The sequence below is a fragment of the Betta splendens genome, chromosome 6, assembly GCF_900634795.4.
Source record: "Betta splendens chromosome 6, fBetSpl5.4, whole genome shotgun sequence".
Lineage (NCBI taxonomy): Eukaryota > Metazoa > Chordata > Actinopteri > Anabantiformes > Osphronemidae > Betta > Betta splendens.
Window position 1 is genome coordinate 6546684 of NC_040886.2, and position 476742 is coordinate 7023425.

The 476742-nt window shown below is 45.3% G+C and overlaps 29 protein-coding genes, 5 long non-coding RNA genes and 1 pseudogene across 78 annotated transcripts; 16 read left to right on the plus strand and 19 right to left on the minus strand.

Annotated features, from left to right (window-relative positions):
- Positions 1 to 1684: 1684 nt before the first annotated feature.
- mrpl23 (mitochondrial ribosomal protein L23) lies at positions 1685 to 29084 on the plus strand. Of its 2 annotated transcripts, none has more exons than XM_029153800.1 (5): positions 1685 to 1839; positions 2592 to 2714; positions 11388 to 11470; positions 14958 to 15031; positions 28197 to 29084. In XM_029153800.1, the coding sequence occupies exons 1-5, from the start codon at positions 1820 to 1822 to the stop codon at positions 28359 to 28361; spliced, it is 465 nt and encodes a 154-aa protein (XP_029009633.1). In that variant the 5' UTR covers positions 1685 to 1819; the 3' UTR covers positions 28362 to 29084. The 2 variants fall into 2 exon arrangements, with proteins under 2 accessions (XP_029009633.1, XP_055365687.1); XM_055509712.1 differs by lacking the exon at positions 28197 to 29084 and adding an exon at positions 15248 to 17123.
- Positions 29085 to 69851: 40767 nt separating this feature from the next.
- LOC114857436 (uncharacterized) lies at positions 69852 to 70947 on the plus strand. The gene is made up of 3 exons (XR_003786212.3): positions 69852 to 70414; positions 70488 to 70558; positions 70702 to 70947. It is a non-coding gene; the product is annotated as an uncharacterized LOC114857436 (long non-coding RNA).
- A 19337-nt stretch (positions 70948 to 90284) lies between these two features.
- Positions 90285 to 98184, minus strand: igf2b (insulin-like growth factor 2b). Its single transcript, XM_055509782.1, has 4 exons — positions 97970 to 98184; positions 96960 to 97114; positions 95415 to 95586; positions 90285 to 93929 (listed from the first exon to the last, which is right to left on the minus strand). The coding sequence occupies exons 1-4, from the start codon at positions 98042 to 98044 to the stop codon at positions 93702 to 93704; spliced, it is 630 nt and encodes a 209-aa protein (XP_055365757.1). The 5' UTR covers positions 98045 to 98184; the 3' UTR covers positions 90285 to 93701.
- Positions 98185 to 99373: 1189 nt separating this feature from the next.
- Positions 99374 to 104156, minus strand: th (tyrosine hydroxylase). The gene is made up of 13 exons (XM_029153801.3): positions 103929 to 104156; positions 103437 to 103640; positions 102835 to 103009; positions 102656 to 102744; positions 102457 to 102524; positions 102294 to 102344; positions 101683 to 101828; positions 101420 to 101555; positions 101258 to 101327; positions 101122 to 101178; positions 100777 to 100872; positions 100520 to 100653; positions 99374 to 100127 (listed from the first exon to the last, which is right to left on the minus strand). Exons 1-13 carry the CDS (start codon positions 104010 to 104012, stop codon positions 99968 to 99970), a joined length of 1470 nt encoding a protein of 489 aa, XP_029009634.1. The 5' UTR covers positions 104013 to 104156; the 3' UTR covers positions 99374 to 99967.
- Positions 104157 to 111959: 7803 nt separating this feature from the next.
- nap1l4a (nucleosome assembly protein 1-like 4a) lies at positions 111960 to 121342 on the plus strand. Of its 2 annotated transcripts, none has more exons than XM_029153803.3 (14): positions 111960 to 112077; positions 113568 to 113604; positions 113706 to 113778; positions 114425 to 114569; positions 115742 to 115828; positions 116132 to 116266; positions 116358 to 116429; positions 116525 to 116664; positions 116873 to 117018; positions 118406 to 118422; positions 118516 to 118635; positions 118824 to 118859; positions 118958 to 119011; positions 119745 to 121342. In XM_029153803.3, the coding sequence occupies exons 2-14, from the start codon at positions 113589 to 113591 to the stop codon at positions 119781 to 119783; spliced, it is 1080 nt and encodes a 359-aa protein (XP_029009636.1). In that variant the 5' UTR covers positions 111960 to 112077; positions 113568 to 113588; the 3' UTR covers positions 119784 to 121342. The 2 variants fall into 2 exon arrangements, with proteins under 2 accessions (XP_029009636.1, XP_029009637.1); XM_029153804.3 differs by lacking the exon at positions 119745 to 121342 and adding an exon at positions 119412 to 119447.
- A 4319-nt stretch (positions 121343 to 125661) lies between these two features.
- On the minus strand, positions 125662 to 126851 carry LOC129604261 (uncharacterized). The gene is made up of 3 exons (XR_008694996.1): positions 126330 to 126851; positions 126055 to 126114; positions 125662 to 125878 (listed from the first exon to the last, which is right to left on the minus strand). It is a non-coding gene; the product is annotated as an uncharacterized LOC129604261 (long non-coding RNA).
- A 613-nt stretch (positions 126852 to 127464) lies between these two features.
- Positions 127465 to 128438, plus strand: phlda2 (pleckstrin homology-like domain, family A, member 2). Its single transcript, XM_029154865.1, has 2 exons — positions 127465 to 128037; positions 128136 to 128438. The coding sequence occupies exon 1, from the start codon at positions 127582 to 127584 to the stop codon at positions 127996 to 127998; it is 417 nt and encodes a 138-aa protein (XP_029010698.1). The 5' UTR covers positions 127465 to 127581; the 3' UTR covers positions 127999 to 128037; positions 128136 to 128438.
- Positions 128439 to 137529: 9091 nt separating this feature from the next.
- On the minus strand, positions 137530 to 162355 carry osbpl5 (oxysterol binding protein-like 5). 5 transcript variants are annotated; one of them, XM_029153651.3, is made up of 24 exons: positions 162042 to 162355; positions 160586 to 160647; positions 155193 to 155254; positions 147922 to 148071; positions 147634 to 147707; positions 146422 to 146502; positions 146013 to 146114; positions 145595 to 145798; positions 145086 to 145170; positions 144830 to 144992; positions 142389 to 142602; positions 141944 to 142128; positions 141768 to 141849; positions 141559 to 141657; positions 141355 to 141451; positions 141102 to 141200; positions 140864 to 140961; positions 140672 to 140761; positions 140333 to 140469; positions 140048 to 140227; positions 139761 to 139890; positions 139501 to 139615; positions 139316 to 139418; positions 137530 to 139229 (listed from the first exon to the last, which is right to left on the minus strand). In XM_029153651.3, exons 4-24 carry the CDS (start codon positions 148055 to 148057, stop codon positions 139094 to 139096), a joined length of 2610 nt encoding a protein of 869 aa, XP_029009484.1. In that variant the 5' UTR covers positions 148058 to 148071; positions 155193 to 155254; positions 160586 to 160647; positions 162042 to 162355; the 3' UTR covers positions 137530 to 139093. The 5 variants fall into 5 exon arrangements, with proteins under 5 accessions (XP_029009484.1, XP_029009483.1, XP_055365668.1 ...); XM_029153650.3 differs by lacking the exon at positions 160586 to 160647; XM_055509693.1 differs by lacking the exons at positions 160586 to 160647; positions 162042 to 162355 and adding an exon at positions 155380 to 155398.
- Positions 162356 to 165654: 3299 nt separating this feature from the next.
- On the minus strand, positions 165655 to 200664 carry ptprja (protein tyrosine phosphatase receptor type Ja). Its single transcript, XM_055509827.1, has 48 exons — positions 200374 to 200664; positions 192090 to 192111; positions 191718 to 191909; positions 191234 to 191494; positions 190589 to 190849; positions 189771 to 190031; positions 188637 to 188897; positions 188037 to 188294; positions 187295 to 187555; positions 186697 to 186954; positions 185443 to 185703; positions 184742 to 185035; positions 183788 to 184174; positions 183138 to 183398; positions 182488 to 182748; positions 181816 to 182076; positions 180802 to 181090; positions 180113 to 180521; positions 179159 to 179534; positions 178474 to 178734; positions 177815 to 178075; positions 176984 to 177241; positions 176649 to 176909; positions 176221 to 176493; positions 175860 to 176123; positions 175500 to 175763; positions 175149 to 175415; positions 174814 to 175068; positions 174427 to 174687; positions 174091 to 174351; positions 173735 to 173998; positions 173393 to 173659; positions 173014 to 173277; positions 172437 to 172712; positions 172151 to 172300; positions 171834 to 172032; positions 168820 to 168932; positions 168630 to 168720; positions 168512 to 168553; positions 168422 to 168430; positions 168216 to 168348; positions 168023 to 168113; positions 167782 to 167858; positions 167425 to 167559; positions 167180 to 167296; positions 166942 to 167102; positions 166681 to 166816; positions 165655 to 166592 (listed from the first exon to the last, which is right to left on the minus strand). Exons 1-48 carry the CDS (start codon positions 200437 to 200439, stop codon positions 166437 to 166439), a joined length of 10467 nt encoding a protein of 3488 aa, XP_055365802.1. The 5' UTR covers positions 200440 to 200664; the 3' UTR covers positions 165655 to 166436.
- A 7017-nt stretch (positions 200665 to 207681) lies between these two features.
- ptpn5 (protein tyrosine phosphatase non-receptor type 5) lies at positions 207682 to 218722 on the plus strand. Of its 7 annotated transcripts, none has more exons than XM_029153843.3 (14): positions 207682 to 208061; positions 210813 to 210924; positions 211993 to 212269; positions 212690 to 212812; positions 212904 to 212999; positions 213098 to 213354; positions 213451 to 213643; positions 214099 to 214183; positions 214318 to 214397; positions 214632 to 214769; positions 214847 to 214957; positions 215638 to 215798; positions 216006 to 216119; positions 216517 to 218722. In XM_029153843.3, the coding sequence occupies exons 3-14, from the start codon at positions 212000 to 212002 to the stop codon at positions 216608 to 216610; spliced, it is 1722 nt and encodes a 573-aa protein (XP_029009676.1). In that variant the 5' UTR covers positions 207682 to 208061; positions 210813 to 210924; positions 211993 to 211999; the 3' UTR covers positions 216611 to 218722. The 7 variants fall into 7 exon arrangements, with proteins under 7 accessions (XP_029009676.1, XP_029009677.1, XP_055365754.1 ...); XM_029153844.3 differs by lacking the exon at positions 207682 to 208061 and adding an exon at positions 208070 to 208243; XM_029153846.3 differs by lacking the exon at positions 207682 to 208061 and adding an exon at positions 208301 to 208319.
- Positions 218723 to 219739: 1017 nt separating this feature from the next.
- Positions 219740 to 254982, plus strand: dusp8a (dual specificity phosphatase 8a). 4 transcript variants are annotated; one of them, XM_029153268.3, is made up of 7 exons: positions 219740 to 220065; positions 225093 to 225487; positions 232357 to 232495; positions 250517 to 250683; positions 250794 to 250953; positions 251094 to 251217; positions 251408 to 254982. In XM_029153268.3, exons 2-7 carry the CDS (start codon positions 225251 to 225253, stop codon positions 252639 to 252641), a joined length of 2061 nt encoding a protein of 686 aa, XP_029009101.1. In that variant the 5' UTR covers positions 219740 to 220065; positions 225093 to 225250; the 3' UTR covers positions 252642 to 254982. The 4 variants fall into 4 exon arrangements, with proteins under 4 accessions (XP_029009101.1, XP_029009102.1, XP_029009103.1 ...); XM_029153269.3 differs by lacking the exon at positions 219740 to 220065 and adding an exon at positions 220170 to 220336; XM_029153270.3 differs by lacking the exon at positions 219740 to 220065 and adding an exon at positions 222471 to 223146.
- A 7462-nt stretch (positions 254983 to 262444) lies between these two features.
- Positions 262445 to 305973, plus strand: mob2a (MOB kinase activator 2a). 6 transcript variants are annotated; one of them, XM_055509759.1, is made up of 6 exons: positions 262445 to 262983; positions 290586 to 290699; positions 300194 to 300354; positions 301818 to 301911; positions 303849 to 303973; positions 304205 to 305973. In XM_055509759.1, the coding sequence occupies exons 1-6, from the start codon at positions 262967 to 262969 to the stop codon at positions 304516 to 304518; spliced, it is 825 nt and encodes a 274-aa protein (XP_055365734.1). In that variant the 5' UTR covers positions 262445 to 262966; the 3' UTR covers positions 304519 to 305973. The 6 variants fall into 6 exon arrangements, with proteins under 6 accessions (XP_055365734.1, XP_029010280.1, XP_029010278.1 ...); XM_041071285.2 differs by lacking the exon at positions 262445 to 262983 and adding an exon at positions 282198 to 282606; XM_029154447.3 differs by lacking the exon at positions 290586 to 290699 and having other exon boundaries at positions 262447 to 262983.
- A 115-nt stretch (positions 305974 to 306088) lies between these two features.
- Positions 306089 to 308299, minus strand: kcnj11 (potassium inwardly rectifying channel subfamily J member 11). Its single transcript, XM_029154441.3, has one exon. It carries the CDS (start codon positions 307459 to 307461, stop codon positions 306319 to 306321), a length of 1143 nt encoding a protein of 380 aa, XP_029010274.1. The 5' UTR covers positions 307462 to 308299; the 3' UTR covers positions 306089 to 306318.
- A 183-nt stretch (positions 308300 to 308482) lies between these two features.
- Positions 308483 to 342788, minus strand: abcc8 (ATP-binding cassette, sub-family C (CFTR/MRP), member 8). Of its 6 annotated transcripts, none has more exons than XM_055509749.1 (40): positions 342333 to 342788; positions 339072 to 339234; positions 336754 to 336895; positions 335216 to 335337; positions 333736 to 333902; positions 332531 to 332773; positions 330180 to 330368; positions 328733 to 328897; positions 328494 to 328649; positions 326033 to 326167; positions 325637 to 325799; positions 325492 to 325532; positions 324980 to 325125; positions 323792 to 323906; positions 323463 to 323582; positions 322905 to 322977; positions 322696 to 322801; positions 321479 to 321511; positions 320397 to 320435; positions 320004 to 320102; positions 318711 to 318795; positions 318344 to 318424; positions 317795 to 317932; positions 317495 to 317620; positions 317324 to 317423; positions 316796 to 316852; positions 315858 to 316093; positions 314360 to 314526; positions 313732 to 313959; positions 313523 to 313615; positions 312975 to 313077; positions 312592 to 312705; positions 312019 to 312139; positions 311623 to 311753; positions 311454 to 311532; positions 311266 to 311374; positions 310762 to 310865; positions 309578 to 309711; positions 308968 to 309030; positions 308483 to 308777 (listed from the first exon to the last, which is right to left on the minus strand). In XM_055509749.1, the coding sequence occupies exons 1-40, from the start codon at positions 342351 to 342353 to the stop codon at positions 308640 to 308642; spliced, it is 4845 nt and encodes a 1614-aa protein (XP_055365724.1). In that variant the 5' UTR covers positions 342354 to 342788; the 3' UTR covers positions 308483 to 308639. The 6 variants fall into 6 exon arrangements, with proteins under 6 accessions (XP_055365724.1, XP_055365722.1, XP_055365721.1 ...); XM_055509747.1 differs by having other exon boundaries at positions 316796 to 316828; positions 317327 to 317423; positions 323463 to 323636; XM_055509746.1 differs by having other exon boundaries at positions 323463 to 323636.
- On the plus strand, positions 308732 to 309980 carry LOC129604242 (uncharacterized). The gene is made up of 2 exons (XR_008694964.1): positions 308732 to 308872; positions 308938 to 309980. It is a non-coding gene; the product is annotated as an uncharacterized LOC129604242 (long non-coding RNA).
- Positions 342789 to 343233: 445 nt separating the features above from the next.
- Positions 343234 to 356062, minus strand: ush1c (Usher syndrome 1C). 3 transcript variants are annotated; one of them, XM_029154438.3, is made up of 20 exons: positions 355894 to 356048; positions 354228 to 354295; positions 353513 to 353656; positions 353279 to 353417; positions 352823 to 352931; positions 352722 to 352746; positions 352585 to 352642; positions 352314 to 352502; positions 352164 to 352223; positions 351930 to 351986; positions 351073 to 351215; positions 350561 to 350626; positions 350313 to 350470; positions 350107 to 350168; positions 346021 to 346062; positions 345513 to 345566; positions 345315 to 345414; positions 344874 to 344983; positions 344601 to 344656; positions 343234 to 343737 (listed from the first exon to the last, which is right to left on the minus strand). In XM_029154438.3, the coding sequence occupies exons 1-20, from the start codon at positions 355927 to 355929 to the stop codon at positions 343725 to 343727; spliced, it is 1689 nt and encodes a 562-aa protein (XP_029010271.1). In that variant the 5' UTR covers positions 355930 to 356048; the 3' UTR covers positions 343234 to 343724. The 3 variants fall into 3 exon arrangements, 2 of the variants coding, with proteins under 2 accessions (XP_029010271.1, XP_055365731.1); XR_008694963.1 differs by lacking the exons at positions 343234 to 343737; positions 344601 to 344656; positions 344874 to 344983; ... (1 more) ...; positions 345513 to 345566; positions 346021 to 346062 and adding exons at positions 348931 to 349319; positions 349422 to 349586; positions 349756 to 349805 and having other exon boundaries at positions 355894 to 356062; XM_055509756.1 differs by lacking the exons at positions 343234 to 343737; positions 344601 to 344656; positions 344874 to 344983; ... (1 more) ...; positions 345513 to 345566; positions 346021 to 346062 and adding exons at positions 348930 to 349586; positions 349756 to 349805 and having other exon boundaries at positions 355894 to 356062.
- A 258-nt stretch (positions 356063 to 356320) lies between these two features.
- On the plus strand, positions 356321 to 360134 carry ccdc77 (coiled-coil domain containing 77). The gene is made up of 12 exons (XM_029152438.3): positions 356321 to 356465; positions 356957 to 357003; positions 357364 to 357550; positions 357638 to 357780; positions 357879 to 357975; positions 358107 to 358197; positions 358430 to 358518; positions 358654 to 358802; positions 358970 to 359231; positions 359384 to 359509; positions 359613 to 359765; positions 359875 to 360134. The coding sequence occupies exons 2-12, from the start codon at positions 356969 to 356971 to the stop codon at positions 360019 to 360021; spliced, it is 1479 nt and encodes a 492-aa protein (XP_029008271.1). The 5' UTR covers positions 356321 to 356465; positions 356957 to 356968; the 3' UTR covers positions 360022 to 360134.
- A 104-nt stretch (positions 360135 to 360238) lies between these two features.
- Positions 360239 to 363207, minus strand: LOC114856760 (uncharacterized). Its single transcript, XR_003786126.2, has 4 exons — positions 363075 to 363207; positions 361515 to 361677; positions 360463 to 360645; positions 360239 to 360366 (listed from the first exon to the last, which is right to left on the minus strand). It is a non-coding gene; the product is annotated as an uncharacterized LOC114856760 (long non-coding RNA).
- On the plus strand, positions 362501 to 366111 carry hdhd5 (haloacid dehalogenase like hydrolase domain containing 5). The gene is made up of 8 exons (XM_029152439.3): positions 362501 to 362825; positions 363114 to 363317; positions 363418 to 363530; positions 363969 to 364062; positions 364143 to 364176; positions 364260 to 364434; positions 364526 to 364714; positions 364806 to 366111. Exons 1-8 carry the CDS (start codon positions 362715 to 362717, stop codon positions 365197 to 365199), a joined length of 1314 nt encoding a protein of 437 aa, XP_029008272.1. The 5' UTR covers positions 362501 to 362714; the 3' UTR covers positions 365200 to 366111.
- Positions 366112 to 366278: 167 nt separating this feature from the next.
- Positions 366279 to 369588, minus strand: LOC114856758 (ras-related protein Rab-19). Its single transcript, XM_029152446.3, has 5 exons — positions 369397 to 369588; positions 368846 to 368935; positions 368122 to 368310; positions 367498 to 367681; positions 366279 to 366573 (listed from the first exon to the last, which is right to left on the minus strand). Exons 2-5 carry the CDS (start codon positions 368894 to 368896, stop codon positions 366302 to 366304), a joined length of 696 nt encoding a protein of 231 aa, XP_029008279.1. The 5' UTR covers positions 368897 to 368935; positions 369397 to 369588; the 3' UTR covers positions 366279 to 366301.
- Positions 369589 to 369731: 143 nt separating this feature from the next.
- On the minus strand, positions 369732 to 372163 carry ccdc34 (coiled-coil domain containing 34). 3 transcript variants are annotated; one of them, XM_055509758.1, is made up of 7 exons: positions 372025 to 372163; positions 371416 to 371639; positions 371153 to 371294; positions 370927 to 371034; positions 370663 to 370821; positions 370436 to 370559; positions 369732 to 370275 (listed from the first exon to the last, which is right to left on the minus strand). In XM_055509758.1, the coding sequence occupies exons 1-7, from the start codon at positions 372088 to 372090 to the stop codon at positions 370073 to 370075; spliced, it is 1026 nt and encodes a 341-aa protein (XP_055365733.1). In that variant the 5' UTR covers positions 372091 to 372163; the 3' UTR covers positions 369732 to 370072. The 3 variants fall into 3 exon arrangements, with proteins under 3 accessions (XP_055365733.1, XP_029008277.1, XP_055365732.1); XM_029152444.3 differs by having other exon boundaries at positions 370436 to 370565; positions 371416 to 371700; XM_055509757.1 differs by having other exon boundaries at positions 370436 to 370565; positions 372025 to 372160.
- A 987-nt stretch (positions 372164 to 373150) lies between these two features.
- Positions 373151 to 375822, plus strand: slc15a5 (solute carrier family 15 member 5). Its single transcript, XM_055509760.1, is given in 7 exon segments — positions 373151 to 373918; positions 374032 to 374201; positions 374272 to 374492; positions 374570 to 375032; positions 375108 to 375239; positions 375316 to 375424; positions 375518 to 375822. Coding segments are annotated over 7 exon segments (1905 nt in total). The 5' UTR covers positions 373151 to 373250; the 3' UTR covers positions 375660 to 375822.
- A 143-nt stretch (positions 375823 to 375965) lies between these two features.
- LOC114856751 (E3 ubiquitin/ISG15 ligase TRIM25-like) lies at positions 375966 to 378460 on the minus strand. Its single transcript, XM_029152437.3, has 6 exons — positions 377578 to 378460; positions 377402 to 377497; positions 377034 to 377279; positions 376806 to 376959; positions 376662 to 376718; positions 375966 to 376571 (listed from the first exon to the last, which is right to left on the minus strand). Exons 1-6 carry the CDS (start codon positions 378151 to 378153, stop codon positions 376042 to 376044), a joined length of 1659 nt encoding a protein of 552 aa, XP_029008270.1. The 5' UTR covers positions 378154 to 378460; the 3' UTR covers positions 375966 to 376041.
- Positions 378461 to 378602: 142 nt separating this feature from the next.
- LOC114856752 (tripartite motif-containing protein 16-like) lies at positions 378603 to 381548 on the minus strand (annotated as a pseudogene).
- Positions 381549 to 381583: 35 nt separating this feature from the next.
- On the plus strand, positions 381584 to 383056 carry tmem17 (transmembrane protein 17). The gene is made up of 5 exons (XM_029152447.2): positions 381584 to 381955; positions 382105 to 382208; positions 382294 to 382407; positions 382485 to 382628; positions 382734 to 383056. Exons 1-5 carry the CDS (start codon positions 381841 to 381843, stop codon positions 382809 to 382811), a joined length of 555 nt encoding a protein of 184 aa, XP_029008280.1. The 5' UTR covers positions 381584 to 381840; the 3' UTR covers positions 382812 to 383056.
- Positions 382966 to 389466, minus strand: agbl2 (AGBL carboxypeptidase 2). Of its 6 annotated transcripts, XM_055509751.1 has the most exons (23): positions 389322 to 389466; positions 388977 to 389137; positions 388746 to 388875; positions 388372 to 388545; positions 388120 to 388227; positions 387753 to 387900; positions 387409 to 387664; positions 386929 to 387327; positions 386568 to 386710; positions 386324 to 386483; positions 386046 to 386172; positions 385866 to 385966; positions 385639 to 385742; positions 385379 to 385457; positions 385098 to 385220; positions 384921 to 385001; positions 384751 to 384846; positions 384416 to 384500; positions 384079 to 384240; positions 383952 to 383982; positions 383652 to 383857; positions 383418 to 383556; positions 382966 to 383318 (listed from the first exon to the last, which is right to left on the minus strand). In XM_055509751.1, exons 2-23 carry the CDS (start codon positions 389010 to 389012, stop codon positions 383096 to 383098), a joined length of 3111 nt encoding a protein of 1036 aa, XP_055365726.1. In that variant the 5' UTR covers positions 389013 to 389137; positions 389322 to 389466; the 3' UTR covers positions 382966 to 383095. The 6 variants fall into 6 exon arrangements, with proteins under 6 accessions (XP_055365726.1, XP_055365727.1, XP_055365725.1 ...); XM_055509752.1 differs by having other exon boundaries at positions 384079 to 384228; positions 388977 to 389466; XM_055509750.1 differs by having other exon boundaries at positions 388977 to 389466.
- Positions 389467 to 389590: 124 nt separating this feature from the next.
- Positions 389591 to 396284, minus strand: fnbp4 (formin binding protein 4). Its single transcript, XM_029152435.3, has 17 exons — positions 396080 to 396284; positions 395571 to 395642; positions 395360 to 395490; positions 394850 to 395024; positions 394551 to 394698; positions 394361 to 394451; positions 393924 to 394259; positions 393589 to 393778; positions 393368 to 393480; positions 393162 to 393266; positions 392757 to 392890; positions 391615 to 391778; positions 391163 to 391479; positions 390948 to 391065; positions 390539 to 390732; positions 390224 to 390381; positions 389591 to 390120 (listed from the first exon to the last, which is right to left on the minus strand). Exons 1-17 carry the CDS (start codon positions 396201 to 396203, stop codon positions 390030 to 390032), a joined length of 2661 nt encoding a protein of 886 aa, XP_029008268.1. The 5' UTR covers positions 396204 to 396284; the 3' UTR covers positions 389591 to 390029.
- Positions 396285 to 396310: 26 nt separating this feature from the next.
- Positions 396311 to 399003, plus strand: bscl2 (BSCL2 lipid droplet biogenesis associated, seipin). Its single transcript, XM_029152440.3, has one exon. The coding sequence runs from the start codon at positions 396575 to 396577 to the stop codon at positions 397826 to 397828; it is 1254 nt and encodes a 417-aa protein (XP_029008273.1). The 5' UTR covers positions 396311 to 396574; the 3' UTR covers positions 397829 to 399003.
- Positions 399004 to 399333: 330 nt separating this feature from the next.
- lrrc10 (leucine rich repeat containing 10) lies at positions 399334 to 401472 on the minus strand. Its single transcript, XM_029152445.3, has 2 exons — positions 401260 to 401472; positions 399334 to 401034 (listed from the first exon to the last, which is right to left on the minus strand). Exon 2 carries the CDS (start codon positions 400922 to 400924, stop codon positions 400061 to 400063), a length of 864 nt encoding a protein of 287 aa, XP_029008278.1. The 5' UTR covers positions 400925 to 401034; positions 401260 to 401472; the 3' UTR covers positions 399334 to 400060.
- A 1581-nt stretch (positions 401473 to 403053) lies between these two features.
- On the plus strand, positions 403054 to 409512 carry cnot2 (CCR4-NOT transcription complex, subunit 2). 4 transcript variants are annotated; one of them, XM_029152761.3, is made up of 15 exons: positions 403054 to 403184; positions 405136 to 405261; positions 405358 to 405430; positions 405562 to 405709; positions 405790 to 405972; positions 406080 to 406159; positions 406280 to 406423; positions 406637 to 406761; positions 406908 to 407025; positions 407349 to 407505; positions 407986 to 408047; positions 408282 to 408331; positions 408414 to 408514; positions 408639 to 408783; positions 408927 to 409512. In XM_029152761.3, the coding sequence occupies exons 2-15, from the start codon at positions 405148 to 405150 to the stop codon at positions 409011 to 409013; spliced, it is 1587 nt and encodes a 528-aa protein (XP_029008594.1). In that variant the 5' UTR covers positions 403054 to 403184; positions 405136 to 405147; the 3' UTR covers positions 409014 to 409512. The 4 variants fall into 4 exon arrangements, with proteins under 4 accessions (XP_029008594.1, XP_029008596.1, XP_029008595.1 ...); XM_029152763.3 differs by having other exon boundaries at positions 406298 to 406423; XM_029152762.3 differs by lacking the exon at positions 403054 to 403184 and adding an exon at positions 403529 to 403658.
- A 1031-nt stretch (positions 409513 to 410543) lies between these two features.
- washc4 (WASH complex subunit 4) lies at positions 410544 to 420294 on the minus strand. The gene is made up of 33 exons (XM_029152760.3): positions 420137 to 420294; positions 419451 to 419590; positions 419317 to 419370; positions 419161 to 419226; positions 419000 to 419045; positions 418843 to 418910; positions 418664 to 418746; positions 417917 to 417959; positions 417703 to 417806; positions 417375 to 417495; positions 417149 to 417272; positions 416940 to 417067; positions 416674 to 416834; positions 416462 to 416588; positions 416236 to 416361; positions 416032 to 416139; positions 415266 to 415412; positions 415098 to 415177; positions 414746 to 414851; positions 414526 to 414642; positions 414259 to 414427; positions 414003 to 414157; positions 413835 to 413909; positions 413649 to 413753; positions 413425 to 413559; positions 413206 to 413314; positions 413040 to 413106; positions 412754 to 412840; positions 412388 to 412535; positions 412200 to 412296; positions 411920 to 412116; positions 411640 to 411736; positions 410544 to 411469 (listed from the first exon to the last, which is right to left on the minus strand). The coding sequence occupies exons 1-33, from the start codon at positions 420195 to 420197 to the stop codon at positions 411414 to 411416; spliced, it is 3507 nt and encodes a 1168-aa protein (XP_029008593.1). The 5' UTR covers positions 420198 to 420294; the 3' UTR covers positions 410544 to 411413.
- slc41a2a (solute carrier family 41 member 2a) lies at positions 419532 to 427451 on the plus strand. Of its 2 annotated transcripts, none has more exons than XM_029152764.3 (11): positions 419532 to 419675; positions 421500 to 421923; positions 422067 to 422174; positions 422822 to 422893; positions 423019 to 423163; positions 423363 to 423509; positions 423605 to 423752; positions 425306 to 425385; positions 426349 to 426480; positions 426564 to 426712; positions 426787 to 427451. In XM_029152764.3, exons 2-11 carry the CDS (start codon positions 421558 to 421560, stop codon positions 426961 to 426963), a joined length of 1524 nt encoding a protein of 507 aa, XP_029008597.1. In that variant the 5' UTR covers positions 419532 to 419675; positions 421500 to 421557; the 3' UTR covers positions 426964 to 427451. The 2 variants fall into 2 exon arrangements, with proteins under 2 accessions (XP_029008597.1, XP_040927095.1); XM_041071161.2 differs by lacking the exon at positions 419532 to 419675 and adding an exon at positions 420442 to 420887.
- Positions 427452 to 428930: 1479 nt separating this feature from the next.
- On the minus strand, positions 428931 to 434924 carry LOC129604208 (uncharacterized). The gene is made up of 2 exons (XR_008694902.1): positions 433977 to 434924; positions 428931 to 430393 (listed from the first exon to the last, which is right to left on the minus strand). It is a non-coding gene; the product is annotated as an uncharacterized LOC129604208 (long non-coding RNA).
- Positions 434925 to 434957: 33 nt separating this feature from the next.
- On the plus strand, positions 434958 to 446802 carry si:ch211-106e7.2 (uncharacterized). Of its 7 annotated transcripts, none has more exons than XR_005897836.2 (5): positions 434960 to 435098; positions 435673 to 435814; positions 437544 to 441455; positions 442253 to 442307; positions 442407 to 443398. XR_005897836.2 is itself a non-coding variant. In XM_029152758.3 (5 exons), the coding sequence occupies exons 2-3, from the start codon at positions 435798 to 435800 to the stop codon at positions 441436 to 441438; spliced, it is 3912 nt and encodes a 1303-aa protein (XP_029008591.1). In that variant the 5' UTR covers positions 434960 to 435098; positions 435673 to 435797; the 3' UTR covers positions 441439 to 441455; positions 442279 to 442307; positions 442407 to 443398. The 7 variants fall into 7 exon arrangements, 6 of the variants coding, with proteins under 6 accessions (XP_040927207.1, XP_029008591.1, XP_055365478.1 ...); XM_029152758.3 differs by having other exon boundaries at positions 442279 to 442307; XM_055509503.1 differs by lacking the exons at positions 442253 to 442307; positions 442407 to 443398 and adding an exon at positions 445189 to 446802.
- A 12116-nt stretch (positions 446803 to 458918) lies between these two features.
- etfbkmt (electron transfer flavoprotein subunit beta lysine methyltransferase) lies at positions 458919 to 461260 on the minus strand. The gene is made up of 3 exons (XM_029154847.3): positions 460732 to 461260; positions 460517 to 460647; positions 458919 to 459746 (listed from the first exon to the last, which is right to left on the minus strand). The coding sequence occupies exons 1-3, from the start codon at positions 461019 to 461021 to the stop codon at positions 459379 to 459381; spliced, it is 789 nt and encodes a 262-aa protein (XP_029010680.1). The 5' UTR covers positions 461022 to 461260; the 3' UTR covers positions 458919 to 459378.
- Positions 461261 to 476742: the final 15482 nt, after the last annotated feature.

A 476742-nucleotide genomic window follows, 5' to 3' on the forward strand; every position in this document is an offset into this window, starting at 1 on the left:
ATCTTTCCAAAATCAATGTGCAACCACCTGTGTGAGCGCTGAAACACTACCATAAGATCACAGATCTCGGCTTTTGTGCCGTTTGCTGATCATCTTGACTTGTTTCCATTCTGCTTTGATTCACCTGACATCAGCTGAGAGAAATCTGCTCCCATTCCAGCGCAGACCTGAGATATAGTATAATCCTCCTCAGTGCTTTAGCTCAATTTAGAAAAGTTCCTCTGCAACCCCTGCAAAGATAACGTTATTCAGATGACGAGCGTGTGAGCAAGTAAATGAGGAAAAGTTCAATTTATTTTGTTTCTGTTTTGCATTAACTTAATCTGTTATCATTTTATTAGACATTTTAGTGGGTGTATGTCAGTGTTTTAAAACAATGACACATTACCAAAGTATCTCATAGTAATATATACAGTATATAGGAACACATATGTAGTAATATACTGTATATGCACATGCTCTACAGAGGAAGATGTATAAACTAATGTAAGTTTGAAGGAGCAGCTGCTAAGACATGAACCGCTGCCTGATAAATGCATATACATAAATGATAAATGATAAAGTGTTACTGGAACAACTTTTACATTATTGTCTGTCATCCAGCAAATGCTTCATGTGCATGTTGGGTTATAGATCTGGAACTTAATGGAATTCAATTTAACTTAATAATTTATTTTTACCAAAGAATGTAATGTTTGAATGCGTAAAGGTTTTCAAGGCAGAGTTCCAGTATCACTGCCTTTATGAATCACCAGTAGCCTCTCGTATCATATCAGGTATCATTTCCAAAGCAACAAACAAATAAACAACCGATGAACTCGGAGAACAGCGTGGTTCTTTTTCTTCAGACCAAAACGTCCAAGTATACCTTTGGAGATGACAAACACACTGATACACTGTGACACATGCACCAACTGGTAAACATTACAACAACTGCAGAATAATCAGAAGCCTACACACACACACACACACACACACACACACACACACACACGCACACACGCTCTGTGGCATCTTAACTGATGGAAACTTCCCTCCCAGGCATAGTGTGGGCTGTCAGTGTGGTCCATTTCCTGCCAGGTCTAAACCAGATGAGCCAGGGACTCATGTTCCACTCGGGGGCCCTTCAAACATGCTTACTCCTGCTGCAAGCACTTCAAAGTGGGTGTGAGGTCAGACTGTGGGGCACGGGGTCTGAGGAAGAGACGGGACGAGGCCTCCCTCTGCTGCTGTCTCATCACATGTGCCTTGAGAGAAATACTTAGAGTAACTGAACTGGATATACTTTTGTTCAAAGAACTCTCTCTGCTGTTATTGAAAGCGGCGATGGAAGCAGTCTCTCCAACACATGGGTTTATGGGACCATTATCACACACATATATGTGGATTATGACATATAATGTGTGATAATATCCTCCAAATATTCTGAATTAATAGCTAATTCCAGCAGCTCTCCTTTTTTATGAAGCATCTGTCCTAAATAATGTCTAAATAATGTCTGACATCGTGAGGTTTTATATTATTGTACAACGATATAGATAACTATTTATATTTTCATTTCACTTATCTGTGTCTTGATGATCATCACAAAACACGATTATCATGATTTTTAACAGTCACAGTGAGTCTAAGTTAGAACCGCATTCATGCCGCAGCCTTATGAACTTTTTCACAAGGACACGGACCCAATCTACTGCGCCTGCGCAATTCGATTGTTCCCGGAAGTGCGTCCACGCACGTCTAGCATGTGACAACCTTGAAACGAGTACGAAAACAAAAACTAGCAGGCAGCTCGTGTGAAAACTAAAGCGTTTTCGCCATGCCAGTAACAAGATTGCTGTAAGTGAAGCTTTTAAATTTCATTTCTACTGCGACAGCTTGTATCCTCTGCTACAGATGCGGTCTTTGCTAGTAACGTTAGCATCTCAGCCGACAAGCTGCACGCTATACCTCACACATTTATATTGTATTATTCCAATAATAGTAACAATGGATAGAAAATAACCACGGTTAGTTACTTATGCTAATAACATACTGCACCCCGAGTATCATTTTTTGTGATACTGATGTTATGTAATAGTAAAAAATCATTGTTTGCTTAAATTATGTGATTTTGGACGTAATTGATATAGTTAAAATCAACGAAAGCCGTACAAAACGTGTTTTCCTGTTTCCCATCAGCCAAATGTGGCTCTACTGTTTAATCTGAATTAAAACTAGGAGAAAATACAATAATACTGGTAAATCCTGACAATAAATTCTGGAAATCTATGTGCAGGCAGGTTTATCCGTAGATATCCAGGTTCATCTTCTTTGCAGTAGATGGTACCAACATCAGACATGTTTGTCAAACTTGCGTGAGGTTTTATGATAGCTATGAACTGTAGGTAACAAGGCTTTGATTGCCCACCTATACACTCAGCACCAAACGGACCAGCAGCTGATCAGTTAGTCATCGGCTGGTTAAGGTTTCTACGGGACAGCTCATCAAATGTCTGTTTTTCTGCATTTTATCTGTTTTACCATCAGCTGTAATGATGACAATCATATCTCCCCTGTGAACCAGAGTTGCCTTCTTTGTACCATTTCAGATACCCACTCTACCAGCTGGGTAACCCTCAGCTGAGGATGTTTAGACCAAACTGGTTCCTGACTCTGGTGAGGCCGGGCAAAGAGCAGCCTCCCGACACTGTCCAGTTTCGCATTCCAATGGAGTAAGTCTTTACTTCCGTGTTATTCTTTAAGAGGTGCATTTAAAAGTCTGTGCACACGACTGTCGTACTGTTTAATTTCACGCTGTTACGTTTCAAATTGTGTAATATATGTCTTTTTTTGTCCATAAAATGTTTTACAAAAGTACGAAATGTTTGTAAAACCCAGCGACTAGTTTATTATACTTTTTTTCCCTAATAACTCAAATCCTTTGGAGTCTGGTCTAATTCTCCCAACAGATGCAGGGGTCTGTAAACTAATTATTTGCTTAGATATGCTTATTTTGAGGAGTTTAAAAACATCTCAAATGTGTGTCAGATTTCATCCAGAGGAATAATATCATATCAATTCATCTGGAATGTTGTAATGTTTAGTAAGGTTTTTTTATTCTAGTGGAGCTATTAATTCTCAACCATTAATAATCAGGTTGAGTTGGGCATCGTGGCCACCAGGTGGTGTTACAGCCTCAAGAACAGAAATCTTAGGAGTCACAGTTAAACACTATAGACTGCTCTTTCCATCCTATTGTGTCTTTAATGAGCTCAGTTGCAGTGATGACTTGCGAAAAGCCGACATGGGCAGCTGGCTGCGAGGGAGGTCAAGACGACTTTAGTTTGACGTGTAAGGGATCTCTGGGCCATGTTAAAGACAGGGACATGTCAAACATTAATCACCTACAAAGGCCAATGGTAACATCTCCACAGAAAGAAGAAACCAAATGGTAATGATCATTCAGTAGAACTTCAGTGGGTTTTACTGTATGAACATTTGATATATATCATAACTCGTTAGGCTCATAATTCTGCCGATACATGCTTCCTTTTGCTATTTGGTGTTTTTTTTGTCTTGGCTTTCATGAGTTTGGTGGGTTTGGATGATACAATTCCTGTCATAAAACACAACAGGAGGTTTTTACCAGTCAGCACTTGGTAGCTCTGAGCTGATTTTCGAAGAACTCTGTGAGCCAAGGTCACTGAGGTTCGCAGAGCTCCTCTGGCGCTGGGAGGCCCAGAGCCCACATTGGGGAGAAAAATTGAAGTTCGAGGCAGATCATCTGTGTGTCTCTGGTGGGGTTTAGACCATAATCTGTTCATCCAGGTGCCTGGCCTCCCACTCTGATTCTTGCCTTTTCTCTGCCAAACTCCTAGGGTGCTTATGTAATTGTGTGTGTGCGCGTGTGTGTGTGTTTGCGTGCGTGTGTGTGTGCGTGCGGGTGAGTCAGTTTGTGAAAACGGTGTGTGTCTTTGTGTATATATGCACAAAAGTGGGTAAGTGCAGGGTGCGTATGTGTTTATAAGGGTGTGTAAGGCTTTTTCTTGCCTTTCTCGCAGTCTTTGATGCCTGGGAGAGGTGCATGGCTGATTGATATGCCGCTGGGGGCTCGGTGTGTGTTTGGAACAAAGTTATTCCTTTTAATACGCACGGCGTAGTAAATGGACGCTCGCAGACAGACGGTGATACACACCAAATATCACTCCTACTCGCAGCTTATTGATGAGTCTGAGTCATTACGCCAGCGAAAGCTGTTGTAGTTGGACTTTCAAGTGTGGGAGGTGTTGGCGTGGGTAAGTTGTAGTTCCGAGCAGCTGTTAATGAGAAGTGGCAATGTTGACGTTCTCAGGGCAGTAACACAACATGGCCTTTATCTCTTGTGACACCTGGGAGCTAGATATCCATGACTGGATTTCTTGTTCTCATTCTTTTTTTTTTTGTTGTCTTGCTTGTTTGCAGTATCACACTTGCTGTGAACTGTGCACGTCTTTCTCTCCCTGTCCCACCCTGGGCTCTGCTGTTTATTGTGCTTTGCCTAAATGCTTTGCAGTGCGTCCAAAACCAATCCTTCCTTGGCACTTGTTGTTTGAGACACCTGGACTGTGTTCTCTAGTAATTCCCTTTCTACCTGCTGCAGGGTAGTATTTGTTGGTGTTTTTGATTGTTCTCAAACCTTTTGTGCTACGTTAGTATTTCCTCTTTGGTTGAGTAAGAACATCATCAAATTTCTAGGCGTACGCCCCCGCACACCTCTTGTGCTCCACCTGGCATACATCGAGGCCAGCGTTGAGACACACGCACAAAGACAGGAACACAATGCTTTGTGTTGTGTTCAGTTTACTACTCCAGTCGCATTTCATGCTACTCTGCTGTTTAATGACTATGAAACCAGACCGTGCTGCGGTTTCTCTCTTTAATCAGACTCGAGCAAACTGACCCTGCTACACAGCAGCTCGCATTGTCTTTCCATTTACCACAGACAACTGTACTGTACCTGTTGCACCAAACAGCGCTATGAGCTCTACGGTGGCCGCGCTTTCTGTTCCACTGCATAAACGGCTCACGCTGGAATCCGGGTCATTTTTCACACTAATTACCCTCAGTTTTTGTCATAGGAAATAATTTAGCAAGCCAGTAGAGGAGTGTAACTAACTGCAGAATCTCGCTGACCTGTTTCTCTGTGAGAAGTCTAGCGACTCCTAGTGACCTGTTCTTTGATCTGTATTCCTCTTTTGTCGGAGCAAAAGCCTGAACAATAAATGTAATCCTTCATACTTTGTCTCGTAGACTCTCAACTTCTTAACTGTGTCTTCTCTCACTTAGTCTCAGGTTCCTCAATGGCTTTCCCTCTAAACAAAGTCCGCTATTATTATCTGGATACTTAGCGTTCAGCAACTTCTCTGTGTATTGTCTGTGTGGATGGGTGGGTTAAAGTAGTGAGTGCGGGTATCTCGACCTAGTCCTGACAATAGAGCAGGCTGACAATGAGGAGCGGCTTTCTTTCGCCTTTCATCTGCGCCGAAAACAACTCTCCTGTTTCGTTCTCACCACTAAGCTGCTCTGACACAATGTACTTTGATGTGTGTGTGCGTGCGCGTGCTGTACTTCAAATGTTTAACCTGCAGTGTGTTAAAGGTTACACATAAAGCGTAATATACATTATGTGTTGAAGGGACCATGCACCTGTCGGGTCATGAGAAATTCTCAGCTTTGTTATCCTCGTTTCTCAATGTCGATAGATAAAATATAAAATACATATAATAAAATCAGTGCCTTTAGATCGTACGTCTTGACTTTTACGAAAAATGTTTCTCTGAAACCGGCACACACCGAAACACAGGCCAAAGTCTTGGGCATGTCCATTGTTTCCAAAACTAAGTATTGCACGAGACGTGTAACCTGCTCATAACATCCGGGGTCCTGACAAGCAAAAGAATGTCAGTTAAAAATATTTGTTAATTACTTAGTAACATGGTAATGCTGTAGGTTATTTATAAGCAGCACTGTCTAAGAACGCAGGTCCAGACTGCTGGGGACACAGGGGCGACCAATTTTTCAACACAGCACATAGCTAGTCAGCTGCTTTTGTTATTATTAGGCAGGATGAAATGGCTGTAGCTAAGGGAGATGTTTGTATTTTCTATGAACTTTACATGGAAAGCTGAGATGCTGAATTTTTCATATTGTGTCATTACAACGGACATTGGACATTTTATGTAATTTTGTCTCTTTCTTTTTTTTTTTTTAATTGAATTTTTATGACCTGTTGACAGATGTTTTAGAAGTTATTTAACTGACATTATGTGAATTTTGTTTTGACATTACCTTCTGGTAAATTACATTTAGTCATAGGACCAAAACGTTTATTCAAATTACACTTGGACATAACAAGATAATAAGTATCTTTCTCAACAATACTTAAACATTTGAACAGGAAGAACTGACAATTAAACCATGCTGCCCAGCATAAAGAAAAGGTCATAATGAGCGCTGTCTTAATATATGTATTTTAGAGAACATATTAAATTAAGAAAAAGCACTGCAACAATTTAGTACAGAGAAATAGAAACCATTTACTGTAGATGTAACTTTAGTAGTAATTACTATTTGTACTACATATTCTTAGCTTTTCATGTTACATTTACACAAAACAATTTAAATTTGTGTTAGTACCTAAAATAATGAGCAGAAGAGTTGAACCCTTTAAAGCAAAGTCAAAGATTTGAAGGACTGTAACATGCATGTTTTGATGAAAGTTTTAAATTGAAATAACGTCAGCTGAACTCATCTTTAAGTATACAAACAAACAGTATCCTTCTGTATCCGATTCATTTTTACTCCACTAATAGGTTGATCTATCAACTAGAAAGACACCATTTACAAAACAAAGCAAAAGCCCAAATGTATAGCAGCCCAGTTCCGATCAGTCAGCCACAATAAAAGCCTTCCAGTGGTTTGCTAAATCAAGTTACTAAAACAAGCAAGTTTTCCAAAGAGAATTCTTGGTAACCACAACAAGCGTGATGGTCTCTGAATCACCACATACAGAATATTGTTCATCTTAAAACAAGAAGGACATGACAACAGCAACACCCCCATTCTCTGTATCAAATGTTGCTTTAGTGCAGCGATTACTAATTTACATTCGCTGTGGCACGACATTCAGTTCATACGACGGATCACAAACACAATTCTTGAAACATGACTCATTGTGATGATCACTAGTCCAACTCTAAGACGAAACAACAACAACTGAATTATGATTTTTTAAATAATGTGAGCTGGTAAATTTAAGGCATTTAGCAAATATGTTCATTTCTTCAAACATCTGGCAGCTGACTGTCCCTTTTTTACATGTTTCTTTCATTGTATTTGAGAAATATGCTAATCATTTAGTATTTTGTTTAGTCTTCTGAACTTGTTCTCTAATACTGGAGCTGCAAATTATTCATCATTAATAGAAAGGCAGTGGAAAAAAAATAACTCTTTTCAGTAGAGGCCTATCTGGCAAAGACTTGTCATGTTTAGGTGATTTTGTATCATGTATTATATTAAGTGACTTGAAAGGGTTATTATTGTGTTTTGATAAAAATATATATACTGAATAGAATTAAGTTTTTACGTTATTAGCTGCTAAATGTTATTGCTAAGTCATCTGCATACATAGAGATTTTCTTTCTGTATTTTTTTCCTCCTTCGGTGTCTCTGTCACTGTTTTATGAAATTTTACAATTTCATTGTACGTGTTAAACCCCCTGGCTTTTTTGCCTCAAATCTAGTCTCAATCTAATCTCACAGATGGTAAGACAATGCTTGTGTAGCTAAGAAAGATAATGTAATTAAATCACCTATTGGTTTCACACTCTTTGGGTGTTGCTACTTTGAGCAGGAACATCCCAAAAGAAGCACCTGTATGTCAGGTCTTTATAGAAATGATCAGCTTTCTGTTCACATGGGCCGTACAAAGAACTTTAAAAGGCTTTTTGGATGTGGCTTTAGTTGTTGTTGTTTCAGCAACAAACAAAACCTGTAACACATGTTTTGCTGCATACACTGACAAGTTCCATCAATTACAGAAAACAAGGTACGATTTTGTAGAAGCTATATAACATATATTATCAATATGTGTCCTTGGGCTGTATGTTTTGAAAGGTTCCTTTCTCTGAGCTAATGAAATATCTGTGGCCCTGACACATCAGCAAGATTCATACGAGCCTCTCATGGGAGATATCTGCTCTGCATATATATGAGACTTGTTACATCATTGTTTATGAATATGGATAATCCTCACATCACTGGTCATTTCTAGTGGTATATGATTCAACTGTTGTAGCCTACACAGATTCAGCCGTTTATAGTTCAGGTCAGTGGCATAGCTCAGCAAGTCAAGCCACTGTGACGTGCACTGATTTGCTACACGTGCGTGGGCTTACAAACAATGGGTGCCGATGTGCGTCATGTGGTTCCACTGTGAATTTCCGTTTAGCCTTTCACGCAGTATTTATTTTGTATTATTGTGATTAAATATCATCGCCAGACGTGGCTATACAGGTCACCTTTTATGTACAACCAAGGCACCACCCATTTACCTGGCAACTCATCCAGCCCTGACGCATTAATGTACTTTTTCCGTTATCCCACTGATGTAGTTGTTAAAGTTTGCTTTGATTTTCTGAGATTGTTTTCGAACACAGGTGTAAATGCACCATCTTAAACTGTTGGAACCGATACACACAACCGTCCTGGGTTAGTGTGTGCTAGGCCACGTCTAGTAGCGTCTAGAAGTTTTGCAGAGGAAGGTTTACATTTAAAAGCATTTTACAGAGATGAGAATTAATGTGCTCACTGATTATTTGTCTTTATTGTCATTTGTACAACTATGTCACATCAGCATCCAGCTACTGTGTATAAATAAAGGATATTAGTATGTCCTTTATTCTCCGAATAATATGTTTTAATTGTTTTCCGATAACGATTCCTGTTTCAAACCTGCTTGGCAACAACGGACCGTAATTGATCCTAATCCACTGTTTGCGTCATCTGATGCCTGTCTAGGTTTTGTGTTTGGAGTTCTTTCACCATCTTGGCCGAGGAATCTTTGTAGCATGTGTGTTTGTGTATAAATATATACCAGTTGCTGAGGAACGATGCCTTTAGCCCTGGCAGTTGCCGGAGACAGGTTTTCATTCTTCCTGGGAGTTAGAAGTGTGAAAGGTTAGCTTGTGGAGTCAGATGGGTGTTTATACTGGGATGATGATCAGATGCGGCCTGCATCACTATTGGAGACTCCACGCCCTTTGACTAAGTTTAGCCTTGTTTATGTACACTCTTAACTTGACATTTTCTCCTCAGCTTTCAGCCCAAGGCTTTCTATGAGACTGGATTCCAGTTTGTAGCTCAGATCGGAGTCATGTATTGATTCGGGTCAGAGAAAACAGCTATGTAACCTCTGGAAACAAGTGTGAGATGTTTATGGATGAATAAATGGATGGATGGTCGAATGAATAAATGCTTTTATTTTCATTACAGTAGAGATAAGGTGAAATTAGGAATATCATGACAATGCTCACTATTTATTTTTTGTAATTTATTATCTTCAGGGAGAATCACTTATTTGTTTCAATGTGTTCGATGAATTGTCAATTTGTGTCTCTTACATGTTGTTGTTAAAATATTCATTTTAAAGGCTGTTTTATGTTCTGTTTTTGTTATTTTATGTTTACATCACATTTGTTTTTCAGCCAATGACTAAAACCTGATTGTACATGCATGGGTGTCTGCACATAATGATAGTCATGACATGCTTCATATAAACTATCTTTACATTTTTGGTGTCTGGGTATTTAAAATAGTAAAAGCAGCAGGGATTTAGAAAATGCCCCCCTCATTAATCAGGATCAGTGTTCCATCTGCTAATGATCCAGAGGAGACCTTGTAGTTCCCCAGCTACTTTCCTCTCTTCCAGTTCCCCACCCCTGCTTTCTAGGAAAATCTGTCTCTCGGCACAATCACTCTCTCTTTCCCTCTTGATCTCAAGTACCCTGGGTCACTCCGCTCTGCTTCACTGCCCTCTGGCACATGCACTGTGAGATGGGGGGTTGTGGGGGGCTGCGGGTGCAAATGGAGCAGAAAGGCACATCTACATGACACATCTTAGGAAATGCATCTCGCTCTCCTCCCAGCTGAGTAAGGGGAGACAAATGGGCCTTAACAAGCTTGTTTACACCTTTCTTCACACTGCACTCTGGTCTCAGCGGTACTGGACCAGTATTGGCTCCGAAGGGGAGAGCTTAGAGCGCGCCGTTCTTTCATTCAAATGCTGCTGTCTGAAGTTGATGTTTGAAGTAACTTTTTTTTTTCTTTTCAACTCAAAAATAGCCACATCAAACCAAACTTCTTTTTCTAGTGGTGGAATCGATTGTGTATATAGTTGATTAAATAAGCTAAATGTGAGCTTGTCTTGTATGATTAACACAAGAGTGCAGGTCAATTGTTCTAGGTCTACGCCACTTCCCTTTGCCAAAATCTAGCCTATTATAGAGGAAAAGGCAATTGTTGTACAGCATGGATATATTACAGATATATTACATCACTATTAGGTACAAAGGGTCTTTGTGTTCGCAGATTGGATTTTCTCATGCAAACGTTCACCTCGTCTAATATTGCTACAACAACTGAAGGTAATCTGCTGTTTCCTCTACAAAAAACAAAGGCAATATTGCATTATGCTGTTGTATCAAAGAGACATTTGGGGTGATAGAAAATGCCACATCCGAGGCACTCATGTCAAACCACAGCGTAGCTATTAAGCACTTTGTCAAACGCATTTGGGAAGTACTCTCTACCAAGCTAATCCAATTGGCTAGATTGATTAGCAGTTAAAAGCCTTTCTTCCTCTGGTCGGAGCAATCCGTTCCAAATGTTTGCCCGGTGAACTAGCTTCAACTGGGCTGGCCACCGGATCAGTTGGTGCCAGGCCCACTTCCTGTGTAGGATTTCACTGGGCGCGATCGATACGCGCAGACATCTAATCGGATGAACACTGACACTCGCATTTGTCTTCTCTCCACTTTATGATCCAGAGAATAAAAGCCAGCATATGGATTGATAGAGGAGTGTCCTGTCCTTACAGTCGCTGATATAGCAGTGGAGTTTATGGGAATGCAGTATGGAAATAGTCCTTATCATTAGCATGCTGGTATCAATTGAGTCAATGTGGTGTTATTTGGACAGTAATCCAGCAAGTCCTGGACTGCAACCTCGGACATGTTCTTCACTCCATTATTGCCACTTTTTTTTCTTTTAACATGAACTTCAATGTTGCGTATGTTGCATAACTCCTGGTTTTCTGGTCTTCTGTCTAATTTCTTCCCTCCCAACATTTGTTTTTGTGTTCTGGACAGAATGACCAAGTTTGACGTAAAGAACTACCTGGAGAAGATTTATGACGTCCCTGTGGGAGCTGTCCGTACCAGGATACAGTTTGGTGAGTGTTTTCCCTACTTCACACAAGCACACGCAGAGACCTGCATTTACTCAGTTTAAAGTGGTTGATATTACCTCAAAGCATATTTAGATTTCTGATGACAACACTGATAATGAACGTGAAACTGAACCATTTGGCTGTATTTGCAGAACGTTGTTGTCTTGCGTTCAGGGCGCAATATAATAAATGTCCTGCAGACTGGAGACTTCTAAAGGCTTCTTCAAGACTCTGAGCCAGGGCCGTGAATTTATTTATAGTTCAAAACTTCATTCAGACTGGGCAGCAATCCCTCCTGAAACACACAGGACCTATAGGCTGTACTGTCCCTGAACGCCTCTCACATTACACCTGAGCTGCTGCAGCTAACAGTTCAGTATTCCATCTAGATAGTGTTACTTTCCTTATGTACAGTTTGTGCACAAAGGCAGGGGATAGGTACAGTCGTAATATATAATTATGGGTGTCACATATCAACAATATGTGCATCGATATATCTTACACGACCATACCACGACCAAGTTCATTTTCTGTTGCATCTGTCAAGAGATTTCTTTTTGTTACACAAGGTATTTATACGTCACAGAACACTGAAGTACTGTAAATGTGCTGAGACAAAATTTACAATACAGACATTAATGCCTCTGTCACTAACTTTAAAAGGCAATCCAGTGCCTACTGTTACTCACACTACGACTACATCTATGTAAAGACATGGATCCAATCCAAAGAGAGACAGGGAGTTAAGGGAGTGGTGAAAACACTTGATTCGTGGTATGCAAAATGAAGCCACAAACATTTCATCCAAATTAAAATGCTAAAGTTGTACTGCAGCTGTTGAGCTGTGAGTAAATCGAGCGAATGGTGCACGCACGTGCACACACACGGGCAGTGTCAGCATACAGTAGTGTTGAGGTAGCCTCTGCAGCTCCAACGCCACCTAAAACTACTCCTTGACATTTCAAACCATTTATTAATTCATGTTACATTAAACTCAGCTGAAAATATTCTCATTGCACCAAACTACAACTGCACAATCTAATCCTGTATCACTATCTATCGCTCATTGTATAAACGAAATGTTGCTGAATACAATTGCATCGTCATGGTACAAATTTTCACGTCTAATTACAACACAACAATGTAATCTTTTGGATCATGGCAATCCAAATAATCTAATCAGTCGATGGTTGTGTAAATTAAATGCTGATTGTGGTGTTGAGAAGCATCAAGTCAAAATCGTTTAGTTTTGTAGACTGTCAGTGGTGGTTAGCAGCGATTAGCAATTTTAGCTTGCAATGAAGACTGCCTTCCCATTGACATTTAGCTGCGGGAGGGTTTTCCAGCGGCTAGTTGCGGTAGTGGTTAGCGTGCCTAGCTCTCCTTTTCCCCTAGCACACACAGCTGCTTATCTGACAATCTGCTGCAGCAGCACTCTAGTCTCCAGCTGTCCCAGGACACCCTATGCTCCTTTTGCATATATGCATACTATGCCCCAACATGCATTTTCTGGGCCTTGATAGCCGCGCATAGCCTCCCATTCCATTCAAATCCTAGCTTTAAATCTGCCTTTCCTACCTTTTCTCTTAACAGGGATGAACGAAGAGCCTAGATTAGAGCTATGCCTTTGACGTAATAGTTCTTTTGGGAGACCTGAATTTGCATGGACAGATTCCCCAAAGCTTTAAAATGAACACATTCGTAGAAGAAGAGAACACATAGGAGACTTGAAGTCAAAGAGAGATTAAGGGATGGGCTGAGAAGGGGAGGTGTGAGCCCCTTCTTTGCCGTGCGTGAGGGACCACAAGGAACCCCCTCTACCTCTGGAGGAGATACTTGAGAAGAAGGGAGGGAGGTGGAGAAAGGCACCGCGCCTAGCCTAGAATGCGGAGGACCCATTAACACTGTTTATTAGTGCTGTGTCATTAAAAACTAGGGGAAAAGAAAAGCCCCTTGGGAGGTTGAGTTGGTGGAAAGACATTAGTAAGGTTTGGGGGATAGAGGGGGATACAGAGGAAGGGGTGGTTGGGTTCCCTCGTGATCCCGAGGTGCGTCAGAGACGGCATCCCTCTCTACGTCAGGAGTTAAACTCCACTGGCACGGTAAAGATGGGAAAATGCAGCAAAGAGCAATGGGTGCAAAAGACCCCTTTCTTTGGTCCACGGGCATCAGGGGTATTTTGGAAAGGGTTGCCATGGTTACAACTCTGGCCTGGGATTCGTAACGTGATAGCCGGTTGCCAAACCGCAATCTCAAAGTGGGAGAAATTGTGCTTGCGTTTGCAAGTGTTGTATGAAAGGCCCATGTGTCTTGTTACGCTGGCTACACGAAAAGTAACACGCTATACTTACGAAAAGTATGTGTGAGCGGGCGCGAGTGCGCGCTCATTGTTTGCGGGATGACCGGTCAGTGTCTTTCCTTGCTCATTCAAAGACTTCTCATTTCCCTGTGGATTTCTTTAGAAATCTAATCACAAACACTTGCACGGAGGAATACACACACACTTCGCTACCTCTGTCTCCCACCCACACAGGGGCCTCCAGTTAGCCCGGGGGACATGGAGGGGGGTATTTTACAACCCTGCTCAGGGCTTTCCCTGAGCAGTGGGCTGCCTAGCTAGTGATTACTAGGTACACGTACCACACACACATAGTCACGCACAGGAACACACAATGACTCATTACGAAGGAATGTTTCCCTTGTTTTTCATGTCATAAACGGGTTCCCATGGCAACGGTAGTTCCTCAGTGGGCTCGTTGACTTGACCAGCAGGGTCTTGCTGAGTTTATAGCTGTAAAGCAGAGACGAGCTGTTTGATTCTCCGGGACAGTATCCTTAGCGTGGCTGACATGGCCAAATATTATTGATTATTATCCACTTAAAAAGGACTAATACTGATTTGTAGTAGTGTAACACAGTATAGGAATACAATAATTTGTGAATGATAGTAAAAAAAAAAGGATAATTTGTTACAAGTGGAAATGAATGTTGCATTGTCTCATGGTGTTCTGTAGGAGTTTCACTACTGGCTCTCATGTAAAGGAAATATCTGCATTAAAGATGAAAAAGTAATTTAAAGATTTGTATTCCCTCATGTACCGATTGTGGGTTATATCACAGCAAATACTCCAGACGGCTCCACGGATCAACTCATTTGGATTTCAAATGGACCTGGGACTAGGCAGCTGTGGCTCTGGCTCACACATGCAGCTCGCCCGTTTAATGTCCTGACATGTCCAGGAGTCCAGTGCATGTGAAGGGGGCCTGCATCTGCATTTATCTGCACGTCTTTAGAAATAAAATACCTTTAAAATAGTGAGCGCTTCACTCACTAATTGTCCTGCAAAGGCCCAGCTAATGGGTTCCAATTCTCTTCATATTGCCGACCCCTGCTTTTTCTTGCATTTCTGTCCAATTTATGCTTCATCACATTTCTTCTTTTTTTCTTTTCAAATCAACTGTTTACTGTTGTGTCTTTTGTGTTGTTCAGGTTCCAACAAGAAGAGGAATCATCTGAACCAGAAGGTTAAGCAGCCTGACTATAAAGTGGCCTACGTTCAGCTGGTGAGGAGGCTTCTACTGTACATATAGATATACTAACATTATTTTGAGGAGTTTTGACTTTAATGATAGAGGAAAAAAAGGATTAGAAGATTAGTGATTTAGTCTGACAGTTTGCACATTAGCTTAAACCTGTGTTGCATTTATTGATATGCAGTTATCTGGTGAAGCTATTCCTACTATGAATGTTGACTCTGACGTGTTTGTGTCCCCGCTCAGTTTCTCACATGTATCAGGGCAGTCCTACAGGTGTGCGGGAGGCCAGAAAGACCCTTTCCTTCCTCATCTTTTCACTGTTTGAAGTCTGTTAGTCTTTGAAATGCAACAAATATATGCCGAAAATGTCAAAGTTACTCTTTTAATGCACCTTTGATGCAGACGCGAAAAAGCAAGTCTCCTTTGTTTTGTTCCTGCCGTTTTGATCTTGCGCAGATAAATCAACAGTGGTGTAGACGCTTGTTTACGCCGTGCCTCCCACCCGACTGGGATCCATCAATCTTGAAGCGGATGAATAATGAAAATTGTCTAAACATGACAATTTGAAATAGGATACATAATTGAAGCAGCCATGAATCTTTTAAACAGGAGACTTCCTCTTGTCTGACACCAAGGAAGTGGCCTGTGATTTTGTGTGCGTCTGGAATTCCCAGCGGAGTCGATAGTGACTCTCCTGTCTCACCAGACGTGCACAGTGGTGAGGCTGCAGTGCACGCACGCCCGTATTCACACACGCACGCACACACACGCATGCACGCACACACGGACACTTGTGACATGTGTGCATCATGCATACATGCTGAGCCCTTGAGGAGTGTTTTTCCTCTGTTGTCATTCGCTCTGTAGTCGCAATCATGTCGTGGTTTTCTGAAGTCATTCTCATTTGCTGGTGAACTGCGGACAGAAATGCTGAGATGCAGGCTCAAAATGGCTTTTAAAACCAAATATCCGGCCTGTTCCTCTGTCAGGTTTTCAGAAAAACATGCTCTCTCTCTCAACTTTCTTTCCTTTCTCAACCTTCGCAAGTGTGTGTGTGTGTGTGTGTGCGCGCACACGCTTAGACAAACTCACACACACAGAGGCCCAGAAAACCCTCCTTTCTTTTGCAGCGGTGGGTAGAAAACAAGATTGTTCCTAATTGACTCCACATGTGGGAGAGTGTTCTGTGGGTCGATGCTCACACCGCGGTCCCCCCATTCTACCCTCATCCTTCCAGAAACACCCCCCCCCACCCAAACTCGGTGATATTGCAGCGGTAATACGTTTGCTCTCTCTTTCTCTCTCATTCCTTACTCTTGGTTTCTGGTCGAAGGGAGGCCTCCTGTTAGCGGGGTTCCGTGACCGCCTTTTTCGTCAGGCTTAGGGGGGACCCCAGTTACAGGGGGGGAAAAGGGAGAGAGAGAGCGCGTCTGCATGTGTGAAATGTGCACTGTGTGTGGGAAAGCGTGTATATGTGAGTGAGGGGCTGCAAAGGGTGAACTGGGGAGGTGACTAAGGCCATGATGGAGTCATGCCAGAGCAGTGAGGTCCAGAGACGGGGCAAAGCGATAGAGGAGGGGAGGGGGACGAGTCTGTGTGTGTTACACAGGGAGCTGGTGCTGATTGCACGGTGACAGAAAGAGAGAGGTACAAAATGAAAATTCTTGTCTGTCACAGTGATTTTACATAGTTCGTAGTGTTGAGAATCATCATCAAGCGTTGATGCACTGCAATGAGACTAAAACGGAGCTAGCTAGCCTCAAACACTTGTTTCCAGTGTTTTCAGTCAACTCATTTTGGCAGAATCTTTGACGATAAGATGTTTGATGTCTTATAAACAAAACTTACATGCACAGTTCCTATTACATTTCCTCTCTGGGTCACAAACACTTTATTATATATAACTTAATTCTTATCAGTGAAACCTGCAATTTTGCTGCCAAACTTACTTTTAATTTGTCTTCACAAATCCCTGTAGTTTATCCTCATATCTCAGCACTGTGATGCACCACTACGTCTAGTTAAACGCACTTTTATTTGAAACCTTTGTAAACCCAGTCTAGTCTGCATAAAATAGAACCACTCCAGTTTGGAAATTATAGTCATTTCTGCATTTTTTTAGTCATTGTTCAGCAAACAGCATTGTCAGTCAAACATTTATGATACAGCACACTCCGACCGGCATGTAAATGAAAAGGCTGCGGTGAGTCTTGGTCCGGAGAGGACTTGTTTTCATTCTTTGGAGTGGCAGCTAGTTTGGTAGCAAGGCTTTGCAGGCTGGTGCCAGCTGCAGCATTTCAGTGGGCTGAGTGCTCAGAGTGCATGTTGAAAACTCCCAAAGGGTGACGCTGTAAAATGTTTGAATGGGATGTTTGACTGATGTCAGCATTGTCGGCACGATCCAGTTTATTGCCAGATAGTGCTGTAAATGTCAGAGGCATGCTGTAAAAGTAATAACGCCAAAGCATGGAGCAGAGTGTCCACAGCTGACTGTTCAACTGCAGATGGTTTTTAAAAATAGTCTATCAGGTTTAAATTGATTTGTAGATAGAGAAGCTTCTCCTGAATCGATCATTCTAATAAGAGATGGTGAAAGAATGGAATTTCAGACATTTTTCGTGTGTGTGTGTGGTAGGGGTGGTACTGCATGGCACAGCCAGGCACCTGTGGAACATGCAGCTGAAAAAACGAAATCCACACAGTTGACGTCCACCTCCATAGAATCACTCGACACGACACGCACCCATGCGCAGCCGTCACCCAGCGTCGCCCGGAGTTGTGTCGTTCATCCTCCTGCAGGGTGTGGTTGCACAAATCCCACACAAGCTCGAGTTTATCTCCAGCTCACTCTGCACAGTCGGAGGGAGAAGTCTGCATTAAGGGTGAAAGTAGTGAAAGTTCAGCGAGTGAGAAGTTTTCGGCAGAAGGCAGAGCAGGCGCACAGATGGTCTAAGGTGTTGTCACGACTGTTAGTAGTTTTGTTTACACATAAACAATAGATCTCACTATTTTGATAGTAGTCACGATCCAGTTTTGTGTTTGATACCAGCTCAAACTCATGTGCACAAGTCTTTAATCTCCTCCTTTAGTCAAGCTGAATTTCCAATACATTAATTTGCATTTACCTTCATACATAAATTTCATAATCTTCTATTGTGGGTATATTCGCATGTCTTGCAGAGCTCTGTTACACGCACAAAAAGGCTTTTGTTTCGCTGCCCGGTGGCCGAGTTTTCATAGAAGTGGTCAATAAGGTGCCAAGATCTCTCTCCGGGCCCCTGGTCGCTGACGGCATCGCAGCATACCAGATCCGCCAGTCACATGGCCCCGGACCCCGCGACCGCAGAACAAAACAAGACACGGGGCCGGACCCACGGCTGTAGAGCAGGCGGCAGCCCGGTTCCGCTCGCTCCTTCCCCCGCGTCTCTGCTCCGCCGCTCCCTCCACCCCTGCTCCATCCACGGGGAAGAGAGGGAGACAGACAAACAGAGTGGCAAACACGGAGGTTGTAGCGCAGCTGGGGGCGGGGGGCAAAAAACAGCTGTACGGAGCGATTGTGAGGGGGAAGCGTGACTCCCCTCTGTTTGACTGACACTAGATGGCAACGTTTTGCTGTAGAGCTTCTCTTCTGGCCTTCCCTCGTCTCCTATCTGTTATTGACTCCTTGTTGCCTAACAGTAGACCCTCCGGGCTTGTTTGTATGCGTTTGTGACTGCGTATCTGGCCGCGCTGAGGGGTGGAGAGGGGTACAGGATGGGTTTCAGCCCCCTCCCCCCTCTCCTCCGCTTCCAGAAACTAGAGGTGCTGAATCAGTTGCTCGAACCAAAGAGGAAATCTCTCTTATCATTATGGAATTTTATTATTTTCAACTATTTGTATCATGATGGCTCCCGGTCTCCTTCCCTCCCCCTTCCCCCTCTTCACCTTGTCACGCAAACACAGGCTTTCCTCACAGCCTTGTCTGTCTGTCTGTCTGTCTGTCTGTCTGTCTGTCTGTCTGTCTGTCTGCCGCTCTGCTTCCTTCCCTGTCCCCTGCACTGCCTCACCCTTGCTTATCACACTAATTAACATTTCAACTTCTGCTGCTTTCTTTTTTTTTTTCAGTAATCTCTGCCCTTTTGACTCTCTCACTTTCCATTCTCACATCTAGCTGGATGAAATATCACACAAATATGTCATGTGTCCAGTAACCTGCTAGGCTGGTTAGAGATGTTGCATTAATGCAATTCATAAACCATAGTGGCCACAGTATGAAACAGCTTTGATCGTCTTCACAGTAGAGTGCGTTGGTCATCAAGACTATATTTTAAAGTTGTTGATTGCTAAAATATTACTAAATAAAAACCTAAAAAGTCATTACCTGTAGCCAGTGGTGATGACAGCAGTCAGGTGCTGGTCATCTTCATCATTGGTCATCCAAAAACCAAACTTCTAAATTCAACGATCTGCAGATGATGTTAAGGATATGTGTCTAACCAGTGGCTTTGCACATGTGAGCAAGAGAATACAACATATACAATATGTTGTACAATAACTGCAACATATGGTCGATGAAGTTAACAAGGGCAAGTAAACCATTACACAAAATCTACCCGAAGGAATCCTCTAACAAAAGGGTGATTTACAAATTGCAGGAAGCTCTCAGGCACCATTTTTTATTAATGATGATTTAAAATAAAAAATATATATGTATATAGTTAAGTTAAAGCAGTTCTAAGTGAGACAAATGGTGTTCATCAGTCCTGCTTTTATTTGAATGTATTTCTCAGCATTGTAGGTGTATAAATCTTCAACAGGAAAGAATTAGCGCGTGTCCTCCCACATGTATGTGCACATATACGTATGCACACATGCCGGTGGTGGGCCTAATAAAAAGGAGAGGCTTTTCCTGGCAATCGGCTTCACTGAAAGGCACCCCCATCTACCTATGTGTGTCATGATTTGGAAAATTCTCTCCTAAGTAAGAGCCCTGTGTGTGCGAGTGCATGTGTGTACGTGTAGGTTTCATAAGAGCTCAGTGGAGAGAGAACATGAATTATAGAGAACAGAGCAGGGTCTTAACCATCCGGTTTGAAATCTCACACGCAAACCTTTTTTTTTTTTTCCTCTTTCCCCCGAATTGCTTCAGTTGAGGCTCTCTGTTTCCAGCTTACACGTTTGACTTTTTAATGCCTGGTTTCATTCAGATAACAGACAGACAGAACAAGAGTGACGTAAGGGTCTTTAAAGTGGACAAGTGCAGAAATCCAGTATAATGGTGGATTGACAGCAGTACTTTTGTCCCTGTTGTCAGTTTGATTGATCCCATCTTTATCTCCCTTTGCAGCATCTTTGCTCCTCACCCTCGTTTCCTCCCTCGTTTCCTCCAGGTTTCCTTATTTAGATAGCTCGAGCTACACACCAGCGCACATGCTTGTAACCTTTCTTGATTACACCTGACCTCCTGACCTGTAATGACACGAGTTCCATCAAGTGCTGATCAACCAATCGGCACGCGGCGCCACCCAGGTTCTCAGCAGGGCCTGCCACTGGCCTGATAAAGCCCTCTGATAGGCCCCTGCTGATGCATTTCCTGTTTTGGTATGCGTCTCCGTTTTTTTTTTTTTTACTCCACCAGCTGGTCCCTACATTCCTCAGAGATGGGGGGGTGGGGGGCATTGCTTGCATGTTTATGTTTATGTTGCATGTGCATGTAGGGGTGAGAGCGTGCGCATCGGTAGAAGTAAGTGTGTGTGTGTGTGTGTGTGTGTGGGTGGGTGGGTGGGTGGTAGCCTAGATAGTTAGGTCTGGGACGGAGAGGGGGCAGGGTAGGTGAAGGGGGTGGTAGAAATTGAGGGGGAGGGTATGCGAGAGTTGTTTACATGCGTCGGCAAGGGAGAAATGGGGTACACTGTGGGGGTGAATGACATAGAAGGAGAAGATAATGATGGTGAACAGCTGTTTATGTGTGTATGTCATGGGGGTGGATGGATGAGACGCGCAAGGGTTAGGTGCGATTTCGGCCGCAGGACACAGAGGTTGGCTCGGCCCCACTGCGAAAGGGATATGATTCACCTTTTGCTGGCGATTATTGCTAATATAGGTCGATTACTCTTGTTGTTATTCTCCGTGTCCAGTTGGAGACCAGATGGATATAAACGTTTTAGGCTGCATGTGTATTTAGATGGTGATGATCTTTTTCCTCTGTTACTCGGGTCCAGTGTCTCCAGTAGCAGGCTGAGAGCAGACATGCCCAGACATGAAAAGTGCCACACACACACACACACACACACACACACACACACACACACACACACACACACACACACACACACACTCTCTCTCTCTCTTAAGCTTTCTCTCTCACGCTCTGTATTTGTCTCTGGGCAGGACTATGTGCATATGTTTCACCCTGCACCAGTGTGTCGGGGTCTTTGTGTGTTTGACACTGGAGCTGGTGTTTGTCCATCTGATTGGACACAACCTTTGGGAAAAGCATTGCCAAAGCGTTGGCGGCACGTCTGAAGGCTTTACCTTCTCAACATTCACGGCTCAAGTTTTCATTTTCAGTTAATAAAAAGGTCATGATCGGACACTGCGCCTCTGTTTGCTTCTGTCTTTAAACCAAACCTTACTGCAAATGCAAACGGAGCAACTTGATACCACTCCATGTGGAGCTCAGCTCATGTTTATGGTGAAACTGTGTCTTTCACCATGGTTAAATCTGGCCCCTACTAGTAATGACTTTAGGCTGGGGCAGTAGGGAACTGGTTTTGGCGCGGCTCATGGCAGACTCATCAGGATTAGTTATTGAATGTGGTTGGGTTAAAAAGACTTGATTAGAGTGACCCCAGCATGTGACATAATGTGCATATGCCAGCGTTATTCTGGAACATTAGATTTTTGATCCATTCTTTTGTCAAAGACGTGCACTGACACTGAATCACGACTGTCGCACAACATTTGTTTTTAAAATGCGCACACACTCATCTTTTGCACACACAAATATTGTTTATCCTCATCATGTGGACTATATGTCAGAAGTAAATACACACGCACATGCACACGCACACGCACACACACACACACACACACACACACACACACACACACACACACACACACACACACACACACACGTTTACTAGTCAAAGCTGACCAAGTTATTTGGCTGTTGCCTGGCTGTGGAGGGGATGTCATCATAATTGGAGGGAGGGCCGGGGTCATGACACTGAAGCAACCCACAGCAGGATGCTGTTGGTTAGTGGTCGACTCTCGCTGCCATTATCTCTCGGAGACAGAAGTGATTTCACTTGGCTCTTTTTCTCACGATTATCTGTTACTTTGTCAGATGCATTTAGGCCCTAGGTAATACCATGAATTTGACTTCTGCTGCTGACTCTAACTTTATTTTATTAGTGTTTTCTCTCATGCTCCCATGTCTCTCGTGTTTTCTCTATTTTTGTTTTTGACTTTCTTCAGCCCCTTATCCCTTATCCTCCCTTCTTCACCCTCTGTTCCTGGAATGGTCTGTACTAGGAGGTCTGGACAGAGGCACACCAGGGCTGTGTGTGTGTGTGTGTGTGTGTGTGTGTGTGAGAGAGTGGGATAAAGTGAGAGTGAATGTGTGGCCCACCCAGGGGCCTGGCAGCAGGGGCTGTTTACAATCATCAAGCTACATCTCTTTTCCTCTCCTCTCCTGTTCTCTTCCATCATCTTTCCTGCCTCTCCCAGTTTTCTTCAGCCGTTATTTTCTCTGATTTCAGATAAAGAATTCTCCTTCATTATGCAATGGTAAGTTTAAAACTATAAACTATATATTAGGTCATAGTGAAACAAGACTGGAGCCTGAGGCAGTATTAGATTGCATAAAGCATACCTGGACCAGTATAGTACACCTGAGATGATGTCACTTAGTGATTCACCTTAGAAAATAAATACCGTACCGAACTATTTTTAATGTCCCAATACTAGTTAATTGTACCCAATCAACATTGCTTGACACCTTTTACACCAAACAAACAAAGCCGACTTGCATCACACTCTTGCACCAGCTACTGGCTCCAGTTTGAAGATATCTTCCCCCACCATCAGTCGGCTCTGTCTGCTGATAACAGAGACTGAATAAAGAGCTAGTGGATCTAACTGAACTACAACCAAGCAGTTCTTAGGAACACTCATGTTTCTGGAAATACCTAGAAAACATCAACTTGTTGCCATTGATGGATATCTATTTCCTATAATTGTGTGTACCAAAGATGGATGTTCCTATCTGATGGCAAGTAGTAACTCTAGTTTTGGGAAGCCTATAGGAATCAGCAGAGGTAAACCACACCCTGAACTCATCTCCATAGTTATTTTATTTTGTATAAAGACCAAAGATGCTAAATTGTAGTAAATGGCACAGATAAAGCCACAGTGTTTAGTTAAACCTGGAGGAATTACAACCAAATTCCTTTTTATTATTTTCCTACTTCCCTATTCCTCCACTGGCAGAACCTGATGACAAGTTGCCAAAATTCTGTCTAATAAACAAACAAAATGTGACTCTGCCAAGTCCTGATCCTGTAATTGGCCAGTGTGAGCTGAACACAATATAGTATTTGTCTCATTCATGCACCTATTCACGACGTACACAGAAGTTCAGATTGACATGGTCAAATCAAACAGTTAAATTGTAGGTCGAACACGTCACCGTCTTTCAGCTTATGACCCATTTGCTCTCTTCAAAGTGTTTCAGTTAGTTGACATGCCAGCGCTGTGTTCTTCACAAAAGCCGTCCCGCAGAAATCCCAAATAAACTCGCAGTGACCACAGCAACTGACCAAGATGCTGAAAGAGACCGTGATTCATGCAAAGTGTTTTTCTAAGTAAATAACGCTTTCCACAAACACACACACTCACCAAAGCAGCAGGGGGGGGGTTTGCCCTGGGCTCTAATCCTGGCAGGCCCACCGCTGTGGTCTCTCTCTCCCTGCTCCCTGCCAGCGCCTCCTACTGTGCGGTCAAAATGGATTCCGCCGCGCCGTGAACACCTCGCCGCGTCTCTGCGCCAGCACCACACGGACACCGCGCCATCGCCGGTGCTCCGTGCGTCTCTGTGGTTTGCTCTAGTTTGCTCCACCGCAGGAGCCGCGGGCTCATGAGATTCCTCACGCGTCGTCAACACCTCTCCCCTTCGGCGTGTGGTCCCGATTCACCCGTGCCACGACAGCCGCCGACGTCTGTTTGATGATTTTGGTTTCTTATTTAATGCCTTGTGAGCGGCTTTATCTCGTGCCGCCTTCTGAATCGCACTTGATCAAAAAAGGGGACATTAATTTTGTCTGACAGTCTCTTGGGGCCGTTTCAGTGGCTCAGTTTCACATTGTCGGACCACTTTTAAGCCTTTTTGGTCTCTGTGACCACATTCAGAACTCCTCTGTTCTCCAATTCGGTCAAAAAGTGGACGTATTTGTCCCTCCCCCCCACCCCCCTGCCTTCAGTCACATCTTATTTAGCTCCACAGTAACTCTAGGTACTCAAAGTTTTTCGAGAACACAAAAGAAAGGCTGATCTCAGGTCGTAAAAGAGCGGTTAGGACGTATTTTCTGATGGATTCAATTTTAAAGTTGTCTAGATTGTCTGAAGGGAAGTTGCCATTTGACCTCGAGTAGTTTTACAACTTCTGGAACCGTCTTCAAAGCAATAAAACCTTGTTCCAAACATGTTTCATTCCAGAGGACATAAAATCCGATATCCATGAAGACTACTCTGCGACTAGAGAATATTGGAAAATGAAGTCAAACCCACTACAACAGGGTTGAGTCATAACTCTTGAAAGCCTCTTTTTATTTATTCTTAAAATGTGTTGCATACCTGTGATTGTGTCTACTGTGCAGTCAAACCATCATCTTTCCACTCCTTTCCTCTCATCTCTCCGAGGCTGCAGACAGGATCAGTTGTATGTTCATGTACTGTATGTGCTCACTAGGCTTCACATTGGGCAGCTGAACCCATAACATGTCCTGAAAAAGGAAAGTATTGACTCAGTATTTCTAAGACATTTACGCTTCTTGAATGAGAGTCAGTTGGTGCCAGGCCTTTTCCTTCTTCTTTTTGTGCCAGCAGTTAACGAACGGCTGGTTTCTGCGTCCGACGGCTAAGGGGGTGTGTTTACATTGCTCGCAGCATGGGGCCTCGTCCCGGTATTCCTGGATAGCAGCTTGATTCAGTTGGGAATGATGGCAGGCTGAGAGGAAAATATCTACTTCTTCAATTTGTTGTCTCGGAAGCATAGTAACACAAAGAAAAGCCTCGGAGGCACGCGGTGCCGGCTTGTCCTTCCTCGCGCTTCCCTTTTTTCGTACCAGGAGTCAGACTAATCTGTAAATCACTCTGTACGGCGCATACACACACATACACACACGCTCCCTTTGTCACAACACACAAATAAAAGGTAAAAGGAGGAGGAGGCGGACAGACACACGGGGGGGGGGGCGCTTTGGCTCGGGTCCCACAGAGGCCGAGGCAACGTGGGCTTTGCTTTTGCTGTGGTGCGATGTATATGTTTCAGACAAAAATATGGATTCCCTCTGCCAGGACTTTCTCTCGCTGCAGAAATATGTCCACCAGACGCCGCACACACACACACACACACACACACACACACACACACACACACACACACACACACACACACACACACACACACACACACACACACACACACACACACAGAGGTGCGGCTCGCTGCCAACAATAAGACTTGTTTAATGAGTCTCAGCGCTTTGTTGATTTCAGTCTCAGGGCTTTGTTGTTTTTGTGAATCGCACTCTCTGAGGGTGGTATTAATCTTCGCCGTGTGTGTACACGAGGTGTCCAGCGCTGCGCCGTATAACTGGGGATTGTCATGCGACAGCGCCTGGTTCAAGTTGGGTGAAGCCTTGTGTTGTGTTGCGTCGGCCGCACTATTCCTCCTGCCCTCGCTCTCTGCAGCGCTGCGGTGCTGGACCTCATCCTCCTCCTCACTCAGCCACTGGCTCCATCCTCATCTTACTCCACGCTGCCTCCTCCCTCCCCTCCGTCCCTCCCTTTCTTCTCCTCCTCCAACCTCCCCGTGTTGTCGGTCCAGTATTTATGTTTTGGAGTGTGCGTTCCTCGATGGCAGTGTGTGCAAGTGCAGAGAGACACTGTGGGTTTTGGCAGTGCCTGCACTTTTGTCTCTCTCCCCTCATTACTGCACTCACTTGACCCCCTCCCACTCCTTCCCGGCCTCCCCCTCCCCCTCCAGTTAATACAGGCGTCGCCACAAAACAGGAACACAAGAACAGACTGGCTCTTCTTTTGATTGATGGTTGTGCGTGTTTTTGCTCCAGCTTCTCCCAAAGCTCGTACTAGAGTTTTTCGGCTCAAATGGCCAGGTTTTAGAGAGCAACATGAATTCAAGTCTGTGTAAAGTGCCATACCAGAATAGTGGTTAGAATAATAGTTGTGTTTTGGATGCGTGAATGTAGTTGGGTGCCTGTCCACGCCGGTATTTGTTTCTCTCTCTCTCAAAACTCAAAAACTAGGATTAGTAACGAAGAAACACTGATGGAACAAGCAACAAGGAAATCATTCGGCTCCCTGGGTTCAGTGCTATTTGCTCTTAAAGAATAAGGTCATTGCTGTTTTTAAAAAAAACAAAATTGAACAAAATAGTTATTTGCATGATTGAAATATGATGAGCCTGTTTGCATTTTTTCCTTATTTTTATAAGCTGTCCATTGGCTGTAAGATGTGGTTTGTGCCATGAGTTTGAAACCGGTGTTGCTTTAGAAATGTGGTGAACCTCCTGTGAAATAGAAAAAGCCACGGGCCTTATCTAGGCCACATTTGACCAGCGTGCGCGGGCGGAACCCTTGAGGTGGGCCCATCGCCCCATCCCGATGCCTGGTGGTGCCGTTTGAAGTGCGGGGCCGTGCCTTTTATGTGCAAGACAAAGCTCCAAGTAGCGTGTATCCAGTCACCAAGCCACCCACTTCTTATTTATCTTGTCCTATTGTGTCATTTAGTTTCATATTGATGTTTTTATGTCGGTCCAAAACACATGAAAACACGCAGCTGAGCACAAACATTTACACATGCACAAGTGTAAACACACAATATTAACGCCAGAGCCTCTTGCTGTAGGTCATCCCAGTCAAACATGTTGCGGAGCAGACAACGCCAGCTCCATTCTGCATCTTTGGCAGCGCGAGCCTCATGTTGTCTCCCCCTTTGGGAATTAAACCATGCTATGTGGTAATTATATGCATGTTTCTCTTGGTATTTTGGGGGTTGGAGACAGACAAAGTAACATTCACATCAGAGCCAGACCATTCCTTAACGCCTACACACTGACCCCAAACAAAATAGTCCACATATTTAAACAGAACAATTGATTGACAGCTGTGTATATGGAAGCAATTCGTTTTACAGCAACGGGCGTTTATATGAATTGAGGATTTTATGATTCACATAATATGTAATGACACCGGACTATTTGTCACTGTGAAGTGCAAACTGTTTGGTGTACATTAGGAATCAATCACTGTGCAACACTTTGTGGAGCGAGTGCAGCGCTGTCATAAAACATGATGATTGGGGTTTATGTGAAGTCAAGTTATTTAAGCATGACAGGGATTCTGCTCCAGTTGTGATTGATAACAGTGAATTAATGCTGCCAGGTGTTCATGAGGGGGATCGGCTATGGATGCGCTTGCATGCACCCACTGACCTGGTGTGTGTGCGTGTGTGTGTGTGTGTGAGTGAGTGTGTGTGTGTGTGTGTGTGTGTGTGTGAGTACTGTACTTCCACGATGGCCTGACACAGACTACAGCTGGGCCAGTGATGCATTAGCCACGGCCAGAGATGGGCTGGTATGGAATAAATAATGGATACCATCCTTTCTCTCTGAATAAATCAGGACCAGAGAGATGAGAGATTAAATGTGGGAGAGAGTTGGAGAAATTGAAGGCCAGAGAGAAGCCGGCGCATTTGTGTAACTGGAGGAGAAATGCGGAGTGAGAGTGAGAACCAGTGCTCTGAATTTCAAATCAGTATCAGGAAATGGTTTAAGGAAAATGCAGTCGGACATGTTTTTGTTGCAGAGGTTGGTTAGTGGAGCAATGTTAAACGAAAAAACCTGTAAATAATGCTTTTCTGTTGCTAGGTAGTAACCCAGTGGTTTCTTTGTGCCTCTGCATCTCAGGCCCAGGGCCAAACGTTCGCCTTCCCCGACATCTTCCCGCCGAAGGAGCGGGAGCTGGCGGAGGGCTCCATGGAGCAGATGCAGGAGAAGTCCATGGAGGACGAGAAGCAGAGGCAGAAGCTGGACCCCAGGAGAGGAGGGGTCACGGAATGGTTCGGGCTCTGACGCGGCCCCCCCGACCGCGAGCGCCGTACGTGGGTGTTTTCTGCTGTATGCGTTGAGCGCGCGACTGCGGTGATGTCATGGTTATCAAGTGCGCTCGCGTGTGCGGCCGGAGACGGGTGCGCGTGCTAAGACGTCCCCGAACTGACTGGAGCCAGAGCCCAGTTACAGGAGGAGGAGAGTGGCCGCGATCCATTTCTTTTTTAACCAGCCCACCGTACAGAATCTTTGACTTAAAATGACCTTCGTCGTTCCTCCTCCTCTTTGGCTCCTCCCCTCTGGCACCATTCAGTCAGCGCCTCCTCCCTTGTTTGTGTCTCCTTTCGTTCCTGCATGTGTGACCTCTGCTGTCCCCCCCGCTCCTTGTTGCTCTGCCACACTGGGACGTGCTGCAGCGTGGTACACCTAGTAGCCCTGACGTTCAGCCAGCTGGAGCCCGCCTCGCGGACAGCCCACATCTTTTTCTCTTTTATGACTTCGCCTCGGACTAATTGACCACTTTAGGTAAACAAGCGTTGAGATGCTGTTTCAGCAAAGCAACAGCGTGGAATTCGCTGGGACTGTTTTTGTTATTTTGCGGTGGCACCTCTCGCCATAACCCTGCGAAACGCCTGTGCCCAGTGTTGGTGTGTGTATTTGTTTGCTTAGCATCCTGGACTTGCCAGTGATTCTAATTGTAAGTGCTGGTGGAATAAGAACTAATAAACATTCACTTGTCCAAAAGTCCTCTGCTTACTTTTTCCCTGTGTTCTCTCCGCCTCATCTGTCATGGCCGCCGCGCTCAACAACCGCCACTTCAGGACAGTGTTCTGACACAAGCCCGGCTGGCGCGTGCCCACATGGGTCTGGTAGCTGTTTTGACAAAGTAATGATCTGTATTTGAATCGGACCACTGGAGGACTGAGCTGTATTACGGTAATAAAGCCCACAAAAGGGAGGGACCGCTCCTGGCCTCGCTCAGACTATCCATTATGTTGGGAAGCCAATGTTACAGTAAGTGTCCCCCAGCCGTGACCACTAATGCTGGCTGGCTAATATAAAGGTCCAGTCCCTGACCTCAGCCGGCCAACTTAGCTATCACTAAGGAGAATGTCAATATTGATCCTGTTGGCCCATTGTCTGCTGCCTGGAACCACTCACCCCCTGCGTGGCTATAAAGCAATCTGATTTGGAACAATAAAGGCATTCTGCTACACGGCCACGCTTTTCCCTTTTTTTGCCTGCCTTGTTCTCACTTTCTGTTTTTCCCCCTCCGTCTCTGTTGCTCCGTTGCCCAGTCTGGACCTCTAGAGAAACAGCTGCTTAACCAACAATAATGAGGAGACCAAATTCCTGTTCTCACTCTCCTCTCGGCCTGAACAGACCCCACATGAAAGTTGGGAAATCAACTTTCGGTGTTTGCCAAGCAATAATCTGTCCCTGCTCTCTTCCTGTTCTTTGTTATGGGGATGCCCTGTTCCTTCTAAATTAGAGACACCGCGTGTGCGTGCCTTCTGCAGCGGTGCCATGCATCGTGTTGTTGGCGTTGACTCGCTGATATTACGTCTTTATATAAGGCTGCCCATTGGCTGCGGCGGCGCCTCGGACGCTTTGGACTCGGCTACTTGGAGTCAGAGGATGACAAATATGATAGTGTACAGACGCTGGGACACATGGTTAATGAGCTCATCTCTTGCTCACACACTTAGTCATTTTAGCTCTTTATAAAGAACAAGTAAACAGGAACATTAAGTTAATAAGAACAACAACAGAAAAATATTTACAGGGTGGAATGAGTAAAACAATAAATGAAGTCAGACGGTAGAAGTGATTGAGACATAGAGAAACATAGTGTTCTCTAAATAGTAATATGTTCCTCTAAGTGATTTACAGTGTATTAGGCTGAAAATTAAAAGTATTTATTTTTAGGAAAAATAATAGTTTTGCTGACAGTATAATTGGGAATATTATAAGAGGTGTTACATGCATGAGCTGAGTGAAGGATACACTTTGATTTAAGTGAGAACATCTGTGCGGGACCTGCCAAAGTTGTGCAGTTGTTTGGGCGTGAATAAAACAGATTGTTCCTCTTCCCGGAAAAGAAAACACTTTGAGCTCAGGGGGGCAAGATGAACTCTAAAACATATGCATGTTAAATGTAAGTGAGGTCGCATGCCTTTTCCTTTTTGTTTTTTTTTAGCCCTAATCAGGGTCTGTAGGGTTTAAAAGGTTTAAAATGAATTGGGGGTCGTTGCTGAAGCCGTGGAGACAAAGGTCACTGCAGACACGCACCGCGCCGCTCCCCCGTGTGTGGCTGCGGAACATGAAATACGACTTAAGCCTGATCCTCCTCGAGTGGTTCTTCGTGTTGCGGGCTTCTGACGTCCAGATCATTCGCAGCAGCGGATGCGCGGCGGTGCCGGCAGGAGATGTTAAAAAATCACGTCTGGGGCTGCGGTTGAGGCCCGACCCTTGCATTTGACCGCCCGCGACGGACCCGCGTAATGCAGCTGATTACCCTCCAACGCCAGCGGGAGACGGGGGACTCCGCTTTAATGCACACGAATCACAGACACCGGGATTACATGACATGCTTAGAGCGCGACGCTGTGAAAAGGCTTCCTGAATAAATAATACATGTCAGACATGCTTTAAATGAGGAGTTTGTGTATTGGTGGGTGTTCTTTTAGCTCCTGAGAGCGGATCAGACCAGTCTTTGCTAGCAGAGACCGGCCAGGCTGCTGCTGTCTCCTGCGTGGGGTTTAGAGACACTAACCTATCAGTGTTTTAGGGTATTCTCCCTGATGGGAATATTTGTTCTTGGGCGAGTGAAGCACTGTACCAACTTCAGCACTATAAAAACAGTTATTGACTGCTTCAAAGATCTTTTTGTTCCACAGCTACTTTATTCCTCCTTCTTCGTGTTCTTTCCGTGCCTCTCCTTCTCTTTCTCTTCATACCCAATAAAAAGCTGCAGAGCACGATGTCCCCCCCCCCCCTCCCGTCCAGCCATGTCCATGAAACTCAAAGCCACTTCCCTGTTTGTTAACACAGTGTCCTCCCTGGACGTCAGGCGCTGCCGTGTGCCTGAAGCGAGGAGGAGCGGCAGTGAAGCCAGGCCGCGGCACCACACACTGGCCGACCTCAGCGTTTAATGGGGATCTGCCGCACGCACCCCGATCGGGATGCGCCGCACGTCCAAGATGCGAGGACGCGCGTGCGTGCGAGACGCGGAGGAGCTCGCGAAGGACGGAGCGCGGAGAGCAGATGGAGGTGAGGGAGAAAGCGAGGAGGGCGAAAAAGATGACATCACTGAGAAAATGCTGAGCTGGATTTAAGGGGATGCTAGATGAAAGAGGTCTACTCCCACGGTGCAGCATCTCTCCCCTCCGAGATGTACAGTGCAGGTCGTGTTCCCATCACCACGCGGTTCGTTAATGGAAGGGGGGCTGAATATTTTAAGCAGCCCTTCGCTCTCCTCCTTTCTCTCTCCTCCTTTTTTTCCCCCGTCCGCTTGTGCATTAGTCAAGTGCACACATGACCCTGTTTCTGCTGCTGCAGTCCACGTTTGGAATCTGCATGACATCATGCCGTATTTTTGGGATCACTGTGATGAGCGGCGCTATAGTGAGAGTCCTCACAATGGGACAGATCTCCTTACTGCTGCCAGTAGTGGCTGCACACCCGCAGGGGAATCGATCACCACTGCAATCTGCTGTTCAGAATTCAGAGCAAGATCAAGTACGTCACCGTAGTGTTTTAATAAAACATAGGACCTGAAGCTGGCAGAAAAGTATGAGGAATAATATTAGGGGTCTAAATCGCCCTCTGCATTAATCTGAATCCATCTTCTGTATCACTTGTTGTTCTGTGGAGCAGATGACATAAACGTCTTTTCAGCGAACAGACAAAAACAAACCTACAACCATGGCAACTGTACACAACAAATATAGGAACAGCTGCATCCTCCAAATAGTTGGAAGATCTTCTAAACACACGATGAAAGCAAAATTCAAAAGTATCACACATGCTAAAATAAAACCTAAATGACATGGTTTAATAACCAACTAGCCTTGTTTTTTATATACTCATTAATTTGTTATCATCAGGGCAAAACGAAGCATCATATATAGTGTAGGAGAGCTACCAGATGTTCACAACCACTTCCAAAAAAAATGCAAATAAGTATTATTTTGCAAGTAGAAGTACACGTACATGTTGAATGTCTTTGCTCAAGTTAAATTTTAAAGTAAATGCCTAAACTATTAATTTACTACTATAAATAAATATCGCTACATTATAAATGCAAACGTGGTTTGCTCAGACATTTTTTTTTGGAATTAATTAAAGATATACACAAAGATAATTGTTTGTATAGTGACTTATTGCGTGGCATAAACAGAAGGTGGGGATACTTATCTGCATTTTCACTTCTTAGCTTTTGACCGAGTATCTTCATCAACCGAAGCTCATAGAGGGAGTACAGTCAAAATATGATTGCTTTTAATTGAAAGCTTTATCACATAAACGATGAATAGGCAGTGTAATCACGCAGTATTTTCTACTGTTACCAGTCTTCGGTACAGATGCACACGCTCCCACACACTCACACTTGCTCACTAAGACAACCCGGGTAGCCTGCTGAGGATTCTGACGGCCTCTCTTGGACGTGGGCCATGAGCATTCCTCCTTCCCCAGGTTGCCATTGGTTCATCTGAGCTCAGCCAGTGCACTCTGTCACCCCTTTACTGTGTGTGTGTGTATATATATGTATATAAATAAATATATGTGTGTGTGAGTCCGCGCCCCTATTTGCTCTCTTACATAAAAAAGTTGCCATCTTCCGTTTTTCCAAGAAAAGACTGCACACACACAGAAACCCACTTGTGATGCTTGTGTTCGTGCCTCCTCGTGAACCACTCGCATATACATTAAACGCACCCCGATGTGGCCCCTCTGTGTATACACACACAGTTAAACTGTACTCGCATCTATACACTTATTGGCTCAAAGCCAGGAGCAACTGATGGTGGACGCTGTAGAAAACACATCAGCCAACTGCTGCTCACACGATGGATGAGTTAATGAGATGAGTTAATATTTGTCTTCGTAGGAAAAAAAGCAATTGAACATATGACAAAATAGATGTACAGTAATGTAATTTAAAGAAAAGGGACACATCTAACAATACATTAGAAAATTCCTTGATTGAAAAATACGTAAAATTATATATAAAGGTTAGATTTAGTTCAACATGTTGCTTGTTTTTTTACTGTGACATTGCTACTTAAATCTAAGATCTGAAAAACTCCTCCATCCCTGTCTGTTTATGCAATTTGGCAACATCTTGTACTGGTCTGGTTTATGTAAAATATGTTATTGCCTCCGTGTTTGTTCACTGGCTTTTGTTGGAACCGAAATGATAAATCAGCCACGCCAGCCGTGTTTTACACTGGTCTCTTTTTCTTCCCCAGCAATGATGCCTAATAGCAGCTGAGCGCCGGGTTCCGACTCTGCTTCTACAGAGATCTGTCCTCTCTCTCTCTCTCTCTCTCTCGCTCTCTCTCTCTCTCTCTCTCTCTCTCTCTCTCTCTCTCTCTCTCTCTCTCTCTCTCTCCGCCTGACTCCACATCAAACAGGATCAATTAGAAAGTCCTGACAAAGAGGATGGCACATGCCTGCCTTCATTGCGAGCAGGGCCTTTGATCCGCGTTTGAGCGGAGAGATTTATTAATGGCGACCAAGAGGGGGAGGAGCCATCGGGCATTGTTTTTCTGTGGCATATTGTTTGCGAGGCTTATGCGCTGCCGTCTGTCTTAAAGAGGGGAAGAATTTCTCCTGACATTCCGATTCAGCTTAAATGCTATGAACACAATGCTTCTGTACTGGCTGGGTGGTCCTTTTTTCCCTGCCAGCTGTTCAACACATACATTTGCATTTTAAACAACTTAATAATAGACATATTAGTATGTTAGAGGCGCAAAAGATCGGAGCGAAGTTGGTTTAATGCATGTGGTATGTGCAGGATTCAGGAAAAGAAGGAGAAGGCTCCAATGGGTCAAACGGGTTCAATTGTCATAACAGAAATCAAGTGAGGCCTGGCCACCCATCTGGACTACAGAGCCCTGATCTCTGGTCTGCGCACGTACACATATGTGCACTTGTGCAGCCAGTGAACCGCTCAGTGATGGAATTGTACTGGCTGGAGGCTTTGCCAAGTCAATAACACAGACTGATCCCTGATGCTGAACTTCCTGGAAGTCCCGACTGGTCTCAGCGGTTCATGTACCTGCTCGGCGCTCCAGCTATCGCCTGGCTGCACGGCGGAGCGGACAGGGATCAGTGCGCTGCGCCTGCCCGCAGGTCAGTCCAACTTCAAACACGGAGTACAAAGAAGAGAAGAGACCGTGGAAACAAAGGGCCGCGGAGATTGCGGTAATTTCCCCCAAGCAATGAGATCTTATGTACTTTAACACAAGTATCTGCTCATCGCAGGGCCACTAATCTCTTTATATCAGTCGGGGAGCAGCGCCGAGCTTAATTGCCTGAGATCCCGAGGGAGACATAGCGTAGCGGTGATGCTAACATATTACATGCTAACATGTCATCCCAGGAGGGAGATTCTTTAAAGCCTGACCGTGCTGTGGTTCAGCCTCGCATTAGCATTTGTCAAACAGCGGTGACAGTGGTGGGGAGGATGGCGAAACGCTGCTATGGTAGCTCTGGTCCCGGCAGACAAACACAGTTGCACAAACACTCGAGCTCGAAGAGTTTGTTGAACCTCGGGTGATCACGCAGGAAGCGAGCTGGAAGAGGGGTTAAAAAAATAGAAGAGGATAAAGTGGTGCTGGCGAGAGAGGTATATAAAGCTATATGTTTTTCTTTGAGGGGATTATGAGGGAACCTGTTTCTAGCCTAATTACTCGGCCGCTGGTTCCCATTTAAAACATCTTCGCTCCTGTCTTACATCTTGTTTCCCTGCCAGTCCTCAGCTGTGCAGCCCTGACGTCAGAGAATCCCACCGTTGGCCAACCTAATGACAGCACCGCTCACCCGGCCAAGGATGGATGTGCCTTTTTTGGCTTGAGTTCATCCAGCGTGGCTGAACTTCTGTGGCCCGGTTTCACTCGACTGGCTTTGACATTCCCGGCCCAGGTTTGACCAACAGGCTTGATTGGAGCGGCCTGGGTTGAGTAGACACTGAGCTTGAAGAGTATGTCCTCCCTTGGCCCCGCTTCAACAAAGGGTACTCAACTAGTACGACCTGGATTTGACTGTCTGGCTGCCGCTACTGTGGCCTGGGTTCAGTAGACAGAGCTTGACTTGTATAGTCAGAGTTCATCAGATGTAGTCCAACCATTTTGGCCCGAGCTTGTCAGACAGGGGCTCTACTAGTGTGGCCTTGGCGGATATAGGGCCTCTGAGTGATTAAGGATGTGTTTGTTTCCCAGGCAGCGAGCAGGCAAGGTGGCGACATTGCTCCTGCACAGCCAAGGACTTGGTGTGGGGGTGAGAGAGCCAAAACAAACTACTGTGATTGCCTCCCATATGCCCTCCTGACCCCTGTGTTTCAATTGCCAGGCAAAGAGGAGGAAAAGAAGGGTTGAAGGGAGAAGGGGAAGAAGGTGGTTTAGAGAAGCGAGCACGAGGGTACCCGAGAGTGGGGGGAGCCGAGGGCTCCTCATGGCAGGAGAGGTCACTTGAGTACTTCAACAGAGAAGCCTGGTTCACGACCCTTACTCGCCTAAACTGTGTCCATATGTCAGTTCCACCATTCGTATTTACGTTTGCTATTATGAAAGTATTCATCTGTCCATCTGAAGTTTTTTTTCCCCAAGTGTTGATAGCGCGGCGGCAGAGAGGAACAACAAGGGGGAAAAAAAGAGGAAAGGAATCAAGAGGAAATGGACAGGGAGCAGGAGAAAGAGAGTCTTGTCGTCTGAGAGGTGGTGTGGTTCGGGTTAGGTTGCGGTTGAAACCTTGAGAGAGCGGGAGGGGGGAGAGGGGGGAGGCGCAGGGGGCAAGCGAGGCAGCGCATACCCGCAGCATTCAAATGGAGCTCCCATTGGGAGGTTTTACGCTTCAAAATGGTTTCCTGTGACGTGGATTGTGTGTTTGATTTGAGCTTTGAGGGGTTTGTGTTATTCTCGGGAGGGGAGAATCTAGCACGCTCTCATTTCCGCACTACCAACAGCCAGCAGAAAGTTGGCAGGCCGAAACAGGGGGATTGTAAAGACAGATTTTTCTCTCCCTCCTCGTAAGAACCACATTTTTTCTTTCACTTTTTTGGCCGTGTTTTTCTGCTGAGCCGGCTCCAGGTCTTGCTCTGCATATTGATGGATTGTTCTTGATAATTGGACCTACTCGTACCCGTGTCCCTCCATGGTTTTCCCAGGCTGCCTGCCGATCCTAAAAACGTGCAGAAAATGCGCCCGGGTGTCGCGCGGGAACTTTGCGCCCCCCCCCCCGACGCGCAAAAAAAACAACAACAACAAAATGTACAAGCAAGTTTGCACGTATACATGTGCGCACGCTGTCAAACACATGCCTTGGAACTAATTGCGAACAATGGATGCCAGCTGGGCAGGAGGTGTAGCGAGCAGCGCGGCGCGACTCGGCCCAGGTTGATTGTTTTTTCGGTGGGGTTGAAGAGGACAGAAGGAGGGAAAGAAGGGGGCAGACGAGTAGACAACAGTAGGTAGAGGCGAGGCGGGGGTCACCCAATGGGGGAGGGGGCACACGGCGAGGCGGAGGGAAGCCACCTCTAAGAACATGACAGCCAGTCATACAAATCATCAGAGAGCTTACTGTTCTGCCAACTACTGTACTTCCCAGAGCCAAGAAAATGACAAAAATCAACACGGCTTGTGTTTGTGTTGGGGGAATATCCAGCGGAGCTCCACTCTCTGTCTCGATCAGCACTTTTCGCCTCTCTCCTTCTCTTTCTTTCCCTCCCCGTCCCCCTTTTTCCTCTCCCCGGCTCGCCGGCCCTCCCGCCTTTATTTTCGCACTATAAATACTGTAATCTATACGTACTCGGCTTGTGTAAGACGACAATTACTGCAACAGTGACTCTGCTGTGTGGCGCGCATGGAAAAGCCGACTGCCATGGGACGCCTCTCTCCGCAGACTTGTGTGAATGGCTTTGATGAAATGTGTGGGCTTTCCCCAGTATGTGAGGGGAGACCGGGGGTCTGAGGGGTTCCACTGTTGCTCTAATCCCCACCTCTGGCATCAGTGGCCTCTTTGTCAACTGCTATGGTGGGAGTCATCCTTCCATTGCCTATGCCAAGCATAGCATTTAATGCAGAAATGTATATATAGGCATATGTATAATGTGAAATGAGTCTGCAGTCAGACGCTATAGGGAAATACACCAACCACATCAGAGCACACACAGTCATCCAGTGCAGCATGTGTTCATGTTCTCCTACAGACCACAGTGTGTGTTTTATTAAATCTATGCTTGTTTAGTCTGCGTTTGACCTTCCCCACTTCTATGTTTTGATGTGTTATGTGCCGCAGTGTTGTTGTGTACTTCCTAGATAGCCTCTAACAGCTCCGTGCGGTCCCGTGGCAGCCGATGACGCAGGCGAGGAAGCGATTGTCTGACGGCGACAAGACAAAGGGAGAGGACCATCGCCGGCTGATTGCCCGTTGATGGCGCGCGGACATCAGCTCCCCCGCGCTAATAAAGAGAGCAGAAACACAGAGCAGAGCAGAGCCGATGCCCTCGAGGTCTCGTTATTGTAACGGGAATACGTGTTGGCTGCTCTCAGCACGAAAAACAACAATACCAACATCAGCCCCGCGGCACTTCATCCGCGGCTCTGCAGTGACGGGAGCTGCTGCATAACGTCCTGGCAAAGTCCCGCCACTCAAAAGTGCATCCATTCACTGTGCATGTGCACTCAGGCGCTGGCTCTGGCCCATGTTCTTCCTCCTCCTCCTTTTTTTTTTTTCCTCCGTCTGTGTTTCCTGTACACAAATCGGTGCTGGCCCTCATCACAGACAGAGATTCCTGGATCTTCTGAAGACAAACAAAAGGGGAAGGAATCCACGCAAGCCTTGAAACGAAATTTTGAGGGAGTTTACACAGAGACCACACAACAACATCACAGTGGTCTAATCTATTTGTAATTAAAAAGTTTGCTCTGCAATGTCCTCATGCAGACAACAACAGATCAATCTTGCCTTGGCCTTGTTATGATCAGGGCCTGTTTTCCTTTTCCCTTCTCTTCTCTGTTGTTGTTCCTGTAACCTAATATCTGTTTGTGCATGTGTGAAACATCCCTCGGTTGTGTTGATGGCATCTTAAGAAGGCAGCCAATGACCCACTGCATGACTCATAAAAGAAGGACTCCATTATATTTCCTTGACCTTTCTTTTGGTCTCCAAATGTTTAAACAATCTTGCATAACGGCGCTATATAGGGGAAATTACAATAGCCCGGGGATTGTGTTTCAATGTATATATCCATTATATACATCCCTGCCCACTTAGTGGGCAGCGCAGTGTGAAAGCAGATTCTCCCGTGGGTTACATTATGGATCCATTACAGTTGGTACATTTGCAATAAAAATATCTTTTTTCCCCGTTTTTTCTTTCTTTGTTCAGCTTCTGGCTGCACCCGAAGGCAGGAGAGAAACGAGACGGGGGGGGAAGAAAGGAGAAAGATGGATGAACTGAGACAGAGACTGTTAGAGGGCAGAGGTGGGCTCAGGTGACTCACCCCCCCCCCCTGGAAGCAGTGCGAGGGGAGTTGTGGGTTCGAACCCCCCAAAGTTTTACTAGAACACAGGCTCTTTAACAGGAGGGAAAAACAATGTTATAGCTACTTCCTGCACCACCGAGTGTTCCCCACCAGTAAATGTAACAAGGATTGGGTCATAATGTTATGGTCTGGCATCAGGTGAATATAGTTTTTTTTTTTCACCCCAGTCACCCCCACCTCCTCTTCTTCTGGGCTTTTCCATGTGCAGAGTTAAAGAAATATCAGTCATCAGTGCGGTTATTGCGCACTCATATGCTCCATCTGCAACGCTGGCTCTCAAACGCACTCTTTGTGTGCGTGGACATGGCGGCTGCCTTCCCTCTCCCCCTCTCCATCCTCCCCCCTTTCTCTCTGTTTCCTTTTGTGCCTGTTAAATGCTACTTATTATTTTCCCCAACAAGGCGGAGCGGAGGAAAGTCTGATGCACAGCAGCCGGCTCACCTTCTTACTCCTTCAAGTGTATTGTGTAGCCGTGGTCGTGTGCGCGCGCCACGAGCGGCCCCCACGCGTCAGGTCGGCCACACAAAGGGGCTCTGTCAGGTTGGGGGGGGGGGTTCAGCATGAATCAAGTTGCAGGGCAGCTCAATGTGTGACAGTAGCAGTAAAAACAAACAGGGTTCTCCGCTCTGGAAAAATGTAATGCTGTGAAAATGGCAACTATGGCACTGATGGGAACGGGTCCATTCTGAGTTTCCAAACCGTGTTGCTCTTGGCCGGGGGAGAAAACGGCGAAAGGGGTAAAATAACATGGATATGTCTGTAATGGGACACCTGCATTAGAAGGGTTTACACAGTATGTATGCGCTTTAGGAAAACCGGCGTTTGTGTATAGTCTTAATGTACATACTGTAGCTATAATTTGCAAAGCATTGCTACCAGAAGCGCCTACTTATCTTTATGTGTGTGTATGTGTGTTTACATGAGGTTGCTAAGGCGCTGAGGTGAATCTAGCGCTGAGATCTTAGCAGCGACTCGGCTTTGGAACGGCTAAGCATCCCAAAATATCTTCAAGTCCTCCGCTACATTAATCACAGACATGACTTCTGGTTACGTCTCATGTACGTGGGGCCTTTTTACAGTAACATATCCTCTCATATCTTCGCCTGCAAGATACCGGTCATCTTCATGGGATCCACTTTCGTGAGACTTTCCCAGTTTAAAATCCTCCGTCTGTGTGTGTATAAATCCAGTGAGGCAGACATTAAACGTCACAGAATGCAGCGCTGGGCCATTAGCCTGCAGATCTATGACTTGTTTTAAAGACGGGTGACAGGATGTAGTGCCCTGATTAATCACAGATAAACAGCTGAGTAGATGAATGGATGACGTATGTGTAAATTTCCTCTCGGCCATGTGCAACAGATCAACGGCACGCTCGTGATTGTCCGGGATTAGGCGGGATATGGCACGGAGCTGAGTGGGGCCTGTTTGTGTGCGTCTGTGGGTGTAAGTAATAGGAATCAACCTGGATCGGACGGGAGGTCGATGTTCTTCGGTCAGACGGGCGGTCATCATTGGATCCGCGTTATCTCATGTCTGGGGCTTCCAGATGAGAGCTGAGCCGGCAGCAAACACATTCTGCTGCCCTGAGTCATACCGTGTGTGTGTGAGAGCGTGTGTCTGTGTGTGTGTGTAAGAGAGAGAGAGTGAGTATGAAAGCATGAGCGAGAGCGCGATAGGGTGGTGTGTGTGTGCGTGTGTGTGTGCGTGTGTGTGTGTGTGTGTGTGTGTGTGTGTGTGTGTGTGTGTGTGTGTGTGTGTGTGTGTGTGTGTGTGTGTGTTTGTGCGTGTGTGCGTGCGCGTGTGTGCACGTGCGTGTGTGTGTGTGCGTGTGTGTGTAGCCAGAATGCCTAGCATATCCTCTGGCTTAAACATGCTGATCTCATCCGTGGAGGGGTCTAATAAATTCACTGCAGGTGATGAGTGCAGGACTGAGCTCTAAAACAGCAACGCTCGAAAACAACTCTGCCATTTGGTTCTGTTGCATAGGTATGTTGACCGTCGGATCAACGGTTTGATGTTCAGCGTCGAGGGAAAATCTCCCGCTGCGCGACCTCGCATGGCTCGGACCCTAATCAAACAAAAACAGCTGCTGCTTCCATCCCGCGCTCGGTTGCGATTGTGGACACGCGCGATCTTATCCGATCTGAGTTACGTTATCGAAGCAGTCTCTCACATGCAAAGACCTCCATGCTGGGACCAAAGTGTGAACGCTGGAAGAATTCCATTAACAGCGAGGCCCCGTCTTCAAAGTTCAATTCCTGCGAAGAACACACTCTTCCCACATTCTCGGCAAAAGGTGACCTCATTCCCATCTATCTCTGTTATTGGGAGCATGTTGTCTTATCGACGATGACGTTACCAACTCTTACTTCATTAGAAGAGGAGCCATTCATTCGCAAATAACAGGGGGCTGTTTTACATCACGGCGTTGCACAAATACTGTCTAGACGTTTGTGTTGTGTATTTATTCCCTGCGCTCTTCTGAGCGTTCAGACTCATTGTGGTCGCAGGTGAGAAGACTGGGGGGGGGGTCTCACAAGTGGGTCAACTGCATCGTTGGGTTTACGCCTAAACATACAGCGTTACATCATCACCAAGTCCAGGTTGGGAAGCGGGTTTGCTGACACACGTTGAGGCTGTAAAAACAAAAGAATGAACTGGAGAAAGGTTCGAAAAAAGACACAGCCATTTGATCCTCCTCTGGTTCGCAGGAGCCTCGAGGCACCTACAGTACAGTCCCAGGTTGTGTGTGTGTGTGTGTGTGTGTGTGTGTGTGTGTGTGTGTGTGTGTGTGTGTGTGTGTGTGTGTGTGTGTGTGTGTGTGTGTGTGAGAGAGAGAGAGAGAGAGCTGTGGGAAGCCCTGGCAGAGAGGAGCTGAGTGTTTGGGAAGTTGCCATTAAGACACAAAGCAGAGACAACCGAGGTGGACTGATGACCTTACATGGATCTGTGTTTGGCAGAACTTTTCAGAATCTTGGGTGGGGTGCACACGTTTACATACGCATAAATACACACACTCCTCACACACATATTTGACAGGGTTTACAGTGGAGTTTGGGGACTCTCCGGGGTTTCGGTGTTTGGTTTTAGGCCACTCGGTGTCCTCATCTTAACTTGGACCCGCCGTGGACCACCGCTCAGTGGATTCCCATTTTTCAAGTAAAACACTAACAAATTTATACAAAGAGCATTTTTAATGTATGCAGTGGACCGCGTTTCAGCAGTGAGACGGCGCTGAACCCAGAGGCTGATGGAACCATTTGGCACCGGCTGCGTCTGTTAAATACATTTTTTGGCCCACGAAATTTCAAAATGTCTCACACACGGACTATTGTTGATTAATGTGAGCCCGCGGGCTGGATGAGGACCGGGGTTATTAATGAATCTGACGGGAGGAGGCGTCCATCGGCACTGGGCCGTCCTGCGTCTGCGGGGGTTACGGTGGCGGCGGCGTAGGTGTGAAGGGCGGCGTGTCCCCGTGCGTCAGCGAAGGCAACGCTTTCACTCCTTCATCCAGGATCAGTGAGAGTGAGTGGCTGCGACGCTGCAGAACTTGAGCTTCTGGACTTTGGGGGATTTCCTCCCACCCGGTGTTCTCCGCTTTCAGACGGCCTGAATATCACTTTTCAAAGACGCATTGTGCGTTGGCCTTTAGGGCGCTTTTGGGCCAACAATGGAGCCGCGTCAGCGCAGTGGAATGGACGGAGCAGTTGGGAGCGTGTTGTTACAGGGTACAGGTGGAGATGCAAAACTTGGGACCGCCCGAAGCCCTAAAAGACGACACCGCGCACTTGAACAGCTTTGGGACGACTCTCACAGCAATAGTTTCCCAACGCGAGTCCAAACGCACTGGGCCCATTCTGTACGAAGACGAGCGTCCTCGTCTCGGGCTTCGGCCTCTTATCTGGCGCGGGTTCTGGCAGAACCCGTGGCGGCTGTGAACGCGCCGCAGCTCTTGCTGTGGCCCGCTCGCCCGCCGCTTCCCCCGTGCTGTTAAAAAGCCGTTTACGCGCTGCAGACGTCTCCGGGGCTCGGAGGACGCCGCGGCCCCAGCTGCATCCGCTCCTCCTCCCCCGGCGCCGCGTCCAGGATGCCCACCCTGACACCGACCTGCCTGTTTTTCTGCCTGCGCCGTGGTTCCGCTAGTCTCCGGGTCAGTCCGCTTTAAATGTGAGACAGGATGTGTTTTTGTTCGGCTCTTTTTCGGGCCTGATATGTTTTTCAGGAGGTGTGTGGGGTTTTTTTCTGCTTGGCTACCCAGGGCTGTTTTTTTTCACTAATATAAGCGCATTGTGAGGAGAGGTGTTGAGGTTTCCAAACGGGATGTGTTTACTCGCTCGTGACTGGGGATTGTCACGAAAGGAGCAGAGACTGTGAAATGAAACGCCGCTGCCAAGGCCGAGCGTGAAATGTATTTTTACCACTTTCCATGGTTCCACTGTGGTCACTGGTCAGAGCGGTGTCATAGGTCGAGTGGAAAAGTGTTAGCTGCTACTGAGCTGGCATTGACCCGCCAGCCATAAAAAAAGAATGGCCTTGATTCACGTGAATGACAAAAGTCCTGACCATCACAAAGCATTAGGGTTAGCGTTAGGGTTAGCGTTAGCATTAGCTGCAATTGAACTTTTTCTTGGATTGATGGTGACGTTCCTAACTTTAACATAAATGTACAGTATCAGTGTATGAGAGGCACCAGTAGGCTTAGTTGCTCATCTCTTCTCCATTAAACAGGCTGAAGTTCCATTTTTCTGTTCCAGTCCCCGTTTTATTAGAGCACTGGATGAAAAACAAAGACGTTCGCTGAGTGATCAGCCTGGTGGGTCTGTCAGCGCCGACATCTCCAGTCACAGAGGACCCAGAACAAAAGGAAAAGTGCATGAAAATTTGAAACCAACAACGCTAATGTTTAGCTTTTCTTTCCTTTAATACCCAATTAGCCGAAGCCAGTCCCCGTCGGAATCAGGGCCGCGTGCAGCGTGGTGGAACCCGGACGCCCAAGCAGCGACCCCTGGGGGACACCCTCAGGAAAGAACACACCTCCACCTCCGTCCCACCCGACCGGGCAGTGTGACTGGATAGTGGCAGGGGTTCACGGCGGAGGTGATGGTGGTGGAGGGAGGGGGCGGCTGTTTTTACAGGAACCACATGTTTTGTGGAAGACTGCTGAGAATCTGTTAACGTAGCGCCCTTCTGACAGCAGCTTCCAGTCGCCACATCAAGGCCCAGTGACTTGTACTTTCCCTGATAAAGGTTTCTGCTCGTTGCTCGCCTGCTTGTTTTTCCCGACAAGCTCATGGAATCCAGGTGTTTTTTTCTCACTCTCTCTCTCTTATTTTTTCTCTTTCCCCGGCGAGCTGAGCGCTACGAGCCAAGCGGTGCCTTCATATAAGTTCCCAATAACTCTTAAATACTTTCATGGGACCCCATAAGCCGTGCATTATGAGGAGATTTTACACAACAATGTAAGCATGTGTGCGAACTCGCGGGGGGGGGCTAAACGCCGACATTCCTTTTCATGTGGGAAGGATAACACAGCCGAGGCGATTTCTGTCAGACGTATACAATCAAAGCAAAACTCGGATGGAAGGAAATTAAAAAGAATTGACACTCAAGCAAACAAACTTGTGCGTTGAGTGAAAGAGATCAGTTACACTGGAGTGTTTCACCTCTGTTTCATAGAAAAGCAAACAATTGTGCAGCTACAGGAAGCTTGTTTGGAAATGCAGCATTGTGTAAAATATCAAATAGTATTTAATATCCTGGTTTTTCTATGTTGCATTTTATTCTTGATCGTTTTCTTGAATGGCTGGGTTCTTAAAAACCCAGCGTCCCCTGAAGCTCTCGTCGTCACTGGACTTGGATCCAAGTCCCCAGACAGAACCGCTATCAGGCAGTGTGGCTCATGACCCACCTCGCCTCACCCCTATCACCCCCATACCCAGAAGGCCCTTCCCACTAGGCCCTCCACCCCCCCAGCCCCCCCATGGGCTCTCCACTGGCGAGCTACTGTTGCTGGATACGGTATCTATGGATGGCAGGCCCTGGAAAACATGCCTGAGTGTGACAGATGAGGAGAGGATGATGAGAAAGGGAGAAAAATATAAAGGAAAGTGCAGAGAAGGAAGAAGATTTAGGATATGAGCATAACAGAGGGAGCGAAAAGAGAGGGAAAAATCACAAGAGGGAGAGGGAAAAGTGGGGGGCTCATTCAGGGGAAGATAAAGTTCTCTTTTTTCCCTCTTGTTTTTGACGGGCCAGTTGAGGTTTTTTCCCCTTCCCTTCTTTTTTTTTTGACACAGGCAGTCGAGACTGGATCACCCGAGTGAAACCACCTGGTGTGTCGCCCTCCCTCCCTCACCCCCTTTTCCTCCCATATATGCACTCGGTGACCATCTCCGTCCCTGGCCGTGCGCCAGGTCACCTTGGCAACCCCACCCTGTTAGAATGTGAGAGGAAATATTTTGCCCATTTTTATTATCTCTTTATTTGCTGCTGACGGTGTGGTTTTTAATAATGTGTGTGTGTGTGTGTGTGTGTGTGTGTGTGTGTGTGTGTGTGTGTGTGTGTGTGTGTGTGTGTGTGTGTGTGTGTGTGTGTGTGTGTGTGTGTGTGTGTTTCTGAACTCTCCGTTTTTCTAGGCAGGAGCTTTATCATACCGCGTATTCCTCTTCTCAGCAGAGTGCGGGAGAGCAGAGACTGTGCAGTTTGCTTTAAGTGGAACTTTAAGAGTCACACAACATGCAGCTGGTCTTTATTACTTCCCCTTTGGTTCATTGAAGCATAATTACATTCTGACTTCATCCCAACCTTAGCGTGACCTCTGCTCTCCTGTCAGACACACTGGCCCCCAGTGCGTCCACACACAGACACACACAGACACACACACACACACACATGCAATCTATCCGAATATGGATATCACACATGCACAAGTAATATTAATGTGCGCATACATGCATCCAAATGCGCCCCCCCCCCCACACACACACACAATCCCACCTACAAACAGACAGACACAGACGTTTAGCCTCAGTCTGAGCTGAGATCATACTGGACCAATATAATAGTGTAAGTGAGCCCAAACACAAATTGGGCTCCTGCTGGAAACTCTGCAGCATGAAACGTCTTATTTTGTGTGTGTGTGTGTGTGTGTGTGTGTGTGTGTGTGTGTGTGTGTGTGTGTGTGTGTGTGTGTGTGTGTGTGTGTGTGTGCGTGCGTGCGTGTGTGTGTGTGTGTGTGTGTTCTGGATGGAAATGAACCCCACAGACCCCATCCATCCCTCCCTCCCTTTAGTTTTCCTTTCCTCCTTTGTTCTAATTGGAAACGGTCGATAATCAGTCACAAACGATGACTTTTTACTGTCACTTTTCCGTCTCCTCTTCTTCCTTTTCGCCCGTGCTCTGTTTTTTTTCTCAGATGTGCCCCCCCCCCTTCTCTCCCTCTCTCGCTCCTGGTGAGGTGATGTTATGGGTTTTCCACTTCAGTTGTTTAGTCTCTTTCTGTAATTATCAAGCAGGGCTTCCCCACATCAAATCAGCTGCATCTTTCAGGTGGGCCGCCACCGAGCAGCACCTGCGACCCGGTGTCGGTGGGAGCGTCCGCGTGCAATGAAGGAAATGCGACGACGCGAGTGTCTTTAACCGCTTCCTTCCACCGTGCCTCCAGCAACTAGACCCAGGAATGAGGGAGCAGGGTATTGTTTACTGGCTGATGCTGGACAGGATGAGCTTGTTAAGTACCATTAGAGACACCTTACGTCACCAGGCCTAATGTTTGGGAAACGCAAAATGTCAACGTGATTTGCTGATGCCATGCTACTCAACTCACAGCAAATATTTATCAGCACAAAAGCCACACTGCTGGCAGGGCTGCGAAAACACTGAGCCAAGTAATCTGGCTTGATTAGCCTTGGCTTGCTCCATGTCAGCCCTTACAAAGATGTTCCTTCCTTCATCGTATAGTTTAAGTATAAACATCCACAAGGCATCAGCTCTGCCCTGTGCATATAGTGGGATAAGTGGCTTCTGATAGACGCCCTGCCAAGAAAACCCACTGGCTTCCGGCCATCGTGTCATGATTAGGGCACTGACGCTACGGCACCAGAAAGGAGCCGCGGCCTCAGTTGTTCAGCTGTCATGTGGCACCCTCCTCACTCGGTGCTGCTAGATGGCTATCACGCATGACGGGGATGCTGGGCTGACCTGCCACTGTATTGTGTTCCAAAGCGTCCATCAGGGTTTCCCTCGATTTAGAAATGAGGTCATTTTCATATGGCAACAGGATTCTAACTTTAAACCAGATTCGGTCCACTGTTTTCCCACTCCACCCTTGGAGCAAACCACACCAGGAATATCACTCACTTGCCCCGTCTGAGAACACTTACTATGTGTGGGCGCGCTTGCGATTGTGCGACCGTGTTATTGCACGCCGTGGTATAAAAGAGTGAGTGTGCGCGAGCAAAATAGAGTGTGAGGCTGTCGCCGCCTCCAAATAAAACAGCGCCCGGACTGCGAGATGGAAAAGCCCCGGCGAGTGATGTCAGACGGATTTCAGCGCGGGATTCGTCTGTAAGGTCAAGTAACGGAGCCTTTCCAGTTCAGAACCCGCTTTAGTGGCGCGTCGGCCCTCCTCATATTTCTGTCACCACGTTAAAAACAGCCAAGCATCGACTACCTATCAATTGTCAGGTCGTTTTCATCTCTGTGAGTGTTCTGGCTGCTCGCCTCCTCCACCTGATGTCTCTGTGAAGACGGCTCCGTCCTGTTAGTGTCCGTCGCACGCATGGCCAAATTTAGCCACCTGCTACGGTTGGCTGATCATTTTTGATGGCGCTTTGTTGCCGACGGCGAGCTGGTATCTGACAGACGCCTCGGTAGCCCTGCATGCGCCGTCACCTGCTCCTTTTATCCCTCTGCCCCCGCCTTCTCCGCTCCCCTTCTTCTATTTCAAGAAACTCACCGCAGCCTCGGCCCACGACGGGGAGAAACCCCCCTGGATGAGTGTGAAGCCGGGTTTATGACGCACAAACCCAGAATGCCGGTGCCGAGGCCCATCGGCTCTGCTGGAGGTCATACACCCTCTCAGACCCTCCAAACAACACTGTAAATCCCTACCCGTCTTCGTTTCGGGGGCTGAACATTTTTTTTTAATTTCCACTGATTCTCTCTACTTCCCAAGCAGCGGCCGCTCCAAGAGCGCACCCTCCTCAGCGGGTGTGATTTCCACTCCGTTTCAGTTTGGCCCGCGCAACGTGAGACTCCCCCGTCTACAGCCCTAATCAATGACTCCGCGTGGCACGTAAACAGCAGGACACGTGTAGCAGCAGCGTCTTGCTAAATACAATCGGAGGCAGTGTGCGTCTGGCGTGGCCCAAACCCAGTGGAAACACTGACTCCTGTGGTCCGCACCACTAGAACGTTGTTAAAGGCTAATGATAATCGAGTCACCTCGGACGCTTCCTGCCAAGCTGGGTTCCTTCCCGAGACAATGACTGTATTGATCCACCGAGGACCCGGCGCGGCCCGGCCTCGGTGTCAACCCGAGGCGGGACCGGCGCCAGACATTTAAATCCTGCGTGCTGTAATATCAATGACCGGCTCCGGTGCGTGGGCACACGTGTGGGCGACCTGCGCGGAGTGAACTCGGCCTATTTGCGCCCGGTGACATCATCCCGTGCGAGAACATGATCTAAACTGTACCCTCTCAGATATTTCCCCTGCTGCAGCTTTGTGCCGCAGCTAAATTACACTTTGGCAAAGGCTTCTTCTGGCTAAGTTCAGCCGTCTACTGTACGTTATGATTCATGCCATGAGCCACTTATGCTTAAAGTCGTACGCACCTATGCGACGATTGGGGCCTCAATGAATTCAGTGCATGCTTTTAAACCTTGTGCATCGTCAAACAATAATTCTTTGCTCACACCCGAAGTGTGTGAAAGTAACTGCGTGAGCCCACAGTGACTGCATGAGCCCACAGACCTGAGCGGCTGAGTGGGTGTCTGTCCTGCACTCTGCAGGTCCAGGGGCCTTGGAGGGAGCTGCAGTTCAATCCAAATGAATGGAGGGCATTATGTAAGTGCTTACAACATTGAGAAATTATGTAAATGGATCCGTTGCTACACAACAATGCTCCTCCTGTCAAAACATAAACAACATTATACAAATGGCCAAATGTTCACATTGTTGAAATGTGATGAAACCTGCCCCAGAGGTGGTATACATGATTATATATAAACACAAAAGGGAAGGTTGTTGCGAGTTTACAAAAGGTCCCTCTTTGCAAATTTATGAATCATAGTCTGAAGCAAAACTTCAATGAAATTACGTTTTTGGCCAGCGTCCATAGATGTCCATGGAAAACATTAAGAGTGATGTCTTATGAGGACGGGGATTTCGAAAGGGGGCAAGTAGTTTTCAAGTGTTTAATACCGGGACGTGAGGGGCTGGTCGTCTTACTTAATCTCTAATGGTGCAGTCGGTGACGTGGGAAGGTCCAGCTGGGAGCCATCACGGAGCACAGCGCTGTCCCACCTCGTGCACCCTTTATGCGTCACTCGCTGTTTGAACTTCCCTGGCTGTTTTTATTTGGTCATGCATCTAAATCATCAGGGGTCAAGTAAACAGCTCCAGAGGAGGTAAACAGCCCGAGGGATAGGCTTTTCCTCTGGGGGCCTTTCGGCAGCTGAACTTCACACGGCGGCACATGCACACGACCCCCCCCCACTCCAAAAAAAAAAGCGTGAGGTCCCGCGGTGGCTGTCGGAACCGGTGGGATGGGGTGTTCTCAAGCGGCGGGCTCACACACGCACAGCTAGAGCCCCACCGATTCGGAGAAAGCAGGACAAAAAGGAGGGCAGAGAGTGATGGAGAGGATCAAAGCCGGCGAGTGGGATGAATTCTCTGAAATGAATAGTGCTGAGGGATATTGCTTTAACCTTTGTCCAAAGCGCTGTGCTCAGAGACCTCCCTGTTTGTTTTAACGGCTCACAGTTAGCACGGGTCGCTCTCGCCGCACGAGGAATCCAGGCTGCATTTCATGTCACAAGAGTCGTTCCTCTGCCTGTATTGATCGGCCCGTCTGCTCCGTCCGCTATGGATAACATCAAACCCCAAAGCCAACAATGCCTTTTTGTGGTCAGTTTGATATTTTTGGCGTTCGCTCAACAGCGCAGGGTTGGATCATTTGCTGAGGCAGATGTACGGTAGTGTTTTATTTCAGGGGTAGATCAAAAGTCTATTCACGCTGCGTCTCACCGCAACTAGGATTATATTAGGATTTATTTGTTTTGAGTCTGTCCACTTCACGGGGAGGCCGGCCCATCAGCACTTCTTCTTGACCACTCCCTGTTTTGAGAAGAAATCTGCTACGCCTGCGGGCGAATCCGGTTGCACCTCAAACCGCTCGCGTCTGTAATCCACTTATCGCCGCCGCTGCAGCTGTCCGGTGTCTCTCCATGTTCTTGGCACCGGCGTCTCGGCGCTGTCGGCCGTGCAGGGGCATCTCCAGCCTGTGGCTCTGCACAGTCCCAGCCGCCCTCCGCTGCTCCACCACCTTCAGGCCTTCAGCCCTGACGCATCGTCTCCTTGCATGCTATGCTAATTGTCATGAAACGCGGAGCTCTTATTAAACATTTCCTCCACATGCGCCGTTTCCTCTGAGGTTCGGTCGGCCTTTCACAAACTTTTTCTTGAAATGACTCAACTTGATTCATGTTATACACACGCAGCTGACTGCTTTAGGGTAAAATAATTGAGGCGGGAGAATGGGATGATGTTTACAAAGGAGAATGAGGAGGGTCTGAGGATGCTAGTGAGAGTGGGTGGTTACAATAACAATCTGTAAATGCAGTAAACACAAACACTCTCTCCTTGTGGCTGACTAATCTGCCTTCTCCCACTATTCTGTCCCACTTGAAATGCTATGGGGACATATTGAAGCCCTTAGTTCTTTTTCGGTCCTAATATAATCATCCAGCTCGCTGCCCCTCTTTCCTGGGCCTCCCTCCCTCCATCCTTCCTTTCCTCCCCTCCGTCGCCACCCCTGCTTTCGCACAGCTGCACGGCAGCCCACAGCGACAGGACGCGGAGGAGAACGAGTTAACGAGACAAAGAGGCCGCGGCGGGACGGATCAGAGGAGACGCCGATCACCGTCGGTGACAGACGGCAAACTGATGCTGTCTTGATTCACGATCAGCAATTACGCCGAATGCGCATCGATATGGAAGGTTCACTGATCACATGCGCGGCCTCGTCGACATCCTCCCTCTTATCTCTGTCCCCCGGAGGATGACGCTCATGCCTGCGGTCGCGGGTTTGGTGACTCGCTTTCTGAAGCCTGGATAGTTGAGCGACTTGCCCCGTGTAAATCTGCCTGGGTGGGAAGCAATTTGCGGCCGGCGACACGTTTCCATATCAAACCCAGGTTAGCGAGAGGTTAGCGAGCATGTGCGCCGTAGCAAAGGGGCCTCACCGGGGTCTCGCACGCCTCCGAAAGCAACACAACAAACCCCACATCAGGGAAGCTTTGGGAAGGAAATGAGCAAAGGAGGAAAGTGCACAGCAGGAGACACATTTCCAAATTATTAATATTGTTTTTCAAAGAAACCTAAACACAATCGGGGGATTAGGAGAAAGAAGCAGGTAAAGAGAGGGGAACAGGGTGGATTATCTGTCCCTGTGAAATTTTTCGGTTAAACAGAACTGTCAACATGTGAGTGGAGGAGAGGGAGAAAAAACTCTGTAGTGGCCTTGGTTATATAAAGACTGAAAGCTGAATGAAACACTATCTTTATGGCAGCGTTACAGCGAGAGCTGGAACTGGCGCTTTGGCCGTAGCTAAAAAAACATCCTCAGCTCTGAGCATGTCGTTTTCATTCAGACTCTTGTTTTCTTTCAGCTAAAAGCGAGCTCCCCTGCCCGGAGACCTGGCTAGCGCCGGACACACAGTCACACAATGTGTGCCAAGCTCCGGCCTCAAACGCCGCCGCCCGGGCCGGTACCTGGCGGCGAGGAGGACGAGGCTGAGACGCAACGGAGCGCGCGAGGAGCGGCTGGTGTGGTTGTAAATAGCAGCTTGGCGTCGCGTCAACAATAACCGCCCTCTGAAATCAGAGGGATATTAACAAGGCCCTAAGATTTCCTTCAGAGAGGGGATGTTTTTCTCCCCTGTCCACTGGGAAGTACTGTTATACTGATGGGATAAGTTGTCACATTACGCCAGTTGTGTACAACGTGGAGGTCCATCTTGATTCAATTAAAAACTCCAACACGTCTGGTTTTGATTAGGGGTCCTGGCAAAACCAAGGTGATTCCTTTCCTAATGAAAACCACCAGAGAGGCCTAGCGCTAAAAACTGGTTAACAAAGAATAATAGCCGAACGAGGAAGTTATCTCACTCTCACCCGCCTCTTCCCCACTGTTTCCTTCCTCCTGGCCCGCAGTCCACACGGCAGATAGGCGGCCGTGACCCTGATGGGCTGAGCGCGGTGGCGGGGTAGGGGTTAGAGAGTTTATAAAATCAACTCCTCTCCCCCAACGCTTCTTTATCCGTTTGATTCCGCCGCATTTTCTCCGCTCGCCCCTCTTTCCCATCCCTCCGCCCTGTGAGGGTTTCTGTGAATCCGCTGCGTCTCAGCAGAAGCGGACTGGAGTTTCCGCTCCGAGGGACCGATGGTTTACTCCGGAGCGCGGGCCTGTTTGCTGTGCTTCTTGACGTTGACCCATTGCTTCCCCTCCGCGGCCGCAGAGTCACCAGTCACCTCATTCTTCATCTCGAGACCAATGGTATTTGTTATTTATAAGCGCACTCCATCTTATCTTGCGACCCTGTCACTCTGGAAGTTCAAATTCCAGATAGATTGTAACCACAGATGCTGACTTGAAACAATTAGGCCCGTTGCTCACGCTGACTGTGACTGCGCTGCTCGGCGCTGAGTGACTGGAGCGGCGAGGGAGGAGCGGCGAGACTGACTGACAGACAGTGGCAGCCTGACGCTGTCGCCTACGTCACAGAAAATGCTCCAGCGGCCGCAAGTGTGCCTCTCGAACTGCGGCTTGGCCTGTGTGAACTTCATGGAAATGAGTTGGTCACCGAGAGCGCAGGGATGGATAGCGCAAGTGGCGCCACACACACACACACACACACACACACACACACACACACACACACACACACACACACACACACACACACACACACACACACACACACACACCACCCGCTCTGCTCATGACGCCGGGCGTTTCTGAGAATGTGGCTGGATCTAATGAGCGATTCAACTGGTGACGCAGTGATTACCTCCTTTCATCTTGTCATCTCTTTTATTCTCTTATCTTTTATTGTCTCTCCGGCTTTCATCTCTGGGATCAGGTCCTCCACGGGGCGGCATGTTCACGTCCCATCCCGCCTCGGCCTCAAAGGAGAGGAAGCAAGGAGGAGACAGGCCTGCAAAATATAATGATGACAAACACGCAGACAGACTCCATCTGATAGATATCTGTGTAAAATACGAAAACGGAAAGACCTGTGTGGGACAGGCTCCATGAACACAGACTACACTTACATCAACCCACAGCAGGATTCCTCTTAGATTAAAAGCAAAGCCTAAAACAATAATTCTTAAATCTGAAAATTAATTATCTTTGCTTCCGACAAACAATAAAATAGGAAAGAATCTAATGAGCAATCGTCATGCCTGTTAAATATATGTCTTTGTTAAATACACAGTGTTCCAGCTTTTATCTAGGGCTCAGATTAAGCAATAATGTTTATCTAAACTTCGAATCGCGTTCTGTGTGGTCGTCCGTCGTAGCGCCGAACACAATGAGCATAAACACCCTTTACAAGTCAGAATTAAAATGTGTCCCAGCTTAATTTGATTCTCCGGAGTCGCAAATCACCCGTATCATTGGGTCTCACCACTGTCATCAACCCACCATATAAAACTGTAGGCTGCAATTTCCATCAAAGCGGCTCGCACGGGTCACGTGTGCTGCAATGAGCGCCTGGAGCGCAGAGCACGGGTGGTAAAGGGAGCTGGGTGCTAGAAGCTAGTGCAGCTATCGCAGCCTGGAGACGAACGCTTATTTATGAGGTGGCCGAGAACTGACAGCTAACGTCGCTGCGAGTCTGCAGCCGCCGCAACCTGGAGAGCTTTCCTGTACAGTCTTTGTACTGTGGCTCTAAAGGTCCTGTCTGACACACATAACCCCCCCCCCCCCTAAAAAGAAAAATCACTCCAGTTACAAAATAGAGGGAGCTGTCAGAAACACAAACACAAGGCTTACGAAGGCTTGTAAAAATCTTCTAAATAATTAGACAGAGGCCAATGGAGGTTGTTTTTGCATCAAGTGAAATATATCTGCTGACATTTTGTTCGGCCGGGTGTCATAAAGCTTTCTGCCTGCTGCCAAAACCATACGGCAATTTCGAGCCATTAAATGTTTGTCATAAGTGCGCCATAAATATAATGTTCTCTCACTCGGTCAGTAAATGAAATCGCTTTTATTTCACAGAAAGCGAGATGAGTGGCTTCCCCTTTTTGCAGTAGAACTATAGGTTGTTTTCAGCTGGTCTCAGGCCGGAGAGTTGGTCTCTACGTGCATGAGCTGCAGGTTTAACCCGGAGACAGACAGACAGACAGACAGACAGACAGACAGACAGACAGACAGACAGACAGACAGACAGACAGACAGACAGACAGACACGCACGCACGCACGCACGCACGCACGCAAGCACGCACGCTTGCACGCACGCGCACACACACACACACACACACACACACACACACACACACACACACACACACACACACACACACACACATACACAGGCAGACAGAGAGCTGAGTCTGGAAGGAACTGGGGCTTTGAGTTTAGGTGACATACAGCTGGGACTGGCTCCAGCGACCTTTTGACCCTTAACACCAGAGAAGCGATTGGACGGATTAAAAGCTATTTATTACTTATTTTTACATTCTGCTTTTACGGACTGGATAGAAAGTGAAGTGGTGCATAAATGTCTGAGTCCGTATAGAAAGGCATGAGGAAGGCCAGGGACAGTCTCTGTCTTTCATTGAGCCTCTGGAGCCAAATAAACAGTAAAGTTGCTCATTGGAGAAGAAATGCAGCAAATAAATCATCTCCTGCGACAATAATTGTTAAAAATTTGTAGCTGTGCCGGGAGCCAAGCATTATGCGGATAACCATGCTGACTTTGACTGTGTGGCGTCTGCTCCTCAGTCTTTTAGACATGGTCACCGTTTGGAAGACGCATGAATTATGACAGGAGAACAGGAAGAATCTAAACTTTATGGAATGATTCTGGCTGGTTTTATGTGTCTAAATCCACTGTTTCCCAAAAAAGTAAATCATTTTTACCTCTTTTCAAAAAACAGTTACAGTAGATAAAGTGTGTCTCTTTACCGGCTACAATAGTAGTGTACAGTATAATACAGAAACCTGGATCGGTTTAGAGATTGGGTTCTTATAACTATGAAAGTCTTATTGCACATCCAGGTTTGCGTGTTTTCTTTCACAGTTGCATCAGAAATACGAATTTCATTGCTCCTTGTTCATATAAAGTAAGTAAGATATCCGGCTCACTGTACCTGTTTACTGACTGTGGCTTTCACAGCTAGAAGGCCAAACATAAATCTGACTACTTTTAACAGCGTCCAACTCCCAAAGGCAGCACAAAGCGTAATGCTCCAGGAAACCCAGAGGAAATGACTGATCAGGGCAAATAGTTTAGTAAAAGTATGCAAAGAGGCTTTTGAACTTCCTTTATTTCCTGTTGGGAGACCAATGACAGCTGTTCGCAGCGGAGGAATAAAGAATTGATGCTGCATGCAGGGGAAGGCCGCTGGGCTCCTGGGGACGGGAGAAAGGTTCCTTATGAAATATTGAAGGAGACTGGAGATGGGGCCAGAGCACGCCTGCCCTTCCTCCTCAGCTCTTCTACCAGCCAGTGGCGTGCATGCTCCAGAGGAGAACGCACAGTTCTGCCAGCGGAGGTGAGCGGGTTCCTGAGAGCGCGTGTGATTAAAACAATGCCCGTGGAACGGAACATGCGAACCAGCGAGACTCGGACAAACACATTTCAGCAACCTTTTATCAAAGCGGAATAAGCTTATAATTACAGTTCTACTGTAAATGCATTATTTTTGATAGTAATTTCATCAAAATTTTAAATAAAGCGACCACTGTCTTGATGTTGGTATCGTCCACCAGGCAACAGTCAGTGATGCTAAAACGTGCCTGTCCAACATTTACCCTGTGACCAATATTATCAGAACTTTACCTCTACACAGTAAATTACTATGTTTTCTCCTCGAAATAGTGGTGGTGGTGTGGTTTCCTTCTTCCTGTAATGTCAAACAAATATTAAAAATGGAGTATAAACAGACCTTTTCATAGATAACACCTACAGATGTGCAAGATATTTTTGATTAATGGATGCGAGTGAAAATAAAGAAAACGTCTCTGGAGGAATTTGTAGTAAATTCCAGTCCTGATTTATATTGTTTTCATTATCATTTACAGTAATTCTGGAGCAACTAGCCAAGACAAACTGCCCCGGGGGCTCCTCTCCTCTGAATGATTAAAGCGACTGTCATCTGATGAATAGATCGCATTAAATATTTGATTTAACTCCCACCGGCCACTTCATTGGGTGCGTGAATCCTGCGGTTCTTGCTGAAGCTGTCAGGAAGGTGATACCTCTGCTAGATGTTTATCAGTGAGGTCGTAGTGGGAGGCGGAGTGGAGCGTGACGGCATCACATCCAGAGATGGTTCATTCGTTTTAAATAGACTGGCCAACACTGTTTAAACACCTCTTAATCTCCACCACCCACTATGGCCCCAGTAAATAACATATGGGAGAATTATTACCTTTCTGACAGCTTCAACAAGATGGAAGAACTTCTGACCTTATGGAGTGATTTTCATGATAAAGCTGGTGCACTCAATTGCAATTTATACACAGCTTTATCTGATAAGGTGTCCAAAAAAAGAAGCAATAACTCACACTCTCACTCATTTATGATGGGAGGCTCAGCCCCACAGTCAGGATTCTCCCAAAAGCCTCCCAATGCTTGTGTACTAGCACAAACACAATTCAAAAAGACTTTCTGCAAACGGAACAAGCTCGACAGCCCTAATTGTCGGTAATTGCTCGTAAACACAGCCTGTCAACACTGGCGCACGGGACGGCGTGGACGACGGGAATAGACTCAGCAGCAGCGAAGCCAGGCAGACAGAGCACAAGGGGGTAGAAGGGCGTACTCGCCGGTGTCGTTAGGAGCCAAACGCATCGGAGTGGCGTCAAGGCCCATTTCTGTGCGTGTCTGTGGCGCCAAACGGCTCGCGCTGATGTCCAGCAGTCCGTGGAATCGCAACAATGCCCTCGAACACCTGATAGGAGGCGGAAGGAGGGCGGTTAGGTCCTGACGGGCTTCACTGGTTGGATGCGTGTGTTTATAGCAGTTGGAGGCTTAGTAAAACTATGCTAACAGTGTCTAAACCTCACACACTGTCATCGTTGCTCTCATGTTCGGCGCCTTGTGGTGCCAAGCAGAGATTAAAGGGTGCCACATCTTTTTGTCTCTCACCGTAAACAGATTCGAGGCTCTCGTCCCGAAAAAACAAACAGAAGGCCAAAACCTTCGGTGCAATTTTATACAGTATGTAAAATCAAAGCCGTCAGCATTCCGTGTGATGTTCTAAAGGGGCCTATTTCAGTCAGTAAACACAACGAAAGGAAGATGTAAATACTTTACGGACGAGGGTGTTAAAGAAAGGAGAGGCGCGAGCGGAGAGGCACTTTGTCTTCCTGTGCTGCGGAAGATCTAAAGCCTGCGGGAGCTCATCAGTCAAGGGTCATTGGAGCATTCAAGGTTAGACTGGAAAGCCCATCAGCCTCGTTGCCAAATCCTCGAAAGAGTAGAGAAGCTAAACAGCCAAGACGAGTGGGCGGACGAAGAGTAAACACAGAGTTTTGCAACCCTGTCGCACATTGCTGAAGGGATACACCATCCTCTCGCAGCTGCGCTGTCTTATAAACACACGCACCATTGTTTTCGGCTTCCTCGGGTCATTGTTGACGGGGAAAGGGCCCTTTGTTGTACCGTTAGGGCTCCATACGAGGCTAAGAGGCCTTAATTACAGTGTGAAAGTGGAGGGAGAGAACCGAGCTGACGGAAACCCAACACCTCCAACCCAGCGGTAGCACTTCGACAAAGGAGGTCAGTGCCGAGTCAGATAAAGTTTATTTATGTTTTTCTATTACTCCCTTTCATCGACGTCCGCGGCGCAGCACCTCGTATCCCCGCTCTGCTTGTTTACTCAGACAGCCTTACCTCTGCACAGCTCCCATGCAGCACCTAACGTCCAGAACGCCTTGGGTAATTGTTGTTTTCCTCCGTCCCTCAAATCTCACCGCTTGACAAGACTAAGCTCCACTGTGGCCCTTGTTTATTTTCAAAGGCCTCGGCCAAGACGTGTACCCTCAGGTCGGCTTCGGCGGGCTTGCGGCCTTGTGTGCGCGCCTCGGAGCTGCCCCCGAGAATCTGTTGAGCTGACATAAATTTGTTCCAGTTGTGCGAAGGAGCAGGAAGAATGTGGACGAGGATGAGGGGAACGGTAAAAGGGTCCTGGTGGTGGAGCGGACCGGGGGCTTTGCAGTAGGGATCGCTTAGCTTCGGTCAGCTCTTCCTCCGCATCAAAGGCTGGGAGGAGAGGTTCTGTGAAATCATACAATAACAGCCGATATAACCACCCTTTGAAAACACGACTTCGTTGAACTGGATAGGTGGGAACGAGACAGGAGGAAAAGGGTTGAGTTTCACTGCTGATACAAGGGAAGATGTGTATGTACATTACAGCTGTGCAGCTTCTGTGCTGTGGGAAAGTATGTGGAGGATACTTGAACGTTCTCACACAATGACCTGAATGTGTCTGTCTGTCTGTCTATCATCCATCCATCCATCCATCCATCCATCCATCCATCCATCCATCCATCCATCCATCCATCCATCCATCCATCCATCCATCCATCCATCCATCCATCCATCCATCCATCCATCCATGTATCCATCCATTAATTCATTCATCCATCAATTTAAAACTTATTTTGTGCATAGGAAGAACACATATTTTTCTTGCACACTGTCAGAGGCTTTGACACAACGCGATGGAAGAAGCATGGGCGCACTTGTACAATCCACAGCAATGTTTCCCACCAGGGTAACCCATGACAAAACATATGACCTCATCCAAGCGTATGGTTTACGGCTTCTTTTTCTACGTGGCTTTGCACAGAAGGAGATATTTTGGGACACGCCACTGCGACGAACTGCCCGTTCGCCGTCCGCAGAAAAGGTGAATTTCACCGCGGGTGCCCGACACATGGAAGCCATCAGGGGCAAGTGGAAGCTTTGCGACATGGAGGCTGTGAGCAGGAGCCCGCAGACGCATGCACACATACGTAGGAGGCCTACGGCTGTATCAGTGTGGTACACAAAGGAAAACCCAGTGCACAAATAAAGTACTGTAACAGTTAGCGTTTGTGTGAGTGGGTGTGAACGTGTGCGTCACTCGTGTTTGATGTGTGTGACCAATGCTCCTGTTATTCTCTCTTTGACAGCTAAATCACGCCCCTCCTCCCTCTACGTAAGCTCAGAAGATGATTAGTTCATATTTTCCCCCCAATTGTATGGACCGGTCCCTGGTGTGGGGGCTGTAATGTGTTTTATAGATACGCTACAAGTCACCCTGTAAATAGGTCAGCTGTCTGAAGTGTGATGTGTCATGTGCTCCTTTCCAGCTCTAAAATGTCTTCTCTAATGAGCCCTGGTGATTTTGGAGAGGAAAACACCACAGCCCTTTTTTCCAATAAAGCCTCTCTCTGCCTCTCTGAGCCTTGCATGACAGAAACAAAAGCTGTTTGTCCTTTAGGGGATTGGTGTGTGTGTGTGTGTGTGTGTGTGTGTGTGTGTGTGTGTGTGTGTGTGTGTGTGTGTGTGTGTGTGTGTGTGTGTGTGTGTGTGTGTGTAAATGTCTGTCTGAGCCGTCCTCTCTTTCGTTCTGCCTCTTCTTCTTCTATCTGTCTGTGTCCCGTTCATCCCGACATCTCTCCTCTTGACGTAGGACTCGTCACGAGGTCCAGGCTGCTGTTTCCACTTAGAGCCGTGTTACTGCAGTTTTGTCGTCTAGGTAAGCCTTGATGTCATGTTTGAAAAAGTCATAATAAAAAGCCTTGGAGTCGTTCAATAGTCATTCTACCAATATGAGGCTATTTTGGGAAACGCTTGCTCATCTGTTATGACTTTGAAGGTTTGTGGCCAGAATCGCAAACTGGTGCAGACAGACTGAAATACTATTAATGAAAGCAGTACAGACACAGTAATGAGTATTATAATGGGCCGATCATATACTGGCCAACAGATTGTATACTTCAGGGCTCTGGCACAGTTGAGTGAAGGTGTTGTTAATTGGCCCGATGATGGAGGTGAGGACGTCTAACAGGACTTCATTCGTTTTCTCCACTGTAGGTAAAGTCCAGACCTGATTATCAGCATGAGTAACATCCGCTGCTGATTACGACCACCCGTTTTTTTTTTTTCCCCAGACCATCTGTGCCTGCCTTCCCATGTGCCATGTATTCACTGGGCCCCATTCCTCAACTCTGCGCCCGACACAGCCTCAAAGTGCACAAAGGGGACACAGTTTCCCTCAGGCTCGTACCAGCACGTTGTGTGTCCTGTTTTTATTGATGAGCTGCATATTCTTCATTCAAACTAAATCACATTGTCCATCCAGCTGCTCACGTGTGGGACGTTGTAAACGGTCAGTGGCCACTGTAGTGCCACTGACTCATCACTGCCTCCTTTACTGCTACACTCACTTCCCAGACAGGAAGACGATGGGAAGTCTATGTTTTTCCTTTGATAGCTGCCGTTTGCCTTTTTCCTCTGCCTTGCGTTTTTCTGGAAGGCCTGCAGTAATAATCAGGGACACACATGTGCGCGTTGCTCCCCGGAGCCTTTAGGTCAACACGCTTCTGCAACCAGCATGTGGATTTTCTTCTGATTTGAGACAAACAATCTGTTCCTTTAATCAATTAGTAGGATTCCTAGTCAGACATGTCATTGTCACGGTGAAACACTTTGGATGTCGTGGCCCGTTTCATAACATCCACGTGTTAAAAAATGAGTCATTTAGCAGATAAAGAAGAAATGATGACTCAAACTACTTCTGAATAACAACATTTGGCAATTTGAAATAACACACATTCCACGTTCCCACTTTCACAGCTGGGACCCAGCGGTTTCCTTTTTCACTTTCATAAAACCCATCATCCCAGCGCGACCTTCCTCATAGCTGAGCGTCAAACCCGGCATCAAAGATGAGATGACAGTGCAGCCTTTTGCCTTTGATTAGAGGCTCCGTGATTAGTCAGCACCCCGTCGGCTTCTAGAAAACCTCCCCTTCCCCAAGTACAATGGGGTTCAAGGAACTGACCTGAATAGCGCCCGCTTTTGCACGACGGACCCACACAGTTACGTGTTTGAAATTCATATTGGGGCGTTATGACGTGGAGGATAAAAAGGACTCTGTCCCTGTCATAATGCTTTACTGCCAGGCTGGAATGTAGCTATTAGGCTCTGACCACGAAGCGGCTGCCAAGCCTGTCCTCTGCGCTGCCAGCACCGGCACCGCGGACGCACCCGAATCGGCGGCAGCTGCGTGTGGCTTGTGTGCGGGAGTCACAGCCGTTACCTGTGGGTCCCTCCGCCGCCAACAAATACGAGTTAATAACTTTCATCCGGTCAGTCCCTCCATTCTGCATCTACTGCCAAACAAAAGCCTAATTGATCCCATCCTATTTTTTTTTTAATCTTCCCCACAGTGCGCATGGGGGGAGGGGGTGGGAGGAGGAGGAGGAGGAGGGGAGGGGGCAATTTCCTCCAGCCCATGCACGCGGCGTGCCAGCGAGCGGGGGGGGGGGGGACCTCTGCGCGTAGCACCATGGAGCTTTGCGCATTAAGTTCATTCACTGACACATTAACCTCTAAACGTGCTCTGCTGTGGTCACTTTAATCTGCCTTTGGCCACACACACATTGTAATTCCTTGGCACGCTCGCCTAAGCAAACACGCACACAGTGAAAGGCACCTGAGGTGTCACGGGGCAGGGTTTGCCCAACACTGAACACATTGTGTGTCCGTCTGAGTGCATGTGTGTGTTTGTGATTAGATTTGCGGAGAGGAGAGGAGGCACTTTCATATGGGTTGGGAATTCACATGTATAAGATGCTTGATGCTGGCAGCTCCCACAGTGTTGCAGTCAATGGAATTTTTGCTTAATCCTCATTGAAACTGGGGGCTCCTTTCATGTTGGGACGCCAAAGTGACCCACCGTGACCTTTTGTCCTCTCTCTTTGAGGCCTCACTCTAACAAAACAGGGTGCGAGAAGAAGAAAAGGAGCGCGAGAGCAAAGGGAAAAGCTGGGAAAGAGGGGGGAAAAACAAGTGAATAATAGAGGAAATCCTTGAGACCAGTGATAGAGGGAGAGCGGGAGAAAGGAAGGAGGAGAAGAATGAATGAGAAACAGAGAAATACCAGAGCAGCAGTCAGCATGGCGGGTAAAAGCCGCTCACACAAGATAAGGCTGGCACAAATATGTTTCTGACCATGTCGCGGGGTCCTCGGCGAGCTTTGGAAGCTGTGCCAGCGCCGCGGCCGCAGACGTGCGCAGATGTGTGCGATATTCCCGTGCACGGATGTGTGTTTGGCAGACGCGGGCGGCGGCGCGGGACGGAGGCCGACACACAGACACAGACAAACACACTTTTAAAAGCTCATTGGTACAAATGATGCAGATAAAGCCATTCATTATTCATGAATGTGTGTGAGCGCCTGCCAAAAACATATCACTCAAACAAAGGCCGTCTCTCAGTGTGTGTGTGTGTGTGTGTGTGTGCGTGTGTGTGCACGCGCACACTTCAAAAACACATACTCGCTGAACTCCTGTCACACCCTTCCAACATATGCTATGAGTTTGGCCGGTGTCCCGAGGAGCACTGCCACATGACTGAGAGCCCAGACGGGCCCAAACAATCAAACAATCCAAATGCTGAATTGCACTCGTACGCTGGAGTCACTTGAAACGCAATACGGGGCGTATAGGATCCAACCATATAGCCGCAGATTTTTCGATTAAAACGAGCGCCTCGGCCCGGTGGCTTTTCATCCTCGTGGCCCGAACGCCGGGAGCGCGTTTCGAACCTCCGAGTAGGAAAACCTCAAGTTCTCCCCGATATCAATCGCATTTTCTCGGAGTACTGGATCTTTCCAAGAGGCCCGAGGATGCTTCCAAGTTGTAGCGCACAGGGTTACATTGTTTTACCCTTTGAGATGAATAAACAGCCTTCAAACGCTGTTTTACTTCCTTGCCGCTGGTGAATCGGTGTTAAAATACACAAAAAAAAATTGTGTGTACGCAAGCGAGATCCTACAGATACACACTCGGGTTTCGCACTCAACTATTCAACCCAGGAAGTTGAGATCCTGATTTCCACTTTTTAAAATCAAACGTGGACGTGTTTATATAAAATTAAAGAATTACCCGTTACAAAACATGTTTCCAGTTAAACACACCATCTGTTTGTGCTGCGTAACGACTTATCAATATTCAATTATTACTTTCTTGTCTGTGAGCACATGTTGATGAGGCAGGTCTCAGAGCAGCGTCTGTTTGAACTCCCGGCCGCGATACTTGATACTTGTTTTCGGCAGGAGAAACAATGAAAGTATTTAGTCAGATGTCACGCAGAGTAAGTTTGTCTCTTTCGCAACTGAAACCCTTGTTTATCAGGGGTTTCTCGCGCAACGCACTGCGCGCCCACGCCCACACAAGCACGTGGGCACACGCGCACGCACGCACAAGTACCTTCCCTTGGTAGCTGTGTTCTGTGAGTCAGTGCGCTCTGCGTGTTTTCAATTACGCGCCATCCGATCGCCCCCTCTGCCGCGGAGGCACCCCCCCCCTCACCCCCACCCGACGGCGACGCGGCCGTATTATAGGTGAGGAGAGAGGAAGGGCAGGATTCGAGACGGTCTGTATGGTCACAAAGGAGCCGTTGTTGCCTCGTTGTGATGACACCGCTGCCGTTGCGGCTGCGTGGACGTCGCGTCGTTCGGCGACATCAAACACGCGCGTAAACGCGCGCCGACGCGCGTCGCGGGGCGCACGGGAATGCACCTTGTGGGCTCCCGGCGCATCCGCAAGCCCGTCTGCGGCACATTCACTATTCATGCCGCGGCGCATTAGCGCGTTTCTGTCTCACTGCCGTCAGGATAATGTTTCAGTGTTTGTGCGCCTCGTCTGAGACTTCAAAGATCGCGGCGCACCAAATCCGCCTTTAATCGTGGCTGAGGAGCCATTGTGTTGATGATATGGTTATGACATTACGCCTTTATGATAAATCTCATCAACGCCAAAGACAGTTAAGACTAATCCGCTGAGCACACACGCTCGGCAGCGTAACAAAGCGCGGCCTGTCTCCTCGCTCCGCCTGTGTTTTCTACCCTTAATGAAGGGTTACCGGCGCGCATGCACGCGCGCGCGCACGCACGCACCCGTCCGCCGGAGAGACGCGCACGCACCCGCGAGTTGTGATCTGCGTTTCTGTGAATGAACCTGATAAATGCGCTTTGTTCAGCCCTTGGATGTTAATCAGCGGCTATTATCTGAGTCAGTACAGTTTGTGTGAGAAGGGGGGAAGAAAATGTCTAAATGTTGACTGAGCCACTTAACGTCGTTTAGAGAAGTAAGCTCCTTAGCCAAGTTAAATATCTCTGCTCACATATTCAGACAGTAATATCCAGCTTCGGTTTGGAAGGGCTCAGTAGAAATACATGGGCAGGAAAACATGTTGTTTTCATCTGCCCCTCTGCTGATTCCTACCACCACTTATCTGTGCAGCGCCCGGGCCGACTCCATTGTGCTGCGCGGTGCTCCCCCTAATCCACCAAGTCCAAGTTGAGGGGTTGTAATCTGGAGGAACACCTCATTCTGCCTCATTCACATGCTCATGTAATGACCCCAGACACACACACACACACTTTGATGAATAAGTCGATTAGAAACCTCTATTTATGGTAAGTTATTCAAAAGAAGCTTAGGTGGTTAGAAGGATGAGTTGTTCTTAAGAGCACACAGTGTTCCGGGTGTTTATACCCAGGAGTCCTCTCGTCTCTTCTGGAGCCCGTTAATAGCTCTTCCTCTATCAATTTTCCTATGAACCTCCTTCGTGTGTCTTCCTGATCTCCCCCAGCCCGTCCCCCCCCCCCCCCCCCTCTCCTTTCTTGTCCTCCTCTTATCTAACGCTCGCCCAGCGACGCTGCCAAGTGAAAGCCCCAAAACTGATTTATGCAGCGGCCGTCACAAGACAGCAACCATTCTTGGCTGTGGCCGGAGAGAGATAAAAACCACACCATAAAGACGGCATTGTTCCCAGTGCTGAAAACAGCCGCAAGTCGGGATAAATCCTGCTGCCTCCCCTTCGCGGCGCTTCTCCGGGACCCGCGTCCCGCGTGGGCCCGCGACTGATCTCCCCCAGATCTGGTGGAAGCGGCGTCTCCGCGCATCGGCGCTGATAGTGCGGCAGGAGGTCTTGAAGGCGTTGGAGCTCCCGTCGTTTGTTGCGGAGCAGGTAGGAGGCCAAAGGCAGCAGCACGTGGGCTACTGTGCTGGCGCGGCGGCCGTGTTTCCACTGGATTAAGTCGACCGCTGCAGCCGAATGCCGTAACCCACCTCCTCGTCGCTCTGGGCTCTGACTTTTAAACACCAAACCGTTCTCACCCACTCTCGTTCATTACCACTTTCCTTTTGCTGCTCCGGTTAAGCTGCCGTTAACGCGACCTTTGCTGAAGATTTCACAATAAAAGCACTCCAGGGAAGGGAGGGGGATTATGTGTCCTCGACCGCTGGAATGGTTTTAATGTGAAACAGGTGAAAGAAGTGTTGAGTTTTATTAACAGCAAAACACAGCAACAACGGGAGGCGGGCTGAGAGATGACGGACAGGTCTGTGAGCATCACGGATCCATTCACATGTAGCTCTGCTGAGGAGAACGCGCATCACGTACAGTATGAGGCAGAAGCACAAAACAGCACGTGCGTCCGCGCATACCTGCGATTGATCCAACACAGATGCGCTGAACACGTGGAGCCGCGCGCGGCAAAACGCACACAACACCAGCGCAAATCCCAGCAGTCACGGGGATGTGCGCAGCTGCCGTTGACGGGATGAGCAACGCTGAGGCCGACGGTCGCACAAAGAGCGACGGTCGCACAAATAGCGACGGGATCCACCGTCAGCAGGGGGATTTGGGCGCGGACACGGTGCACACAGATTACAGGAACGGAATCACGTTCACCAGCATGAATAACGGCGCTTGACAGCGGCTTTTCCCGTTGGCAGGCGAAGCGCGTTTCCCATCATGCCTCTGGGGGCGGCGTGATGGGAAGTTTGGCGACGCGACAGCTGCGCCGGTGACGGAAAGAGGAAACGCTCGCGTCTCGCTGGATGCTGTCTAAATACTGGGACGCAGCGACATGGCCTCCTCTCGCGCTGACTAAGCGTTCGTAAAAACGACACCCCGGGGGCCGAGTGAGAATGTAAAAAAAAAACAAAAAAAAACCCTCGGCCCACTGGTAAGGTCAGCGAAACCATTCTTTCCAGACATCACACCAATAAAAAACCTGTGTGCCTGCGTCGGGGCGCGTGTTGTTCGCAGCCCTCGGCTGCGTCGGCCGTGGAGGTGCGGTCGGGTCCGGCTGGTTCCGGGCGGGTCAGTGGTGTGCTGTTAATCAGCCCTGGCTGGGGACTGCAGAGGTAGACAACAGATGCTGGTAGGAGTGAATCACTCAGCGCTGGATACACCGCACGTCTGGAATACAATGACCACTCAGTCCAGACACAATACCCACACGTAAACACGGGCGAATGCGCCAACTCACTGGCGACACTGGCATAAAACACGCTGCGCTGCATGACCAAACACACACACATTTGTACCCACAAACAAACAGCAGAAGGAAAAACAGAGGGGTTGTCCCATCCTCTCATGGTGATTATGACATACACAGATGCCAGACGTGTATTAGTTTCCCTGACTCACATTTCACAACGCCGGCTACGTAATAACTCACGGCCGTCTGTTTATTCTTTTCCTGTTCCTGTAGGATCACTTCTTAAACAAGCGCCGGGCGACGGTGAATCAGGGCGCCGGCGCTCGCGCTGGAGGTGTGTGGCCGTCAGGTGGTCCGGGGGGGTCGTCACTCTGACGTCTGCAACTTGGAAAAGACACTTTTATAACCGCCCCGGGTGCTTTAAGTCGTTTCCAGACCCACTAAGAACATTTCACACTTTGCTTCTAAAGGGCAGTTAGCCCCTTGTACGCGAGCGGAGACACACAAACACAGCTGCGCACATCTTGAATCTGGAGGTTCTCCTCCAGTCACAGCCCCCAGCCCCCCAAAGCCCCCGCCTCACGTCCACACACGAGCGGAGACACGCGCGCACGCTCGCAGGCGACCGTCTAATTATACACAGAAGTTGCTAAGGCCATTTCCAAGAGGCTATTTGCACTTGTATTTATTTGTCTTTTTTCAAATATTCGATTTATGTCTCAGACTTACTGGAAGCTTGCGCTGGCAAGTGCCAGGGAAAGCATTTGGGTCCACTTAAAAATGATATGAGGCCAGACAGGCTGGGAGATGAAAGGAGTCACGGGGAAACAAACAAAACACAATGAAATGCCATAATACAGATCAGAATGGGAAGGGAGTACGGGGCAGGAGGGGAAGAAGGGAACGGGGGAGAGGAGGGAACAATTTGCTGTAAACGTCTTTGGTAGTAAATGGCAACCAAATGGGCCCGAGAAGCAAGCGGCCAAAGTGCGGCGGGAGCTTTCGGAGCCGCGGCCTCGTGGCTGGATGACAGAAATGTGCGTGAGATAATAAGACGTAAAAAGGCCTCAGTTACACTTTTAGCGCGGCCCCGGACGGCGCCGGCTGGCGGAGGAAGGCCCGGAACCCCCTACGCCGGGATCCGGCTCGCTGTCCGGCTCGCCGGCGCGTCCCGCGGCGAGGGCGCCCCCCCTGAGCTTGGCAGCGCTCGCACGCGCTCACAGGGGAGGCTCAACGGTGGCTGGAGGAGGACAAAATCCAGCAGCGTTTTCTTATTTATGGGCTATAAAATCCCATGTAATTTGGTGGTTAACTTTAACGGGTAATGGGTGAAATCCCTCTTTGTCTTTCCCTTTAATCGTTTCCACATTAAATGGGGCAACTGTCAAAATAAGATGATGTCATCATGTTAGGTCACCACTGGTTGCCACCGTCCAACACTTGACTTTTAGTGTTTATACAGCGTGTGGCTCTTTTGAGTCACAGTTCGTCTTTTCCAGTGGCATCGGTGGTTAATAAATAGCAGCGAGGCCCGTTGAGTCAGTGTTGGAGGCATGTTTTTACACTGCAGGTCTTTTATTTTCTTATTTTTAGCCAGACGGAGCGATGGCCTGCAGCGGCCCGTCTGCTGTGTCCTTGTGGCTCATGGCTCGTGTTGTCTTTGTCTCTGGACCGACTGAGGAAGAGGCTGAGTGATGGTAACTTTTAGCAGCCAGAATCTCACCGTTGTTTCGACCGGGACCGGCCTTCAGTCATCATCCCCATCCAACACCTGCAGGCTCCACCTCCAGTTCACCATCAGTCTGAGGTCAGAGCGCAGACCTCGTTCCAACTGAGAGCTTGCGGCTGGATTTGAAACAAACTCAAGCAAGATTCGCTGCCAAAAGTTACATCTGAATAATGGCCTTATTTTCTGTTTTATACCTCGTATTTGTTTAGATTACTTTTTTAGACATGGGTTTTTACGTAGACAGAGCACTTTCAGCCACAGAATGGATTCATCAGGTCACGGTGACATTCTGTAAAACGCCCTATATGCAAAAAAAGCTTGTGCTAATTGTAACGATGCAGGATTTGCTTTTAACCTGGTGTCACTCTTGATTCTTAATGGAAGAGTCTCAAAAGTGATGAATTCATTTCACACACGCAGCAGTGAACGTGTGAAATGCTCTCCACTCATGCATTCACTGACATGTCGCCTGTCGACGTCACGTGCTCCAACCACAGACACAGACACATGAAACGGGCCGTGTGACAACAGAAAGCCGCTCCACGGTCACTTATGTGCTCGTTGTTACTGTTGGCAGTCTTGAAGTCGAAAGTGTAACAGTTCATGGGGTTTTGCAAGACAGCGGAGACAGTGAGGGCGATTTCAGCAGGACAATAAATCAGCAAGTTGGAAGCTTCAAGTACAGTTCCCCAGTAACTCCGAAATGATTTATTAAGATTTTGAGAAGAATTTAGATGAATTCGACTGTAAACATAGCAGTTCAGTAAATCATCAAAAGGAATTGACTTTTTTGACTATAACAGTCACTAACTGTTCTCATTTTCAGTCAGTCGTCATAAATCAGTCTGGACATGCAAACAAAAATTTCATAAAAGTCCAGACAGCCCATTTCATTCATTTTAATTTTTAACAATCCGTGGAGACCAAACACAGACGCGTTTTGAAAGACGTCCTGGCGTTAAATGTCTAGGCCCAAAAAATTAGTTTTGGGACAGACCACGTTATTATTTTGCTAATTTCAGGAAGATTCAAAGGGTGTGTGAAATTTAATACACATAGGTTTAATAGCAATGAAAGATGATTACGTTGGATCACCTATCTGACCTTAACGAGTCATCAGTTGTGAGAATAATGTGTGTGGTAAAGTCCGATCTGTGGGATGTGGGGCCGTAGCAACTAAGGCCGGTCCAGTTCCACCTCACAGGGAAAAACACCAGAACACACACACTCAACCCAGACAGAGAGAGAGCGAGACAGAGGGAAACAGGGGGAGAGACCCGTCACATGGAGACAACTGCAGATGGCAGCACACGACTGTGGGCTTCGTCGCCAAAACACAACTTTCTCAACATCTCCACGCACACGTGAACCGCGGTCGCAGCGGCGTTCAGGGCCGCAACGCGGCACGCCGCCGCGCGACGGCCGCCGCTCGCGTCTGTTCCTGCAGCTGCTGAACGCGCTGCTCCTTTAACGGCTGCTACTCCCACAGGACTCCGGGTCACCGTGACCCAGACAAAATCCCCGGAGGCAGCCAAAGACGGCAGTCTGAACGCGAGTCTCCTGGCGGGAGCGTTGCAACATTACGCTCGGCGGTAGGAAACTCTGCCACATTTCATAGTGAGATGAAACACGAAAACCTCTGATTATGTGTTTCTCCTGCTACAGCGGTGGCAGTGAGGTTTATTATTATTGCCTCGGCAGCAGGCGGCCTCGGGACCGTCTGGGTACCGTGGCAGGTGATAGCAATTATGTCATTTGAGCCATTTGAGGTCACATGCTGCATGACATCATGATATCATGATCCGCTGAACAAATATCCCCAAGTATTTCGGGGGGAAAGCATGACCTCATGCCTAAATATTGTATTATTACTTCGCAGGAGAATGAGGGCATCGATGACCTGGGAACGCCGCAAACCGCAGGCGACCCTTCGGCCTCCGCTCGCGTCCTCCGGCTGAGCTCTGTTGACAACTGCGCTCGTTTGGAAGCGTCTTAATTTCTTGGAATCCTCCGCGAAGCCCTGCCGCAGCGGTCTCATTTACAGCGAACTGCACTCTGAGTTCCTTTTGATCGACTGCAGGGAGCAGCGGCTCTAATCTCCACAATAAACAGAAATGCCAGCATGTTCTCATCGCGGACTTTAATGAAAGCGCCTTGACAGTGAAGTGACATCATGTTGTAATTGCCCGCTCGAGCCGTGTGATTGCAGCGCATTTCTGTTCCCAGGCCGTTCCCGAACCCCCGGGTCCAGAAATCGAGCAAATCAAACAGCGTTATCTGGTCAAGGGCGGCCTGTGCTAAGCAAAGGTTTTTGCTCCCTGCCAGGAAGCGCCGTTCGCATAAAAGCGGCTGTTTGCCGTGGAGACGCGTGCGCACACGTGCTCGCGCGCGCGGCCGCCGGAGGCGTGCGGCGGCGGAACGTGCGTACGTGAGCCGCGTGTGCGCGGCCGCGTGGGAAAAGCAGAGGAGACGGAGGAGCGACGGACGCAGGTGGACGCCAAGGCAGATTTATGAACGGCTTCAAAAGAACCGGGCCTGAGCGATACTCCCACACGCCGCCCTCCGAAAGGCAGCTCCGCTCAATTTACGGCCTTGATGTGACACAGCTCCTGATCCAACACACTTGTAGGACATTCCGCTGCACTGGGAACATGTAGTTAGTAAGAAATTTTGGGTTGAACTCACAGAAAGACAAAATCTACTTCATTTTTATTCCACATCATCATTCCCATCACATGCATATTATATAGTGAGTTTTAATTAGTGTTAAAGCCTGTTAAAATCATATATATTATTTAATTTATTTAACTTATGAAATGGATTCCTTATTCTCAGTATCACAGGGAGTTTTTGGTAAATAAATATTCCTAAAAAACGATAACAATTACCTTAAAAGCACAGATTGCAAAGTCCTGACTTTGTGCGTTTTCTGTTTGCTTTCTCAATGAACCTATTGAATTTATGAATGGACGCCTGCGAAGCGCTGATCAAAGATCAAAGTCTGTGCCCCGGAGTGAGTTCACGGAGTTTGTGACGGCGTCGTTAGCGCCCTGCACCGACCGAAGCCGGGGCAGGATTCTGCTCCTCTCCCCCCGCGATGGGCCGCTCGTTAATCATTAGCCCCGCAGACGGCATCCTGGGGTCTGAGCTTCCTGTCCCACCGCACGCCCGTTCCCAGGAATAACAGCCGCTCGACTCATGTCGGCCGCAGACGCGTGGTCTGGAAGGATCTGCATCGATGCAGGGGCAGGTCTTCTGCTGCCGAGCCATAGGTGGAACCTGGTGTGACCTTTATCACATCTAGACAGGAGGGTGTAACATTAAAAAAAAATCATGAAAGTCAATAAATAATAACAAGCACAATTAAAATTTCTGCAATAAGTGTAAACAAGCACAGAATGCCCTCACGTTGTTTATGCAGAAATGTCCATGAGAGCAGGTTCCTACCAATCACTCTGTGGTAAAGGTCACAGGGTCGGGTCAGCCGTGGTGAGGGAGAACATCCAACAGTGGCCAGAACAGAATGGATCAACTCTCCACTTCTGCGAAACACTGGCTGCCGCTGAAGCATCGGCGTTTCATAATCCTGTGCTGAGTGTCAATGATCTGCCCCTGTGCTGGAGGAGCCAGGTCTTATCAGCTCGGCCAATAGATCTTATCGCGTCTGGTGGTTAATCAGTGAGCGGGCGCTGCACGCTGGAGCTTGTGATACTGGAGGCATCCGTTTTGAGGATTTTTACCCCCAACCCCTCGTTGTCCTTGAATGACCAGCTGATTCAGAGGGAGATGACTGTGAACGGCCAAGTTAAAAGGAAACGTGCGACCGTCCCAGAGAGAATCAACCACCGATACGTGAACGCAAAGATGTTGTTGGTGTTGTTTTGTTTTACTTCAGTTTCTTGTGACCGGTCACTAAGATCCTGATCATCTGGAGCCAACAGTCAACAGCCAATACACCGAGGGCCACAGACTTTGAACTGCAGCAGGCAGCGTGCGCAGTTTGCGATGACTGTAGCGGACCTGCGTCTACAAAAGGGAGTGAAGTGAGCGAAGTTAGACGTTAGACGTGTAACACACCACGCTTCTTGACACTTAGCATTAGTTCATTGGCGCAGAGAGCAGGGGTGAATACTCGCCCCGGGCCCCAGGGGGTTCTAGGATCACCACTGAGCTAATGCTTCGGCGAGAAGTGTCCAATACACAACACTATATAAGGTAAAGGCTGATTTACGGGAGCCTCAGTCGCAGTAGGAGTAAACCAATTATCTGGGCAACTTAGATCCAGATCCACTCACTGCTTAATCACTGGCTTAGACAAAGTTTGGTTTTGGGAAGGTGACCACACGTCTTACTCAGCCTCGTTAGAACCCAGTGCAGGACTATAAAGCTTCACTAACGCATTCTGGCTACTTTCCATTCCAATCTATCAAATCTGTGAATAAAGCAAAGTGTTGATTCATCGTGGAGTAAATGAAATACTTTTGAAACACGTTTTAGAGGTGAGACTCCTCAGAAAGCGCACACACACCCTCCGGTTAGCTTTCACTCCACACCTGTTTACATTAAGGGTTTTGTCTGCAACCGCAGACAGCAGCGAGTGAAAGTCATTTCAAACGTTAGTGTTCTAGTCCAAAAGGAGCGCGTCTTTCCTCTGATATAGTTTTCAGTGATGACTTGCACGACAGCTTGCATGGTTCGGATCACGGCTATCTGTGTGGGTTCCTCTCACAGTCCAGAGGCATTCAGTCAGATTAACTGGAAATGAGCTCCAGATGAGACGTGTGAGTGTGTGTCTGCGTTGGCTGAATGACAACTGGGATAAACAGGGTGGACAAAGCTTTGTGGAGTGGACACTGCGATATGACCAACGGGTTTATAACATTCTACTTCTGTTTGCTCTCAGGTTTGGTGGAAAATCATTTTTTAGAAGTTAGGGACTAAAAAATGATTTTTTAACAACAAAGTCACATGATAGTATGAGTGTGTCCATAGCGTCAACTACCAACTCACCTTCTGATCCAAACATCATCATATTACAACCACCTGACAAATTAGACATAGACTTATTATGGTTTGTCTAAATTTAGATTTGGAAAATAACTTGGCCAGGTTCATGAAGGGATAATGATTTCAATTGAAAGGGCTGCTATGGTAAAATTAGGGGCTGAGGTCATTACCGTGGTCTTGGTTAACAGAAGCGGTGAAGGCGTGTTTTCCCATTGGAAAGTCCAGTGGATGACTGACCCGTGGAGTCCAGCCTGACCTCCTCCCTGTCTGGCTCCGTAACAATCAACTTCCTCCTCTGCTGCCACGGTCATAACTACTCTGGCCAGTAGAGGGCTTTGTCACTTTAATGCCAACATGTGTTTTTTGTGTGGTCTCATTCCACTGCGGGGGTCAAGTCCCCCAGGGGGGGTTGAGTCTTTCCTTTTGTGTACAATATTTAAAAGCTTCTTTCCTTTCTCACCTGGTTCGAATGTCGCTCAACAGGTCCAGTGATTAAGATCCATTAAGATTGTTTATAAGTCAAAGATATGCGCGTGTGGGCGTCACGGGGAGAGACGCTGAGCGAGGTGGACGTTATTGGGGGGTGAGGTCAGGAGCTCACAGCCGCTTCTCTGTTTGTTCGCGGCCGGTGGCTCGAAGTGAGTGAGACGCATGAGTACATCCACGGGGAGGGAGCCACAGACGGGGAGTCAAAACCGTGAAGCATTTGTCTAATTAGCAGCTGGAACTTAGCTTCGTGCACACAGCGTGCGCCCTGGAAGCTCGTTACCGTCTCAGTCACTCATCGCGAACACAAAGTAGCAGCGGAGACAACTTTTTTTTTTTTTTTATGGCATGTCATTTGACTTGCAGACAGCAGGATCCCTCGCCGATGCGAGCACTTCCTGTTGTGGTGTTTACTGGGGCTGTCTCCTCGTGCATTTCCGTTGAGTGGACGCCATTTGAGGTGAGTGCTCTGTTCTTCCCGGCACACTTACTTCTTTGACATCTCCGGAGAGATCAAGAGAAGGTGAAAACAAAGGAGTCTGGCACTCTCTGAGCGAAGGGAAGAGGACAGAGGACGCGAGGAAGATAGCTTGCTCTGTTTATGTTATACTTTGAACTTTTAAAACTTTTAATAGCTTTTAAATTTTTCATGAGTTTCGGAGTGAATCTGCACATCTTTGTGCTAAAAGCTGGTCCCCAGGTAAAGCAGGCGTCTCTTAGCACATATGCCCTCCTCACTTCAGAAATGCGAGATGCAGAAGTGTGACACATTTATATCTGGTTGTAGCCAGTAATTATGTGTTTCAGTCAGTTCTGTCGTCTTTAACATCTGTGCTTTGTAAGAACGGTCTGTTTTCACAGTTCGGGGAGTTTACAGAAGCGTGTGGCTCCTTTCACTGATTGTTACTCGTGAACCTCACCTTTGTTCCTTAAGCCTGTCAATAAAACATCTGGTCACTCTCTTGTGCTTGTCCTAGGTCTGTGGGTGTAGTTGAGTGGTTCAGGACCATGGACAGAGGCTCAGACAAGTGCACAATGTTATTGAAAGTTCTGCCGTTCCAGCCGTCCTCTCCCTCTCACCATCACCTCCTATGTCATAATAGCTCATGCATATCATTTAGAGCAGCTGATCGATCCGGACCGTGGACATGCTATATGCACAGGAGACAAACTCCCAGGTTCAAGTTCACCGTCTCAGTTACGGTGCGATTCTGTCTCATGTATCGCAGCGCGTGTGACCGTATTGAACCCGCCTTAACCCGAGCTTGGCGATGCATATTGGCCTTCACAGCTCTGTGTGGTGGCGCCAGTGGGCATGATGTTCACATTTTTTTCCTAGACAGCCAGTCAGACAGTTTAATAAAGAAACAGACTAAGATAAGATTGTGGCTCTGGACACTATTTCCTCCACACCTTCTGTTTGACTGGGCTAAGATTCAGGTCTCACACGGCTTCTATCTGACTTTATTATACACACTATCACTGGTTCAACGCAAGCGTCTTGATTGCATTACAGTCAGTAAAAGTGCCCCACGACTGCTATTGATTAGTACTCAGCAGGCGCAACAGGCCTTGGTTTGAGCCAGCTGATACATTTCAGTCACTCACATGATGAGCTACCGGATGTTTCTCTAGATTTCACCACTTGCACCACTGTGGTAATGAGTTTACAGCTTTTAGAGAAGTGAAAACACTCTTATACAGCCCCTCGGTACTTATGCAAGAGTTTCACTGTCCTTAGGAAATCCTGCAGCATTTAGCTTTGCTGAACCCACACTTAAAAACTGCAGATGCATGTCAAAAAAGAGGGTATGTTTAGAGAAAATATGACACGTCTCACATGTACCCGGAAAACTGCTGAGAGTACGAAAGCGCCAAACTGATTTACTTAAACTATTGATCCACACTTATAGTCGCTGTAAAAAATTGCAGTGATGTCAGAAAAGGATGTCACACGTATTAAGAGCAATATCAGATAACGTATCTTTGAACCCTTCAGCTTGACACCAGCAGAACTGGAGTCGACCGGTGATCACTCCTGTGTATATTATATCTGTCCAGAGTCCAGAAATTCAGAATGGTTTATTTTTCCTGTTCTTGGTTAAATTCTCCTGTCATCTCTCTCCTATCAGCTGTTCTGCCTATCTAGTTCGATTTCTTTGGTTTTATTCAATTTAATTCATTTTTTAATAAAAATATTATAAAAGTTGTGTAACTATGTTGCTAACATGTTTTGCATTTCAGTCATGTCCATCAGCACTCTGAGGGCTCACCGGTCGCTGTGAACAGCATATGCCGCACCTGCATCATCTCATCCTTCCAGGCCCTTGAACAACTAGCTCATCGTTCTTGTCGTCCATCACTTTCTATCGTCTTGCCGTCTTGCTTGCCTGGGCACAGAACAGCTCTCTGTTCATTACATGACAGTCAGTGCAAAGGGCCGCGCTCACACTGCGTCAATAAATGCAGTGTAGCACATATGAGGAAAATGTCAGTGAAAGTCTTTATTACGTGTGTGTGTGTGTGTGTGTGTGTGTGTGTGTGTGTGTGTGTGTGTGTGTGTGTGTGTGTGTGTGTGTGTGTGTGTGTGTGTGTGTGTGTGTGTGTGTGTTTAAACGTGTTAGTGTGTCTGCTGGGCCTCTTTTCTGCCGCTCTGGTGCAAAGGCTGGGGGGTAACCTAGCTTAACCTCTGACCCTCTTCTTCCCCCTGTGTGACCCTGCCCCTTGCCCCCGCCTGAACCTGCTTTTACCCCTGCTGCCCCCTCGGCTCCTGGCAGAGATGGATGAGAAGGAGGCCGACGAGGGATCACACGCATTCTGCACCCCTCCTCAACGAAAACAAAGCATGTGGCATTTAAGGAAGACGGGGAGAGCGAAGCTTTAATCTGACAGACTGACAGGCCGCAGTGGCCGCAGACAGACCTGGGGAACAGCTGAAAAACAGCAGTACCACACACAGAGGAGAAAGATGAAGGTGGTGGTGGTGGTGGTGGGGGGGGGTGACCTCAGATAGAGACGTTTCCCCGCATTCCTCCTGTTGTCGAAGTGAGCCGTAAATATTTGTCAACGGCCCACGACATGCCTTTACTTTCCTCCGCTGCTCGCGTTGAATGAGGTGCATATCACAGATTCCTGTCTGAGCGTCGTGCCATGCAGTGTCCCGGGCGGCGGCTCGAGTGTCTTTATTGCAGTGTCTGGTTTCCCCTAAAAGCACCTCCGGCTGCTTGTTTGCCCTTCAAGTAAAGAAGTAAAACATGGCCTTTCACTTTTACAACATGAAATTGTGGGAATAATGGAGCAGAGGCGGAGGAGGATGTGGAGCGCTGACCCGCCTGTTAGGACGTCTAAACAAAGAGGGAGTGGAGAGTCAATCAGACAGACACGACCCGATAAGCTCGGTCCAGCTCTCCGCCGGCCGCTGTTTACTCTGCAGACATACCACTGACCCGCAGTCACTTCCTTTCAAGTCGGTCCCAGAGACAGAGAGGGATAAATATGACGAGAACAGAAGCCGGACGAGGATCGGACGTTCGATGGGAAAGACGCAGAAGTGTGCAAGATGTGAACCCAGCGGCGGCTCGCTGGTGAGAAATGGAAAGGTGATGTCATTTTAAGAGAATTGTTGTGGTTGCCTGTACAGAGAGAGGTTTACTGGCCCCGGGCCGGCCGTCTAGAGGGCACCCGCATCTCTGAGCGTACACTGGGAAACACAGGGCCGTAAAACCAAACGAGCTCATGTGTGGAGCACCTCGTAAATTAGGCCCAATAGCTGTGGAATAATACCCCCGAAAACAACCATATTAGAGAGAAATCGGTAAACATCTTTTATGCCGCTGCGCGTAAGGACCTGGCAACCCGCTTGACTCTATCGGCGCGGCCCGTGATTGTTTTGGCAGCGGCGGCGATGGGGTGTCCCGAGGACGCGGCGCCCGCTCTCGCCGGCTGCCACTCGCGCGCGCTTTAACGATAGGCCGGCACGGACAAAAGCCAGCGAGCATTCATCACGGATGCAGACCCTCTCACTTAAAAGACTCCTCCTCGTACATGTTTCCCCCCGCTCATCACCGGGGGGACTGAGGCTCCTCTCATCCCTGATAACGTATTATCTATTGGCTTAAGATGTTGACAGGAAACAAATTCTGTGGAATGACAAAAGCCTGGTATGTGCAACAAGGAGGGTGTCTCCCACACTCCCTCAGAGAACCCCCCCCCCCCCCCCCCCCCCCCCCCCCCCCCCCTGCACTCCCCCACCCACATCCCTCTGAGGGATGTTTTTGTAGGGTAATTAATGCAAAGGTGCCATTGATAAGAAAGAATGAGGCATCAAACAAGCGCCGAGGAGAAGACAGGTCGAGAGGCTGCGTGCGCAGCTGAATCAAACGTCTGGGGACCGACACCAAAGGGAGGATTAATCACTCTTTCTTCTCCATCTCTGTTCTCACATTTTCTGTTTTCTCTCTCTGAACTCCAACCGCCCCCCCCTCCTCCTCCTTCACCGGTGTCTGTTTCCTCCCCTGTGCGTGTGTGTGTGCGTGTGTGTGTGTATGCACATCTATGGTGCGCCGTTAGGACCTCCTAAACATTTGGGAAATGCAGATTACGTGTTGCTGCTTCACCGCAAATTAGACGTGTGACAACATCCCCGATCTGACATGTTGTGTTAATCACATTAATGTTTACCTAATAGTAAAAGGCTAATGTGAGGTTGCTTTGCACTGAAACAATCCGGTATATGATTTAGGTTCATAGCTGCGGTTGGTTTGGACTAAGAGAAGCGAAACCCTGAACTTGAGGATAAATCACTGTGCAAAGGCCCAAATCTTCAAATTGCTCCACCTGGACGTCTTAAGGGCCGCGTTGCAGACTTTGTCCTCTCTGCCGCAGACTGATGTCATAGGTCGAAGTCCTGCGCAGAAGTAGGCCGGGGCTGTCTTTGATAGCGGATCGCTGACTAATCGTGGCGAACGGGCCGGCGAGCAGACAATGCTCACGCTCAAAGGAGCTTTGTCTGGACAGCGGCCCGCCGCCGCTGGGGCCTCAGTGACAGACGGTCCCCATCCCAAGAGGTCGCTCCTGTTTGATGGGAGCGGCTCCGTCCACAACCGCGCCGGGCGTAAAGGCTGCGCTTGTGCTCGGTGCCGCTCCCGCTGCCAAAAGCGGGACCCAAGAATCAGTTTTGAAGCCCAAGGTGGCTGCGCGGTAGAGGTTCTGTTTATTGCTCCGCTACTGAGCAGATCTCTCACTGCAGCCTCTGAGCGAGTGGAGATGCCTTTCCATTGTGAGAGGGGGAGAAGAGAAAACAACAACAACAAAAGGAAGGGGGTCGGGGATCTGCTTGTTGTGTGTATGCGTTGTGTGCGGCTGTGTTGTGTGTTGCGGGCTTGTTGTGTAACGCTGAAGCTGCCCAGAGGGGGGTTTGGGCTCGCCCGCTCCTAGGGCTGGGCATGTTCCTCGAATGCTGACCCTGGAATTCCAGGTCCCGGGGTCAGCGTTTTTGGTTTGCAGTTCCACCTTTATCACTATTCCCCCCCTGAAACGCGAGCTCTCTGGTTTTCAAACAGCGTCTTTAGCGGAAGGTATTTACACATAAGTCACGACAGGTGAAGGATCTCTTTGTGCCAGCGCCGACTTCTCGGCCAATCGCGTGCACCGATGCGGCGGATCAGATAAAGAAGAGCGAGTTCTTTCATGTGAGTTATGGTGCCAAGGGTCAGTTTGCACAGAAACATGTGAAAAATGTGGATTTTTCGAATCCGGCGGTAAAACGGCCTGAAGGCCAGAAGCAGCAGACGGTGTCTGCAAAACAAGACTGAAGCCACAGGTTTTGCTGCGTCGTCGCCGTCACATCCCAGGGGTTAAAGAGAGAACGGAGAGCAGCGGCCTGACCCGCTGAACCTGTTGTTTACCCTCACCAGTAACTGCTTAGCAAACCAGTATAAACCAGCGTTCACACGTTGCTTCTGCTGCGGGCGCCTCCAGCTGCAGCCCCTGCGTCCGACACCAGGCGGAACAGATGCCGGGGCGGATTGGGTTTTTACCGCCCAGATGTGGAGAGGAGCTCCAAACGTTCCCTCGCTGCTCTCCAGGCGGTTTGACCTGCTCACCTGCTGGTATGCCGCCGCAGCAGACACTCGCAGGCGACAGCGCAGAGCGGTGCGAGCAGATCTGCTTCACGTCTCAGCTTGCGTTGCAAATGACAATTCTCCAGTATTTTTTTATTGGGATGTCTTATCACGTCTTAATACGATGACCACAGGTCCACTCCTCCACATACGGACAGTTTAACTCTGTATGAGTGGACTATGTGGAGCATCAATCTATTCTAACTAATAAAGTGAATCACGGCAGCTTGAGGGCACGCGGATGCACCACTGTCTGCGTCGAAAAGCTTTTTGGTTAACCAGTGTAGAAGTGAAACTCCCAGTAATGTGTGCCGGAGGTCAGCCAGCTCAGCCGGGCTAAGTGAGTTCAGTCACACTGAGAAGTGTGGAGCCAAGCACGGAACACGGCTTCAGGGACGTCCAGACAGCGGAGCATCAGCCGTCTACTACTGTGTCACCACATGAATGTGCCACTAAACAGACAAGAAATAGCCACACAGCAGCATCTGGTGACGTCACGTTTAACGAACAGCCATGGTGAGAAACAAACTGCACAACAAGGCTTGTTACGAATAAGTGGAGTGAACAACACGATCCATCAGTCGACTGGTGCGAGCAGCTGTCTCGTGTGTTACGTGATGTTTTACGGACAGTGTTGACAACCATTCCCAAAAAGCACCAACACTTTCCATACCTCCTACTGTTTCCCAGGAAAACACACACACACACACACACACACACACACACACACACACACACACACACACACACACACACACACACACACACACACACACACACACACACACACACACCCTAATAAACATAGCAGCCATCACACATACCATTAATTTCCCTGTACTTTTTTTGCTCAATGCACACACACACACACACACACACACACACACACACACACAAGCACGTGCAACCACATTATGTATCAAACACACACATTCATAACACGACACGTAATCACGAAAACGCACGGGCCCGGCTGAACTTGCGCACCGTCCCGTGTTTTGTTTGTGACTCTGTTAGCAGGAAGCCCGGCTGTGAGCTGACCCCACCGTGTTTTTCTCGTCTCTTCTGTTATGTTTGGCACCTGTTGTGACACACGCACACACACATGCACACGTGCACGTAAACACACACACACACACACGCTTAAACGTCTTTGCCATGTGCTATTAATAAATAGAAAAAAATGAAAATTCTTTCCATTCCTGTCCTAAATATTGTTGCCAGAGCGTTTTGGTCATACAGTACAACCTTTGTCATCGTTCTTTGTTCCACAGGTCGTATTTCACTGCAGTTACTGGAATCTTTCCTGCATATTCGCTCCCGCTGCATCTACCATGGTTTTTGGCTTTGGGAAAACATGAGATATTAAGCCACTATTCCCTTTACGTTAACCAGGAGATTCTTTCCAAATTAAATAAGCAGAGACCCCCCCCCCCCCCCCCCCCCCCCCCACACACACACACACACACCCCATAGTGTTATTTTCCTCATGAGTTCATTTTCATGAGGTGAACACTATAAATGATAAAAAAAGTGTTTCTGTCTGCTTTAATCTCCTGTTTTTCTGCTGCTCTCCTCCTCCCCCTCCCCTTCCCCCCACTCCCCACTTGCCCAGAACCCCACACTGATGACACACGGGGCCGAGCTGAGCTGGCAGACACATCATTCCTTATTATCAACCCCCACCCCCTCCACTCAGATGAGCACTCGGCCTCAGCAGGTGATACTGCTGGAATGTAGACTGGAACAGGTGTGGGGGGGGTATTTAGGGGAAAAGACCCTGTAGCGTCATCCCTGTCCCCTCCGCCGCAGTTTCCTTCCAGAGCGATGACCGGCAGGCCCCCGACAACAGCTCTGGATCCTCCGTTGTGTTTTGTTTGGCTGCTGTGCTTATTTTCATAGTAAGAACATCTTCACTGATGAAACTTTGTTGACTGTTTTCCTTGCTTTTGGTGTTCGGCTTTCCAGAACTCTCTCTCTCTTCCGAGTGACTGGTGAAAGACATCATAGTAAAAGTGATGTAGTTGTTTTTTTTTCATTTTTTTTTTTTTGCAGAAGGAATTAGAGGAAACTATGAAAGAAGAGGCAGAATGTTTCTAGTTGCAGTTTCAAAATTGCACATTTTGAAGAATTGCATCACATTTATTATAATTTGCTCTTCTGGAAATAAATAGGAATCCTTTTCTTTCTTTAGGCCATATGATACAGCCTGCGAAAGGAACTTAAACTGGTGACTGACAACTCAGGCAGAAATCCATCCATCCATCCATTTTCTTAACCACTTACTCCCTAGTGCGGGGTCACGGGGTGCTAGAGCCTATCCCAGCTGGCTACGGGCAAGAGGCAGGGTACACCCTGGACAGGTCGCCAGTCCATCGCAGGGCAACACATAGACAGACAACCATTCACTCACACCTACGGGCAATGGAGAGAAGCCAATCAACCTAATGCACGTCTTTGGACTGTGGGAGGAAGCCGGAGAACCCGGAGAGAACCCACGCAAACACGGGGAGAACGTGCAAACTCCACACAGAAAGGCACCAGGGCCGCCTCCGGGAATCGAACCCAGAACCTTCTTGCTGTGAGGAGACAGTGCTACCCACCGCACCACCGTGCCGCCTCAGGCAGAAATCAAGACTGTAAAATAAAAAAGTCCATTCATAACATTGCGATTATGTCTTCTGTGTGAGTGGACGTACAAAGGACAAGTGAAATTAATGAAGGGTCAAACATGAAGTACAGTAAATATCCCAGCACCATCTGTGCCTGTTCTCTTCTCTGCTGGTGAATGCAGTCATAGTGCATGTCAGCAGCTGTCAGAGCAGTTGCAGGTGCTGATGTACAGCTCCAGTTCATCCCGCACACAAAACTCCCAGTTACCCCGGACTGGTGGGAGCTGAGCGGCTCCCATTGTGCGTGACCCCGTGGGCTGCAGGTGGCTAATAACTGACATCATTGATTAACGCGCAGAGGTTCTCGTCGGCACCTCCCAGACGAGATTTCACATTTTTAAAAATTAGCCTCAGCGCGGAGGTCAATTAAAGACAAATTGTTATTTGCGGCGAATGAGCCCGGCTGTAATTGCTACCAGGCAGCGGTTGATTCACCGGGCAGCAAACAGCGGGACAAACAGGAGGTAAGCAGCAGTTTGTCTGGAGGAGCGTCTCCCCGCTTGACCTGGCCTCAGACACCAGGCTAACTCTCGCTTTAATGATAATAATAAGGCTAACACGGTATAACCTCTCTCCCTCCGAGCCCACAATTACTAGCCTGGCCCTCGGTGTGCGCACACAGTCTGTCTGGGGAGCAAGCCACCGGATAATTCCTGGTTACCTGTCACAGCCACTTCTCACAAACACGATTAACATACAAATATGACAGAAAAAAAACCCCGGTGGTTGTGAGCACAGTTGCAAAGTCAGGAACATGCTGCGCGAGTGAATTAGCTCAACATGCTAATTGTCAAAACGACTTGGATTCATTTAAACCCTGACAAAGCTTGGGATCTGCCTTGGTTCTTTAAACATGTATCAGTGGATCATATTTAGTAATCATAGGTCAATTATGATCAAGTAAGATACGGCAACAAGGTGACAAAATGTGCCAGACTGCAGATGCTCCATCACCTTATATTTAAGAGACTTAAATATAGTCAGCATGAAAATCAGACAGATGTTGTTCCACCTGAGCTGAATCTGAGGCTCGTCCTCATTCCCACATCTACCTTCTGCCGAAGGAAGTGATTTTAGTGCTGCTCGTTAAGAAAACTGTAAACTGCAAAGGTCCAGCGTCCAGTGAAGCCATCTGCTGCAGGCCGTTAACACCAGCGATCCGCTAAAGCCCTGAGAGCACTTTATATCCACGCCAAGGGGTCTGACTCGTCAAGGAGCAGCGGTTCATTCGCTTTAATTGAACAAATGTGTTCAGACCGTTCAAAATGGCACTAACATAACTGAATTATTTTAATGTCTCCTTCTGAACGCTGATAAATTGGATAATTGGCCGTCTCTGTTCTTTCCAATCTCCGTCTTCCCTCCCGCGTGAGTAATCCAAGCTAACGGTTGACAAGCTAACATTTGAGCGCTGTGGTTTCACCAGCTCAGTTATGGGCAAAACCACATTTTTACTTTGTCCTCGCTCGCGTCAGCTTTAAATCCTCTCGCTGAACTTCATGAAAGGCTTGTGTGTTGCCTCTGGGAAAAGGAATCGCGCTTTTCCTAGAAAGGCCCAGCTGAGAAAGAACAGTGTGTCTGTCTGCTTTGTCTATTTTGTGTTAAAGGGGTTTAATTGAACTTGGTGATCCAACTCCTACCACACACAGTCTCACATCCCTGTATGTGCCTGGAGGCTTTGAACTTGGTAACACTGGCTGGGATCGCTCTAGAAAAGTGTGTCTGGTCCTCTTAGGCATCCACAGGCCACAAAAGCCTTGGCCGGGCCCTTGTTCCAGCCCATAATAAAGGTCAGAACGATGAATCTCGAGCAGTCATAATATCAGTTCTTTTCCGTCATGTCTTGCATCATTGTGCATATGTTCTCCGCTGTGGCACAGTTTACTGGTCTCCCATAGGCAGACTATTAATTGCTTGGCGCCTCTCAAGAAAAAAACAGGAAAAAAGCAAACAAAGAAACAGTTTTGTTAATAGCCTGCTGTTGTTGGCTGCTGATTTGGCCCATGTAGTAATGCCAAATCTTTTGGAACACACACAAACATGATGCTGCCACCCATCATTAGCAGGGCTGTGTGTGTGTGTGTGTGTGTGTGTGTGTGTGTGTGTGTGTGTGTGTGTGTGTGTGTGTGTGTGTGTGTGTGTGTGTGTGTGTGTGTGTGTTTAAATAAACATGTAAGTGTTATTATACATGCGCGTTTGTTTTCCTGTTTGTTTGTGTACATCTGGCTACACACACACACACACACACACACACACACACACACACACACATGCACGGCCTTTCATTTGTGGCATTTTTGGGCATCGACCCCCTCCACATTACTGAAGCATGAGAATGAAATTGACAGTCTTGGGTTGAAGGATGGCACAGCAGACACAAACAACTGCTGCCAGCTTCCATGGCAGGTCTCAGCGGACAATGGCCCGGCGCAGCCAAATGGCACAGTCACAATGGCCTTCTCGAGCAATTTCCTTGCAAATATTCCCACTTTTCTGTTGTTTTTCTCCTTCTTCCTTTCTCTGTGCCTGTGCTGGTGCATGCTGGAATAATATTTGACGCCACGATTCTGACGTAGCTGTTTTCAGGATTTTTTCTTTTTTTTTATGTAAATCCATCACGGTTAGCAATTATTTTATGAGCCAGGACATTTTGTGCCCGACGTGCCAGTTTCTGACAACGTGTAAAACAGAAGTTTTACGAGGGTCAATGGGAGGAAGGGGAAGGGGGCAGTAAAAGGGGAAGAACTCTGTAACCCTGGACCCCGATGAGGGACAAAGAAATGGAGCTTATCTTGTTTACGCCGGGGAAGATAATCGGAACACTCATCTGGAGAGAGAGAGAGAGAGAGGACCCTCCTCAGTAGCTGGCTGCAGACGCAGTGCTTTTGTGTGTGTGTGTGAGAGAATGACAGCTGGACACACACACACACACACACACACACACACACACACACACACACACACACACACACACACACACACACACACACACACACACACACACACACACACACAAACACACACACACACACACACACACACACACACACACACTGGCACACGATCAACTGCTGCACAAAAGTGCAACTCAACGCTTGTCATTCAGAAGCACATAATAACATCCGTGGGGATCAGCCTGTGGTTCATAAAGATGAAAAATGATGGAGCTTTTATTTTTAAAGTTTGAGATTTAGATCCTTGAGAAAACTCAAATCTGTGTCATAAATAGACTGCAGCCAGTTGATTATACTGTCGGTGAGCTCTGCCTTGGCTGTCCTGTAACTTCATTTGTGTTGTTTATTTCTACCTGAATAGAAATATTGCCAGCCAGCCCAACAGAGACTCATCCAACAGAGTTATTTGAAGTGATGGATAGGTATGGATCATGGCCTGCCTTGTAATTAAGAGAGATTGCTATTTTCCCCTCAGAATGGGCTCTCCTATCCTGATCTGTAATTATATGTTGTTCAAACATAGAGGGGAGTGTCCCTGGTTATTGTGCAGCCTGCTTTATTCTGCCTCCACCACCACAACAAGTGCCAGCATCACTGATTGTCTGCGTTTTAAAGTGTGTGTGTGTGTGTGTGTGTGTGTGTGTGTGTGTGTGTGTGTGTGTGTGTGTGTGTGTGTGTGTGTGTGTGTGTGTGTGTGTGTGTGTGTGTGTGGTTCCAGGTAGTGCCCCAGTGACCTCTGCATAGTGACACTGACGTGGAACGATGATGAATGCCTAGAGAGAATGAAGTAAGGACCCACCTGGATAATGTTAAAGTTAGAACTCGGAGACCTTAAACGTTACAAGATGCTGACCCCCTTGTTTAATTAAGTGCAGCGCTTTGCTTTTAAACTTTTACTGCCAGCCACCTCAGTCTTCCTGCAACACCTTCAATTAAATGTAGCCTTTTCCAAATCCATGACTATTTCATTAATGCCAAAAGTGATGGAGGCCATCTTTGTAGGAGAGTCTGTGCTTGTGGCTGAAGACGTCTTTTGCATGAAAATGTGAATATTTAAAACTCTTCAAATACAAAGTGTAACATCTGACCCCTGTGAATGAGTCTAGTCCTGGCAGCCTCTACACCACACACAGAGTATACTTCAGTGTGAAGCTGTGACCCCCTTGTTTTCCAGTAAGAGGAAATTGTCATGCAATGACCCAGTGACCACACGAGAAACCACTTCCCTCTTTGTTATGATTTTGTATGGCTTAACCACCTCATTTCCCGTGTTCTGGCCCTGCAGAACACAGTCTACCCCACACATTTTGTCACATCCCTGTTGCTCCTCTGTTCCTGCCATCTCTGACCTTTCAATTGTGTGTTGACAAAGACACCAAAAGCCTCAAAATTGCAAAACCTTGCAGATCTAAGATCCAAAGCGGCCTATTTTTAGTGCGTGAGTGGGCTGCTTTCTAAGAGACAGTCATACATGGAGCGAAGACAAACGCTCACATGCACTCTGCATTGCAACGTTGGTCAGATCTTCGCCTTGGATGTTTTGCTTTAGGCATTTAAACATGTAGTAGTTTCAGCCATAACTTTGTCACACTAGAATACTCCATGGAACTCATGGAACAAGAGCTGTTCCGTCACAATTTAGGTCATGCCAACAACTCATTTTATACCGCTGACCCTTTTTTCTCCTCTTGTAGGTTTACTTGGTTGAAAAGCCACTAAAATTTCCACTTCATTGTTACAATGTCAGAACTTATGGTTACATAATTAGGAAAGCCTCCTCACAGCTTCTGGTTGATTAGGAATCAACAATTAGGTAGTTTTGTGGGGCACTGAAGAAACACAATCCCCTCTTTATGCTCTGGCCCTGCTGTAACCACCTCAATACCGATGCAATGCTGTAGATTGAGTTATATTTTTTTAAATTTGATATCTAGGCAAATCAGACAAGTGGTTAAGTTGCTGTGTAAATAATACAACCGTGCTGGATGCTTGAGCCTTCACACATCAAACGCTGGAGTTCTGACTATTCCAGGGGGCCAGTACAGTTTGTCCCGGCTGCAGAACTTCTGTGGTATGACCCCCTTTCCCTCTGATTCTCCCTCTCTCTGTCTCATCCCCTCTCACCGTCCTGCTTTTCAATCGGCAGCAATTAGAGAGGCAAAGCAGGGATGGAGGAATGCGCGAGCAAGCTTTGTGAGGATTGGGAGAAAGAGAGAGAGAGAGAGAGAGAGAGAGAGAGAGAGAGAGAGAGAGAGAGCACAGGAGAGAAAATAGGAGATAAAGAGAAGAGGGAGAGATGAGAGGGAGCGAGACAGAGGAGGGGAGGATAAGAAAGGAGCGGAGAAGGCCTATCTTAATTGGCCTGTGTGGCCACGCTGGGCTGTGATGGTCTGGGCTTGCCAAACACTGTGCCTCAATAGTTGGCCTGGCCTTACATGCATCCCGTGCATCCGGCCAACCACAACTAACTCTAGTGTGCTCTTTGGCAGTTTCCAATGTCAGGCCTGGGAGAGATGTGCCACCCACATCTACAATCTGCTCCACAGTTCAGGAGGCCTCTCTGATGGGGATGGATGCGTGGGTTCGGGCTATGGTTTATTTGGCTCCACCGGTTTAGGTTGAGGTGGCATTTCTGAGCTCCTTCTATTGTTTACTTCTCTAGGATAATGTTATAGTGATTTTATGTCTTGACTCCAGATTTAGATGTAGATGTAAATTTCAATTTGACAGCAAATTAAAAACGCTCTCACCCAACTGATGGTGCATAAGTTGGCCCCATGAAAGCCAAATGTCAGGCCTTTCAAACTGTTCAGCTCAGTTTTGGCCTCTGAAGTAACAAGATATTAAAATCCAATGGTGCACGGGTGAATTCCATTTTATCTAACTGCAGCAACGTCTCTTGTTTTTTTAATAAATCACAGCATGTGGTTTCTGCTTTGATACCCTTGACAAGACCAAACCACCAATATCGTCAAACTCAATAATGAGATTTTTTTAAAGTGTGTCTTATTGCACTATGGCCCGTTTTGGCTTGTCCTGGTCGACTTAAGTTATGCCAGACACTGAGCAGTGATGAGCCCTGAGGACCAGAAAGTCCCTGATCTCATCTCCAAACTCCAAAGACTCAAACCCGTCGTATAAACACCTGCAGGGTAGAGGTTTAGTACCAGATAGGCTGCAGGAGAACACATACCTGCCAGTCACCACTTGAACACTATGTGAACATTGGCGTTTGTTTTATGCAAATTAAATATGGTCACGATTGTGTGAACTTGTGCCGCCTCAAGCCGGGAGTCAACATTTTGTTGAAAGAATAAACCTCCAGCTGCAGATTTCCCCTTGTTTTGCAAGACGATGAACTCCTTACTAGGTAAGGTTGCTGACACTGTGTAAATGTGAGTAATTTGATCTATATACATCCATAAAAGCAACATCACAAGCTCCTCTATCCAACACAACACATAAGCAGCTCATGGCTGTAAGTCAGAACATGGCGCTGAAACCAGAGGGAAGGAGATTCCGGTCTCTCCTGGCTGTAGTAAGTACAGTACAATCTCTTTGATGCCAGCCTCAAACAGAGCCGAGAGCCACAGTAAACTCTGCTACACCAAGAAACCCCAGTGCCCGACGCTGTTCCATTCTGGGAACAAAGCAACTATACTGTAAATCTGCCCAGTAACAGACATCCCATGGGTGGGTATGTTCATGCATGTCAACAATGAAAGGTCGTGCCATTTTCAGAGTACGCATGTGATAATTTGAGACATGTCGGTTACTAAACTTAGCCTCTGAAGTGGAGCTCGCTCCAGTAGTTAGCAAGCCGCTGTAGGACGGAGGGATGGATGGACCGATGGGTGTGTCAGAGGCAGTGAGAACAAGTCAGGTTTAGTGTGGCATGCAGCAGAGGAAGGACTGAGGAGTTGTGGCCAGGCTGCTCACCACTCTGTGAGTGGTGATTTCCACTTTGGCACACTTTGCCCAATCACAGAGCAGGCGACAGTCAGACAGAGCCAGACAGACAGACAAAAAGGCAGGCAGGCAGCCAGACAGACAGACAAACAAAAAGGCAGGCAGAGATGAAGAGAGGAGGGGGTAAAGGGGGAGGGGCTAAAAGGGCTGAAGACGCCATAAATCATTAATGGGGTACATATGATTTGATTGATATAAGAAGTGAAAACAAACATCCAGGGTCGGGCAAAGACACTGAACAGTAGACCTTGACATTGTATGTTTGATAAAATGTTTTTTTATTGATATTAAAAATGAAAGTACATGAATTGTGCATTTCGGACGTTCTAGCGTGCAGAGGTTAAATCAATAAAATACACACAGGCTGAGTGAGCTACTGACACAGAAAAAGTCGCCGTTGTTCGGCAAGATATCTCTTCATATTCAGCGAAAAGAAGTGGTTGTCTTTCACGCCTTCATAAGAACACTAGAGTAGCCTGTTTGAACATTACAATAGTGAATGAATGCAGTCCTAGCAGGAAAATGTAGAATAAAATAGAAACTATAATAATAATAATATTAATAATAACAATAATAATAACAATAACAATATAATAATAATTGCACTGCCTGCTTTGTTGCACAACTGAAGTAGAATATAATTAGAATCAGGACGCAGTCTTGATAATTGAGATCTCTCTGGCAAAAAGAAGATATAAAATATTGGCTTGACTCTTCACCACCGCGTGGTGTATCGATTAAGTCTCCATTTCATGGGGTGATGCAAGACACAACAGAGGAGGATGGATGTGGCACAGAATGACCTTGTTTCTGACATGGGCTTGAGTGGTTTGTCTCAAGAGTGCTGTACGCTCGTGGCCGGTTACAAGTAACAACCTCAGCTGCCCTTCTACAACAAGAGTATCGCTTACACTCTCTACTCAGCTACCCCACTCGCTCACCTTGGACAGCATAGATAGTGTTTTTTTCCTGAGTGCTCCAGAAATGGTTCAGCGTGATAGCCCTTCATCAAAAAGCATAATGGATGGAGAACTGGAGAATTGGTAGCGACCCTCACCTCTTTCGGCATGTAAATACAAATACTTTGAGGTGTTCGTAAGATATGGGGCATTGTCTGCGACAGACAGACAGACAGACAGACAGACAGACAGACAGACAGACAGACAGACAGACAGACAGACAGACAGACAGACAATGACCTTTAGGTGACCTTTGATGGTATAGTTTGGGCATTGACATGATGATTTGTGTGAGTCACACGTAAGCTAAACCCTAAGTCTACAGCAAACATCAGTGGCACTGGCACATGGGCAAGATGCTCCTTAGAAGATCATAGGACACCATGCACATTACAAAGACATGATTTAATGAAGGACTGATCATTACCCCGCCATAAATACTAAAGTGGCTTTAGAAACATAGTGGATTTGAGTACAATCAATGTTGAACAGTTATTTTTTTCCGATAGTAAAGTCACTCACTGATGCGTTCCTTTCCGCAGACAACCCTGACCGGCTTCTGCGAATCCATGCAGACCAACGTATTAGGTGTATGTGCCTACTCTGTGACATAACATACCTAAGTAATCCAGGCTATGCTGCTGTTAAAATATTAATTTAAAGTAACTATGGCGAACAAACAGAGATAAAAAGACATTATTTTTGGTACAAAGCATCTACAAAAAAGCCTTACAACTCCAATTGGAAAACAGAGATCATACAAAATAAATCCGTCAGTTGAGCATCAGTGCTACGTATATTATTTGGACCAATTTCTCAAATATATTTTATAACAAAATAAATAATGCCTTTATACAGTGCCCTTATTTGTATTTCCACAAACAAACAAAAAAGCTTGGCGGCTCATTACGCAAGATACAGCTCAGACTAAAGGAAAATAACACAACGTCCCTGGAAACTAATTATATATCTATATATCCATATATCCATGCATCTATATCTACCTATCTAGTTGTCTTTATGTATAAAGCAAGAGATGGGTAGATACAGATATAGATATACATGTGTGTGTGTGTGAATACTTATATACTTATACATATATATATATATACATATAGATATACGTATAGATATATATACATATAGATATAGATGTATATACATATTCAAGTATTTGTTTTCAGGCAAAAGCATGTGAATACTACTGATATACATTAAAAATAAATTGTTAGTTGACATTATTGCTGTTTCTTTCCCTTTGAATTGAAATTTTGTGCCTTTCTTTTTGAACTGTAAAATATCATCACAGCGAGAACAATGGAAACAATAAAAATGCCTAGGTTGGAAAAACAGGAATGTCACGGTACCAGAAACTGACAGGGTTTTCCTTTTTTTTCTTTTTTTTCATTAAAACATTGATAAGAAATGAAAACAGAAAAGTCAAAATAAAATAGAATCATCGTTATCCCACTCGCACTTTGTCCATGCTATGTTACTTCCTGTCAGAGCAGTCCGCAGAACCGTGGCAAACAGGAAGTACTGTCCCAGAACTGTAGTACTGTTCCAATCCAGCCAGTCCACAGTGTCCCCTGTGTGTCCTTGCACTGCTCCCTGTGTCCAGCAGCCTCACAGAGACAGGAGGAGCAGGGACTGGGTCTCAGGTCCCTCTTGCCACTTATGCTGGCAAGCTAGTGATGAGCAGCCGCTAGCGCTAGCTGTGAGCCTAGATGCCAACACAGCCCGTATCTTTTCTCAGTGACACTTCCCCCTTGACATTGCCACTGCCAGGAGCTCCCCCATATCCTTTACTTTCCTCTTTTTTTAAAAGTCACACTTTCCTTAAAACGGAAAGTTTTAATATTCATTCAAAGAAAAAAAGCGTGCTTTTCAACCTCTTCTTTGAGTCCATTCCCAAAGCTAGCACCATGACATTTTTTTAAGCTACACGTTCATTGTTCATAAAAAAATAGTGCCATTTTTTTCTTTACTTTGACGTAATCCGTGGCAATGTGCAATTTTGCAGACTCTTTTCTGCTTTTTGTTTGTGATCAAAAGGTGCTGGAACAGGAATCTAATTTTACAAAATAATTCCTTACAGTGTGGAAGTCCCTTTATAGGTAGAGGTGCAAACTAAAAAGAAAAAGAACTAATAGAGATTTTCTTTTTGCCTCAGGAAAAAAAAATGATGTGGAATGGTTTCTGTCATGCAAGCTGCTCTTCACTTTCAGTTGTCTTCCACAAGGACAAAAAAACATTCCGCTGGGTGTCCTCTTGACACTTGCAAACCACAGATCTTTCGTCTTCCTTTCTCCCTTTTCTCTTTTGCTTCGAGGATCCACCTGAACTGCATTCAGCCGAATTGTTAACTTTTTGTTCATCATTTGTGTTCGTGCCTTTTGTGTCAGTGACTGAAAGAGAGAGGGAGCGAAAGAGTTTAGATAGGAAGAATGTGAAGGCACGTATGTGTGCCGGAGGAGGGGGGGGGGGTCTTGGAGGAGGGTGGGTGGTGGTGGTGGGGGGGCATTAGAAAAGGGCCAGGGGGTCAAGAAGTAGTGGATGAGAGCGGGGGGGAGGGATTGGTGGGCTCTGACAGGGCAGGGGAGGTCAAAGAGGACTGCCACAGAAATGACGTCAGAGACAAAGCTATAATCCCCTAGTCTTTTTTTTTCTCCCTCCAAACTCTTGTCTGTGCAAAGGGCTGGCAGCGGGCTCACTTGTGGTTGACATAGTTATCCGTGGCGAGCAAGACGGGCGGCAGTTTGCTGGGCAGGCTGATCAGGGGCCTGTGGAAGATTGCCTGCTCCTGGGCTTTGATCTTCTCCGCCTGCCTCCGGAACTTTTTGGCCCTCAGGATGGCGGGGACCCCCCTCCGGAGCCGCTGGGCCGCCTTCCTCTGCCACACCTCGTATTTGGAATACTTCACCTTCCTAACGGGATCCTATTGTGGCGAGCGGGCGAGAAGGGGAAAAGAGGGGGTCAGTTCATTAGGGGTGATAAGATACTGTGCAAGTGCTCATTACAATGGAGGAAAAGCCTTGTTTATGTTCTGAAAACATTCAGTCATTGTTGGAGCAGTCAAATGGAAATCAAATGTCATTCTTATAGAGCCGAGCGTCAAAACAGACACGCCTTGCCTCCGACTTGCCCTTGTTTTGGTTCCCTCGACTGAGAGAAGCTGTCAACAAGTACTTAGTTCAGGCTCTTTAACATACGGTCAAAGGGAAGGGTGGTCTCCCTCCTCATATACATATGAGGAGCACGTCGTCGGTCGCCCAACGACCCTCTGAACCGACTCAGCCCCCACTCCACCGAGCCGAAGCCAAACAGCGCATAAACACATTGTCATTCCCAAACCCGCTATTCTTGCGCCGCAAACTCTTTTTTTTAAACAGCGTCGGGGGTTTGTCTCAAGCAGCAGAGATCGGGCCGAGGTGGGAATGGTAGCAGTGAAGCTAGAATTTATGCGTGAGTAGCCAGTGCTCCGCCTGAATGGCTTGTTTTGGTCCTGCCACTTCAAGAGTGTTTATCCCCCTTCATTCACCCCAGGCCTGCTCAATAGGTTAAGAACAGCTGGCTTTCAGAGAGGGCTGTACCCGTCGCTCCCTGCTCAGACAAACTAGGAACATGTCCCAGCTAATTGCCTAGCAGCATCTTTTTTGCATTTCAGATAGAACGCCCGCTTCTTTCCTCCCCGATGTGTTTACATCGCTAGCAAACTTCGTGCCACTGTCACTTTTCCCCACGACGGGTCGAAGCAGAAACATTGCAATCATCGCTCTCGTCTTGTTTAAAGGGAAGGTTTAGGGGATTTTAAGAGGTCTGGACAGGGGCCACAGCTCTGTCTTGTGACCAATGTGAAAAGAACTGAAAAGCTTTGACTATTCCCTGCGTATTTACTCCAGAGGCACTCTGATGGTCTGGCCAGGTGTTTCTGACCACACGGACCAACACGGAGGCCAGCTTTAGAGAGCTTGCTGTACCGTGACTAATAATCACACACTCAGAACACACTGTTTTGTTACGGACCAGTAGTCGCCACCATCTCACAGACTTTCTCTCTCACACACACACACACACACACACACACACACACACACACACACACACACACACACACACACACACACACACACACACACACACACACACATACATAGGAGTCTGTCAGTATGACTCTGCTCTTTCCTGATTACTAAGTGCTAGAGCTGCCCCGGTGTTTTCCACCATCATCAGCACTCTGCACGTAACGTAACGTAATATCACTGACCATTTAACAAGATAAACCTCTGTTTGCGTGAGTTCCATAGGGGCGAGACCAGAGGTCAGTGGTGACACGGGAGATGAGAGAGGAGATAAGGGTGAAGATAGGGGTCCAGAATGTTTCCCATACTGGTATGTTTGTGTTGCTGTTGTCCAGGCCTACCTGTGGGGGCATCACGGGTATGACTTGAAGAGAAGTGGCCGACACGTCCCTTTCAGACTTGGCGGGTTTGGCACAGTACTGTTCCAGCAAGTTGAGGTCACAGCTACGGAAACAACACTCCTCCACAATCCCACGATTCTGAGGGCGTCGGTTGTTCCCCCTGCTGGTTGGCCTACCTGAGGAGGAAAGCCAGGGATAAAGAGGGTGAGCCCGAGCCTCGAAGACACAGGACTGGCACCAGCCATCAGTCTAGATTGTTTTTGCAGGATTAGCTCAACACACATGGATCATGGAGCAAAGAGGATAAAAGACAATTTTTCGCCAACTGCAACAAATTGTTTTGTTTGTTGAAGATAATCTGATTAGGTCTATCTGGGTGTCCTTTAATGGGTGAATACAGTACACCAGTAAACACCCCGTGCTCCAGCCACCTAAAGAGAGTGACTGCGTCAGCTAAGCTCGCAGACAGACATCTGGGCGAGCAAATACATAACAAGAGAACTCCTGAGTGACCTTGTCCCTTGTCGAGTCAGCAAAGATAAAGAGATGATGAGCGAAAGTGGAGAGGAGGCAGAGAAAACAAGGGAAAATGGATCAGTGCAGAGAGAGGGAGCATGAGGGTCAGAACGGAGGGGAAGCATGCAAAGCACAAAAGAATGGGACACACACACAGATAGAAGGTGACCAGTGTGTGTGGATGGTGCCGCATGTTGCACAGGGAAGCGGCGTTCCCGCTCAAGGCCTCGCTCGAAGTCGTACCCCAAACAATATGGGGGGAAATTTCCTGAGAGGGGAGAGCTAGATTGGATGGAGGGGGGGCACATCTACAGTGTGTTGGCCCAAACTGGATAACTGTGTCTGTGCTGGTGACAGATGCGCGGAAACTGCCCGTCTGCCCTGTTTAAAGGCACTGGGTCAAACGTGGCCAGTGAGTTCTTGAACTGAACCGGATCTTCCGTGCAGCAGAGACAAATAACACAGAAGCCGGTCCATTAGAGGATTAATGGCATAATGCTGTTCCCGTCATCATCACAATGGGAGCAATGACATCAAAAACAGCCTCCGCCCTCCAGCTCATCAGTGTGGTCGCCGCGCCTGGGAACACTGGTGCTGAGGTGACTGGTATGCCTCTTGGGGTGCTATTACTTTACTGATAAACAAGCGGCCCATTGTGTCGCGCCGAGTGGTGTGCGCCTTCACAGTTCGCCGGGCTTTTCATATGCAACGAGGAGGTACGGACTGTAGGAAGAATGCGCACACTCAGCAGAGCCGCGCGGTCGAGGTCTTGAGACAAACAGCTGGCTACGGTCTCCCTCTCTTTCACTTTCCTTCGCTCGGTGCGTGTGTGTGTGTGTGCGCGCGCGCGCTTGCGTGTGCGAGAGCGCGTGAGAAAGAAAAATACCAAACAGGCATACCACACAGCCACAGACAGAGAGATAGTCGCAGCTATCCAAACAGATGTGTGCAAATGAACAACAACAGAGACGCGACGGAGAGGAGTTTGGGGAGAAGTGGGACTCGACGTGCACCGGGCTGGTTTTGGACCTACTGAAATAGAATCCTCTGTCTTCGCAGACGAACTGCAGCGCATCCACCAGCTCTCCCCCACACAGCGTCTCCGCCGAGGCCATTTCGACAACGTAGAGCGTCAGGGCCAGTGCAAACAGCAGCGAGCGGCTGGGCGAAGACATCTTCTTCACCTGCGGACAAAAGCACACGTTGCAGAATGAAATATACCAAAGCGGCGAGTCCAAACCAGAATGCACCTGCGAATTTCAGACGTGTTGACGTAAAATCCCCCCTTTTCCACCCTTCCAGAAATTCACACATGACAGCCAGATGTTGCGTTTCAGTGTCAGAGGGTCCGATCGTTACGCACGGATTTTTACGCGCAGCCCCGCGGATCAATGCTGTTTCTCCGCACTGACCTTTTAACTTGGAATAGAAAGTCTCCCTTTGCACAGTTACCAGCTGCGGTCGCACCTGAGAGAAGAGCCTGTTCTTAGGGGAAAACGAGCCCCTGGGTATCTCTATCCGTCACTCTCTTACACAACTTTACAGAAGTTGCAAGACCGGCTGCTCAATAGTTATCTATCCGAAAAACGAGACTCAGCATATATTTTCCCCTTGCTCACCCTGTTGTGAGCTCACTGACCCTCAGAGCTACTGCCCCCTACCGCCCGCGAAAACACCAGCTGTTCGCTCGGAGTTCAGCGGATCGGCGCAACATCCACAGTGAGAAGAAAGGAATAACACGCACCAAAGTGCCGCCTTCAAGCGCGTCGGGTCGTCTGTTGCAGCAGAACGCCTCAAAGCCTCAACGAGCCCCCGTTGTCACGTAAGCATTTGCATCTTGAACTTTCTCAGTTGCATGCAAATGAAGAGATCCCCGGTTGCCCACACTGATACAAAAATGATGGGCGCAACTCATCAACTCAGCCCGAAGCGGTTTTCTCATTAACGAAGGCGAGGAAACGGTGCAACCCTGCAAGAGGTCCTTCAACGCCCGCAAAGCACAACGGAAGCGCGTCAAACAACCAGTTCCCAGCTGTTACCTTAATTCTGCTGCTCTCCGTTCTCCGGCAGGTGTGGCAAAAGGAGTGGTGTCTGTATCTTTGCTGGGTCTCCATGGCAGATGGTAGTAGTCAAAATGTTGGGGGTTATTTGGCTGGAGAGATTGCAGGTAACTTAGTTTCCCAGATGGCGAGTCTATAGAGATGATGTGTGAGAGGCTGTCCCAAAGACCAGGCGACAGACCAAACTTCTCAGGGAGAAGTATTATATACGAAAACACGCCCCTTGCGCCCAGACCACGCCCACACGCTCCTCCTTCTCTTCACGACTGCTAAGGACGAAAAAAAAATCGAGACGTTTTATGGAAAAGTGCTTTAAGGGAGAAAAGGCAACAGGAGAAAGAGAGGCAGAGTCTCAAAATATGGAACAATCCCATCCATGTTCCACTTTTACGCACTGTAACCTGCAATCACAATGTTTACTCACAGTGCGCAGACTGAACAGGAATAGACGTATTTCCCAAGACTCCAAGAAAACGTCTCCAACCTGCCGTAATTAAAACGTTAAAACATTCCGAGCGGACGCAGCGTGGGTCCCCTGACTCAGGTGTGGACGTAGTGTCTGGGGTCAAATGCGCGTGACAGCGCACGAGGGAAGCCTCCAGAGAGAAGAATACATTGGCCGAGACGCTAAAGGCCCTATTAATAGAGAACGACATGATTTGGTCCTGATGGAAGTGTCCAAAATAAAAACATGAATGCGCACAACGCCACCTAAACGCATATTTCACGCATTCCACGCATTAAATGGAGTACGCCGCCTGATAGCGTGAGGTCTCACATACATGTTGCACAAACAGTGGCGCAAATTGCCTGCATCCATTGAGATGGGCTTCTTTCTAACGTGCCTGGCTACTGGACGAGGTCAAGGCTCACACTGACATCTAGCGGCCATAGCAGGGAACCTCCGTTTGTTTGTCTCGTGGTTTTCAGCAGGTTCGAAGGGTGCTGTTCCAGGATCGGTTTCGTAACCCGGACTGTAGCAGCAGGCACGTGCCCTGAAGTTGATCCGTGTGCCCAACACCGAACTAGGGTGTGCGGCTTCTGCAACGGAATTACACGTTTTTTAATTAATTCCACGTGACGTTTTTTTTAATATATGTGGTTAAATTGTTTGCACTTGCAACGCTTTGTCATCCACTTCTCTGTATCTTGGCATTCACACGTAGGGCTGTTTGTATTGGGCAGAAGCAACCAGCTGGACGTCCCCCTCTTGTGGCAGGCAAATGTCATCATCATCATCATTAGTGATGATTAACATTGTGTGATTCTGGCAGACGCGAGGCTGCAGATACCGGATTAAAAATGTGCTTGTTTGCAATTATTTTTTCTATCTGACAGTTGTTTTCTTTCTCGCTGTAATAAATGTTCTATATAGTGTAGGTTTCACATTGTCTTTTTATTTGCAGAGCAAAGCAAAAACAGCATAAAACCAACCAAGATAAACAATTTCACAGCTGAAATTCTGAATTTATTAAAACCTTTTAATACAGCAGGTATTTCTGATGAGTAGAATAAATATGATTTCAATATACACTTTATTATGCCATCACCTTGCTCTGGTTTTAAAATGCCACATCAATTTCATTCAGGACATTCAGTTCCCTTTGCTTTTGCTTCAGGTTTTGACACACGTCTCAAAAGAACACACGTTTCGCTCAAAAAGCACAAACTGCCTACGGTTGATGACCTCATCGATGCACAAATGGATCCACAGCCAGTTGAACGTCTTCGGAGACAAACTTAGCCTGTGCTGCATTTCAACGTATTCTAATGGTTGCTACCTTATGGACCACGCAGCCAGCGACTACAAGCGACAACCTATGAGGAACAGCTTCAAACCGGACGCACGGCACAGAAAGGGAACCACGGCGGTTCCGCTTGCAGGTTGGACGGAGCACGGCACGGCGGGGCTGGGGGGTGAGGGGGGGCAAAGAGCAGTGGGGCGATCAAGCACTGGGGGGAGGGAGGGGGACATCATCAGGACAAAACACTGAGGGCGTCTGTCAGCACCTTGAGCTCATCCTTGACTCCCTCCAGGCCTCCTTGGATCTTGAGCGGGTTGTCCAGAACCTCGATGCTGCTGGTGTACGGGTCGTACCTCACAGAGAAGGGGCGCTTGATGCCGCCCACATACGTCCTGGTTAAACATGCACAGGAGCCGGGAAGGAAGAGAACTTAAACGAGCCCAGAATTTCATTTAGCTTCAAAATGCATTCAACTCGGTAGGAAAAGGTCCCGCCGCTATTATTACCGTTCTCACTTGTTTTGCAGAGGCACATGTGTGGTGCGGGCCAAGTGAAACTGCAGCGTGGTGTCTCGGTTAGGACGCCTACATTAGCAACAGCTGCTTTCTGACTGCCATGGTTGACCTACAAAAAAAAAGCCTGTGGCCTCGGGGGTAGGCTGGCTGTTCTCTGACCTTGTCCTCGCATAACCCCTCCCCTTCCTTGTTGTTCCTCTCTGTCTCAGCCTGTATTCATGTGTGTGTGTGTGTGTGTGTGTGTGCGCGCGCGTTGGGCCCCGGCATACCTGAATTTCTCCTTGGCATCTGAAAAACTCTCCGAAATGAAGTAAACAGGCTGGTACGTCTGGTCCTGATAGGGCTGCACCGCCGCGGCCCCGGGGTCAAACTCCCTGGTCTCCGGTTCGTCGGACAGGGAGTACTGGGTTGAATTAAGAGGAAAAACACGCAGAGTCAGCGACGGCTCAGTAGGCTGTGACCGTCGCATTGCTTCTTTGAAGCCGTAGAAAGATTACAACACCAGTGGATACGCGCTGGAACGTACCACAAGCTCTCCGTAGGAGGAGAGCAGCCCAGCGCCATAGGCCTTCACCTCGCCGTTCTGTTTGCATAAGCCGTACTCCACAGTGAACCAGTACAGCTGATGGGAAAACGTAAACAGCGGCTCAGAGCAATTCTGGAGCGGACACGGGCCCTGTTATGTGCGGCAAACGTCACATTAAAGTTAATTGAACATGGTCAGGGGTTGGGCCGGGGCGTGGGATCCACAACTGTGTATTGGGTTGTTTTTATTATCTAGTTAGGAGACGATTTATAGCTTCTGCTTTTAAACACCAAGAGTAGGGATCAGTGAAGTGAGCGTCCTGCTCCGTGGAGACCAGCAACTTACAGTGGAGAGTTTCTCAATATCCTCGTCCGAGGCCCCGAGAGATGCCAGGCCAAGGTTCTGCAACAGAACATCCATTCATTCTAAGAACAAAGCGTGAGTAATACTGACAGTGTGCAGAAGCCTTTTCAAAGCCCACCTGCGAAAACTGGGCGAAGGTGCGGTCGGCCAGCATTGGGACGTGGCCCAGGAGCTCATGGACGCAGTCACTGAAGGGAAGTAAAGCCCCCACACAGATTATTGATGGGCTCACAGGTGCTAATGGAAACCGAAAGGGAGATCACATCACACGTCTGCTTACGGTTCGGGAGAGTGCATGGGGGAGGACGCGTGTCGGATGTACTGGGTGCACTGGAACACCCGGAACGCCAGACTGGCCAGGAAGTCTCTGGCCGACAGCAGACCCGCCACTGGACGCAGCAGGAACCCCGTGCGCTCTGTGTGTGTGTGTGTGTGTTTAGGAGAAGGGGGGAAAGAACAGGTGGACAAGCAATGCGTTCACTGAACATTTGCTGCACTCAGTTTGGGTGTGGCCTTTATTGTGTTTTTAAACCCCGTCTGTACCTTTGAGGAAGCGTGACACGTCTTCCAGCTGGGGGATGTTGTCTGGGCTGTACCCACAGTGCCTCTCCAGCAAGTGGAAGGCCTCGAGATACTCAGTGCAGGCATGCGTGGTGTACAAGTCCCTCAGGGTGGAGTAGACTTCCCGCCTGAGGAGCACAATAGGAAACAGTCAAACATATACAATCACTAAAAGTCTTGTAGTCTTGTAGCATAAAACTGTAAAGTCTTGATCAAGATTAAACAAATGGGTATTAAATGCTTACTATTATTGTGCAGTGGCACTGCACATTTACATAAACAGACACTCATTTCCATTCAAAGCCACAGAACAGTTGTAAATGGGGATTGGGGACCTGGTATTTCATCCTATTCCAGTCAAATTGATTCCCATTGTAGCAACAGATTTTCCGCTCAAGCTGCCACATCTACGTCCTCCCATTTGAAACTACTTTGTCCAAATACCCATGAATGACAACTCGTAACCATCAGCCTGAGGTGTGAGATGAATCTGCCTGCGGTGGTGATGCTCCGATGAACAGTCAGAAGGACTGAAACGCTGATTTTTTAATTTTTTTCATCAGGACTGTGAATGCGCATGCAGCAGCCCTCACCAGGTCCCGATCTCCTCCGCTGTGTATTCCACCTTGGGAATTGGCTCCCCGCTGTGGAGAAACACAGGAACAGACGATTAGAAGCAATACAAATTAGATTTTTTCTTTAGTTTCTTTTTGAGGAGTTGATGTAATTGTCAGGAAAAAGCCAAGCATGTCTCACTGTCTGTATCTGAAAGCGATGTCACCAATCATCTTCCTCCTCTGTCTGTAGGCAGGGTCTGTGTAGCCCTGTTCAAATCAGATATATTAAAGCTATGATCGTATTTCTGGTGCCATGACATATTGTTCTAACCATATTTAAAGTATAATAATGACTCCTGTTTTTGCTCATGCACGTTGCTGTCAAAGTCGGTACTTACAGGATGGTCTTGATCCAGGTCTGGATCAAATTTTGTGACCAGATGATGACATCTGTCCAAATCGGCTATTCTCTTTGGAAACCAGTGAACTGACGAAAACAAGAAACACCAGGTTAAATTTGAGCCAAATGTTGAATATGCTTCATTTCTTTTTACAAACACAGTAAAAAATCTGTTACATTTGACTTCTTTGGTGGTTTTAACATCGTCTGCGTTCCGCTTGATGGAACTGATGAGAGTACTGACATCTGAGAGATGCACCTCACAACGCACAAAGTATTCCAGGCTCTCCAGGCAATCCTTGAGTTTCCTGCACGGCCGTGTCTCCAAATGGCGAATCTTAGATTCAAACGTCTGGAAGACATATGTTCGGGATACAAATAATCCTGGTTTACGCCTGGTTTAATATAACTGTGATGTACATACAAATGTGGCTTTTATTTATATTAATGGAATAGTTTCCAAACAAATTAAATGTTTACTGCTTTTTATGTATGATATAATTAGTGACAAATCAGCATTTACAGTAACTGTCCAGTAAATTAAACTTAAAAATTAAAATTAAATCTTGCCTGAATAAAATTTGTTGAAAATAATGCATATGAATATAAAGAAAACAACGGTATAATTATTAAATTCCGAATGGCAGCCTCTGATTTGGTTTTATTGTATTCGAAACATTTAAAATGTAACTAAATGATGTTAAAAGTGGTTTTAAGCAAGACTTTTCTGTCACAAAAATAAATAAATAAACAAACTTCGCACACACGCTTTTTCGTACCTCAAAAACTTTGAGCGTCCGCGACAAAGCGGGTGTCTTGGAAGTTCGTAACGTGAAGAAGAGGTTGAGAAGCGCCTTCCCATCATCTTCCTCGAACACGATCTGTTCACTGGCTTCCGCCGCTTCTGCAGCTGCGGCGGCGGCTTCTCGCTCCTTGCGCGCGTCCTCGATCAAGCTTTGCCGCCTGCCCACGAACCTCTGTGACTGTGTCATACATTATGAAAAGTGAAAGAAATGAAAGTATGTCGAGGTTTCACGAGCACCGACAACACAAAGCCAATGTGAATTGTAAAACTGCCGTTATGTCTGCTTTAGATTTGAAATGGATGTGATCTCGTGCGCACCAAGCGCCACTTGTGCGTAACGCTAAACTCTCAGCTTTCCCCTGCTTTGCTCTGGATAAAAGGCGTCTGGCAACACAATTACAGCCTATGATAAATCAACTTTTGAAAGAAAGAACAGAAGAAACCTGGGATCTGCATCTATTCTCACCGTGATGGAGTCAGACCTCTCCAACTCGGACGCCGCTCTGCGGATGCTCTTGGTTGAGGACGTGGAGCTGCTTGAAAGGGGCATCTTTGTCGACCACCAGCCGCTTGTGTGACTTTGGGTTGGTTTCAAAGTGAAGCGAGGACGCCGTGACGTTGGACGGAGCTCTCCCTGTGCCGTGCGCCCGCAGCTTTTCTTTTTATTCAGACAGGTTCCCTTTTTTATGGGGTCATTTGTTTGAAGTTTATGACGTCAAACGCGCTAATCGGTCTCTGATCAATCTATGTTCGGAACCTCTCGTTCACCTCCCAAGTTGGAAACGTCTCCTTGCAGCATGCGCGTCAGTTTTACGTATCACGGATGAAAAATGAGATGAAAAAAAAAGTTAAAATAAGGTTCATTTGTTTATTTTTAACATTGATAGTCTGTCTGTTATTATAGTTTCATATACACATATATACATTTGGATTTTTTTAAACATGTTGGATGTTTATTTAACATTAACACAATAAGGTGAAGATGTGGGTTTACAGCCAACAGCTGATCACACTGTAGTCAACTTTGGACAATAAAGCTTTGACCCCGGGGCTTAGCACAAAGGTTAGACCAGAAAAAAGTCAACTGTGGAAAATTAAGTCACTTTATCAGTTCAATCCAATCTCCACAGCTTCTTCCAAATTAGATTTAAGTGCAGAACACACACACACACACACACACACACACACACACACACACACACACACACACACACACACACACACACACACACACACAATGAAAGAGACCACAACACATTGCTTTCCTATTTAGGCCACTGTGTTTCTTACCTCGGCAACAGGCACATCAAGCGGATTTGTGCCGCTTTGGGCTGGGGACTTTGGTGGTTAACGTGATTGTAAAGTGATGTACGGTGCCCTCGGGCGAGCGGAGGTAAAAAGATTATCCGTGGACCTCTGGCCACATGCTGCCACAGCTGCAACCTCACAAGGGTGAGACGAGGCAAATAGTCCCCAGTGTGACTCTTCCCAACCGAAACAGGCTGGAAATGCTAAAGAACACTGATTTGGCCCCAGGCTCAGGGAACTATGGTTCCTGCTTTATAAAGGGACAATAAAGTGAATAAGAACATAAAACAAAGGGACAACAAGATCACTACCTTTCCACCTTGTTTGAGTCTAATTTCTGCATGGAAATATCTTTGGAAGTGAGGCTTTGTTGAGATCATGTTATCTTTTTTGCTTTTTTTTCAAAGCAGCATGACACAAAACACTGAGCAACAAACGCAGGCTTGACATTTATTTACAGATAGGAACCTTTATCCGTAAGGCTTGATTACACACACATGTGGATGAGGTATAAAGCAGTTAATGTGCTTTGTGGATGTTAAAAAGACACCCTGATGAGAGGCTCCTAAAACCTCTGAGTCAATAGATGGTGCTGGGGGATTCTCGGCAGTGACAGGTGTGAGAAGAGAAGCAGAATGTACAGCTTAGTGTGTTGGCTGGTTCTCTAAGCATCAGACACGTAGATTGGTTTCTCAGCATCACTCTGTGAAAAAGAGCTTTTGCTGAACAACAATTTTTGAATTATCCTTAATTAGGATTTCTGTAGCCAGAGTCGTGGTAGGGTGGCAGGTGAAGCTGATTTCTTTTGAAACTTCATATTTTTTAATAATAAGACCTCTTGGAAATGACTCTTCCGCTTGATGTTATGCGTCAAGCCTACAGGCAGAGGAGCTACAGGCTGAATTGGGATCAAGATAAAGTGATATTCGTCTTTCTCCCACCCCAAACGTCTGCTTTCCGTTCCCAGCCCAGTTTATAAAGACCAGAGCCTATTACTGCTTATTTGAAATTACCCAGAGAGAAAGATTTCCTGGTCATCCCTGCACTCAAGAGTTTCAAAGAGAGCTTGGCGCAGACGTGCAGCATTTTGTTCTTTCACTATCTCCTGTTGACTCCTTCATTTCAATGCTCCATGCAGAAACCACAGCAAGCAGATTCTAAACATTAACAAAAGGATTTAATTAATTCATAATGCAGCAACATTATGAACTAAAACAATAAAACACAAAAAAAATATTTTTGTCATAATACATTAAATATTTTGGGCAGATATTCAGTATATTTAATAATTTGTAAATTATGTGTGACATTATAGATCTAAGCCTTTAGAAAGTCAAGCGTTTGCTTCTGCTCCATCTTTAAATCAGTTCAGCTGCTCTGTTAAGTTTTGAGTCCAAATGTAAAATCACAAACAATATTATTTATTAAATTTTATATTATTGTTATATTATATATTTTACCATATCTGAACGGCCTTTACCTGCACATCAAGCAGGGACACTCAGCTTTCACAAGAACTGTAAGCTCTAGGCGTATGGGGACTGACTCACTTTAACTGGGGTTCAAGTCGACCTTTCATCAGAAACGCTGTACTTCAAGTGTCGATATCTGTCTGACATTCATCCCTCTGTGTTTATCAAATTCTTTCCTTGAAGTGTTTTGCATGTCTACAAATGACACCAGGAGGATAATTATTACAATCACGTATTGATTCAGCGGCCGCTCTGAGCGGCAGCCTTTCCCTGTGTAATTGTGGGACTTCAGAAGCGGTAATTGCAGCTAACGCGTCCAGCTGGACTGTTATTCATTATCCTCCACATTTCTTTTCTCTGTCTGCCTGCTGAACAATGAATGTCAGCTCTGTGGGGATCATTATCCGCAGCCAATTGAAGAGAAGAGGAAACACTAAATAAATGTCCTATTACTCTCAGTAATGTTGTTTAAAAATGAAAATCAACATGTGTGTGTGCTGTGTAATGAACAACTGTATGCTGGTGTGTGTCCTTGCATGTGTGAAGTGAACGGGGCATTTCTGTCTTAGCAGATCATGCGCACTGATGAGTATTCATGAGGACTTTTTTTATTTTGTGGTTTTATCCATCTTCTTGGATTTTCTGTTTGCTGTATTTGTTGCTCTGTGCGCCCCAACAGTGCATCCGTGACTGACGAGCACTGTGATTGTTTTTGCATGTGTCAAAATACAGCTGCCAAGTGGAACAGCTAATCACACAGAGTGCTCTCTCCAATGCCTCCGTCTACGTGTGTAATTTGACATAAAGTGTTCCCGGGGTGGATGAGCAGCCGAGGGACCGGTGCTCACTGGTGCACGTTAGCTGCTAGCGGTAGCCGCCGACTACAGCTGCACCCGTGACGCAACTGCACGCGGTTCGCAGCCCGACCCGCGAGCTTCCTGACCTCACTTCAGCTGAATATACAGGTTTTCCACTCGTCCTTTTAATGAACCTGCCTTTCAGTGTAGTTTCCCTGAGTGTATCCTCGTGCCTAAAAGTACTAGCGGTAACATAATATGCAAAGGTAATTGAATTCCATTTTTAGAGACGATGGAAGGATAATTGGAGGTTTCTAACTTGAACAACATGACAAAGCTGATCTAAAATTGATTAAAATCTCCTCTTAAATGTGTTCATCCCACAAAATGAGATATGTTTAGTACAAATCACAAGCTAAGGTGTAAGTCATCAAATCCAAATGGGATGATGTATTCGAATTTCCCCTTTCACTTGCTCAAAGGAGCAACTAAGGTGCTGGTGAACTCAATCATGATTCACTGATGCTTTAGGCAACAGGTTCTTGTCCTTCTTTTGACGTTTGCTTTGCTAAATGTCAGGGCTGATAAGTCTGACCGTGTTCTAGATGCATCTGCATATCTATCGTGTGTCATGTTGAGCTCAGCAGGACAATAATTCAGATGAAAGGTGAAAATGTATCATCAATGATTTCCATCCATCACCAGGGGTGGCATGAGAACAGATCAAAAATATGTAAATGTGATTTTTTCCGTGGGCACTAATGGGAAAAAATCTATTTTTAATGTCAGGATCTATTCCAATAAACTATTTTTACATGTCAGACATGAAGACATGCCTTTCATATGACTCAGAGTTTTTTGTTGCTTCTTGTTCATGAGTGTCGAAACAAACAGAAACCTCAGCAGCCTGAGCACCGTGGTTTTAGCGTTATAGCAGCATAATGGCGCTGTAACTTGGTCCATTCGCCCTCCAGTGACACACAGCACTGTGGCTGGAGAGACTTCTAATTAGATTTACCTTTCCTTAATGGGCCCCTGTCATCCAGCAGCCTGCGGGGCCAAACCGCTGCAGCTCGTAATGAAAATCACGCAGCTGGTGGCCTCGCCGTGAATCCCACCTGTAGGGTTCCGTGGGCTGCTTCTGTCGCTGATAATTACTTCTAAACTACAGATTAACTTGTCACATAGGTGCAGAGAGATGCAGCAGGTGCGCTATGACAAAGTTCAATTTTACATTATTATTATTATATATTTGCTTAAATGTGGGGCTTAGTTTGAGGGAAGAGTCTGAAATGTATAAATTAAAAAAAAAAGTTTTTAGTTTCTTGAAGCTTATGTTGAAACCTGAGAGTGTGTCCTTGTTAGGAAATCCTTAACTGTCAGAATCAGAACAAACCTGGCTGTGTTGTCAAAGTGAGGCTGCAATGACGCGGGTCACTTTCGTATGCAAGCGTGCGATAGCAGGAGTTATGAATCGTTTCTGTTGCCGGCTAAAAGGTTTAGCTGTCGTCGCGCAACATAATGACGAAAACGCCAAAAGACGACGGAAACGAGGTGTCACAGAGAAAATTGCTTATTGGTGCAGATAGAAGTAAATTGTGCTAAGTAGCACAAAGCGTGGCCATGGAGCCCGGCCTGTCAGACGCTTAGTCCAAGGCTCTGCTGAATTTGTTTTGCGTGCGAGACTTTCTGACGCATGCACCTCTGAGGAGTATTTCCGCTTGTGATTCCACCCCCCCCACCCGTCAAGGCCCCCCACTGTGAATAATGACCGCAGCTGTGTCATTGTGACTGCTGGCCTTGTTGTTGTGCCTTATTTTGATGGCTTTTTACAGTCAGTGCATATGTGTGTGTCTGTCTGATTATGGTGTACAGATAGGCCATTACCCATGCTTTAGGAGGAGAGGGGCCTAATGGAGGGCAAGGGATGCAGGGCCAGGATGGCTTGTTAACGCCACCCCGTCCTCCTGATATATATCAATACTGCCATCTGGGAGTTTGGCCACTTCATTCACAAAACCAATACCCCAGTGGGATTAGACGGGCCGACGTAGACGCTGTTGCTATGCGTCCAATCAACAGAAGAAGACAAAGCGTCACCACGACAGCCTCTTTCAGGAGGATGTCGATTCCTTTCTATCCTTTTTTTTGCGTCTACATGTGTTTGTGCAAGTGAGACAAATAAGAAAAGACGAAACAAAGAATAAATACATCGGCTAAACAATCACAGCTGAGACTAGGATCATGATCACAAATAAAAGCCGTGGGTTTTGTTTCGTTTTTTTTCAAAATTGTTAAATATTGATTATAGAGCACACAGCATATAATATTATATGCACAGTATTACACTGATTGATTCCACACTAAACGCTGACTAATCAAGAAAGCAAAAGGTCAACTTTGTTCTAACATTCCCATCTGGTTGCATCCTGTAGTTGTAGTTATCAGAGTTCTATTAAAACAATAAGTGTCAGCTTGACAAGCCAGTGAGACGCTGTTGCTTGGTAGAAAACTACAAGAAAGGGTAAAGTGGCCAGAGAGAGCAGGCAGAGCAGCTGTGACACAAACTGCAAGTGACTGATTCTTAACAAGGTCAAGAAGAAGGCATACAGTATATATTATTATTATTATTATTACAATACAAGACTCATACGAGATCTGAACTCTTTTAATTTCATTCTCCATCGTTCAATATGTAATATTCTCTGCAATAACTGACAATCTGCCGTCCATGGGTCAGATCATCTGTTCACATTAGACAATCTGTTCTATACTGGGTTGTCAATATCAGACATAGATGCCTTGAGTCAAGAGTTCATCTTGCTTCATTTAAATGTGCACTGTAGAAATCCCCGTTCACACACAGAAACATTGACTAAACATGTGGAGGTGCACCAGTATAACACACAGCCAGGTGGGTGCCTCTGCCCACTCGGACAGATAACAAGCCTGACAGTGGGTGTGATCTGGGAGTTGATGGGCTGAAGACATACAAATGAAGGCTTTGTACACAGGGTGCAGGTGTTTCTATTATCTGAACAGCTCCACAGACCCTTTGCTACTGCATTACGTCGCAAATCTACCAAAGCAGCTGTGAGCAGCTGTAAACGGCTGCTTTTAAAGTTTGTTTTGCTGATTTGTTTTGAGGTTACGTCCAGGTCAGAGGGCACAGCGAGCTTCTCATTAAGACAGTTGCAGTTTCAAACACCACCACAATCACCCTACATCTCTACAAATGAGCAATTACTGTATTGTTTCCAGATGTCTGGATTGAACCAAATGCTACACAATCACATTTGATTTCTTCTCCGAGCACAGACCCTGCTGGTAAATGTCACAGTGTGATAGGCACAGAGCCTGGTCACCACCACCATACCCTGAGGGCCCCGGTGCTGTCGCTTCCCCTTAAGTGCGTAAACTTCAGTCCAATAGCGAGCAGAAAGGAGGTTTTTTTCTCTCTAATATTATCCAACCGGATATTTCTTTTGAAATTATGATTTTACCAAAACATGACATCATTATAGGTCATTGGGATACATGCCACAAACTAATGAACATTTTATGTGGTGTGACATGTTTTATGAACAACATTTGAATGAAAAAATACAAATAGTTTAATTTGAATAAAAATAATAAAAACAGTGACTTCATTTCATTGCAGTCATCTTGTGTGGCTATTTATACAGAGGTAGGGCATCTAATTGTACTTCACACAAATATTATTTAGGAACTCTCTTGAATGAAGCATGGGTTTGTGAAGCCCTCTTGTGGTGTAACCATAATCTCACATACATCCTCACAATACATCCCACAAAATGCCACATGATTTACCTTGTTTGCTCCTAAATATCACAACACTTTTAAAGCATAGAATAAATAGTATTTACATGACATCTGATTTTACATAAAGGTTTCTGGTATAGCCATTTGGTATAGTACACTTGATATTAGATATCAGATATGATTGAAGTTCACAGTAATATGAGCACGTGTGTACATGGTCTCTGAGAGCAGGGGCTAAAATTAAACATGCTGTCTTGCTTAGTATGCATGAGTGAGGGTTCCTTGCATGATGTATTCATACAAGAAAAAGCATAAGCAGTTGGGATATACATAATGTTTAGGCATTGTTTTAACATTGGGGCACAATTAGGCAATACAACACACAGGATCAGTTATTTAGCAGGTCAGGCTTTTTCCCAAGGGTGGATTTAGAGCCTAAACAGTATGTTCTGCCTCATATTGTAAGAGCATAAACTCCTTTTGTTCCACTTAAGAAACAGGTTTATTGGCAGGTACTATAGCAAATAAAAGAAACCTCTGTGGTTTGGGGCACAAACTAATGTAATATATAAATAGAGAAATACAAAGACTCACTGAATGTTGTAATTAGACAGTGTTTAAGAGTACAGACAAAGCAGGGCTCTGATTATTTGGACAATCATACTAATTAATATTGTTTTTCTGTACAATATTTATTATAAGCTCTGACTGCAATCATTACTGTTATGTATATTACTTATTTTTGTATTGCATTTAATTCATTTTTTATCAAAATCATCTAATTTATTTTGATTTATTTTGTTTTTATATATTTTTTGACTTAACCTAAGTTTAAACTCGCAGTCTACCAGGTTTTGAACGTCTCCTATTTTATTTTAATTTTTTTAATTTTTTGTTTGTATTGTATTGTATTGTATTGTATTGTATTGGTTTTCTTTTTAAACAGAGCAAAACATATATACAAACGAAGACGACGTATTATAAATGTATTATCATATATGCAATATGTTAAACCATGATTTATTTTCACATCTGTGTATAAGAATAGATTCTGTCGTTCTAAAAGTAAATTAATCTCATTTGATATGTTTGATACATCTGAAAGAACCAGGCAGGATGAACGCAGCAACAGGCCCTCGTTCAATGACTGTCGAATCAGAATCCAGGATGCTGAAGCGCGTGTGGTGCCTGCGCGTGGGGGTAGAAGCGCAGACGCGTGAGCGAAGCGGCTAGCGACAATTCTGCTCAGCTAGAGGTAAGAGGAGCTGGAACGGCGCAATTATTTCATTAATACCAACATCTGTTATCTTGTTATGATATTAACCGTTAACGTAGCGAGTCATCTTATTTATTGGAGACACTGCTGGTCAACTGTCCTCCCGACATTTTGCTTTGACTTTGGTGATTTTATGAAGCCGCGAGCTAACTGGAGCTATGTGGTTAGCTTAACAGTGCGGCTAGGAATAGCTACCAGTTGTAGCCCTAGCGACTCGTTATAGAGATATAACGGAGAAGTGTCGTATACTGGTTTAGCCCTCTGGCACCATGTGACGTTCCAGTTACTGTGTACTTTTAGGGGAGGGGTTATTTCAAGGTATTCACCTTCGTTTTTGCTGTTAGCTAAAGCATTGTTCCCTGCACGTTGGCTCATAGTTTCCTGCTAACTGGCTAGTCCGGTTAGCCGCTGTCACATCTTTGGCACCGCCCATACGGACTGTTATTGGTATTCACTCATTGTATGCCGATAACGACGTGTTAGTCAATTCAACCCTGGTCATCTGTTAATGTCGGGGGTAACGACACTCGTATGTACTCGTTATAAAAGCAGAACTGCTAACTTTGATTGTCGCCTTTTAGCTCAGCTGTCGTTAGCACGCCAGTGCGTCATCGGCCTGCGCTTGCTCAACACAAGTGTTGCTGTTGATCAGTTAATCGGATACATATCTCAGTTTTTGGACGGCTGCAAAAGTTGGTCTCTGCAAACCTGACCAAGTCAGTAACTGATTGCAGCCCTTTTAGATGACAGAGTTACACCAGTTACTCCAACATAGCACATCTATATGCGCAATCTCGAGAAGATTTGCTGTGTGTCACAGCACAATCTCAAGAGCATGAATGAGATAGCAGTAGAGATGGACAGGGCCATAACAACAGTCCTTCAGTATCTAATGGTTGGTGATGGGTTGTTACAGAGAAACAGTCGAGTCTCAGGACCAATCTCTGAGCCGGGACTTGCCATGGTGTAAGTTATGCTACCAGGAACATCGTCAGGCTTGACGAGTGTGGTGGTCGGTCAAAACTCTGGATAGACAAATTTATGTCGTAGCCTGCAATACACTGGTTGACCACCTAATCTAAAACTTGCTTTGTGTTGCATGAGATCTACCGGTCGATTGTGATCAACTTATTTGTTACCCTGCAGAAAGAGCTTACTAATGCCCTGATCTGGGAGGAGGTAACATTATGAGTTGCCACAAATAAATACACACAACTTAGATAAGTGATTATTTTAGTAAGTTTTAGTAAGACCATATCAATTTTATGTAATGTTGTTCTGAGCAAAATATACATTGTACTTTTGTGATGATTTTGCAGCCTATATCTCAGATCTACATTTGAGACTTGCAATTTGTGCAATTTAATAATGAAAAATCATCATCTATAAAATCTACCTTATTTAAATGTAAACTTTAGCGTTTTGTTGTCTCTATCAGAAGTCTAATGCGCTTGATTCTGTTCTAACAGAGGAAGGAGCTGTCACCGATAATGGATGCAAATAAAGGTGATTTTTTATGTAATGTTTATTTAGCATTAACTTCATACTGAAAACGTTTTGAGAATAGAGAGAAGCATCTACGTTAATGTTGTGTATTGGTTTGGCAGGTAAAGGGGATCACATGATGCAAAATCCTGGTGGGCAAATGGACAGACCTGTCAACTTTCACATTTTGGAAAGGTCAGTACACAGCAATTATACTGCATTCAAGTGTTGAAAGAAAAAAATAAAAGGCTGTCATTGTTATGATGTGCAGCTTGGAGTGGCGGCTGAGTGTTGTTGTTGCTTATTCATGAAAACGGTGTGACAGATTTTGAATCTTGCTTAAACAGAAAAGATTTGTGTGTAGTTAGCTTTAGCTAAGCGTTCATACTTATAGATTTTTTGGGCACTTTAACAAGAACTGCCCAGTTAATGAGGTCTTGTCATTATGTTGAACTCTGTTAATGAAGTTATCTATTACTACTAATAATAGCAATAACTGTGCAGGGTATTATACAATTCCATATTACAAACATAAAACTAATGTAGTTAAAATACTATAGGCTTTCGCTAATTGATGACATTGGATAATACTGTATCTAAATACGGCAATGTCTGCATTACAAAAATATAAATATAGTTATTTAGGATTATGTAGGATTAAATAATTTGTATCACTGTACACACCATAGTATAACAAAGGACACAAAAACAAAATGACCTTTGGATCTCACTTAATCTCGAAGATGTTACATTGATGTTCCCTAGATTGAGAACACTGATTATAATATTGCATTATCTGGTTTAAACTGACATTGGTTTTCACGGTTCTTTTCTCTCATAGCATGCTTCCCAAAGCAGTGAAGAGGCGAGTGCATGCCTTGAAGAGGCTACAGGTGCAGTGTGCTAACATAGAGGCCAAATTCTATGAGGAAGTCCATGAGCTTGAGAGGAAGTATGCTGCTCTGTACCAGCCTATGTTTGACAAGGTACAGCATTGTGACTTAGTGCTAGCTTTACTTGAGTACACCCTTGTGTGTTAATAAAAATAAATAATTAAAAGCCATGTGATCAGAGCAACTCTCAGTATTAGGCAAATACAAACTTGGATCATGAACATCTATCGATTATCATTATCCTAAACACTATAATAAGGGTTGACGGTGTGTTGCACCCCTTGATCCCCTCTGACACCAGAGAAGGAGTGGGGAACACTCTGGACAGGTCACCAGTGCATCATTACAGCACTTAAAATATTCTGCTACAGCGTAGAGTTTATGGTCAACATTGCGACTCCAAAGTGGCAGGCTCAGAGGGGCCTGTAGTGTTTCGTTTTTTGTGTTTCTCTGAGGATTACATGCTCTGACCTTGCAGTTAATGCACTGGGACATTCACTCTTGAAAAAGTTGGCAGCTGTCACTTGTGAATATTCTTCCTCACTGTAGAATGTTGAACTCAAATTCCAGTCTGACAAGCAGCAACAAGTGCTTTTCTAATACAGTTGCTTAATTTTCTTGGCATCTGAATGTTCTGAAACCAGCAAAACGTTCTGCTTATACAAAGCTCTGCAAACCTGCTGATAGTCACTTAATCTAGAGATGATGATTAGCAGCCCCTCACTGACCTTAGTCCTATAGAAGCAGTAATGGGGAACTTGGTATTATCCACATGCTTTATTTGTCTTTTCTTGTCATTTGTTCTGTTTCTATTTTTGGTAAATAATGGCACATTGCAAAAGGTTGTTGTCAGTTGTATTTAGTTGTTCATCAGACGGTTTATTGAGAAATCAGACACACTTCCTTTGTTTTTGCTAATAGTTGATGGCTTGTCTTTTTGGTCTGACCTTAGGTCAGTGAAGTCACATTCTTGGTGCTAAATTGAAAACTGCCACAACGAGTAGTCAACTTTGTCAGTGAAGTCTATTTCCAGAACCAGTGACAAGAACTTAGCCACACTGAAGACTGGCAGCTGTAATCCTGGTGCACCTGTTTGTACTGTGTGTGCTGTGTGTATGTGTGTCCATGTCTCTGTAATGGTTGTTTTAATTTTTCTAGCTAAAAATATTTTTTATTTGGGATCAGACATATACATATTTATTTTATATTCTTAATGGTTTTCCCTGCCTGGCACATAAATGATATTGAACTTATTCTTCGTGTAGAGACGAGATATTGTCACAGGAACTGTGGAACCCACAGACGAAGAGTGTGAGTGGCACAGTGACAGAGAAGAGGAGGAGGAGTTGGCTGTAAGTCAATATTTGGTTTCAGTGTCAATCTGTGTTAACTAGTGTTAAGCTGATACTATTATTTACATTGACCACAGTAAAATAAGACACAGATTCGACCCACAATGGATGCCTGATTCTCCTAAATACTACCAAGCTGATGTGAAATTAAAGTCTACAACTTTAAATGTATTTTTGATAAAAGTCATTTCATATCATTGCCCTGTCAGCAGGGCTTACTGTTGTTGAAATTAAAATGTAGAAGAATTAGATCTATGTATTCTGATCTGAACTGTTACTGATCAGTGTGTGTTGTGTATGTAGGAAGGGATAAAGGAAAAAGCTTCTATTGAGGATGCAAAGAAAGAAGTTGTCAAACCAGAGGAAGATCCAAAAGGCATCCCTGACTTCTGGCTCACTATATTTAAGAGTGTGGACATGCTCAGTGACATGCTACAGGTACACTACACGGATTCATGTCTTTGTATGATATATATAATCACTTTTTACTGCACTTAAAGTTCTGTTTTTACTGTTCTGTTCACATCAGGAACATGATGAGCCCATCCTAAAGCACCTGAAAGATATTCAGGTCAAGTTTTCTGAACCAGGACAGCAGATGGTCAGTGTGAGCACACGGCTTAATAATAAACTTGTATCACTTGTATAAACTAAACAGGTTTATCTTGCTGTCGTATTTTGTTGTCTATTTCTTAGAGTTTCACATTGGAGTTTCACTTTGAGCCTAATGGTTATTTCAACAACGCAGTCCTCACTAAAGTCTACAAGATGAAGTCAGAGCCTGAGACTTCAGATCCTTTCTCATTTGAGGGGCCAGAGATTATTGACTGTGAAGGGTGAGGGCCAAAACACGCACACAAGTTTGATAAACTGTAGCAAACAAAAGGTGGATATTGTGTAGTTTGTAAACTGTTCTGTCTATATTAATGTCTCTTGACTGTACATCCCGCACATCAGCCTTTTCTTGGCACGTCTAACTTGAAACTTTTTGCTTTCTGCTGCTTCTCATTGTCGTTTTTCTTTCTCCATACTGCCTCTCTCTAGCTGTCAGATAGATTGGCACAAGGGCAAGGATGTGACGGTGAAAACTATTAAGAAGAAGCAGAAGCACAAAGGCCGTGGCACTGTTCGCACTGTTACCAAACAGGTTCCCAACGATTCCTTCTTCAATTTCTTCAACCCTATCAAAGGTGAGCACACACACAATCTGGTGGAAATGATTCATTTCATTTATTTTTTCTGACTGATTTTCTGACAACAGAGGTCAACTGCAAACTCAAGTTTTCTGTGTTCAGTGTTAGAGACGGAGAAGCAGAGATTAAGGTGTATTCATAAAGTTATGTGCTTTGAGATGACAGTGCTGGATATGCACATAAATTCCACAACTAATTATAAAGCAAGTTTGAACAATTTATCAGACAGTTGTTACACAAACAGAAGTCAAAGCTGCGGAAAAGTTCTCCTCACAGTTGATATTTCTGCTTCCTTTCTACTAAAAGATTATGTAAAAAAAACAAAAAACAAGACTGACTTAGTTGATGAGTGCAAAGTCTGTTCTCAGCAGCAACAACAGATGGTGCAATAGGCAGTTTATTTAGAGGCTTTTTTTAATGCCGGGGTCTCAGTATTCATTGTAACCCTTGAGCTACTAAGGTGCCTCATTACATGTCCTATTAAAACATTGGACGACTGTAAATGAAGGAGAAAGACGCACAAACAACCATTCAACAGGTTCTTAATTAGGAGGGAGTGTGGTCATACGTTGTCATGTGGGTCACACTTAGCATTGGTCACTGCATTAATCTAAGTTCAACAGAAGGAGGTGCCAGAGCTCCAACCCCGTACAAGACAATGAGCTGCTCCCCCACAGTGTGTAGATGAAACAGACAACAAGTCTGTTGCTCACTGGAGACTTTGAACTTAATCTAATCTTCAAAAAAATGTATAATGGATTAGGACAGACCAGAGTTTATAATAAATGGCATCTGGTCCACTCACACCTTCATTTAATGACTATATCATCTTTCCTGTATAGTCACCTCACCTTTCAGACATGCCCGGACTTATTCGGGCTTTGACCTGATCACTCATTGGCTACGCTTCATCTCACTGGTTTAGTCATAGCCCCTTTGAATGACTGGTGTATATAAATAGCTCTCTGTCAAGTGTTCAGGTGTGCAGCTCCAGGGCTGGGATGTCCTTTTATTCATTTTGTTATATAAACGTGCAAGTCGCAACCATGTGATCTACCGGCTGTTAAATCCCGGGTCATGTGAATAAAAAACATCTGTGGATAGTTGCAGATAATTTTATGGCATAATTTGGTAGTAATTTCATTGTGCCACAGTTCAGGACTATACAAGTTAGACTAAAGAGATGTGGTCATAAGCAGCCTAACTGACAATTCGAGCTTTAAGGTGGAGTGAACTGCTTATTCTAGTTCTAATTCATATAAAACGGCTGCCATGACACATGGCTTAATAGGTAATTACCTTAATGTGTGGATTAAAATCTCATTATAAACCAGTGTGTTTAGATGCTCATTATTTAAATTTGTTTGTTTGTTTCCCAATGCAGCCTCAGATGGAGAGATGGTGAGTAGACTATAACTTAATCCTGAAACAAATAAGCACGTGCGCTGTCGTCTTTAGCCGTGTTACAAATGTCTTGTTTTATTTGTCCTGCAGGATGAAGAGTCTGAGTTCACCCTAGCCACAGACTTTGAGATTGGTCATTTCTTCCGTGAAAGAATAATTCCTAGAGCAGTGTTGTACTTCACTGGAGAGGCCCTGGAAGATGATGAGAGTGTGAGTTTTCCTTTAGGACAGACACCCACACACAGTTATACAAATTCTAAAGGTCCCAGTAGTCAAACACACAACAGGATGCTTTTGATGATTTATGGGCTAACGCTAAGCATTTTATTGCTGTTGGGTGTGTGTGTGTGTGTGTGTGTGTGTGTGTATGTTCACTCTGGATTTTATGTTGTTTGTAGTTTGAAGAGGAAGAGCTGGAAGAGGGAGATGAAGAGGTTTGTGCCATTTTAGCTCAAAACTGCATTTGATCTAATTTATCCGTGGATTCAAATGTCGTCAGCTTCTTGCGCTTTAAATTTCTATTTTGTCTCAGGAGCAGCTTGAGGAGGGCGACGACGATGAGGACGATGGAGATTGTGACCCCAAGGTCAGTTCACATAATGTCTGAGAAATATACTTACAGAATTAATATAGTGAGCCTCACGTATAGTAATGTATTTAATGACTCAGTATGGTATTATTGTTATGTTGATGGTGTTTTTTTTGTTCTTTTGGGAAAAGCTTTTGCACTAATTTGTCACACACATGGCTTGAATGATGTGCACTATTTTAAAGCAATGCAGTACCACTCTGTTTGGTTACGAAGTTTTTTTCTCTGGTGAAATCTCATTTCAACTTGTGAGTTTTTCTTTTTGGTTCAGAAATTTCTGATGCAGGATGACGCGTCATTGCAACAGTGTTTCACTGCTCGCTGTCATCTCTGAACACGACCATTAAACTTGTGCATATTGTTGTCTCTCCCTCACCTGGATTCCCCTCCATTACAGGCATAATCAAATCATTCTCACCCCATGCATTTCTAGGTAAGGGAGAAATAAGGTCAATTATTCTGGCTGTCTCTCTCTTTCACTACGTTCTTCCTTGTCCTGGTAGTTGGAGATGTTTAGGGCCATTAACTTACATCTTAGTTAGATTCAACTTATTTTCTCCTGATTCTTTTTCCTACTTGAATCTATCCATTTCCCCTGTTGTAGTCTCGTACCAGGTACTTTCACTAGCATCTGCTTTGTCTTTAGCATCCTTTAAATGCTAATAATTGGACACCAGCTTCATTAGCTTTTTGTCTTTTTTAATGTGATCTCTCTTTCTGTTCCTTACAGAAAGAACAGCCCCAGCCTGCCGAATGCAAACAGCAGTAACCATGGTGATCAAGGAAGGTGGAAACCTGCTGTCCATCAAATCAGTTCTTAGCCAATCAACAAGTCCTCCTAACGTTGCAGGCCCCACCCTTTTCTGAACTGTCATCTGAACGCAATAGAACGCAAACCAAACTGCGTTTTTTACTATGTGCATGACTTATTTTTCTGTCTTGCGCCCATCTCACTCCTTTTCATTTGACTTCATTCTAACTCGGAGCGGGAAGTGACTTGGCTCTAATTAATAAACTATGGCATCACACGTATTCTCCATTGGTACGGTGGAGTAACTTATTACTGCCAAGAAACTTAGATCATCATCATCTGGGAAACAGCCAGGAAAAGACGAAAACCCAAGTTTAATTTCCACTTAAATAAATCAGTTACTCAGGGTTTTTTTAATGCCAACAAGAAAAGTGAGAGTTTACCAGGAAACTGCTGAATAAGTTTGGCTTAATCATTCACTGGGTTTGCTGAACAGTTTTCTTATGTTTTTTTTTTTTTTTTTAAGAGACATACAATGTATCATTTGAATTTTATTTTTTAAATGTTCATTGTCGTGTCATTGGACTATTTATTCTGGTGTCATGCAGCTGTATAAAGTGGTGTGTTCCGGAAACCCAGCCACAGTTATAGGGTCGTTCTATTGGCTCTTATTTGGGCTTAGCAGGTCAACAAAACATGAATACTGCCAAGTCGTGTTTTCTATGATCAAAATGCATTTCACACATCGAAAAACGGTGTCCCAAGTTTATTGGGCTTAACAAGCATTTAAACCGAGTACCTGAGAGGACATGCTTCAATGCGACAGGCATGCTTTCACAACTTGTGTGAAAAAGACACAAGATTTCAGGACACACTGTTACTAGATATCCCCGGGCTAAACATCCCACGAAGTCTGAATGTTTTCCACAGGAATGACCGATTTAAGCAGACGCTGTGGCTGATCTTCAGTCTTCTATGATTACATATAAGATATACTTCTGGTATGTATGTAGTTGTTACTAAATGTTATGGAGAGGCAGAGACGGGTCTGTATGTGAGGTGTTTCGATCAAATGTAAATTCAGTTGCCAAGAAGCCGAAATTGAAACCACAGCATCGTCTTTTTCTTAAAAATGTTTGCCAATACTCATTAACTCAGTGTAATATAATTCAGCGTTTAAGAAGTTGTTTAAGAATATATAAATATTTCCGTTACTGTCTAATGATCGCGTAGAATGTCTGTGGAAAACAAATGGAAGGAGTTGCCAATGTATTTTGTATACTGCACTTGGACTTTTAGCCATTAGGTTGGACACCTTTGGCTGGTGACCGGTCATTGATAGCAGCGATAGTGAATAATACCCACACCTCTTAAAAAATAAAAATAAAAAAACGATTGTAGATCTTATTGGATGGATCTCAGAGCCACGGTTAACATCTTCAGATCTATCACATTTGCACCGTGTGCTAGCAATGGCCTTAACTGGTTCTTATTCACAATTTGTTACTTGCGCAATATTTCTTTTCAATTTGTACAGAGTTAGGTAAAATATTCTATTAAAGTTGTGCTACATGGAATTGTGTAGTTTTGTGTCCTTTCTTTGGGCTTAGTGGGCTAAAGCTCAGCTAAGCTTCCCTTTGTGGATTGTGACCCTTTGGTGTGTGCTGTGCTTTAACCAGATTCTGATTTGAGTTCAAATGTGACATGCTAAATACTGAATTCACAATCTATGTGAGATTTGAGTGTTGAGAGGATCGCAATGGCCTCAATAATTATGAATAGAAAGTCATTTAAAGTCAGCAATACATTAATATTTTTGACCAGTAGTTTTGTAAACTTGTAAATGATCTCCGACTCTTTATGTTTTTGCTGAGTGGGCTCTTCCCCCCCCTTCCTGAGGTGAATGCACATGCTGCTGAAAGCACAATGTGACAGGATGCTGGATTAGCCACACACTGACCTTACTATTAGGCATCAGGTGACAATTAGCAAATGATTGGCATGCACTTGGAGCCAAGCACACGGTCACAGCCTCAGCATGCTGACCTTTTTTCTTTTTTTTTTTTTTGCATGGCGACTTATTAACATCATGGTTGGAAGAATGTGCTCATGGTCTGCCCATCGTCAGTGGAGACGTCCAGAATGCCTGGAATCCTGCCTTGTAGATAGAGCAAGCATGCTGGCTGCTGGGAGACCCTCGTAATGCGCTGTGGGAGATAATGAGCGAGAGCTCAAAAGTTTCCTGGAGGAGGAGAGCGGCTCTGTGTCTTAGCAACCTAGAGGTTCGTGCCAAGTGCTGAGAGACAGATGCTTTCTTATCCCGTCACCTTGTCCGGTAACACTACTGTGCGTGTTTATCTTCACCTTCATGGCAACAGAGGCGACGACGTGATTGTGTGAGAAATACGAGTCTGGATTAGGTCAAGATGATGACACAGGCAAGGTCACTGTCAACACTCTCCTATAAGTCTATGAGCAGTGAATGCTTTGGAGGCAGACTAACATCCGTCTCCAGTCTGCTACTGTAATTTAGGGGAATTTGCTCAGCAGACTTGTGAACAAGACTCTGGTCATTCTGGGGCTTAAGGACCAACTCTCTGTAACAAGGAGCCTGATTGTGTCTAAAGACTCGTGTCTGTGAAAAGGAAGTGAAGCGACAGAGTTTTGTTGGACTCGTACACGTCTGCTTAGACTTTACTCTCATGCAGAACCAACACCAGAGCATCGGAGACGACATCATCAGGAATGACATGAACTGTTATACAGTGCAGACTGCGTGATTCATAACGGTTTAAGCTTCAATTCAGACACTAATGCTGGGGATTGTTATAAGTCAATGCGGAGACTTACTAAGATATTTAAATAATTCCCTCAGCAAATAGCTTCAGGTTTTTGGACAGCTATAAAACCACATTATTACACATTTGCTTGTTAATCATCAACTTGGACAGCGGGCGGACGCTGGTGTAGCACCAGTCACACCCTGCACTCCCAGAAGAGTGGCTCACGCCAGCCAGGCTTCTGCCTCCTCTGCTGTCTGAGGCTGTGTTGAGTGTGTGTGTGTGTGTGTGTGTGTGTGTGTGTGTGTGTGTGTGTGTGTGTGTGTGTGTGTGTGTGTGTGTGTGTGTGTGTGTGTGTGTGTAGATGCATGGACCGAGAAGGTGTAACCGCATCAACAACACATATAAATCAGATGAGTTATGACATGATCTTTGTTGGGTGCTCATCTCGGAGCAGTAGCACAAAGGAGAGCATTCATCCCGACTGTCTGCCCATCCTCCTCCTCCTCCAGCTGCAGCTGCACCCACCCGTCCCACTCTTGGCCCAAAGGTGCTCTTGGCAGCTCCTTTTACGTGAGCGTGAGCCCGCATAGTGAGCGTGTGTGAACGGGTGAGTCTGTGTGGGGTCTTTTGTGTCGTCCTGTCCCAGTCGGAAGCGGCGCGGGGTTCCAAGGAAAGAAGGGAACAGAGGCGCTTCATGCTGCTGGCGTGGACATGAATGAGCTGAACTGGCATCATGATAAAGACCCCATTACCCCTCAGATCTGATAATGTTACCATGGTTACTGAAGTACAGAGTGACATGTGGATTCATGGACTCTCTGCCTTTTGGCTGGTATGTTTAGATCTTATCCAGACATTTTGATGTGATCATGATCCCCAGATGATTCACTAAGTCACTGATGCTGCAAAGGCCACTGTATCAAGGGCCAGTTGTGCTTGTGCTGTAACTCTAACAGGAGCAGCGACAGGCTTCTGCTCCATTGCTCAGTACTGGGTTTGGTGCAGGGCTGTGTCCTTGGGGAGGGAGGTGCACAACTTCCTCAAGGGCTGAGACAAAACACGGCTGTGACTAACAGCTCCCGCGTGGGCCTCGCAGTAAACCATCATCCTTAGCCAAAACTCCTTGAAACCTCCTTTTTGTGCTGCATTGCACAATGTTGGACGCGTCAAGGACGCCAGTGGAAGGAGCGTAGGCTGCTTGGCTCGTTCTTTCCATGCCACTTCCTGGCTGGAGTCTATCCCAGCAGAAAAATGGACAAACGGGTATTATAGTAGTTGTAAAGCAGGCACGCTTGGTTCCTCTATGCTTTTCCACTTTGCTGTGAAGCCTGTCGGATCATATGCGGCGCTGCCTGCAGCCGAGTCTTTGTTCGGTCTGCGTGGGAAAGCCGGTTTCGCACCCAATCGGAGCGCAGCGACAGGGCCGCACACGTCCGCCAGGGCCTGCGAATGGCGCCGTGGGTGCACAGGAAACTAGGTGTGGCGCGTGGAACTTGAATGGCGCTCCCTGACTTCCGAGGGCCGATAACGCTGTCAGTGAAGACCCGCATCCAACTGAAAAGTGAAGACAAATCAGACGCCGCGCTCGTTCAGACAATGAGGAGATCAGGAGGAGATGAGTCCCATTGTGAAATGTGGGTTTAAGCTGGGCTGGCATTAAGTTATTGCATCACACACTTCCTGTCAGGTCTACAGGAATCCATGGAAGCCAGGTGAACTGGGGTAAACTGAGGTAATTATTAAAGGAATGTATATGACTCGGTTTTGATTGATGGCCTCCAATCTGGTGCAGACGGCTTTAATCACCGCACCACAAATGAGCAAACATGCAGGAGACTTCCCCGACTCATCAATCACCTCCCGGTCTGGCTTATCTGAAGAAACGGCGGTGCTCTGTGTTCCGATGAATCAAGCGCGAAGCATCCACGAACTCCCTTCTTTTCCGCAGCAGTGCGCCGGGTTTATGATAAAACCCGCAGCGGAGCTCTGCGGTCACCGCCGCATTCCAGGCGCACACAGCGGACCCGCATACCTGCCATTCTTCGCAAAGTGACAGGAATGAAGCGCCGGCACTTTGGGAGAAACTCGTTAGATTACCACGTCACTCTCAGCGGTTTGTCCTCACGTGGTTCGCGCAGCGTGAGTGGATGGGGAGGGGGGGGGGGGCGATCACGCAATGATCACGCGTGAATGAGAGGTTCACGCACGCTTCAGTGAAATCTTTTCATCTTTTTCTCTCTCCATTACTTTTTTGCGTGTTCTGTAACTGTAAATATTGCTCTCGCTGTTTTTTAACGTGGCCATTACTGCTGTCATTGTCCGCCCGCCGGCCTCATCAGCCATTTGTTCTTTTTCCCACGCTGATGAATGCCAGCGCGGCCGCAGACGCGCGCGCACACACACACACGGGGCTTATCAGAACAATGCCTCAAATAGCTGCGGAGCCTCATCACAAGGGCATGTCACCAGAGAGAGGATGTGTGTGTGTGTGTGTGTGTGTGTGTGTGTGTGTGTGTGTGTGTGTGTGTGTGTGTGTGTGTGTGTGTGTGTGTGGTAAACGTGCCGGCGCGCAGCTGTTACCAGCGGATCCCCATTGTTACCCTGACTATGTATAGTTGACGTGTGTTGGTTAATGGCTGCACACACTCCGGTTCATCCACCTGTAACGATGATCAGGAGCTGCACTGGTTCTGCGTCAATGATCGTTTTCTCTGGAAGCTCATCATCAAAAATATTCTCCCCGGCCTTGAAGAGTGAAACAACACATTTGACACATTCATCTGTTGGAGATGCTTGTGTTCTAGTGACACGTTAAGAGTCTTGACTGAATAGTTCAACTAACTGGAGAGTTCCTGTCTTCGTTCATTGTTTGGACCATGACGAACGCGCTGCTGTGTGAACTCAGCGTGTGGTGAAATGGAGCTGGGTGCGACGTTTTATGGACCCCGCACCTTTGTTTGCACTTTATTGCGGCACGTCTCTCCACGTGTCTCTTTCATCTGCGATGTTCAAATCTTTATTGCAGCAATTTAGCTGCTCAATAAAAAAAATGAGCATCAATTATAAAACCTCTACCACCGATACATGAACGTTGCCAGGTTACAGTATATATACAGTATTCCCAAATAACTTAGTAGATATATTATTAACCTCTGACATTTATTTTCTACTGTGACTCCATGAATCCACTTGTTCTGTATCGGCCTCTGCTTTGTGTGCTGTGACTCACAGCCTCGTGCCCCGACACGACTACCGACTCCGGGCCTTTCTGGTCCTTCCACCTGCTGTTCCGTCACACCCATGACCCCAAGGCTGCACTGCTCCATCTCACTAGCGAGCGAGAACAACACAACAACACGCTCAGCTTTTATCAGTGTGTGTTTTGGGATCAGGAATGGCTGGTGGCTGCAGCTGAGGCAGGACTTCGCTTCCTGGAGGGATTTGTTTTGTCTACGTGGGGACGTTGGGAACCAAAGCGTTTTAAACAGAGCGCTTTCACAACACACCTCCAGAAATCCCATCACGCGGTCCCACTCTCTCCGGATGTGCTGCGCTTTGCCACAAGCCTGAGGAACAGTGACAGAATCACTGCTGCTGTAACTCAGCTGTTTGTTTTCTGACATTTATCATCATCGTGTGGAAAGTTGCCTCCAAATGAGTTACTTTACGTCTAACCAGTGACAATAAACATCTGCATAATATTACTGTAATTTACCTCATTGATTATTAATATTATTAACACACACACAAGCAGATAGGCACCAACGGTGAGCACACTCACACTCATGGACACGCCTGATCCTCCTTTAGCAAATGCAGACGCCCGGTTCCACACTGAGTCACTGCCTGGGCATGTCTGCAGAAGATCCACCTCCATGCTCCTCAGACAAATTTAAATCTGTTTCAGTGCACACACACACACACACACACACACACACACACACACACACACACACTGGGGGACCAGATAAAGTGGAAGCGGTCCTGTTTGACTCAGTACATGTGGTTTTCTCCTCCCTATGATCACAGGGTTCACCAACCTGGCTCCAGCGCCGGTTGAGGCTGATTCACCACGGCTGCGCCTGTGTGATCGCTGCGGCGTGTTGATGTGTGAACTTTTATGGCCGGTCCCGTCAGGAAGCGAGGGCCGAGCGGCGACTGACAGACGAGCGCGGACGGGAGACTGAAGTGTGCCCTTGAGCAGAGCGCTGCAGTGAGCACACGGTCCTATCCGCTTCCTTCCCACCTCCCCCTGCTGATTCACAGTGACTCCAGGAGATAATGTCAGCTGTTTGCGAGGGGCCGTCATGATAAAGCATTTCACATATTTGGACAGGAAATGGTTTATGATGAGCCAGTAAAGTCCAGTACAGTTTGTATGGGGGTTCTGGATACTGTACCAGTTCTGGTGCTTTCTCTTCTCTGATGAACGTTCAGTCTGATGAATCAGCTGCACTGAAGAACGTTCTAAGGGACGTTTCCGTGGGTTGACATCTGCAGGAATATCACAGCACTCGAAGGCATTTTTAGCACCTTGGCGTCAATTTCCAGACTGTTATGGGGAGAAAAATGAAGGAAAATCCTCCATTTGGACCTAAAGCCCTATGAAGTAACCGTTGGCTCCCAGGCCAGACTCTCCAGATGTGCCCTCTGGTAGTTAACCACATTAGCATGAATCACTTACTGCGGAGTGGGTAAACATTTGGACTAATCTCCACAGTAGGATGTGGATTACTAATTACAATGCAGGCTGTGTAATTGGGTCCACGTTAGGACTTCCTCTGCCCCCCTTCTCCACAGCTTCCACCCACACAGAGCCTTGAATTACTCCACTGGCAACTGTTGATACATTCCCAAGCCGTCTGACGTCATGTGGGCGGGGCTGTGCGAGAGGCATAAGAGGTCGGCGGCCGCCGCTGTTCATTCACAACGCGAGTCTGGATTATCACAGCCCTCGTCGAGCTCCTTCTCGGGGGTCGTCTGGTCAACGCGGCAGGGAAACGGGGGCTTCACGAACCCGCCGGGGTTAAAGGATGAGAATGTCAGCGGCGGAGATGTGCCAGGTGTTGAAGGAGGGCGAGCTGGAGAAGCGGAGCGACAACCTGCTCCAGCTGTGGAAGCGGAAGACGTGCGTCCTGACCACGGACAGCCTCAACATTTACGCGGACGCGCAGAAGCGCACCAAGGCCAAGGAGCTGAAGCTGCAGGCCATCAAGAAGGTGGACTGCGTGGAGCGCACCGGGAAGTTCGTCTACTTCACCATCGTCACCAACGACAACAAGGAGATCGACTTCCGGTGCTCCGGGGAGCCGAACTGCTGGAACGCGGTGATCACCATGGCCCTGATAGACTTCCAGAACAGGAGGGCCATCCAGGACTTTAAAACGCGGCAGGACAACGGCAGCGCGTCGCCCGGACAGCAGGAGAGGCGCATGGCGAGGGCGCCCTGAGCCGCAGCGGCGCCGCGGCGGATGGCCGCTCCTTATATGGTGAGACGCGCTCCACGGCGTGATTTGTGAATGAATGCCGGCCACGGGAAGACGTGCGGGAGTCGCGAAACTAATCACACGCTTTGATCTCCTTCCAGTGTCAATGCGGACCATAAAGCATGTAATACACGGACCAAACGGAAGGCGAGGTCGTGCGGTCCGGAGATGAAGGATTGTTCGGGACTGAGCTCGAGAGGAGACGGCAGAGTTATCAGACGCTCCACACTGAGGACTGAACCCTTGAATTGTCAAAACTATTTCAAGTTGTCTCCAGGGAGGCCTCCTCCTAAAACCACGATGCTAATTTATTTGTATCCATGATATGGTGTTACTGTAAAGGTTTAAATTATTTCCTATTTCTGTATTTATTTGAATAAATATTCATGCATTTTTGACATAAACCCACGGTCTCCTCTATTATTATATATTTTTCTCCCACATATTGAGTCAGTAACAGACCTCGTGCTTTTCATTAGACGTCTTTTAGTGAATGTCAGACATGCAGCCGTACAACAGGGAGCGGAGGACAGGAAAGTCCCTTTCCTTCCTGCTGGCAGGTGGAATGTGACTCTTTATTGGCGCAGGCCTGAGTCATGGCCGATAAGATTCGGTGGCGACTTTGAACACACCTCGCCTCCAAGGTGTGTTAGGTTGTCAGATAACCAGTCATGCACGACTAAAGAGTGAAACTTGAACGCAGTCCTGATACCCGTGACCTCATTTGCCGCTCGTGTATTTGCTTTATGGCAGCTTTTTAGCCGTTCGTCAGATGACAAATGCCCCTGCTCTGTACAAGAACAGTAGAACTCACAGGAAGTTCACTTTACTGCTCAGTTATCGGGCAATAAAAGGTGTGGGAGAGGAGGTCCACGCCTTAATGAACAGTTATAAACGCTGTTAAATAGCTTCCTACAACATCACATGTCCTACAAATGTAAGGTCATAAAGTTAAGATTTTTGATTTGAAGTCCTTATGTAACGACAGTGTAATAGAAGCCAGGGTAGGAGGAGGAGTTGTTTATTAGTGGTTTATTCTATATATTTACACTGGAGACGAGGTTAAAACATTGACCAACTTCTCCTTTTTCTAAATTAAGATGCAAAACACCACAATACACAACAATATGCAGAGATCAGATCCGCTCCCGACAAACGCAACCCAGAAGCACCTGCCTGCTCTGTTTGGATCCCAGAAATACCTCCGGTCCTGGATCTCAGGGACTGGAAGTGTGTTATGAGCACAAATGTCCAGAGGTCAGAGGTCAGGAAGCTGAATGTGCGGGCAGCACAGTAATGAAGTGTATACTGAAGTCACACCCCTCCCGTTCCCGACGCGGCCCCTACGTACAGCTTTGAAGTGGGATCGCACTACATTTAACGCATCAAAGAGCCGGAGCGATCTGACGAGTCTCACTGGAGCGGACAGGCCTTTCTAAAAATACTGCTTCACAAATTGGCACCAATGTAATCTCTCACACACACACACACACACACACACACACACACACACACACACACACACACACACACACACACACACACACACACACACACACACACACACACACACACACACACACACACACACACACACACACACACACACACACACACACACACACCTCTGGCCCCTGAGCCAAAGGCCGAGCGCAGGTTTCAGACACGTGTGCTACCGGGAGATCTTTTTTTAGGCGGTGACATCCTGCCATGTATTAAATATGCTGAAACCCTCCACTAGAGCTTTACACGTGGGCTCAGAGCTTCAAAGCAGACGCCGTGATCCGCCGTACATCTGGCCGCAGGGCGTGGGGTCGTCACGCCGCCGCCCAGAGGACCCCACGCAGCGCGGCCTCCTCTCGGAACTGGAGCTGGATAAACATCCTGTGACGCAGCGCAGAGGACACGCTGCCGTTATGAGGAGGGAGCGTGGCTGCACGACACTGGGAACACTCAGTCCTCCAAGAGAGCGGGGGGCGGGGGGGTCGAGGGCGCGGCCTGTAAACACATCCTCACTCCTTAAAACCAGGCTTTTATTATAAACACGGGAAAAGAATGAAGAAAGAAACATGTCAATTTGTTCTGATGCAGCTTTCACTCATTTTAGTCAACACAGGTCTATGACCTGAACATGATGTTCTTTATTATTGTGAAAAGACTAATAAAATAAATAATCTAATTACTTTAAGCCCCTGGTTTCTGAATCATCCATCAAACCTCACAAGATGTTGCCTTTCACAGGCTAAGATTAAGAAGCAAACGTTGCTTGGAAAATGAAAGGGTTCCAACGCTGTAGGTGCGTTTAAAATAGGACGTGTGGCACAGGCAGGCTCTTCCACCAAGCGTTAGCTGGCCTCATCTCCAACACACAGCAGCCCTTCACTTTGGCCGGCCGTGTGTTTGTCCCGCGTCGTGACTCACGGCTCCTCGCGCTGACTGTGGCCCGTAGAACCCTCTATTTTTGGTTCTGTTGTGTCATTTCCTCGCTTGCTCGTCCCGTCGGCGCCTGCGCTGACGCCAGCAGGACACAACGGCGCGGCTTCACGTAAACAAAAGGCGCCCGGAGGCCAAAACGTGGGGATGTTGCAAGGCCCCGCGCTCCAACATCTGTCACATCTGCATCGCGGTGCATTTCGCCTCACTGTGACCCACAGCTGCCGTTACTGTTGTTAGGTCATCAGATAACGCAGGCAGCCGCATGTCATTGTATTCGCAGCCTTTTAAGCTGTGGAGGTGACGTGCGGTCCGGGTGAGCGCATACCTGAGCACATACCTCGACACAGACGCACACCCTCAGGTCACGGCTGAGGCAACACAAAGACATCAGAGCTGCACCAGGAACTGGACGTTTCCAGGGGGAACAGATCCCAGCGCTTGATTATAACTCTAAGTTTTTATCCAAATGAAGGTCATCTGATTCCCAGACTCGGTCCTGCGGCTGAGTTGACCCCCCCCCCGGTCTTAACCACAAAGGATTCATTATCCTGATGTTCAGCAACCATGACAACAGTGTATTTTTCATTATTTCTGTCCACTGAGTCACAGGGAAATATGCCGGCAGATCTGCGTCTCCAGCTCTATCTGTACACTCATCTGGCTGAGGCTGCGTTTGTCTCAAAGTCAAGTCCAAATAACCCCAGAGTCTATAACGAACAACAAACAAACTCAACATGTGTCAGAGGAAGGCGGCGTTTTCCCAAAGATAGACACTTACTGTCTTTGTCGGTTTCCTTTTCACGGAGAATTTTACGAATGTGACACCTCTCATGTCTAAGACATGCGCCTGTACTGGATATACGAAACCACACACACACACACACACACACACACACACACACACACACACACACACACACACACACACACACACACACCACACACACCACACACACACACTGTGCGTATATATACACACACAGTGTTGGCAGGGCCATACTGGTGAGCTGGGATCATGTTTCTTGGGACCCAGCTGTCCGAATGGAAGCTTCAGACACTGAGCGGAGACGGCATTGGGAACGTCTACAAGACAGGCATCACTATCACACAAAAACCAAACTCCAAGTCCAAGATACAGTATTAAAGGATCATAAATAAAAACACAGCTCAAACTTAGCAAACTAAGTATAAATATACTACTAACATACTAAAACAAGTCCCATAAACATTAATGATTGCTGTTCCTCTTTTATGGGGTGGACCGAGACTCCAACACACGGGTGAGAAACAGATGTGGATCCGAGCGGGTCGAGAGGTTCAGGAGTCTGGTCAGAGTCTCGCTGGGATCCGAGGGAAGGTCTCGTTACCAGCACCTGCCTGAGTGGGCGTGTGAAGAGATGAGCAAGAACAGATTACAGTAACACGACGGCGCCTCACCAGCAACACAGCCAAACGTCTGCGTTGATCATTTCTGCTGCGTGGATCAAGACAAGTTAATAAAGAGGCGCTGCAAAGAAAAAAAAGCTATTTTACTGTGACTCAAGAGGAACTAGAGGAAACAGAGTGAAGCAACGGGGGTCTAAGCTCTGACCGCGGCCACTGAATAACTGCAGCAGCTGATTGTCACTCGTGAGTTACAGTGAGTTACATCAGACGGCAGCAAACAGGGCGGCCGCATTATCAGCTCCGGCCGGCGCGAAACGAATGGCTGCAAGCCGTAATGATGACCCCGGGTTCAGGGAGGAAATCAGCCAGTGGAAGATGTTGCACAAGGGAAAAGCAAGCGAAAGAGAAAGAAAGATGAACGAGGGCATAAAGGGAGCGCGGGCTGAATTCCAGCACGGAGAATATTACAAGAAACCGAGGAGGAGTTTGCAGGAATTCCCCAAAAAGCCAACAGCATCTGATATAATGAAGCAATAATACGGCGCCGTGCACAGACGCTCGCTTAAGCGGTTTTCAGCCTGGCTTTGAACGTCCCGCCACAATAAAAGCATGTGGCTCCCTTTGAGAGCAGATTGTTGCTCTTAAGTCAAGTCTGGTGGCTGCTTTAAAGACGAGTCTGTGGCCTGAGAGTCACTGTGCTCGGTTCAACGCCCGCTTCCATTTCCCCACTGAGACGTTTGTTGCAGTCACCTTTGTTTTGTAGTTTTAAGGTGCATGAGTCACCGTGAGGTGACTCATCGCCCGCTTTTATTGAGGGTATCGGTGATCTCTCAGGTTTCACGGCCAAACGTTATTGCTTGAGGAGGACAAATGACTGTAACTCTCAGATGGCCTGTTGAGAAAGTGGCCCAGATTTCACCGCCTTAACTGAAGAAACATATATGAATGTCTGGAGGTTTACACTCGGTATTATTTGTGCGAAGGAGTGACAGAACCACAGTAGCAGCACGCTGGAAAGTCCCCTTCAACAGGAACAGTGCATTCCTGCGGTCCCAGCGAGCTCCTACATATTGTTTCCACACTCGGCTCCAGGTCCCCGATCACTTCAACAGTGCGGTATTGACCGGGAATCAGGTGTCTCCATCAGTCATAGCTGGGATCACGGAGGTGTATTGTTCAAAGCCGCTGCAGCGGGTCTTTAATCCGCTGATCAGGGTGTGGGCTGGTGCGCGTGGGTGAGCTGGACGTGATTTATGAATGAGGCCATGGACGGATTGGTCGATTCGAAGTCTTTCATCGCACAGAATCGGCTCAGACTCTGTATTATCGGACTGTCGTGGTGGAACCAGCGCCAGCGACAGCGCCAGCGGGTGGGGCCCTTTAGAGCAGGATGGGTTTTATGGCCACAAGGGCCACGAGGAAAATCTGAAACCACTAATACATCATCACCTTTCACTGGTGACGTCTGTGGAGTCAGCTTTCTGGCCAGTATATACCCACCTATGGAGGCAGTGCACAGCACAGGGGCTCAGCTCCTCGGCTCAGCTAGCAATGACTTAATCCTTTAACAACCTAATATGTTAATTAGAGGAACACTCATTCTGCTTGAGTCGACCTTTTCACAGTGGATGTTGGAGCACGTGCAGTGACGCTCCATCTCATCCACCACGTTGGATCCCACAGCCTTTAACTGGAGACGAGCTGTCACTCACTCGTCTTTCTCATCATTTAAAAAGTGAAAGAAAAACATCTGCCTGGTGCGTTAACACGTGAACGTAATTGCAAATTCCTGCCTGTAGCTGGATTTCGTCTTACGGAGCCTCAAGTAAATCCCCCATAGAAGAAGGAAGCCGAGACCAAAGCCTGAAACAAGAGGAAATCCTGTTATTCATGGCTCAAGGGTCTTTCCCAAGGAGGACTCAAAGGTCCCCTCTGTTCACATGCTGCACAGTGGCAACCTTTGGCCAATGGGCTGTGGTTGTATGAGGGGGTCAGCGTGAGTCACATTAGGCAGCAGGGTTAAGTGCAGCACAAGCACACTTCAGTAATGTAAACATATAAAATGCACAATGTGTTCGAAGGAAGATAATATTTTCATCTAACATATACACACAAATCATTTTAGGTTTTGTTAATGACTATAAGCTTCACGGTGCTTCAGACAGGAAGACGGAATGATGTCATGTCCTATGGACGTCATCCTCCATGATGGCAAAAACATACAGCTCCTGGACTCATTAAAAAACCACAGGTGCAGAAGTCTGGGTTTGTCCCCACCATGAACACGCACAGTTCGGGCCGGGCCCAGGGGCTGCGTCCGTTTGGTTCACACGGTCCCCCTTGGAACCACGAAGGAACGGCTCCAGCGCCAGAGATTGGGTTTCAGGTCCTTCCAAGAAACGTTGGAGCTGGACTGTAAATCTAAAAAAAAAAAAAAAAGAAAGAAAGTTGAGAAAAACTGGTTCCACTTCTTGAAACTTGAGGAATAGACGTCGAAGTAGAGGCTGTGGTTCTATGAATGTCATGCATGCTGACACACACACACACACACACACACACACACACACACACACACACACACACACACACACACACACACACACACACACACACACACAGAAGGCCTTTCACACTAGTTCAGTCCACACAGTCCCCCTTCTGCAGAAACAGAATCTCTTTTCTTCAGTGGCCGTGCGTGTGCGTCTGCGTGCTGCCCGAGCCGGAGGACAAAAGTGGGCAGGGATGGAGATGTTTGAGGCTGCGGAGGATGCGGAGGGCGGACGGATTGTTGGGAAATGAGTCACTGGAGCCTCCTTCAAAGCCAAACGCTGCGACCCCGACACCTCCTCCAACACCCGAGCGGGGAGGTCCGCTCGCTGGAATCCGGGCCCGCGGACGGAGCAGCCGAGTGGGAAGGACACATACTCTGCCTCGGACACTCTGTGGCGGCACCCGCGCTCACACACATGTACGCTTGTTGTGCGTCTAACTAGGGTCAGGCTCTCAGTGCAGAGGACGCGGCCCCTGCAACAAAAGCCTCGAGTGTGGAAGATGTGAAAGATGCCTGTACAGTGTGGGGCTGTGTGTCCTGTGTGTAAGTGCAATGCAACGTATTTTTTTATTTTCTTTCCACAGTGAGCTGGTGACACACACACACACACACACACACACACACACACACACACACACACACACACACACACACACACACACACACACACACACACACACACAGCATTAGCTCTCGTACCTCTCAGGTAGTTAATGAGGTGAATACATTCACTTGGCTCAATTCCTCTGCATCCTGTCACCACATGTGGTCATGGCGCTTCCTTTAATGTGTAAATCCTGACAACACACAACCCGCTGTTAACAAGCTCCCCATGTTAATGCCAGCATGCGCACACACATATACACATACGACCCGTGGGGCCCTGATGTCGGCTCACACTGCTCTGTTTGACAGAGTCACATTCGGACAGACCCGACAGATTCGGTTCTGGTGGTGAGGTGCTGGTGACGGGCGCGTGCGGGTGAGCGCGTTCTGAGCCGCTGTGGGAGGCGACGACTGCCTCGGGACAAGACTCAACAAGAGTAATGGAAAGCCCACAGACAGGCAGCTCCGTTGCCGTGGCGACGAATCAACCTGCAACACTGCCCAGCTGCCGAATGCCCCAGCTCCTCCCTCGGGGGTAAAAGGAGGAGTTCTCTCTTAATCCTCCCCCCCCGACTTTAAACGAGCTGCATTTACCTGTCTGCACAGGGAGACCACCCCGCATCCTCCTCCTCATAATTACTTCATACGATGTGGGCGGTTGGCACGGCAACAGACAGACACAGCATCGCCGCAGCCACCACAACACATCCATTTTCACAAGTCTTCCCTCCACAGCGAAACTTTACACGGTGCCACTTAACTGCTGCTGCCGTGTCTACAGTGAAATTCAATCAGAGGCTCAGAGCACTGATTTTCTGATCGATGAGTCATGTGAAGAAACGCTAGAAGCAAGACGTGCTTCTTAGCAGTGATTTATGGGTTTACTCAGGAAAGTCGTCTTGCCACCATCTGATCCTTCTTTAAAAATGACACGCTTGGGCCCGAGGTGCTCCCTCTCCCCCCATCCTCACCCCTCCTCCCTGCGGAGCAGGTCCTGGCTCGTCCGCATGGCTCAGAACAGGCTGAGCTGCAGTGGATCGGTGAAAACGGAAGTATTAAAAGCGAATTCATGACTTTGCAGGGTTTCATGTGTCATTCCTGACTATTTCTGCTCCATTGGAGGCCTTGAGTTCCCCTGGTGTCAAATGTTCTATGTACATTATATGTATATTTATATTTAGTTGTAAGCGACACCGTTTTTCCAGGTTCTAAAGCGACTAAACTGTACCACTTCCGCCACAGATGTTTGGATGCTTCCTGCTCCATGGCTATTGATGCAGGCAGTGACTACAGTGGGGGAGGCTGTAATCAACCCCGTAGCAGCTAACGCCCCACATTTATCCGGTGCCAGATAAAACACACTCTGACACGCGAGACAAAGAGATCAGCGGCATTGAAGCTGACGTGAACTCAGTGTGACACAGGCGGTCTGAAAGGAACCTCGGCTGATGGAGAGCATGCAGCCAGGGGGGAAAAAAACCACACAAGCCCTGTTAGATGACCTAATCTGGTCCGTCAGTCCAAACGTACAGTGGGACTGGGACAACACAGCGGTTCAGCGTGCACCCACTCAGACAACACGCTAACGCTGGAGAACACATGGGACCACAGAGGACGAGGTTTGTCCCTGATCTTTGCTCAGTGGCCATTCTGTGGTGCTGGTTTCAAGCTGATCGCTCTTATTGCCCAGATGCTGACACGCTACAGCAGTACTGTATATTTAAAAAGGTGCTCAAGCAGCCCTAAATATAATTACTACTACTACTAACTAGTTTAGAGTCACCTTAGCTGTTGTGTATTTTTCTGTAGGAGCCAAAAACTATTAGAGGCTTAAAAAGGCTTTGCAGGTAAAATAACCTATGGCACTGTGCCCATACTCTGCACAGGTAGTTAACACTACAGTGGCAGTGACAGGACAGATTACATATTTATTGAATATGTATTTTATTGGATTTAATTTAATATTAGTCCAGAGTAACTGAACCTAGTGAAAGCACGGTGTAAACAGTTAAACTGAGGGGCCAGAGTGACAGTCTTGCAAAAAGGATGAACTATTGGTGAATTTCCAGTCTTGTCTAATAATGACACAGTTCAGTGATGCCTCCTATTTAACTGAGCCTGTATAAACTGAATAAACAGTCTATGTGTAACAAGTTGATTCTCACAGGGGCTGTGGATGATGGTCCTCATCAGGTCCACTCTAAGGCTTAGTGAAGGAGCAATTAGTAAGTGGTAAAAAGGTTACTGACTATCAGCACAGTCCGTTCATGGCTCTAATGCAGCTGAGGTTGTGTTTGTGCAGCATTAAAATAGTCAGCATGGACCTGTTTAAATTGAAAGAGGGATGTTACCTGATGCAGCTGAATAATTTGGTCTAGACAAACATTTCCTCTTATTTAAGCCTAGTAACTGGGTTTGAGAATTACTAGTTTAGGCGCGTCAACATCTCCCTCTAGTGGACATATTTTCTATGGTCAGTGAGGGACAAGTCATGAATAAAGACTAACAGGCGGGAACAGGGTTAAAATGTTTTACTGTAGTGCTACAGTATTCAACAAAGGATGAAACCATCAGGCAACATCATATTCGCTCTGGTTCTGTTTCATATGACAAAAATACCTGGCGTAAAGAATGTCCCTAACATGGCAGTAGAGTAGAAAACATGAACGTAATGAAAAGACTAAAGTAACTAAAGTGTACACAAAAGCATTCAAAGAGTTAAGCTTCGTGCTCTGATTCTCTCCCGCTGGGCAGATCAGTAATGGCAATGAAGAATCAAATTCAAGGGATAAAAAAAACAGTTAAAATCAAGATCACAGATCTGACTTTGTTTAGCACGATCGTAATGGCTTAATCACATGTGCTCTCTCTCTCTCTCTCATTCACACACTCAGACACACACACATTCAGAACTATGACAAGCCCACACTACCCTGGAGAGCGATTGTCACCTCTGGTCTCCGTCCTCCAAGCTGAATAAGATTAGGAACATCAAGGTTAATCACCCAATAAATACATTCTGAAATCTGAAACATGGACTGCAAGACAATTATATACAAATTGATTAAAAGTGATAACTATTATTAGGTGTCTACATCTTCAAAGTGACACTTGAATATGGTGTGGAGCACGACGCACACACACACAAACCTTCTACGCCAGAAGATCCGATTCCTTTCCTGTTTTTGTCAACATTGATCTGTGTGTATTTCCTTCACACACAAGCAACCGTATACACTAGTTATTGTGGTCTAGACCAAAGCCGTGCTCTGCTATTATCCCTTCAGTTGTGGTACTACAGGCACACAACACAAAGACACTCTGTTTTGGCTCTCTGCCTTATTCCCCTTATTCTTCTCGTGTCCCCATAGACACACACGGTGCTTTCTGTAAACAGGAACTCTTTGTCCTTTCGGATTATAAATACTGTTTTGGTAAAATTATCACACAGACAGAGTGTATTTAAGCACACATTGAATACAAAACACAGAATTGCACTGTTGGAAGATTTTGTTTGCTTCATTTGTATATGCTGCGTTTCTCTTCTTTTTGGCTTCAGCATTAAGGCCCAAAATCTGGAGTGGAAGGTAATTAGGAGAAGTCTAAGCAGTGGTCTGTGTTTGCCCATAGGGCCTATTGTTGTACAAATGACACATACAGGCACACTCACTTGAACAGTATTGCAGGGCAATAGAAAAAGACACTAAGAAATTGTGAACCATCCTTTCTAGCATTTCCTATGTAAAACCATTTTTCCACATCCTCCTCATATTTAAAATCCTTTCAGCTGTGCATATCTCTCGTCCCTCCTCTTCTGTCCAAAGTGCATGGGTGCCGGTGCTGCTTCTATCTGGCTACACTAGGGGGCGCCGTTCCTCTCTGCAGATGACTGACAGGCGGTGGCTGTGTTTATTGCTCTAATGTCCATGCTCATCCAAGACGAACTAATGGGAAGAAGATCCCCGGTGACACTGATCTAAATCCTTTTTCCCTAATTTAGATTTTTTTCAGTGTCTGTGCTTTTTGGAGAGATCTGTTGCCAGATCAGTGCCAGGGGAAATTCCTCTATAATGAGTGGGCTCAGGTGAAGACGTAGTTGAGGAAGAGCTGAGAGAGAAGCAGGACACAGACTATGAGATAGTGACGCCCTGTTAGCGACACGCTCTCATCAGTCGCCCTCTGTCGAGCCAGCTGACGGCCCAGAGCCACCACGTTCCTGGAGGGAGGGAGAGAGCAATGTCAAAGGACTTGTCAAAGTTCTGAAACAGACAATTTAAGATTTTGTATGCATGTGTAATTCACCTTTGAATATCCTGCTGTGTTTTCTGTATGGATGTTATGGAGGCCTCTATCAGGGCGATATCCTTGCTTTCTTTACTGCACCGTGCACACTGGTTTGAAAACCCTGGGCATGCGATTGGCAAGAGAACATAAATCTTAGGAAGAGCCATTTGAGAATTGGGAGCAAGTGCAGGTTCATGCGTCACCTTCATTGTCTGAGGACTCGTGTGTGGGCTCTGGTGTGGTACTGCTGCTCTCAGTGTTCTGGCTGCAGCTGGATGGCTGACTGCTGGCTTTTCTATGCTTCCCATTCGCTTTAGCCTGTGAGGAGGCACAAGAGGTCAGATTTAACGTATAAAAATACCTAATTGAATCACTGATGATTAATTGTCTGGCAGGAATAAAGCAAATAAGGGAGAGGCAAAGCTGATTGTGTTTTCCTGTAATGTTAGAGCGGGGGTGTAACCTTCTGCTGGTTCGCCCAGCTGTGGCTGTAAGAGAGCCCGTTGTGTCGCCTCTGCCGTTTCTTGTGTGTCTGAATCACTCCATCCTTCTCAAACTGAACCAGACAGCGTTCAGGGTCCCATGGCTGTGTGCTGCCAAACAACAAAACTATATTAGGTTTTGCACAGTGTAATTAAAACCATTCTTATAACCATTTTGTCTTCTCTCCTGACTCAACACCACCTTCTAATACTGACTTAGAATCTAAATCAGATTTGTTTTATATGCATGACTTGACTGTGTTCATACTCCATGTGTTTATAAGTCCACTCTGAGGTGACAGGGTCCTGGAGGAAAAGGCGTGGGATCCAGGATTTGTCCCCTCTGTCCCTGGCCTCTCTCCGCTGAGCTTCCTCCAGCACAAACTTCTCCTGAGTGGCACGCACCTGGTCTCGATCCATGATTGCACTCGTCACATGCTGCCAAAGTCTGCCACATGCAAATCAGATGCAAACAGTAAATGCACTGTGCACTGCTTGTACTATTGTTTATCATTAAACTAACACAGACAGGTGGTATATACAGTCAGCTTACCTTTCAGACTCAAACTCTCCCTGCTGGTCTATATGGACCACTTGTCTCTTGAGTCGGCTGCTGCGAATGTCTGAACTTGGGTTCCACAGTGTCTCCTGCTGGCCTGAGCGTTTCTCATGAATGAACACCTCGTTGTCCTGAACACAACCAAAGAAAGATAAATGTTCTATTGATGAGCCCATCAGTGTAACAGAACCAATAGATACAGTGTGTGATAGTCCCGTGCTGTATCTCGCTGTTCAAGTGCCCAACTACAAATTGTGACAATAAATACTGCGACTGAATGTAAACCATCTGGCAGAGGGTAAAACAGGAAGAAAAGATGATTAAAGCTCTCACCCAGTGCCCATCAATGGTGGCCATGAGCTCCTCTCCAACAACGATCTTCCCACTGATCTGATTCACAGAGCAGGAGCCTCCAAGGAAAGGCTGCAGGGAACAATGTCAATTTAATTTCTCAGAAAGGAAAATGCTAGTTGTGACCCTGATGATCAAACTATCATCATAAAGAAACATTTTACTCAGTAATACCTTCAGTTTGAACTCCAGCTCTGTGAAACATTTTGTCTTCTCACACTCAATGGTAACCTTCCCACCCAGCTCTAGTGTCATTGTGCCATAGAGTATACCTAGAAGATACAGATACAGAGTTAAGACGTGGATATTATCCATTTATTAAATGATTGTTACCTTACAGGATGTAATATAATCTGTAAATACCAATACTACCACCCTAATGGTGATGCCCAGTTAAATTTACTATAGTTACCTTTGCAGTGAGCATAGGGCATGGTGATGATGTATTCCTCATTCCTGGTTAGGAACAGCAGCCTGGCTTTGCCATCTAGAATGGCCGACAGAGAGTTGCCTGCAGCAGTAGATGTAGAGAGAGGTACAGTACGTGATTAGATGGCACAAGCATCTTACAGATGCTCATTAAAACTGACTGCATGTAAATTTATCTTAGCGTGCCATGCTGAATGTGAATGGCTCTATGCAGCTATCAAACGTAGAACCCATACCATAGAACTTAGACTTGGCCAGGATACTTCCACTGATAGAAAAACCATCTTTCCTATTGCAGACATAAAAGGCAGATATGGGTGGATGATGGGATACCTGTTAAAACAGAGTGAGAAAGGCAGGTGTGAGATACACTTTATTAAATATATTATTCATTTTTATACTTGCTGAATTGTGATGAGTGAGGTTTGAAGGAGTTTAACCTGTTCAGCAATGTAAAAAGTGCAGCTGTTGGTTTGAGGATGAAGCCAACAGCAACGAAATGTTTCCCCTAGTATTGGGTTATATGGCTTTTTAAGACCCTACGAAAAAAAGAGCACGTTTTTATTAATAGGTTTAAGGTTGTATCAAAGCAATAATTAAGAGCCAGTCAGTGGATAACAACTAGCCATCTGGGTGTGAGGAATCTTACCTTTGGCTTCTTGTAGAAACCAGACAAGTACCATCTTAACACCTGCTTGATGCGACCATATGGACTCTCCTCCAGTGAAGCTCTGTGGTGACAAAGCAGAAAAGTCAGACAATGGCATATGTCATAAATACGTGGTTCTTAGACACACAACACACTGTAAAATGTTGGTTACGGACGTCGACAGCAGATCAGCGTGGTAGTAGTAGTCAGACAGCTTGTCCAGGAAGGAGCGTGGCTCCAGGATGAAGGTGGGGAGCACCACTTTGGATAGATCCATGCCTGGTCGCAGTTGCTTCAGCAACGTCCAGATGAGTCCCTTGTTCTCCTCAGATACAGTTTCTACCTGGGATGCCTCCCCAGCCTGAAGCAACAAGTAGGAGGGTAATTAACGGTTCACATAATGGCCTTGTAATCAAGCTGGCATCTCTCCAGTTTATACAAGTCAGACAAACAAAACAGAAATTACCTCATGCTATGGCGAATATGTCAGCAATGTAAGAAGTGTTTTACCAGTACAAAAGACTTAAATGATTTTTCCACATAATCTAGAACAAGAACTGAAAACAAAACTCTCTTCAGAGCTCTTCAGATACATATAAATAACAGTGAGCCTATACTGACCTCGGCCATCTCCTCTGTGTGCTGCTCTACATAGGCTGTGGCCTGTGGCCCGAGGGACACCTCATCTGATTGGTCCATGTCACTTTCCTCTGTCAGCCTTCCACCGTTCTCATTGGCCATAGTGTCCCAGTCATCATGAGCCTCCCGCTCTGATTTGTCTGAAAAGCCATCATGCTCCATGTGGTGATTGCCCAGCAACACCGTGTCGTTCAACCTAATAGTAACAGACAAGAAGTAATCACTAGGGTCAGAAATTTTATTTAAAAATTATTTCACTATAGAGCTGCCAAAGCTTTGATGGTGCCTGAACCCTAAGGTAAATAACTTTATAGTTCTCGTGTATCTCATTCTCACGACAACAACAGGAAAGCACGCTGCCCAACACTGGAGGGTCTGGATGTATTAAGTAAATCTGACCTGTCTGCTCAGCAGGAAAACCAGACCACGACGTCCTTCATTTTCCTCTCTAACAAAGAGGATATGAGCTGCTCCTATGTTCAGATATGCTTTCACACGTGTGGACATCCACATATGCATACCATGATGAGTTAGCATCTTTAGATGTTGGAATTTTCAAGTTGGTCAAATCATGCCTTGCTCTGTCAGCACTTTTATCAACCATGACAGAACTGATAAAGAGACATCCGCTTTTAACTGGCCACAAAAAAGAGAAGTGAGAATCATAAAAGAAAAAGATCTAAAATTACTGTTAAAAAGTAGCACCAAGCTTCCAATTCTACAGCCAGACAGTGGACGTCTGTACTTTGTGTGCCCACTGCAATTTCATGGGACAAATAGTTCTTGATCATAAATCACCACATAGAAAACATTAGGACTGTGTATAAAAAACAAAAGACCGTGTGTTTTCAAAGCCAAATCCTATTTTCTATAGCCACAGACAACAAGGATAAAAGCTTATTTGACCGAGCAACAATGGAAGAGTTCAAATTTCCTAATACCTGAGGGCTCAAAGACCTGAACAATCACATTCCTGCACACTCTCCAGCTCACTAACCAGCCTGTAATGTTATTAATTAACCAAACACACCCTGGAACTGAGGCGGTTTGCCTTACCTCACATACACACAGCCAAATGATACAGTAGTCTTCCTCAGGATTCAACACACCACCAGTGACAGAAAATCCAAACAGAGACAGACGACTGTCCTAATCGTTTCTCCGGCGTGTGTCAAATGTTTTTGACGTGATGAATAAAGGTGGTGCAGTGTTACTTATTTAACTCCCGCACACCTGCTTCCTGAATGTGACAGAGCAAATTTCTATGTTTGCGCTAGTGCGCGTATGCGCGTGTGTGTGTGCGGAACGGTTGTGCTGCTGGCGTCCCTTTTCTGGTTGGTGTATGGTTCTCATTTTAGTCCTGCTCCTATCTCAGTCATGTGATTAAATGGACTGCTGTGATTGGCTGGCAGAGGAGCAGGAGAGGAGGGTGAACTGGGCTGGATAGCTAGGTAGGATTCAGTCACAGAGGAGGAAATAAAGGAAGGAGGTGGTTGGGGAGGAAAGGGATGTAAAATGTAGGGCGTAAACATACGCATACAACTGACTGTCAAACTGCAGTACACCCCCCACCCCCCAGGGCTTCTCCTCATGTCACAACACAATGGCCTCCAACTGCACAGTTCTACTGTCCACCATTTACTAGATTTAACAGTTTGTTTAGTTAAGCTGAACTTTTACTTTCCTTTTTTAAAATTGTCTAATTTTAAATAGAATATTTTTTTTATATTTGAACCCCTGGTAAAATAGCAGATACTGGTACTCAGTTCTGTACTGTACTCCAAATCAAATCTGACTATTAGCTACTATCCTCAGCAAAAATTAAGAATTTGAGAAACACCCTGACATAACACTCATTGTTCCAATGCAAGAAAGAAAATTTCAGTTATGTACAGTGTTACATCCTTTTATGTATGTCACATAAACAAAACACACATGCACATAAAAACAATGCTAGCCGCAAAAAGATCCTACCTTTATATTCAAAACCCAAAGTTATGGATTTGTAAAGGTACAGTAATTTGTTCTCTGCTGTCTTATCAAATTTTAAAACCTTTACTATAATGGTATGATTTATTATAATGCTAAAGATAAACCGATGCATATTTTAAAATGTAACACATTTGACCGTGTTTGATGCATTAAGCGGAAAATGTTTTGCATTTAGGAATGAATTAGCTTTAGGATGACACATTTATTCAACAGCTACTTCAACAAGGCAACCAACAGGCAAAATCTTTTGTCAAAACATGCCATCTGTGAATTTTAAATAAATGAGACATCATTAATGTGTTTGGTAGCAACAGCCTTGAACTGGCAAGCACAGTAGCTTAGATAGTGTTAAGTGAAAACATAAATCATTCCTCTAAAAACAACAACTAATAGATGCAAGGTGGCGATAAAAGGAAGTGTGCGAGACTTACTGTAGCAGCTCTGTGTCACTGAGCGTGGTACACTGCAGCAGGTTGAGTATATGGGAGGACTCTGAAGACATGCTGATATCGCCTTCCTTTCCTCCTTTGGCTGTCAGCTTGTAGAGACTGGAGCAGCTGAGAGCTAGCTCCAGGGCATCCATCCAGCACCGGCCTGGGAAATGGATGCATTTTAAAGAAGATATGCTTTCAATCAAGTACACAAGTATGTATCCCTGCAACATACATAAGCACAGATTATCCTCACCATCAGACTCCGAGGCAGCTCTGAAGATCAGGTAGTTACTGGGTAAAGGCTGCGTGATGGAGCCAACATTCTCTCCCTTGGGACCCTGAGCATATGGATTAAGCAGTGACACGTATTGCCCATTAATTTACACAAGGGCAAACAATGACTCTTTCTAGGAATTTTGCTTGTTAAAGGAACATGTAAAAAGAGCGTAATTTTATCTACAAAGAGCAACCAATAATCAATATACGTAATCACTGTTAAAATTGCTTCAGGGTTTGAACTTTCCACCACAAGGAAGCCCCACAGTTTTATACAGAATTGCTCAAAATTATATTTTTCCAACAATGCTTAGATTTCATTTTTTACGAAGTATAATGATTTTAATGTGCATTAAAGCAGTATGATTTTTTTGCCACAAGAGGGCAACAGTCAACACACAGGGGCACTACTGTATGTCATGTTGGTTGTGTTTTTTATGTAATCGGGTTCATAGAAATTCGATCAAGCCTACTAAAGGGTCTGACCTTGACAGCCCAGATGGATTTGTCCAAGGGGTGGTAGAGCTTGAAGCAGAAGCCATCCTTCTTGGAGGGTCTCTCAATCAGCTTGCATGCACTGAGAAGGATTGTTCCCACCCAGTGGTCTGTTTTAGGGGTCTTATAGATTAAAAGAACTCCAGGCTTCAGGGCACACCACAGCTTGGTCCAACTTTTTAAAGAGCCACGGATCTAAAGACGTTTAATGACATAACAGAAAAGAACCTATGAGATAAACAAGAACATTAACAACTGCTAAAAATAAAATTAGTATTGTCATTTGTAACAGATGAAGTGTAAATTGCAGCAGGGATCGTGAACACCAAGTCAGACAGCAGAGACATTAATTATCCAGAGTGTCAGTGTCACAGCTCTGTGTTATTCTGTTGCGCCAGCATCCATGCACCTTTAGCCAGTTCGACATGATGACAACGCTTGGGTCCTTTAATGCACTGAACAGTTCTCTAGCTGCTCGTTTCTTCTCCTGCCTGTAATTTTGCTTTTGGACCTACAAAAGAGAACACGCACACGAATGAGTCATTAGCCTTACTGCTCAAAGGCCTAATGAAAAAGTGCCAACACTAGGTGGAAGCAAAGACAAGTCAATTACCTGGTTGGTTACCATTAATATGATTTACTACTCATCATTTGGAAGCACACACAAGTGAGTATATCTTATTTATGTAAAAACAAATTTGACCAACTAAGCTCGGGTGAAGAGAGTGACTAAATAGCAACATAACCCACATTATGTGGATCACCTAATTGGAAAATAAAGCTCCCACGGTTGTCTCAAGCAGGGAAACAATGCATACCTTGAGAGACTCCTTTCGGGCGAGCTTCTCTGTGGGGGAAGGGCAGTCCTTCTCAACACCATTAAACATCTTGGACTCAGACTGGAGGATGAAGCAGAGGGGCAATCAGTGAAGATGATTTAAACTACACTAAGCCACTAATATTATTTTAAAGGACCCTTTGGGGTAATATTTTGGAATATTGCAGTACAGCACAACAACACCTAGCCATACTTTTAATGCACAGCCACAATGACCTGATTTTCCTGCATTATAAACAACACATTACTTAACTGGTTCTTTTCCTGCATACTATAGCACATCTGTTACGCCTCAGATTTTTTTTACAGCAGGTGGGTGGCCCTGTCAATCAACAAGCCAACTAGGTAGACAGCCTGTTGGCAGTTCAGGCCACAAACCCGCTGTGGGTAGTCGGGAAAGGACACTGACTGTTTGATAGTTCCCAATAATCGGTGTTAAGTTATCCTGTTATTTTGCCGTGATATGTAATTGCATAACCACTTCTGTTGCACTAAACCCATATGACTCACAACAATAGTTGGTAAACCCACACAGGCAGTTGCGCTTATCTATTTGTGCTGAAACAAGCAATTCTTTAAGGGTAGTGCAGAACTACATTCCCGCTAACTGGGCCATGCAAGACTAAGGCTGTGATCAGTATCCTATTGTCCCTTGAGGACTAATGGGATAAAATAAATAAAATGACAAAAGGGCAAGAATGCAGCTTCCATGGAAAACTGCATATTAACAGTCGATATTGCGACATGAGGCAAAGCAACAAGCGGAAAGGAAACAAGACAAAGTGCGATTACATAGTTACCACTAAAAACATTTCTTGATCACTTTTAATTAGAATTACTAAATGGAGACAGATAGTTAAGACTAATACAACATCTGCAAGAAATGCAGCACAAGGACATAAAGGTCTGGCAAATAAATAAGTTCCCACCATGGCCCTGACGCAAACTAACACAGGTTTGATATATCTGATAAGTTTATAATGGTTGCTTTGCAGTGTCATGACTAATATTTATTAAAAGATATTTGGTCACTATGTTACAACTCTAAATATTGCAAGACACATCAGAGGCAGTGAATGTAGCTATAGAATAGAAAATAGACAACAGAACGAGACAACGGCTGTAAGCTCACCCAGTCAGTCAACTGCAGTGACCTGTTAAGGAGCTGCCCAATCGTAAACTGTGTTCTTACCTTGCTGCCTGGTGATTGGGCAGGACTAAGTTCATTACTCAGCATGGAGAGACCGTTCCTGTCTTTCTCAGTGCCTGGTGGGAACCCACAACACACAGTCACATACAAATGAACTCAGTGAATAAACTGGCTGACACACAATTAAAGCATAGCAGCCCCAAAAGCAGCTAAGAAGAGCAGCAGAGAATTTGATTAGAACGGAGTAGAGCACAAAAGTACGCCATGACATTTCACTAGAGACTACTATCACACGTCACCCACTACATGTTTTATCATGGTCTGTCTTACCTGGGCTGAGGTTGTAGAGGTCGTTGTCTCCTCCATAAGACAGGTTTCGGGTGAGTGTGCGGGGGTCAATTTTGGGTGGAGAGGTAGCATTGGGGCACAGAGAAAACCTCCGATGAAACAAATTCTCTTCCTTCATCTCGACAACCTCCTCTGGAGAAAAACAAACATAAAATGAACACGGCGAAGGAAGAACAAGACTACATAAGATTTCTTCATTTAATTTTAAAATTTACAAACTGATTATTCCCTCTTTGCTTGAATCCTGTCTTTTCTGTTTCTGCGTCACCCCCTGTCCATCTTCAGTGTGTCTCTGTGTACATTTATCGCCCGCCCCTTTCATTCTCTACACTAACAAAGCCCTACTGTACAAGAACATGTCCACATAATGGCACTGTGTGGCACTGACAGGCAGTTCAGACAGTACGTTGTCAGTGCACAAGACAGATCGAGACCCTGACCAAGTTCAGTCACTGTGCACAGAGGTACACTGTCCAAGATAACCCACATCATACATACTTGTCTTCCTCCCTCCCTCCCTGTTGTGAAGCTAATTGCTTCACCCGAAACGAGTGAAGGACATTCCCTTGAGATAATGAAACACAATAGCTAACGCGCGCACATGCAGGCACACACAAGAAGGGGGGCAGCTAATGCAAATGTTTACAGGATCAAGCTGTGGCTCTGCAGTTATTGTGCCTCTAATTTAGAGCAGTGAGTGGATGAGTCATAGGTTTAGGCCACCATACCCACATAAATAGAAAACTATAAACACAAACAAACCAGACAAAAAGTGTTCTGTGCACAGGTCTCTTGAAATAAACCAAACTCATGCGTCACATTGATATTCAAAGACAGTGATGAACTACTAAGTGATTTTACTATATTAATTATAACTAATAATTTAGAATCTATTCACACTATGTTTTAAACATCTGTTAAGTATCACAGCTGTTTCCTAGAGATCACACCGTAACTCATCATGCTTGATCACAGCAGGTGATGGTGTAACACTGAGGCTAACGAAGCGTAGCCATTACTACCTGGGTCTCTCTGGACAGCCATGCTGTGCTCTTAATGTTAATGTTATGCTATTTATTCTCTCTCAGTGCACAAACACATGCACTAGACAAGACCCTCTGACTCCCAGCCTACACAGCAGTCTCGCCTACTGTACATGTCCTCAATTACAACATCCAACAACAGTGTTACATAACATTCATTCATAGAATGTTCTATCAGGGTGATTCAGCTTTAAACTCTCCCACATGATTCACTTAGAACAACACTTTAGCATGAGACAACTGCATATAATAAAAGTGGATATACTTTTACATGATAATGGTTAATGGCTTGACAGTGGCTTATAAAGAGAACTGGACACCTGGGTATAGTGTTACAGGAGCTCTGACAATTACAGTAGGATGCTGCTTCCTCCCACTACAAGTACTGTATACATGTAAATATTAACAACAAAAGAGCACTTTAATATCTGGATACACATCATACCACTCCCTTCCTCCATCCAGTTTCCACTCTGTGACTCATTACCTCAACCTCCTAACTCCGCTCTAATCTTGCCCTTTCTTTCTCCCTCCTGCTTACTGCTCATTTGTCCCATCAGTGAGGAAACTATGAACAACCAAGCTGTATATATAGTGAGAAGCTAAGCTTATTCTTCCTGAAAAGGGAGCCTTTGTTGTCATTGTGAGGCAGGTCTAAAAATAGCATTTCACTGCTGCAGTGCATGTGTGCATGTGAGGTTCAGTGCTGTATCTAGAGTGGTGTGCAGGGTGGATGGGAAAAAGCTTGCAGCTTAGCATTATACAATAGCAGACGCGATGGCCCACCAGTCTGCATGGCAGAAATAATACCACTTCCAGTACAGCATGTAAGGCGGGTCAAGATCGGGACAAACATGCAGATGGGACAAACCAATCACAACTGGTTTTAAACAACTGCAGGGCGGGATTCGCTGAAAGGACGGTCGCATCATGCAGTCTAGACCGGGCATGGGTGCGGCATCCATGCATGCTTAATGTGTACGTGTGCAGTGTGCAGCCTTCAGTTGAGCACATACCAGGAGCGTTTGTGTGTATGTGTGATAGCGTCACATGACGCAAGTGTAAAAAAAACGGAGTGCATAGACGTGCATGCACGACTGCTTGTGCGCCCACCCCCCCTTCTTGCTACAGACTGGGAGGATTAGACAGACGCATGATGTGCCAAAGAGGAGAGAAAAGGCTCATCTTCCACCAGCCATTATCAGCAGCAGTGGTGGAGCAGGCAGAAATCAAGGCAACACATCCAGTCCCTTGTGACCGTGCATGCAGGTGTGTTTGTTTGCTCTCGTGTGTATGCGTGCACATCGTTTTGTCTCTCGCAGCAAACACTGGCTGAGTGAACAGTGTTCAATGTCGAACCAACAGCCAAAGCAACATAACAGCAAATAACATAATCGATTACACTTCTGCCCGTCTGTTTGTGATGTTTCCTACATAGTGCCTGATAACAAAGTTTTCAGTACTGTTGAATAACAGAATCAAGTTACAATAGCTTGCAGTAATATGAGCCTCATAAACGATATACTGTGTTAAACCTGCCACTGCCTTTTTAATGTATGGAAACCATCTACAGCACCTCCAAATAATAAAAAGGTTACAGTTTGTAGCATCAACAACTAAGGAACATTTAGTTACATTAGTTTGACTTATAACCACCATGACCCCTAGATATACAGATAAGTACCATGTTTGACGTGGCAACAGGATTCTTTTGTTAGTGAGTAAAAAACTTTCCTGGCTATTTTCACAGACATACTAGGCAGGCTAATATTTACCCAGCGATAGAACCGTATTGTGCCAATAACAGCAAAAAGGTAGCAGCACCAGGTCAGTCAAAACCACGGATCCTGGTGTCACATATTAACCTTGAAATATGCCAAGACGCCAGTTAAATACAACAACAAATGCGTGACTTAAAGTTGCCTTTTCAAGGTCAGAGCACATGATGTCACATGGGCCATGATCGTATTTAGTAATCATTGCACTCACATGGAAGGGAGGAAAAATAGAGGAAGATGTCAGGAAAGGCTGATGTTGGCATGTTCTAACCCATATATTAGTCACATACCCAACTGCACTAACAAGTATGAATATCAGCAAAACAGGCTTTCAATGTCACAGTTGATGACATAATGGGTACACAATGTGCCTCAGTTTAACACTCAGAGTTTATAAAGAATACATAATTTCTAGTACTTTCTTGTAACATTTTGTCTGCAAGTCCCAATGTTAGTTAATGGTACAAAAAAATGGCTTTAAAATAATTAACCATCACAGTGGAAAGATTTGGAAGCCTTGTTTGTGTCTGAAAGAGACTTGCAATATAGACCACCAATCAAGCCAGCTGTTCAACAGCAAAGATTAAGTCCAGATACTCCCCCTCTAACCTTGTATCACTGTCTTCACTTCCCCAAACCCCCTCACATCTACTGTAGAAGCCAGACTAATGGATGTCCACATGACCTAGATATACACCAATGGGAAGATGCAGAGAGCAGCATGTGCATTAACATTGAATGTAGCAACATGAACAGCAGGGATGCACACAGACAATTCCTTCTTATCCCTAGCATCACAAATGGGAAACTCAAAGAAATAAAATTGTTAACTCGTTTTAGAAGCAAATTGACCAAAGTTATTTGGTGAATTTCAGTTGTGTTCCTACGGTTGCACAGATTATGAATTGCAAAAGTTGCAATTACTAAATTTATAATCACATATGTAAAGTATATGGAAAACAATCTAAAATGAAGAACTATGACTTTCTTGTTTACTGTATGAAGACCCACACAAGGCAGAAGTAAAACTAGATGTTGTGATACTGAGTGGGTGGATGTGTGGTTTAGTTGTTCTATTCTGAGTCCTACGTGGCTGTAGGTTTATTTTATGGAACGTGGATGATGAAAAAGGCCTTGCTGCCAGACTACCTCATCGTCCTAAAAATAGGAAAACCCCTTTGCAATGAGGTACTGGAGTGACCCATAATGACAATAGATCTCAATTAAACACCCATGACCACACCCTGGTGTACTGAACATGCCCCTGCATGAAAAATGTAAGTGCATGTCCATGTAATAAACTCTTTTTCATCTGACAGTATTTTCTTTTGTGAAGTTTCACAGAAGTTAACTTTAGCTAGTTAACCTTTGCCCAGATGTCACCTGGTTTTAAGGGAAAGAGAAGTAATAACTATTTGTCATTTAGACAGAACATCTATTCTGTGTCTCACATTTCACTGCCAGGAGACACTTTGTACATACTGCTGGTTTCTGTGTGGCGAAGCCTAGGACTCCCTACAAGGGAATGGGGTTAGGAGCTCAAATTCTGGCTTGGGCTATGCATTTAAAACAGAGCTAGAGTTATGGCTACACCAAAGCATGAATCCAGAACAAATATACAAATATGTTGTATATGACCAGCTTCGTGTATGGCTACACAGAGTTTGAAGTGAAATACCCCACTTCTAATGTTTCCGTTGTGTTGGAAATTGTCCTTTCACTCTAAAAATAAACCGGAAATTCTACAACGCACAGGAATCTTAGTTCAACTTTTAAATCTGTTCAAAATCAGTAACCAAATCAAATCAATAAATAAAAAATACTCCATTCCTCTGCTTTCTTTTACACAGATATTCCACTTTACCATACAACAGGAAAAAAAGAAAAGTAGCACAAACTGTGTTTGTTGTGTCTATCATTACATTGGAGCCATGTTTGATACATCAGGCCAAGTCAGCTGTAAGTCAGGAGAGGCTGCGTGTGAGAATTAAGGTGATCAAAAAGGTCCCTAATCCAGCTACGTGCTTTTCTCTGAGTCTGGATGTTCTCTACACAGAATAAAAACATTGTAAATGCCTTTCTCCCAATAGAGAGATGTCAGTAAGTCTTAGAAAAAGAGAGATGACAGAGTATTGTACCTCTGTCGAAATCAAAACAGAGACATAGAGCATGACTGGCAGTGCTGAGAGACGCATGTAGACAGACTCTGAGTAAGGACTAGCAGTTTGACTCCTGCTTTCCCCTGGTTCCATTTGGTCCAGTTACAAAAGACACCAAATCAATAGTATTGGTAGTGTGCCGTCTGTATTAGTCTACTGGGATGAACAAAATATGCCATTAAAATAATGAAGGAGAAGCCTGGTGCCTTTAATTAAAACCAAAAACAGACTAGGTCAACATTTACGGCATTAACATCAGAGTAGACCTCGCTACTGCAATTCGAGAAGCTGCAGCTGTCCTTCCTTTGTAATTGCTTTTCTCATGGGATTTCAATGACCCTGACTGTACAGCACTCCTTAAACACCATTAATGGTCCTCTCAGTGTCAGTGGAATGCACCGATACAAGTTCACACTGACACAGACCTTCAGAGACACAAATTTTGATTACAGATGTACTGTGAAGTCCTTCACATAGGAAACTCAACAAATAAGGCAAAAAAGACTTCAGTGTGTTACTATAACAACACACATACTCCAACTTAACTCTTCACTCTAAATGGTAAAAGCATACGGTCACACACAGTATCTGCAGAGGTCTCCTGTTTTTAAAAGTACATCTTCTCCACTATTGCTTTCAGCTTATTCAAGGGGGATGTGTTGTTTTTCTCCTGTCCTTACTTTGTGTTGTGTCTTTTGTAGGTTGCCTTTCTCTAAAGGTTACTGTTCATTTTCTGATGGAATTTTCTTGATACAACTTTGCCAAATTCTCTGAGGCTGAACAGAAAACAAGTGGACTGTAAGAAATATAGTGGAGAAAGAAAACGAAAAGTAGTAGCTCAATGCAGCGTGGCTAAGTGATAAAGGTCAGTCTGTAACATCAAAGCGAAAAAAAATGTGGAAGCACTGGTAACATTACTTTTATTTTTTTGAGAAAGTGACAACAGGGTCCTGTGACATCTGTGCTAATGCCCTACTATGTCCCTTCAGCTTTAAATACCTATGCCTACATTAAACATTGAATTTGAGGAAAGGAAACCAGAGTAATTCCCTGCTGCAGTAAGTGTTAAAAATGGAATGCAGACCAGATACTGTAAGAGAACTGTGTAACCAGTCATTTACACAGTCCACTGTAATATAGGTATTTATGAACTAAAAAGTATTTATATCTTTATCTTACCATTGTAGTTATTAAGATGACACATAAGCAGCTTAAGTATAAACATTTGGACAGAGAATGATAAATGTTGTCTGGGTAATATGTAACTTGCTGTTAAATCCCATATGTCATCATACCATAAACACTTGCATTGTTGAATCCAAACACTTCCTTATCAAGCAAGGAGTGGGGGAGAGTGGAGTTTTATTTCCTCTTTTATCCACAAATATACAATGTGCTTGCTACCTTCTTCGGCCAGTTAAGAACACTGGAAATAACTTTTCTGGCATAACCACTCTTTTAAACAATTTAAAGAGACCAAAAGCAGACATTATCTTTAACGTTGCACTGTTGCCATCATTACTGGAAAATAATAAGAATGAAAGACTTCCATCTGTACACCCGATGGACATGTGCCGGGCAGCTGACTCCTCTGTTTAAACAACTTAATTCATCTTTCCAGAGGAAACCAGTAAATGCAGTATAATAACTAAGGAAGAAACAGAAACTAGTCATTAGCCTTTTTTTGCCACTGTATAAGAAAAACATACGCTTCAGGCAAACTGACTATTTTAAGACTTTGCATATCTCTATGAACCGCCATTCACAAATGTCTCTGTCCAACCCTAAACATTTACTCCCTTTTAACCCAGATTAATGTGTCACACCCTGGAGGCTGCTGATCTCACTTCTAAACAAACGGTGCCTTATTCGTCTCTGCTCCACCTTTGCAGCACCGTCACATATATGCTAACATAGATGGGAGAAGGCCAATGGCTCAAATATGTCATGTGACAAACAACACTGTTATTGGGATCAAATTGCTAGGAAGTTTAAAATGTATTGAAACCTGGCACAAACAGAAACTACATCTGTTTCACACCTTAGGAGACATGTCCTAATTCTCTCCTCCTCTGAAAGTGAGCTATTCCTCCTGGCAACACTGGTTAAAAATGTGCTGGTATTAATGTCTAATTCTGAATGTGTGATGCCTGAGAGGAAAGAAATAAACCTCAGCATTAAACTGTAACAGGTGAGTAGCATATGCTAGAGCAGCATTTAATTAATGATGCATTATGAAGATGTAAAAGAGTGAACTAGAAGTGGGAGCTTACCTTTCACCTGAGCATCAGGAGACACTGCATCCAAAAGCTTTTGTGGGAGCAGCCTGCCTCACCTGTGGAGAAAAAGATAGAATAGGTTTCACTTTAACTCAACGTGCAATCCAACAAACTGCCTGACTTCTCCCCTTCCCATGCTCCTCTTGATTACACCACTGTGCAAATGTGGGTGGAGTCCCACCTCATTCAGTCCCAGCCACAAGGGAGTCACCAACATCTTCCTGGGTCAACTCGGTTTGCCACCTACACAGGCAGCCCCGTCAGCCCTTTCAGTTACACTTCAGCTAATGCAGGCTTGGGGCAAGAAAACAATATAAATAAGGTTTAAGCTTTCTATCGTATATTCTATGCAATAAAGGGTTAGAGAAAATACCAGTATAACTTTACTCACAATGCCTTCTCATTCAAGGAAACAGGGCTCTTCTCAGTGTGTGTTTACCGAGTCAATAAGAACACGGGAGTAGTTATTCCCAACCATTCTCAAACACAGAAGGCACCAACACACACTATCACACCAGGAGCACATCTACTGTTAAGCACACACCCCACAAGGATGTGAAATTCAAAAGACTCAATCTCTCCCACAGACCTTGCATGTCTATTTAGAACAAAAATGAATTCAGCATGAATCTCCTTGCACATCACACCTTACAAAAGGCCACTTTTGTAATAAAGTAAAAAATGTAAAGTGGGTTGGGTAGATGTGGAATATCTGTAAAAATACATAACCGAGCAAAGGAGGAAGCCATATTTAACTTAAATAACAAGTGAACTTAGTGAAAATCTCTAAACTGACAATAAGAGGCAAGGACAATGGTGGAAGTCAGTGCAGAAGACATGTGAAACCTGAAACAAAAATAAAAGACAACAGAACTGTAAAGAAGGCCTAACTTGGTGTTATGTCAGACATACTGTATGTCCAAAAAAGTACAACACTGTATAACAGACAGGGGACACAGCTGTAAGCTATACAAAATGTATAAACTAGAATGGCACAAAGTGTGAGAACATGATTATGACCCAGAATGGTTTGAATGGAAGGCATCCAGGGCTACAGCAGTTTCTCATGCACACTTCTAGCTGTCCTACATTTCTTCTCCCAGGAAGAATGTTTAAGAGTCTGTTCTCATTACCGATTCACAGCGCAATAAAACGACGGCAAGTGCATACCAAGTACAGATGTATGTAGATATAACTGATATTACATTGACCGCATGACCATAGAAGACAATAAAATAATAAACTCCAGACAAATAAGATTCACAACAATGTGACGTGCATTTTGTATAACAGGCTCTGCATGCTTCACTTCAAGCATAAAAGTAACATTTACATGAGAACTTTCACAGCTCACAGGAGGGGTCACCCAGCGATTTAAAGTTGTGTCTTTAAATCAAGTAAAGGTTTTTAATACTGTGCAAGCGTTTGGGGCAATGTATTTAGAAATGTTGATGGTAATATTTCCTTCTCAGCTTTTACATTGGAACAGCGAGCTGACACACAAAGTGGTTTCTTGGCTGCTATTCATTCACAAAGACAACTTTTCGATTAAGCTTCACAATCAAAAATGTGAAAGGCCCTTACTAAGCTTTATGATTTTGTGTTTGATCACTCCACATGTCTTTTACAGAGGTCACACTCAACATTTATCATTTAGCCATCACAACACTTACAGAGCCACTATAGCACAGAGCTCTACTGTAGGTGCTCAAACTGAAGCATGGGGTAAAACTGAGCCAAACCTACTGACTAAGCATTTCCTGAAGACATGGGCAAAAGTTGGCAGTTAAACAACAAGTCCTTGCATATCTATATCTACCATATTCATCTAAAGTAAAGAAAGTTCCTGGCTGAAGTGAAATGTCAAAAGCCTCAAAGATGAAGTTACAGTAGAGTTTGTTATGAAAATAATTCATGTCCGCCTTATCTGATCTGGATTCTGCAAGCCAAGAGCCGACAGGATGTCTAGATACTTATGCTGTACAGGATGTATGAATAGGTGAAGCATGGCATCAGTATACAGAGATATGCAAGTTATGAAATGAATTAAAGTTTACTCCATTCACCTCCCCTCCCATACAGATATTCTCTGTTATCCTCCCTCCTGGAACATAGAAAAAATAATAAATTAATTTTCCATCTCTTGCAGACACTTACCAAATCCTAGTAGCATCTATTCAACTTAGGACAGGAAAAGCTTTGTTCGCAACGGGATCAATCGCTGATTGTCATCATTGTGTCAATAATTATGAGGTTAAACAACGGTTCTAATTTGCCTACTACAGTTTACATGTGGTAGGAAAGAGGAATTGTTGGAAGCTAAACTGTCAATCAGTGACACTGACACTTAAATTGCTAATTCACTTGGGAACAGTACATTAATAGTAACTGATTTGTTACTATACTGTTAACTTGTTTAGTCAACTAGTTGAGTCAGTCTGATTCAGCCTGCACAGAATAGCATGACCCTCTAAAGAGGGCTTTAACAGACTGATGTTAAACCCATGACGTAATCAAGCCTCTGAGCAACACCCCTTTCATAACAAAACAATCTGTTAAAAGTATGTCAAAAACATACAACAGCCCTGCTGTAACTCAACACAGACATGACGGCTTATCCCCTTGGAACTACAGATTATCAACATCTGACATGGGCTGCTCACAGTGCCAGTCATTTTCAGGGACTAGCCAAAGTCCCTGTGCAAGGCCCACCACACAGAAACAGCGTAATAACAGTTAACATGTATTAGGCGTATACAACAGACACATTTCAATCCATACACATTGTATAGACTAGTAAAATATGCATGTCTATGATTTTGTGAGGAATATTCTGTAACATTATTGTATATGTAATATTCTGCCAGGAGTATACTAGGCAACACTTAGACAAGTAGCAGCTCTGTGTGTACATTAAGTTAAGATAACCGAGAGGCATATATTGATTGCAAAGGTGCAAAACACTGTGAAAGCTCTGGCATGCGCTGCCAGTGTAAAGTGTAAAGCAGTGGATCTATGATGGTAAACCTGCTCTATAAATACACACCAGCTACTCTACAGCCTAGGAACGAACGTCAAAGGGTCAAGGGGTTGTATGTTTGTCAGATGAATACAGTGGGAGAAGCAAAGCTAAACAAAGATCCATAAGTACCCATGATGTACAGACATTTTGTTTTTAGTAAAAAAAAATAAGCTTAATAGATTGTGACAGGAAATTCGATTTAACTATAAAGAATATCTGTATACACCATGTGGATGGGACCTTTCAGCTCCAGTCAAGAAGTCAACAAAAGCAATTACGAATAGTACTTGCAATTATACAATGCATAAAAAAACAGACTGTCACCAAGTGACCTCTATTGACCACAGTGCACAAGTAAGCGACAAGATGAGTCCACTCATATGTTCATATTGTGCAAGCAATAACATTAAGACACTGATGCCAAAAGTACTATCAGATGAGTTAAAAATAAACAATACACATAATTAAAACAGTGGCCATTGTCTACAGGGCAGGCTTAAAGAATAGACAGTCAGGTTCAGCAGACCTAAGAAAATATAAAGATGTAATATTTAATTATAATGATTCTGTATCTGCTTGTACAGACACAGTAGTGCAGTTAGCCAAATGTTTGAAACCTCTTACTGTGGACTGTATGAATAGTGTAGGTACTGTAATGTAATGTAATGTATATATTACATTGTGTATTCCATTTCCCTAATGAAGCCACCATTTAACCCTGTGAATATTAGACAGAGACATCTGTTACAGAAAGGCCAACGTGCAGCTGTAAAGTAATTTAGTACAAAAAAAACTGCAAGTCCGAGGAAGGCAAAAGGAATCTTGGCACAATAAAGGCTTCTAAAAGTGCATTTGCTCTCAGGAGGCAAAGAGACAGATTTAATATGGAGCAGTATTAGCCTAGATTCCCCCACTAGATGTTGGGGAAAGCATTTTTAATCTCAGGGGAACCAGAACAGTACTGAGCCACTTATCAAACCTGGACGAGGACACTTCCATCGTTAAGAGCGTCCGGACTCAATCAATTTATAGGGCTTAGTATCTTTCACAGAATGACCCAGGATGGTGTTTGCAAATTTCTCAAACAATGAGAATGTTGCAAAACCACAAAGTCTCTAACCTAAGTCTTTGATGAAGGATATAGCTCTACCCTGACACTGCTTTGCTTTAGCAAAATCTCAAAAGCACCACTAACACAGCAAGTATTCTCTTATAGACAAATAGTTTTTAAGCAGGGCCCTAATACTGTAATACTTTGTAACAAGTAGTCTTCAAAGTTCAGACTACACCCGATATTCTACACTCCATCTGTCTCAATGTGCCTGAGATACATTTAATCATCATTTAAATACAATTGCAATTTGGATACTAGCAGCCCACTATAAAATATTGTAACTGTGATCATCAAAACAACAAACTGAACTGGTTTTATCACAGATGAGGCAAAACATGTGCTCATCGGAAAGCAGTAATGGTCCAAGCATTTGATTAAACACAGCAAAAGCCGTACCCCAGCCCTAGGTGTGTGCTTATTTCAGCAACATCTCAGACCAAATAAAGACATCTGAATATCATGGGGTAATTACACAGCTAGCATCTAAACCCCCTTGATCACAAAAACACCCCTGGGGTGATTCTTCTGTCATGTCAGATAAGAAGTGTGCGGCTGGAAATGTTTTTCCTGAGTATTCCTCACACCACAGCATGGAAGCAGGGACATCTGTTGCTGTGCCTTCCTCACAGAATAAACAGTTATTAAAAAACAGCAGTAACCACCCACAAAAAATGGCTCATAACAGCTCTTCACAAATATTGTATTCTTCCTACATTCACTACCGGCTCTGAATTTACCATTTACAGTAGAGAAGTCACAGTTGTGGTTGATAGGCTTAGGGATCAGGGCCATTAAATATCCTCGCTTGATTAGTGCAAGGTACAGTAGGCTGTCAGAGGAAAAAAACCAAGGGCTAACAGGTCAGGACAATGAAACACAATTTATAATAGAAACAATCTTTTAAAAGCTCAGAGAAGCCTAAACAGATGTTTATTTGTTGAGTTGCAGGGGATTAAAAGTCCCTTTTAATGAAGAGCATTAAACCTAGCATACTTAAAACAGAGGCTTAATCAAATAACAAACATGGAAATAAAAGCAGGGTATGTTGTCATTGATCTCATGACCTACTTTGAGTGGCCACATGGTATTAATGACCTTCAAATGCCTCATATGTTACCATCCCCGCCACTGGTAGTACTTGCAGGCTGACATTTTGCGGTCATTCAATATCAGATCAATTTTTGTCCAATGAAAGTCTGACAGAGAAGTCTAATAATAGATGGTAGTCTTACATTATTCTGTGTAGCCTACCTTGAAACATGGAGACACATTTAGGGGCAGACAGATCGTGGAGAGGCAGAAGCAAATAAGAACTGCGACAAAAAGAGAGAGTGGGAAATACGAGATGCCTGTTAAACTGTTCCTCCTTAGACTGCTGCAGTTTCCCAAGTATCACCTGACATTTTACTTCAGCCACTCTGGTGGTTGTTTCCCCCTGGCCTAATGCTGACGTCTTTTATGTTCATTTTTCCACAGTATTTTAGGCAAAGAACTGCAGGAACCGTTTTAATTATTAGCTAAACGAGTTCAATTCTGTTTTATTCCCACCTTTATATCAAGCAAAAAACAGATAGGGTTTTCTCATTTTTTTCTGTACTGTGACTAAACAGACAAATTAAAAATGAGGTCATGACATTTGTAGGTTTATTGTATAAATTGTGACTTAGAATTGGGGTGGGACAAATCTCTGCTTCGAATTAGCGAATATGTCTTTTATACTGTTACACTACAAGGACTGTCAATCAAAGAGGACAATCTCTGTGTTGTTTTTCCAGTGAATACATCTGAAAGTGAGTCCACTCCTCTGAGCCCTGTTAAGTCAAGGTAGACATAGCGTCCTGGTAGTGGAAAGGTTACTGCTTTGGCGTTCCACCAGGCGCACTGGAGTCATACGGTACCACGCAGAGGACGTGTGCACATTAAGGGACATTTAAATGTCTACCAGCTTCACGCAGTCTTATGAAGCTTCTAGATCCCACACTGGATTTCCTCCTAGAGTAAATTAAGTGTTTCTAAAGCGCCGTGCATTCAGTAGAACGTCTAATTGTGGTAGTATCTCTGTCTAACAACGTCCAGTATGTATTCAGGTGACCCACCATTCATTGCTGTGTTTATTCCTCCTATTACAGTCTTGGAACACGCAGCGTTAAATAGGGTGACGGTCTATTTTTAGAAGGTCCTATTTATCAATCCAGCAGTTACACACACGAGATACGAGGGGATCGCACAACACACAGTTGTCCTTGCGTGTCACAGCAGCCCGGACGCGTTGGCTAGTTGCTGTAGGGTGGTGGTTGCCATGCAAACAAGTGACAGCCAGGCTGCAGCCGCATGAGGCACGGTCCGATCCGCCACCGTGGAGATGATGGGGGGGCTCTCTTCGCGCAGCCAGCCCGTAACGTCAACTCCCACGCGGCCAGACGGCAAAAGCGGCGCCGTTACCACCGCCGCTGACCAAATTCCCCCAAAGAGCGTCGTCAAGCCGCCGAAAAATTACCGGGGGGCGGAATGCTAACCAATCCTGCCCATTCCACAAGTCAGTGCTACAGTGTGGGGGCTCCGCTAGCTAGCGTAAGTTAGCACATAACACACGTAACTACGCTAGCCGAGCGCCGGACCGTTAGGGTCCAACGGCGCTGCCGATAAAACGCCCGGTTGTCGTTCTCGGCGCGTTGACGGTGTGTGGCAATGAAAATGCAAAACTCACGCGGTGTCCAAAAGTACGCGGCTGAAACCGTGGTTCCCGAGCCTCTTTCCCAGACCAGCGTCACGCCGCGGGGAGACCGCCGAGCTACGGGCAGGAACGGGCGGTTGGACTCGGCTGGAGGAGAAGTTGCTCCCTTTCAACATGGAGAGTGAGGAGAGGAGTGGACTGACCCCCCTCGCTGCGGTTCATCTGGCTGCTGCCGCACGAGGAGCTCTGGCGACACCTGTGGCCGCAGCGGCGAACTGCACCCGCTTCTGAGGCTGCCCGGGATCAATCGCTGAGGCCGAACGTAACCACATCTTTTCCAACCGGGTTTATTTTCTTTAGTTCCATTTTCTTCTGAATCATTTAGGCATTTATCCTAATATTCGTTGGAAATCGTTTATCGCTTATTTTCGTTTATCATAATTAAAAATAATAATGGTCTAACCGATCGTTGTCAGCTAAACACTCATGACAGGATCTACTCGACCTGTTATTATAATTTTGTTTTACAAATTGGAATAAATTTATGCATTTGTGAGCAGCAACGACTCATTTTAAGGGTCTTCAGAATCCTGTTCAAGCACTAATATATTTCTAGAAACATGTCCTGTCTAAATCAGACAGATGACGATTATGGGGTGCCAAATGTAAAAGGAGCACCTATAACTAGTTTTCTCACATTTAACTAAATGACAAAACATGTTTTCTCACATTTAGTTAAATGTGCAAAAGTCTAAATGTAAATGTTAAATGTTAAATGTAAATGTTAAATGTAAATGTTAAATGTAAATGTTAAATGCTAAATGTTAAATGTAAATGTTAAATGTAAATGTTAAATGCTAAATGTTAAATGTAAATGTTAAATGTAAATGTTAAATGCTAAATGCTAAATGCTAAATGTTAAATGTAAATGTTAAATGTAAATGTTAAATGTTAAATGTAAATGTTAAATGTTGGCCGAGTGTAAAACTGAATATTCATGAATGGGCAAGTAGACTCCATCCCTACCCTCAAACAGCGCTGGTCTCAGATCAATCACCTCAATCACCTCAAACAGTGCGCGCAAACCCCGCCCACATCTGATCTGGAAACTTTTGTTTTTAGCCTGGACGTAACTTCGGCTAGCTAGTATAGTTAGCCAACTAATTCTCCACCGGCGCCACAGAAATATTCTTTTTAAACCTACTTGACTCCTCATTAATGGTGTTTACGACAGAACGGCAGTTTGAAGCGGAGCCTCAGCCCGCACACCTGCCGTTACAGCCCGTTCAATCTCCCCCAACGGGAGGGAGTCGGAGCCGGCGGCCATGATGGCTTCGACTTCAGGCTTCTCTCCAGTATTTTCGTGCACCGATCCAGAGTCAGATGTGGGCGGAGCTATGCGTACTGTTTGACGTGTTTGAGTTCGCGTCTCTGAGTATCTGAGACCAGCGCTGTTTGTGGGTAGGGATGGAGTCTACTTGCCCATTCATGAATATTCAGTTTTACACTCGGCCAACATTTAACATTTACATTTAACATTTAACATTTACATTTAACATTTAACATTTAACATTTAACATTTAACATTTACATTTAACATTTAACATTTAATATTTAACATTTAACATTTACATTTAACATTTAACATTTAACATTTAACATTTAACATTTAGATTTAACATTTAACATTTAGATTTAACATTTAACATTTACATTTATATTTAAAATTTACATTTATATTTAACATTTACATTTAGACTTTTGCACATTTAACTAAATGTGAGAAAACATGTTGTGTCATTTAGTTAAATGTGAGAAAACTATTTATAGTTGCTACTTTTACATTTGGCACCCCATAGACGATGACCCAGATTTCACTTGTTTGAATAAGCAAATAGATTTGAGGTCAGTATGTCTGCACACAAACGTCAAAATAAATATCATATAGAGTATAATACAATATGCAGTACAGTAATAAAGTTTCTGCCTTTGTTAACTATATTGTGGCTTAATGGCTCAAGAGTTGCATGTTCACTTCAAATTTATTGGGGTCTTGCTAATCATAGCTGAATGGTGAGAGTGAGCAAAATATGTAAATATGTTGAACACCTTTGTAAGACACTATGTATTTCACATTCTAATTAGGCACTAAACACCAAAAATGGCTGACTGCCTCTCTGGATGCAGCAGTGGACTGTGTTATGTGATAATGAAATCAAGGGGCATTTGGGCCTGAACAAATTAAGAGATTCAAATGAGAGCTCTTCTTCAACCCTTTGGAGTATATGTAAATGGTTGGACTCTTTGGACAGGTAACACTGAAGTTTTCAACACACCTGTCAGATTTACTGTAGATCTACTATAAATGATAAATAGTTACACACTTTAGAACACAGAGAAAGAAATAATCTTCCACCTCGCCTGGATTTTCCCTTTATAAATACAAGCAAATATCATTCTGGTGTATTATGGAACGGGCTAAAAGACAAAAGGGATCCAAAGAATGAAGCCAATATATGAAGAAATAAATCAAATAGGATTAAAAAACAATATATGGGACCCCCCCCCCTTCCAAATCTGCCTGGGCCCTGTGACTCCAAAGGTCACAACTCTGGCCTGCTTCAACCTACAGATGCCACTGAGGGCTCAAATTAAAGCATATAGGCTGTAGAACAACCCCATAATGCTATATTAGGATTCACTGTAACCTAAAAGCTTATATGTAACAGTGTGGGACAATAATTCATAGGTAGGAAAGAGAAGGCTTCACTTTCTGGCCTTTTGACCTGACTGGAGACGGCTGTCTGAACCCCCATCCCTACTTGTTTCATATCTATGCGTTGAGGGCACTCTCAGGTACACAGCAGCATTCTCCCTTTTTATTTGGCACTTACAGAGTTAATGCTATGAGCCTGAGAGTGGGTAGGAAACGGAACATCATTGGTTCTCATGGCTGACACAACCCCATAATGTGGCTGTTTTTGTCTTTCTCCGGCACAAACGAAATGTAAGCACGTAGTGTGTACATTTCAGCAAGGGGCAGATTGAGGAGAACGTTGACAGCACAAAGGGTACCTGATTTCACGTTACAGCAGATACTCGGTTGGTTAGGAAGTTACAGGGCATTAGTTTTGTTTCTGAGGGAAGGACAATGCTTGGAAAAAAATGTTTTTTTTTATTATTTTTTTCTTTATTTATTTAATTAATTTATTTTATTTTTTCCTTGATCTATCAACACGGGTTCACACTTCATCTTAATAGGTGGCGGTAATGCACCGTTCAGTGGGTTGCCACCCGCCAATTAATAGACAAACAGAAGAAGAAGAAGATACTAAATGCGATACGGCATCCATCTTGAAATCTCCGTAATACTTTCGGTTTCTCCTGTGGCGAGTTATGGCTCATAGAAGAGGAGGAGAATAATCTTTCGCTTACTTTAAGAGTTGGAGCAGGAAACTTGCAGTTTGCCGACTATTGTGGATTTACCGTGTGGACCAGATCGCTTTATTAGATTTTACTCGAACGAAGCCACACAGGACATGAATGGACAATGTATGGGGTTCAAACAGTCCTCAAAGGTAAGTGATGGAGCATTTATGGATTTTAGATAGCTGGGATAAGAAAGATTATAGAAAGATAACAAAGATTTAACAAAATAATTAAAATTCTTTAATTATACTGCAGCTACTTTCTTGTAAAAACGACTTTGCTACATTCACTCACAAAGATTCTACACACTATAGGAATACACAAATGGGCATGAATCATCACTTATAGTCCAAAACAATGTCTTACAGTAAAATATTTAGCTTTAATTTTCAATTCCTGAGCATTATCTCGATGTGATATAAAATAAGTTTGCAATCAATTGTGGCTTAAAAGCTAAAAGTTTTAAGCATTTACCAAGCAGTAGTAAAACTATAACAAGATATAAAAAAAAGAGCTCATGTTGGACAGTGTAGGATTGCATCCAGTGCATAATAATGTGTGCAATAGTGCATTCAAATACAAACAACTTTACAACAAACCTATTTATGAAAAAGAATTTCAGACACAAACACAAGAAGTGCAAAGAGCACTAATTAATATTTACATGAAAAAAGATCTTTAAACAAGTTTACAGTTGTTTCCTAAGTGAGTGGCTTTTATTTATGCCAGGATCTCTGTACATGGCAATTCCAGAGGTTCCATTAAAAGAATCAAATGTCTGTAATACCACAGATACTACATCCACAATATTGCAGATATTCAGTGTCTATGTGTAAACCAAGCATTTTTGGTCAATGATTTCATATATAGTCTTTTCTATTATAACAAATTTACCATTTTAATAAATAAATACAAAAATATGTTTAAATCCAGAAATCTACTGGATCCCTGAAAGGTACAAAAATAAATACAGCACAATCTGCTAATAGTCTCTTCGGGTTACAGAGGGTGACCATTTTTATGTAATCCCTTTTTGGGTTGTATGTTTTCATAAATAGAGAGTGCAGTGGCGTTTTGGTAAATGAGATCCACATTGGTTCCAGTTCTTGACCTGATGATGTCTAAGGCACACTGGTTGAGGAACACATACTGGTCCTGCAGAGGCACCAAGTACAAATACTCATTTCAAACATGCAAAAGAAAAACATCTGTAGCAAAAGTAACATTGTTGACTGAGTCCTACCTCTGTCTGCACCATGAGTGGCCGATGCATGCGCAGATCATGGACAATGCCAAACACGTCTACGCTGTTTTCCCTTTCGATTTGGAAGAGTAGACGGTCAATGGCTATGAAGGTGCCTGTTCGTCCAACACCAGCGCTGAGAGTGGACACATGGACGGAAGTGGGAGAAGATTCAATCAGGTGATTATTTTAGAAAATTCTGAAGTTGTTACAAACAATTTACAGCAGAATGAGTGTGTTTGTGCATGTGCTCTGTCTGACCTGCAGTGGACCACAGTAGGGGAATGTTTGGAGTATTGGTCCATGTGCTCTCTGACCAGGTGTCTGAAGCTGATCAGGAGCTCAGTAGTTTCTGGTACTCCATGATCTGGCCAAGCTGTGAAGTGGAACTGGCGCACCAAACGTGTCTCTGCTGTTTTCACCTGTTAAAAACCAACACATTAAATAAGTTGTTTTTGTTTAGTTTTCCTTTTGGAATATATAGAAAGTTGCTACGTACATTTTTGATGCTAAAATCCCTGATAGTCCAGTCTTCAAGCGGTATTTCAGCAGCTGTGGTGACACTGATGTTTTCATAGTGCTTGGTGCCAGAGCTCCAGTACTGATCACACTTGACCTGTAAAGAAAAGATGATCATTGATCTGTAAATATTCATGGTGTTACATGTACATTCTGAGTAAAAGTTGGACAAAGCATTGTGCTGTGCTAGAACAAGGTGCTGCTGCCAATTGACTTGGTACTCACCCGTCCCTGCTCGTTACAGCGTGTCAGCATAACAAGGGTCTGTACATTCTTCTCCCAGATCATCCTCCAGAAGTCTTTGACTGTGACAGGCAAAGGACCTTGAGCTGCAATAAACTCCTTCCTGGAGTTGTAACCCTGCCAGGTCAAATAAAGCAGCCCACACATCACATAAACATTCTCAGGATACTTAAGCATTCGCAACATCGAGACTGTTTCAAACATTAAACCAGATGAAGGTGGAGTGGTGAAGACTTGGTGGCATCCAGCATATGAATGAGCAGCTACAGTAAGTTTAGCACCAATGTTAAAGCAATGATGGAGAGCTAGAGAGCTGCTTTAAGGAGAGTCAGTACACACCGGCATGTAGTTAGCATTGATGTAGTCATCCTCTGTGTTTCCGTGGACTATAGAGAGTTTCACCCTAGAAGAGTCGTCTAGGAGGCAAAGCAGATCACACGACATACAAACGCTACATGTGAGATGTTATGACTATGGCTGAGCAACACATGATAAAGGTATACACAGTATGAGGTGGAATTAGTTGGAAAACAGGGTCAATGTGAAATGCACCACTGGTGGATTAGTTCGTGTGACTCACAGGGAAGCACGTTGTTGTAGCGGTTCTTGGACTTGTTCTCCAGATTAAGAGCATGCGCTTTCGACTGATTTGTGCCAACAGGCTTCAAGTCCTTGACAACAAAAGCGAAAGAAATGTCAGCAAATCAGTGCACAGATAATGACGTCACTATTAATAATAAGCATTACATTACCAATCAATATTAGTGCTTAACCTCAAATTCTGTAGCAAAGCCACAGTTGGAGTCAGCTTTCTGCTTCTTGTAGTAAGCCTCATAGTCCTCCACCCTGACCGGCACACTTCTGCTCAAACAAGCCAGAGTTCGACCAAACAAACAGTTTTTGGTTTAAGCTAACCAGATGAGTGGATTCGTAATAATAAATAACACTGTATCAAACTTGTACTCTAATTTATACTCACACTTTGGATCTATAGAAAGAGAGAGAGGAAATAAAGCCATGTTAGTTGTTGTCATTTATTTAAATGTCTGTATTGGCCTTACGATCTTACCTCATTGTTGTGATGGGGATGTTCGGTTCTTTTGTGTGTGACCTGTGATACACAATCAGCTCAGAGCCTTGTTTTCGCAACAGTGGTCTTTTATATGATGATAATGACAATAACAAACCTTTTCCAGTAGATAAACCCGCCAATGAGCATTATAAAGATGGCGACTAAAAACCCTGTTGTAAATCCCACAGCAAGGCCAGTGACAATTGCTATATTGAAAAATACGAGATGGCAGCCAGTGAACAGTTTATGCTCTGAAAGTGTTTTATACATACAACTACATCGACAATAATTATGAATAAAGTTACCTGGATTTTGAGGTAGAGTAACCACACTGTAGAAGGGTGTTATTGACACGAGGGACGACCAATCCACATGATTACCATTTACAATTAAACTGGTAAACAGCACTATGGAATATCTGCCGGTTCAAATAAACCAGTTAGAAGAGTTCAAATGTATAATTAATAACAAATAAAGCGATCTTTATTTCACAGCAACTGAAAACTGAAAAAAGACATCAGAATAATCAGATTAGTTTTATTTAGGGCTGCAACAACAAATGGACGAATCGATAATAATTGATGTCGGAAATGTATAGGTAATTTATCCATTTTCCGTTACCGATTAGTCGGGCTGCTCATTTTATGTCAAAAAAACGCAGCCGCTGGCGAAATGCCGGAGAAAACAACCCAAATGGCAGCAGGACAAAGGCTGCGGCATGTGTCTTCATATGAGCATTAAATATTAAATAAAGACAACGTTAACCTGCAAGTCATACAAAGTTAAGCTCAGGGTTTGTGAATACTACAATGACACAGAAGAACGTAAGAATGAAACACTGGTGTTAGGTGCCGCTGTGTTAAAAGTTACTTTGCTACTTAATCTGTTCTGCTGCAAGCGTTGGCTGGCTGCACATCATCTCGTTCGCTACATAATGATGAAAGGCGCCAACACAGAGCAGTGCAACTTAAACTGTGCAGACACTAAATGTAACAGTTTTCCCGCGTCTTCATGGGTTTTCTCCCACAGTTTAACTGGAGCTGCTGCAGATCATCATGTGGGAAAAAAACTCTATGCTTGCTTGTTTTTTTTTGAGATTTAGAGAGTCCAACATTTAGTTTAAAAAGTCATCATAAGGGATTTCTAATAAGCAAAACATCATCATAATTGACAAATTAATCGATTATTGAAATAAATAAATGTGTATGTATGTATGTATGTATGTATGTATGTATGTATGTATGTATGTATGTATGTATGTATGTATGTATGTATGTATGTATGTATGTATGTATGTATGTATGTATGTATGTATGTGTACTCATGTCAGGCATCTTCGCAGCTAAGATAAGTGGACACATGGGTCAATACATGAGCGAAGCACAGAAGGGCATTGGTAAGGATACCAGAGGAGCCAAACACCAACTACTGGTTGACAGAACAGTCGCCCAAGACTGCAGAGTGCGACACACCAACCTGAGCACAGCCTGGATCGACTACAAGAAAGCCTATGATTCAATGCCACACACATGGATCACTGAATGCTTGGAGCTGTACAACATCAACAGAACACTAAGGGCCTTCATTGCAAACTCGATGAGGTTGTGGAGAACCACCCGTCACCTCCTCTACATGGATGACATCAAGCTGTACGCTAAGAATGAGCGAGACAACGACTCGCTGATCCACACCACAAGGATCTACAGCTCAGACATCGGGATGTCATTCGGGCTCAAGAAATGTGGGAGGATGGTGACAAAGAGAGGCAAGGTAACCCACACAGAAGGGGTCTCACTCCCAGAAGGAACAATAGCAGACATTGAGGACAATTACAAGTACCTTGGAATACCACAGGCGAACAGCAACCTTGAACAGGCAACAAGGAATGCGGCAGCAGCCAAATACCTCCAACAAGTAAGGCAAGTCCTAAGAAGCCAGCTCAATGGCAAGAAAAAATCCCGGGCAATAAACAGCTCACCCTGTCAGTGATCAGATACCCTGCGGGAATAATAAGGTGGACAAAGGAAGAGATACAGACCACAGATGTTAAGACACGAAAGCTCCTCACCATGCATGGAGGGTTCCACCCCAAATCCAGCACCCTGAGACTGTACGCTAGCTGCAAGGAAGGAGGCCGAGGACTAGTGAGCGTGAGAGCCACTATCTGGGATGAAACATCCAAGATCCATAAGTACATCAAGGATAAGGCCCCGACAGATAAGGTGCTGAGTGAATGTCTCAGGCAGTGGAGAACAGAGGATGAGATGCTGGAAGAGGGACCATCATGGGAGGACAAGCCCTTACATGGGATGTACCACCGGAACATAACTGAAGTGGCTGATCTCAACAAATCCTACCAATGGCTTGAAAGGGCTGGGCTGAAGGACAGCACTGAGGCACTCATCCTGGCTGCACAGGAGCAGGCCCTGAGCACCAGAGCCATAGAAGCCCAGATCTACCACACCAGACAAGACCCAAGGTGTAGACTGTGCAAAGAGGCCCCTGAGACGATCCAGCACATAACTGCAGGATGTAAGCTGCTGGCAGGGAAAGCATACATGGAACGCCATAACCAAGTGGCTGGCATAGTATACAGGAACATCTGCGCGAAGTATGGACTGGAAACCCCAAGGTCAAAGTGGGAAACACCTCCCAAGGTGGTAGAGAACGAGCGAGCCAAGATCCTGTGGGACTTCCAGATCCAGACTGACAGAATGGTAATGGCGAACCAACCAGACATTGTGCTGGTGGACAAAGAGCAGAGGAAAGCCGTAGTGGTGGATGTGGCAATACCAAGCGATGGCAACATCAGGAAAAAGGAACATGAGAAACTACAGAAATACCAAGGGCTCAGGGAAGAACTGGAGAAGGCTTGGAAGGTGAAGGCCACAGTGGTGCCTGTGGTGATCGGAGCACTTGGGGCAGTGACCCCCAAACTGGAGGAGTGGCTACAACAGATCCCTGGAAAAACATCCGAAATCTCAGTCCAGAAAAGTGCAGTCCTAGGAACAGCAAGGATACTGCGCAGAACCCTCAAGCTTCCTGGCCTCTGGTAGAGGACCCGAGCTTACATACATTGTATACATACACACATACATACATACACACACACACATACATACATACATACATACATACATACATACATACATACATACATACATACATACATACATACATACATACATACATACATACATACATACATACATACATACATACATACATACGTGTGTGTGTGTGTGTGTGTGTGTGTGTGTGTGTGTGTGTGTGTATATATAAGAAACTGGCAGTTCTTTATAATAAGGTTCATTCTTACTGGTAGCTTGCAGTGGGAGCCAGTGGTCCATTAACGTAATCAAGCCACTGGGATCCATCCCCCAAGGTTATAATTAACACAGCACTGCGTGTCAGAGAGCTGGTGTTTTGGACTGTTGCCAAATATGCTGCAGCACCTGATGTCTGCCACTGGTCGTAAGTCACAGTTAAATACTGGTTCCAACCAGTGGTTGGACCTACTGCAGGTGGATATATTGAAGCAGAAAAAGAATTAGAAATTAGAAAAAAAATTAGAAAAAGAAAATAAATTGATAAATATAACAGTTTTCCACAGTAAGAGAGGGCAGTGAAACCCACCAGGAGGGTTCTTTGCCACCAATACCCCAACTTGTGTGATTTTTCCATTAATGTCATTCAAGAGACGGGACTGGATCTGAATGGAAAACTGGTTGTATGACGTGGCAGCCACAGTCGTCAGCGATGCATAGTCAGATGGTATGGGGGGATCTTAGGGAAAATTATGAAATAGACAGTTAGGTTTTTCACTACTTTAGCACATACACACTTTGATCTACAAATCAATAAAGCTAAAGACTAAAATCACTGGATGTCTGGATGCACTTGTTTATTGAATCCATCTTACTCGTGATGCCTGTTGTGCAGGTTAGAGACACGGAAGTGCTAGACTGTCCACAGCTCTGCGTCACCACAGTCACAATATATAGATGATTGTAAAGGAGACCAGATATTGTTTTATTACAACATTGGCTCGTCATAGGGGTGATGTTGCCACTTTGGGTGTCTGTTACATTGACCAGAAAGCCTGTGTGTTGACCACTGGGTTTACTCCATGACAGGAGGATTTTTGCATCAGTTCCATTTGGACTTATCACACTTCCATTGATCACTGGGCTTGCATCTGTAGCATACAACAGAAATCAGTGTCAGAAAAAGACATGAGTGATCATTGCTGAATTTTTAAGCTCTTCAAGAAACTTTAATTTATTCTGACTTCGATGTACTGTAGCCTATTGGGGTTTTTTTGTAAGTTAGAAGTGTACTGTAGTGTCCACTGGCACACATCTGCACAGCTGTTAACCATTCATCCATGGTAGATAAAGTAGATTGCAATGCTTTGTAAGTCTAAATACACATAAGTTAAGCTTTTCACATGTAATATTATTGCAAATGATATAAACATATGTGTTTAAATGTCTTACTTGTACAGCTGGAGTTCCCTGTTGGATCACCCTGTGTGCCATCAGAGGTCACTGTGATGACGTTAAAACTGTATTGGCTGCCGGGATCCATGCCATAGATTATGAAGTTCTGGTTTTTAGTTGTAATGTTCATAGGTCCGTTTTTGCTTTGCCAAGCCAAAATGTAATAATAGCTTGCCTGGTAGTTACCAGGTTTGGTCCATTCAACTGTTATGTTGTCCACCGTTGCCATAACAGCCATCACAGTGTTCACAGGCTGCGGTCCTGGTTGTTCGAAAGACATTCGTCAGATGTAAATATTACTCCATACAGAAAACATGAAGACAGGGAGACTCAAAAACATTTAGGAGGAGGGAGTTCATTTCTTCACATTGCTTACTTGTTGTGATTATGTAACTGCAACCCATGTTGCTCACAAATCCCATCACACCCACAGTTTCAACGCAGATGTTGTAGGAAGTCCCCGAAAGCAAGGGGGTAAATGTGTAATTGGTGCTGGATGTGTCATTGTCTAATTCCTGTGCTGACTGGATTGTCAGGTGGTAGTACAAGGATGCATTTGCCATCAGAGGAGCTGCCATCCACATAATGCTAATGGAGCTGGTCGTCTTTGTCAGGATTTGTATTGGCCCAGGAGGGTTAGGAACTGGCAGGAGAAAGTGATGACTTATTCAGTCTGCTGAATATCATTTGAAACACTTTTTAAAGGTATCACACTCACATGTTGCGTTTGTGATGTTTATGGATGAGGCACAGAAGGGTCCACTGCAACTGATTACAACAGCACTGTAAAGCGTTCCGGCAGACAGGCTGCCGATCACGACAGAGGTATTGGGAGGGAGCGCCTTCATCACAACTGGGGCCTGATTGGTTCCGTTTAGCTGAACCTCATAATACTCTACATTTCCAGGTGGACTGGTCCATGACACCAGTACAGAACTGTTGGAGCCCTGACTGGAGATACTGGGTTGCACTGGCCAAGGCTCTGTTAGTGTGTAGAGTAGGAAAGATTAAAGGTCATCAACCTCCTTGACAGTGTAAAGTATATTATAGAGAAATGACAGATAAGGATCTTACGAGTGTACTGAGAGAGGCATTGTGCTGCCCCTTCAGTGCCATCTTCTGCCCTGACAGAAACACAGACAGTGCAGTTGGTCCCCGGGGTGAGACCTGAGATCACTGCCACTTGTCCTGGGAAGCTACTGCTTTCGGAACCACAGCCTGTTGTGTTTACTTGATAAGTATATTTGTTTTTATACTCCAGTGGTTGCGTCCAAGATAAATTCACAGCGGTTGTGTTCAAGGTAACAACTTTTATTCCTGTTACGTTGTATGGTCCTACAAACATAGGAGAATGTGTTATTTTACTGTTGCTGATATTGAGGCAGTATTTCTGAAAGGATTCTTACATACGTGTAAAGTAGGATACTGTCACGGGAGCTGCCTGAGTGTAGTCTGCTGTTTGTGAGATGACAGTGAAGTTGTAGTTGCTCCCAGACAGAAGCCCAGTGATTGTTATTGGGGGATATGAAACCACAGTAAAATTCATAAAGGAGCCGTTGGTAAACTGCACCATATACGAATAGGAAGAGTTCTTTGTCAGCTGCACCCACGTTAAGGTTACTGAATTTGTGGTGATCTGTGTCTGCTGCAGGTTAATTACTGAATTAGGTCCTGAGAAATCAAAACAGATGGGATTACAAAAAGCATTGAGGCTTCATGAAGCTTCAACTGTGAACTGTGCAGCTACCACCACATTGCCTGTAAAAATATTTTATGTTCTTTGATTGTAGGACTCACTAGTATAGTTTTGTGCTGTTACTGCTGTGCTTGTATAGCTCAAGATGCCAAGAGTAACAACAGAGATGTTGTAAAGACTTCCAGGTTGGAGACTGGCCAGCAGGTAGCTGTTGCTTGTGATCAGAACGGAGCTGTTTGCAGTAAACACAATGAAGCTGTACTGACTGTAGTCCATGCCCCCTGGATATTGCCAGGTGAAGTTGATGGAATACACCGTCTGACTGACCACTGTGATGGGGCCGGGAGGATTGGGAACTGAGGAGGAGAAGGGATGGAGTTTTATCAGAGTCTCATGCACAGATTTCTTTGTAAGTAACAACGTGCATGTAACTCACAGGTTGCGTTGCAGATGCTTGAGCTATTACTGCTAACAGGTCCCCTTTTGCTGACGACCACGACGCAGTAAACCACGCCGGGCGTCAGGCCCTGAAACTGTGTGTTTACAGTTGTGTTGCTCAGATTCATCACCATTGGCTGTACTGCACTGCTGTTTCTGTACAACATGACATTGTAGGTGTCCACCTGCCCAGCCGCTAGTGTCCAGCTCACAGACATGTTGGTTGTGCTGCCTATGGCGTTGATTTTAGACACAACGTCAGGCCCTGAGGAAAAAAAATATCTTGTTGGATATCTGAAATGAATTAAAACCGGAGCATCAAACTGTAACAGGTACTTCAAAGACATACATGTGTAACTTAATGTGGTCTGCACAGTGGATTTGACTCCTGCTACAACTGTAAACACATTAAACGTGTACAGTTTCCCAGAGGTCAGACCGAAGAAGGTGTAGTTCTCCGTAATGGTTGTTCTATCTTGAACCACTGTGGCGCCGTCGAGGGCGATCACCTCATAGGAGTAGGAATCCTTTTTATCACTCTGCCTGGCCCATGTCAGCAGGACGGTGGTTGTGTTTAAAACTGTGGCTGCGAGGCCAGTCACTGCATTGGGCACTGTGGCAACGAGGTTAGACAAGACCAAAAATCTCAGTACAAAATAGGCTTAAACACAGGATACGGAGCTTAGCTAAATGCCAGAGGAAGTCTTACTTGTGTAGCTGAATGTCTGTGTGCCTGTGGATATACTTCCTTCTGCTGCGATCGTCGTTACACTGACATTATAAGCAGTGCCTGGGGTCAGGTTCGACACATTGGCATTGTTAGTGCTAACTGTTTGATTAAAAAATACTGAATTTGTGCTGGTGTTAACCAAATATTTGTAATATGACTGGTACCCCAGTGGATTATACCACGTCACCAAGATTGAGGTATTGGACTGGGGACTGGCTGTAAGGGTCTCCACAGGATTGGGCACTGGAAACATGACAAATACAAGAAAAATGCTAGTTTAGAGAACAGACTCATGACACTACATGAATATTTAAAAAAACCTTTTTGGTTTGGCACTTACAGGTGAAGTAAGACCCAAAGACAATTGTGCTTGTTAAATTCTGGGGTCCGACTGTTGCTACAGTTATACTGTACGAAGTTCCAGACAAAAGCTGAAGCAGATTTGTGCTGTTCCCTAAGGAGACCTGCGTTTCTAACACGCCGCCTTGAGGTTGGTAGGTGATAGCATAGCTGATGTTTGGAGCACTCTCCATTTGAAAAGGAGTCGGCCATTGCAGACTGAGGGAAGAGTTAGTCCTCTGACTGATGGTGATGTTAGCAGGAGGGTTGGGAACTAAAATACAAATGTGTTTTATAAGGCATGCACATGTTCAAAGTAGGGATGTACTGTAGAAAAATGTCAACAATCTATGACAAATCTGAGACACGTTACATGTTATATGTTGGTTTTAAAATAAATCAAAAATTTACTAAGAAAACTGAACCTACCAGTGGCAAACTGAAGCAGCCCAGATGTGTTGGAGAACGACCCAGCTACAGCAGTCACTGAGATTAAATGAATTCTCCCAGGGTACAAGAAAGTAAAACTGGCTGCGGTGAGATTTGTTGTACTGCTGTTAAGATATTTCTGACTTAAATCAGAGATATTTGCCACGTAGGAATCAACCCTCCCACTAGGCAAAGTCCAGTTAATGCTCAGAGTATTAGTTCCTCGTCCCGTCACTGTGATGTTCTGTGGCATTTGAGGCCCTGCACGCATAAGGAGCCTTTGTCATTTTTTGGTTTCTAAACTCGATGCCAGGTGCAGACTTAGCGGGACTTACTTGTGAAGGACATCAGCGTGTAAGGGTTTCCTTCTGTCTGGTTGTCCCCAGCAACGCCACTGATAGTGATTGTATAGAGAGTACCAGAAGCCAGGTTTGATAGCACGACGGAGTTAATGCTGGTGTATGTGGTCGTGGGTGCGCCATTACTCTGCCACACCACTTTGTACTGGAAAACCTGGCCAGAAGGCGATGTCCAGGTCAGAGAGATGATAGATGTGCTTTGGTTAACAGTAGGCGCTCCAATCTGGCCAGGTCCTAAAGTGAAGCAAATAGGAAAACATTAATGTACTGTAAATAGAAACAATAGAAAACGCCCTGACCCCTACACATAGTAAAGAAAGTATACAAAGTAAAGAAAGTCACTAATAAAGTCTTCAGCTCCTATGTCAAGGTCCCTGAGACACAAGAAGTTTAAATAATTGATCTAACACATAAAATATATATTTTAGACTAGTTACTGTACATTTGCGCTATGAGGAGGTGCTGTGCAGAACATTTAGCTTTTTATTTGCAATACAATTTCTAACTGTTATTGGTTTTGTGAAAGCAGGATTTAAAATCTATAACTGAAATCGCTTTGGTGAAAAACACAAATTAGAGTCACATTTCATCTTTTTTTCCTATTTGAACTTATAATATTTAGAGATTTTAAGAGCCTTCCTTGCACAAATCAGGTCTACAACATTGCAGCTCGACCTAAAACTTGAAAATTAGTTTCTCACATTAATCTGAAATGTGGTGAGAGGCTTCATGTACTAAACAGCAAATTAGAAGAAATTTTGACCCTTAAAACTTTAATAAACACATTGAAAACAGTCATTGTCGTACTTGTGAAGTGAGAAAAAGCTACCACATCACTCTGTGTCTGGTTATCTCCTGCTACTGTTATCACAGTAACATTGTACTGAACTCCAGGAGTCAAATTAGTGATGTTGACATATGTCACAGTAACATTTTGACTATTGGTTGAATTTCCATCAGTCCACTGTACGTAATAGAAGAAACTGTTTCCCACTGGTTTAGTCCAGTTTAGTAACAAAAAGGATGTTGTGACCTCAGTCACAGTGAGATCAGTCACTACTTCAGGCTCTGTAAGAGCAGGAAAAACACAGGACAGGAGGGAAAAAACATTTGATATAGTGCAACAATCTGCTCTCATCTTTCTGTATCATAATTTGTTTTTTCTTTCTTTGTCTTTTCTTAACTTATCCCAAATCAATCTGATTATAACACAACCGAAAGTACATATCACATTGTTTCATGTCGTGTCGTGTCTTTTTTCGTGCACTATTCAGCTTCAGTAATAATAAGTAATGTACATTAGGTCACATGATCCAACCAAGCTGTATTTACAATACCTTTGAGCCTCCAACCCCCAGAATATTAAAAATAACATTAATACTTTTTACAAAAAACATTAATGTATCATTTTAATAGTCCTGCTATGAGCAGTCTCTGCGATAAAACAACGATCGTCATCATCTTACTTGTGTAGGGAGAAACAGCTGCCACATCACTTTGTGTCTGGTTATCTCCTGCTACTGTTATCACAGTAACATTGTACTGAACTCCAGGAGTCAGATTAGAGATCTTGACATATGTCACAGTAACATTTTGACTATAGGTTGAATTTCCATCAGTCCACAGTACTTTATAGAAAAAGCTGTTTCCCACTGGTTTAGTCCAGTTCAGAAACAAAATGGATGTTGTGACCTCAGTCACATTGAGATCTGTCACTTTTTCAGGCTCTGTGAGAGCAGGAAAAACACAGGACAGGGACGGAAAAAACATTTGATATAGTGCAACAATCTGCTCCCATCTTTCTGTATCATAATTTGTCTTTTCTTTTTTTGTCTTTTCTTGACTTATCGCAAATCAATCTGATTATAACACAACAGAAAGTAAATCTTGCATCGTGTCCCGTCGTGTCGTGTCCTGTGGACTCGTATCGTATCGTATCGTATTTGGTGCACTATTCAGCTACTGTAATATTAAGTAATGTACATTAGGTCACATGATCCAACCAAGCTGTAATTACAATACCTTTGAGCCTCCAACCCCCAGAGTATTAAAAATAACATTAATACTTTTTACAAAAAACAATAATGTATCATTTTTGTAGTCCTGCTATGAGCAGTCTCTGCGGTAAAACAACGATCATCATCATCTTACTTGTGTAGTGAGAAACAGCTGCCACATCACTTTGTGTCTGGTTATCTCCTGCTACTGTTATCACAGTAACATTGTACTGAACTCCAGGAGTCAGATTAGAGATCTTGACATATGTCACAGTAACATTTTGACTATAGGTTGAATTTCCATCAGTCCACAGTACTTTATAGAAAGAGCTGTTTCCCACTGGTTTAGTCCAGTTCACAAACAAAATGGTTGTTGTGAAACCAGTCACAATGAGATCAGTCACTACTTCAGGCTCTGTGAGAGCAGGAAAAATACAGGACAAGGAGGGAAAATACCATTGGATACACATTAGTGTAACAAGAATTGCGATATTGTCTAAGTGCTCTTCATATGATTTTGTATCATCTTTCTGTATCGTGTCTTATCTCATTTTCTCTTTTGGTAATTCATCCTAAATGTTTATTGTGTCGGTAAAGATTCTCAGTTGTCCAGGTGGAATAGTCTGAAGGTCGAGTCATATCAACTGGATTTCTTCTTTTCAGTAAAAATGTTTCACCACCAATCCAGGTGGCTTCTTCAGTCTGAAGGAAGTTGGCTGAAGGTCCCATATCTGTCACACCCAACGACTAACGAAGGAGGAGGAGCTTGAGAGTCCACAACTACTAACTACCCTCAGCCCCTTGTTCTCATAACAAACCCATCGTCCACAAGTGGGAGGGGAAACCTTACTAAAGGATAAATGTGTGGCCTTCAGCCAACTTCCTTCAGACTGAAGACTTCACCTGGCTTTCTGGTGAAGAGTTTCTACTGGGAAAACAAGAAATCCAGTTGATATGACTCAATTTCAGACAAAATGTTTACCTTTACGCAACAGAAAGTATACATCGTACTGTGTTCTATATTAGCCCATCCTCTAATTAGCTATTATAAGGTACTGTAGCTCAGACGATTCAACCAAGCTGTATTTAAAAATACCTGAGTCTTTCAACAATTAAAAACAATCATCCTCATCATCTCACTTGTGTATTGAGAAACAGCTGCCACATCACTCTTTGTCTGGTTATCTCGTGCTATTGTTATCACAGTAACATTGTACTGAACTCCAGGAGTCAGATTAGAGATCTTGACATATGTCACAGTAACATTTTGACTATAGGTTGAATTTCCATCAGTCCACAGTACTTTATAGAAAAAGCTGTTTCCCACTGGTTTAGTCCAGTTCAGAAACAAAATGGATGTTGTGACCTCAGTCACATTGAGATCTGTCACTTTTTCAGGCTCTGTGAGAGCAGGAAAAACACAGGACAGGGACGGAAAAAACATTTGATATAGTGCAACAATCTGCTCCCATCTTTCTGTATCATAATTTGTCTTTTCTTTTTTTGTCTTTTCTTGACTTATCGCAAATCAATCTGATTATAACACAACAGAAAGTAAATCTTGCATCGTGTCCCGTCGTGTCGTGTCCTGTGGACTCGTATCGTATCGTATCGTATTTGGTGCACTATTCAGCTACTGTAATATTAAGTAATGTACATTAGGTCACATGATCCAACCAAGCTGTAATTACAATACCTTTGAGCCTCCAACCCCCAGAGTATTAAAAATAACATTAATACTTTTTACAAAAAACAATAATGTATCATTTTTGTAGTCCTGCTATGAGTAGTCTCTGCGGTAAAACAACGATCATCATCATCTTACTTGTGTAGTGAGAAACAGCTGCCACATCACTTTGTGTCTGGTTATCTCCTGCTACTGTTATCACAGTAACATTGTACTGAACTCCAGGAGTCAGATTAGAGATCTTGACATATGTCACAGTAACATTTTGACTATAGGTTGAATTTCCATCAGTCCACAGTACTTTATAGAAAGAGCTGTTTCCCACTGGTTTAGTCCAGTTCACAAACAAAATGGTTGTTGTGAAACCAGTCACAATGAGATCAGTCACTACTTCAGGCTCTGTGAGAGCAGGAAAAATACAGGACAAGGAGGGAAAATACCATTTGATACACATTAGTTTAACGAGAATTGTGATATTATCTAATTGCCTTTCATCTGATCTTGTGTCATCTTTCTATATAATGTCTTATCCCATTTTCTCTGTTGTTATTTCATCCTAAATGTTTATTGTGTCGGTAAAGATTCTCAGTCGTCCAGGTGGAATAGTCTGAAGGTCGAGTCATATCAACTGGATTTGTTCTTTTCAGTAAAGATGTTTCACCACCAATCCAATTGGCTTCTTCAGTCTGAAGGAAGTTGGCTGAAGGTCCCATATCTGTCACACCCAACGACTAACGAAGGAGGAGGAGCTTGAGAATCCACAACTACTAACTACCCTCAGCCCCTTGTTCTCATAACAAACCCATCGTCCACAAGTGGGAGGGGAAACCTTACTGAAGGATAAATGTGTGGCCTTCAGCCAACTTCCTTCAGACTGAAGACTTCACCTGGATTGCTGGTGAAGAGTTTCTACTGGGAAAACAAGAAATCCAGTTGATATGACTCAATTTCAGACTAAATGTTTACTATTACGCAACAGAAAGTATACATCGTACTGTGTTCTATATTAGCCCATGCTCTAATTAGCTATTATAAGGTACTGTAGCTCAGACGATTCAACCAAGCTGTATTTAAAAATACCTGAGTATTTCAACAATTAAAAACAATTATCATCATCATCTCACTTGTGTATTGAGAAACAGCTGCCACATCACTCTTTGTCTGGTTATCTCCTGCTATTGTTATCACAGTAACATTATACTGAACTCCAGGAGTCAGGTTAGAGATCTTGACATATGTCACAGTAACATTTTGACTATAGGTTGAATTTCCATCAGTCCACAGTACTTTATAGAAAAAGCTGTTTCCAACTGGTTTAGTCCAGTTCAGAAACAAAATGGATGTTGTGACCTCAGTCACATTGAGATCTGTCACTTTTTCAGGCTCTGTGAGTGCAGGAAAAACACAGGACAGGGATGGAAAAAACATTTGATATAGTGCAACAATCTGCTCTCATCTTTCTGTATCATAATTTGTCTTTTCTTTTTTTGTCTTTTCTTGACTTATCGCAAATCAATCTGATTATAACACAACAGAAAGTAAATCTTGTGTCGTGTCGTGTCGTATCGTATCGTATCGTATCGTATTTGGTGCACTATTCAGCTACTGTAATATTAAGTAATGTACATTAGGTCACATGATCCAACCAAGCTGTATTTACAATACCTTTGACCCTCCAACCTCCATAATAATAAAAATAACATTAATTTTTTTTTTTTTTAATGTATTAATGTATCATTTCCATAGTCCTGCTATGAGCAGTCTCTGCGATAAAACAACGATCATCATCATCTTACTTGTGTATTGAGAAACAGCTGCCGCATCACTCTGTGTCTGGTTATCTCCTGCTACTGTTATCACAGTAACATTGTACTGAACTCCAGGAGTCAGATTAGAGATCTTGACATATGTCACAGTAACATTTTGACTAAAGGTTGAATTTCCATCAGTCCACAGTACTTTATAGAAAAAGCTGTTTCCCACTGGTTTAGTCCAGTTCAGAAACAAAATGGATGTTGTGACCTCAGCCACACTGAGATCTGTCACTTTTTCAGGCTCTGTGAGAGCAGGAAAAACACAGGACAGGGATGGAAAAAACATTTGATATAGTGCAACAATCTGCTCCCATCTTTCTGTATCGTAATTTGTCTTTTCTTTCTTTGTCTTTTCTTGACTTATCGCAAATCAATCTGATTATAACACAACAGAAAGTAAATCTCGCATCGTGTCGTGTCGTATTTCGTTCACTATTCAGCTACTGTAATATTAAGTAATGTACATTAGGTCACATGATCCAACCAAGCTGTATTTACAATACATTTGAGCCTCCAACTCCCAGAATATTAAAAATAACATTAATACTTTTAAAAAAAAACATTAATGTATCATTTTAATAGTCCTGCTATGAGCAGTCTCTGCGATAAAACAACAATCATCATCATCTTACTTGTGTATTGAGAAACAGCTGCCACATCACTCTGTGTCTGGTTATCTCCTGCTACTGTTATCACAGTAACATTGTACTGAACTCCAGGAGTCAGATTAGAGATCTTGACATATGTCACAGTAACATTTTGACTAAAGGTTGAATTTCCATCAGTCCACAGTACTTTATAGAAAAAGCTGTTTCCCACTGGTTTAGTCCAGTTCAGAAACAAAATGGATGTTGTGACCTCAGCCACACTGAGATCTGTCACTTTTTCAGGCTCTGTGAGAGCAGGAAAAACACAGGACAGGGATGGAAAAAACATTTGATATAGTGCAACAATCTGCTCCCATCTTTCTGTATCGTAATTTGTCTTTTCTTTCTTTGTCTTTTCTTGACTTATCGCAAATCAATCTGATTATAACACAACAGAAAGTAAATCTCGCATCGTGTCGTGTCGTATTTCGTTCACTATTCAGCTACTGTAATATTAAGTAATGTACATTAGGTCACATGATCCAACCAAGCTGTATTTACAATACATTTGAGCCTCCAACTCCCAGAATATTAAAAATAACATTAATACTTTTAAAAAAAAACATTAATGTATCATTTTAATAGTCCTGCTATGAGCAGTCTCTGCGATAAAACAACAATCATCATCATCTTACTTGTGTATTGAGAAACAGCTGCCACATCACTCTGTGTCTGGTTATTTCCTGCTACTGTTATCACAGTAACATTGTACTGAACTCCAGGAGTCAGATTAGAGATCTTGACATATGTCACAGTAACATTTTGACTATAGGTTGAATTTCCATCAGTCCACAGTACTTTATAGAAAAAGCTATTTCCCACTGGTTTAGTCCAGTTCACATACAAAATGGTTGTTGTAAAACTAGTCACAATGAGATTAGTCACTACTTCAGGCTCTGTAAGAGCAGGAAAAGTACAGGACAAGGAGGGAAAATACCATTGGATACACATTAGTGTAACAAGAATTGTAATATTTTCTAATTGCCTTTCATCTGATTTTGTATCATCTTTCTGTATCGTGTCTTATCTCATTTTCTCTTTTGGTAATTCATCCTAAATGTTTATTGTGTCAGTAAAGATTCTCAGTCGTCCAGGTGGAATAGTCTGAAGGTCGAGTCATATCAACTGGATTTTTTCTTTTCAGTAAAAATGTTTCACCACCAATCCAGGTGGCTTCTTCAGTCTGAAGGAAGTTGGCTGAAGGACTGATATCTGTCACACCCAACGACTAACGAAGGAGGAGGAGCTTGAGAGTTCACAACTACTACCCTCACCCCTTTGTTCTAATAACAAGCCCATCGTCCACAAGTGGGAGGGGAAACCTTACTAAAGGATAAATGTGTGGCCTTCAGCCAACTTCCGTCAAATTGAAGACTTCACCTGGATTGCTGGTGAAGCGTTTCTACTGGGAAAACAACAAATCCAGTTGATATGACTCAACTTCAGATTAAATGTCTAATATTACGCAACAGAAAGTATACATCGTATTGTATTGTATATTAGCCCATGCTCTAATTAGCTATTATAAGTTACTGTACAGTAGCTCAGACGATCCAACCAAGCTGTATTCAAAAATACCTGATTCTTTCAACAATTAAAAACAATGATCATCATAATCTCACTTGTGTATTGAGAAACAGCTGCCGCATCACTCTGTGTCTGGTTATCTCCTGCTACTGTTATCACAGTAACATTGTACTGAACTCCAGGAGTCAGATTAGAGATCTTGACATATGTCACAGTAACATTTTGACTATAGGTTGAATTTCCATCAGTCCACAGTACTTTATAGAAAAAGCTGTTTCCCACTGGTTTAGTCCAGTTCAGAAACAAAATGGATTTTGTGACCTCAGTCACACTGAGATGTGTCACTTTTTCAGGCTCTGTGAGAGCAGGAAAAACACAGGACAGAAAAACATTTGATATAGTGCAACAATCTGCTCTCATCTTTCTGTATCGTAATTTGTCTTTTCTTTCTTTGTCTTTTCTTGACTTATCGCAAATCAATCTGATTATAACACAACAGAAAGTACATTTCACATTGTTTCGTGTCGTGTGGACTAGTATCGTATCGTATCATATTTTGTGCACTATTCAGCTCCTGTAATATTAAGTAAAGTACTATAGGTCACATGATCCAACAGAGCTGTATTTACAATACCTTTAAGCCTCCAACCCCCGGAATATTAAAAATAACATTAATACTTTTTAAAAAAAACATTAATGTATCATTTCTATAGTCCTGCTATGAGCAGTCTCTGCGATAAAACAATGATCATCATCATCTTACTTGTGTATTGAGAAACAGCTGCCACATCACTCTGTGTCTGGTTATCTCCTGCTACTGTTATCACAGTAACATTGTACTGAACTCCAGGAGTCAAATTAGAGATCTTGACATATGTCACAGTAACATTTTGACTATAGGTTGAATTTCCATCAGTCCACTGTACGTAATAGAAGAAACTGTTTCCTACTGGTTTAGTCCAGTTCAGTAACAAAAAGGATGTTGTGACCTCAGTCACAGTCAGATCAGTCACTACTTCAGGCTCTGTGAGAGCAGGACAAATATAGGACAATGAAGAAAATTAGCATTTGATATAGTGCAACAACTCTTCTCTCATTTCCTATTATAATAATTTATCTTACATGCATCTTATGGTATTACATCGTATTGTAACATATGCATATATAATCCTGTTTTATCATTGTCTTATGATATAATTTTGTGCCAAATCTTATCTTATCTTATCTTATCTTATCTTATCTTATCTTATCTTATCTTATCTTATCTTATCTTATCTTATCTTATCTTATCTTATCTTATCTTATCTTATCTTATCAGGAAGGGATACATGCATTTTAACCCATTGTAACCTTGATGTGAAAATGACCATGAACTAACCAAGTTTTACTAAAAGTGTATTTAAGTCATTTACTGTACACCTCAGAGAAAGATAATTGGTTAAGATGTTGTTATCAATTCCACTGACTTCATCATTATTTCATCCTCTGTGATGAAGGACAAAATTGAAATTACTTGTGAAGTGAGAAACAGCTCCCACATCACTCTGTGTCTGGTTATCTCCTGCTACTGTTATCACAGTAACATTGTACTGAACTCCAGGAGTCCGATTAGGGATCTTGACATATGTCACAGTAACATTTTGACTGTAGGTTGAATTTCCATCAGTCCACAGTACTTTATAGAAAAAGCCGTTTCCCACTGGTTTAGTCCAGTTCAGAAACAAAATGGATGTTGTGACCTCAGTCACATTGAGATCAATCACTACTTCAGGCTCTGTGAGAGCAGGACCAATACAGGACAAAGATGGAAAAGTGAATTGACTTAGCAAAAACTCTTATCTCTATCTTACATTTATCTTATGGTATCGTATTGTATCGTAGCGCAGAAAAATTGAAATCTGAACTACTGAATAACTGGAGTCTAGATTGATGAAGAGCGTAGCTTTGAGGGTTTAACATGACTAAAGTAAAAATTGTAAGCAATGAACTGTTGACAATAAAAGACTATGAGGCTTACTTGTGAATCGCCATAAAATGTATGGGTCCCCTTTTGTCTGACTGTCTCCAGCAACAGCAATGATGTTGATTGTGTAGTTAGTACCAGGACTCAGGTTGGACAACACAGCAGAGGAATTATTCGTGCTGAAGGTGTTTCCCGTTGAACCATTGCTCCACCCAATGCTGTACATGAAGACCTGACCAGGAGGAGGGGTCCAACTCAGACTGATGCTGGTGTAGCTTTGGTTAATAGAAAGATTCACGATTTGACCCGGTTCTAAATGAGAAGAAAGGACAAGAACAGATATGAGAACGAAACACAAACATGGAACAATAACAACATGAAAAGAATCTGACTGTGATTGAAACAAAGTATGTATTCATGCATTTCCCCTGAAGAAGAACTTTAAAGAAAAACAGTGTTTAGAAATGAAAGCAGATGCAAAGCATTTTTTGATTTTATTTCAAATTCTCGAACACAAAACCTGTACTGAAATATTATTGTTTCTCCCTTGGTCTAACAAGACATAACAACACATAACAGACAAAAGAGAATATTGAAAATATGAAATATCTTATAAACACTGCCACCAATAAAATCTTAGTTATCATCTTACTTGTGTATTGGGGAGCATATGCATATTCACTCTGTGTCTGGTTATCTCCTGCTACTGTTATCACAGTAACATTGTACTGAACTCCAGGAGTCAGATTAGAGATCTTGACATACGTCACAGTAACATTTTGACTATTGGTTGAATTTCCATCAGTCCACTGTACGTAATAGAAGAAACTGTTTCCTACTGATTTAGTCCAGTTCAGTAACAAAAAGGATGTTGTGACCTCAGTCACAGTGAGATCAGTCACTACTTCAGGCTCTGTAAGAGCAGGACAACAACAGGACAGGAGGGAAAATGGACAACTTACTGTAACGTTGATGTGATAGTTCACTTTCATCAAATACAACAACATTTTACCAAGTAATATTCAAGGTGCCTTTGAGTCTTCTACTCATTAAAAAAATCAATATTGTGTTAAGATGTTAACGTTTTTTCTACTTTTATTATAACCATTTAAGAAAAAAAAATGTTTTCTTACGTGTTACAAACATGTGTTGTGACCTCAGACACAATGAGATCTGTAACTTAACAACAACTCTTGTCCATCTTACATTTATCTTAGTAGTATTGTAGTAGTATTGTATTGTATCGTATCGCCAAAAAAATTATAATAATCTGAGGTACTAGGTAACTGGAGTCTAGATTGATGAAAAACATCACTTTGAGGCTTTGACATGACAAAATTCCAAATTGTAAGTGTAGCAATGAACTGTTGACAATAAAAGACTATGAGGCTTACTTGTGAATCGCCATAAAATGTATGGGTCCCCTTTTGTCTGACTGTCTCCAGCAACAGCAATGATGTTGATTGTGTAGTTAGTACCAGGACTCAGGTTGGACAACACAGCAGAGGAGTTATTCGTGATGAAGGTGTTTCCCGTTGAACCATTGCTCCACCCAATGCTGTACATGAAGACCTGACCAGGAGGAGGGGTCCAACTCAGACTGATGCTGGTGTAGCTTTGGTTAATAGAAAGATTCACGATTTGACCCGGTTCTAAATGAGAAGAAAGGACAAGAACAGATATGAGAACGAAACACAAACATGGAACAATAACAGCAAGAAATAATCTGACTGTGATTGAAACAAAGTATGTATTCATGCATTTCCCCTGAAGAAGAACTTTAAAGAAAAACAGTGTTTAGAAATGAAAGCAGATGCAAAGCATTTTTAGAACTTATTTCAAATTCGCGAACACAAAAACTGTAAAAAAATATTATTGTTTTCCCCCTTGGTTTAACATATATACTGTATACATACAGTACACATACATTACAACATATAACATATCATATCTTATAAACACTGTCATGAATAAACTTTTAGTTCTTCTCTTACTTGTGTATTGGGGAGCATATGCATATTCACTCTGTGTCTGGTTATCTCCTGCTACTGTTATCACAGTAACATTGTACTGAACTCCAGGAGTCAGATTAGAGATCTTGACATATGTCACAGTAACATTTTGACTATAGGTTGAATTTCCATCAGTCCACTGTACGTAATAGAAGAAACTGTTTCCCACTGGTTTAGTCCAGTTCAGTAACAAAAAGGATGTTGTGACCTCAGTCACAGTCAGATCAGTCACTACTTCAGGCTCTGTGAGAGCAGGACAAATATAGGACAATGAAGAAAATTAGTATTTGATATAGTGCAACAACTCTTCTCTCATTTCCTATTATAATAATTTATCTTACATGCATCTTATGGTATTGCATCGTATTGTAACATATGCTGTGATATATAATCCTGTTTTATGATTGTCTTATGATATAATTTTGTACCTTATCTTATCAGGAATGATAAATGCATTTTAACCCATTGCAACCTTGATGTGAAAATTACCATAAACTAACCAAGTTTTACTAAAAGTGTATTTAAGTCATTTACACCTCAGAGAAAGATAATTGGTTAAGATGATGTAATCAATCGAAGAACAGATATGAGAACGAAACACAAACATGGAAAAAACCAGCATGAAAGGAACTTGACTGAAATTTTCTTTTAAGCATTTTACCTAAAGAAGAACTTTAAAGAAAAACAGTGTGTAGAAATTAAAGCAGATGCAAAGCATTGTTAGAATTTATTTCAAATTCTTTAACACTAAAACTGTACTGAAACATTATTGTTTCCCCCTTGTTATGAAATAAAATAACATAAACCGTCAAACTATTATACAGACTATAACTGTCATTATAAGAACACACAACACACCCAAATACGCAAACTAAACAGACAGGTGTTTGGAAAAACATGACATCACACAAGAACAAAAGTAACACTGACACAAAAGCGCTTCCAGCTGGCTGGAGGATGGTACTGCAACAAATACACCTTAAGTTAACCAGGTAATAATATTTAAAAGGCCTTTAAATCTTTAACCCATCACAAAATCAATAATGTCTAATGATTTAAAAATTCCCGTTATTTCTGCTATAAACACAGGTTAGGAAAAATCTATTCATCTCTTACTTGTATAGTTAGAAACAGCTGCCACATCACTCGGTGTCTGGTTATCTCCAGCTATTGTTATCACTGTAACAGTGTACTGGACTCCAGGAGTCAGCCCTGTTATATTAAATTCACTTTCAGTGATATTAGCATTCAAGCTTAATGTACCATCAGTCCACTGTACTGTATAGAACAAGTGATTTCCATTGGGTTCGATCCAGTTCAGAAACAAAAAGGATGTTGTGATCTCAGTCACAGTGAGATCTGTCACTGCTTCAGGCTCTGTGAGAGCAGGACAAATACAGGACCAGGAAAGAAATAGACAATTTACTGTAATGTTGAGGTGATAGTTGATTTTTATCAAATACAACAGAAGTTAACAAAGTTATATTGAAAGTGCCTTTGAATCGTTAACCCATCACAAAATCAATAATGAGTTATAATGTAAAAATTACTTTTTTTTCATGGATACTAGTTTCATTACATTTACAGCATTACATACTATGAGCTCACAGTAATGTCATAAACCCAGGACCTTCTCACTGAGGCGACAGTGCTACACACTGCACCCCTGTGCCGCCACTGTCATTAGGCAATTACTCTTAATTCACATTTTGATCAATTATTTGTACAGCATTATGCTGTAACATCAAAGCAATATCATGAAATCACAATTTAATATTAAAAAACATGTATCTTGTATCCTCAATGAATGTAATCTATTACTGTGAAGTCACAGTTCAGACCTGTCACCTTGCAAGCAGTATAATACTGTGAAAGTCATACAATTACAGTAGTAGCCAATATTTAAGTGTGCTACAATCTTATTCATCTCTTACTTGTGTAGTTAGAAACAGCTGCCACATCACTCTGTGTCTGGTTATCTCCAGCTATTGTTATCACTGTAACAGTGTACTGGACTCCAGGAGTCAGCCCTGTTATATTAAATTCACTTTCAGTGATATTAGCATTCAAGCTTAATGTACCATCAGCCCACTGTACTGCATAGAACAAGTGATTTCCATTGGGTTCGATCCAGTTCAGAAACAAAAAGGATGTTGTGATCTCAGTCACAGTGAGATCTGTCACTACTTCAGGCTCTGTGTTGAAAAACAGGGAGGTTTTAAAACAATTGATCTGTGCCTCTTTAATTATATCAATATATCCAATAAATTAGTCATGGAGAAGAGAATGCAGAGACTGTTCCCTCAGTAACTTCATGGATCAGGATGGTCTACCAGCCTTATTTTAGTGTCATGACAGAGGAGCAGCAGTTTGACACAGGCCTTTAGACAACACCAATCTTGAGCTGAGGCCTCCCTTTGTGACAGACTCAGCCCAAACCCACAGAAAACCGCAGCGCCCAGGTCAAACCCTTTACCTTCGTGTGAGGGTTCTGTGAGGGTCCAACCTTTATCCTGTTTGTGATTGTTGCAGAGGCCCTTCTCTACCAGCTGATCTGATTCTGAGAAGTTTTTACTTACTTGTGTATTTGAAGACACTGGCATTCTGCCCTTGAGTGACGCCATCATCTGCCACTGCAGTGACGCTTATGGTATATAAGACACCAGGAGTCAGGCTGGAGATGTTCACAGATGTTGTAGTGGTATTTAAAGTCATCATGCCCGTCCCATTAGTCCACTGTACTTTATAGAAAGAGGTGTTTCCCACTGGTTTAGTCCAGTTCAAAACCATGGAGGACGTTGTGACCTCAGTGACAGTGAGATTTGTCACTACTTCCGGCTCTGTGAACAAGACACAAAGTGGTGCTAGAAATTATTAGATTTTAGATTTTCATTACACTTAAATGTGTGTAACACAGTCTTGTCCTCCCGTTTTTACACATCTGCAGTTACTACAGTATGTTCACAGTAGCAGCCATAAAACAACTAACTGGTAAGAAGTCATCGTTTTTTGTTGGCAGGATATGAGCTGAACCATGTTAGTCAGTGAAGGAAAGAGACGTACGTGTTGTCATAGCTTGTTGTGTGATACAGTTTGAACAATTAATGCTGATCTGATACACAGCTCCAGGTGTCAGGTCAATTCCATTGTTCCCGTTCAAACTGTCTATGCTGCAGTTTGTTGGTAATGTCACTGTTGTTGTTGTTGTTAGTAATGGTAATGTTGAAGGTGGAGTTGTCAAGTTGTCACATGTTTCTAAGAAAACAATAATAAGAAGAAACCAATCTTTGCAAAAAGCAGCAAACGTCTTCAGTTCAATGATGGATGATGGAAAATTAATATAAAATGACCTGTATAAAGTAATGAAAAACATATTCATGTATATTATGAAAAGATATGATCAGTGGTGTCATCAAAGAATAGCTAAGTTCTTACCAGTGCCTTGTAGACGCACCTCCTGTGGAGGAAAGGAAAGCAGAGTAAATGACATTGTACCAGCAGAGGGCAGCATCGAGCTTTAAACCGTTATAAAGCCTATATACTGTAGCAGAAACAATACAACATTACGGGCACGAAGGTGTCTTTTCCTTTTTTATTGCTTGTTGAATACAATCATTTAAAAACAGTGTTTCAAAAGTAGAGAAATTTGAGACTCCTGTACAAAGAGAGAAAAAAAACTTCTATAGAGTAAACTAATTTTAATTTGAATAAAGTTGCCGTGTAAAAAGCTGAGCAGGAAGCAGCATGAGCTTCTGACAAGTCTTCATTAACCACTGAGCCTCGGGTGCGGTTTTCCCCTAAAGTCTGCTCCCACATTACTTATTAGCCAACATTTAATCAGGCCCAAGTCACTCAGTGACGTTTTGCATTTCAGTGTGTTTACCACATTGCTAAACATTAAACGCAGTGACATCACTGCTCCCAAATACACCACAAATACTGGCAATCATTAACCCCACTGGGACCCATTACAGGTGACAGGGATTTGAGCGGTAAGAGGTTTATTATTACAATTATTACGTGTTTTATTGACTGTATGCAAACACACAAATGCTAGAATGCACCTGATTTATTGCTGGAAGTGTCCATTGTCTTATGGCAGCACACATATAGTAGTACAGTAATTACTGAGTAATTACAGTACTTTTGCAGTAATTACTGAGTAATTACTGCAAGAGTGTTCAAACAAACAGATTATCGCCTTATATGAAATCATTATGCACATACATCCCCTGCACTAATGAACATGAACAAATCTGATTTTAGATTGGAGTAACTCAGATAAGAGATTAAACCTAACAACTCAACCATCGTCACATCAGGAAAAGTCTCGTTTACGCTAAACGTTGCCCTTCATCCACCCGTCCCTGGAGACCGGCGTCCCCTCCGTGACTCTGAGGATCAGTATCAGTGTACGAGAAGACAACTTGTGAGCAACGACAGAAATGATGAAATCATTTCACAGAATACCAGTTAATACCAGTAACCAGGCCGTACAAAAGCATCCAGATGTTTTTAGAGTTCTGGATGCGGAAGCGTTACTGCTACTGTACCTGTGTGAGAGTACTTTGATAGTGATGTTTGTCTGTGGTGATTATAGCTGACGTTCCCTTTTAAAAGTCAGCCTTGAGCCCACGCTGTTTTATTTAGATGTTTTCTTTCATATTTCCAGTTTCACATTAGCGCATCGCAGGCACAATACAAACAAAACATGGCTAAGCTAATAAAGAATCACAGCCTTTCACCTTCCAGCGAACACGCCCGTGGGACTGGGTCGACCTCATTTGGCAACAATGAACCGAAAACGAGAACCTCTGCAGCTGCTTCCAGTCAGAGCAGCTGACATCTGACAGCGTCACGTTGCAGCATCCACCTGTGACCTGCCACCGCACCAGCCAAACAGACAACCAAAGCAATGTTTGTCACATAATGTGAGGAAGCAACGTTTATGAGGTTCGCCGTGCCCATATGTTAATGGCACGGAAGCGTAGGCAGTACCACTACTACAGTACTACATAAATATACAGTAGTAAAGGCTGGATGTACTAGTATGTTGTGTACTGTATGTGGAGGCCACGTCTTCTTCAGGCTGCGACCGTCTCATGTTCTCAAACAAAAGCTCATGTTGAACTGGCCACTGGGGACGTGGCTTCTCTGAGACACGACTCCCGAATGTTTGAATTCCCCTGGCCTCCTTCCTAGGAATCACTTATTTTCCCCTGACTAAATAAACACAAGCATCACAAGCTGCCTTGGCCATGACTTCCAGCGCAGAAATAGCTCCAGCTCAAAGTCCCATTTGGGAAATGCTGACCTCAAATTACTCAAGATCAAAAAGAAATAAATGGACCTTATTATTCTTAGGAGTCCTTCGCTCCAGCCGTCAGCATCCAGACCCTCCCTGGAGCCAGTTCCGATCTCAGGCTCGTTCCTTGTACTTTCTAGTGAAAACTTGAGCCATGAACAGTAGGAGTTCATTATTCTGCCGGAGGCTTAAGGACGCTGGTTTGTGTATTCGTCCCCGTGAACAGAAATATTTCACGTCGGTTGTGAAGCATACTTGGCTGGGACCCATGACTGTTTTGCCCAGTGTCCTATATCTTTGGTCATGTCTCTGCGAGGAGTAGGAGGAGGAGGAAATGGCTGAACCGACCAGTATATAAACATTACATCAACCCCTAAAGGCAGCACGCCTGCCACTCCGACTCCTGCCTTAACCTCCTGCCTGTGCTGCTCACCTCCTGATAACGCTCCTTTTCCTTCCTTCATAAAGAACACTCAGACCCAAAACACAATCCAACGCAAAAATGTGTGTGTGAAGTCACCCGATCCTCGCGGCTTATCATAATCTGATAACTCGGGACAATGGCGCGAGGCGGTGGGAGAAAGCGCAGCACCTTGTCTGCCCTCCTTGAATTACGCCGTGCCGCCGAGGGGCTGCTGATGCCGCGGTCGACCTGCTGAGCGGAGAAACGGGACTCCTGCACACGCCGCAAAATCCTCTTATCTGACTCAGAGCAAAAAGTGTGCAGGCGTGCGAGAAACAAATGGGAAAACAGTATATACTGCTGTCGACCGGCGCCTCCTTTCCTTTATTGATTCATTGTTTCTTCTGTTTGACATTTTCGACTGTTTTACTGAAGCTTAACGTTATTCCAGCCAATTTATTCTAGTGTTTTAAAAGTGCATGTTTACACATTTACACATTTCTGTATTACACCGTCTAGAGTAATTAGTAAATTTCCTTTCCACTCTGTTATGACTGAATTTACCTGTTGCTATCACATTAATACTCACATACTTATTCCATTTATTCAAGGATTCACACATTCTAATTGCCGTCTGGCATCATACAGTATGTTACTAATTACTCTTATGTAGTTTAATAACACTTATTCCCTTACATGCAGAACATGTTTTAATATTTGACAGCTGACCCTCCTCTGAAAGTCCCCCCTGACTTGGCAGGTTGCTGTCTATTTAAAGTTCATTGCCTCACTTGTTCCTCGTGAGTGACTTAATCATTGTTTCTGTTTTGCTTCCTGACTCTGCCTGCGCCCACCCAGGAGCCCCTGATAACAGGCGTCAGGCTCCACTTCATACTGTACAGCCATTGGCTCATTAATGTTCCGATGTACAGTGAACACAGATTCTGATAGATAACGTCCAGATCTCCATAAAGATGCTGTTGAATGATCATCAACCATTAACAACCATAACATATGGGCACGGCGAACCTTTAGACTTCCTACGAATGTGGCTGCGCCAAAGAGCCTACACTTCCTCCTGGACGTTAAATAACATTTACATGTAGCTCAGGAAGCTTGGGCCTTACTGTATATTGCTGTTGCTCGAGGACGGTTCAACGAGTTACAGTATTATAACACAGTCTGACTCGTTTTTTCCCCCGCCTCTTTGTTTGATCAGCTTAGAAATGACTATCTGGAAAGTAAGTCATGGTGCCAGACATCGTTTCCATTTATCCTCACCTGCATGAGTGAGAATCTTAAAAGACTTAGAAATGGAAAAAACCCAATTCAATACCAGTTTCTGCAATAAAACAGGAAGTGGCACTGGCTCACTGACTCCTTGGCTCATCATCAATAGTGACATGCCTGAGAAGCTATTTTTAGTTTGTGTTCGCGTGTTCCATTAATAAAAAAAGAAATAATAAGTTCACCAGCAACAATTTACTCACAGTGTGTAAAAAGTGGAAACATTTTAAATCGTCAAAGGCGTTGCTGCTTCCTGCGCTGTGGGAACATGAACCTATAAGTGCGTCTGTGTCCAGTATCAGCCTCCCTCGGCACCACAGCTATCGCAGGCCCCATCGGACGCTATGGAAATGAGTAACGTCGCGCCTGCAGCGCCGCGCTCCGCGCCGCTGGCGGCAGATACTCATCTGAGCGCAGTGCGCTCGCCAGCGCGAGCTTCCTCGTCGCGAAACACCGGCCGCGCAACAGGAAGCGGTGCGCGTGAATTTATACATGCCCACACCCGCGGGTGGTGGACACACAGGGCCCTCGCACCGATCACAGAGGTGTGAGCAGCGCGGCGTCTGAGTGGAGCGTGGGGTGTGAGATGTGCCTGTCTGCGAGGAAGCGAAAGCTACCAAAATGTGATGGAGTTTTTTTTTTTTTCTTTTCTTAGTGACTGGGCTCTTTTTTTAATATTCTAATCACTGAATTTAAAATGTTTCCTCATACTGTACTTTATGCAACAGCATAAGAGCAGATGCGGCAGATACAGTACATACGACGATGAGGACCTGATGATGGTCCATTATGAACAGTTACAGGAGAATCAGTCCCTTCTGGAAATTTTCCCTGGAAACTGGAACATAACTGGTAGTGCAGGAAGCATCTAGCCACCACTTATCACGCTGCCACAGATCACCTGCTGCACATCACACCGTATGTAAGTATATGTTTGGGGGCTTAAAGAGGCGGCTCACAGTAACACAGTAACACAGGCCCAGATAAATAACGGTTCTCCAGACCTTTAAAGCCTTGTTTGGCTGTGACGCGCACAGAGGCCTCTGATGTAACGATAGCCGTCTGCTGACAATGAGGCCTTTGAGGCTGAGAGAGGAGCCTGTGTTGCATTTACATGGAACTGGGACTCTTTGTGATTCATCATATGCGGCAGAGCCCCTCGTCACAGCACTGGTCGGAGGCAGCACGTCTGGGGATGTTCATTAGAAACACGGATGCCCTGATACTGTGGGGCTGGAGGGGCTCGGGAGTGGGTGGAGGGTGCAGCATTCCACGAAGGTCGCCTGGATCCGTGGCCCATGCAGCTGGTACCAGTAGCCAGAGGCGGGACACAAGGGGTCTCGCTCTGCAGCGTGCTGTCTGAGGCGTTTGCAAAAGTCATCAGCCGTCCTGAAACGACGTCCGCATGCGTGTGAAGTGTGACAACGCGCCACATTTTCCTGTTCCAAGATGTTTCCGTCCGATAGACGCGTCACTGTCATTGCTACAAGTAGGGAGACGCAGAGAGCATCGCTATCACGCACCACGTTCGGCTAAAAGCTGCGGCTTTGTGCTTTTTCTGGCCTGCGTTTAACAAACCCAGCCTTATCTTTTAAATCTATTTTTAAACCCTTTTGCAATTAATTTGCAGCGTTGTGTGTGACCCACCACTGAATGGGGCACACTATTTTCATAACCAGTCACTGCTGCTGAACTGGAAGCTGCATAAAGTCTAGGATACACGTTAATATTTCAAACTGAAGTGGTCCTCACGGGGCGGAAACAAAGGCATTATTCAGAAGGAGCCCAGACGGAGCAGAGCACAATATTCATCTGTTCATCGTCTGCACGACTTTTAAGGGGTCACAAGTTTCCTGATGAATCAAATGAGTGATTAGGACATAAAACATAAAGAACTAAGTAGTTCTTGAAATTACTCAAGTGTCAGTTTTTTTCTACACTAATAAATAATGTATTAAAGTAAATACATACATTCCCAATGCATGACTCAAGTCTGCATTGTTGAGAATGTCACTGATTATTAAACAGCTGTTTAAAAAGCTGGAAATGTGTATGTGGTATGTACGATTTTGAATCTAATAAAACTTGAAATGCCAGAGAATATGTCAACATGTGATTTAATCCTCAGGTTTGGAACATGTTGATCATCACTGGTACAAATACAGACTAGTGCGTAATTGAATCTAATTGTTCACATTGGTTGTTACCACTCAGACTGTGACGTTAGGGTGGAATTTAAGATTTTAACAATACAGTTTTGATCATACTGTATATGGAAAATGTCAGTCTGAAAGAAAACACTTCAGGGAACCACAGTCATTTCCTCTTTGTCTACCTTAACTTCTTTTGTGCTTTTGTGCTGTGTTCAGGTTATGTCAGCAGAATGGGAAGAATGGAGCTCAAGTAGTTCCCACACCAACGTTTTCACGAGAAGCAGTTCACTTACATTAGAGCTCCTCAGATCTGGATAGTAAGGAAACGGCTGCTGTTAGACGTCTAAGAGAGAAGAGTGGCTACACCTTTATTGTTTCAATTAGGGCTTTTATGGTTTTTTGCTGTAGTCCAATTTTAACGTCATACGTTACCTACTGTATGACATCTGGTTTGTACACACTAATCTTTGAACCAAAGCAGCAACTGCTTTAGGCGCATGCTTTACATAGTTGTAGTTTATACATCAAATATAACTTACGTATATTAATCAATGTGAAATGTGAATTAGTGTTAATCCTTCTACAAAATTTATCACATGATTTTATTATGTAAATTATTATGTTTCACACACACACACACACACACACACACACACACACACACACACACACAAAGAATAAAGTGAGAAGATCTTTTTCTTAGTAGTTCCTCATCTGAAATGTGTTCTTCCGTTTTTTACTGACCAAACAATGATAACTCAGATACACGCAACTGTGTTGACCATTTGAATAAAACTAATTTCATCAAACATTATGTTCATCATAGTGAGGATTCTGTAGTGAATGGCACAGATGCTTTAACAGTCATCGATAGCGTGTTAACCTGTCTTAACTGTACTAAACCAATTTAGATATATTTGCATTTGTGGCCTGCACAGCTTCAGACAAGCTGACTGCATTAACACTTCGCTGAACTTTTACTTCCCCCAACTAAGTGTGTTAAAGAAAGACAAGTACTGACTGCATTGATGAACCCATTTCCTGTTAAAGGCTGTATGGGGGAACCAATGCCACCTGTCACTGTGTGTGTACATCCTGAACAGGTCCATCACAGGGATGACTTACAGAGACAGAGTCGTCACCACACCAGGCCAGTCTGAGTTTCCAATCAGTCGTTGGAGGGTGAAGGACAACTAATGGATTCAAACCAGCAGCCTCCCTGCTCTGAGGTGACAGCGCCAACCACTACAACCAGTCTTCAAATCAAGTGTTTGTTTGAAGACAATGTGGTTTCATTCAAATCCCTAGAGCAGCATTGCTCTAGGGAGTAAAATTACTGTAAAAATAACAAAGCATGTCTATATGTCTAGAAATGAGCGCACACACTGCCCCAACTTCACTTTCTGAACACAGCTCAGCTCCCGACTTTGCTGACCTGTACGAAGCCGCACAGGAAGTGGAACCTAAACTTGATAAAGTTAAACACAGCAACGAACTGAGACAAACCTTGTGTATTTTGTGTAGCTGGTTATAGAATACAAAAAAAACATCATGATCGTGAGGATTTATGTGGAAAGTATGCGCATACTGCAGGATTAAAGACCAGGTGAGAAAATGCAAATACTGTCTATTTGGATATTTTTTGATTCAAATAAGGTGCGAAGCCGGCATATAAATAATCAAACTGCTTTGCATGGGGTGAGGACGTCAACACATTAGCTTGCTGAAGAACTTTATCTGTACAGCACATCCCCATGAGTTAAACAGAAACCGGTACCTTCCAGCAACATCTGCTGCCTGTTAAGGTTCATCAAATATTAATCACGTTTGGTTTGTTCTGGTTAATGTGCAGCAAATCTCACGGCTGCCTTCAAAAGAAACACTTGTTGACTGTTCGACATTTAGAAGTGCCTCTGGCATCAAACTCGCTACCTACAGTCTGATACACCCAAGAAAAGAGGTGTCAGTTTGAGCCCATCACCTGGGTTTGTTGTACCTGCTGGGGTGAGCTGCCGTTTCCACTGATGCATTTGAAGGTATTTCCTGCAGGTCAGCTCAATGAAAAGCTTTTGAAAAGAATATCTGACCTGAACTTGAAATACGCAAATCATCAGAGTGGCAACCTCAATGATTAAAAGTTTCATAAATAAACATCGCCATAACGGACGCTGTCTTCTAAGAAGCATCATTGTTCAATCTCTACAGCTGTAACTGTATATTAATAGTTGATGACATGAATCTGTATCCAATTAAATCCCTCAAAGATCCATCATTCTTCTCCCCTGCCATTCGCTTTCTCCCATCAAACCGTCTCGGTCGACACTATAATTAAATCGCTTTGCTTGTGATGTTTTCCATTGCGTTGTCTCACATTATCACTGGCCCGACTTGGCCCCGCGTGGAAGTGGATGACGTACGGTACAGCGCGTGCCGGCCACTGTACCTGCGCAACAGGTGCAGCGACGCTGGCCAGAAGTGACCGCCAGGTTCCGAACAGAGCCCCCGTTGGAGCTGCCGCTTGAAAAGAACCTCAACTATGCGCCAGGCGCAGAAGAACGCAGCGGTTCGTACCTCGAGGAGAGCGCTGAGGAGCACGAGCGTCCACAGCCAGACGCCGGAGCGCAGCAGGGGCTTCATGATGCCGCGCGACGCCGCCGCAGATTCAGGAGCGTCTTCTACACGCGCCGCGCGATTTCACGCCCATGTGTCCAAACTTCACGGAACTGGCGCAACTCAAGAGCGCAAACTCCCCCGAATGCGTTCGTCACAGTCCGTCGGGCTGCCGCGACGTCGGGAGACGTAAAAGTGAGAAGGGCATTTTCTCGCTCTTCTTTTTTTCGCTTTTGACTGGGAGGAGCGGCCGGCGGAGGTCGGAGCGAGTCGCTCGGGGAAGTTCAGTGAAGTTTACCACTCCCCTCGCTTTGGATAGAAGTTCGAGCGTCATCCCGCACAAGTGCGCGAGGACAGGGCTGGAAATAAGTCATTCACAAGAAATGTGGACTGCATTCTGCACGTGTGAGCTTTTAATTAACACTTGGTGCATTTGGGGCTTTTACGCATATGTCGTATTTAAGTATGTGAATGCAAAGGCGATTTCATATTTGCAGATCTGATTTTTTATTTATTATTTTTTTACTTAAACAATAAACCACTAAACACAATAACAACACATTTTAAACAATCTCATTATCATGTTTATTACGCTCCCACATATAACTTTATTTTACACCTAAACAGCTCTGGCTTGGACAGATACTGTACAAATTACAGTTTTAAAAGATTAAAACTTATCTATCCATCTCATTACACGGCTGCAGGTCACAAAACCTGCTTCTCTGTTTTTATTCTGCTGGAAAGCTGGAAAAATAAGTTCTATAAACAGACTTGACATGAGTGTGGCCTTATCGCGCACACTCCATTTGTTAGGTTATTCCTCATTCTTGAGGAAGAGGGATGTGGAATAGTAATGTTAGATAGATGTGTCACTTTTATCCTAAAGCTGAACCTGACCTTTGACCTGTAGTTGAGCATGGTTTTGACAGATGATTAGGATGATTAAATTAAGTGGGGTCCGAAATAAAATTAGTTCTCTTCCAGTTTTTTAGACTTTTTGTGTTTATTTTACATTAACGCCTCCTTTTGATAAAACACGTTAACAAAGTAACACACAACCGAAGCAGAGCAACAGTGGTTGGATGAATCTGGGACAACAGGAATCAAATACAACAAATGTCACCCTTCTGACTCCCACTTCCTGTTTGTTTTCCCACATTTGTATTCACTCTGGATTTGCTGTTCTCCCTTTTTGCTTGGTCGATTCTGGTTATCACCTGTTCATCCCTCTCACCTGTGGACTGAACCTGTTGTCATCCAGACTCTCTTAACAGATGCTCCCGTGGGCGCTGGCTGAAAACCGATGGGACACGAGGACCATGATGTCTAAAGGCAGGAGCACTGCCACTCAAAAGCAGTCAGCATTCATCAAATCTAACAGATTGTATTAAAACCACCCAGAGCGTCAGCAAATGGAAGCAGAAGACACACTCCAAACATGATAAAATACGTTGTTACTACAAGTAAAAGCAACCAGTCTAAAAACGCCCATCGCATTAATGGTCGTATTGTTAGTAAAAGCTTGACTTACTTTTAACTTTGCTTTTGTTGCCTCATACCAAGATGTCACATAGCTGTTCTGAAGCCCCACCCTCACTGAAACCACAGGCTGCTACATATTTGAACTCTAAACATGATTGATGAGCCTTTGCTAACTTGCTATCTAACAATAACAGCTTTGGTCTTTCTCCTCTCACAGCAGAGAATCAGATACGTCTGCATCTGCCATTAAAGCCCCAAACCGGCCGGCTGTTGGTGTGTTGTAACTGAGCACTGCTGACATAGCTATGATGTCAAGGTTTGATCATTGCAACCCGAACACTGCAGTTCTGTTTAATATATGTGAAGTTATGAAACCCTCTTGGACCGTTTGATTAGGCTCCGGTTGGAATATTCCTCTTTCACAGGGTGGCAGGAAGTCCAGCTTTGAACCGCTGCGGTGTGACCATGCAACACTGACACGTCTTAATCATTGTGCTGCTAAAGATGTGCTGTGTTGAGTGGGTGCTTCTCTGACCTTTAAATAGTGCACAGGATGCCAGAGCTGCTACTGTTTCGTGAGCGACAGTTTTATAAGGCCGTTGGTTCCAGGAAGCTGATGAAGATAGAGATGATGTGAACCGATCACAACATCCCACCGTTCCCTATGAAATGTTACGCAATCCTCCGGGGACTCGTGCAGCGAGTTTGTCCGTTCTCTCCGTTTGTGCCTTTGTTGCCAACAATGTGTGCGATGGATCATTCATGGATTCACAAACAGGGACCCAAACATTAACCTGAATGAACACGTGCAATGACACTCTCACTCAGTAGTGCCCAGTAGTTCGTTTGTGGGGGGAGACTGGAGTGGACAAAAGGCTCCAAGGAGGATTTTGGTTATTTCAGTTGAGCCACAGGAGGAAATACCATAATGTGGCCTCTTTATCGAGTCACTATGGCAACAACAAGCATGTTTCTTACTTTTTACTTTTCCCCCGGGAAGCAGTTTCATTGCCATCTATTCTGTTTGCAGCCCTTCTGTCGTTTCAGTGAAATTCTGTATTTAGCTTTACAGTATGTCCCTCTGTAGACAATTGTACCGTATGGTGTGTTTAGCTAATTTGCTTGTGTTTGTATAGTTGTATATGTTTTGCAAATTTACAGTGTCTTGACCCTCCATTGTAGCAGCCACAGCGTCAGGCCGTAAAAGTTCACAGCTATTTGCTTTGGGTTTATCTTTCGCGCAGCACACATCGACACACAACAGCCACTGTTCAGGAGCATGCAATGTCCATAAACAAACATGGGCACAAACCTTTCCGTGGCTTATGTGTGACATGTGCATCACAAAGCATGCAAATAAGACAAAGAAGTTATTTTATGCAAATGGTGTTTCCAGAAAACGTCTATTGTATTTGTATTTATTTATGAATAGTTGATTTATCAGAACAAACTCAGTTCCTTTTTAATCACTTCCACAACCAATGCAGCTGTTTTTGTCACGTTAGTTTCGGTCTTCTAATAAAGGACCAAACTGCTGTCTCTGTCTTGATTACACATCATACACATCAGAGTAGCTGGAAAGAGTACAAACAGAATGAGCTGATACGAAGGGCGGTCCTTTGAATGGAAGAAGTTACAGTATCTGTAGGAAAGAAACTAAAGCACTTACAGTAAAGGCCACTAGAAAAATGATAAAGACAATGGAGGAACTTCCTAAGCTTATGTGCATTGGCTATCGGCCACTAACTCAAAGTGGAGGTTTGACAAAGAAACATAACATTTCCAAAGCAAATGCTGCATTACTGTATGTTGCTCAGAGACCAAACCCAAAAAACGCTCTAATTATACATAAACATAAATAATGAACAGCTAAATAAACAGTAAGGCCTCGATAGCATCTGAGGCTCAACCAGGGTCACTTTTACCTCAACGGATGCCTCAACTGCCACTACAACACTGTTGAACATTAGCAAAGTTACCACATGACCATTACCACCACAGTTTGACTGGTCACCATCAAAGTAAAGGTCAAAGGAAAGTTCGCCTTGAAATTTTGGTACGGCCTCAACAAAAACTGGTCATAAACATGAAAATATGTCAAATTGTGTTTGAAAATGAAGAAAAGCAAACACAAATAACAGCAGCCATTATCAGTGACATTCCCGCCGTAATTATGTTCTCCATCTCTCCATCTGCACGACCCCTCATCTGTGTGTTTATGTGGGTAAATGGTCATAATTGCTGCTGTGACTCATGGACCTGTTTATTTACATGTCTGTTGTCAGAGCTGGCGTACACTGGGGTAAACAGGGAGTTTGTTTGGAAGCCGGCCTATCTGAACTTCCTTCACGTCGTCACACTGTGCTGCTGCAGAGGTCGCTGGGTGACTGAGCCCTGCGGCAGAGCTGGCCATGCGTCTGCCACCCCAGCACGTTGTGTTCATATTAACATTTTAGTTTTCTGTTTCCTGGTTAATATTAAATATATCCTGTTCCCTTTACAAAAACATATGAACTCAGTGCAGGACATAGAAGCAATGCAAGGCCTCCGGTCAGAGACGCATCAAATATTTTACTGTACATTGTGACACAGAAACTGTCAGGGGGCAGTATTTACAGTAAATGTATTTACTGTATATAGTGTAGAAGTAATTTTAGATGAAGTAGGTGAGATCAGTATTTACAGTGTTCCAGTAGGATTCACCGTTTTAACATATTCTAAAAGGAATAAATTCCAGACTGGTTACATGAATGAGGAACTAATGACTGACTAACTAGCATCAAAGTTACTGAGTAATGAATCCAGAACAGACAGCAAGACACACAATGTGTTTAATGGAATACTGTAGATGCTGTAATAAACATTTCTATCTTTTTACCTTTAACTAATCATGGCCACTGTCTCACATACTGTCTGTAGGACCATTTTTTTATCCCTTTGAGTCAAGTTGATGTTAACTGGGAATTAATTCTTCTTAATTCTTAATTTCTTTTTCTCTCTTTTTTTTCTCTTTCTTTTCGCTTCTCCACTTCTTTTCGTACTGGGAATGATTTTTAATGCTCCGTTCAATCAGTCTTTGTGGCTACTGGAAACAAGGTGACTGCGGTCATCCCATAAACACTTTACAGCTCCATGATTCTCTGCAATGCAAATGTGCAGCTAGATTAGCTTGTGTGTGTGTGTGTGTGTGTGTGTGTGTGTGTGTGTGTGTGTGTGTGTGTGTGTGTGTGTGTGTGCACTTCAAGGCAGGCAGGCTGGAGGCTGCTGTCCTGTGTCTTGTGACACGATGAGTCAAATCTGCAGCTGGCATCAGTTTGGTAACAGACAGAAAGCTTTAAGGCTAATTAGCTTGTTAACTCACAACACTACATATCACTTGGCCATACACTCCAGCATGTAGCATGTATTAATGAGGCTGAGTCAGCTGGCCACCAGCCATCCACGGAGATGGGAGCAGTGAGCCGCTCAGACCACTAGATGCCTCTGTTTGTTACCAGACGATGCTGCTCCTGCACCACGTTCACTGTTACTGCTTCATCACTTGGTGGATCAGTTGATAGAGCGCTGGTTTGGGGAGCGGAAGGTCTGAGGTCCAAAGCCCACCAGAGCAGCAAGTGTGTCCCTGAGTAAGACACCTCGCACTAGCTCCCCAATGTGGGATCAATAAAGTTCAATTATTATTATTACATCCATTTTTGTTCTTTTGAATCAGATTGGAGAATGTGTGATGCTGGAATTTAACTTTCCAGGAAGTAGCTCCTTCTGTAAGTGACGTGACACCTGCCAAATTCAAATATCGCATTATAGTTAAATGAGTTCTGAAAATGCTTCAGTTTGTGGCGAAGCGAAGAAAACGAGGAAGTCGTGGAACGGTTCGGCGCTCGCACGGTTGAACGGGGCGCAGCTCAGAGCTGTGAGATAGACGCCTCTTCCTGGAATTTGTTTGAATGCCTCGCTCACACTCACCGCTGCATGCGACTCTGACCTTGTGTGTGTATCGATGAGATCACGTTACAATACACAGGGAGGAGGAGATAAGGGCGCACAAAGGTAGCTTAGTGGTCTGGAATGTCACTGAGTGAATGGGAGGTGAGAGCGTGTGGGAAAGAGGCATGAAATGAGAAAGTGTTACAGTTTAGTGCATTCGTTGAATCCGTTCTGGCAGATCTTCATGGTGTGAGGATGTTGCCAGCTGGCGACAACGGGAAGTGAGCGGCCATCATCCTCCCTGATCTTATCATCTCTATCATCTCTGCTGAGGCAGATGGCCGCCACCCTCAGGCTGCTGCTGGAGGTTTCCTCCATTACAGTAAATGGGCTGAGTTTGTAACGTGTTGGGCTTTGGCATTTAGCGCCTACATGAGCTAACAGGCTATAATGCATTACATGGTGTTGCTTCTGCCCCCAGGTGGACAAAAAACCTCACTTCCCTTCGCTACAGCTTGAATCACACACATGTACATTAGACCATGTAAGCTTTTATTTCTCGGCGCTACACAGTCCCTGTTCAGCCCGCTGTGCCGATGCTGTGGCGTCATGCCGGTGTTTGCTCTGTTGATCCAATAATGGCTGTTTTGTGCTGGTCAGTTCAGAGCGCCGACGGGGAACGGCCACCATATGGCAAGCCAGGAAGGAGGGAGAGCAGGAGAGAGCGTGACACGCTAAAGAGGCAGGGACAAGAAATGACAGGTTGCAGGAGAACGGGGGGGTGGGGGTGTGGGGGGCGGCGCAGGAACCCAGGGGAGAACACCAGAGGATGGGCGAGAACGGACGGTGAGCAGAAAACAAAGCGGACCTGGATGATGATGATGAGGATGATGATGATGATGATGATGATGAGCCGTGGGTTGGGGGAGGTGATTGAGACGAGTGAGAAACTGGGTGAGAAAGGTGGGTGGCAGATCCCACAGGCTGCAGTTGAAGGAGGTGACAGTGGTGGGGGGGGTGTTCACAGCTCAGTGATGTGTGAGGATCCAACTCCTCCGACTAAACACACACACTGATTCACACTGATGTTCTATCTACTGAAAACTTGTCTTTTGTGTACTTTTCTGACAGTAAATATATCACATGACAGGATGAGGACCAGTGTGATGTTCTGTGTCTTTCTAACATCATTTCTACTGTAGATGTACATTAAATTATTAATATTTTTTTAAAAGGTCGTAGAGCAGCCGGGTGCTGTAGTTTTTAACGTGTGTGGGAGTAACTAGTGCTTTTTCCAGGGACTTTTTTCAGGTGTGGATTAACACGCATTCGGTGCCTCAGTTTGTTTACGTCTGCAGGATGCTGTACGTGGGACTGATTCAAAATAAACTGCAATATAATACAGGTCAATTTCACCCACAACAAAACTCTGGTTCACATTAATTTTTTTTTTTTTACCAAGAATGTTTTTATAAATATTTTTACATATTCATATTCAAATTAACTTGTCCCTACTCTTCAGCTGAATGCTTTTCTTGTGATTCCTCGTGAAATCCATCACTGTGGATCCAAATTCTTTTTTTTTTTGACTGTATAAAGAGATTCCACAATGTTTCTAATAAACACATAGATGGATACAGTACACACACACACACACACACACACACACACACACACACACACACACACACACACACACACACACACACACACACAGAGTATCCTTCCCTTTCTCCCCCCCCCCATCTCTCTCTCCTCCCTCTCTCTCTCTCTCTCTCTCTCTCCCTCCCTCTCTCTCTCTCTCTCTCTCTCTCTCTCTCTCTCTCTCTCTCTCTCTCTCCAGCTCTCTAGCTCCCTCGCCCGCTCTCCCTCATTCTGGCTCTGTTGCCAAGGCTACCATACAGCCTCTTGCAGCATATACCTAGACGAAGCTACCGCCTGTGGATATCTCCTTCTCCTCCAGGATACAAACAAAAGAAAATCCTTCACACTTCTCTACCTCCGTTCCTCTTCCACACGCACCTCCACCCGTAGATTTTGCCTCCCCTAACCCTCACGCACATCTCCTGCCTCGCTCGCCCGCTCCCTTTCGCTGTGTGCCTCTTTCCATGCGAAAACAGCCCCTTCTCTCCCTCACCGAGGAGCCGTAAAAAGATTAGCTCTCTGCGCTTGGCTCCCGGTCCTTGGCTCAGAGGGAGCGCGGCGGCAGATGGTGATGTGAAGGCGGGCTCAGCCAGGTAAGAGGACTTATCCTAGCCAGACTTGAGGTTGTGGGTGAGTGGCTGCTCCAGCCTTCCTCTCCTCCCTCCGTCTCTCCCTCGTTCCCCCTTCGTGGCTGTGCGACATGAGGTGAATACCAATTCCTCAGCAAAACCCCCATGGTTCATAGGGCTGCTGCGCTTTCTCTGGCTGTAAAAAGGTAGGAATGTGTGACGTTGCCTCTGTAACGTGGATCTTTATGCTCAGATTATTAAAACTGAAGGATTTGCCAACAGGTTGGTTCTTCGAGGCTCTGCTTTTGTCAATAATTGTGTGCTTTCTTCCTTATATTTTAATGTTCAAGCTTCATTTTACCAGGGTCGTATCGTGTCTATATGACAGTGTGGGAGTTAACGGTGAGGGATCCAGCAGTGCACCTCCCTGGGTGATTCATTACTAATACATCCAGCTCTGCACTGTGTGGTCGCTCTAGCCCACCGTAGCCATGTACGTGATATGAATGGCGTTTTGTCTTGGTATGAATGATTGCCAGAGGATGCCATTCCTGCACTGGTGTTTTGATGCAGCGCAATCGTGCAACCCAAGCCGTTGTCACCCGGCGCCCAGGTTTGTCTCCAGCAGGCTGTGAATCAATTCTCAATGCAGCATATTTCAATTATTCATACAGTTTGGCTTCAGCTGACTTGTAAGTTTATGTGAGCGTTAATGAGTTTTTCTGCGAGACGTCCCTGTAGCTGCAGCGGGAGATTGTGCGAGTGTATGTAAACAAAAGAGCTGATTGATTATGTGTCTCTGTGATATACAGGACGAAGGCGCAGGGAATGCTGGGTATTTTAAGGTCGTCAGCTTGTGCTTGTATTAATATCAAGATTTGTTCTTGGTGTGTGTGTGTGTGTGTGTGTGTGCGTTGGGGTGAATCTTCATCTCCTCTTACAGTACCATCCCATCATCACCTTCAGTCAGAGCTTCCGCCTGCGTCGTCTGCCTCCAGCAACACACTCAACGCTACAGTCATTGTCCAAATGCAGCCACGGCTGTAATGAGGGAAATGAAGTCATGAACGGTAAAAGTACTGTAGGACAGAAAAGCTGATTTATTCCCCCCACATAGACTAAGACATATTCATATAAGCATCAGCTGCCACCTAAACAATGAAATGAGCCCATGTTAATTCATCTTGTTGCCGGCTGCAGGGAGCAGCATTAGACAAGTGTCGTTCCTGGTCCTGGTGGACCTTTTGGGACACGGGCCGTGGGTTTGCTCTGGAGCTGTTTGTATCAGGCGCTCTGAATGGATCCCGATCAATGGAAACACTACGCACAGACTCTATTTGAAGATTGAGGGGGTGGCATTAGTAAGGACCTAAAGACAGTAGACCATCAGTGAGGATGAATCATCTGTCAGGGTTTGACTTATTTGCCGTTAATCCAGATTTTATCCTTAGCGTGTTGATATAGCTGTAGTGTTGTATTTATCTACTTACCTACGATTGTACATTAACAACATTAAGCTGCTGCAATTTGTCAGTCACTGATATTACATAATTGTAAGAACTTCAAGGGTGTGGGATCGTTAACAATCAACAGGAAGAGAGCTTTTGATTAGTTGCTGATGATGATTCCCCAAAACATCAAATACATCTGGCAACATAAAAAAAACTAATAGTTTAATAATTTGTGATCCCAACACTGTCTGTATTTTGCACTTAACCAGCAGCAGTGGAGACAACATATTAGTATGTAAATTACATAGACCACGACTGAATGGTTGAACTAGTTAAACGTGCTGCTCTCATCCACCAAACAAGCACTCGGCAGCCAGAGACTCAACATTTGCCTCGAAGACGAGAAGCAGAGAGGCACAAACGTTTTGTCACCAGTCTCCCAGTGCAGATTTATGTTTGTGTTGTTCATTTTTAATTCAGCGTGTCTGCCAGTGTGTATGTGTGTGTGTACATGCTACAGTATGTTGGTTTCCACGGTTACCAAAACGCCAACCTCACTGCGTCATTGCATCAGAAACCTTCAGCGTTGTTTTTTTCCAGCATTCATCCCCTCGTCCACTCACATACCTGTCCCTCCATTGTTAAAAAACGGAAGTACGCCTGAACTTTCTCAGTTTCTCTTATACAACCTGGTGTGTGTGTGTGTGTGTTTGTGTGCGCGTGTGTATGTACATTGTATGTATGCACGTTGCCATGGCTATGGACCAGGCGAACTGGCGTCATCACTTCAAAACCACCTTCGCAGCAAGCAAAGAGAGATAGAGAAGGACTCAAAGCAGCTCCCCTCTGTTCAACACCTGCACACACACACACACACACACACACACACAACCACGCGCCACCGGTGTGGTCTCATATTCAACCGAGCTCAGCCTCTTCGTTCAACACGGTGCAGCGGCACAGAAGGAGAGGAGGGGAGACGGGAGACGAGCAGACCTAACTTCATGCATACTGATGCGACTGGAGCCGTCTGAATGTATTTGAGAGGGTGTCAATTTAGTCTGGTTAGAACCATCCCTTCCTCCTAAAGAGGGAGCCAAAAAAACAGAAATATTTACAGTTTACTTTGTCACCATCCTCCGCTCATGAAGACACAACTGGGAGCTGACAAGGGTGCTACTCTGATCCCTCTGTCTCAGTGTGACCAGCTGAATTTGACTCTCCAGCTCTCTGATGTATCTACAGTTGCTCCTGTTTTATTTTAATATACTTTTAATGAGAAAATGTGAGATGTGATTGTTGGGTGTTGTCCTCTGTCCTTCAGATTTGACTCTGCCGCACTATGGCCGACAGTGGCTGTTTGTCACAGGATACAGGACTGAACTGATTGATCATGTGATTTGACTCCCTCCACAGCTCCCTGTCATTTATCATCGGTGAGTCATGTGACTGGCTTCATAGTTTTGATATCGCAGTTCACCAAGGAAATCATTTTTATAGCAGCCATTGATGAAACCTTGGTCCAAACCCGCTCAAGCAAATTTAGCCAGCAGCAACACATTCAGACAAAAGTGAGATGTGCGCAAACAGCACACCGCCATTCTCACGAGCCCACGCATTCTCACATCCGCACAGACCACGTGGCCATAGTCAGCCAAATGTACGAAAAACCTTTATTGATGGTTGAAGGACAAAAGAGCAGGGAGGCTTTGAATACAGTGCTGACTGATACAGAGAGAGGGTGTGTGTGTGTGTGTGTGTGTGTGTGTGTGTGTGTGTGTGTGTGTGTGTGTGTGTGTGTGTGTGTGTGTGTGTGTGTGTGTGTGTGTGTGTGTTTTGTCAGTGGATGATAATGCTCAGGACGGATGAGAGGGATGAGAGCCACTCTGTTGCCAAGGCGACGGACAGGGCTGTAAACACGCTACCCCTGACTCATCTCTCCACAATAGATCCTCTCTCTCTCTCTCTCTCTCTCTCTCTCTCCCTCTCTCTCTCTCTCTCTTCTCTTTCTCCTCTCTCTCTCACTCTATCACACACATACACACTCTTGCTCTCTCTCTCTCTCTCTCTTCCTCTCTCTCTCTTCCTCTCTCTCTCTTCCTCTCTTTCTCTTTCTCTCTCGCTCGCTGTCTCACACACACACACAAACACATTCACACAATGGAGTCCAATCTGAGGGAGACAAGAGGATCCGAAGATAAGAGCCACTCCAAGCTGCTTAGCTATACATCTGAATAGGCCAGTGGAATAAACGCAACCCTTTCTGTCATATGCACACTAATTATAAAAGGGACACACACATACAAACACATGCACAGCCTGGCAAACACAATCAGTGACATTTAAACTGGGCTTTCTGCACACGGGTACAAAATAATTCTTGTTTATAGTAATATGGTCAAAGTCTCAGGCCATAAAACACATTTCTGATCATCTCTCAGAACTGTTAGTCTGACAGATAGATTTGCTGGTCGCCTCTAACCAAAGAGAGCATCATTCACCAGGGGGATCATGACCCGCCGGCTGAGCAGCTCCACCCGGTCCCACACCGAGGATTCAATCTTCCTGAGGCCCGACGAGGACCCCGTCTGGCTCGACGAGCCCACGAGGGCCGAGAAATTAGGCGACGGCGGCCTGAAAAAGGACGCGTTCCCAGAGTTCACAGACGGGCCGACAGGTGGCCAGAGCCCACAGGGGGAGGATGCGTTCATGCACAAGGTGTACGCGCTGGTGATAGACATCCACTGCTGGGCCGCGCTGTTTGTCGTCTCCCAGCTCACGGTACGTGAGCGGACACGTGCTGAGAGACCCGTCTTCATTCATTTCAACAGCAGAGGCGGGGGAACGCAAACGCAGACTAGATTCACCGCCGCATTAGCAATTCAAACACCACTTTAACACTTGAGCACAACTTAGTCTCTCAACTCCATCCTTATTTGTCATTTCACATGCATCGATATAGTGTCATATTCTCCCAAGTGCTTTACTGAGCGTTGGAAAACATTTAGTGGGCCACATTTGGGCCACAACTCATTAGTATTCATACACTAATAAATAAAGAGTAGATGCAATATTAGTCGAACTGGAGCCGTGATTAGAGTGTGGCATCAGACTGCATGTCTCTTCCCTTCAACTGAGAGCAGCCCCTGTTTACCAGCGCATGAATGACCGGCTCTGCCCGTGTGCGTTCTCTCCTCCCAGGGCTACTGGCTGTTTTTTGTGATGGAAGGAAACGGACCACTCTCCTCCGTCTACAAAGCCCTGCAGGTTATCGACTTTTACCTTGGCTTCATCTTACCCTGCCACCCGATCTTTGGAACGGACGTAAGTCTGAGTTTGTTTATCTGGAGATGACGGAGAAAAGTGTCCAGAACACACCCCAGTGTCTCAATGCTCTTTCCCTTTGAATGAACAGTCCACGGTGTTGATGAGTGAGGTGGTGGAAAGTACCGAACACAACTGGGTCGTCCATGGTACTTCGGGCATTGGCGTGGCCATCTGCGTTGTCATGGTAAAAAACTGAACAGCAGCAAGACCAAAACTACATCATTTGCCAGCATCACTGTGTTTAACTGGACTATTCATTAGTTCCTTTTATTCTGTCCCAAGGTCGTCCACATGATCTGTAAATGGCGTTCCGGCACAGACTTGTGGTCGTCGGGAACAATCTCAAGGGACGTAGGCGATCGGCGACAGTCTGTGAGCCGCCAGCCCTCCTTCACCCTCTCGGAGTGGACGGACGCTCAGGAGGATCTTCTGGACCTCGACCCGGTGCCTCAGACGCCGGTCTTCGACATGGGCGCCGACGCCAGAACGGAGGGAGACGCCGCCACGCTCACCGTCACACCTGTGGGACTCCAGGAAAGGTCAGCGCAAGAGAGCGGTTGTTGAAGCCGGACAGGATGTTTAGTCCCTCTCGCACAAACACACACTGTTCATCTTGCTCTGGGTGCATCATGCAGGAGGGGCTCCAATGTCTCCCTGACCCTGGACATGTGTACACCAGGCTGCACTGAGCCCTACGGCTACGGAGCCCAGCTCTCCCCCAGAGACCAGTCGGCCCAGGAGTACCTCCGACAGGGAACGCACGTCCTGACCCCGGCCATGCTCCACACTCGGGCGCTGGACGACCAGAGCCTGCAGGCCGAGTTCTATGTGAGCGCGGTGACATCCGCCCACACTCGGTAGATTAACAGAGAACGGAGACGCTCCGGAAAAGGCGTCCACCGACACGTACATAGACGCGGGCACAAGCGCTGACACCCACACACACACCCAGCGGAGCTCTGCGCACACCCGTGAGCTCGCTGTCTGCTTGTGGGCGATCCAACGATACAGGCATATTTGCATATGAAATCCCAAAGAGGAGCCCAGTGCCTGCTAGGCAGCAAGATCTATTTTAAAGATCATACACATGTTTCCCTGTGTCTTTCAGTTGCGTATAATTACGGAGCATTCGTTTATCGTGAGTGGAGTTGATGATTCAGTGTGAAAAAATAATATAGTTCTCGTTGGTTTTCATTGCGAAAAGCCAGAAACTCCCTTCCATTTCTGCGAGGGTCGACCCTTCTGTCGTTGCACTCATTGTTCTACTGTGTGTCCATTGACAGGAAACTCCCATGAACTTTGTAGACCCGAAGGAGTACAACTATCCAGGGCTGGTGAGAAAGAACCGCTACAAAACCATCCTACCCAGTGAGCGCCGTTACATTGCATTACAGTCTCTCAGTGAGATCATGAGAATGAAGCTGTAGTCTGGACATTACATGTAACAGCTGGAGATAGGCTTGTCTCAATGCACCAGGCAAGCTCATACTGTCCTCTTCCAGACACACACAGCAGAGTGATTCTGAAGTCACAGGACGAAGATGACTTCCTCACCACGTACATCAATGCTAATTATCTCAAAGTAAGTGAAAAACTAAAGAAGTAGACACATACAGAGAGAGAGAGAGAGAGAGAGAGAGAGAGAGAGAGAGAGAAAGAGAACATGTCCAGAAAACATAAAATACAGAAACAAACCTCCTAGTTCATCTTTTCATGATCCACTTGTGTGTGTGTGTGTGTGTGTGTGTGTGTGTGTGTGTGTGTGTGTGTGTGTGTGTGTGTGTGTGTGTGTGTGTGTGTGTGTGTGTGTGTGCAGGGTTACGGGGGTGAGGAGTGTGCATACATTGCCACCCAAGGCCCCACTGTAAACACAGTGGGCGACTTCTGGAGGATGGTGTGGCAGGAGAGGAGTCCAATCATAGTGATGATCACCAACCTGGAAGAGAAAAACGAGGTCAGTGGCGACGGGGAACGCGGCGGCGGATGAACACGCAGATGGGTTGAAAAATATTCACTCGCTGTGTTCTGCAGAAATGTGCCGAGTACTGGCCCGAGGACACTGTGACCCACGAGGAGATCGAGATCACCGTAGTCTCTGTAACCCAGGAGGACGACTACAGTCTGAGGGTGTTTACGCTGAAGGTAGAACACAGAGAGAAGAAACACGTAGGCTGCATCGCACCAACGCGCCAGTTTACTTCAATCCTCTTATATGCGTCCACAAAATAATACATGACCACCACTGGACCGATTACTTTTCACCAAAGTAAATGTGTTTATCAGTTTCATCAGGTTGCCACGGTCACCAGTGCTCAGACTCCCCACAGTTGTGTATGTTCTGTTTGATGCTTTACTCCATGTTCCTGATGGAGCCTCACTTCATTCATGTGTTCATGATGGATGCTTTATATTTAATTTGGGGTCATGGCAGCACCACCACTTAGCAAGCCAAACAGGATAATTCAGTAAATGCAGCCTGCATTTGATTACTAAGCACCAGGGGATCATTATCTAACTGTGCCTGAGTTAAAAGCTTGTTGTTTATTCAGCTCGTCTGGTTGTATCTGTTGGATTCATAATTATCGTCAGACCTACGCTGGAATAGAGGCGGCTGACGGATCCTTTTTATAAAAACCTCACTCTTTAATGCTGTCTCGCTCTGCTGTTCATTGTTGTCGTAGCAACTGACACCAAGGTAACACGTTGGACGTACAAGCAGAGCAACAGGCTGATCAAAAAACCCTGTTGTTGGCGCACGCGTGTCTCTTTGATGTGCGCGTGTGCACCGCATCACCGCAAGCGTGCTTGGTGCCTGTTTGCAGTGTGGGGGCGAGGAGCGCAGCCTGCGGCAGTACTGGTACACCTCGTGGCCCGATCAGAAGACTCCTGACAAGGCCCCGCCCCTGCTGGAGCTGGTACAGGAAGTGGAAAGGGCCCGGGAGGAGGCCCCGCCCTCCAGCGGCCCTATAATTGTGCACTGCAGGTATTATAGCAGGTGTTATCAAATAAAGGTATGGGACGTTCAAGTTCAGAAGGCAAAAAATACAGAGTTGCATATTATTTGAACCGACTTTGTTGCTGATGTTGACTATAGGACTTACGACTTGGCATCCATCAGATTAGTTGAGTCAATGCTAAACAATGCTCTAATCCAGCTGTTTCTGCTTCCTCTCTACTCGTCCTCCTCCAGTGCTGGAATTGGTCGAACTGGTTGCTTCATCGCCACCTCCATCCTGTGCAAGCAGCTGAGGACTGAAGGTGTGGTCGACCTCCTGAGAACCACCTGCCAGCTCCGCCTGGACAGGTGAGACGCCGTCAGCCTTCATCCGTTCTCACGTCTATCTTTGGTTCTTGGCAGACAAGTCCAGCTGACGTGGCTCAAGTCGACTTAGCTCCAAATCACGAGCAAAGTCGCTGTGGGATCTATCTTAAAGATAAAAATGGGCTGCTGGGGTTTTGCACTGACACTTAGATGCCTACAGTATATGAGAGGCAGCAGCTATTTGTATTTACACTCACACTTGTTTATTGATAATAAATAATTATTAATAAATAATGAAAAATATGATAAATAATTTGACTCATAGAATTAGAATTTGAATTAGTTACATTTGAATTCGACTGCTCTGAAATGCAGCTTGTGCTCCGACAAGTGAAACGTTCCCCATCTGACGGGCTGTGTTTGTCTGTGTGTTTGTCAGGGGTGGGATGATCCAGACGTGCGAACAATACCAGTTTGTGCATCATGTTCTCAGCCTGTATGAAAAGCAGCTGTCTCACACCGCTGAGGAGTAGAAGGAGCGCTACCGCCGCGCCCAGACCGAGACACACCACTGTACACAGTACCGCCTCCGGTGGTACGCGCCACTGTACCTAGCACCATCAGTCTCACCCTTTAACGAGTTCATACCACGTTAATCTCTTGGCCCAGGATAGGCTCGTTCAGGCAGGGCTGAATGGCTGACACGATGCCTGCGCATACTTTGTGTCAGGACAAACATAAGGATGTGGCATTTGCACCGCTGTGTTTTTTTATTTTAACCGCGCCAGTGTCAGTCATCACGTCCTCATTTATTACCTGGCCTGAATTTGTTCCATACAAACTGTCTGTAAAGTTATCACAGCTTCACCTGGAGCTCACCTGCTGTGCTTTCACATCGCTGTCAGGAAGGTGTTCAAGAAGTCCAGTAGGTCCCGCTACAGCACAAGTGCCAGCATATGTAAAATCTATAGAGATGATAAAACGCCAGCCTAATATTTGACTCTATATGGATGTAAAGGTTCATATTAAATGTATGTAAACACCAGGCTTTGCTCTCATTGATTCTTAGTGTAAGAAGAAAAAAAAACATTGCGAAAGGCTTGTTTCAACTTTTGACACGTTCAGGAGCCACCTCATCTACAGGTTGCATGGTGCTAAGTGTTCATTAAAGGCATGTGCAATGTTATGGAACATAGGAATGTATAACAATTAGGTTATTAATGAACTAATTAGGATTTTTGTGCAGTCTACAGTTCTACCATGCTGCCTGTGCAGTCCTCATGGCCCATGATGTTTACAGTAAACGACCCCTGCGTTCAGGCCACATAGACGTGCGCACAGAGGTGTCACGAAGGCAGCGACCAGGAGGCGATGGGCGAATTTGAAGCAGGAATGAAGAGCTCACGAGAATCTGACATAGGGAGAATTGGCAGAATAAACGGATGCAGGATGCTCACACTACTGAGCCAAAGGTCCCACTGCTTATTCTGTGACACCTCTGCATGCAACACATCTGTGAAGTAAGAAGCCCATGATTGTTGTATAGACAAGCTAGGCCTACTCTGTATGAAGCACAATAGACCAACTAAGGTTGTCTCTCTGATGTTCAGTTGTAAAAGTTCTTTTCTTTACAGTATTGTGTTTGGATTGTGTTGAGTTTAATGGATTGCATGTGCTGTATGGGACTCCCATAGGTCCACAATCAAAGCGACGTGATTGGTTGTCCTGCTTTTTGTTGTGTAAAAGGGTTTAAGCCTATTATATTGCTTGCTCTCGGCCAATGCTTTTGATACAGTTTGCTTTTGTGAAACCAACCAGAGATATTTTTAGAAAATTTTGATACAATCCTTTCGAGTAGATGCCTTGTGTATATTTCCGTTTACACCATGATGGAATGTAGCTCATACTGTGGATCGAACCATTGGTTTATATTGCAAAATTTCACAGAACAAAATGTGATAAGTACCTAAGTTACCTTACAGTGCAAAAAAATAGATTATGTTCAGTCTTCAGTATTATTACTTTATGCCTTTAGGCTTTGCTTTAATATGCTTTGCTTTCAGTGTATGTTCTTATTGTTTTCTTGGAGAATTTTACCTCAGACTGAGTTTCTACGCAGTCCTGAATCTATTCCATCTGTGACTCCAGGCCACTCTCAGTTGACAACACGAGAAATATTTGCTATGTGTACGGCAGCTAAAACGGAGAAGACCATTTTCTATGTAACAAAATTTCTCTCTTAATACATCAGATCAACAGTCTTGAGCATTGTCAGGGGATGTGAATTAACTGCGTGGGCCTGCACCAACTTACAAACATCAAATCATCATTTAGCAAATTAAACTGCCAAATTAGCCTTTTCTGTAAACAAGGGACAACGATTGACAAGAAATGGTTAAGGTCTATTATCAGACTTTGACACAATCCTCTGACAATGTCCATTATGACTGACTGAACTGACTGAAAAGCGTTTACTTTGTCTTCAGTGCTTATCCGGTCCCCTTTTGATGATCACAGTGGGGATGACGAAAGAGCCAAACAGTCAGACATACAACCAGCAGAAATCAGTATTCCTCTCCTCTGCTACAGTATTGCTTTAAGTTGTGAGTTTTTGCCTCTAAATAAAGGTAGATTTTCATGAACAAGTTTTTGTGACTCCCTTAATCTCACACTGACTATACGCACAGACACAGACACACAGCTGATACGGCCTTATTTTGATTTAATATGAAGGTGAGTTGGTTTTCTGCTTTTATCATCTTTATGGTTTGGGCAACAATGTGCAGTTCAATATTCTGACACTAGGTGTCAGTTTATTCACATACTGACACCTAGTGGTGTCATGTAACTGCTCGACGTCCTAACAGCTCCATCAACCTACATTCATCTGCTTTGTCACTAACACACTGATGTCAGTGCAACGGAACAAAGACTTTCATTGTAACAATGGGGAATTTAGGGTACAGCGTGTCTGCTACACAGACTATGCTTGACTGGCATCGCACTAATTTATAATCACTACCCTGAGTGAGGGCCATCAAATCATTATCAGAAATATCTTATAGAACCTCCATATGTGTCTCAGTAGGGGTTATCACATTTTTATGATTTGTGCAAAAAAATTTGCTTTGTGCTACATTTTGTTACTGAATCAGTGCAAAAGATTGTTTTATCAATGCAAGTTACAATTTAATGTGGTGAATATGAGTAATTTGACCTTGCATTCGTAGTTTGGCTGATAATTAAAGTAATTGAAACTGATAATAGCTGATACTTAAAATAATTAAAACAGTAGTCTGATATGATATAAGATCAGGTAATTTTACTTTAGATAATTGTGTCTCATGGGTCCATTCATATGCTTTTGCTAAATTATCATCGTTATCATCCTATTATTATTACTGTTATTATTATTTATTAATCACTATAATGTTCCGTTATAATGTTATATTCTTGTTTTTTCACGTCTGCATCGTCGGCGCCGTTTAACCCAGTCTTCAGACTCCCACCGAGCCAGTCTCCTTTAAATTGACGGAATGTCCCTTTAATCTCCAGATCAGAGTACTGATGTCACCCAGCCCCTGAGCCATCGGCGCTGATTGGCTAGAGGTGACGTCAACCTCTTTTTTTCCCTCTCCCTACTGAACCATGACCTCATCGCTTTAGTTCACGAAAGTGCGAAGGTGAACCGTCTGAAACTAGCCCCCCCTCCGACACTCTCACGCACACTCACGCACACACACACATAGCTTCAGCCCTAGCTTTTATGTAGCGCAGCGAAGCTAATCTCTGCCTCTGAAGGAGGCGTTTGTTGCCTATCGGCGCTCGTTCATGCCTCGCTGGTTCCTGGCGCTGTCAGCCACTGTCAGCTGTGCTGCCCGCGCCACGCCGCCAGGTAAACACCGGCCAGTCCTATGAAGACGCCGCCGCCGTCCCCTCTCCCATGGAGGCCAGTTGAATAGCACGCAGCAGCCGCGTGGAGCCTGAGGTGAGCGTTTGTTTTGCTCTGTGAGTCGATTAGCAGAAACGACATTAGCTGCTGTCTAGTGCGTTGCTACCCGCAGAGCTTAGCTTAGCTTAGCAGCGGCTGCTCGCTGTCCGCGCTCGTGCCCTTCCGTTGCTGCGGCGCGACTGACAGCGCGCACTCCCACTGTGTCCGTGCGCCCGTCTCATAATGGCAATCAAACCCATCCAGGTTGAAGGTATCGAGTGTTTTATTTTGTTAGACAAGCTGCTTTGTGTCGTCTGGCTACTTGGAGGTACGTTGAGCATTTATTTCACTGTATTTACCTTTGAGTTTGCGCGTGCCGCCCGTGATCATCGCGGACTGTGCGATCGATGGAGTGTTTCGATTTCGCGTGCGGACAGATTCACGCGTCATAACAACACGGGGTATTTATTTCAGGGCATTCTCCCCCAAACAAACCACAGGGAACCTAAATAGAAGCGTGCATATTAACGTTATTTGATAGGCTACAAATTATGCGGCATGGTAAAAGCAACGGCCACTGTCCGCATTGTGTTCTATTCTTATGTTTAATGTAGGTCGGTTTATTATAGAGCGCTGCGGCCGTTCAGCCTCTATCGTTGTTGTTAAACAGGCCACAATGTGCCGCCTCTGTCTTTGTGCGTCTCATCTTATTGCTGGTCGAAATATCTAAAGTAAAGAAAAACGTTTTTTTGTTATATTCAGTGCGGCTACTGCATAAAATTATACCGTGTATTTATTGTGATCCTATCATGGTGGTGTTCGGATCGTAGTCCTACTTTGTTACGTGTCCTCTCACTGGGGATTATTGATTGGAAGACACCAGAAAGCTTCATACCCGGTTATGTTGTTTACAGTTTGATGGTGTTTCGATTTCGCCAGAACTGACTAGTCATTGATTTTATTCTTAAATTGACCCAATCACCGTCAGAGCACGTTGCATTGTGTATTTGCTTGTATTGCATTCATGCCTGTTTCTTTCATTATCACATTTGGGATAAACACTTTTTTAATGCATAACTAAACGTCAAACATTTTAAAAACATTTTTATATATACATTTGGATTTTCTTAGAATAGATGTATTTAGCTTTCTGAGTTGTTGGTCAGTAGACAAAAGAAGCATAAATAAAAAATAATATAATATTAAAAAAAATCTTATTGCTTATAAATTGCTAATGGAAAAATAAAAAAAAAACTTTCAGGATGAAGATTAGAAATTATTTTAGCACAATGGCTGTCTAATCTCCAGCAGTGCTTTGAGGTCCTGGCAGCAGAACCTGCCCTGGGTGAATTAGCTGCCCTGTAATCCTCCTGCAGGACAGTGTCCATCGTGGTGCTGGCTCGAGCACCTGCACACGTTGCCCTGTAACCGACACACAATCATAACAGAGACCGCAGTTATGCACACAAATGCAAACCTTCAGTTCGTGAGAGGGACTGTGGACTGGCGTAAAGGGCATGAGATGCTCCGTTGATGTCATTTTTTGTGGTCTAAACAAACAACTCATGTCTCTCATTGTATTAAACAAAGAGGAAGCTTTAAATTAGCCCATTCGAGGCGGCCGCCGCAGGTGACGTTATGCTGCGAGTTAATGAATGACCCGCAAGCCATTACATCAACGCCTCTTGCCCTCCAGATGCTCTCTTTGTGTTTGCCTCCCTCCCCTCTATCTGATATGACGTTGAGCGGCCTGTAATGCTTAGCCTGTGTTTGTGGGTCCATGTTACTTCCTCATCTTCATTTTATTGTCATATCACAGCGAAGTCCAGCCTTTTCTTATCAGCTGTAAAAGGGGAAGCCGTAAAATCTGTAGATGATTTGTGTGGCTCTGGAAAAAAGCATTACAGTTACACTGTCAGACATGCCAGTAATAGAGATGAACCTCTGTTGATTGGGATATACAGACATGCTATACTTGCTTTGTATTTATTCTACAGTAAGTTTCGATGCATGTGAATCTTTATCTGGGAAAAATGGCACAAAACTGAAAGTTTGTTTGTATTATAGGAAGTGTAGGTAAATTCCTTTTTCCAAATTCCCCAGCAAACCACTGGATGAACCTGTTCTGCTTCCTTATGCCAGTAATCAAGTTGTAGTTGAACTATTTCAACTTACCCAGTCTGTATAGCCAATTTTTAATGATGCTGGGATGATGCTTTAGAGCCAACTTGGACTGAAGCTGGGAAAGAACGTGATACTTGATTTGCTGTCTCAGACAGAATTACTAGACGTGTGCACATCGCTGTCACTCTTAGGCACCCCCCCCATTCTCATTCAGCATCAGCACCAGTAGCATCCCATCACCATCAACCCTCCTCCCGTGCCCCCCCCCCCCCCGATCACCCCAACCGGGCTGTTTCTATGGCAACAACAGAATCTGCTCCGGGCCTGTACACGCCGTCTCTGTCTGCTCTCAGCTTGTTTTCCTCTGTTCAGCCTAAGCTTCGCAGCAAGCTCCTGGCTGCTGCCTCGTTCAGCTCGAGGAGCTTGTTTATTTTTGCTCCGTATTGTTCCTGCTAGGACACAAGATGGAGGAAGAAAGATGGTGTCACATAAGGAGATGTGTTTGTGTGGTTGTTGTGCTGAGTAAGCACACTGACGTCTGTGCTCTTTCTTTTATTTCCTCCCTGGGCATCTTTTATCGTTCTCTCTGATAAGTCCTACAACACTGTGTGATGTCATGTGTGTCTCTGTCTTTGTTGTCTTCACTTTAAACCACAATTGATGTCCGGGCAAGCGAGTTCAGCTGAGAGACGAACGTCTGCCAGCGCGCCGAGATGCGGATGCAGCGCAGCATCACCGCCTCTCGCTGCCGCCACACATGTAGACCTGCACGGTCCTCCCCTCCCCGTCCCCGTTCACCGCATAAGAGCAGGAAAGGCAGTGATAGAGAAGGAAGGAGGGATTCCGAGAGGAGAAAGTGAGAGAGGCTGGGCGGCTGGGGGAGCGTAGCCGCCATTAGACAAATGCAGCGTCAGATGTTGTGCTCAGCAGCAGGGAAATTGCAAGCAGGGAGAACATTCCACACCCCTGGAAGCAGCGCTGCTCACCGCCCAGGGGCTCCACACACCATCTAAGGTACGGTATAACAGGTGATGGGGCCAGGTGGCAGTGTGGGGGGCAGGAGGTGTTTGCAGCAGGATTGCTGCTGGGATCCACACAGAATAATGAAAACGGGGCTACACTTCAGGTCACTGCATTGAGCTTCTTACTGCAGGAGCATTCATTTCTGAGCTTTGTGCAGGGAATAGATGAACTGGATTTGCTGTATTTGTCTGCGGCGGTGTTTTAAGACGTCTCAGACTTCACTGTGACTGTGTTTGTCCGGAGCATCTTACTTGCAGGTCGGCCTTTGTGATGGTTTGGCTGTTTGTGCCTCCACTGTGCATACGGTGCAGCCAGTTGCCGCTGTCTATCTAGCTTTGCATCAGGCAGGTTGCCAGGCAGGGACTGCATGTATATGTCTATGTTCAGCACTGGCTGGCAGGATATAGGACCTGATAGACTGCGTGTGCCAAAAAATCATTATCTGTTTGTCTGCGGCGGCAGGAAGCCCAGGCTTTGCTTCTGAATGCCTCTGCACCATGCTTGCCACATCCCATTCCTGCGATTCTTTTCTACTTTTGCTGCAGATTTTATTCATCCCTTTCCCCCGCTCCGACTTTACAAATGCCCCCTCCCTCATCGTGAGCCGGCGGAGTTGCTAGGCTGAAGAGCTCCTCACCAAATAATATCATTTTCCACCTCCTCCTCCTCCTTCGCGTTGCCTCCCAACCATACGAACAAAGGTGAGAAGCTGGGTGTCTAATCAAGACAGGACCTGATCAGAGGCAGTGTTACCCCACGTCTCCCCCTCGCAGTCTCTGTTCCCCCCCCTCCCTCTGAACACTGTTCTGATGTAAATTTTGTTGTGTCTCTCACTTTGTTACTGTGTTGTCAACTTACTTTCTTCTTCTATTCCTGACTCTATATATTTTTAAAAAAGAACTACTCAGCTGTTCCCTTCTGTCACTTAATTTAATAATCCACTCTCTGCTTCTACAACTTTATCTCCCATACTGTCCCTTTCAAACTTCCTCTAAAAGCTGCGGGGTAAATGAGAGGAGGCCCATTCATTTTTCATGACGCCGCGTGGCTGTGGATGAATAAAACAACGCGGCTGCATTCGCATTCTGACCTCCTCACTGTTGCGTGACACCTGGTTGGTCATGGAAATGGTCTTCACCCTACCTAGCGTTTTGAGTTCTGCAGCGAACGCGAGCAGCGAGAAGATGAGACCGACTCTTACTGAAAAATAGGAAGAAACAGGTTCATCGAGTTTATGGACATCTCACCATCACACACACACACACACACACACACACACACACACACACACACACACACACACACAATCTCTCCCACGCACAAACACACATACACAGGATGTCACACGGGCTGTTTGCCTGTGTCCAGACCTGCTCTCTGAATTCCCCTGGCTTAATTTATCTCACGCCCTCAGTTTCCTGTTTCATGAGCTGCAGCACAAGCGACCCTCAATCAACAACAACCGACCTTCGTACACACGTTCTGCACACAAACATGCACCTATTATTGTTGCACACGCCCGACTCGGTTCTTTGGCTTTGTTTTTGGACGTGTGATGTTTCTTCAGATGTGCAGGAGGGACAAATCCCAGTGGAGAATCCAGGGAGCAGTGATGTCTTTAAATAACTTTTATGTTCATGCGTTGCACTGTGACTAGTTTGATATTCGTGCCAATAAAAGATAATAAGATCATATAACATATAATAGTCTGGTTGCTGTAGATAGGGTTGCAAATATTTAGTTTGTTGCCGTGGCCTGATTGAACTGTGATGATCAGACTTTAGAGCCCATCTAATTCAGTGTGTGTTACATGTATACAGTGTAACACCTGGCCAATAGTAGCACCAGCTGAAACTACTGAGCATCAGGACAAGGGCTGAACTTTCTGCATTGTGAATGTGTTTTGACCTTTTTCCCTTTGTCACCTCTGTCTTCAGGCACCATGGATCTGTCAGCGCCCACTCCGGCGGCAGCCCTTCTCCACTGACCTCACCTCCTTCTCCCCGTCTCTTCTTCCATCATCCCCTCTCTCAGCTCTCCTCACCCCCCCTCCCCCCGTTCGCAACCCGGGGTCACCACGCAGACCTCCCGCATCATGGCCGGCGAGAAAGGCCCGACGAGGCGAAGTGCCATGGACATCAAGCGCCTGGCGAGCCTCATCCAGAGAGGGACGGGGCGCTTGCTCGTCATCGACAGCCGGACGTTCTCCGAGTACAACGCGTCGCACGTGCAAGGCGCCGTCAACGTGTGCTGCTCCAAGCTGGTGAAGAGGCGACTGCAGCAGGACAAGGTGTCCGTCACCGAACTGCTGCAGCCCAATGGCAAAGTCAAGGTGAGTTCAAGCTCGTTGTTTCAGGCATTTGATGCTTTTTCTGCGGTAGAATGTGATGCTGGTGAATAGAGCGCATACAGTAGGTTCTACATGTACTGTAGGTGCCTGAGTGGCATGCAGCTACTGATAAGGTGGAGACTCGCTCTCCAATCTTGGATGGATGCAGCATGAACTACTGTGATCATATCCAGTTTGGACACAGAGCCCACTCAGCGCTCTCCGTTTCTACTGTAGTGCACTCGGGTGGTGGGGCACTGCTTGTAGCACGCATGGGTTATACAATGGAGGCAGCAGCTTTTGAATTTGGCATCTCAGATTCTAGCTCCCGTGCCAGACACCCGGCTGAAGTATCCTTGAGCAGGACACCGACTCCATCGAAACCCCTCTGGGGTTCTCGGGTAATTTCCGGCATCCTGACCCACGTTGCTCTAGGGTTCTGGATGGGGCATTTCCGTGCTGGTCTACGCCTGCAGCACATCAGCGGGGGCTATATTTGGCGGGCGGGCTGGCTTACTGCAGGTTTGTTGCTTATCAGTGGCCCTGAAATCGGATCCTCCCGTTTTCCATGACTTCTCTTTTAAAGATGACAGCCTTTTTTCCGTGGCCCGTCCACCCCGTGGCATGCTGACTACTGTATTTTTAGTCCCGGTGTGAAACTGAAGGGCCTGTATGGAGAGAAATCGAGCAGACATTGTGTCTTTTAGGCTTGATAAGTGTTTTGTGCCAACAGCTTCACGCATAGCAATGGGACAAAAACACAGCAATGAAGATTTGGAAGTTACGAGGTGGAATTTCTTCTCCATGTCTCTTCCTCATGCTCCAGATTTTTAACACTTAATGCAATACAAAAATTCAAAAAAGCCACTGGCACATAACAGGACACACCCATGGGTTTGAACACCAGTCCATAAAATGCTATTGTTTATGTTGGTGTGGTTTGACTTCCTGGTTGGCAGGCGCAGGTCAGAGTTCTTAACCTGTTTTGTATCTCATTCTAATAATGTAGCTGATTTATGTCCTTGGACGGCACGGTAGTAGTACTGTTGCCTCACCGTGAGAAGGTCCTGGGTTCGATTCCCCGGACGGGAAGTTTGTGGAGTTTGCATGTTCTCCCCATATTCACGTGGGTTCTCTCCTGGTTCTCCAGCTTCCTCCCACGGTCCAAAAACATGCATTAGGATTGTTGGTCACTCAAAATTTGCCAGTAGGTGTGAATGGTTGTCTGTCTGTGTGTTGTGTGCGATAGACTGGCGGATGGACTTCTTCTGGACCTCCCTTTGTTGTAGCTCATTACAGTTGAAGGCTAGGCTTCTTGGTGTAGACTGTTACTGTGCAGCCACATAACCTACCTTCAACTTTACTCAGCAATTAGCCTTGCATATGCAGTAGCTTGATCAAAAGATGCTCCGGCATCTCAGAATGTCTGGTCCGGATAATGTTGCTTTACTGCACAGTATGTCGCGATGTGACCTGTTCTTGCCACTTACAGACCAGCAACGGCAGGAAAGTGAGCTGGAGACAAAGCGCTGGGAAGCATGAGAGGTGTTGGCTCGTGTCACACTTCGAGTCTCATTAGTCGGTGCTGGAAGCAGCGGCGCGCCTTTCATGCCGAGTCTTGTGGGTCCGTCTCCGTGTGGGGGCCCTGTGGTTGGTAGAGCTCTCAGGGTGGCACCCCGTCGAGCCACGCTTCCTCCTCATGTCTTTCACTTTCATTCTCGTGACAGCTCTGTCTGTCTCCCACTACCGTCGCCTGCAGCCTTCCAACCACCAGGCCGTTCCTTCATTATTCATTTCTCTTCCTCTTCTCCCTCTGTTGCCCCATGGCTGGTTTGTTATTATCCATTCCCCACCCCCAGTAAAGAGGATAAGGCGTGCGATTAATGCTAGGCTGGATAAAGCTGGAACAAGCTGGGTGAGAGAGGAGGGCCCGACAGAGCAAGACTCTTTTGTTATTGGCTAAGCATGACATCATCCCTTTTGTGGGGCCACTGGCAGGCCGTGGGCTGGGCACGTGTAGACTGGCTGTGTGGTGTTAAAGCCGGCTAACCCCCCCCCCCACACACACACACACGCACCCCTCTACCCCCCGCATGGCTCGGTCTGCTGCCAGGAGATGCCTCGGTCGGCCAAGACAGCAAAGGACACGATTGTGGCTCTTTGTTAGGGAAGTGGATGCAGGAAGCAGGAGAGCAGCACAGAGGGTATTCATGGATGGGCTGCTTCTCCGCCTCCTCCCTGGCTGCCTCCCATTGAGCACTAATAGCCTGCATCCCCCAAGGCGCTGCTCACCCTCTTTCATAGAAGCTCCCAACGCTTCAGTTAACTGAGCTGAATGGACATTCATGTCCAGCACAGCAGCAACCAAACCTGTGCCCTGTTTCCAGCCGGTACCTCCACAGCCTCGGTATTAATGTTGTGTGGTAATATAGGTCACAGAGAGCTGGATACAGTAGGTTACAGTAGGTGGTGGTGGCCGTCTGCTGGGAGAGCGATGACATTAGTCACAAATGGGGCTTCCTCGTGCATTTTCTGACAGGCTGGAGGCCGGCGGCTGGTTTCTTGGCTTAAGCCTGGCTAATCCCTGCTGCTGTGATGGGGACAGCCAGGTCTGACAGATGGACAGAGGTTTTCACTACCAGCAGTCAGCCCAGACAGGAACCCTTCCTGCCTTATGAACGGATGAAGGCTTGATCTCTGATGAATGGGCTCGAGAGTAGTAGGGCGTAGATACAGTACCAGCCTATAGAGATGTTACTCTGTTCAGTGCTGTAATGTGACATTTAAAGAAGATTAATCGTCAGGCATTTGTGAAAGCAAATTGTTTTCTTGATGTTTTATCCAGATGCAACGCTGGGTGTTTGGTTTGGAGCTCGTTAATTTTTTAAAATTTTTTTTACAGTTTTAAATTGAATACTTAAATCATCCACACAGGCTAATGGAAATGTTGTTTTTGTTGTTATTATCAGTAATTGTACAGTGTTATCAGTAAAAAAAAAAACATTTAGAAATGATAAAAAGAATCTAAAAATTGCTTTCGGTCTATCAGCACATGTATCATGGTGCCTTTGTCACAGTTGAATAACTCTTACACGTTTAGTTGTTGCTGGTTCTGTTTACAGTAAAGTCCTCCACCTTTAATTACACCCCCTGTATGACTTCAAGTGTTGTGATAACGTAATAGTCATAACAAGGAACAGGAGCCCAGTGTTGTTTAATACTGTGTAAGGGCCACGTAGCACTAAGGAGAGCCTGGCGATGTCTCTGTGATCCTAAGTGGTGGAGTGGCTGAGAGCCTCTGTGTAGCACCAGGGGAACAAAGCACATGAACCTCTAATGTATTTAGCCACCGAATAAGATGTCCATCATCAACGCTGATGACACTTCACGTGTTCTGTTTATTCTTATCACAAATGGGGCAGAATGTATTGTAAGCATGGGCGAATGAAATATTTCCAACACTGGGTAGAAGTTAAAAAATGACAAAAAAAGTGGCACGGGATATTCTGATTATTGACGCATCAGACACAGAACAATGATCTTCAGATGATATTTAATGATGCTTCCCGTAACCGCAGGACTTTTTATCAAACAGTTGCGACAGTTGCAGCAGAATCAAAACTTACCCAGTGACTCACTGCACTGATTTCCACATTTCCCACATTAACCAAAGGGCAAATTCAGGGAATTTCTCGCATGTTTCATTCACATTTTTCCCTTTGCCAAGTTCAAACAAAGACGCTGCGTTTTTGCACAGAGCCGAGTATGTCATATGTTTGTGTAATGAGGTCATGGCATGAATCACTGTTTGCCCTAAGGATCCTACAGTTTGACATAGACACATGCTGATGAGTGAGATACATTTCCAGACCCAAACTACTGAACCCGAGTAGCTTTTATGTCAGACTATACAGTATCTTTTTCTTAATAAACCAGAAGCAGTGATTCATTATTGATTTATGTGGGAAATGTGGCTTTCATTACGAGCAGGGAAGAAAACGACGCAAAACCGGATCTACAACATGCGTCTGATCCTTACTCCTCACTGTCACCATGTCTGTCAGGAATCACGTGCTCGCTTGTTTTTGTGTACAGACTTTGCTTTCACGCCGTGTAGAGCGTCTAACCTGTGTGTATTACATCCTTTGTACCATTTGGCCCACGAGAACTGTGACACAAACATCTGAAGCAAAACTGGCAGCTGCCGGTGCCAGTGGATGACATCATCTGGTCCTGGTGTGGTGTGGTACACAGGAAGTATCCGGTGTTTTCCAGCGATATAAGTCAGATGAGTTATTCAAAAAAGTTGAAGAATCAACATGAAGAATCATTATTATAGCATTCTATTCAAATGACACTAGATTTGGTCTCTATCTGTTAACAATACTTCAGACTCCTGTATTATTGCCAGGAGGAGCAGAAAGCACTGTCCTCCACTGCAACAGAGCTGGTGCTGCAGTGAGCTCGCCTTCTGTACAGTGCAGCCCCAGAGAGGGCGACCCAGACTGCGCTCCGGGAATGTGGAGCAATTTTTAGCCTGTTTGTGCTGATGTTGTGTCACAGGCCGGTTCACACATAACTGTCCCGCTCAGCACTGACCTTGTCAATAATGAGGGGCGCTGCTGAGGTCAGGGGAAACCATGTTCTACCTTATGCCGGCCCACAATTCCTCAGATCTACTTAGTTGCGCGTGTGTGTGTGTGTGTGTGTGTGTGTGTGTGTGTGTGTGTGTGTGTGTGTGTGTGTGTGTGTGTGTGTGTGTGTGTGTGTGTGTGCGTGTGTGTGCGTCTGCGTTGACAGTAAGGCCGAGTCCTGAATTGCAGCCTTGTGTCAGGCCTCGTTTTTCCTCCCACACTCATATTTTATGACGCGAGGTCAGTTCTAAACAGGTTTCTGACTCTTGCACAACGCTGTCGTTTTTCTCGTTGCGCCAGCGACGCATGGCCTCTGCCACCTCGCACTCTCCAACCCCCCCCAAACGAGTCCTGCTCCTCTTTCCACGCTCCCTCTCCTTGTTTCCGTCCCTCTCCTTTGCCTGCTTTTTCCATGTTTTCCTGCAGTGAGCATGCGTCAGAGCGCCTGGGCCGGTGCAGCTGTAGTGGTGGTGATGCTGTAGCACTGCAGAGGGATGAGAGGTCTGTGCTGCTGCTGCTGCTGCTGCTGCAGTCTGACAGCCAGCCCCGCTCCCCCCAGGTCATTGACCTCTAACACTGCAGCAAAGTCTACGCATCTCACATACTAAGCAGGAGGTATAGCTTTAACTTCATTCACACAGAGTGGAGTATAGCTGATACCCTACTATTAGTACTGTCATACATACACCCTATTATATATAGACTGCTATTATTAGGTTGCTATTTCTTTTCACAAGGATTACGTTCAAAGGAGATGAGGGAGGGCGGAATTTCATCCCGTCAGCAGAAACACTAAATCTTCCACATTTGCTTAGTGTTTCAGTAAAAATACAGTATTTTGCCTGTGTTCATTTTACATTGTTTCTGTTAATAAAGCCATTTTAAATGGGAATTAGAAGTTGCATCCTAGAATGTGTCACCCACTCCTTGTTCGACACTCACGAACCGAGTGGCATTTCTATTTTTACCTCGGCACTCATTTTGTGTTGTTGCCTAAGAAGTGGAACCTTTTTTGCACCGTGCAGTTTGAGACTGTGGAAACTGGCCTCTGCAGTCGGTGCACCTGTGTTTCACATGTGCTCTACTGTGCGTTTGTTTCAAAGCCTGTAATCCTCGGACAGTGAGCGGGCTCCCGAATTAGATCTCATCCCATTAAGATTATTACCTAAAATTACCCAGGGTTAGTCAAGACGCAGGGCGTAGGGGATTTAAAACTAAGGAAGTGTGAAGACAAACATGTGATGCATCAATCCCAGAAATAAAGCAGTGCATTGTTGTGCATCAGTGCATCAAGATCTCTGCTTTTCATTCTCCAACGTCAGTATGGGATGCAGCTAACTGCTGGACCAGAGCTGCTTGTACAGTGTAGGCAGACTTCAGGCTGACCTTGTCCTGTCTGAATCACCTGCGTGGCTGTCTGCCAAGGCCCTGTAGCCAGAGCCGCTTCGTGCGCTGCGTAGCTGGGTCCACCATGAGCCATTACCACCATTAAATGGCACATTTTCGGTGGCTGTGAAGTGCTGTGTTTGTGGCTCGGATCGTCCTGCCCCCTCCATCTTTGCTTTTCTTTGTTGTCTCACCTTTTGTTTACACCCTTTCATCCATTTGCCACTCGCACCTCTCTCCATCTCGCCTCCATGTTTCCCTGACCACCCCCCCCCCCCTCCCCGCTCCTCCCGCGGTCGCCCCTTCCTTCCTTCCTTCCTCCTCCCCTCTCTCCCCTCCTGTCCAGTGGCAGTTCAATGATGCAGTGATTCATAGCTGCAGTAGGCGCCGCCTGACGGTCATGTGACCGAAGCCTGCCTGACAACATGGTGAACAACACACACACATGCGCCCGGGCGATGCAGAGTTGCACAGGCAAACACGCGGCCACACTGCATCGCCCCGGCGCATGCTCAGATCCTCTCATCCTTCTGTCAGTCTGACACAAGCAGCATCAGATTGATGCATGTCCACACCCTCTGGAGCTCTAATGATTGTGCTAACATCACTCTCAGCAATATCTGCACAGTGGATAAAATCAGTGTAACATCATTGCTAAATCCATGCTTTGTCATAATACTTGACTCTAACATAACCTGTAGTTGTGTTCTAGGAGATTTAGACCCACTGTGTGTTGTCTAATATCAGGGTCAATTCTGTCTTAGCGGGGCCCAATCCCTGCCGTATATGCCTCACACACTGTATAGACTGAATAATAGACTTTCCTCCCTTGCTGTTTATTCTTTTGCACAGGTGGAGCTGGGCAGAAAGCAGGAAGTGGTGGTTTATGACCAGAGTTCCAAAGAGGCAGGGCACCTGTCCAAAGACGGCTTTGTTCACATCCTCATGGGGAAGTTGGAGGGCACCTTCCACAAAGTTTCCCTGCTTACCGGTAAGCGTGTAAGGATGCGTGCGTGAACAGAGGATGTTTACCCTGGCTTTGTTTGTTTTATATGTGTTGCCCTTCCTGTATTCACCGGTGGGAAGGTGGGCTTCACATCCCCTCTCTAGTTAATGTTGTTGTCTGTCGCTGCTCGGTTTGGACAGCAGGTGTCACTAGGGAGCATGAGAAACGTTTACCTCCTCACGTCATCGTGTTCCTCATTTCGTAACTGGCAGTAATCCGACTTTCACAGGTACTGTGTATGCGGAAGACGTCTTATAGCGCCGTGCCGCCTGGATCCAAAGCCTCTCTGATCACTCTTTGATGTTTAAGCCACCCTGAAGTCTTTTAGCATCACTTAAATAGAGCTGAAGCTTAACTGCAATCCTTGACCCTATTTATCACAGTTATCATCTTGTCATTGTGTCCTATAAGCATTCAAAGCCCCCTGCAAAACTGTTAATGGCCTCATTGAGTTAATAACATCCTGGATGTGATAGCTGCTGCTTTTTGAGGGAGGACACGCACACACACTATTAGATACTCATGAATTTGTCCCAATTGTGTCAGCGTGAAAAGGAGAGCGTAATCTGCTTCAGTCAGGATTGGAAGTGAGATGGCAGAGGCGTTCTGGTCAGGGCAAATCACCGCTCTCACCACCCTTGTCCTCCTCTCAGCTCTTCCTCTCTGCCGGGAGATTATCGCTTTTTTTCATGAGTCATCCATTGATGCCGAGGATTGCCTCAAAGCAGCTTCCACAATTAGTCACAGTCACAGAAATGTTCTGAGCACATGCTTAGGTTAAGCACACACACTTGTGATTGTCTCTGAATAAGGGCAAGATTGTCATCCTCAGCTTTTCTCCTCAGACATCGTAGCCTTCTTAATGAAAGACCCCCTGTCAGCGATCTCCTCCTCTCAGTCTGACTCCTACTGTCTTTCTTTAGGAGAAAAAAAAAGATGAATAACACTTCTTCCATTTCTGTCTCCGCTGTTCTGCTGTTTCCACGACAACAGAGGCAGAGAATATTCCCAGAAAGGACTCAGCCAATGGCGTTGGCTGTTGTTTGGGTGGTTGCGTTAACGGGGGTCAGTGGAACTAGCAGCCAGTGTCTGCGTGCACGCGATGCGTGTGCAGTGAGACAGAAAGACACTGCACATGTGCACGTGCACGCTCATTGTATTTTAAATATCAGCTTTAGACTATTATTTAAACAAATGACATCAGAATTGAATCAGTAGCTTTGTTGATACCCAAACCTTTCCTTTCCTTTTTTGCTCTTCTTCTTCATTCCTGACCTTTATTGGCTCTACCCCACCTCTCACATTCTTTACGAATCAAGATACTTCCAAATTGCAAACAGTAATCCTCCCCTGGCTTTCTCCTCCATCTCTCCTCCCCTGCCCCTCTACTGAACCTCTGATTTATTATGCTAATAATTCCTGCGATGACTTCATTTCTGACTGGCAACTTATTTTCAGCCTCACATATGCAGACCACACACACATACACACATGCACACGCAGTGCAAATCATGCGAGGGCTGATGTGGATGGGAGGAAGGAGTGGGGGGGTCCGATAGAACGATAAAAAGGAATCCATAAATGGGTTGGACAGAATAAAAGACGAATTACTGAGCTGGCTGTCTGAGGGACGGAGGATTTTCTGCCTTAACCTCTGCTTATATAGAGGCTGGAGGTTAGGACACACACACAAATGGGTTTTTGGTTCTCATATTTTTAACAACTCTAACTAAGCAGTTGTCAGATTAGCTGTTTAATGCGTTATGTTACGCAACCAAAGCGTTTGCACTGGGAAAGTATTGGTCTGGAAAACGATGCGTGACTCGTCTTGGGTTTCTCTTCGCTGATCATTAATAAGTCAGGCTCCGAAAGCGCCACTTCCGACATGTGGGTGATGTCATGGAGCAGCCATGTCCCAAAAGGGCCATTGTTTTTGTGAATGAGACAAGTAATCTGGGCAGCAAGTGACTCTCACCCTGTGTTTAGTTTGAAATAGAAAGGAACACAGGATGTGGCGGCTAGAAAATGTTTACGCAGAGGTTAAACGTATTTGTGCTACTTGTGCATGTGTGTGTTTGCGTTATTACCTCATCAACTGTGAAAGTGTTGTGAGAAACGAAACATCTTTCTCAGTACAGCCTTATTTTTACCACAGCAGTGATCTCACCCGATCGGAGTTCAGGCTGATGTGCCTTGCCTTTTTCAGAGTTCTGACTTCTGTGTGTGTGTGTGTGCGTGTGTGTGTGCGTGTGTGTGTGTGGAACATCACCCGGTTGGAGCCAGCTGTCTCCCCAGTGGCTGTAAAGCTTGTGTTTCCCACCAAGCTGCAGCACACGCCGCTGCCTGCTGGTGCTGCGCTAGGTGCTGCGCTAGCCGCGGCGTGCGTCACATCTGCTCTGATGTAGGCCTGCCAGGGCGAAATGTTTTGATGCTGACATCTGATCCCCGCGTTGTAATTTTAGCACAAGGCGAGAGAGAAAACAGAATGACGATAATCAAACGGCGCAAGAATAGGAAAGTTTTGTCTTCCTCTGCAGATGAAAGCTGGATGAGAAGTGGCGATAAAAATGTTTATGTGTATTTTATTCATAGCACATGTTGTTAAACTGGGACTAGAAAATAAAACGTTATCAAGCGATCTGATAAGGTCTTTAAAGAGGAAATGAGTGTGAAGGGACATAAAGGTGTTTATTTCGGACATCTAATACGTGTGTGGAGTTTGCAGATGCAGAAGACTGCATCTAATCTTTCCCAGCACCATCTGCCAGTGTTTTTCACTGGATTACTGAAGCCCTACGCTGCTGGGTCAAAGAGACGATAGGAAATGAGGTGGAGTTGAGGGATGAGGTCATATGCTGGAGGTGTGCACTGGTTGAACATTATGCACTGGTCTACAACAATAACCCAGGAGGACAGTCCCAGTGTCTACCATTAAAGAGGGTTTTCCTTCAGTAACATTCAATAATATTAATAATTATATTGTTATATTCTGTCGTATATAACAATCTACTTCTGAAACCTTGAGATGAGTTCAAATAAAGCTAATCTAACTTTTATATCAAGATAAATAAAGAATTTGAAGGTTTGACCACAAAAAATAGATGATGCACCTTTCATCGATTCCTGAGATTTGATTAATTTTTTTTTTGGTTGCAGTGAAGTGTATGTTATCCATGCATTTACTACATGTCAGTCTGGCCTTCACCAGTTCTGTGCCAAACAGGCTTGATGAGGTTTGAGCTGTTTCACATTCCATGTGCTTTACGCAGTCAGTATACAGTTTAGTGATGGCCCTGTTCACTTATAGGGTGTATCCCTAATATTGTGACTGCTGCTATTCTTTTCAACAATTTAGAGACGTCTCAGTTGTTTGGTGCAACTCAAATGAAATGTCATGCAGGTATGATGATGCCTTTCGTGGATGAGGCGTTTGTACGTCCTATCTGAGCTTGTTTTACTACAGGCTGCGTGACGGCTCAATGCAAAAACAAACAGGAGGAGACACGGCGCTGGCGATGAGATGAGCGGTAGTAGGAGACGCAAGGCGCCTCTCCCTTTTTCTCACACACAGTAGCTGCTGTGCGTCCCGGGGCTTTGATGAGATCAGGTTTAGGGTGTGACTGCACAGGCAGAGGTACAAGGGTCAGCCCAGTTGTGTGTCATTCTTCTGAGCTGTTACACAACGGGGCGGCAGCGCGTGCGATTCAGAGGAGAGCTGAAGAGGTGAGGTAATCCTCGCAGGCCCAATCCCACAATGCAGCCGTTCACAGGGACATTCCAGTGAGCTGCATAAGGAGGTCTGTTTGTGTGGCTGTGTTTTCTGCATGGGTATGTGCATATGAAGTGGCACGTGCACGCGCACACGGCAACGTTCGAGGGTGCATGAAGAAGAAAAAGGACAAAAAACACTTATTGGGGAGATTAGGTAATGCTCCTCATTTCGTCCTGTGTGTGCCTTTGTGCCTTCAGTGTGTGTGTGTGTGTGTGTGTGTGTGCGTGTGTGTGTGCAGGTGTTCAGTCGGCTGCATTCATTGCTTCGTGTGCCTGTCACTCAGAGCTTGTGTGGTCCGAGGGCTCATTCATTGACAGGCCGCTGCTCCGACCTGTGCTGTTAATCAGCTTCGTCGGAGCTGAAGCTCCCTCCTCTTCTCTTCTTCGTGGTTTTTCTCTGTGCGTGGGGCCGAGCAGGAGGTCCGCACGTCGTCTGAACCAGCCCCATCCAGACCCTGTCCTGTTTTGTGGCCGCCATGTGCGATGGGTAGTCGTTTTGTGCCATCTCAAGTCCGTCAAGCGCTACACAGGAGCGTGCATTCTCTTTGTTGATGCCAGCGTGATGGAGGTCAGACTGACGTGAGTGTTGGTGCCGCCGCTCCCTGCCTCCGTGTGTAGCTCCGCGAGGCTGGCCTTCCTCCGTCGGCCGCCTCTATGCGCTCTTTATGGCCTGTCTCGCCGAGCCTCATAACCTGCCCTCTCTGCACCTCTACTCCCCCTCCTCCATTTGACCCCTCTCCATTACACTGTGGGGAGTTCCAACAGATCAATGATTTCATTGAGAAGGAGCCAGTGGTGCCATTAGGAGCTGAGCTCACCTTCCCCAGGGAGAGCTGACACATTATTCTCAGTGACCTCGCCTTCCTCTCCATCGCTCCTTCCATCACTCCTTCAGCCCCTTTACCTTGCCCCCTATAACCCCCCTTCCCTTCCTCCCCTATCCTCTCCTCTGTTTCACGGCGCTGAGAACAGAGCTCTATTTTTAGGCCCAGACTCCTGCGGTCGTCACATCTGGCGCCAGTGGCCTCGCTGCTCTCACCCTGGCCTGCAGATACATAAACACATACAGACATAAGGGCGCATACACATCAGCCCCACCCCAACCAAGGGAGCACAAAGGTCAAAGGAAATGGCCTATGAAAATATCTATGACATCACCTCCCGCCTCTGAAAGAACCGGAGAAGCTTTTGAGCTCCACAGTGATGTAATGCTCTGTTGTGTCCACATTCATTCTGCAGGTACGTTAAAAGCATCACACCTTGATGATGCATAGCACACACAATAAGATGCATGTGGACAGGGACCCACAGACACATAGTATGGTAACAGGGCCCAGAGGAGGCCTGAACCAAATGGAGTTTATGTAACAATGTTCTGTTTCTCCCTAGACCCCCCCCCCCCCCCCCCCCCCCCCCCCCCCCCATCTGTCTCATTGGCCTCACATGATGAGCTTGATGTCATTTTCCTCTTCTTTCCCTCAAAACAGGAGAACAAGAAACAGCACCCACACAGTGTGTGTGTGTGTGTGTGTGTGTGTGTGTGTGTGTGTGTGTGTGTGTGTGTGTGTGTGTGTGTGTGTGTGTGTGTGTGTGTGTGTGTGTGTGTGTGTGTGTGTGCGTGCGCGTGTGCGTGCGTGCGTGCGCGTGTGCGTGTGTGTGTGTGTCGTTGCCAAAATGCTTCCACCATGACGTGATCTCACTGCTCTGTTTGCCTTATGCTCCTCTTCCCCTACGCCATCACTCTTTCTGGTAAATATATAACGTACTCCAGAATTCAAGTAGGGAGAAAAACATTTCCTTCCAGATGCAGGTAGATGAGAAATGAGCATAAATTCCACGTATTGCAGATAAAGATTAATGCTGAAGACGCTTCCACAATCTGAGCACAGACTCCGGGGAACATCATGTATTTTGTCCTCAAACAGCAAATAGCGCGCACATACTAAACCGTATTATTCAAAAACTGTGCTTCTCGTAGGACGTAGGTTGAAGGTTCCAGGATATGAATAGAAACGTCTTGTGATGCAGCCCTTAGACTCTTCGCAACCACAAAAAAAATCTCCTCATGTCATTTCATGAGCTGCTCCTTGCATGTTTCGTAAGAAGGCAGCCTTGTGCTTGCACCACGCTGGCTTGAACGCCGTGACCGCATGCGTTGGAGCTGCCTTGTGCACCGGGCCCATCCGCAGCGCGTGCCTTCCGGCATTTAAAGTCTATCCAGAGGCCTTCTGAGCGTCCCGGCCCACCCCCTCCTATGCATTCATGCGGCGTGTTTGTTTAAACCGTTACCTTGACAGTGTCAACACAGCCGGTCAACGGGAGCTGAGGCTGAACAGCGCGCTAAACCGGGGGCCGCTTCTCCTCCTCCTCCTCCTCCTCCGCGCTGCGCCCCCGTCAGCACCTCGTAACTCCGCTTCGCCGGGAATTCAGGCCGAGCGTTGGCCAGTTCGCCGCCGCCGCGTCTCAGCTGATGACTCTGACACACATGTGGAGTGGAAATTTCCAAGGGCTAAAAAAACGGGGGAAAGGAGTAGCCGACAATTATGGTAGTTTATCCGACCCAGAGCTGGCCGACGTCCACCAGATTCCATTCATGCCTGGACTGCCCACCGCCGCTCCTGTCATAGTGTCATTCCCTGGAACAATGGCGGATTCCTGTTTATTACCACTTTGATGCCCTTTAGCTCTGGAATGCCGTATCCCTGCTTTCTTATTTACTCATATTTTCTCATTTTAATCAAATATAGCCTGCACCTCTGCTACGAGGACGACATTGTATTTCTTGGCAGCGTTTTTCAGTCGTGACCGACTGTGAGGAAATCTATTTTAATGTGCAGCTTCCTATTTATTTCAAAATTTGAACACACACAGGGAACTTCTTTTCCAAAGTCCCAGGCAGTGGACGACACTAGCACCCAGTAGCACAGCGGAGGGTTCAAATCCTCGGCGGTTAACACTTTTCCTGGTATGTACACGGACTTGTAGCAGAGGGTCTTATTACCGTAAATACACGCTGACCACACACGCGTTTGGGCTCAACCTCTGGGATACAGGCAGGAGATTTTTCCATCGCCACAGCAACAGGCTAATTTTGGAGTTCCAGGCGAGCCCAAGGCCCCAGATTGAGGAATGCAGTAATTTGTGATCGCGCCCCACTCCTCTTGATATCTCCTCCTCTGTACACACAGAATCCAGTTTCCACAAACGGATAGACACATGTGTAGATGAAGGCAGGCTGCAGAGAGGCCAGTTCCCCTGCTGTTGTGTAACCGTTTCCTGTTTCTGATAAAATTACCACAGGGCCCCCTGGGGTGAAAGAAAGAGATGTCGAGGGAACATGTATGTTTCCAAATGCATGTCTTCAGCAGGGTGTTTGTTTCAGGACACACAAAGCTCAGTACTCCTACCGTGGTTGAAAAGCATCATGAAGGCGTTGGCAGAGTGCACACACAAACAGCTTGCCCAGTTCCTCTCGCACCATGGCGTCATTCCTTCCCTATTGTTCTTTTGTGGCTGCCGGAGTGATGTCACCGCTGTGTTGTGGATGTCACACACACACACACACACACACACACACACACACACACACACACACACACACACACACACACACACACACACACACACACACACACACACTGTCTCCAGGGTCTGTAATAGCAGGAAAACTGACTGCGGCTGTTGCGATAGCTGCTGTCACCATGTTGGTGTACGCCCAAATGCAGTCTCCAGGGTGTAACGGCTTACTTCTACTTACTTCTGTATCAGTGTACGAGAGACGACTGTGAATGACTGAAAGTTTCATAATGTTTTGAGCTTGGATTTGAGACAATTTATTTCAGCGCTATTTTTTTTGTTTCTCATAGGAATTATTGTATATATTGTGCTTTTTATTGTGTTGAGAGATACACTAATGCGTGTGTTATACATTGATAATGTAATAAGATTTTTTTTTGAAAGAATTGAGGACAATGAGGAAACGGATCTCATCAATTAATTGTAAGGCATAAAAGCTGAGTGTGTGTGTGTGTGTGTCTCCACCAGATGGCATGGCTTAAAGCACTATTGTGAGGACAGTGTGTCTGTCAGTCTACCCACAGCGCTGATGAGATCTAATTAAAACTGAACTGATCTGAGACCTGCCTGTCAGGTCGTATGTTGCAGCGTTTCAGGCCCATTAAAAGCAAACGGATGCGCTGTCAGCTCGCCTATGTTGCTGTGTGTGTGTGTGTGTGTGTGTGTGTGTGTGTGTGTGTGTGTGTGTGTGTGTGTGTGTGTGTGTGTGTGTGTGTGTGTGTGTGTGTGTGTGTGTGTGTGTGTGTGTGTGTGTGTGTGTGTGTGTGTGTGTGTGTGTGTGTGTGTGTGAGAGAGACTGCTCAGCATTTGACAGACATTGAGGCAGGTGAGCTTTGTTTCCCAGTTCTTGCCTTCAAGGGCTCCAAGGAAGCTCCGTGCATCCCAGCTTCAGGTCATTAGCAACCGTTGGTTCTGCTCAAGCGAACCTGTGTAGACAAACTCTCCTCTGGGGAAATTAGACACAAATTCCACACTTTTCCCCCATTTACATGCTGCATGCTCCTTTCTGACCTTTATTGCACGCGCTTGCATGCATCACTCTATATGTAAACTCAAGAGCAGCTGCGCACCGTCTCACTGCGAGCCAAGAAATTAGCTTCAATCAATTACACTCGCACTTTTATACAAAGTAAATCTGCAGGCTTTGCGTCCATGCAAACATGCCTGCGGTGGCCAGCAGCGTTTGTATGATGAGCCCCCCCACACACACACACGGCTGAACATCTCCTACTGGGATTTTTAAGTAGTTCATCTGGTTTATGAGGGCCCGTCTGGTTGCGAGAGCCTCCCTCGGTGTGTTTAATAGCTTACCCTCTTCTCTGCCCTGGTGTGTGTGTGTTTGCTTGTCATCGTATATGTGCTTGACTGAGTGTGTATATTTGGGAGTGTAAACTCGTTTCTTGCCAGCGGGACAGATTTGCTGGTGCAGTAGCCACGGGGTGCGGAGCCCCTCCAGGCGAGCTGAGTTGCTCGGAGGGCAGGAGGTCCGCTGCGTGACTGATGTGAGCAGCATTCCCTCCGGGCTGCACAGACACAGATGAAACCGCCTCACACGTGACTGAGTCGAGGCAGTGCTTCCTTACAGGTTGCTTTTATTTGGACCTCATCGTTTCCTCTCTGAGGTGGCTGAAGTGTCTGCACAGGGACGGTTCCCTACGGATTGAAACACCCATACCTCCAACACCCTTAGCCACCTAATCTCCCCCTCCTCTCCTCTCCTCTCTCCGCCATCCCCCAACCCCCACCCCCAAATGCTCCATCTATCTTCCCCTCTCTCTCCCATGGCGACTACCTCACCCCCCAAGCATGGCAGCTGTGTCCTCCTGTAGGCATTACATCACTGCAAGAGCAGCCTTGTTACTGATCCCCTGACAGCCAGCGCTATCAACACACACACACACACACACACACACACACACACACACACACACACACACACACACACACACACACACACACACACACACACACACACGCAAGAACACATATGCTTACACATATTGGTGCAAATAACTGTGTGACCCCCACACCAACGTTCTCTCCTCTCACCTTGTGCTGCTCACCCTCTTTTTTTCATTGCAACATCTCTCTCTCTCTCTCTCTGTTACACACACACACACACACACACACACACACACACACACACACACACACACACACACACACACACACACACACACAGAGTTGCAGTTGCCGACAACACAGGTTCAAGCCACGATGAACTCCCAGTCTTCATCACCTTAGCCTGCCGCATGTGGAGAATGACGTCTCTCTTTCCTGTGATATGCTGACAGATGATCTGTGGTGTAGGATGGCGTTCCTGTCGCTGCCTGTCTGACTTGCGATGGAAGGAGGGACAGGCCCTGGCAAAAAATATAGTGAAAAATATGCGGATATCAAAACCATAAATGTTTTCGCCTCCTCCGCTGCTGCATTCCTCTGCTGGTATTTTTAAACAGTGCAATCAGTGTTGTGGTCTTATTTTCTTCTATCTGTACATTTAGTTTTGCCTCTTTATAAAAATTGTGTATGGACCATAATTTCAAAAGTCCTACGTCACCTGCAGTTCTAGATTTGTTTCATCGCAAAATAATGTGGCATTTTTATTATTTATTGTATTATCTATTTTCCATCTAACTATCTATTTAATGCATGGTTTCTGTTTTAAAGGCCTTAGTCTGACATTGTGAAGAAGAGGCTTTAATTTTTCTATAGTACTAATACAAAACATAATTCTAAATCACTTTCACTTTGGAACTAGAGCAGAAACTTGTTCCTAATTTCTGAATAATGATGAGTAGACGGCACGTTACAGTTATCTCTTAAATATATTCAATATGACGAAATTGTAAACAAAGATAAAGTCATTTGGAAGTGTGTTAAGGCAAAGCCCCTTCCAAGTCCTGCACATCCATAAACTGAGTTTAATACAAAACTTATTTTCATTTATGAAACCTAATAACACACCGTGTTGCGTGGAGGCGGCCCGTGTTGTCCTGGTCTCCAAGGTTCTGGTCCCCTTTGGCCTTTCCACACCTTCTCCCTTTCTGTCGTCAGACACTATCTCATGCTGATCTCCGCTCCTCTCCTCATCTGTTTTGGCCGAGGCGTGTAAACTGTGTTGCCCCGGTAACAAGCCCTCTACCTTAAAAGCCCGCTGTAAATCTGAGCGGTGTCAGAGGAGGTGGGGGGGGGGGGCTGGTGTGAACGTTTATTTCTATTGCAGTGTGGCACACGTGTGCAGTCTATAAAACAAGCTCGACTGTCATTTATAGCATCTTAATCCCCTAATTAACGCACCTACTATTCTGGGTGACCGGGCTCAGGGCTGAAGGAGCAGCATGGGGGTGCGAAGGGGACGGCCCACGCTGTTTGCTTTAGGAGTCCGGCTATTAAAACGTCAACCAGCTGCTGCTTTGTTTTGCCGCTCGTAGCCGTCAGGTGGCCGCGTTTGCAGGTGTGACAGCGTCCTGTGTCCCAGAGCTGGTTTGTGTCTTCAAGCCACACAGACGGAGAAAAAACAAAAACAAAAAAAAAAACAGGGCGACGCGTAGACTGTGGGTTCAGGATAACGAGAGGTCAGCGTGTGTTTGAAGACCGCCGTTGGAGGCCCACACCTGCTCCTCCGAGCTGCACCCTCCCCGGCACCAACGTCTGCATTTTTCACAATGCTCATCATGGCCAGGGTGACCTATTTCCCCTCCCGCTCCCACTCTGGGTGACCCACGGTTGAAAAGGGGGTGACGTAAGGCTGCTCCCAGCCCTGTGTGATCACTCGGGGATCCGCTGCGATACGATGAGGTCAGTCAGTCAGCACGCAGCTGGCCCAACTACACGTCTTGTATAAGCTTATTTGCCTTTTTTTTCTGAGGCTGGGTTCAGTGCGTGATGACTTAATTTACTTGGAGCCCATTTGACCTGGTTTGAATGTAATCAGTGTACCGTGCTGAGACTGAGCAGACAGTCAGGAGGGCCTGCTCTGGAAGGTACTGTAGTTTTTAATAGCACGTCTGCCTTATCATAATAACAAGAGCACATGTTTAGTTCTCAACGTGCTGTACTGAATCACTCTCATGTCTCGGGATAATATTTAATTAACGTTCAGTCTTCTCCAGTGGTTATACAGTAGATCCTGTGCTGCTTTGCCTCCATAGCTGGACTTGTGGCCTACATGTTTGTCATTCCATAGTAAAGTACCAGCAGCCTGTGGCCTGTCAAATGGGTGATGTTTGCCAACCGCAGCCTTGTCACCTACTCTTCCCTTCCTCTTTTGTCTGCATTCTCTCTCCGCCTTCCTCTCGCTGCTGTAGCGCCTCACGCCGCGCCCCCTCTCCTCTCGAACCCCCTATCGGCTCCGCCGGTGCCCAAACACCCGCGCGGCCGACACGAACCAGCGCAGGAAACACGGTGAAGTCGCACACATCCTCGCACCAGATTCAGGCGAATCAGCTTTCCACTCGCTGACAGCCTTAATCCCCGCTGCGGGGCTTAGAAGCCACAGTACATTTAAGGCAATCGACCTAATGAGGCTGTTAGCTTCCTCTCACTGTGCAGCTTTGTGAAAGTCTTAAAAAATTACAGTTTGAACATTCATGAAAGATAATCTAATGCATCATTTTTCCTGTAGCCACTGTCATCAAGACAAAGCCTGCTTCATAAGCCAAGACTTTCCTCTCTCCTCTGTAATTAAGACCACAGAGGCTAATGAAGCATGTGGCAGGATGCATGTATGTGCTCAACAGTCTGATATCTGTCCCATAGCCTTCATCCCTCCCTGATAGAGGCCTGCTTCTATCCCCGGAGGTGGCCGCATATTTGTTGGGTGAGTAAGGAATGTGGTTACATGCCTTAGACATTAGCTATGACGGAGTGCTGGCTCCACAAGGGAGGGAGGGAGGGAGGGAGGGTAGAGTCTGAGCTCACGGCAAGTGAGCTCATTCACCCCTAGAGCTCGAGGAGAGAGTGCAGCTCCGTCATCCTCTTTGAAGAGAGAGAAAGAGAGAGAGAGAGAGAGCGAGCGGTGGGAGGGAGGTAGGGAGAAGGAGGAGTGTTCGCCAGTGACTGAGCAAATGAGCGACGAGGAGAGCGGAGCAGCACAACAATAGTGGGCTGCTCTTGTGGCCGGGGACTCTCGCAGACAGCGAGCGCGTTCAGAGAGACGCGCAGACGTTGTGTAAACCAGCTGCAGGCAGATCGCAGCCTGCGTTTGCATACAGTCATTACAGGCTGCTCACTTCTGCTTTTCCTCGTGTTCTCTCTGTAGCGACCGTTCTTCCCCAAACCGCAGACTTACTCAATATTGACGCAGGAGCATTTTAGGAATTTTTGTGGTCGGTGCATGGGATTTTTCGCTAATAGTGGACCTGAGGACTGAGACTCCTTGGACTAGTTTTTGTTGTACTGGGTCCTGGACACTTGAACAGCTGACTTAAGCAGACTGGACTCGGGCACCCACAGGAGTTTCTCTCCCATTTGGGATTTTTACGCTGAGGTTCTGGTCTCACCTCAACCAGCTTCATTTGCCAAACAGGTCTGTGAATCTGTTTGGCAGTTTTGTGCAACGCAGAGGGGAGGGGGCATTGATCACTTCTGCCCTAGAAGGAACCTGAAGAATATCGTCTAGGACAGAAGTAGGACAGAGTGTGTTCTGGGGGATGCCTCTGGATGTTGTGATTGCCCCAGCAGAGGACTGTTTTTGGCCGGATCTGCAGACAGACACAGACATGAGGCTGAAGATCAGAGTCCGCCGAATGAAGCAGGGGAGAGAGCTACGAGGTGTGTATCTACCTGGACACAGGGGAGAAGTGGTGTGTGTATGTGTGTGTAAGAGAGAGTATCGTAATGTTTTCTAGTCACATGCTAATGTTTAATGTTGTTTTAAAAAAGCCTTTATGCAGAACAAAGATGCAAATGGGATTTAATATAGACAAATACAGGCAGGAGATGTGCAGGGCGAGCCTCTGGTAGGGGTTTGTGCACTGCAGAGCTGTGCGAAGACTCCCAGGTATTAAGGCCAGGCACGCTGCAAATGAAAGACAGATGCAAATTGAATTCGGGGAACGTGCACTGGATCAATAGCGAGATTTACTGCTACAGGCTAAGAACGGACACGTCACGGGCAGACGGCCGATGGCGCTAATTGTTTTACCACCTTTTTTTTTTGTTTGGGCAGTTAATGTGTTTAGAGGCGGAGAGAATGGGAAGAAGGAGGATTAGGAGGATGACATCATGAAGACGAGAAGCGGTGAAGAGGAAAGCGAGAGGAGAAAAAGGGGGCTTGGGTGGGGGGTGGTGGTGGGGGGGGACAAGAGCCGTGACCCGCGGTATGACATAGTGCTCGCGCTCCCTCAGCCTGTGGTCATTGAGATGTAAAACTATCACAAAGGCTCTTTCTCTTTCTTCTCCTCTGCTCTTGGCTTTTCTCTTTCCCCCCTGCTCTCTCTCTCTCTCTCTCTCTCTCTCCCTCTGCAGAATGGCGTCTTGTGGCGATTATGTTATCAATATGTGTGCGGAGTGCACTGCAGGTGTTTAACATTGCACCCTTTCACACAGAGCCATGAGGCAACGCGGAGCAACAGCGCTGGGGGAAAAATCCTTTATATGCACCAACACACTTGCGTGCACGGCACAAAACATCTGTCCTGCAGCTCCTCCGCTGGAGCGAATGTGTCGGGGTGACAGTGGGATCGTTTGGGGCATGCACTGTATGCATGAGAACAGCACGGTCTGGGTGAATATAGATTGTTGGACATGGACGTCACGGCTGCTCTGCACACCTGCCTCTCTTCACACTGCCGCGAAGGTGCACATGCGCACGGGCAGCTGTTGCTGCTGGAAGTGTCGAACCGGAGCAAGCTGAATAAAATCATAATCACACGTTCGCTGTCAATAGGTGAAAATAGATTGGCGCTTCGCAGGTTATTTCGAGGCCCTTCAATGCGTCGCTGTGGAAATAGACTAGTGCATGGCGTCCGACTCAGGGCTGCTGAAGCAGCAGTTGATCAGAGTGACATATTGCTGCTATCTGTCCTGTGAGATAGAGGAACAATAAAGTGTTTAACCATCAGCCAGGATGACGTTAATCACCACGGTCGTTCTGAGCCGTCATCAAACCGCGTGTAAAGCGATGACCTCACTCCGAGCGAGCTCATCTGTGTTCCCTCAATCTGCACATTTCAGACATACATGGAAGAGTCGGCCTGGCAGAACACACACACACACACACACACACACACACACACACACACACACACACACACACACACACACACACACACACACACACACACACTCCCATTGCCTCTCCTGGCTGCAGCCCAGCCTTTGTGAGGCTGAGTGGGACATGTGTGCAATGATGTCATGTTGGGAGGGTGAGCGAGGTGGGGGGGGGGGTTGTCACATTGAAATGCTAATGTAGCTTCATAGTGGAGGGGACAGCTGGAGGGGTACAGAGGATGGCGTCATGTCTCCCACAGAACAGAGATGTGGGAGAAAGATCTGTGTGTGTGTGTGTGTGTGTGTGTGTGTGTGTGTGTGTGTGTGTGTGTGTGTGTGTGTGTGTGTGTGTGTGTGTGTGTGTGTGTGTGTGTGTGTGTGTGTGTGTGCGCGTGTGTCCATTAACAGACGAGTTAAGGAGGGCAACTGAAAGCAACACAGAGGCACACAGAAGCTGGAGGGAGGGAGGGAGGGTGGGTGGGTGGTGGCGGGAGGGGGCTTGTATTGACGAGGCAGTCAATTGTACCAACATGATGTAACAGCAGCTCTCCCATTAACCACAGCCGCCCGGCAGGTGCTCTGCGTCTCTGTCTGTCTGGTCAATATCTCCGGGATCCCTCCTCCATTCATCTCTGGCCACTGAGTCACCCAGCAACCAGGGCCTCCAACGGCCTTAACGTGAGCCACATATCAGCGAAAGCACCACTCCTATGTCTGCCAGATAACGCTGTTAACCTAGCTGTGGGGAGCTACCAGCGAACAAAGGAGGCCCGAGTCTGACCGGGAGAGGAAAATAAGCAGTTGCATAAGTGACGAGGTGGGTTTCGAAGAAAACGGAAAAAGGAAGTCACCACTGGCTGAGCTGCGCTTCTGGCGACACAGTGCCCTCTTTCCCCGCGTGCCTCGTTTCTCTCCATCCAGCCCGTTTGCCTTCAGAAACGGGTTAGTCACTTCCTGTCCAAGTACGTTTCGGAGGATGGAATTCAGCAGAAAATAAAAGTTTACACAGCGTGGCGTCTTGTCTCTGAGCAGCTGCAGGGAGACTGTGATTCTCCTGTTTAATTCCTCCCTTAGCTTCACGTGGCGTGAGGTGAACTCAGTCCTCCCGCTCGACTCCGTGAGGTCACCTCCGCTGACAGCTGGCCCGGTGTGTGTCAGCGGGGTATTTTCGGTGACCTCAGCGCGAGCGTGCCGCGTGTTCGCAGACGAGCTCGGCGTCGCTCGCGTCGAAATAACCGGACGTGTCGCTCCGGAGCACGCGAGGCCGCGTCTCTCCGGGTTATTCGCCGCCCGCCCCTTTTGTCGCCGCGCGTTCGCCTGCCTCCGCGCTGACGGCCCCCTCGGGACACGTCGGGCCAGCTGTCGTCAGCGTCGACACCTGAGCCCGCTCCGGTCCGGGTTGTCATGGCGACGAGGCGACAACGGCACGGCGGTTCCTTGTGTGACTAACGTCCATTGGTCGCGTTCGGCTTTGATTACAAGGAAAGTGTTTGTAATTGTGTTGACGTAATGTCAACGTAATGCCACTGCTCTTGAAAGAGCCAGGCCCGAACACTCAGTCCCGTCCCTTATCTCTGACCTCAGCCTCTTAACGCCACACAGGCGGGCCCTGGTGTTCTCCTGCTGGTTTACTGTTAGTTTAATGTGGGATGAGGTCACCTACAGTAATCGCTACCGCGGTTAAACGTCCAGACAGGAGATCAAAGGGAGTCGTTGGCGTTGTGTGTTCACTTCCCTTCCCTTCGCGCGCGCACACACACACACACACTTTCTCCTCCCTCGCAAACACTGTCTGCACTGTGGAATGTCCTGTCTTCTGTCCTTCTAACAACCCTCCAACAATGTCCTTGCAGAAAGGGAAATAGTTGAAGTGTGACGTGAGGCGTTTCCTGTTGACTTAACAGTCTCCAGGAACATATCACTTCCTCGCACGCATACGGTGTGTGTGTGTGTGTGTGTGTGTGTGTGTGTGTGTGTGTGTGTGTGTGTGTGTGTGTGTGTGTGTGTGTGTGTGTGTGTGTGTGTGTGTGTGTGTGTGTGTGTGTGTGTGTAACTGGGGTGGGAGCTATATGTGGCACCAGGAAGAAACCCTTCGATCAGCCCCCCCTCCTCCTTGGGTTTCATCAATTAGTGATGCTAGCGCCACTAGAAACCTAATGTTTAGTCTACTTGGTGGAGGTCAAAGGTTAGATGGTTGAAGTAAGTCATCTGATCAGTCTTTCTGTATCTGTCCATCTTGCGTTCCCTTCACTCCATCCCCCTCATGATGTCATTGCTCCGCCAGTTGCCATTAATAGCAGGAAACCAACAAGGCCTCTTCACTTCGCACTTAAAGGGGCCGTGCACCCGCGAGAGCGCTGGGTTAAGAAAATGCTCCCAACTCCTAAAGACGTAGCGTTCACGCACTAAATCTGCTCCGAGGGTTTTTTTTTTCTGCAGCCTTTTAATTATTTACTGTAGATCTCATATCTGTTGAGTGAGTACACAGTACACGCTGCTGACACCGTGCTGTGTGTGTGTGTGTGTGTGTGTGTGTGTGTGTGTGTGTGTGTGTGTGTGTGTGTGTGTGTGTGTGTGTGTGTGTGTGTGTGTGTGTGTGTGTGTGTGTTCCTGCACAGTGGGTGTGTGTTACAACGGAAGGCAACGTCGTGCTACTTTAGAGCAGTGATGTCATGTCTCTCTCACTCTCACTGTGTGAAAGTGTGAGTGTGTTCGAACATGCGCACACACATCCCAGACTGGGTCAGGAAGGGCTGAACCTAGATTAGGGTCTAATCTTCTTTCTGGGACTCAGGGTTTCCTTGAAACACTCCCCTCTTTTCTCCACCAATATTTAACAAGGTTATTACGTGTCCTGTGCTCGGCTACTGTAGTTATACAACCAGTGTGAGAGCGGTTGCTGGTGTGTGCAACCAGGAGACCTAACATGGTATTTAGATGTGCGCGCGTAGAAGGATTGTGGATCATTTAATTGTGTCGTTTTGTCAGTTTGTGTTATTTATGTGTGGTTGTGTTGGTCTAAGCGGGACGGTGCTGGGCCTCTGTCCTGGCCCTGCACCTGTGGCCTCTCTCATTCCCCCAGCCTGACGCAATGCACTCAGGACATGAGCTCATGCAGGAAACAGAGCCCCACACACACACACACACACACACACACACACACACACACACATACACACAGTGGAGCCGCCTGCCTCTTAAAGACCCAGACACACACATTCCTGGCTGCCTAGCGTTTAACCTAACTCTCACCCAGAGCCTCCTTTTTTTTGCCTGGGGCCCAGACGTTAGAACCCAGATTCACCTCTGCGAGTCCTCACAGCCTCTGTCTGCTCATCTAACAGTGGCGCAATGGGTTTTTTGTATTGTTTGCGCTGCGACCAAAAGCCATTAGTGTCCCTAATCGCCCCCCCCCCCCCCCCCCTCTCTCACCTTTCTCTGCAGGAGGTTTTGCTGCCTTCTCTTCCTGTTTCCCCGGGCTGTGTGAGGGGAAACCTGCCACTGCTCTACCTATGAGCCTGTCTCAGCCTTGCTTGCCTGTGGCAAACATAGGGCCCACTCGCATCCTGCCGCACCTCTATCTGGGTTCACAGAAGGACGTCCTCAACAAGGTAATATTTATTCAGGACCGTTACCTTTAATCCGTTACCGTCATTCGAGATGACACACTTTGCTGTTACGACCCGCTAACCCAACAAACACCACATCTCTGCTTCTTCAGGACCTGATGGCTCAGAACGGTATCACCTACGTACTGAATGCCAGCAACACCTGCCCCAAGCCAGACTTCATCAGCGAGAACCACTTCATGCGCATACCAGTAAATGACAACTACTGTGAAAAGTTGCTTCCCTGGCTGGACAAAACAAATGAATTCATAGGTAAGAGGAAGTCCAGTGCATCAAAAAGAAACCCCACTTGCATTGAGAACAATAAATACTAGAGGAAGTGTCTGGGGAAGTGCATTCATCTCACTGTATGATTCAGTGGTGCTGATGCGTGTTTGTTTCGCCATCCGCAGACAAAGCCAAGGTGTCGAACTGCAGGGTCATTGTGCACTGCCTGGCTGGGATCTCGCGCTCCGCGACCATCGCCATTGCGTACATCATGAAGACGATGGGACTGTCGTCAGACGACGCCTACAGGTAGGCTCCTCCAGACGTACTGTAGAGAAATTAAGTTGCCAGGGAACAGGTGTAGGACTCTGTAGGAACTGTGCATCAGTAAAAGTTGTCAAAAATTACACATATTGTACCGTGATGGTTTATCTATAGATTTATCTGATTTCTACATTCCTGTGACATCTTTTTTTCTGAACTGCTCTCGTCCCGACAGGTTTGTGAAGGACCGAAGACCCTCCATATCCCCCAACTTCAACTTTCTGGGTCAGCTACTGGAGTTCGAGAAGGGCCTCCGATTGCTCCAAGCTCTAAGCGATGACAAGGTCTCTGAGAACAACACTAAGCAAAGCTGCGAGGTGAACGGGATCGGCACAGGTTTCGAGATGAACGGTCACCATAGCAACTGTGATTCCTCCGCGTCCGAGCCGCAAATCCCATCGGAGCCGAAGCTGCCGTCGCCCACCTCGCTGCAGCAGGGCTTCAACGGCCTTCACCTCTCTGCGGAGAGGATCATGGACACTAATCGGCTCAAACGCTCCTTTTCATTGGACATTAAGTCTGTGTACTCCCCCAGTAGTCCCTACTGCCCTAGCCTGGCACCCACACACTCTGAAGACGTCCCCAAGCTGTGCAAGCTCGACAGCCCGGGAACAGCCACCTCCAACGGGGTCTGCTCCCGGTCCCCCGTCCTGGACAGCCCCGGCTCCTCCGATTCTCCGTTCCCCTCACCGGGGAGCGGCGGCAGCATCGGGGGGCTGGGCCTCGGGGGGAGCGACGGGGTCCATCGGCCGGGTTCGTCCTCATCAAGACCCAGGAGAAAACACAAGCACAGTTCGGGCAGTTCCCCTCTCCACTCCCTTCCACACCAACCTCCACAGTCCCTCAGCTTGTCCCTGGAGCACAAGAGCCCCAGCATGGACGAGAACCTAAAGGGCACATTGCTCTTGTCATTACCCTCCCTGCCCACCGTGGGCTCTGGGGACATGTGGACCAAACACAGAGAGACTGTCCAAGCCACCACTCCTGTCACTCCCACCACAGACGCCCCTTGGCACTTTGGGGCGGAGGAGGGTGGTGAAAGGGAGATGGAGCTGGGAAGAGGCGGCAACGGAGGGGGTGAGGACTCGTCCATCAGGTTCGGGAGCAGCTCGGCATACGTGGCGTTCGGGTGCAGCGAGAGCGTGTGGCTGCGGGAGAAACCCCAGCGGGAGACCCCCTCGGGCCCTCAGGCGCAGAGAGACCACCGAGACTCCTCGCTGTCGTCCGCGGTGGCCGTGGCGGGCGGCCCGAACAACAGCGGGCCGGCGGCCGAGAAGCAGTTCAAGCGGCGCAGCTGCCAGATGGAGTTCGAGGAGGGCATCTCCGAGACGCGCTCCAGAGAGGAGCTGGGGAAGATCGGGAAGCAGTCGAGCTTCTCCGGGAGCATGGAGATCATCGAGGTGTCCTGACAGATAATGGATATAATCAGAGCCGTCCCCTGGGGGGCGAAAGTAGACACGGTGTGAAGGACTTCAAGGAAATGACCTATAAGAAGGAGCGTTTTTTTGTGCTCTCCTTTCAGACAGTGTTAAAGACTCCAGCTTGGAGAAGGACATCCGATACACAAACTAGCAGACTAGTATTCACACCTAGACAGACAGAGCCTTCGATGTGGTGCTGGTAGCAGACCAAAACCATCCTGAACTGGTCTGGAGACATGCCTTCAGGAGGGAGGGGCACTGGGGGTGACTCTACTGTAGGTACTGAAACTGGCACAGAATAAAAGAAATGAGCCTGGGCGAGTGTAACATTGCATCGTTATTATATAGAAGCCCCCTATTTTAGCAGGTTCTGGACATGAGCCGCTCCCCCGTGGTCAAATGTAGTGTGCTTTAGCGGGTGTATAGCTTGTGATTTGAACCAAGCCCCCCTCCAACTGTTTGTTTTTTCCTCCCAATGCGTCAGAAGGCTTCAGATCCTCACACGGCTGCGTCCACCCCCCCATACCCCACAAACAACCTCCCACTCCCCACCCACAGTGACTGTGCCTGCCGACAGCCACCACATCCGCAACACACCACCACAGCACAATGCAAACAGACCCGAAGGACATGATCTGAAGACGGTACTGCATTCAACAATGAAGGATCCATGTTTTGTTGACAAAAGACTTTGAGTTTGAGACTTTTACCCGTGAATAGAGCAGTGTGTCTCTCCTGACCCTGGCTCCCGTGTTTCCAGTGTTAACAGTGTGATCAGTCTGATGTTTCAGGGTAAACCACCCCTCAGCTACTTTATAGGGCCCCCAACCAGCCACCCACCCACCACCAACCTCCTCTTACTGCTCCCAGTCGCCACGTATGGTCACCACTGAGCATGCACCCGAAAGGCTGAATGCAGCCAAACAAATACTATATATACAATATGAATATATAGCAATTTTAATGGACTTCTAATGGACTTTTTTGTTCAGTTATAGTTTAATTTATTATATTGGTTCATTCTGGTAATGAGAAGTAATATAATGTGTTGTGGATTTTATTCTTTTTTTTTCCTTTGTTGAAATATTATTATATTATTATTTGCTGTATGGTATTTATGAACACACACTCGTACAAATACACACATTCAGCAAATTCAACCGAGCAATATGTGCTGTTCCTTCTTTGGGGGAGAGTGATGTCTGACGTTGAAATGCACTTTTCTGCTCTCTGATGAACACCTTTGATTTCCATTCCCGCCTTCCGCTCAGCGTGTTACTCAGTAAACCGGTGCCAGCGGTGGGTTACAGCCATCCCAGTTTAAGCGGACAGGATCAGGATGAATTCCTAATTCGTCATAACTGAGAGCTCAAGTGACTAAAGGACTGTTTGTTGTGTGGCGTGCACACACTCTGACCACGCATGCGCAGTGAAAGACGTTCTCGCCAGCTTCACCGGGGCTTTGCATAGCAACAGCTGGGCGCACACCTTTTGGAATCGCCGAGCGTCCTCTCCAAACCAGCACAACTTCGTCACGACGCGACACGCTAAAGCCGAAAACCAACACACAGCAGCCCCTCCGACTGTATGCACTTAAGACGTAGGTTCACGCTCGGGCCCTATACGCAGCGTTTAGTTCATTCTCAGGGGAGCTTTCAGTGAGCCACGCCCAGCACAGGGTACAGCAGCACAATGCATGTCCGTGAGGTTCAAACGCCTTCCATCACGCCGCCATTTGTTTTGCTCTTATTTCCTCATTTCCAAAGCTTTTATTACAAAAACAGCATAACAAAACATCACATGGAAAAAAAGAGGATCCTCACTCACACCCTGAGGTGAAAGAACGGAAACTTTGCTCTCCTGGTGCGAGGTGGTTATTTATTTATAATGTAAAACGTGTTCGATTTTTCCTTTGACCCTTGATTAGCTTTTTTCAATCTCTGACCTTTGACCTTGTGCTGCTGCAGCTACAGTAAGTTCAGAAAACTTGTTTCCCAGAGGCTTAAGCAACCGGTCCTCACCTTCCTCCCTATATTATTAAGAAATGTTGAAATTATTTATGACATGTAACAAAGATGATGCAGGCTGTCCCATTTGCTAAGGTTATTATTATTATTATTATTATTATTATTATTATTATTATTATTATGTTTTGTAAATAGCAACGCATCTAAGAACACTGATGATGATGACTTTAGATGAGTTTTTAAAAGAAAATCCTGATAGGCTGCTTGACGCAAAAATACCTCAGGTTCTATTGAAAGGCTTTTCCTTCCCCTGTACATGTTTTGTGAAAATGAGACAAAAATACAGACATGACAAAATGCAAGGCCCTCTGTGGTTTTCCTTCTTGTGTGTTTGCATGGGGGAGATGGGTGGGGCTGGGAAGGGAATTCCACCAAAGAGACAGGCAGCACATTACACCGACAACATCCTCGACGCTGGAGTTTCGATATTGATTTTTTGTATTTAAACTCACCGCTGTATTGATGTGTCTTTTTCCCAGACACTGGCGATGCCCAGCGTTTCCATACGCTGACGACATGATTAGTTATTTGTTAGCGCACAAACACAGACACTTCACCTGAACAAACTAAGCATCAGACTCTAGTGCTGTGTGTTTGTGTGAGGATAGGAGCTTCCTATAACAAAGATCCAGATCGATGCACCCAGACAGCAAACAGCCGCATTCCGAAGCGCAGCCAATTCCATCAGGGGGCAATTTCATTTCAGACCAGTAAGAAAACAAGGGGAGGGGTACTATAAAGGTGGTGTTGGTTTCATGATGTCATGGCGGAATTTCGCCTCGCGTCCCTCTTTAAACAAAGCATCACCCGTGAAGCGCCGCCGCTGGTTGTTTTCTAGCTGGAGCAACCTGCGTGTGGTTCTGTGACTGATGACGGCGGTAAAGCAGCAGCAGGAGAAGAAGACATAAACACAAGCAGACGGCCTTCTGCGTTTCATGATACTACCGGCATCTCCGATCGAGTCCCGCTGCTTTTTATGTGCGTGTATCTTTAGTTTATGGGCATCATGGGAATTTCCCCATGACGAGGCCCGCACAGTAACACAATACATAGCAAATCCCTCCAGCAGGCTGCCCAGCATGCTGCTGTGGGTGCTTATCACCTGGATCATAAGGGATGATCCTTCCTTAACATGCTTCCTCTCTATGCGCTGCCTTTTCAAGGTGCCCTCCGCTCGTATGCGATGAATCGGCATCTCGGGTAATGTGGCCTGACTGCAGCCTCCGCTCTGCTCAAGTCTGCTCCTCTATTCGAGTTTCCTGTTGGCGATAGTACTGGACTCTCCAAGAGAGAGAGATGACATAGCTTTTCATAGTGTTTACGTTGCCCTTGAGTTTGTCTTTCCTGTAAATCACCAGCAAGTCGAGTCTATCAAGGCACCTTACAGTATAAAACCAGAGTGCATGTTGACCAGATGAAGCTCAGTGGTAGTAGGTCCAGCAGTTCAATAAACTGAACCTAGAGGTGCTGGGGAACGAGCTGGTCGCACCAGTCCTCCCACAGCTGAATACAGCTGAGTTTAAAAACCCTCCTGGAGCTCGTCTAAGCCACGGCTGCTCATTAAAACGCTATTGCTATGACTTTTTCCACCGTGAAGCTGTACGTTTAACAGACGCGTTCCACACAGTCACGGCTGATGGTGAAGATGCAGGGTTGAGGCTGCGTGGAGCTGGAGTCAGCCCGCCGTGGCACATAGTGAGGCTGGCGATGGTGTGGTGCCAGCAGAGCTCCAACGCGCCGCGCACATGTGGCTGACGGGCACCAGACGCACCCACACTGAGAGGCCGCCCGGCGCCTGCGTGGAAACAGGCGGGAGCCGTGACGTCTGCTCAAGTCGGCTTTTTTTTTTTTTTTTTTTTTTTCCCCGCCCTCTCCACTCCACTTACTGCATATTTTCGCAGAACATGCTGACTTCTTGCCTCCGTTCTTCCTGTTCCCCTCTTTTTCGCCGCCGCCTTTTGCACGCTTTCATCCCCGCCGCGCTCTCATTACACCCATCCGCTGCTCGAAAGTTGCGTCAGCAACGCATTCCACACTTTTCCATGCGTCACCAGGGATGACTGACTCCAACCAGCATTTCTTGCCTTTTTTTTTTTTTCCATGGAAAACGCTCGTCCTTATATAACCCTGCAGCCTGGCAGCCCGCTCGTCCTACTCCGTCTCTTGCCCTCTTTCTCGCTTGTCTCTCATCCCTACCCGTAACTCACGCAAGCGGTCATGGACGTTGGCTGTGGTTCCTACCCGCTGCTCTGTGCCAGGCCGGCGAAAGCCTCGCTACCAACATGTGCGACCAATCTTCTAAGGCCGTCTTCATCTTGACTTGAATTACGACTCGCCGCAGTGAAAATGGGCCTAAAAAGGAAAGCGGGGAGATCATTAGTTTCAGGGAGAAGTGTGTGTAGATTTGGAGAGGAGGAATCCATGGTCGGCTCCGAGGCCCAGCAGGCCTCAGGTAATCCAGCTTAAAGCGCTTAGCAGCGTCTGTGTGTCACAGCACATCAATAGGAGGCTGGAGGCTCTTAAATGGACAACAATCAGTTACAAATCACAGCAGCATATGCTTTCAGTAACACGGACATTTGTTAATGTTGTAACTTTCCGTCCATTAAGTTGACGGAGCTGCACAAAGGCAGCGTTTGAGAAGCCGCACCAGCAAATAACCTGATTACTCAGGCAGGTGTTGTGTAACTGACTGCTGCCACCTACTGCTGACTCCCACGCAGACTCAGCACCGCTGGCTCGTCCCCTGACAGGAAGGTGAGAGGCGATCGATGCCTCCGTCCCGCGGGCGAGGCCGGGGGGGGATCGGATGCGCCTCCGTCCGGCGGCGCTCGCGTTTCCCCTTTCGTCTCTGCTTTCAACAACGAAACCGAGCGAGTGGACGAAAGGGACCGGCCGCGGCTTCCTGTCCGTCCGCGCGGCGGCAACCCCTCGCCGCTGTCGCCGAGGGCGAGCGTGGGCAAAATGCTGACGGAGGCAGCTGCTGGTGCTGACATCTGTCTCTGCCGGTCTAATGGTGGAACAAAGTGCAACTCTGTCTGTCTCTCAGTTCCATCAGCACTCTGTGCCCAGGTCCAAACCGCATCAATATGTCAACACACGCACACACTTTTTTCCTGCTACTGTAGTCAGCAGCACAGCAGCATGTATCACATATCTCAGGGTCTGCACGTCCACAGACCACATCCTGGACCATCACTGAAGACAACAGGGCTTCAGGTGGATGTGGCACAAGGTCAGACAGAGCCTCACCCCCTGGAATGATATAAATGGATGATAATGATATCATCAGCCTCGAGGCCGTTTACACTCGCATAAAGCCGAATTCATGCAACATAGAAAATGTTGCATGAATAGTTGCAAAATAGTTGTTTGCGTGGGACTTGTTCATGGAGCACAAAGACACCATGACTCGCACGTCGCCAAGACAAAGGCTGAGTCTCTCACACAGGCTGTCTGCCTGCTGCTGACACACAGTGTCTGTGGCTGCCGCTCTGTTATCGTTTCTCCTCCCTCTGCCCATGACCTCAGAGCCACATGCGAGCTATTTCTGTTGAGTTGCTTCTGGCTGAAAATGACTTCATGTCTGATTTCGCCGAGCGGAGAGGAAGGACGGGGGTCCGTGTCGCTGCGTTCACGGAAAATGAACTGCATAAGAAGCGCGATTGGACCGATCGGCTTGAATTTCAAGCGCCCCGAAGGTCAGACGTTGCAGAAGGTGCTGCACCTTTTTCTCCTGCACGTCTCTCACTAAGTTGTTTGTCAGTGACCTTCGTCTGCCGGGTCCTCTGGTTTCACTTCTCCCTTCCTCTCCATGTCTTTCTTTTTCCTTTCGACAACTTCCTACGTTTACTCACAAAGGCCCCCAATTCACCGTCTGCAGCTTCGAATGCACCACCTCTTATTTCTCTCCCTCTTTAGCAACTTTTGTTCTCTCTAGGAGGCAGCGCTGGAGCCAGGTAGGTCTGCAGACATGACTAATGTGGCTAAGACTGAGTCATACACCAAGACATGAGCCGTCAGCGTGGAGCCAGCAATGACACAAGCACAAGGCTGCTCACTCACACACACACACACACACACACACACACACACACACACATCATACACTGCAGACAGACTTGGTGGTGCCGACAGTATGAGACACAGTCATGCAAGTGTCCATTATCATCACCTTATATTATGTGATCATTATTGACGATATGAGAGCTCACTGTTAACAGTAAACACATCTATGACACACACACACACACACACACACACAGTGTATACTGGAAACACACATGTCCATAATAGGAAAACTATGGCTATACGTTTCTGATTTTAATTTTTTAACAAAGCTATGTCCCTCCCTACAGCCAAATATCATTTGCTAATTTGTTTGTTGAACACACAATTAAAAACGTATGAGTCCATAAAGAGTTTGTACATCTCGACAAAACAACAAATGTGATTACTGTGTAATTTTAGGTGAAAGCAAAAACAAAATGTGTGCACACGTTCCTTATTTCATCTATAAAACATTTATTATTTATGCAAGAGTAATGTGAGGTGTCTCCTTTTTAATGCCTCCTAATGGCTTTTTGACTTACTGCTGCCAGCAATGAATAAATCATACCAGTCACATACTGCAGCCAGTGGCTCACTCACCACGGCAGCGCTGAGCTGATCTATAGGTTTTACCGCTGTTATTCTTTGGGAGGTTAGAGACGCTTAGAAAACGCGAAGACAGAAAATGCCTGAGGTGTGTTTGTTTTATTGTCTTGTCTTGACAGGGAAGCTGCAGGTAATCAGTCTCCCTAAGACAACATCCTATGCTTGTTTAAAACCCCTGGATGTACGGTATATGCCAAACACAAGGGAGCTGCAGACATGAACAGTCACCAGCTTAGGGTTTAATAGATGTACCTGCACTTAAAGTGTACTGTCACTCACTACACTGACATAATCATTATGAGGCCTGAACTGTTGTGAACTGTTATCATTATCACCATCAGTTTCACATGTAATGTAGTCATGTAACTACAGGATTACATGACTTACAATAACAAGTTCGGTTATTTTTTAAAGATATTTAGAATGTGGAATGAAGTCATCAATGAAGTCCCTGGATACATGTGATTCCCCTGCTATGAAAACACATTTACTAAGATGCCGTACTTTACGTTGCTATTACCTTCACATAGGATACAGATGTGATACATTTTATAATGCATGAGGGCACAGTTGTTTTTTTCAGCATCCACTGGCCTGGTATGATAGTACAGGAATGGAAACGGAGCTCTCTCATGCATCACTTCAGCAGAGATGATGCAGAATGGGAACATATCGACCCCTGGATGGCTCAGTATTGACAATTGGATGGATTTCAGGAAGTGACCTTGGCTAACTTAGACATGCACCTGACCTGAGAGCAGCTTATTTTTCCCACAGAGTACATCTCTGGCACCAGTCGTCCCTCTGGCAACAGGCCGTCAGCCTATACCCTTATTCAAGGTACTTCGCTGTTACATATGAGGTAATTGCAGACTGAATTAGAAAATTAATAATAGCTGATTTGTAATGCTCAAAAGTGTCAAAAAATGTGTCCTTTATTAATAACCCGCAGGTTAGAACAAAAACAATAAACCAAAAAATGTGAAAGAAGAAATAGCCTTGTAGGTTCTCGCTTAATTTTTTTATCTTCACTATGGCGCATAAATGAAAAGACATCTAAAACTGAAACTTGAAGAAGCAACGGCTTAGCGTCAGCAAACATCCGACACCGCCCCCGTGTGGCCATTAGCGGCACTGCGTCCGGTTACAACGTCTTACCAGCTTCCTGTTAATCATCACTGTAACTCCACCTCCGGCTGAGCTCATTGGAAGCCATCGAAGCACTGGAGTATCAGCGAGCCAATCATGTGGCTCTGCCTCCTGTTAACAGGGCTCCAGGTCTGAACGCTCTGCCTGCTTCTGTTATTTATAGACGCCTGAGGATGCGGCGACGAGCATATGAGAAGACGATTATGACGACAAGGAGATAAAGAGGAAAGTTGGTGACAGAAAAATAACAAAGAGTGGAGGGTTAAGGGCTGATGATGCCTATGTGTGTGTGTGTGTGTGTGTGTGTGTGTGTGTGTGTGTGTGTGTGTGTGTGTGTGTGTGTGTGTGTGTGTGTGTGTGTGTGTGTGTGTGTGTGTGTGTGTGTGTGTGTGAGTGAGAGAGAGAGAGAGAGAGAGAGCAGACATTTTTGCAGGTCAAAATACATATCGATTACATATCTGTCTGACTGATGGTTTCACAGGGTGAAATTGATGAAAAGACGAACTGATGAAGGCACAAAAGCAAACATGGACAGAATACATGCAATGAAATGCATATGAAAAAATGGAGACCTGTGTGCATAGTTTCCTACCAAAGTGAGGACATTTTGACAAAGTGAGGGTTCTGAAAGGTAGCTAGGGAAGGCATTACGTCAATGGAGGTCCTCACTTCAGTGTAAGTACAAGGGTGTGTGTGTGTGTGTGTGTGTGTTTGTAACACATTTCAATCAAAATTATTCAGTCTACAAAATTGTGATTCCTTTGTCCTTTGCCTGATAAAATGGCCTAAAACAACAGCACCACTGAGGCAAAAAGTCAAAGTGCTCTCATTTGAGTATTGTTTTTCTTTATTAGCTCATTTTCTCGGGCTGACGATTTTCCATATGATATAGAGTTAAATTGAAAGCAGAGACAAAGATCAGCCAGTTGGCTGTGGGGTCAAACATTAGCTCCAGAACCCTCTTTACCCCCTACCTATCCTTTCCTCTGTGCCCTGCATAGAAGATGTGTCATCTGTCTACTTTGAGTTCACATCACGTACAATGGAACAGAGCAGACAACACACGGAAGCTTTGCTGTAGCCCAAAGACCTTGAAATCCACCTGTTCTACTAAGCTGGAATTATCCTGCTGAGCAAGGGGTTATCAGTGTGTTTTTATTAAGTGGTACATTGTAAAACAATAAAGCTAGACCTACACGTCTCATCTGCAAGATAGTTAGATCATAATACAGGCCAAGCCTTTGAGAAAATGATACAGTAGACAATCGAGTGACTGCTGGGGTCACTGCCACTCTAAAGATTTGGCGCCAGAATCTTATAAAACAAACTTACTGTAAACGTGACTTTATCTTCACTGTCAGCTAAAAAAATTGCGTTGATATGTGATTTCTGAATGCACATTTAAAAATGAAAATGGAAAAAAAGAGGGCTGAAAACGAAATTTGTTCAAAGCTATTAGAGATAGACATAATAATTATACTATTATAAATGATATATAAAAGAAAGGTAGTAAATGACTGACATGTTTTTCAAATGTGCAAACTTTGTGGTGTTCTGCCAACTTCATCCACTTATTTGAACATTTTGACATGTTACTGCTTGCTATGATCTGCTTGTTGTTTAAATGATAGTGAACGTGTGACGTCATTAAATATTAAGTGAAGAAACCATTCTTTCAGGGTTTACCTTTGTGAGACCATGATTCTGCATCGGCTTAGAATTAAATTCTGGAATATTACTTTTTAACTTACATTTCCGGGTCTGTCAGCAGCAGATTAAGGTCAAACGCATCTGCGCGGGTCCCCGTTTATTTCGTGGAAAATCAAAATGTGGAGATTTGAGGTTTTCCTCAGATTTGCTAACTACACCACCCACCGCATCCTTGCTCGCGCAGCCCTGCGTGACACGCGCGCTACGCGCAAAAGAGGCGGTGGGTCGGGTCTGTGTTTACTTCCGGACTCCGATTTAGACTTGGTTCAGAAAGCAGCGGCTCCAGTGGAGGTTCGGGCTGTCAGCTAGCGCGGTAGCCATACAAGGCTCCATGACAGAGGATACCGGGTTGACCCGCGGCATCTCAACAGTCAAGTCTCACTCGGCGCCTTTGCACAGCCGACGCCGCGACTCGGTGCACGGCCGCACCGTTGCCCCGCGTTCCTCCGCTCGCGTTCGTGCTCGTAGCCGCTCAACGCTCCAGTCGCGCTGTCGGCTGATCTCACCGACCGCTGCCTCCGCTGCTTAATGATCCGAGGTAGCCGAGGATCAAAACAAGGACAATCGCTCCAAGTTTAAGCGTCGCGCGCGCGCGCGCCTCACCGGCCAGGACCCAGCAGGTGCGCGAGGCACGGGCGCCGGGGAGAGCGACGGGACTCGGGGTGCAAGACAGCGAGAGTGGTGGCTGGGTGAACGAGGGGGTCGTCTCCAGCTCCTGGCGGACTTAACCCCTGCCAGCTAACGCTAGCTCCGCTAGCTGCAAGCAGCACCATGGACTGGTTAATGGGGTGAGTACACAGGGCTAAGCTAGCCTAGCCTTAGCCTCCTCTCCGGTGACAGGTCACCTGCACGGCGTTTCGGACACGCTCTGAAAATCCACCTTCGGTCGGCTGACACCTCCACAGTCAGCGTAACGCCGCCGCGCTGTCGCCGTGTCCACTGTTTAATGGCCACTTTAATGCATTAATTAGCGCGTAGCATGTCGCTTAGCTAAGCTGTAGTTAGCTTGGTAGCAAAGCTGGCAACGGTGAAGCCGCCTAACGTTTCCCGGGGCCGGGCGGTGTATTTCGCTCATCCGCGTGGCCTGCGGCGAACTGGGCATCGGCGTCAGCGCCCAGAGTAGGTCACGGGGATAACCGTGTGGAGGCCAGTTTGCCGCACAGCTCTTATTTATAGGAACGATTAACGCAGCAGATGGGCTAACGCTAGCAGTCCGCTCGTGTGGCTAACGGTGACTACCCCTGGGGTCTGCTTTATTTCTCGTGCAAGGTGCGCTGGTCGCCTTTAGCATCGATGCTAACTTACCTAATGGGACACAACAGAAGCGTGTCCGTCAACCAGCTCCCCGATGGAGCGCTCGAGCAATTTATTGCAAAGAAGGGTAAATACGTGTTGGGCAAACAGTGGTTGGTTGGACAATTAAACGAAAACACACAATTCGTCAATCGGTAGATTAAGACGATTGAAGCAGCGTTCGTTAGCAGCCTGTGATGTAGCAGGTGACACCTGACTGCTGGAGCCTGTGTCACCTGGCCCGAGACCATGAGCCACGGGAGCGCGTGTCAGTAGTGGATGAGACGCACCTGTTTCAACATGACAACTGAGTGAAAGATCATTATCTCCTTGATAAAGAACCTTCCAGCCCAGCTCCGATGCGTTCTCCTGCATTTGCTTGGGTATTTGCTATGCAAACTCAAAGCCCGAGGATTGTCTGGTCTGGTCTCATTTGCCTGTAAAGTAAAGGAGCATCTTGATGAAGTCGTGGCCCAGACTGTGTTTGCAACGGTGTGTTTGCAATTTGCGCTTTAATTTTGCCCATGATGTTTAATATTTGAACACCGTGATATCAGATGTCGGGGGAACATCATGGCTTTGGCGTAGGTTTGGACTTGCACAGTGAGGCGTGTCTGAGTGAGGTTATTATTTCTGTTGACAGGTTATCGGGCTTGCTGGCCGGCCGCAGCAGCTTGTTGAGGAAGGGTGGAGGCCTCGTCAGGGGGTGTTTCTGCATAACATGACATTTTGGCTGAGAGATAATAAAGTCTCTCTATACTCCACCCCCCCAAACACAATAATAGCCAGCGCACACCACAGTTCAGTCACAAAAGTAGAACCTGATATCCTGTTAGTTTGCAGAGTATGACAGAAACTACAGTTTGATTAGTGTTTGGGCAATGAAGCACTACATATTTTCAGTCCCTGAAAACCTTTAAATGTACCTCTGTGAAATCTCCAGCATTTGTTTTAACTTGATCTGGAATTGCTCAGGTTTTCAACACTTACAAAACATGTTTCCCCCTTTTATGACATTTTCTTGTGGCTTCCTGGTTGTAGAAGCTGTTCTTCTTGCATTGACTTGTCCTGCGTTGCGTCAGACAAAAAACAAAAAGAGCCTTTTACCCCAACAATTGATGCGGTCAAACCTAAACTGGTTTGCTCAGTGATCTGTTAAGATTCACAGAGCAACACCCAGTTACACTATGTCTAGGTGTTAAAGGAGCTGAGTAGCGTAATGAACCAATTTTGAGCCAAAGACAAAAAGGCAAAATGTTGTTTTAATTCATTGTCTGTCTCATAAAAGTTGTTGACTCTGTTTAGGGAATAACAGCCCCTGTAGAACAAATGTCCTAAATGCTCTCAGAGGAAATGAGTCATTTTCTATTTGTGGCATGTGAAGTAGGTATCTGCAGTGTGTCATTACTGTCACGTTTTTTCTCAACCTACCTCCTCTGGCATTTGTGCATGTTCAGTTGTAAGGAATTATCCATATATTATAACGAGACATTCTTATCTCGGCGTAGCTGCTGTATTGGATTGGACTGTACAGCTGTACCTAACAAAATGGCCAGTGTGTTTGCTTTTACTTAAGTAAGGTGTGTGAGCTGAATGTGTTTGAAGCAAGCAGGCGTGTGTCCAGCGTGCGTCAAGGACTCAATGCAGTCCATGAATGAGTTAACCAAGCGTGTAATCACTCTGAATAAAGACCCAAGGTGAAGGATGCCATAGCCAGGAGCCATGGAGAGAGGAAGTGAGACAAACAGAGACCACGACGATGGTGGAGGAAAGAGAGAACGCCGGGTGAAGGCAGCTGAGGAGCGTGCGGATGTAGCGAGATGAGGACAGAGAATGGAGTTCGATGAATGAAAGAGGAGAGGCGGATGGGGGGAAAAGCATCTCGAGGGATGGAGGGATGTGACTGAAGCACAGGGGAAAGGGAAATGAATGCTTTTGATTAAATCGTTGAGTAAAGGGAATTACCAGGTGGGGGGAAGGTGGAGTCGTTCATAAGAAGAATGCCGCTCGCGGGGGAATTATCGGGAGGTGTGTAGCAGATAAAATGACCCATGACGATTGTGAGGAGCTGATATTGAGACAATGATATGAGATCATCCCGTTTTCTGCCAGTGCAGTAAACCACTACTGCTTCGCACCCATGTGCTGCACAATAATGTGTTTGCACGCCACATGCAGATGATGGCATAATGTCAGAGCTCTGCAGCCTCCTCTGTCCAGACCCGGACGGGACACTCGGTCACTGGAGAGCTGTGCCAGTGCTGGGTGAGAAGGGGCAGGCTTGACAGATGTTTAATCCCCTTTAACTTTTGGGCGGTTTGGTAATGCTGAATGAAACGCAGCCGAGCGGAGGCTGCATCCTCTAAGTGCGGCGCCACTTTAGGCAGGAGTCGGGTTTAATGTACACTTAACTCGCGCCGCATCACCGGTGACTTAATGGCCTATAGGCCCGCTATCATTAGCCAGGATTATTGGAGTCCTGCTAGTAAGAGCACGGCTGGTTCCAGTAATGAAGGGCTGTGGACAACAAACATTAGGGAGGATATTTATTTTCATTCAATTTGATAACACTTTTCGATGGCTTAAAAATATGTTTGACTATGTTAAGAATTTAGAAATGGAAAGAGCAGCTACTGTACAATTTCTTTAGGACAGATATTTTTATATTTCCTCATTTTAGTGGTGCAACTAATTATTTTTATGACCAATTGCTGCTAGTTTTTACTTTCGGGTTAGTCTATGAAAACTCAATAATGAAATGTTTTAAGTTGTTTTGAAAGTCCTCATCTGCTTGGACCAAGTCATTGTACTTGCAGGCTGGAGATGAAGAGTTTTTACAAAAACCTGTTCTAGTCAGAGTAGGAAACATCTGCCTGTCGGTGTATTCGAGTGTCTCACCATATCTATTTATATGATTGTTGGTCGTGCTGTTAATTTTTAACAGGTTTCATTCAGCCTCTCGCAGGCCCAGCAGGTCGACATCTGTATGCGTAACTGCTTGTTTTAGGCATCAAGGTTCTGCCACATTCTCCATTGCAGTCGTGATCACTTCCACTTCTATCTAAGCAGGTGTTCACTTTGATAATGTTGGCTTCAGTTTGACGCCGGGCTTTTACTCATGCACGAATGCCTTTGTTGTTTCAATCAGTCCAGCTGCCTGAATCGTTTCTGTTACTTGGTATGTAAATGTGTAACTGTGGTCTGAAGCACTTAAGTCCTAAACATGTTTTACACAAGCAGGCAAACGTCTTTACTCGTCAGTTGGGCCACATGTCATCTTACTGTACTTGCACAAGCTCTACCTTCCGTCCTGGAGCCAGGCATGAGAGGCTCTGTGGTTGTATTTTGGTTGTGAGCCGTCTTGTGTGATGTGAGGTTTCAGTCTGAGTCAGTGTGTGAGAGTAACACATCTTCATGCCTTTGACCCGAGCTTTGTGTATATGTAGATTTTCCCCAGTGGGGATTTTACACACTACAACCCGGTCCTCAAGTCACCCCACTGAAACTGCACACGCGGCAATCTGGGTTGTTTCCGCTGCTTGCACCATAGATGCAGTGTTGAAAAGGAAATGTGACAGACGAGCAGGCGTCACCAACCCTAACCCACCTGCTCAGACACAGAAACCAACCAAAGCGGCCGCTGTGTTGCCTGGTCTGAGCGAGGAGGAGTTCTCTGACTCTACAGTTTACCGCAGTGTCTCTCTCCTGTCCTGACCTGAAGGCTGAGCAGCAGTCGCGCCTCGCTGTCTGCTTGTTACGACCTGTTAACTCGCTTGTCGAAGCTCAGAGAGCTGCTGCTGCTCCTCATGTCACAATGGGAATCTCTCTCCTTATGAATCAATGTTTCGTGCACTAGCAATGACTTTACTTTTCGACCACGGACGGCCCAGGCTGCCATTTAAACGGCTCTGCAGCCCGGCCAAACAGTTTAACAGCCAGTAGCGTGGAGCTGCTTTACAGATTAACCTTGTTGTTGTAGGTGGCAGTCAGCCCAGTATCTCCACACGCCACGGGCTCCCCACAGAGCCCAACACTGAGAACAATCACCCCACAGTTCACATCAAGAGTGACCTTGTTGAAGTTTTCTCTGTGTCCGTGCTGACGTTTGGGTGTCGATCAGACTGAAAATGTTTGTCTGACCAATAATCGGTACATTAATCTGTTGGTTTAAGGTTTTGGCCAGAGAAAAGTGGCAAATTCTGATGAATTACTTAGGCTGGTTCAGTGTCAGTAAAGGTTTATCAAAACAGTATATATTTACATTTGGCTTCTATTAAATAGCATTTAGCATTTTCTTCATATCACATCCAGATAATAGACTTAGGTCAGTTTAGACCACCACAGACTAGGACCTCATCTTTTTGCCACAGAATCAACATCAATGCATGACACGCTGCTCTGCTGAGACAGGATCAAATTAAAGTGGTGTATTGTTTACTTCACAGAAAGGGCAATTTAGTCACCCCACCAACTTACTCCATTTCTCCGGCTGGGTCTGCCTCGGTCCTCTCTTTCTGTCTTCCTCTGCCTTTAATCACCCCCCCCCCCTTGGGACGCTGATGTGCAAAGACATTTGCGTGCTTGGCTGCGGCCTGAGCTGGACCGTTTGGCAGCAGAAAGCAGGCCCAGGGCAGCCTCCGCACTCCCCGAGACGCATTCAACAGCGAGCAGCGTGTTCGCTGCAATCGCACTGAGCACATGGGAGCTCGAAACGCGTTCCGTCGGGTAGTTTCTTTCGTGGGCAGGCCTCATACAGTAGAAACAGTGGAAGGCGAAGAGTAGAACTGACAGGCGAGGGGTCTGCATTTTATTTTGGGGCAAAAGAGGCCGTACCTCCTCCTCCCTAGATGCATACGAGTGTGAAAAATGAGCACGGGGCCGGTCGACGCACCTTCAGACCTCAGCTGTCATAGTTCAGAGGTGCCGGTGGCTTCGTGTTTCACTGCAAGGTGACGTGTGTTATCTAGTCACTAGCAGATTCAGCAGCTCCCCCTTTTTATAGTAGAGCACAACAGATCTAACATTAGTGGTTAAAATGTCTTGCCAACATAATACAGATCGTGTCCAAAGTAAATGTTTTATGAGCCTTACCCACGATTGAGAGGAAGTGTTGGGAAGGTTGGGAAGTGTTTGAAGGCGTATAAGGAGACATGGCGAGCGCATGCATGCTTTCTGCAGATACAGGAGCTTAAACAGGCACGCTCATGGTAAACACTCGCATTCGTCCCCCGAGACGCCTCTCCGCCTCCCGTTCCATCTCTCTCATGCAGGGTGAGGCCCAAATTGAACGCGACACCAGAATGACTCTGCACTTTGCCTTTCACTGAATATGCATGAGCGGATAATCGGAGAATCGGCCAAACACTTGAGATGGAGACTCTCGCTACGTGTGGCGTTTTTGCCCTCGTTTATAACCTGAAGATGAGGTTTCAAGAGCTTAAGGGTGGTGCACGCTGTCTGAGTATAGTGTAACCTAATATTGTGCTAGATCAAGGGTCTGCAACTGCATCCCAACCTGGAACTGGCTTTGCTTGTGAAGCTTCTCCTCCCACTCGAATAGGTCCTGACCTGGGCGAAAGCATGAATGTTTGCGTATCAACGCACAGATTGCTGCCATTTAACCACCAGCCCCTGATAATGAGCCAATGAGGTGCACAGTTGCCCTCTTTTAATAAAATGTCCCCATTTATGCCATACGTCCATTTTGCCACCACTTTGACTTTAAAGGTATAGCGTCACTATGTGTTGTTGGTGGGATGGTGGCACTTTGCTCTGACTGTGTGTGCCTTCTTCAATAGCTTTGAACTCTGTGTGAATTAAAAAGGCCGTCAGCGTGCAGGAGCGTTGAGACCAGCCGCCTTCTGCCTTCCTGTTCTGATTTAAATCATGAAACAGGACCTCTTCTTTTAAAAAGGCTTTATTTAATATTAGGCCAGTGTTGCTGCACAGATTCTGGACTTTTTGCTGCTTCCCCCATTTGTACTGGGTGCCACGGGCCTGGGAGCAGCTACTGTTCTGTCAAACCCTATCACAATCATGGGCTGCTGCTGGCTAGAACTGTCTTACAATCAGCTAAAATAAGCTGAAGCCCCTACAGCAGGATTTAGGGTTGTTGTTGCCATCCACCCACACGGCCACCCCCCAGAACAATTGGCTGAATATTTTACAGGGCTGGTTGCACTGTTTCATATTTAGTTCTCACTACATTCAATCAAGCCCTTTGCTTTGAGAAGATGCTCTTTTAATGTTCTATCCTATATTTTTAACACTTTCTTAGAATCTATTTCAAATTAGTACAATAAATGTGTTATTACCCAAAGTGAAAACAGGCGACAAGCTGCAAATGAGGAAGAGACTGCAGCTGAGATGAGATGAGAAGCCGTGCTAGCATACAGAAAGTGGGGCTGAAGGGAGAGGGGAGCAGGGAAAGGGATACACACACAGATATGGAGATAAATGTGAAGCAACGACGTGGGTCAGAGAGCCACATTAGAAACAGCAGAGGGCTGCAGTGCAGGACATGGAGGAAGATTAACTGGCAGGGGCCTGGGCGCCTGGTGACAGAGAGAGAAATGGAGTGTGGATCTGTGTGCAGGTTAGAAAGGCGCATAACAAATGCATTGGATCTCCTGTCCAGATTCAGCATTCATTGGCGTTGATTCCCCAAACATCATACCTTGAGACGTCACAGCCTTAATTTACCTGGCTGATTTTATTCCTTTTAATAGTCAGCGTCCTCGAGCACGGCCTCAGCGGAGCAGCTCACTGCTGCGTCGGTGAAGAGGTAGTGGGCTGATGGTGATGGTGTTTGTCCTTGGTGGCTGAGCCTATGGAATCTAGGCTGGTCTGAACTGTAATTGGATTAGCGATCCCTGCCTCGCAAAGTAAGAGGCGCACACGCACACGCCGATGTATACATGCGTACGGTATACGCACGCATGCCTCAGAGGAGCTTGGCTCGGTTCAGCACTCCAGGCTGTTTTCCTCATGCACCAAAACACCGTTTACGTTGACGAGCTGGATCCCAACGTTTCCGTCTGGCTGTTAAGTACATGTGTAGGTGTGCACACAACTGCGTATTGTTTGTTCACATATTTAGATCAACCGTGTGTGAATACACAGAGTGAATGAGATTAAAGAAGTGCTGAAAATTCAGTGCATGATACGATCATTCACAGTGAGCATGGTAGACCTACAGTACGAGAGAGAGAGAGAGAGGGAGAGACACTCTTGTTTTCATTCATGAGCTTCCTGTTTAGCAGTTTTGGACAGGATGTACACAATGATGTCATGGGTAGCGTGCATCCTGACTGTCTGTTTTAGCCTTCCACTTAATGGTTCCTTTATTTTACCAAGACCTGGTTGACCAAGTGTTGCTCATGACAAGTTTCATTGATGAAGTGATGAACCTGGGTGGATTTTAGTGACTAAGCTGGTGCTGCAGTCTTGAAAGACTGGGAGGAGAGGTAACGTCATTACCAGTGAACAGCACCTTACTTGCTGATGCTAACGTTTCCTATCAGCTTGGGGACATGCTGTTCCAAAGAATAAAAGCCAGGAAATAAAATAAAACAATGCGGTTTCTTTATCTCTTTTTTTAATTACCCTTATCTCACTGTCTGTGAGATATGGTTTGTGACTGTAAAAGGCATCAACTCTAGCCTGTGGGCAGGGTGTGGTAGGTGTCTGGACATTTAAACAAAAGGCCAACATCACAGAGGAGAGCAAAGTTCAGTAAACCGTAGCAAGAGTTGCAAGGGAGAGGATTTCCCCCCAGCAGGCCTTCCTTTTACCTTTGACTCTCTCTCTATGACTGTGCCCGCTGCTACGCCACATGTGGATGTGGTTTGGGTGAGAATTTAAACATCAGTTAGGCAGTCAGTGAGATTAGAGGGAGACAGTGATGGAGCGGGCTTAATGTCTGACAGGCCAGCACCAGCAGCCATATGTTTCATATGTGTCTGCTGACAACCCCGTACATCTCCTCTACTTCCTGCCGCCGCGACAGCCGCCACACAGAGGCGGCGGCGAGGAGGAGGAGGGCGTCGTCTCCGATGCGGGATGCTTTGAAAATGAGGACACGCGCTGTAATTGATGCAAAGCTCTCAAATCCACACCCAGTTGCAACCCTGCACAATTTTTTAGCACATTAAACAGCAGCAGATTTAGACATAGGAATAGTCTCAACTTTCCCACACACGCGCATTGGAAGCGCTTTTCTTTTTACACTGAGGACACAAGCTCTGTGGTGCTTGGGGTGCATCAGCGATAGCTGGGATGGGCTCCAGCATGCCTGTGACTCCTACCAGGAAATGTTTTTAGCATAATTGATGGATAGACGCAGCATCAACATGTCTGCAAGTGCAAACCCAGCCCCAACTTCCTCATAGTTGTTGGCCAGCTTACTAAACATGAACATCTGAGTCTGGAAGTGTTGCAAACCAGCCCCATGAGACACTTCACGTTTTTAAAAAAAAAAAAAAGGGGGGGGGGGCGCGGAGGAGGATGGAAACGTTTGGAAGGAAAAAGTTTGACTTGGAATGAATGCGAAGAGCAAACGGAGCGGGAGCCGGTGGAGCGGGGTCGTGTAATTTCCTCCGCTGGGTCACTTGGGGTTGCTGCACGGGGGCTGCCGGCCGGGCCTCCCAGGAGCCGGGCAGAGGAGCTCAAGGCTGGACAGAAGACTCGGAACATTTGACCCCGATAAGGCGTCTGATGTCCTCTGGGGGAAGCGTGTCTGTGTAAACAAGGATAAGTCTGACTGAGGGGATTGCACAGGGGGTCTGTGTAGGCGTGTGCTGTTTGAAACACACACACACGGTTGTATAATATAAAAGAGTCAAGCATTTTGGCACAGTGTCACAACACTGGCCTTTTCTCCCCTGCACGGTGCTGCCAGCCGCAGACCTGCCGACCGTGACCTTTCTAAAAGCCCTTTTGAATCGCCGGTGGGTTTTTCGGGCCGCGTGGCCGGTGATAAATGCCAACAATGAGCCAGCAGCCTGTCGGTATGGGCGCTAGCTTAGAAACGATCTCCACGCTGGCTGTGAACACGGGGCGTTGTGAGCGGCCCAGGTGTGGGATGGGTCGGGAGCACAGCGGACAAATAAAGAAAAGGCCGGCTCGCACTCGGACGCATGTGTTGTTTACCCGTTGCAATATACCAAAGTAGAAGACGACGAGGCCAGGGTTCTATTTCTGCCAGCCAGTCTGGCTCTTATTCCCCACAGAGGTCTCTTCCTACAGTAGAAGCCAGAGTGGACTGAGTCATATATCATGGGGGAGTGTGCCGAGCCGAACAGGCTACTACAGATTAGAGGTGAGAGCGGCGCGCTGTTGATTTATTACTGGCTGTTAGCTGGTTAAATGAGGCTAAGGGAGGTGAGATGGAAGCAGATTAACCCACATACAGAGTGATGGAGGAGGACGCTCTGAGGCCAGCAGCGACTCCTCGCCTCCTGCCTCTCGGAGGCTCCTTCGTCTCTCTATCACCCATGCTTTTTGAGAGGAGAGAGTCGTCGTCGTCGTCGGTGGTGGGTGCTCCATGTGCTCAACGTTTGGAAGTTGGCAGCGGAAGCTGCATTGTAATTTACTGCTGTGGTTTGTGTGCGTTAACGGATGAAATGCAGTGTGTCTTATTTAGATAGTAACAAGTAGTGTCAATATTTGGACATCTGCTCAACGGATGTGACTGGTGTGATATATAATGATAAAATGAAATGACACACTCTTGTTTATATATTTCCAAATGCTGTTTTTTTTTTTGTGAGGTTTTCAATATCTTACAAGCATCTTTTCTGAAAAGGATTAGTATCAACCAAACTCCCTGTCGCACGTTGAACCACGTAAGTCTCTGTCTTCCTGGCTGTGCTCCAATCCACATCTACGGCTCTGGACGAGGGTACGCGTGTAAGATCTGGGATCTGTTCCCTTAGCCGTTTCTATTCTAAACCGTTGCTCTCATGGGCGAGCGAGAGGGGAATCGAGGGAGTGAGAGACGTACCCCACATCCGTTTCCTCTCGCAGAACAGTAGGTCAGGGACTTGCTCTGCCGAGTTCATGTGTCACTTACTGTAGGGCCGAATGGAGGAGGGGAGGGAGGGCAGAAAAGACACTTCACGCAGTTTGGACTTTTTATTTTTCAAAATGGCCGGTAGCTATTGAATAAGCCTGTGTTGGAGTTGAAGCAGGTTTTGCATCTGGCTTGTTTGTGATATTTCTGAGCGGGATTAGCTGTAACCTGATGCTGCCCGGGTGCAGGAAGCTGACATTTAACAGGCCTCCAGCCGTCGTCTGATAAGCTGGATGCCGCGGGTTTCTCTGAAATATCGTCTACTTTTTCTATTGGTTAACCACCTCTGTTCTCAACTCGCCTCTGGAGACACACAGCTAGGCTGAAAAGCACCAACTCGTCTGTGTGTGTCACTCCTCCACCTATTTACTCGGACCCTTCTCCACCCTCCCACCAAACAAACAGCTCTTCCTGGCCCACCCTGTACTGCAATGTGCTCTCATTGTTCTGCATCTCCACTGGGCAGGGGAGTCTCTAGCAGGACCTTAGTTACTTAGTGACTTGGGACGCTGAAGGAAGCACAAACGCAGAGATGCACAAACACAGGAAGCGCTGTTTCCCCATGCAGGCTGCCGCTGTGCTTAGTTTGTCAGAGCGTAGCAGAGCTCTGCCTCTAACCACACGCGTCTCTTACCATCACTCTGTCTCGTCCTTGAGACGTCTATACATCGGTTCCGTTTTAATTGACAGCATTTCAATAATAAAAATACAGTACAAGACATGCAGCAAAGCTAACGCATGATAAAGGACGAGAGCCTCCTTTCATACTCCATAATATTGTGATAGTTCTACTTTCATAAATCAGGTTTCTTCTTGTTCAGAGCTGCTGACCTTGACACAGTATTTCCCCTTTCGCTATATTACAGCTGTGGTTAGAGGTCATTGGCTTTTTGTTTGAAGATCTGTGTGCATGCACCACTGCATCAGCTGTTACATAACCCCTCGAAGCTTGGAAGGCCACACTTCCGCATCGTGAATGTCAGTGTGGGTGCATGCATGACCGTAAGAATTAGGGACATGGATGAGGCCTTTCTAGCATCACTTCTGAACTGCCGGGACGTGTGCTCAGCGTGCACAGTCTATAGCGCTTTCACACAAATCCGGAGATTTGAATACATTATTATGTGTCTCTGCATATTTTTGGGTCTTTTTCAGATTTCGTTAGTAATTCAAAGCCTGTTGCTGTCAGCCTTGAGCTCACTGTTTGGTTACGTGGATCAGAGTGGTTCACGCTAATGAGGCTGCACATTAAAAAGAAAAAAATCATGCATCTCTCTTTGATGTAAAATTTTTGTTTAGTTATGTAGCTATTTTATCTCATTATTACTTATCAGTCATTACTACTTGTCAAAGCTCTCATTTACTTCCATAGTCTGTTCAGCTATTTAGTTGTTGATTAGGATTTAACTGCTGTTCCTCTTTGTACCACAAGAGGGCAGTATGCGCCCAGTTCACATGACTGCCCAGTGGGCATAAATAAGCTTATCTGTCAGCAGTTTGGCAATTTTGTTTGGTCAGTGATGTTGATTTTCAGCAAGCAATGTCAGTTCATTATTTTGCCAAGGAGAGTTGTGTGTTCTGTTTTTTTTTGTTTTGTTTTTTTTTTTTTTGAGTAAAGGTTAAATAGAGATGTTGAAGAGACACTAAAGGGGGTAGTTTTATAGGACAAATGAGGGAGGGGAAGTGAAACTGGGGCATTTAATGAGCATAAAACCAGATTTTGAGGTTGTGTAATCAAGGCTTGCACCGGGCCCTGTCAGCTGCTTGCTCCAGTCCAGTGCCACATGACAACATGAAGTAGCTGCAGTCTAAAACCAGCGTCCACCACCAGCCAGAGGCAGACACGGAGATCAATAGTTCTGTTCTTCTCCATGCTGACGCACGTTCTTTCTTCTTCTAATCTGAGGTTGACGGGTAATTTGTGTATCTTGTAAACTCTGACATGGCTGTTTGGTTATTCAAATCATGATTTATTGGTGGGGATAAGCTGCAGTCATTCAGTGCCAGAGAAACATGACTTCCTCGTCTTCTCTTTTCATCTCCTGTGCTCACCTCCTCCTTCCACTCATTGGTGCAAAAGCTTTTATTCACATGACATCAATACCAGACAGCACACCATTAAACAAGACATCAGTGGTGGCCTACACTTTTGCCTCATCCCTCAGAACCATTCACTCCGCACAGGAAGAAGTAGAGAGTGTAGATGCCAATCGATCCCTCCCACAGGATCAATGCATTCTTTCTGTTAAACAGTAGATGGCGATAGACACTCGCTGTATCACCTTTGGTTTGAGCCTCATCAGTGAAGCAGGGCCTTTTCATGCTGCAAGATGTTTCTCTTTGTTCCATCTGTTTTTTTTAATGTCTTCTACCAAGTGAGAGGAATACGATTGTATTATTATTCTATATATTTTTCATCTTGTTTAAACCAGGGAGGGAAGTTTAAAAGATTAGAAATACCTGCCTGCAAACCATCCCCAGTAGCTCAGACATTCTGAGAATGACTGTGCTTCTTCACATTCTCAAAATGCGGTGCATTTAATTTCCTCTGTCGACTGGAGCTTAAACGGAAACCACACCTGTCTACATATGCGGCAATAAAAGAGCAGGGTTCATAAATACCCAGACACAACATCTGCCTTTGCTGGCGTCTAGGTGACATTTGAGAAAACGCTTGTTCATGGTTTTTCCCGGTAAACATAGTTAAAGCAGTGCCTTTAGAGAGAGTGTGTGTGTGTGTTTGGGGGGGGGGGCATTTTGTATACTTCTGCCTGCACAAATATTTTGATTAGATAATTTCCCACCATATATAAATAAATATTTGTTCCCTCATTTAGTCTTGTGTTTTAAGTTTACGTTTTTTTTAGTTTTTGTAAGTTTCATAAAGTCTGAACTCTCACTGGGAGTCTGTATGAGTGTTTAATTAGAGGCTGCTGTGGTTACATGCCAATAGATGGTGAGGCAGAGACAGGTAGCAGGGGTTTATAGGAACAGATGTACTGCAGAGTTATAGTGGTGTCCACTCACTGTAGGGCCACTGTATGTGCAAGACTCACTGACGTTGTCTACTGGCGCCGCCCAGCCTGCCTCTATATATAAGCCCTTTGATTCTGGGCCTGGTCCCAGCTCACATACACCTCTGTGTGTGTGTGTGTGAAGGGGGGGGGTTGTTCAGTACATATTTGTGCCAAGTTGTGTGTGTGATAGAAACACGGTAGTGATAGTGAACTCTTGGTTCTTGGCAGAAAAAAATGTGTGTACATTAAATTGCGCAATACACACATGTAAATGGTTTCTTAACATTCAGCAGTGCGGGTGTGTGTTTTCTGTCAGTATCACCTCTGTCTGCGCTGGGGAACCTGGCACATGCAGTAATATGGTCTATCTAAAGCTGGCGTCTCCTCTCATACGTGCACTCAAGCGGCTGGAGCCACAGTATGTACTGTATGCGTTCCAGTTTGTGTGTGTGTGTGTGTGTGTGCGCGCGCTGTGGTCCAGTGTTTGACTCGTGGTAATGTATTCCTGGACGGCCTGTGTAGGACTGAGGGGCCTTGGCCGCCACGCGGCCCCACTGCAGCCAGCAGCGACTGTTTTCTGGAAGCTTCCATGACACTGGAGACCAGGCAGAGGGTTTAGCTTTAATATCCCCAAAGTCAGATAATCTGCAGCTTTGTAGTCTTGGGTGGAAACGTGAGGGCATCTTAAGCTACACTCTTATGCTTGCACCCACTCCTAAAGTGCACATCGTTCTCACACGACATGCACCAGGAGTCGGGTGGGTGTGAATGGGGGCTCGTGATGCAACAGGGCATGAATGGAAGAGACTGCAAGAGAATACAAACGAGGATTGCGAAAGTAGCAAAAACATTCAAATTAGCTTAATGAAGGGGCTGCAAAGGGAGCAATAAAATCGAGGGCAATTAAGGTGCGGCCAGTGAGTAAGTGCAGGACACAGGAATGGATTGAGACTGAATAGAAGGAAGGGGAGGTTGTTTTTCACGGCATCAATAAATCCCGGGCTAAATGTGCCTTTGTGGTCTGCAGTGTTCACCCGCTTTCCCTTTCACCAGCCCATTGCTTCATCCATACATCCTTTACCGTCTCCCTCCTCTCCTGCCTCCTGTGGCTGTTGTGTAACTCTGCAGTGACTGACTGAGCAGCAGCAGCAGCAGCAGCTCCATTGATCAGCAGTTCTGGTGCCAGGCTGTTCTTACTGTAATAAACGAGCTATGAGCCACTGAAACCAACGCCGACTGCTTTTGCGGGAGCAGAGGACACACACACACACACACACACACACACACACACACACACACACTGCTGCAGTTTCAGTGACGTAATGCTAAATATTCCTCCTTGCCTCTAACCTCCCCACCCGCCTGGGTTCATCGTTTAGTTGGCTTTTGTACGACTCTCCTTGGATCCCTCAAGACCTATAAACGCAAAAGTCAATGAGACATTTTATTGTTATTATTAGAAAATAAGGCTCAAGATTGTTTTAAGTGCATGTTTCTTTTTAGGAGACCTGGGATTGTCCTTTCACCTAACTCTGTCTTTATTATCACAGAGAAGCATTCAGTGGAAAATGGTTGATTTATGCCACATTCGTATCCTGGATGTGATTCCTGTTTGGGGCCCCAGTTGCATGTCCATCTCCCCCCTTTTGTAAAGCTCCTTCAACTGGCTGCCAAAGAGGCACATCTGGTCTCTTCATTTTGCAGTCATTGTGGTCTGGCCCTCTGCTCAACAGATCCCCACTCTCCGCTCTCTCAGCCGATCCATCTTTTCTCCTCTCCAAATCGTCTGGTGCTGATTTTGAATGCATTTCTGCACCAATCTAAAATAAATGCATGAATACAATACTACAGCATTAGCTGTGTTTGTATAAAGCTAGCTGTTCTCCTTTTTGAGGACATGTCTGTCCCACACAAGGCTGACTGCGAGAGAGCTGTCTGGGCGCAGTGATAAAGATCACACTTAATCATCGTAAAGCCACTGCGGCGTCAAATCTCCGTCTGCACCCAAGTCACTTTGACTTTAGAAGCCCTTTGATTTCCTGCATTTTAAACATGCCTGCCGCTCATGTCATTGTTCCCTCAGGATGCTGGAAATGCCTCATGGCGTGGATGTTTCTCAGCAAGCCGGCGATTATGGCTCGTTGGTGGTGGTGAATTGGCCATTGTGCTGCAACAGCACCTGGCTTGAGGTCAGAGGTCCATCAGCGCACCAGTAACTGACTAAGAAGACTGAAACTCGTGGTTTCATCTTTAGTTGTGATGGTGGAAGTAAAGTTTTAATAGTTCTATTTTTTTTTTCCTCAAAAGTCTAGTCTACACCAACATGAGGTGATCTATTAAAAAGCAAAGTCCAGTGATGATCTACAAATGTTTACTCTTCAGGCTGATAAACAGAGCATGCATGTGTGAGAGGCACACATACAAACACCCTGTAAAAGGCTACTTCGGATTTAAACGGCATTATTGGATCCTCAGCCCTATTATTAGCGCAGATCTGTCTCAGCCGTCAGGCGTTGACTGGCCGAGTGGAGGAGTCTGGTTTGTGTTCGCTAGAAACGTGTACACGTGTATTTATAGTTGCTCAGATAGGATGAAACGCGAGACCCTCCACGGAACCGTGACCGAGGAATCTGGACGTGGACGTGCAAAAGCCAAAGCTGTGAGTTTCCTACGTGCGTCTTTCTTCGTATTTCGTGGCGAGGAGAAGTGAACATGAAGCGATTTGCGTCAGCGAGGCTGTGGACACAAAGCCGACACGGCCTCAACCACGCTCCCTATCGCTAGATTTTATGCCAACGCGCATCGATCCTCTCTGCGCTCACGACGCCGATACTGGCTACTGGCCTTTTTTTGTTTTAACCGAAACGCCCGCAGTCCAGAGACTTGTTAACCCTGCCCCACGGAAACTCCATCCAGGAGGAGGCGGCGAGGAGGAGGAGGGAGGGAGGGAAGGAAGGGGCGCTGGGAACGAACGATAGACGGAACGACGGAGAACGGGAGTTGGAAGAGCGGGAGAGGCGTGCAAGCAGCAACTCCAGTGCGTATTGTTCCGCGTGTCGGTAGTTCTGCAGCGGTCCGAGCGACGGGGAGCCGCGGCGCACGCTGATTCGTTCGAGGTGCGACGAAAGACGCCGAAACAACCGTCAATTCTGGATTTCTTAATCCGCTTCTTGTCGTCCAGGATGAGGTTTAAGCGGAACGGGTCCTATACGTTAAATAGGTAAGAGGCCGGTGTTCGTGTGCATGTGCGTTCAGCCGTAACTTATTAATGTGTCACCCCCCGCGGAGAGGAAGGAGGACGACGAACGGCACGTTTTTTCCCGTGGTAACATTAGCCCGTAAATCAGTTCACTTCATCCGGCTCGCGTCTGATGAGGCTTCCGTGGTACCGTTGCTCATTGCGCCTTTATAGGCTCATTACGGTATTGTGGTACCGTCTGACAGTAAAGCTTCACTGGTGCGTTTATTGAAACATGAGTAATATAAGGTGGAGTTGAATAATAGCCAGAATGAATCACAATGTTTTTTGCTTCTGAAGAACTGATTTATTAAGATTCATCTCAGCGGTGTCGAAATGAGCCTGGAACATTTATTCTTTGGTGTAAATGCAAATACACATTATGCATAATGAATATGATTATTACTAATCAACAAGGCACCCACGTGTGTTTCAGTGTGCCGGGCAGGACCAGGAGAAACCTGTCTGGGGGGTTGCTTCCTCTCTTCTTCTCTTTTTTCCCCCCTTTCCTTGAGGACATACCGCTCGTTGAGGTCATATAACCTAGCAACGTTGTATGTCTTTGTATAACCGTGGAGCGACTTGGCTGCTGTTCACTGAGAATGCATCCAAGTTTCCCTCGACGCGATTGCAACAGCGTCCGCTTACATCCTAGTGGTTCCGAGCCGTGCCAGGAGTCTGGTCTTTCCCGTCCCCAGCGGTTCGGTCTCTCCCTCCCACACCCCTCACTGTGCAATCTCCTCCGCCCTTCCAATTCATAGAGAAGACACTTCCTGTCTGCCGCCCATCAACTCACAGCTCCCCTAAATGCGGCCTGTGACACAATCGCGCCAGATGTCTTGCCTTTATTGGTCATTTGGATTTAATGATAAGGGCTCAGAGTTTGGAGTCCACGCACTCAGAGACCTGCGCGATCTCGCTCCCATTGTTGAAAGTGACAGTTGATTTAACCTCAGTTTCGGGTGTTTTTTCTTTCTCCACTTTTCCTCTGGCACTCCTTTTCCCCCTTTTGCTTTGTTACAGGGCCTTCCGCTTATACATGACACACACGCTCACACCAAACCCACATCCTGGCTTTTTTTTAGGTACTGAAAACAGAAAGGGGGCTAATGAGTGCCAAACACACACTTCATCACACGGCTGAAAATGTGAGAATGATGTTATCACCATACCCCCCCCCCTGTGTTTTCACTTAGGGTGTGTGTGTATGCGTGTACGCAGCTGTACGCGTGTGTGGATACACATCTGTGTGTGCGTGTGTGTGCGCGTGCATGCGTGCAGGTGAGAAGGATGAGGTAATTAAGCGGTGAAAGAGGAGGTCTGTTAGCTGCAGCTCTTGGTGACAGGCGTCTAGGGAGGAGGAGGAGGGATGACGTCATTGGCAGGGCTGCTGCAGTTCTTCTTTGTGTTTATCTTAAAGCGAACAGGAGCAGAAAAGCAGCGCGGAGTGACTTCACGGCTCCTGCGGCATCGCATGAAGTTTGGTGCGGCGACGTATAGGTGGAAACATCCAGCAAATCTGTCACACTGTTCAGGGCTTCTTTGATGAGTCTGCTGCAGCCCCCCCCTCAAAGGGGTTATATAATAGCCTCCTTCTGAAGGTGCCTGTCTCTGTTGTCAGTCTCTTCCTCTGCAGGATTCTGTGATTCGCGTCCACCTCACTACGGTGAAGTCGCCCCGTTTGACATTGACCGCCGGTGCTCAGCAGCAGCAGCCAGCGGGCTGCGCACACGGCGCCACAAACACTCCCCCTACCTGACCACCGACGAGTGTATGCGTGCTGGACCAGCGGGGGGGGGCGAGTCATGCAACAAAGCCCATCATTCACTCCGTCGGTCAGGCTTTTTTCACCCACACCATAATCAGGGCGCGCTCTGCAGCCATTGGCTGGTTTCTGGAGGCTTGTCTCCACGCTGTCCCCTCCGACCTCATAGCGCTGCGTCATTTGTGTGTATGAGGAGTTATAAAGTTGACCGTAGGCTTATATCCGTCTGCTGGCTACACTTCCCATCCCTGTGTAGTCATGTTGCTGCACTGATTAACCTTCCAAAAAGGCAGATAGGACCTGAATGCGTTTCAGATGTTACAAACAGCTTGTGTGTTTGGTCTGTGCGAGGGATGGGTGGAGATGGGATGTTTAGCCCTTGTTTGGGATGTATACAGATGGCCAAGATTGCCGCCTCCCAGGGGCTGACCCCCCCCCCCCCTTCCATCCGCCTCTCGCTCACCACTGCAGTCCACCCTGTGCTGTCCAGCAGTCAGCAGTTTGTTTATGGGACTCTGTTTGCCAAGCTAATCTTCCCGCCTTTCAAGTAAGAGCCAGCAAGCGAATGAGAGCGAGCGAGCGAGCGGGAGCGAGAGGGGGAGGCTGGGAGCGAGCGAGAGAGAGAGAGAGTGTTGAAGTGAGGCAGGCTGTTGCAGTAGGTGGAAGGGAGAGAGAAAGAGAAACAAGCTCAGAGAAGTGTCTGGGTTCGACAAGGCTTCTCCTGTTCTATTTTTTTCTGCTCGGAGGGTGAATTTGCCCGGTTCTGTTTGGCCCGTCTGGGCCCGCGTCGCATCGGCTCGTCTGCCCGTGCGCCCTGCGTCACTCAGCGCTGGTTTTAGTGGCTGCGGGGTGACTTCACCAGGTGCTATGCTGGAGCTGGGAGCTGCTGCCTGGGCGCACCTGTAGCCAAGCCTCCAGGGGAGCAGTGGGGAAAGGCTGGTGTGGTCCTCAGCCCCGTCAGCCCGGCCTCCACCTCACTGCAGCCGCGATGGGGGTTCTGGTGTGCTGTGACTGCTTCTTCTATAGGTACTTAACCACGTTTGCGTTACTCTCCTTTGCCCTCAACCTTTCCTCTCGCGCTGCTGCTGCTGCTGCTGCTGCTGCTGCTGCTGCTGATTTAATCGTTCTTGGCTTCGCACATTCTTTCTTCATCAGTGCATCTTCGTCCACCTCCAACTCCTCCATCTCCCCCTCCTCCTCCTCCTCCTGCCCGTTCACACTTGGTCATACTGCTGCAGTTCGGAGGAGACATTTGAGGACAGCGCCGCTGTAGCAGGCAGCGATTCTGCTGTAGTCAGACACATTGGGTATCTTGACTTGTGAGGGGAGGAGGAAGGAGGACTGCCAGCCTCCTATGTCTCACCGAAGGACAGCGTTGCTAGTTACAGGGTTTGTTTTTAGGGGCTCAGACGGGGGTAGATGGAATTAAATAGCGAACAGCTTTTCAGGCAGCCTTGCCTAACTTTTCCTCTCATTGTCCCGTGTGCCCCTTTGGCCGGACGCCATGTTCTCTCTTACGGGAACAGAAATGTTTTTTTTTCTCCTTGTGATGTTTGCAGAGTTTTAGACTTTGCTATAGGACTCTTTTTTTGCTTTCTGTGCTGGTTACATAGGTCACGTTTTAGGAAGCTTGTGCTATTTAGTTTTAAAACCTGACTGATTTACTGGCACCCTAGCTGGTTATTGTGCTTGAGAGGATTTGGTTAAGGTTTTCTGGCAGTTGGAACGGAGCGGCCCTGGTTCCTCTCTCTTGTGGTTGCGGGGTTAGCCCGCCGGAGTCTGTCTTAACTGCAGCATAAAGTCTAAATATAACTTTCTAGTTCTCCAAGGAGCGTTTAGATGGTGAGGGTAAAATTGTAGCTTTAGCGCAGATGCATAGCACAGCTGGAATGGATTAGACCTTGCTGCAAGTCGGAACATTGTTTACACGCCGCTGCTACTCTTGGTCGGAATAACAGCCTGATGTTAATGTATGTGTCATGTAGTTGTGAAAGCTCCACATTTTACACAGTTGGTGAAATACACACAGAAGCTTTGTGAAAGGCAGCGCTTGTGCCAGACGTACACACGCCCCCCATTTTTCCCCCAATCACCATGAAGGCAGGGGTGGGACATGATGTAGATGTAGACACTGATCTCTCAGGCTCATTAAGCTAAATGGACCATCGCGTCTATTTTTGGCATTTCCTCCTCCTCTGCATCCCTCAGCCAATCAGATGGCTTGGCGGTGATGTTACATGGCTTGGTTGATGTGTGTTTTTAGTGGCACACCCATCCAAAACGCGGCCTTCTTGACCTTAACCCGGGCCCGCCCTCCGTCCCCTGGGCTTCTGTGTTTTTGCTTTCAACAGTAGCATTGTGTGTATTAGAAACAGGCTGCCAACAATCCGTCAAACAGTATAAACTTCACTGTTGATCATCCTGTTTAGAAAAAAACAATTTAACCGTTTGTCACTGTGGTGTCATAATATAGTGGTGTTGGTTTTTGTTTTTGCATATCAGTTAGTCAAAAACTTTAAATTTGTTGTGTGTAATTTGAATAATATTAAATATCCCTAAAATACCTCTTGTTTATGTTTTCTACTCTTGGCTCAATTTGAGCTGCAGATGTGAGTTCTCTATTAACTTTTGCTATTATCTTTCACTCTAACCTTTACAAATGTGCAGCGTTGCATGGTAATTTTGTGCACACACACTTGCAGGATTGATATATTTTATCTTCCAACACAGCCGTCCTGAGGTAAATGCCACAGCTGGGTTGGCTCCTGGCTCAGGTTCCCTAAATCAAATCAAAGATTAAAGTTGTGGTCATCTTTACCCACACACATGATGCAACTTGAAACACACAGCCCTACTTTCCTCTTAGTGATGCAGTTTAATATTTCTGTACCCCTATGGTCATGTTGACATTACTGGAAAGCAGGCACACGCAGACCTGGGGCCTCCATCACATGACGAACGCTTGTTTGGTCCAGACCAGTTGGTAACTTTCATCAAATGTGGTGGAACAATGGCCCCGACTGTATCATCATGCCGTGTGTGTTGTATCAACAGAGCAGAGCACACTGTTTGCCATGTGCGTCTCATTAGGCTGTCTTTGGCAGACCGGGCTGCTTCCACAGAGCTGAGACATGCAGCTCAACAAGGACGCTATTCTCCACCAGCCGACCCTGCGCTCCTTCCCCCTGGCCCACAGATTCCCGTCCCAGGGCTCGCTCAGATGGAGCTGTGTTCGATCAAGCTGAAATATTGGCGCCCGTGAGGAAATTTAAGTTGAATAAATAAATGGGGCTTTGGTTAGTATCGGTGCATAAAGATCTCCTGAAACAATCGCATATTTAAAGCTGTTCCTTGTGTTGAATGGTGGTGTTTTCTGTGGCACTGTGCAGCAGTCTTGCTTTGTCATCCTGACTGGAGAAAACCTCTAGATGTTTAACTAAACTGCGAGAACAACAGTTTCATTTCAAACTAATGGTTTGATGGTCTAATGAAAATCTATTTATAGAAAAGAACTGTAGTTATAGCTTGATTGAACTGATTATATGTAATCAGTTCTTATTTGTTTTTACCCAGTTTGAATTGACCAATCATTCATTCAGTAACACTACTGTGGTTCTGGTGCTTTTAATGCAGTTACGTACATGAAACGTATCATGCATCATCAGTCTAATGCTGCATTCAAAGTAAAAACATGGTCAGCCTGATTTTTTTTTTTTTTTTTCTTTCCTACATCCCAGTAAGCAACCGTGATATTAAGCTTTGGACGTCACAGGCTTTCCTCTGTTTCCTGAACTCAAATTAGGTTTTTGCTCTTCTGCCAGCAGAAAATTCTAACATCCGTTTATATTATTATGGTTAAACCTGCCCTAGATGTCACTGTTAACCTGATACGATCAGGACGTGCGTTACTCTAGACGGGGATGGGGACCGGCAGGGGCTGGTCAGCGCAGCTGTAAGAAGACAATCAGTCTTTGCTTGACACTTCTTCTCCACTTTCACCTACCCTCCAGTCAGCGCGAAGGGCAGACCTCACACACGGGGCCCGTTGCATAACACGGGCTGTGTGTGTGTGTATGTTTTCAGGAACAGCCTCTAGTCCTGCTGGCTCAGGAGGAGAATGAGATGGCCTTGCACTAACCTCACCTCCGCATTTAGATCCACACCGTCAGCACACACGCGCACAGTCATGCACACGCAGAAATGAAAACTCACCGGACTATCTACGCAGCACTTCGGTTGCTGAAACAATTGCATTTCGATTTTTTTTTTTAATCTCAAAGTTTCAATCATAACAGTAGCAAATGGAACCTAAAGCACATGGAGGATCACTGTATAATTCAAATACCTTTTTATTTATATTGATCAGCACAACATAACTCCTATTGGCAGGAGGTGCCCTCTAACCATGAAAAGTCTCATTACAGCCTCTTGGATAATGGCTTCATTGTGTCAGGCTCAGTTTGAAGGTTGCACAGGCCCAGTTGAACAGGTCTGTTCCAAAACAACGGGCCTGGTACGTTGTATAGGCTGCAAGGACGACGGAGAACTTGGGTTAAGCAGTCACTACAGCAGCCCATAGCTCAGGCCCGTTTGATGGGAGACAGGAAGTGCCCGGGCGCCTCACTTCCTGTTTGCGGGGCTCGTTCCAGGCGGGAGTGGGACCGAGGGGCGGTCTGGTGGCGAGTTGCCGGTTTCAAACTAAGCCGTGCCCTCGGACCGGCGCGCACGCATCACATGCACTTGCCCGCAGAGCAGCGTAATCGCCTCTGTGCTGCAGTGCCTTTGGCTGCTGCGCCCCCTCATTTGTTTCAATTACCTGGCAGCTCACATTGTGCTCTTACAAAGGCTCGAAAAGAGAGGAAGCCAAGCAATGAGAGACAGCTTGTAAATAGTCACAGGAAATGCCAGTTTATTGCGCTCAGATCGCATTCCACTCTCTTAAAACTCAGCTTTCACCTGCGTCATGTTCGCATTCATCAGTCTCACACACACTGAACTCGTTCCACGTGAGATGACTCTTGGACTGTCTAATTTCCTGCTTTAGAGCGAGGAGCTAGATTCGCAATATTTTTTTCTAAATTGTCAGTGATGTCAGTGCAGTAGCTCAACTCCAGTGGCCAATAACGCGGTGATGTTCTTCCTCGTGGTGATGAGATCTTATCTGTTCATGAAGGGTGGAGGGGGGGGCGTGGGGCAGCAGCGGTGGAGGGGCCCACGCATTCCTTGCTCTCACTGCTCCAAGGACACCTATTGATTTGACCTTGCGTGCCTCCTTTCTACCCATCTCATCCCTTTGTGACACCAGCAGCAGCCGCCTCCACCTACTTCCTTCCCTCACTCATTGACGCACCATCTGTAGACAACAGTCGTGCTTTTGTTTTTTTTTTAGTAGCAGATGTGTTTGGTAGGTCTCTGTATTTACGCACAACAGTTGTTGCACTCGACTCCACAGAACCGAGTCAGTGCCTGTTCAATCTCAGCACACAGAGATTTGACATGATCTGATCCTATTCTTCCACAACATGCCGGATCATTTCATAACATGTGTTTGCTGCGTCCATTCAACCGTTGCGGCTGCAACTCTAAAGCCATGCGCCGAACGCATACACACCCTGTGCATCTCTACCCCATGATCCCCCAGTGGCTGATCTTTACTGACATCCTAACATGATCGTCTGTCATGACTAATTACCAGACACCAAGTCTAAGGGTGGGTCTTGTCTTGCATGTAAAAAATGTCAACCCACAGCTTGTGTGTCCTCTCACGGCTTTGAGTTATGGGAATTGCTGTTTGCTAGGCGCCTCGGTGTGTTGTTTTTGTGCCGCTGCTGCTCGGTGGCAGTGTTGTTGTCGTTAAGGATGTCCATGGGAGCTGCTTCTGGTGCCTCCTTGGCAGGCGTCTTCCTTGGAGAGATTAGACTTCCTCTCGGAGCAGGAGAGGTGTTGCTTCCTGCCGCCCACATTAACGCAGGGGCACCTTTTAAGCTAATTAGCCATTAAAACGCAAGCAGGGGCATGACGACCAGGACTTCCAACAGGGAACAGCGTCTTACTCAGATTTTCCTCCAGCTTGGTTTTTGTTTTCCTCCGTTGCTCACATGCTTTTCTTCACCTCTTTCCATAATCCCGGGTGTGGCCACTTCCTACGCCTTCATCCGCTCCCAGCGTGAAACTTGCACAATGGACCCGAGCATTTCTCTGCCATCGGATGGTGGCGAGACCTTGTGTTGTCATCAGAAGGGTGGATTTTGGTTTTGCCCTCTGTTTATGCTTGTTACATAGACATTACAGGTTGATAAGAGTTAACAAAATTCTCATTGACGGTTTTTAATAAACGTTCATAGCGGTTCATAGTTACTGCTTAGGTGTTTGTGGGGCACTGGCTGTACTCTTCCCTGCAAATGTCCTCGTTCACTCTGTTTTGCTGTGGGGTTATGATGATAAGCAGAGCAGCAGATTGAGAGTTAGGCATTTTTATCTCTTTTTTTTTTAAGTCTTAAAAGACTCCCAAAAGCCTTCTGCTGCTGTGACAACTCTAGATAATGGCAATTGTACAATAACATCAGCTGATAAGAGACATAATGTTCACTTTTGGAAAGCAGCGACAGAAATAGAATGAGACCTAGCAGGGAATCACAAGGCAAGCTTCCAAAGCAAATGACTCGAAACGCCGTTGCGTTCTGTAAAATACTAGACAAATCCAAAGTTTAGCCCAAGGTCAAAGAGCAGGCAGGACTTTGACCGTGGTGAACTTGCAGATCAAACTCCAGCCTTGCTGTCCACCCCCAAGCCAGACAGTCTGCCGGAGTTGTGTCTGCTGGTGCAGGAAATCGAGACCCCTCCCCTGGGAAAAGGGGTCCCCCCCAACCTCTCCTTTCATCTCTCAACTCTGTTTGTTATTGTATCAAATCTCACAGGCCCAGGGAATGCAGACTTGCTCTGGGAGTTATGTAATGTACCTAGAAAGAGACTGAAGCAGATTAATGTGATTTGACTGATGCTCTTTAGGCAGCATAATAATATAATCGGATGGCTTTAAAGTCATTGTTTTTGCTGCCTTCTTGGACATTAATTAGTCGCCTACAGGGGGATGCTGGGACACACCTGTCTTTCAATAGTTTAGATTGTTCACATAGTTGCCTAATTAAATTTTTGACACTTTGTTAGAGCCGGAATATGCAACATATCTCAAAAAGGTTCCTCAAATGCAGATAACTTGGCACCAGTCACTTTTTTTCCCAGTCGTCGGCCGGTTTGAATTAAAGGATCATTCTGTACATTTAATCCGTGTGTGTTGCCTTCTGCGGTCTGGGAAACATTATAGGTTACATACGATTACGGTGGATAATCTGTGACTAAATGCCCTCGTTAGGGAGTTAATGAGCTGTATCAGACCAGACACGCACGGCCTCGGCCCAGGACACGGACATCTGCCCAGGCCGCGTCCACAAGCTGCTTCATCTCTGCATCCTTGCAGAGGGTTTCTGCTTGTGTTTCATTATTATTTTTTTTACGTTTAGTAGCGTGAAAAGACAGCTTTGTTCGCCGTGACGCTCCGTGGCCGTACCTCGTCGTACTCCGCCCCACGCGCCCATTTCCTGCGCAAACATAGGCGCTACCCTGATCCGTCTCCCACCACATCCTCTCGTCTTCCTCTGTTCATTCCTACTTTCCATGACGCTGTTTCTCCTCAGCCCCCCTCCACCTTGTTCTCTACCCGTCTCACACATACACTCTTGTGCTCCTGTGTAAACATTAGCATACATTTGACCACAGCTTCCACACTTCTCTCCTTGTGCCTCTCCTTGACGTCAGCTGAAGCCCCCCCCCCCCCCCCCCCCCCCCCCCTTTTTTTTCCTCCCCCTAACCACATCTTTTCTGAATAACCAACTATTATTACCACGTCTTTGTCACACACAACATTCTTGATGCTCTCCATATTACACAACCACATCACCAGTAGTGGAAACTAACTCATTAGGTTTTATAGTCTTGAGAGGATGCTGGCCACCTGACGTCACTGTAAGCTCTGGTTTGAGTTTAACGTGCAAACACACTTGCACCCGTACATCTGAGCATCCTGACTCATGTTAATAAAAGCTAAAATGGAAACTTTGTTCTGGTTGTGTGTTTGAGACACAGAGAGAGACGCCTTTGGTACTAGGTAATGTTCTGGTCCCCGTTTTCCTCTTACTCGCATACAAGTATAGCTCTAATACCCCCTCATCTAAAATTTTCTTTCTTCCTTCTTTCTTCCTGTGATTTTAGCCAGCAGGTGGCACTGTTGCTTACGCCAAAGTAGTACTGTATCTTTGTGTAAATCAAGGAATGTTCCTCATCTCACATGCCCAGATCTGTAGCCAGACTATCCCCACACACTGATTTAAACTACAGCAGTAATCTGTAGGCAGTGTTTTGGTTTGTTTCAGAAATCTTTAGAATTTTATCAGCATTTTTAGCACAGATTGTGTGTGTGTCTGTGTCTGTGTGTGTCCTAACCTCAGTATCAAGGTTAGGAAATAATTTCCCAGGAAAAGCAAAGTGTTTTTCCTTTTTTGGAGGACGGCTAGCGCTCTGCAGGCTCCTCGCACCTTGGCCGCTTCGCTTCATTGCGCTCTGGTCTGTATATGCCTCTCTGAACCATGCATAGCGATAGGATATTGGTTGCACAAGGTATCCATGCACATAGTGATTTCATAAACATTTCCATGTAACTCTGGTATTTCTCATCTCCTGCCTTTTATCTTTCTAAAGCCTCCTCCTGCATCAGTCATAAACCAGTCAGAACACGGCCTCGCGTCTTTCAAACATGCTTTGGCTTCTGTTTCTTCTTCGCACGTCCCCTGTTGAAATCACTCCAGCGCCAGACATTCAAACTTCAAACTAGCTTTACCCATAATTGGATAAAATGCTGTGGCAATTAGACTGTAGAGAATTGTTCCTTTTTACCATTGTTGCCGTTAAATGCTCTCTCGTCCCCTTTGTCTGCCCGGCCGCGTGTGCAGGGAGCGGCATGTCTTTGCATGCAGCCCGTCCTCTGCAGGAATGCAGAGCAAAGAGGGGACGCTAAGGAAGAGAGCGCGCACGCAGACGGACGACGGGACTGCAAGGCCTTGGAGGTGGAAAAGTAGATGATAGCAGAAAGAAAAACAAATTATCCGGCGTGCATTTAAACGCCCGAGTACGTTAATGTGACGTCTAAAATGCTTATGTGCTTAGTTCACCACATAGAATGGAGGCGGGAGTTCTGAGGGCGTTCGGTGTCATCAAGTACATCGACACCTGCTGCTCTGATGCTGCCTGTCTGCCTCAGGTTGTGTCTACACAAGTACAGACACTTCATGCAGGCTACACGTACTCCAATAGCGTATACTGTTTATTAAATATTGTTCAAGTGCCTAGCAGATTCTTTCTTCTGTTTATCTGTTGCTGTAAGTTGTGTATTTTTGATTTATTTCCATTTTTGTCACATTTGCAAGCTTGGGCTTCCTGAGCAGGTCACTCAGTTCAGTCGGTGGCGCCCCCGTCTCCCGCTGACCTTTTAGGCAGGCCTTTGCTCTCTGTTGTCACTGGCTAATGCCTTACCTAAACATCCCCACATGCAACACCGACTGCAAGTCTCACACAGCAACTTGGACGCGCTCTAGTTTTTATGCTTCCCCTTTTGCGTTGGTTTAATTTGAACGCGGCTCGAGGCTGGTGGTGATTGGAGCGAGCTCCATCCAGGCGTGGGCGGAGCCGGACTGTTGCCAAGGCCCCAAGGCGCTCCTGCGGCCGTTGTGACTCGTCCATTGCCTGAATCAGTGTTTTCTTTGTCTCAAATAGGTGGAATGTCCGTTGACTTTGAGAAAGCGACCTGCTGGGCTCGCCAGCCACGTCGGTGAGCAGCGAGCACAGTGCTGCAGACCAACGTACTTGTTCCATCTGAACAACCTTTAATCCTCAGAGTTTTGGAGGCCGTGTTGATCGGTTTAGTTGCTGTTTGTGTCGTTCCCTATCAATAGATGATTAGATCTTGCAGCAGTTTGGTTTCTGATTTTGCAGCATACCAATCTTTCTTTTAGGGCCTAACTGGTTTGTTATGACGTCAGCGCTGTAATGATTTGAATCACTGGAATTTTTCTCACTGCGGCTTTGTTACATTGCCCTTGGCCTTATCCTCTGCCGATGGAGTTATTTCTCTTGTTTTCATTATTATTAAATTTATCTTTAAGCATTGTCGTTTGTTGAGGTGAGACAAACTTGAATGAGTTTGTTAATACTGATAAGTTCAGTTTCTACATTATGTAATCGAATATAAATTGTTCTGTCTTTTAGGATAAAGGTTCCTCAGTTTAAAAGAGCCTCAGTCGCCTCTCAGAACACAAGTTGTATAACGTAACCTCAAGTATGACTCATCCACGAACCATTAGTTTAAAACCCAAAATAGGATGTTTGGACTTGCATCGCCATCAGTTATTCATTACAGCACATCCTTCTTATTTTTATGGCGATCTCCCTGTGAATGAGTGGAACGACGTAGCGCTCCTGCTCTGAGCTGTTCAGCAGCATCTGCTTTGGTCAGAGCAGGTGGCCGATGACTGATGTCTTGTCTGTGGAGTGGAAAGGACGGTGGCTGTGACGTTAGCAGGGAAGAAAGAGTAAACCACAGTCCTCCAGACGGTGGAATGCTGCCGCCCGTTTCCACCCGCGTCAGATGTTGTGTAAGACGGGACTCGTCTCCTCCGAACACGGATCACTGCTGTGACTGCACATTACCTGCTTAACCAAAGCAAAGGAAGCGGCCACCTGCTCTTCAACTTCCGTGCTTGATTCATTCAAGTACTTTGTCCGCTCTAGCTCAGTAAATGCTGAGGCCCAGGTCTGGGCCAAGCCCCAGTGATCTTGAATAGACCTATTTGTAGTGAATATGTGGTAACAAATTCATGGCAAGTTTCTTTAGTGTAGAAAAGAACACTTTTCAGCAACTCAAACTGCAGCATCATAAACTGTATGTTACAACATACAAACATTTTTGGGCCATTTTATTATCCCGTTTCCAGCAGAAGAGAGCTGATTATCTACTGCTGTGAGGCAAATGATATTTACATTCCTAACACTCAGCACTATCTCCTACAGAAGCCCATTGGCCCAGCTCAGATCAACCTCACACCTGGTTGCGTGTTTGCCTCCCCCTCCCCTGCTCAAACTCTCGTAAGCCCACGCAGTTTAAACAAGTTGCTGACGCTTCCGAGCACAACCCCCCACCCCCCCCCCCCCCCCCCCCCCCCCAATTGTATTCTTTATGGTCCACGACAGGCGTCCTGATGCTATACTTAGCACCAGGGGGAGAGTCTGGACTGTCTCTCCTTCTTAGCATCAGGAAACATTATTCACAAGTCTAGTTTGTGCCCCTGTTGTCAGACAGGAGGTTGGAGATGCAGGCGTGAGGGTGCTGAGCGGCGCCCATCAGACCCTCTGTCTCTTTGAAAAACCCCTATGCAGTCCGCAATCCGAGGAAGAACCAAACATGAACAAGCGGCGCGCGTCTTAAAGTCTGGCCCTTCGAGGTAAACACGCTTTTGGTGGCGTGCCTGCAGACACAGGGGCCTCCAGCACATGAGCACACGCGGACACGCAAACACCTGCACATCCATCTCTTTCGTTTCTATCTGTCAGCTATTTGCCTGCGAGGCAAAAAAAAACAACAGCTAGTCCAGTTTTCCTCATAGCTGCAGCCCCACAGAGACAGAAAGGAAGAACAAGCTTGGTCAAGAGACCATGAGAGGCAGTGGAGCGTAACCCCCCCCAAAAGGGAGGAGGAGTGTGTGAAGAGAGTAACAGAGAATAAGAGAGGAGGTTTACTGAGAAGAAGGTCACAGTTTTCAGTGTTCAGGCCCTTTTGTTTGTTCGCTCCTTAACTGTTGATGTTTTTTTGACAGCTTAAAATGACAGCGTAGCCTTTTTAATATCCTGTCCGTATCAGGAAACCTCTTAAATTATCAGCCGCTTCCCCCACAAAACTAGGCTCCCAAGCACATAGTGAAAACCTGCGGCTCGTCTACAGTACATGTAACTTTCAGACAGGCTTTGTTTGATTCTGGTTCGACTTCAGAGTCGTGTTGGAACACGTCGGGCAGCTTCCAGCCTGTCACGGTTGGAATCCAGGTGAAATACACAGGAATGAGGGCATGCTGTCGCTCAGCCCCAGCATGCGCTTAAACCTGGCGGGTTTTCAAACAGAAACTATTTACACACTTTAAAGTGTGTCTGCTAAAAAAAAAAAAGTTGTTTTGTTAGAGTTGTTGTTTTTGTTGTTTTATGGACTTCATTTAAGTAGTGTCGTTTCATATTTCCAGAAATTAGTCAATACTAGAGGTCGAATCTTATTTCTGAGGCATTGATTTGAGCACTGCTAAACTAACTATTAGGACTAATATGTTACTAGACTGTGACTAGGTCCTCTGTCATTGAGAGGTCAAGGTTGTGTGAACCTGCTCTGCTGCATTAAACCCTTGAAACACAGCAGCACCTTCTTCCATTGTAGTAAACAGGTACATGCACACCACCTGTCGCTTGCTACACTGTAAGGACGCTTCAGGCGACACGCTCAAACCACGTCCACATGGGCAGACATGACGTCACACGAGACCGCCCACCAGCCCTCTCCCCTCCTCCGATTGGACGCCGAGCTGCCAGAAGAGGCGGGTCTCCTGTGAAGTTTTTGCCCGAACTCAGCCATGAGTCAGTTTGACTCGGATCGAACCCTTCGAGTGACTCGGAAAGTCTGCAGTCTGACTGATCTGAATCAGGGGGTGCTCTCACGTCGCAGCTTCATGTTTTAAACAGCGGTGGGGGGAGATTACGGCTCCGTTTCTGGAGATAACACGGACATGCACTCTCAGAAAAACTCCAAAGGACTAAGTTGCAAAATGGTTCTCCAGGCAGTCGGAAAAGTACTAAGGTATTGATTTTATTGATGTAACGTAGTAATACGTGCGCGTGCGCTCCGAGTCGGGCCTGTAGCTTTAACTGTTGCTGTAACTATGGCTTTGTTATTTATTTATTACGCATTGACGGGCCGAGAGACACATGTCGTCCGATTCATAATAGCGTTGAACCTGCGCTACGTGCGTTTCCTCGCCGCTGTCCCGACGTGGGTCGAGCACGCGGATGATTTATTGGTCACTCTGATTTGTTTATATCACGTGCCCTTAATCTTTACCAAAGATTATAAACCGGAATCGTGACCCACACTCGGGGCCGTATCTCGCGTGTTATCTGGACGTGAGTCGACGTGACGCAACTTCGGCCGTTTATGAACCTATTTTACGGTGTCGGTAAGCAGTGAGTCGCGTCTTCTCCGCAGTAATTGCACGAAGACCCTCCGGTTCCGGGGTCGCTGCAATTTAGCAGCATCTTTCTGCAGCTCTGACTGACAAGACTCAACACGGCGCCGCGTCCTCAACGAGGCTGATAAATCATTTAGAGACGCGTGTTAACGGAGGGGATCAGACCTGTTCGCTAGACGTGGAGCTGGTGAAGTGATTTACTGTCAGGTGAGACGTGCCTGTTCGTTGGGTTGTTATGCATATATGCGTTTTACGCCGCGGAGGTGTCTGAGTCGCTGCAGCAGCGACGACTGAGCGGCTCTAAGACTCGAAGAATGCATTACCCAATTTGGAGCATTAGTATTGAGTTTGGGTGTGTCAGGCAAACATGATTAATTTCTGTGGAGGATTACTGCTACAAGCTCAAAAGAATTATATGCACTTTACAGTAGTGGGGAGAAATGTTCGTTTAAACCCAGCGCACACAGGAGCGTATTTACTTCTGCGTCATGTGATGGAGACGTGCGGTCGTTATGAGTGCGGCCCCTCGGGGGACAGATCGTCTTGTTTATGCTCTGACGGCTTCCCTCAGCCTTTGAGCCAGGGGACAGGTGTGTTCTCGAGCCGCAGCAGTGTCCTGTCCAAGTGTGGGGAATTTTTAAATCCTGTTGCGACACACGTGACGGCTACGGACAGGCTTTGCCGCTTTTTCCTGTGAACTCAACTGTTCTTGCTTAAGGTTTCCAAGAAATACGCATTGATTTTTATTTTCCTGGGAGGCATAAAAGGGGCTTTTTCCGAGGTGAAGGTTGGCAAATTTGCATGGGGGGGGCACTAAGTGTTTAATATCATTGGCTTAGAGGCAGGAGCGATACTACATACTAAAATTAAGCATGTTCCATTGATATAATCAATATTGGTGTGTAAACTTATCTCGCTTTTAAAACTACTTTAGATGTTCATCATAGTTCATAAGCTCATCAGTGGCCGTCAGATCCGCCAAGCAACCTGTATTTGACATGATCCCGCAAGAGAGCGGCACGGTCCTATCTGAGCGTGAACCCCCTTTCCTGTCAAACAAGTGCTTTGTTGTGATGTTGATGAAGCTCCATTATATTGCCAGCAGGGGGTCCTTACAGGCTCTGCAGGCCCGAGAGCCGCTGAAAGGGGATTTGGCACGGGGAAGAGGAGGTAGCCACGACCACGCTGCAGAGGTTGAATTGTGTGTGTGTGTGTGTGTGTGTGTGTGTGTGTGTGTGTGTGTGTGTGTGTGTGTGTGTGTGTGTGTGTGTGTGTGTGTGTGTGTGTGTGTGTGTGTGTGTGTGTGTGTGTGTGTGTGTGTGTGTGTGTGTGTTGTAGGTGGGTGCCCTGGCTGCAATTCCCATCTACTGATTTACAGCGCTACGAACGCCCCTGTTGATGCTGCTGATTAAGCAGTGGCAGCTGGGACGTCTTTGTGTCTTATCTCCTCCTTCCAGAAGCTAAGCAGATGAGTAATTGTGTCGTGTTCTTGCACCCAAACTTCGGCAGCACCTCTTGCAAGAACAGTTCCTCTTTAGTACTGCAAGCTTGACCGTCTGTCCGTAAGTGTCTCTTTTTAGCCCTGTAATGGCGGCTGTGGTTTAGCTCTGGTGTGCTCAGACTGCCTGCTCGCCTGTGTCTGTGGTTTTTCGGGGAATAGAGCCGCCGAGTCTACTCAGTCTGAAGCCTAAAATGGACCAGGAGGCCAGGCTTGAAGAAAACGGATCCTCCTGAGTGAAGCTGCTCTCTTTACAGAATGCCAGAGTTCATTCTCTTGGTTCTAGTGTAATCAGGAAAGTCTACAGTCATACTCTGTTGCTATTGTGTTATTACGCTTCTTGTAAAGCTTCAATTCCCTGCAATCAGGAAGCAGTTTCCTGGCACTCGATCGATTCTTTCTCTAACCTATAATGTATTTGTTTATTGAAGGTCAGGTCAGTGTCAGAAGAAAACCTAGGTTTGTTGGACTAATCATATCACATCTAACATATTAACACTTCCACCTCTGGCACTGATTTCCGTGCATTTCTGAATGTCACATTTGAGTTAAGTAGTACCTGACCTGTCTTTGTGTTTGGAGGTAGTGCTCACCCTTGTACTCTGTATCCATATAACAATAGCATTCTTCTACAATTAAGGAGGTCATTTTATGTAATAACTGTGCTGTGTCCCACTTGGCAGGACCAGCAGGCCTAAGGAGGAAGTCATTTCATGGATTGTGCCAAAGGGTTACACAGTTTAGTTGTGTTCAAAGGAAAACACTGATTTCGATCGGTCCTTCTGGTTCCGAACGACCGACCTTGAGCATCTGTGTTTACACCAGTCATTCATGATTTGGTGTTTCAGTCTGCATGGTCTAAACATTTCCTCTGCAGAAGCATTTCCCCGAGGGCAGAGAAGGGGGGAGCTCCTCGGCATCATGCTGCAGTATTTTAGAGGAAGGCGGTTCCGTAATAAGGCCCAGTGATCCCAGGATTTATTGTGTCTCAGTTCTCTTGAGGAGACAGGCTTGTGGTGTACTGTACCTGCCAGAGGGCAGCTCTTCTTAAGGCCCATTGTGTTCAACAGGCCCACAGTTAGCTGGCCTCCATCAGCTCATATTCTCACCAGAGGCCAAAGAGATGTATGATGTAAGTCAAGACTGAAGAGTTTGCTGGAACACATGAAACACACTCGGACCAGACAAGACTCGCTTCTTCTGAGTTTCCCCCAGGTCTCTGGTGGGATCGGGCTTGAAACACAGCTGCTGCGACCAGCTGGGTTGGCCGTGGTAGGAAAAGGGGGCTCCAGCCAGAGAGCCAAAGTCATTTGTGTGCGCTTGTGTGTGTGACATAAGGTTATCAGTGCTCGCAGCCCCCAGTTGTGTTGCACACGAGGGACAGATAGTGAGTGGAGGGTGGGGGAGGCGATGTTACTGGGGAAAGTGAAAGGGGTGAGAGTGGCAGGCGGCCGGAGCTGAGCAGCTGTTGGACCTGTCACTCTGCAGCGCCGACCTCCCCGTCACCCAGCTATACAACCCACTTCCCTGCCTTTTATTACAGGTGAACGACGCGTCTGCCTCGTCGGACTTCCACACTAGTTTCTCATGGGTCTTGTTTTTCTAACCAGACGTGACCAGATTTTCTGCACGGCGTTTGTGCGATAAAGCAGTTGCTGCTGGTGCCAGGCAGGCTGCCGCTGCCTGGCCGTGGCCTCGGTTCCCCTCCACTCCTGCCTTCTGGCCTCCCCTGATCTGGTGAGGAGAACGAGGCGTCCACTGCCTTTTATGGCAGTAGAAGACTTGTCTGGGAGAACTTTACCAAGAAGAGACAGAGCCTCGTGTGTTGTACTGATGGCTATGTACACACGAGGGGAGGAGTGCTGGCATGGAGGTAGATTTCCTTATCCTAAAATAAACTAATGGCTCCGGCATTTCACCTCCCTTTCGCCACACAAACATTCACAAAAAGTGGAGGAGGCACTAGTTTGGGAAAATTATGAAATTAAAGAGGGAGAGGAGGAAATAGCTCAGCGAAACAGAATGTTTTCTATTCAAAGTAGGAACCAAACTGAACATTTTGCTGAGGGCTTAGCGACGCCTTTGAAATGATGCGAGGGCCGATGCTATCTGTGGATGGAGGGCCTTCACGTGATGGTACACGTAGCACAAACCCCGTGGACCACATGAATAGATCAGTGCCCCCATCAGCAGGATCAGGAATTTCCTTTGTCTGTTGTGGAAGTGTGAGGGAATAAAGGAGAGATGAGGGGCAGTTAAGCAAAAGGTTCATCCGCTTTGGCAGAGCAGGGGGCAGTAATTACAATCGGAGTCAAAGTAGACTTAAAGGGAAGCTGACAGTCAGATGATACTTAAGAGCACCAGTTCCGAGGCTTTTGACCCCAGACTATACAGTGTTTGGACAGGTGAGCCTGCCGCCATGAAGACGGGGGAAATCGGAGCAACGGGAGAAACAGAAAGTGGCCCGTCATCAATAATTAGCCAGGAGCGTAATGAGCTGTGCCCTCGGTTTCAAACTGGGGCCAAGACAAACTGCCTGGAAGGAGGAAACGTTCTGATGAATCATTACCCAACAAAGGAGAGCGTCGGTGTCTGTAGACACGATCAGATAAGACACCCTATTAAATTTTACACGTCACAGCACAGAGTTATAACCGTTTACAGCCGAACGTATCTCCCGACAGTTAAATAAGATGACGGCAGGTGTGCAGAGGGGAAGTCGCCGGGGTTAAGATCCTTAAACATTTACAGAGTGCAGGGCTGTGGGGGGGGGGTCCACATGTTGACATGCCTTCATTTGTTTGTGGAGGTGGACAGCAGGATAAGACTTTGTGGAGAGGAGTCGTAAAGCCCTTTGAACACGGAGCTCCGGCCAGGAGGCCGCGTGCTCCGCTGTTCGCCAGGGGTTTGTGTGTGTTTATGAGTTCCCATGGATATCCGCTGGCCCCATGTCAGCCTGCGTGCTCCCCTCGCTCCTCTGCCCAAGCACGTTTCCGACGCGTCTGGCGAGAACGTAAGCCTCCTTTTCCTGCAGAAACCCGAGCGGCCTTTTCCGTCCTTCCAGTAGGCGCCGGCGTTCGTCCGTTCGGAGCCCGGGTGAAAGCGAGAAGGCCCTTGGCCGCTGCAGGGAAATAGTGTTTTATGATACCTCATTGTTACTGCTGTTACAACGGCTACGCTCCATCCAGGGATGGATCGCTGGGACTGGGGGGGAGCAGGAGCCAAAAACACATGGCTTCTGGATCATTATATTTAGACGGAGGGTGTTGAGAACTGGAGATGAGGACAAATCCAAGACAGGAAGAAATACACAAAAGGACAACAAATTCAAGAAGCAAAGCTGCAGCAGTAGAGCCGAGAAGGGTGTAGGCAAAATAAGAATAGTGGGCTCCTGTAGGGTTGAACAGAAATCTGATCAACCATTGTTAGTCAAGACCGGAGGAGGTGCAGTCAGTCGGATTAGTCTCTGATTTGTGCCTGCTTTCATGTATGTAGTCTTTTAAGCTTTGACCCTAGGTTGCGTTGACCTGGAGCGGTGTGACTTGACATCCCTGTGCTAAAACTAGCGGTGGAAGCGCAAAGAACAGGGGACTGTGTGTTTGGTCTCTTTAGGTTTCTGTGAATTCAAACTTGAAGGTCACCCAAAGTTGTCCGGTTTCCTGCTTTGTGCTCAGCTCTGGCCGCTGTGGCTCAATCAATAACCATTGCTTTTAGATGAGTTGCGCGCTTTACAAAACCTCTACTGGCGGCTCCTTAACTTGACTTTCCATCCTCTGCGTTGCAGGAAATCGAAGACAAAGCCAAATGGGAAGAAGCCTCCAGCAGAAGAGAAGAAGCAGTACTTGGAGCCAGAGTTCACAAAAATCCGAGTGGTGGACTTCGACCTCAAGGAGCTGGTGGTGCTGCCCAGAGAAATAGACCTCAATGAATGGCTGGCCAGCAACAGTGAGTAGACTCATGCAGACTGCGGGAGCGAATCTGTGTAACATAATTGCTTAAATGTGTAAAGTCTTACTTATCTAGTTTGAGACGCAAAATGACTGAACTCAGACATAAAAAAATTACTCAGGCATGAGGAATTATTTTTAATGTCTGTAGGCACTTGTCATGTGTCAGTGACAAGATGTTCCCGGCCTTCATCGCGATCCAGGACCACAACAGGCCTGTTCCCAATAACACTGCACAGCGCACTCCTTTAAACGCGGGCGGTTTTCAGCTTTGGCCTTCATTCCCAGCATCAGTTGTGGAGTTTGATGAAGCTGTTTTCCAACAGAGTCTTTGTGTTTTCCGCCTCCCTGACTCTTTCAGTTTAGCTTTAAACAGTCCAACTGCCCACGGGGGGAGAAGTAGAAAACACATTCTCCTTTCATTTTTATTTTAGGCTGATGGAACAGATGGAACGTGTCTTCACATGTTGATGTGTTTCCCAACATGCTATTGGAAGTGATATCATCCATCTTGTGCCAACTAGCGTTAACCACTTCTTGGGTCTTGGCTTGGAAACCGGAAAACAGGGCTGAGCGGCGTAATTGCAGTCACTTAGTTCGGTACTTGGCTGAAGAGTTTCCTATTTGGGTCACAGTTTACCGGGCAGGAAAAACTATCGTGTGAATGGGTTCATTCCGTACGAGAAAACCGAGACTCTGAGTTGGGCCGAAGTGGTTTTCTTGCGCCGCAGCTCGTTCTCCGTCACTGCCGTGAGTAAATATCAAGCCCGACTGCGGAGACGGCACAACGCTATGGCACAAAACATGTTTTGCATGAGGCGTTAACACGTGCCAACGCTTTTTCATGCCCGGGTGTTGTGATAGATCTTCACCTAGATAGAACCACCCTGGGATAAAACCAGCTGCAAGGTTCAGTAGAACGAGTGGAAATGCGTGGGAATGCATTTGCCCATGATGTTTAAATCTGACTGTCAGTCTCCAACGTTTTATTGTCTTCCTAAAGGGCCTGTTGATTAATGAATTGTTGTAGTGCAACAATAAACTCACCACGCTATAAATTTCCCGCCAGCGTGAGAGAGACGCTGTCTTGGCTGTTTCCTCGGGCGCGAAGCAAATGAGTTGTTGTCGCCGCCATATTGTTGGGACCTCGCGTGTCTGACAACATCTGCCACGCAAAACACGACTAAGAGAGAAGCATTTCTTACCTCTGAGCGAAGGGGACAAAGACTCAGAGGGAGTTCCCCTCATACTAGAAATACTTGTTACGGTCGAAGTAACTAAAGGCTGAAGCAACAACCTAAACATTGACGCCCACCTCTTATCAGCGGTGCAGTTGAAAGACAACGATACACAAATACTTCATCAGTCCCTTCGCTCTGACATGCAGACGTATTAAGGCCTAATGCCGTCGTCCAGACTCCACTCACTGACTGACGCTCTGTGATCTCTTCTTTCCTGCAGCGACGACATTCTTCAACCTTATCAACCTGCAGTACAGCACCATCTCGGAGTTCTGCACCGGGGACACCTGTCAAGCCATGACGGCCTGCAACACGTAAGTGGCCTCCACGCCTGCTGGGTTATTCATCGCTCGCCTGCCGAGGCCCCATTGGTTTATTCATCAGAGAGCCGGGTTCCCATTGGTTAATTTATCACGGGCTGCGTTGGCTGTGCTGCACCTTTGGCCTCACGCTTCCAGTGTCTGTGCAGCACAAAACAGTTAAAAGTATTCAAATATAAGATAATACTTGTTTGTGTGGCTGCTGGAGGCGAGTCTGCACATTCATCTCACGCTGAGGTCGCCCGCTTCTCTTAAATGTTGGTGCAGCAGCAGCTTTCATGCAAAGTTTAATTGCTGCCGTTTCATAAGGTCGGACTGTTCCCTTGCAGCTTTTTAAGGGTAATTGTAAAACTGAGGCGTTTTCATTCCTTGCTAACAGAGAGCAGGCGGGGATTAGTATTCAAATAACGAGTTTGTCCTGTCGGGGTGGGGCGGCCGAGGCGCCTCATTCCTATTCTGTATAAGCAACAACTGGAAAGACCCGATCACCAGCACATCGGAGGAGCTGCGACACGGACCACGCGGCTCCGCGCGTCACGCACTCGCCCTGGACTAAAATATGACCTGACATCAGTGACGGATGACACAGTCCAGAAACGGCACATGTGACAGATTGGCTTTCAAGGGGATGTTTGTCACAGGCTCACCTCCGTCAACAGCGTCTTGTTCCACCTTTAATGTGCTGCTGCTCACCTGCACCCTGGGAACGAAAGGAGCAAACACGCATCACGACCGCACATTACCTGAGCCGTGGAAAAACTCACAATGTGCTAACGGAGGGCGTGTCCCTCAGCGTCAGTCTCTGAGTCCACCACTTGTGATTGGACCGTCCTAAATCTAGCAGCCTGGACCTGGCGTTCGTGCACCCCACCCTCACCCCCCCTCCATGTGGTGAAAACCAACCGAGCCACAGTCACACCAGCGGCGGCGCCCCTGCCCGAGGGCAGCGCTCGGCACTATTTTGGGAAGGAAATGTTTCCATGAGCGAAATTATGCCATTTGGTAGCGATTTAGACCCGTTTTTTCCTGTGTGTGTGTGTGTGTGTGTGTGTGTGTGTGTGTGTGTGTGTGTGTGTGTGTGTGTGTGTGGTTTGTGTGTGTGTGTGGGTGTGTGTGTGTGTGTGTGTGTGTGTGTGTGTAAGATGCCGGGTGATGTGCTCACCCTCTTCCTTCGCGTTGCGCTCCTCGCTGGTTCCCTTAATTCCAAAGCCTGTTGCCCCCCTGTTATTTTCTTTCTCTCCGCGCACTTCTTCCTCCACGTAAGATGAGGCCTGTACCATGTGCGGCCTTGTATCATTTAGTCCAATAAGTCTCTGTTCACGTGGTCCGTGTAGGGTCAGGACTGGGAACACGTCACACGTTGTGTCTTTGTATTTGTAACGACTGCTCCATCCAGTTGCTGGTTGTATTTCAGCTCCGTGGCTCCATTTCTGCGACGTTAAACCTGTCCTGCTGGCTCGACTAGCTGCTGGGTGACCTTTAGTGAGCTGTTCAACTATTAGGATTCGCCCCAGGGGCACGCTGGGCACACATATAAAGACACACTTAGGCAACTTGTGATACTAATGTGTCCAAATGTGACCCGGCAGTTGTTTGTAATAACACTGGACTAAGCCGTACGTTCAGATCTGTGTCACACAGTGAGACGTCACTGAGTCTGGGTTTTTTCCTGAATGAGGAAACCGTGCATGGAGCTCATCTCATTGGGCGACGGCGTCTCGCATGTCGCCTGTATGATGTTTGTCTTCCTGCTTGGCTCAGTCAATTTGACTGTTTCGTGTTCCAGGAAGTTGTCCCGCGTCGTATGACCTGCTCTGCCTCGAACCACTCTTAATGACATGCTCGTTGAGACACTTTACCGCTGTGTAATTGTGCTTTTGTGTTCCAGACTGAAAACAGGCTTCTTTCTTTGTCTTTCTCTCTCTCTGTAGAATATACTACTGGTATGATGAGAAGGGGAAGAAGACAAAGTGCACTGCTCCGCAGTACGTCGACTTTGTAATGAGTCTTTGTCAGAAACTGGTCACAGATGAGGAAATCTTTCCTACAAAATATGGTGAGTGCTTGTGGCTGCAGCCTTTCAGGGCCCCTCAGCTGCTAAGTAACTGTGCTGCTGCCCCCTGCTGCTGCATCTGCTGCAGTTCAGCTCCAATGGCCTTAGTTTTCACTGGCTTAGGAAACGGGACCTGCAGGATGATTTCAGGCTTATTGTTATATTTCTTGCCATATTACAGATGTTTTGCCTGTTGCCACCGCATCTCACCCGTCTGCTGTTCTGTCCCTTCAGGTAAAGAGTTCCCCAACTCCTTTGAGTCCTTGGTAAAGAAGATCTGCCGGTACCTGTTCCACGTGCTGGCTCACCTCTACTGGGCGCACTTTAAAGAGACGGTGGTTCTGGACCTGCAGGGCCACCTGAACACTCTGTATGCACATTTCATCGTTTTCGTAAGGGAATTTAACCTGGTCGACCCCAAGGAGACCTGTATCATGGACGACCTGTCTGAAATCCTCTGCACCCCCGCGCCGCCGCCTCTGCCGGCGCCCTCCCCCCCGACTCCGTCGCCCTCCCACTCCTCACAAAACCATGTCACGGAGAGATGAGCAGGGGGCAGCAGTGACACAGTAGCCCCGGGGGGGTTCATAGAAGATAAGACAGAGGAGAAAAGGAAAGACAGCCTGCCCCCCCCCTTTTCGGTGCCAGCAGGACTTATGAGATCTTCCACTACCCTTATATTTCGCTACAACACCTAGCCGGAAGGAAGGGGGGAGGGTTTTGTCACGCCAGCAGGAATTGGCGTGAGCGTTCCTCCCAGGGGCAAATCTCTCCCATCTTCTCTGCAATTTAAACTAGGAACAAAAAGTATGTGTATGTTTTTATTTTCTGGTTTCATTTCATGTTTTCTTTTTTGTTTTACTGGGTTTTGTTTGTTTGTTGGGGGGGAGGAAGGGGGTGCGGTTTGTCTGTCGCCCGCTCATCTCCCTCTATCTAGCGCACAGTACAGGAACGGGGCTCTGCTTTGCTTCAGCCTACTATTGTGCGGCGTTGCTGATGTGTGAAGAGGAGGCGACTCCGCTCTCCTGCAGGTTCGAACTTCCCTCCCGCAGCCGCGGCGGGAAGCAGCCCGCAGGTGCACGGCCGCTACGCCGGCCAGTAGGGAGCCGCGGTACTGCCTGATGCTAGCCAATCACTGTTTGGTTTGTGTATGTGCGGGATGATTAAGGCGCTTCCTACTCAGGACCTGAGAGAATACGTCACTGCTGCCAGAGAGAGGTTGCTCTTTTTTTTTTTTCCTCTGTCCCTTGTCTCCAGACTGCTCATTCCTCCTTATAACAGACTCTGTGTAGTATTGTCACATATTCACCTGGCGTAGCCCTAACAAACATGTCCCAGAGCCCACCAGTAGGGGGCAGCAAATGCGGAGAATGTCACAAACAGGGAGACAGAGAAGAAAACACAAGGATTGTATGTTAGATTTTAATCTGATCAGAGAATTGACACTTTGAGACCGACTGGTGCCCACATGTGGCTGTTTGTAATGTTTAGCACCACAGCGGCCCCGTAAACGCCACCACCACCACCCTCTCCAGCAGCACCGAAGGACAAAGGCATGAGGTAATGTCTGCAGGCCCATAGAGATGAGAATGAGGGGTGAGAGTGCAGCGGGCGGCGCTGTTCTGCTGCCTAACAGCCACCAGTACTCCCAGTGCAAATGAAAACTCTTGTGGTTTTTATTTCTACCATCCACTGTAATTATTTTTTTTTATTTTTGAAAGAATTATCAGAGTAAAATTAGATCAGAAATAATAACAATAATGGTATCTTTACACGTGTGTAGAAAACGTCTGCTTGGACTTTAAGAATCACAAGCGGGTTCTGTCAGGCATAGCCTCTCTACGGAGGAGGATTGGGTTTGTAATTCTCCTTTTTTATTTATTTTTTTTTTGCAGGGTTCTTCAGTTCTGGCTCTCGTTTATGTATTTTAATTATTAACTAAGTTAAGCAATTTAATATTTTAAGCTCTGCAGATTATAATCTAATAAAAGAGAGAAATGCCACTTTGTTTCAGTGTCTTTTATGTTAAACTATGTAAAAATTCAGTTGTGATATTCTAGTTAATTAAAACCATTGCAAGATTAATTTCACGTGCATGCAGACAAAAAAACGCTGAACTTCTAGTTTCTTGTGTTTATTGTGGAGGTTGTGTATAAATTGCATTTCATTGACCTCTGTGCATTTTCATACTGTCCCTGAGTAAAAAGCATGTTGACATGTTTTGACTGCATAGAGGGATGTGGATTAATGATTACGTACACGTCCTTTATTATAAAATATCATCCTATTAAGTCGACACTCAAGTCATTCCCATACAAAACGCTGACTGCGTGGCTCACGCATCTCCGCTAACTCTCCATCTTGGACTTGCGGGCCGCCGCGGACCCACTCCGCTTTCTCACAGACGCCCGCGAGGTGGCGCCCTCGAACAGTTTAACCCGCGAGTCCAGCGTCTTGGCGCTGCAGCTCGGTGTCGGCACCTTCACGGTGTTGCCGAACTTTGAGTAGTCCACGGCGTACATCCCGTCCTCCTCCGACACCGTGGGCACGAAGCGCTGCCCCCACAGGATCTCCTCCGCCACGTACGACGTCCGGGCCTGCGTGGTGATGCCCGTGGTCTCCACCACCCCCTCCAGCACCACGATCACCTCGATGTCGTCGTGCAGCAGGTCGACGGCCGACAGCTCGTACAGGGGACTGTTCTTGTCGATGACGTGGCAGATGATTAGGGGGGACACCAGGAAGACGCCGTTGGTGCCCACCGGGTTGTCCATGTGGATGTCGATCTGGTCCAGAGGCACCAGCTCGCCCTCCTCCGTCGTGGTCCGTTTGACCACCTGCATCCGCACGGTGGCGCTGATGATCATGCTTTTGCGCAGGTCCCCGATGCGGATCATGAAGCACAGCTTGTTGTTGCGGACGGAGATGACGGCGTGCTTGCTGAAAATGAGCGTCTCCGCGCGCCGGTTGGCCTGCGCCGTCTTCATGAAGATGCAGCCGAGCATGATGGCGTTGATGACCAGCCCCACGATGTTCTGCACGATCAGCACGATGATGGCGGAGAAGCACTCCTCCGTGATCATCCGGCCGCCGAAGCCGATGGTCACCTGGACCTCTATGGAGAAGAGGAACGCGGACGAGAAGGAGTGGATGTCCGTTACGCACGGCACAAAGTCGTCGCCCCGCTGGTCCAGGTCGCCGTGCGCGAAGGCGATGAGCCACCAGATCATCCCGAACAGGAGCCAGCTGCACAGGAACGACATGGTGAAAATGATGAGCGTGTGGAGCCATTTTAAGTCCACCAGGGTGGTGAAGACGTCCTGCAGAAAGCGGCCCTGCTCTCGGATGTTGGTGTGCGCCACATTGCAGGTGCCGTTCTTGGAGACGAACCGAGCTTTCCCCGCTTTGGTCTTGAACTTGGGCTGCAGGACGTCCTCAGCCAAGCGGGTCAGCAGGTAGTCCTCCGGGATGAGTCCTTTCCTGGACAACATAGTGCTCCCATGCTACGCCGTTACGCTCCCAGGCTTCAAAGGTCTGTCTCTGTCCGGCTGGAAGAAGAACGCGTTCCCTTTCTGCCGGTAAACTTTTCCGATCGGTGGGTCGGTTCCGCCGCAGCTGTCGGGCGCGGGCCGGTTCACTGGAGGTATGCGTGCGCCTCACGTTTCCTCCAGACCGCGCGTCTTGCAACCGAGCGCTCCCACGAGAAGCTCCCTTCCTCCGGCTCCGCAGCTGCCGCCGTCACTCTCGCCACCGGCCGACCGGGTTCGGTTGCGCCACGCCACCGCGTCCCATTGCGCGAGGGACGATCAGCGGGACGTCGGCGGTCGGTGCGGGAGCGCAATGGGCCCCGGAGCCGAGTTTGGTCACATTTGGATGAGAAGGCAGGCGCATGTGGCGCAGTTGGCCGTGCGCTGATTGCACCACTTCTCTGTAGCTCGGTAACGTGAGCTGGAGACGCTGAGGTGGGTGGTGGGGGGGCAGTCCCTCCCTCCACCCCTGCGGTGCCCTTCCTGTGATATTCAGTGAGAACGCAGCCGAGGGCCCGTTACTCGTTAATACAGGCGCACGGGGTAGAATGTCTTTGGCATCATATCTAATGGTTTAAACATAGAGCGTAGAGTTTAAGACTTCTAAATCTGCACAGAAAGTGAGCTGGACCGAACAGGAACCACATGTAGTCAACGCTCACTCGCTCACCACCTACTCTGCTTTACCGCACAAGGAACGTCGCATTTGCATGTTTTTTCCTCTGGCGTCCAGATAACTTTCTAACTTGGGCCCTGGCAGCTGCAGGCGCAGCGTGCGACCTCAAAGTGACACCGGTGAACACACACAGAAGAGCCCTGCGTTTCTTATTAGTGGACTGGATCGTGTGGTTCCTCAGCTCCGCTGCAGGTCATCTTCATCTTTCCATTCATGACTCATTTCCAGTGTAGGGGAACACTCCAGCAAGTAAAATAAAATAAAAAAAATCACACGCTATCCCATTCCTCTAACTAAAACGTCAACAAATTAGATGATAATTTATGTTTTATTAACAAAGAATTAACATTTTATGTACAAATATAATACATGATTAAAAAATAAAAGGAATATATTCCATGGAACAATTGCACTTCGAATGTCTTCCTTTAACGCTTCCTCTCCTCTTCTTCTTCTTCTTCTTGTGCTACTTGTCTGCCTGCACGAAGGAGGCGAAGACGCTGTCCTCCTTGTCCAGCAGGGCCTGGGGTCTGTCGTACTCCAGGATGATCCCCCGCTTCATCACAATCACCAGGTCGGCATTCAGGATGGTGTGGACGCGGTGCTGTGAGGCGGTGGGGAGGAAAAACAATCAGATAAACACCCCCCACACCCTGATCCTCTCTCTCCATCTATATTTCTCCTCTCCACAGTCTGCAGGTACAGTAACTGTGCCACATTTTTCCGCAGCTTTGCACCAATTCTAAGGACTGTATCGTCAGCAGGCTGATGCGGGCGCCGGGGGACATACTCACGGCGATAGTTACTACTGTTCGGTCGGCAAAGGCAGTCATCACCACCTTCTGCAGGATGCTCTCCTGTGGGGACAGAGGCGGTGGGGGGTGAGCGGCTCCTGCACGTTGATGTGAACGGATCAAGATCAAAGCAAACAAAGCGACGTCACCGGCTGACACGTCCAACTTCCCTTCAAGCTCAGTCTCTTGTTCATCATCTCGGCGCCTGTCATTAAATACGATGTTTCCTCAAGGGCAGCGCTGCTACAGTGCGTTATTGTAAGAGGAAATGGAGGTTTTTGCCGTCGACCATTCAAGAGAGAGGGTCAGAAGCAGCCATTTGTCGCCCCCCGGGCTTTTACTGTGCTGAGTAGCTGAGTAGCTTCCTTCCATTTCAGCCTTTTTCTCTCTGCTGCCTGTGTTCATGCCTCCTCCTCCACTCCTGCTCTATTTTTATCCTCCCCTGATGTACTGAAAACCGAGTATAAGAGATGCTTCCTCCTCCCTCTCTCATTGTTCTCTGCAACCAGGACTCTAGACCGCGGCTCGCGTCACCTTCACCTTTCGCTCTCGCGTCCTGCGTGCGCGCGCCGCCCACATTGATCACCCGCCGCCTTAACGAGGCACTGACCGTTGCCATGTCGATGGACGCGGTGGCTTCGTCCATGATTAGGATGCTGCTCTTCCTGACGAAGGCTCTGGCCAGACAGAACAGCTGCCTCTGGCCCTGGCTGAAGTTCTCTCCTCCCTCCGTCACCACCGCATCTGAACCAAAACACATGCGCTTTAATTGACTTCATTTAATAAATAGAGTCAGATGGCCAATATTTAGATTTATGTAAATTCCTATGCAGCAGGCTGCTTTACATGGAGCACACAGCACCACCGTGACCCCGCGCTACCAGAGGGAAGGGTAATCAGCCATTAACTCTTGGCTTGTGGATCGATAATGTATTGATTTTCTTCAGTGCATGTTATAAATATTCCACCATGTTTCTCGTGTTGGAAATAATTACATTTTTAAAAAAGGCTTATCTCGTCTGCCTCCATACAAAAAAATAAATAGCAGCCATCAGAATCACGTGGATGACAGAAATGGTTCAACCAACATTTGAGTTTTCATTTTGAAGAACACTTAATTTCACATCTTATATGACAATATTAATACATTATACTTAATAATGCAATATGTACAGTAGATGTTTACACTACTTTCTCTGCTTTGATGATCGTGTGTGGCTTGTCACCTTCAGTCTTTGCACTGTAATCTGAAACGTAACCTAATTGTAGTTGGCAATAGAAGCCTACATTAACTCTGCACTGTGACTTAAACCACATGTAAACAGCTAAATTAATTGTCCATCACCTCTGGGTCACAGATCAATATCGTATTGAACATGTGGTTGACATAAACTGGAGCTGTAAGTGCACAGACACATTTGTCAGTGTCACACAAGTGGGAGCAGGTTTTTGTGTCTTTTCTATTGACTGAAGTCGAACATCTGACATGAGCAGCGGCCGCGGGGAAAGATTTGTCCGAGACAAAAAGAAGTGGGGGTGAAAGTTAGAATTAAAGCGAGGGGAGGTCCTTCCCAGCATCCATAGTGTGTGTGTGGGCGGAGGCCCGAGGCTAACACCTGATCTGATGGTGAGTCTGCAGCTGTTAGCTCTGCGTGTGGGAGGTGAGCTCCGAGTAACGGGGCTGTGAAACAGGGATGGAGCGGCGACACACACAATACAGCTCAGACCAAAATAATGTGCGCTCCGCCGCAGACAGACGCACAAAAACACGCATGGGAACACAGATGGTCTCACCCAGGCCCCCCGGCAGGGATTTAACCACAGGCTTCAACTGGGCGATCTCTAGAGCCTCCCACAGCATCTCGTCCGTGGCCTTCACCTCTGGGTCCAGGTTGAACCTGCACACACACACACACACACACACACACACACACACACACACACACACACACACACACACACACACACACACACACACACACACAATCAGCTGATTTCCTGAAACCAGGGTAGAAGGTGACACAGCTAAAATCCAACATCATCTCTGTCATGACAACGCAGTCACAGTCAGCTAGCGTCTAATAATAACCCTCCTCACTGAAGTCTTTAGAGGAATGTCCTCTTATCTGCAAACACTCAGCTCTACACGCGCTTCAGATGAGTGTCTCTGAAGAGCGTCTCTGTCTGCCAGCGGCTCCCACTCCGTCCAGTAAAACAGTTTCAGTCATTTTATGGCTGCCAGCGGATCTGAACTGCTCTAACAGGTCCTTTCCGCCACATAAGTGACGTTCAATGTACCGAATGGTGCCGCTGAACAGGAAGGGGTCCTGGAGGATGATGGACAGGCGGGACCGGAGGGTCTGCAGAGGCAGCTTGGCGATGTCGATGTTGTCAATCACAATCCTCCCTGGAGAAGGAAAAGGTTAATGCACATCTTTCTACAAACAGAAGCACGTTCTTTATCCACTAATGAGCCGGAGCTTTACCCTCAAACGTGTCCACCATGCGGAAGAAGGCCAAGGAGAAGGAGGACTTTCCGCTGCCGGTTCTGCCACAGATCCCGACCTGAAATCCAACGAGTCCAAATCACCTTAAGCCTTTTTCCTGTTTTGTTCCTGCGTGTTTGTTGCTGCGTGTTTGTTGCCGCGTGTTCACCTTCTCTCCGGGGCTGATGTGGGCGTTGACGTTCTTGAGCACGGGCTTGAGCGAGGCGTCGTACCGGACGCTCAGATTCTGGATCTTGATCTCTCCCTGCCGGGGCCAGCCGTCGGGGACCTGGGACACAGCTGATCACAGACGCCACACAGTAGATTAGCCCTCACCAGTCACCAGGCTGCCCTTAATGAAAAGATACTGGAGCAGGTGAAGGAAACTGGCACGAGCCGAGATCGGTAGTAAACGTGCAAGTGAGGCAGATTATTCAACGATCTGAAGGCATTAGCTCGTAAAAACAGCTGGACTAGGATGAAGAGGCACGTCTTCATCATGATCCCCTATGTGTGCTGATAATGAGGGACGGGCTCTGTGTAGACGGAAGCAGGCTGCACTCACTGAGCAGACCCTCATAGTTCTCTGGTTCGGTCTGGAGCAGGCCGTTGATCCGCTTCACTGAGCCGAGCTGCACCTCCATGTCTGCCAGGTTGCGCACCATCCAGTTCATGTAGTTTGATACCTGATGGGGGGGGGGGGGGGGGGGGGGGGGGGGGGTAACGAGATGGGTAAATGTCACGCTTCTCTCAGGCTGCACACGCTGGTCGTGTTACAGGGAGTAGGAGACGTTTACAGTTTAAAGCCTGGCTCAGTTTTTAGTAAAAACAACAGTTAGTTAGTAGTTGTGTGAAACAATATAGTATAATAAGTTATAATATATTAGTAGATAACTGTATTTAAGCTTTTTATTTTATGTACATCTTGCTAAATAAATGTTTCAGTAAACAAATGGGGTCAGGGGTCAAGGTTATTTTTTTAACAAGCAGAAGACTTTTATAGTAGTTTTATAATAATAATAATTAATAATTTTCCATTACGCAAGAAAACTAATAGAGAAAATGAGCCACTGATGATGATCAGGAAACGCCCAGGACCCCCTTTGAGGGTCACCCATGGCCCCACGCAGGGTCTCACCATGAGCGCGTACGTCAGGCCGAGCCCCACCAGGCCGGAGGACAGCTGGTTGTACAGGGAGTTGGTGATGGAGGCGACGGCTGCCACCAGCACCACACACGCGCCGATGTACTCCTGCACAGAGACACGGAGGCCCCGTCACCGCGCTGAATAATTCAGCAGCATTAGAAAACCATGAGGAGCGCCGCTGCTGTACACGCTCCCCGTCAACACCTGGCACGTTCGCTCCGATCCATAAAACATCTCAACGTCGCAAAAACAGGTGAATGTGCATGCGTAGATGGAGCCATGAGACATCATATAACAGCTGCGTTTTCTCTGAACCGGGCTGGACGTGCGTCTGTTCCCCGGCAGCAGGGATGAATGCGGAGCGCCATCGTTACCATGCGGACCTCCAGCCAACGGTTGGCCGCCGTGAGGAAGAGCGAGGCGATGTTGTTGGCGTCGGTGAACTGCAGCAGCCTCTGTCTGAACCTGGGCTCGTACCTGCAGACGGAGGGCATGGTTTCATCGCGTTACAGGATGCGTTACGTGCACGCGAGCCCAGCACCTGACTCTTCCAGGAGCCGGAGCGGCTCCGTTTCAACAGCAAACAATTGAAAATGAATTAATGCGTCATTAAACTTTAAATCTAATACAAAATGTAGCTCCAGTGACTAATATCCAATTTACATTATATATATTTATGTATAAATTATGTAGACAGTGAAGAGAAGATGAAATTAGTATATTTTACAGTATAAAACAGTTTTCTTGTCAGTTTATACACATCCATAAAAACATAAATATGCTCAAAACTGATCAGATAGAGAAATAAATATAGATATTTTTGCCCCTAGTCTTTGTCCAGATATTAAATGAGGATATATCTCTTCATTAGAGCCTAGAGGCAGTTTTTTTACGGAACAGCTGACAACACAAACCGGGTCACCTGAGGGCTCTGATGGTGGTGAGACCCTCCACTGTCTCAGAGAAGTGGGAGAGCAACGGCAGCTGGGTGCTGTCCTCCAGCTGCTGCAGGTCCCTTTCAGGCGACAGTGGACAGAAACAGAAACATTAGGTGAAGTGAGCCTCCGTCACCGGTAGCCACAGCATAGAGCACTCCCCACCTGCTCCACCCATCCCAGTGCCGGCACTCACCTGGAGGCCACCCGGAAGTATTTCTGAATGAAGTAGCAGATGACGGCCAGCGGCAGGAGGGCGATGAGGAAGACGGGGGTCACGTAGGAGATGACGCCCAGGGCCGACGCGCACAGCAGGGTGGAGCGCGTCAGGCACTCCAGGGTGGTGGGGATGTGCTGGTCGATGGTGTTGGTGTCCGTGGAGAAGCGGTTGAGGATGCTGCCGAGCGGCGTGGTCTCAAAGAGCCTGGGGGGGGGGGGACGCTCATCATCTCCACTGTTACAATGACGCTTCACCACAACAGGAAGCCACTCGTTTCACACTTTGTCCATTTTTTGTACTTTAATTCATGCCTCACTTCTTAATTACTTTTTACGTCTCTGTGAAATAAGCTACTCAGCAGGAATCTCACACATGTAGTTAAGTCAGCTGGTTTAAATTCTTTAATGTGAATCATGTGTTTATTCAGCCGCGAGTCTCTTCATAAACACAGTGTGTCCTTGGTTCTGTGTGAGGAAAGCAGATGGCGCTCAGCGTAATGGGGTGAGAGAGGTGCTCTAATTGACACACACACACACACACACACACACACACACACACACACACACACACACACACACACACACACACACACACACACACACACCTCATGGGGGCCAGTATGATCTTGTTGAGCAGGTTGTGGTGGAGCTCCTTGGCCACTCGGAGGCCGGTCCACTCCACAGCCACAGACGTGGCCAGACACAGGACGATGCCCAGGCAGCACAGCACGCTGAAGATGGACAGGTACCAGGCGTGTCTGAAGCCACAGCCCTGGGGAGCGAGGGGAGGGCGTTAGAACATGGCTTCCGGTCTGTGTGTTGGAGAAAGTGAAAGGTAGCGGAGGCGTTTGCCTGTACGCTCATCATAAGCATAATTACACTGAGGCTGGTTAAAGCCTGACAGCTTGACAGCTTCAGGCAACACAGTGAAGCTGTCAAGGACTTACTGTATTTCCTGCATTTTAGTTTAAGTTTTATTTATCTAGCTCCAATTTTTTTTTCAAAATAATGAATGTTTTATGAAGTAAAAGTATAGCCATAATATTTAGTTTTAGTGCAGCAGTTATGAGCTGCTGTTAGCGTGTGGTACTAGAGCAGGACATCTAAGTGTCCCCCAGTGGATCAGACCACACAACGCTATAGATTAGATAAAGCTGACAGTGACATGAAGATAAACACATTGTCCTTAGCTTTTAAGTAAGTGTGTGTGTGTGTGTGTGTGTGTGTGTGTGTGTGTGTGTGTGTGTGTGTGTGTGTGTGTGTGTGTGTGTGTGTGTGTGTGTGTGTGCAGGACAGGAGGACACGGTGATCTTTAAACTGCTGCTCTCTCTTTAGCCTTCACATGACTGTGTGAAACATGACCTGGCATTTACTCAACAGGACACACACACATGCACACACACACACACATCTAACAGCATGACCTACCAACAGGTGGCCTGGCGATACAATGCAAGTAATGAAAACTGAGCTTAAAGTGGAAAACGTTTGTCGGTGTATAACTTTTCACCCACTCGCTCGCTGGAATTTGGAGGTAAACCTGACTAAAGGTTCATTCCAGGTTACCGACCACTCGTCCTGTGGACCAACAACAAGCCAGTCTTCAAACGCGTCCTCATTTTGACTCAGAGGCTTCATCAGCTGTGTTCCATTAATGCAGATGAGGCTGAGCTGCAGTAGCTGTTGGATGTTGTGTGTCTGTGTTGTAGCTCAGCTGAGATTCACACGGGAATGTGAGTCACACAACTGCACGTCAGCCCGTTTCCCTCCAATCAGACACAGCTAATATTTAATATATAATAATAATAACTTAGGAACATTTTAGCCTATGATCCCTATAGATTAAAATACTCACACAGATTTGTAGAGCCAGAAACATTCAACTATATAAAAGTAGACATTTTCTTCTGACCGATTCCAGTAAACAAGTCACATTTATCCTTTGGCTGATTTGAAGGGTTTCATCCTCCGGACTCAAATCACTGCCGAAACACAGGAACTAAATCCTCACAACTGAGGAGCTGCATCTCTACCGCTTGCAAGCGCTCTGTTGGAGACGGAGCCTGAACAGAACGGAAGCGTGGCGCTCGCCCTGAGTCTCACCTGCAGCGCGGTGCAGTTGCGCGGCGCCGCCGTGATGACGTGCGACGTCCAGTGCGCCAGCCAGTAGTCGATGGCGACCATGAGGGAGTGCTTGAGCAGCTGCGACAGCAGGAGCAGGTTGAGCAGCAGCAGGCCGGCGGACGACAGGTAGGTGCCGCACGAGCGCCACGGGATGGTGGCGCGCTGGCGCATCGCCTGCGACAGGTCGTCGTCCTCGTCGCTCTCCAGAGACTCCTCTGGCATCAAGAGAAGCATGAAGATGAATATTTCACGGAGTCGGGGGAAGAAATGCCAACACGATGCCTTGTTTTTACTCTCTGGTTTCTCCCTGACGTGATCTGCTGTCGTACAGCCTTGATTCCCCCCCCCATATCTGTCTGAGAAACCACTAAGAGCACAAAAGACGACAGAGGCGAGAGAAATAACATGAGGAGAGAAACTACTCTACAGAGTCTATGTGCTACAACACCAAGCAGAGGCTCATTCCCAGGGGAAGCACAGCAGCCATGACACAGAGGGTGAAGAGCCAACGCTGAGGAGCTTCCACGTCCTCCCCACCCCCGCTTTAAATACACGGCTTCACGACATGCAACGAGCTTCAAAGCACCAGGCTGCATGTGGGGTTCAGACAAGCCGGAGGCAGAGAGGAAGCAGGAGGCAAACGGACGGGGTGAGTGACAGGGCCACACACACACACACACACACACACACACACACACACACACACACACACACACACACACACACACACACACACACACACACACACACACACTACTGCTACCACCATCCACAGTCATGCTGGCGTTGAGCAGATGTGAATACAACTCAAGGGATGAGACTGAAATGGTGGGAGAAGCTCACACGATGCCACAGACACGTTTGCGTTTTTCACTTGTCATGGGTTTTTTTTTCCAAACCATGCTTTCTGGCCACACCTGCTCGATCGAATATGAGGGCGGCACCTGGCACTGCAGAGGTCCACCCCGGGGTGCCACCAGCACACGGAAGACAACACAGAAAACAGATAAGGTGTACAGCCACTGCACGTCAGCACCTCGGCGCATTCAGCAGCGGAGACAAGCGCGTAAAGAGTCACAGCAGGAGGCCGAGTCATATCTGGGTGCTGCGAAAGTCGGAACAGAAGCCAAGACACGAGACGCCGGACCCAGGGAGAACAGCAGAGTCTGGATTATTGAACACCAACACAATGTTTGCTTTGCATCGCCACGTAAATCCAACAGACATAAATAAAAGAGACAACAGTGACTTACTGGAAAATTTGGAGTCATTCAAATTTTTGCAAACATTGGAGAGGGTGTCAACGTTACAATAAGCTGACGAGCTTAAGCTTCAATGTAACGCGTGCTGCTGCTCAGCAAACACACAGCAAAGAGGGGAGTGGGTCATGGCCTGTTATCAGCCAGCGAACCCGTACAGGTTCGGGTCAGACCCAGAGCTGCGCTCACCTTCCTCGTCCTCCTCGGTCCGGACGGCCTCTCTGGAGTACATGGCCCTCCGCAGGTTGTTCCGCTCCATGTCTGTCATACTGGCCGCCTCCGTCTCCTGGAGGAGAAAAGCAGTTAGAGCCAGAATACTGAAATCTGATAATCAGTGCAACGTCAGGCATCAATGACCTTTTCAAACTCCTGGTCCTGTCTGTTCATCAGGGTTTTCCACTGCTCGAACAGCTCAGGCTCGGAGTTCTGGATGTCCTTCAGGGTCCCTTCTGTGTGGATGGTGCCATCTTTCATGGCTATAATCTGATAACACACACACACACACACACACACACACACACACACACACACACACACACACACACACACACACACACACACAGTGGAATCAATCTTTACACCGTCTGGGGCCCTTCTGATACAAAGCACAGATGATTGTGACGGTTTAGGAGCTGAATGTGTTTCTGTGCTTCCCACCCAGTCTGCGTGTGGCAGGTACTGAAGTTTGTGCGTGACCAGCACCACCGTCCTCTTCTCTTCTCTCAGCAGCTTCAGGATGCCGTCCTGCATCAGGTGATCACTCAGGTGGATGTCCAGGGCAGAGAAAGGGTCGTCCTGAGCCACGCATACACAGACAGCGGGAGGAGACAGCGAAGTAAAAGTCAAACTGGGAGTCGCTTTAATAGAAGACTGAAAATAGAGAAACTATCAATCAATAACCATCACGCTGACTGGCATTATAAAAAGCTACTCGAGCTGGAAACATGTAAAGTAAAGAGTATGAGGACGTTTTAAAGAGTCCATTAAAAGCTGCTTTCAGCTCCTCCTTTCAGTCCTGCAGCTGGGCTTAAGAGACCGCCTTGCTATTTCAGTCACGTAGGAAGGCGTCAGGAATAGAATCCCACCAGTGAGTTCAGGTAAAGCTTCAGAAGCACTTTCACAGTGGAAACAGACAGGCCGTCCGCTAACGAGGTTAATTAAAGGCGCAGCCCAATCAGTAGAGTCACGGATTGTGTGCACACTCACCAGGAAGACCACGCTGGTCTGCTGGTACAAGGCCCGGGCGACGCTGATCCGCTGCTTCTGCCCCCCCGACAGGATGATGCCCTGCACCACATGATGGGAGAGCGTGTGAGGAAAACCAGGAAACCCAGCAACAACATCACATCCATAACAGTGTGCGGCACTCGTTTCCTGAATAACTGGTGCGTGAGGACATCCAGCGTCACAGAGCTGAACGGGGCCAGTCCAGCACAAACAGCAAGTCCTCGACGCAGTAATGACAACAAATGATTCTACAACGGAACAGTGGGGACCACACGCAGATCCGGGGAAACGAAAAGGCAAGAGAGGAAATTCAAAGAAAAGCCATTAATTATAGCGTGACACTGACCCGCTCGCCGATCTCCGTCTGGTCTCCCTGCGGAAGGATGTCGATGTCAGGCTGGAGAGAACAGGCTTCGACGACAGCTTTGTATCTGGGGGACACAAGCGGAGACACAATACAGATGAGGACGCAGAGAAGAAGCCAGAAGGAAATGAAAGGTCTGCTCATTATTGCCCAGTAGGCTGATAACGTTGATAGGTCATTCATTTGAGTGACACTGAGCCTCTCACCCTTCTCTGTTGCTATGGTGGATGACAGACACCGGGGCAGAGAGCAATGAAATCTCCTTTTAAATAGTTTAGATCATTTATAAAATGTCTAAACTAAATTATGTCCGGGTCGTGGTGAGAATATAAATGGGATTCATTTCAGTCAAAGTTTTAAGACAGCAGAAGGCTGGTGAATACAGGAACACAGCAGTGCTACCTGACGGCCACCGCTTTACATTAGCACTAACCTGCTCACAAATCACATTAGCATTTAGCTCCAATTAGTGCTGAGCAGCACAGCCGGGGCTGATTGTTGTCAGTTATGCAGCTTACTGGCCATGAACTAATTGGCTTTAAAGGTTCATTATAAGAACCAGTAGAAATGTATAAAATTCAAGTCAGCTTTTACTGTAAATCGGAAAAAATGTTCCGTGTTAAATCTCAAGGTTTGAGGAAAGTACAAACATGTACAAGCTTTTTTCTAAACACATGGTCACAGCGTTTCAGTTCAAGAGGAGAAGGGCAGATGAGTGGAGGCAGGGGGCAGTGAGGTCGGACACAAACATCTCCGATTTATAGAACATCTCCATGGCAACAGAACACAGCGACCCATTAGACATATTTAATGAAACGAGTCCATTAGACCCGTAAAGAGCCGGACCCCCCCCCCCCTTCCCTACACACACAAACCCAAGACTGTAACCTTTCAGCAGGGCCATTTATTGTGTGGATGAATATGAGTGTGTGTGTGTGTGTGTGTGTGTGTGTGTGTGTGTGTGTGTGTGTGTGTGTGTGTGTGTGTGTGTGTGTGTGTGTGTGTGTGTGTGTGTGTGTGTGTGTGTGCGCGATAGAATGGCACACAGCGACAGCGGAGACAAATACTGGCTCAGTGAGTGGAAGCGTCTAAACAGTTTGTTTGGGAAAGTCGCCAACCGGATTTTTTTCACTGGACTCAAACTGTTGACTTAATCAGGGATCACTGCATCCAATTCGCCAGCGTGGCCTCAGGGACCATAAAAGGTTATTGGCTCAATTTTGGCTTAACAGCGCAGACGCATTGATGCCTCCGTTATAATTACCCGCGCGTTACCTTGATTTGATCATGGGCATCTCGAAGGTGATGTTCTCCACCACGCTGGTGTTCAGCAGCCAGGGCTTCTGGGAGGCGTAGGCCACGGCGTCTCTCTTCCTGCCGGACGGTCACAACAAACAGGTGTCACACGAACGTCGTTTATTTCTCACGGGGGATCGTTTCCAGGAGATATTTAATCCCTTGACCCCAGGGACATTTAAATGTATTAAAGCTGATAATGCTTGATGATCATTCCTGTCCGTCAACAGCTGGTTCAGGATCACTGAATAGGTAAATAGAGCATTCTGTGTTATCTTTAGTGGATGCCTAAGTGATAGTGGGGACAGCTGATGGAGCGCTGCGTTTCCATGGAGACCGCTTAGCGTGTAATGTGATGTTGTCAGAAATCACCTGATGTCGCCGTCACTTGCTGCTTCTTTGTCTGTGGGGCTGCGGGAAAAGCATAAAAGAGAGATCAGCACTGATGTTCAGCGATTACTGTAACCAGCACCAGGTTCATGTAATGATTAACAAAGAACAAACACACACACGGTTCCCTCGCTGTGGCCGCGTTGAGCAGCCTCGGTGCAAACAGGCCAACGGGTGCCCCACATCATTTATAATTAGCTGTGATCCTTCAAAATAGTCCCCACATCCAATTTTAATTCCTGACATTTGTTGATTTGGAAATTGGCATCTAACGCTTTGAACTCTGACGCTCTCAGTTCTCGGAGGATCTGATTCCTCAGGCCAAGATTAGTGCATCAAAGGGGGTCTGCGCCTGCTCCGATGCTTCTTACTGTTTGCTGCTACAGTATATTCTTCATCTAGTGGCCAAAAACTGTGAAGAGGGGCAGACTGGAATAAGTTAAGATGACTGTGCGTCCTTTCATTCTCCTGAATCAAATCTTAATTGTCTTTAATTCCATCCATCACGCCTCCATTATTTACATTTTTAGTAGGAAGTTAGTGGAATGAGGTCATTGAGCACACGACTAGACCTTAAACTATGTATATGTGCTGAACTACAGTACTGTGTGTGTGTGTGTGTGTGTGTGTGTGTGTGTGTGTGTGTGTGTGTGTGTGTGTGTGTGTGTGTGTGTGTGTGTGTGTGTGTGTGTGTGTGTGTGTGTGTGCTGGACGTTCAGGGTGAAACGACGACAGCTGAATCACAAATAGAAACAACAACTCAACCTGAGCATTATTTGCATTGGGTGAAGCCCCTACTGTCAACAGGGTTTTACTTTAGGACTCCTGGCGTCCTCTATAGTTTCTTTGCAACAGCTGAATCAGATGTTTTCTTTGTCATCAGAAATAGTTACGCTACACATGTCTGAGAATATTCCTGTACATTGAGGTTGAACGTGTTTTAGGCTGACGCTCCAGAGGCTGTTGTCGGTCTTAGCTCTAAAAAAGCAGGTAACGGTTTTTCATTCAGGCTTCACTCAGGTTGGAGGGTTTCCTCAGTTTCAACTCTACTCACAGCAGCTTACCTTTCATCCCCCTCAGACTCCAGATGTGGCTGACTGCAACAAATAAAGTAAAAGGTAGAAAACAATTAGTAGGCGTCTGGTTTGCTGCTATTGTCTTTGTACATGCTCAGTGGAAGCTCTAGTGTATTTTTAGGTGTCCATTTTTACAAATGGACGCCTCTCTGAGTCGTCCTGAGGAGGTGACTCACACACATCTGAGTCCAACCAGAGGGCTCCAGCTGTTTACAGTGTCTGATTACAACAACAATAGGCTTCAGGAGGATTCGAGGTGAGCAGTTTCCACACATCGACACATCCAAAGTATCCCCTCAGACAATCATCTCATCACCACGTAGCACTATAGGAGACACTGGAGCGTGAGGCCAATGAACATGTGATTGTCCTCGTCCTGCAGCTAACGCAAGAACAGGGTAATCACAGCAGAGCAGCAGCTCCCCTTTAATCACCATCTAAGACCTGAGGACGCGTCCGAGCGCAATCCATCAGCAGAGACACAATCAGATCCGGCCGGATAATCCAGGCTGGGCAGCAGCTCACGCCTCCTGACAGTGAAAGCGTAATGAGCCACCTCTCAACAAGTCCATGCACCTGAACAACAAAATGCTTCCTCCTTCGTCCACTATCTTTTCTTTACTTCAGCAGGTTGACTCCCAGTCTGGCTACGCTGCCCACAGCATTCAGCATTCAACATGTTTTACACGGCTCTGGGGTCAAGACACAAATAGTCATCCACTTCAGCAGCAGAGGAATCCCAGACGCTGTGTGATGTATTTGGAGCGTGAGAGTGTGAGAGGGCAGGAGGCCGAGGGAGCAGGTGGAGGAGTGGGTCGAATGCCATCATTCCACTGTGACCTGTAACCCACTAGCTGCTTTAATTTAATCAGTGTTTGATAAAAGCAAGCCACATGACATAATGGCTGGAGACACTTTATACACTAACAGTATAAAGCGTGATTCATTCCCGGTGCTGAGTCCAGCGTCTGCATTAACAGTGTATTGATTTGTTGTCTTGCCTGTGAAGTCACATGGTGCTCTGCAGCTCGGAGGAAAAGCAAACTCTGAATCTGAAAATGTAGCCATAAGTAAAAGTAACATCACTAGGAAACCCATTCAGCTGATGACGGTCCCTCCAATGGTCACAAAGCTCAGTGTTCAGAACGTTAATGAAACATCTCGAGTGCAAAATGTCACAAAATGCAAAGGATGGAGCAAGCGACCTGTTCCAGATGACAGTTCCCGACACTCGCTGCATCTCTCCAAGCGCTGCCAGCAGCAGAGAAGACTTCCCACAGCCGACCTGTCCCACAATCATGGTCAGCTTGCCTGAGGGATTGGATCAGAAGGAGAGGCAATGACACAGAGAGCGCGAGCGAACAGGAGGTGGGTAAAACAGAAGCTGCAGTCGATGCTGCAGTCTGGTGCTCACCAAAAGGAATCCTGATGTCCACATTAGAAAGCGTTGGAGGTCCATCAGTCCACGTGAAATAACCACAGTTTATCTGAAACCGTGATACATATTTAGCCAGAGATATATCAGATCCAGTAAATTCTGATGTCACCTGAAGAAAAACAGCAGTGAGGCAACAAGAAGCAAATGTTGCCTCTTCCTTTCTGATTAGACTCTGGTTTAAACCTCCATCTAAAACACGATGCAGCAACAGAGCTCAGTAGATACAGATCATTTCATTGTACTGGGATCTGCAGCAGCAAAGGTCACTTGGTCCATTATATCACTGCTGAAGATTCAGTCGGTGAGGAATCGATCCTTATCTGGAACCAAGGCCCAAGAAACAGCGGTAGAAGAAAAACTACTGCCTTTTGAAGAAGACGGATGAAAGAGAAGAATATTTACTGCTCCTGCTGAGCACAAACCTCAAAGGTCATTCCTGCTGCACAGCACCTACTCTGACCTACACTTCCCTTCCATTAGATCAGCTGCCGTGACCTTTCATTCTTTGCTGATTTAATATTCTGTCTCTCCCACCTTGATACAAGTGTCTGGGTCCACGTCCACGGACGCCCGGTCGCCCTCGCGCTCCCCCTGAGAGCTGTAGTTGTTCCAGTCGTCCCTCGGGGGGCGCTTCCGGTTCACCACCTTCAAGGGCTGGCGGTGAAGGGACAAGAAGGAGGAGGACGAGGGGACAGGTTTAGAGGGCGACTAGAGGAGGATGGTGATATTAACGGGGAGGGAGGTAAAGTGGAGGAGGAGGGCAACAGTCAGAGCAGAGTGAGACGGACGCAGACGCCGGCGAGTCAGCGAGAGACAAATCCCGTTTCCAGACTGCGCCGGTCCGGACGTGCGCGCGCACTCACCACAGCTTGGTATTTATTTTGGTTGTGATTGCTGGAGCCGGAGGGCAGCGTCACCCGGGGCTCCTGTTCCTCCCCGATCTCGTCGCTGGAGAAGAACTCGCTGAGCTTCTGCACGCTGCGCGGAGACAGAAGACGAATGAGCAGGAAGCTGCGCATTCAGTTAGTTCTACTCTGTGTTGTTGACCTCGCATTATAACAAGGATCTGTGTAAAATATCTAAACTGGGGCTAATTTCCTTTATTTAGATTTAACACATTCTACACGACATCCATATAATAACTGTAGCAACACCAGCACGTGAGGTGAATAATGAGGTGAGGATGACAACAGATGCTGATGCATAATAGATTTGATGCCGCGCACCGACGCTGTGATCGCAGTTTTACTCCCTTCTCGCCTTGTTTTCTCACGGTGAAGACTGAAGACGGGCCGCGGTGCCGCCTCGTGTCTGACGAACTGTGTCACATCACGCGCGCCCAAAAATAAACATCTCAAAGGATCAGGCGGAAACCGGTTAAAACAAGGTGCCGCCACCGGAACGGAGCGTGGCAGGAAATGTAACATGCAATTTGAAACTGAGGGCGATTCTGCAGCGGTGGCTCCGCCGCCCGTTACGTGCACCCTGTTCACCCCTCGTCAAAGACAAAGACGGGATTTAAGCTGACGGGCCCTCGTCGCCTATAGATTCCTGAGGAAAGCGGTTCCGCTCCGCTGGCTCCATGAGACGTCCAGGAACCTGCTTCAACAACCAGAGCCCACAGCGAATCCGGGAGGTGATGTCATTTACAGCAGCTAAATGTTGATGTCAGACAAGAGTGAATTGAATTATAGCGCGTTTTAAAAAAGCATGTATGTTCAAATGAACCGATCACGTTTATGTTTGTCTGCAGCACATCAGGAGCAGAGGGACACAGGTCTGCAGCAACGCAGCTGCCTGATCACAACAGACGTCTCGGCTGCCAAGATATTTGTAAAGCTAATTTCTGAAATAAATTAGAGCCGCGCGTCGGTGTCGGAGAACAGAGGGCTAAAGGCAGGAGGCGCTTTGTTACATCAACAGAGACTTATCGCGTAGCGCCGCTGATCCATCCAGTGCGGCAAAAGGTCAAGTGCTCAACTGAGCTCTGCCGCTACCGCCGCTTCGACAGCCGCCGCCCGTTCGCAACCCTCAGCGTCCCGTTTTCTCACCTGACGAGAGCCTTGACGGTGGAGCGCACGACGCTGGAGAGCAGGAAGAGGGGGGTCACCAGGATGTGAAAGAGGGACAGGGAGGCGAAGGCCACGGCCGGGGACAGGTCCGCGTCCTCCGAGATGTGGACGTGAACCACGAACGTCTGCGTGGGGGGAGAGGGAGCACAGAGCAGGGGGGGGGGGTTGGTCTCACAGCATCAATGAGCAGCTAACATGTCATCGCTGATGGAGGCGGTGTCACGGTCGACCTGAGGTGAAGCGAGTCATAAACAAACACAGGAGGACGACCTCTCTCCTTCACAGTCGTGCGTGTTACCTTCCTGATAATCAACCCTCGGGTCGACGAGCGTGAAGGACTATAAATACTGTACTGTACAGACGGATCCACTGTGTCAGTGAGAAGCGTCTGCAGCCAGACGGCCGGGCTCGGCCTCGCCGTCCTTCACACGCGGTGAAGTCAGCAGGAAACCGGCGCTCACTGGTTAGAAGGCGGAATGAATGCTACTCACCGTCAAAACAGCCGCGATGGGAATGGCCGCATTCATGAAAACTGAAAGCAGGAAAGAGACCGGCGTGAGGACGGGAAGGCTTTTTACATTTAGCCCATTTAGTCCAAATGTCAAGGTGCAGAGTTCGGTGTTTTTTTTAGATTACTGGATATGGACGTGTAGAGAGCGAAGGCCCGCAGGCTGGTGAGCTCTTTGCCCCTGGTCTCCTCCACGCTGTCGCAGAAGATGCGCTCCCAGGCGTAGAGCTTGAGCAGCTTGATGCCCCGCAGCAGCTCGTTGGTCTTCTTCAGACGCTCGCTGGAGTACTCCTGAAAGCATTCGTTTCCGTCATGAAAGGCGCAGCCGCTACCCGTTACCATCCCAACACAGCCTGCAGGCCCGTCACAGCAGAATACGGCCTTCTGGACACTTTGGACCCGTCCGCTCTCGGCTTGAGTGGCTAGGATTTGTTTAGCAAGGCTGAGGGAGGCTTAGATCTACTGTAGGCTGTAAACGTGCGACTGTGGTGACAGGAAGCATGCGTTCAGAGAGCGTCCCTCACCAGCGTGCTCTTCTGCGTCTGGGACAGCTTGGTGGCCACAAAGTATTGCACGGGCGCCAACACAGCGATGACGGTCGCTCCGATCAAGGCACTGATTCCCAGGAGGTAGTAGAGGAGGATCACTCCCACAATGATCTGAGAGTCGGAGGATAAACACAGAGGAGAGATTTCATAGCGGGACGTCTGCAGTCACGCCACTGTGCCCGATGACCTCGTGAAAAACCGTTTTATCACAGCTCGGAGCTTTTCTGAAGAGCAGCGGATGTCTTGGAAGAAACAGGGTATTTAGTGAGGTTCATAAATAATGGAACTCTGCCATGAATTTATTCATGGGCAACATAATTACTACAAACTCTAGGAACAAAGACCAGAGACATCCGTCAACAGCCTCTGTGTGCTTCCAATGAACATCCACCATGTTTGACTTTGGATGTGAGGCTGCTTTCTGCTTCCACGTATCGACCACTTCCTTCTTATTTTGTCGGCCCAGTGACGATCTTCTCTTGCACAGAGACTGAGTGAATGGCTTCAAAATGCCTTTTGTCTGCCTGGCTACTTACTGAGTAATGAGGGAACAGACCACCGTCTTTGTAACTGTTTGTCAGACTTCTTTCCATTATTTATGAGCCTCACATAATGAGTCTGTATGAAAATGGCTATAACAAACAACCCAAGGCAAATTATTAAAAACTTTCCAATAAAAACAAAAATCTGACCCGTTTGGCCGCTCACAAGCGCATTCAAAACTACACATGCTGTATATACTGGATTTCAAACAGCCTTTAACGCGGGTCAGTAAGTTGAACGTTGAATTAAGGATGAACGGATTTAAATATTCATGAAAGTGAAGCTGTCTTCATCTTCCACGGCTCAGGTTGTTCATGGGAGGTATGCTGTGGTTTCCAGCACCAAACAAGTCATGTTTCCCCCTGTCCTTGAACCCCCCACCACCACCTCTGGGTTCACCAGGACCCTCCGATGGAGATGGATGCGACACCAACCCTTTCCTTCACCTGTCACAGGACACCGGGTGTCGCTGGTAAATTACGGGCTTCCCTTTCCTTTTAAATAACTATAAAATGTAAGACAATGTACCGTTGCTGCCTGCGAGGCGTTAGTCGTATTTAACTGTGACATTTAGCATGGCAGCGGTGATGTGTAGCCGTGGACCACCATCCCCCGCTGAGTTTAGACCTGATTTAGCAGCGAGCTGTTGCTAAAAGGCTTCACACGTCGTTCCATAGGCCACCGCCAGCGACCCTCTGCTCCTCGAGGACTACTTCACTTTGACACGAATCAGAAACAAAGGCCTGTCCCAGTGGCCGCTTTACTCAAACCCTGTTGGGGCCAATGGACTGACAGCCACGCAGTGTTTGCTTAGACGGCGCTAGGATGCAGCACGGAGAGGATGCAGTTTGCATGCAATTCCTGCTCTCACGTTCGACAGCGGGGGTTAATCTGCAAATGTCAGCGCAGTCATTAGGCTGAAAAACAAGGAGATAACTAGAGGCTGCGACAAAGCTAACGAGCCACAGGAAATGAGGGACACTTCTGCGCATTTCACCAGCACGGGAAGCACGTCCCATCATGGAAGGAGGCCACGACAAGCGAGCACACTGGATGCATTCACTGTTTGGGGCAGACAGGTAGAGACAGACAGAGAATACTAATGCAGCTCCTCCCTCAGAGGAGTCAGCGGGCTGTTTGTCCATAAATAAAACATCTTATACCATTAAAACGGCTAAAATGTCCGTCAAGCACAAATTTATCGAGCAGAAATGACTGAGGGTGCACATTTTATGCGTGTGCAATCTAGGACCGTCCCGTTTAAGGCCTCGGGGTCCATCAGCCTTATCTCCATCATTTCAGAATAATACCCTGCTTTGAGCTTCTCCACGCGAGAGAAACACGCTTCCTGCCGTAAAGAGATAAGACGCTGCTTTTCTTCCAGCACAACGTGAGGCCAAGACAAAAGAGCCGCGTAATGTTTGACAGGAGGACACGGAACACGCTGAAATGTTCAGCGTGTGTCATCTAATCTCACGGCTGTGCCCCATTTTGCATTATACCTAGTTGTTGAACGTCACCCCGGATGACAAAAAGCACTTCCTGTGTAGGAAACCATTACGCGTCACACATCTGCCTCCACTCTGCTCCACGGGGGGCCGCAGCCCCCGTCGCTCGGGTTTATGTATAGAATCCTTGATTCCCCACGTGATGGAGGTGTCGCCGTGCGCTGCGAGTCTGATGGGGAATGACTCAACGCACACAGCAGGACGCTCGGGCGGCAACCCAGCTTTAAAACGCCGCTTAATGAAGTAGAACGAGGAAGGAACTGGTGCAACAGCGCACGACGCACCGCAAACAGAAGAGCTATTAAACATGCGCTTCACAGAGCGGTGGATTCGCCCAACGTGAGCAGCCGTACGGTGCAGAATGAGCGGGTGCACGCGCTGCCTACCTGCACTGGCATGGCCCACAGGTTGGGGCAGAGGAAGAAGAACCACATCAGCTGGTTGGTGTCTATGGCAACCAGGTTGCAGATCTGAGCCACGGTGAGCTCGCCCATGGACATGTTGGACGTGCACAGGCGCATGATCTTGTTGTAGATCTTGGTCTGAGGGAGGAGGCAGCCACATTCAGACCGAAGCACAGCCACCGTTCACTGGTCACCTGCGGTGATTTGTATTTTCACAGCACCTGAATGGCCCCGCGCAGGTTGATGCCCGTCTCGATGGCCACGTAGTAGGAGGCCTGCAGGAAGGTCCTCTGCAGGAGGAGGGCGAAGAAGAGCAACACGGCCAGCACGTACGCGTTCTCTAGGAACTCCTTGGATGAAATGAAATAAATCCCCAGCAGCCTCATCTGTAGGCGGAGGCAGGTGGAGAGGGAGAGGGAGGGAGACAGATATATTGACTAGTCTAACGTTGTTAGTTGGAACCTCGGCAAGGTCACAGACACCAACCGAACTCGGCAAGATTGGATTTGGCTTCGGATGAATTGGGTCAGTAATAAATTTGGAACCACAGTATTTTTTTTCCCGTTCCATCTTTCCGAGCGTGCATATAAAGTATATAACCTCCATTTCACAGGCGGGTGCGATATTGAAACTCTGTCGAGCGGAGCTGAAGTGGAGCCCTCGGTGTATCGCGCTGCTCATAAAGGGCATGTGAGCTGGAAACTAAAGATTGCGGCTTGGCTTTGGTAACTCACTCAAACTTTAATTAATTCCGCGTCAGGTAGCAGTCGCCCGCCCAGACGGGATTACGAATTATTGATTGGAAATCATCTCATCCTTGACATTTCTCTTTACCTACAGCGATACTGTCTCATTCTGCCCCCATAAGCACAAACGTCTCCCTCTCTAGAACCCTGCTGCAAACTGGAAGTGATCTGAACCTGTCACGATGCTTTTCCCGTGAGGGCTTGATGGGTCTTTTCACCACTATCAAATTAATTTTTGTCCCGCTGCGTCGCGTGGACGTTACCTTCAGACAGGTACAGGCGCCTGAGTCACTGTCTGATGTGGCAGTTCGCCCTGTGTCTAAGAAACGGAGACCGCTCCAGCAGCAATAAGTCCTATAAATATTTGATGAGGTTTAAATTAGTGCACCATCGGGTCTGCTGGGGGGGGGGGGGTATACACGTGGCACATGGTACCTGTGACCTTTAAGTGGCAGGTGGACGCCGCTGCCTCTCAATCGTTGACTCACTCCACTATGAACGACACGTGACCGCCAACCCACATCTCATTACCTGTGACTACATATTTTATGTTGACTACTACAGATGCTTCAGGGCGTCACAGGCTCAAAAAGAAGCTGACTAAACGCAGATAAAACTGTTTGTAGCTGCCTATTGGTGCCTCAGCTGACAGGTGAGATCATCTGTAGCTCCTCAATAATGTATAAAAAAAGCTTTGCCATACAGAGCAGAAGATTATCTTCTGTATTATGTATGTATATGTATGTTTTTTATATTACTGTATGTTTTATTATTATAAATTAGTGTTTCAAATAATTTGCTCTGTAATTTCTCTGTAACTATAACATTCTAATAAAAACCAGCTTTCTGCGTTTGTGATTCCTCTGTTGTGCCTATGTTTTGCTCCCCTGCTGTGTGGACGGAGGTGTTGTTGAGCCCGTACCGGTGGTTGAATGGTGCGGTTGTCCTTGCTGATGTGATGGACGATGCCGGAGATGCAGAGAGGACCGGCAAAGCCCAGCAGGTCGGCCAGGAAGCGGAACGTGATGCTGAGGATAAGAGGCCTGCCAAACGCTTTCCTCAAGGCCTGCCAGATCCACTTGGGGCCCTGGGGAGCTGTTCCCTGAGGCCTCTGAGGAAAGATCAGAAGAAGAGGTGGGAGAGGTCAGTTGGATGAGAGAAAGGACTGGGGAGAAATAACCACGGTGATGGATGAAGCTGTTATACAGCGACTGCATCACCCTTTGGTTACTTTATAGGGTTAATATCTGAATTACAATACAGTACTACAGTATAAACAACCATTGGAAGAACAAGAACAAGAAACGACTTGAGCATCAAAGCCATCGACCTCATTCAGTCCACCACTTCACTGAAACCTTGGGGTCCCACCTCCTCCAGTGTCTGATTAAAGGTGAGCTCCACAGTGGAATTCATTGTGTCATGTGTAACTGCTCCGTGACCAACGATGCTGGAAAACCGTGACAGTGATGCGGAGGACGAGCATCACGCGGCACTCGGTCCAAAAACATTCAGCCAATAAAAATGACTGTGAGATATCAACGTCTGAGCTGCTGATTATACTTAATGTCCATTTATATACAAATCTTTAACTGCACAAACAACACAGCAGCTGAATCACTGACTCCATTAGCAAAGAGGTAAATAGCACCAAAGAACTCAGAAGTGTGTGTGTGTGTGTGTGTGTGTGTGTGTGTGTGTGTGTGTGTGTGTGTGTGTGTGTGTGTGTGTGTGTGTGTGTGTGTGTGCGTGTGCGTGTGCGTGTGAGACAGAGCCAGAGCGAGAGAGAGAGAGAGAGAGAGAGAGAGAGAGAGAGAGAGAGAGAGAGAGAGAGAGAGAGAGAGAGAGAGAGAGCGAGAGAGAGATGACTCTTTCTCAGGATTGAGAACAGACGTGACTGTCATCATGTCTCAAACTCACACACGTACACACTCGGCCCGTACAAACATACACATCCTTTCTTTCTACCTTCAGGTCAAACTACAAGGAAGGAGGATGTTTCATTTTGACTGAAGCTAGCTTCCCATGAAGTGCAGCGCTTTCACCCGCACAGGGGTCGAGATGTCGCCTCGTTCACAGTAGAATGGGAATGACCCGGCGCCTCCACGCTCTCCACTAAATGCCCCACCACCCCCGGCTCAACCTCTCCACTGGGAGCTCTCGATCCCTCTCATCCCTTACTCTTGTCCGGAAGGAAGTGGGGTTGCGTTCACACCGGACGCACATGCAGCAGTGACGAATCTCGGTGACCTGCACAAACACTGGAAAACAATGACCCTGTAGAGGCCCTTGACCTTTGACCCCTGACACGTGCGCCAAAAGACAGAAGCGAGAGACAGATGAAAAAAGGGATCTGCACTAACAAGACATAAAAGACCAAACAATGATGGGGACGGAAAAGACACTTTAACTCTGACATCATCAACAAACTAGCTTCATATTATACTTTCCATCTATCTAACGACTGAACTCCATCAAAGAGCTGGACCGCAAACTAACATATAGAGAAACAGACAGGTTTTTCATTAACACGCCAGGTTAAGAATCACAAGGGCTGCCTGGAAAAGGTTGACTAATCTTTACTGATGCACTAACTAACTAACTAACTAACTAACTAACTAACTAACTAACTAACTAACTAACTAACTAACTAACAATCAGAGGTAAAGGTATTTTGTTATCGTTCAGTCTCCCCACATCTAACCAAAAAGCTGCATTTCACCCGCTCAAGAGATATGAGAGAAAAAAATCCCAAATCAAACAATTGTGGGGCACTGAAGTTAAAATAAAATGTTTTAAAAAAAAACCTTAGCTGAAAGATGCAGCTGATTTTCAAAGTAAAAGCAGTGTGCGAAAAAGAGAGAGCGAGAGCAAGCGTGACCACGTGTGCACATTTACAGGCACTGTGACATTTCGGTGTTTACACCACAGCACCGAGGAATCGTCCCCATGACGTCTGATGGCACTCGCTTGGTTCAAGTTCAACCACAACTGAGTCATCACAGGTTAAAGGTCAAAGTGTCTAAAGCGAACAGCTGTAGGAAAAAAGCAACAGTCTGCACCCAAAGCCCTTACATAAATACTTAAAACCTTACTTGTGTCTGTGAGTGAAGCTCAGAGTTGATCCCTTGATAATAATCACCGTATTCAGAAAGACGCAGCAGGGGCACAGTTTATTATAATTTCTTAATCTGATTTGCTGCGTACCTTAAATACATACTGCTCTTTTAAACATCACACAGAGATTAACAACAATGAGCCAGTGAGACTAACCTTCTGGTCTTCGAAGGCCTTGCGTAGCTTTATGTAATTTGTGAGCGCTCTCATTGCGATGGGCAACTTGCCGATGACCTTGAGGTCGATGGGTCGTCTGTGGGCCGAGGTAATGAAGGTGTTCATCCACCAGTAGGTGCCTTTGGACAGGAGGTTGACGAAGGGCTGCAGGAAGCGAACGCCCAGGTCCTGAAGGTCCTCGGGAGGTTTCACCTCGGTCGGGGTGGCGAAACACATGTAGCGCTGCGGGAGAGGAGGAGGAAAACTCATCTGTCAAAGCATCTCTAGAAATATTAATCCATAATGCATAGATGACCTAATGTGTAAGAAATATGTAAGTTAGCATCTCTGCTGTATATTAATTACACAGGTTTAAGGTTTTATTGGTGCACTGATTAACAAAAACATATAAATTCATTTAGCAAAGGTTTCATAATAATCTGTTGGAAATAGGTCAGATCTGAAAAATACTAGCTATATTTAGCAAATTCATGTAATGTATTGTTTATTTAGTGGCCCAGTATGATTGAACATTAGCACCGACTAATCCCTAATGGCTTCATTGACGTATATGCTGTAGTCCTAACAAGTGCCGCCGCCTTCACTGTTCACTCAGACGAGGGACAGATGTGCCTGCGATCCAGAGGTTAACACAGGCAAACACATTCCAAAAACTAACTGTTCTGGAGGATAAAGACTGAAAAGTGAACACCAGCCTGACATTTTCGTCGTGTTTGTGTCCAAAAAGGGCAAGACGGTTGAAAATGTCAAGATCTGTATAATTGAAAAAAACGATCAGAAAATCTGTCTGTCATCGAGGAGAAATGTGACGAGAACAACCTAAAGGTTTTCTGCCTGTCAAGGGGGATTTTAAGGCTTGGTTTATCATCTTTGAGGCAGGAAGGGAATTAACAGACCTGTGTGTAATAATCTATTATTTCTGCGTTTGATCTTTTTTTTTGATCTTGTTAAAATTAACATTTAGCTCAAATGTCTCTGATTTGAGCAGAGCACAGTCTTTTTTTTCCCAGACTTTGCATTTTTTTTTCATTCAAATCACAGCAGCTGTCGCAACTATGACATGTATCAACAAAGACTTTACCTGGTGAACGTCTCAATGCCTTCACCGACCTCTAAACTTCAGCTTTAGCGATCACTGCACGCTTGTCACATCCATTCTAATGTCCGCACACACGATCACCCACCCGGCCCATGATGACATTGATCTCCACAGCGAGCAGGAGTCCATACAGAAGCACCAGGAGTCCCGTGATGCAGTAGCGCAGCTGCCGGGGGCCGACGCCGTGCTCTGTGTATTTGGCAAACTTGATCGTTTTCATGATGAAGGCCAGCACCCAGTAGATCAGCAGGGCTGGGGAGATTTAACAGGGATCAGAGCGGCAGCAAGTCAACCGGACTGCAGGCAGATTCGATTACAGCTGGCGTTGAAATGGGTTAAATGCGATGTTTGTCACCAATATTAAATCAGTTTGTGGGAAACTGGATTTGCACAATTTTCCGAGTGCACTTTTTCATCGTCTGTGTCACATTTCACATATTAAAGAGCAGTCGCGTCTGAACCGATATTAAAGTTTTGCAGTGAAATATTTCATTTCTTTGAGTCCTCTGGCTGCAATAACCACATTTATGATATTAGCTGTGATGTGTGGTGCATTTAAAGCAAGTGCCTCCCTCTTCTACCTCTTTATTCCCTTCACTGGGATGTTAATAAGAGCAGCAGGACACCCTCAGCATCAAAGGTAAGTTATAGATCTCTTGATAAATCATCCTCATGTTTCTACAGTAAGTTTATTGGTGTGTGACTGAGGGACAGTGACAGCGAATGATCACACTCAGGGTAACAAGCACTCACACACAGCTCACTTCTTTGTATCATAAAACATCAACCATCCTCCATCCGCGCGTGAGTCTTCTATTAGATTAAATTCTACTCATGCAAGGATGAGTCCAGCACGGCTCCATCACTCCCCTGAAGAGACTGACCTAAAAGCCGAAGGCAGCCCAGCAACGTGACGGGAGCAGCGAGTGGAGCACCGAGAGGTGAGCGCTGATGAGTTAACGATGCACAAAGGAATTGTGTGCGCAGCTTAAGTGGCAGCAGAAGGAACGTTACAGGTATAAATATAAAATCTAATGGACAATGATGAGGGTTGATATTAAGGTTCAGTCAAAGGGTGAGATATTAAATCACTGGCAGAATAATTCCCATTCCCTAATGATGTGCAACAATAACTGTGCAAATCATATTGTGATACTGTCCAACCATTACAGTACAATTACACTAGATCCCACTGCCGCCAATCATTCAATATCTTATCTGAAGGTAATGAACCATCCTTCCATCCTGCATCCTGACCGCTGTTCCTACGGGCGACGGCGGTGATGCAGCCAATCCCAGCCGTCACTGCGACATGAGCAGGACACAGCCTGGACTGGCCCATTACAGGGCCAGTAATGAACCATCCATCTGTAATTGTTGCACTGACCCTATCGACTTCCTTTATAACTGCATCACCCTGAAGAGCTCATGCAATTCGAATCGGAGTTGACCAAGGTGGAGTTGGTGTTGTTTAAACCCTGACTGGGTTAGCGGTGAGGTGTGTATTACTGTAGGTTGAGAGCAGGAAACGCAGGAGTGATAAGCAAAATCTTAAAATACTGTACCTAAAAGCAGTTTGGGGAAGTTGGAGGTCTCGATGTTATGATAGTAGATAATAGAGGTGATGCCAGCCATGAAGGCCAGACCTGCAGGCATGTACAGGTGAAGATGGAGGGATTGGCTGTACCTGCGAATGGAAGTCAGACACAAGACGTCAGGGTGTAAAATGCAGCAATGCTCCCACTTCAACTGCTTCACTATAAATGCTTCCTGAATAATCAGTTTATCTTCTGACTCATATAAATTACAGTACATCACTGGTAGTCAGAGATCATTTAGGTAACAATTATACAGTAGGCTCAGATGAACAACCAAGCACCGCAGTCATTAGAGTGTTAAAGAGCAAAGTCGTGCACCGATAAGAGGTAATCGCTCACGTCCTGGTACCTGCCTCCACTCTGCAAACTGTTACCCTGCGTATGTGTGGGATCACGTCATAGGAGTCAGAGGCTGCATTGGAGAAGACGGATATACAGTAGGAGGGATGAACCCGATAAACAACTGCCCACCCATACTCCACGTGCGTCACTGAGTGTATAACGCAGACAAGGGGCCGCAGACGGATGACGGGGGGTTCAGGGAGTCACGGAGACGAGGGGCTGATGCGCTCTCCAGCTGTGGCTCCTTTTAACCTCAAAATAAAGGAGCATCAGCGCATCAGCTGTAAAAGCGACCAACGCTCAACTTTTCAAACCAATGCTGGGTTCCTGATTCAGCGCTGGGCACACGTCTAACTATGAAGGCTATATTTGGTGCGGCTGGAGCGGCTGCGTCTAAAATTAGCACCTGTGCCAGCGCCTGTGTTTAGCAACCGCCACAAACAGCAGCGTGCGGCCGCAGGTCTCTGCCTATGTGCAAACAGTGTCACGTAGCGCCCACGCGAGCCGCTCGCGCCCGTCGAGCCCCTCGTCGTGTGCGAAAGCACACATCTGCGACAGCGTGCGTCCACGGGAAACCCGCCGGAGCTCATTGACTTGTTTTCATTCGTCGGTGACGCCAGGCTGAGCACAAACAGGGACATTCGGCTGCTGGCGGCTGTATCGACCGAGAGGCTCAGCGTGAACTCCGGCTCCACAGATTCACTGTAAAACCGCCATCACTGCTCGATGAAAGTGAGGGTCGAACCATCTTGAACCACAAACCTCAGCACAGCTCACGCTCAGACTGAAAGGAGGCTGATCTTCCCACTGCTCGATAAAATCTACACAACCTGACGAGTTAAAAGAAACCACCTTTAGTTACAATATGAACAGGCAGGCTGTCACTCAGGCCTAGTGGGACCCACAGTGGAGCCTCACAGCCCGAAGGTTGTGGGTCTGAACACATGTGCCGGTTCCCTCCGGCTAACGACTGTCTGTGTGTGGTTAAGTGTTCACTAATTGCAGGTAACGGCCATCCCAGGGGTGAGGCGGCCTTAGATGACATGAGTCAGCGACACTCTGAGGGCCGTCCGCCTGAGCAGTAAAACGAACTCGACCCAATGCCCTTATCACATCCACAGCCCCGGCTCATCTCCGAGCGGCTTCAGGGGTGGAAAACCTACCCATCGGAGACGATGCCCTCGGCGATTTCACAGACGAGGATGAAGAGCAGGATGAAGGTGAGGAGCCAGCGCAGGTTGTGGCCCGGGAAGTGCAGCCAGGTGCTGTGGTGGATGTGGACCTTGGAGCTCTGGCTTCCCCAACCTCCCAGTCAGACAGAAAAGGAAACAGTCAGACTCGGTCAAGTGAAACACGCCGAACAGGGCCTTTCTCTGAAGCAGCACAGGCAGAGAACGCCTCAAACAGCAAAAGTGCTTTTTTTTCTTCTTCTTCTTCTTCTTGTTTTGAGTCAGCTTTTTCGTCCCAGCGCAGCCTTGGACGCCATGAATCACACGACTAAGTGCTGTCCTGCTCACGGCCGGGCTGAACGGCTGAGCCCTGATGAGCGTGGCCCCGGTCGGAGCGATGGCCGCCTGCCACCGCCTGTTCACATCTGCCAGGTCACGAGAGCCGCGGTTTCATCGCCTTCGCTGAACAAAGAGCAGCCAGTAGATGAGTCAAGTGTTTACTCTTTGTGTCTTTTTGTCCCCTTTCCTACACAAATGCTGACACTGGGTCCAGGCAGAACTTAGATTATTAATGTGATTCAGTGCAGCTGATCATTTTATGTTAATCATCTCATCCGTTGCTGGCACTTTTAAGTGTTCTGACACTAACTCTCTTTCTCTCTCTCTCACACACACACACACACACACACACCGCTTTCTCTCCCTCTCTCTCTCTCTCTCTCTCTCTCTCTTTTTCACACTTCCAAACACAAATTCACACCATCTGCTTACGCCTTGTGCAAAGCAATTAAAACCAAATTATTTCTTTTTCCACAATGGTATACAGTATAATAAAATGTCATAAGATGAATTATAACATGCTGGATGTGTAATTAACTTCATTGCTAGTTGTTAGCTATGCTGTAGTTGTTTTAAATGTCATTCTTCAGCCAACATCTTGGATTCAGATGTAGTACATGTAGGTTCATTGGGGCTTGTTAGAACACCAGTACAAGCTGAGGTGAGAGCTCAGGAGATTGTTTGAGATTTTAACAATGTATTCAATGGCACAAGAAACATTCTGCGTTTAAATGGCTGGCCCAATTGGGTTCCCACTATGTTCCCCCAAGACCTGTGTGAGGTTCCTGTGGTGTCCTCCCACAGTTCCACAGACGTGTGGGATGGGTTAATTGGTCACTCAGCTGCCTGTAGGAGTGAATGTCAGTGAGAATGATTATCTGTCTGAGTGCGTGTGTGTCAGGCCTGTGATTGACGGGGGACCTGGCCAGGGCAAACCCAGCCTCCTGCTTAAGGTCAGGCTCACTGTGCCTCCCAAGGGTAAGATAAAGGACATATGGGTGAATGGACTATTAGATATATTCTGCAAAAAGGCCAAATAGATATTAGACGTTATCAGATATTTTGATTAGGGCAAAATAATTGGAAAAGTAAGTTGGGACAGTTGGTTAGACAAAATGGAAAAACAAGAAAAAGCCAACATTCTAAAGAATTCACAGCTGAGACTTACTTGACTTTAGTGATTAATTCATTATTAAAAATATTATGATTATTTTCCGCTTAAGCAATTGGTTTATCATCTACTGTAATTATCTTAGCTGTAGAAAAGACGTATTCACATTAACTGCTGAAACAAACAGAAACCGTGTGTTAGCCTATGTGGTAACAGCATTTGGTACATTTATGTGTGTGTCTGTTTGTGTGTGTTGTAGTAGCAGCTGACATTTGTTTCTCTCATAGAGCGCAATAGAAAAACAAAACCAGGTTCAAATCAATTGTGGTGAGTGACAGAGTGCTGTCCTGCTGGGGAATGGGACTAAATGGACTCTCACACACACACACACACACACACACACACACACACACACACACACACACACACACACACACACACACACACACATGCTGACATGAGAGGCTGATGATGAACATGTGTGACTGTAGCAGGTCTAAGTGCTGTGACTGCTGTGATGGCTGCAGAGGTGGTGTAACCTATCGCCAGCATGACGGCATCTGCCCGCCTCTGTGCTCCACATTTTATGACACCAGTCACATACAGTGCGCTTGCAAAAAAAAAAAAAAACCTGCAGCTCAACGTGTGCGTCCACGCTCGCCCCACACTCAGACGCCTCACGCTGGCTATGGGACACCCCGCGTGGACGGCGCTTTAACTTGGGCAAGGATGCACAGTCAAGTTTTACATTTAAATGAAAGCTGTGCGCAGCCGTGTGCGTGTGTGTGGTCTTTGTGTGAAGGCGCGTGGAGGAGGGTGGGGTGCGACGGGGTGGAGGCTCTCACCTCACAGCAACACTCACCGACGAAGAGAATGGGGAATGTGATGAAGAGGAGGAAGACGTGCGGCACCACGTTGAGCGCGTCCAGGAAACAGCCGTTGTTCAGAACCCCTCCGTCCACGTTGTAGGCCGCCGAGTTGTTCTCGTTCCCACAAAACGCCAAGGACATGGTGGAACCGGGACTCTGCGGGGAACCGGCCGGAGGATGGGGGAACCGGAGAAAGAGAGAGAGGAGACAGATAATGTAAAAAAAGAGGCTCTCGGTGCATGTCGTCTGTACAAGGGGAAGACCGGCGTCAGTGCACACGATTCCCGACGAGATCCGTACCCTCGTCAATCAAATCCCAAATACCGGGTCCAGTGGAAGAGAGGAGGGAGAGGGGGGGAGAAGGGTTCCGAGACAGTCACAGTCCAGTGTAGCGGGAGCTCCGTCTCCTCGCCGCCCGTCTAAGCAGCTTCCCCGGCCACGCTGGAAAGAAACATCTGCATCCCGTCTGCCCGCAGTCCGCAGACATCCTCTAACACCGAAGCCTCACTGGCACGCGGCGCTCCTCGACTTCCCGGGAGTGCACGCGGGCATATTCCGGCGGCTCGCGCCTTCACGCACCTTGACGCGCAAACAGCTCCGGCAGCGGCGGCATTCTGCGGCGCACCTGCTATTTCTGTCTGTCTCCTGCAAACGGGAGCTCAAAGTCGACCTTGGAAGACGGGGAGCGGGGGAGGTGGGGGTGTGTGTGTGGGGGGGGGGGTGGGGGGATGGGGGGGGGCGGAGTGTGCAGGGAGGGAAGCTGGCGGACTGAGCTACAGAGGCAGCGGAAAGGTGGGAGAGACGCGAGAATGAATTATGGAGAGAGAGAAAGCGAGAGGAAGGAGGAGAGAGAGAGAGAGAGAGAGAGAGAGACGAGGGCACAGCTGCTCAATGAGTCGGGAGAGCCTCATATTAAGGTACGTGTGAAGCGTGGCCCACGGCTCATATGCACTGAGTGGCCACTTTATTAGGTACCCAGCACCTGTAGCCCGCAATAACGACATTGATTCCCAAAATTATATTTTTAATACACTTCATTATATTTGAATTAAACATAAAAATACAAATTGTTAGTTTGGGGGAAAAAGCTGCTTTCAAAGTAACACTAGAAATCGTTGCGTGGCTGTTGTTTTTAGGTCCAGGTGTTTCTACCTACATTCATATTACATAAGTTCGTTTCTACAAGAGCACAAAGGAGGAGCGCAGCTGCACGCATGAAAAAATGATGTGTTATTATTGAATTGCTGTGAGGGATGGCCTGTGCGTCCACTCCTCGGGGACGCATCCTTCTGCAGCCAATGGCAGCTGACGCTCCAAAGGATCAGCGGGGGCCCGCGAGAGCCGATTCTGGTAATCCGTGTTCCAGCAGGGCCGCGCTCGGCCGTTCCTTAGCGCTGAAATGACCTCTGTGTGTAACAGCACTGGAGAGGTAGGGGTCAGTTTACAAAAGTATGAACTCAAAGAGGAAAAATTCATGCAAGCGGAGTCATTTCACTATCAAGCATTCTGGCCTCTCTCTCTCTCTCTCTCTCATGTACATTTACTTTTAAAGATAAATGATGACTCATCTAACCATGTCCGTGTGCCAGCGCTTATCTGCCGTTTACTCCACTCAACTCTCAAATGTGCCCCAATCACTGCGACGAAGGGGTTTATGCCTCGCCACTATAATATCTCTCTGTAACTGTAATTGTGGACGGCCTGTTCTTCCTCATATAATCGTGTCACGTGGCGCATCGACGTTCCCAGTCAGCCATGGAGCCGCTCTTCCATTTTTCACAATTCAGCTGCCACTTTAATCACTGGTCCGGTTGAAACACCAGCGAGCTACTCAGTCTCCTACTCGTGCACAGCTAAGCCCGCCCACAGTGTCACAGTGTTGGACCTCCTGCTAACTGCTAATGCTAACTGTGTATTAGCCTCTGCAGTCATTGTGCTTTTCTACTCATTATTCAGGTTTACTCTTTAGTGAATCACTCATCATCTCTCCCATTTTCAGCTAGAACCTCCAAGGAGCTACGTGTAGGACACTAATAAGCACATGACAGCCTCTTTATGGAAAAAAGAAATTATACATGGCTGCAACAGTGATGACAACAGTAGTGAAGATGTCTCCCTGTTGCATGTTCCTCAAATGTTGGACCGTTAGCACTGTGCATTGTTATCGCTGCTGCCCTTGCAAGCTATTCTTAGTGGAGGATAAAAACAATGGGAGCCAGATGGAGACATTGCAAAACTGCAGACTGTTCAAGCAGCAGCGGCTTCTCTCTGCAGGCAGACTGCACTGCCTGAATTATAGGCATGGGGGGATTAGCAAAACCAGAAAACACTAAAGACTCGGTTGCTGGGGGTTCACTGGCATTTAGACTTTGATTATTTAGGCAGTGCTTGAACGTTACACTTTCAGCATGCACCGACTGTATAATAATCCTTTTCTACAGCCAGGATAGCGGATCGCGTTATAGTTGCACGATGGCCTACATCAGAGATTACCTCTGTCCATCACTGGATTGCCTGGCAAGAGTTAGAGAATCGCTAAGTGTGGGAAAAAAAGAGCGAGAGCGAGGGGAAGAGCGGCAGCCACTCAGATCAGAGAGAGGCTCAGAAAAGCAAAGAGTCCTTAAAGCAGCAGCAACTTAGTTTGAGATTGACATTGGTGAAGTCATTTAAAATAAATACAATTTAAAATAGAGACTCTCATCACAGCTACAGCAAAGATCTGCAGGTTCAGGGAGACGCCAACTGTGCACATAAGTTGCTCGTGTGTGGTTGCAGAGCTGCAATGATTTTGCCTGTGGGAGTAAAGTGAGGCTAAGAGGTTAAAACTGATTCATACGTTGAACAACGTGTGCTTCATCTTCCTGTTAAAATGATGCTCTGGCTGTAAACTTGTGTTACCCTCCTTTAGCACCGCCTTGCTCAGTATTTCACACCCCGCCATAATTCACCTCCACAAATTAGCCCAGAAAAAAACCCCGCAGTGATGTATGATCCCATTACTGTCCAATCGAGGATTCCGTGACTAAATATGACCTAAAATGACTCGCAGCTCCATTAGGTGGGCTCGAATCTGCAGCCAAGCGCCGTCTGTAAATGTATGAATGCAAATGAAAACATTTACGTTCCAGCCCAGAGTATGTGCCGTGAATTATGGGCCGCTGTGCCTGGAATGCAAACACTATACTAGAGCAGCGCAGCCTGCGATTTAAAGCGGAAGCGTCCATCAAGGTGAGCGAGCAGGTGGCCGCACTTACCGGTTTATATCGTGAGATCATTTTGCTTCGGCGTCGTTTCCCTGACTCCCAGAACGCTCTCCTCTTTTGTCACATACGCCGCTCGTGGTTTAAACAAAGTAAGAGGGAACCCCCAGCGCGGGTCCAGTCTCTCATGTGCTCGGAGTGCGGCCGACTTCTCGCTGTCCCGCTTGCGTTTGATCACCCGGCAGCAGGCGTCGGTTTACGGGAGGAAGCGGAGAGCTGTCCGCGGTGCTGAACCCGGGTACCGAGGAGGAGGAGGAGGAGGAGGAGGCGGAGGAGGAGGGAGAGCAAGAAAGGGAGCCGATCCTCGACGCGAGGCCACCGTTGGTCATGAACCGACGAGCAGCGGGTCACAGCGGCCGAACCGGAGTCTTTATAGCGGTCGATGAGACGCTGAAACCGAAGTCACGTATGCCATCGTGAACCGGGAGTGGATGGCTGCACACAGCGGTTATATAACATGAAATGGGGGTGCAGCCTAGCGAAGCAACACACATGCAGGAGGACGATGTTTATGACTGTAATGTGATTTACTCTAAAACGTTAACAATGGACTATTTTGCTCTAACTGGAACGTATGAAACCCGATATTCAGGTTTACATAGAGCAAACACAACGAGGAGTCCTACAGAGTAAGTAGCTCAATATTCAAGGAGCACTATTGCCCCCTGTGGACGTTATTTTCACGTCTTAGTCACCATAGTTGGACGCAAATCAATGCACAGTTGTGTTAATGGACAGTCCCCAAAAATGGGGAAAAAAAATCATTAAATGAGAGACTACATGTCCACTTTCATATAAGACCTTAGCTTGAGCTGATAACGTCAACAAAAAAGTAGTAAAGCAGAGAAAGAGAGAGAGAGCGAGAGTAGAGCATCATTATGCACAACATAAAGTCAATGGTGTGACATCAGCAGCTCTTTATTGGGCTTTGAAAAGGCACATTAAACAAGTCCTATTGATCTGGACTTGCCTGCTTTGTGTTTCCTCTTTATTGTTATAGGGACAGATGAGACACATGTAATGAGAACATCAACGCAGCCATATGTTTATAAACGAGGTCAGTCATGTTTAGGCTTAAGCAGAGGTCAAGAGGATTATGGGAAACAAGTAAAGACTGACGGGAGCATCCTTTAACAAAACTAGACAGCGAAACAGGCTTGTTGATCGCATCCTGTCAACATCCTTACACATGACACCAGGGTCACCATTAAAGAGACAGCTGTAACGCTGACTAGTCGGAAAAAGTCAAGCCTGTTTGCTTACGGGGGATGAGGAGGAAACAGAATCATTTATTTGTGCTGAACACAGCGACTCATGAAGAAATCATCAAGGCAAAAAGCCTCATGTTTAAGCAGCTCAGGTTTTCTTGGCAGTGTGTCGACCGGTCTAGAAGAACGTCCTGCAGGAGGGCAGAGAAGAGCGAATCAATGGCATGAGGGGGCATTGGGCTGTTAATGAATATATGCAGTGGGAAAAACACTTCCACCGAGCTTTTTAACACAGCAGACCAACACACGCAGGCGACACAAAACGGCTTCTCGAGCGGGAGGGAGAGGAGAAACTCGAGCAGAAAGTCAGAACATGTAACAGTCCCATGGAGCAACATCAATCAGAACGACTGCTGAAGGCTGGCAGGAGTCCTACGCTGCCTTTACGGACGTCCATGACCCAGGGACACGGCGCCACAGAGGCCACGCGTGCCTGTATGTTTATATATGGCTCATTGGGCAGGGATTTGGCAGATATATGGTGGGACGAGTCACTGGAACTCATTAGTTGTAAATGTCACCACGCAAATAGCACAGGCTCTATTGTTCTTCAAACACAAAGGGAAGAAGCTTAGAATAGGCATATGTACACACTGAAGCGAGCGAGTAGACTACTCTGCTCGGTCACGCTTTCTGATTGACAGGGAGACTGTCACATGTGCTTGGGAACAGAAACGGGGCCAGCCAAGAACATCAATGCCAGTCCAAACATCCTCTGACACGCGCAGCGAAGGCTGAGTCCATTACCCAGACGGGGAGGAGGTGGAGGAGGGTGGGGGCTAGTGCTGGAGCAGGTAGCCGTGTCTGTACAGCGTGGCGCTGCCTTCGAACACTTTTGTGTTCGCAGTGGGACTGACTGATGCTGACTTAGGGCTGCGTACACACGTACACACAAAACTGCGTTTCAATAAACTGTAAAAATAGTAACGTGAACAACTGATGATGAATAATTCGACTGAAATCAAGGAGAGGCCGAATTAACAAGGGCTCTTACACTTCGTCCTCGTACTCCTTCGGCGGGGAAACAGCAATCACAACATCAATCCAGTCCTGAGAGCAAAAAAAGAAAGAAAATGAATGTATAAATAATGTGAAATCAATTCACCTGACAGAAAGTGCAACAACGACAGGCACCGGCAATCCATCACAGTTGATGGGGCCTGGCTATAATCAGTACAGCACCCTTCAGTCGTGGCTGCTAAGGTAAACATCTGTTTTAGAAGACGGAGCATGGCATCTCATTGTTTTCTACGTGTCTGACTCCTACCCCTCCACTGTTCCAGGCCCGAGCCAGCGAGTTCTGCCCCTCGGTCAGCGTGGCATCGATCAGGATCCTCCCATTCACGGCCATGAGTTCGTCCCCTGGCACGATGCCGCCTACGAGCAGAGACGCCACAGACTCGTGAGTGGCCGACGCATTTATTTGGTGACGCACACAGACAGCAGAGCGCCGGCTCCAGCTGCCGAGGAAAAATGCAGCCAATGAAGAGGCACTCAGACACTTTGGAATCTAACGCAACCCGAGTAAACATGCTTTTCCCCCATAGCACTGTGGAAACATGCAGCATCTGAGGAGTCAGGAGTGTTCACTGATGCCCGCTTCTTAAAAACAGACACGTTACAGTAGGTTTAAGGGCATTAATATTGTGTAAGTAGCATAATGAACGTCCAGCTGTCCCTTAAATGCAGTAATCAAACTTAAACTGACCATGTCTATCTGCAGCGCCACCCTCATACACAGAGGACACCACCAGCTTCCCCAGGGGAGAGTCCGCTCCGCCCTCCAGCGCGACGTCGAGCTGCCCAGTCTGAAAAAACGACAGGCAAACAGGCCCCGGCGTCCGTTCAGATGTCTCGGCTGTGAGCAACAGGTGGGGTTCCTCTCACCGGCGAAGGCGGCCAGTACCTTTTTGATCCGCAGCAGTCGCACATCTCGTCCGGCGATCTGCTCCGAGGAAAACTAAGAATCAGGGACACAAAAGGCAGAATATCAGCTTCCACCAACATGTTCCCACTCACACATATCCCAACGCTCACAGGCAGCAAAAACGGAAGATACTTGTTAATTAATCACAAGAATAAGCACTTACTGTACATACTGTATTTACACTTTTCCTGGGAAGTCATATCACTTACTGTAGCCTAAGTAGCTGTGTTTAAATGGCTATTTATCATAAGTAGCCTATTAGGTCAATAGCAACGAGATTAAGTTAACCTCCCTGTACAAGCACAGCCATTAATGCTATTTAATGGGTTTGTCATTACTGGGTAATTTTCTAGACGTCTTAATGTCTTGGATGATGCTTCTATTCCTGCTGACAGCAAAACCATTGTACAGTACATATATATATATCTGCCATAAGTTAGTCTTTCATATGGTGGACTTAATGTTAATAAGCTCGGGTTTACAATACCATTGAGTAGGGATCAAAATCTTCCCCATGTTTCTGGAATCCCTGGAAGAGAATCAATACGCAGTTCATCAAAACGGATCAATATGTCAATGGAGAGTTAACAAGCACAAGGAAACAAACCAATCTCTAAGAAACCTCTCTGCAGCGCAAAAGGCTTTGCATGACGTCCTGCTCCGATTTCCCTTGACAACCAAGTTTAGTGGTGAAGCTCTAATGCCACAGTGAATAGACGGAGACGCTCGTCAACTCAAAACGCACAATGACCTAAAGCCTCGCACCTTAATCCAATGACAAGAAGAGTAATTCACTATACAGTAACACACGCACACACACAATCATTCCTATCAATGGCGACAGCTGCAATATTTAATGGAACGAAGAAGGAAAGAGAAAAAACCTCCTAGAGAAGGCAATTATGTTGATCTACATGTGATGACTCATAAGGACATTTGTCTCTCTGCAGCAACACACTGTAGCCAACTGTTCTTTTCCCATCACCAAAACAGAAGCTCAGCATCAGACACATGAAAAAACAAATTTCATTTGTTACTGAAATCAAATCAAACAATCTGGCTGATATTAGGGATAACAGCTATAATGAGACGATGTTTTCTGTCTCCAGGCAACCACTGGAGTCACCAGAGTGAAAACGCACAAAGCCTTCGAGCTAATCAGTGCCTCAATGGCATGATTTCCTACACTGTATTCACTACTATGCACTTTAAATCAGTTAAAGTCCAGTCATGCAGAAGCTGCGCAACTGGACCTGAAGCTGCAGCGATGCAGCAGTCAATACTGTACAAATAAAAGACAAGCCCACAATGAAGCCTCCCGTCAACAATAAGGAAACCTGACGTGTGAACACAGACAAGGAAACTCCACAGGAAGACAGGACAGAGGCACTCAGGAGAGTAATTGAGGTGGTAAAGGGGGCAGATTACTTGACGTTTGTTGTTTGATTTAAAGGACGAGTTGAAAGGCACCATCCGCTTCAGCATTTCTGGAGGCTGGAACACAAGGCAGGCGTTCAGTAATCATGGTATTAACGCCACAGAAGCCCCACACCCTGAAGATCTAAAGATCAGGTTTTCTAACAGTCCAGCCTGCAGCTGCTTACACCAAACACAGTCAATACTGAACTAAGCCTTCAGTCAACATTAGTTGAACCTGGTGCCCTGAGTATCTGAAACCTTTGTGGATATACTGCATTCTAGAATGACGCCATTCCCAGCACCTTCCTTTCCTATGTCCATGTCCAGCTGCTGGAGGCGGCTGGAGGCTCAGCGGCTGTTCGGTTGTGCCCCCGGGTGCGAATATGTGACTTAATGCGAAGCTACAGGGCCGCTGGGTCGATTTGCCCCGAGAAAACGCTGTTTGAAAAATAAACGAATCTGCTCAGTTTTCATTAGAGCCTTCGACGGGAAGCACAATGGCTCCCCTGGCGTCATCTAATAACCACAAATTGGGTTTCGGTGAAACAGCGCTGGAGTCTGGGAGACTCGGCAGGGCTTGGAAAAGAATGCAGAGGTGAATCCCTCATAACTGTCAGATGGCTCAATGCTTCATGGCCCGCTGATCTAAAGGGTTTTTAGGCAGGGAGAGGACTGGTGATTGCGGTAGTGTGATGTGTTCCATACCAGGCCCTCAGAGCGGACTGCGGGCCGGAGTGGATCTGGTCGGTGGGTCTGAGACTGGGGCAGCATGACGGGTTTGGACATGACGGGGGCCATCTGACGCCTCTGGTTGGGGGGACTAGGAGCTAGTTGCTACAGTATAGGGGGGGGGTAGACATTTAAACATTTAGAGAAAACACCTTCGCTCACTAACTCAACAAACCAGAAAAGGCTTTTGAAAAGCGTGCGTGGGATGTTTGCAGCAGGAGACTCACCAACGCAGAGCTTGAAGTGGAAATGCGACTGGCATGCGACGTGTTTCTCATTACCTGGACCACAGCGAGAGAAGATGAACACGCACATCCTCGCTTCTCAGGTGCCCTAGACTGTTAAACAAGCTGCACATACACTTTTGCCACGTCAGCGATTTGCTGCTCTCATCGTCATCATCACTGCACACCACACAGCTTGCAGCAAACATCAGTAGCGACTACCCGTACATCTGAACACATTCCCCCCAGCTGGAGAAGATTAGAAATTAATGAATAGTCAGTGTAGCGGCGTTAAAACATACGTAAAACACATAGGACAGCGAATGTCCTGTAGGATTCAATCCCCTGAAGTCAATTCTTTGATGCAACCACTCAGCATCAATTTAAAGAAATCCATCACTTCAACACAAAAAGGAAAAGCCATTCCACACCTCGCTCCTCTCACGTGTTTGATTCTGACCTTCGGACTGGAGCTGTAGGACAGCTCACTGGTGTTAGATGAGAAAATCCCCCCTCTCGGCAGATAGCCGCCCGCCTCCCACTCGCTCCGACCTTCAGGGGGGCTGGGAGGGTGTTGGCGGTGAGGATAATGCTGCTGGCGGTGCCCGCCGCGGGCCCCCACCTGGCTCTCAGAGCGCTGCGGAGGGAGGGGAGGAGGGGGGGGCGGGGGAGGCGGGGGAGGAGGGGGCGGCGGCGGCGGAGGGGGCCGCGGAGCAGGCTGAGGGGAAGACGGAGGCCTCGACGACTGCGCGGGAGCGGGGTAGTAGGAGGGAGACGGGTGAGGGAGCTGGTGAGGAAAAGGACGAGGGGGAGCCCTGCGCCCCCTGGTGGCCATCGTGGACGAGGACGACGGGGGCTTCCTGGCGCTGGGCGGAGAGGGAGGCCGCCGCTGCGGGGGCGGTCGCGACATGGGAGGGGAGTGGGCGGGGATGGTGGGATTGAGCCTGGGCGAGGGCGGAGGCAGGGGCAAGGGAGGCGGGGGCTGGCTGGTGCTGGGCTGGGTGGGGGCCAGTCTCTTCAGGGCTTGAGGGCCCCTCAGGCTCTGATCCACATCGTCCAGGTTGATGTCGTCCAGGTCGGTGGTGGCCAGATGCAGGCCGCCTGCGAAACGCCTCACCGTGGGCTCAGAGGCCACAGAGCGAGGCGGGGAGAGCTTGAAGTCACAGGGAGGTGTGTTAATTCTCCTTTAACCCCGACCATCCAGACCCCCCCAGTAAGTTTAACTGAAATTCTAATCCTAACGAAATACTTCTATACAAAGAAAACAAGCTCGGACAGAGGATCTCTCACTCTGTACCTCGGGCGATTCATTCTCCACGCAGGAGATCTGCTCCAGCCGAGTCTGACAAAGACGCTCCACCCAGTGCTGCACCTTCTCAGACTCTTCCAGGTCCTCTCTCTCTGTCTCTGAGACCTGGTGCACAGCCGGCAGGCATCAGAGCCTCCTACACTTGTGCTCTCACATAGGTAATTAGCAATTAATGACTCCATCTTCAACCCTCCGCCCCTTCCCTACCTCCTGCACCAGCCTATTGATCTTGAGTTGCTTCTCCCGCTCGTGCATCTCTTCTTTCTCCTTGGCGAGTTTCAGCTCAAACTCCATCTCCTTCTTGCTTTTTCGCTGCTCCTGCAGCGTGTCCGTTCTAGACACTTTCTTCTTCTTCTTCTTCTTTTCTCCTTTCTGTGTTAACATCAGTTAGGAAATACAGCAGCAGGGGGACGGGCCGCAGCACTCCAAATACCAAAAATACTGGACATCACACTGATACTGACCATTAGAAAAACATCAAAGCAGTACAACTCTATGAAGGACCCTAAAACCCACACTGAACTCACACAGCTCACAGTACCTTGCGCATCGATGGCAGTTTCCCTTCATATCGATAAAACCAGCCGAACGCTGAAGATGGATATAAACATGTTGTTCTCATTAGTATGATTCAGCTTTTGATATAAGCCACAGCAAACGCACACCAGTGTATCCACACACTTTAAACACACAAAAAAGTAACAACACAGCACTCAGAAAAAAGGTTAAGTCAGATCTGAACGCAGAAATTCCTCCTTCACGTGCCAACGTTGTTGCCAGTAGTTCAAATTTGGTTGTCAAAGGAAATCTAGCACTAGACTGCAAACATTAGTTTCCATCTAAACCCTTATACAAGAGCTGTAACGATGCACAGATGGGGCCCCAGACTCACTTGTCCGTTCTCCTCCTCCTCCTCCTCCGCGTCCTCCGTCGTGAAGGAGCCGGCTTCATTAGCTTAAGGGAGAGGAAAGGGAGACAGGAAGCATGCAGAGAGTAAAGGGAGGCTCGGTGAGGAGCCGGCAGGAAAGTGAATGAAGCTGGAGCTGAAGAGAGAGAACCCCATGCATCTTAAGGGGGGACGGTGTCAAAGCCGCTTACGGGAACTCTTGGCCTTGGGAGTCGGGGTGGTGTTGAGTTGAGGTGGGGACGTCGATGGGCTTGTGGGAGTGTGGGGACTCTTGGGGCTTTTGGGCCGGTCTTTTGCTCCCCAGTCCTCCTCCCAGTCTCTGTTGTGCTTTCTCTCCAAGGCTTCAATGCTATAAAGAAAAAAAGGTCATATTGTAGGTGTTGTATATATTTCCAAAATGCCAAGTTATGTATTACAGGCCAAATAAATAACTGAATACTTCTCCATCTCCTGCTTGTAACGCTCGTCTTCCTCCGCAGTCCTCTGAGCGATCTCCATCTTTCTCCTGTTAAACACACCAACATAAACCTCCGCTCATAAAACATGCACACGATCGACACAGGCCGACAGAGGAGGGCTCAGTTGCCAAAATGCAGAGAGAAGGACGCCTCCGAAAAAAGAAACAGGATTCTTAGAAAGCGCTGACATAATGTTCTGTAGGTTACGAGCCTTGTTATGGAAAGATAACCCTCTGTCAGACTGACTGCACTATTCCCAGGGCTGATTACAGGACCCAGTCGTACTTCAATCGCATCGCTGACAGATGTGCGAAGGCAGCAACGCTCTCTGAACAATCAGGAACACTGCACCTCAGTCTATAACAAGCTACAAAAAGCTAGGAATTTAGTCAGTCTGTCTGAAAATGTCAGGCAATCTACAACAAACAGTTGCTTCCAGGCACTTTGACAGTCTCCGTCCATTCATACACGTCACTCTCTGCCGCTCACTCACTGTTTCTCCTTCTCCTGTTGCTCCTTGACGATTTTGTTGGTCTCCATTGCCAGCCGCTTCTGGTGCATCAGCTCCTGCCTCTCCAGCTCCCTGCGGGCCTCCTCAGCCAGACGCTCCCCGTCTGTCATAAACAGGTCACTGCCCTGAGAGAGTGACAACAGACAGAGATGTCGATCATGGAAAAGCAGAGTACAGTCAGGGTCCCTCCAGCCTCAAGGCTTCGGAGACAGGCGGACAAGTCCAAACCAATAGGACATAATTGCTCTATACACATGGAGTAACGCTAAGCAGAAAATATTAGTAGTACGAATAAATTATATCCATATGGAAGGTGAGAGGATATGAGCTTTGGTTGAAGTCAACTTTGGGAGCAGAGGCAACAAATTTTAGAGTGGAGATCCTGAATATGTGGTATAGACACACACACACACACACACTCGGCATAAATAAACGCATCAGACAGGCATCAGAGGACACAGTAAATAACGCTGGACTGCCTGTCGTGGCTACGCAGTCATCGCAAATGAGTCTGGAGGTAAACAACGTGCCCAGTGTCCTGACTGATGATAACTGTTGCTGAGGCAGACGCTGGGCTGTGATGTCTTAGAAAACAGAAGGGACATTAATCTGGCGGTGCAGGAAAGCAGACGTTTGGGTGTGCACATTCAAAATAAATATGCAGGCGTGGGCTGTGTGACGCAATTTTGTTTTACCATTACAACTTCATATAAAAGGTCATTCAAGTGTAAAAAAAAACAAAGCAATACATCACTTTATGCAAAATGATGTGTCCCAACTGAGCTACAGATTGTTTTAATAATAAATAGATTATTAATTATAAACCTCAATTTACTTACAGCTCCAGTCAGAACAGTAATAGTCAGACTTCTGCTGCTCTTCAGGACCTTCACAGCCTGGAAGTATAAAATTACAGTAGGTGAAGAATCTACTAATAGTTTCATGACTTGTATTACATTATTTGCTATGTTATGTGTCAGTGGCTGAAACGATCAAAAAAAAATCAAACTACAAACTACAAACTCCAGCTGCTGTTACCATAAATGGTACCATAATTTTTAATCAAACGTCACCTCCTTGTGGTCCACGTTGGTGAAATCCACCCCATTCACCTCCACAATCTGGTCTCCAACCTACATTTTTTAAATAAAAAAATGAAGGTATTTCACAGGAGCAACACAAATAGGCTTAAGGGTTTCATTGATGTGTTTTTTAACAATCACCTCGAGTCCAACTTCGGCAGAAAGAGAGCCTGGCTTGACATTGCTGATGTAGATGCCAGGTTTCTGGGTGGGACCACTAGAGATGCTGATTCCCATTCCCTTCGTGCCCACAAGGCTGAGGAAAACCTTCTTTTCCTTGATCTCCTTCCCTCCCATCGATGCCAAGCCCGCAACACTGCTCCTTTTCTCCTAAACACAAGGAAAAGAAATTTGAATGTGGCGATTTGATACACGTGTTTGACGCACATTTGGAAAACAGGACGTCCAATACCCCAGACTCAGACACAAACTGATCGACGAACTGCCACTTGAGGGGTTCATCTGATGAGCTGAAAGAAGAAGAGAACGAAACGTGAACACACTGACAAACTAACAAATGAATGCTGTTCCATTTTTTTATAATCTCACCTTTTCACTGGGATCATGCCCACATCTGTGCACGCAAGAGAAAACACAAACAGATTAAAGAGCCATTAATGTTAAACAATCACGCTACTGTTCATACGTACGCCTGACTTTGAGTGATACGATCTTCTTTGTCTTGATTAGACTGATGATCTCCTCATGGATACAGGATGAGATGGAGTAACCGTTGATGCGCACGATCTCATCGCCCACCTATAAATCAACACAGACGGAGAGTTCTTGAATAATGTTACCTTTCAATACGTCCTTAGTTATAACCCTAGCTCCTAACTTCAAGTTCATTTATGCAATAAAGAGTAACACATTTAAAACTCATACTGGTGCAGTGGTCCAATGCAATATTATTTTTCATTTACACAAATACTAAGTATAAGTATTTATTAACCTCCCCAAATACCAAAGTCGCACCGTCAGTGGCAAACAATCAACAAACATCATGTCTCACCCCATCTAGTGGGTTTAATCTATTATGACATCATCACATAACCTAAAATCAATATATGTTCAGAAATAGTCAGACGTTTTGACACTCCTCAGACCTGCAGGCCAACGTTTCCAGCCTGACCATCCTTGACAATTTGCGATATGTAAAGACCACAGCCAAACTCCAGCCCCCCGCGAACACTCAGACCGAGTCCATCGCGATGCATCCGATCCAACCGCACCTCTTTGAGCTTCCTGCACGGACAGGGGAAGGACACAAAACAAGATGCAGGAGATGCGGAAGCCTTAGAACAGGAGAACTAGCACAGGGTCAGCCTGAAACTACTCACCGTGACCTCTTGGGAGTGAGCAGGTCGTACTCCACCTGATGTTTGAGGGGGATGAGGGGTCGGATGGCGTCAAACAGGGGCAGGCGTTTTGGTTCGTTGATGACCAGCTTCAGGTCCCCGACCAGGACTGTCAATTCCATGGACCTGAGAGAGTTAGAGGAGGATAAGAAGAAAGAGGATTAAATCACAATGTTTTTTTTGGTGACAGTCAACAGTCAGAAGATCAGTAACATCTTTCCCTGTCGTACATTTTTAATTCAGAAAAATAGCAGCAAAATAAAAGCTATTATAGAAAATCAGTACACCGGGCCTCCTCCTTGAATTATTAATAGATGCCTTGTTTGGAGGAGGAACATAAAAAGAGCTTTTGTGGACAACTAGCCAGGCTTGTCAGAGCACAGTGGAAACTGATCAGACGCTTAACCAGGGTACAAAGATGAACTGAAACCTAGACCTCTGAAGCCTGTCACGAGAAATCATGATAAAGAGCACGCGCTATGCTGCTGGTCTACGTACTTATGTGCATTAGGACTAACAGTAACAAGATTAAGGAATATTATTGAAAATATTGCTATATTAAGCATAATTCAGACACACGACAGGAATTAATTATCATAAGTGTCCCAGTCTAGGATGTAATAACTCAGATCTGTGCATGACGGGATGAAAATACACACAGACTGTAACCACACTGAGCCCGGACAGCATTACTCACTGATGATACAAGCGGAGGACATCGTACAGGTAGTCCTTCTCGGCTTCATTCTCAATCAGCAACTCCACCTGCAACAAAACACAAACATGTGGTGCCGGCTTTCTTCTCGCTGCAGAACATACGACATGTCAGCAAATTACCACGGGGTGTGTCACAGGTCTGCATGTGTGTGTGTGTGTGTGTGTGTGTGTGTGTGTCATACATACCTTGTGTCGGCTCAGATGCTGCAGAACAGTTTTGAGAAAACGTTTCGGCCAATCGCTAATGTAACACATTTTGTTCTTTTTCTAAATATAATCTTTAAAAAAAGCGAGCGTTGTTTTTTTTTTGTAAACGAGAGATGAGATCAGCTAAAAGTCTGAAATGAGGAATTTCCATGGCCCTGAGCCTGCGATGATGAGCCACCGTTCCTCAACAGACACACCACCGAGTGGGAATAATGGCAGTGCAGCTGAGGAGAAGCTGCAATAGGAAAGGGCAGTGTCGTCTTACATCTCGGACACAAACAAAGGTAAACATTCGGGCTAAACACACACACACACACACACACACACACAAAACACACACACACACACACACACACACACACACACGCACACACGGAAAAAAACACACACATTCTGAAGTTGTTGTATAATCATATGTAGGGTTTTAAATCAACTCAGCTCAACCAGGAGTTTGTTGAATGAATTGGGTTTCAGTTAGAATGTGTGTGACATCTTTTATGACATCTCATAAAATTTTATGGAGCTTGGAGGAGTGATACAATGAGCGACTCCCACTGCCTGCGCTTCATGCAGACTTTGGCACCATAAACTACAGTAATAGGATGAACCCTGTCCAGATCCTGATCTGGGAGGGGACAGCCTGGTTTAGAGTTTGAAATCATTTTCATACAATACAAGGGCTCTTTCATAATGTGCACAGACTACAGTGTTTTATCAGCTGAATGTTGAGAACTCAAGCGCACACATTCTTACAGTCACCTCCACAAAAGGAACAAGGCCCGACTTTTCCGTGTTCAGCCCCTCAGCACTAATTAAACCCCTGAATTGTCTCATCGCTTTCGCTCAGTGACCCACCACTGACGCATGTACATTATTTAACGCTGAAATGGCCTTTGTGAAGAACCCACAATATGGGCTGTCTGCCTGCGTGCAGCGCAGATGGCAGCGTTGCGATCCCCTCATGCTCCGGAGCCCAAGACGCACTGAACGTATCACGTTCCCTGCCTCTGTTGTGTTTTACTCATTTGCGCGACTTACTATATATACACAGTACAGTACATACACAAACCGTACTCTAGTGATCTGCATGCACAGACCCGTATTAGCCTTATTAAATAACACTTAACATCTTCGTTGATGGTGATCTCAGCCGAATGGTATTTACCTATGACAGAACAGGTGCCAGTCACCTGTCAGTTTTAGAGGATGTCCCATAATTACAACTTCATTTTTTGTTTTTTACTAAATTAGATGTTTGACTATAAATAAATACACTTATTGAAACTTATTCTCTAGAAAGTAACCATTGCTTTTTTCCGTTCAGGATGGCGATCAGGCCTGTATCTGCTGCGTAACATCCCACTAGGGTCAAAAACTGAGCCAGCGCTGAGTGACTAACATTTCTACGGCTGTTTAAGAGGCATTTGAATGTATCCCACCTTGTGCCTAAATTCCCGAGCCACCTTTCGCTCCATCGTTGAGGCGCCGTAGAAAACCAGCGACGTGAGATCCCAGACAATGAAGTTTGACAGGACGGGACCAGGGTACGCTCGTCAAGCTAATACCAGTAGGGGCACAGCTTCCGGTTGAGATTATCATAATAAATCAAGACTAGGCAAATTTAGTGAATTTTGTGACCAGACCTAAATGGTTATATATATGGTTTAAAAGTATATATAGTGCCATATAGACATATATGGTATATATCTATATGGCACTATAAGTTCTGTATTTTAACTTTATTTTGGAGGCACACATTATACTACCGATAGCTTACAAACACATTCCAACAGTTTGTCACCCTCAAATCATCTTAAAATCGTTGACTTCTAGTTTTATTTATAAAACAACAGTTGAGTTTTTAACTACTGCCGCTAGGTGGCATAGTATATTATTTTGGTTCCGTAACCCACGAAGAAGAAGTAGAGACGTAATCTTCCGTGTTTCAAATGCTTGATAGCAACGAAATATACTACTGAACGGACCCGTGAGAATAGAAAATATATTACAGGTAAAACTACAAAAACATTTTACTTTTTAAGCATATCCCGACTCTGAAATTACACATTTTTCTACACGCTTTGTAGTAACAAATTGGCCACTAGTAACAGTGGAGACAAGCGAACTTAATGTTATGTTGACGTTAACAACCGCTGTTTTCTTTGTAATGGGAACAGGTTGCGTTTGGCATTTTAAACGAGATAATAGTTTTAATCTTCCTAAATGAGCAGAGTTATGTGTTTATTTTAAATGTGTGCACTTCTACTAACGCTTGGAGCTGTGTTTTAAACTTCCCGCTACGCCTTCCGCCTCATCCACGACATCCAACAGAAACGCTCTGTGGACCCTAGCATAACAATCATTGTGTCCGTGATAATGATATGTTATGTTATCTTATGTTATGTCATATTAATCCTGCAACTTCAACTTTTTTGCTGTAAAGTCGAAAATGTCAGTATCACTAGACTTGCCCAATACATTTCTCTGTCTTGTTTTCTACAGTTTTGTACTAGGATGGAATCTCCAACTAAAAATGCAACGCCACACAGGTAAGATTGTTCATTCAACGTGCAGGGAACGTACAGGTCTTATAGCAAGAAAGTACGGTGTCTGTTACACACACAGGATACATTCAGAGAAGGATGTCAAGCTTTTAATTGTAACCTTCTTGAATGGAACTTATTTTCCCAATCTCATCCTCTACTACTAAATACTGTGCAGTAAGACTTGTCCCAAATGGATTTAATCAGAACTCGTAAGTAGTACACTACTAAGCTGGAGTAATGAGTTATCTTAGTTATTTGCTAGTTAGTTAGTAATTATATAAAATATACAAAGGCTAGTTGATATGTATGCAGTTCTTCAGAAGTTCATACTGGACCATAAAGACCATTTATTTACATCTACAGAACCCGCATCCGGACCCCTGGTCAGGAACCTGACTCCCCACTACCTCCCATTAATGAGCGGCTGGCGTACCTGCGTCCATCTAGGGAGCTCTTGGAGTTCTACAGACAGAAGATTGCCCAGTTTGACACCGAACACGAAGAGCTGCTGCAGATGCTAGAGAAGTACAAAGGCATCACAGAGGACCAGGTGAGCCAGAGCAAGGAGTCATGATATTTAAAGTTGCTTAACTTGACTAAATTGACTGAACTGATTTTATTTCTTATGTTTTCTTAGCATAAACTACAGTGGGAGGTACGACAGCGTGAGGGAGAAATTGCTGAGCTGCAAAATGCTCTTAGTGACATGCAGGTCTATTTGTTTCAAGAGAGAGAGCAGTCTCTGCGCCTGTATGCAGAAAATGACCGACTGAAGATCAGGTGAGTGATTGTAGCAAGAAAAGCAGATTTCTAAATAATTATTCACTTCTTCCATAGTGATTTTGGACATAGGCTATCTGTTTATACATACTATACAGAGAGCTGGAGGACAGGAAGAAAATCCAGCACCTTCTTGCACTGGTGGGGCCTGACACAGGAGAGATCACATACTTTCACAGAGAACCACCTCACAAGGTACTGTACACATCTCACAACAGGCCTCTTCTCCACCAGGAGTTTCAATTTATAATTCGCATAGTGAATCACCTTACTAAACTGACAGAAGTTGAAATGTGTATTAATAAACATAACCATTTGTTTCACAGGTTACAATCACACAGAGAAAACCCGAGTCCACACTGGAGGAAAGTCTCAGTCTGAGACCAGCAAAGCTAAAACCTACTGTGATAAGAAAAGGTGGGAAAACAATACATTTACATTTAGTACTTTTAGTATTAATACATTTAGTATTATTTCAAAATGAAAGACAAGTAGATAGAATATTTTTCTTGTGACTTTTTAATTTGTACTGTTATTGCTTGATGTTAATACAAAACTTAATTAAATATTTATTTAGTTTTTTTAATAAATGAAACACAACTGCGTCCTCAAAAAGATTAATACTTACTTACTTTCTCATGTTATACAGAGAGTGGCAGAAGAACAAAATCCGCAGATGGTATAGATGGAGAAACACTGGAACAATACAAGAATGAAAACCAGACTTTGTTACTTCAGGTACATATATGCATGAATTGGTATTTGTGTCATATTTTGTCTTATTAAAAGCTACACGCAGCCAATTAATTAAAAAATGTTTTTTGATGTTTGCTTTGCCAAGGACTTAAACATGCTTTTATTGCATAATTCCAGGTGGAGGCGCTACAGGCTCAGATGGAGGAACAGACCCGTCTGGCCAAAGAACAGATAGAATCTCTGCTGGAGGATGGAAGAATTAAAACAGAGGAAGCAAAAGGACAATGGCAGAAAGATCAGGATCGAATCACTGCACTTACTGACAGGTGGGTTATGTAATAATTTGTGCATTTATAATTGTTAAATACTTATAAACCACCTACAGCTGAGTTTAGTTTTAAAATAAATCCCCTTATCTCATTTGTAAAGCACTGCCAATTGTTGTTACACAAGCATATTATACATTTCTGTATGACTCTATCTGACACCTCAGGCTTCAGAAAACGCAGAAGCTTTTGTATGAGAGCACCAGGGATTACTTGCAGCTCAAGTTTGATACACGGACCCATGAAAAGAGCTGGATGGTGGAGAAGGACCGGCTGCTGAGAGAGCTAGACTCATGCCACAACCGCCTGAGGAAGGCTGGGTCCTCTGGTGGTGATCCAGGACGAACATGGCAGCCCAGCAGCAGTACAACTGTGCTCCTTCACCATCCTCATCCGGAATCACAGCAAACACACAAGGAGGAGCTAAAAGTATTATATTTATATAGTTTTAAACACTACATATGTGTGTGCAAGTGGCTGCTAACTAGTTTAAATACTGATGTAGAACATTAAGCTCATTTTCTTTAAGGGTATTTATTTGGATTTTTTTGTTTACTTAAACTAATTCCTAATTTATTTAGGCATTGCAAGAAGATCTGAAACAAGCACATCGTCTGGCAGAGATGTATAGGGAGCAGTGTATCACTCTGGAGACAGAACTGGGCCAAATCCGAGAGGAAGGAGACGTGGGCAGAGAGATATTCAAGGTAAGTTGGATCAATTGATGCTTATATCTATTATATTCACGTGCACGTCTTGTGAGTGAGTCCCTAATTTCTTCTTACTGACACTTTTCACCTACCAAATCAGGAGCGTTCAGACAAAATGGCCAAGCGACTTCAGCTGATGACTCAGCGCTATGAGGCTTTGGAAAAGAGGAGGGTCATGGAGGTGGAGGGCTTCAAGGCTGACCTGAAGCACCTCCGACAGAAGTTCAAAGATGTAGAAAAGCAACTCCTTAAGGTTAACTTGCCTACTGCAGCCTTTTTAATCTCACAGTTGTGCATATATTATTTCAACATAGTTTGAGCACTTGGACTTTAACTAGTTGTATGTCTGCTCACTGTTTCAGGTTACTCTGAATGTTGGGCCGAACCAGGACCTAGCAATTCTGCATGAGGTGCGTCAGACCAACACCAGGACTAAAAAGGTTCAGAGTGAGCTGATGGCACTGAAGGCTAAAATCTATGGACTGGAAAATGAGCTAAGGTTCAGCTAAGAATGGACTGTGATGCCTTGGGTGTTTGTACAGGAAATCGCATGTGAGGTTGATTTCAATGTTGAGTATTATATTTGTATTTTTGACCAATAAAAACGTTTTTTGGACTGACATCAGTGATTACACAGCATGTACACAGTACAAACTTTACACTATTCCACATGTGAGATCAACCAATCTGACTTATTCTGAGATTCATGCTGTGTTGGTACAAAATATTTCTACCAGTGTTAGACACAAGGTAATAATGGACAAATATATTAGTTAGAGGTTTTTTTAGTTGTAAAGTGTGGATGACGATAGTAAGTGTACACTTGACAATGCCAACCAGTGACGAGCAGTTGTCTGGAAAAGAGCACAGTTACTAACAATTAGCATCACACATTTAATACCAAAGTAACTGAAAGTGTGTGAATGTGTGTGTTTGTCAAAGCTCTGTACCTTTGACCTCCACTGTCACCTCCAAAGACGTTACCACGGCAACCACCACCTCTGTGTGGTGATGTCAACGTAATGGTGTCTGTGTTGGAGGAGGAGCCAACAACAGCCTGAGCTGCTGGTGGTGCAAACATGGAAGGCCGGTTCCCATGTCGGCTAAGATCCCACCGACAAACCCAGGATGACCTAAGGCACAGTCACAATTGTTTGAGGTCAGCCAAACTGAAGAAAACTTGGGACTACAGCCGCTGGTTCGATTCCCGGCTTGAGTTAAAGTTGTCCCCAGCATATGAATGTGTGTAAAGCTCCATATGAGTCCACTCAGTCACCACCACTACTGGTTTGGAAGGCTGGTTCGCCTGTGACGGGTAAGATCCCACCTAAAACCCAGAGGCACAGTCACGATAACCTGAGGCTGGTACATGTCTGGACTGCCATTCAGACATAGTCCGTCTGGATGGCTTGCTCTAGTCATGCTCCCTGTTGTTCAAGCTCCATCTCTCTCAACCTCCAGGCTCCTTCCCTCCCTCTAGTTAAAACTCTTTTCCACCCTCCCTCTCACCTTCAAAGCTCCCTCTGTTCCTTCCTTTCTCCAATGTTCTTCTTTCTAGTCAAGCTCTTTTTTTTCCCTCCGACTCCCTCCAAACCCCTCCAAACTCTGTCTCCAAGATCCCAAGTCAGTACCCCCCATCAAGCCCCTCCGTCTCTCCCTCCATTTATTTTTCCTAGCTCTCTCCCTCCCTCTTCCTCTCCCTCCCTCCTTTTCTTTTTCCCAAAACTCTCTCGCTCACTTCTTCTCCCTCTCCAAGCTTCCTCCCTTTGCCTCTCTCTCCAAGCTCCTTTTGTCTCTCCTTCTCTTGCTCCCCGTCTCTACATCCTTCACTCTCTCCAAACGCACTCTCTCCCTACCGCTCTCTCCCTTTCCCTACCTGTCTGTGAGACCTGTGTTTCCTTGAGGCTCAGTGCAGTAAGTCATCATCTGAGCAGTAATTTACCTGAGTAATAGTAGTGACATAAAGTGGTGATAAACTTAAACTGACTGTGCAGAGACATACATCTATTCATAATGCTTGTTCGCGCAGCCTGCACCTCTTCGATCCCTCCAGCCTCTAGTGCAGACGAAGAGGAGACTCAGGATCACATAGAGGAAGTGACTGGATCTCTGCTTCCTCTGTGCTGCTGGGTTTGGCAGCTCTTCAACTCACTGCTGGTCTCCTTCTGAGCAGAAGAAAATCAAGACGAGACATCAAGAATCAGTTTCATAGATCATATAGAAACATCTGATTACAAGCTTCAATAAATCAATTTGATGTTAAACATATACTTTTCTTTGTATTGCTTCTTAGGATGTAACATCTGTATAAACTGTTAACTAACACATTGAAGTCAGAATAGTGTTGTAACACTAATCAGGACGTTGATTTGTTAATTTTTTCTTCCTTAAGTCACTTTACTACATACACCATCCATCCATCCATCCATCCATCCATCTTCTATTCCACTTAATCCTGTACGTGAGGTCGCCGGGGTGCTGGAGCCTATCCCAGATAAAATATAAAACACATTGGTTTTCTCGTTTCAAAACCAGAAACATAATTGGATTAAAAGTAGTTTCTCGTCTTTTCGTTTTGAGACAAAAACTGAAAACGATTCTTTATTATGGCTTTTAATATGGTGGGGAAACAAACGGTTAAAACGAGGACCGAGTAACTTTCCATTTGCGGTAAATAGAAAGTTACAGTTTATGAGTCGATCAGTTTCAATTCCACCAAACGTACAGACCGGCGCCGCCATATTACAGCGGTGGACAGACCAGACTCAAATGCTGTTTTGAGAGACATGACAGAATAAATAGACGTGTTGATTTAAATGTTACTGATTTTGTTTATTGTACAACTGTATGTTAGCCATTAGTAACAATAATCCCCAGTAACGGAACATGTCCCCGTATCAATATGGCCGCATTTGTTGCCTCTTCGGCAACTGGAAAAGTGACGTATTATCGTACCAGGAAGTACAATGGTGTGATTTCTGTGCGCACGCGCCTTCATTGACGTTAGCTGTCGGTGCTGTTGACAGCAGTTCAGCATGAGTTCAGCATGAGCTGTTTGCGGTTCCAGGAGCGTTTCTTCAGTCGTTACAGTTGCTAAGTAAGTTGGACCGGTACCGTGACCTCAGCTAATGCTTGGGCGGCCTTTTTCAGTTACGGTGTTTTGTTTACTCGCCGGCTTTCAAACACACAAGTGCCTGAAGAAATGCAGAGAATGAAGTCTCTGAAAAGTGTCTGGCACTTGCTGAAGTCAAGCTGCGAAGGAGCTGCAAAACAACTACACACTTCGCCGTCAACTTTAAGAAACTATAGTAAAGTAAGTAAATGTTGTATGCGGTCAGGATTTGGTCAAATTAAACATTTCCTGCTAATTTCAGCACATTATTACCCATTTACTTAATTACCCATTTACTTAATTCACTTAATTCTGAACACATTTACTACCAGCTTCAAATAATACCCAGTGTTATTAACTCCACTGAAACATCACAATGAACAATCTCAGCACAGTTCTGCTGACATGATGAGATCATAATAATCACTCAGTGTGAAGTTAATGACCAACCTTATCTCTTCATTCTAAACGTCTGATCGTCCTGTGAAGGGCCCCAATTCCTTTGGGCTTCTGTTTGACATTGATGGGGTGTTGGTGCGCGGGACGACACCAATTCCTGCAGCCAAGCAGTGCTTCAGGAACCTGGTGGACCGAAACGGGAAATACAAGGTGCCAGTGGTGTTTGTCACTAACGCTGGCAACTGCATGAGGGAGACCAAAGCTGAACATCTATCACATTGGCTGGATGTGGAGGTAAACAACTCATTAGATCTGTCCAAGATTTCCTTGTCTTGCCTTTGCTTTTCTTGTCTCCCTGGCCTTAATGTTACTCTCTGTACTGTCCTGAACTTAGGTGTCTCCAGACCAGGTGGTGCTCTCTCACAGTCCTCTGCGAATGTTCGAAAAGTTCCACAAAATGTGTGTGCTTGTATCGGGACAGGGCCCCGTGGAGGAGGTTGCTCATAAGTATCCTGTCTTAAATCACTGCCTCTGGTTCCTGCTCTCCCTCTGGCCGTTGACCTCAGATCTGTGCGTGTTTTGTTGATTTGGAGTATTTCTGTTCGTGGCCCAGTTTGTTATCAGCATTTAATCTTTGCACCCTTTGTCCCCCTTTCCATCTGACGTCCTCGCTGGGGCCTTACACACATTTCAACTGTTTTTATTCTTTACAGTTTTGTCATTTTTGATTAAGGGCTTATTATTTACTATTAATTGTGCCCACGTTGTTCTCTATTATGAGTAAGTAGACCACTGCGGTGTGTCATATTCATACTCTGGTGTAACAAATGTTACATTTTGTCAGTGAGTTGCAAGATCAATGGCAGACTGCATCCCCAGGGTTTTGTTTGTTACAAATATTTATGGCCACTTGTTTATGTTTGACTTTAACCTTCCAAACATCAGCCTTGGCTTTCGGGATGTTGTAACTATAGACATGCTTAGAGAGGCATATCCACTTCTGGATGTGGTGGATCACAACAGAAGACCCAAGGGGCGTGTAAGTAGAATTAATATTCAAACCACTTCATACGTAGTTATGAGTTAAACCTCTTACTAGTTGTAATTGTTGCTTTACAGATTCCACCCACCAAAGGCTTAAGGCCAATAGATGGTATGTTTCTATAGGAGTGTAACACTCAGCATGTAGTAAGTAGTCTAGCAGTGGTTTACTTCTTCGTCTGTTTGCTCACACAGCTGTCATCTTGTTTGGTGAGCCAATAAGATGGGAGACCAACCTTCAGCTTATTGTTGATGTACTTCTAACCAGCGGGAACCCAGACAATAACTGGGCTCCCATGCAGTACCCTCACATCCCCGTCCTGGCCTGTAACATGGATATATTGTGGATGGCTGAGGCGAAGAATCCCAGGTACTGTACATGTGTCTCGAAAAAAACACTTTGGACTACACTTTTTTTCTCGTGTCAATGTGTGGTTGTAATCACAGTTCCTGTCTCAAAGGTTTGGCCATGGCATGTTCTTGGTGGCTTTAGAAAGCCTGTACAAGAAGGTCACAGGCTATGAGCTGAAGTACGAGGCTCTGATCGGCAAACCCAGTGTGGTGACTTATAACTACGCTGAGCTGCTGGTCCGACAGCAGGCTGAGAGACTTGGCTGGACCTCACCCGTGAAAAGACTGTATGCTGTGGGGTGAGAGACTAACATTTGAGCTTTAGGAGTCACGTTATTCATCCTCTTTTGTAACCAATGGGTTTCTTGTCACTCCTATGTATGTTCACAGTGATAACCCCATGGCTGACATATATGGCGCCAACCTGTACAACAACTACCTCCAGAACTCTCTAAGACGCAGGATGCAGGCTAAGAGTGGTAAAGGAGGAGGAGATTCTTTAGGAGAAACTGTCGATTGCAGCCCTACTGCATCTGATGGTTATGGGGCTAAGGAGGACCTCCCTGAGGGGTGCAGCTCCATACTGGTGTGCACAGGTGTGTACAGCAGAGATCAGCAGGACCCGGTGTCCGAGCCAACAGGCACTGGCAACGACCAGCAGGTCTTTCACGGCCACCGGGACTTTCGTTTTAACTCCAGCTTCATGCAGCCGTCTTTTGAGGTGCATGATGTAAAGGACGCGGTGGAGCTGGTGTTCCAGCAGGAAGGCTGGCCTTTAGAGTAAAATGCACCTCCTATGCTCAGGTCCAAAAGCTTCAACACCTCTCAATCTTTTTACTCTTTGATCTATGCGCCTCTCGGGTGAGTTGTAGCTATTAATGTAGCCACTGTAGATTTTCATGAAGTGCCCATTGAATCAGATGTGACAATCTGCAGTTTTCACACTAAATATAGGACAGTGGGGTGTTTTTTTTGTCTTTCGTGCACGATAGTGAAGTTTTATAGTTTTATGTTTTTTTACAACCCAAGCTACATCAACAAAGAGAACACAGATGTTATCTAGGTGTTAAGTTACGTGCTTTTACTACACTGACTTTTATAATTTAATTGAAAGTTCATAAAATGAGATGAGTAAGTGTTTTAAATTACAAGTGATTTCTAGCACAGAGCCTAGACAAAAGAAACAGCACTGTGGGTCCATGACAGCACAGCCACCCCAACCCCCCCACACACAGTTTTTCACAAGACCAGTTCTGCTGTTTGTTTTTCCTGCTATCGTATTTCAGCTTGGTTTGACTATGAGACTGTATTTAAAATAAAGCTGTCAGGATTCAGGTTGGTACCTTTATAGAACGGCTTTGGCTTATTTTGTCAAATTGTTAATGAATCACAATGACTGATTAATGTCTTAGAGGATGTTTTAAGGGAAAGTGGAACCACTGACAGTTCCATAAAGTGCTGGTCTGTTTTGTTTATAATAGGCATAATGTGTGATTTGCACGTTCATACTGTGGAAGTCTGGCGATGTGTTGTATAAGCCATACTGTATATGAAAGGATGATTCGTTTTGAGTAAAAATACTGTGTATGTTGTGATACAATCTCGGCAAAGGTGTTGTTTGTAATAGTGGAACCATCATCACATTCATCAACTGTCACATTCAGAAGATTATTGGAAAATAAATTTGACAAGCAACTGTCTTTTAAAATCTGTCACCATATAAATGTTACAATTCAAAACCTATATTCACACAATAACAATAACAAACAGTCTATAGTTCTTATGTAAATAACTTTCCTTCAGTGGCAGATGAACTGAACCATTGAATCTGAGCTGCCGCCATCTTTCAAGGAAGCATTAAACAATGCATCCCTTCTTCAGCTCACTCAGCAGCCACACTTTTTATCCGAAGACAAACTATCGATGGGATGGGAGTTGTTGCTCAGCATGAAATGAGGCGATTCATGTGAGATCTCGTCTGTCATGGTCAAGCCGTTGCGTGCCAGCAGCTCCCGGGCCATGAGGATAAAGGCAGTCTCTACATTCTGAGCCTCCTTGGCGGACGTTTCTAAAGCAGCCAGCACACTGTTGTTCTCTGCCAGAGTGCATGCGTCCTCAAACAACACCTGTCTCTGAGTCTGGAGGTCTGACTTATTACCTGTAATGATGATGAACAAAGGAAGATTCAAATCACTGGACTACATTGTAAAACAAGAGGTCACAATAATTATTTTGTCTACTATTGTGAGCGTCTGTGACAGCACAATGAATGGATGCTTACGCTACTGTCAAAGAAGAACCTTTTGTGCTTTTGTTAATTATTTAACATTTTTAAATCAGGTAATTATTTAATTTCTGCGCCTCTCATCTAGATGTGAAGTGTTTACAGTTAACAGCATAAATATCAAAACAAACTGGGCTGCATGTTATAACTATGATTTCCTAAGTATTTGCACTGCAGGAGGTCAGAGCATTTGAGCTATTAAAAGTGTTTTGTTCCATTTAAATTAATATACTGATAGTTACTTGTTCACTCTGACCAATAGTGATAAGGTATAAAACAAGCAGCATATCTTCAATACGTACTTACAATAGTTACTGGTTGTGATCCCAATCAATCATTAATTGCTGATTCTCTATTGTTTCCACTCTAGAAGTATTTTCAGATATCATTTTTCTAAAAAATGCAAATACCTAAATATAGATAGTTGAGATAAGAACTGTGGTAGTTTCTTTCTCTGCATGATACCAGGATAAGCTACAACACATCAGCAGCACCAGCACCACCTGCTGCTTCCATAAAAATAACCAAGCAAACTAGTTTACAAATAAATACAAAAGTTATGCATTGGCAAAAATACAAAATAAATAGTAGTTTGTTGAAGAATTTAAAGGATCAAATATGATGAGTGTTGAGCATTTGACTTTAGCCCAGTGACTGTAATGAGGCAGCACAGCGACTGGAGTCCACTGTATTCTTATTTTGTGTCTTTTTCTTGCGCTTAGTCTATAGTTATTATGCCTCAGAAATACATTTGAAGGCTATTCACAAGAAACCAACAGAATTAGATTTTTTACTTACCAATGAGAATCACCACCACGCTGGCAGCTCCGTATTGCTCCACCTCCCTGATCCAGTGGGGAACAGATTCAAAAGTGGAGCGCCGCGTGATGTCATAGGCCACCATGGCACCGTGGGCGCTGCGGTAGTAGCTCTGAGTTATGGTGCGGAAACGCTCCTGTCCGGCCGTGTCCCACACCTGCATCTAAAGCAACACACCAAAGACAAACCAAAGTCTGTGAATAGTTAACTAAAATGTGTAAAAGTGTCTCCGAACACACTCCCAGAAACGTTTGATAAGATCATTCCTGGGTGTTTGATAACAATGTTTACCCCTCACCTAATTAGCGTAACAAGACATCCATACAGTCAACACGCCCAGAAAGCTAACCCAGACAGGATATGGTTTGAAAGAAGCAGTTAGCAAAAAAAAAAACCTGATTATCTGGAACATGAAGACAGATTATTTGCTTTAGGAGAAAGTGCACAGGTACACAGATCACAAAATTAGGATGTGTAGCATATATATAATGCATCATATATGTGAAATGACTGAGCCTTAACACCTGTGATTAAGATTAAGAATATTTAAGATCAAAAATAGATAACTAGGACAGTAAAACAAACAGAATACACGTCAGCTACCTTCACTTTCTTCCCATCAATGTTCAGAGTACGAACAGTGAAGTCGACCCCAATGGTGTTTTGCTGCTTCTCGATGAATATTCCAGACTTGAAGCTCTGGACGACGCAGGTCTTCCCCACATCGGAGTCCCCAACCAGGATGATTTTAAAGAGGAAGTCAAAAGTGTCTTCTATCTCTGGAAGCGTAGACTGCATCATGAAGAGAGGGATATATACATATAAACAGAACGCTGGGACTGAAACACTGGCTCAGACTTCTGGTTTCCTCCAAGTTGTGTGAATAACAACAGAGACTATTTACAGTAACAGCGGGAACATCCTTGTCAGCAAAAGGAACTAATCAGGTTTGCAACAACCATAGTGAAAAAAAAACACCTTATGGTTTAAGGTGTATGTCATCAAAAGCCATCTAACAAAAAACTGTTAAATCTAAACTTTATACTAACAGGTTCTGTATTTCTCTCATTTAAAGGCTTTAGTCAAAAAAATGACAGACAAGAACCCCCCCCCCCAAAAAATACTCCATAATCTGCTCCTTTTATCCTGGACACAAAGACTTTTTCATGCCGTCCTTGGTTCCATGTCACACTATTGATTCTGTTCCTTAAGTCTTAAACAGTCGTGGCGTGTTCTGTAATTCTGCCCTTTAGACTGTCCCTCCTTCTGCCCTCTACAGCTCTTACCCACTCATTTTGATTCTGGGACAGTTAAGACACTCCCCTACCTGTCTAGGTAGGTGTGACCTCCAACTGCCAGCCCACTTGCACAACTGCATCTTGGGATATGAACCTTCTGTTCAGGCGGGACACAATACCTGGAAGAGCCAGAATAAAATTTAGTTCAGTTCCAACATTATTTATTATCCAAAGCACTGTACAGTAGATTAACGTGAGCACAGCTGATGATTAACACATAAGATAGTACACAGAGAGCCAAAGTGCTGGAGGCTGACCTTAAACAGAACCGTAAGTCTTTCTGAAGACAAGTTATGCATACATGGCTCAGTGTGCAAACGCTCCGAGGCAAACAGCTTAAGCCTCTCCTGACAGAATGTAAACACTTCCCATCTTTGTCTTCACAGCTTAGACCTGAGAATGTTCTATTTTACCCGTCCAAATTTACATTCAGCATAATCTGGATCTCCATTAACTCCTGTCAACAAGTGCATTCCAATGACGTCAGTGACACAAAGGGCTGAACCACCAAAGCACAGGTAAAATACAATGCAAGTAGATTATTTACTGAATAAATAAAGCGTAACTGAAATCACTTTACCTGAGGCTTCATGCACTCACAGTGAGATGCAAACACAGAATGAGCAAACTGCTACAAATCAGTCCCCCTCGCTGCCTCGCTCGCTCTCCACCCCCTCACTTGTTTCTGTCATCATCTCAGCCCACAGAAGAACAAGACACAGCTGGACACAGAACAATGTGTGAGTGTAAGAGGCACTTGACCAAGCCGGGTCTATCTTTGGCTGTGACCACCAACCGCCTTCTTTCTGCTGTGCGGCTGGTGTCTAAAAAAGATGTGGCTTTGTTGACCAGTCAGAGATGGAACAGAGAGCACAAGGACAGCAGTCAAGCCTGGCTGAGAACAAACGTACAGCATTTATCATAAAAACAATCAGATTTAATTTACATAACATGCCACATATTATGCTGCGCATTCTTATGTTGAGGATGATTATAATTACAAGACAAAATATCTTGGAAAATATGGAAAGTATTCTAAACCCCGAACAGACATTACATCTGAATGTGTTATAGAACTGCTCCAACTACAACCATAAGAATAAGACATACATAAAGAATCATGTCTTAATTGCCACAGGCACACTCGTGTGATTCAGAAAAAACGTCTGTTGAGGAGCTTGCAGTGGTGTGGATGAAATCATATCAGAGCTGTAACTAGGATACAATAACACAAGCAAAGATGTCAGAGTGCCGTGTCATCTCCTCTGCAGCAATTGTCCTGCACTGACAGTATTTCTGAGTCTATAAGTGGGGATGGGGCTTTGTTGGCGGGTTCTATGTTTCTGAGGTTTCTTGACAGACGTCTTATTCACTGGTGTTTCTGGAGGAGGGACAGGAATTGGTTTCCATGGAATCGGATTGTAGAAGCTGGGTGATGGGTAGGATTTGTCATAAGGACCTGGAGGAAGTTAAATCAGTACAGAACAGTCAATATTTAAAATAATCTGACATGACATTCTGTGGCCAATAATTGCAACAATTTGCATGAAAACGTGTATTGTATGAGTTTTATTTAAAATCTATAGTTAATCATTTCCGGATCACTGAAATGTCCTTACTTGTAGGGTAGCAAGGTGATTTGGGACTTGCGCTGCTTTTTTCATTAGCTTTTGCCAGCCACTCTTTGAACCTTTCCTCTGCCCTCCTCCTGCGCTCTTTTTCCTGTTCCTCCTTCAAGGCAACCTGCTCCTGCAAAGAAGAAACCTCTCTCAGAACCTGCCCAATGTATCATGAATGTAGAGGTATTTTTTAACTGAAAATGAAATACTAAATATTTTCACATTACCTTTTCCTTTTTTTCTCTTTCCATTTTTTCTCTGTTCTTCTTCTGCAGCCAGTCTCTGTATTTTTGCTCAGCTTTCCGTTCAGTCTCCTTTTGTTTCTCCTGCTGCTTCTGTATCGCCTCCTCCTCTTTGCTCTGTTTTATTAATTGCTCTTGCTTCTCCTAGGATGGCAAATAGAAAATAGTTAACAATTATAATATGAGAAAAATTGAATCCATGTGCAATAATTTGAAAAATTAGATTTTTGTCTTGATTTTTTTATTTACCTGTTGTCTTTTCATCTTGAGCCACTCTTGGATTCTCTCCTCCATGACAATTTTTTTCTGTACCTCCTCTCTGTCCTGTTGTTCTTTTTTTTGTTTGAGTAGGCGCTCCTAAAAATATAAAACCCTATTCAGGGACTGAAACCAAATAATCAAAAAATACCAATACAAAAGAAAAGCAAAAACTAATGTTGTATCATGCAATTAGAAATTAAAGCTGATGTCTTGCCTCTTCGGCTTTCTTTTCCAATCTTAGGCGTTCCTTCTTGGCTTTGTTCACCAGCCACATTTCCCATGCGTTCAGAGTGGTGGAAGCAGGATGAACATCTGGACTAAGCATCTGGTCTGAAGGTGTTTTGGGTAGCTCGCATCTATATTAAGAACACAGCAATAATGATACATGTAGTCTATGTTTAAGTGTTATCTGTATAAGTCGCAGCATATAATAGAACAGCATGTAGGTCAGATCATATTTTAAACACTCAGCAGTACCTGACTGGTGAATTACTGAGCCTTGAATGTGTGCGGTGCCTGGGTGAAGGCTGCTGAACTGGGCTGCGATCCAAGTCTTCTTCACCACTGTCAAAACTGTCATGATAGATGGGTGAGAGCAGGGAAAATGTGTCTTCGTCGTCAGACAGAACGCCATCGGCTGACTGGCTGGTAGTGTGGAAGTCTTTCCCCTGGGTAATCTTGATAGGGGTCGAGCTGAACCCCTTGGAGGCAGATAAAGGACAGTTCGGCATCTTCCCTCCAGACATTACTAGCTGATGTCAGCTGCGAAATGCACAACGTCGACACTTGAGAACTTTTATGAAACGTTATGAGCAAATTGTGTGTGTAAGCTGATATTAAATAAACTTAAAGCAACCTTTAAATTGAGCTACATATAAATACACAACTAACACTAGGTGATATAAGTGTAAACAAACTGTTTTCACGTAAGTGTTGCTAATGTTAGCATTTAAAGGTAACACCTTGGTTAGCATAACAAGCATTGGTTAGCCAACTTAACGTGCTGCTGACGTTCAGATCCGTGTATTAGCTAACATTACGGTATATGTGCGCAGGCTAAATAACAGTGCACGTGCAGCTGCCTACCTTTACGTTTAAATTTGCGGAAAAGTCTCGTTGCTGCCGTTCGCCTTTTCCTGACGCTGGCACCATTGTACTAAAAGCCTTTTCCCATGATGCACCACGCCCCCACGCTCAACCCGACGCTGTTTCTATTACCATGGTGATGGATAACGCCTCACTCTGTGACGCTGTAACAAAGTTTGTTTGTTTGGGTTGTGCTGTTTTTAAAAGCATGTAAAGTGAGGAAATTTGTTAAATTACCAACACATACACTCAAACGTAATACAAGCTACTTAAAAATACAACCCTTCATAAAATGCATTACTCACGCTGTATAAAATCATTCCCCTAAATCACCATTTGGTTTAAAAGGCGACTTGTTTGTATATTATTGACTGCAGTGTAAATGCACCTTCATTTCAAAGTGAGATCATGATGAAAACAAACGAACAGTCAACAACAGAGTGTCTGCAACAAAGGGAATAAAGATAATACCACAATATGTACTAATTATTATGAATATGATCTGGTAGATCTATAAATTTGTCATTACTGATGTTTTCCTGAGTTTTTAAGACCTAATGCTCTTTTATTTTTCTTTCTTCCTGATTGTGCTTGACACAACTGCTGCCCACCATAAAAAAGGCAAATGTTGTTTATCTGCCTGATCCAGCTAAAGTGAACCTGCACCACTTCTCACTCCCGCTTAACATCACCCGTCTAATTACCAGCAGACGAGCCAAAATGAAGAGCTGCTCTCACAGTGAGGTGTCACATTTTGGGACTGTTTGTTATAACCCACAGCAATAAATTGTTTGTTTTTGATGCTTTGAGTTCATTATTTATATTGAATTGTGGACTTTTAAGTGGCACGTTGTCATTTAACTATTAAATGTGTCAACAAACAAAAAAACAGTGTCAGTATTTAAAATATTTCTGCCGCGGTCTCGAATTAGCTCCACGTGTGTTTCATGGATTCAATCCTCCATAAAATATCACATTCGTGCCACACGTCTTCAATTCCGAGTAAGATCAGGACACGAGAGGGTCGTCGCTTACCAGCACGTGCAGAGTGAAGGAAGGTGTGTCTGATCTCTCGCAAATCCAGTTGAGCTCGAGTCACACTATAGTGATGGATTCCAGCGTTTTCTCCTGCTCCTCCTGTCCTAGTCAGACGTTTCCCATCGGTGCTCCGCGAGGGGACATTACTCACTGCTTTCAGCCAGCGAAGCAGCCCGGCAGCCTACCGTATGGTGGCAATAGACCTTCAGAGACTGCCACAGGGCAGAAGCAAACGGCCACGGCTCACCAAGACCCCGCGTCTGGACCGGGGGTCTCCGAGGAGGTCCCGCAAGAAGATCCAAGTCATCATCTGTGTGCTGCTCGTTGAGCTGTGTGAAAGATTCACCTTCTTCGGAATCGTATGTAACATGATTCTCTTCTGCACCGTGAAGCTGGGCTACGACAACTACCTGGCTGCTGTCGTCAACCTGGCGTTCATTGGGGCCAGCACCCTGACCCCGGTTCTGGTCGGGTGGTTTGCAGAAACCTATCTGGGAAGGACCAAGGTGCTGTACTCGTGTGCTTTTCTGCATTTCTTTGGTAAGACGTGACAGCGAACACAGCATGTAACATATATGCGACTTTATGTTCGAGCGTGAAGCTACTGTAGAGGTCATGACCTCTGCTTTCCAGGCACAGCCATGCTGCCCGTGGTGGCCTTCCCATTTAAAGATTTCTACGTGGACTCCCACCACATAACCCACCAGCTGGAACCTCGGGAGCAGCAGATCTTGTTCTACGTGGGCCTCCTGGCAGCGGCGCTGGGCATCGGCGGCATCCGGGCCATCCTCTGCCCAATGGGAGCCTACAGCCTGCAGGGCTACAACCAGCATCAGCTCCTGTCCTTCTTTAACTGGTGGGTGGTGCTGCCGTCTGAATCCATGGAGTGATTAGCGTCAGTGTTAGCATCAGGGCTGTGTGATCATGTGGCTGATTTCTCACTGTGACATTTGCTCTCATTGCTTTTAGGTTTTACTGGCTGGTCAACCTGAATTCCGCGCTCGTGTTTCTGGGCATCGCTTACATCCAGCAGTCTGTGGCCGAAAACCTGGGCTTCCTCATCCCCTTCACCTCAGTGGTCCTGGCTCTCATCGCGATGCACATGACACGCAACAAACTCACCTACAAACCCAAGCGAGGTACAGAGGCCTTCGCACGCTCACTCAGCCCTGGTTTGTATTCTTCAACGGGCCTGTGTCTCCGCCGCAGCCGGATCCCTGCTGACCACGCTGGGAGTCTTCCTGAACTCGCTGAAGATGTGCTGCCTGCACCGGCGCCACCTGGGCGGGGACGTGGCATCTTGGCTGGACCGAGCCAAGGAGAACAACGGGGGACGTTACAGCGAGACCCATGTGGAGAACGTCAAAGTCCTGGCTAAGCTCTTCCCTCTGTACGGGCTGCAGCTGCTGTACAGGGCCTGCATCACACAGGTTGGAGAATAACCACTTCCTGGGTTGTTTGCGCGTTTTAACCGAGGCCTGAACGTTAACCGGTGTATTTCCTGCAGATTCCCTCCGGTTACTACATACAGACGATGAACTCCAACCTTCGCCTGAACGAGCTGCTGCTGCCCATCGGTGCCATGAATGTGATCAGCATTCTGCCTCTGCTGCTCTTAGCGCCGCTCTTTGAGTTTGTGACTGCTTGCTGCCTCTCCATGGACAAAACTCCTCTGGCGCCCGCTAAGCTCATCAGTGGGTTCCCCCCCCCCCCGCTTGCATTCAAGCACCCTGGTGTTTTCGTAGCTCTTTGACTCCACCCTGTCCCTGCTCCCCCTCCAGCCCTGGGCCACGCGTGTGCCACCCTGTCGGTCCTGGTGGCGGGTCTGTCCGAGCTGCAGCGGAAGGCGTCCCCCCTGGTGGAGCAGACCCTGTCCGGGAAGGTTCTGCAGGTGTCGTCCATGCCGTGCTTCCAGCTGGCGCCCCAGTACATACTGCTTGGCCTCGCCGAGGCCCTCGTCACTCCGGCATGTGAGTGTGAAACTGAACGGCTCCATAGCGACATTCAGCCTGTGTATTTTCTATGAGTGCCCTCCTCCCTGCCAGGCTCCCTCATATCCTTCCAGCTGACGCCAAACCACATCAGCGGGATCTCGCTGCACTTCCTCACTCTGTCCTATGGAGGGGGCTGCTGCCTTGGAGCTCTCATCATTCAGCTGGCGTACTTTGTCTCTGGAGGTGAGAGGGCAGTACTCTATTCCACATTGCCAGTATCTACGGATGCTGATATGAGCAGGGTGACGCTTGATTACAGGTAACTTCTATCCAAACACACTGCATGAAGGAAATCTAGAGAGATTCTTCTTTCTCCTGGCCATGCTGATGGCTATCAATACCCTCACATTCTGGAGCGTGTCTTATAGGTATAGTATTATTTCTGGACAGACTTCTTCTTGAGGTTAGTACGAGGGTTAGCGGTGCCTCTAAGTGTATTCTCCTGTCAACCTGTTTCCCAGGTACACAGACCTGAGTATGCAGGGTAAAGCTCTGACCGTCAGCCCTTTGAATGAGAAGCTGCTGCACTATAAAGCCTGTCTGCGCTTCTACGACACAGTGGACCAGTCCTACACCAGCACCTCCATAGAATCTGCTTTATAACTTCCCTCTATGCAATTAAAGTTGCTTGTGGCGCTGGCGCTACATGTTATGTCAATGTTTGTAGCTTGGAACTGTAAATAAAATTAAGAATGTAAAAAAATTATAATAACATATATATAATAAAAATCTTTTGATATTTATTTTAGTTTCTTCTAAATCAAGTTCATCATTTTCAATCAGTTTATATTTCGTAATTTAAATCAATACTTATTAAAAAAAACGTATTTGTGGTGTTATGCAACTCTGACTGAATGCATGAAGGAATATTATTGTAATGCACAGCACAACGTAGTGAATAAAATGTAATCATATTTGATTAGTGTTTATTGGTCCCATTAATTCACATATAAAATGTTTACCATTGCTGAATCATAACTCTTGTCTAAATGTTGCATATTTCCAAAGTCGCACCCAAGTCAACAGAGAATCCAGGATAGAGCGGTTCGGTGAAGGTGGTCTGGATTCGGTGCAGCAGAATCATATTGTCGGGACCACAAACATGGTAGAAACTCAGACCCCCTGCTTCACAATCAAGGTGTATTCTTACTCTGCGGGAAAAGGCTGGAGGTATTTGGTCCCTGTGAAGATTATGGTGCCAGAAGGTGCAGCCAGAGGGAGAGCAGGTTAATTTCCAGGACACATCATTGTGGCCAAAGCAGCAGTCCTTCCCATAACCCTTTCTCTTAATGCTTTTGTAGGACACGGCCAACTCAACGACGCCCCCATCCCATTGCACCTCCCAGTAGTGGTTTCCGTCAAGACCCTCCTTGCACAGAGCCTGGTAGGAGTGGGTGAACCGGTCGGGATGATCGGGGTGACCCTGGTCTCTCTCGCTCCACAGCATCTGCCTGTTGCTGTTGGCCAAGCAAAGACACGCCGCTACAGTGCAGGGATCCACCTCCACTTCGGCCTCTGCGAGGAAAGGGTCAAAAAACGCCTTTAGGTGAAGCTTTTGTATGTTGGTGCAGATATTTATTGAAACTGAATTAACGCCATGCTTACTGTTCGCTTTGAATGAAGTCCTTGAGAGTATTTGTTGCTGTTTTGGGATTTTTAACACTGATTTGAAAAAAAGCAGACAATATTCACTTCATGCAGTCATGAAGAAGAAGCAACTCTTAATGGATTCAGACATTCTGCACTTACGCTGAGTGTTTTCAGAATGACTGGATAATTCCTGTTTTTCCTTGTTGCACATAAGTCTAAGCTTATCCTTCTGTGCGGTGACAAAGTCTGTGAGGGTGTTGAGCCTGTCATGTGCGTCCGGGGACACAGGGAGGGGCCCCAGGTCCTGCAAGCCCTACACGCATCAGACAAATACACTGCATAACTACAATAAGATACACACAGAACAGCACAACGTGCACACGTCACCTTCAGAAACTGAACGGGATCATCTATTAGTGAGAGCTGGTCCAGGTCGTCCTCCCGGCTCCTCAGCGCGGACGCCTCCCGCTGCAGCTGTCTGACGCAGTCGTCGGTCCAGTCCACGCCGGCCTTCTCCACGTCTCCCACCTTTTCTCTCACCTCAGAGAACTTCCTCTGCACAGAGCGGACGTATCCGCGAATGTGTGCTTCGCACAGCTGCTCAAAGTCGTCGCAGGCCTCCCAGGCAGCAGCCTGAAACGCGTATATGTATTTAGAACCTGCGCTTTTTCTGGGACATTTTCTAGGCGCAGTGCTTTGAGTTCTGACCAATAAAGAGTTGATAAATGTTTAATGAAGGTGAGGGGGACACTCACTCTAATAGAGGCTGCAGCTTCCTTCAGCTGTGCCATCTTCCTCTGAGAGTCCTGCATCCTACCTAAAATTTCTAGTTTAGCCCCGTCCAGTCGTCTCTGTTCAAACACAAATTCAGGAGATTTACAGAAACGAAGTGACAGACACATGTCCTCAACGTGAGGTTTAGCTGTATTACCTGCATCTCTGCCATTTCCGCCGCCACTTCCACAGTGTCGTGGCCCTGGTGCTTCTCCATCCCACACATCAGGCATATGAACTGTTGATCAGTGCGGCAGTAAAGCTCCAGAAGTTTGTTATGCTCCTGACAGATGCTTTCTTTGATCTTAGCACAAGCCGGAACCAGACGGTGTTTTTTTAACGGTGACACCTCAAAGTGAGGCTGCAGATGAGTCTCGCAATAAGAGGCCAAACACACAAGGCAGAACATGGACGCTTTTCGTTTGTTGCCTGTGCAGCCGTCGCACTGCACGTCGCCGGGAGCAGCAGCGTCCTCATCTTCAGCATTTTGGCAGTTTTTCTTCTTGTGTTGCTCCAACAGATCCGCCAGAAGTGTGTTCCTCTTCAGAACAGGCCTCGGGAAGAACGTCTCCCTGCACTGAGGGCAGCTGAACGCTCTGTCTCCACTATCAGTTTGATCCCAAAAAGTATTAATGCATTTCATACAATAGTTGTGTCCACAGAGAGTTGTGACCGGATCCTCCAGTAACTGTAGACAGATTGAGCAGTCGAACAGCTCTGGATTGTCAGCCATCTTCTCCCAGGCATAAGAGAGTTACTCTTACTTCCTCAGACAAAGGAGTGGCTTCCTGGTGGGTTGTTCCCAGTGGGAGGGCTTTCATGCTGACTGCCGTGTGTATTAGCGTGCTTTGACCTTAGTTTCTTTTCTGATCAGATATCTGTCCACACGATGGAGTCAGATAACTGCACTTTGCCTTACAGGATGCAGTCAGTGTGATGTCACTGCTGTCTCTCAGTGAGTAATATAGTACATGTACTATTACTGCTCTATTGTGTACATAAAATGTATTCTGTACTGATATTGTTCATTTCTTGTACTGCTGTGACACCCCCTCTATTTTGGGTGATCAACGTATAACCTTACACCACTAATTTGTTGTTACAAAGTTTATGAGTGCAATTTCAGTTGAAATATTTAGACTTTCTTAAATTCCTTTGAGCCAATTTAACATATAAGAAGAATAAGAAAAAGAAAGCCTTTATTGCTCCCGCAATGGGGAAATTTCATTAGTCAAATACAGCAACAAATGCAAAGTACAACAACAAATCAGTGGCGCAGGCACTCAGCTTACACACAGGCACTTAGAGATGCAGACAGACAAGAGAGTCTTGCGTAAAGAGGAGTAAAAATCCAACCAAAGCATCAATATTTTTTGGGGGGATGGATATCAATACTAGCGTTGGTATTGATAGTATTGATATTAGGATCGATCTGCCCACATTCAGGTGCATTTTGTCCATTATCACAATGGTTAGAACTGTAAATGACACTTCTACTTAGATGTGATTATTCTAACGGTGGATCCTCTGGAGACCATGAACCCAGCGTACAGCGGCTGGGAGAATGTGGTCTGAAGCCTGTGCAGCAGGGTCATTTGACCAGAATCACACACACTGTAGAAGGACAGGCTCCCTGCCTTGTGATTCAGATACACTCCTACTGTAGCGGAGCAGGGAGCCGATATTTTGCTTTTGACTTGATTGTGCCAAAAGGTGCAACCAGAATTTGAAAGGGAAATGCACCAGGATATGCCAGTGTATCCAAAGCCACTCTCTACCTGGCCACTGCTTTTATAGCACACGGCAACCTCAACCCGGGGCCCTTTCCATTCAACCTCCCAGTAGCAAACGCCTTATAAAGCTTCGATGCACAGAACCTGATCATAATTGGTGAATCTCTCAGGGTGACTCGGGTACTGCTGGGGTTTCCTTATCCAGGTTACTTTCCTGTTTCCCTCAGAAAGCAGGAGGTTTTCAAATACTGTGTTGGGATCCAAAGTGAGGTGGGAGAAATCTGTAATGTACATGTTCACAGTGTAACTCGGGACATACACAGTAAAGCACGGGGTCATTTGAATGTGTTTGTGCCAACTCACACAGTAAGAACTCTTGACGTGTTGTGGGATCCAGGTTGACTTGAACTAAACACAGAAAGTTAAAGTCAGTTAGTGCATTCTTAAATCATTTGGCAAACTATATCACCTAAATCCAATAAACTATTATAAACTATTTTCTCCTACTTGTTTTGGAAATTTCATCAAGAGCTTTCATCACATTTTCCATTTTGTCTCTCCAGTCAGACATAGTCTTTGTCACAAATTTAAAGGGTTTGTGTAGCTGGATGCTGAAATTTGTGTTGGGTTCTGGATGCTGTGAAATGGACTGGAAGCTCTAGAGAAACAAGAACAGAGAAACAGCTTTACTCTTGGGTCCTCCAGATCGTTTCTGTCTGTGAGTCTATGTACCTGAAGGAAATGAATGTGATCCTCTGTGATTGACAGGCGCTTCAGCTCATCCTCTCCCTTCCCCAGCTCACAGATCTCCTCCTCCAGCCGATCCACGAGTGCCTCAGCCTGGCTTACTGCAGCCTTCTCCTGAACCCTGATCCGCTCCCTCACAGCACAGCGTCTCATATCAGCCATGTGGATGATTTCAGCATAGGCCTTCTCATTCTGATCAGCTGCTGCATCTCCAGCACACTGAAACGTATTTACAGCGAGAAAAAATTAACCCTTCTTTAGTTTTTGTGCAATTTATTTGAGTCTGCAACTGAGTAAATTTCCATTTTCCTCTTTCAGCTACATAATCACCCATAATGACAAAGTGAAAACGTCAGATAAGCTATGTAATGCATAAGGTCAACTGTGATGGTTGCATGTTACAGGGACCTTCTGAGCAGCAAGGACAGTAACACTGTTCAGAAATGAGCAAAACATCTGTCGTTGTGTGTTGCTGAAAGCTATTGATCGGAAAAAAATCTTTATTCATTTAACAAAATAAATGGTACAGAAATTAGAATGTAAACTTTCCTAAAGACAGGAATTCAATAGGAATCAAGTCCAACATGATTTACCTGCAGCGCTTTAATTTGCTGTCGCAGCTGTCTGAGCTGTTTGTCTTTCTCCTGGATTCCCTGTCGGTATATTTGAGTTTTCTTCCCAAATTGTTTCTGCAAATAAAATTCATATTGTTCTTTACACATTTGTTCACGTGTGACTTGTCTTGCACAGTGAAATATATACATGCGGTAATGAAGAATCCAGGACAGCCCTAAAGTCCTTCTTTGTAATAATGTTTATTCTCACTGGAATTATGGAAAACGCCCTTCTGCTCATTAGGGAGTAAGTGTGTTTACCTGTTTCTCTCTCCTTTCTGCTGCAGCTGAGACAGTGTCATGACCTTTGTGCTCATCCATCACACAAAGCAGGCAAACACACTGGCCATCGCTGCGGCAGTACACTTCGAGGAGCTTGTCGTGCTTCGAGCAGATCCGCTCTTCTATGGGGGTAGAGACGTCCACCAGCTTGTGCTTTTTAAAGGCAGCAGACTCGTAGTGAGGCTGCAGGTGAGTGGCGCAGTATGAGGCCAGACACACCAAGCAGGTCTTGACTGCTTTCAGCTTCCCTGCGGTGCAGAAATCACAGTCCACGTCTCGCGTGCTGACGCCGTCCTGATTTGCAGAGGTACGTTTCTCTGCCCCTGACACTCTCCCCATCAAATCCACCAGCGCCGTGCTTTTGTTCAGCAGAGGCCTGGAGGGGAAGGTGTGTCTGCATTGTGGACAGCTGTAAACACCGTGGCGATCCTCCTGGTCCCAGTAGGTGTTCACACAGTCCATGCAGTAGCTGTGGCCACAGTGGAGCGCCACGGGCCTCTTTAGTTCATCCAAACATATGGCGCAAGTTAGTGAACCTGGCTCGTTGCTCCCTGCCATCTTCCTCTCATCACTAACTTTCACTTTCCCTTAAAACGAAACGGATTATTAAATCGAGTGGTTTCACATCTCGTTCTGTTTATTCGAATGTTTGTATTCAGAAAATTCAGATAACGTTTATCTCTAAAAAAAAGATAAAAAAAGAAATCAAACAAAAATAAATTATTATTTTTTGCTTTAGTTTAGTTTAGTTTAGTTTAGTTTTCCTAACCTGTAAAAGACTGTGTCGCGTGCATATATTATATAACATTGGCTAAATACAGATTGTTTGTTAAACAAGTGACAAGAGGAGAAGTGAAAATAACGGAGGGAATGAGACACATTCATTGCGAGATTTGAGAGAAACGCGAGACTTTGTTGGTATCCATGGAAACGTCTGAGGCATTCCGTTGTGTGAAGCGAAGGAGAGGCGGAAGCAGGGAGGAAAAGCTTTTGGCATCGCTTTCGTTCTGGTGATGTTTTGCTCTCCAGAGAGCGTTTTACACGATGGACCTGCCGGAGACGATTAGAAAGCGCTTGGAGGATTTTTCACGGAACGTATTATTTGACCAAAGTCGAACTCAGCCTTTCACAAAAGAGAACGACACGTTTTTGCGACACGGTAAAGTCAGCTAATGCTAGCAATGTGTATTGCAACCAGTGGGTGTTTATTAGGCCACGTGTTCGTCCAGCATTGTTTTTCAAATTAAGAGGATTAAGAGGATTTTCTTTGCTTGTCCGATCAGTTCATGTTCTGTTGTTTTGTTTCAGACAAGCAGGTTCTGTCAAGTCTCCACCTCCAGATGTCTCTGTACTTTAACATGTGGTTCTTCCCCTGGTGGTGGATCAGTGAAATTGTGATGCTTCAACTCAAGGTAACGTCCACAAAGACAGAAAGGGGCCACAGTGGTGAGAAAGTCGTTCATTTTAATGCCATGCTTTGGTTGTTGTCTTCACCAGTATCCTGTCTTACCGGACTACTACAAGTTCATTCTCGTCACCATTCTCATCGTGATGACCCTGATTGAGGCCATTAGGCTTTATCTTGGTTATGCTGGGAACTTACAAGAGAAGGTGATGCACCACTAACATAGTACAAAATACTGAGGAAAGCAGTCATAGTAATAATGTATAGTCTTTGTTTGTGTAAGGTCCCAGAATTGGCTGGATTTTGGCTGCTGAGCATCCTTCTGCAGTTTCCATTAATCCTGTTTTTGCTCTTCAATGAAGCCACTCTCATTCAGCCCCTGGAGAGGGGTGTTCACATCGTTCTTGCCACATTCATACTAACGCAGGTATGCAGGTAGTCTCTGCAGTGCATGTAATTGCAATAACTAAAGTTTTTTGTATGATGATAATCACTGATTAAAGTTTTATGTTTTCATTCCTAAATCCTCCAGGCCCTCTCTGGCTTTGTGGCACTCCGGGACATGGTCAGACACACAGAAAGGCAATTTCATATCCGACAGTTTGACTAAAAGCTGAAACCGTAGTTTGTGTTTCTGTATTGTTTGGATGCACCAGGACCATTCATTATGTCACATCTCCCAGGGTTGGGATTGACAAGAAAAATGTTTTAATGTACCTACATGTACAAAACATTTATGTATAAATGGTACATAGACTAATCTCTGACAGAAAAAGGGAAATTGTATTTATTTTTGTATTTGATTTGCAATTGTCATTTTGCTGTTTCACAGTGAATAAAGTAAATTAAAACACAGTGAGTGTGTATCAATAATTAGGCCTAGATAACAAGTATTTACAGTGGTGCAGACTGTGATGGTCGTACGGCCTGTGCCTGTTGTGGAACCATACTCTGGCTTTCTCCTCCAGGTAGACACAGCTTGGTGTGTTTGGCCTGCAGCCTACGAATAGTGTCACTCTGTGAACACCGAAGTTCCATCTCTGTGAGGCCTGAAGGCTTTGTCAAAGACGGCAAAACACCTTTCAGCCTTCTGTCTTTGTGAGATTCTTTGTACAGTCTAAAAAAATTAAAAGGAGATATGAGCACAAAACTATAATAAAAGATCTTAATAATGAGATTCTGTATTTAAAAGAGACAGAATGTGAATGTGAATTACCTCTGTCCTCTTAAATCTGTGCTCCTCAGCACATTGTCAAATAAACTGCTGCATGAAACAGATTCTCTTAGAAGACTGTCATGGGTCACACATCTCTGGTTCTCTCCAAGTGGTAAACATCTGAACATGGACAACCCCACTAAACAGCAACACAGTCACATAGTAAATAACATAATAAAAGAAAGCTCCAAAATTAATTTTGATTTGATATGACAGTATTAGTGCATATATAACCTTCAAATGAGTTTTCCTGCTCCTCATTCTGTGGACTGGTCATGGGTTTATTAGTGATCAAGGTGGAGGAATTCTCAGGCACACTGCAACATTTTGAAACCTGGAAAGACTTGTCTGTAAAAATATCCTGCTCAGTGAAGGCTGACACCAGTCGCTTTGTTGGAACAATGTCTGGTACCATCCCAGTGAGCTCGAATGAGGGAGACCTGCCACAGACAAAGACAACCGTTAGTGAATCTAGATATACCTCCGTATGTAGTCATCTATTTAAAATTGCATATATTTACAGAAGAGCTTTACCATTGGGGCAATGAAAGGGAAGGTGGCAGCCCTGATAACAGGAGACAAGTTTACATCATTTTTATAGTTGTTTTTGACTGTAAGTATGATTCTATTCCAACTGTAGTCATTTTACATGCTGACAAACCTCTGTAGCCTTTGTTGAACATGTAGTATGGTCGTGGGCAGTGATGCTGTTGCTGGGCGTAATATTTAACATTCGGTGAAGATGGATGGATAGCGCTTAGGTGTAGCATCTGTGAGGGGCCGCTCCAATGTCCCACATCTACCCCATCAACTGTCAAACATACTGTCTTTTCATAATGCATCCATGGTTCATTTCTCTCCAGGAGTCTATACTAAACTCATTCATATTTAATAGTCAAAAGGTAACACGAGTAACTATAACATAATTGGCTTCTAAACTCATAAAGTGATGAGTATAGTATGAGTATGTAGCATAGGAAGTACAAAGTACACATTACCTGTGCGAGATAATGAGGTTAGATGTGAACAGGCTTTTGCCCTGTGATGCAGGTATGGAGTCATCGTGGTGTCTAGACAATCATTCTAAACCCCCAGAAATACCCCAGTAAAAAAAACATCCAGAAATCAAAACAAATAATTCAAAGTAACATTTCTTTTATAACTTTTTGAAATATAACTGATGCTTTCCTTGCTGGGTTTGCATTTGTTAGCCTGGCCTTCTCAACTTCCAATGATTAAGTTCATATAAAATAAATCTGAACTAATATGCAATACTGTGCCAACAGCAGAATAGTTAGTGAGGATAAAATAATCAGTGTCTGAGTGTTTTTACCTTGACAGGCTCACAGCCCTGCCACAGAGTCACTTGACTGACCTCCCCAGCATGAGCGGTGGAAGGAGGTACAGCTTTTTTTATCAGACCATTTACCTTCATGACAAAAAGAAATCTTATGAGGAAAAGCCCCTAAATTATTTCCTATCTTTATGTATTCAGACTCTCACCTGCCATTTTTTCCTGTGTCTTCCAACGGGCTTCTCTGGGAGGCTCTCCTTGACTGAGTTTTCACATGCGAGGCCAGACTCCTGCAAAAAAATCATTGTTATTAAGTATTGTTTAAAGACATTAACATACTATCTAGTCAAAGTTTGAAGTAATTAAATGGGCTAATAAGCTCTTACAATGTTGTTGAGGGTAATTTGGACGTCCTTCTGGTGTGTGTTGTTCTTCACTCTGTCTGGACGCAGCCTGTTCCTCTCTTTGCGACTCCTTAAGCGTTTCTTCTTCTTCTTCAGTGGAGTTTGCTTTGGAAGAGATTGTGAATATGTAATAGACTGGTCCAAGACAAGCTATACATAATTCAAAACTCTTTCACACTGGCACAGTGATCACTACGATTAAATGTATGGTGTATCTTAAAAAGTTAAAACTCGGGTAAAAGAAATCACTGCAGTGTTTATACCTTTGACTGGGAAGTTGCTGACTGATTCAGTAAATGGACCGGGAGTCCATCTGAGTCTGAACTATTTGATCCACTGGTGCTGTGAAAGCAAAATTACAAATCACATTCCAAGAATCAAAACCTAATATATTGTCCTGCAGGAACGTGCCAATTTAATTCTGACATAATTCAAGATGTTCTTAATATTTCATATGCTACCAATATATGATTTCCCCATAAGGACATTTGTAACAGACATGTTTAACAAAAGAATACATCACCTGGTTTCCAAGTCAGAGACAGAGAAATTACAGTCAGTTTTGCCAAGTCTGTCTCTGACTTCTTTTGTTATCAACACTGCCAGCTCCGTCAGACAGTAAGTGATCTAAAAAAAAAAAAACAGGATCAGCAGAGATTTTTCTTATCATTTTGTCAATAAATGTTCAGTTTTTTGCTGCTTATGAGTCTACATATTGACAAAAGTCAAAAACGCTGCATGGTCTCTTACCTTTGTTTGATCCGGGTCACAATAGTCCAGCAGAGTGTCACAAAAGTAAAAGCCCAGGGACTTCAGATCTCGAGTAGTAAAATGTGTTCCTTTCCTGTCACCTAACAGTCAAACCAATGACAGGTCGTCACACAAGGCACACAGAGCATGCACAAACACCCATCTGTAGTCTGCGCTCACCCAGAGTGGATCCTCCAAAGGTTGCCTCCATTGTGTAGCTGTTACTGATGCCAAGTCTCCACATGGCGATTCGGCCTGTTCCCTCCTTGCTCCTCTGTGTCCGGAACTTACAGCTCTTAAAAGAGAACTGAGGAAGACATGGTTGATGTTGAAATGATGGCAAGCAGTGAGTATAGTACTTTGTGTTGTCTAGTACACTAGTGCATAAATTGTTCAAATCAATAAATTAGCAACTGGAGATGTACAGTTAAAAGTCAGGTAAAAACATATAAGTTCACCTTGTTACTAGTGTTCTTGCTCATCATTAGGGGAAAGATTCTCTCCTGAAGCTTCAGTGACGCATCACCTCGGTTGTTACATCCATACATGAAGACATTATTTTTGCGGCTGTGGCCATGAAAGTCGCAGTAAAGGATGACATCTGTCTCAGCCATCAGTCTGGAGAAAAGAACACAACAGGGACTAAGAATATAATTCAGACTATACTGCACTGTGTTACTGAATCGTCATTTAGGCACTTACCTCTCCACCATGCTTCGGGTGTGCCACACACAGGGAAAGGAATCCCTCAGCAATGTCTTGTAATTTCTGTTAAGGTCCCTGCCTGCCAGAGAGCATCGATAATTGCCCACCACCACGCCATCTGGATTTAGCATTGGTACCACCTGTAGCCACAATACAACATACAAATTAGCAAAAAGAAACCATTTCATAGAAATTTACAGCATTGTGTATTTATTACAAAGTAATTACAGCAAAAAACTACAAAACTATCCTAACCACGTCTCCTATGAAGGTTTGAGGGGGTGTTTATCCAAACAGGTCACTTGTGCTATACAGACAAACTATTATGTACTTAAGTAAGAAGTGTTAGATTCCTAACCTTGAAAATAAAAGTATCTCGGAGGAGCTGAGCATCTTCTGAGTCCCCAAGCAAAAAGTCCAGGAACCCTTCCATCATCCAGGAGCCATTGGTTTCCCCAGGGTGCACTCGAGCTGTCACCACCACGGCCTTTTTGGTACAGCCGTCAACCCTGCCAGCACGCTGAGACGTTATTGTCACCATGTAAACAGCGTTCCCGGCGAGACTGTGGCAGAGCACCCGCACTTTACAGTACGATGAAACTACTGGGTTGGATGAAATCCGCATGAGGTATTGCTGCAGGTGTGAGTAAGTGTAGGGGTAGCAGTGGGCCAGGTAGCAAGTGTCTGAGTCATAGGGGAACTCAAGGGTCCAGGTGAGGGCAAACAGGGGGACCGTGTCATCGTTGTCCTTTGCAGACTGTGAAAACACAGCGATAATGTTTTTTGAGAGGAAACATTAAGTATTGTTCTGTATATTGTTGTATATTCCTTTACCTACCTCATTACAGTTACGATAGTGTTTAATATTAGAACCAGTGCGGTACCAGCCAACATCCTTCTCCCTGGCAGCCCTCTCCGAGTACACGAGTGGCCTCATGCCCTGAGAGTACAGGCTGCTGCTCTTCATCAGGTTGGTTATAGTGAAGCGATAAGTCACGCCAGCCTTCATGTTTCTGACTCTGAAGTAGAACCACTGCGTGTGCTTTGTTGTGTACAGGTCTGTACGCAGGGTGAGCTCATAGTCATAGACTCCCCTGAAAAATGGAAGAAATATGAGACGACAGAGAGAAGGTAGATGAACCCAGAGGCACGATTAAGGATCGTCCACGTTCAGAGACTTACACTTGTACTGCCTTCTGCAGGTTCCCACTCTCAAAGCGTGACTCAAAAGTGAGGGTGGAGTCTGTCTGATTCATGTCATAAATGGCACTCTTCAAGGGGCCTCTGCTTCCACCAACACGAGAACAGGTGAAAAAGGGGCGCTTAGTGGCTTAAGGGTATAGAAACAACAGAAAGTGTATATTTGTAAAAACAAGGACTTTAATAAAAGTGTTTTTGCATTGTTGATGGTGGTACTAAGATGAAAAATACATCTGTAAATATTTATAACTCAATGTAGGATGTTCCTATAATTATTGTATGTAACATGTAAGTTTATTACATCAACACAATGATATAATGTAAAAATGTCTTTATTGTGAAATGTTACCATGATCAATACAGTACACCACTTTCCCTCTGTCCTCTCCAACTGGCACTGGTGTCTTCTCATATCCTGTGGGCTGATAGAATGGCTCTGGGTCAGAGGGCTCCCACTCTGCAATACAAATGCAGTGTATTTGAAAATTAACTTAAAAAATGCTGAATTTACACTGTATTTAACTTAATTCTACTCATTGTTTACTTTCAGCTGCTCACCAACACTGACTCGAAGTCTGGCATTTTAAGCACTTTAAATTACCTATGTGATGGATAATGTCGTCGATGACCTCACACTCTGTCGGCCAACGGGCACATGAGATGGATGGGAAGTTAACCAGGTCCTGCGGTGCCCTGAGACTCAACATGGGCTTGTCCCCATCAAAGCCTATGAGGAGCTGCCTGGTCCGCAGTGTCTGGTTTAGGTTTATGGACACTGAGCGGAAACATGGATCCCACTTTAAGTAACAGTGATTTGTGTCTCAAGTGGTGAACTGTGGACATACTCTTAAGATGTATGTGCTTGCTAGACCAAGCAAACTTTGATGCTGCACAGGTTCCTGTTTATTATACAGACATCTTTAACATTTAAAGTATAAAAGTTTGTGTTGGAAAGGAAGTGTGAAAATTGCTTACACTGCCTCCTCTCTGCTGTTTCCACCCCATCCTCCTTTGTTTTAGAGTCACCAATGGCTAATTTGTCCAAATGGTGGGAATCCCTCCAATACCTGATAGCGGAGACGGCTAAGGATGGTGATTTGGCCACCTGATTGGGGAAAAAACAAGTCATTAGTGCTTTATTCTAGTTTTCAAATTCAGAGTCTACACCACTTGCGTTATTACAGAACAATGAATGACAGGACTCACATTTGAGGTGTTGTAGGTGGCGTCTCTCACAGGCATCGCGGACGCCAACAGAAGTCTTTCTTTTCCGTTACGTCGCACCGTAACTAGCTGTTGTAGTGTAGGAGTGACGCTAATCCAACTGCTCACACAGCAGTACCGCTGTTTGGCGCTGCCTTCTTGGTCTGTTGCATTATTCAATAGTTTAAATCCGTGCGCCACATCGATATATAAAGTTACCTGAGCTCACGCAACTAGCGTAAGCAACACGACAGTCGATCCCGCTTTACTCTTTATCAAAATATTTCTTATGAGTAATCTTTATAGCTGTCAGTCACTGTGTTGGTTTGGTTATTAAAAAAACGATACCTTCAATTTCTAAATAGGCCCAAATAACTCCACGCCACTAGCTTCACAATCGAGCAATTCTTTGCTAACTGCGGTTGCCAGGCAACCGCGTACCAACACGGTTGCCTTGGGTGGGGTACGGCGGTCCACACGTCATCGGTATGACGTAGGTGCAGACTAATTGCTAGTATTAGTATCTTACTGTATAGGCTATTTGTTGGACTGTATTGGCACTTGTACCAATATTTATTGAAGCCAGGTTAGTTAGGACTAAAAAAAACAAGGTTAACTTGTGGAAAAACAGTTTAATAACTTTTTACAAAATGTACACGTTCAGTGATGTTCCCTCCCATTCCAAAACGTGGCTTGTCCCATTTTACAATATATGTACACAGCTGTAAAATGCTCAATAAAATACACAACCCCCCCACAAAAAAAATTGTTGTGGTCATCTACATAAAGTCATAGTAAGACGACACTATTCTTAATGAACTAAACACATTTGGCACATTTACAATTGTGACTAAAAAAAAAAAAACTAAAAAAAAACAAGTAGGATCTGCCAAACTCAGCAGTGACTGCTAGTAAAAGGCTCCAAAATTCTCCATCACAATAGTAGAAAACTTCAACATATCAATATATCATTGAATAATACACATGAAAACAAATGACATTATGGTATTGGTTGAAGCGGATTTTAAAAATATTTTTGATGATCGAGGCCAGATGTTATGTGCTGTTCATCATTTTCCGTTTCTTCAGTCGTTCCCGCCAATCTTCAGGAAGTGCCTCAAAATTAGCATTTTTCGACGCTTTTCCTCTGGAGAAGACGCAAATAGTACAAGTTAAGTTCCTGCAGCAGTCAATAGTACACGCCGTGGTATGTACATATATGAACAACTATGCAAATTGAAGAAACATACGTCACAAGCTGTTGTTGTTTCCACTCCTCAATACTCTTCTTGTTAAGTTGCTCCCTGTCCTCATCGCTGGAGCTGCTCTTCTCTTCCTCATCCAGCTCCTTCTGAATACTCTGCCACTTCTTCACCAAGGAAGGCATTTTGGTCTTACTCTTCTTGGTCTACAGATTAAAGATGAAAAATCAAATGACACCAAGAAACTGCTGTTTAATATACTAGAGTCAGGTACAAAGAAGTTTAATGCAGTAACTGATAAATAGATTTCTTTCTTTAATACACTACTCCCTTTTACCCCTATATGTAAAACCCAACACAAACCTTATCCTTTTTTATTTTCTTGGTCTTGTCTATGGGTAGAACTTTGGGTCCAGGTGGTTCAAATGGTGGCTGGGATGGTGGCAGTGGCGGTTGAGGAGGTAGGGCTGGAATAGGTGGGATGGGAGGTTCACAGGGGACCAAAGGAGCAGTAACGGCTGGAACACCCCAATAGGCAGTTGCTGGCATTAAATGACCTGCACACAAGTTTTTTTTTTAAATAATTAGTAAACATCTAAACACTGTATATATTTACTTTATTACAAAGTATTGACTTAAAATAAAACAACTCGTTAAACTGTATAAACACATTTCTGACCAATTAATTTGTTGCTCTGCAAAGGTGTAGTGTTTATAGTTTATAGTTCTAAAAAATACTAGAATCAAATAGATTGTAGCTATATCCTTTTACCTGTGTTGACAACAGGTTGGGTGTAAAGAATGGGACTGCTTCCGATGGTAATGGATTTATTCATCTGGTTTGCTTTACGTTTCTGCCCTTTCACCATGGGACCAGATGACTCTACAATCTGATATAGATAAAAAAATAAATGAATTAGGGAGTACACTCTTCTGTTGATAATATATAAAGAAGACATTAAGCAAGAAAGCTTATTATTGCCATACTTTCATGCTGGCAGTGCCTGGGGGTAAAGGAGGCTTCCCGCTGCCATCTTCCTCAGTTCCAGGGGCTGGAGGCTCCGCATCATTATCATCATCCATTTCCATCTCCACCTCCATTATCTCACTATCGCTGTCAGGAGGCGGAGGTGGTGGTGGTGGTGAGTCTGGGGGGAGTGGTGGTGGAGGGGGGGAGTTGTGGGGGGGAGGGGGGCTGTTAGGAAGGGGAGGCTGGGATGGGGACCAAAATGCACTGGGCTGTGGGGGCTGAAGAGGCTCAGGAGGTTGAGAAGGAGGTGCTGGGGCAGTGGGTTCACAAGACCCTGATAGGATATAACAACATAGTTACTGTGAGACTGTTGAGTAGGCTTTTACCAAATGACAATGCACATGTTCAGTCACAGACAGTTACAGTAAAAAGAAAAGCTTTGTATGGTGCATATGAGCAACAAACCGACCTGTGACACCAGATGCAGATAATGCTTTAGTGTCCCCTTGGCCAGAAGTCTGAGTCGAGGTAACTTGGCTGCCTTTTGGGTCCTCGTCCTTGTCCTCCTCTGTTGGGAAATCCCACTGGGAGGCACCAGTCCGGTCCTTCACATAGAAATACCGCCTGTGCTCTCTAAAAAGTGGGACAACAGAGATAGAGGGCAATCTCAATGTCTGGTCTTGTAACTACTTGAGTGGCATGAGACCCTGGAATATTAGGGCAAGGGAGTGACGTTCATGGTACATTTTGGTGGGAGGGTGTTGAGATGGACAGCAACTTTAGCCATCCATAAAAAGGGCCTGATTAGAGTGTGGTCATTGATGTGGATAGGGAACCCACCTTGCTCTCAAAAACAAATGAATTAAAACAAATCATCTCTAGGTCTGGAAAGCAGCATTTAGCTTCTTACACCATGGTTGTCACATTTGTTCCATTTTGGACAACCACTCCCTCCCAGACATAGGAAGCCAGGGAGAAGGCATTATCATCAATATCACCATCATCAAAAGCCATGGGTCAGAGAACAACAAGCACACAGTCAACTTGTTTTACATCAAGGAAAAAAATAAACAGGAAGACATATAAAATAGAGTTGGTCTGACCTGCTGGATTCCCGTCATCGTTCCATCTTCACCTTTTATTTGATGCGTGACACTTGTTGTTTCCAGGGCATCACTCTGTCTGCATTGCATTCTGGGGTTGTAGTCCTGTAAAGTGCAAAGCTCTCCCACGCAACGAACCTTCCTACTCCCCCTCCCAATCTTCCACTTACTGAACCCATAACCAATGAAAATGCCCGTATAGCGAAGGGCTTAAAGGTCTGGGACAAGGAGTCTCCGCTGTGGCATAGTGGTATATTTAACAGGGAGCAGGCTGGCCCAGAGTGGATGCGCCCTTAACAGTACATGCAAGGCAGAGAGCCAGGAACACTTCATAGAAACCCTGGAGAGTCTGTTTGGAATACGTTTTTTGATCCATTCCAACTTGTTACGCTTCTGACCAAGTCAAGTAACAAAGTCTGTAATCTCGGTACCGAGTTGGGTGCAGTCACACGGTAAGATTTCTGGGGGGCGAGGGATTTTAGAGATGTGAAAGGTAAGGAGCGCGTACCTGTCCCAGTGGCAGGACCAGCCTTTTGGGGTGGCGTTAAGTTCGTAATATTTTATGTGTTCAGCAGCTTCCTGCAGCCTGCGACGAAGATAGACCCCATTCAGAGCACCTTCCCTCCAGTCAGCGATGCGTGTCTGCAGAAAAAAGGGGAATAAAATTAAAGAGAGACAGATAATAAAAAGGCATAGCAGCCACAAGACAGATGAGTAACAAAGTGACAGTAAATTTGCAGAATGACACCTTGAGACGGATTATTATGAGATTTTAAATATTAAGTACTGCCACATGGCTCTGTGCAAAATGATGTGACACAGAATTAAACGTTAAATTTTTCAGAAGTCATACCGTGAACCCAACTGGAAGCTATAGTAACACTGCTTCGTAACTACACTGTAATCCTCTTACCTCAGTTTGTAGCAGAAGCAACTGGAAGTTTGAGATGGCCTTTTTGTTTATCCCCAGGAACTCCATCTTGCTGGTTAATGTGTTAGCCAGTTCTCCAATCTGAAACTACATTGTCCCCCACGTTAAAAAAATGAATAAATAAATAAAAAAGGATGTCACATTAATTATGAAGTTGCTAGGATACAGGATACTATCACTACTGATACCTTGAGTTCAGGTGTTTCAACTTCTTCTTTTACTGGAGGAAGTGTTTTCTCCTCAGAACTTTTGATTTCCTTGTCTTCATCTTCAGCCACACTCTCTGGAATTTTAGAAAGTGCTACGTGACACAAGAGAGGATTTGAGTATGCAGGAGATTTTGGATAATGGCGACAGGTACTTATGTCATCTCATTCACCATCAGATCATAGAAAAGATTTTAACTTACCAGTGTCTGCGTTCTCCTGTAAGTCTGAGCCTCTGCTGTTAGAGTCCGGGCTGGCAGCACAGGGAAAGGCAGTCTTCCATCTTTTCTTCTTAAGTAGACCACGAGGACCAGCAGCATCTTGGCTTGTCTCTGAAGAAGGGCTGGAGCCCCCTGCACTTACATCACCCTCTTCCAGAGCCCGGAGCTCAGCCTAAGAATTCAACAATACATTAACAACAGACACATGTTAACATTTGTTAGTATTATTGAATTAGTACTGCTATATAAAAAAACAATAATTCAAGAAAGTAATCAGATTTGTGTTAGAAAAAAGAAAGTTTTAAAAAAAAAAAGACCTTTTTTCTCTCCAGGGCCAGCTCTAGCTCTACTGTGTCTTCCTCGGTCTCCTCCTCAGCATCTGAGTTTTCCCCTGGTGGCTTCTTGGGGCAAGGATCTTTTGGGGCAGTAGTAATTGTTTCTGAGTCACGCAGAGGTTCAGCAGGGGATTTTGCTGCATCCCCCTCAGAATCCAAACTAGCCTCTGTGTCATCTAAAGATTTCAGCAGTCTTTTTCTCCATTTATCTTCTGCTTCTTTAACTTCAGAAGGGATCAGAGAAGAAAGCAGAGATGCAGCCACTCCATGCCGCTCCTCCTCTTCGCTTGTAAGACCCACAACACTCTCAATCACCTCCTTTTAAATGAAACACAAGTCAGACACATTTAGACTTAGAAGAGCAATTGTTTAACATTGCAGAATCAAGTATCTTTAAAAAAAACAGTATTGAAACCTGCCTTTGGTTTGGTCACTGTAGTTGGCGCTGGAGCAGATGCAGTGCTTTCCTCTGTGTAAAAACCAGCATGTGCTGTACCATTGCCATTGACACTGCAAGTCAAGAAATTGAAACACATCAGCTCATCAAGTAAACTGGCAATTGTACTTTAAATGACCCTCCCTTCATTGACCTCTCTCAGTTACACGTACCTGTTGGCACCCTGTCCCAGGCTTTGCACCTGATCAGCTAGACAGTTTGGCAGTTCCCAGGACACCTCATTGGTCAGAGTATTCCAGTAATAGTAACAGCCAGAACCAGCATCCCATACCTCTTGCCAGTCTCCCATCTCTACACCAACTTCAAAATACATATACATATTTTTTTTCTTAAACAGAATAAAAAAACTGGCAATATTATGCAAAACTGCCAAAGAAGCACACAAAGCAGAAAATTCATTGCAATACATGACACATGACATGCACTGTAATAATACAATACAACCAGTCACCTCCAGCTAAAGAGTACTGAGTATTGTACTCAAACTCTGTGCCTTGCTGAGCCTGTCCATCTTTACGAGCTGACTGCTGAGTGTTAGCCTCAGGTCTGGGTGGGGTGGCTGTAACGGCTGAAGGATGAGGTGCTGCATCCTCTGAACTTGGTTGAGTAGTGATCGCATCAATTTCCTAAAAAGGTAAAGACAAAAAGGAAATCATAAAAACCAACAGCTGGTAACCTCTAACAACTTGTGGTTTTATTTTATTGATCTATTTGATTCCTCTTGGACTGAGACACTCAGTAATTACTGGGCTGTTTGTTTTTCGGGGGGTCTGTACTGACGTAAGCACACTCATGTCTGTATCTGGCAATGTTTGAGCATATTTACATCAATCCCGAAACAAGGGGGACTTTACAGTAGATTTGCTTTACATTTACAAATGTATATATCATAAAGGAGAACATAACCTCAATGAGTGCATTTCTGAATCCAATGACCATAACAGGGGATTGCAATACTCACAGCCATAAAGTTGGCCAACGTACTATCAATGTCAGCAGGCTGGTTGCGTTGAGAATTTGCGGCTGAACGCTGAGAGTCTCCCGCATCTTCTTCATCACTATCCTCATAGGCTCCAAGCAGGGATAAACCCTCTAGAGATGGAAACGAATCAGTGTTGTCAAAACATATACCAACCCCTTATTGCTTACAAGTTCTTAAAAAGTTATTTTACCCGTGGCCTTTACTGTGGGAGCCTTCATCGCTGTGCGTCTCACGATTCTGTGTGCATCACCTTCTTGTTCTTCTGCAAATCAACAATCATAAAATAACCCGTTAGTTGTCTACATGGGCACAATCGTTAGAGTCGTGTATAAAGCCAGTAAATGTTACAGCACTTGTGTTAGGTCACACGTTTTGAACGTAACGTTAAGCCTGGTTTAGGAAGAAAGCACAACTAAAACACTACTACCTAGCTCAATAACCGCTAGCTTAGCATGCTAGCCGCTAGCCCGTTGAAGACTCCTTGATAAAAACAAACTGCTTTATTTCACGAGGCACTACAGCGGTCACGTAGCAGTTATTGTGTTGCAGTATGCGTTACCACTTGGTAATCAATGCTGGAACTAAATAATACGCGATAAGTAGACTGGTTTACTACAAAGGCACAGTCTTCGCAACGTCTTCATCCTCGTGAGCAGTTAGCATCCAGCTAGCCTGCCGCTAAAATGTTAAAAAAATTACCATCAGACCCCGAGGGCGCGTCTTCCCTCTCTCCGCTATTCCCGCCACGCAGTCCAGGGGGTGAAAGCTGTAAAATCGTTCTTCGACCGACTGCTCCTCCTGTGACGCGACTTTTCTTCCCCATCAGAGTGTATCTATCTGAGGGCCTGCTTCCTTTACGGGCGTCGTTGTTGCGGCTATTCTCCTCCTTCGAGCTGACTCGAAAGAAGGCATCTACTTCCGGGTCACGGGGTCATGTTTTGTGTAGCAGCGACAGAAGCAGTAACGGCAGCCGTAGTGTTGTTTTTAATGCGAAGGCTAAAGAATTTTTGTGTCTGGAGCAGATCCACAGAAATATTCGAACGCCACAGATGCGTTGTTTTTGTAGAGCATCTTACCTCATTAGCTTGTGGACCAAATTAGCCACACAAGCTAACAGTGGAGCGAAGTTGACAGTGATGCTGACTATAACTTTAAGCAATTAGCTACACTGTTTTAAAGGGGATACACCCACTGATGTATGACTATAAGGAGTCGCCACAGAGGCAGCAGTCAACCGGGCTCGAAGGAGGACCAACTGCCCGAACTACGACTCGAACATCTGGATCAGACACCATGGGGGCTCCGATGGGACCGGTGCTGCACTGGTTACACGATGTGGCAGCTGTGACACTCCTCAAGGCACGGCGAACTTTGTTTCAGGCTGCCATTCTGTTCTGTGTCCTGGTCCTGCTGCTCTGGGTGTCCATCTTCCTTTATGGAAGCTTCTATTACTCCTACATGCCCACTGTGAGCTTCTCCACCCCTGTGCACTTCTACTACGCCTCTGATTGTGATGCGTCAGGTTCAGCGCTGTGTTCATTTCCCAGAGCCAACATCTCGTTTTTGAAGAACGATCGAGATCAGGTCATGGCTAATGGACAGCCTTATCGCATATCTTTGGAGTTAGAGATGCCGGAGTCTCCAGTGAATGAAGAGCTGGGTATGTTTATGGTCCAGATGTTTCTTTATACCAGAGGTGGGCACATTGTCTCATCGGTGGGGCGATCTACAATGCTGCATTACCGCTCCAGCCTTCTGCAGACCCTGAGCACCTTATGCTTTTCTCCTCTCCTTCTGACTGGTATGACTGAGCAGAAGCAGCTTGTGGAAGTCGAACTGTTCTCCAACTACAAGACAAATGCTTATCAACCGACTGTGGGCTCCATCGTTGAGATCCAGTCCAAGCGAGTGCAGATCTACTCATCGCAGCTCCGCATCCATGCCTACTTCACTGGCATACGCTATGTTCTGTACAACTTCCCCCTGACATCTGCTGTGATCGGCGTGGCTACCAATTTTGCCTTCCTCAGTGTCATTGTGTTGTTCAGCTATCTGCAGTTCATATGGGGTGGGCTCTGGCCTCCAGACCAAGTGAGGGTCAGGGTCATGATGGGAGACAACACCCGCATCCAGCAGAGGAGAGAGGAGGCTCTAAAGCGCATGGAGAGGGAAAACTCCCAGAAGGAACTCAATGCTCCCAAAGTGATAGGATCTGTGACTGATTTGTCTGAATTCCAAGGAAATGAAACCAACACAGAGCTGTTTCCCACAAAGCCCGTAAATGTCTCAGATGCCTCTGGGCCTGATGTGCCTGGTACCAAAGAAGAGTCTAATGAAACTAAGGAGCCAGGGGAAGACAACGGCTTGAACATGTTAGAGGCATCCGTGCTACCTCACCAGGGTGAGACAACGCTCCGCCAGAGACCTGGGCCCTGGCTGAGCCTGTGAAAATGCAGCCACATGCAGATTCAAGCAAACTAACTGCTGAAGTTAGGACAAACATAGATGCATGAGAATATGTTACTACAGTATATTGTTCCAGCTGCCACATGGCTTCTTGCTTAGTGTTAACTTAGTAGACAGATTGTTGAAACAAAACCACTGCATCTTTACAGCTTTATGTTCGTCGGCATTTTAGTTTTGTTCATGGGCACAGTTGAAGTTCCACATTCCAGCTTCAGCCTGTTTGACAGTGCTTTCAGCAGGAATTTGGCATCGCTCTGATGTGTTATCCAGAAGTTTAACACACCCTTTAAGTTAGTCTAACGTTTGAAATGTGGCATTTTATCAAATGAAGACAGGCACTCGCGCAAAGGCAGAATGATGAATATAGTGACGCTCTTTATAGGTAGTTCAAACATCGATAAAATTAAATGTAGCGAGCTTGGAATAAAAAGTTGTTTAATGGACTTCATGCATTTTTAGATGTGCGCAAATAGGCCTCGTGACACTTCTGCTTAGAGGTTCTCTCAGAGGAATTGGATTTGGCCTAAAAGGCGTCTTTATTTAATTCATAGAAAACATTTGCAGTGGTTCCATTTAAATTATTGAATGCATTTTTGCATGATTTGATCTTATTCGTTTTGCAAATTGTTATGCCATGTCTCCGTGTAATGGGCTATTTAACTGACATGGCACGTTAAGATAAAACTTGAATGCTTTTATAAAGTGGTGTTCATTCCATCAGTTCTTAGTATACAGTCTCAATTACAGTGCTGCCTGCACTGTGCTGTTCATTGTTGTGAAAATATCATTTGTTACGTCTTTCTTTACGACAAACCACCAAGATATATTTTATGGGTCCTAATTTATAAGCTAGGCTGTTCTAACACTGTCTAAGTATACAAAAAGAGAATGTTTACTGTTTTTAATTTTGTGTTGTTTACTAATGCTAATACTGAGAAGTTGGGTTTGTATGTTTGTTAACATTCTGTTTTTATGTTTTAAGTCTTTATTTGTGTGTTGAGAACTGTCTGTACGATTGTGTGCAGATGTATGTTGCATTTTGAACCAAAGATACTTAATATATTCAGTCAGTTTTGTGTCTCTCTTACAGTATATTATTTTAAATGCTTCCATAAGTTAGATATGCACCGATACTAAATTAAACAAACATAGAGACATTTGTTGTTGCACGTAGTCCTCTGGTTTCATTGTCTCCAATATCTTAACATGTGTCTGTAACATAAAGAATACAAACAGAACATACTTCTGCCTCAGCCAAAGCGGTTGTAGTTTTTAATAGGATGCTGTGATAGTCATGCTTTTAAGAATGATTAAATTCCCCATTAAAAGGCTGGAATGCAGTTTAGTTTGTTCAGCATGGTCAGAAATGTACTGTACATTGTGGCATGACATTTTAATTCTGTTTACAAGACATTTCCTGGAAACTGAGCAGTTGGAAAACTGCATTTATGATCTGTTCCAAATCAGAACCTTATGGTGATGATCTAATGGCCCATTAGCAGCCTTTATTCAAAGCCACAGCCCCAATCTATCAGATGAATTATGCATCAGTCTGGACTAGGAATGCACTAATTGAGTAAAACCATCCATCACTTGTATTAAAGTCTCACTGTATTTAGCCCCCGCAGGTGCAGACAGTAGCTCACACTGCTAGAATTAGAAGATTGGACTTTCCTGTAGAAAATAAAAGTTCACAGACCACTGTATTTCTACAGTGACATCTTGTGATGTACCATAGCGGGTGATATCAGATCCATTCGTCCATGACCCAAAGCATAACCTCAACAGCTTGTTGTATACCACATCCAACTACAGAGTCACTTCAACAGAATGCATGAAAGCCATTCTGCATTTAATATGCGAACACAGTACTGTATACAGATTTTCTGTTTCTTATGAAATTCAACACAGCAGTTAGATTTAGTTTGATTTGAAGAAATCTTAGACTGATGAAAATAATAGTAATAAACAATATTGTTTTGTTGCTGCTATTTGTTTCAGTTTTGCATATTGATATAAGACATTCAAACATGTTTCATCTTGAAATACCTCATTATATAATAGTGGTACCATTATATTTGGCTTTACCAAATATGGCCCTAATACCATTGGCCTGATGTAAAACACACCCCTCTGCTCTGTAAGTGTTCCACTTGAGCAGCCTCCGGGACTCGCAGTCCTCGCCTCAGCTGAAGGTCGTCTGCTTCCTTGACCCTAAGGGTTGTGCTCCGACTCAGGATGTGCCTCCGTCACCTCGGCTGTGGTCTCGCTCGCCGCCTTTGACCCCTCATCTTCCTGCTCACTATCAGGACAGTCCGCCCACCGCCCGACCCTCCTGACACCCTCGGCCACAGCTGGGGCATTTATACAGGGATTATGGTCGTAAATGACGAGCTTCAAGCCCTGCATGTAGGACAGTCCTGGGAACTGTTGTATTTTGTTTCGATCCACATCAACGACAGCTAGGCAGTGCATTTCCAGCAGCACTGGTGGGAACTCGGCCAGCTGGTTCCCAGCAAGCCAGATGCTTCTTAGCTCTTCCAGTCGCCTAAGTTCTTTTGGTAAAGTCCGTATCTGGTTGTAGCCCAGGTGTAGGGTCTTGAGATTCGGAAGCTCACAGACCACTTTAGGGAAGACAGCAAAGCGGTTGGTTTCCAGCCACAGAGTGCTAAGTTCCTTCAGCTCTTTGAGTTCTCTGGGCAGACGGTGAAGTCTGTTGTTACCCAGGTAAAGGATGCTCAGCTGGGGCAGTCTGCAGACCGCTTCGGGGAGCTCTTCGAAGCAGTTAAAGTCGAGGGCCAGCAGCTGCAGCTTCTTCAGCGCCTGCAGCTCAGCGGGTAAGCTGCTGAGGTTGTTGTCACTCAGGTAGAGCTTCACCAGCTCGCTGAAGGCGCACAGGGTGACGGGCAGCCGACGCAGCTGCCTGCCGCTCAGGTCGAGGGTCCGATCGAGAGGCATCTCCTTCAGGTCCCCCACCAGGATGCGTTGACAGCGCTCGGAGGGAAAAAAGGCAATGATGCCTCGCATGGCATTACCCATCCTGCTCGCTGTCAGTGGCGCAGTACTGGTCCACCACATCAATTTGCTGCCAAACAGGCGTTGCACTCAAGCAAATCGGTGGCGTCTTCGTGTGGATTTTGTGGTTCCCATTAATGCTCCTCAATAGCCGCTTTGCAATTATTATTAATCTTGAAAACAAAAACAAATTTGTGAGGGTGTAATGCATTTGTGTAAAATTATATCAGAATATGAAGCTGCAATTATCAGGAATCACATGATTAAAATGATTGTAAGAATTTAAATCATTTCATGTTACAAAAGCCGTGTAGATGCATTATTCACAAAGAACACACATTTTGCCAGTTGCCAAAAGAAAACAGAAAAATATAAAATAAGAATTGAAAAGCACCTACTTTTGTTTTCCTGCTGATACACATGACTGTCAGCATCTCCAAAGTAAGCCATTTGTTTATCTCACATAATGAGCTGAAAATCTTGTGCATTCCCTGGGCAGAAATTCCCCAATGCAGTCCGCTCACCATCTCTCAGTGGCACTGAGCTTTGCCCTGACTTTCCTGGTGATAGCAACCACTAGCTGCTCTCTCCTCCCCATTTGTGTCTAATGATTTTCCCCCTTCTTCTCTGAGATGACAGAGGTGGAAGAGAGAGAGACAGGGAGGGGCAGGGTGCCATGGATAAGCATAAGAAGTGCTTTGTGATGAAAGAGCAGTGAAGGTCATTTACATTCTGTTTTTAATCGGCCCGGATGCCATCGTGAGTCTGTGCCACCGGGCCTCCAAAGCGGAATAATCTCATAAATTTGTCAGTGTGTGCAGGAAAGGCCATAGATAGGGCGTATGAATTTTACTTTGACTTAGACAGATATCACTCCAGGCCATGTGAATATAGGTTTTCTGGAAAACTAAAAGGTGTGAAGGGTGGTGACGGGCGAACGGCTCTGTGGCTCTGACTTTTGTCAGCATCACATCGTACATGTCTGTTTGAATTGCTTGATCACCGACCGTGGGGTCATTGTGGCGTCAAGACTGAAGTGGCATTATCACTTGAAAAAAAAAACTCACCTGCTCTTGTTTGAGTTTTAGTTTATTTTTTCATAGAGTAGTAATAGTGTTGAACCGTAAGAGGTTGCATATCATCACAGGGATGATTAAAACAAACTACAACGCATTACTTTATTAGGAATATTTTCCATCTAGATAAAACTGGAAAGGAATTTCGTTTTTCTTATCAGAACAGATGTCCGTCATCTGTGTTCACTCACTGACAGACTGTTTTTAGCACTTGTCCTTACTTATCCACTGAGGCCCTCAAACAGGCAGCAGTACAACTACAGACACACGGAACCACATGCCTGCAAAACTGAGACCTTAGTTACAGGGCTTTGATAGGTCACAGCACGAACGGCACAGGTGTAATTAGTCGTCCTACTGGGTGATTACTGGAGTCCTTAATGTTATATTATCATCATTAACACTAACACTTGTAGCACCTCACCTTGGCAAACTGCCAAATTAATTTTTCTTTCTTGTAGATGAAGATATTGAATATATATATCTAACCATTAAAAAATTTGATGATATATTTGTAGCAGAAGGCCACAGGGTGTGGTAAAAAAGTGACTGAAAATCTTTTTAAATGAACTTTCTGTTTTTATTGTAATTATCTTCTTATAGTTAGTTGAGTCCAGACCAGTTAGATAGATGCTCAGTCCAAAGATGGGAATTAAATTAGAGAAGATGCACAGTTTTCTATCAAAAGGGCCACTTGTTTCCATAAATATCCTGTCTAGCAATTTAAATATGCACAGATAAATGTAGGGATAAACTTTGTAAAATACAAGGCTTTAAGGTAGAACGTACTTAACACCTTTATTATGGACCAATTACTACACATCATATTTAGATTGTGAGGCTAGTTAGACATTTTCTGTAAAAGCATCAGGAAACTAGTTGACAGAGCTGCATACATATAATTTTAATGTCGATATTTAAAACATCTGCTATGATAGTACACATATGATTAAGGGGTCTCTGTAGTTACTGACCTTCATAGAGCACAACATTGTCATACTAATGGATTATAATAAAGACAGTAGTGTCTTTATTCATAGTTACTTTTAGTCACATAGGTATTTTTAGAATCGTTTTCATTTCTCGCAGTGTTTCTTGCAGGTTGTTTAGATCCCAGTTGGACTTCTCCACATATTCAGGTTTGTGTACGGAAGTGGTCAGCAGGTTGGGAGGTCAGAGGGTAAAGGCTCTTTCGAAGGAGAATACACAGCCATCTTGGATCTAAAGCAGAGAAGGAAATTGATGCGGTGAGGGAACTTTGCTTATTTTTCAAAAAATGAAACTAGTTGTCTTGAATCTGACGCCTGAGCAAGAGTCGTTTAATTAGCCGTTTTTGCGCTTTTCGATGCGTGACAGGTCGTTAGCCTTTAGCTCCAGCAGATTGTCACAGCCGGTTTGGCTGCTGCTGCTGCTGCTTTGGCTGCAAACGGAGCGTAAACTGAGCCGAGAAAAGACAGCTGGCTGTGGGTATATAGAGGCAGAGATGGCCCGTGTAACTGCCTCACACCACCCTGCAGCATGTAAATCAGAGTGCCATTTATTTGAAATATTTTGGTGCGCTATGGTATTTGATTTCTTGATAGGGTAGCTAGCTGACGTTAAGCTAGCTAAGCTAACACACTGATTACACTTAGCGTTAGCTTATTGCTAACTAGCTTATTAGTGGCGGACTTCCGGCAAGATGGCGAACAGGACACACAAAAAGTTCTAAGCTCCATCTGGTATGTCCCATTCGTGGTTCAGAACTCGTCGGTTAAAAAAAATGTATGCAGTAATTAGTGCAGACAGAATCAAGGAGTCAGGTGCATGCAAATGCTGCTATGCTAATTAGCTCACGCTACTCGGGTAATGTTACCTAAGGAAACGGCCAAGCTAAGTATGCCTGGATCAGAACAAGCGCTTGTTCTGAGCGACATAAGCGGAGCTCTCCCTGCCCCGTTGAATACGTTACCCTCTACGTTTTAATGGACGTTAAGTGAATGTTTTGGATCTGAAGACACAAGTTAAGATAAATGAACCACTGCGCGACCTGAAGATTTTGGCTTTCAGTGAGAAAGAAGAGGACATTAGATGATGATAACATTGAGGATCTTAGTGATGCGTGTGGTTTGTTCAGTTTGATAGGCAGCATGTCATCAGGATACAACATGGGAAATGATTTTGCTGTGTGTCCTTATGTTTTGAAGGGTCTGAAATAAAGAGAACAGTAAAGCATGAGAACTATGGACAAATCAAAAACGTCAAGCCAGGGTCTAAATCTATATCCAAGTATTTTGCAAAGGCACCTCAATAGTTGCACACAGGCTATGTGACATCCGTTGTTATTTATAGTTTTTGTGCTACAGAATTTAGTATTTTAGACAGTTTCAGCCTACATTCTTCTGTTTCCACACATGCCTACATAAACTTATTAAGGGGACACATACATAATATGTAAGCTTCACACACAATAATACATATTGGATTACGGTGTTAAAATAAGAAGTCTGTCAGTTCATTGCTTATTATATGGTAGTTATTGTATTTTTGTGTATTACTGCCAATTTTTATTTACCAGAGACAAGTGACAATCAATACAATATGTGTATGTCTCCAAGAAAGCTGTTCTCTCTAGGCTATACACCCTAATGATAGGTATTGCATAGAGGTACAGTAGTAGTTGCAGTGTTTTTATATGTCATTAAATGTCTTTATACATTTTCAACAATATTTTGAGACCCACATGCTAAAACGTGTCCCCATATCATAGACACTTACTACATGCTTTGAACAAAACTGTATATTCGGTTTATTGTTAGTTTTACATACTCATGTTAAAAAACAACCAGTCAGACTGTCCTTTCTCTACAAACAAGTGTTATGTTGCAAAACAAAGAATGTTTGGAACTATAGGAGTGACGGTAAATCTTTAAGAAATATGAATAAAAGAATAATAAATAAACAATAATAAACTAGATTTTAGGATTTGGTGCTGCTTTTGACAGTGTTAAGATGGATAATATGTGATCCTTTTTGTAGTGGAAGTTTGATTCCTTAACCTTGATTGCTTTTAAGTAATAACAAACTTAACACACTGTTCATAAAAGGTATATTAATATCTATAACTATACAAAAAAATACCCCTAAAACTTATGTTAGCCCAGTTTTTGTTGTGGTGCTTGTCCGTGACTAAACATCCCCTGTTCTTTCTTTCTCCAGGTGACGAAAGGCATGTTTGGTGCTAGAAAAAAATTTGTAGAGTTCGAGGTAGTCGATAACGACTTCACAGATGAAAGTATGTACTACAACCAGCCGTCGATGTTTCCACATCGGTCGGACAAAGATGTGAGTTTTGTCTTTTCGTCCTGTCAGTTGTTGAGCCTGTGACAGTTGAGCTTCTAACTTAAACTGTCCTCCTCTCCATTGTCTGTCTTCCTCCAGATGCTCTCCTCTCCTTCACCGTCGTTGTCGGGCCAGTTGTCACAGCTTGGCGCAAGTTTGTACGGTCCACAAAGTAAGTGTTTTGTTTCCCTACACTCAGTCACAGCAGTGATACCTTAGCAGCTGCTTTTAAGGTCAAATGACTGGCAGTCGATTTGTTTTTAAATTTTAGTTTTCATCCTGCTTTTCTACGTCTTTCCTCAGGTACACTTGGCTTCTCGGTGAGGGGCATGGGGAACAGTACGCCTCAATTAAACAGAAATCTAACACAGGGCACACAGTTACCAAGTCATATCACCCCCACAACGGGGGTCCCCACCATGTCCCTTCACACCCCTCCGTCACCCAGCAGGTAACTTCTAACAGTATGTATTTCCTGAAAAAAAGAGCAGTTAGTCTGAAATAAACTTTGACCTGATTGGGCTTTAACAGAGGGACATTGCCAATGAACTCAAGAAACATGCTGAACCACAGTCAGGTTGGTCAGAGCATTGGGATGAGTGGCAGGACCAATAGTATGGGCAGCTCAGGGCTTGGCAGTCCAAACCGCAGCTCGCCTAGCATCATCTGTATGCCCAAACAACAGCCAGCACGCCAGCCCTTTACCATAAACAGGTATATCTGCTGTCATTCATGCTTAGAGCATCCACTACAGAAGTTATTAATTGTACAAGAAGGTAATGTTTGGAAACTGAGCCTTTTGTTTTTTTTCTTTTATGCAGCATGTCAGGATTTGGTATGAACCGCAATCAGGCCTTTGGGATGAACAACTCATTATCAAGCAACATCTTCAATGGCACAGGTTAATATGTGATGACTTTAAAACATGAACAACCTTGCTGTAATAATTGCGTAGCATTTGTTATAAAATGCCTATTCTGACCTTGAATTGTGACTTAATGACCCTGATTATATATAAAAGGGTTTTCTGTTGCTTCAGATGGGAGTGAAAATGTAACAGGACTGGATCTGTCAGACTTCCCTGCGTTAGCAGACAGGAATCGGAGAGAAGGCACTGGAAACCCAACACCGATGCTCAACCCCTTGGCTGGAAGGGCTCCTTATGGTAGGCCATTAGGATGCACAAAGTGACACATAATGTGCTGGAGGCAGTAGGTTCCCCTAAGAGACAACATTGATCTGTGGGTTCATGTTACTAGTTATTGTTTTGTTTCAGTGCACAGACACATTATATAGAGAGACACCATTTTGCTGTAGGATTATTGCTCGTTACATATGATTACTTTGTTATTTTACTGTGCTATTCCACATAATCAAGTTGGCATGGTGACAAAGCCATCAACTGAACAGACCCAAGATTTTTCTATTCATAACGAGGACTTCCCTGCACTACCTGGCCCGAATTACAAGGATGCTACGTTGAACAATGAAGACAGCAAAATTGTAAGTGTGATCACTTCTGACTTTACACAGCTCTGAGGCAGGAAATCTGTATTAACATTAGGCGACATGTCAGACAGATATTTATGATGAATTTACGAGACTTGTTTTTTTTTTTTTTTCAAATAGTTTTTCTTTGTGTTGTTTAGAACTTGAACTCAACAAGCAAGAGCACATCCAGTGCAGATGGGCCAAAATTTCCAGGAGACAAGACAACCTCAGCACAGAACAACAACCAGAAGAAAGGGATCCAGGTGTTGTCCGATGGTGAGACCTCTCAGCCAATCGTATCGCTGCAATTCATCAAGACATCCCTTCTTAATCGCACAACTTGGGTGAGACAGTTGGGCTCTCTACCCTGCATTTGGGGTTGGATGATTATTGGATAGGCTGCAGTGAGAAAACCAAAAGAATATTTCAGTGTGCTACAGGACATCATCATCTTTCCATTAGCTTGTCTGGCCTTGCTTGGCCTTCAGTGCGTGCACCCACTGTGGTTTATAAATATGGAGGTAATGGATTGACAGTAAGTATTAACTGTAGATGCACTCAGTGTTAGCAGTTTGTTGAACTCTGGGTCTATCATGCAGGTCGGGTGACGAACATTCCCTCAGGAATGGTGACAGACCAATTCGGCATGATTGGCCTCCTGACGTTTATCCGTGCAGCAGAGACCGATCCTGGGATGGTCCATCTGGCATTAGGAAGTGACCTCACGACACTGGGACTCAACTTAAACTCACCAGAGTAAGATGGCTGTTTTCCTCAACAGACTGGCCTTGATAGACCAATAGTCCAATAAAAAGTAGTAGAAAGCAGGAGCCCATTTAAATTCAGTATTTAATACTATAGAACGTTTTATCATAATTACTAAGTTCAAATTCATGTTGCAGCCACAGAAGTTTATAAGTTCATAAAAAAATTTATGGTCTACAATTGTTTCACATTTCACACAATTTTGGTCTGTAACAGACCAATATTTGCCTCTGTTACTCTCTGTTTATAGCCAGACATCTAAATGTAATGTAGAATATAATTTAAAAGCATAATATATAACATGCATACACACACACACACACACACACACACACACACACACACACACACGCAGACTCGGTTATATTGTGATTTTCTGTCTTTCTGTCTTTTTCTTTCTTTAGTATAATTAATATATTTAGCAAATGTCCTGATGTGTGCTAAACTTGGTGCAACTTTCATCCGTAATAGAAACCTGTATCCCAAGTTCGCCTCTCCTTGGGCTTCAGCACCTTGTCGACCTCAGGATATTGGTAAGTCCTCATCTGTAAATATCAATAATATCACACTTATTTCATTAGTTGGGTAGCTGGAGCTGTATAAATCAAATGGATAACCACAGATTTACTGAGTATTCTGATCTTGTGTAATTACTGGCTAATTAATGATGTCTCTGATAAAAGCATTTCAAGTTTTTGTGTTCATGGTACGACAGTCGTCTCCACTTGCTTATTCATGACTTCCACATCTGTGCGTTCTGTCTTTAGACTTCCATGTTCCGTCTGAATATCTAACCAATATCCACATAAGGGACAAGGTAAGTGAATGCCACAATAGATGGTAGCAGAATACACAGTATGTATACAAGACTAAGTACTTCTAATTTGTTCTGTTTATAGTTGGCTGCGATTAAACTGGCCCGATACGGTGAAGACTTGTTGTTCTACCTGTACTACATGAACGGTGGCGACCTGCTGCAGCTCCTCGCAGCAGTAGAGCTGTGAGTCTTCAGTGCTGTCATTTAATAGGGATCACGTCACAATTAGTGTTTGACAGGCTTTCAGCTCTTCCTCTTTTTGGGTGAAACAATTACTGCTTTTTTTTTTTGGAACTTTACTCTCCAGCTTTAACCGGGACTGGAGGTACCACAAAGAGGAGCGGGTTTGGATAACAAGGGCGCCTGGTATGGAGCCTACACTAAAGACCAACGCCTATGAAAGGGGAACCTACTACTTTTTTGATTGTCTTAACTGGAGAAAAGTAGCCAAGGTACTAGTGACCCTCCAGCTGCTACTTTCCTTGTTCATTGATCTAGTAAAATAGCATTAGAGAAGTGTTGTCGACTCAGTGTGTTGCAGATTTGCTGTCAGTGCTTCGCCTCACATGTTAAAATTGTCTGTGGTTCTCCTAAGGAATTTCATCTGGAGTATGACAAGCTGGAGGAGAGGCCTCATGTGCCAACAACGTTCAACTACAACCCAGCCCAGCAGGCCTTCTAAGGCCCGACCAGTCCAAAGGCTGCAACTGTTCCTGCACATGGCAGTTGTCCAGGAAGTTCGGCTGCGGTTCACACAGCTCGGTTTTTATTCCTCGAGGATCTGGCTATTTGACTGCGGGGGTCAATGCCACCATCAAAACTGCCCTGCCTTTCCAAACTTACATGCTGCCCAAAACACCAATACTTGTTCCGTTTTTATTCTTTAAGTTCCACCTGTTTTTTTTGTTTTGTTTTGTTTGTTTGTTTTCTTGTTTTGAGCAGGGTCTGTGTTATGTTTACGTCTCTGAATCTGAGGCCTGTCTTCTCCCAGAAAGGAGGACTGACCTTGTAGCACAGGACAGTGTCAGTACAAGGGTCAGGCCTCGTATTAACAGTAAGTGTTAAGAAGAGAAAAAAGGCAGGGAAAGCAAAGTTATTATCCTCACATGCAAGTGAAAGGGTGAAAGAAATGCAATGTTCATTGTTGCACTATATTTAGTAATAAAAGAACACAAAATTTGTTTGTGCTTTTTTATGTGAACACTCCCTCTTTTTTTCCACGGGGTGGTTCAGCAACTTTTCTACATACATGCACATCCCTTTTCAACAAGTTTTTTTTTTTTTTGGCTTCCTTGCTTTTACATCGATTCCTCCAACTTCTGAACACTGTTGTCTGTCTCATTGTTTCTTCTTCTGTCTGTCTCTTTGTCAGTTCTGTGCCAGTTGAACATGGACACAAATTTGGGAGACTGCTTTGGTCCACAAACGTGGACAAATCCTCTCAGAGGCTAAACAGCTACAGATTGTTGTTGCAGAGCAAACAAAACACTTTCCAGTCTTTGTTACAATTTTGTAAGAAATGTGTAAATTTTGTGTTTCTTTGCATCACATAAATTAGTATATGTATGTATGAATGTGTATATATGATAGATATATATATATACATGTATATATGTATGTGTATATATATATGGCATCTATTTTGGAAGAAACCTTGCCCTGCCTTGTACCTCGTTTTCATGAGGTGAGCATGAATGCAATATGTGGACATGAAAGGACATTTTTGGATCTGCTGGACAGGGTGTCACATGGCACTGTGGGCACTTACAATAATTCAAAATTACAGCGTTTAAGGAAAGGCCTGATTTTCAGCCAAAAATTAACATCAAAATGATCTTGAATTTCAAGTCCAAAGTGAAATAAGGGATGTATTCCAATTTAAGCTGATGGAACAGCAACATTTCATAGTAAACAGGAAAACTGACAATTTAGGAGAAAAAATCCAGACCATCTTGTATTTTCTGAAGTCAAAAGCTTCTTTTCTTTGTATTAAATCTGAAAAGGCTCTTCCTGAACTACTGTGCGTATGAGTGTGTGTGTGTTGCTCATTTCTTGTAAAGGCAGGGATTCTTCAGTCAGTTTTTTATGCACAAATGTGGTGAATTGTGCATCACTGCCAGTGAAGACGTCCACATGTAAATATTTTTTATATTGTACACGGGTTTAAGATATTACAAGGCTTTGAATGCAACATCATGACTGAGAAATTAAATTCTGTCCAAAGTGCAAGTTTTAATAGTTGTCAAAGACTTAACACAGCTTTTTTGTCAAGCAAACTTAATTTATGGAATGTAAGTGGGACCAAATGTTTGATATGTTAGTCCGACAAAACAGCTAAATCAAAATGCGATGACATCTCCAGTCCTAAAGAGAAGTAATCAAAATGTTCATGTGTCATTTCCATATTATTAGGTTATTAAAACATTACCTACAATTTTGAAAGGCAGAGACACAACATAAGAACAGTAGGAAAATATGGCACAAGCATAGGCTTAAAAACATTCTGAGGAGTCCATAGTGTGCCACAGTCCACATGGCTGCCATCACACGCCACAGACATTTGTTACATCAATACACGACTCAAATCTAGCAAGTACCGCTAAGATACCACTGCAAGTAAGCACAGATGTAAATAGATCAATGATAGATTAATCACCAGTGATGCCTCTACTGTAGAAAAATAATTCAGTCCATCCAGATAAGTATCAAAAAGCTGCGAATCTTTGTATTCAAAAGAAAGGATAAGGTAAAGCTTCACCTTACACTTGATGAATTGCAGTTGAGTTTGTAAATGCTACAATTTCAGTAAATTTATTAGAATCTGACAAACACCTGAAAGTTGCAGGATGTTGCTTAGATACATTCTGTCTCTGTTGATGATTTGTACTAAAACACACAGTGAGAGTCTTAGAAACCAATACCGTTTACAGTAATTGCATGTTGCTAAATTCACTTTCACTGGTGCAATCTTGCTTGAGATCTTCTCCTCACACCCTGACACCCGTCCAGGTGCAAGCTATGCACATTTCACAGTACTTTCAGGATTATAATCCATCGGGCAGCTCCCTCTGTTCAATAGGGCTTATTTCAAGGTAGGTTCATTGGCGTCTGAATTACCTCCTGGTTTGGAAGCGTCTTCTGCAAGAGAACATGTGAGGTTTAAAGGAAGGCGACAGCACAGACTTCATCATTCATTAATCTGAGTGCTATCTCTGAAAAATCATCTGCAAAAAAAGCCTGTATAACGGGGTGGGTCTGCAAACGGTTGTGCATAATTAAAGACCCCATTAATCACCACACCAGCTAACCTTTATCCTTCTTCTCCTGTGTCTCCTCAGCTGCAGTCTTGTCTGCTCTGAAGAAGATCCGGGCACTACTTAGTGAGAAGTAGAGTAGCTCAAACTCCTACAGCGGAAAAAAAAAATACATGCAACAACAGGTTCAGTGTGAAGAAAACCAGAATCACTAGATCAGAACACAAACTCCTAAATGAAAAGCCTTAATGCAATGTAATGACTATGGTCACATGACATATTTTTGACATACAGCCTGTTTTTTCCAAAAAAGTGAACAAGCAGAAATAACTACCTGCAGGTAGACATCCAGCCTCTTCTGTGTGAGGTTCATAGTTTGCAGCAGCTTCTCATCCTGGCTGGCCGACTGGACGTTCTGCTCCTTTACAACAGCGCTCATCTCTTTCCTGTACTTTTCTCTGACAGCCTGAAACCAGTGCAGTGAGTCAAACTCTAGATACTGGTCCAGCAGTTTCAGAATGTATGCCACACCTAGTGGAGGAAGAAGAAAAAGGAAGGTGATTCCACAAAAGTACACATTGACAGGATTAGGCGGATGCTTTTTGTCCACTCACCCATGGCAAAGCCATCATCTGTGAAAGCAGCTCCAGTTTTGTTTTTCTTGCTGAGTTTCTCTTTGCAGCTGATGGAGTGCTCTACAAAATTCACAGTCTGTAGGAGAAATTTGAGTTGTATCAGTAAATAGAATTGCTCTCAGACAGCATGACGTGTAGAAGCACACGTACAAAATCTTGACACTGACCAATGGGGGCACAATCATATAGAAATTCCTCAGATGCATATTCTTGGCACTACGAAACTCGGGTGCAAAGACTGCCACCAGCTTCTTGAAGTACTCTGTTCCCTCAGCAGAGTTGCTGGTCAGATCTCCCAAAACCGAGTCAAGAACGCTGAAAATAATATAAAAACAATATTAAAACAAATTCAAATTACATTGTTTAAGTTGTGCTGCCCCCTAAAGGTATAACATTTAAAATATTCTGAATAGACTGCCGTCAATGTAGATCTATACTTGCATGTAAGCATAAGTAAAGCACTAATAACATAATTAAGGCACTATAAAACAGGAATACAAGCATGCTAGATAAAGACTGATGCACTACTGTACCCAGCAGCTCTCTGGGTCTCCTCGGACAATCCCTCCTCCTTTACGAGTTCCTCAAAGTTTACTATGTCCTCCAAGTCTGGAACAAACCTGAAGGTCACAGACAAATTTCCTAGTGAGATATACTAGAAAATAGAGGGTTTCAAACCAGATTCTAGATAAACTAGATTTAAAATGCATACAGTGTTTATTATTTAAGCAACTTGTTACAGATTAATCCAGTCTTGTTCAATATTATTATTAAAAAGGAAGCATTGTAGCAAGAAACACTTTAAAAACCCTTTTATACCTGATAGCACTGCTGCAACAGTGAAGTCCTCCAGATCGTATCATACGCACGTAGCCCATAGCATTGCCTGATACAGATCGATGACACTGGTGTTAGATTGGTCTGCATGGTGGATTTGTTTTTCAAATTAATGCAGAGAACAGCCCGACATTCATGCGTCTCTCACCGATTTGACTGATGAGCTGTCTGAATTGGTCCAGATAGCTCTGTCCGTCAGGAGTGATGCCCAGCTTTCTAATGCCACGATTAAACTTCTCTGCTCGCTCAAAAGGATACTAAAAGCAAAGCAGAGTGATAAATAATTGATAAATTTACTTCATTTACTGGTTATTTTATTATTCTGGAGGTAAGCTTCTCACTGGCAGGTTTATATTATCTTATTTACCTTCTGATCGGACTGATCCTTTGTTTCTCTGAAGAAGCGGATGTCCTTGATGAGTCTTGACTTGATGTGTTCGTCGTACATAAACTGGCTGAAAATGTAAAACTTCTTCCGCAGGAATTGATACGTGAAATTCACCTGATGGAAGCAAAGAGGAGATGTGTGACCAGTGACACAAGCCCCACATCCACGTCCGCGTGACCACATCGTTACTACAGTAAACTCACTGTGGTGTTCATAATGCCTGTGCCATGGGTCCGGATGGAGTTGGCAATGTGGCGGATATTAATGGTGTTCAAGTGCTTGTTGTTGCTTGCTTTCTCTATGAAGATCTGTTAAAAGGTAAAGACCACGGGTGGAAGTTTGTTCCAGGGCAGAGAAGATCACCCAGGTTACATTTAGTACAAGCTTACCTGATTGTTAAGGTTATAAAGGTAGCGCGAGACGAAAACATGGATGTTCCTCATGATCTCTAGAACATCCAGACCCTGAAAAAGATCCACAGGGGATACAGACATTTAGTACCTACAGAGCCTCAGTTAACAAAGCAGTCACATTTTATAAGCTGCTGCTGCACAGACCTGCTCCAAAGTCTGACTCGGCAGATGTGCTTCCGTCATCACCAGTCCATAGCGCTGTGTGGCAAGGTTTCTCATCTCACTGTAGGTGGCCCAGTCATGCAGAGCAACAGTGGTCAGGTTGTAGAAAGTTTTGTCAAGGTAGTGAGTCACATACGCTGCAAGAAGAGGACGGTTGACATTCTAGCATTCAAGAAAATACAAACAGTGCAGCAGAGAAAACAACAATATCCTGAAAACAATCTGTGTTTCTCAGCACCTTTGATATGAATGAATCGGTTGAAGAAGCGGACGGGCTTGAGGGAGAAGAAGTGGGCCAGATCCTTCATGCCAACTTTGAAAGGATTCCTATCATCCAGTTTCAGGTGTGTGTGTACAGAGAGACGCAGGTCCTTCTCAATCTCCTTACACAGCTTGTCCAACAGGTGCTACGAGAGTTTGCACCACAAATGAAATAAAAAAAAAAAAAATTGGAAATAAAAAAAAGATTCACAAAATAGCGACAGACACATTACACTTGTCACACCTCGTTGAACACGTCCATGATCTCCTTGTCGTAGCTCTCCAAAAGCTGGTCACACGACTCCAAGTGTTTGGCATGCAGCATGGACAGCACGCTGTCCCTCAGCGCACTGAACATGTACTGTCAACCATCACGACAGACCACAGGCGCAGTTAATACGGGCGCCAATTATGATGACAAAGATCTTTGGGGTTATTTGTAGATCAGAAGCTGCTGTGCTTACATGTATTCGTGCTGCGTCCACAGCGTTGTCATATACATCATCTAGGTAAATAGGAAACACAGCTCGGTGCCAGTAAAGAAAGCTACAGTCACACTGCAGCTTAACCCTAAAGGAAAAATGGTACAAATTATTTACTCAAAGTAGTAGAAATCAGAAAACGTGCAAAGCAAATTACATTTGCTAATTTCCAAATGTATTGCATCTTTGATTAAATTTCAGAGTAAACAGAAGGCAGCTTTGAATGATGGTAGTAATTTTACATATTTGGCTCTATTCTTGGCTGATGAAAAGTACATTGACTTCAAATCTACTGTTACATGTTTTCTATATAAAAAAGAAAAACTAGTCTCACCTCTCACTCAGCTCACTAATAAGGTCCAGCTTCTTCAGCACAAGCTGCAGTGGGAGCAGTTCCTCATCTTTGAAGGTTTTCTAGGCAAAAGCAAGAGATCAACTCAGTGTCATGCAGAGAATGTGACTGAAATAAAAAGGAAAATGAAACGTGCGTATCCCAACATACCAGCTGGGTGCCAACACACAGAGCCAAAGACACCACAAGGCGTCGTTCCTTGGTGCTAGGTCCACTGAGGGCATTTTCTGCCAGCACCAGAGACGACAGCACATCCAGCCGCTGTTCACTGTACTTCTTATCAGAGATCACCCTTTTCTTTAGGGAGGAAAATACAATAAATAGTACATTTAAAACTATTTTGCTAAATCAGAACTGCCCAGTCTGGCAACAATCTTACACTCTCACACTCAAGGTACCACCTTTTTGATATGGTAATGTAAAAAACAAATTTTAATTATGGACATTTCTTAAACTCAAATCCAGCATTCTCCAGGTTTTTCTCAAGCAACTAAGGCGGGAATAATATGAAATGGGACTCCAGTTAGACAGGGACTCAGGGTTTGCTGAGATTACCCAAGTCAATAAGAATTCAAAAGGCCACAACGAAGTTCAAATAAATTTATGTAAGTTTATATTTTAGGCAAAATATGGAGTCACCATGATGTTGCAGCTGAGCACTGGAGATCACCAAAAGCAATTTAACGGTGCCCATTTGATTATTACACTACACTACTACTATTGAGCTACTTCACTATCAGAAAAAATATAAAAAACCCTGACTCAGTTTGAGTTTGAGTGTCCCTGTAACTGAATAGGCAGTCACCCATAAATGAAAACAGCGCAATATATGTATTATAGATCACCCTTTCATTTACGTGGGTAGAAAAACATATAAAAAAAAACAGCTTTTTTTCAGAATAATGATTTTGTTTACCTTGGCATTGCCGATGGCGTTCAGGGCCTGTGACTGCAGCTGCTGAGTGATGTGAGACACTGAATCAGCTACAACCATGGACCGCCTGTGAAATGTGTGCTCCACAGCCTGAGTACAGAGACGGATTGAACTTAGTTAGTTTTATATGAATGTGAAATGCTCCAATAAAAAAAAAAGTGTGGGGACACTCAATAGTGCACACACCTTGAGTAATTCCACCAGTCGGCAGAGTGCTTTGACAGTTGTCTTGGTCATGGGCCGCTGCATCGACATGTACATGTTCATGGTAGTCTTGATTATGGTGCCAATACTGTACGCGTACAAGATGCCCTGTGAGAAACAGACAAGTGAAGACCATAAACAAAGTTAGCAATTTAACTCTTTGTCATATTTGAACCCTTTTAGGAAACAAAAAAAAAATCAATGTTACCTGTACAAACACATTACACCTGCTGTTAAGATCATCTGCCACCTTGTCACTTCTTTGACCCTTGGACAGGATGGACTCCATCTTCATCATCCAGGATGTGACAAACACGTAATATGACTGAACATCCCTGGAGAGAAAAGAAATAAATGAAACAATTGGAACTGGGAAAAACTGGGATTTAACCCAAATGTATGTGATTGATTTTGACTGACTTTGCCAGAGTTTGAGCTCTTTGTTGCAGGTAAGTGTCTCTCTGGGTTTTAATGGCCTGTAGACTCTTCTTATCTATAAGCTTAGCTGCAGCTGGGACTTTAGTTGTAAGGAAAATGTCAGGAAACCAGATGATGTTAGAAATCAAAGTGACAGCTGGAACCTGAAGGAAAGCACAAACACAAGTACAAAAGCTGTTTCCACAACTAGAGGTCATAGAAGTGTCATAGATAAAAGGTCACAGGTGAGCCAGAAACAAAAATGCTACCTTTTTGCAGATATCAAGGAGGGACTTGTAGAGCTTTTTGTCAACGGTCCTGAAGATGTAAAAGTGAAGCACAAAGAGACCACAGACACTAGCATATCTATCTCTCTGGTCAATCTCTGAAGGCTCGCCTAAAAAACACACAAACAAAACATTATGTAAAAAAAAGCTACCATCTGTGAAAGCAAGGTGTTGTGAAAAGAAAAACTGACCAATTTTAGACTCAACACTGGTGAATATGGTGCGTATGTTGAAGGCAAACTCCTCAGCAAAGGCACTGTTTTTTGCTACAGCTACTCCTTCTCCAGGATCATCAAACCTCTGCTGCACACAGGCCTGTCACACAGCCGCAGGTCATAAGGTTAACAGTGAACAGGGGACATCAACAGAACAAACTCCATCTCAGACCTTATTACAGTGTTGAAATCTCAAAGTCACCTGCAGTATCATGCCGTCCAGTAACTGTCCCTCAAGCTTGAGTAGGAGCTTTTCAAATGGTTTCAGCTTCTCCTCAGGAATGGAAAATTTCCCTGGGTTATGGTGCACTGATTTTAATAACCTGTAACAGAAAGGCGTAGCTTTAGATAACTGTACATAAAATAAACCTCAAAGATCAGAAAGTATGCTTGTCTAAATTAATAAAAAAATGTAGATAAGGCATTTTATTCATTGACTTGATACAGATATTATTATTAAGTAAATTTAATCCTATCCTTTAAAGAATATTTAAATGAGATCTTTTGCAAAAGCATGTGTAAAGATGCACCTTTTATACATCTTCCAGTGATCTTTCAGTGTCCCATGATTTTCCATAATCTCATCGAGTGTGAGCAGAACCACCAGCAACTCCCCAAGGTGCTCATAGACTATCTGCACAAGGAGCATCACATGTTTGAAGTTGGAGAGCAGACTCAAAGCAAAATATAAATAAAATCAACGTAAACTTATCATTCAATAAATAAATGAATCTTAAAACCCACCTGGAAGTGAACACCTGATGACTCAATGATTTTTGTTGCACCCCTGAAATACAAAAGGAGAGGCGTTTTTTGTATGGTTTGTAGAGACCAAGTACCATGTGTGTGAACTAGAGCTGAACTCTAAGCTGCCTGCATGTTATTGTAAGTGCATAAAGGCTCTTTTCTTGATGTCTGAGTAAAAAGTGTAATGGAAAAACATGTGACGGCACTTAACACTAGTGCTGTAGTAGTCCTGATGGTATGTAAAGAATCTTTTATATCTCACGGTGATCCGTGTACTTGCATTGGTCTCTTTTGGTGGCCTAGTAGCTCCATGGGTAGAGCATTGAGAAGTAGAAGGTTGCCAGTTCAATCCCAACCATGTGTGTCCTTAAGCAAAACACTTCACACTAGCTCTCTGGGCACTCTATGTGCGAACCCACTGCTCCCCATTGGGAGGATAGGTCAAATGAAAACACAGTTTCCCCAGAAGGAAATAAACTATGTGTCTTATCTTTTTTGCTATGTCAGAGATAGATTTACAGCTGGACACAGTATTCTTTTTTTATCATTCAGTGTCACAGCCTCTCACCCACATGCTCACAAAAAAAAAAGGGTGGGGGTGCATGAGGAAAGTAATAATTCCATAGTTCCATGCCTTCTGAATTGAACTTTGCAAGCGTGATAATTTGATTCCTATGGCAATTTCAATGTAAGAAAAAATAGCAAAAGTTTATAAAACCCTTGATGGCTGTAAATGCATCCTACTTGTTGCTGTTGTAGAGGGCAGCCAGCTGGTGGACAATGTTAACCACCACTTCATAACACCTTGACACAAAGCAGGACAGTTCCTATTAAAAAGACAAAGGAAGACACCTTTGCTTCTCTTGCTTTTGATGTAAATATGCCTCAGAATGATACAAATTGATAAAATACTGATAGTTTACCTGCAGGAATGAGATGAATCTGCCCATCTGAATCTGAGACTCGCCCTCAACAACACTGGTGTCAGACACTAAAACATAAAAGAATGTCTATATTCCATTAGTTCATCAAGAAGCAAAACAGGCAAAACGAGAATAACATTAGATAATCATGGAGTACCTCCTTCTCCATAGTACAGTAACCCATTGTAAAACTTGGTTTCTGCCTGCAAAGGAAAACAAATATGATACAGATCAGAAGAAGAACAGAGGGATAATGTGATAATGTAAGTGATCACACCACACACAAGTCAATAAAACACAATATTGGCCCAAGCTTACCTCATATTTGAGCTTCTTTACTTCACTACAGAGAGCAGCATAAACTGTGATGACTTTGTTCAGAACCTGTGCCACCAACAAAAATGTGTCAAAAATTTAGCAAAGGAATAATATTAAAGACATTAAAGGTTACACATTTTGTTTGTCCGTATTTACCTTGTTATCTGTTTTAATTAACTCCAATAATGATGACTGCTCATATGGAAGCAACTAAATAAAGAAAAAAAAGGGTTTAACCATAACGTCGGTGTAATCGATTTGACAAAGAGATGCTGAGTTTAGGTTTTTACCTTTAAGGCGATCGGGTCCAAAGTGAAGTCCCACACATCTCCAATGGAGTCATCCAAGGCCTCTTCTATACCCCTGAGCTGAGAGGTATACTCATCCAGGAACTTGCTATAGTTCTTCAGCTGGACCTCTGTGTGGATTTCTTTTTAGACAATATGATCAAATAGATCAGTTTCAGAATAAGAGTCTTTGACGGAAATATTAAGGATCATTGAACTAAACGTAAAGTGAGTAGACAACAAATACAATAGCAGTCAAATTTTGCTTATGACATATGAATAATCTCTGCCCAGCCATTTACAATCCTGATATATGATATACTAGTCAGAATGAGGAAGTTACTTAAAGTTGTCAAATCCAAACGTTTCCGAAGTTCGCATATATTTGGTCACTATCAAAATAAACAATGTTGTGACACCGTCATATGGATCAGCTGCAGGGAAATCTGCGAAATAATTAACACACGCTAACACGTCCTCGTTTGACGTTTAACTTATCTTGTGTGTGTCGGACGTTTCCTCAACTAAATAAAACGACGCTTCATTTCTTTGCAAGTGACAATAGCAGGTGTTCCAGTAAATAGACGGTGTACCCAACTAGCAGAGTAAGCTAGCACCGGTGGCTAACGCTGACAACTCTAGCCCGTAGCTTTCGTTTCCTGCTCGCCGAGGCTGGGTGCAGCACTTACTCTGTGAACCGTCGTCAAAACGGTCAAATTCCCAGTCAGGTGCGATGCTTTCCCCCGCCATTGTGACAGTTTAGGTGACCCCAAACACTGGCTTTCAAAAACTAGAGCTACACGGTCCCATGATGGGTCTCGTGATGAGGTGAATTTGCGCTAGTGCTCACGGGAAATTGAGTTCGCATGATAGATCGTCCAAGCTCATTAAAAGCAGTGTTTCTAAGTCCGCTTATTATAAATATTATATTGTTATTGTTACAAATGTTTCTAAAAGTTTGTGTATTTGGGCTCACTGGCCATCGGTTATCTTACTCCAAAATATCTGTTTAATAAAATGAATCTGTCTAGTTTGTTGCAGCATAATTGGTGTTAATGAATCGATGTATTTAGAGTTGTTTTTACAACTGCTTTATATTCATGGTCAAAGAGGTGGTGGCCAACAGTTTTATGCAGAAATGATGCTGTACTATTACTTTTTATGGTAATATGGTGCATGGCTTTAAAGCAATAGAGAGACAGCTTATCCTATACAGACAGACAGACAGACAGACAGACAGACAGATGTAAAGCTATATTAAGTAATGTACTCACTGGACACACGAGGAGGAGACAAGCAGTATGTTATGAGTGTTGCATTTGTGCATACGCGCATGTGTACGGACGTACTTGTTTGTGCGATGGGAGCCACGTGGAAAAGTCTTTAACAGGACAGTGTGACAGTATCTGCCTGTTCTTCTCATTTGGCTTCGTGTTACGGGTAGGACACTTGTTTTTTCACCTTCTCCCATACAGCACTTTGTTACTCAGATTATTTCTTGAAAATTTCCAATACTACAGCTTTAACCACTGCGTTCAACCATTAGACGATTATTATTATTATTGAATAACAATATGAAGCAATATAATTGTTTACTATACATATACGTAACTTGATATGTGGAGAATGTAGGAATAAAGTTGGCAGTACAAGGCTTGTTAATATTTAAATTTAATGCAATGTTTTGTACAAAAAAAGTGTTTTTTAAATACCTGATCATCCTCTAGATTTTCTAATGTCGTGCATTGTATCTGTCAGACAAGGCAGCCTCAGTGTCACTGTTGAGAATCAGGCATGAAGAATGATAATGGGAGCAATCTCAGCCATCAGATGACTCAGCCTCAGCCAATTTCAGCAGACAAGCGTTCTGCTGAAATTGGCTGACTAATTCCCACAGCAGCATTTCTGCATTGCTATTCATTTATTTGTGCTTTAATGTTGCCATCACAAATCTATTGTTTCAGTTACAGATGCTGATATAAAAATAACACCATGCATATTGTATTCATTGTCAACCTTTAGTAAACCAAACCAACCTCTTTGGCCCAACAGTGTGTAGACGTTCCTCAGGAGCTGCAGGAATAACATCCGTCCATAACAGTTTTACATCATGGTTGTCTCAGAGTCACAGGACAAGCATCTTCTCCCAAGCAGCTCTGTGGGCAGAGGTACCTGCCACTGGGCCCAATCGCATCCATCCTTATCCCACAGCTCTGAAAGTTCTCACCATCTCAGCTCTAACAAAAGTATTCTACAACCCAACACTGGTCTCCGTGAGTACTCAGAGACGGACGCTCTGTTGCCCAATGAACTCTACAGCAGCTCAAGGCTCAGTCATTCCGAGAGAGGAAAGGATGCAGGCATCTCGGTTGCACCCGTGGAGCCAGTCTGCGCCATGCTTATGCAGATCCTGGTGCCCTTTGTGGTGGCTGGACTGGGGACAGTGTCTGTTGGGATGCTTCTGGATGTGGTTCAGGTGACGAACAGAGAGAAATCTAGCTTAGAAAATGTGTATTACAATGTAGGCAAAAGGATTGTTGCTACATTGACTGTGATGGACCTTATATATTAAGATGAGGGTTAATTATTAATTTTTCCACTGGATATGTTTTTCGGCAGAGCTGGGACGTTTTCCAGGACATTACAGAACTGTTAATTCTGCTCCCTGCAGTACTAGGCATGAAGGGAAACCTGGAAATGACTTTGGCGTCTAGACTCTCCACCGCTGTGAGTGTGAACAATCAAACACACACACACACACACACACACACACACACACACACACACACACACACACACACACACACACACACACACACACACACACACACACAAATGCCCACAAGCTACAATCATGAGGTTTTCCATGATGCAAAATGTGAACGTGTAGGAATATTTGTTTTTCACGAGGCGTACTGTGTGACATGCAGAACGTTTACATAGTAGATAGGCCGCCTGTGAAGTAACGTGGTTGATTGTTGATCGTCCACGTGAGCCTAACTTCATGAGTCCTGGCAACTGGATGTCTTTTGTGTTAGAGCAGAATCTTTCACTGTTCGTCCAAATAGCGTCTTCAGTCTGTAGAAACTTCCACAAGTTTGTTAACTATTGCTTTTCCTTCTGACTGGACTTGATTGATGGAAAACACAAAATGTGCAAAAATGTATTTGTCATAAAGTTAAAGAACAAAAAGGAAACAGAAAAAGGAGAGTCGCTAATAAAAGTTCTGTTTATGACTGTTAAGTGACTGGACCCGGTTGCACAGACTTTTCTTTTAACACACTAAAGACAAGCTGTTACAAGTTTGTATTTTGTTTATGACGGCATCATGGGATCATATCAGTACGTCACGAGCTAATCCTTGTGTGATGCAGGTGAATGCAGGAAAAATGGACGAGGGCAACGAAAAGTGGAAGTTGATCATTGGGAACCTGGCGCTCAAGCAGGTACTTTATTGTTATCTGGTCCCAATTTTAGATTCTATGTTTGAGTTATTTATTTTGCATCATTGTTGTCCTTTATAATTTAAATCTAATTGTTTTATTTCCCAATGGGTGCCCTGATGTTGCAGCTACAAGCCACAGTGCTGGGCCTGATAGCTTCCGTGATGGCGACCCTGTTGGGTTGGATGGCAGAAGGAAAGATGCCCTATGATCACGCGGTGCTTTTGTGCTCAACCAGTGTCACCACTGTGTTTGTGGCTTCATTACTACAAGGTACGAACATGAGCTAAACTGGGAACAGATTGATGTGTCACTTTTAGTCTAGTCTAAATCTGTTCTTGTAAATTACAAATCAAATGAGTGGTAACTGAAGACAGATGAAGCTCTGAGGAAGCCGTTTTGTTTCCACTTAGTTGGACACTTGACTGCGTGACCTCATACACTGTTTGACAGCGTCTTTAACCCCTTCAAGGCATCATTATGGTGGGTGTGATTATTGGCTGCAAGCGGCTGGGAATCAACCCTGACAATGTGGCGACACCGGTGGCCGCCAGCTTTGGGGACCTCATCACGCTCACCCTGCTCGCCTGCTTCAGCCAGTGGTTCTACCTCTTAAAGGGTAAAAGACGATGAGATCAAGTGACGGCACAATGAGTGCTGTGGAGTGGGAGGGAGCGGTACACAGTAGAATGACTGTTGTTGTCCTCTTTACAGATTTGTATGTGTATGTGTTGTACCTGGTGGATCTGTTCATTCTGTGCCTGATTCCTCTGTGGGTTGTGATTTCCTCCAAACATCCTGCCAGTCACATCTTGCTCCGCACCGGCTGGGAACCAATCATTACTGCAATGCTCATCAGCAGGTACTTATTTATATGGAAAAAATAATATACATAATAAATGATTAATGAATTAACTTAGAATCTATATACATTTATACATTTGTTTTACTGTGTAAAACAGTAAAACAAAAAAGATAATATTCAATGTACACACGAAGCGCTCATGAATGATGCTGTGAAGCAGTTCTCTTTACATAAAATATTCTTCTTCTACATAATATTCTTTGAAGTTGATGCACCAGGTTTCTTAAGTTGAACCAAGCTGTAGGTAAATGATAGTTCACAAGGACCTAGATTCAAATTTAGAGGAAAGTTCCACCTATTTCCTACCTTTCTTGAATTATCCTGTTTGATCTGAACCTAAATTTAGGCTCTATACTTTTTAGGCTCTATACTCTCCTTGCATCAAGCCCAGAATTCTATTACATAATAACAACAAACATATTATAAATATTCTGCTATTCAAATAACATGGAGCCTAATAATGCTTAAACAACACAAATTGAATGCACGTGATTATCACGTCTCATATGTTGTCCTGAAGATTCTGATACAACTTAAGTATTCATGTTGAGTGTCACATGATAAGTTGCTTTGTCTCCTATCTGGTAACATACACCTGATGTCCATAAGTGTATGACATGTATGCGCAATGTACAGGATTAGAAGTAGAATGAATGACATTATTATTTCACTATTGTTGCACCAAATCACAGCACATTGTGTAATGAACTCAGTGGTGTTTATTTAATGAAAGTCAAGTTCCCTAATATCTGATTTTAAGTTCCCTGGTATCTGATTTGAAGATTTGAGTCCACATGAAGGCCGTTCCTTTTTAGTTAGTTTTCATTCCTGAGTTTTTATGGTCCATTCAGTCAGTGGTTGGGGGAGTTTGAAAAAAGGCAGAGGAAGTGAGTTAAAAGACAGATTTGGGTATGATAAGTGATAAGGAAAGGGGAGCTCCTATAGACTTAAGGTAAATTAGTGTAGGTGAGTGGTCTCTGTTTGCCTCAGCTTGTGGAGGGGGTAATGGACATTATCTCATAGGAAAACAATGTAAAGGAGTTCACATCTGTCCATATGCATTTGCCACGAGTGACTAAGCACACGTGAGCACATAAGCTTTGTAAAAACATATAATATGGTCACATCCAACTACTTAACTGACATTTTTCATTTAAGTTCAAGCTTTATTTTTTGGAAAAAAAACTGGAACCTCTCTGATATATTAAGAATACCAAAGTTCAGCAAAAAGTTGCGCTGCTTTTCACCTCGCGACAAGCATCTAAGTGTGAAGAAAACAGGAACCCACGGCAGGAACTGGCCTTCTGCCTCGATGCAGAAGTTCAAAAACATGACAGATGCCGTGCAGTGCTCAAGCAAAGGAAAGCAAAGACATTGAAATACACCATAGTAAAGCATACATGAGTTGAGTATAAGTATACAGAAAATCTGTCAAAGGTATAATAGTATATGTGTAAATAAAAAATTTACATGACACTTCTTCTGGTTTTATTCATATCTGACAACTTTGTTTATATCGGTTCAAACTTTTTAAACATCTATTTTTTTAGCATTGGTGGACTTATTCTGGACAAGACTGTGTCAGATCCAAACTTGGCAGGAATCTTAATTTACGCTCCAGTCATAAATGGTGAGTTCTGTTCTTTTTCTTTTGTTAAATGTATAATTACATTTAGGCTGATTTTGTAAAAATAAAGGGTCAGAAAAGGCAGGAGGAAGAATGTGACTCAATGGCGAACGCTCTGCACTGACTGCCTCCTGGGACATGACAGTAGATCCACATGTATCACTTAATCTCCATGCAAACTAAAATAAAATAAAATAAAATGTCACATCACAGACAAAATCAATAAAATGTAAATACAATCATGCAAACATATTTAGGGCTAGTAAACAGATTTTGTTGATAACATGACTTATATATGTATTCTGTCATAATATGGATATTCTTGTTAATGGTTGTTAAAGGTTTAGGCTTGGTAAAGTATTACTGTGATTTGTCAGCGCCAGACTACACTCACTGTAAATTGTTGTACAGACGTACAGTGGATGCTGTAAAAGAGACATTGCATGAAATTATCGTGTTTAGCTGTTTTGAGCACATGGAAAATGAGTCTGTGTTTTCTGCCCTCCAGGAAAACTGAGTGAGAAAGGAAAAGTTGAGCAAGTTTGATGCACAGATGATCACTGGTCACATTATGCACATGAAGAACAGCCCCTAGGGCACAATGAAGGATGGATGTGTGTTAGCTGGAGAACGGGTCAAAAAGAAAGGGTGCTGTTAACTGTTTGGCCGACATGCACGTGATAAGGTTTCTGTCTGACAATAATAACTGTGTTCATGTAAAACCAGTTGAACCTTAGAAATGGACATTTGACTTGGCTGCTGCTAATATTTGCACAAACAGCAGACTCAGCAGCTGATTCCATGTTTTGTGCAGCACAGTGGAATAATTGACCTCGTTTTCTGTTGGCCACGGTCAGAGGCGTCTGAACAAGTCTCTTCATCGACAAGAAACTATTTCTAAGAGGCCGCTGGGGCATCGTTGTTTGAATTCACTGCCTCACTCCCCTTTGCTTTTTTCTCTCCCAGGCGTCGGTGGAAACCTTGTTTCCATCCAGTCCAGTCGTATCTCCACTAATTTGCATTTGAATTACTCCCCTGGAGAGACTCCTGCCGGCTGCCGGGGCTGCTACAACCCGTGCCGCACCTTCCTCGGTTCAGGTAACGACGACAATCATTTCACTGGAACATACGCTGCCCCTTGGACGAATACACAGATGTGATGCCGGGTGTTGTCACGGCAGGAGCCAACAATCGGTCAGCCCAGATCCTGCTGCTGTTGGTCATCCCTGGTCAGCTCGTCTTTCTGAACGCCATCCACCTCATGAAGGGGGCACACACGTTTCCCAGTCTTCTTTTGACCGTCGCCTTCTTGTCTGCCTCCTTTATTCAGGTGAGTCTTTCAGGCCTACGTACTGGATTTTTCCTCTTCAGACCTCAGCGGGGTCTCTTATGTCTCTCTCTTAGGTCTTTTTCCTGCTGTGTGTCGCTGACTGGATCGTTCACTGCTTATGGCGCAGGCGCAAAGACCCTGACTCCTACTCCATACCCTACCTCACAGCCCTTGGGGACCTACTAGGGACAGCCCTCCTCGCTCTCGCCTTCTTCATTCTGTGGTGCATCGGTGACTCGGGCAGTGTTTAGATTTAAAACAAGAGACTTGAAATGAAAAACAAACACAACGTGTCCCATCTTCCTGCTTCTTCCAATTTTCCTCTTAATTCTTTTTAACACCAACAGATTGGTTGTTTTGACATTATTATGTTCATATTTTATTATCCTTCTCTGTCCAAGATGTCCTGCTTACACTCAGAGACTCCACTTTCTTCATATGGGCCTATAAATCTTTCTTAGAGCTAGGTGACCAACCATTGCTTACCTTTGTTCATGCACTTAGCACTTGACCCCTTCAGTAAAAGGTCACATACTGTTGGTTAAGGGCTTCAGAGCTCAGAGAATGGTAACATAAACACAGGACGAAATGACAGAACTGATATAGCTGCTATCTTGAATAAGCATATTGCAGCACTATATATTGTGTCATGGTAAGTGTAGCAAGATTTTTTCTTATGTCATTAGTAATTTAAAGTCAGTTTCTGTTCACAGAGAATAAATCACTTTTGCCCATCCAATCAGAATGTTTGGACCTGGGACTAGAGAAATAGGCAAAATATTGTTGGACCTGTAATTTATGTACTTATGATTGTCATTGCCATTATCATTTGGCTTTGACTGCACTAATTTTAAAAAAGTGTATTTAATAGCTACATGTTTATTTTACTCCTCCCCTCTCTATCATCTGGTTTTAGAAAGGAGAGTTAATCGGGAGAGTGTAAATTATTGTGGCGGTTTTATGGTATGAGCTCGGTGAAAACAGGGGCCAAAGGAAAGGTGTCTATCTTATTCTCTTACCTTTCTCAGTTATTCAGTTGACAACTGAATTGAACCGAGGCCCTTGCTGTGACAGTGCTACCCACCGTGTTAAATATTAATATCTATAATAATGTTAAGACGTGTGCATACAATCATACATAATACACTCATACCTACACTTATGCATATATATTACACACATGATCACATAACACTTAATAGCTGTGACAATATTGCAGCTACCATAATCAACCATTATTAATAGTGCATAATGCAGTAAATGACAGCAGTACTTACAACTAAGATTAGGAGGCCTGTTTGTTGGTTCTGGTGTCATGTGTCCTACTACAAGGTTAGTAAAGCCTGTAACATTATTCACCAAAAGGGTGAGACAGACGTTGGTGCATTGGTGATAAGAGGAACCCAGCCGCCACAACCAGCCAACGGGCGGAGGGAAGAAACCCAGTAACCAGGGAACCCACACACCTTCAGTTTCAGGAGGGCAGGCGTCGCGACCCGGGTGATTTATTAAGGTGACTGTTTAACAGTTCCACAACTGATGGGAGAAGACATTGTGTTGCAACACAGAGAAGCCAGACCAATACAGTGAGCACAGCGATGTTCATATGACAACTGGTTCACAACAGGACTCACAGAGGTCAAAGGTTGAAACCCCAGGCAGACTTAATTTTATGGCTGTAGAGCCTAATTATTTATGGGTGTCACACAAAGGTCCAGTGTGACACTAGAAGCTGAGAGTTGTAGTGATGATGTGCTCATACCCTCTGTCATGTTAATGTGCGTAAACAATGTGATAATTACAGTGGATGCAGACGTGCGTCTGGGAAGCGCTCCATGCGCAGATGAAGAGCTGCTCTTTGGTGGCTAGAGGTGAGATTTTCACACCCACGCTCACCTTTGTTCACCGAATTGCGAATGTGTTGAGAGTAAACAACCTGAAAGACACATTTAATGGGTCAGACCTGTTTTCAGATTGAGATTGTTCCCTCTGTGTCTTTTCCAAAAAGATTTATGCTATATTTAATAATGGTGGAGTGGGTAGCACTGTCGCCTCACGGCAAGAAGGGCGTGGGTTCGATTCCCGGGGCGGCCCGGGTGCCTTTCTGTGTGGAGTTTGCATCTTCTCCCCACAGTCCGAAGACATGCATTAGGTGAGTGAGTGTCATTGTAGCGGTCTGACGCAAGGAAGCAATAAAAGACACAGTTTCAGGTCTCTCTCAAATGTGGAAAGGCTTTATTTATTTACAAAAAAATAACAAGTTCACATATGGTTTGCACTGTAATTTCACCAAAAAGCACAAAAAAGAGGATTGAATACAACCATATACTTATAACAAATGTGCAATAAAAAATAGAAATCAAAACAAAGGCACAACGTTTGTTTTGTTTTTTGTTATCTGTTTTCAGTTTTTCAGACATTTGCAGTCACTCTTCTCGCGTTTATGCAGACACAAAACATTTCAAAGCCTTTTATGTAACATTTGGTTTATTTCGTTTTTTTATTAATATTATTTATTATATTTATTAGCCATTTATTGTTTATAATTATAATTATTAGTTATTATAGTTTTGTATGAGTGGAAGGATTGGATTGATTAAATTGTCCACTGAATACAACGGTGTCAGTTTCACGACACCTGAAGGTCCCCGTGTGTCCAATTCAGAACTTTGGGTCCAACTGAAATCTTATTTTTCTTTAGTGAGTGCACATTCCAAATTTTACGACAGAGCCTAAAGAGAGGATCTTGGTAAGAATTATGGAGACAGTCCGTGGATGGGGTTACAGATAAACAGAGCGGAACTCCGTTAAGTGTCACTCTAAATGTATCCCTGGGGTTTTGATGTTGCATGTAGAGTTCTGGAATGCGTGTTGTTGTTTTAAGCACAGTCCTGTTGTAGAAGAAAGGGTTTCTGGTGCTCCATATCTTGGGGGATGGTGAAGGCATAGTGTCTCACCAGAAAACAGTGTCTTAATACAAGGGTTAACATCAAGGGTAAACGTCTTGTCCAGACGTACTGTAGAGGGTGGATTTGGATGCTACTTGTCCATGATGGATGTCAGCTTTGCCAACATCCTCCTCTCACCCATCTCCTCCACAGAGTCCAGTGGACTTTGTTCAGTCTCCTCAGTGGACGACAGAGGCCACCACAGAGTCATAGAATGTCCTTAACGTGGGCCTGAACACATAGACCTCAGTCTCCTCAGAAGTTGGAGGCCACGTTGACCCTTGTTGTACGGGGCATCAGTGTCATTAGTCCAGTGAACACTCAGGTACTTAAAACTGTCCACGGTCTCTATGTCTGAGCCCTGGATGTTCACCGGTGTGTGACGTGTTGTTCTCCTGAAGTCAGTCACCATCTCCTTTGTTTTACTGGTGTTTATGCTGTAGTGGTAGAGCGCACACCAGTCCACAATGTCTATAATGACTAATATGTACCCAAACTCGGTCCCCTCAGACACACAGCCAACGATGTATGAGTCCTTGGGGAACGTCGGAATGTGACAGCTGCTGGTGTTGTATGTGAAGTCCGAGGTGTAGAGGCTGAAGAGGAACGGTCCCCTGAGGGGCCCCAGTGCTGGAAACCACCACCCCACACACACACACACAATCACACACGCAGTGTGTCTCACCTACCGCGGTCCGTTGGTGAGGTAGCCGGTCGTCCATGCAGCTGTTTGCTGTTGTGGAATAATTCACAAAGTTCATAAAGTCATTTCTGCTCAGATTTAAAGGGATACTGTTGTAGAACAATACAGCACCTGCTATAACAGCACTCACTGTGGCACTATGTAAGGAAGAATGTAGTAGCACCACCAAACCATTATAACAACAGTGTCTTTTACTGACCGAGATAAAGCAGGAGTGTAGGAGTGAAGCTTCTACTGCAAACAGACCTGCCTGTGACCTGACCTTGGGAAGGGGAGGCCCAGAGAGGAGCTGCCCTGCTCTGAGTGAAAAGACACGGTAGAAGTGTCCTGACCTGGTTTTGAGATTGTAGATGGGCCAAGATAAAAATAGATATAATGATGAAAAACACCCTAAATCGTCAAAAAAATGATCTTATGTCCAGGGAGCTGAGCCACTTCAACGTTGTGTTTCACTTAGCCATCTTAGGGAGAAACCAGCACACATGGGCGTTAGGGAAGTTGTTAGTTCCCATAAATCTTAAATAAAACAGACACAATCAGTTGAGACCTTCTTCAGGATTTTACTTGCAAGAAGTGAGCAGTTTACAGAAAAGGCAACTTCCTCTCACTGAAGAGAAGACAAGAATTGAGCTCATAATATGCATTCCATTCTGGGAGGTGCATAGTCACACAGTACGTGGGAAATATTTCCTACACAAAGCAAGCATTGGGCCCATCAGATAAGGATGCTACACACCGGTACTCCCTATGTCTTGCAGAGCAGAAGGGAGGAAACTTCAAGGCCACAGCACAGCTAACAAGGCTTCATCAAAATATGTTTCAATGGTTAAATGCAGTATTTTTCCAACAATGTTTCTTTTTTGCTTAGTTGAAGAGATTTTTTGATAGAAAGAGTACAAAAAAGAAACATTTTTACACATATTCACAAATAACTATTGTGAAATAATGCGTCACCAGCTCTAAACTCCTATGAAATCACAGCACAATGTTCCAACAGTCTCTCAACCAAGGTCAAGGTCATGACAAAATGAAGCTGAAGAAAGTAACAAGGGTTTTAGTGCAGACAGTGAGACGACAAACGGCATGTGTAAAAATGTTCATTTTTGTACTATCTCTATCAATAAATCTCTTCAACTGTCTTATTTAGTGTCTCCTTGCTGCCGTAGAATTTCCCCATCATGGGATCTCTCTCCCTAAGAAACACAGGTTTCGCTGGAAGTGGCTCAGCATGACCCTAGTTGCCCCCTTCCACCCACAGGGTGAGCAAGTAACAGCCCTGTTTATGTAACAAAAGCCAAAGCAGAACCGGCCGATCGGCTGCCGTGTGGGTTTGACTGGAACGCTACAACCAGATGTGGGCTGCGAGAAAGCCTTACACTGATGGGTCCGGGATGCAAGTAGCTCAGTAATGGACGTAGGGAGGCCTGCTGCACAGTGCCACATACCGGATGAGAAAGACCCATCACAGCTAGAACCGCTGCCTAGAGCCGTTTGCAGGCTGAATAAGAGCAGCCACTAGTGGAGTTGGGAGGCTGCGTGCAGACTGAGTAAAAGTTATAATGCTTTTGCAGAACAGGCTCCCCCACAGGTAACCCCTGACTTTGCTAACCCTTGTCACCAGAGGGCAACATATGACCTCAGAGGCCAGGGTGGAAGGGCAGGTGACCTTTGACCCAGCACGGTCAAAATTAACATGATGAAAAGTCCATCCTTACAGGGGTGGGTGGAGCTGCACGGACAGGAAGGATCTCTGGTGGCCTTGTGTGGAGCACCTACTGATCAGCCTCCGGCTGAAGGTGCTCCTCTGTCTGCTTCAGGTTATTGATTAAGCACATCAGTGTTTTAGTTTGCTTTACAATTATTATTTTTGTTATTACAATAAATTACACAAAAGAAGGCTCTCTCGTCAGCTTCTTTAATGGGAATTTCCCCAACACAATTCAACAATCAGTACATACTGTACAGATCTTATCTGACTCCCCGAACCTCAAGGCCGAGCAGTTGTGTCTCTCTCTGTCTCTTGACGTTTGTGCTCCTTCTCCTCAGATAGCGAGACTCCAGCAGTACAGACGGTACTAGAACAACACCACATATTGTGACTTATGAGTGAGAGTATGCCGTTTGATTGGACCAGAGAGACAATCCACCCTGCCAGAGAACAAACAAAAGGCAGAAGCAATTTGAGGATTTTGGAATCTTTGCATTACACCTTCGTGGTCTATGTTCTGATCTCCCAGGATGGTTTTTGATTTTATTTCCTCGTCATCTTTTATTTTTCTCTGTTATTACAATAATCACACAAAAGACTACTCTCTCATCAGCTTCTTTATTACAAATTTCTACAACAAAGGCCACAAAGGTTCCTCATCACGGTTTAAAATTGATCTTAACAGCAACTCACACCCCCATCCTCAATTCCCCTGATCCTCAATAACCAGCCGACAGACGCTGCCATGGACTAGTGGGCCCGTTCCTGCCTAGGGGCTCCCTGAGCCCCAGACAGCAGAGCAGTAGAGATCTGTATTACACACACACACCTGTATTACACACACACACACACACACACACACACACACACACACACACACACACACACACACACACACACACACACACACACACACACACACACACACACACACACACACACACACATCATATATCAACAGAAAGAGCTGTCACCAGTATTTCTACCTTCAGGTCTCATGATGGCAAAATCACACTTCACATCATCTGAAGCCTAATGTAATTTTCTCATCCTCTACAAACTCTGCATAAATAATATTATATTTATATTATATATTAACACTTGTGTAATTTGGTGAGCAAATCTGTTAGGGAAGTTGTTAGTTCCCTTTGTAAATCTTAAATAAAGCAGACACAATCAGTTGAGACCGTCTTCAGGATTTTACTTGCAAGGAGTGAGCAGTTTACAGCAAAGGCAACTTCCTCTCACTGAAGAGAAGACAAGGATTCAGCTCAAAATATGTATTGCATTCTGGGAGGTGCATAGTCACACAGAACGTGGGAAATATTTCCTGCACAAAGCAAGCATTGGGCTCATCAGATAAGGATGCTACACAGGTACTCCCTATTTCTTGCAGAGCAGAAGGGAGGAAACTTCAAGGCCACAGCACAGCTAACAAGGCTTCATCAAAATATGTTTCAATGATTAAATGCAGTATTTTTCCAACAAAATCCTTATGTCTTCTTATCCCCACACAATGCAAAACCATTAACTGCGTTTTTTTAGTACCATACAAAGTACAAAGTACATCTTAGAATTTTCAATCCTATGAACAAAGCAGTTTATAAGTGATATTAATCTGATGAATTCTCTGCATCAGATACTACTTGTACTTACACAGGCATTACATTTTTTTTTAACCAAATACAGACTGTTAGTCTTGACTTTAGAGTTTCTACTCCGTGCGTATCTCATGTTTCGAGGTCAATAGACCATGTCATTTTATAAAAACAGAAACAATACACGCACACGGCAATTCACGCACAGGCAATCTCTCCTCACTGCCTCTCTCTCTCTCCTAACACTCAGTCTTACCAGCATTCGCCTACGACTGGTCTAGGCACAGTAAAAGCAAAACGCTCTTACCTTGCGACGTTCGCCGTGTGTCCAGGGGTCACAACTTTTCAAGAAAATTCAAACAGACACAGCCTTACAGTACGAATCAATAATTGTGAATTTATTAGATATGATGAGACAGTATAATCAAAATTAGAGACAGAGAGGCAGAGAAGAGCCTGTCCGAGCTCGCCTGTGTGAGTGAGCTGTCCAGACACAAACATGTGTCTCAGAGAGCAGAACGCTGCCTGCTTTAAACCACTAGGCCGTGGTAGATCTCTCCTCATGCCCAAATAAGGCGTGATATTAACAGATGTTTACTCAAAGGAAAGGTGGCCAAATACCATTATCCATTCGGCTTCCTGGAAATTCTCGGGACATTAATCGAGGTCGGCTTGACATGTTAAGAAATAGATATCTCTAAGAACAAACTCTCTGCACCCAATAGCTAAGGACAGAAAAGAAAACCTTATCATTTGTACTGTGCATGGAGATGATAAATGCTCAGTCTTTTCAGCTCGCTGGTTCCATATGTTCTTGCATCGTTGTCTTGCTTAAACAAACAGGTTTTGGCAGTTTTATGTTCACGTTTTACAATCTTGATGCTTACACAATAACCATCACCATTTATTATTATGTTGCTTAGTCGCCACATTTTTCTTACTTTTGTGTTCCACACAGTTGAATGTCATGCTTCTCTCACCTTTCATCACTTTGCATGCACACGGTGCATTAATTCCAGAATTAATGCACTTCCAGAATTAATGCACTTCAAAGCCAAATGGAACAATTAAATCAGGTGACAACTGATTTGAGAGACTTTAAAGGTAGGGCGCTCATTTGAACAATGGAAGCTGCTTCCTATAAATGTAGCTGAAGGAGCATCCCTTCGGGGGCTGTGGGGTGCGTCTTATCCATGACGGATGGCCGTCACGGTCATCGCGAGGTGGGCGTCATTCCGCGGAGCAGGTCACGTCATCGAAGTGGGCGGAGCGTATGCACAGCCCTGTCGTGCTTTCCACGACTGGACGGACACCGTGCCAGTCGGCGCTGAGACTCATTAGAAGTGACGCAAACTGGAGTATCCGAGATTGGTTTTCTCTGCGGAGTCTGTGTGTGTGCGACGTCCCAGCTGACGTCATCGGTGCAAAAGTAAGTTAATGAATGTGGTAAAAAGCTGTAGGGTGATGACCCACCGGTGTGCGCCTTCAAAAAATAGTGCTGACATTGCAGTGATGTCGAGGTGCGAGCATTGGTCGAGTTTCTGTTTAGTTTTGTCACCTCCCGCGCTACGTGACAAAGTTTGGTGCGGTGCAGCGGAGTTTCACCTCAGATCAATTCCCCCAGCTGCGATCGCTTACCGTAAACATTGTGTCAATTGCGCACACAAACCATAGCGGTGACTGGTTTGACCAGGCAAATCGCAGCTTGTGTAGTGAGCTTTGCGGGAATGAGGTCAAGTAATGTGATGCTCGGGCAGACACGAAGTTTTGGAAGGTGCAACTCGTTGTTCTTGTGGCCCGAATGACTCTCTTTAATATCGAAAAGATGAAAAACACATTTTATTTTTCTCTGTCTTTCATCATTTTACATGCACACACTTAATTACAGCTCCTCACATTTCCCTTTGGGTCCGCTGTGTTTTGTGCGCAGCTGTCCTGTTATTTCGGGGGCGGGCATTATTAAAGCTGGAGGAGGGGCTTATGCACAGTCCTGCTTTCTCCAGGACGAGGAGGACACCTCCGGACCGACGCTGGCACTGATCACAGGCAACGCAGCGTCGATGAACGAGAGGCGGCATCGGAGACTCTTCTTCTCAACGGAGACCGGACGTGTGCGTCGTCCCAGCTGATGTCAACGGCGCAAAAGTAAGTAGACGCGGCGTTTAAGCACTTTGTTTTATCACGCCTGTGCTACATGACAAAGTTTGATGCGGCTGCGCTGCACCCCAGAATGAGTCCCCCAGATGCTTTCGCTTACCGTAAACATGCTACAATCGCGCACCTAAACTGTGGCGGCGACTTGTTTGACCAAGCAAATCACAGTGTGATAAACTTAGCAGGAATCAGGTTAAATAATATGTCTCTCAAACGGGAACCTAGCTTTTGGAACCGTATTTTTGCGAAAGAATGAAGACATCCGATTTATGCATTGTATCAGTCAAGATGAGTAGTGAGAGACATATTTCATTATACTGCCATCATGCCTTAGTGTGTCAAGAGCAATCACGTTGTCAATATATTGTCAGTTTACGTTTAGTTAATTTGTAATTATTTTTTATAATTTAATTCTGAAACCCCCCACAATGACACAGAGCAGAGCTGCGATTTCTGAGGTGAAAGCTAGTTTCACAAATACTGCTCACGTCTCAGGATCAGAAGTCGAAGAAAAATAGTCGGAGTTCAGTGGGGTTTTATGTATTTGTTTTATTTATACATGGGCAGTTGGGCTGATGCGTTGTAAAGTCAATGCACACCTCAAAAATTACAATGACAGACAGACAGACAGACAGACAGACAGGAGGGAATGAATGAATGAATGAAATGAATGAATGCATAAATGCATGCCCCGTTACTTAAGAAGCTTGGATGTTCATGTAAATGAGGTCCAAGTGTGAACCACTGTGGAATAAAAGACTGTCCTGCGTTGACAACAACACGGGACAAAAAGACAGAGGTCCCGTTCACACGTGCATATGTGGACTATCTGCATGTGTGAAATACAAGCCCAGTTCTCCTGCACAGACGTCAAAGACTAGCCACTTTCAATTCTCACTACCATTGACAGTATTCTATACAATTTTAGGTGTTTAGCATAACTTGGTCTTTGTTTCTAAACATTAAATAATACTACACACTAATACTTTTTATTTATTATTATTAATTATATTAATTATACACATAATATGAATTATTATGTATTTAATAATACAAAATTATGTATTTAATAATACAAAAAACTGCCACCTGGGACTTTCCTCTGAGTTGAATTTCTACTACACCTACATGTGAGAGGGAGTTGACGTTCCTCCAAATTATTTATGCCCTGCACATGTTCCTGGCTCTTCAGCTAAGGCTCGCAGGCTTCACTGCATAGAATGAATAAGCTTGTTTGTGTGATATGTTTTATGGTAATGGTTCATTATGTTTTCAACATAACCCTTTTCTTAATTCACCATTATCTGTGCTTTTTAACGGTTAGGTGCATTTTACAACAGCCAGATAACAGCATTTGTTTAGTTTATTTTGTCCTGTGCTTCTCTAACTTATTTTGCACGCATTTTGTGACACAGAATTCTTGGTGCATTTAAGGGATAAAGGGTAGAATGTGGTAATTTATTTTTGATTCAAACTAAGAAGATATAGTTATTGAAATAGCCCAACCAAGGTCCAGGTTTTCTGACAACCAAAGGACCTCAGTTTCCTTAGCAGGTGGAGGTGACTCTGGTCCTTCCTGTGCAGAGAGTTTGTGTTGTTTTTCCAGTCCAGATTATTGTTTAGGTGAACACCCATGTATTTAAGGTGCCCACAATCTCAGTGTCTGAGACCTGTACGGACTTTAAACTAATATGCTAATATATTTTATTTTTTCTTGCAGGTTAGTAATGTTTTCATCCTACCAAAGGACTGACATGTCTTCTGCCTGGATGAATGGACAGCAACAACAAGCAGGACCAGAGTCACATGCTCAGCAAGCCCTTTATTTTATGAGGAATCAGCATACAGGGAACACAAATAGCTCATGTCGGTACCAGACAGTGAACGTGGGAGGCCAACAAGCTCAAAACGGATGGATGGAGGATGGAGCTAACAAACAGGTGTCAAACTGGCAGACTTCAGTTGCTCCGCATCAGGCAGCGTCCCTGCAGCAGCCAACCGGAGGAAGGAGTAATGGTTCTTCACAGCATTTCCAAAACCTGAACAATAGTCCTCAGAGTGGAAACCATTACTTGTCATTCAGTAATGGAGCTCAAGTTGCCAATCAGCAGCAGTTTCATCACAATTCATTTCTGAATTCATCGACCCAGACTCTACAGGGCTTCCAGATAACAAATGCCATACAGACACAGGACATTTTCTATTGGAAGTCCCCAGTTCCCAACAGAAAACAAAGCTGTCACACAAAGGATGGTAACGTTGTACATGGTTTTCAGCATTACAGAGGTCACAGGGCTCAGCTTTCAAATGTAAACCCAGACCCATATATGGCAACGGAAAACGTGATGCTGCATAAACAGGCGGCCGGCACCAGTTTGCCCATTTCCAGCACAGCACCCACAGGACAGAGCAGTCATCCCCAGAGTCCCAGACAGAACATCATTCACGATAGACTGTTTACCACCCCCCCTCCAGACTATCAGGGAGCCACCCATCAGAGAAAAACCAGCAACTCCTTGTCAAGCAGTCAGAATTTTTATGCCACCAACTCGAATCAGAGAACACAACAATACCAATCTCAGCTGAAAACTGTACAAAATGCTGGCAAACAGCCTTATACACGTGTCAAGAAGACATACGCTGCAGCGGGGAAACCCAGGAGATCAACTGTGTTGAAGACTTATCGTCCAATCGCTCCTCAGCCTTTACTGCGCTATTATACACATTGTAGGTTTAACACCAGTCGCCACAGCGCCACGCCAGGACCACAGCGGGTAGCGGATGGTTTGAGTGCCGCAACAACAGGTAACAGAAGTGGGAATAATAGCTTGTCAGACAGGAATCAGGGAGGTTTCTCAGTGGATGCAGCTCGGCATCTAACACAAATAGCCGAGACTGTTTCGCCACAGAAAAACGACGGCTTGTCAAACAGCAATCAGGGGGCACTTGCAATGGATGCATGTCGGCATCTAGCACATATGGCCGAGAGCCTTTCGCCACAGAACGACGCACAATCTTTTGTAGAAAATGGTCAGCAGCCCCGTGACGTACACGACCACCTCCAATCCACCACCTCCTCCTCCTCGCCAGGTGACAGCTCCCTTCTCACGTCTCCTGGGCGCACAGGGACGAGAGCTGTTGCTGTTGTGCAACCGTTGTCCCTGGAAACCTTCCAGCCTGGCATACCTAGCCCCAGTCAGTTTGGTGAGTGCACCCCAATGGATGAGTTTTCCTCTAACTCTGGAAAATCAGGCATTTTGCCAGAGGTAGCGACAACCAAGCAGGCTGCATATTCATGCAAAGACAATGAGGTTTGCTCAGTAAATGCAGACCAAGTCAGGCCAAGCGACCGTCCGATCACTCCATCAGCAGCATCCAGCAGGAGTACGACCGTGTCTTCTTCCAATTCACCTGATCCTAACGCGCTGTTGAAAACACTGCTGACTTCAAATGTCACTGAGGCTCAACATTGTTTTTACCTGAAAGCACACAAGAAGAACAATACAACAGTTTTTAAAAAACAAGTTCATGCTAAAGTGCCAGAAAGCAAACCGCTTGATGTCGACGAAACACCAGTAGATCTCTCCTCGGTCCCAACAACCCCTTGGAATAGAGAAAAGCTAAATGAGCTAATAGAGGCTACAGAAAAATCCCAGAAGGATATTCAGAATGATGCGTATGCCAACTCCACGCTCAAACTATTGAACATGTTTTGGGGTGGCGATTCAAATCTTTTGCTATCCCAGCTTAAGGGGTACATTGCTATAACCCAAGAAGTTAAAGAATTCTTTAACACACATGTTACACCAGACTCCATTATTTTATCACAAATAAAACTGGGCTTTGAGGAAGAACTCAAAAAATATCATTTTTTAAAAGATGGTGACGTTTACACAGCTCCTCCTTACAAATCATCATGGCTGAATGTCAACGAGCAGCTAGACGACATCGATAAGGAGTTTGGCTTCCCGCGGTCCCTGGTTAATGGCCTTGAGACATTAAAGAGCAGCAGGCAGCCAGATCAAGAAGGGCCTAATGACAACACTCCTGCACAAACTGCTACGAAGACAACAGATGACATCTCGATAACTACTAAGCATGCAGCGGTCGACCCCGGTGATGAAAAACAGACCTTGACACTTACTACCTCAAACGAGTCTTTCTCCCCTCACGAGACTGACTGTGCAGTTTCAGATGAACCTCATTACTCCTTTAATATCAAAGTTTTGTCCCCAGAGGAGGCCAAACGCATCTTCCAACAAGTACAAAGGGTGAAGCAACAGGACACAGACGTGGACAGTGATCCAGGGGAGGTCAAGAACACTTTTTTAGAGGGTCAGGTCCAGGTTTCAGACATCCCAGTGATAGACTTGTTACTGGAAACACCCCCAAAGGAGGTTGACTGTGTTTCAAGGGCATTGGAAACAGTGGAAGTGTCGCAAGTGCCTTTTGCAGGTGAATGCCAGGTTAAGAAAGAACACACAAGTGAAGCAGACTCTGCTGATGAGGCGACAGCACCACAAAAAGCCGAAATTTGTCCAATTGAGTCTGACACAAATTTCCACTCTGCTTTAAAAGAAGAGACTCACGTGATCAGCTGCACTCTATTTAGTCATTCTGAGCTATGCAGCGAAGAAATCATTGACTTAACTGAAGACGACTTGCATTTTGCTGAAGATCTAAATAACATATCTTATGTGAGCATAAGTGATGGCCATTCAAGCACTAGCGAGAACGAAGACACTGAGTTGATATTGGCAGGAGGTAGTCCATCAGGGAATTCAGACACTAGCGATAGGGAAATCGAAGACAACTTTAGTGGTGAAGTAGGAAGTCAGATGTCAACCGACAAAGAGCATTGTGCACAAGATGAGCGGACATCCACAGATGTGACAGAGTCCGGGCATTCCCCCCAAAGACCGCCGCAAATGAACCTTGCATCCTCCCCCCACACAGCCACGCTCCATGGAGAAAGTGGGACTGCTGAACACCAGCAAACAGGAGCAAAAAGTTCTGATCTGAAGTCTGTGTCCCAAACTTTGGATTCCAAAAAAGATGTTCCTGACGGTAAATCTCCAACCACAAAGACCGTAGAATTGTTATTGTTCGGCTCCTCCCCTCAAGAGAAGTTACCTGGCGGGAGAACAAAGTCGGTTTCCTTTCCACCAGGAAAGACTGCCCCAAAGCTTCTCTGCGTGAAAGTCCGTTCCCGGGAAGGAGCCTTCCAGTCAAAAGACCCTGTGTACCATGGAACATATTCAGTCAAGCAGCGGATTCACGAGGAATGGAAGAAAAGTTTCCCACCAATTAACATTAAGCTGAAAAAAGTTAAAAAAAGGAAATCCAAGCATAGCTCTTCATCTGAGATGTGTTTCAAGGTGGATCGAACGAGTTGGTCCACCAGCTCCACAGAGCTGCCGGATTCGTCTGGAATCACCTGGAGTAAAAACGCCACACTAAGGAGCCTCTCCAACGAAGGCAAAACTACAGGGAAGGCCGTCAAACGTGGACGGCCTCCCGGTAAAAAAAGAGGCAAGGAAGTGGAAGGCAAGTCGTCGTGTCCCCACAGGAAAAAGTTCTGGGTGTCACCAAAGAGCTTTTTATGGAGTGGATAAAAGGAAACCTGTGTCAGGTAATTCATTACACTATAGAGAGAAAAGCTATAGGAAATCTCAGACAAATCAAAGCAGTTTCATTACAAGTTCATCATAACAAGCAGGGAACACAGCTGCCTCTGCAGGAGAACTGCAGGCCTTTGCACTCTTAGACAACTTTCTCCTGCCTTCCTTTTCTCCCACCACATTCTGTTGTACTTTCAGTTCTGTGTTAAGAATATCTTGCTCTTGCCAAAGTCTCCACATGTTTCCCATCAGGGCTTTTTTTGGGGGGTTGGGTTCATATGATCCTAGTAGTAGATATAGTAGATATAGATTATATACTTTTTAAATTCGTTGGAACATTTGCTTGTTGGAGCAGGTCTCATGCAGATGGAATGTAAGAAAGATTGTTTGCGACTAGTGTTATGAATCCATGGTGAAAACATTTTCGAGTAAACTTTCCCAGAAGTATGATGGCACTGATTGCAAACGAGGTTGGCCCCACAGGCTTCACGCCACCATGGAACTGTTCAACCTTTTATATTCAATGTTTATCTGTTTTCGATCTAATACACACACACACACACACACACACACACACACACACACACACACACACACACACACACACACACACACACACACACACACACACACACACACACACACACACACACACACACACACACACACACACACACACACACACACACACACACACACACACACACACACACACACACACACACGCGAGCCCCGTTTGACCTATTTTTTGTTCTCAACTACACTTTAAGTGATTGTTCCTTTTACTAAACTGAGATCAACTTTTTAGTTTCCGGATGTGCCTGACGTTAAAAGAGAGAGTAAAACTACTATAAGGGCAAAGGGTAAGGAATCAAAAGAAAAATAAAAGAAAAATATCTGTAGACTTTTATTGTATTTGTTGTTGTTGCTGACTTCTGTGTTTTTATTCATTTGCTGTGAAGGATAAAGAGGATAATTGGCCCCTGTCCAGCCAGTTTTCGGGGTCAACACATGGAGCAGATGCAGCCATGACTGCCAGATAGTCTGACTGCCGAGATTGCTTTTAAGTTGTCTCATCTGGGAATTCTGTATTTGCAGAGTTCCTATTTTTAAATTTTAGAATCAATGTGAAGGACTAAAGTGATGTATTGTCTATTACATTTTTTTTACAGTTTTTGTCTTTTGCTTTTTTCTACAGAATGTTATTGTGCATGCAAGAAGCACAACAACGGTGTATGTCTAGTACATATTCATTTTTATATTATACATTTATTTATATTATATATGAAGGCTCTGTGTTTGCACTATTTGCATTTTGACCAATAAATACAATGGCTTTTTTACTTGGCTTTTTTTACTTGGCTAAACAGTGTTTTTTACTTTACATAATCTACATAAATACAACTGCTTGGAAATTAATAAAGTATTTGTGGAAATATATACTAATGAAATGTATTAACAATGCAAGTGGTCTCTCTTCTAAAACTCAAATTAGTATATCACCATTTTCACTTAGAGGTATAAAATATCAGTTTTCAGTATGTTTCCAAGTGACAGTAAATAATAAGATAAGATAGACACTTTATTGAATTTGTGTCCTCTGCATTTGACCCATAACCTTAAGGGTTGAGCTGCCAACGCTTATATTTACACTGTTACCGTAAACATCATATGAATCGCGCACTTCAACTATAGTGATGGCTGATTTGACCACGGAAAAGAGGAACCGCTAGTAAAGAGCAAGACCTACCAAACTGTCAACATTACAAGATACAGGAAGAGGGGGGAGAACAAAAAACTGCAGGAAGAAGGCTCTGTCGAATACCAACATGGTCATGGTCAGTCAGAAAACAATGTGTCATCAATGGTAGGAAAATGTCAAAATTCTATATTAATCAGATGAATGATGATTAAATCTAAACAACCTTTGCTGTTCTGTAGTGGCTCTATGATCTTTACTGTCAAGTGAACAAGAGACCAGATATATAAACAGTTGATTGTAATGAAATCAAAAATGAATTCTGTGTAAACAAGCTAAAGTATGTGACAGTGTTCCACTGCCTTCCCCGCTCTGGGAAAGACAGATCACAATTTGGTTCATCTCCTGCCACTACACAACTTTGTTTCAAAGGAAGCCTGCTCACATTTAACCTGTTAAAAGGGGGACAGAGGGAGACCATGATGCCTTGCAGGGCTGCTTCGAAGGTGTGTGTGCCTGTGTCCATGGTCTGGACACAGGCACACACACAGTAAAACACCACAAATAAGCACCACCCGGCCTGCACTGCTGGGAGGGAAATTAACAAACGTGCACGTTGAAACCTCCTGATTTGTGTGTCAAGAGAGGGATGGCTCTTATTTTGGCCCGCAACACTTATATTTTGGCTGGTGAGTCCTCCTAACAGGCCGGCCTACACTGCCCTGTCACCTCCGACTTCAGCTTGTGGGAGACAACTACCATGGAGAAGCCATTTGGGTCACAGGATGGTGTTAACATCCATCCATCCATCTTCTATTCCACTTAATCTCGTATGCAGGATTTAACAGAGCAGACAGGACTGTACAGACTGTATCAACTTCTGCTGTGAAAACACCGTTCCCTCCAGGCGGGTTCGGTGTTGCGCCAATAACAAGCCCTGAGTCACCCTGATATTAAAGCTCTGCTAAAGGAGAAGAAGAGGCCAGCTACAGGAGGAAGATGGAGGAGCAGCTCAGGTAGAACAACGTTAGTGAGGTGTGAAGGAGCCTGCAAACCATCTCTGGCTTCAAAGGACCACACCCACAGGCTGAGGGGTACCTGAGTTGGGTCAACGACCTGAACTCACATTTCAATATCAACCAACAACCCCCCACCAGCAGCTGCCTCCAAACCTTTTGTCACCTCACACCACTGGCCTTTGTGTAGAGATATGAAGGATTGGGGGGGGGGGGGGGGGGTGCTTCAGACACAACACGGACAGCTGTGTTCTGCAGAAGTCCTCGCGGTCTTTTGGGGTGAGGAGGGCACACCTGAAGACCTTCTATGACTCTGTGGTGGCATCAGCCATCCTGTAGGGTGTGGTCTGCTGGGGCAGCAGCATCACAGTGAGGGACAGGAAGAGACTGGACAGGGTCATCAAGAAGTCCAGCTCTGTCCTGGGCTGCGCTCTGGACACGGTGCTAGTAGGATTTTCGCAAGCCATACTGTACTGCATTGTACTGTGCCAACACAAACTGTTTTGTCACTGTATTCTCTAAATCTGTACTTGCGGTTGCGTGAAGTTACTTCCCCACAGTAGGACCATCAAAGGTTTTTCTTATCTTAAATTGTCAAGCCATCGGCGAGGACTGCTAATACGCTTCCGGTCAAGCTGGCTGTTGATGACATTTCCCTGCTGTGGGACAAAAAGGCATTCTATTCTATTCTATTCTATTCTATTCTATTCTATTCTATTCTATTCTATGTTTTGCTATTTTCAATTTACCCTTCTATTTGTGAATCATAAGTGGCAAAGTTCCCTCAGGGACTAAGAGACTTTTTGAATCTTGAATTTTATCACTTGCTTCCAGCATTCACTGTATTGTGTTTCTCGTCAGCCATCTGTTGGAGAAAACATGTGTGCATTTATCATTAAAGCTTTGGCCTTTGCAGTAACTTGTAACCACATTGACATTTGTGCTGACATCTAACCACATGCTTGAGTGCTTACGTAGGTATTGTCATATACGAAGGACAATTTTATAATTTTTATTATATTTTAACAGCACGTCTGCTCAACCAAGCCGGTAATGGGAGACGCTGCACAGCGGCTACAGCTCCAAACTAAGGCAAGAAGAACATCTCTAATCCTCTGAGAAGTCTGGTGTTTCTCAAAGCGCTAAAAATGAAGATTCCAAATTCATTAGTTATCCTTAGATTTGCATTAGTTAGAGACAAGTAATATTTTTGCTTGATCAAAGCCATCACACACTCAGGTCTTGACCATTCTTTGTGTTTTCACTCATTGATTCGTTCACTGTTGATCATCTCATTCTGATTGCTTTCTCATATTCTGTTCTGTTTATTTGAGTATTTCCATATTGTGTTATTCACATATCCAGTAGTGATAGATTAATAAAAGGTTAAAAGGAATCTGGTTTTGTGTGCATTGTTTTTCAGATTTAAGCAGAAGTCATTGAACCGCGACAAGAATTTACGGCATAAGAGACTGATTTGGTTTTATCACAAGAAAGTTGTTATTGTTGTTCATAACTGATTAAATTGACATCTGGCATTGACTAGATTGATACAAGCGTGGTTTCAGCTTTAAAACAAACCTTGTGTCCCAACTTTGAGGTATATTAATGTTTCTGCATTAATATCAAACTCTTAATAATTTGAATCCGCTTCATGGTGGTCTCTGAGTGAAGCCCTTACAACGCTAAGATCTCAGACGAACTCTGTCTGTCCTTGGCTTTCTCATTCAAGTTATTAAGCTTTTTCCAACTTTTTTGCCCCATTGATTAGACATCTACATAAATTACTTACTAATCCAGAAAAGGCTCTTAACCTTCGCCTTTTACTTACATAGATATATCCTGGCGTCCATTTTGTATCAATCACTTTCAGCTATTCTTCAAATTGTTAAATTGTTGTTTCTTGAGAAATAAAGTCAACATTAAAACATTCAGTAGTGTGTGTAAATTAGATCGCAAAGCATTATGGTTAGTGAATTGTAAACAATTGTGGCACCCCAACAGAAAATGGTGTGAGAAGGAGTGACCCCTCCAATAATTAATAATGGTGGTGTTTGATCTTGCCAATGTTACAATTTTAGATGCTTCAATAAATGTGGATAACTACTAAATTTTCTACTAAAAGCTGTTCAGTTTTGTTCTTTTCATTATAAGAACAAATCGATAAATCATTTCAGCTATACTTTCTTTGTATTCACTACTTTTAGCTATTCTTTAAAATGCTTAAGCTTTTCTTAAGAAGCAAACTCAATATTACAGCATTCAGCATTATATGCAAATTCAGAGCGCAATGCATTATGGGTAGTGAGTTGTGAATGAGTGTGGCACCCCAACAGAAATTTGTCTGAGAACGAGTGACCTTTTCAATGATTACCATTGAGCTTTTGATGTCTTTGCAAGTCTACCTTTCTAGATGGTAACTTGAAAAAAAAAAGCATTTTTAAGTTATGTTTTTTCTTCTCTGTAATATGTATCTTACTCCTTTGCTTCAAGATCTTCAGCTTTGTTGTTTTTAGAGAAATGCATTCAGCTGTACTTTTTATTTATTAACCACTTTCAGCTATTTGTTTCAGTGTTTCTTGCGGAATAAATTAAACATTACGGCATTCAGCATTATATGCAAGTTTAGAGCACAATGCCTTATGGGAAATGCACCCTAACAGAAGGAGTGACCCTTGCAATTATAGGTGAACAACTTTTATGTTAGACTCTTCATGTTTAAATCAGAGTTGCACCTTTAAATCTGTTGTAAAAACAGAAAAAGCTCAATAAAAATATTTTTATAAAGTCTTTAGCTTTGTCATCTTAATTATAAATACAATGATTGGCACATTATTTTGTACAAAAACACTCATATTTGCCTTGGGTTTACACCTTTGAGACTGTTGCGATATTCAAGCTTTTGTTTAATAACGCAAACATCCCAACAGCCCTTTCAGACACAACAAGAGATTGCGTTTTTTGGATGCTCCTTGAGCAGAGTGTAAATTCAATTTATTTTTCACACATCTAATATATCACTGCGCCCTGAGGGTATGCATCACACTCTCCTCCCTCAAGGTGCAGCACAGAAAAAACACAAACACAATACACATACACATGAACACAATGCTAATTAATTTCACCAAAGTTATAACATTACTTAAATCCTAACTTTAACTATAACACCACAAACACAAAAATGGTTACTTTACCCATAAGCCTTAGTGGTTAAGGATGGGAATAACCCCCCTGGGCCACTATACTGTTCAACGACATTAACAAAAAACACGACAACAATAACAGGAAACACAACGACATTAACAGAAAACAGGACGACATTAACAAAAAACACAAAGACGTTAACAAAAAACACAACAACATTAACAAAAAACACAATGACATAACAAAAAACACAACAACGTTAACAAATAGACACAATAACATTACCAAAAAGCACAACAACATTAACAGGAAGCACGAAAACATTATCAGGAAACACACCAACATTTCAACATTACCGAAAGAGAAGGGATCAGGTCTTGCTTTTGATTGGTCACAAGCTAAGTCACTCTAACTTTCACTTCCTGTTTTTACCTGCGAGCTAAAAACGGGGCTATGCTGTGCTAATTAAAATGTAAAGTGTTATTTAACGAAGGGTTTTATTGGAGAGAGGGTCTTATAGAAACGTTGCTGCCACTTACAGCTGCTTGGAGACTGTATAACGTGGTTGGTGCTTTGATAAAAAGCTGAAACAGACTCCGTCTTAAAATTGTGTTTAAATGCTAGGTGAATTGAATCTGCAAGGATCTCTAACTCACGGATCGTCTGATAGACAGACTTACTATTTAATGAGGCCAAACTGAGTATTGTACTGTATGGCGCAGCTTATATACTGTGCTTATATACTGCTGAAAGTGCCTTATTCTGTAGCCAAACAGCTGTTCAGGTCCGCAAAGTCCTGGTAAGATTACTCTTCCCTCATCTTAAATAAAGAGTAGACTATGTTAAAATATGTTAACTTTACTTGACTCAAAAATCTAAGTTGGTGTCATCAGTTATTTTTTAGAAAACTGAAAACCATTTGTGGTCTTAGTTTTATATGTTTTATACAATATCCCGTTGGTCCAGACGCTATCACAGGTTGAAAACAGTAAGCAGGGAAAACAGTACAGTCGGTTTGTGGCAGCACAGCCAGTGTTTACGGGTGCACAAGTCCGTTTGAAAGGAGCGAGTTGTCTTTGGTCCCGTAGTTTAAAGAAAACCTTTAAGCTCCGGCGTTGGTCTTCCATTGGTTATGAGCTTTTGTTTTGAAAATGTCTTTAAGACTTGTATAATCCTCCTCCATCTTAAGAATTGGAAAATAAGCTAACTGAGTTTGTTTGCTAACTCACTGGAGCAGCGCCTACGTCACTGGCGCAAAGAGGCGTGTGACAAAAAAACAAAACAGAGAATTGCTGGACAGCAGCAGCTAAACACCTGTCGGCTTCCTGATTAATAAAGTAATTATGTCAAATACACCTTGATAAACGAAATAATTAGCTTGTAAAATGTGACGGTAAAGAAAAAATTCTGCATTTTGTTGGTGACAAGCTGTCAAACAGGAAGCAAACGCTCCACGTATTAACCCATAGAATGACGGCTCGAGAATGGGAGCGGGAGCCCTGGGCTGAGGCTCGGCTCATTGATGCCTCTTCTCGCGTTTCTCCCCATATTAGGGCCGGAAATGCGCATATTCAGCGATTTTACTTACTTACTTACTGTATTCATATTATGGTATTTTGTCAGGTGAGGTGAGGCCCCGCCTCCCCTGACCGCACGTCACTGTTTTTAATGCATCAGCAACTTTTTTAAACAACTCCTAAATCTCTTCAGATACATTAATCTATGCTTCCTGCTTCCGTTGTGTACATTCAGCCTAAAACACTTCACATATATACAGCTCTACATTCAATTCATCACCTACTTTCAACAATTCATCAGCAATACATTGAGCATGAAAGCATTCACGGTACATTTTCTTATGGGAATGCTTTTTCTAGTTTTTACATTACATTTTGACTGAAGGATATAGGATATGCATATAACTTAACTGGTCTCACAAGCAGATACTGTTACGTTCACCTACAAATGACAAGATGAAGATGGTGGGAATAAACTTTAAGGAACGCAAAACAATGCAATGATTAGACCCTCCTATTTTCAGCGTTGTGAGGAGATGACTGCTATAATTTTTGTCAAGCTGAATGTATTGTTGAAGAATTGCTGAAAGTAGTTTAAACATTTACAACAGCTGGAATTGATTGCATAACTGAATAAATCTAAATATCTGTTTTGCATAAATTCTTAATACTTTCATTTAAGGCGTTTAATTTCTACATGTTAACCAGAGTTTTCAGGGTCACAGTCAAACCCTTAACTGGAGAGCAACAGTAACCGCTGGCAGTACTATACACACTATTTGAAAAACTAAAAAATCTGTAATGTTGTTGAAAGACATTTTAAATGTATTTATTAATCATATAACTCAATTTATGTGAAGGAAGTTGTAATGGAAATTTTATATTATCCATTAATGATAATCAGATTTATTATTGATGCCTTTATATAATTTGATTATTGTTGATTATGCTCATACTCTTTAAGTGTTTGTTTCAGTGACAGGTCATAAGTTTAAGCTTTTTTTCACAATTGCTGGAAGTGCATCTGAGCGGGGGGGGGCAGTTCTCCTTTGTGAGCAGCAGGTCTCTTTTTATCACCTTGTGAGGCAGTGTCTGACTTAGATAAAGAACAAGGTACCCCTTGAGTGACACATGACCCTAAATGCAACGACAAAGTTCCTCTTTCCCACCTCTGTTTTTGCAGACTTAGCAAACTGAAAGTCCAACCATCTAAATAATATTGATAGACTTGTGGTCTGTTTCCTGAAGCTGAGCTTATGTATGTGAAGAGAATGTTTGGGAGATGTGTTTCGGTTAGGTTTAGATGGGTATCTGTATGCTTTAAATACTCGGGACGGGAGGAGAAGTTTTCATAGAACTTTGGTGTGCACCTTTTGTGAGCAAAGCAATGCAATGATTAGACCCTCCTATTTTCAGCGTTGTGAGGAGATGACTGCTATAATTTTTGTCAAGCTGAATGTATTGTTGAAGAATTGCTGAAAGTAGTTTAAACATTTACAACAGCTGGAATTGATTGCATAACTGAATAAATCTAAATATCTGTTTTGCATAAATTCTTAATACTTTCATTTAAGGCGTTTAATTTCTACATGTTAACCAGAGTTTTCAGGGTCACAGTCAAACCCTTAACTGGAGAGCAACAGTAACCGCTGGCAGCACTATACACACTATTTGAAAAACTAAAAAATCTGTAATGTTGTTGAAAGACATTTTAAATGTATTTATTAATCATATAACTCAATTTATGTGAAGGAAGTTGTAATGGAAATTTTATATTATCCATTAATGATAATCAGATGTATTATTGATGCCTTTATATAATTTGATTATTGTTGATTATGCTCATACTCTAAGTGTTTGTTTCAGTGACAGGTCATAAGTTTAAGCTTTTTTTCACAATTGCTGAAAGTGCATCTGAGCGGGGGGGGGGGGGGGGGGGGGGGGGGGGGGGGGGGCAGTTCTCCTTTGTGAGCAGCAGGTCTCTTTTTATCACCTTGTGAGGCAGTGTCTGACTTAGATAAAGAACAAGGTACCCCTTGAGTGACACATGACCCTAAATGCACCGACAAAGTTCCTCTTTCCCACCTCTGTTTTTGCAGACTTAGCAAACTGAAAGTACAACCATCTAAATAATATTGATAGACTTGTGGTCTGTTTCCTGAAGCTGAGCTCATGTATGTGAAGAGAATGTTTGGGAGATGTGTTTCTGTTCTGGTTTAGATGGGTATCTGTATGCTTTAAATACTCGGGACGGGAGGAGAAGTTTTCATAGAACTTTGGTGTGCACCTTTTGTGAGCATGCACCTCTCCACCCGGGTGCTTTTCTTTTCTTTTGCTTATTGATTATATCCAGGTGCATATTGAGCATATGAGCCCCACAACATCCAGAGACTTGAGGTACTCAGGACGGATCTCATCCACCCCCGCTGCTCTGCCACCGAGGAGCTTACTAACTACCTCGGTGACCTCAGCTTGGGTGATGGGCGAGTCCGCCTCTGAGTCCCCTGCCTCTGCTTCCTCAGCAGAAGGAATGTCGGAGGGGTTGAGGAGATCCTCAAAGTACTCCTTCCACTGTCTGATAACATCCCCCGTTGAGGTCAACAGCTCCCCACCTCCACCGAAAACAGAGTTGGTAAAGAACTGCTTCCCCCTCCTGAGGCGCCGAACAGTTTGCCAGAATCTCTTTGAGGCCGAGCAATAGTCCTCCTCCATGGCCTCCCCGAACTCCTCCCAAGCCCGAGTTTTTGCCTCCGCAACGGCAAGGGCTGCAGCACGCTTGGCCTGCCGGTACCTATCTGCTGCCTCAGGAGTCCTACAGGTCAACCATACCTGGTAGGACTCCTTCTTCAGCTTGATGGCGTCCCTTACCTCCGGCGTCCACCACCGGGTTCGGGGATTACCACCACGACAGGCACCGGAGACCCTGCGTCCACTGCTCCGAACGGCCGCGTTGACGATGGAGATGGAGAACATGGTCCACTCGGACTCTATGTCTCCCACCTCCCTCGGAATCTGGTCGAAGCTCTCCCGGAGGTGTGAGTTAAAGGTCCGTCTGACAGAGGGTTCAGCCAGGCGTTCCCAACAGACCCTCACAATACGTTTGGGACTGCCAAGTCATTCCAGCCTCCTTCTCTGCCAGCGGATCCTACTCACCACCAGGTGGTGATCAGTTGACAGCTCAGCCCCTCTCTTCACCCGAGTGTCCAAAACATATGGCCGAAGGTCAGGTGAAACGACTACAAAGTCTATCATCGACCTCCGGCCTAGGGTGTCAGGGTGCCATGTGCACCGATGGACATCCTTATGTTCAAACATGGTGTTTGTTATGGCCAAACTGTGCCTAGCACAGAAGTCCAATAACATAACACCATTCGGGTTCAGATCAGGGAGGCCGTTCCTCCCAATCACGCCTCTCCAGGTATCACTGTCGTTACCTACGTGGGCATTGAAATCTCCCAGAAGAACGATGGGGTCCCCAGTTGGAGCGCTTTCCAACACTCCCTCCAGGGACCCCAAGAAGGCTGGGTACTCCACACTGCTATTTGGCCCGTAAGCACAAATGACGGTGAGTGACCTATCCCCCACCCGAAGGCGCAGGGAAGCGGCCCTCTCGTCCACCGGGGAAAACTCCAACACATGGCGACTAAGCTGGGGAGCTATGAGCAAGCCCACACCAGCCCGCCGCCTCTCACCGCAGGCAACTCCAGAGTAAAAAAGGGTCCAGCCCCTCTCAAGGAGTTGGGTTCCAGAGCCCAGGCTGTGTGTGGAGGTGAGCCAGACTATTTCTAGCCGGTACCGCTCGACCTCCTGCACAAGCTCAGGCTCCTTTAATTAAACAAAAATATATTTTTTAACAATTAGAGAGTTGCTGACCTAATCTAAAACTGGATATGCTAATGAAAATATAAATGAGAAAAATAATAGCAATGGTCTCCTCAAAAAGCTGAATATTTGAATGGTTTCTGTAGCTTAAAGTATGCGGGACTAGTTATGTGCTGAAAAACAGAAATAGAAAATAACTAGAAAAACCATTTCCAAAAGAATGCAGTGAACGCTTCTATGCTAAATGTATTGCCGAAGAACTGCTGAAAATAGCTGAAACATTAAAAAACTTAACTGAAAGTAGCTTAAGCACATAAAGTATAGATGAATTTATCTGAACCGAACTGGGACTTGTTTAAACAGCTGAATATTTTCTGAAGAAGCTGAAGCAGTTGAATTCAAGAAACGTTAAAATGAAGGTATGTATGTAAAGAATAGCTAAATTTTATGAAATACAGCTGAATGTATCAAAATAGGTAGAGTTGAAGAGCTGAAAAAATAGTTGAAAGTTGTGGAAACATTTAAAACAGCTGCAGCCTTAAATTTGGAAAGGTTGAAGGATTTGAGGAAGCATGTGCACGTATTTGCTAAACAGTAATATAAGCAACTGGCAGTTTTATGTTTGAGGAGTAAGAATTGGGGCCACAGTTGCATTTTAAAAATGTCCCTCTGTCCTTCTGCGCTTTTCCTCAAAAGCCTCAAAGAGACATGCATTGGAGTGTATGGGAAAAATTTTGGACTGGAAATCTGCACTTTGAGCCAGATACAGACTAAAGTATAGGTCTGATGGTGTTATGGGAAAAATTGTTTCTTCCTTATTTCTATGCAGTTATTATACGATTTATGACTTATGTTCTGCAATTAATATCTTATGTTTTGTCTTACTGTATGCATTTGACATTTCACCTAGATTGTTCAATAGTTGTCTCTGCCTGATAGACTCTCAACTCTAGCTCCCAAAACCAAGGTCAGGGAGTTGTGTCTCTGTCTGTTGAGACTTGGTGCTCCTTTCTCACGGATAGTTGGCCGTCAGCGATGCAGGTGTGAGAATGTAAATATCTTCACACACACTGTGACAGGGAGGAGATGGTGCATGTAATTTGATTGGGTTAGAAAGACATTCCACCCTAGTCGGACAGAGAAGCTAAAAGGCAGAAGCAACTTGAGGAACGTGGGCTCTTTGAATCACACCTTCGTGGTGTGTGCGCTGATCTCCCCAGCTGGTTTTTGGTTTGTTGATGTGCACGATCAACATCCATGCTTTTTATTTGCTTTCCCCATTATTTTTATTTTCTTTATTATTTCAATAAATCACACAAAAGGACACCTCTCTCATCTGCTTCTTTATGGAAGATTTCCACCACAGATGGCTTAACCAGACACATCATTGGAAAGAAGACAAGTATGACCACAAACGAGTGAAAAAATATTTTGAGAGTGAAAGCTGTGACTGTAGTGACAAGTTAAAGAGAAAGATTCTGTCTTAAAAAGCGTGTCCTTATATTCTAGCTGTGACATCACACACTCTAGCTCACGCAATACACACTAATAGGAAAGCTGAGAATTGCTCAAAAAGCTGAATAGCTGAATAAGAACATAGCTAAAGAGCTTTTTCCACATGGAGAGAAACAGTCATTTTAACATGCAGCCCATGGGGCTCATTCCTGTCCTGAACCGCTAAGGCCTATGGGTGATGTAACCATACTTGTGTCTGTGGTGTTATAGTTAAAATTGGAATTTTAGAAGTTTTATAACTTTGGTGAAATTAATTTAGCTTTTTGTTCATGTGCATGTGTTTTGTGTTCTTGTTTTTTGTGTGTGTCAGACTCGAAGCAGGCGGCGGACCCACATGCACAGCACCGAGGCAGGATAATGATTAAACACGGGTTTATTGCAATAAGCAGAGTAAGGCGGTCCAGGTCATACACAAAAGATCTCGGACTTAAACACAGACGGGGAGCAAGCGATCTCAGGTCCAGTAGACAGGCAGGGTTCGTACACATGTGGTCACGGCAAAAGTACAGGCAGGGATAAAGCAAAACTCACGGTCAGATAGTAGTCCAGGGTCAGGCAGGAAACGACGGTGAAAGCAAACGGGAACAAAAAACGAGGAACGAGGAACACGGAACACGAAACTCATGAAACTCGGGGAACTCGGGATACTCAGGAAACACAAACGAAACTCGTCAATCTGGCAGGGAACTAAGGACACAGGTGGTGGTTAAATACACGTGACTAGATTACTGATACTAAACAGGTGTGTGTAATGAAGACCGGCACTGACAGGGAAACAGCTGTGACAACGGGTAAACAGGAAGTAAAGCAGGAACAGAAACAGAAACCGGGAGTGCTACCAAAATAAAACCGGAAATGGAACCTGGAACCAAAATAAGACAAGGAAACAACAAGAAACAAAACCCAGATCGTGACAGTGTGCTGCACCCTAAGGGAGGAGAGTGTGCGTGTGAGTGACCCTCAGGGCACAGTGATATGTGTGCAAAATTAATTGGATTTGCACTCTGCTGAGGGAGCATCCAAAAAGAGACAATCTCTTGTTGTGTCTAGAAGGGCCATCATAATGCTTACTTTTTTGAATAAAGACTTAAATGTCATAACAGTGTCAAAGGTCTAAACCTAAGGCGAAGGTCAATGTTTTAGTACAAAATCATGTGTCACTCATTGTATCTATAAATAATATGACAAAGCTAAAGAGCCTTCTCTGATTAAAATAATTGATCTAAACTGTTAATAATATTAACGTACTTAAAATATCTTTATTGAACAAAACTGCTTTTTACAACAGATTTTAAGGTGCAACAGTGACTCTTTCTTCTACAACAGGACTGTGAGTCTAACAGAAACACCACCAATATGACGCCAGGATCCTAAATGACAGATCAAAAGACAATGGAGGCACTTGTGGATTAACTCAACAGGATTCCCCCTCTACAACATGACTTCAAACCTGGAAGTGTCACATTTATCACATGTGAAATTCCTTTCCAGGACCCCCAGGCCAGCGCCAAGAGATAACGGTCATATAGCTGGCATGTTAGCTAATTAAGAATGGAAAGTCCTCCATTTAAACCCAGAGTTCTGGTTCAGATGCAACAGAATCGTCAAAGGTCAATGCCGTTGTATTCAGTGGACAATACGCTGTCATTTGATGCAAGATTGGTTTGGTGTGTACGATGTTCATTCACTAATTTACATAATAGTGAAATTATTCCACAGAGACGGGATTGAGTGACATGAAGCCACATTGACCCCTTTGGTGGGAACAACAAATGTCCTCATGTAACACTTCACCATGTGTTCCTTAGTTTGCTTAGGAAAGTTAAAATTTAAGATGTCATATCCACTTGCTAGTTCTGTACACAATGCATATATATTTATGCCATCGGATAAGATCCAGGCCTGCTTCACTAAGCCCTAACAATCTCGGGCCAAAAGATTCCATAGTGGGACGACGAACCTATTCCAGGAGCTCTGGTGATTGGATTCAAGATTCAGATTAAAAAAAATCGGATGTGGAGGAACTTTTCACTGTACGGTAAAATAAAATATCTCTCTTGATCTCACAGAGAACGCTGGTGTTTACTTAAAGCGGTAAAAGGAGCCATCCAAATTCAGTAGTAACTGTTAGATATTTATAGGTTAATAACAAATGCTCTTTCCTCTCACCCAAATTCAACACACTCTTGGGTTCATTCACCTATTCATTTCAAGTGTTCATTTCCCTGTTCACACAAACACATTCATTCACGTCATTTTGCCTGTTCATTCAGTGCTCGTTGTTTTATGTTTACTGCTCATGATTTTAAATGTAGTGTGACAAGAACTCATGACATTAGAGACTGATTTGGTTTTATCAAAGAAATTGTGATTACTATTAATCATAAGTATTAACTTACTAAATTGACATCTGGCGTTTGTCTAGATTAATAAAAGTATGGTTTATTAATGTTTCTGCATTAATATTAAATTATTAAATTGAATCCACCACATGAGTTATATATGAGGAAGGCAGTCAGGTTATTTATCATACTGTAAACAAAACTAATTAACTATTTGTAATTAATCAGTTGAAACATTACTGAAACTAGCTGATGAGTTGAATGTATAGCTGATTGGATCTGCAAAGCAAAAGGTGCAGAGCTGAATGTGCCGAAAAAAAGCAAAAGCAGTTTGATTTAATTTTACCAATTAACACATGTTACTTTAAATCACTGCTTTAACCTTTGTTCAAAGTGAAATTTTCTTCAACAACATCAATAATATAGTTGAACATTGGTGATACTTTTGGAGATACACATATTTATATTTTGACATTGTTATATAAACATGTTTCAGACAGGAGTCGAACCCAGGCCCAACACTCCAAAGTCACGGACTTAAGCCACAGGATATCAAAGTGGAACAAGGACATAGCTGAAGAGCTTTCTGCAGATGGAGAAATACTCATTTTAACACATTATAGCAGCCCAGGGGGGTTATTCCCATCCTGAACCGCTAAGACTTATAAGTAAAGTAACCGTTCTTGTGTTTGTGGTGTTATAGTTTAAGTTAGGATTTAAGTAATGGTATAACTTTGGCATTTTGTTCATGTGTATGTGTATTGTGTTCTTGTTTTTTGTGTGCTGCACCCTGAGGGAGGAGAGTGTGCATGTGAGTGACCCTCAGGGCGCAGTGAAATATTAGATGTGTGAAAAATAAATTGGATTTGCACTTTGTTGAAGGAGCAATAAATTACTTAAAAAATGTTAAGGTGCAAACATGAAGAGTCCAATGCAAAAGACATTCACCAATCATTGCAAGGGTGACTCATTCTCACAAGTTTCTGTTAGAGTTCATTACCCATAATGCACTGCAGTCTGAATTTGCACATTTGCAATGCTGAATGCTGTAATATTGAGTTTGTTCCTCAAGAAAAGCTTAAGCATTTTAAAGAATAGCTAAAAGTGGTGAATACAAATAAATTATATCTTAACTACTTTATCTAAGAAAATAATAAAACTGAACAGGCATCAGAAAATATAACATTGGTAAGATCAAACACCACCAAATTCTCATAAAACAACGTGAAAATACAATCATCACAAGTAGCAGCTTATAAAAGTAGATTTGCAAAAACAACAAAAATTCAACCTCATTTGGGATTAAGCGGTATGGAAGATGGATGGGTTGATACAAAATGGATATATCTATGTAAGTAAAAGGGCGAAGGTGACTAAATTAGTAAAAAAATTTGGTAAATGTTTAATAGTATTAACATAATCAAGACAGTGGTAGCTAAACAAAAAGCTGAATGTTGATATAAATGTTGTAAAAAAAAGTTGGAAAAAGCTTAGTAACTTAAAAAATATAAAAGATATGAATGAGAAAAATAATAGCACTTGTCTCCTCGTAAAGCTGAATACTTTGTTGAATGCCTTTTTGTTCCACATGATAGTGGGCATGGCTTGTGTGTAGGATTGTTAAAGGTCTACTTCAAATAAAACAAGTTCAGTGTTTGAATAATAAAATAAAAAAAACACTCAAAAATATAAATAAACAAAGCAAATCTGCAACAGCTCCAGTCAGCCTAACTGTGGGAGAAAACCTATGTAGACAGAGAACATGTAAACACCACACAGAGACAGTGATAACCACTGTCATGTTTTAATGCTGTTGTTATTTACTGCTGTGATGGTAATTTTATATTACCAATTTATGCTAATCATTTCTTTTATTATTGTTTTAATATCACTCGATTCATGTTCATACTGTTAAACGTTTATTTGAGTCTCAGGTCATAAGTCCAAGTATTTTTTCTTACAAATTGCCAGAAGAGCATTTAGGCAGATGAGGGCCCAGTTTCCCTTTTTGTTAAACAAGAGGCCCAGTTCTCTTTTTCTTACCCTTTGAAGTAGTGTCTGACATAGGGAACAAGGTGCCCCCTGAGTGACACATGAACCCCAAGTGCACCGACAGAGTTCCTCTTTCCCACCTATTTTTTTGCAGACTTAGCAAAAACTTTATGAGCGTGTGGTCTGTTTCCTGACAGTTAAGATTAGGTATGTCTAGAGGATGGCTGGGAGGTGTTTGGGTTAAAGGAGGATTGTTATCTGGATGTCTTAAATATGAGAGGAAATGCTTCAGAGAACTTTGGTGTGCACCCTGTGTGAGCATCAGCTTGTCCTCTCCACCCCGGGGGTTCCCTTTTTGCCTTCTTATTACTTTAATGATTTCTCTTTGGTTTTTGATAAGCATATCTCGAAATAAAACTACAAAGACAACTTTTTGGATCCTTCTCTTTATTGAGCCAGTCAGAAGCCCTCGAGGTAATTTTTCCACAACACTGCTTTCTACAGAGGACAAATGTCCTTGCGACATTGTAACAAGATGTAATAAGAACAAATAAAGGCTTCCTTCTGTTGTGGAGCTATGCCTCACTATGTAGTAAGTGAGATGATTGCAGCCACCTGGTGGCAGCAGAACAGAGGTGTAACTGTTCTCAAGTCAGTAAAATAACATTTTACACAGTAGCACTTCACATGGAGGGTATGGATCGTTTGTTACTGCTGCTACATCTCTGACACTAGTGTGGTTTCTTCTTGTGCTCGAATAATTCTGACAGCTTATGGAAAAGGTTCAAGGTTTTACTTCTTGCACTTACTTGCAAGGATGTCTGAGACTTCTCATCTATTATTCAGTGTTGATGACATTTATTTTATTCTTTATTTATTAAGAAAGTTCACAAATCCTCTCCAGTGGTAAGTTCAGGATTGTAGTACCAAACGCTGCTGCAGGTCAGGCCATAGTTTTCTTCCCTGATGGACTCTGGCAGTTCATACTGAGCCAGCTGATGCAGAAAACGCCGGATGCCATGTTCCTGAAACTGAGCTCTCCCCGGATCGCCGATCAGTACTTTGGTACCGTGGGTTTTGATGCAACGGTCCAACCAGCTGTGAAGGCTGGCAGCGAGGGCCTCGTCATAGAACATGTCCCCCAGTAGGATCAAGTCAAATCCATGGGGCTCAGAGCCAATTATGCTGTCTGTAACACAAGCAAGGGGCTCCAGGCCATTCAGCTCGCAGTTCATGAGGGTTGCGACTGCTGCAACTGTAAAACAAAAATGCACCAAAGTGCTTGAGCTTCGTAATCTTTTATTATCAATTGGCATAAGAGACCAATAGCACATTTTATGGTTAGATTGTGTGAAAAACTGATTTGAGTGAAGCATGTTCAGTCAAGCCCAAATTTATTCATACGCATGGCGAATTCTGACTTGATAAGATACTTTGATTCAACAAGCAAGTATTTTTGACTAAGAATGACACAGGCATCTCCAAGAAGATAATAAGATGATGTACAAGAGGCATCATTGTACATAATCTTGTCATATTACTCTCTACTCTACCTCCAAACCTTTCAGGTCCACAATAATGCCTCTTGTACATCGTCTTAGAATCTTTTGAGAGAAGATTGTGTCATTTCCGGTCAAGAAAAAAAAACAAGAGTGATGCCCTTCATACCCGAGTCCCAAAGTCCTAACTTAGCTGACTAGGTGCATGTACATCGATGCAGACATCACCTGGAAGCACAGCTACAAAGTCATGTTTGACAATTTGGATTCGGTTGCCACACAATCCCCAGATCAGACAGATCAGACTGACTACACCTTCCGAAGCCCTTTGTCACTGTATTGCTTTCACCAAACGTCCAATCAAATTTAACATCAGCCAATCTTTGCTCAATGTTTTGTTATTTTTATTGAACATTTTTAACCTGCGAATCTGTGTTAGTATTGTGACTATACAGTGTCTATATACTAAAACATGAATACAAGAAATTAAAAAAGCAGTAAAGATTTTAAATACATAAATACATACCACTGTCAATGTCATTAGCAACAACATGAGCAGCACCGCTTAGTTTGGCAGCGATGGCTGAGGCTCCACACCCGCTGCCTAGGTCCAGGACTGACCTACCCTGACAAACCCCAGGGTGATCCAAGAGATACCTGCACAGAGGCAGACAGCACGTGAGCTGTAACAGCAATGCCTTACACATACTGTATTAGACAACACCAACTTTCAATTAAAACCTTGAAAGTGCCTGTCCTCCAGGCCAGTATATTGCCCAGTACGGGTCATCAAAAGGCCAAAGTTCCGGTCTTTCTCTCCAGAACCTGCATCTTGGGGTGAATATTCTCAGTCGGACCTCAGGAGTCAGGCTGTGCTCTCCAGCTATTTCTGTGTTTTCAAGTATAAATCTACGGATATATTCACCCGACTTGCTGCTGCTTAGGAAGCACCTCTGTCTGTTTGTCAGCTTAAATACACTGACCAAAGTTTTAACCGAAGCATATTTTTGATATTTTAATAGCCGCAGCATGGTTTTAAAGCTAGGGCAGATTAGATTTAGCTGCTCAGCTAGTTAGCGTTCGGATCCACCTAGCTGCCTTCTGAATCTGATCTCCATAGTTGACGCCGAACACATATTATAATTCGATAAAAAGTAAAATCTCGGCTTGGTGAAATCTTTATACAACTCACAAGAAGTCATAAGATAACGGAACGACCTGCGACTGCTTTCCACACGACTAAATAATAGTGTCGGACACGTGTTTCACTTGTATTCTGACGACGGGAAACTTCCGCTCTAAAGGTTCCTAGATTTTATATTCTGATTTATTTTTTATATATAATATGGTAATGGTATTGTACAGGTTATAAACCAATTTGAATAACACATCTCAGCTTTAAAAATCTGAAGACACATTTAAAATAACACACACACTAAATAAACTTTTGTTTTACATGAACTGGTAACTAATATATATGTAGAGCTATTTAGTTGTTATTTTTACTTGTTAGTTTTACTTAACTAACTAGCAAAACTAAACAAAACTTTCATTGAATTGATTTTAACCTCGTATGATTATCTCATGTAACTGTATGCTTATGTTCAGTGGAAAAACATTAAGGCTGTCTCAGGTCCCACTGTCTCTTAGGCTGAGTTATCAGTTCCTGTTTTACAACAATAGCGCATAAAGTTTTTTTTTTAGAAAGATTTGCACCCAGGATCGTTCCTCTTTGTAGCACCTTTAACTTTGTTGTTGTTTGACTTTATCAAACATCGGCTGCTTGGGCGCTTGGATGTGTGAACGTGTGTGTTGGTGGAAAGGAGGCACAGTTCATTTATCAGTCTCACAACTTGTGCAAAGAAGCTGCTTAGGAACCTGCTTGATCTGCAGCTGATGCTAATATACTTCTTGACTGATGGAGAGAGGTGTCGGGTGATCCTTTGCCAGTCTTCCTGAAGTCAATCGCCATTTCTTTAGTTTTGTCCAGATTAATGGCAAGGCTGTGGGATCTGCAGCACACTGCCAGCTGCTCCACCTTCATTCCATAAGCAGACTCACCATTGTCTAATGGAAGTTAAGACCAACCACAGCAGTGTCCACACCTGGCCGCATCATTTACAGTATGTACTATTTCAAAAGAAACCAAAACTATTTCTGGTTCAAATTGTTTGTGACAGCTGGGTCATGCTGAAGCACAACAAGAAAAGCTGTGACTGTGTTTTTGTGTTCTGTGGTGCAAGAAATTAACTGACTTTTGTTCCAATTCAGAAAACATGTCTTCACAAAATACAAAGACACAAGGCAGCAAAAAGGGTTAAACGTGGCATTACACCTACAGACACACAGAACTGTAGACCAACAGATGGTGACATGTTTATGTTCAGGTTTTATGATCCTCACACTTACTGTACATTGTAAACTTTGAAAACTGCCTTGAGATATCCTTGTTGTGATTTGGTACTATATAAATGATATTGAATTGAATAAAATTGAACTGTACATGTCTCTGTACAGTGAATTGTCCATTGTCCACACAACCCCCACTTTCTTTAAAGCAACCAATAAATTCCATTGGCACCTTTTTTTGTGTCTTACAGCTGTTTAAACTCAAACATAACATTGTTACTGCACCAAAGGACCGATCCTAGAATTGTCCACAGTTATGAGTGCGACCCTGAACGCAGAATAAAGGCCCCAGTTGGTAACGGAAGTTTTCTACTGTGATTTAAACTTGACCCATATATGACAGAATACATGCTCTTATAAACATCCTATTCTTGTGCTTTTCACCTTTTACCAAGCTGTGCTGTGACTGACAGTGGTGGAAATTCCCCATAAAGAGGCTGAAGAGATAGTTGTCTTTTGTGTTATTTATTGTGATAAAAGAAAATAATAATAATGTTAATGGGGAAAGCAAATCAAAAACATGTATGTTGATTGTGCACATAAACAAACCAAAAACCAGCTGGGGAGAGAAGAACATAGTGTGATGCAAAGATCCCGGAATCTTCAAGTCGTCTCTGCCCTTTTGTCCCTTTCTCTGGCCGTGTGGAATGTCTCTTTGGTCCAATTAAAGTGTCTGTCTCATCTCTGTCATTGTGTGTGTGAATGTTTGCATCTTCTTATCAGAGAGGAAGGCACGCAAAGCTTCAAAAACAACATACACTCGGTTTTACGGCCTTGGGTCTGGTGAGGGGTCAGATAGGAGCCAGAGTCCAGGCCGTAAAAGATAGATTAGTCAGTCAACCAGAACGTCAGATGTCTAAACTTGATGTACAGGACAGAGAAGATTAGTTGTTCGTATAAGGATGTTCCGTGTTGAACCTGAACAGTCACAAAGCACATGACGACTGTAGTGGACAAAAAAAGCACACAATTGTTCCTATTATACTGACCCTGAAACCACCTGTGCTTGCAGATAAGCAACAACATCCTTCATTCCCCAACAACAGTGGAGTTATTGGAGGGAAGCTGCTGGTAAAGGAATTCGACTATACTCGAACAAGGCAGCTTTGTGCTGTCTGTGTTTTTCTCTTCTAGTAAATACACAGAATCAGCCATGATTAACTTTTTTATTCATATTTTGCCTCAACACAAATTAATTTGCTTGAGTTTTGGTATGATCATCTAAATGAAAGTTAAAGCCTCCAGCCTCATCACAACATTATCATACGGAACCAATAAAGCAATAAAATCAGAAAACAGAGTTCGATTCTGGAAGGAGGTAGATGACAATGCAATAAGATGAGCCACAGTCAACAGTCATTTACAGTCAGTTCAGTGTTTTATTTATAGGCAGGTAGAACTGGAGCAGAAGGATGTAATGACAAGTCTCTTTATTCTCATCATTTATAAAGATATTGCTTTTTGATGGAGGATGTGGACAAGTCCTGATAAATGGTGGTGACCTCTGTGTGACCCCTGCACACCCACACATGTGATCAGGGATTGTTTTCGTAAATGGCTGCTCTCCTTCAGGGTTAGACAGTATCATTTACTTTACTACTATGGGAGCCACAACCTTGAGGCCCCCAGTGTATAATCCAACATAGTTCTGTAAGAGCACACTTCAGCTCAGATATACAAGGACCTTTGGCCTCTATCATCCTATCTCTGGATTCAGGGATCCCTCTATAGTGGATTTGCTCATACGCCGGGCTTGAAATTGATCACTTCAAAAGCAATTTAAAGCTTGCACCTGTCGAAGCGGGCAGATGGCTTTTTCTGGACCTGAAACATTGTGATTTCCAAAATGATATACTCATACTGTAGAATTCAGTTTTGTACAGACTACATACAGCAAATCCACATTTCATCCCCTGGGAGAAACTAAAACTGCTGCTGTGATTAAGAGAGTTTTTTAGGCTGGTCTTAAATCCTGACAGATGATGCTTCAAATCAAATTTCCCTCCGTATCTGACAACCAGGTAAAATTAAATGCATTTGTTTCCCTTTTTCCTCTGGGCCCATGACGCCTTAGTTAATCTTCTATCGTTCTGCTGCAATTGATATTCCTTATAATAAGGTGGGTCTCCAGCATCATAAACTCCACTGGTGCAGGCCACTTATTTCCCTGAACAGGACACTAAATCATTCATCATCAGTTAACTGAACCAATCTACAAATCAAGTAGATCTTCATTAATACAAGCTGGAATGTGATCTCTGCTGGAAATATTTACATAATAAGGATAAATGAATGTGGGGCTTACCTGGTCAAAGTATGTAGTACTACATACATAGGTAAATGAATGAGGTAGCTCTGCCTTCCAATGTATGAGCGATTCTCATCTGCTTTAATTAACCAATCAAATTAAAAATATTCAGAGAGAATGTGGAAAAAAAACTTTAATAAGTACAATTATTAAAGTGTTGTCTCAAATATGTGACAGAGAACATAGACAAGGTGTATTTTGTAAGGTGCTGGAAGCACTAACAAAGCAGGATAACTTGATGTCTGTCTCTAGGGTGTGATGAGGCAAATCGAACCTCGTCCACTTCACCGCTGCGTGCGCTGACTCTGGCTTCAGCTTGTTGGCCTTGACTTCACCACTAGAGGATGTGGTTGGTCACGAAATGTAAGGCAGCGTAATAAGCCCAGGCTCATATGAACGCAGGGGCCTGCAGCGCTTCTTCCACGCGGAGCTGGCTGTTTAAGATCCATTATAGCGCGTATTACACGCTTTGACACCTTCTAGACTTTGACACTGAAGGCATTTGCTGCTTTATGAGTGATCCAATTGCAACTAGGACGCTGAGGTGGATCAGCCCTGAGACAAGGTTCTGTTTTTCTTTGTTCTGTTGACGGTAGAACTATACCAAATGATCAGAACCAACTGTGAGGACGAGGGAGTGAAATGTTAGCTTCATTCAAGCCGGGATATCCTTAATCAAACCGGCTGCGTTTGGACGTGTAACACAACGTACGGCGGCGAGGGATGAATTATGAAAATGGAAGTTATAGCAGCATGACAAATATTGGTAATCAGAACACTACACACTTGGATGGACAAAGTTTCTGCGGCCTGCCTGCTGCGCGCCGTAAAGGAGATGGATGCCGCCTTACGCTTGTTTGCATTCATAACCGAGTAGGGTTATGTAGCCGCTGTGCTCATCATTACTTCTATTTGTCATCGCGATCGGGGCACGGTGCTGATTAACTTCTCAGATGTCTGAGTGGGTTCAGCCGCACTGCGCACGGTTCCCCAGTCACCTGTGGACAAGTTCATCTTTATTATAGATATGACGTGTGGGGACGCTGAGGCACTGATGGTTTGATAGGATGCTGATGTGAGGCACTGGTGTAATTTATATTGGACTAGTACATGGTACCAGGGTGTTATGCATGGTTGTTGTGATGTTTAGTCAAATGTCCTTGAGCACCTGTGTTGGGTTGGTCCTGCTTTAAATACATGACACTGCATGGTGTGTTGCAGTCATACACTGGCACATCAGCTCTGAAGGAATCTAGATCACAGTAGACCAATCACAGACACACTGAGGGCAATTCTTTTTGATTAGCTATTCCATACATTTCTGTCATGATTTAATTTAACCGGAGCATTTGTTTATGGCCTCTAACTCCACTGGAAACCAACTCAAAATCCTGGGTCATAGGAGAGGCAGTACAGTATTAGTATTCGTGATTATCATTGTGTAATTATGGTTTTATCGTAAATTAGAGCCTGGATGTTTATTATCCCCACATTAAAGTCTAATCATTAACTGGGAGCTGCATTCACGCTGCCAGAAACACAACAGACCCAGTGTCCACGGCGTCAGCTGTGGTTCCTGGTGATTGATGATGATGTCACCGGCAGCGCAGCGTCGACTCAGTATGACCACCTGTCAGGTTCCCGCTGACTTAGCAAAACGTAAGCTGCAGCTTAAATGAAACCCCCATACATTTATTTTGATGACCCCAAGAAAACGGCACACCGATGCATAAAGCATCCTGCAAACCGCTTTCCATCACGCCATTAAAAGCTGGTTCTCCCGCTTGGTTTGGAGGGGAAAGCGCTTTCAGCTGGTCCCAGAGCGCGTTTGGCTCGCTTGACAAATACACACAGCAGGGTGCCAGTGCAAATGCTTGCCAGAAAACCCAGAAAGCATCTTTTATTTACAGAGCTTAGGGTTCGATTAATACAGATCAAAACAATGAGTTCTGAAGTGATTTAGTTCCTTTTAATTATTGCTGCAGGAGGAGTGGAATAATCAGATGAAACGCTGAGGCAGGAACCTATTGTGATTCGTTTCACTGCAAAAGAAGAATGATGTATCAAAATAAAGTGACACAATGGTATCTCTTATCTCCAGCTTTTGTGTCATCTAAAACATGTGTCCCCAAGATGCTAAAGCCTCACGTAAAAAAAAAAGCTTTTGCAAGACGGAAAACTCTGCAAATTTTCTCCTGCTAGGGAATTTGTTGACAAAATTCACAGTAACAAGGAACAATTACCTTCTTGTTGTTTTTCTCTTACTGTAATTTAATCCCTTATTTTTTCACTTTTTGGTAAAAAGAGGTAATTTGGTGAAACTGTGCTGTGCTGTGCTGTGTTGTGTTGGACTGATGTGTCAACGCTGGCAGCACCTGCTATGGTAAAATTTATGAAAGACAGATGATGCGAGTCTGTGCTGAAATGCACGCGTGAACAGAGGCTCACACCTGCTCTGAGGTGCCAAATATGCTCTATATATAGCTTCTTACGTGCTTTTGCAGCATGTACGCTACAGGACGTATGGTGGAACAAGCAGTCTGCTCTGAATGGTAAACATGTATACATGTGAACACGCTGAAACAACATTTAAGTTGCCGGATGGAGGCAGGATCTCAGTGGAGCTGTGCGTGTGTATGTGTGTGTGTGTGTGTGTGTGTGTGTGTGTGTGTGTGTGTGTGTGTGTGTGTGTGTGTGTGTGTGTGTGTGTGTGTGTGTGTGTGTGTGTGTGTGTGTGAGTGTGTGTGGCCAAAGACTAAACAGACTCAATGGAGAGTGGTAGAGAAAAGAGGGTACTTTAAGACCCCCCCCCCCCCCCACACACACACAGAAGAGTGTGTCTTTAGTTTCATATCTGTGTTATGAAAACCCACCTCCATCAGAGAATCTGTGGCACAATACACAAGGCTGCAGCTACTGGTCCCCCGAGAGCCAGGCACTCATAAAATATGTCACTACAAAACCGTACAAAATAGGACGGTTCTCCTGAAAAGACGCGTTGCAAAGGCGTTCGGAGACGTGCGGCGGGAGGAGGAACAAGGGCTCCCCGGAGGACCGTGCTTAAGGGGGAACATAAGTGGGGAGGATGCAAACAGACGACAGGGCACATGCAGGTGGCAGGAGGCCTGCTGGGCGTCTCAAGGTTAAAGAGGTCGCCGGCGCAGGTTCCCGCCGTGACGAGACACGTGGGCTGCGGAGGGAGCGTAATTAGACGCCAGTGAGGGAAACGTTTCCAGCCGCTTGCCTGTGAGTTTAATGAGCTATTTTACAATCAGAAGGAGGAGGCCTCATCGTAACTATCAGTCTCAGGCTTTTGAGTTCGGGTTGAGGTTTCCAGTCGTAGCTCAGGCAGGGAACCAGCCGCGCTTCATCCTCCGCCTCCAGGCTGTGAAGCTCCTGCGCCGCGGAGACGCAGGCAGGGGACGCCGCCGACTGCACTTCAGCGAGAGCGGCGGCCTCATTACGCCCGCCACGCTGTGACCCAGGGCCCGTCTTTAAGTATCACTCAGAGGGCTTTAAAAGCTGCGGCGCACACGGGCCGACGCCGCACAGTCTGTTACAAGGAGCTCTATTATGCTCGCTGGATGGCTTTGACCTTTCGTCTGCGGCGCGCGCGCGTGTGTGTGTGTGTGTGTGTGTGTGTGTGTGTGTGTGTGTGTGTGTGTGTGTGTGTGTGTGTGTGTGTGTGTGTGTGAGAAATGCGGGGCGAAGATCGGGCTGCTTCTCGGTCCTTCGCCGCCGGTGCGCGGCAGAACTGTGAACCTGTGTATCAACAAAGTTCAGCTTTGAATAAATAGCGAGCTCCTTTTGTGCGTGACTCACTATTTCAACCACGCTTCTGTACTGATGAGGCATAACAGCATCATTTATAACTAATAGGGTTTTTTAATTACATCAAATGTATCACATGCTCATTCAGCTGATGCTGTGTCTGCTTCATCTACTACTACTTCACTACTACGTAAACAAACTCATTTAGGTTTGAGCCCTTTGTTTAAGCCTTAAGGTGTCATTAATACGTACACGTTCTTCAGATGTTTGATAATTATGTGACTGTTTACTGTCTGCGTGCATTGACCTGCGGAAGCTGCAGCTGCTCCCGTGACCCTTACAAGCACAAGTGATTCAGGACAATGGGAGAATGGATGATAATAGCTGTGCGTGTGTGTGTATCTGAGTTTGTGTATGTGTGAATTTGATTTATTTCATATCTTACTTCCCTGGCAGCCGTTCAATGTGGCACTAATTACAGTAGTCGCTATTTGTGACACTGCCCTTAATGAACACAGTGTAGTTACAGTAAAGAGGTGAGATTGGACCCACGGACGTTTAGTGCAGAGATTAATAATTGCATCCTGGGTGGGTTTCTGCTGAGCTGTCTGACTTTTGCTTATTATCTCTTGCCTGTCAGTTACCAAATTACTGTTTGATTATGATTATTGTAAGTAACTGAACCGCTGTTAAAAAAAACAGTTGTGGTTCTCTCCCTTGTCAGTGAGCAGCAGAACGAGCTGAGAGGTGCTAAAACACTCAGCTGAGCTGAGGAGAAGTGCTGATGATAATTCCCTGTGGGTTTATTACTGGCCTATATGAGTGGCCCCCTTCACATTGCATGTAGCCCATTGATCCATTGTTAATATAAACGTATTGATCGCCTTGTAGCTGGCTCCCATTACACCACTTTATCTTTCCTGCAAAGAGACACGTAGAGCCAACATCTAACCTAAATGCATAACTCGCCCATCTTAAATACGTTATACAGTTCCACAGCCTTGTGCTCTGTTTGTCTTTTACATTCATTATAACCAGGGTAAAAAAAACACATTGATCTGACAGAAAGTTCATAAAGATTGTTTTTCTTTGTGATGAGCAGGCCTGTTATATTAGCTGATAAACTAATGAGGATTTATGTTGCAGTAATGCATCCTGGGAAGCTCTGAACCCCTGAGAAGGCAGCACTAATACAAGGCTGTGTAAATGTGAATGGAGTTTTCAGAGGGAGCAGCCTTGATAAGCTGCTGCACGTGTGGACGCCACTGAGCCGATACTTAATCGCTGGGGCAAATCCAAGTGACCCCATACGTCGTGTGTGCAGGGTCAGGGCTTGTTTTCCCAGCAGCCTTTATTCGAACCTCTGCAGCTCAGGTTACGCTTCAAGTGAGAGGGTGAAGGGTCCAGCGATATTAGGTCTCTCAGGCCGGAAGCAGTTGTCAGACATGATCAGACTGAGCATAAAACATGTGTTGATGCACATCACCTGTGTAAGATAGACTTGTCTGCCCAGGGTCCAGACAGACACACTCGCAGTCACACTCGTTGCTTAATTTAATTCCAGGAACCTTCCCTGTTATTATTTTGGTTGTTTTCATTAAAAGCCTAAAACGCAGCAGATGGCAGCATGGAGTCCAGCGTCTGCCCCCGTTGGCCTGCCCTGACTTTGTTTGCTCTCCGTTCCACCAATATCGCGTCGGATGAGTGATTTTCAGCGACCACCTGGAGACCACCCCCACCGAGTAAATAAATAAATTAACGCTCGTCCGACAGCAAGCGCCTCCGTCTGTTCTCTTTCAGGTGCCTTTTCCTCAGAAAGCCCCCGCTGCTCTGCTAATGCTCCCTGCTTGTGAATGGCGTTCGGCTCCTGGGTGATCAGATGGCCGATACGCCATTAGACAGATCACCCCACTTTGCAAAGCTCCGGCGGTAAGAGGTCTGGGCTCCAAGAAAAGAGGAGCAGCACAATGTGGTAGCATAGCAACCGAAATGGAAAACAGGTACGTTCTTATTTATATATTCCTGGGTGAAGAATAGATGCTCAGACAAGCGGAGCTCGGCCGTCGGGTGTTGGAAAGCCCTTCGTACCATAATGAAGTTATGGTCTAAACACTGCAACCTAGTGAGGTGGAAATGATAACATTACGGTTCTTGTTTGCTATAATGTGCCTCAGCGTGTCCTGTCTGCCTGTCTCCGCTCCAGCGGCCCGACTTAGAGACAAGCTGCAGCAATCTGGAGGTTTTCCTGCGGAGCAGCATGTGGTCGAAGAGACCGGGCGACTCTAATTGGGGCCGAGCGAGAGCCTTCCCCTTCTATCAAAGCCACAGCCTCCCAGGCGGCGGGTGAGACACCAGCAAGCCATTCATCACCCCCCGGACCAACGGCGAGGAGGCTGCGAGGCCACTGACGGAACAGCAGCAACAGAAGGATGGCGAGGGAGCAGCGGAGGTCGGGGCGGCTCCTCCCTTCAGCCCCATTTAATTCAGCTGTTCACATTTTAAGACCTCGAAGATCTCAAGAATGAGGCCGAGGGGGAACCTCCAGCACAGAGGGGGCGACCACGTGCCTCGACTGCTTCGGCCGAGCGGAAAGAGAGGAGTGAAGCGAAGCGCAAACGGTGACAAGCAACAGCAACGTAGTAAATCACTTATTGATTGGGATTCAGCAGAATTTCTGCAGCAGGCAGCCACTTTTATCAAAAGTGCTCTAAAACTCCACGATGAGTAAAAGGCGGACGAGATTTTTATTGAAAGCATTATTTACACTATCTGGTCCATAGGAATCCATATGAAGAACGAAGCGGCTTCGCGACGAGTCGTACTTTAAACAACACAGCCAACGCACAAGCACAGTTCCACTACTACTAATGCTGCATCCACTGTATTGTATTGAGTATTTCAGGTTCGGATGGAGGCCGCCGACGCGCACGCTCTGTGTCCGACCGCGGCTCTCGGTTTCATAAAGCATTACTGGAATCACGTTATCTCCGTGCCGCCTCATTTTCCACAGCTTTGCCTTTCGCAGAACCAAGAAACACAGTCTATGCGAGATTTCACATGCGAAGCGCAGCGCCGCTTCCAGCGTAAACCTCCCCGTTAAGTCAATTTCTAGTGGATTTTTGGTGTCTTTCAACAGAATGGAGAGCCTTTCATGTGCTGCACGGCTGACACAGTCTGCATCCGTCTTTCAGGGATAACGAACAGGAGGTTTTTATGGTTCCACCCGTCCTTCCACAACCCTTCACTTGTTCTATCGCCGCTGCAAAAGGTCAAGACACGTCCGCCCGTCCTGATTTCTGCTCCGACCTGCGTGAACCTAGTTACTCTCCTCTCTTTCTTCGAGCCAGAAACAAACAGATGAATATTATCCCATTAAACCACATTTTTGAAAATCCACCATGAATGATCGGAGCCCGGCAACCCCTTGACGGCTGGATTATCCACTTTTGTTCCACAGTGAATAGCTTGTCAGGTTGTTTCCTGACAGCGGGGTCAGTCGATAATGACGGAGCGCTGTGTCGGCCCCGCGATCAATGTTGTTTCTTTACATCTCCTCGGGCTGGGGCCGATTTGATAACTCAAAGATGTCGCATATTATGTTGCTTCCTTGAATACAGCTGTCACGCCGTCAAACAGGGAGTGATGGTGGGTTTTTTTTTTGTGTTTTTTCGCCTCACTACGCTACCTCTGCTCATTTGAAGGCGTGACTCGGTGCACGGCTGAAACCCCGGAACACCAGCGGGAGGAACAAAATGATATTATATTTCCCACCCCATAAAATCTCAATATTTTATTGCATTTCTATTTCGAGGTACGTTGTATATTCAGCACTGAGACTCACCCAGTTCACCAAAGGCAGAGCGGTGTTAAAGCTTGATGCTTTGCCTCAGTTTATGAATCTGGACATGCATTATTTGGGAGCGTTTGGCAATTTTCATCTCTATATCAAAATGTTGAGGTTTGCACGTTTGCACTTGATGTAAGCAAAGGATTCATTTGAAGTGAGAAACTGAGCTGCCAGCAAACACACGGCTCGATCATTTTATAATCATGTTTGTGAAAACCATGTGCATGAGCCAGCGCCTCTTCGTATTTTATTTGGAACATATATTTTCTATTGGCAACAGTGGCTTCACACACTCCCCCATTTTAGACAAGACTGTTTTGTTTATCCCATTACAGATGGGAGCTGTGATTCTAAGAGCCTGCTCAAAAAATGTGATTTGTCCCGATAAGCCAATAAATGCTCCTTCATCAGTTTAGTGTTCAAATCCATTATAGGAGCACTCTGCTTAGCAGAATATAGAAAGAATGACTGAGTACGAGCTGCATCGCGCAAGACACTCATTGATCTGGGAAATTCGAGAAATAAACCCCTTCACCTTGGCTGAACGTCAGGGACTGAATCTCAAAGAAGACAAAAATCAAATTGGGAGTTGTCTCTCCCGTGGGTCGAGGAGTATATTTCCCACGGGCAACTTCGGTTTCTCACAGCTTTGATGAAGCCTGGGCGACACTAGACGGGCGCTGTCCCCATGACATCAGGGTGAACTGGTCTGAAGATGCCTGCAGTCGTGCCTGAACCGCAGGGAAGCAGATGACTAGATAGTTTACATTAATTAAACCTGCCATATGTTGGCACTCTCCTCACTTCCTGGGCTGCGCGTCCCCCAGCACAGCAGATGGGACGAAGCATCAATTGTTTTGGAAGTGAAATCTATCGGGACTTGAACATGGGACCGCGAGCCAATCGGCCAATTGCTGCTGGTGTCCTCTTCCCGGCAGGTGTTGCAGCTCGGCGTGCAGGCGCTCAGCCATCACGTCGTGCCAAAGGGAGCCGGTAACATGGTCACGGGTCCCGTTACGCAGCGCTTCGATCCTAGCGTTGCGATGCGGTGCCAAATGAAATGAACACGAAAGACGGCTTGCTTTGTGTTTGGGTTCTGAGTCGACCCGTTCGCGGCTTCAGATCGACGAGCCGGATGAGAGGGAGCTTTTGATGAGTCGGCGGGGTTTAATGTGGTTTTGGCGTCCACTCAGTGAAGGCGACGCGTGTCATCCCTGCCGCTCTGCCCGCTTCGGTCGTGGGGAACGAGATAATCTCGGTCAAGAGCGCCGTTGTCACAGGGGTTTTTGAGGTCTTTATCGCCACTAATTAGTTTGCCTTCTGGGAGAAGCCCCGAAGGCCTTGTCACTTTACGGCTCGTTGTGATTATCTACAAGTGGAGTTGCTATTTTTATATCCCCCATAGTAAGTTTGCAGTTTGAGTGGAAGGACTCGGTGCTTTTCGTCAATAGCGTCCTCGTGGAGTAAAGCTTAATGGGCCTTTGGATCAATAATTCCTCAAACTGCATCAACGAGGATTAACTACCCCTCTGAGGGAGCTTCTCAGGTCAACGCTCGGCTCATTTAACAGCTAATTAGATGCTTTCTATTGAGCATATGGTTTTGGAGGAAGCATCTGTTTGAGCAGAACATACAGTTAGAGCTGGATGTGCGCACGCCGCTCTTTGGGATCACCGCGGCCCTGTTTTGGCTAACAACAAGCACGATTTATGGTTTTAAGTCTCGCCTTCAGCCGTTTTTGAGCTTCCTGCTTTATTTTTGTTTTGATCCGCCGTGGCGGGTTGCCTGCAGTATATTAATTCACTTGAGCAATGTCAAATTGTCTCGCAGAGTTTTTAGGCACAGTTCCTTTTCAAATCAGAGAAAATCACCAGGACGCCTGAGTGGAACATCATTTGTCCCTCTATTACCCGATCAATCAAGCCAGCGTGCCTCTGGCAACTTCTACTTCCTATTAGAATTTGAGACAAAGAGTGCAGCACATCCCCTGCTCATTACATGTCGGTTACTAAACTAACATCTATCTGTGTGTTGCATTAATCATGCCTGTATTTCATGCAAATGGTGACTGTTGTTTGTGGAAGAAAGCACAGCCACCATTCAGAGGACTCCAACCTACCGGTGGCTTCATAACAGACCCCTCTGATTATATTTCTGAAATTCAATTACTCTGACACAGACAGATGGACTTGCTGTCAGTGGGGACGCTCATCATTTGTTAGCATCAGTGGACATGTCAGCCCTGCAGGCAGTGATGGGACTGAAGCTGTGTGACTGGAAACAAAGGAAAGGCCAGAGCCAACGAGGAGGAAGAGGAGGCTCGGTAATCACGGTTTACAAGCTGACCGACATACTGTAAAGCCTGAAATGCCTGGAGTCACGAAAAGGGAACATTTGCTGTTGTTGTTTTTCCTGTTGGGAGAAAAAAAAGATGAAGTTCACTGTCAGCTGGAGTCAGGATCAGGTTAGTGTAGCTTAGCAAACAGACTGGATGTAGGGGAACCAATGGGTTTGACTAGAGGTTGATGATAATTGATGCTAAAAGGATAATTATAGAATTAGTTTGTTTATTGCTAAAATGCATGAATGTCATTTGTCAAAAATGTAAAAAAATGGCCCCAAAATGGAGCAGCAGTGTCTCAGGTTGTGTCAGGAACGGCGTGGAGCACAATCTGCTGTGGCAGCGCCCATGGGAACATGGTGAGAGAATAAAACTAGAGGAGCCACAGCCCCAAAATGACGCCGATGGATGCTTGAAATTCACCAGCAAATCTAGAAAGCATGTGTTTGTGATAGTTACCCTTAGCTACAGGCAACAGCAATAAAAGCCATTCTGAACTTCGGGGGGCAAAAACTCAAATAGTTTAAATTCGCATTTTGGTTGACCTTTTCTTTAGTTGAGTGAAGATCTTGCAACATCGTCTACTGAAGCTAAAATAGTGAAGAAAAACAGACCGACGTGGACTGAAATATTCACCAGAGCCGGTCGTTCACCCCATATTAGCAACAGCCTCAGGACACCTAGAACTCGCTCCGAGCCATTCGTGCTGATGTTTCTGTAGCCTGGGTCCATCCTGTCTGCTGCCTTTCCTTCCCAACACATTGAAATTGGATGCCTCATATTTCCTTTCAATGAATATGAAATCTATTCAAATTAAATGGAAAGGAAAAGATACAGTATTTGGGCCTTTAATCCAGCTAGATGTTCGGTGCCCTCTGTTGGTGAATTATGGATGAGTCTGGAAATTAAAGCCAGTCGAGACCTTAATAAGGAAGTGCTGACGGTGTCGGTGCACCTTTATCTAGACTGTGGGAGCCGCGGATGGCTGCGGGAGGGATGTGCGTCAGGTGAAAGCGGGCGAAGGAGAACAGAAGCAACATGAGCCTTTTGCATTTCACACACGCCCCAGAACCTTCAGCTGCTGCATAGTGGGATGAGTGGGCTGGAAAAAAAAAATGGAGGCCAAACTAAACTCACAGAGCAAGACCGAAAAGCTTGACGTGCTATCTGATCTGAGCCTGCAGGGTTGTGATCACACCTTCCTCCTACTGCCTCTGTGATACTGCAGCCCACGCCTCATACTGTGCTTTAGTCCTCCTCGTGTAAAAGACTTCCATAAGGGAGAAATGTGGGAAAAAAAAGAGAAAAATAATAAAGAAATAAAAAACGCACAGACATTTTCACGCCTACTGTTTTTTGAAAGTAGAACTGGGAATGAGAGGAAGAAAGACGTGCCAAGCAAGAGCGGGGAAGCGGAGGGCGAACGGAGGGATGTGGGGGAGGCAGAGAGGAGGGTGGGGGGGGGGGGGGGGGGGGGGGGGGTTGGGGGGGGTGGGGGGGGGGTGGGGGGGGGGGACTGATGCCCACATCTAAAACATCTGAGTGTTACTCACTCGAAAGGAGATTTGGACTGGATTTTCCGAAATGTTCCGCACGAAAGGCTTCTCGGGGCGAGTGGATCTGGCTGCTGCGGCGCGAGAGTGAGCGGAGCCCGTGATTGAACAGCAGCAGACAGACCGATCCACGATCTTCTCCCCAGAGCCTCCCGGGGGGGAGACCAAGACAAATAAAACAAAGCGCTGCCAGGCTGCAGTGCCGGTAATGATCTCCATCGCTCCGGGGGCTTCTTTAAACCTGCGTGATCTGCTCAGTGAAGCCACGTTACCTGTGTGACGATCACGTCGCCGCTACTAAGTCAACGAGAACAACCCCGCAATTACAGACGCAGACGCGTCAATAAATGCAAAGTTACAATAAATAGCTAGGACTTGAAGGTAGACATGATGTGGGCGCGGTGGCAGATCACTATAAATAAGTTTAGGCGGCTGAAATGTACTGTTTCTGTGTTTCGTTTCACTCCATTGTCGGCTTTACTCAGCAAACGCCTCCCCCGTCAACGCTGGTGCATGAGTATGA

Excerpts from the sequence above, each read along its gene's own strand:
- mrpl23 (XM_029153800.1), top strand. The coding sequence starts at position 1,820 with ATGCCAGTAACAAGATTGCT. Across the intron at positions 11,471-14,957 it reads CCGTACCAGGATACAGTTTG|GTTCCAACAAGAAGAGGAAT; the intron begins GTGAGTGTTTTC and ends TGTGTTGTTCAG. Across the intron at positions 15,032-28,196 it reads AAGTGGCCTACGTTCAGCTG|GCCCAGGGCCAAACGTTCGC; the intron begins GTGAGGAGGCTT and ends TCTGCATCTCAG.
- igf2b (XM_055509782.1), bottom strand. The coding sequence starts at position 98,044 with ATGGAGACCCAGCAAAGATACAGACACCACTCCTTTTGCCACACCTGC. Across the intron at positions 95,587-96,959 it reads AGAGGATTCTATTTCAGTAG|GCCAACCAGCAGGGGGAACA; the intron begins GTCCAAAACCAG and ends CTCCTCAGGTAG. Across the intron at positions 93,930-95,414 it reads TACCCGTGATGCCCCCACAG|GATCCCGTTAGGAAGGTGAA; the intron begins GTAGGCCTGGAC and ends TCGCCACAATAG.
- th (XM_029153801.3), bottom strand. The coding sequence starts at position 104,012 with ATGCCCCTTTCAAGCAGCTCCACGTCCTCAACCAAGAGCATCCGCAGA. Across the intron at positions 103,641-103,928 it reads AGAGGTCTGACTCCATCACG|TCACAGAGGTTCGTGGGCAG; the intron begins GTGAGAATAGAT and ends TGTATGACACAG. Across the intron at positions 101,556-101,682 it reads CGTGTCACGCTTCCTCAAAG|AGCGCACGGGGTTCCTGCTG; the intron begins GTACAGACGGGG and ends ACACACACACAG.
- nap1l4a (XM_029153803.3), top strand. Across the intron at positions 113,779-114,424 it reads AACTTTCACATTTTGGAAAG|CATGCTTCCCAAAGCAGTGA; the intron begins GTCAGTACACAG and ends TTTCTCTCATAG. Across the intron at positions 118,860-118,957 it reads TGGAAGAGGGAGATGAAGAG|GAGCAGCTTGAGGAGGGCGA; the intron begins GTTTGTGCCATT and ends ATTTTGTCTCAG.
- phlda2 (XM_029154865.1), top strand. The coding sequence starts at position 127,582 with ATGAGAATGTCAGCGGCGGAGATGTGCCAGGTGTTGAAGGAGGGCGAG.
- osbpl5 (XM_029153650.3), bottom strand. The coding sequence starts at position 148,057 with ATGAAGGAAGAGAATTTGTTTCATCGGAGGTTTTCTCTGTGCCCCAAT. Across the intron at positions 141,452-141,558 it reads CTTTTTACATTGCTGAACAG|GTATCCCATCATCCACCCAT; the intron begins GTTAAACTCCTT and ends CTGTTTTAACAG. Across the intron at positions 139,891-140,047 it reads TGGACTTATAAACACATGGA|CACACAGCCATGGGACCCTG; the intron begins GTATGAACACAG and ends GTTGTTTGGCAG.
- ptprja (XM_055509827.1), bottom strand. The coding sequence starts at position 200,439 with ATGAAGCCCCTGCTGCGCTCCGGCGTCTGGCTGTGGACGCTCGTGCTC. Across the intron at positions 185,036-185,442 it reads AGCTGTTTCTCAATACACAA|AGCCTGAAAAAGTGACACAT; the intron begins GTAAGATGATGA and ends CTGCTCTCACAG. Across the intron at positions 176,494-176,648 it reads GCTGCTTCAGTTTGCCACTG|TTCCCAACCCTCCTGCTAAC; the intron begins GTAGGTTCAGTT and ends TTTGTATTTTAG.
- ptpn5 (XM_029153843.3), top strand. The coding sequence starts at position 212,000 with ATGACCCGCCGGCTGAGCAGCTCCACCCGGTCCCACACCGAGGATTCA. Across the intron at positions 213,000-213,097 it reads TGGCCATCTGCGTTGTCATG|GTCGTCCACATGATCTGTAA; the intron begins GTAAAAAACTGA and ends TTCTGTCCCAAG. Across the intron at positions 216,120-216,516 it reads TGCCAGCTCCGCCTGGACAG|GGGTGGGATGATCCAGACGT; the intron begins GTGAGACGCCGT and ends TGTGTTTGTCAG.
- dusp8a (XM_029153268.3), top strand. The coding sequence starts at position 225,251 with ATGGCCGGCGAGAAAGGCCCGACGAGGCGAAGTGCCATGGACATCAAG. Across the intron at positions 250,954-251,093 it reads CAAAACAAATGAATTCATAG|ACAAAGCCAAGGTGTCGAAC; the intron begins GTAAGAGGAAGT and ends CGCCATCCGCAG. Across the intron at positions 251,218-251,407 it reads TCGTCAGACGACGCCTACAG|GTTTGTGAAGGACCGAAGAC; the intron begins GTAGGCTCCTCC and ends TCGTCCCGACAG.
- mob2a (XM_041071285.2), top strand. The coding sequence starts at position 282,569 with ATGGGGGTTCTGGTGTGCTGTGACTGCTTCTTCTATAG. Across the intron at positions 290,700-300,193 it reads GGGACTGCAAGGCCTTGGAG|GAAATCGAAGACAAAGCCAA; the intron begins GTGGAAAAGTAG and ends TCTGCGTTGCAG. Across the intron at positions 300,355-301,817 it reads TGAATGGCTGGCCAGCAACA|CGACGACATTCTTCAACCTT; the intron begins GTGAGTAGACTC and ends TCTTTCCTGCAG.
- kcnj11 (XM_029154441.3), bottom strand. The coding sequence starts at position 307,461 with ATGTTGTCCAGGAAAGGACTCATCCCGGAGGACTACCTGCTGACCCGC.
- abcc8 (XM_055509746.1), bottom strand. The coding sequence starts at position 342,353 with ATGATCTCACGATATAAACCG. Across the intron at positions 332,774-333,735 it reads TCAATGTCATCATGGGCCGG|CGCTACATGTGTTTCGCCAC; the intron begins GTGGGTGATCGT and ends CCTCTCCCGCAG. Across the intron at positions 317,933-318,343 it reads AGACCAGCGTGGTCTTCCTG|GACGACCCTTTCTCTGCCCT; the intron begins GTGAGTGTGCAC and ends TGCGTGGCTCAG.
- ush1c (XM_029154438.3), bottom strand. The coding sequence starts at position 355,929 with ATGGAGCGAAAGGTGGCTCGGGAATTTAGGCACAAG. Across the intron at positions 353,657-354,227 it reads GTCCTCCGCTTGTATCATCA|GTCCATGGAATTGACAGTCC; the intron begins GTGAGTAATGCT and ends TAACTCTCTCAG. Across the intron at positions 352,932-353,278 it reads CTGGAAACGTTGGCCTGCAG|GTGGGCGATGAGATCGTGCG; the intron begins GTCTGAGGAGTG and ends GTTGATTTATAG.
- ccdc77 (XM_029152438.3), top strand. The coding sequence starts at position 356,969 with ATGGAATCTCCAACTAAAAATGCAACGCCACACAG. Across the intron at positions 357,551-357,637 it reads AAGGCATCACAGAGGACCAG|CATAAACTACAGTGGGAGGT; the intron begins GTGAGCCAGAGC and ends ATGTTTTCTTAG. Across the intron at positions 359,766-359,874 it reads TAGAAAAGCAACTCCTTAAG|GTTACTCTGAATGTTGGGCC; the intron begins GTTAACTTGCCT and ends TCACTGTTTCAG.
- hdhd5 (XM_029152439.3), top strand. The coding sequence starts at position 362,715 with ATGCAGAGAATGAAGTCTCTGAAAAGTGTCTGGCACTTGCTGAAGTCA. Across the intron at positions 363,318-363,417 it reads CACATTGGCTGGATGTGGAG|GTGTCTCCAGACCAGGTGGT; the intron begins GTAAACAACTCA and ends TCCTGAACTTAG. Across the intron at positions 364,177-364,259 it reads AGGCTTAAGGCCAATAGATG|CTGTCATCTTGTTTGGTGAG; the intron begins GTATGTTTCTAT and ends TTGCTCACACAG.
- LOC114856758 (XM_029152446.3), bottom strand. The coding sequence starts at position 368,896 with ATGCAGTTGTGCAAGTGGGCTGGCAGTTGGAGGTCACACCTACCTAGA. Across the intron at positions 368,311-368,845 it reads GGTCACACCTACCTAGACAG|TCTACGCTTCCAGAGATAGA; the intron begins GTAGGGGAGTGT and ends TTCATGATGCAG. Across the intron at positions 366,574-367,497 it reads CGTGGTGGTGATTCTCATTG|GTAATAAGTCAGACCTCCAG; the intron begins GTAAGTAAAAAA and ends TCATCATTACAG.
- ccdc34 (XM_055509757.1), bottom strand. The coding sequence starts at position 372,090 with ATGGTGCCAGCGTCAGGAAAAGGCGAACGGCAGCAACGAGACTTTTCC. Across the intron at positions 371,035-371,152 it reads TGGAAAAGAAAGCCGAAGAG|GAGCGCCTACTCAAACAAAA; the intron begins GCAAGACATCAG and ends TTATATTTTTAG. Across the intron at positions 370,276-370,435 it reads ATCACCTTGCTACCCTACAA|GTCCTTATGACAAATCCTAC; the intron begins GTAAGGACATTT and ends AACTTCCTCCAG.
- LOC114856751 (XM_029152437.3), bottom strand. The coding sequence starts at position 378,153 with ATGGCTGACAATCCAGAGCTGTTCGACTGCTCAATCTGTCTACAGTTA. Across the intron at positions 377,280-377,401 it reads AAGCTGCAGCCTCTATTAGA|GCTGCTGCCTGGGAGGCCTG; the intron begins GTGAGTGTCCCC and ends TACGCGTTTCAG. Across the intron at positions 376,719-376,805 it reads TCATTCTGAAAACACTCAGC|TGTTAAAAATCCCAAAACAG; the intron begins GTAAGTGCAGAA and ends TTTTCAAATCAG.
- tmem17 (XM_029152447.2), top strand. The coding sequence starts at position 381,841 with ATGGACCTGCCGGAGACGATTAGAAAGCGCTTGGAGGATTTTTCACGG. Across the intron at positions 381,956-382,104 it reads CGACACGTTTTTGCGACACG|ACAAGCAGGTTCTGTCAAGT; the intron begins GTAAAGTCAGCT and ends GTTTTGTTTCAG. Across the intron at positions 382,209-382,293 it reads TTGTGATGCTTCAACTCAAG|TATCCTGTCTTACCGGACTA; the intron begins GTAACGTCCACA and ends TGTCTTCACCAG.
- agbl2 (XM_055509751.1), bottom strand. The coding sequence starts at position 389,012 with ATGCCTGTGAGAGACGCCACCTACAACACCTCAAAT. Across the intron at positions 385,458-385,638 it reads GTCTCTGACTTGGAAACCAG|CACCAGTGGATCAAATAGTT; the intron begins GTGATGTATTCT and ends TTGCTTTCACAG. Across the intron at positions 383,858-383,951 it reads TCCCTTTCATTGCCCCAATG|GTCTCCCTCATTCGAGCTCA; the intron begins GTAAAGCTCTTC and ends TGTCTGTGGCAG.
- fnbp4 (XM_029152435.3), bottom strand. The coding sequence starts at position 396,203 with ATGGGGAAGAAAAGTCGCGTCACAGGAGGAGCAGTCGGTCGAAGAACG. Across the intron at positions 394,699-394,849 it reads TCAGTACTCTTTAGCTGGAG|TTGGTGTAGAGATGGGAGAC; the intron begins GTGACTGGTTGT and ends TGTATTTTGAAG. Across the intron at positions 390,733-390,947 it reads CCAACCTGTTGTCAACACAG|GTCATTTAATGCCAGCAACT; the intron begins GTAAAAGGATAT and ends ACTTGTGTGCAG.
- bscl2 (XM_029152440.3), top strand. The coding sequence starts at position 396,575 with ATGTATGACTATAAGGAGTCGCCACAGAGGCAGCAGTCAACCGGGCTC.
- lrrc10 (XM_029152445.3), bottom strand. The coding sequence starts at position 400,924 with ATGTGGTGGACCAGTACTGCGCCACTGACAGCGAGCAGGATGGGTAAT.
- cnot2 (XM_029152761.3), top strand. The coding sequence starts at position 405,148 with ATGTTTGGTGCTAGAAAAAAATTTGTAGAGTTCGAGGTAGTCGATAAC. Across the intron at positions 405,262-405,357 it reads CACATCGGTCGGACAAAGAT|ATGCTCTCCTCTCCTTCACC; the intron begins GTGAGTTTTGTC and ends GTCTTCCTCCAG. Across the intron at positions 408,784-408,926 it reads ACTGGAGAAAAGTAGCCAAG|GAATTTCATCTGGAGTATGA; the intron begins GTACTAGTGACC and ends GGTTCTCCTAAG.
- washc4 (XM_029152760.3), bottom strand. The coding sequence starts at position 420,197 with ATGGCGGGGGAAAGCATCGCACCTGACTGGGAATTTGACCGTTTTGAC. Across the intron at positions 419,591-420,136 it reads TTTTGACGACGGTTCACAGA|AAATCCACACAGAGGTCCAG; the intron begins GTAAGTGCTGCA and ends TTGTCTAAAAAG. Across the intron at positions 412,117-412,199 it reads AGATGATGGCTTTGCCATGG|GTGTGGCATACATTCTGAAA; the intron begins GTGAGTGGACAA and ends TTCCTCCACTAG.
- slc41a2a (XM_029152764.3), top strand. The coding sequence starts at position 421,558 with ATGGTTGTCTCAGAGTCACAGGACAAGCATCTTCTCCCAAGCAGCTCT. Across the intron at positions 422,894-423,018 it reads GGAACCTGGCGCTCAAGCAG|CTACAAGCCACAGTGCTGGG; the intron begins GTACTTTATTGT and ends CTGATGTTGCAG. Across the intron at positions 425,386-426,348 it reads TTACGCTCCAGTCATAAATG|GCGTCGGTGGAAACCTTGTT; the intron begins GTGAGTTCTGTT and ends TTTCTCTCCCAG.
- etfbkmt (XM_029154847.3), bottom strand. The coding sequence starts at position 461,021 with ATGCTGCGGCTATTAAAATATCAAAAATATGCTTCGGTTAAAACTTTG. Across the intron at positions 460,648-460,731 it reads GGAGGACAGGCACTTTCAAG|GTATCTCTTGGATCACCCTG; the intron begins GTTTTAATTGAA and ends GCCTCTGTGCAG. Across the intron at positions 459,747-460,516 it reads TGCTAATGACATTGACAGTG|TTGCAGCAGTCGCAACCCTC; the intron begins GTATGTATTTAT and ends TTTGTTTTACAG.